The sequence below is a fragment of the Cavia porcellus genome, unplaced genomic scaffold, assembly GCF_034190915.1.
Source record: "Cavia porcellus strain 051 isolate PalLab524CR breed Dunkin Hartley unplaced genomic scaffold, mCavPor4.1 scaffold_14, whole genome shotgun sequence".
NCBI classification, from domain to species: domain Eukaryota; kingdom Metazoa; phylum Chordata; class Mammalia; order Rodentia; family Caviidae; genus Cavia; species Cavia porcellus.
The window spans coordinates 8,332,303-8,844,059 of record NW_026947497.1 but is presented as its reverse complement, the minus strand read 5'-3'; the positions used below and the strand labels follow the sequence as shown (position 1 = coordinate 8,844,059).

At 42.1% G+C, this 511,757-nt stretch overlaps 1 protein-coding gene and 1 long non-coding RNA gene across 2 annotated transcripts; one reads left to right on the top strand and one right to left on the bottom strand.

Moving 5' to 3' along the window:
- The first annotated feature begins 89,251 nt into the window (after positions 1–89,251).
- Col25a1 (collagen type XXV alpha 1 chain) lies at positions 89,252–497,408 on the top strand. Its single transcript, XM_063260619.1, has 38 exons — positions 89,252–90,026; positions 91,069–91,138; positions 307,197–307,241; positions 309,023–309,030; positions 336,263–336,280; positions 357,225–357,251; positions 357,389–357,415; positions 386,597–386,668; positions 387,354–387,461; positions 389,694–389,729; positions 403,292–403,318; positions 405,378–405,422; positions 418,850–418,903; positions 421,035–421,061; positions 423,554–423,598; positions 429,804–429,836; positions 430,344–430,379; positions 435,102–435,146; positions 445,072–445,134; positions 449,198–449,266; positions 450,132–450,176; positions 451,726–451,770; positions 453,095–453,172; positions 459,723–459,746; positions 460,361–460,405; positions 463,469–463,513; positions 465,657–465,737; positions 466,759–466,821; positions 467,421–467,471; positions 470,249–470,275; positions 475,937–475,972; positions 477,578–477,631; positions 480,708–480,761; positions 482,167–482,193; positions 483,276–483,329; positions 487,128–487,205; positions 488,993–489,031; positions 492,418–497,408. Exons 1-38 carry the CDS (start codon positions 89,736–89,738, stop codon positions 492,418–492,420), a joined length of 1,995 nt encoding a protein of 664 aa, XP_063116689.1. The 5' UTR covers positions 89,252–89,735; the 3' UTR covers positions 492,421–497,408.
- Positions 433,436–439,405, bottom strand: LOC134478665 (uncharacterized). The gene is made up of 2 exons (XR_010051413.1): positions 438,480–439,405; positions 433,436–437,222 (listed from the first exon to the last, which is right to left on the bottom strand). It is a non-coding gene; the product is annotated as an uncharacterized LOC134478665 (long non-coding RNA).
- Positions 497,409–511,757: the final 14,349 nt, after the last annotated feature.

Sequence of the window (511,757 nt, the reverse complement as noted above, 5' to 3'; positions counted from 1 at the left end):
ATTCCTTCAGCATTCTGGTCTTTTGAGATCTGACCAGAATCTCCACGAAGCTCAGCTTACAGCAGTCCAGGATGTTTCTCACTTGCATCTCCAAACCTTTCCAGACTCCTCCTAAAAGCCATTTCCAAGCTTTTTAAACCACATGGTCAGGTAGAGTCACAACAATGCCCCCACCTCTCTGGTATCCAAATCTGTCTTAATCACTTTCCCGTTGCTAGGATAAAATGTCTGTCGCATGCAACTTAAAGGAAGAGAGATTCACTTTGGTTCAGTCAGTGCATAATCAGATGCCTCCAAAGTAAAAACAGATTGGCAGCCAAAAAGCAGGCTGGGGGAGAGAGAGAGAGAGGCAGAGAGAAGGGAGGGTGAGAGAGAGAGAGAAAGAGAGGGAAACTGGGAGGGGGGAGAGGGAGAGAGAGAGGGGTGTGGAGCAGAGAGGGAGAGAGGAGGCATGGAATTGGGGATGAGAATATCCCATTTCAAGTGCTGGCCCAAGCAACTTGTTGCTCCTGACCAGGCCCCGCCAGCAAACATGAGGGCTTTGGGAGGTGGGGGTATTTTAGATCTAACCATGACACCTGGACATTCTTTTAAAAATTTGTATTAGCCCCTGTTTGCAGTGTATGATGTTTATATCTCGTGAGTGGGATAACACCTCTGAATTTCATTTCCTTTCTCTCTCATCCTTAGATCCTCTTCCCCACTTCCTGTCAACTATTTCTATTCTGTTCTTTATTTCTGCTCTGGGTTTCTTATGAAGGAGAAACCATGTGATATTTAAGCTTGTGTCTGAGTTACTTCGCCTAACATTATATTCAAAGTGCATCTCTTTTCTTATAAATTACTCGTTTACTTTTATGGCAGAATAGTGCTCCACTGTGTGTAAATGCCACATTTTCTTTGCCCACTCATCTTACGATGGACAAACAGGCTGCTTTCAAAATCTAGCTATTACGAAATGTGCTGCTATAAACCTTCGTGTGCATGGATCACTGTAATATGATGCTTCGGGCTGTTAAGATACCTAGAAGGGGACTAGCTGGGTGAAATGGAATTGTTTATTTGTTTGGAGACTGAGCCTCAACCGGCCAGGCTGGTCTTGAACTCATGGTGGTCTTCCCGCTTCAGCCATCTGAGAGTGAGGATTACAGGTACACACCACCACACCCAGCTAGTTTTTGTTTGTTTTGGTTTGTTTTAGGAATCTCTACACTGATTTCCACAGTGGCTGCACTAGTTTATACTCCCACCAACAGTGAAAAAGGGCTCCTTTTTGATCTGCAGTCTCTCCAGCATTTATTGATTTCTTGATGATGGCCATTCTTTCCGAGGTAAGATGGAATCTCAGTTTGGTTTTAATTTGCATTTCTCTAATGGCTAACTCTTGGCCATTCTTATTTCCTGGACTGAAGTAGCATCTCACATCCAAGTATGATTCAAAAATATGGCAAAAGTTTAAATAAAAGTTATCACAGGGAAGGACACAGTGGCACTCATTTCGCTCCGCCTTGGTTGGAACCCTTTCATTCCGCTGGGCTTCACAATGTATCTTTTGCCATCATGAGTTTTTCAAAGGTCAGGCATCCACCATCTCTCCCATCACTCTCCTAGGCATGAAGAGGGTCAGTTTCTCAGGGCTGAGATTGCCCCATTTCCCAGTGTTCCAGTGGGCTGTCACTGTACAGCCAAGACCACCTCACATCCTCTCATGCTGTCCCTGTGCTCAGGCCAGGAGGATGGGCCTGGAGGCTCTTGGTTCTCCCTGTTAGCCGACGTTCAGAAAGTATGGGCTTTGAGCCATGATCTGGGCTTAGGTAACTGTTTTTCTCTGTGGTTTTTGTGTTATAATCAGCCAGTTAGACTCAACCAATAAAAATTCATAGTCACTGCAAATAGAAATTTTTCTAGACATTTTGATAGACAGTTCTCACAAGTCTATGGACACTGTTGTTATAATTTTGGTACATGATGATTAGTAGGCACAAGTGGTAAGAACTGTGCATGAATGATTGTAGGTATGATCATGTGTCTACTTGCAAAATAAGGTAAAAGGCTGAGGTAAAAATAATAATTATCTTCACATTTTAGAGCACTTACTATGTGCCAGGCATTGTTCTATAAACATCACTACATGACTTCCAAAGTCAGGCATGGTGGTGCATGCCTGTAATCTCAATACTCTGGCAGGCTGAGGCAGGAGGGTCATAAGTTCCAGGCTAGCCTGGGCCACTTAATGACACCCCATCTCATAAAGAGAGAGAGAGAGAAAGAGAAAGACAGACAGAGACAGAGACAGAGACAGAGACAGAGACTGAGACTGAGACTGAGACAGAGACAGAGACTGAGACAGAGACAGAGACAGAGACTGAGACAGAGACAGAGACAGAGACAGAGACAGAGACAGAGACAGACAGGCTAGGGTTGTGACCCAGTGCAGAGGCTCTGTGTTCCCTAATTTGGTGAGTGGATGGGAAGCAGGAGGTCACACAGGAAGACAGGAAGGTGGCCTGGAACACCCCCGACCTGTTTCCCAACATCTTGAGACATCTGTGAGCAGGGTTTTCTGCAGGACTTTTAGCTGGGTGAGAAAACAATGTGACAGATTTCAGGCAGTTGCTTATGCCACTGAGCTAAATCCAAATGCCTTCCTCCCCTCCCCTAGTCAGGCAGCTTCCATGAATAGATTACCAGGAACCTAAAACAATCAAAAGCAAAACCTTTCACAAATGTTACCAAGGCCATGGTGCTCTGTATAATTTTGTTTCACTGAAAAAAAAAAGTGCTGGGAAATACAAATGTAATTAGGTTACTAAAATTACTTTGCCATGAACATATCTTAAAATAATTCTAAAAGGGTGTTTAAAAATTAAACGTTTGAAAAATTAAAAATGGGCTTATAAAAGTGCGACGTCCGAGGCTCTAGAGGCAGCGTCCAGGCCGAGGGCACTGTTGGCTCCTAAAGCAGCCAGGCAGCTTCGCCCGCCTCCGGGCTTCCCGGCCAGCGAGCTAACACGAGGCGGGCTCCCAGCGCCCCCTGCTGGACGGTGTGCAGGCGCACTCCGGTCTGCTGGGACTGGGCCTGAGGATCTGAATTAATAGTCATGCCTTTGTGCCTTAGATCTAAAAGAAATGCATGGAACATAAAACGGACCAACAGACGAAATTAGTCTATAAGTAGCTAAGGAGGAGATCAATTTTATGTGGGGTGTTGCAGACTAGCATTGCACAGAATGGACCAGGCGACCTGAGCCTCAACTGGTCTCAAGGCAATGGTTTTACTCGCAAAGCAGAAAGGGTTTGTATCCTCGCCCCAGGCTATGTGTTTCTGTAGCCCCACCTGTCTGCATCGACAATGTCAACCTTCAAGGTTCTACTCCATAGGTGTACGGTGGTGCAGGCCTAGAATCCCAGCGCTCCAGGAGGCTGAGGCAGGAAAAGCATAAAGTCAAGTCCAGCTGGGCAACTTAGGAGGAGGGAGAGAATCCACTTCTTTCTGATAGGACTGATTCATTGCTTTTTATTTTAAAATGCGAATCATTTTATATGCGGTGTAACCTTAAGGCATCAGGGTGGGGGATGTGTTGGTGAAAAGCATGTGGAGAAGAAGCAGTTGTTGGGTTGGAAAAATATTTAGCTCAGTGGCCTAAACAACGGCCTGAGGTCGTGAGTTCAATCCCTGGTACCAAAAAAAAAAAAAAAAAAAAAAAAAAAAGTGATTGGTCATGCTAGTCACCAAGACATCCCAGAACTCTGACTGCAGTTGGTAGCTGGATTGGGCCATGGAGTCACTTCCCCTCAATCAGTTATGAAGAAAGATTTAAAAATTCCTTGTGACTCCAGGAAAGTAATTAACATTTAACGCTAAGGCTGCAGAATAGCTCTTATGATATTTACCATTTTTTTAATTAATTTCCTCAATCATTTCTCCATTTGTAGAACAAAAGACACATTAAATGAAGTCTAAACATTTTTGACTATTTACTCACATACCCAGATTTTGCCATCTGAATAAACGCTGCCTTTTGCAGCAGTCCCCTTGGGTAACAATCAGGTAATTCACCAGGCTTGGCGCACTGTAGAAATCACGAGCACTTGCATCATCCCAGATAGGTGCAGCCTGGGCCTGTGCAAACTTCAGCCCAGCTTCTCAGCCTTCTCGTCCGCCCATCCCTGTAACTAAGCAAACTCGAGCTTTCGCAGTGTCTTCTGAGTCGTGCTGGTGAGAATCTCCCCAGCCTCAGAACCTGGTCACCCTGGAATCTAATCAAGGTCCCCCAATTTCAATGTCTGATCACCCCAGCCTGCCTGCAACAAGAATGTTGTTAGGTTGCTTTAGCCAGAGTCCCTCCTAGTAATATCCCCTCCTCTGTGCCCGCCCTGCCTCCAGGCTGTAAATTCCCACTGGTGACATCCTTGGGGGCCGGGATCATCCCTCTCAGGGCTTTCCAGACCTGGCCGATAGAGCCCCTGCACCCAGCTCAACAGTCCTGAGCAAAACCTTCCTTCTTTGCTTTAACAAGGGCCCCTGAATCATCTTTCTTTAACTGAGGCCACTGCCTCAGCTGATTAATTACTACTAAGCCATGGGCATCTGAAGTGAATAGACACTTCTCAGATGAAGCAGTACAAATAGTCAATAAACACATGAAAAAATGGTCACCATCTCTGACCACTACAAGAGTGCAAATTAAAACAACACTGAGATCCCATCTCACTCCTGAAAGAATAGCTGTTATCAAGAGATCGTCCAATAACAAATGCTGGAGAGTTTGGGGGGGCACTTCTGCATGGTTGATGGGGGTGTAGATTGGTGCAACCACTGTGGAAATCAATGTGGAGATTCCTCAAAAAACAAAAATAGAAACTCCATTTGACTGAGCCCTTTCTGCTTTAGGTGTCTTCCCAAAAGAGTTACCATCATCACATAATGCATCTGATGCCTGCACACCCAGGTTTATAGCAGCAAAATTCATAGTAGCTAAGTCTTGGAAGCAGCCTATGGATACATACAATGTGGATTTACACATCATGGAGTACTAGTCTGCCACAAAGAAGGATAAACGAGTCATTTGTAGGAAAATTGATGCACTTTGAGATCAAAATTCTAGGTGCAGTGAATCAGACATACAAGATTGAATATCACATGGTTTCTCTTATATGAGAAGCATAATATATAGTAAGTATGAAAACAGACAAACAAATGACAGATAATAGGAAAAAAGAGAGAGAAAAAATGTTTCTATAACACAGCATGGATGCCATGTATAAAAGATTAGCCTGATGTGTATAATTGTCTTATGTGATTTTTGTGTTTTATGGCCTGTTAGTCTGGCTGTTAGTCTGTATTTATGATAATGAACTTGAGGACTTATACAATGAACAAATGAGTCTGATGCATGGTGATGCTACAGGACTAGCTCTTTTCAGGCTTCTTTTGGATGCACACACACACTCTGTCAGCCCCGAACTTTTACCTTCCTGGAGTGGAAGGAAGGACCAAAACGAAAAGTAACCCTGAACATCACTGACTTTCCTCCCCTGTGATCTTCGGTGTAAGTGGTTGGCTCACTCGGGGAGTAATAGATAAATAAGATACGTTAAGGTTCCTGGGGCGTTTATGTTTCTTAGAGTGCAGCAGTCTTCTTCTGGTACTGGAAGCAAATTCTTGTTCCAGGGAGGAGTGTGGCTACCTGGGCTTCAGCCAACCCCGCCTCTGCACAGATGCACGTGGGTACTCAGCTGGAGTCCCTCCCAAACACCACTTTCTCAGTTACTTCCCTTGTTGCTGGGGAACACCCACAGTTCAAGGAATGAGAGGTTTATTTTAGCTCATGTTTCAGTCCAGAGTCAGCTGGCTCCAATGCAGGGCAGCAAGGCAGAAGGGCCTGGCGGAAGACAGCTGCTCACTGCATGGTGAGCAGGAAGCAGAAAGCCTGCAGGGAAGGTAGGGAACAGAGATGAACCCCTCCAGGCCCCGCCTCCTCCCACTAGGCCCCTCCCACTCCCATCAGGCCCACCTCCTCCCTCCTGGCCCTGCCTCCTCCCACCAGGCCCCACCTCCTCCCACCAGGCTCCTCCCCTCCCACGAGGCCACGCCTCCCCTCCTGGCCCCGCCTCCTCCCATCAAGCTCTGCCTCCCCGCAGAGCCACCTGTGAGCCCAGGATCCAGTCACTTTCCCACAGCCAACCTGTGGATGTGTGAGGCACCGGGGGACATCCAGACCCACCCCGTTGCCCTTACTCAGCCACCACAGCACAATCGCCCACCGGCTACTGCCCTCTACCTCCAGGTCTGCAGAAAAGATCTGCTGGCTTGTCGTTCTGCACCCATATCCCCCCTTGTTTATTAGTACATATTTGTGATAAATAGTAATTTCGTTCATTTTGGGGAATTGATAAATATACATACCACATACCTGACCATTTTTTATGCATTCTTTTTCCTGTAATCCATTGTATGCACTGCAGCTGGGGGGATTTTAGTATTAAATTTGATCATGTTATCTTCAATTAAAAAATTTGAAAGCTTTGAGAATAGAGACAAACTCCACAATATGATCTAAAACCCCTGCATGTTTTGCTTGCACCCCTCCCCCCAGTTTCAACTTGCAGCATGCTCCATAAAAGTGCTCCCCCTTTGTGCCTCTTGGATTTCCTAATTTTTCTCTTTCTTTGTTTGTTTCTTTTTCTTTTCTTTTTTTTTTTTGAGACAGGGTCTCACTATATAGCGCAGTCTGACTTTGAACTCCTGGCCATCCTCCTGCCTCATCCTCCCATGCGGTGCTATTATCAGGCACCTGGCTTTCCCCATTTCTTTTGACTCCTCTAAGAACTCCCCCCCCCACCTCTATCTAGCCCCTACTTCATCCAGTTACATTGCAATTCGCACATTAAAGTTCAAATATTCTTCTTATTTCTCTACCAAGTTCAATGTCCCAAATACTCTCTCTCACTGGATCATCTGCCTCTCCTTGGAGTACTTATCATAAATTATAGTTCTGTATGTATTTTGCAGTTGATTGCTGTCTTTTCTAGTGTACAGAGCAAAGACAAGAAGCACCTACATGTATTTTTTGTTTTCATAACACGCATTCTCAGTGATGGCTGACCGTTGATTCAGATTACTTCAATAGTAAGAACAATAATAAACAGGCTGTGTCATTTTTGTTGTTGCTCACCATTATTTTGCCCCATCTCCCATACCTAGAACCTTTCTTGGTGACAGAACTGTGGGGGACCGGTGGCGGCTGAAAAGATAAGAAGTGTGAATTATAAATGACCTTTGTTTTGGGAATGCGGGGAGAGACACCCCCGACCCCCTGGGGCGTGGCATCTCCACCCCGGGATCGGTGATCTCTCCCTGGAACACGTGGAGTGAGGCACATAAGTAGCCTCGGCCTGGGGTGGAACCTAAGGGGGCATTAGGGATGCACAGGTAGCCCATTGGTCTTTGTTTGGCCCCAGAGGAAAATTCCTAGGGGAGGGGGAGATGGAGTCACAGGTAAATCCCTAGGGGTGGGGGAGATAGGAGCTCCTTGGTTCCGCCTCTAAGGCTTTACCGGCTACAGTGTCCTGTCTGGGCCAAAACTCTTTCACTTGGTCCATACTAGGAGCTCAACAATTAATTGTTGGATGAAATGATAGCCAAGCTTTTCCTTTCAAATTCTTTTTTTTACTAGATATTTTTTTATTTTATGTTAAAGAGAATAAAACCCAACAAAACAGAGTGGAATAAAGCCAATCAAAACACAGCAGTGAAAGTAATACAGAACTTCAAAGCAGGATAATAGGAAATCAACAATGGCTACCATAATACATCTTGCTGTCTTCACTATAGTTGTCCATTCCATCAGACATAGTGAAATCAAATGAAACCAAACAGAATGAAACCAATCACAACGAACACTGAATGAAACAAAGCAATAAATCAGGACAAAGCAAAATGATGAAAACAATACTGCACACTGTCATCTTCAAAATAGTTGCTCAGGTTACCAGGTGCAGTGATAAGACAAAACTGTAAAATGGAACAAAACGTTGGATTTTAGAAACTCCCCCACAGTTGACACAATGCACACAGCCACCCTCCAAAGATTCCCAGACCGCCAGCCCCAGGCCTACAGAGTCAAACAAACAATACAAGCTTTAAGCTGTTCCTTTCCCCTTGGTTATTACATCACCAGGAGGCCTCCAAATCGTTGGAGGGCAGGGGAAATGCGCTTCTGTGTTTTCAGCCTGTGCGCTGGCTCCCTCATAGGAAGACATGGTTTCTCTTCTGGCTGAGGCTCTTTCTGATCAGCCTGTGGGGCTTGCTTCATGGGTAGGTGTAGTTTCTCCCCCTTTCAAATTCTAAAGAATTGCTCATTTCAATGAGCTGATTTCCAGTACCATTGCAAAGAAACATACTGCCCAGATGTCAAAATGCGCCTACCCTTTCCTTTGTCTCACAACCTTAGCATCTTTCAAACTCTCAGTTGCAGGATGGCTATACAGTCCTCCGGCCCTCTGAGCAGGAATGGAAGGCTTCACTCCTGCAGTCTGGCTCTCTTTCACAGGTTTACCTGTTCCTCTTGTCCTCTCCACTCACCTGGACCTTTTTTGTGTCTGTCACTGATGAAGTCCTGGTTGATATCTCCTCTTCTCTTTCCAGGCCAGTCTCATGGTGTTCCCAACATCTGGTATGACTTAGAGAGATTCTTGCCTGCAAATACAAGTTCTTTCCAGACCACGAGATAAATTTCTAATAAAGGCTAATGAATAAAAATATAGTAAGAAAAAAAAACTTCAAACGGAAGTTGCCCTAGAAATGGCTGCTATAATAAAAGGTGGTATTTGCTGTGACTTGGTCCCAGGAGCCCCCTCATTTCTGCCCAATCCAGAGCTTCCTGTCACACACAGTGTGCGGTTTGCTCTCGGGTCCTTGGCAGACTGTGGACGGCGATATGTGCATTGGCACTTGTTACACGACAAGTGCAAACAGCTGGGTTTCACTATTCCGCCAGTGCCAAGATATTATTCCTCGTATGACTCTTTAACTGCTTTTGCAGTTAGTAACATCAGTGACCGGGAAATCCAACTTTTATCTAGTGGTTTGCTAACTTGATACTGTTTTCCAGATGTCTTTTAGGGCTGTTCTTCACATGTTGATTTGTGGTGGCGTTGATATTTTCTTTCTAGAGCATTTTATTATTTCTGAGCAGTGATATTTAATTTAGTTGGGGGAAATGTCTTTTCCAAACTCTTTGTTTCTGATGACACACAGTTATTCTGTGTCTTTTGTGAATCCTGCAAACTACAGGACTTGGCCCGAGTGTAGACATGACCAGACAGAGAGGTTCAGAAGAGACACTGCAGCAGACTTCCACTGTGACTGCAGCTACCAGATCCACTGAGGGTCGAGGCCCGGGGCACGGCAGATGGGAGACATTGTTTCCTCTGACTCCTTCCTTTTGTGGATGCCAAGTAATGGGAGCCTGGACCACACAGCTAGCTTTTGGGAGCTAGGACACCTTGGTACAGTGGAGAAGAAGCCTTGATTCAGAGCCTCGCATCCTGAGGTGGAAGTGTGAAAGCATGTACTGCCCCCCTCGTGCCTCAGCCATAAAACTGTCCAGTGGTATGGAAATCTCTTGACTGCAGTGTGAAGTGGCAGGACAAACTCTGTTCTGCCCCTGTGGCCCGCCCTGACCCTTTCTGCTGGCTTGCACTCCTGGGCATCACACTTTGCCAGGAAATGTTTCCACATCTTTACTCTGCAGCCCACCTTTTTCTGCATAAGTTCTAGCCCACTGCCAGCTCCACTAGGGGCCTTTTAAAGTTTTCTCCATCCAGAGTGAAAGAGAGAAAGAGACAGAGAAAGAGAGAGAGAGAGAGAGAGAGAGAGAGAGAGAGAGAGAGAGAGAGAAGAGAGAGAGCAGAAGGGAGGGGAGAATAAAGAGAATCAAGTTCAGTTTGCTGGGAGGCAGACTTTTTGAGAGTTTGACAGCAGTTTATAAATAACTCGGGGTCCTCGTCTCCGCCAATGGGAAGTATATGTGGGAAACACCAGCACTAAAATAAAAGTCTTTGCAAATAAAGAATGACACCAAACAGACCAAACCGCCCAAAAGCTTAACAGAAATGCTCATAAAACTGCAGGTAGATTTACGTGCTCTTACATAAGCTTGTACTCTGGAGCTGGGCCGAAACTGTCACCTGCTCTCTGTGTTTTCCTGGACACTTAAGAGCTACAGCGCGACACAACTGACCAGCAACACACTGCAAGATTTGGCGTAATCTATAGACTGTCAGCTTGGGAGTAGCTGGGAAAGTAATTTGTGGCCTCTTTTTGTCTGTTCTAATGGATGATGTTTCTCTGCAGCTTGGCTTCAAGGAGAAACGGAAGCACAGATGCACGTTGTAAATCCACGAAATGCAGCAAGCCACGTCGAGCAGACCCGAGAAGGTGGTTAGCTAGCTCTTCTGATGACCCTGCTGGCTGCCCCGCCCGGACCCCTTCCTGTGGGTGCAGGGATGATTCCTGCATCGAGAGCCGTGGATGTGGGATCCAGAGGCAGCTGGGTGCCAAACCGAGTCTGCAGCATGGGGCTGAGAACTGACACAAAGAATCCACCCGACCACTAGATTGTGGTGACTCTGTCACCATGTGTCGTCCTTTCAGGCACATGCGCTTAGGGCATTAGTGCTGTCGTCCTGTAGCATTTTCCAACCCAGAGCATAATCCTGGTCCGAAGACTGTGGCTGACCCCTTTAAGGTCCCTTTAAGAGACTCCTCTTGCCCTGGCAGGACAGGCAGCCTGCACCCCACATTTGCTGCACAAGGACCTCCAGTCCCAGCAGGCTGACACAGTGACTCGCCCCCTCTCCTTCCGGTGTTGATGGCTGCTCCCTGGCCGGTCTCTGCCATTCTCTTCAGTTCTTTGTTTAAAGTGGCCTCTCCTGGCTGTTGAGACTGCTTTTCCCTTCATGGCTTCCCTTCACCTTTCCAGCTCTCTGCCTTGGCTTGAAGCCTTCACAGCCTCAGGGTGGCAAAGCCACTCATTCGGTCCATGCCTGGCTTTGGCATCCTGCCTGTTGGGTGGCTGAGGATTGGGCCCTGTGAGGCCCAGTCGGTTTAAGAAGTGACCATTGTGAGTAGCATTGTAGAAAGATGCTTTCTATTCAGGAGGTAGAAAGAGAGAGAGTTTGGGTGTAGAAAAGAGGACCAGGAAGGCAGGAAAACACACCTGTTTGGATTATTCAACTATTTAAATAAAAAGGCCTTTGGCCTCTTAAATCTGTCTATGGAACACACTTTGTTGGTATCAACCTGCTGCTTTTAAAATGTTCTATATTCTTGGGATGCACACATTTCACTTGATTATTAAATTTATAGCTTCTTGAAGGAAGAGAATGAACTTTTGTCTTATTTCCCTTGCTGAAAAGGTGCTCAATCTTCTAAAGTGACCAACTGACTGACCCACCAAAGTGAGACCTCCATGTCTATCAATGTGAGCTACTGGTTTGGGTACGGAAGTCACAACCTATTTAGAGGACAATTTCTGTGGCTTGTAGACCAGGGAAATCACACTGTGAGTATTCAGCCCTCTACCTCCCTGTCAACCCCAAAATGTGGACATTTTATTTAGGTAAACATTCATTAAAACAAATACCAAGTAATGACTTTACCAAGAGGCCCAACACGGGCATGCTCGCGTTGTCAGATGGACGTGTGTGTAGGTGTGTGTGCTTGTGACAGGGTACTGGCAAGGCTTGGCATGAAAATCAGAGTGACAGCATCATGCGAAGGTGACATTAGACCTAGGAGGGGACACAGCTGAAGGTGACCGCCTCTCCCCTCTTTCAGTGCTTCATGGCTTCAGTGGGTGCAGTCCGTGGCGACACGAAGGCCTCTTCTCTCAGCCCCCACAGCGTTCAGAGGTCAGCACGCTCAGACCTGGGGGCTGTCAGGAGGGCCCTGTCTGGCTCTGCCACCTGAGTTCTGCTTCTTCCAGTCCCCCCAGGGCCTCCTTGTGAGATCTGCTTCCCGGGGTGCAGAGTAGGTGTGTCCCTGTGGGTCCTCTGTCCACACCCCCCCCCCCTTGGTTCAGCATTGACACTGCATGGGTGAGCGCGAATCTGTGTCCTGCTTCTCTCCAGTAGCTCTTCCCTTTGTGCGTGTTCTCTTCTTGTGAATTGGGACCAGTCACTGGCCACTGACACCCCAATGATTTCTCTTTTTTTTTTTTTTTTTTTGTCTTTTTCATTGGTACCGGGGATCGGACTCATGACTGCCTGCTTGCAAGGTAGGTGCTTATGCCGCTGAGCTAAATCTCCAGCCCCCTCTGACACCCCAATGATGCCAGCTGTTCCAAAGCTGGCTGTCATACCCGCAGTGTTGCCAGGCTAACTGCTGCTCTCTTTAAGGCGAGGTTCAAAGGTGCCTTGGCCCTGGGCCTTCCCTGAATGCCCATCTGGAAGTGTCATCCACAACCCATTCCCCACAGCACGCTGTTTTGATATTTCTTGGGACACCCACCTCTTTCTGGCTTTTATCATGCTCCTGTGTGTGCCTGTGCTCTGGACCAGGTGCCTGGGTTTTAACCCTAGATTTGGTCATTATTGATCCTGGATGTTATGCTTCATTTTTTTAAAGTATATTTTTTATTTTAAGGCAGGGTCTCACTAAGTCTCAAACTTCTGACCTTTTTGCTTCAGCCTCCCAAAGTGCTGGGATTACAGGTGTGCACTTTCCATGTATGTTATTAGCCTTCTAAAGGCTTGAATTCTTTGCTGGCAAACTGACAGTAACCATAGCAACTATCTCAGGATTTCTTGTAAAGATTAAATGAGAGAATGAGTGTAATACATTTAACCGAGTTGGACACCTGTAGGAAATGGTCAAAATGATGAAATATTATGTTTCTTCTTGTCATTATTGCCTTAGTTTCCTTAGTAGATGCTAATTTCTTTGCGTGTTCTATCTTTTTCTGTAGCAGGGCTCAACAAACTGCTCTATACAAGGCTGGGTAGTATCACAGGCTTTAGGGGTGACATATATCTGCCACCTATTCTTGGCCATTAAAAAATACTTTGAAAATGTGCATTCTTCCCCAGCTCACAGGTTGCACAAAACGACAGGCTGCAGTTGGCTGCTGTTTGCCAAGCCCGTTACAAAGCCCAGAGTTCCCAGATGGAGGAACCAGCCACACAGATGCTGGTGGGGAAACACTGGTTAAACAAGCGGTGACAGGAAGGGCTCCTTAGGAATGCCTGCTCTTCTTTTTTTTACCTTTTGCAATGACTGTGTTTCGTTCCCTCTGATCCCACACCGCTGCAGGTCCTGATCTTTCCAGCAAGTCTAATTCTAGCAGCGGCCTGGAGGAAGTCTCCAAAGCATGGCGAGGGGCGGGCTGCGCCTTCCTCTAACCCCACACAGCACGGGAGTCTCTCTAGGAGAGAAAAGAGCGGGAATACCAGAATGATATTACGTCGTATTTCATTGGCAGCTATGCACGTTCCCCATGCATGTGTGATCCTTGCTCCTGCGCTGGTTTTAACTGAATGCCTGACTAGGTCAACCTCACTGCAGAAAAAGAGAATGAGAACATTGGCCTGGGCGTAGATTTCTTTTCCTTGCTAATTCCATTTCCATATCTGCTCCTAGGTGGCATATGCTTTCTCCTTTGTACCCTGTTCTGATCGCATCCGCAGGAATCACCTGTGAGTGAGGGCAAGAGGCTGATTCTGAGAGCCAGGATCCCAGTAACTCACACTGTGGTTCAGCCGCCTTTACCACAACTCTCAAAGGAAGCATTGCCTGTGATGTACTCAGTATGAAGTGCAGGCTACGTGTCCATCCCCTCACACGGGCGGTTATTTCTCTCTCACATCTTTACATCATAACTCTAAGGCTGATTGCCATTCATTCCTCAGGGGAACGCTATCAATTCACACCTGGATTACTAGAAAAATATTAAGAAATAGATGTAGCAACAGTAGCCACACACACACACACACACACACACACACACACACACACACACATTTCATTGCTCAGAACAAGCCAACTCTTAGGACAGCAAGGTGATTTTGCACAGAGAAGGACCCAAGTGTCCACTAGATGCTGCTGCTGTACCCTGAATCAGGCAAAGGAGACAAAAATTCTCATCGTGATTGTTTAAGCAATTATTATGGGAAGACAAAGAAGAAAATAAGCGATGTTCAACTTGTTCCTATACAATTCTGAAGTCATTTGCAATTTTGACTTCATATCTGCGAGAAAAATATCTTCCAGAAGAAGCTAGTAAGCCCAGACTAATGTATAATTTTAAAAGAACAAAAAGAATACATAAAAATGAAACTTCAGGAAATGCAAAAAATAAAGTGTATGTGTATATATAGACCTTAGACAATGCTGTGTTTCACAGTCTTGAAAACAATGATTAATCTGAGAGTTGGGTAAAATTTTCAGCAATCAAGTAAAATCTTAAAAAAAGAACAAAAATCTTAATTTCCATTCTGACCCAAGAGTGTAGCCCTGTTTATTTTCTTTCAATGCTTGCAGAGTAGCAGTGGTCAAAACACCAAGCCTAAATGGTACATTTGATGAACCTTTTGCACCAAGACATAGAACATCACAGGGCGGTGTTGGCTATGGTCATACCCAAAATTCAAGTTCAGCTCGGCTTGCTGTTAGTATTGTCCTTGCAGTTGTCAAACAAAGGAAAAATGAGCCGATGTGGGTTTTTTCTCCTTCAGCACTGGCTGTCAGCGTAGGCAGCCTGGGAGTGAGCACTCTGCACACCACAGACCTTGTGCCTCTGCCCTCTTGGGCGTAGAAGCCCACAGTCTAAGCCAGCATCACCCTGCCCTGGAATGTCACCCTGTGGAACACATCTGCAGGGCCTGTGGCAGTGGTTCATAGTTCAGGAAAGACACACCCTCTGGCAGCAAGGACAGAGGGTATTACCCGTTTTGTCTTTGTTATTTTTACCCTTCTGGTTTTCAGTTAAATTGTGACTTTCCATCAGTGGTTATGGTGACCCATTCACACAGCACACAGAAGCTCTCTGTGAGTCGGATCGGAGACTTCTTGTTTCAGTTGTGAAAAGAAACAGAGCTGTGTGTTCTGATACTTTTCCCGTGGTACATTCCTTCATCTGCCTAGTGCTGACAGCCTATCTCTGAGGCCCGGATTCACCGTAGATAAAAATTTAGGAGAGTTTCCTAAATGCAGGCTAACAGTGACCACTGTTTTCAAGAGAAAGCAAGCCAATGAAGCCCAAATTAGCCCCCTCTGCTCTGTTTCTCATATGCATCAAAAATGACTATAGAACCCAGGAAACATTTTTAACATTAAGAGTGGTCCTAATGGTACCTATCTGTTTGAAACTTCTAATTCTGTAATACAGCGAGAGCCACAGGCTGCATAAAAATGCCACTTACACATTTCTCTGCCACCTTCCCTTTCACTGGACTACAGACACCACAAGGGTTATTTAAAGCAATGTTTATACAGATACGGCTTCAAGATTAATTGTATAGGGGCTGGGAATATAGCTCAGGGGCATAGTGCCTGCCTGCAAGCATGAGGTCCTGAGTTCAATTCTCGGTACCAAAAAAAAAATTAACTGTATGAATGGATTAGCAATGAATAAATGAAGACAAAAATTGCTGAATTAAACAAATGAAATATGACCCAAGGTGAAATTCAATCTTAGCTTTACAAAGTAGCTTGAAATGTGGGCCAGCCAGAATATTCCTAATACTGAGTGCAAGGTCTTTGGGTAGAAGTATTTAAGGTGCTGAGAAACTTACATCTTGATTGTGTCCTGAATTTACTAGAACTTTAATTTCTTTCCCAGAATATTTTTCAGTATCTTGTTTCTTGAGTTTTCTGTTTCATGGCAGTACACTTAACATTGGGACAGCAGATAACTGTGATCCCTTTTGGTTTACCTTCGGCTGCTGGTCACTCTGTCAGGTCCAGGAGAACACTGAGCCATGTACCTAAGACTGATAAGCTTTATTGTGCACACGCCGTGTGTGGTTCTGTGTGAGGATTCTGTATGCACAATGGAGTTTATTTCTTCTTGCCCTTATTACTGCTGATTTCTCTGCTTTGAGTGCTCCCTTGTCTTGTTCAGCAGCACTCATTGTTTAAGATTGATTTTAGGCATTTCCTGCTCCAGGGGCTCTTTCCCGAGCCAAAAGGCTGGAGTTCCATAGGCTGCTAGGCATAGCTCTGTAAGGAATTTAGTGCACTTCACTTTAGTATTTATGTGTCCGTGTCTCCCAGTGGACTATGAAATTGTCAGAAGCAACCCGGAGAACCCTCCCTCTTTCTTCCATTATCAAACACATGGACCTGCCCAAAGCTGTGTCCAAACCCCTGCCATACTTGCCAGGACCATAGATGGCCGGGTGTTGGCTTTTGCAGTGCAAATCTACTAGAGTACTTCTTTGCATTTGTTTTGTCTATGTATAGAATTCTGGTTTGGAAATAATTTTAGAAATTTTGGGGGCATAATTTTATTGTGCAACTTGTTTGCACTCTTATGGAGAAATCCTAATCATCCCCCTTATCACTGTTCTTGGGTAAAAATTTTATATTATAGAAAATCCAAAATATGTCAAAGAGAATAGCAATATGGATCTCCACGTGTCTATCACTGCTTCCACTGTTATCAATTTATAGCCAATTCAATTGATAAATTGAACCGGCTATAATTGAATCAGCTATCAATTTATAGCATTGAATCCAGAACCTACCTCTAACTTTCTACTCAACTTTTAGTTATTTGTGATCAAAATATGGTACCGTACTGTTTCATGGTACGCAGTGTCTCTAAAAAAAATGAAAGATCATATTTCTGATTTGAGATTGAAAAACAGTGTGGGATGAGTTTCCTTGGAGCTGGGGAAACTCTGAAGTTTGTATCTTCAGATCTTGCTCTTGGGCAGCTCAGATCTTGCAGAAACAGTTCTTCAGTTTGTTTTTAGAGGGTAAACATCTGGCTGCCAGCTTTCTGGGGGCTTTGAGCAGGGAGAAAACTGAGGGCGTCTGAGTTCAGTGCTAGCCGTGTGGTCACTGAACGAATGTCCGGCTGGTCTGTGGGTTTCCCTCCTCATCTTGATCTAGGCTACAGTCAAGGATAAGGGAACTCTTGACTGCTTCTTTCTTATTTAGAAAGGCATTTACACTCAGTTTTAGGTTTTTCTAGGGTTGCCAATTTCTGATCACTTTGGTGCCCAATTATGTTGGCTATGAACTTTGCTTGCTATTGGCGAGGGACTCAGGTTTCTCGGGAGTGCTAAATCAGTCATCACACATTCATCGGCTGTTTGGCTTCCAAATTTTTGTCGCTGTTTCCTCTACTGTTTCCTCACACTTATAGGTTTAGGTATGGTACAACATGAATTATACTCTCCTAAGTTTAGGTAAAGAGAAAACCAGGTTTGTGGGTTCACATCATCTTAACCTGGGACCAGTGCCCTCTGCTCCATTTTTTAAATCCTAAAACGAGTCATGGTTTAACATAAAGGTGAACCCTGTTCCTCATGATGGACTTCTTGGTGGGCTTTCTGGGAGCCAGAGAGGCCCCCAGTATCTCTGAGCTCCTTGGGTTTGCAGTGAAGAGGCTGGCTGGCAAGCGCAGCCACAGGGGATGAGGATGTCTGGTTTTCTCAGCAGCCTCCACCATGCATTTCTGATAATAGGATACTGTGGGCATTGGAAATAGACCAGCAGATTTTAAAAACTTGGGCCACATGGCTATTGCGCAGGTGCAGTGTACGTGCCAGGGAACTGCTCTTTGTCCAGCAGAAGAATGGATTCCAGTGGTCTGCAGGGCAGCGTGTTCACTTTGGTCACCACCAGTGGTGACCCGTTCGCCTTGTTGGAGCTGTCAGCCCATTTTCAATGCAATGGGCTGTGGTTGTTTTCTTGAGTCTTGAGAAGGCCGCAGTGGATTGCTGGAGGCTGGCGTGGTGGATGTAGACAGGGCTTCACACTGTGCAGCTCTGCATCCACAAAGAGGGGAGTCCTTTCCCCCTCTCTTCTCCTCTTCCTCCTCCTCTGCCTTCCTCTTCTTTCCGGTGCTGGGGAGCAAGCCTAGGACTCCGTGCACCCTAAACATGTGTGCTAGTGCTGGGATCCACCCCCAGCCTTTCTCTTGAAAGTCACCTTCTTAGCTGGAACCACAGCATCCTTCAACTATCTGCTTCTTTCTTCTTACATTACCCTTCACCCAATCAAAAATAATCGCTTGACAAATGCCTTTTGGAGTGTTTCCTAAATACCAGAAATGTTTAAGTTGATAGAGATTTTATGTCATTGACTATTTAAAAGTATTTTGTTTCAAATTTACTGTAAATGTTGTCTAGAAACATAATTTCACAAGAAAACTCCAGACCTAAATCTTTTATGTATATAGACATAAAAAATATTCCACAAAATACTACTAAACTGAATGTAAAAAAATAAATAATATGCCATGATAAAAGAGGATTTATTCCTAGAATCTCAGTTTGCTCCAACATATGAAAATTAATCAATAAAAACAAAAATCACATAATCTCAGGATACACAGAAATAGTATTTGACAAAAAATTAATACCATTTCATGATAAAAAATACTGTTAACAAAGTAGAAATAGTAGGAAAATTCCTTAACCTGATAAAAGGCATCTATGAAAGATGCACAGCTGAGTTTGCACTTAATGATGACTGATTAAATTTCTCTGAAGACGAGGAACTAGATAGAGTTTGCTTTTATCACTTCTTTTTAGCATTTTATGGGAGGTCCTAACTAGGAAAAAATTATAAAAAAAATTATAGGGCATTCTGAATGGAAATAAAGACATAAAACTATGTAGATGACATGATTTTTTAGGTAGGATATTCTAAGAAACATAACAAAACCTGGTAGAAATAAAATTCTGGGACATTCGGGAAGATGCAAAATATGAAGTCAATACAAAGAGTCCATTTATTTCTATACTTCTACAATAAATGTTCTTAAATAACATTAAGAAAACAATAACATTATAATAACATCAAAATAATAAAATATTTAAGTGTATATTTAATAAAAGTAAGACATGTACATCGGACACTATAAAACATTGCTGGGAGGAATTAAAGATTTAAATAGAAAGGTAAAACTCACCTCATGTCTCTTGATTGGAGATTTAGTGTGAAGATGATAATACTTTCTGAATCATTCTAAGATTCAACAATCCTAATCAAAATAGGAGAAGGTAATTTTGTTTCATATAGCTCTTCTTGTCTGCAGAAATCGAGAGACTGATCTTAAAATGAAAGGACCCCAAGTAGCCAGATAGCATTGAAAAAGAAAAGAGTTGGGGGACCCATGCTTCCTGTCTCTGTTACTTTTCTTGTTGCTGAGACAAAATATCCCACACCCAGAGTTCAAAGAGGAAAGGTCTATTTTGGCTCACAGTTTGTAGAGATTTCAATTAATAGTGGACTGGCTCCAGGACTGCGTGGGACGGCATGGCAGCCAGGAGGGGGCAGCAGCAGCCGCAGCTAGAGCGGCCTCTCCCTTTCATCCCTTGCAGGCTACCTGCCTTCTGGGTGGTGTCACCCACACCCAGGGGGGCCTTCCCACTATCCACACCCAGAATTATGCCAAACCACTCACCGGACTGACTTAGAATTGCACACCCTTGATCTTAGCATCACGTGACTTATTTGAGCCACTTTCAAAACTCCCCACCTATGACTGCATGAGACTTCAGGGTGACACTGTTGTGGACTGACTTAGAATTGCACACCCTTGATCTTAGCATCACGTGACTTATTTGAGCCACTTTCAAAACTCCCCACCTATGACTGCATGAGACTTCAGGGTGACACTGTTGTGGCCTAGTTCTAATCAATGTGCCTCCTTCCTATTCTGTATGCGCCATTTCAATAGAGATTAAAATTCCATTTCCAGTAAAGACTTGAGTTTCAGCCCCTTGTAAATCCCCCCAACCCCCTTCCGCATGCTTCTGCAAGGTGTGCCATTCCGGAAAAATGTTTGACTGCAGAGAGCATCAGAATGTACCAAGAATGTTATCTGAAATAGTTCGATAGCTTTGCGGTTTTTAGCTTTAAAAACCCCACCCCCTTCCACCTATCTGTAATAAAATGGGCTGTTCCTTAAGAAACATTTAACCACAAGGAAATTACAGGAGATACCAAAAAGCCCAGATGTTATCAAACTGTGTCAAAGTTTGCAACATTCCTGTGGTTTTTTTTGGCTTTAAAAATCCTGCCCTTTAGCTGTAAGGTGCACAGTCTTCCATATTGGTTCCCAGAGGCTCCATCGCCAGGTCTGACATAAAATAAAGCCTTTGCTCCCTAAGTTTTAATTTCTTGCTTCCTTGGATTTTATTCCAGGGTCTGAGCTATCATAACACCTAGATACAAGCTCTAATACTTCCTGAATTAAAAACTCACCACAGAACTATAATAAGCAAAACAGTACGGTGCTGGCATGAGGATAAATGTACATACATCCATAAAATAGAAGTAGAGTCCAGAAATAAACCCATTTATGGTCACCCAGTCTTCAACAAGGTGCCAAGACCATTCATTCAGAAAAGAATACTGTTTTCAGTAAATAGTGCTAGCTGTTCCCTGGAGAAGATGTGGAGCAAAGACTTAAAAAGAGTTAAAATTATAAAACTTTTAGAAGAAAATATATGAATTCACTGTTAGAAACTTGGGTTAGGCGATGCTCAAACAAGAAAAGGAGAAAATAAATTGAGCCTTGTCAAAATTTAAAACTCATGTCTTCAAAGTATACCATCAAGAAACTGACAACAACAACAACAACAATAATAACAACACAACGCTGATTTAAAAAGTTGAAAAAGATACACAAAAAATAAAAAGACGCTCTATGTTGGTTTGTGGGGAAAAATTCATATTGTGAAAACTTCTGTCTTATCCAAAACAATATAAAGGTGCGTAGCAATCTGTATCAAAGAGTATTCATGCTATTCTTCACAGAAGTAGACAATACTATCTTGAACTTCACATAGGTGCACAAAAGACTCCCTGTGGCTGGAACAGTCTTGAGCAAAATGGAGCAGGAGACATCATAGTGTCTGGTGACAGAATGTGCCACAGGCTGCAGTAACCAAGAAAGCCTGTTACAGACTAAAACCTCGCGCACAGGCCAGTGGAAGAAGCAGAATCCCAGAAAATGAGTCCCGTGTCTTCAGCCAGCTGATTCTTGAAGATATACATTGGAGAAAGTAGAGTCTCTTCCATAAACGGTGCTTGCAAAGCTGGAAATCCATATGCAGAAGAATGAAATTTGACCTCTCACTGAGCATAAAAATAATTTCAGAATAGATCAAAGATGTAGCTGCTTAAAAACTGACACTGTGAAACTTTTTGGAGAAAACACAGGGAAGATATTGATATAGGCAAAGATTTTTAGAACATGACCTTCAAAGTAGAGCAAGTACAAACAAAAACTGACATCAGAATAAAAAGGCTTTGTACAATAAAGCAAACCACAGAGACAATCTACAGCATGGGAAAAATATTTGCAAATAAATGCTGAAGAATTAACATTCAGAATGCATGAGGCACTCAGCAAACTCAAGAACAACAGGAAGACCCAAATGATCCAATTAAAAATGGATGAAGATTTGAATAGACATTTCTCAAAAGAAGAAATAGAAACGGCAGTGCATTTGTATAAGACAAAATGTGCAACATCGTTAAACATCAGGATGATGCAAGTCTAAACCGCAGTGGGAAGAAATTCACCCACGTCAGAACCACTACCGTCAGAAAAGCAGTAGATCCTGGTGAGGACGTGGAGGAAAGGGCTGTCTCTCTCCTACACTGCTGTGGGAACTTAAATTAACACGGAGATCAGTATGGGGAGTCCCAGACCAAGAAGAACATCCAGTATCCCGAGGTCCTGCTTTCCGAAGGTGCCTGGGTTACCGGGCAGCTCTACTCTGTGGCTTCCCCGGGGATGAGTTCAGGGCTGAGAGGGAGTGGTCCCTGGGGTGTGAGCCGGAAGGGTGGGGCCTGGTCCCTGCTCCTCCCTTCTCTTTTCTATTTCCTGGATGCCAAGGGTTGAGCAGTTTGCCTCCTCCAGGCCCTTCCTCTGTGCCCTTAGCAGGGAAATGAAAGCCAAGTGAACATTGAGAAAGTATGTTTAATTTGCTAGCAAACCTTCCACCCAGTGAATGAAGGAAGGGCAGCCAAGTATAGATTTACCCTCTGAAACTTTGAGCATCCATGAACTTCTCCTTTTTAAGTTTGTGTGTGTTGGGCATTTTGTCTCAGTGACAAGAAAGTGACAGATGGAATCAAAGTAGGTGGTCACTAAGTGTGGTATAGAGGTACAGTGGAATATTACTCAGCCATGAAACAAAATGAAATGCTGTCATTTTCCACACTGTGGATAAGAGTACATTGTGTTATGTGAAATGTGTCAAGTCCAGAATAACAAACAGCACCTGTTTGCCTAAAATCTTTGGTGTCAGGGGGAATGGTAGCACATGCCTCTAATCCTAGCATGCTGGGGGGCTGAGGCAGGAGGATTACAAGTTTGTGCCTAACCGGGGAAATGTGATGCTTTAGTAGAGACAATATATATAAAAAAAAGCAAAAACAAACAAACAAAAAAAGGTGATCTCATTGAAGTAGAGAATAGAATAGGAGTTACCAGAGTATAGGAAGAATGTGGGGAGCACAGAGAGAGGAGACAGGGACGGAGGGGATGGAATGGATTCTTTCAAAATAACTGGCTGACAGGATCCTGGAACATTCCTAACATGAAGAAAAGAGAGAAGTTTGAAGTGATAGCTTCATCACACACCCCGATCTGATCATTACACACTGCACACACAGTGCTCTATCACATTGCACCACACAAGTATGCAGTTACTACGTGGTAATTAAAATTTAAAAGTGGGTTTTCAAAGGTGGCGTGGCTTAGTTCTCCTCTATACCCATGAATTTCTCTAGGGCTCCTCCTCAGTTTTACTGTTCCCTCCTCCTCCTCCTCTTCTCACTTTTTTCCTCCATGATTTCAAAAAGAAATCTATTTTCAATCCAACATTTCTGAGGATTGTGCAGGAGGAAAGTTTTCAGGTTGCACAGTTCAAATATTTCTAGATATTGAAGTCTTTGTTATTTCTCAAGCGTATTTCTAGGGGTAAAAAATCCTGAACATGTTTTTGCAGTTGAGCACGTGTTGCCACATTGCTTCTCAGAAGATGACAGCGATTTGTCCCCTTCCTGCAGAAGCACAAGGCCCTGTCCTCAACCTCATGCTGGCACTTGGGCTGTCATGTTTTAAAATGCCCATTGCATGGGTTAAACTCATTTCTCATTCTTTTCATTTGCGCTTTGAAATTAGAATGAATTTGAAGTTTTTTTAGTAATATTTTTCATTTGATTTTAAAAAATCTTTTTCAAAAATACATCTACTCCAGAAATACAATGGTCGCATTGTTACTATGTGATGCAAACCACACAGAAATATACAAATATAGAAGACATAATATAGATACAAGATCTACATTTCTTCTAGAGTGAACAAAAATTTAAAGTGATTGTTTACTAAGAATCTATCCTTTCTCTGATGATAAAAAAGCACTTCATTATTTCTAAATCTGCATATCTTTGGATCTGTTAGTTGCTCTGAAATCTGTGTTATAACTTGAGCCCCGGTATAAAATCCAAGGAGGCAAGAGACCGAAAATTTAGTGGCAAAGGCTTTATTTCCAGGCCTGGCGACCAGTCTCCGGGAGCCAATTTGGAGACTGTCCCCTAGGAGCTGAAGGGAGGACTTTAAAAAGGGGCTGGAGGAAAGGGCGGGGGGGAGAGAAACAAAGAAACCTGTAGAGCCATCAAACTTGTTGACCCGAGTCTGGAAACTGTATTGCTGTCTACTTAGCTCTGACAATCTAGGGAGTTTCTGGTGTTTTTTAAAAATTATTTTCATCCTGCAGACTGACATTATCTCAGAGTGGCACGTCTGCAGCAATATTTGGAGAAGAAAGTGGACAGTTAATTATCTCAGGACAGCTTGTCTTCGCTAGTGAGTGCGAAGGGGTCACAAGTTATGAGACGCTGGAACTTAAGTTTTATGAAGACCTGATATCTAACTCATTGGATACATACAGAACAAAAGGAAAGCACCGATTGGGGTTTGGGCCATAGTATTACCCGGTAATTTGTTTAAGCTAAGCAGTTCTTAAAATTGGGGCAGGCTCATTTTACAACAGATCATCACCGGGTCAGGGGGAGGTCACCAGAAACCCAAATTCTTTATGGCCTAGATAGATAGGTGAGGGGAGAGGGAGGCAATAAGGCGCCATACAGAACAGAAAACGGCGGTAATGTGTCAAGGTCAGGGTAAAGGGTTAAACTCACACGCAAATCTCTCTGCACACAAGCAGGTTACTTTAAACAAATGTAAGTTAATTGCCATTCTAGTTTTTCTTAGCTCTTTAGCAGAGAATAGAGGCTCTTAGCAGTGATTAACAACCCTTGTTAGCTTGTTTTAGCACAGCTTCTGTAGTTTGTAGAGAGCAACAATGGTTAACATATCAATTAGGTGAGATTCTTGCAATTCTTTACAGAGGAGAGTGTTGCTCAACAGATCAATTAGGTCCCTTAACATATCAGTTAGGGAAAAAGGATAAAACAAACACATTTAGTAAGCCCCTATACAGGTTTGCTATAATACACATATAACAAAGCTATTTTTTTAGGGTACAACATTCCCCACTGATTTTAGTCAGTGTGTCAAATCATTGACTCTTTAGCATCTGTTTATAACCTTGTATGTGTCTTTAAAATTATAAGCTTTTAAGAACTTTGACATAGTTTATCAACTTGTTTATAACACAAGGCCCAGTAGGAGGATTAACAAAGGTCTTGTAGCTGTCATTAAAGCTGTTAACCAAAAGGAGAAAGAAAACCAACATTTAAATTTACTCTGTTTTATCATACAAGTAACAATTTTTAAGTCAGACAGAGGCCTCTTAGGGGTCTCTACAAAAGAGGAGAACACAAAATTATCAGTTATATTAGACAATCTTAAGCTTTAAAGTGTCCTTGGAAGAAATGACAGTTTATTTATCCGCAGGCTAATGGTCTTTTGAAGCTGGGGACCTGTCTGCAGTGGGAACGTTGAATCCAGGCAGGCTTTTAGCTACTTTGACAGTCCATTGCAGCTCAAGTGATTTATGGTGAGGTCGCTTGTCTAGGTGCCTAGGCTCTTTAGCTCGCAGTGGGCAGCAGCGAAATAACCAGTGGATGGAAGTCAGAGCTGGCTGAAAAGTCTGGGGGAGACTTAATAAGATCTTGATTAGTTAAATCAGCTAATTTTTAGAAACCTTTAATGATAAGAGGAAGATCTCTTATATGAAACCTCAAAAGAGGAAATATCTGCAACATAGGGGATGCATCACGCACACAAAGGGGCAGAAGGAAAAGAGACTTACCCAGTTTTCGCCAGTTTTTAAGGCCATTAGTAATTATAGTTTTTAAAATCTAACTTATCTTTTTACCTCTCCTGAACTCTGAGGCTGGTAAGCCCAATCGAGTTTTTAATTGATCTGCAAAGCTTAGGTTAATTTGAGTTATTAGGCTATAAAAGCCAGGCCATTGTCGGACCCCATGGATAAAAAGGGAGACCAAATCAGGGAAACTGCTATCAGAGCTGACTCAGACTAAGTAGAAAACGCTTTTACTCATCTAATGAAAGTATCAACCATTATAACATTTATATCCTTGAAGTTTTAGGCTTTTTATTTTTGTAAAATCTATTTTTTAGTGTTTTTAGGCATAGTCTCACGATAACCAGTGGTTTTTATTTGTTGCAGTACTTTTAGATTTACTAATTGGCACTGAGGGCATCTGAAGCTCACAGACTGGGCTAGCTTGATATTAGCCCCTGGGAATCTCTCGGAAGTTGAGCTGCCAGATGCTGGTCTTTTTAAGTATAAATGGGCTCTGACAAAGAAAATAGGTGGGATCAGCAGTAATGTCAAGCTTATCTCAATCCCCACTGATTTTGGGGCTTTCTGGCTATCTTTTGGAAGGTGGCATTTGTCAAATTATTTTTTCCTATAACAAGATCATCTTTTGCCCAATGGCTTATACAGCAGATAGTAGCCATTTTTTTTGGCATCTAGATGGCAGCCAACAAGTCTAAATTTGGGGAGCAATTTAATCTTTTGACTCCAGAAGACAATAAACCCCATTTTTGATAAAGACAACTTGAGGCCTCAGTGTGGGCAATGGGTTTAGCCCACTATGTTGATGTCTCTGGCTCTAAGATTTGTTCCCATAGAACCTGAGATTTTGTGTAACGACAGCTCCCAAGACCCGCTTACCTTGATAGACGTAGCTGCTTCCATCAGAGAAGTAGGATGGAACTCTAGATAATGGCTTATCCACTAGATAAGGACATCAGAGAAGTAGGATGGAACTCTAGATAATGGCTTATCCACTAGATAAGGTCGAAGTCCCGTGAGGTGATCAATGACCTCAGTACAATTGTAGTGAGGCAACGAGGGGTCATCCTCAGGCAGCAAAGTAGCCAGAGTTTGAAGCCGCTGTTTCCAGAAATAGTGCCTGATAATGTATGGCTCAGGAATTAGACATCCGCAGTCTGATGGGGCCTTGATGAGAGTCTCCAGGGAACAGGAAGAAACAAGAGTTTGTGTCCAAAAGTCAATTTTTAAGCTTCCTTTATGAGGGGGCCACTGAGGAAATCACCACAGACAGGGTGGTCATCTGGTTGTTACAGAATCAAGTGTCTTGGAAAGGTAGACAACAGACCTTTGCCAGGGTCCCAAACTCTGGATCAGTCCTGTGGCTCCTAGAAATTTTGCACTTGTCTTTTAGTCACAGGGACTAGAATCTGTTAGATGGCTCACAACAACCAGTGCAGTCTTTCTTTGTGTAGACTGGTTTTGACAAGGTCGGGGGGACTCGCATCAGAGCAGTTACTTTCTCGGCTGGCCCCTCTGATGTGATTGCTACTCTTTGAGAGGCCTGATCTGCCAAATTGTTTCCTCAGGTGAATAGCAGCAATCTGCCGACAGCCAGACTGTTGCCAGCAAATCTAGGATCTGTGGAGCCACCCCCCCTTTTTTTAAATCTTTGCCCTGGCCGAGGTTAAGAGACCTCGCTCTTAATAGATGGCTCCATGTACATGTATACTAGCAAAAGCATATCTACTATCTGTATAGATGTTTACCCTCTTTTTTTGTGGCTAGTTTTAGTACCTCAGTCAAAGCAATGAGCTCCACCTTTTGGACAGAGATGCCAGGCTCTAACCGCTTAACCCAGAGTACCTCCTTTTGGTGGTCACTGCTGCCCCGGCCACTCATCTGCCTCTGCCATTCTGGATGAAGCTGCTTTCATCTGTGAAATTTCTCAGGTCGTTGTCAGGCATAAGGGTGGCTGGGTTTAAAACTGAAGAAGTCTTGAAAACTATCAATTCTGGGTCTAGGAGCAGGGCCTAATAGTGTGAGATTTTAGCACTCACATTTTCAGGAGGGGTTTTGATAAGAGTCTCTAAACTGTGGGAGGTCACTACAGAAATCTTCTGTCCAAAAGTGAGGTGTTTTTTTTTTTTTTTTTTTTGGCCTCTTTTAAGTAGCATTGCCACAGCGGCCAGAATTTTAGGCATGGAGGCCACCCTCTTGTTACTGGATTGAGCCTTTTGGAAAGATAGGCTATAGGCCTCTTTCAAGAGCCAATGTCCTGGGTTAGGACTCCTTTGGCAATGCCCCTGAGTTCATCTACGAACAAGGTGAATGGCTTGGTAACATCAGGGAGTCCCAGGGCTGGGGCCTCTCTCAAGGCCCACTTGAGCTGCCGCAAGGTCCAGTTTACATTTATCAGTCCAGTTTAGTGAGTTTTTTTTTTTTAAGGGAGCCCTACAGGGGTGAGCTGTTTCAGTAAAATTTAGAATCTACAGCCTGGAGTATCCGACAGCTCCCAGAAATTCGCGCACCTGTTTCTTAGTTTCTGGGAATGGGATCTGCAATATAGCCTGGACACTTTTTTTAGACAAAATCCTCCTTTTTTTTTTTTTTTTGCAATTTGTAGTCCAGATGAGTCACAGCCTGACAGCACAATTGTGCCCTTTTAGTCGAGACTTTATAGCCTAATTGCCCCAAAGTCCTTAACAGTTTTTCAGTTGTCTCTTGACAAGCTTACAAGCTTCTGTGGGGGTCGAGGCTATTAACAAGTCATCCATGTGCTGGAGGAGCACTATCTCAGGGTGTTTTTTTTTTTTTTTTTTTTTAAAGATCTCTTGTTAATGTCTCATCAAAAAGAGTGGGAGAGTTCTTGTAACCCTGAGGTAAATGTGTCCGGGTCAGCTGTTTTTTTACCCCCGTATCTGGGTCAGTCCATTCAAAGGCAAAAAGAAGTTGACTCACCAGAGTAAGTGGCAAAGTGAAGAAAGCATCTTTCAGGTTCAGAACAGAGTACCAGGTGTTCTCAGGATTTGGCACTGTTGGGTATAGACTCAGAACTCATGTATTAACTCTCCGAGATCCTGTACAGAGCGATAGTTATTTGTCCCTGGCTTCAGTGACTAGAAGCAAGGGCATGTTCCAGGGAGAGACACAAGGAATGAGAATATCATTGTCTCTTAGCCTCTGCATGTGGACTTTAAATCCCTTTCCGGGCCTGCAGGCTTATCGGGCATTGTCACAAGCAGAAGGGGCATGCTTGGGGTAAGAGCTCCATCAGAAGGGGGACTTGGCTGACTGCTAGCCCTGGAGGATTGTCTTCTGCCCAGACTTCTGGAATCTCCTGATTCCATTTGCCCAACAGTTTTAACTCTAAGTCAGTTGTGAGGACTCAGGTACGCTGGACAAATTTCCCAGTAGACGGTAATTTTTTTAGTTTTAAAAGACCTTTTGTGCTATCTCTATCAACTGGCTGAGGGGCATTTTTTTTTTAAACTCTCAAACCTTTGTAATCTTTTTTCTAACATGTGGGGCCGACTGAGTTGCAAAGAGACCAACTGGCGATACTAGGGAAACCTCCTTACCTCTGGATGTCCAATCGGCTTGGGACAAAAGGACAACATGGTTTTGGCATTCCATACCAGAGAGCAGGCTTTATCTGGATGGCACACCACCTTTTGTCCCAGGGTGCCACCTGGCAGGCCATCATTTTACTGAAATTACATACTTAACAAAAAGAAGCTTGAATCTAATAAGCCATATGGACCCTGCAACAGAAATGGGCAACAAGCCCCTAAGTTAGTAACAAATCCAAACAGGCAAACAATTTTAAAGAACAAAAACACTGCAATCCCTTTGTCCATTCTGGGCTCGTAGAAGGGGTTCCTAGGAGAGAATGTTCTGTTAGATTTAGGGTAACCAAAAGGAGAACAATTAGAACAAATGGACAAACAAACAGACATACAAGACGAGACAAGCTGCAGCAAAAATGGCCTTTGCCCAAAAATTAGTCAAATTTTGGGATCTGGAGGAATTAACAAATTAACCAACAGAGTGGTTCCTCACCCGGTGCAGAGTCACAAATGGCAAAAACCAATTGACTCTGTCCTCAGGAGGTTTCACTTCCCAAATTAAGGGCATCCCCTTCCAAACGGAGCTGTTCCCCACCCGGGGCAGAGTCACAAATGGACAGAATTTGTCCTACAAACCAACTGACTCTGTCCTCGGGTGGTTCCCGCTCCCAAATTGAGGGCGTCCCCTCAAAATTACAAATTGACCGCGGCCCAAACAAATCCTCCAGAGCACTTACTTTCAAATGTTCAGAAATGAGTCTGGGGTCTTGCTTCCATCCCGGACGAGCCCCCAAATGTTATAACTTGAGCCCCGGTATAAAATCCAAGGAGGCAAGAGACCGAAAATTCAGTGGCAAAGGCTTTATTTCCAGGCCTGGCGACCAGTCTCCGGGAGCCAATTTGGAGACTGTCCCCTAGGAGCTGAAGGGAGGACTTTAAAAAGGGGCTGGAGGAAAGGGCGGGGGGGAGAGAAACAAAGAAACCTGTAGAGCCATCAAACTTGTTGACCCGAGTCTGGAAACTGTATTGCTGTCTACTTAGCTCTGACAATCTAGGGAGTTTCTGGTGTTTTTTAAAAATTATTTTCATCCTGCAGACTGACATTATCTCAGAGTGGCACGTCTGCAGCAATATTTGGAGAAGAAAGTGGACAGTTAATTATCTCAGGACAGCTTGTCTTCGCTAGTGAGTGCGAAGGGGTCACAAGTTATGAGACGCTGGAACTTAAGTTTTATGAAGACCTGATATCTAACTCATTGGATACATACAGAACAAAAGGAAAGCACCGATTGGGGTTTGGGCCATAGTATTACCCGGTAATTTGTTTAAGCTAAGCAGTTCTTAAAATTGGGGCAGGCTCATTTTACAACAGATCATCACCGGGTCAGGGGGAGGTCACCAGAAACCCAAATTCTTTATGGCCTAGATAGATAGGTGAGGGGAGAGGGAGGCAATAAGGCGCCATACAGAACAGAAAACGGCGGTAATGTGTCAAGGTCAGGGTAAAGGGTTAAACTCACACGCAAATCTCTCTGCACACAAGCAGGTTACTTTAAACAAATGTAAGTTAATTGCCATTCTAGTTTTTCTTAGCTCTTTAGCAGAGAATAGAGGCTCTTAGCAGTGATTAACAACCCTTGTTAGCTTGTTTTAGCACAGCTTCTGTAGTTTGTAGAGAGCAACAATGGTTAACATATCAATTAGGTGAGATTCTTGCAATTCTTTACAGAGGAGAGTGTTGCTCAACAGATCAATTAGGTCCCTTAACATATCAGTTAGGGAAAAAGGATAAAACAAACACATTTAGTAAGCCCCTATACAGGTTTGCTATAATACACATATAACAAAGCTATTTTTTTAGGGTACAACAATCTGTTGCTGTTTTTTTTTTAAATCTATCTAGTGTTGTGCCAGGATTATATTATCCAAATATTTTTGCCTACGAATTTTAACTCTTACTCTTTGATTTTTTGAGAATTTTGATAGAATGGTGTCTCATTTAAAATAAATTTAGGAGTTTCGAAATTTTGCACTAATTCTTCCCAAACCGAGGACAAGATGTTTGATCCCTACAGATTCTTGCAGACTTGTGTTCTTTCTTGCAAGTTTGTGTAAGCTGACATTGCATATGTTTTTCCAGTTCACTCCGGGCTCCTTCCCCAGGGGCGAGGTCACTGTGCTCTGTTCTTTGCATCCAACTCTGTTGCTCTATCTCTGTGGATCTCTACTATGCTCCTGACAGCAGTGTAGCCCCTGTGACTTTAGGTGCCACAGGTCTGATGGACATTGTTTATTCTTCCTGAGCCCGAATGTAGCTGCTTCTCATTCTCCTTTTATGGCCTGTGGGGAGTTTACAGTGCACTGTTGCTGGACCCAGAGCCACTGCTGCTGTGTTTATTATATAGCAATACGACATCGTAAGACGTTTGGAAGAGGCTGGTCCTGAATCAGAAAACTCCAATAAGAAAGAGAAGAATCATAGCTCTATTTTTGGTGCAGCTTTCTTTAATTTAACATGGTTCTTCTTTTTTATTGTAGAAAACTATATAGAAAACTTATCATCCTAAACATTTTAAGTACACAATTTGTATAAAAATATACACAGTTTTATGTAAACAATCTCAAGAACTTCTTCTCCTTACTTACCTGAAAGTTGTATCCATTAGACAATAGCTTCCCCTTCCTGGTTCCCAGGCAACCGCCACTCTCTCTGTGTCAGTTTGATTATCCTAGACATCTTCTGTAAGTGAAACGAGGCAGCAATTATCTTCTTACACGGGCTTATTTCCCTTAGCAGAATCTGCTCAAGGTCCTTCCATATTGTGGAATGTGCTAGAACTTCCTTCTTTTTCAAGACTGAATACCGTGGATTTCACATTTGGCTTACCCACCGTCTTCCAGGAGACACGGCTGTATTTCACCATTAGTTATTATGAGTAATGTTGCTGTGAACCTTCAAGATCTTGCTTTTAATTACTTGTAAAGTATTTTGCTAGATTTTATCTCATTTGATGCTTATTTTATGAATCAGGTACACTGAATACCTAGTTTTACAGATGCAGAAAAGTAGGCACATAGAAGTTAAATAACTTGCTCAGTGAATGGGAACCCCAAAGCTCCCGTGGTAAATACCCCTCTAAGGTACTTTCCCAAAAAGGAATCTAAGTGCCTTATGCCAAGGAGTGAAACATGAGGAATTACGATCCTGTTGGCATTGCCTGTGTATCGAGTAAGAGGTGGGCCTTCGTTTTTGCCGTTTGCCATATTCAGTGAACATTGCGGGGAGAATGACATGCAGGCTGTATCTAGGATGGGCCACATTATAACACTCAGAGCTTCCTGGGTAATTCATGAAATGGTCTGCTTTCGAGTTGCCTTTCAAAAGTAAATCTTCCTCAGACAATTGCTTTGATAGGAGGAATCTGGTGAAGCTGTTTCATATTTTCAAATTTAGACATCTCTATTTCCTCTTTGTAGAAATACAGCTATAATGAAGTCAGTAGAAAGAAAATGGAAAAGAAAAACGAACGAGAATCTGACAGTCCATGCACCAGCTCCTCGCTGGAACCCGTCTGTCTATGAGTTGCACTCTAAGGTGTCCCTTGTACCCCAAAAGGCCCGGTTTGAGGACATGAATTCCACTCCAGGAAGGAAGAACGCAGCAGTGGACTCCTCACAGCCACCACCAGCGTGGGGTACAGGCAGGCAATGGCACTGCCCCATGGCGCCTCCTGTCCCGTTGGCCGGGCTGTGTCTCTATTCGAGTCTACCCCACGTATCCTTTGCAATACAGATTCCCAAATCCCCTGAGAAATGTCAAACGGTGCTCTGGGAACTGCTGTTTAGTGGGCTGTCCATAAGTAAGTGTGTGCTGCATATATTTGATTTTAAAAAGATTTTTCTGTGTAGTGGCACATTAAAACTGTCCATTTTCCCTAGGTCTTAAAACACTACTGTATTTTGATGATCGGGGGGAAAAATATGTTTTTGTTTCCTATTCTCAGATAAATTATTTGAGTTGTTTTTCTAGGCTACACTGTATTTTACTTCCTTCTAGATTTCTTTTACCTCCAGTCTTTTTTTTTTTTTTTTTTTGGTTAGTGTAAAATTTGTATCCCGAAAATACATTTCAATAATTTATTTAAAAAATGCAAAGTCCTTTATAGAGATGAAAATCATTTAGTATTTTTCCACAGAATTATCCTTGAGATAGATGAAGAATGTTTTACTAAGTCTGATGAGCTTTGGCTATACAAAGATATATATATATATATATATATATATATATATATATATATATGCAAGAGTTGATAAATAGAGGAAATACTTATGCAGTTTAAGAATGCTTTTAATTTTAAAATAAGCAAAGAAAAAACCTTGTTACTAAGGCAAATACAAAGGTTACTGCTGAAGTTTTTGTGATTTTTTTACTTTCCTTGCACTTATGTGATGGAGCTTTAGGGTGACAATGTTCGAATTGCATCATAGGGTTGTAGGTGACGCCATCTGAATATTTAATAGATTTTTGCACTTGCTTGTTGGAAATGAGACAGAAACTCAGATCAAATCTGTTGCGATATGAAGGTGATTTTTAACTGCTCACTAAATCCAAGGAAGGACTGAACCAGCAAAGCCACGTCCTGAGCCTCACAAATGGTGGGAGCCAGGGCTTCAGCTATGTCAGTGTTTTTGTCTCCATCTTTCTCAAAACTCTGCCAGCTTCTCTTCCACTCTCCATCAGATTCCTCCATGTGGCGGGAAGGAAACCCGATGCAAGTCCCTAAATCTGCTCCCTCTAAACCACTAGCTCTGATTCCTCTGCTGCCTTGGGCCCATCTCTGAGGTTGCCTGCTCTGGAGAGCTGTTTTTCTATCGTCTCAGTTTTCCAACCTCAAAGACACTCAGTGAGGGGAGGGGTGGGTGACAGGTAGGGCAGGGTGAAAGATCCTGGTGGTGAAGGTTTAGGAGTGACCCTCAGCCAAAGGGGAGGGGCCTGTGCATTGATCCTGCTTCTTCCTTCTTTCTTGAGAATTTTATTCACACGCCTCTGAGGGAGCCCCACAGGACCAACCACATTTTATCATTGCTTTCTTCCTGTCTCTGACTCAGTTTCCTCTGTTTGGCCATGCTTCTTTAATCAGTCTCTCATCCCTACCAAACTACCCGTGCTCAGAACCTCACTTCAGAGTGCTTTGGGAGAATCCAAGCTTGGAGGATCACCAAAGAATAACTGCCTCTGGGTTTACTTTATGACCCAGCACAAAAACCGTGCAGAAATTCTTAATTGTCTCTTCTCAGGCCAAGAGCTTGGCCTTGGGCCAATCAGCTGTACCATGACAGTGCTATCCCATGGCTACCTTAGAGGATGAAGCAATCGGAATCAGGGGTGGAGCGGGTGGAGAGAAGGCAGCTCAATGTGCAGCAAGACAGAGTTCACAAAAGATAAGGCATCTGCCGAATGGTGTGTCTTTTATGATAATACATTTTTATAAAATTAAACATTCACTGTATATTTTGATCACACTTTGTATATTTCAATACTTCCTAGTTTCAATTGACACGTAATAATTGCACATATTTATGGGGCATAGTGTGATATTTACATGCATGTCTATAATGTGTAATGATCAGATCAGGGTAATTTGTACCCATCACTTCAAACATTTATCATTTCTTAGGTTGGCCCTCTGAAAATCCCCTTTCCTAGCTATTCTGTAACAATTTATTAACTGTTGTCACCCACAGTTATCCTACCATGCCACAGAACATCAGAAGTCATTACTCCTATCCAGCTGCGCCCCTGCACCTGTTAATCACCTACTTTCTTTCACCCGCCCTTCCACGTTAGCCCATTTGTAGGAGGTTCTTCTGTTGGACTGAGTTTTGTATAGGTTCTAGATGTCAATATTTTTACTGATGGGTAATTCATAGATATTTTCTGCCTCCTGAAAGGCTGTCTCTTCACTCTCGCTTGTTTTCTTGATGGGGCAGAATCTTTTTAATTTGATATGGTTGTATTTGTCAGTTCTACTCTTGCTGTATATGTTCTGTGGTCATATTAAAAACAAAAGAAAAACACAAAACTTGGTCCAGACCAATCCTGAAGCATTTTCCTTAGTCTTTCATCTAGCATTTTCATAGCTTAAATATTTAACTCTCTTATTCATGTTGAGGTGACTTTGTATATGATGAGAGATAAGGCTTTTGTCTTTCTTCTGCAGATGGATATCTAGTTTTCCTAGCACCATGTGTTAAACAGACTGTAATTACTTTAATGTATGTTTTTTGTGCCTTTTCAGAGAAACCAGTTGGCCATGGACTACCTCTGGGTTCATTATTTGCTAGCAATAATTGATCTTTTGCCCCTTTTCTTTTTGAACTCCTCTTCCTCTGGATGTCTTTCTGTCTCTTTCTCTCCGCCTCTCTCTCTTCTTGTTTTCTCTTTCTATATGTATGTATGAGATGTATGTATATGTATATATATGCAAATGTGTTTCCATGTATGCAAATATATTCATATTTTCATAAACAATTTGATCGCATGTTAGAGATGTCATAAACCTTATCCCTAAATACTAAGATGTGTATTTGCTAGGCACAAGAAATTCTCCTACTTATTTAAATGCAATGATACTAAGGTAATTTTTCATTGATTTTATATTGTTATTTAATGTCTAGCTCATGTTTAACTATTTTATTCCAGTCCAAGATCCAACCCGAGAGCATACATTGCATTTGATTATCAAGTCTTGTTATTTCCCATCTGCAACCTTTCTTTGAACTTGGCATTTTTGAAGCATGTAAATTAGGTATTTTACAAAATGTCCCTCAAGTATGAAACCAATATCTTTTTATTGAGTTCGTACATTGGAAGTTGAGAAAGAAATAACAATGAGCAGGGCCCTGCAGATATCCTGACAATCATTTCATTAGCTTTGAAGAGGCTTCCAAAAACATAAGGGAGAAGATTCATTGATCTCAGGTAGACAATGCAGTATTAGAGACATGTGGATGTAATCAAAGTGTCAGTGGTGAATTTCTTGAGTTTTTTTTTTTTTAAATCATACTATTCGAAGGTGGTCTCTGACCAAAACTTCTATGCAGCAAGTAGATATGTTGTATATATCATGGAAATTTATAGATGAGTGGAGCTAGAGGTAATTTAGTGCGTTTTATAGATCAAGAGCTCAGATTTACTGAGCTTAAGAAATTTGGCTGTAGTAGTCAGTGCAGAGCCAAGATATGACTCTCCATCATCCTGATTCCTTGCACAGTGCTCTTTTCTACTTTGCTGTGTAATCAAAACTAGCAATCCTGAGCTGTCATCTTGCTTCTCACTGTGATTTAGGGACAATTCAATTTCCAATGTATTTGATTGATCTCATTATCAGACATATGAAGCTCTACAAGGAAAATTCTCACCACAAGGGCCTCTACTCAAGAAGTGCTGCTAAAAAGACACAGCTCTTTTCTACTGCAAGGTATTTATTCCACAGGACCAATAGAAATATCACCATGGCGACATGAGCAACTGCTTTAATATATTAATTTCTTTTTTTTTTTTAAATCAGTACCAGGGATCGAACTCACGACTGCCCGCTTGCAAGGCAGGTGCTTATGCCGTTGAGCTAAATCCCCAGCCCCCTAATATATTAATTTCTGATGATTAGATTTTTACATAATAATCATTACCTTTGATTAGAGAAAAGTGGTCTGCGTTCATTTGAGAACAATGCATTCCAGTAGAAGGAAGACTGTTCCTCTCAATAGCATCAAAGCTAGGTTCACACAGAGCTCCCCTTCAAGAGGGAGCAGTGGCGGAAGGACTTCTGGTGTGCTCTGGTGTCAGTCAGATGGAATTTTCCCCTCCTCTACCTGTCAGTTCCAGCACTGTGGCTTGTGCAAGTGAAGTAACCATTCTTCAGATCCCTCCTCTCTGTAATGGGAGTAATAATATCAGTTACTCAATTCTCCCTGGGAGTGTGGGTGCTTATCCTTCAGGGTGACAGAAAACATGCTTTGCAGTGTCTGGTGTCAATGTTTGACATATTATTTTACTGAGGATGCCATGACCCATGCTACGGGTAGGTAGTTAAGAAGCATCACTGTGGGGTAAGGCAGCTGATTCTACCATGCAGCGCTAAAAAAGAGTGCAAGGCCATCACAATCAGTGTATGCAGTCACCCTGAAAGCCTGCTATATCCCATGATTAGGACTAACAGCCAACAAGATGATTCTCTTTGCTGCTCCATTTCTCTGGTCAATTAGTTGCTTTTTGATGTTGTTAAAACAAACAACCAACAATACAAAATTTCTTTCACTCTTCAAAGTGTCCCCAGAGTTCTGCTTTCACATGCTTTACAGGCATAAAAATGTTTCCTTAAGAGGTCCTCACGGCAGGACTGGTCATTGCTCTGTTCATGTATCCTTGCTTATTTCTTATTTCAGAACGTGACCCACTTGTTCACAGTACATTAACGAAGCTGTGCATGGTTAAAGGATTTCTTGAAATGTGGAATTATTGCTATGCCTTTTGTTTTTATTTTAGCTTTCCTATTGCTATGCTTTGTGCCTCAGTGTTCCCCCAAAGCCCCATATGGTCATAGGACTTTTTCAGAGGTGGTTGAATGTAGCGCGTGTGATGCTGGATTAAGGGTGTGTGATTAGTGAATCACACCACTGATTGGTTTGGCATAATTCTGCCTAGGGTTAAGGGTGTAAATGCCATATGTGCCCTAGGCGGATAGCCTGCAGGCACTATAAGGGATACAGTCTTCTAGTTCTATTCCTTGTTGCTTTTGCTGTCTTGTGGGCACCATGAACTGTTCTCTGGGAAGCTGCCCTGCCTTGGAGCCAGTTGGTTATGAACTGAAACCTCTACAAACTGTGAGCTAAATAAACCTTTCTCCCTTTAACATTGGGTGTTGGGTATTCTGTCCCAACAACAAGAAAAGTAAATCATTCATTCCACTTTAATTAGTAAAATAAATCGGTAAAATCAAATTGGTAAAATAAATTTCACAGCCTTATTTCTTCCTACGTTGAAGTCAGTAGTATCAAGTTTGGCATAAATTACCAAACTCTGCAAGGGGGACTATAATGGAAACTGCATTTTAAGCATGCAGTGACAGCACTGCAGATAGACAGTGGGACACCCTTGGTTACCCCTCAATGGATTTCTGTATTTTCAAGTCCCACAGAACCTCACCTCTCTTCTCATTTCTTCCTGCCAGAACACAAAAGAGAGCTTTTAGCTATGATCTGCACGCATTAGTTACTTTGAGTTTGATAGTTTTCTTGGAAAAATGGTTTAAAAGCAATTTACCCAGCACATGATGGTCACAGGATTGCTCATGGCGGAGGACTGGGGTGATCTCTCGTGCAACCTCCCCCTCCACCCCCGGTGCAGCAGGCTTTCCTTCTACCACCTTAGACAGATGGCCAACCGGACTCTCTGTCCTTCCAAACAAAGAAATAAGTCATTGTAAAGAAAAAGTGATTTTTCTATATTTTGGGCTCTGAAATCTTTTCCACTTCATTTTAATCACTCTTTTCCAGAAATAGACAATGTAAAATGAAAGCAAGCTAGGACCTGGTATTACACACACACACACACACACACACACACACACACACACACACTGTCAATATTTAATGAAAACGTGGTGGCGAAGCTGCTGAGCCTGAGGAGTCCTGGACTTTTCACACACAGTGGTCAGTTGCTGTTGCAGCAGCGCCTTGGAGCCAGGTGCGATGCGTGCATTAGCAGGAAGCCCTAAATCAGGAGCTGTGGTCAGGTTCACTGGCTGCTGTCGTTACTTCCGAAGGAGCCCAGCAGGTGAAGGGAAAGCCGCAACAGCTGAAAAGAGAACCCAGTAGGAGGAAAAGTGCAAGGCGGCTGGGGCAGCACACTGGAGCTTTAGTCCTGGTAGCAGCGGATTCTTTTTTCCGCCTGACTTCTTATCTGTCCCTCAGGAGAAGCTCTGATGCTCAATCCTGGTCTGACGCTGAGTCCTCCAGCCCAGGTCTCTGGCTCATGATGGCTGCAGTTTCTGCTGCTTCTCCGAAGGAATGGAGTGCATGGTGGAGGGATGACTGCGGAGAGCAGCTGCCTGTCACATAGCACACAGGGATGGCTCCGGAGCAAGGCCGAGCGGGAACATATGGTGGGCCGTGGAGACCAGGCAGAGCTGCTGAAAAGTGAATCCTTCCTCCTGGCTCCTGACCCTATCAGATCTCAGGGCAGGCATTCTTAAGGAGCGTGAGCTCTTCACTGTTCTTTTGCTTTGGATTTGACTCATGGTAATTAAAATAAAGTCAAGGAGCAAAGAAATTAATATTTTGGGAGTTTGAGTGCAGAAGTCTCCACTGAAGCCTCCTCTATGCTGGCTACTTAGTCACTCTCAGAATGCAGGTATATTTTCCCCAGCTTGAGTCCTTTGACACTGCATTTAGGAATGATGCTCTTGTGCCAGCTCTGAATAAGGGTCAAACCCACCGAATGGTTACTGCTTATTCAATGCCACCAGCTCAGGGTAGTGAGTTGTGAAAGACAGACTCTGTGTACTGGCTGCTGGAGATGAAACTCTGCGGCTGCAGAAATGAGCTGCACAGTCACCCCCAGTGCTGGTGTGGCCAGGGCAGCCTATTTGCCAGGCTCCACGCCCTTCAGGACTCCGGAAATCCTAGGGAGCAGCGTGTGCTTTGGGTTGTCCTCCTGCTCAGAAGGGCAGTTTTTCCATCACCATGGCTCATGGCTTCCTGTGCCAAGCACTCCGCTAGGTTTTCTAGAGAATATCAGAAGAAATAGAAGCACAAATAAATAGATAGCTGTGAATATAACAAATACAAACTTGCTCTGTTATCCAGAGCGTAATTGGTGTGTTTAGTAAACGTGCACCACTCCCGTGCCCAGGGCACTTGGACAGGTACTATCACATGTACAGGAAACAGAAGTCTTCTTTGTCTTGTTTTCCCTTTTGTCCTGAAAGTAGTACCTGTCATTTTACAGGTCCTAATTAGCAAATTAGGGGGCACAGCTTTGATAGAGAAACTGCAGTGCTCTCAAGTATCAGCAAGAATGCTTGAATTTGGTGGAAGTCTTCAGTCCCAGTCGTGCGGTGAACAGGCTACATTTGGGGACCCAATGGCCAAAAGGGCATGTATGGGGTCCTGGGGGCAGGCTGCGCATCTGTGACCCGAACCTGGCCTCATAATTCAGGTCATTCATTTAGGAATCACCTGCCGAGTGCTGACTACCTGCCCACTACTATCCTAGATGCTGGAGATTTACGAATAATTAGCAGATGGGACTTTCTGCCGATGAGTTCACAGGACAGTGCAGTATAGTGTGTTGGAGGTGATTCTGGGGCCCAAAGTTGGAGGATCCACCTCTAGGCTGGGAAAACATCTGGATCCAGCTCTAGCAAATATTCAGAGTGTTTCTAAAGATCACCAGGTAAAGTCTTACAGAGACAGTTCATAATCTAGAAAAGCAGTATACCTGTTGATGCTGCCTAGGCCTATTTTGGTGTTGTTATTGAGGTGTGTAATGATGATACTGTGATAGGTGTTTGTAGCTGGGTTCTAGGTTCACCAAATCCAGTGGTGTGCTGGTCAGGGCTCAACAGCCAGCTGTCAGGAAAAGAGGAAGAAAAGGTTTACTAACATCTGTAATATGAACCTCCTATCTCAGCTGATGGCAAGCTACCAGTATGTCATCCCTGACAGTGAAGCAGTGTAAAGAAGAGGTAAACATAGTTTTAATTATATGTGTGTGTACATGTTTGTATGTGTGCTTGTATGTGTGTGTGGTGCTGGGAATTGAACACAGAGCCATAACACTGAGCTATATCCCCAGCCTCTATTTTTTTTTATTTTGAGACAAGGTCTTTCTAAGTCACTAAATAATCCAGGCTCTTCCTGAACTTGTGATCCTCCTGTCTCAGCCTCCTGGAGTGCTGAGATTACAGGCATGTGCCACAACAGCTGTCCATTTAAGCATACAGCCCAGAACATTGCTGTTATATTTAAATGTTAACTGAATGAACTATGAAAGAGTAAACTGAGAAGACCAGATTTTATTTTTTGAGTAAGGGAAAACTTATGTGTTGAAGATTTTAATATTTCATATTATCTTCCTAGCTTTTAATTACTTTACCAAAAGCAACAACAGCCCTTAAATGTACATTTACTGAGAAGATATTCTTTTTTTTTTTTTTTTTTTTTTTTTTTTTATCGGTAGCAGGGATTGAACTCATAACTATGTACTTGCAAGGCAGGTGCTTATGCCACGGAGCCAAATCCCCAGCCCCAAGAAGATATTCTTTAACATTCTTTATGACAGACTACAACAACTCAGACTATTTAAAAACAGGCCATTTTCAACATAGCACTTTATGGCAATAAAACACTTTGCAAATCAATTTTATTGTTCCTCTCTGCAACCTCAGGAGGTAACAGATATGAGTCGCCTATTTTCATAGATGAAGAGAGAAAGGCACAAAGAGATCTTCAGACTTCCACATCGTGTACTAATGGAAAAACTGGGATTAGGACTGGAGTCCTGGAGTCTCTCAGCTGCCGTTAATTAGGTTATGTGTTCTGGAGCGGGGATAATTTAAAATGAGATTTTCACTGGCTTTGGTCTGTGGACATGCCTGTAGTTTCTGCAGCATAATCTACCCATCCGTCCTGAGGGTCATTTGATACTTGCTACGTCCTTTTTTGTCGGCTCTGATCTGCCCAGAGCCCCTGCTGGAGAGGCCATTGGAGGACTCCATTTCCAATCAGATTGCTGAAGCCACCCTCACGCATGCCACAGCTGCCTGGAGAGGAGAAGGTGTCAGACCCGGGATGGAAATCAATAGGTCAGACTGTGGCCTAAACATAACAGGGTAATCTCACTGCTTCTCTACAGAATTTAAAATGAGACGGAGTGAGAAAATTAGTGTGTGAACTGAATGTTAAAAGTCATGCTATAACCATGTAGGAAGACAGGGTGGATTATGGGTAAAATTATCAGACAGCAGAAATAATTAGTAGGTAGGAGACTTGACCTAAAGAACATGCAAACTTCTCAGATAAGGAGCAATACAAGAAAAGTAAGTGAATGTTCAGGAAAAATAATTATATACCATGTGGGGCAGACTATACAGCAGAACACGGAGAAAAGCCATTTCCCAGGGTTTCTCTGGTAGGACCAGCAATTTTCTAGTTTCTGCCCATGTATGTACATGAGCTGATCACAGTATATGGGGAAAGTTTAAATTAAAATTATTTGTTACAGGAAGGGGTGAAGTACCATCAACTCCCCTCCAAGCCTTTGTTCTGCTTTGAAACACTTATCCTGTCATTCTTTCCACTTTCTGAAGCAGCTCTGGAGTCCTCTCTCACAAGCATCTTTACCAAGTGTGGTAAAAAATACAGTGAATGCTGCTGCCAGGTGGCATCCAACAGAGGCGGACTCACAAAACATCACGCCGGGTCCTCACCCACCTTAGCCAGATCCCGCACTGCGTGACTCCTTTCAGAATGACCACGAGAGGGGAGCACTTTTAATTGTTTCAGGACATGGAGGCAGCAACAACGATGCAACTAAAGATTCATGACAGAGGACGTCCGGAATGGTTTTGGACAGCGATAGAATGCTGGGATGAGTGTGTTTGAAGCAAAGGGAAGTATTCTGAGGGGATCCAGGGCAACGTGTCTTTTATTGTAATCAATTAAAAAGAACTTTAAACTGTATGTGTGATCGCACTGTATGCATACAGGTTCTGTGGCATGGACCTGAGCTCTGCACTGCTGACGCAGCCCAAGGGGAGAAGTCAGAGCAGGTGGTGCAGGGATGGAGCTGCAGCTCTGCGATGCCCGGACACACGCAGTGTCTCCAACCTTGCAGGCACCTTGCACGGCACGCTGACCTGTGGTTTTATCCTTCATTTGCCATCCTGTGGCCTCCAGCCTCAAACCTATTTCCACGCCAGAAGAAAAATCAAACAAAGGCAAAAAGCATGCTTTCCAAACAGCAGCAAAAAGGTTAAGAAACAGAGCTTTGTCTTCCCCCATCCTACACTTTTCTTTAATTAGCTTAATTTAACATTGCTTTCCAAGATAGAATTGGGAGTCTGGACAATAAAGAAGAGGAGAAAATCAGGCAAGCAGGCCGACTCAGATCCCCTCCTCCACCCCGGGGCTGATGAGTGAGTCTTGAACAAAATTAGAAACCACACAGAAAAGGCTGGGTGTGGTGGCTCGTGCATGCATTTCCAGTACTCAGGAGGCTGAGGCAGGAGGATAGTTGTGAGTTCAAGGCCAGCCTGGGCTACATAAGCAAGTTTTAGGCCAGCCTACACTACATAGTGAAAGCTTGTCTCAAACAAAACAAAACATACAAACAACAGTAACAAAAATGCCACAGGGAGGAAAGAGGAAGCCAACCTCATTTCACTGTTTCCCTCTGCAAATACAACACAGTTATCTAAAAGAGCACATTTTGTTTTAAAGCACTTTTTAAAAAAATTGCTAAAAGCATAGTGGATTTGTTAACAAGTCATGACAAACTAAGGTCATTACACTGAAAAAAAATTCTGCTGAAAGGCAAGGAAATGCTATAGATACAAGACACTGGGTAAACTGTCTTGATGTCCCTGCAAAAAGATTTAACTTGATCTCCAAACATTAAAGCTGACTAAGTAGATTTCCCTAGTGTGTTGATAAATAGATGGATGATAACCCAATAGTCTTAGAGGTCAAACAAAGGACTCTGCCTTGAGAGGTCCTGATCAGTGTTCCTGGTGGGGACTCGGAAGAGTGGACAGCAGTCCTCGGCTGCTCAGCTGCAAGGACAGCTGCTCATGACGGTGACAGGGGTGGAGCAGAATGGAAAAGAACCAGTCACACGAATTCAAGGAGAGAGAGCATGCAGCTCCCGAGAGGAAAAACAAAACGCAGGGCCTCCAGTGCAAGTCAGCTTTGACTATGTCTTGTCTGCTTCGACTTCCGCACTCAGATGAGAGTCAGTCCTAACCAAGCCCGCAGCCCAGAGCGGAGTTCATGATCGAACTATCCCTAGTGCAGCCACCGCTGGGGCCTGCAAAGCGCCCTGCCCTCCCTCCGATTTCTCTCTGCGGGGTGGATATGACGTGCATTCTCCACTCTGCTCAAATCCCGGGGTCTCTGCCTTTATTCCCCTTCTAGGCAGATGTGCCCGGCAAGGGCAAAGCAGCAACCAGCAGAGAACTGGCCAGACCTCTTGGCCCCTTAGGGCCTGAGAGCAGATCTGCCCAGCACCGGCCTCTCTGTGCTCAGACCCAGTCTCCCGGTCTCAGAGCCTAGGTGCAGACCCGTGCACCCCCGTGTGTGCCCTCTCCTCCGGGATGCTGCCATGTGCGGCCTCTCCCAGCGCAGCGCGGTGCTGCTGGCCCCTGGCCGCCGCCTCTGCTGGGGTCTCCTGGTCACACTTCCGTCCCAGCACAGAGGGCTCTCACTGCCTCACCGCTCTGCCCCTCTGCCCCGTGGATTCCCGCCCGCCTCGGCTCCTTTCTGCCCCCCTCCTGCGCTGTGGCCTGGGTACCCTCTGTGGGAGGATCCTGGGCACCATCGCTGTCTCCTGGCCCTTGGGGACCACTTGGGTGCCGTCTGCTTTCCTGCGTCTGAGAATCATTTTTCTCACACTTCCTCCAGTTCCCTCGATGGTCATGGTTAAGGTGGGAGTGCAGGTCTGGGTGCCAGGGTTTCCTCAAGGCCAGAAGCAGGCGCCTTGGTTCCTTCACCTGCTCCAGGGGGACCCTCACGCTAGCACTCGCCCGCCCGAGTCACTGGGGCTTCAGATCTGTTAAATCCAGTTCTCCAAGCTCACTTCACTTCAATTCCCAACTGGACGGGTAGATTGGACGGGTAGATTTCTCAGGCTCCCTTTCTAGTTCCGCCTTCCTGTCTTTGTCCATGGGTATGAGCCCTTGGGCTCCCTCTTTACCTAGTCTGCACACATCCCTTGTTGCTGTCGCTGGCCCCTGATGGGTCCGGGTTGTTCTGCAGCCCAACTCTGCTCCAGGCCTCTGCTCCAAGTCGGGGTCTTGGGGTCCCCCTGGCTGGCTCGCCCATAGTCTCCCTCAGGTCTGGGGCTAACAGCCCAACTCCTCCAATTATCCAGCCCCCAACTTGGCAATGAGCTTTGACTTCTCTTGGTCACCCCACACCCCCACACAGTAGCATGATATTTAGTAAGCATTTATAGTGTTTTCTGAATAAAAGAATGAATGAAAAAGGACTAGTAAGCATGCAACTGCAATTTCAGATTATTTTATTGAATCACAATTTCCAAATAAGGCACGGGTACATGAAGTAACGGTAAGAGCTAAATTTTTGTGTACTTACCCTTCGCTGTACACATTATTATGCTACTGAACATTCGGGGCAACATGGAAAGGTTGGTGCTCTGTTTTGCTGATGAAGAAAAGGAAGGAGAGACTTAAACAAGTTTCCCATTCACTACCTAAGGACTGTTAGAACCAAGACTCAAACCTGGGCATCGGACTCCGGAGCCCACACCTTCGCCCTTATCAGAGCAGAGTATCGAGAGCCAAGCACCAGGTTTCAGAGCCCCCGTTTTCTGACAGAGGCCGGAAGCACTGGCGTTTTTCCTAGGGAGGTGAGCACACATGGCCACAGGATAATTCTCCAGTGTGCAAACGGATGGCATAGAAGAATGAGGTTTTTATATCACTGTGGAAAGGAAAAACCACAGCTTGCGATGGAGACAACACAGAGAAGCCAACTTCAGCCTCACACAAAGAGGTTTTGTGCTGTTGTTAATTAGAGTGGTACGCACTTTCTATAGTCTACTACTCAAAGCGACCACTCTAACGCTGAACTTGGGTGGCCGTCTCTCAGGTGCGGGGTCCTGAGGCATGCGTGTGGACTTGAGTTCCAGGTTTCAGATCCTGCAATTTACCTGCCCTTTAGCTAGAGGCTTAGACCCCAAGGACGGAGCAGGGAGGGGGCAGCGTGAGACTACAGCGGCTCCTCCCCCTCCCACCCCTCCCCTGCACAGGCTCCCTGGAGACAAAGTGACTGTGTCCATTTCCCAAATGTAAAGCTGTGGTCCTATTATGGGGTCACAGTGAGAGTACCCTCACGTGGCTGTGAACTTTGCTCCCTCCTTCACCCTTCCTTCCTCTTTCCCTCTCCCTGTGGAGGCAGAGGCAACCATGAGCTTCGCTGTGATTCAGCACTAAAGCTTTATTAAGCTCATGGTGAATCCAGTCATCAATGCTGATGATAGTTTGCAAGCTTGGCTTGCAGTGAGTTGATGCTTAGAGCGTAAGTTCCAGGAGGGAAGCTCTCTGCATCATTTTTTGTTTGTTTGTGATCAGGGAAGAAGACAAACAGGTTCTCCAGGTTTCCTGAGGGTACCATCTCTACCTCTCACACCTGTGGACCAGGACACAGTGACTTCTGTTCTGTGGACACTGCTTGTCTTGACGTTTCTTCTCCGTTCCATAGAAAGCGCTAGGGGCAAGCTTCTGTGAGTGGTTCCAAGGATCATGAGTACACGGATGCACTGGTCAAACAACATAAGCACAGAAGGCTAAACATTTCCATGAAAAAGTAGGTGATGCAGGGAGAAGCTTGATATTGTGGTGCCCAAGATCGGTGAGACCCCAGAGCCTGCTGTGTGCGTGTACAATCGTGCTGGATATTTTAACCTGCTAATTCTATGTTCCGCTGCTGCATTTCACATAACTTTGACTAATTCTCATCTTTGTCCCTTTAGTTTTTGGACATTCTGTCTTTGGATATCGTCCTCTTGGAATGGTTCTTCAGCTACTTGGCTTGATTTATCTTTTCTGTGACTGTGTTGTTTGATGATTTGTCATGATTCTAATTCTTTCTTGCTTTTATTGTGTGACTAATTAAAGCATCCGCATCATGCTATTTGGGGGAATTGCTTGTAGAAGGGAATTATTCGTAGAGGGGGCATACTTATCAGCTATCGTCTCTCAGACGCATATTTGTGGTCTTACATAAGATAGAGACTGAACTCTGGGGAGTCACCCAGCAAGTAGATTGTTATCCTGACACCACCGGAATAGATAACGGACCGCCCTGAGTCATCTTCACAGTGGCTTTGGGTTTACTTTTGGAGTCAGTGCTGTTGTGGTTGTGGCAGTCATCACCGTTTCTCTAATCTGTGGGAGCATCTGACTCAGGAACTTCTACCACTGCCCGGCAGAAGCAGGGCTTTGCCCTGGAGGAGGATGCAGCGTGGGATCCCTGCCACTCCCCTGTCACCTCACCCCTTCCTCGCCTTACAGGACTAGTCTTCAAGCTTTAGAAGTTGTTGAAATGTGCCGACGCTGTCTTATCAGTTCTAATGTTCATAATGCTACGAACACAGTCACTGAGCAGCAAAATGAATTCAGAGCGCCTGCTTGCTGGACTTTAAAATCACATATTTCTGTGATTCTTGGCAGTAATTCCAAACTCATGGAACTCAGAATGTCTAAGAAGCAAAATGTAATAACGTTAACAAGAAAGAAGGATGTTAGAAAAATACACTTAATTGGGGAGCTGGCTTTTAATTTCTAATCACGGTTCTCAGAAGAGATTTGGATGGGGCTAAAGGAAGAAGCATTAATTACTGATCAAAACTCACAATGGATATTTAATTAAAAATTATTATAGAAATTTACTGAAAACCAGAAAGAAAGAAAGTAAGATCAAGGAATGGGTGGATAAGGGTAGAAGGAAGGGAAGATATATTACATACATGTACAAACTTCCCACAAGAAATGTAAACACTACATACTACACACATGTGCTAATATAATGATAAGAATTGAGCATAATTTTACTTAATGGAATATAACAGCCATGGGCCAGAGGTTTTTTGCCCCCATTTTTGGATTTAGTTTTGGTCTTCTTTGTTTACTGTTTAAGCCTTAGTTCTTGAAATAATATCTATTGCACAGTATGCAATTTGTGATAAATGATATGAATAAATGACAAAACAAATGAATGGGTTTAAAAAAAGACAAATTGCTCTTAGTGCCCTCCAAATCCTCCCCCTCACTGTGAACACACTTATCCTATGATTCTGGGCACTTTTTGAAACAGTTCTGGAGTCCACTTTTCTTAGTGTCTTTACCAGCTGTGAGCAAAAATTTGGTGAATGTCACTGGCGATGCCGCCTAACAGACAACTAAGCTTGTCAAACTATCGTGGTGGGTCCTCATCCGCCTTATTCAATACGCCCAGCACTGTGCAACTTCTGCCTCTTCCCTAAAGTCAGAATGATCAAAAAAAGGGAACATTTTGAGTCAATTCAGGACATCAGTCACAACAGTGCAACTAGACACCCATAAACAGCACTCCGGAGCTGCTTCCATAAGTGGTGAGAGTGTTCCAAGTGAGGGGAGGATTTGGAAGAGGATGGATAACAAAGCTCTTTCTTTCTTTCTTTCTTTCTTTCTTCCTTTCTTTCTTTCTTTCTTTCTTTCTTTCTTTCTTTCTTTCTTTCTTTCTTTCTTTCTTTCTTTCTTTTTTTCCAAGACAGGATCGTGCTCTTTAGTTCTGGCTGGGCTTGAACTCACTAGATAGCCTAAGCCTGTCCTCAAACCCATGGCAATCCTCTTGCCTCAGCCTCTTGAGTGCTGGGATTAGCGGCATGCACCCACCACATCTGGGAACAATGCATTTTTACTGCAATAAATTTAAAAAAGTCTTTTTAGACATTCATGACATGTTTTGATTGTACCTCCCAGACCTTCCCTAAACTATTTGTTTTTCCACTGTGGAATGCAGGTGTGTCTTGTTCGTTGAGTCTTCTTGAAGCATCTTCAGCAGGCATCCTGAGGGCATCCATCATCCAAACAGAGAACTGTGATGATTGAGACACAACCATAAAGAAAAATCTCAGCTGTGTGGTCGGGTTGCGAACACAGTTACACCCGAGGTGACAGCTGGGGTGGGGCTTCCTTCCCTTCCTGCACGTGCCCTTTGCATCCAGCCTGTGCCCAGTGAGCATGGCTCTGCCATCTTCACTCCTTGAGGCGGTTCCCTTGTGCCTCCCCTCGTCCACCTCGCAGCCCTGATCATTGTCTCTCTAGCCTGCAGGGGCTTCTACCTGGGCTTGGTCTCCAGCCCTTGGCCGGAGGAGGCAGTGACAGTCTTTGGAGCACACAGCTGATAGAGACACCAGCCCACCTCCTTCCATGGCCCTCCAGGTCCAAACTCCTTCACCTGGGCCCAGAGCCCTTCCTGGCCTCTGCCTGTTTCTCCACATCTCCACTGAGTTCCTTCCCCTTCTTCTGGAGCTCTTTCTACTCTCTCAAACCCACTAGTCACCCCTGTGCAGTTTCCTCTAACGGGATGACTCTGAGCCTTTTCACCTATTGAATTAAGTGTTGCTTTATCAGAGAGGCAAAACTTCAGACCAGTTGGATTGCTTGCTACAGTTTTGTTAAACATTTCTTTACTAAATTCTAAGTTATACCGAGGCTGTGATTACATTTTCTAGCTCCTCCACAACTAGTACCTAACTCAGGCCCCGATACATGAAAGATGCTCCACAAACATTTCGTTCAACAAATGGGCGGAGTAATAGCACATTGCCTGGCTTACAGTGAGTGTTTGGTGATTGGCAGCTCTCTGCTTCTCCCATCTGAATCATGTATATCAGTCCACGTATATCCACAGACATGGCACCGTCAACACCAACACAGTAGCCATGCTGTACCTAATAATAGGCTTACAAGGAAGACTGTGATGGGAAGGGCATCATCTAGTTATTTATTGAAGTTATCAGAAGTGTGCTGATTGGCTCTCCCCTCTACCTGGAAAATAATCTTATAAATAAACAAGTTACAGTGCTGCTGGGACTTGAATTTGAATGGACTTTCTGTGCAGTGAGATCGTAGGTGAGTACATGCACAGTGGGATTTCAGTAGCTCGTATTATTTGAGCATGCACAGAGGTTGTTACGATGCGCCAGTGTTTAAATTATTACTATTTAATGTGAGCATGCGGCACTGCGAGCTCTCACTGTACCAGAGTGTGGTGCATATTTTAAAAGTAGATGCGGTTCCCTGCTAGGGGAAGCCATGAGCTCCGATCTAGGAAGGGCCATGGCAGGTTTAGGTTCTGCTAACCCTGAGCTTGACTCAAGAGACCTGTCTGGCTCCTGGCTGGGCTGGAGCTTACAGCGAGAAGCGGGAAGGCGATGGTGAGGAAGAGGCACCTGGAGGGCGAGCAGGGGGAGCCCTGAGAGGGACCAGCCCGAGCTGCCGGCTTCCAAGTAGTCCTCTTTTACGTCTGTATGAGGCGTGATCAAAAATATAGTGAATGGTGCCTTTGAACAGAAAGGCAGCTCGTAAAACCATGACACTGTGTCCTCATCCACTTCATCAACCAGATCTGGCACTGGGTAACTTACAGATCTCCAATCAGAATCACCAATCAGAGTCCAGTGTTTCAAATCGATTCAGGACATGGAGGCCACCATGGCCCTGCAATTAAAGACACTCAGGAAAGGGGACTCCAGAGCTGCTACAGAAAGTGGCAGGAACCATGGGGCGAGCCTGTTAAAGGCAGGGTGAGAATCTGAGGGGATTTCACAGCAATGTGTCTTTTACTGTAATAAGTTTTTAAAGGAAACCGAAACACATACTTTAGTTTTCAGTCACACCTAAAATGTCTTTTTCTTCCATGAAAGTTAAAATTCGGAATTTCTTTAAGGATGAATATACATACAGCCTGGATAAACAGCATTACTTAGTCTCTTTCCTAGATCCTGCTAGGGGGAACCCTATCTTTTTTTAAAATTTTATTTAATTTTTATTTAAGAAAAAGAAAAAAACAGAAAAAGGGTACAAGTATATAGAATTTCAGAAAAAATAAACAGTAGGAAATCACTAGTTGATAGATTACATATTGTCATCTTAGAAATAGTTGTTAAAGTTACAAAATTAAAGCATATAAAGTGGACATTCAAACAGTGAGACTGCAAACAGTTCTGTTCAATGAGCCAACAAAACTCAGTAATATGGTCATCTATCTTATTCATGTACATATACATGCAGTTATATTCTTTAGAGCACTTTCTTTTCCTCTCTTTTGTGCGATGACAATTATACATTTTGGGTTTTATTACTCTCACAGTTCTTATTACTTTTTTTGAAGAGAGTAAAACCAAATGTGACATAACAAAATAGAGTCAGTCAAATCAAAAGGATGGACATAATATATAATGTAAAAACAAAATACAAGGTGATCAACAATGGTTACCATAATGCCTCTTGCTATCTTAAAAAGAATTGCCTATATCATCAGTTATAATAAAATTGAACAAAACAGTAAAGAACAAAACCAATAAAACCAAAACATTGGAGACATTACAGGACTTCAAAAGAAGATAATAGTTAAACCAGAATGGGGGTCACAATGAATCTTATTGTCTTCACAGTTGTTGCTTATATTCTTGAACTTGGTACTATCAAGCAAAACAGAATAGAGGAAAATCAGTCAAAACAAGATGGTGAGAGCAATACAGGGTTTCAAATCAAGTTAATAGGAAATCAAAGTGGGTTACTATAATATATCCTGCTACTTTTTATTTATTTTTCCCTTAAGTAAAAAGTTAAAAATAAAAAAGTAAATAATTCAAAAAGGAGATTGAGATTAAAGAGGGCATAACAACAAAACAGCACAGGTCAAAACATAACCATTAAAGCAAAATAGTGTTTCACCACAAGATATCCCGACATAAAAGTAGTTACCATAGTGTCTCTTTCCTTGAAATCTTTGAGTATAACTTCTTGTACTGTAGCATCAAATATATCAAAACAATGTAAAACCATTCAATAGAATGACAGCATTACAGGGTATTTAGAATCAACTAACATAAAATGAACAATGGTTTCTGTATAAACTCCTTGTCTATAAAAGTTTTTGTTTATATTATCACATATAATAAAATCCAATAAGACACAGCATGTTAAGACCAATGGAGTCAGAAGAGCAAAATCTTGATGGGACTTCAAAACAAGATGATATTAAATCAGCACTACCTATTATGATGTCTTGTTTTCTCCAAAATAGCTGTTCCTACTATCCAACCTTCTCTGCCTCATTTCTGTTGAGTTCTTTTTCTATCATTAGTTGTCAGTTTGTCTTCTTCATTTTGCTTTCTGCTCCATTCATTGTGGCAGCTCTGCCACTGTTTCTGGAATCTTGGTATTTTTGTTTTTTTAGAATATCCTGCAGTATTCTCTGTAGAGTTGAACTGGTGGTTGCAAATTACCCTAGTTCCTTTTTATCCTGGAAGCACCTTGTTTTTCCATCAATTTCTAGGGACAGTTGTGCAGGATATATTAATCTTGGCTGGAGGTTATTATCTTTCAAAGCTTGAATTATTTCCCCCCACGCTGTTCGTGATTTAATGGTTTGTGCCAAGAAGTCTGCTGTAATTCTGATGGGTGTTCCCTTGTAAGTGATCTGTTTCTTGTTTCTGATGGCTTTTAATATTCTGTTCTTATATTGGATTTCTGGAATTTTGATTATTATATGCCTGGGTGTAGCTCTGGGTTGTAGGTGGCTGGGGTCCTGTATGCCTCATACATCTGAGTATCTTTACCTTTTTCTAAATTAGGGAAATTCTCCTGGATTATTTCTGTGAATAGCTTTTGTAGTTCATTTGTTTGTGTCCCTGCTTCTTCTTTTATGTTCTTAATTCTTAAGTTATAGATCTTCTTATCATCTTCTAGCCTTTGTATTATTGCTGTTTGTTTCCTTGTTATTTTTAAGATGTTTTTCATTTCATGCTCCCACTTTACAAATCTGTCCTCCAGTTCAGATAAGCTATCTTTAGTTTCTTTCAAGCTGTTATGCCAACTTTCAATAGAGTTTTTAGTTTCCTGGTAATCTCTTTGAACCTGCTTCACATATTGTATGTTTTCTCTATTTTCTCCATCAAACAATTCTCCCCTTTTTTTCTGTTCTTCCATTCCACCATCTGTTTCTTCTTGGGCGGTGCTTAGCATTTCTCTAACTATTCTACTTATATCTTGCCTTACTTCATTAAATACTTCACTTTTGAACTCGTGTATGAGGCTCTGGAGATAGCGCTTTATGTCTATTTTGGTGCTGTGTCTGATATTGCATGTTTTCTGTCCTCATTCTCCTTTGCATTTACCTTTCCTGGATCAGTGTTCTCAGGATTGGGGACTAAGGACCCTTTCTTGTTGCTCCGTCTTCCCATACTTTTTGTTCCTTCCATACAAGCATATATAGGAGGCCCAGTTTCTTTCTTTGTTGGTTACAGTTTGTTTGAATCCGCCGGCTAGGTGTTCCTGCCCACTGCAGTGTACTAGGGAGACACAGACCTGGGCAGCCTCTGCTGGGCCCGCCCCTCCAGGTCAACCTACTGAAGGCTTCACTGCTAGGGTGTACCGCCAGGAGCTGGGACCTGGTTTGAGCTAGTCTACTGGGTCTTACTCCTCAGCATCACCCAGGCCAAGCGCTCCCCACCAATCCCTCTTGAGAGGGGAATATGCGACTAAAGTCACTGCAACATCCTGTTCCGGCTAGTCTGCCCAGTCCCAGAATGTCCTTTGTTGGAGCCTTCTAGTCTATTAAAGGGTCCCCATTCCTCTCACCCACCGCAGGTCGATGCAGGCCTCTCCCCCAGTCCCACTCTCAATTCTGTTCACTGATTCCCGCTCTCAGAGCTTTCGCATTTCTATCTCTGCTGTGCTGATTCAGATGCAGCAGTGGAAGGAAATTCAAATCACGGTATTCAGCTTCAGCACTGAGATTTTATCTGTTCTGGTTATAGCACCGGGATTGCATTTCCAGTTGGTTTCTCTCAGCTTAGTTCGTTCCTGGGTCGGCAGGGTATATCTCCCCTTGCTTAGGACTCCTCACACCACATCATTCCTGGATTCTATGCTGGCTGTCTCAGAGAGCCTCCGTAGCTGCTGTTATCTATCTGCCATGTTCTCCCAGAAATCAGGGGACCCTATCTTGAAAGATGTCACTCCAAAGGGTGTGTGGTGCATGGTTCTCTGAGAGCCACCTGTCCCTCCCCTGTCAGTGTCTCATTAGTTCTGTGTCAGTACTTGTGATGTATCTTCTTTTGGGCTAATGATAAGATAGAGATAATGGTCTCTTATATTTTAATTATTCCAGTTGCGTGGTACACAATCCTAATTAAATGTGGATTAGATTATTTAAAATTTTATTTATTAGTTTAGTTTTTGAGACACTCACGCTGTGTAATCCAGGCTGGCCTTGAACTCACTATATAGCCCAGGCCAGGCTCAAACTCACAGTGATCCTCCAGCCTGAGCCTCCCAGGTGTTGGGATTACAGGTGTGTACCAGCATGCCAGGCTGGATGCTTCTTCTTTTTTTTTTTTTTTTTTTTTTTTTTTGGTACTGGGGATCGAACTCACGAGCTTGCACTTGCCAGGCTTATGCCGCTAAGCTAAATCCCCAGCCCCCATGGATGTTGTTAGTATATGTGAAAAGGAAGTCTTTTAGGGAGTCCACTTATACATAATCGTAATTTATTAATCAGTCACACAACACCTAACTTAGCATCTCCCTTCTGTTCTAAATAACAGCTTCGTGACCTGGACAGTGTCCTCTTCCCTCTGTCCTCCTTGGTTTTCCTTGCATGGTGCTGGGGTGAAACCAGGGCAGTATGCCTTAGGCAAGTGCCCAGCATTGAGCTACACGCCCACCCCTCTCTTCTTTCTGTGTGCTTCACTGAAATGGTTTGAACAGATCACTGTTTTGTGAAATTGTTAAAAAAACAAACAAACAAAACATAGACTTTGTTGGTGACATAGGCAGCAAGATGGGACAAAGACACTATCCTGAAATCTGTGCCTGGCTCTCATCTGCGTTCCTTTGTCTTGGCCATTTGGGCCTCGGTTTCCCTCCTGGGGTCTGCTGCACTTTGACCCAGAACTGCAGCCAGCTTGGTCTCCACTCCAAGTTGCACGTTTTAGACTTTTAAAAAAAATTTAGTTGCACATTGTCTTCAATCTCAGACAGTACTGTTAGACTATGCTACTTTTCTTCCAAAGAGTTAGAGTTAAAGGTTTTTCCTTCCATGTGTGCTGCAATCATTTCTTCCCACCAAAAATCTGCAAAACATAGACATGTTTTGTAAATAATTTCAAAGTTTAAGAAAGAGCCACTAATCTGTTTTTAAAAGATTAAGTTTTTTTAAAAAGTTTTTATTTAAAGAGAATAACACAAAATAAAACAGAACAAAGAAAATCGGAACAGAACAATGCAAGAAACACAGGACTTCACAACAAGACAACAGGATATCAACAGCGGCTACTATGATGTCTCTTGTTTTCTTCAAAATAGTTGAGCATACCTTCACACACAATAATATCAAACATTACAAAGTAGTGTAAAGCCAATCAAAAGAATTAAAGCATTATACGACTTAAACCAGATAACAGGAAATGAACAATGGTTACTATAATATCTCATTTTCTCCAAAAAAGTTGTCCATACTGTCACACATAATAAAATTAAATAAAACACAACAGAATAAAACCAATCAAAATGAAAGAATAAAAGCATTATAGGATTTCAAAACAAGATGTTAGTAAATTAGCAATGGCTACCATAATGTGTTGTTTTTTTCAAAATAGCTGTTTGTACCATCACATATAACAAAGTCAAACAAAACAGAATAAAACCAATTAAATGAATGAAAGCATTATAGGACTTCAAAACAAGATAATAAGAGACCAAGCATGATTACCATAATACATCCCATTATGTTCAAAATAGCTGCCTATGTCATCAGACACAGTAAACTCTAACAAAACAAGACAGAACAAAGCCAAAGTTAACAAAAGTGTGAAAACAACACAAGAGTTTAAGACAAGACAATACAAAATTAATACCTTTCCCTCCAAAGTGTTTCCTCCTCTATTACTTTTACAATAACTATTTTGTTTTTTGGATCCCATTAATTTCTTTTTTTTTTATTCTAAGGTTCACTCATAAGAGTTTAAACTGTTTCACCCATGAGCATGATCTCTGGTTGCCTCCATTTACCTACAAGACCTTCGAGATTATTCTGCTTTATAGCTGGATAGCTTTCCATTGTATGAAAATATTATGTTTCTTATCCATTCTGTGGTTGATGGGCAAGCTACCCTTGCTTTTTTCTGGTCTCTGGAACAATTTTTTCTCTCCTTTGATTTTCAGTCTACAAATTTCTTTTCCAGTGAAATGTGTTTCTTGTATACAGCGTATGATGGGTCTTGTTTCTTGATCCACTCTTGCTGTGTTTCTTTTTATTGCTGACCTGAGGCCATCCACAGACTGGTTACAACCAGCATGCACTGGTTTGTGTCTACCATGCTGTCCTGCTGTTGGCCCCCCACTTTTCCCTTTTAATCAATTCCCTGTCCTGTTTGGCGATCCTCCTCTGTTGCTAATGCTAAATATCAGTAGCATATTAATATCCATATTACATAGTAACATTTTTCTTTTTTACTATAGAAGGAAAAATGCCACAATTATGACCCATACAACTATACATACTAATTTTCTATTTATGAGAAATAGACAATTTGTTAACATGACTTTGTATAAATTATAACTGAACATTGTTTTTCATTTTTGTTTGACTGAAAAGTAAAATTTGCACTCACTATTTGAGTAACCAAAGAACCCCTCAGACTCTGTGCCGTAGCTGTTCTTAGTCCTGCACAGCTGTTATTTCACTTAAATCTCACCATTTTCAAGAGGCACCAGCGTCCTAGGACATATGATGCACGTGTGGAATAGCTACAGAGCGTTCTAGAAAAGAGTGAAAGCAAATCCCGTCTTTACGGTCTTAGTCTTTAAATCCAGGAGGACTTTGGAGAAGGAGACTGACAAGAGGGACAGGTGGGCACTGGCTCCAGCGTGGTGACAGGTTTTCAACCTCAGCTGCATTCTTACACAGCACAGAGGAGCAGCTGGCAGCCGCAAGCCCCGTCCTGCAGATGGAATTCCTGTGGCAGGGAGAATGTTCTATCTGGCTCCTCGTGCTTTCTGAGCAAAAAGGGCAACTTCAGAGACTGCAGCTACTGCCCGAATCACATGGAGCCCGGCTCCCACTTCCCCGTCCCATCGTTTGAATTACAGTTGTAGTAATTGCTTTATGCTTAGAAAAGAAAAGAAAATTTCCCCACTTGTTAGTCACTGGCATCTCTGAACTGAACGTGTGCTTCTTAAAGTCCATCTTCCCCAGTTGTGGGACGGGGGCAGGGATACAGAGCATCCTGCATTTAATATTTACAAGTTATGAATCAAATGAACAGAATATGCAGGGTGCTATTTGTGCTAATTAGAGTTTCCTAGCAGAGCTTGGAGGTGCGACAGGAGCCAGGCCCCGTCTCCCCTCATCTCACACCATGAGGGCTTTGCATGCACTTCGCCAGACACCCAATCCGCATGTCCAGGCTTCGTCTATCCTCCCTGTCCATCCTGCCCCACGGTTAACCTTAGGTCTGGAACTGGAAGCAGGTGGGGACCATTTGGGCAAGGAATCCTAGGGTCCTGGAATTCAGAAAGTGGTCCCAGAGGGCCGGCACAAGCTGAGTGGGGAGATGCCCTGTGCACAGGGAAGCACTCGTAGCTCAGGGACAGTCGAGTGTAGGGGTGTGAAGGGGAGCACCCTAGAGCTCAGGACAAAGGTCCATTTGCCTGAGATGGAGAACATGATCTTTCTTTCAGACCTTAAAATATATCAAGTTGTTCCGCCTGTAGCCAGATGTGGAGCAGGACTTTGGGTTGACTTTTTCTCCTTCTCCCTCTCCTTCTTCTTCTTCTTTTTTTTGATACTGGGACTTGAATTCAGGACCTCATACATGCCAGGCAAGTGCTGTGCCACTAAGCTATAGCTTGACCTTGTGGTGATTTCTAAGCTCCCAATTTAATTAAGAATGGCTGAAACTAGTAACTTTTAAATTTGGTACTTATGACTCATCTGCTCTCAACCCAAGGACTTTTAGAAGGATCAAGTATGTTCCTTACCATAAAAAATGAAAACTGTTAGTTCAACATGGAAACCTAACCTTTCTGTGCATTTCTATAGCATTGGGAAAGTTAACTACAACCGTAGAATAACTTCGTCCTATTAGGTTATCTTTGACAGGACTTTGATTTGAAGGGTAAAGGCAACCATTATTGTAATTCTATAAATAAAAGAACTTGGAAAAACCTTTCACTTATGGTTATCTGAAATACACAATAAACCAAGGAAGGAGCCAGCAGCAGATTCAAGAGCCCTACCTGTGCTTATAAGTCAGTGAAATATGAGTAGAGGTAAACATGCGGTCCAAAAGATCCAGATCATGTTATCTCTTGGCACATCTAACAGACATTCAGAAGAAAAAGCAGAGGCAGAAATGTCTATGCATCTTTCACAGAATCACCCATAAGTTAGTGGCGTGCTGTAGGTGGGACTCGTGGTGTTAGCAGGAAAGCTAATATTACACACATTTTTACTTTAAGGTCCAGGGAGACTCAGCCAAGTGGAAAAATAGCTGAGTTACGGTAGAAACCAGTCACCTTGTTAAAACAGAAGGACCAGGTGTTAGGGAAAGAATGATCCGAGCAACTGTTTCCTTTCCTGCCCAACAGTCATTCACTGTGAGCACAGAGAAAAGGCATCTTTGTTACAGGCATGGAGGAAGATGAAAACGTGTGTATTCGAGGGCGTAAGGACTCACTTGTGTAATGAGTCCTCTTTAGGTTTCACAGTACAATCAAGCAGAGCCGTATTCTGAGCTGTGTTTATGTTCTCTTTCCTGGAACAGTCGGAGAGTTTTAGCACACAGTGTACAGCAGCTCAAAACCAGGCAATCTCCATCTGGGTTTAGGATGTCTTCGTCTTGTCTGTGTGGCTTTCATCCTAATGAAAAGTAAATTTAAAGAAAACGGAATGGATCATGAATCATTGTCACTGCAATCTAAAAACCTTGGTGAACGAGAACTTCAGGGACAAAGGGCATAAATACTGGCTTTGGAAAAGTAGTATTACCAACAATACTCATGAAACTTGACCAGAAAATGTAAGGAATATTTATATTCATAATTATGAAATAAATACTTGTCAATGGCTTTCTGCTGCTTTTAGGGTAAAACCCCACATGATCTGGCCCTTCACTGCCCATCCAGGGCTGTTTCTGGAATCTTCCTCCTGCTCAGCCCTGCACGGGTTGGCCTTGGTCCTGCTCACACCTCTCCTTCCCGCCGTCTGTACGAGGCCTGGTTCTGCCTTCCTCCTCCTCCCTTGGCCCCTTCCGATTCCATTTTCCCAGGATAGCGAGGCTTAAGCTCATCTATTCAACTCATAATTTTCCTTCCATTTAGTAAAAAAATCAGCACCAGAGCCTGTTCCCAGCCGTTTCCCCTTAACTGCTGAAGAGTCTGCTGTCTACATCCAAAGAGGACATGGGACCTTTGTGGGGGCAGATGGAGGTGGGGGACAACAGGGAGGAGGAAGGGGTGAACTGGTAGACACAGCTGAGGCTAAGGATGAGACGCTCTGGGGCGCAGGCAGGTCCCAGAGGTCCAGGCAGTTGGAATTTTCTGAGAGTCCTCCGCGCTTTCTGTGTAAGAATGGAGAGCTGGGATCACCTGTGTCCCAGCGTGTAACACTTCCTGAGGTTACATGATACAGTTGTTCGTGTAATTGTCTTATGCCTTTATTTTCTTCTTTCTCTAGTCCACAAAGGCAGGGATCATGGTATCTGTGCTGCTCGTTGCAAAACCCAGCACAGAGAACCAAATGTAGCCCACAAAGAAGATTCAGTAGGGATCATCAACTGACTGAATGAATGTGTCCATCCAGCCTGCTCATGGTGTCTAATCTTTAAATGTCAGCCTTGGGCTCTCTGACGAAATTATGCTCCTCTCAGCAAAAGATTGCTAGGAGGAGCTATTCTGTCCTGGTTTTCAAACAGGAGGCAATTAATAAGTGTGGGAATAGATCAAAACAATTTCTAAACTTTGAAGAGCTCTAGAAAAGTAAAGACATATTAAATACAGATGGGTTACAGATGCCACACCTTGATGCTAAATCTGCCATCTGATGGTCTTTAGTCTTTCTCTGTAGTTATTATTTCTCCTTTAAAATCTAGGGTTTTCATTATTTTTTTCAGCAACCATATACCTTTTTTTCTTAGCTTTGTCTTCAGAATAAGAAAGCTCAATGCCTTCTGATGTTTTAGTTAGAAATGTTAATGTAATGGGTCTCTGGTTAGCTCCAGGCTCTGAGTACAGAGTATCATATAATATTCTCTTTCAGGCTTATATCAAAGTGAAGCCCTTCAAAATGTCCTCAAGAGGCGAAAGCAATGTTTTGCAGGATAGTTAAGAGTTTTAATATCACAATTAAGATTTTTAAAAAAGCCTGTCTTTAAAAATAGGAGGTAAATGAATAAACTATTTTGAAAGGAATTTATTTTTGCACGGCCTATGGAAAAGAATTAAGCATTGAGATACTTTAACTGTATGAAATTTTCAGATAAAAGCCCAGTGACTTGGGAGATTAAGGCAGGAAGAATGTAAGTCTGAGGCTGGCTTAGGCAATCTAGGAGACCGTGTTTCAAAAATCAAACCAAACCAAACCAAACAAAACATAAGGTGGTAGGTAGATAGTACAATGGTAGAGCGCCCCTGGATTTGAATCCTAGTAGCAGAAAAAAAGATTTTTAAATTTTTTTTCAACCTGAATAGATCAGGGTTTCCTCAGCTTTTCATCTATCATTTGTATTTGTATCAGTCAGTGTCTTGGCAGGAAGCAGGTAACACTTAAGGCTGCCTTCAAACATATGGGAGTAGTTATGAGACCCGAAATGAAATGGTGACTTCCTACGGACCCTGAGGCCAGCAAGGGTGGTGGGGGAAGTGGTTTCCCTGGAAGCTAGTAGGGACCGTGGCCGTGGTTCCAGGACCACTCTACAGGAGGCCCAGCCATCTAGGGAGTATCCCAGCCACTGTCAAATCAGAGCATGGCACGGAGGAAGAGGGATTGGGTAGGAAGGGTTGCAGAGTGCACCTGCCCGTTTCTCCCTCTCCAGTTCCCTAGAGCTTGGTCTTGTGGACAGTGGTGAATGCCGAGCACAGTCACCAGCACAATGCACAAAGGTGACCGAAGCCATCTGAACAGTCCAACGCCCAGCCTTCTCACTGATCACTCACGCTTACTGCCATCAGTGTAATGCATTTGTACCTGATGAGTTTAGCTTTTCAAAGGAAAATTTCAGACACATATCTCTGCTCACTCACAGGAGCCCACTCAGACCTTATTGCAGCCTGGAGGAGTTTACAAATTATAATCCCAGGGAAAAGTTATTGGAGTTCTAGCAAGTAAATTTCAATCTACCATTTCCAATGCAATTCACAGCAAGAATAAAGAGACAAAGACATATCTTCAGTTGTGGGGAGCCAAGGGGGTCCAAGTCCCATTGGAACAAAGGCCATGACCCATGGATTAACCAAGGTTTTATTAGTTTGTGAGAAGAGCAGTAGCTTACGGAGTGACTGAGTGGTTGAGTGACTGCAGGCATGGTGGGAAGTACACGAGTGTTTTTAGCTGGGCTATGTGGGAGGCACAATGGCACCTCTGCAATATGCAGACAGAGAGAGACAGAATGCAGAAGGAGTAGTGGGTTCTGGTACAGGTAGCCTCTAAGTTTGGGGGAATCTGCATGACACAGTTTGAGGAAGTATCTTGTGTTTTGGGTCTGCCGCCTCAGCTCTGATGTTTGGACTTTATTGCCCTGGGACCTCCCAGCCTCTTTCTCAAAGCAGTGTCTCTCAGTCTAGCTCACACCTAGTTGTAGAAAGCTATAGGTGGGGCATCATAGGCCTGTCCCTTTGCTTCAAAGGCTACAGCTAGACCCATCTGCACTGCTTAACGTCAGCTGAGCAGGTAGAGCGTTTTCCTAGCCAGCTCTGTACATATCAGTACGTGGAAGGTGAATCAAAATGAGGACAAATTGTTTTCTTTCTGGGAGCCATCCCAGTGGTCCTCCTCCTGATACCTATTTTTGTGCTTATGATTTTGTCCGTATTTGTCCCTGGAGGTGTTTTAGAAACATTTTAGGAAATCCTGCGAGTGATAAGCATGTTAGAAGTAGAACAAATCTCCCCTGATCTCTTTGACTTCACTATAAGGATCAATTAGTTGGGTTTCTAGCTCTGAACTCGTGTTCTGTCACTTCATGATGTTAACTAGTAGGAGTGGTGGAATCACTGAAAGATGATTAAGCATTGCTTTAGGAAACTCTCTAAATTCTTTCTGTCTCAAATAGTTCTCCCGTCTATTTTTTGCCATCGCCTCCTGCCTGATGTGAAGTTTTCACCACTAGATACCACTCTTCTGGACCAGAAAAATGTGGAGATTTCTTTCTGGAAGGAAAAGAATCACATGATGTGCACTAGAAAGACAGCGAGACCCACAAACCTTCTCTCAGGAGCCAAGACTTTTGATTCTTTTCATATTAACTTGGTTTTCTTTTGGCATGCACAACGAAACAAATGCTGAGGAATCTTGGAAAGACAATTTGTAATGTTTGGGATGGAGAAAATAAGCATACGATGAGGCCAAAATGAGTTGGCAATGGGATGGTCTAGAGAATTAGAGAAAAGAGGTCTGAGGAGGGATTTTTTTTTTTTAAAAATGCACTATCAAATTTTCCTTATTTATTCTGCATCTTCATCCGATGTGCTGGAAAAAAAAATCAGATCATTTTTTTTAAAGGTTAAAGATTTTAATAAAAACAACATAAAACTTAGGTCCACATAAGCTTAGGTGACTTACCAAGAAAAATGGTTGGTTAAGCCGGCCAAGAAGAAGAAACAGTAGACCTTGCCCATAATTACCATGTGGCTAGGAGTAGACCACTTTGCTATTCGTGGTTCATTTCCCTTTCCTCCTTGTGGTGTAAAAGAGTCTTTGAGAAATATGCACTGAATAGTTCTAAAAATCCCTTTAAAACTTTTTTCTTGCGTAACATATTAGTAACCCACTTTTCCAGTTATTTGGCTCAACGTAGGATGCATCTAATGCTCAGTTTTCTTTTCCTCACTCACTGTAGGCAAAAGAAATGAGACAGACAGGAGAAGAACTGGGAGCGTGTGACACATGGGGAGGTGGAGGCACAGCTTCATGCTTCTCTAAGGATGCCTGCTCCTCTGATGCCTGCATTACATTAGTCAGGGTTCTCCAGAGAAACAGAGCCAATAACACATGTATAGATACAGATGCTCCTTCACTTATGGTGGGATTAGAGTCCAAAAAGACCATCATGATGGAAAATACTGTAAGGACGAAATGCATTTAATAACCTTAAGCCATGGAACATGGTAGCTTAGCAACATAGTATATTCTGGAATACCTGAAGCTTCCTGCGACCATGCAGTGGCTGAGAGCATGGCTCCCTGTCACAGTCCAGCATCCCAGCAGAGGATAGTACTATATATATATCGCTAGCTGGAAAAAAGATCAAAATTTAGCACTTAAAGCACAGTTTCCACTAAATGTGGATTGCTTTTGTTGTGTTCTATGGTTGATACATTTATTGTGGAAGTTGGCTGTCTGATCATGGGGATCAGAACACCCTGGATGTACCATATAAAAGCTGGAGATCTGGGAAAGCCCTAACGGGGTAACTCATCCCAAGTCTGAAGGCCTGAAAGCAACAGAAGCTGACAGTGTAATTCCCAGCCCAAGAGCAAAGGCCTGGAAACTGGGAGACAATGCGTAAGTGCTGGAGTTCTAAGGCCCAAGAACCGGAGCTCCAGTGGGCAGGGTCAGAAGACAGGTGGCCCAGCTCAAGCAGGGAGCAGATTTATCTGTTTTCTGCTCTTTTTTTATTTTTGAAATTTTGGGCCCTCAGTGAACTGGGTGATGCCTGGGCCTGCTCACACTAGTGAAGATGAACTTATTTTACCCAGATGATGGACTCAGAGGCTAATCTCTTTCAGAAGCACCCCAGGGCCACATCTAGAAATAATTTTTTACCAAATATCTAAGTGTCTCTTGTCCCACTGAAACTGGTGGATAAAATTAACCATCACGCTTGTAGTGGAATAATCCACCATTCTGGTTTCCCTGGGACAAAGCAGGATGTGGAAATCTGACCAGGTGCACTGGCCTTATTTCCAACTCTCTCTTCTTTTCTGTCTCTTTTTCTCTGTCTCTTCTGAATCTCTGTATTTTTTTGGGCAAGATATTTTAAAATTTTCTGTCCAGTTTTAGAAAAGGTCAGTGTTTCTTCATTAAGAACCATATGAATTTTGTCTTGAATTTCAGGGCTATTTGTGCAAAAAACAGCATAACAGATTTGTTCTCAGAAGGTTGAGATGCTCATGGTCATATATTAGGAATAGAATATGTCCTGGGAAATATGCAGGTCTCATGGCAGCTGGAGCCTACACAGAGTTATAGCTTGTTGAGAGGAATGGTCATGGAACTATAGATGTTTAAATTGTTATTTATTATTTATCTTTCTATTCCCCATACCCCTTTTATACAGGCATTAAACTCACATAAATTAAATCTTACCACAAAAAGATGCATCAGACTATAGCTTCAAAGATCCCAGTGAATGTAGAAAGTGGTTTGGAAATGAGCAGCCTTTAAAAATAAGCAGAATAGAAGGTAAGACTGGACATATCTACATTAGTCAGCTTTCCATTACTGTAACAAAATACCTGAGATAATCAACTTCAAAAGAGGAAAGGTTTACAGTTTGGAGGATTCACCCATGGCCAGTTTGGCCTGTGCTTTTGGCCTGTGGTGAGACAGCACATCATCATGGTAGGAGTGCCCGATGGAGGGAACTGTTCACCTCATTGCACCCAGGAAACAGGGAGTGGAAAGGATCAGGGTGTCCATATTTGCTTCAGGTTCACATCCCTGGTGAACTCACTTCGCCCATTGGGTCCTGCCTCCACCTCTCCATAGTACCACGGTCTGGAACCAAGCCTTTAACACATAAGGCTTTGGGGGATGCTGAGTCACTCAACTTACAGTCACAGTTTTGGCTGAGCCCAGTTGTCACCAGATGCCAAAGGAAACACTGAACTGCATTTTCTAGGACATGTTACATGGAGGGCAGAGAAGTCGGGAAAGGAGGACTCCCTGGGAGACCCTTGTGTCCAGTGAGTAATCAGTTCTCATAGGGGTGAGGTAGGAGGAGGCTTGTTTGGGTCGTGTACATTCATACTATGATCTAAGTGACAGAGCTGCAGGGAGCCCACCCAGAAACTTGGCCCAGTCCCCATGAGCCGAGGCTATGTGTGTATGATGCTGCCCACACCTGAGAAGACCAAAGGTCACTGACTGCACAGCGAGGATGCAGGTCTTTCCGGGGAGGCATGTGAAATACTGGAGCTCAGTAAAGGGGGAGACTAAGTCTGCAGCCAACCCAGAGTCCTCCTGCTAGGAGGGCTGCTTGCATGGCAGTGGAACCTGAGTAGAGAGTCTAGGCTGATTGTCAGATGCCCAGGGGATTAGATTTGGGGTCATTAATGACCAACCAAAGAAAAAAGCCCCTTCATTTAAAACTTGTAAACTTCTGAGTAAACTCCAGTGCCATTCTGTTAAATAAAATGCTATCTCTAGTCTGAGAGCCCCAATGCCAATCACAAGAGGCATGACTGCCAGAACTAGGGGTTTTCCTACACGCCCCTCTTCTAGCACAGGCGTGGGAGGATCAGTGACCCAGCAAGGATGCTGGAAGGGGGAGGCGGGGTTATGAGGGAGAGCAAAAGTGGGCCCCTCACACCCACCCCCACTTGTTTCAACGCACAGCCTTCCAGGTCTAAAGGGTTTCAGGCTGGGTTAGAGGAAAATCTGTGTTACACAAAAGTTGGGCAGGCCGATGATTTCTATACTACTGGATATTTTAATTGTTCAAATGTAACTCTTGGAGAGAACCTGGAATCATCATGGAGAATATGGCAAGCTTACAGGTTTAAGATTTCACCAAAGGGACAAGAAGAAACACATTATTAGATTAGATTTAAAGAGGAGAGATAGAGAAAGAGGAGAGAAAGGGAGAAAGAGAGAGACTGTCGAGTTCAGCCTGTTCAGTATCAGCTGCCATTTGCAAAGTGCTCAGGAACTCCTGGTGCTGTTCTGTGAGATGTCAGAAGTCATTTCACATTCACAGAAACTCTAGGAAACAGGGACCATCACTACCCTCATTGAACTGATGAGGAAATTGAAAGCCAGACGGGCTGAGTAGTTGTTTAAAGTCACACACCCGGTAAGTGGAGTGGCTGTTGTTTAAACCCAGGCATGCAGCTCAGATGTTCACACTCCTAAGCACGTTATTCTGCACTTCTCTGAGAACAGGGCTACAAAGGATGCTGAGGGACTTCTAAGAAAGGGGTTTTGAGGGATCTTGTGGGACCAGGCTCTGGAAGCAGAGCTGTGGGCACAGAGGTCACCAAGCAGCAGGCTTTGGACCTGCTTGGATCTGGGTGGGAGGCTCGTGGGGCTACTGTTGGGTTTCACGGGAGGACTCTCAGGTGACCTTGGATGGTGGGCCACCACCGCTGACCACTGGAGAGGACGTTTGTAGAGGTGGGGACAGGCAGGGTGTTTCATCTTGCACCCTACCCAACCTCTGCCCCCTCCTTTGCTTCTGTGTTGACCCCATGATCTGGGCACCTCTCTTTCCTGCATTGCAAGGGCTAATATTAAATTATGCTATTTAATTATGATCCCCTTTTACCTCCTAGATGACACTGCATTGAACCTAAAAGCTTTCTGATTAAGGGCTGCCAAACACATTTCACACATAATGTTCACCTTCGTGTTCGAGGCGCTAGATGACAGCACAGCCCCTAAATGTATTCCAAACTCTTTGATCTGATTAATTACTCTTATAAAGACTTGATTTCCATAATAAATTACACATAGTAGAGCATACATTAATTTAAAAAGTATGTGGCTGTGTTATGGCAGAGTTAAAATTCTCCAACCTTGAAAGTCAGAGAACACAAAGTGAGTTTCCATGAATTCTATTACCCTTTCTCCCTCTATATCGCTATGATACAGTGAGAGTTACCTTATTGCATTAATGCAAAATTTAATGCTAAAATAATGAGGTTGCACCAAGGCTTCCAGCAGGAAAGCTAAGCAACTGGAAGGCTTTTCCCCTTAAAGGGGTCCAATCGCTTCTCTCTCAGCCCTGTAAGAAGGGGTGGCTGGAGAAGGGACCTAGAGAAAGGACGGTGACATGGACTTACCTATGAAGGACCAAGTTTCTCTTCCTTGTCAGTGTTTCTTCTTACCTTCCAACCTGGAGCTGAATTTTAGCTTGGGTGTGGTGCTGCATACCTGCAATCTCAGCTTTCAGATGGAGGCTGAGGCAGGAGGATTGCTGTGAATTTGAGGCCAGCCTGAGCTATACAGTGAGTTCACGGCCGGGCTGGACTACATACATAGTGAGACCCTCTCTCAAAAGAAAAAAAAAGGAGTAAAACTTGAGTAAGTTCAATAAAAATTTCAAACTTTTCTATATTAATTTTTATTTTTGTCATATTATAGGCACATAGCTAAATGTAAATGTAATTGTACAGACCCATTATGAATATATGAAACCCACTCTACATTTTGTTAAAAATTCACTTAGGTATAGTATGGAAGTGTGGGATTGTGAGATTAAAATACCTGCCTAAGGCATCATCAATCAGTTCAGTTCTTTTGTCACCAGGGGTTTTCCTGGAAGAACAGAAATTCTGTCTCTGTCTTTCACACCTCAGACCCATGCCATGGCCATAATCTCCTTTAACAATTTGAAGTATTCCTGCTTCACTGATATTTATATTTTTGGGTACTATTTTGGGGCAAATTGAAATTTATATTATTGTGACACCTGAATTTTATTCACTAAACAGTTAAATAATGTACTAGGATTTTGGTTCCTTTCTTGCATAATATTATTCATGAAATTTTCTTGCTCAACTTTTCACGTTTTTCCTCAATTCTTTCCACATGCACCATAAGAATGCTCAAATTTTTTTCCCAAAAGCTCACATACTACAGAATATCATTTCTCTATAATATAAATTTAAAGCTTATTATTAGAGGTACAATTGATCAACATCAGGTTTGCTGTGCTCCATTGTTATACAAAAAACAAAACAAAAAGACAAGAACTGGTCACTTTTAGAATTTTATTCCATGAAGTGGCTGTGAAAAGTGTTTTGTGTTGATGTGTACTCTTGCTGAGGTAGGAGATTAGGGCATGGCAGGGCTGGCCGGGTAAGTGGGCATGACTTGTTAACCACAAGGTCCTGGACACGTGCACAGAACAGTCCTTTGGGGAGAGTTTCTCTGGAGAACTGGAACATGGCTTAGGATTCATACTCAGCCTGAGACATGGCATCCCAACACCACCTCCACGTCTGTACAGAAAAGTTCTTGTGGGTTTCCTGGAGATTTGGACAGCACAAAAGAAAGGCAGCCCTGAGGAGCAGGCCGCCCTGCGTAAGCTTCCGCCATAGCCCTGGCCAAGTTTCTGAGACGCTTTTGGTTTACCCTTTATCCAGCCCAAGCGTGCTCTGCAGAGCCAGTTGCCCCCGCTCTTCACCCTTGCACTGTGCATAAACTTTGCCAGTGTTTTTTTTTTCTTGTTTTGTTCAATTCTTTGTTTATGGGATGTACTCTGTGAGAAGTGAGCAACCCAGTCATGTTTAGTTGGCAGCCACTTTTAGAAGCAAGTGACCCCATAACATCACTGCTGCAGATTAGTTTAATCTTCAAAAATTTTTTTGAAGAAAGAATAAAAATAAACTTATAGATTTGGACCTCATTCATTCATTTTTAACAGATTTTTCCAACACTTAATTAACAGCTTTTGATTTACCAAACATGGCAATTTCATGTGATTCAAGTTCAAAGCAGTGCAAGGAACTCGGTCATTGTAGTCTCGTCCATCCCTTACTTTGCAGAAGAGAAAAAACATGTACAGCTGGTTTGTAAAGTTCATCAATAAAGCTCTTATAAGAATAATAAAGAACAAAATATTTCTAAGCGCTGAACCAAAATATGATTGCTAGCATAGGCATTGGAAGTTTATTTCCTATTGGTTTATGGTTCCAAAGGCACATTTTGTTTTCCTGTTACTTAAGTATTTTGGAGTTGAACACTTTGCTGAAGTCCTATGTGATAGGTACTTTAAAAATGGAAAAAACAACTCCCTAAAGTGTAAACACATGAAAACATTATAAAATGAAAGAGTCTGAAAACATACCTATTTATTTTCATGGTAAGGTGGAGAAGTCTTTAGCCTCCCGGGTACATGGGTATTCGTTACTTAATTAGCTCTGGCTAGCCAGTCTTCAGGAGGATAAAAAATAGTCTCTGTGTTAAATCTCTTTGTTGGAAAGTAAAGGGCCAGAAAGAAAGCAAACTGCGTTTCTCTGTGAAACCAGAAAAAGGAATCCAGTAGTATTGGCTTAGTCATGCTGCTTTTTGCAGGAATGACCCATAAAAAAGGGAAGTCAAGTTCGACTTTGAGCTTGAGAGTTCAATAAACAATAAAGTGTAAGACTTGAAAAAGAAATCAGAGTTGTACTGCTGGGAAGCCCAGATTGGTAAGAGAAGTTCACACGGAGGAGTGTGAAGAGGAAAGAAAGAAAGAAAACTGTTCCATTAAAAAGGTGTTTAAGGGGCTTGTTCTCCCCCAGCATGAATGCATATAAATTCCACTAGTGTTAATAGGACCTAAACGGTGACGCAAGGGCAGAATAGAGCCACTTGTGTACGTGTGGGTAAATGAAGTCTAGGAAAGTCAATTAAAAACCACTGAGGGCAGTTAAGGAGCCTAATAGACTCACAGGTACCTGCGAGTGAGGTATTTAATTTTAATTAATGGTATATTTTTCTGTTACTAAGGACAAAAGTCATTAAAATGGCAAAGGGAAAGTAATTTTGAATAAGCCCAAACTTACTCTCAAAATCATGGCTCAGTTATTCTCGCACACCAGATGGTAAAACTGACCCCTTGTGCAAAGATTATAATTTGCATTCAAATTGGAATATTAAGTTAAATAAGGAATTCAAATCCACTGCCCATTTTTTTTTTGTAGCATTTAAAGAGAGGAAGAGAGGAATGGGGGAGATACAGAGGGAGAGAGACAAGGAGAGAGAGAGAGAGAGAGCCCTAGAGATTGATTCATTTGTACAGAAACAATGCTAGCTTTTGGTTATTTACAAAAGAGAGAATAGTGCAAGCAGAGTTCCCCGCCCCAGTGCTAGGGACTGAACTCAGGGTCCTGTTCTCCATATCCCTGACCTGCATACCCAGTCCGAGGTTGTTTCTTTAATGCATAATGATCCCAAAGTACTGAAGGCAAATCTCTTAACTGGAGTAGACATCTGTTTCTTGACGAATAATTTGAGGTTGGTTCGAAATACAGAATTCCAAGTAAACAATGTTGATGCTCTTTAGCCCAAAGAGATAGAAAAATAAAGATGTTTTTCTTTATGGCGAAAAGTCAGGGGTTAACAGTAAATGTTTTCTTTATGAATATTTATTACTCATTTCTTCTAAGCCATAAATTATTTGAAATAAGACATATTCTAGTCCTCTACCTTATTCCACATAACTCTGCATGTACAAAATAGGTGCTCAAGCATTTATGTGGATTGGAACGAGCAGACAGGGAGGAGGATTTGACAAAAGACAAGCTCATCTGCCTTGACTTCTGGAAAAAACCAAACCGAGCACTGAGAAGTGCTTTAGAGAGACTCGAATACCTAAGAATTTACGTGATCTCTTTTCTAGTAAAAAGAACTATATTCAGGAGGAAGAATGTGAGTGAATTCTCTTTTGGATAAATTTAATAAGAAGCAGATCTTAGAGGGACTTGATGTCATATACTTGCATTAAGCTTTAATCTTCGCTCTGTGTTTCCAATATTACAGCACTGAAATCATACTTCTTGTTGTAAAGATGTCTCTAATGCTGCTGTCTTATTCCTATTCACTTTATTTTTAATAATTTGGGAGCATTCTCTATTGTTTCAGATCTAACAGAGAAGACTTTTGAAAACAGGTTTATGAAGTTGTCCTATCCACAGAGGTACAAACAGCCAATAGCTCCCTGTTAGAAAAAGTACGGAGGGGAACCGAGGAGGGGGCAGCTGTGTCTCCATCGACAGTGCATACTGACAATGTCACAGGGTGAACTGAATCCTAAGATGAACAGTCAGTGCAGGGAGCACAGGGGTAGGCTGGGATGAGAAGCCCGGGAGGTGCCCAGCACAGCTGTGGGAGGCAGGAAGAGCTGGGCAGACTGCGTGCTGGCGTTGGCGAGGGCCTGGATGGCCAGAACTCTCCTGAGCTATTGCTGGAAGCTGCTGCTGCTGCTGTGGCTGCTTTGAGAAACCGGCAGTGGCGCCGTGTGGGTGGGACCAGTCTCCACCCGGCTCAGGGTGAAATTTGGCTGCCCAGGTCATCACAAGATGGGGCCTCCCATCCAAGAACTAACCAGGCCTAACCCTGCTTAGCTTCCGAAATCAGAAATCAGAGGCGGTCAGGTGCATGCAGGGTGGTGTGCTGGGGATGGAGCTCAGAGGCAGAAGTGTCTGCCTGGCCAGTGCAAGGTCCCGAGTTTGATCCCCAGTGTGTGTGTGTGGCGCGGGAGGGGGGGAATGTAGTGGCCTTCAGAAGGAATTAATGTCTGTCTTTTGAGATGAGATGGTAATCAAGGGAACACAAAAACCTACACAATGTTACCAGTTGTAAAACTTTTTCTTATGTAATCACACCACATACTTAACAATTTCCCCATTTTTCAAACTACACTCTGACGGTGAAAACACCATGTATAAATATCATATAAGTAGGTTTTATCTATTCTTTTAATTCCTATTTCTCAATAATATAGGGATATAATTAAGACTGACAAAAACCCCAAATATAATTCGTACAGCTTGTGAATTCTCTATTGCTTTACTCCATTCAGATTGCTGTAACAAAATACCATAGAGTGTGTGTTGGTTAAAGAACAAATTTATTTCCACAGTTCTGGAGGTGGGGGCCCAAGATGCAGCTTCAGCGTGTGGTGAGGGCCACCTTGCAGGGTTCACACGGGGCAGGGGAGGAGCTCGCTGGCAGCCCTAATCTTGCAGACCCCAAGTCCCCTTCCCGACACCATTAGATGCAGGATGGCAAAGAATGACTTTCTAGGAGGAACAAGCATCTAGTCTATAATGCTGCAGGAAGCCAAGCAGTGCTACAGGGTGACAGTTATTAAGTTCTAGGTAAACACTGCGCATCCTCCTTGGGACATTTCTTGTCTAATAAAATCCTTACTCTAAAATTTAGAGGACAGATTCATCTGTGCCCTAGTCTGCATGAAATGTGGATTTTTAAACTCCTTCCCAAGGAGGAGAGGTAAAGATTTAAAGACTCACCACTTCCTGCTCTTCCAAAAGGAGAAAACCTCTAGGCTCTATTTTAATGAATTATTAGGAGAAGGAAAGAAGGGACCCGGACTTGCACTAGGGAAGGCTGGAGCTTTCCATGTATAAATGGAGCCAAACCCCACCAGCCCAAGGGGCACACTGCAGGGTCATCACCCCGAGAACCGGAGATGGGTATTGCATATATCAGGGTGTCCCTGACCAACCATCCAGACTTCTGGGGGGAAACCTTCCACTCCCTAAGCTGTCCTGCTCTAGGAAACAAAACTAAAGGCAGGTTATCAGTTTAGTTTAATATTCTATCAGCTTGACTACTCCTATCCTGCCAGTTGAGTATTACTCCAAAAGGGGAATTAAGAAAAAGAAGGAAAAAAAGAAGCATAGATGTGATAATAGTACCCAACACATGTTGGCTATATGCCCAGCCATATGAATAATTATAATAAATGTAAGTTATAAAAACAATCTAATTAAAAGAGTTGTCTGGATAAAAATAAGAATCAAGAACATATATTTATAATATATAATACACATAATATATATACAAATAACCCATCCTAAGTGAAGGGAGAAAGGTATACTAAGTAAACATTAAGCACAAAACAGAATGTCCACCTCAATATCAGTTGTCAGAGCATGAAACATTTTTAGAGATAAAGAGGACATTTTCATAATGATAAAGAGGTGAATTAATCAAGCCATATCATGATCCTAAGTGTGTATGTACTCTAATACATGACTGTTAAGCATATGAAATGAAATACTTGAAAGGAGAGAAGACATCTCACCTCTGCCTTGGTTACTTTTCTCTCATTGTTGAGACAAAATAGCTGATGCCTAAAATTAAGGAAGCAAAAATTTAGCTCACTGTTTGTGGAAGTTTCAGTCCATCCTCAGCTGGCTCCAAGACAGGGTGGCACGACACAGGGGCCGCAATTCCAGAGGAAAACAACAAAGCAACGAGCAAAAGGTGGGAAAGAAGCCTCTTTTCCTCCTTTAAATTGCAAGAAGGCTACCCACCCTCCGGAGATGTAGTGCTTATACTCTCTCCTTTTGCACAGCCTCAAGAAATTTGCAAAGTGAGGACCCTGACCACCTCCTGTCCCCGGAGTCATTTAGTTAAACTTCTAAGTTTCTCAAGTTGACACAACAAACAATATCTTAGCCTGCTAAGGGCATGAACCTCTATACCCCAGGATGTAGAGCTGTTGAGTTACTTAGTTAAGCTCTAAACTCAAGTTAACACAGTGTATCAACCATTACACCCCCAGTACATTGCAGCAATTTAAGACTCTCCATAACTGATGGAAAGAAGAACTATAATAGAGGGTAACACAAGACTTGAATGGCACTGTTAACCAGTTGTGCCTAATTGATGTTTACAAAACACTGCACTGAACAACATCAGAATACAAATTCTTTCCAAGTGCTTATGTGTTGGGAGCCGCGGCCGAGCCCGGTCGCCTTACTTGGCGGACGTGAGGCCTGTAGGAAAGAGCAAAGCCTGAGCTAGATTACCCCTCCCATCGAGTGTGCTAAGATGGCGCTTATCTCCTGCTTCCTGCTTGGTAAACAACTCGCTCTGTAAGATAGTCTGCCTAGCAACAACTGATGTTAGCCAATCAGCCCGCATTGCGCGCTTTGAACAGATTGGCCACTGTAACCCTATAAAAGTGAGTGCCTCTCCCGCCACGAGAGAAGAAGCACGGAAGGAGCCGCGGAGAGCGGACCGGTAGAGGCTTCGGGACAGACTGTAGAGAAGAAGCACGGAAGGAGCCGCGGAGAGCGGACCGGTAGAGGCTTCGGGACAGACTGTAGAGAAGAAGCACGAAAGGAGCTGCGGAGAGCGGACCGGTAGAGGCTTCGGGACAGACTGTAGAGAAGAAGCACGGAAGGAGCCGCGGAGAGCGGACCAGTAGAGGTTTCGGGACAGACTGTAGAGAGAAGCACGAAAGGAGCCGCGGGGAGTGGACCGGTAGAGGCTTCGGCCGGGAAGAATCCCCGGGCAGACTGTGCGGAGAAGGAAAATAAAGAGAGCCTAGCCACTGCCAGATCTTGTCGTGTGTTCTTCCTGCCGGCCGGGAGCGACACCGACACTTATGGACGGTTCACCAAGCTGGATAACATATTATCCAACATGTATCAATAAATATAAAAGGATAGGATTCACAGAAAGAATATTTTATGACTACCATGGAATTAAATTAGAAACAGTGACAAGAAGGTGTCTGGAAAACTTCTCAAATATTTGGAAATGAAGCAAGACAGGTGTAAACAAACTATGGATAAAAGAAGAGATGACAAGGAATGTAAGAAAATAATCTGAACTGGGTGAAACACTCAAATCAAAATATGTGGGATGCAGGCAGGCAGTCCTGAAGGGGGAAGGTGAGGCTTCACATGCTATGATGGCAAGTCTGAAGTTTACAGTCCAGTCTTTACCTTCTGAATCAGGAAAAAGGGATGCAAATCAAATTCTAGCATGTATCAGAAATCATATGTTAGACACGAGAGAAGCCAGTGGAATCAGAACAAACAATGGAGGCAAATCACATAGAGCATGGCCAGTTTTTATGACAATATCATTGCTAATTGAAGAGAAATGGGCAAAATTCTCGCAAGATATGTAACACTGACTCAACAAGAAATGGAAAAATCTCACCAGTCCTCGTGTTAAATAAATTGAATTAGAAAACAAAGCCTTCTTCCCAAGGAAAACACCGAACTCAGATGGCATCAGACCATCCATCTCGCGCACACCCTTTTAGAAAATAGAAGAGGAAACACTTTGTCAACTTATTTTATAAAATCAGTATTACCTCAATACCCAAACCAAACCAAAATGTTAAAGGAAATGAATTTAATCACAATACAAAAAAAGGACCAAAGGTCAAATGTTGAATTAACATTCAAAATCCATCATCAGTGTAATTCATTATATTTATAGACTAAAAATGAAAAGCCAGATATGATCACTTAAATAATAGTAGAAAATTTTCAGCAGAATCTAGCTTCTGTTCATACTTGAAAAACAAAACTGTTCAGTAAACTAGGGACAGAATGGAAGTTACTATATCTGATTTCAGTCATCGACAAAAGCTCTAAAAATAATACCCTACAAATTGCTGAAAAGGGCTATGCTTTTCACCTCACATCTGGGACGAGATAAGGATTCTCACATCTATCATTTGTATCCTAGTATCTCCTAGAATTTCTAGACAGCACAACAAAACAGGAAATGAAAGGTTTGTATTTGTTTCAATTTGTAGATAATATGGTTGCATACATAGAAAACCCTCAGAATTCTTCCCAAAACCTGAGTTTATTTTATATTTACTCACTTTTGGCTTTTTGAGACAGTCTTCCTATGCATTCAAGCTAGCCTTGGGCTCACTCTGTAGCCAAGGCTGGTCTCAAACCTGCAATGATCCTCTGCCTCAGCCTCCCGAGTGCTGGGATTACAGGCATGCACCACCATGCCTGGTGTTAAACACCTGACTTTAATAAAGGCACAAGCTACAAGGTTAACATTAATAAATCAACTGTTTCTGTACTTTGAATATTGAGTTGGAATTGAAATTTGAAACACTGATCACTTTTCAATTGCACTAAAACTGTGAGCTACTTAGGAAAAAATTTAACAGAAATATGTGTAAGACCTGTATAAAGAAAGTTACAAAGAAATTGATAAGGTAATTCTAAAAAAATTGACAAAGAAAGATAAAAGAACTAGAATGGTTAAAAGCAGTTAATTAAACAATTTTTAAAAAGGACAATTGGGTGTGTAATTAAGTTTTCTAGACATTGTCTAGCTACACATTTTAAGGTGGTGTGGTATTGGTATTAGATCATCTGTGGTCCAGGACAGAGTCCGGAAGTAGACCTACACATATGGCTGGCTGAGTTTTGACCCAGTTGCTAACATGGATCAATGGAAAGAAATGATAGTTTCATAATGGTTAGGGAACAGCTGGCTGTCCACCAGGAAACAAAGGAAGCTTGACCCTTACTGCACACCATACACAAAAACTAATGAAAATCCATCACAGACCTAAATATTTGCAAAACTAAAACAGTAATATTTCTAAAGGAAAAACTTAAGAGAAAATCTTTGGACTCTTCAGTTAAGACTTCTTAGAACACTGAAGGTAAGCACTCTAACAGAAAACACTGATAAACTGGTTTTCTTGAATTCATATTTATGATCTTCAAAAGACACTGTTAAACAATTAAAAGGCAAGTTACAGAAGGGAAGAATATAGTTGAATCATACATCTGACTAACGACTTGATCCCGGACAGATAAAGAACCCTCACCAAAGAAAGAAAAAGCTCATGAAGATGGGTGACAGATGTGGCACACAATATCAGTGGCTGGGTCACTGCCACTCTCAAGAAGTGGCATATGCAGTAGCTGTCTGGCCCTTCCAGTGGGTTTGGATTCTGCTTGTCTTGGAAGCACCCAATGTCACTGTGCCTCTCCTGTACTGGTATTTGCTCCTTTATACCTGTAGAGATTTTAAATTTTTTGTCGCTGGGCTTCTGGCTCCCTCTTCTTTATAGAACAAGATATTAAAAACTCATATTCTTTTAAAATATCCAAATCCTATCCTGTTGGATAATAAACTCACGACAATATGTATATTCTGTCTCTCTAGGTATAAGGGATACCACCTGTTGATGGCCGGTGCCCAGGTGTGTCTCACAGGAGGGTTCCATAGAGAAACGATAGGGCGTCTACTGTGAGAGTCAGATCAGTGCTCCTGTGTGCTCCACACTCCACGGAACAGGACTGTCCCTTATGATGATCTTAAACCATTGATGTCCATTGTGTCTTCCCCCTATGTCCAGCTCTGGAAGCCTTTGCTCCTGCAGAGTCCTGTTTGTGGAAGGTTCAGGTACACACCTCTGGGCTAGACTACAGATCACCTTCTAGAGCTAGGGTGTGATGCTGTACCCTGTAATCCCAGTACTCTGGGATCACTGGTCAGGAAGATCAAAAGTTAGAGTCTAAGAGCCAGGCATGATGGTGCAGGTCTGTAATCCCAGTATTTGGAGCACTGAAGCAGGAGTCACTGGGAGTTCCAGGCCAGCCTGGGCTACAAAGTGTGTTCAAGGTCAGCCTGGACTGCATAATGAAACTCTGTCTAAAAAACAAAAATAGAAGCAACCACCTCCATCCCCCCACCCCTTACCCCACCATAATTGGCCGTGGCTAGGCAAGTTTCGGGCCCTCCAGGGGGAAACCATCAGTGACTCAGGAGATCCACCCCATGTTGGAACTTTGGGTGCTGGGAAACCAAGCAACCAGCTCACCTCCCTGCTAAGTGGTAGTGAGCCTACCAGCACACAGGCTGAGAATCAAACATCCCACCTCCCAGCCTCCCTTGCTGGCAAATGGGAGCCAGAGATCTGAGCATCTCTTGGGAGGCTGATCATATGTAATAGCGCAAATTAGGGGGATTTCCTTCTACCATCTCTTTGAAGGCAAATATTTTACCACTGTTTTGCTTTATTCTGATTAATTGTATTGCTCTATTCAATATTCTGTTTTGAGAAGTTCTATAATGTTCTGTATTTTGTTTTATTTTGCTATACTTGATTGAAAGAACAACGATCCTGAAGATAAGGAGATATACCTTCATGGTACCTATTACTGTTATCCCCGTAACCTGCTGTGAAGTTCTGTACTAATTTCACTACGCCGTCTAAATTGGCTTTGTTCCGTCTTGTTCTGTTGTATTTTACTACCTTCAAAATAATAAAAAATTAAAGAAAAACACACACAAATAAATAAACAAAAGAGTCTAGTCTGTAGTTTAGTGACTTAGTAAGACCCTTTTTCAAAACAAAACAAGCAAAAGAATATAGCTCAGTGCATTCAATCTCCAGTACTGCAAAAACACACACCAAAATCCAACCTCCTCTAGTTACGGACAATCAAATGATTAAGTATGCTGTAAGATTTGGGGGAGAAATCCTGGGGCCTTCGAGTCAAAACTCAGCATCAACCATAGTAGCCAGAACACAATCCCGAAACAGAGGGACACAGAGCTCTGGGTGGTGGCCTCACCTAAGGCTTTGGCCTTTGGCCAGAGAGTGCCGGGAAGGAGCTTTTATGGGCTGTCTCTCCTACGGTCACACTGCTGCAGGAAAAAAAAAACTCCAAAGGGAAGGACACTCAGGCCGCTAAAGGTGATGGGGCGAGGTCCTCTGCTGAGCGAGGGTTAACAACACGGGGAGTGGGTGATACGAAGGTGGACATGGCTGTCCACTTCCAAGCCCAGGGCCAGAACCTGCACCCAAGGGTGCTTGTCACTGGCCAGAGCGAGGTGAGCTTGCAGCAGGCAAGGAAGTGAGGTTGGCACAGACCTGGTGAGCGGGCAAGGTCGCCACGCCTGCAGCCCTGGTCACACTTGCCAGTGGGCGGCGAGGCCGCCTGCCAGGGCTGCTCGCTTTCACAAGACGGAAATCTAGATTTTTTTTAATGGGAAATCTCCTATTTTTAAAATGTGGTGTGAGCCAAACCAAACACGTTTGTGGGCTGCCTCCAGTCTGTGGCCTACCATTCTGAGGCCTGTGATTTACAGTCCTCACAAAACATGACGTTTTGGTTCCAATTTGTAGTCTTGAGGCTTCTGACTTCCAGACCGAGTTCATTTCTGCGCCTCACCTTCCTCCTCCTGGCCGGGTGTCTGTGCACTCTGACTCGGGTTACAACTCTCCTTCCATACAAGCGGCAGCTTTCATGTATTTGTAACTTCTCCATGGCTTCCTGCAGCACTCAAAATACCAGTGCCCTGAGCTGACTTTGCCTGCACGGTGCCTTTGGAAACCCCTCCGAGGGGCCTCACAGCCTGACTTAGGGTCCCTGCCCTGAAACTCAATTTTCCAGTCATCAGATCACTTTAGGGTTCTTACTTCAGCCCAACTTTCCTGCAAAACAAACTAAAATATCTGCACAAATAGAGAAACCATCTTATTCACAGGACTGAGGGCCCATTGAGTGCAGAATGGGTTTGAGAGTGGGGAAGAGCACAGATCAGGGCCTCGCTCACCTGCCTTGGGGTGGACTCCCCCCGCCCCCCGCCCCAGCCTTCGCCTTAACATTAGATTCCTGGCCTTTGGGGGGCAACCGGGAGCCCTGTTTTGGTAAGAACAGCAGGGCAGATACATTTGAGGTGAGAAGCCAAATGCGTCACTGCCTTCTCCCTGTCATGGGCTGGTGACTGACTTGTCACTCTGTGCAGGTCACTCTTTGGTGAAAAGATTGTCTCCCTCTCTTTTGTTTTTGGTACTGAGGTTGAGCCCAGGGGTCTTGGCACTGAGTCACACCCGTAGCCCTTGTTTCATTTTGAAACAGGGTTTCCTTGATTTGCTAAGTTGAATTTATGATCCTCCTGCTTCAGCTTCCTAGAGTGCTGGGATTACAGATTTGCCACCAGTCCAGGCTCCACATGAAATTAGATTCTTGAACTGTGGTTAGTGGAAATGTTTAAAACTGCAAAGTGTGGGTAAACTAAACAGGAGCCTGGGGCAGTCCTGTTCTTATTCTCCTCCTCTGGTGCCCAGTCTGTGCCCTTCTCTAGCTATGTGCCTCCTCCCTGAGGCCCAAGGACATGCACCCAGGTGTACTTCTGCCTGCTAGAATTCCCTACTAGACAGGGCCAGGCCCCTTTCTCGGGCCTCCATGGGCTTCCCCCTCAGCCCCACACTCCAGAGGGCACGTGTGCCCACCGACCTGGGCTCTATATGTAGCCCTGGGCAGTGGGGCATCCGTCACATGGCAGGTGGAGCCATATAAGGTTTGGCCTTGAGCCTGGTACCCATGGGGCCTCACATGATGCCCATGTTAGGACCCAAAGCAGATTACAGGAAAGAACCCATCAGTCATTTTAGGAGCCTTGTGAAACCAGGGCTGTGTAAAGCTATTCGGCTTGGTGTTGTTTCTATGACAATATGAGAGCAGCCAGGTCACAGTGACAAAATAGTACAAACACCAAGCAAGTAAGACTGGGTCCCCACACCAGAGGAAGTTCCCAGTCAGGTGCCAGATGTGTACTAGAAGCCTGTAAAGTGGCTGGTCTGGAGGACTTAATTAATGAGATGATCCCAGAATTAGCCTGCTGGGATAGTCACCTACAGCCACACTGCACCCACCGACAAAGGCTTCTGTCCAAGGTGAACTTCTAAGAATTTCCTGAGTCACATTTTAGATCCAGACACCTTAGTGACAGGAGTAAACACGTGTACCGTGTTAACAATCAGCTCCACATCGCACTCATTATCATAAATAATTAAAGAAAGATGTCAAATATTCCTGGGATATTTGGAAAAAATTATATGCCCCTCACAAAAAAGTGTTTGGATCTTTAATACTGATTGTTTTGGGAATGTTGGGTTACCCTGCCAAACTCACTGTACAGGGAGCACTCAGTAAAATTTGTCTTAAAAAAGATTTCTCACTAAAAACTATAAACTCTAATTGCATGTTGTACTAATCGAGTTTCTGTCCTAAGGATTTGTTTGTTCTGGCTATATCATACAAGAGAATCATACAATATGTGAGGTTGCATGTCTGGGTTCTTTCATGTAGCATGTTTTTGAGGTTAATCCAGATTATAGCATTTTGTTTCTTTTTATGGCTTTATAAATGCTCCATTTTACATGCGCATTGTCAATGAAAAATACGGTGAATGTTTACATTAAAATTTTATTACAGCAAAAGACATATTGTCATTCATTTCTTTCAAAAACACTGCCCTCATTTCAAACACACTTCTGCCATCTTACTTGCCACTCTCTGAAACACTTCGGGAAGTCTCTTTCCTAAGTGTCTCCCCTTGCCTGGTCGTGGCTGCTTCTATGTCCTGAATGAGTTCAAAGCATTTGCTGTTCATGGTCATTTTGACTTTGGGGGAAAGCCAGAAGCCACACAGTACCAGATCTGGCGAATAAGCTAGCCGAAGACCCAGCATCATGTTTTTATGAGCCTGCCTTTGGCACCGGCAGCAGCATTTTCGTGTATTTTTGACCACGCCTTGTAAAGACCCTCCAGAAAGAGGACTCCAGAGCCACTCCAGAGTAGCAGCAACGGTGAGATAAGTGGTTTTGAAGCGAGGGGAAGGGGCTTGAGGGGGATTCACGGTGCTATGTTTTTTACTGCAGTAATTTTTTAACTTAAAATTTCATTGTATGTTTCAAATACACCCTGTACATTTGGGATAGACATGGGGATAATAGCTGTAACCATTTCCGTTGAAAAGGAAGGGCAAAGACAGCAGGAGTAACCAGGCCATAGAACATCTGAATTTCAGCTCAGTACTTAGCGGCTGTCCGATGTTAGGGCAGAGGCTAAGTGTTCCTGGGAACGACTCCCACGGTTCTTGGTTCTGGCTCTGCTCATCCTTCCCCTGACTGATGAGCTTGCTCACCCTGCCTGCTGCATGGAGAATTTAAGGCTCCAAAGCCTGCTTTTCTTTTTCTGTTGTCCTTGTTCTTCCTAGTGTTGATGTGTTTGCTAATAGAATTCTCTTAAAAAGCTTATTGGTTTCCCCTAAATCCTCTAAACCGGCATTTACAGAAATGAACTATGCTCTACTTTGGGTTACTCAGCTTCTTAGAAGCTTTCCTGTCTCACTAAACAGTCTTCTGAGCTATCACTGTAGATATTTCTGAGGCCTTCACACAAGGCTTTATGGTCAGACTCTCTCTCAGCTTTTCTGTGTTCCCGAGTCTGGATTTGATCTTGTTTAAAAGGCCTCTGTTGAGGTTAATGTCAGTTTTTGTCTGGAGATCTGGGAAACTTTCCTCCCAGCAAGTTCTGGCTTCCTTGTGCTTTAAGATCATTCCTCTGCTTACAGATCTCTTTTGCTATTTACTTACACAATGTGAGCAAACCTATTGGCAGCCTTAACCCTGACCAGGGTTTTCTGAGATGGATTGCATGCTCACGCAGCGCACTGCCCTGTTCTGCTCCTTCCCCAGCTCTAGCATTTCCACACCTGCCTCTGCAGAGCACGCAGCTGCCTACGGTTCCCATGAGGTTGTCCTCACTAGTCTTGCAGCCCTCACCCAGAGCCATCAGAAGCCCGCACCATCCATGAACAGACTTCTGCTAATATTCTAAGTTCTCCTGCAAGGCTTCACCCACGTTTGCTTTACGGTGGTACCAAACACTTGCCCAAGTCTGCATTCACCCAGCTGCATGTGAGCTGTGACTGCTTTGAATGCTTATTTATGTTTGTCATTGTCTGTGTCTTTTGCTTTAGCTTTCTGGTGGGTGAGTAGCGGTACATACGGTAGTTAGAAGTGCAAGTTTTCTGATTACTTATGTGGTTGAGCACGTTTTAAGGTGCTTACTGGCTATTGTGAGGTTGAAGAAGTCTATTGAAATTTGGCTTGTTTTTCTATTTGTGTTTTCTTATTTGTACGATTTTTTAAAAAGACAGAGTCTCACTGTGTACTTCAGGCTGGCCTTGAACTCACTGTACAGCCCAGGTTGGCCATGGATTCATGGCCATCTTCTGCCTCAGTCCCCTGAGTGCTGGGATGACAGGTGTGCCCCATCACACCCTGCTGATTTACAGGAATTCTTATGCATTCCAGATAATAGTCCTTTCTATTTCTGTATTTTCAAATACCTTCCACCATCTTATGGCTTAGTATTTCCTCTTAAGCTTTCTTTCAAAATTAAACAGAAGTTCTTAATTTAATGTATTCCAATTCATCAATCATTTCTTGTATGCAAGTTTTTTTATATATTTTAAGAAATCCTGACTTAATTCATGGTCATGAAGAAATTTCTTATATTATCTTCTAAATGCTTTATAATATTATTTTTCATATTTAGGTTATAAGTTGTCTGTTTCATTTTGTGTATTCTATGACAAAAGGCTTTTCTTTCAGTTTTTCTGTATGAATATGTAGAATGTATATACATGGAATATACACAGAAGGAATATGTATCCCCATCAAGTGAAAAGCCTATCTTTTCCTTATCATTTGTAGGGCCATTTATTTCTTATTTTAAGTGCTGATCTGTGTGTAGGCCAATTTCCAGGCTTTTCAGTTCTCTTTCTTTGTTTTAATTTCTGCCCCCAAAGAGCACATCACACTCTGTTGATTGCTATGCCCTTCTGAAATGTTTGGTTATGTGATAGAGCTGTACCTTCTTTTTGTTCTTCTTTATGTTTTAGCTAATTTGTCATCACAAATACGACAAACTTATTGTTTATGTATTTTGAAATATGCAAAAATAAAAACATGTGTGCATGAATATTTCTAGCAGCTTTATTCACTGGCTAAGTATTGGAAATACTCCAAGCGTTCACCAGCAACTAATTAAACCATTTTTGTTATATTCAAACAAAAGAACATTATTCCACAATAAAAACGGAAAAGTCCATGGATGAATTTCAGGAAGGCTGAACAAGGGAGGCCACGCCCTGAAGAACACTTGCTGAGTGCTTTCATTTACATGAAGGCTTGGAAGAGGCAAAATAAATCTAAAGTGACATAAAGCACATTAATCGAGGTATGGCACAGGGACTTCTTCAAATCATCCAATGGCTGAAAGGTCATCCTGGGGCTACTTTTTCCTTGTAAGCTGAAATAGGACTGAACTCACGTTTCAGATATAAAAGTACCTGTGGAATCAGAGTGTGAACTGTTTCTGTCAGTGTCTATGGGTCATAACTGATATTTTAAAAATTATAATAATAGCCTGGTAATCCTAGCATTCTGGGAGGCTGAGGCAGGAGGATTTCAAATTCAAGTCCTGCCCAGGCCACTTAGCTGTCTCAAAATAAAAAATAGGGATGTAGTTCTTTGCCAAAGCCCTGAGTTTAATCTCCAGCATTCCCCCAACACTAACATACATCCTGCCAGTTAATAATTGCATTAGTAAGACCTAAAACATATATTGCACTTAAAGTCTATGAGGTATTCTAATGCTTTCAATATACCACTCTTATTTTTTCACAGTAAAAATCCTAATGGTTATTATTATCCATGTGTCATAGAGAAAATTGAGGTACAAAAAGTTCAGTTACAGTAACTACGTGTCAGAGTTGGATCATGAACTCAGGTGGTTCGGCCTGGGAGTCTGTGTGGCATCCCTGCCCTGGGAGCTGACTCACCCTAGGACACGCTCTGTCCACCCTGCATTTCATGTAAAGGCTCCTCTGGTGAGTTCAGGAAAAAGTTACCTCTTATACGAGTTAGCAAATTGTGAGAAAAGCTTGTTAAGTGGAGTTAGTACCTATCACTTAAAGGTTGAGGAAAAAATTTACCGCCTTCCCCCCACGAGCCAGTGCCGCTGGGAAGCTTCTGGCCTCGCCGGCCTGTGCAAACCAGATCAGTTTCTTCGTCTGTGCAAAGAGGAATTTCTTAGCTGCCATTGGGAGCTAATTCCTTCTTTTCTGCTCTTCTGTTCCTGAAGATATTTATAATTTGTTGGGGACTTATGCTGGCTGTGGGATTAGGGTGTCTCTTAAGGTTAACTCCTTGGCTGCTCCACTGTCTTGGGGAAGTCGCCTTCCTGCGTGAGATTCCTGAGGTCGCATCAATCTCTGAAGTTTATGAAATGGCCCGAGTAACCGTACTCGTAATTTATTTCAGCATTCTCCTTATCAAGGTGCTTAGAAGACACAACAGGTGGTGTAAATGCCCCCGGAGGCCACAAACCGTCTCTAACATTTGCTTCTGTTTGTAGCTTCTGGACAAACATTGGTTAAAGGTATTGTTTTAAAGGTTTTAAAAATTCATTAGCCTCTAATTCAAAATTAATGGTACTACATGAGAATTTTTAGCCAAAGTGAAATATTCTTCTGTGATTTAATTAGTGCTGTCTATATATTCCAGAGACTTGCTTTGATCAATAATCTTTCTACATACACAGAAAATATTAACATGTGAAATAATGTGTTTGTTTTTCACATCTATTCTTTTATATTGATGGACCTCTTAGAGGTATTAGGAGCAGATTTATATCTTCCATGTGAAAAAAAACCCCACCTCTTTTCTATCCGCTTAAAAAAAATTCTCTCCTTCTATTTTCTTATGTTTGTCTCTTTTTTCCTGAGTTTGTTCCCAGGCCCTTCTGTCTCACTGTGACTTTCTGCTGGCCTCTGTTTCTTTTTTCCTTGTGACTTGTGGATCGGTATCAGCAGTGAGGCTGGACTGGGGTCAGGCTCCTGGTCAGCCTCGAAGTAGGGGGGAGGAAAGACCAGAGGGACTGCACTGTGTGACAATTTACTGTTTTTGAGTTGAGCCAAAGGGAGGCATCGAGGGAACAGAATGCACCGTGTTCAGTTTAATGTACTTCTGTAGAGGGCATCCTAATCCTGATGGGAGAACAGGCGTGCATACCCAGGATGCAGCAGAAATGCAGAAGCATTTGAGATGAGATCTTTTACTCTACTGTCTGCTTGAGTTCTAGGGCAGTACAGCTGTGGTGTGTTCCATCCCGCTCATGATGAGGCAGCAGACAGACTGATGCCTTGTGATTTTGATTATATTAGTTTAGTTTCCCTTTGTTTCTGTAACTATCTGGCTACCACATATTTAGTGATTTAACACAAACTTAATATGGTTCTGATGGTCAGGAGTCCTAAAGTCAAGGTGTTGGCAGCTTTTTGTCTTAGTCCCTTTCCTTCTTGCTAAGACACAATGTCGACACTTGCAATTTAAAGGAGAAGAGGTTTATTTTGGCTCCTGGTTGTAGAGATTTTAGTACATAATTGGCTGACTCCAAAGCTGGGCAGCATGGCAGAGGGATCTGGCAGAAGACAGCTGCTTGCTTCATGATGAACAGGAATCAGGGGGTCAAGAGAGGAGCTGGGATGCCATGCCACATGGCCCACCTCTTCCACTCAGACCACGACTCCTAACAGCAAGCCACCCTCTGCATCCACTCAGTTTACAAAGGTCCTGCCTCTGAGTTCGTGAGGCTTTAGGGGGACATCTAGATCCAAGCCATAACAGCTTCTTTCTGGATGTGCCAAGGGAGAACTTGGGCCTTTCTTGTTCCAACTTCTAGAAGCCACCTACATCCTTTGGCTTGTGATCTTTGCATCTTTAAAGCCAGCCTTCTCATCTCTGCTGCTGTTGTCACCCCCACCTTATCTAAGGGCCCTTGTGGTTACACTGGACCCAGCCACGTAACTGAAGAAAAGCCCCCCCATTCAAGACCATTAACTGCAAACCTGCTTCACCATATGAAGTAACATATTCATAGGCATGGAGACTGGAGCATGAACACAGAGTGGGGTTGCTATTTTCCCCTCCCCCCACATACCTGCTCTTCAGCCAGCTGTCAAAATTTTACAACTATTGGTATCAGTTGTAGCAAATTGGAGTCAGCTGGGCTATAGCATTTTTAAGTGCTATTTTTACCTTTTTTCAATCCTTCTCCACATAGAAGCCGAAATAACAACTGTGCTCTGATGACTCTGCAGACCAACACGGGTTCAAACCCCTAGAGCTTTGTTAATCCACACATTCTTTGGGCTTGATGCAGAGAATCTACTGGGTTTTGAAACCTTAGTGCTAACGGCTGGTACATTTCTGAGGTATTGTGCCCACCAAAGACATAAAGCAAATTTAATCCTCTGGATAAAGGTCTCAAATCCACAAAATTCCAACTCTATCTCTCTACTAAGATCTGATGGTTCTGAGAGTGCGCACGAGTTGGTAATGTACCGCCTCATGGTCAGTTTCCACCAAGCATGCTCTGAGAATGTCACCGTGGAGACTAAATATGTCACCCAGAGTCAGCATTGTCAGGGTAGAAAATGGTTTTTTAACTGACACCCTAAGAATGGTGCTTTGTCCAGAATAAAAGTTTAGCATTGTCTTTGTCTCCGTGCTTTATAGAAACTGGTGAGGAGAAGACGCAGGAGGCACACACCAAGTGGCAGGGTAGGGGCTAGCAAGACACATGGTTTTTCTCTTAAGAAGTTAGTGAAGAAGAGGTGGGCAGGGGAAAAAGTAGGGCTTATCCTTAGGATTTTTGGCTTCGAGATACTGGGTGGATGGCAGCTGCGTCCTGAGCTGGAAAGCAGGAAAAACAGCAGTTTGGAGGTGGGATGTCAGTGAAGATGCAGTTTTGAGTGGGACGTGTGAGTGGAGGGGCCACAGGCAGGTGACTCGGTAGGGCTGAGGTCCAGGACGTTTGGATTCAGCTTGCGGTGTAAGGATGACAGTGGGGGATTCTACTGGTGAGGCTGGCAGGAGACAGAGACCAGGGAGCACAAACTTTCAAAGGGCATACAGAGAAAGAGTTTCACAAACATAAAAGCTAAAGAGGTAGCTGGAAAATCAGAAATAAACAATATATTAAAAAATCTGTAGCAGGCTGGGGATATAGCTCAGCAGTAAAGCGTTAATGAAGCCCTAGATTAAATCAACACACATGCACGTGCAACTAAATCTGTGCTCGTTCCTTGGGTCCTAGAATTGGAAATATGTTTAATTGTAATCAAGTGAGACTTGTTTATATATAAAACAGGCAGAGCGATTCCTCATTTGGGCCATAGACTTGTGAGGTTCAAATTTACAAAAGCATTTGAAAGTATTTTGTAAAGTGTTATACCAGTGGGCTCTCAAACTTCCGGTGTGAATGAAATCATTCGGAGGGCTTCTGCAAAGAGAGTTGTGCTTCTGGCTACAGTAGTAGTTTCTGACAAAGGAGGCCAGGGGTGGGGTGGGGTCTCTCCAATTTAAGTGTACTCAGGTGAGTCTGCTGTCCTGGGGCTTTGTGAAACGCTACGTAACACAAATGTAAGGAAGTATGGCTTCCAGATTAGCAAAATTCAGTCTCCCCATCCCATTTTTCATCCCTTAATGACGCTGCTGAAATTTCTTTCCTCTTGTATCTAGCAGTATTCTGTCTGTTTACACGGGTGAGAAGGATCATCCCTGTGCAGGATTTTGTAGATTGCTTACAGTGGTGAGCAAGGGCTCCAGGTTAGTTTGAAGGAGGAGAATCTGTGCTGTCTCCTACGAGGCAGCGTTAAGAGATTTATGGAGTACCTAGTGGTATTATTCCCGTCCCCCAAGACAAGGAGATGCAGAATGCTATATACTGGCATCTTGCAAGAATCCCGATGGAGTCTCTGTAACTCGACCAGAGAGAACCGCACAGGAGTCAGGAAAGAGGAAAAATTGACCTCATTCTTCAGTGTTTTTCTAAATCCGCCTCCACACTCCCTCTCTCAAGCCTATAGAAGAGTCAGGGAAACGCATTAGCACCCTCGTCCCGACCCGGAGAGCAGAGCCGGGGCGGGGGCGGCGCCCCAAGGTTGAACCGGGACCTGGACCGAGACCGAGATCCAGACCTGCCGGGTCGGGCCGCGAGGAGCGAGGGAAGAGGGTCCCCGGGCTGCGTCACGAGGGTGCGGAGAGCCGGGGTGCTGGCAGCGCCCCGCCTGCAGGCGGGATGCAAGGGACTCTGCTGCCGTCCCGGCCGGGGGCCGCCTCCGGCTCCGCGCACCCTGCTAGGCCCCCAGCCCGCGCCAAGTTACAGGGGGAGGGGAGGGGCGCAGAGCTCCTGTCCAATCAGAGAGGCTGCTTTGACTACAGTATTTACATATTATGCTAATATCTTACCTCCCGCTCCGCTCCCCGCCCCCCGAGGAGGGGTCCATGGAGAGTGGGCGGGGAGAAGGTGAATACATTATGCTAATAAAGGCGGAGGCGGGACAGGGCGGGGCGTCCGCGCGCACTCACACTCCGGGATCCTGAAGGGTATTTAAGCCCCACCAGCGCCGCGCTCCGCAGACGATTCAGGCAGCCCTGGTCTTCTCCTTCGCTCCCGGGCCAACCCGGTTCCCTCCCGTGCGCTTGGCCACTCCTCGTGGGCTGCGCTTTCTCGGACTTGCATCCAGGTGGGACATTGGTCTTGCGTGGACTGATCTCGACCGGCAGAGATAAGCAAAGTAAGAGAAGCAACAGGTCCGGGGCTGCGTGGAGAGGCGCGCGGGGCCGCCAGGTGGGCGGCGCGCAGGTGTCCCCTGGTCCCGGCCGCACCGCAGGATGCTCCTGGCGCGCCGCACCCCACGCTGAGCCTGCGTGCGCCCGCCGCCGCTCCCGCAGCGCAGGAACCGAACTTCGTGGGGTCGTCCTCGCGCCCCTCCGGAGATCCCCGCGGGAGACCGGGAGTGCAGAGCGGAACCCAGCCCGCCGTCCCTGCCGTCCCCGCCGCGATGCTGCTGAAGAAGCCCGCAGGGAAGGGGGCGGCGCGGGAGCCGGGGTCCGAAGAGCCCCCCGCCCGGCGCTGCGCCCGCGCGGTGCCCCCGAGCGCTGCCTTCGCCGTCCTACTGTCCGTGGTCGCGGTGGCTTCGTGTCTGTACCTCGGGGCGAAAACCAGCGACCTCCAGGCAAGGATCGCCGCGCTGGAATCCGCCAAAGGCGCCCCCTCCATCCGCCTGCTGCCCGACACCCTGGATCAGCTGAAGGCCGTTGTGCAGGAGAAAGTGGAGCGCCTTCTGGCTCAGGTGTGAGAGATTGGGGTATTTTGCACGTGGGTAACGTTTTGCACAGGAGACTAAGTGCGGACGCAGCCTGAGAGCTCTTATGCATGCACACCTGGTTTGACTGTGTGCGGCCCTGTCAGGCGCGTGTGGCATGTATTTGTACAAATGCAGTCTCTTGATACCACCAAGTCTGTCTGTCATTGTCCCCCACTCCGTCTGAACGTTTGAAAGCTGCAGGACTAGTAAAGGGAAGGAAGACTGGCCAGGGCGACCTCTCCAGTTTTCTAAGTCTCATGTGATTCTTTTTTCAGTTGTTTGGAGAATATTCCTTGCAGAGATAACATCTGTTAAATGCTTCACTTCTTTTGTGGAGATTAGAGTTAGAGGTGTTATTAGTATACCAAAGCCACTCATTCATAAGAGTGAAGTAATCCTGTATATGATTTAAAATCAGTATTTTCACCCATTGAGCATTTTCATATTAAAAGTTTTTTTGTTTTTTTTTTTTTTTTTTTTTTTTTTACTTAAAAGAATTTAAAAGTTGCTTTTTTTGGGTGCAATGCTGGGTACTTGTGAACGCGAAGCCCTCAGAGGTGAGAATTGAAAGGATTGTGCATTATGTTTAAGGACGGCGTTAGGGGAGCATTGTGGGGTGTTGGGAGTCAGTCTCCCAAAAGGGAGGCTGTTTGGCAGGTGCAGTAGCAGGGCACAATATGTGTAAAATAGTGGCCGTCATTGCTGGGCCTCAGTTTACCTAGAAGTACATACATTTGTGCCAGGTTTTGGCCTTGGCTGCTTATGCCTGGACTGAGGGAGAGGGTCGTGGAGCTGAGTGGAGAAAGACGGTAGATAAATCCAGCAATCGTGCTACCAGGACAATGGTCATTTTCTTTTTTTAGGGCTCGGGTACAGTTACCTTTTGACTAAGGTCCAAGTACATATGTAAATGTTAGTCATGCAAGCTCTCACATGCTGGTGAATCAGGCGTGCGACCAGCGTCTCTAAGGAATCCGTTCCTCTACAGTGCTACTGATGACTGTTCATGCCTCTTCTCTTCCCACAGAAATCCTATGAACATATGGCTAAAATAAGAATCGCGAGGGAAGCACCTTCAGAGTGTAACTGCCCAGCAGGTAAAATGGAACTTATTAACGAGGTCTCTCTTCCATAGCAGTACGTTTGAAATCAAAAGTCCTGTGTCTGTCGACTCTACCTGTCATAGCAGCAGAGAAAGAATGCAGACCCAACTTGCTTTAATAAAATCAACATGCCTCAGTCAAAGGGATGGCAAATGAAGCCTCAGATACTATTGTACGCAGCATACCGAGGTCTGGTAGGGAAAGCACAAGAGATGGAAAGAATCACCATGGAAAATATGGGCAAGATGAGGCACAGAGACAAGGGCTTAGTAAGATTCACAGATTGGGAAGCATTCTTCAATTTTATGAAATTAATGTCTCTTGAAAAAGCCTGGAGACGTGTTAGGTTCTGGATTCTCTGGTGGGTGATGGTGCACCAGTGCATGTTCCTGTTTATTCTTTGGTGCAGCATTATGTTAGAAAACACCTGCACCCCTTGGCTTTCTCCTCCCTCTATCAAAAAAAAAAAAAAAAATGAAGGGACATTAGTTCTTTATCTCGAGCTTTGTATTACAAACTGTCCTCAATCACTTCTCAGAAAAGGCTCTCATAATTTTACCTTTTTTTTTTCCCCTGTGTGCTTTTAGGGAGCTATGTTAATGTTGGCATAACAATCACAGAGAAAAGAAACCTTAGTGAATCACATCCCTCCCCCACAATGGCTAAATCCTTATTCACAGATCTCGGAGGCTTGGTTGTCACCTATGGATAGATTCTGTAATAAAAGCCATGACTCTTGAGGTGCTTTTTAGATAAATGCTATTAATGGGTTTATGAACACTTTAGTTTATTTTGTCATTCTGTGGGGTGAGCAGGTCTCCTACATTTTCTTGAATGGTCAAGTACATAGTTCTTAGGTGCTCATATAGTCTTGGGCTTCACAAGGGTGTTCCAGTCGCCCACACACCACATAGGTGATGCCAGTGCCAGCAGCTGTCATGGCCCCATGACAGTGTAAGTGTAGCCTGTGATGTTTGTCTAGTGATGAAATCATCCAAGGACATAATTCTTAGAACATGTTTCCACTTTAAAGTGTGGCACAGGATCTGGTAGGCCAGTTCCTTATTTTCTTCTATTCTGAGATTTTATTTCTTCTCGTGCTAATTTGTTTGCCATACTTAAACCAGTAGCATGCTTAGAATTCTGAATACCACATCACCTCCAGCTTGTACAGCATAAGAAATGTACTATTTATAGTCTGTCGAGAATAGTTTTTAATTGAAGACTTTTGAGAAGATATATTAGGTTACAGGGAAATAAAATGTCAACATTTGACACTGTAGGTCTCATTCTTGTTGGTGATGTTATCCAAAGTTGGGTATTCAAGAAAGGACTTCTAGTCCAGGAATTAATTCACAGCAGCCTGTCAGGATGCAGGGATTGTTGAAATTCCTGAGATGGTTGGTACAGGACTTCATTAGTCATGTCACTTGAGTTCAGCATTTAAAAAATATTAGTGTATGCAAGACATACTAGTTACATTTATTTTGAGGAATCGTTATATGTATTTGGCATACATTGATCGTTTTTGGTCCCTTTAACTTACCTGTCTTGTTATCCCTTCTCGCATCCCTAAATGGTCTGCTTTTTTGGTTTCCTACATCTCTCCTTTATTTAACTTTTATTTATGATCTGGGTTCCTCACAGAAGAGGAACCATTTGATACCTACCTTTTCATGAGTCTAGTATTTTTTTATACTGTACTTTTGCTGTCTATCTGAAAAGTAATTAGTGTTCAATAGGAGTATTAACGAGTTTGGTAAAAAGTAGAAAAGTGATCTCCACGAGCCTGAGGTCTATTTTCTGAGAAGACATTATTGCTTCATAGTGTCTAATGGGTTAGTTATTGAAGTCTAACTTGTAATCTGGAAGAAAATGATTCCATTAGTTTACTGAGAATGATTATTTGAGGCTATTTTTCCTCTGAATATGGTAATTTAATAAACAGGGATTTTTCTTGGCTTCTTTTTTCTTGTAAAAACTGCTTTACTATCTTGCTACCACTAGAGCTCCACATCACATCAGCTTTTACCTGGCTGCTTGCAAGGTAACCTTGAGGGTGTGTGTGCTAAGACACAGAATCAGATAGGTTCCTTTCTGGAAGACCACATTCATACACAGTCCCTTCTGCTTGTGGAATCCCCAGACATGAGAACAAAGGCATTCTGTGAAAAGTAGCATCCTGGAGAAAACAAGCGATTCTGAAGTATGGCCCGTGAAGCATTGTCTTAGGGAATGAGCAGGCGGGCCAAGAAGATTAGGAAGGAGATACAGCACTTCCCACTGGCTTTGGCTCTGCCTTTGGTTTGCAGTGACTAAGAGTTGTCACCCAGACATCTGTTGGTAGGGCAGAGCGAGGCAAGCCTGTGGCCTCAGCTCAGTTCCTGTGGATAGATGCCCACCCCTTGAAGTTGACACTCCTGTTGACAGTCGTCGTCACAGGGCCAAGGACTTGATAGCTGAGACGTAAGGCTCGGCTGTTTGGGTTTACTGTAATCACTGTTGCTAGATCTCAGTCCCAAGGAGGCTAATCCAGGTAGGCTACAAGGAAAACATAAAATTTATAGGTTTTTGAAATGTAGACACAGGAAGGAACTTCTGTGAAGGTAGAAGACAGTCTTTATTGAAAGGCCTCTAATTACAGCCGACCCAGTCTTACATTCTCATAAAACCTAAAGAATTAAGTCCTAGCAACCTCCTTGTATAGATGAAGAAGCTGGGGCTGAGACAGTGACTGATACACTGAGGTCAGGATTTATGCCGCCTCTGAAGAAATCAGAAGACCAGAGTCTCTGGAGGAATGGAGCCGTATAGTTCTGGATTGGAATTGTGAATCTGCCACTAAATAACCGTGTAACCTTAGTAAAATTAGTTAACTTCTTTCTGGGCCACTAATCTCAGTCCCCCCCCCCCCAACCTGCCCAGGGCTAGTAATACCTTTTTCAAAGGATGATACTGTAAATGATCTGGCATATTAGTATGCATTAAGTACTAAGTGCTGTTCTTTTTCTAATGTGCTATTTAACTATAGATGGGAAATGGGAGCCAGGAGAGGATGTGTAACTTGCTTAGAACCCAAAAGTGAAAACAGAATGGCAGGGTTTTCAATAAAATACTGTGCTTAAATAAATATATTTGTAGATCATTCATGCAGATAATCATACTAGTCAGTTTTTCACTGCTACATCAATGAAGGTTGGTCCTTTATAGATATTTATATTATCCTAAATTATTTTTACAAAAGGAGCACTTTCAACACTTTAGGTGAAGAAGCAGATAAGAGGAAGACTTCTAAGGATCCTGGGGTGGCGGTACTGCGTGCCAGTGCTCCCACCACTTGAGAAGCTGAGGCAAGAGGATTGCAAATCTGAGGTCAGCCTGGGCATCTTAGCCAGACCCTGTATCAGAGTAGAACAAGATGTGATGTGCATGTAGCTTAGCGGTAGGGTACTTGCCTGGCATATGTGAGGCCCTGGGTTCAATCCCTGGGACTGCCCAAAGGAAAAAAAAATGAGAGTAGTAAAAGATCTGTATATTTTTAATACTAATTTTTAATTTTGTAAATACAAAATTTACAAAGTAGATTAATTATCTGAATCATCTTCAGACTTTTAAAATGATTTTTTTGAGTGCAATTTATAGTTAGCTGTTTTAATATATATGGTTGGGCATCCATTGCCACAGTCTGGTTTTAGATCGTATTTATCCCCCTTGACAATCCACATTCCCTTTTTCTCTGAGCTCAAGAGGAGTTCCATTTTTAAATATATTTGCTTTATAAGAAATCCTGAAATCATATATTACAACATTCCTTGTATATGATCAAAGTTCTCTTTAGCAGGAGATTTGATTGAGCAGTCACTGAGCTATGGAAAAATAGCTCATATTGGTGACTTGACCGCCTTAAAATTTGACCTTCGTATGATAGTCAGTTGGTTCTTTGCGATGGCTGTAAAACTCTGTCTTGGGTTCTATTCTTGGAGTTTTACATAAAGTGCACATATGCCAAGAATATTTATGGAAGGGCTCCTGTGATCCAGCTGATAAGTAACAGTGGGAATCGGGCAGCTGGCCAGAGACGTTCAGATCCGCGCTTTCTGTACCTTTCTCCTCGGTAGTCTGACCTCTGGGTATGCTGGGTGGAGTGTGTGAATTGGAAATAAAGAATCCAGAGTGAGCTAAGCTTTGTCATTAACACATTACACCATGCTGCACAAATCCTTTCCAGGTATGACTTTTACAGACTGTCTCATGTCTGCAAAGAGTGCTGGATCATGATTTCAGAAGGCCTTTGTCAGGTCTCCCGATCAGATGAGTCTACCTGCTGTCTGCCTGCCAAATGCTGTGCCGGGTACTGGGAGTGCACCTCTGAGGGAGGCAATCTTGGCGTCCGCCCTCACTCAGCTTCCAGTTGAGTGGGGAGGATGTTTAGCAGTGACCTGAATTCACAGGTGTGACACACTACACTCAAGAAAATACTAGTCTTGTACTCTGGAGCCTGTGACCAAAACCCCTTCCATTTTGGTAAATACTAATTAAAATCTTTTTTTTTTTTTTTCTGAAGTTAGGGTATAGCTGCTTTTTAGAAATTCACAACAGGAGAAAGTCTGGCTTTTGCTGAAAAATAAAAACTGTAGCATGAAATAGAAGCTGATTTTCATATCCTCCCTTGACTTCTGGCTTTCTAAGAACTAATGGGTAGCTGAAGGCACACTGGTAGCTGGCAGACCGAACTACAGCCCCCCTGAAACAAACGAGTGACTCTAAACATGGAGGAGGTGATGTAGGAAGGAGGCTGATGACTCGTTCTCCTCCTTACTCCTGCAAACAAGGAAGCTTAGGTTGACTAAGGGGAGACATTTTCTATCTGGGGTATTGGGCACAGTACCCAAAACCTGGGCACTGTTGTTCTGAGATAATCACTAACGGTAGCATAGCCAGTCACCTGCTTAGGCCTTCACTTGAGAAAAATAGGTGTACTGGATATTTCTGAGATCCCTGTTTACCCTTCAAGTACATGAAAATGGTTATATACAAAGTAAATGTAAGCAAGTGAAAGTACCTGTTTTTCATAATGTAAGAAATGTGGCCACTGGGGACTGACCTGAGGTGTTATTTTTGTCAGTTAAGGGGTGAAAATAAATGTGAGTCACGGCCTTGAGTTTGTGCACCTCTTCCTATGGCTTAAGAAGAGGCTTTAATGAGCTCAGCCTGAGTGACTTAGCAAGATTTTGCCTCTAAATAACGGGTTGGGGAGGTAGCTTATTGTGAAGGCCCTAGGTTCCATTAAAAAAAAAAACCTTTATATTACTTTGCAAACAAAAATTTATCATATAAAACTTGTATTTCTTACTAACGTGTCACTGAAATAAGAACGGCAGACATTATCTTCTTCTTGGAAGACCAAACAACAGAGTGGCCTGTGAGCACTCTGTGCATGCATATGAAATTGTTTCAGTCCTAATGAATGCAATGGTTTGCCCGAACTCTTAGTTGTCCAGTAGTGACAACTGGCAAAATGCCCTGCCATCCAAAAGACCAAGGACAAATGGCCTCTTGGAGCAGTGTTATTTATTGTCTCTTGTTTGTGAGAATTACCTGTGAAGAATTACCTATAGAGGCAATTCTTCAAATACTTTGTTTCTCTTTCCTCCCTCAGTGATTCTGTTCTTGCATGAGCGGGGATTACTGAAGAGAAGGGTGTAGATTCTGCAAGGGGTTGCATGAATGGCTCAGGCTCATCTGGAGAATGCGTAGGAGGCCGTAATAACCTGCTGTGCTGCTGATTGCTTTGCAGTTGTGCAAAACCAACGACATGGCATGAACCAAAACAATATCTGAACGTCAGGCTGGGAAAGCCACATCTCTCATCCTCAGGATTAGGTAGCAAGCTGGTGAGGAAAGAAGCCAGGATCAGGACCGCTTTGTACCCCAAGGGGGGATTTCCTGCTGATGGGGGGAAGACACCCTAGACACCCAAATAACAGTCTGTGATATCGGGTGGAAATGATCCAAAGCCTATCATGAAAATATCCTAGTTCCATCCTACCACGTTATAAGTATTACTTAGTGGAAGCCGAGGATGTGAAAAGTGAGCGGGTCTAGAATGTAGGCTGAGGCCCCGTATGTGATGGTTAAACACAGGAGCGTCCCCACCCTCCTTGGGTGGTGGATATAGGTGAAGCTTCATGCAGTGGTTTTATGTGCCATGGCATTTAACACCCATACCTCACCAATCTGTGTTGAGGTGCCTGTGATGTGTGCGCATGCCTGATTCTTAGATATCCGTGGTTCCTGCTTGCTTTGGCGGTTCAGCAATCCTGTAATCAAAAATGCTATTTTTAAGACTGACTTTTAAAAAGGAGGAAAATGCAGAAGAACAAGATGTTGTAGTAGGAATCTCCTAAAAACAGCCCTTTCCACATGCATCATCTCCTCCTTCCTTCGACCTCTGGAGTCCTTTAGATCCCTTGAGCAAAAGCCTGGTAGTGACAGGCCACCTCGCTTTGTGACCACAAGGAGGAGGAGCTGAGCCGAACAGCAGGGTTTCCTCCTCTGCTCCAGCTTCTTTCCAAGGAGATCCCTGATTGACTTCTATTCCTTGACTTCTGTTCTTGCAGTGGAAACAGTTCAGGGAGGAGGCTAGTAACATCGTGCTTCATATTTGAAGACTAGAAAATCCTGTAAGCTTTAAGATACTTAAAAGAACCTAGAACTGTAAATTTTACCTTTGTATCAGTTGAGCAGTATAGTTGTTTAGTAGACAAATTCACAGCCATGAACCGCAGTCTGACATTCCGATAGTAGGTAAATGAGCCAAATGTAATTAAATTTACCAGTTTGGAAGCTTGTACTTCCACTGGTAATTTTTTGGAATCCAGAGGTGAACTGAGTTACTGTTTTTGATTCTGCTGCCGCTGGAGTTTCCATTTCAACTTTAGTTGCCATATATGATAGTTGAAATGAATTCTTTGTTTTTCCTTGTATTGTGCTCCTTAATAGTATCACTAAATGTGTCTTTGCTATGTAGGCTTTAGTTTCCAGAGGTGCCAAAACCGTATCTGTTTTGTTTAGATATTAACCGTTTAGATTTTAGAAGTGCTAGTTTTCCGGACCCGACATTTTTGTTCTTGTGTTTAGATACAGTCAGCACATTTTGAAATACCATTTTTTGCGTTTAAGCCAAGTGGCTAAGGAAATTGTATGTGTTGTAGCCATCTCTACTTTGTACATTTTGGAATATTTGAAAGCCAGACTTTGTCTAACTGGAAATAGTTGGACAAGGGTTGGTCTACATTTTTTTCTCCAAAGAGCTCATGGGAAGAGAGCAGCAGGAAAGGAGGTAGCCACCCACCTTTCAATCTCTTGGAATCTTCTCTCCCTACACTGTACTTAGAAAGCTTGCTCTGTCAGAGTTCTTACTGTAATGTGATTCTGGACAGTAGTTTGGGAGCCAGAGAAATTTTCCATGATAGCTTAATGTACCACAGTTAAATCTATCAGGAAACTTGACACATCTGGGCTGTTGTTTCTGTAGATCAGTTCTGGGAGCACGTAAAGGTAAGGTGTTTGTGTCACCCTCCTAGGAATTCCTAAGCTCCAGGGGTGCCCCCGTGGGCTCTAGAATCCAGCAGGGCTATAAATATCGTAAGATAAAAGTGACTTCCACAAATCACAAACACAAACTAATCTTTTCACTTTAAGTCAAGCCAGACATGTTGACTAGAACCCGGGATCCAAGATGAACCTCAGAATACTGAAGGATTTGGGGCACAAAGTCAGAGACGAAGTTCAGATGGAAACAAACTCCTTACATGACTGCCTTTCTCGGAGGCTTGTCAACATGGTTGGGGTCAGATCCTGCACATGCTGACTAGTGACCGGGCGCCGGGGATCACGGTGTTCCTGGCCTCATTTCTGAACACCGTGGTTTGTACCTGTGCAGCTGTGAGTCCCTGGTGGTTACAATGAAAATCTGAAAACTTGACTGCGTGATGACTGATTACAGCCCATCTCTGTATCCACTAATATTCTCATCCCCCCACTCCTTTGTCTGAGACATTCTGAGGACTTTGTAAACCTAGTGTGTTAAAGCTAATACAGACTTGGAGGCCCAGCGGCTCAAAGGTTTTACAACTTTTCATATAAAGACTGAATTTTTAAAAATATTGTGAGAAACCCTGGTACATGAAATTAGATACAGTGTTAGCCACACTGATTCACTTTGGAGGTTGGGAGGACGGAGGCCAAACCCAGCTAGTCCTCCTGCTGCCCACCCCTTCCCAGCAGGGCCCTGGGCATCACCACAGAGCTTTGGGACTTCTTAGGTTACTGAATAGTTGCTAAAGGTCCAGTCTCCAGTGTGACACAGTTGCTCGGTCTAGAGACCTTCCACTCATCAAACACAGACTTTATCTCCAAGATTCTGTGCTAGAAGCAGTGCTAGAAATGGCAGAAGTTAAATTATCTACTAAAATGAATGGAATCCAAAAAAATGACTATTTGTGTGATTTTGTCTCTAATGAGTGGTCGTATTCCAGCAAAGGAGGAGATTTAATTATTACAATAACAGAGGAAAACTGGCTCACTCCAAGAGCTACTGTGTTTTAGAAACCCAACATCTTACCTCCTCATTTTTTCTTGGTCATTTATTTTAAGTCTTCAGATTGTGCTTTTAGTGACTTTTCTGTTTTCTTCAAATTTGTGTATTTTTTTTGCCTTAATTCCATATATTCTGTATTGTCGAGTTATATCAGTCCATTGCCTTTTTAATGTATTTGTTTAAAGCAGTCAATTTTTAAAGTAACAATACTTGGTTCATGAAATGCTGTATGAAAAATAACTCCTCTGAATTACTATTGCCCTCAGTATGTGAAAGAAGAGAACTTCTTTGACTTCCATAGATTGCAGAATTGTTGGATACCAGATCTTTCATATCCTGTGGTCTAAGATTTGTGCATAATCTAGGTGTATCCTCTTGAATGTTTTGTCATCACCAGATTGCTTATAATAATATAACGTAGATGTTATGAAAGCAGCTAACATACTGTGTTGTTTACAAGATAATAGGAAAAGTCTATACATATTCAATGCAGATGCCTTATTTTTTTAAGTGAGAATACAGGACTTGTCTATCTGTTTAAGCCATAGGGAAAGATCTCTAGAAATTAACAATATTTTAGCCAATAGTGAACTAGTAACACAGTACATCTCACACAAAGAGCTCAGCTCTGTGAGCAGCTACATTGTAGCGAGCCCTATAGATGGGAGGTTGAGAGCTGTGTCTTCCACTGAGGTGACTGACACCCTGGTCAGCAGTGTCTGCGTGTGAGAGGCTGGCTGCGGGCGCTTGTGTGGCTGAGCCAGGCACCTCCCCAGGCTTGCAGGATTTGGCATCGAGTTGCCTGGCCACTTACAAGGTTTTGAGCTTTGGTGAACAATATTTTCTCTTTAATACACAGCCTCGAACTATGAACTTTAAGGAAATCTAAAAGAAATAATGACTTTTTCAACAGTAGCTACTTTGCCTTCCCTAAGAAGCCAGTTATCAATAAAATAACAAAAGATAGGAAAATTGATCAAATAAGAAAGGCTGGAAAACTCATATGTCAAAGCTTTTGTAAATTACATAAAAGAGATTTGAATAGACAGACTGAATCCCCCTAAACTTGCCTCCCAACTCCTGCAGAAACTGGCAGTTTCCTGAGAGTTTAAGCAGCTAGCCTAATGGTGTGACCTAGCCCATCTCTGCATGCTGGGCACCTGGAAGTTTTAATAGACTGTAGCACTAAGAAGTTACATCTATCAGAACTAGCACTTTTTATGTTCTTCTATAGAAGGAAATTCTAGAAAATTCTAGAAATTTCTAGAAGAAATGCCTTCTGGGCAAAGCTATCTAATGCTCTAGATTTCAGCTACTTCTCAGGACACTTTCCTGAGTATTGGCTTGGTTCTACAATCAAGTTCTGAATGCTTTGAGTTGGTGGTAAAATTTATGCTGACATTTTGGGGTTAAAAGGTTTTTGCTTATTCTTACAGTAAAAGGTATCTCTGGACTGAGAGGTCTGAGATCTATTTTGTTTTTCTGTGTGTGTGTGAGTCCATGACACACTGGACTCAATTGTGTTTTATTCTTTCTCCAATTTTTTGAGTAGAAAACCCTTAATCCTGTCTTCAATCCTTAAGGAAGAAGATCCAGACAGGAGAACTTTATAATCAATCACATGCATCCCCTATGGGTATCAGATGTCATTTTCAATTTATTACAAGTCTCCACTTTAGTTTAATTATAATCATGTGTTGCTAGCTTTTTAAGCATTCATGCTATTTTCACATTTATAGGATGTGATGAGATTAAGTTGTTGAATTCCTGAAAATCAAGAATAAACACAGCAGAAGGACACTCCTGCAGCAGGAATTGATTGCACAGGGCAGTCTGCCATTGGGAGCAGGCAGGTGCCATGTGTTACAAAGCCACAAGAAAGATCTACACCTGACGGAAGGACCCTGTCCCTGCCAGCCACTCAGCGTCTCTCCTCCCTCCCCTGTCCAGCACCAGCAGTTACTCTAGGCCAGCGCGAAGCCCTTCTGTGCATGGTGTTTTACCTGCCTCACTGCTGTGTGCATCCCACTGGGTCATCCTCATGGTCCAGAGGTCCCAAACCCAGGGGTTTCCCGGGCAACAGCTGTGCTTAATTTCAGCCCAGCAGCAGAACCAAGGAAACGTTAATGGCATAGAGCAGCATTTGGCTCCAAATTTCAAAAAGTAATCTTTTTTTTCCTTTTCAAAAATTATCATTAAAAGATACTTTTTGAAAAAGGTAAAATCGTGACTGCCAGGCAGATGTAAAATAAAGATTTTATTTAAATTGTTAAAGAAGATACTATTAAGAGGTTATAACAAATTCAAAGGAAATTTTAAAGCTGTACAATTGTGGTCTAGGAAAACTGAAATTTATGTATAAATGGAGACCAAACTGGATTTTTCCACAGTGAGTGAGAGAATTCAGAGAGAAATCACGTGTTTTAGAGCTAAGAGCTATTTTTGTCTTATTGTTATCTACAATTTATATAGTTATAAAACAGCTCTCAGCCATAATCAGTTAAGTTAGGAAGAGTGTAATGTGGACAATACCTAGTTTTCCACTAGCACAATTTTTGTTTTATTGTATTAATGCAACTGTATAGGAAGCAATTCTTTAGGTAAGCTCAAAAAATCATGATAGTAGTGATTGTTTATTATTTGGTCTCCTTCCATGTTCCTATGCTGTGGGTGATATGGTATTTAATTTTCTTATTGTTCAAGTCAGTAATTCAAGAGCTGGGGAAGCAGCTTCATGGTGGGAGTTTGCCTCGTGGGCACAAGGCCCAGGGCTCAGTCTCCTGCACATGGGTACATGCCTGTAATTTGTTACTTAAAGAAGAGCTCCTTTTAGCTTGGGCCTTTGCACTGTGTCTGCTAGGCCCATGGGGCAGTGTTGACTGCTGCATCTGTATTACTCGTGTGATTTGCATAAGTGGTGATTTGCTTCAAGTAGAAACCACCTTGGAAGACTCAGGTTCTTGTTTAGCCATCAATGAGTGGTGTTTCACTGATGTCAGAGAAAGAGTTACTGCCCCTGCCTTGGGTTTTGGGAAATTATGCCCAAGGAATTACATTATCCATTCTCCCGATGGTGGTCATGGTAAATGTCTAGTATAAAATAACTAGAATAATAAGAAAATAGGGGTTAAAGACAATGTTTCATGTCAGTAGTCTTTGCAAGGGACTACATTTTGACTTGGAAAAAACATGTTTGTGAATAAATCAATTCCATACTCATGTTTTATGTTTGTCACTGTGTATATTTAGCAACAGAAGGAACACAATGTGTTTTACCAACTCTGTTACTATATTTAAAATTTTGGCTCATAGATGATACTTGTTGTATAATTTACAAATATATCAGTGTCTTCCTCTAGGAAAGACACATTCTTTCTTATTCCTGGAGAAAGCTGATGGAGGAAAGCCCAAGGGACCATTCCCTCGGGCAGAAGTGATTCCTCTGCAGTTCGCATTTGCCCGGAGTGAGGGTGCTCGGTTGCGTCTGGAGTCTGTGCTGTCCTGTGGGCCAGCCTGGCTCTGACTTCGTTGTGTCTCCTGCTTTGGCCTCCCCGTGGATGGGGCCCTCTCATTCCTGTCCCGTTTATCCTTGTGTTGTTGCTTCGGATGACGTTGTCTTTAGTCCATGCTTTCCCAAGAGTTGCTGGCTCCTCCGTGGCTGTTTGGTCCCTGCCTCCTCTGGTCTCTCTCTGCCTCTCCTGCGCCTCTGTCCTCTGCTCCTGCCTGCTGCAGTCCTGTGCCTTTTGGCCAGGACCCTGGGATTTCCGCCCAAGAATGGCTGAAGCTGGAAAGTAGCTGCTGGAACCTTCTAGGGAAGAAGACGAAGTCAGAAGATGGGCTGAGGGAGGTGGGCACGGTTACGTGAACTGCATGGCAATCGATGACACTTTCAGGGAAAATATTTATCTTCATTCAGATGCAGCTTATGTTCTGGTAGTCTGGTATCATTAAGGGGAGTGGGGAGCTAATTCTAAATATCAAATATTTTTGAATATCTGTGTCTAAAAATTATATCGTGGGTGGCAGTTGGCTTTTGGTATGCTCTGACTTCTGTCAGCTCTGGCAAAGAGAGAATGGTCCCATGTATAGCAAGCAGTCTTTTAAACATCTTTTTTATTCAGTGAACTAATAAAATATTTGTTGTTTCTTACTAGAGGCCAGCCCCATGACATATGACTTACTATTCAGAGAAATAAATAGGCTCTAAGCTCTTGGGAAGGACTAATGGTGTCAGATCGGCAGACTGAAGACTCCAAGAGAATTAAAAGTTACAACAATGTAGTCTGTAGCCAACCGTGGCCAATGTTAATGGATTTAAAGCTACAATGCTAATTGGTATTTGAACTCCTAATTCCAGTTCACTTATCACAGCTTCCAAAATAGCATGGGTGTTATGCACAGAAGTTGGTATTTGGGTTTTTTTTCTTTTTACTTTTTGCTCAGAATATTAAAAAGTTCTCTAGGATTATGGTACTTTGCAGAAATGCTGGTGACACCAGTGTGATGGTTTTCCTGAGGCCAGATGATCACTGCCAGTTGTTAGGTCAAGTGCTATGTTTTTAACCCCGCCCCAGGCTACCTTCCTGGCAGTTACTCTTAAGGAGCCTTGCTGACTCCCGTCAACATCAGTGCAGAATCTGTGACTGTATTTTCTAGGCAGGGTCTCTGGGTCTAGCCTGGACTCCCCATGGTTGTAAAGAACAGAGAATCCAGTATGGTGGTGGGAGAGGCAGTGGGGGAGAGCGTCTTATTTTTTTCCTTCCTGAAGCTTTGGCTGATTAAGTCTATGCTGCTGGAGGCTTTCCGGAGCATTGCAGGGTACTGACCAGCATCCCTGGTCTCCATTCATCAGATGCTAGTTGTACTAAGTTTCTGTATTGATAAATGCCATTTCCAAGTGTTCTGAGGGAGGCAAAAATCACCCTGAGATGAGAAATGTACTTTGAACCAAGGGGTGAGAGAGGGGGGGGGGTTATCAACTAGGAGAACAGAGATTGAGGTGGTCGGATAGGCTGGATCTGGGGTCATACCCTTCACAGGAGGGAAAGTGTTCTGGGCTCAAGTATTCCCTCCCTGCTGCTGCTGGTCAGCATCTGTCCTCTGAGCTCCACCTGCGGCTGCCTCTGCTGCCTCATGATCAAGCTTTGCACCAAGAGCAGCTTCTCTGTGTTGTTTGGCACCAGGATTGCTGAGGTTATTAAGTAATCCACCCATGTGGCAAATGCAGGCCTTTGAATTCAAGGGGGACCCAGTACCCCATCTCTCTTCCCCAGAACAGTCCTTGTGCATATCAGGTAACTTCCCAGTGCAAGCTGATTCACGTTGCTGTCTTTAAAGGCTACAGGGCACCCTGTTGTGTGGGCAGACCACACTTTAATGAGAAGGCAGATCCCTTGTGAAGGTTCAGATCCTGCTCCCTGTGTCTGATTTCTGTTTCCCGAGGGAGGTTACCTTTTTCCCACTTCGTTTCCCTATAGCCTCAAGTGTACATGGGGGAGCTTAACCCATGTGATTGCCGATCATAGGTGTTCAACCACTCTAAACAGAATTTATAAATTTTTAGGGTGCAAATATCCAACGAGGGTCTATTTCAAGTTAAAGTGACATGAGGAAGTGATATTTTGGTGTCATTAGATATTTTTAAAAATATAATTTACTTTATGCAAGTTTATGTTGTTTTAACAATGGCCTTGTTTAACAGGAATCCTGCAGACCTCTGAAAATTTAAGCAGTTAGCTCTCCTGAGTCGGTGCCAGATCCTCGCAGCCATGATCTGAGTTCCTGTTTCCGTAGGGTGTGTGTTGAGTTGTCCCTGGAAATGTTGTCTGTCCATGGTGACATTGCCTCTGCTTTTCCAGTAGTGAAGACTGCAGACTTGTGACTGGATTCTTCTGGCATCATAGGGTTTCACTGCAGCAGAGTGATCAGAGGTTACTAGACTCACATTGTAACTGATAACTTGTATTTCCTTGGTGACATTCTGGCTAAAAGGCCAATGGATGCTGACCTTGTGAAATGTATCTTTTAATCTTTGGATACGATGGTTGTGATCATCTCTACCTTGTATCCTTAAAAATGAGTGAATGATAAGCATCTCCACCCTCAGTCCTTTTCAAAAGTTGAATGTCACTTTGCCTGACAAGTCTCTAAATGTTCCAAGCCATCCAGTGTTCTCCTTGTTTTTCCTTTCAGAATAATAGATGCCCCTAGTTTGCTTGGAGGTCCCAGCGGGTCTGTTTCTTTTCTAGAGTGTTAATATCTGATCAGAACGCAGCCCTCCATCTGGCCTGGCAGGCATGTAGGAGAGGGTGAGAGGGCTGTGGGTGCCATACTGCTAACATGGGCAGCCTAAAATTACAATAATGTTCCTGTCAGTTTTGTAACTCTATCAGCCAATGCTGAGTTTAGATTTGATGAAAATTACCAATTATTTTTATCATGCTACCATGTCCTGTCTTCTATATTCCTTTCTGCAGTTTTTTTGGGGAGGGAATCAAGACTTGATATACTTTGCCACTAAATTCCTATTTATTTGTATAAAACTCAACTGCAGCCTTTTTAGGATTTGCTAGAATCATAACTAGCTCATTTTCCCAACTTCTCCCATCTTAATATGATTGGAAAATACAATGAAAAACTGATGCAGGCAGTTTTCTAATTCTTTGATAAACTCCTGAGCATGAGAGGGTTGCAGCTGGAACCCAGTGGCCATCTTACAGTCTTTCTCTTTTAATTGGCTTTAATCTACTTATGAGCAGCTTTGGAATTGTCTTTACCTCTGGTTATTAACTGTCTTTTATTATAATATTTCTGACTGTGTTCCTCAGAATACGGTTTTCTTTGTCATGTTAATAGGTGTTAGGGAAAGGGTTGTCAAGATCAAATAAATTAGACTCACACCATGTTAAATATAAGTAGATGTACTTATGGAGGGATTTTTATGGCAAATTTACAAAACTGGGAATATGTCATGTTTTCTGAGCCTTTTCAGTCATGGAACACTGTTTTTCCTTTTAGATAAAACAAACAAGGCTAGGAGTAAGTAGTTCTGATTCCACGAGGACAGTACAGAGGAAAAGAAGTGGTTGGGAGATTTTCAGAACTTTTGCTGGTATGTCTGGGGTTGGTGGAATGTTTCCCAGTTTGCAAAAGGAGAGCTTGATGAGTTGGTAGGAAAGAGGAGGATCTGGAAGAAAGGACAGAACTTGGGGCAACCGGGGTTACTCTAGTGAGGACTGATGCTTAAAGCCAGAAGCAAGTCCAGGTACCTTGCAGGTTATATAAATGTGTGAGGTTGGCCTAGGGCATCCTGCTGTTTGACTGGACAGTAAGAGCCACCTAGAAGCATGCAAGTAATTCTTAAAATCACTTGGACAAACAAGCCCTTGATGGTTGTTTAGTCTGAAGGCTGAACATTAGCTTTCAGTTCAGCATCTAACTCAGCTGCAATAGCTACCTAACGCAACTGCACAAAATATTTTCAATTTTTGAAGAAAACAAGGTAACATGTTTTATATAAATTTCTTTTTTTATCCTCCAGATGTTGTTTTTCTTTGGACGCATTTCAGGGTATGTTAGCTTATTAGTATTTTCTTCAATTATATTAGTAATATTTTCTTTCTCTAAAAGTATAATCTTCATACTTTGTGTTGTCAAAGCTTCAGCACTATCTTAGTTATGTTCTCATTCCTGGAATAAAATATCTGACATGCACAAGTTGAAGAAACAGGTTTATTTTAGCTCACAGCTTGTAGAGGTTTCAGTTGATAGTTGGCTGACTCAAGGCAAGGGCACAGCAGAGCAGAAAGAGCTCATGGGAGGCAGGAAGCAGCAAGACTTCCTGCTTCTTTCCCTTTTTATTCCATGCAGGCTGCAAACCTATTGGTTGGTGCCTTTACATCCAGGATGGGTCTTCCCTCTTCAGTAAATCCATCACCTACACCCAGAACTATGGTAAATTAATAAAAATTATCATACGACCACGATCCAGTGGAACACACCCATGATCCGGTCACCCCCAAGCTCCACTTAAGAGTATAGATGGCTTTAGGGGACATCTAGACATATGACAAAACAATCATGAATAGAGCAACAGAAACAGAATTTAAATAGTAACCAGAGAAAATAGGTACACTTAAGTATTTAGGTTGTGTCAAAGCCTTTTATGTGGTGTCCAGATCAAGTAACCTAATAATGTAAATGAACGTTTTCAAGACTCTAAAGATATATCGAGAAGATAGCAAGCTTAGTGTCTTCTTAGAAAGACAATATAAAAGTAGAAAATTATTTTAAAGGTAGAGTGTACTGATTGTAAAACTAGAAAAGTGATGGCAAAACTTGTAGACTTTCAGCTACAAACAGCCTGCTGTGACTCATGGGCCTTGGGTCACCACCCCTGTTAGATACCTGTACAGTATTCCTGTGAATTTACAGCAATGATTTCATTTATATTATTTTCAGTGCTTGTAATAGTAACTTAGAAGTGAGTAAGTCGATCCATAAATCTGTGTGCCCTGCTGAAATTACACATAAGTGAAAGAGCTAGTTTCAATCCTTGGGCACTTACACAGCCCAGAATGGGCACACTGAGGTCACTTAGTGAATGAAAAACCCTCCCATCGCATCTTTGTGGCCTTTTAAAGGGGTTGCAATAAGGTGGTAGAAAAAGTTAGCAAAAAATACTTTATATTTTTAATAGTTATTGATTCTGCAAATAGTATACAGTCATTTCAGAATTTCTTCCAAAAATGGGTTCTTTTTTCCCACCTTTCACTGTCTAGAATTGCTTTTCTAGTTATTTTTTTCACATTTATATACAAAAATATTTAGTTTTTCTTTTGGTTTAATTTTTGTGCAGTAAAGTAAAAAAATTTAGTCTTCTAAGTAAAAGTATATATTTAAATTTATTGGTATATTTAGGTATACATAATCACATTCATCATAGAGCATTTGTACCTGTACATGATATATCTTGAGTCTTTTTTCCACTTCCCTTACCCTCTCTTGAACCCTTCTTTTCCTATTTACGAAAGCTTTGTTTCCATTTCTCCTTCATTTCTTTTTGTCCTTTTTCCTTCCTTTTCTTGTGCCCCTCCCTAGTTCCCCTTCCCATTTGAACGTTTTTTTTCTGTTTCCCAGCATCCATTATACATTATATGTTAATTACGGTAATTGTTTTTGAAGCTTTGTCCTGAAGACTTTTTAGGAAATTTGGTGTCTTTCTCTTTTGCTCTTGGAGGGGCTGGATTTGAACCCAGTCAGCATCCATCAACGTTCTGCTGTAGTTTTCAGAGTAGTAGAAGGATTGATCAGTATGAATTTGAGCATTTGGAAGGATTTCATTGAGAAATGAACTAGCTTTAAAGACAAGAGTTGAATGAAAAATACCATTTCACTGTGTGCACCATTTGTTAGCCCGTTAGGGTGGTTTTCTGCTGCCTACAGGATAGACTGTTGGAATATATAATTACACTAATTATACCACAGTTTTAAGGAGGAAAGACTAGTTAAGTGACTAATTACAGTGCTTATGCTGCTGTTAAATAGGGATATAGTCTTTAAAAGAAAGTGTCCTCAGGGCTGGAGATTTAGCTCAATAGTATTAAGTGCGTGGCTGGCAATGTTAGGTCATGAGTTTAATCCCTGGCATCAAAAAACTCACACACAAAAAAACCATCAAAAACAAACAAATAACAAGGTATCCTCTATAGATTTCTTTGCCTTAACATTGCTTCATACTACCTGGGTTTTAACTAGTTACCTTGCAAAGCATCAGATTAGTAACCATTCGGTATACACATAAGAGTTAAAATTTTACTTTTTTCCTTTTCCTTTTTTGTAGTACTGAGGGTTGCACCACAGGGCTGTTCTGTCACTGAACTACATCTCCAGTCCATTTTTTATTTTTTATCTTGAGATAAAGTCTTACTAAATTGCTCTGGCTGGCCTTAAACTTGTGATCCTCCTGTCTCAGCCTCCTGAGTAGCTGGGAGTGCAGGTGTGCACCAGCATGATGATTGGCCTTCTGTTGTTCCTGTATGCTATTAGGCTTCTTGCAAACAAAATATATATTTGAGTAGAGTATTAGTAGTAACCTACAGGTTACACCCAGCTCCTAAGAGCCTTCTAGAGGGGATGGCCTGGTTACACCAATATTTTAAAAATGCTTCAGTATGAAGAGTCTTTTCTAACAGACTCCAACCTAATTATCCTTTAGGATACTGAAAGATAGGGAAGGTTCTAGAAAGTTCCATGTTCTCAATTTGGGTTGTCCCTTGTGATTTCACTGATTCCTCTATTTATGTTTTCTGTAATCATAGTAAGATTCAGAGTATACGTTTTCATCAACAGTATTTTATAGGTGATGCTGGCTCATCCTTTTCTGCTTTAGTAGCTAAATATAATACAGCTGTATGCATGTGTAAATTAGAGAAGACTCAGTTGGTGGACATTGGGCTGTTGGCCTTTGAACACCGCTTTTGCACATGTAATAAAGTACACTGGTGACTAAGATAATTTTAATACTTAAAATTTGCTCATGTATTCTCATGGTCTAGTTTTGTGGAATTGCATGTTTTTATTTTTGTCAGCCTACTCTGGGAGTGCAGACCTATGTGAGAAATAACTGCGGGAAACTGCTTTCCTCATAGGATCATCAGGGTATTTATTAATCTGCTAGGAATATCATGGCAGAAGGGCATGGGGGAGAGAAGACGCACAACTCATGGCTTCCTGGAAGCTGAGGGGATTAAAACTCCAAAAAGGAGGGGACTAGGGACCGAGGTCATGTCCTGCACAGACACATCTGGAAGTGAGCTTTTACCACTGTCTTAGCGTTGTCTTTAGCCGACAGAGACCATAAGGGGTTAGAGTTTCTTTATGAGCACGTCCTCTTTGTGTTCCTACCCCTCACTGTAGAGTTTTAGATCTAGTTTGGTCCACAGAAAAGTGAGGTAAGAAAGTAGATTTCCAGGGTGCTGGAGTAAGAGGGGAATTAGATACATACTAAAGAACCAGTGTTTACGTGATTATTGTGGACATGGCTTACCAACAACAAATAAAAGATATATACTATACACACATCATGTGTATGTGTGCATATTGACCTTTTTATATTTGCTTTTATGTTATCCTTTTCAATAAGCTGTTAATTTGTTTCTAATTATGAAATAGGTATACTTAGGATTTTTTCTCGTTCCTTCCTGTTTGAGCATGAAATCTGTTGCATTTCTTGATTCTTAACTATAAAAATCTTATGTGTGACTGTTAATGTGAGTTGTATCAATTTGAGTGGTTTAAGAAATGCCAGGAGGAATAATGAAGCATGTTTTTGAGAAGTTTCAGTGGGTCAGCGAGTGGTGACTTTGGGGGCTGTATGTGGTCCCCGGTCCCTTCCTCTCCGGCTCTCAAACCACAGATGGACTCCCTTGAAACTGGGAGCCAACTCAAACCTCTCCTCCTTAAGTTGTGGGTGTCAGGTATTGTATCTCAGTGATGAGAAAGCTAATGCAGGAAGATATGTAATTCTGCAGAAGTTTAAGTAGAATTGTGAAACAGTTATAATAAGTTGGAATATTAGTTTACTTTCTGCTATCATCTGGCTAACTATATGATCATCTCAGTAGATGCAGAAAATCTTTTGACAAAGTCCATCACCCATTCATGATAAAAACCTACAGAGAATTGGAAGAGATGGTCTTTATCTCAGTCTGATAAAAGTCATCTATGACAAACCAACAGCCAACATCATGCTAAATGGATAAAAACTGAAAAGTTTCACTCTAAAATCAGGCACAAGATAAAGATGCCCACTGTCTCTGCTCTTATTCAATACAGTTCTGGAAATCCTCACCAGAGCAATTGACAGGAGAGAAAAATAAAAGGAATAATGATAGGAAAGGAAGAAGTTAACATATCATTGTTTGCAGCTGACATGATACTCTACGTAGAAGATGCTAAAAACTCTACTAAAAGACTGCTAGATTTAATAAGCAAATTCAGTAGCAGAGTTGAACATAGAGTCAATGAAAACCAATATCTTTTTAGTATCTGAATAAAAAACTCACTTAGAAATGAGGGAAACAGTACCTTTTACAATAGCATCCAAAGAAATGAAATACCTAGGAATCAGTCTAACAAAGGATGTATTTTGGGTGGATGGAAGTATTTTGACTGTCTTCTCAAAATTCATACTGTTGAGACCTCATCACTGGTGTGATAGTATTAAGAGGTGTGTGTCTCCAGGAGGTATCCAGACCGTGAGGTGAAGCACTTACGAATGGGAGTTGATACTTTGATGGCAGAGCCCTCAGGGGGGTACCTTACCCCTCCACCGTCAGAGGATGGGGGGCTAGAGGCTGCCATCTTGGAGGAAGACAGCCCTTATAAGACATACAATCTGCCCAATCTTGGATTTCCTGAAAACCAATTTTAATTTTATGCGCCATCCAGTCTTTGTTATTTTTGTTATAGCAGCTGAATGTACTAAGATGCATTTTGATTTTTTTTTTTCAAGAGAGTGTCCTTTAGGGGAAACAAATATCATATCCAAGTCCCCAAGTCATTCCTAAGCAGAAATTACACTAGAAGGTGTTCTGTGGGAACAATGTTTCTATTTTCAGTGCATCATTAATGGAAATCGATGCCTTCCAGTTTGCTAGACTTAAGTCCTCACTGTAGCATATTGTAAATTTTCAAAAGAAATCTACTTCTCATGTCTTTAATAGTATATCTAGTTCTTCAGAAGACTGTAGGAGCTGGCAAAGGGTTCTTTAAATCTACAAATATAACGTCTGTGGGAAAAACATATAAAACATTTCCCAAGGAATTATAGGACTCAAGTCAATAAAAATTAATAGTTTAAGGCTTCTAGCCTTTTTCTTTGATGAGACTGCCAAAAACCTTCTTATTTGAATATACTATTTCAACATATAGGAAATATGAATGCAAGGCAGGATATAATTATAGTGTATTTGCAAAGCTACATAGGTTCATGCTGTCTGACAAGTAGGTTTTCCTGGATTGGAAATTATATAGATCAGGTTCAATTACTCTACTGCAAGGAGGTGGCCGGAGCTGGTATGTTGATTCAGCTCAAGCTCGTTAAAGTAACACACATTACAGTTGGAAAAATGTAATATTCACATGTAAGTCATGGCGTAACGATAAAAATAAAACCTATTAATTGAGCCAGAAACTCATCTACAGGACTGTGTAATCAGTAGCAGACACATGGAAAGGCTGTATAATCTGAGCTCCCTGAGAGATCTCCAAGGTATTTACTGCTGAGTGAAACTTTCCCATGATCTGTGCTGATGTTCTGCACAAAGCTGCCTCTTCGTTATTGCTTGAGGTATATGAAAACACCCTTCCTCCTGGAACATCGTTCTGATAGTTACACGTTGTACAGATCCAAGTTGGTTGCTAGATTAAGCCAGCAGGGAAAGTTTAAAACGTTGTCTTTTAGAACTGAAGAGCTTGGTTACGATTGCTCCCCACTCCAGCTCCCTCCTCAGCCCTCTCCTGCCTCTTGTCTGTCAGCAAGCTTAGTTACTCAGTGCAACTGCTTGTAATCTTGAGCTTTTGTGAAAAAGTGTACATCAATACGAATGCATGGATGATGGTGGACTTTACATGTGGCTTCCTGTCCATCTAGCTAAATACATGGCCGTTAAGAATGTAGAGATCCAGAAACAAAAAAGGATGTAGAGAACCTGATGCCGCTGAAGTTCTCCATCATCCTTTCAGAAGCATGGATGAAGGATACCTGGGGCAGGATCAAGGGATTAATGTTACATTAATAACAGAGTTCCATACAGAAGGCGAGTACTGTGTGATGCGAAGTATGGGTCAGGCAGGTGGTGCTTCGTTTGGTATTAGAGGAAATACTAGCAAAAGCAGGTCTCAAGGAGGGTGTGGAGGATAACAACTAACACTGATCCTGCAGGAATATCAGCAGAAGGAATAGGAACATCTATCCTGAAAAAGCTAAGAGCTAGGGGTGGTTGTGGTATTCCTATGTGCAGGAGGCGATTCCCGTTACAGGTCAGAGGTGGGTTCAGAGGGGGAAGTTAACAGACAGCAAATCTCTGTTGAAGGCCAGGGACTTTCCCTCCTCTTTGGAGATTCCTTCCACGTGGCTTTCTTTAGATGCATCTCACCATCTCCAGGAGAGTTCAGTAATTAAGTGCAGGCCTATCCTGCCTCAATGACACTAGCTTCTACCCTGAAGATATGCTGTGACTAACAACTCCTAAAGTCCAGAACATTCCCTTCCTTGCTCCATTCATCTGGAGACCCTATTGTCTCCTGCTTGGCAAGGGCTGTAAAACCCAACATGGGGAGAGGGGCCCTCTGAAGGAGGGTGGTGTTGGTTGCTATTAAGCCCTTACTATGGGTCAAGTCCTGTGTTAGGTACACAAAAAGTAAGATGTGTATCTTTATCCTACACGAATCTTTGTAAGAACGTATAATAACAAGTTTTGTGGTTTTTGAGAGCAGTAAAGATGGAAGAGGAACGAGCTAGGGAGGACATGGCCAGACACGCTGAGTCTAAAGCTGGGGATGCGGGCAGGTGGAGCAGAGGGACGCTGACAGAAGGGGACACGACTGCATGACTTTCTGTCACAGGCTCTGCAGAACAGCTGTTGGTATTTTGGCATCTGATTGGTGATTAGGCAACTTCTAGGACTGTTATACCAAGTGTTGCCCCTAAGTAAACCCTAAGGGGAGAAACCCAGCATTGCCCTCTAGTTTTAATTTAGCCTGGGGTTGAGTAGAAATGGTTACTTCCGCATTTATTGCAGACCAAATGCACGGGGCAGCCTCTGCGCTGCTCGTTGGGGAGGTGCCTGTTGGTCTTGGAGCCCCTATGTCCCAGCGAGGGGGCCTGTCCCCTCCCTGTCCTCTTTTCCCTCAGGCACCTCTGCCTGTTCTGCAGTTGACACATCCTCTGCTCATTCTCCTGGGTGGCAAAACTTGACAAAAAGTGTCCCTCAGTGCTCTGTCTCACTTTGTGCCTGGACACACTGATCTTTTTGTTAGGACGTGGTCAGTCACCACAGGGGAAGCCCTGTGGGACCTCTGGGGAAAAGTGGCTTGCGATGAGCCTTCTGTGACAGACAGCTGTCATTTCAAAGCCTGTTTAGTGTCAGGGTTGAAAGAAATAATGGTCCATGAGAGCACTCCCAGGGGCCCTTTTCCAGGGCTGGAGAATGTGGCTTTCTCACTTGAGGTCCTGCACAATGCACAATGGGTCCAGACTGGCTTCCCAGCATGCTCTGGGCGGCCTTCCTTAGGAGGGGCAGACACTGCCCCACCCATTAGGGACAGCTCACTGCTGCCCACTCTTCAGCTGCTCCCTTGGGAGTCTCAGGTTGCCCCTGGAGAATGACAGACGAGACCCTGGGTAAGCACTGGCTTCATGAAGAGGGCCATTGTGCATGCATGTACCGTCTGTGTAAAAACAAATTTTGTATTTTAAACACAGTTCAAGGAAGGTTAGCAACCAGTCATGCTGGCTCTCAATTATTTGTGGTAGTGTATAATTAGTGGTTTTTCCTGTGCTAACACTTACTGAAAATTCCATCCAGTTAAGCATCTGTGTAGTATATAAAAAGATGTATGATAGAATGTTCCTAGACAAAAATTGGTTAGTAGTTAGCTATGTTTTGTGCCAACCTACTAACATATCCATTATACCAACTTCCTGGATTTAGTAATTGTTTTCTGGTTGTGTATAAAATATTATTTTCTTGTTAAAATTTTCCAGAGCATTACAGGCTTAGTTCAACTGCATTTTTAAAGGGAAACTTACTTTTTAAAATTTATTTTAAGTTAATACATAGAAACAAAAAAAATTGTACAAAATAACAAGGTACTATAGAATATTTGCATCCCATGTTTAACTCAGTTTTGTCTCCTGAAACATTTGCCATTTCTTTACGGCGAAAACTTTCAAAATCGTTTCTTCGCACTTTTTGAAACGGACAGTCTGTAATTGTTATCTTCAGCCAGTCTATTAGCACCCCCATTCTTTTTGTTCTTGTCTGTGTTTTGGGGTATCCCGCAAGTAGCCTTCCACACCCTCCTCAGAGCCCTAGCGGGGTAACCATCCTTCTGTTCTCTGCTTGCATGAGCTCAATTTAGTTTAACTTTAAAAAGCAAGAGACAGTTTGTATATCTATTTCTGAATTCTTAAGTTGTCTCTAAAAAATTAATTGGCAACATTAGTTTTAATATGTTAAGTGAAATCTTTCCCTAGAAAGTCTAGCATGTTTTCCAAGTATTAAATAGTATTAATATAAACTATCGGATGAAAGCCTTTATTGCACATTTATGATGTGAAAGGTAATACTCTGTTTTCTGTAATTGTTACCTAATTTGTAGAAATGGTTTCTCCATCTGTAAACCAGTATACAGCTAATGAGAAAGTAGTTGTTGATTTATTAGAATCTTATTAAACCTTGTATTTTCCTTTTTATCTGTTTTTGATATACACAGTGAATTGGCTTAGAAATTTGAGATGAAAGTAATTTGTGCACGGCAAACTGGAGTATATTTAGAGAACTAACAAAGCACATTTTACATTTTTTATTATGAATTTTTAAAAATAAAAAGATAAATTTTATTTGAAAGTAAAAGATTCTTGGAAAAAATTGGGACGTGCAATGTAGATACATCGAAACATACTATAATACATAATGTTACGGGCTACAATATCTGAGGAAAGAGGGTAGAGGTGTCTCATACAGTTCCAACTTTTTGCCACCTATGGGAGAAATGCCTTTAAAAGAACCCTTACTTTATTTCCTGTTGTCTTCTTCATTTTCATTTGTAATTGACCTCATGTTACTTATCTCCTGTGATCCCTGTAAACACCAGGGCAGCACATCGGGAGGTGTCACTGTGCTGCTGTAATCTGCGTATAACAGAGCCCAGGAAGCAACACTGGCTTGAAGAGGAGGTATTGGTCTCTTTTTCATTATAAGAATGGGTTTTCTGCCGGTGCCCAGAGTGATTATTACCCTTAAGGTTGCTAATCAACTGAGAAAGATGACCTTTAGCACTTTTGATAGTATTGGAAATCACTGGGTGCGGAGTGATTGCTGTCAGCCCTCTAACTATCTGTATCCAGAAGTAATATCACACAAAAATATACTATTTTGCCCATCTGGCATTTTACCATCTTTTGGCAAGCAAGTGATATAAAGGTCACATTAATTTTCTGCATATTACTGATTATTCCACAGCCCACTTTGCTGATGTAATGCAGAGCTAATTTGGTCCTTTCACATGTATGGCCTTGCCTAGTACTTGGTTAATTTGAATTCAACTAATATTTTTAGTTGTTAGTATCTAGCGTAATAAGAGATTGGGGATATATTTCTTAAACCATTCTTTTTAGGTTTAAATATTTCATTACCTTTTATCTGAAGACATCTCAGTAATTGAGACAATTAATGTAATCTTTTATTTTTATAAATTGAGTATCTGGTAAATGTGAGGAGTTTTGCCAGCTAGTGGCTACAGAGCATTACAAAGCAAGCACTGCTGTAGGTGGCTCATGGATAGTAGGTGCTGAAGTGCAGTCTGTGGAGCTGGGGACAGGTCAGGGTTGACTTGTGTAGCCCTCAAGAGATATGGATCAGCTGGGTGAGAGAGCCACGCTGTCAGCTGAGACCAAGTCTCCAGATGGGAGGCTCTGACTTCTCAGGGCATAAAAAATTACACATCAGAGCTGAAGCACCCACCCCACCCCACCCCCAAACTGTGTTATGCAGGTTACTCCTGCACATCACAGTGTGATTTCAGGCCTCCTATACCCACCCCTCCCTGCCACTCCCACAGTCAGCCCTGAGCCGCTGCCCTCTTCACAAATTAATCCTGGGCTCAGCCCTGGACTGTTGATGTGGTTGGCCATTGTTCCAGCTGGACTTAGGACTGCTTGGTTCCCCACCACTTTAGGTGTATATGTGTGTCTTTATTTGTGCCATGGATTGCACTGGAAGTGGTAGATTGAAATTAACTCACTAGAGTTGCAGTAACTTTGCCTTGGGATTACAAATGTGCATTTTTCTAGACAGTCAAAGTCTAGAAGGGCTTTCCTTACTTCCCCAATTGATTCTCCACAGCTCATACATTGAGATATTGCAAAGTCGCAGGTCTTCTATAACGCCTCACACCTCCCTCTGGGGCATTTTGGGTGGGGCCCAGATGGACCCACTTTTTCTGCTCCCCTTGACCCAGTACTCGGCAGCACTCAGGTGAACATGGGTCATAGGAAGCCTTGATTTCCCTGGGGACCTGCTTTCTTCCCCTTTGAGTCTCGGCTTCCTCTGCCCAGAATATTCTCTGCTCTAATTCTCCATGTAGTAATTTTCTGCATGATCTTGATGACCAGCTCAAATGCCAGGTCAGGTAGCGAGTGTCCCAGCAACTCTTCCAGGCAGAGTTAGAAGCGTTATTAGGATGTGGTATATTACTCTCCAGAGAATGCTATTTGCACCTGAGTTATTTATTTCTGGGCTTGCATGCCCGTGTAGTGTCCTGCCCATTGTACACATCTAATCTCCCTGTGGTTGGAAATGCTTTCCGGGAGCTTCATGAAAAGTTGGGAAACAAATATGAATATTAATGAACACATGTTACAAAGCAGATTACCCAGTTAATCCTGCCTAATACTCTTGTAATTACCTTCCTTCTGTATCTGTTAAATAAGAGTTGGATTCGGTGACTTTCAAAGTATATTCTTACTTTACAATTTGCCCATGTAAAGCAATTTGGTGCATTTTAATAATGCTGTTACACTGTTGCACACATTAATCTGGAGGGATGCTTTAATTCTTTTAAGAAATGTATAAAATACTCTGCATACCAAGTTGAAAGAGAATTTCCTGAAATTAGTGTTGACAAAGTCATTGTTAGAATTTGGAAGAATTTAGATTTTATTCTGCGAATTCTTTGAAAAACATTAGCATGAATTCTGTAAAAGTTACATTCTTTCTCCCAAGGTTCTTAATCCTTAGCTTAAAATTTGAAGTAAAAAAGGAAATCATCAGTATGAAAAATAACTGTGGTGTCCAGGGTTGAAGTTTTTTATGTAAAGAACTCCCTGGGAATGTGCTGATCAAATTTCTCTTCTGCATAGTTCATGGTGTTTGACTGACACTCAGTCATATTTAATATAATGTATTGCGGAGGCTTAGAAAATTTAGACCTCCAAAGAGCAAATTCAAGATGGTAGATGGGATTTTCACATTACCGTGAAGACAAGGGAGAAGTTGACATAGTTGGTCTCCTGGGGGTCCTTCATCATGAAGTGAAAGAACTCTACTCACCTAATATATTTTAGCCAGGGCAGAACTGCTCTCTTCACTAGACACCTATTTAAGGTCAAAGAAAAAGAATACCAAAGGAAATGATAGACTTTTCCACTAGGTAAAGCAGAATTGAGTCCATTATAAAATTCAGCATTTCTTCTTCTGACTTACAACTTACTAACCTTCATTAAATTTACATTTTAGTGTAGCTTTTCCATGTCAGGGGGAATTTTGCATTTAAGTGCTTTTGAGTAACAATACTAATAAAAAGGAAAATGACACTGTATTTAATTGATGCAAAAGGAATCTTATTTAATTTTCACAGAGAGCACATTGACGTAAGGGGCTCAGATTTTGGAGCCAGGAGAGCTGGATTGCAGTCTGGTGTGGCTGTTTACCAAACCTGAGTCTGTGCAGGGAAAGTGACTGAAAGCCTACCAGCCTTTCCTTATTCATAAAATAGAAATATCTGTTAAGAATTAGAAATAAGGGAAGGAGGTACAAGGATGGCCCTTCTGAAGGTATCAGTAAATAAAGCATCATGCTCAGCATCGTTGTCATCTTTAGATTTTAAATTTCATTGGATGAATTAGATGCCATAGGTTTCCAGTGCTGAGAACAGGCCTGACAGAGGATAGGTGTATGCTGAGTGCTTTTGGTGTGTTGTGGTGCGCATACTGCCCTGCTCATGTGGCGTCCGTACCAGTTTGTGGTAATGGAGGAAATAAACACTGGCCGAACGTCCTACGTGTGGATAGGTGGGTGCCCTGTGCCACAATTGTGGAGGGAATCGGAGGAAGCCTCCCGGTGTAGGAAGTGGGCTCTTTACAAAGGGGCGGCCTTTGAATCTCAGAGGCTGGACAGCTTGTCTGTCTCTTGGGCCAGCTCAGCCTTAGCTGTTGTGCTGACCTAGCTGCCTTCCTGTCCTGAGCTGAATCAAAACTTTCATGGCCCTTTTGCCTCTGGGGAAGAGAAAGAAGTGGCACAGTCGCGGATTGGGTGACCGAGGTGGATGAGGACGCATTGTGATATTTTTATGAACCTGTCTTTCTATGGGATGGGATTTGGCAGCAACATTCAGCATACTTTTGATTGTACTATATAAAGACGCTAATGAAGGAGGACTTCAGAACTACTTCAGAAAGTGTCAAGAATATGAGATAAGCATGATGCTAAGTTTGATCAGGAAGATTGAATACTTTCCTTTACCTGAGTTATTCTCTCATTTCTTTGATTCTATGTTCTTTTTTTGGGTTCCTGGATTTTTACAATTGCAGTTGAATAGGAAAAGACATTTAATAGCTTGAAATATGAAAATTGTTTTGTTCACCATGACGCTAGTAAGCTTTTATTCAAATAACACTGGGATACTTAAGCTAACTTATTGGATGGACTGCCTCCCCTTCCCTTCCTCCCTCTCTTTCCTTTCTTCTTTTCTTCCTTCTATCCTCTTTCCCTCTCTCTCTCCTCTCTTCTTGCAGTTGTTCAGAGGTGGGGGCTTGCTATGCTGGCCATATGGCCTTGGAATCCTCCTGCCTCTGTATGTACACACTACAGCACCAAGCTTTCTTGGATTTATCTTGCCAGTTGTAGGAATGAGACTTTGCATTTGTGTTTGTTGCTAAGAACAGTTTCTGATGGTGTATTTGGAGAGGTGATTGAAATGGCTTTTTTTTTTTTTTATAAACCCAACGTTCTGTGGACTTTTTCCAGCTAGTTTTAAGAGCTATAGCTCAGCGTTTGGGTTCATTAGCATCTCCATTATGTGATTTAGGATGAACTCGGATTCAGGTGATGCAGTTTAGTGTAATGAAGGCATAATCTGCTTGGAGTGCAGACATAAAGGCTAGCAGCTCCCAAATAGCTGACAGGACAAAAGTCATAGTTGAGTTTCTAACTGTAATTACTACTTGGTTTTCACTTGAGGGAAACGTGTAATTCAACTGCACAGAAAAACTTGGTTTTTTTGGGTCTTTATGTTACTATGGCTGGGAATTTTCTTTTATCTTGTTTTCTACAACAAACACTTGAGATGGTAGCAGTGGATATAAACATTACAAATGGAAGGATTCATGCTGACTGGTTTATTTATGAAAGTTGGTCTTTGATTATTAACATATCCTCCTCTGGTCCCTTTATAGTGGTAAATTTAATGTCAACAGCATAAACAATCCATCAAGTATGTTTTGAGGTCTAATGGGACTTTTCAGGATGCTGGAATTACAGTGCTTGCGCACAGGCTTAACTGTGGCCTTCTTGAAACCCCACCATTGTTAGGTGAGGGTGCCTAAAGGTCATTCAAGGTCATGCCATCATCTCCAGAGAATAATTGTAGCTTCTCCACTTCCTCAGCTGCTCACCCGTGGTCCCCCAGGCAAATTACAGAAATAATAGCTGACATTCATTATGCTGAACACTAAGCACCTTTTCATCTATTATTTTAGTTAATTCTTACAATACTGTTATACCCTTATTTTACTGATAGGATAAATGAGACCCGCAGAGGATACAACAACTTGCAGGTTTCACATAAGTTTTAAGTAGTGGAAGTCAGTTCTGTCTTACTTCAGAATTTAAGCTCTTAACCACTATTTCTGTTTCTCCTGAAAACAGTCTACAAAATAGGCCAAAAACAAAAACAAAAAAACAAACCCCAAAACAACCGTGTTTGGAGACAGGATTAGAAGCGGGGAGGTTGTGCAGAGAGAGGCAGAGTAGCTGAGAGAAGAGAAGGGATTAGACTGAGATGGACAGAACCCACAGAAGGAGTGCACAAGTGGATGGGACTTGGTTATAGTTTTTGGAGGAAAAAGGATGAAAAAAGATGTGTTCTGTCCATGTACCAACTCCCTGGAGGAATATAACCATTATATACCCCAAACATGTAGCTTATAAAAATTAACAAAAAGCACATTCCAGTAAAATTTGTTACATTCTTTTTCTAGGTGGATTTTCTGGGTACTATCCTCTTAATTTTGTTTGAAGCAGCCATTACCAGGCAGATCAGAAGAAACATACTGACTATTCCGACTGTGAACTTGGGAAGGTCTCGCGCTCAGCGACTCAGGGAACGGCAGTGGCTGTTCAGGGAACAGAAGCCGAGCTTGGCTTTCTTAGCCCTTCCTAGCTTTCATTCCTTACACAGTTCACATAGGATAAATACAAGGCATTCCCTGTTCTTCTTTAAAGAAAATTGTAACAGCAAAAAATAGATGCAAGGATAGGTATTTAGTGCGTTAAGTTTATTTTCCTGAAAAAAATACAGGGAAATTCACTGTTAATTGAAAATAAATGCTAAGGAGAAAGCATTGTCAAGTTGTTTGAGGCAGCAGCACCATTTAGACTGCCCACTGGTCCCTAGAGGGTGTGTCCACTGTGTGACCACTGGTCAGGAGCTGGGCGCCCAGCTGAGCACTGTGAGTTTCAGCCCTTCCATGTTAAGTGATGTGCTAGATGAGCTAGAAGAGATGAACAGATAGAGCTCACACTTTGCCCTGAACACTTGAGCATTTTTAAATTAAATACTGGGTGTTCTGCAAGCTCTGCTTGGTTTACTAAATCATGAGTTTTTTTCATTCTTGGTGACATGGTTAAAATTGGAAATGTCAACTGTGTCTGAACCAAGAGCATGATCCATAGCTTGGGCCTGAACAACTTTCAGTTTTCTTTGTTATAAGAAGATAATATGAGTAAATTAACTGTAAACTGTGGTCTACATCTTTGAACTTCTCAGCAAGGCTTGTAAGTTGGAAAAAACTTGACGTTGGTCTCTGTAAAATATATAAAATTACCTAACACAAGAGGCAAAAACACATGCTCCAAAATAAAGAAGCCAGAACCCTTCCGGTTCCTCCACTGTTACATATGTCAGTCCTGTCCCCTGAAACCTGTCCCCAGGCACCCTCATAGCCTCCTGGCTGCATTCCTGAGTCCCCATGACTCTCTTCCAGCCTCTGTAGAGGAAGTGGATCCCTTCTGGGAACCTTTTCAGGAGGGCTCTCCTGGCCTCATTTCTTGCTGTCCCTTCGGCCGCAGGCTCTATTTCCTGTTCTCTCCCCTGGTCTCTTTCTACCCTTGGGCTTCACCCAGGAGACTGCTCACCCTCAGCCCTCCTTTCTTAGCCATACTTCCATTTCCTTCTCACATTTAAATTCTGCTTCTGTGCTTCCTCCATACAAATCCAAATCCCATGGAAGCTATGCACGTTAAAGAAATCTACACTTGCAATTCCTTAGTGGTCATTTCCTGTGGATGGCTTATTCCATTAGACCCTGTTCCGTGAAGAAAGGAATTACCTTGCTTATTGTAAGTACATGGAGACTTGCTCATGGTGTGTGCTACATTGAGGACATTTAGCAAGTGCTTACATGAGTAACCAAGTGTGCTGTTTGATGTTTTTGCTGTAGTGTATAGCACAGTGTATCTCATACCATGCTGCAGAATGGATCCTAATGGTAGGAAGAAGAAAGAGCATGTCTTGGTTACTTTTATCTCATTGCTGAGACAAAATGCATGACATTCCAAGCTAAGGAATGGAAGATTTATTTATCTTACAGTTTGTGGAGGTTTTAGTCCATACTCAGCTGGTTCCAAGGTAGGGTGGGAGTGGTACTCGGGCAACCATCGTGGCAGCTGCAGGGGATACCCAAAGTGTCAAAAGCAAAAAGGGCAGAAGGGTGGAAGCACACCTCCTTCCCTTTCATATTATATGCTGGCTCCCTATCCCTGGGAGAGTACAGGGCTCATACCATGGAGCCCAGCACTAGACAATGAACTAGTCACAAACCCTAGATTCAGCCTCCTCTGTGACCACATGAGGCTTTGGGGGGACATTTAAACACAAACCATTGCAGGGCATTTAGGAAAAGTAAGCAGCAGAGATCAGAGGCTCGGGGCTTGTGGCAGAAAATGAGGCAGGATCCCAGCCTGGAATTTCAGAGGCAGGGAGGACTTTATTTGTACCAGTGTTTGGATTATCATTTTGTCCATCCTTTCCATAACAGCTCTAGTGGGACAGGTCTGTAGTTGTCCACAGTAGGTTGGAGGAGCCAGTGCCCTATGTACTGGTCAGTTCTTCTAGTGTCTGCCCTGAACTTCTGTTGCTCAAGTGGGATAAACTCCCTTCGAATCTTTTTTAGGTGACATTGATAGTCTCATGCATTTACTGTTATACCAAGTTTTTCCTGTTTTCCTCCAATATCCAAGTTTTTCCTCCTATCTGATTTTTTTCATCTTTTGGTTATTTTTATTGCTAGTATTTGAACCAGTTTGAGCATGCTACCCTTTAAATCATAAACTAAGATAATGAAAACCTGGTTACCACTGATTAAAATGAAATATTTATTGTTCTTTAGGAGTTATGTTTTAGTGAAGTACATCTCTAGCAACTCTGCCACATAATATACTATACAGGACTTCAGGATTTGTCATTAACATTATTTCCATAGTCTGAAAGCTTCTGATTGTCAAGTTGTCAAAAAAATTCTCTCTGTAACAAAATACAATTGTACATAAAAAGCTTAATATCACCTTGTTTGATCCAAGGAGATGTTAAGATGTGGGCCCATTTCACTGTCTTCTGCAGGTCATCACCCTTTTGTCAAGGAAAGAGCAAAGAAATATGTACTTTGCAAAATGGATACATTATTTTTTTAAAGTTAAAAACTGCTAGTAATCTGAGAGGAACTTAGGGCTGTATTACTTTAAAGAAAATTTTTTGTGCCTATAGAGGATGAAGAGACAGTGAGAGACAGATAGATAAAATGTTAACCCTGTTCTTAAAAAATACATGAACTTTGATGATGGTTGAAATTGTAGAGTTTAAAACTTGCATAAATGAATTGAAGCCATGTGGGAGGATGGGGAAATGCTCCAAACATGTGCAGATTAGAAATCAAGACCATGCTGTCTATGAAGGCTTGTTCTCTCACCACTTTTTGCTTTGCTTGATGTTTATCGTGCTGGGAGTCAAACCCAGAGTTTTGTTTGTGCTAAGGACTCTGTCACAGAGCCAGTCTACAGTCCTACCAGCTGTTCTCTTGCTGGCTAAAAGTGCCCACTTCAGGGGTACAGCGGGGAAGTGACACAGGCCACATGGCATCTGAATATTAGATGACAGTGCTGTTGTGACCTGTGTACTCATAAGGACGTGCTGTGAGGTGACCTTGGTGGACTCCTACACAGGTGTAGGTCTTTCAGTAGGTGAACTTTGCTTTAATGGGGAACAAAAATTAATTTCTTTATATTTAAAAGCCAATTTCAACTCAAAAATATTTAGTACTTAAAAGGAATCTAGCATTGTGTATAGTGAGGAATGCTGTTTTTGAACTTGAAGATCACCAGATCTCAAGCAGTGAAATGCAGTAATTGAAATAAAGCTCCTTAACTAATTTTATGTTTTTCATTGTCTCCTCATTTTCGTAGAAAATTGTCTGTTCCTTTAAAAGTGATAGCTATATCATTATTTATTATTTAGAGATTATATTTACATATAAAAATTGAGGCAGTGTTTTTCTCTCAATGTTTCCTCTAAAACTAAATTTTGAAAGTGTTTCTCTTTTGATTTTAGCTGTTTTTCTCATAATTATGAGTGCTACGAACTTCTTAGTAAAAAATGTAGATTATTACAAACTTCTAGAAAGAAATCTTACATTCTGAAGAAACCACTGAACATTTTGATGAGTCCTTTTTTAATGACAGTGTTTCTTACATAGTTGAAATCATATGTTCTAAATAACATTTTCTACTTAAGCAACAAATACTTTCCACATAGTTAAAAATCATTATAAATATTATTCTCAATATCTTCATGGTAAAGATGTGCCATGAGTTAAACACCAACGTGCTTCTAACCATTTTATATACATTCCCTTTAAAATCAGATGTTCAAAGAAAGAGTGGCTCTACGGTGAGACATTTTTGGGGGGAGATGGAATGAGATGTGCATTGGTTATTTGTATAAGTAGAAGTATTTACTTCCTACTTAAGTTCTATGTTTATTCCTTACTCTGCCCCATTCTAAAAGTTACTATTTTCCCTGTTCACTTTGCTATGTGACTCTTGTTGATTTAGGAATCAATCTCTTTTCTTGCCCAATACTCATTGAACAAAAAGAATTATTTCAGTAACCATACAGAATGTTGTCCAGTATGTCCAAGAAAATATCTTCAAAATACTGAAAATAGAGGTAGCTTTGCATAAGAAACTGGGTTAAAATTATTCAATTTTGTCACGTGGTCTACACTACATGGTATTGCATCTTGAGATATAAATGGGAATTCTAGGTCCAAATAAAGATGAATTTGTTTATTTTTTGTTAGTAATGAAGTAAACCTTTATTTTTCATCTTTTCCTACAGTGTGTGGATACTAAGGCGGCCTCAGACTATACCTTAATGTCTTTTTTTTTCCCTTCCTGGTTTTCTGTTGTCATTTTAAAACTAGCACGGCTTAAATGGGATTAAATGGAGAAAGATGCCATAGATAATTACTTTCTTTTTCCGTTTGTTTATAGCTATCTGCCTGCTCACATCAAACATTGCTTATGCAAATATAAATAATCAGACATATAAACACAAATACATATGACATATTTGAGCTGTTGGTTTTGATAATCCTAACTACAGACCTTGGAGGATTATCCAAAAGCATTGGTGACACTGTTGTAATTTAATGTGAATTCTTAGTACATCAGATTGGGATAATGCCTTCTGTAATTGAAATTGATCAGCCTGTCCTCTGGACTTTGTATATTAAATCAAAATAGAGATGTATCAAAGGGAAATGCTATTAGTACTAGAGACAAAATTGTAGTTCTGGCCTACAGACTCCCCTCCCCAACACACACACTTTGGTCACTATGGTATGGTAATGAAACCCTACTTTTCTAGTAATCAACACATATTAACAGTATATTTGGAAGAGACAGATGACTGTTTGGAGCAAAAGACATTTTAAAAAGAAAATTGATTTCCTTAAAAATTGGAAAGAAAAATAGGATTTAGTATATAAAAATTTTGATTGTCTTTTTTTTTCATTTGAAAAGTAGCTGTTCATTTTTTCAGTACTCTGTTGAAACTGCTTGCACACGAGTTATCAGTGACTTCACACAGATGTCTGCAGGAAGCTGTGTAAGGTTCTGTGTGGGGCGGGGAATGCCAAGCTCCTGCTCACAAAGACGCTAGCCAGGGAGGTAAAACATAAGGATTTGATATATTTTTAAGCTTTAAGGTTGTATGACATCATAGTGGATTAAAATTTCCTAACAATAAATAAATAAGTGTTACATGCCAAAGAAGATAAACATATAAATGGTGTTCAGACTTGGTAGACTTTAGTTTTTGTTGCAAATTCAGAGAAAATGTCTCAGGGTTATAATTGGGCTGGATTTTTCAAGATTTTAAGAACTTGATAATTTGAGAATGAGAAGGTCCTCAAGATAGAGAAAATAACAAGAACTAATGCTTGAAGTTGGAATCTATTAGAGACTGAAATTGGATAGTTTCTGTATGGGATCGTAACTTAATAGATTAAAATTTAGCTTGACAGCCATATTATTTGTACCCAGATTTTGGTGCCAATACTATTATTGTTGTTAACATTTATGTTGGGCTTTGTATTTGACTCAAAAAGTAATACTAATTATATTATAAATTTAATAATGATGGGTAATATTTATTGACCCATTTAACAGCTCAGGTATAGTTTCAAATGTTTCACAGAAATTTATCCTCAAAATAATTATACAAAATAAACATTATTGCTTATCTCAGTTGTGCAGATGGATCAACTAAGGTACAGATAGAATACTGACTTGGGGATGGTCGGTCAGCTTGTATAATGGTCAAGGAGCCCTCAGCATTGACTAGGGCTGCGCCAGGAAAAGCTCAAATGTGAAAATATGTATGAATGGAGGGGAAGGCCATAAGGATAATATCGCATGGCTGGTGGAAGGCCATTTTGAATTCTGCACAGAAGGGTCCTGCGGTCAGCACTGCTGTAGCAAGGTAAAGCTGGAGAGCCAGAGGCGGGCTGGAGTGAGCTGTGAAGCCTGCCTGCCTACCGCGGCTGCTCAGCTGAGAGATGCTGAGAGCCTGAGGTGCGGTGCGGGCCGGGGCAATGGAAGATTCACTTCAGCTCAGTACCAACCGGTGAGGGAAAGAAGACAGTCATGGTGGTTTATAGGGGCTCACAAGGTTAATGGTGATCTCATCAGCAGGTGGTCAGTCTTTTCTGTTGTACTTTCAACCATCCTTTCTCTGAGATTCTCTTCCCTTTTTTATGTTAGTGACCATGGTGCTATCTTGGTTCTCCTCTTTGAGTCTTCAAGGTCTCAGTCTGGGATTTCTCTCTCTCTCTCTCTCTCTCTCTCTCTCTCTCCCTCTCTCTCTCTCTCTCTGTCCCTGTCTGTCTCTCTCTCTCTCTCTTTTCCCGCACACTCACCTTATCACAGAGTTGCCCAGTTACCCTTCATCTGGAGGTCATGTAGCTTCATGGAGGAGACCGAGCTGGGCCTGAATCCCAGCCACATCATTATTAGTTGTGGAATAACCATGTCTTTGATTGGTGTATTCATTTATGGGTGAGAACACCCACCTGACAGAGTTATTAGGAGCACCAGATAAGCGTAGAGAAAAGGCTCAAGGCTCAGAAGGCCTGTGACAAGTTTTATTTGCTCCTTTGTTCCCTCTCCTGCTATCCAAATATTTCCTTTTAGTTCGAGTTGCTTCCCTGATGGGGACTATTCCTGTGTATTAAGAGGAGTGGGCATGGCCTTCTTTTGCTTACCAGATGTTAAACTGTACGTTATCATCTTTCATAGATACATAACACAGTGATTGTCTTTCTGTTTTAAACATGGAATGAGTTAATACTCTAAAAATATAAAAATGGGAACTACAAAGAGATGTCATAATAAACTGGTTTTATGTGAATATGCACTTTAGATGGGGGTAAAAATTCATCTTCAAATTGGATCCTTAAGTGCTGTGTGAAGACAAGCTGCGGGAACATGATATATGGAATCTAAAATTTTCCAACCCCCTGACATATCTAGAAACTTTATTTGTACAGATGTTATGAATGATATAATGACTGATCTTTTATGTAGCAATTAGAGTAGGGATTCCATTTGATTAAACAGATGCTATTGTGAAAAGAGTTTATCTTAGCAAAGTACTGACTTACAGAATGATCCTAACCACCTTTTCTTTTTTTTTTTTTTGATGGAGGTAGGTGAAGCCAGGAAGACTTGCTTAAGGAGACCTGGTTAGTGTGGTAGATAGATGGGTGAGCCTCGGTAAACTTGATGTGGAAAACTAGTAAGTATGGACAGGTCAGCTGCATTCTTGAGAGGAATTTGAAAGTTATCCACAAAAGACTTTTCCCTGAATCAGTTCACTTATGTACTTGTATTCCAGTATCTCAAAAGTAATTTTTTTGTTTATTTGCTTGTATATTTTAAAAGCAGACAGATAAAATTATAGATTTATCATGTGTAGAAGTATGCTTGATGTTTGGAAGTATATATGTAATGTGGAATGCTTAAATGTATCTCATTAGTATGTACATTACTTCACATAATTATTTTTGTGTGAGACCCTTACCATCCACTCTCTGAGCTCAGAAAATAGAAAGGGAGGAGTGTTAGGGATGATCTACAGTCACCTTGTTTTAGAGAGGAAGAAGCTGAGACCTAAAGATTTAAAGAGATTTGCTGAGATTCTCTATAATGACAATGGCAAATCAGCGCTCAAATGTAAGTCTTTTTAATTTTAATTTTGTTACAATTAGCCTTACTATTATTTCAAGCAGACGTTGTTCCAGAAATGAGGCATCTGTGACACTGGGAAAATACATGGAACAGGATTCAGGACTCAAATGTCTTTAATCCTTGTCCCTGATTTAATCATAAATTTATCCCTTTTTAATCACTATCCTTGATTGCTCTTTGCCTTCCAAGTTTCTTTTGAAATAAATCTAGAAAATTTTAAGAGCACCAAACTTAAGCTAACCTCCCAAATACACAGGTGAGCTGGGAACATCATGGGCTTAGTGTTTAGAACACACCCCCATTTCCTGTGCATTTGATGTCCCTCTGGGGGATGTGTACCCCACTGGAGAAAAGACCTCACTTGTCACTTGTGGCCAGATTAGTTGCAGTGGTAGGAATTTACCCAAAGTGAATTTTATCTGAGGAAAGTTATTTTAACTGTCTACACATTTTCTAGATGAAAAGTATCACCTCATTATTGGTGGTTTTATTTTGCAAACCATTGGAAATATGGCCCCTTACAGGTACAATATGGTACCTGTAATCCCAGTACTTGGGAGGCTGAGGCAGGAAGGAGGATCATTGCAAGTTCGGGACCATTTTGGGCTGTAAAATGAATTCAAAGCCAGCCTAAACTGCATAGCAGGACCCTGTCTCACAAAAGGCAAACAAACCAATCCACAAACCACTAGGGTAAACTCTTTCGCCTTTCTGTAAAGGTTTAATGTATACCCAACACATGCATACACACAAGACAATGTTTAGACTTGGGTCTGTGCTAGTTTCTCTGTGTGCCTCCTGTCTGCAGGATCCCAGGTCCCTTTGGGAGAATGTGCCAGCCATGCACAGAGGACGTGAAGACCAGTCATGGACCATTCCAAATCCCTGTGGTAGTCTCCTTGATGTCTACTGTAGAATACTTGTTTGTCTTGTAAGGAGAGGTACAAGAGAGGAATAAGTTTGAAGCTGTAGTGTGTTCTAAGATCAGTGCAAGTTTTATCTGTGCGTGTGATGGATAAAGTACTCATGGTGGGATGAGACGCCTAAGAAAGCATTACGGTGCTGAAGTTCTTAAGTGTTTTAATGAGAAGAATTGATTTGTTGTTGGTATTTTGACTTTTCATTGGTTTTATACTTTTTTCTGGTTTAGAAAAAGAAAAGAGCTTTACGAAGCAGTCTGGGGTGTACCAGTAGTGGTTTGTGTGAAGGATGAGTTGAATGCAGGCTCTGGCTGGAAGGGGCTCCTGTGCAGGGGAGAGGAGGCCGGGGCTGAGTGCAGGACTCTCTGGGTAGCCTTTCCAACCACAAATATGCACCTATTCCCCACTCTCAGTTTCTGTGCAGAGAGGAGAGTCGTGGCTTTGGAGAAACAGTTAAAACAAATTTGGCAAATCCCCAAACCGCGAGGCCTGGGAGCTTTGCACTGTATTTTCAACTTCAATGGGGTCTGGGTTTGTTTTAGCCATGTGGCATTTTTGTTTTGATTTTATGATTTAAGCTTTATTTTTAAATTAATTTGGAGCATACTATGAAGTTGCTCGTAAAATATGAGTTTAAATACTGCAAGAGTAGTATTTATGGGCAAAATAATTTTTCATAGCAGCTAAGTGCTGAAGTTTTGCAAAATTGCAGAAGTTGCATTCTTATGGCCCCCAATGGTAGAATTTTCCTATCAAGTACAAACTTCATTGAGCAGAGCCTTTTTTCCACTCAAACATGCTCTTATTTTAGTTCAACTGTCAGATTTCACAGGAAACACTTTTTGCTCAATGTCTCCAATTCACCAACGACAGGTTTTATTAACCTCACAATTTGCATTAGTGATTTTTGAAGTAACGTAATTCCATGCAAGCATTAACACAGAGCCTGGTGCCCGAAGAATCCCAAACAAATGCTCATTTTCCTCTTCATTCTACTCAAGAAATAAAAATCTTTTAAAGAAATTATTGTACGTATTAGTTGGAAAACTCTGTCAGAAAACTAGAACAGCCTCTCTCCTGGGCCTTCTGTCTCACCTTTAGACACTGGTAAACCTTAAGGGAAGATAACAACAGAGATGAATGTAATCAAAATATATATACATTCATGAAAATGCCATATGGAAACTCAAATTTGTTTTTCCAAATTGTAAAATTAGCAAACACTAATGTAAATATGTTTAAAAACCTAAGCAAGCTTATAGACAGTCATTGAATTCAGTTTAACTAAGACGTATTTATTGTCTACTACATGTAAAGCATTGAATATGCATTGTTGGGGTGCAAAGTTGACTTTATCATTTCTGTATTCAAAGAGTTTATAGACCAGGGCTGGCAAAAATGAGGAAGCATATATGCAGTTATCTTGCAGATAAATAGATGCGTATGTAAGGAGTGTGCACATATATACATGTACTGTATACACATTGCATTCAGAGAGACCACAGGAGACCACTCGATAGCCTTCCCAGCTCTGTGACTTTAAATGAGCTATTTAATCCACCTTCAGCCTTAACTTTGTCAGTAGATGAAATGGAGAGTAAGAATAGCCGTGATGATACAGTCTGCCTTCCTTGTAGGGTTGTTTTGAGGAAGAAGTGGAGCATCGAGAATGAAAGCGCATTTACACTGTGTTTCTCCTTGCAAATATTAATGTTGGTAATGATGAAGGACAGGAACACACAGTCTTTCCTGTCTCTGGAGTGGAGGTGGTGTAAAATCAGCCACACTACACCTTGCGGGGGAGAGTCATGGGGGATTTTGGTTCTTCTTTAAACACAAATCATATTGTAAAACAATTCCACAAAAGGAAATTCATCTTTTATTATTTGATATTATACAAAGGGTGGATTTTAGAGTGGGTCTAGGGCAGAAAACACCTACAATGATTTGAGTAGAGATTAAAGTAAATGTTCAGTAGTGTTTGAATTCTGGTGGTGTGGCTGATTTTTTCAACTTGACTGGCACTTTGGTACTCAAATATTTGCTTAAATGTGATTCAGAGTGTGTCTTGTGGGCATTCTCGTGGAGATTAACACTTAACGTGGGGGACCGTGGAAAGCAGTTGGCCCTTCTTGGTGCGCGTGGGTCTCATAAATTCTGTTGAAGAGATTGCTTTTGTTGAGACAGCCAAGCAGGGAGGATGCCTTCTCTTTGCCTGCTTTCAAGCTGGGACAGAGGTCTTCTCAGACCCCGATTGAGCTCCCTCCACGAGTGCTCCCGATTCTCAGGCCTTAGAAGTCAGACTGAAGCTACAGTGCCAACTCTCACAGGTCTTTACCTTGCTGACCATAGCTCTTGGGAGCTCTCGGGCTCCATGGTCATAGGACACTATATATAGGTTCTGTTGGTTCTCTTTGTCTGGAGAACTGGAGATAATACAAATTTGATAGCAAGCGGGGTTCTAGAGGAACAGAATATTAAAGATGATTTTCTAAATTGCTTCTGGGTTTGTAGAATTGATCTCTAATATGATTAGATTCAAAGATGCTGTTGAGTTTTTCCAGTAATAAAGAGAAGACGTAAGCAAATGACATGAAGGAAGTGGTCTCCACCTCTACTATCCTACCCTCTTCCTCTCACCCTGCACCTGTGGGCTCATGGTGACCTTCATGTGATCAGTTAACAGGAACAGATGCCTTGGGCGTGCAGCACAGAAAGCTCTACAGGAGATTCAGGCACCCCCTGAAAGTGGATGGCTAGAGCACTTTGGCACATCCCTGTGACATCCTTGAAGGCCAATGGTGATGGGAAACTCTCCCAGTGCTCAGGAGCTTGAGTGGTGCACCTCTCTGTAAACTTTGATTGCAAGGAAGAATGACCAGATGAGAAACTACATAGATTCAGGAGCTGTGGCCAGTGGTTTGGCTGGAAGGGCAGGGACGGAAGGAACATGGTTTAAAAATTGGTGTCAAGGAAATTTGTGGGAGAAGTATGTGGAGAAATCTCTCTGAATGAGCAAAACACATGGTACTTATCTGCCATGTGGATGTTTACCAAAGGGTGACTGTCATGGTTTGTGTTTGTGTCCCCCAGGACTCATGAGTTTGCATTGTTCATTTGTGATGGTTCATTGTATAGTGCTTGGATTGATGGTGTCAGTGCTCCACCCACATAGGGGTGGAGCCAGGATGTAATGTAGTGGCAGGAAGAAGGTGTGTCTTTCTCTTTGCTGGTTCGAGTTTGCTGTTGCTGGCTGCCATGAACTGCAGCCCAGCCATGCCTGCCTGTCTTGGAGCCAACTGAGTGTAGACTGAAACCTCCAAAAACTGTAAGAAATAAACCTTTCCTTTCCCAACTTTGGGCTTCAGGTATTTTGTCTCAGCGACCAGCATAAAGTAACTAAGACAGTGACCTCAGCAAAGGAAGATTTGATAATCAAATGATCCTTTTTGTGGATGCCCAGATGTTACTTTCCCCAGCCACATCTGCTTTTGCTCTTTGGGCTCATGAGCAAAGAGACTGAGTGGCAGCAGTGGTAGCTATGTGTGGGCTTGCTAAGCCTGGCCTGGCTGTACCTGATTTTCAGTGCCCAGGCAGCCCTCAGCAGAGAACTGTTCAGGGTCTTTGCTGTGGCTTCATTCCCCAGGGTGATGCCAGTTGCCCGATGGCAGACCCATCCCTTTGGACCACTCCATCATGCAACGAAGTGTTTTGCTTTTGCTGGAATTGACATTTACTCTGGATATGTATTGGCCTTTGCTGAATGAAATTCTGCCTTTGCTAAAGTACCACCTTTGGATTTACAGAATGCTTTATCCACCATCATGGTAGTCATACAGGATTGCTTCTGCTGTGGAACGTCTCATTCCACAGTTAAGGAGACGAGATGAATGGTCCATGGGGGTCGTGAAATTTACTGCTTACTGCGTTTCCTACCATCCGAAACTACTGGCTTGATAGAATGGTAGAAATAGCCTTTTTGAAGACTCAGTTTCTAGGCTAGTGGGAGGGAATCCACTGTAGGGCTGAACAAAGTTCTCCAGGCCACAATACTTAGAAACACATTCCATATTTAGTGCTGTTTCACCCATAGAATAAATGAGTCCAGGAATCCCTGGTAATGACAGCACTCCCCATGGCTCTTAATGAGTCCCCAACCCAATTTTCACTTCCTGTTCCCATGATCTTATGCTCTGCTGACCTAGAGGTCTTTGTCACAAAGGGAGCAATGCTTCCATCAAGGGCCACAACAATGACTCTATTGAGTGGAAGTGGATCCTGCTGCCTGGCCACTATGGATTCCTCATACTCTGCATCAGGAGGCAAGAAGAGAGTTACTGTGCTGGACAAGGTGATTGATCATGGCTGCTCGGGGGAAATGGGGCTCTGGCCCCACAGCGGAGGGGAGGAAGAATATGTCTGGAATACAGAAAATCCCTCAGGGTGTCTTTTAGTGATGTTATGCCCTGTGATTAAGGACAGTGAAAAACTCCGAAAATCCCAACTCAGGCAGCTCTACTAATGGCCCAAATCCTCCAGAAATGAAGGTTGCATCACCCTGCTAGGTAAAAATCCCCAACCAGTCGATATGTTTGCTAAGAAAAAGGAAATAGGAAATGAGTAATAAGGCAATTATAAGACAAGCTACGATCACATAGTCAGCTCTAAAATAAAGGATCGTAACTTTCATGGTTGTTCTTTATTTCATTATGAATGTGTGTATATGTGTATATGCATATATTTACATGTATCAAGCAAATACAAAAGTCTCCTATGTAATATAAGATGTATTGGCTTTACAGGATGAATTATATTGCATAGCACTAAATTATGGTATTAAGATATACACATAATTCAAGAGCTTGGTATCCTTTTTGGAGAAAAGACTGGTGTCCTTTTGGTTGTACATCAGGATAGTTGTAGGTGGCACTGTGGTCTGTCATTGTCTTTACTAGGAAGATGTTTAGGGTTTGAGAGGATGGATTTGTGGTGGTTGATTGTATCAGTTTGAGTTGATTTAATCATAGGTGCCTGGATAGTTGGTTGAACATTCTAGGTGTGTGTGTGCATATGAGTGTGTCTGTAGGTGTAGGGGTTTCTGATGAGATCCACATTACATTGGGAGAGTAAGTGAAGCAGATTTCCCTTCCCGGTGAGGGTGAGACTCTTGCACATTACTAAGAAGGCTGTTAGGATAAGAGTGACTAAGGGAGGGTTCGATCTTGCTTCCTGTTCCAAGCAGGTGTGTAGGGTCAGCTTTTAGGCTCAGGCTGAACGTTCTTTTTGGTCTTGTGGTTCTAAGTCCTCAGGACTTGAACTGTAACCATGCCATTGGCCCTTTTAATTCTCCATCTTGCTAAGTCCAGATCTCAGGGTTTGGGAATTCTTACAGTCCTTAATCATGTAACCCAGTTCCTTACAATTCATTTCTCTCTCTGGATCTCTTGTGTGTGTGTGTATGTGTGCACATGTGTGTGTGTTGGCACTGTTTTTCTGAAGAGCCCTGATAAACACGTTCATGATGGCATCATAATTGGTATGTCTCACCACCAGGTGTCTTTGAACCACCGGTGGCACATATGTGACTGTCATGACTGCCCCCTGCATGTATCCCTGGTCGTTCAAGCCAGCAGAAACGTGTCAGTATGTATGATTAGGAGTTTTAACTTTATCCACATACTGTACCATGAGGTTTTTTGTTCCAGACATCCTCATCTTTATAGTTCATATCTATGACCACCGTTACCTGATTTTACAGCAGAATTCTCATGATCTGGTTTTATAGAAAGGGGAGCAGGCTGGCGGTGTTTACAGGAGCGGCTTCAGGGTGCCACTCATTCCTACCAGCAGGGCACCCAGAAGCTGAGCCTTGGAACTTACACACCCTCATGGTTTTCTCTCTCACCTCCTTTGCCTCCCCCGCTGTGCTAATAGTCTGCGCTGCAAAAAATAGGTTTCAACTCCTGCTTCCCATTTGCTTAGTGCAGTGTTAACTCCAAAATACTGAGCTTTCTTTTGCTAAACTAGAGCACTGGAAGCAAATGGGGGCAAATTATCAAACTATATGAATTATAGATTATAAATATTCTTATCTTTAAGAATTATTTCAAACACGCGCAGTAACCTAATTTTCTTGTTAATGAATACTTTGTCGTTAGACTAGAAATCTCACTGGGTCTCTTTTAACGAATACTTGAGATGAAAGTGTAGTTAATGTCCTAAAATTCTTACACAGTTCAGCTGGAAAGCTTAAGTAGGTCATGAATATTTCTTTAGTAGTTTTTTTCTTTTTTAGAAGTCTTTAGGGGCTGGGGATTTAGCTCAGCGGCATAAGCACCTGCCTTGTAAGCAGGTGGTCATGAGTTTGATCCCCAGTACCGATAAAAAAAAAAAGAAGTCTTTAATAGATGCAAAGTTAAAATTAAATCCCATATTGATCAAAGTATGCTAGGTTTGATATTCTTGACATTGAAATACAACTTTTTATATTCCACTCATATGAAACCTTTTATATCTATTTTGTCTTCACTTTAGATTTTTAAGCTGATTTTAGCTATAGAGAACAAGGCAATGCTTTCTTTCACAAGCATTTAATTTGCATTGGCAGAGATGGACCCCAGATAGTCCATTAATCCACCATTATGTGAGTGGCAGCGTTGTGTGGGAATGTAAAGATAAAGGCCTGCTAAGACGACATGAATCATGGCTGTAAGTGACTTGCAGTCTATAGAAGATGACAAATATAAAGAGTTTCAATATGGGATAACCACCATATTTCATGAAAAAGTCCACCTGGAGAGAAGAATGGTTAATTTTGTCTTGGAAGATCCAAGGAATCCTTGGAGGAGCTGGCATTTGAGTTGGGCTCTCAGGATCTGGACAAAAGGAGATATTTTGTGAAGGGCTGTACTGTGTATGCAAATTAGTTAAGGTGGTCAAACTGTCTAGTCTTCATTTAGCACCTGGCACCTAGAAGCTGGCCAGTGAATAGTCTGAATCACTGCATCAGCTATGTAGTCACATCCCCTTACGTGTGCGACATCTGGAAGGTAATGGCTCAGCAAAGCTCCGCCTCCCTTGAGCAGTCTTTTTTCTTTTTTTGCAGAGGCCTTAACTGCTTGATTCTCTAGTACTCATCTTCTCATAAACTTTACCCATTGACCTTCATCCCTGAAAAATGGTGCAGCTGCTGGGTGGTTATCCCCACCCTCATGAATCAGCTGTTCTCCAGAGAGCGGGATTGATGTCTGACAAACAGATGATCCTGGGCAGGGAACGGGAGGAGGGCAGCCTGGCAGCTGGGCGGTGACGCGTGTTCTGGTGTGGCCTTATCGCATTGCATGAGTGGAGGTTGATGGATGCGGATTTTCAAGCCATGCGTGAAGACAGAGAGATGCTGATAATGTGTGAGAGACAGGTCTCGGGTCCTGTGGCCACAGAGGCAAGATGGGTGTAGAACCTGATGTAGCGCCCCTCTTGATCACGTGCCTTTCCAGCTCTGACTGAACAAGTAGCTGGGGCAGGGAATGTGGCCAAACATGACAGTCCGGATAACCAGTGAGTCTTTCACCCTACATGTCGGATCGAGATACATTGTGGTTACACTGCTCAGCAGAGTGAAGCTTTGCCATCATTGACTGTACATGTATATACTGATGAAAATGGTAAGGAGCCTGATAAAGGAATATTTATTTATCCTCGTTTTGATTACTCATAACTTTGGACAATGTAGGTGAAGAACAGATGGTTTCAAATACCCCAGTTAAGGCCCAGTAATTAATAGTCTTCTGAAAATGTATTTGTATAAGCATATGCAGAAGATACAACTTTCCTCTCTGTTTATCTATCTAGCCATCTCTCTGCCTACCTATTTTTGAGGCAGGGTCTTACTGTATAGTCCAGGCTGGCCTTGACCTCTCTAGAGCCCCGAACTCTGCTTCAGTTTCCTGAGTATTGCATGACAGGCGTGTGCTGCGACCCCTGGCGGTATTATCCTGACTGTGGAATAATGCGGCTTTTCTTGGTCTCTTGCACCCTCATCAGTGTTGGAGTCTGTTAATCATAGCACCTCTCATACCTTCCTCCCTTAACTTCCTTGATAGTGAGTGTTCTTGATGGTTCTCTTCCTCTGAATCTCTCTCCCTGGATTCTCCAACCCTCTTTTATTCTTCTGTGCACAAAAAGAAATCCATGATTTTCTGCTTGTGTTTTTCTCTTGTATCCTGTATTGTACTCAGATGAACCTAAAATCTTTACTTTCAGTTCTTAAGAGGCAAACGCCTTAAACTCTTACCAACCTGGTGGTTACCCCACAGAGGATGCCTTAGTATGCAGCATGTCCAAGAAGCATGTCTGACTTCATCTGCAGAAACTTCTTCTCCTATAATCATATTTTTGGGGTGTTATCATGCAGGTCTTCCTTTCCCAGGTTGTACATTCACTTTTTAGTTTTAGGGCCCCCACATTTGTACATAGGCAACATCACATGTGCCCCCATTCAAGCTCAAATTACTCCTTGTAGGCTCGTGTGTCTAACAGTCTTGGAGCTGGTCTTGACTGCTGCTGTTTTGTGATAGAAAAGCATTAATTGACTTCCTTCTTTGTCTTATCTGGCCCTCAAAGCCTTCCACGATGGGGCTTCTTTCCACATTTCAGCTTAGCTCTGTTGGCTTCCATTTTCACCATGTGTCCCAAGTGGTCTGCGGTACCACCCGAACATCCAGCCTCCTCACTGTGATTAATTCTTCCCCGTTATTTCCATCCTTAGAGCCCAGTGCAGGCGCAGGTCTCCCTATCTAGAAATAATTTCTCGATCACTCAGATTGTTAGAACACCTTTTAATGGTAGTTATTTTAATCTGCCTTGTGTTCTAATTCCTATTTATGTGCATTTTCCATAGAAGAATCTTATAAAGTAGGAGTTATCTTTGGTTTTATCTTTGTATGCTTCACAAGTCCCAAAACAGAAGCTTACTGTTTGACAAGTTCATAAGAGAAATAAAAAGATATTAAGAAAGCGGTTTACAGAGAGGGTGTAGAATAGGACAAGGGGACAGCAGAGTAGTGTCCGTTCTATGAAGGAATCAAATTGCAATGCACTTTAATGCTAAAATACTTATAAAATTTTAAAATTTATTAATGGGGGTATAGTCAGAAATATTTTGCGTTTGCTATAAAGATAGGGGTGTGCTAATTTATTGTGAACTCAGTAGAACGTCGGCACAGTCACATCTTAAGTCACTTCTGAGAAAGCAGATTTGCCCTGAGATGAGTCTTCTTCCACCACGGGTTGCATTTGACTATCCAGTGATCAGACTTTCTTCAGTGTCCAAGAAAACTGGCTCCAGATCTTACTTTTACTTTGCTTGGTGTTAGATTTAATAGTTCAATAGTTCTCTAGCTCTACCCTAATTCTTCATGTATAGACTTTTCATTTGCATTTAATGTGTCTGCTCAGCTTTTATTTAGATATTGGTATTTGTATATGTCACCTTAAAGGCAATTACAGTATTGAGCATTATAATCATAGTTGTCACTGTTTCAAAATACTACTTCTGGACAGCCTTAGCGGGTTTGAACTGTCACCTTTGTTCACATGCTTTACTTTGGTTACACTTATTGCTGTTAGTCTTTTGTGTTTTGTGCTTTATTTTTCAGCAAAATACTTTTTGTTGTGGAATAAAAAAGCAACTAGAGGATCATTTATGAAAAGAAAGCTGTCAGCTCTGGCTCTGCATTGTTCTGCTCCCCTAGGTCAGAGCGGCCGCTGACCTTCTCCTCAAAGGCCTAACCCTCTCCTGTCCCCTGGGCCAGGGGCAGCTGCTGGGGGAAAGGCTGGCTTATCTCTGGCTGTGAACTCGTTCTCGCACCAAGCTTTGGGGTACAGCTAGTGCGGCTAAAGTTCTGTCCTGTAACTGCTGAGGTTCCGAACAGGCTTCTTTTTCTTACAATTGAGTCCTCATGCTGCGTTGCAGTTCTGGTAAATTACTGTCTGCTGTGCTTTTAGTGGATACCTGGGTTTTTAGCCATTGGTGTTCTCTGTTCTTGACCAGGAGTCCCTGGTTAACACAGTGTGTTGGTATAGTAGTAAGTGTTCCTGCCAAGTGGAGTGACCAGGCGACTGCATCCAGCCTTCAGATTCCATTTCAAACAGTGGCTGAGACCGTATCCCCCTCTGTCTGGGGCTGGGGCTCTCGTGTTTCTGGGCTGCCTCTCCTGTCCCAGGCTCCCACCCACATGGTGGGCCACTGTTGTTATTTCAGCCTGGGTCTCCATCAGTGCTGGCTTCTCTGGGTTAGCCTTTCAATGGATGCCTTGACCTACAAAATAAACTTTCTTTCCACACCTACATATCTGTTAATTCTCTCCTGAGGATCAGTCCTGTTCCAGAGGGCCATGTGCCCGAGATGCTTTGGGTTTCTGTTTGGTTTTGACAAATGTGCTGGGCTGGGTTAGTGATGCCGAGCCTGTGGCGGGAGCACTGCAGCAAGCTGTGCCTTGGAAAGCTCTAAAAGGTTTGCGTTTGCAGACACAGGTCCAGGGCATGTCTGTATTTCCTGGTTTGATGTGGATGGTTCTGTTATAAACAGATCCCCATTCACAAAAGAATCAGTTTGGGTAACAAGTACTGAGTTTTTCCTAAGAGGTGGTGATAACCCGAACTCATAAATGTTTTCTTATGTTGACTATGATGCATACTGAAAAATGGAAAGGTTTAGTTTTTTCAACCGGATAGCAAAGTGTGTAGCATATGAACTGAGTTTGGAGTGTGTGGCTATTTGAATAGAGATAATAAGAACATAAATGTGTCAAATGGGCAATTCAAAACACAAATTTTTTTTCAAGCTCCATCTATTGCATATTGTATCATCACAGGAAAATAACTTCTGGGGTCCCTTTTAAAAGATTTGCTTCCTGCTCTTCATCAAATTTCCTGTGAGGCATGGCACTGGCCGGGTATTTAATTTTGGGTATTTGCAACTGTAAATGTTTAGTTATGTAAGCTCTTTTGGGAACTGTATTGCAAAGGCTGCAGCTATTTGAGCCACTCAAGTGAACAGTGACAATAATTCTAAGAATATAATAGCTCAGAATTTTTTAAAAAAAAAACTGATCAGATGCTTTTCATGTGCAACGTAGCAGAAAATAACGGGGTCCTGGTAATTATTCTCAGAACTTCTGTCTGTGAATTAGGTTTAAATGACTTGAGTTACCGATATTTCAACTCCTTTTTATCCACTTTGCAAAGGCCCCCAAAATTGTTGCAAGTTATTGTGCTGACTAGGGAGGAATAGGAGCCCAGGAGTGCACTGAAATATGCCACAGCACAGGAAGGCTGCGAGGTGATTCAGGACTCCTCTGATGTATGCTGTGAACTCAGTGGACATTGTTAGTCCGCTTTCTTAGTACTTCAATGGATACTAAGATATTAAAAAGAAAAAAGTAACCCACAGTGTAGACACTATGCTTTCTGTTGTGTGTGTCCAGTTTAGCTTGCTTTTGGGAGGTAAGTGTCTATTCAAGAGCTTCTTTCATGATGGGGAAATCAAATATGTTTCTGTCTCCTTTCTTCCTGGATCCCTCTGTTTACTATGTGTATGTCTGACTATAAGATTAACAAGGTGATTGGTTATTGGAATCCAGCGCTGCCAGGTGTAAGGTCTGAGGATCCCTCAAAGCCACGATTGCCCAGACTTTTGAAACCTTCAGTGTTTAACTTCATTGCCTCTGATAACTTTTCACATTAAGTAATTGCATATTAAAAAAAGAACCAAGATGGGTTCTGTGCGTGCTCCAACTCCCCAAGGAGTGTGTCATTGTGCAATGCAAACATGAACTAACGGAGGTGGGAGGAAGTAGAGAGGGGAGACTTGGATTTGGAAGTCGCAGATTTTATGGCCGTCAGTGGGATGTCAAGGAGATTTAGTCTTCTGCCTCCCCTTAGCACCCGTGCTCCCAAGGGCAGGAAGATGGCAATTAGTGTCAGATCTAAAGACTTTAGGGTGGCTATTCCGTTCCAGCTTTAAACCAGCTCATTTTCAGAGGAATCTTTCTTAGATCTAACCTAACTTATTCATCTTGGAATTTAAGGCTAATTCCTTTGGTTCTGTCCTCATCACAGATAGAGAACAGCTGCTCACAGGAATAACTGATCAAATACCTTAAGAATGTTATTAAATCATCCATCAGTTTTCTCTTCACCAGGCAGCATAATCTCACTTCCTTTAATCTTTCCCAATAGGTATTACTTTCCAACCCTTTCATCATCTTTGTGGCTCTTTTTTCACTTTGGCTGAGTTAAATTTGACCCTCCTCCAAATTGGGTACAGGCTTCAAAAAATTGCTCCTTTAAAAATAGAGCAGCTGCCTGGTCCTACTGTTGTTACAGCCTCATCCCGGAAGCAGAGCTGGACTCTGACCTCCTGCAGCTTCTGCCAGAGCGCGCCAGTTTCTTTCAGATGCGGTCAAAAAGAGATGAAGGCTCTGCTAAGGTGATACGGCTTTTAGCTCCTGCTTTCTCTCCTTTCTATGTTGAAAAATTGTAGTTTACAAATATAACTGTTAATTGAATGAGTATTTTATGTAGGATGGTAAATATCAAGAAGTTGAGGTTTTTTAAGGACAATGAAAACTTCTTGGAGAAAAATTTTGAAAAATTTAAAGAGGTATAGGAGATTCAGATCAAAGAGTAAACAACATTGCAGTGGATGTTGGAAGAGTAACTCTAGAGGTCTACTGCGCAGCATAAAGACTTCAGCTACTGATGCGATGTCGTATAGAAATCTACCAGAAGAGTACATCTCAGGGGTTTGTACCATGGACACATAAGCAAGGTCCATACTTGGCAGGGTGGCTTGGCTGCAGTGATCATTTCACCATGTATCATGTTGTATACTTTGAATATATAATAAGAAATAAAGTACATTTGCTATGTGAAAATGAATAGCTATTATACCTAAGCAACTTCTTAAATTATAGAAATAAGTTAAGAAAACATTAGTGAGATAAAAACTATTTACTTGTATTTATCTTCCTAAAAGCATTGATGTCTAAATGCAAATAGTATCACTATCAGGCTCCCTTTACAAAGAATTCTAGTTTTGCATAAGGAGAGAGTCATTCAAAATGTGCGACTTCTGTTCTGTTGGGACTGTACAACATGCTTTATCCAGGTTGAGCTCAACTTCAGAACATGCGTATTGGCTGGTCTCCCAGCCCCATAAAACCACCATTCTTAACTTGACCTTCACCCTCACCTCCTCACCTCTGGAAAAACTTTGACAAATTGTGTGTTGGTTTGTGTGTTTATTGCAAGAGTGAAGTGGAGTGCATGTGGGTTAAGAACATTCATTATTCCAAGGTGAGTGCTTTAGAAAATGCAGTTAAATACTTTCAGGCAGAATGGAGCCCTGGAATAATTGGTGGAGCTGACTTCTCATAAGCAAATGATGGAAAGTAGAGGAGACATGACTATGGCACTCAGCAGCGATTGAAGTATTGCAGAGAAAACAGGCTGGCAGGCAGAGCAGTTACACTCCACTTCATAGAGACCCAGAACGCCGATGTCGTGGTTAGAGACTTGGCCTGCGTGGGAGGGGAAGCTGGTCAGGTATGAATATTCCAGACCCAGGGCTGTTGATCTTTGTATCAGCTCTCTCTACGACCTTGAAAAAACCCAAGGATATAAGGGGGGAGAGAAGTCAAGATATGATGTGATGCTTTTCTGTCAACTTTCCCCCATTTTAGTTTAAGTGCACTAGAAGGGTATTATACTTGTAATAAAAAAGACTTATGAACACATCAGGAATCTGTACAAATGAATTAAAATCCTGGAGGTAGTTGTCTGGGGGTGAGACCAGGGTTACTAGGTTCCACTAACTCTGCTTCAACAACAAATTCTAAATGTTTCCTGAGCCATAAATTAGAAACTACTTGTTTTTAATTAAGGCCATCTGTAAGCTCAGAAGGCACTTGGGGACTTAAAGGAGGGGCAAGGTGAAAACTGGTATTGTGACTCTGGGTCATTTATTCCTCGCGTCCTTTGGTGGCAGGCTAGGCATGTGTTTCAGAGGTTTGAGTTAGCCCAGGACTTGTTTCTGAAAGGTTCCCCATTAACAGGTGATTTAAGGGTGACATGTTCAGAAACCATCCAGAAAACAGTCACCCTCCCTCTTGTACATGTGGCTTAATAGAAGTTTTGCAGTTGATCTTGATGATTAAAACAAGGTGTCTGTTATGTTGGAGATTGGACAGAGAAGGCGGAAGTAGAGAGGCCTGGCACCTTGGCAAATGCAAACCCCATAAAAGACATTTGCAAAGAGGAAGTCCACTGTGGGAGAAGGTGAAGAATGTTGGCAAAGGTAGAAATCCTCATGTACCGCCCAGGAAAGAGCCAACACTGATGGGTGTGGTACAATGTGATAATTGGAAGCTCAGTGTGATAATCGTGCAGCTCAATCTTTTAAGTTTATAGGTAAAAATCGAGATTAAAAGCAAATATAAGCCAGAAAACTTGCATCCCAGGAAGGTCTTTCTTTCTTTCGTCTTTGGGTTCTTCTGCTGCTAGGCTGGTCGTGCTAAGGGAACGAGCAGTGATCCCACTCAGTGAGGGAGGCACTGTGCGGTGTTCTGGAAAATTAATTTCCATTCACATTAACAAGTAATAACAAACTGACTTTAGGAAAAGCAGGCAAATACTCTCAAGAAACTTAATTCGGTGTTGTTTCAGAAAGGATTTACACTGTCTACAAGATAAAAACATTCAGGTGAGCACAGCATCACTCATCGAGCTGATTGGACTGCCAGACAGCTGTGCAGACGGTGTAAAAGTGTAGCTTGTGTCATTCTTGCTCTGGGCTTAGATCGTTTTGTTGTTACCCTCTCTGTTTTACACCGTAGGGGACTGAAGTGTACAGATGGATTAAATCACCAGCTGAAGTGGAAGCATCAGGGTTTGACTCAGATCTTTCTGTTCATAGTGTCTGTTCATGATTGTGACATCACTGTGCCTCTGACTACACTAACATACTGTGGACAAACTGATGTAAATGGACCTCAATGTGGGATTTAAACAATGGGGGAAATCATAGGCAAAGATTGAGGGGAGGGCTGGAAGTGAGTCTGTAGAAGACGGTAGCCTGGCGATGGCCTTTGAAGGATGGTAACGTTTACTTTAGTGTGGAGTATACTCCTGAATATGTCAGAAGGCTGTATTATTTTAGCAGTGATAGGATGGACTTAAGAATAACTGATTCAAATTGTTGGTTCAAAGACTGCCATGAAATGATTCCTTTACCCATGTGTACATTCCATGTATTATTATGAATGGAAATTTGCCAGCCTTGCTTTAAATAATCATGAGGACAACTCTTCTTGTTTATTCTTATTATCATGACTTCTCCTTTTCCTGCCCTCACTGAGAGTTTATACCCTTGTAAAGTTTGCAATTGAAAATTTCCATCTGGGTGAAACCTAAGTTTCCCCCCAAACATGTTAAACTCTCAAAGAGAATTTTCAAAATACTTCACGTAAGAGATGGTTGATTCATCTCCACTCATGGATAAATTTCCTTGGTTTCTATTTCCTACTACTCAAGCTGTCATATCTCAGCACTTTTGATAAGTGTAGATCACATTAGAAGTGCTTTTATACTTCCTTTCCAGTTACTCATGCAAGAAAGCGAGTGCTGGCACTAGGCTGCTGGAACAATTTTAGTGTTCTTAGGAAAATAAGGATTATCGTCAAGGCTCTGTCTTAGACTTAAGCAATCTACATCACTGCCTTAGCTTTTAGCATGCTCCACGGACCAACTGGTTATATACCTGCTGAATAAAAATGTCCCTCTTTTAGATTTTAGTTTTATGTGCTTATAAAATGTTTGAGGCTTTTCATGTCGAGTGACCATTCTGCATGATTTCAAATGATTTAACAATGTTCCTATTTTTTCCTTCTGCATATTAAAAATATTAGAGGAGTAAAAAGAGCTAATATGAATCTGGATATCATCTGTGTTGATTCTTGCTGGGAACGAATTCATATCCAACACCCATCGCTTTTCACACAGTATATAAAAGGTATTTTAAAAACATAAATTATTATAAGGAATGATTTAATAAGAAAAGTTCTCAGAAGTGGATTATTCAAACTGTTGTGAACAATAACAAGCCATTTCTAGAAGTTAGGAATGTGTAGGAGAGTTGAGGGAGAATGTCTTCCTTGGGTTAGGGTGACTTTCAATATCAACAATAGTTAGTAATAAACTATAGTTTGTGCCAAGCTGACAGACTGAACATGATTTATTCATTTCCTGAAGTATCCCTGAGGGTTGTGGCCGTTTGTGGTTGTACCCACAAGTTTTCCGAGAGCTTTTAAGAATGAGCTGGAGAAGTTACAGGTGTCTGGGGAATGGCTTTGGGTCTCTTCCACTGAAGGCTAATGCTCACTGCCAGATTTGGTTGCTTCTGATGCCTGACAAACCAGAAAATTCAAAATAATTTTTATTTAGGAAAAAAATCTTAATTTCTTATTAGTAATCTTGCTTTACTTAGCAGGTGTACTCTTGAAAAATCGCGTGCAAGGCCAAGTTTTATAAACTAGCTATTGTAAATGCATAGTGGCACTTCTAATTTTTGTAATGGTCAAAAAGTGAAGAAACTCTTTGTAAGATGAGCAGTTTCTCCTAAATTATATGCAAAAATCCCAAGGGTTTGTATCTTGATTTTTTTGATCTATTATTACTTTAAAATAAGACAGAATTTCAATTTTGTAATAGTGTAAGTTGTTCTGTAGGAATAGAATGAAGAATTTTTATGCTGGGGTGGAATGTACATGATTCAGCTAGGAGAAGTTCATTTCGGCTTCGGCTCATTCCTTGTGCTGGGTCAGGGAGCCGAGGAGTTTAATCACTGGGTTGTCTACCGGTCGGCAGCCATCATGGCTGAAGTTCCTGTCGGTGTGAAAATGACCCATAGCAGATGCCAGAGTCTGAATCACTGTTTTTATTCAGCACTTTGAATGTGCTTTGTACATGTGGCTTGATTCTTAAAGGCACCACTCCTTATAGGCACTTTGCAGCTAAGAAAATAGATCAAATCTCACAGAATGTAATTAACTTTTGCATTAACAACTGGAGTTAAAGAAAGATGCACGCATTTAGTCTATAGTTTATTAAAACAATAGGATGTATGTTGAAACAGTTTCATAAAGAACTAAGCCATGTATGCAACACACAAGAAATCAGTACAGATGGTCCTTAATGATCAGTACACTCCTCATTTTGTGCCTGCAACTAGGTTGTTAAATGACCTGGCCTCTACATAAGGAGTTGTATATTTTATATGTGTTATAATACTCAGAACAAAGAAATGATCCAAAGAAACTCCAACCTGATGACTTTGCTTTCATTTGCATAACTCTTACTTGCAGTACTATAATATTATAACATAAATGTACTGTACAGTGAAATCAGCAGAGTACTGTAGAAACAAGGGTTATTGTAAAAGAAGAGACTCTAGGGCTATATAAACAAGATGTACAAAAACTGAATATTTAAAAAGATGGGTCATAACGCAGAGAGGTGAGCCTAAGTCCAAGCAGTGCACCTCAGTCATCAGTTCGAATGGTCGTTCAACAGGTAAGTCATTGAACAAGGGATATCTGCATTGCCGGTTAAGTAACTACAGTATGTTCTGCTCATGCTCATCTCGGTGGAACACAGAAGTGTGGGAGTATCAGCACCATGGAGATTGCATCGAGACTAATTAACATTTGTGCCACTTCAGAAGTTAGGCTAACAAATAACTTTGCTATGTATAGTGTTTTTGTTATGGAGAATGTTGTACTGAAATGTGACTGCACTGTCTGAGTCATGTGAGATTTGCTTAGACCTGATCATACAGCGTATCCTGCAGATGGGGTTTTGCATGTACTTTGCTGTTGGCTTTGTGATTTTGCTGGATGAATCTGGATTTGTTGTCATATGTTGGCACTGGTGACTGTACTCATTTAGTTTAGTGGTCAACTAATAATTGGACAGGTCTCCTTAAATGCCTTGAGTCATTAAGTGTGTGTGTGTGTGTGTGTGTGTGTGTGTGTGTGTGTATGTGTGCCTGCAATGTACAACTCTGCTTTTCCTTCTTTTCTTGCTTGTGCATGGCCTCAGGGTCACCAGGGGTTGAGAGCAGGCTTCCTCTGGGATTTTTCCTAGCAGGGACATAGCCACAGCAGGGACTCACAGGGGAGGCTGGAGTCACACGTGTCTCATTCACCACAGTTTTCCGTTCCATTCTTTGCGTTAGCCCCAACCAGCATGGTAGCTTCCGGCAGCCATGACTTTTGCATAGAAATTCTTGGCATAGGGCTTTCCTTACTTAGTGATCTCTAAGACAGGTTAAAAAAATACAAATCCTGAGAATAGAGCTTTTGTAGGGAGTCACCTGACAGATCAAAAAGTGATGAATCCCTGGGGCCGGGGCTTTCAGGGATCTCCAAACTACTGGACCCATCTGATGGCTGCAGGATTGCTTAGTTCCCATGATATCAAGGATGCTGGTACTCAAGGCTGTTTCAGAGCTTGGAAGATGAGGATGGAATAGGACATATTATACCACCATGAATGCTGCTGTTCTTAAAGAGATTGAGCTGTTTTCCTTAAATAAATACCGAGATTGTTATGGACCTTTGGTTAACTTCCAAAATTCTGGAAAAGTTGATCTTGACAATTTCGGATAGTGTGTTTATTTCCTTTATGGAAGAGTGAATTCATGGAAGTATTTATTTTACAGTTCATCCTGGAAGTACTTTTTTGGTGGCTTTAGAAGCAAGAATTTTGTTGTTGTTCTTGTCTGAGATGTCTACCTGCTGCAATTTAGGCATGTTTCGTGGTTCTCTTCGAGGAGGTAGGAGGAGAGAGAGAAGGTTCTAGTTCTAGAATTTTGAGCAAATCAAATTGAGCTAGAACTACACTTCCCCCAAACTAACTTCAGTTATTGGAAAAGGGGAGGGCAGTGCCACATTGGCTGAGTTCAAACACTTGGCGATAAGAAGGATTTTGGAGAGTCAGCGCTATTACTGTCTGTTATTTCCAGTATCAGCTTACAGAAGGGACAGGTGTAATCTTGAAGAGCAAAAATATTTTAGAAGAGCAAGACTAGACACAATAATTGAAATCTCTTCTTTAAGTCTTCTTTTAAGCTCTTGCCTTCATTTTTGTTTGCACTGTACAAAAATGCCCTTTTAAGTGGGAAGAACATTTACTTTAGGTAAACCATGGGATCAATTGCTCTGTCCATGTCAGCTTCTGTGCATTATGTTTTCTGCACATACATGCCATAAGATCTAAATGTGATGTTTCAAGAAATCGCACAGACAGTGGTGTGACCATTGAGAAGAAACTTGTTGCAGTGGAGAGGTAGGAAATCCACATGCATTTGAAGCTGGGAAGCATTGTGTTGCATTTCTGTTTCTCCAGTGGAGGCACATAAGTGTGTATAGTTACGTGTAGAAGCTTCAGCAATGATCTGTAAAGCATGAAATTATTTGGTAACTAAAAGAGTTTCACCTATCAAGTGGTTTTCAGTGTGGTACATTGTGTGCCTTGACCCCTGAAAATGTCTAATTACCAGCTGGTGAATACTTCAGCAAGAATAATGGGGCTTCCTGCACTGCAGTAATGTCAGTTGGACCATTAAAAGTGGGTCGCTATTATTATAATCATTACCTGTCTCTTGTCTGATGAACAAATTGGATTTTAGGAATAGAAATCATTTTAATAAAGGTCACATGTAACTTAGATCATAACTAGGTTTTCAAATCAGTTCTTCCATTCCGCACTTGACACCCATTTGATGACTTCCTTAGGCAAAATAAAATGAAATACGATTTCTTCCAGTGACCTGAAAAAAGAAACAGTCTGTTTTCCTGAAGTTCACAAGGTGAGATAGTTTTGCACTGGTTGAACTGAAAGACATACGGAAGTCAGGGTGCCAGAGAGAGAGAAACCCAGGCATAATTAACATGTAACGAGAAAGGACAAGTGGAGAACATGGGTTTAGCGGCTTCGAAATAAAAGCATAAGCAATACATTTATTAAAGAGCTAATTATAAAAATGATTGTATTTTAATTAGATAGCACATTCCTTTGTTCTGCTAAGTGAACTGGAATGCTATGCAGATGAGTAGCATTGAAAGACTGGGTATCCCTTAAATTAAAAACAAAACAAAACACCTCCAGGTCTTTGGAAATCATGATATACAGCTAAAAACCGTATTTGGGAGGAAGGAAAGAAGGAAAATTCAAAAGTACCCAGAGAATGTTTGTTGCCAACATTGGTCCGGTTCCAATATTTTGGACTTCCTCTTTTCCACTCAGATAGCAATTATCACTTTTTAATGTGGCTTTGAAATTTTAGAACAGAATCCTTGTGAAGTGCATCAAACATTCTTGAACTGTTTTCAGAACATTCTTTTCACGGAGCCATGGAACCAGCTGCTCTTGTGCCTTCGCCAGTTAGTGTTTTGTCATTGATGCTTCTGAGAGTGTGTGCATAATAAAACGGGATCTGAGACATCGATCCGGTTACAGCTATTTTAAGGGAGCGATTATAGCAAAATGAGACACTGATTTATAATGTATTGTTTCTTCTAGACCAAATTACATGATTTGTCACAGAGGATACTTACGTACATTTCAGGAAAAAAAGCATTTATGGACATCACTGAATTGAAAGGGCTTTGTGTGTGTGTGTTCTAAAGCGAATGCTGTTTTAGGAAATGATTATGGGCTGAGGTTCTTGATGTCTTTCCTGAGAACGGCACAAGTGAATTGAAATGCTGAGCAACTATTAGCATAATTCAGTCTGAAAATCCTTCTGTGGAAGACGAAGTTTCATAGATTGTGTATTCAAAACGTGAATCGAAATGTAAGCTAAAATTTATAGAAGTGTTGCTCAGCACCCGTGTTTTCTGATTCAGTCTGTTAAGTCATCCTGTAATTCATGTGGACCGAAACATCAACGTTTAACTCTCCTGCTTTTTTTCTTACCATGCCCTGTTAGAAAGTCAATTTGTTTGATGAATTGTAAGTACACTGTGCCAAACAGCAAGAGGGAAAACTTGTCAGTATAAATCATGTGTTCTCACTTTCATGGTGTAGCTTTATTGAAAAAGTATTGATGTTTGTCCTTGATGGCATATTTTTCTTCTTTTTTACTTATTTTGCAAGTTGATTAAATATAGAACTGAGTGATCTCTGAAATCAACACAAATCACATTTGGATTTTTGATGACATCTGGTCTCCCCCAAGAAACTAAGATGATGACTGCAGAATTCTTTGACATTATCCAGTGCCAAAGAATGATCACATGCTGAGTAATTACATAAAACTAAGTTCTGCATCAGATACTGTTTATACTTAGACCTGTTTAGTTTTCGTAACACAGCCATTTGGTGAAGGACTTGGTGTCCTTGCTTTGCATATAGAGTGTCAAGCTTAGCAGGTTTTTAAGTTGCTTCCGATCACATTTAGTAACCGGGAGAGCTGGGGTTTAAACAAGGTCTGTCTGAATCACAAGGCTGTGCATTTCCATTCTTCCATATTTTCACTGAAGAAGCTGTTCTCTCAATAAACACTAAAAAGAATAGAAAACCCTATTTAGTCTGGATGATGTAGAATTTATGGTAGTTTGAAAAAAAAAAGTCACTGTGTTCAGGCAAATAGATTTCTTTTATGGCATCTCTGGCCGCACACCTCATGTCGTGTAAAGGGAGCCACTGTCCTCCTGCAGTTGTCTTTCCTGGATTTCTCTGTGAATTTTTGCCCTCTTTGATATATAATATCACATACCACACATAAGAATATGATACATTTTGAGATTAGCGTAGGCTGAGCTGGTTGTCTCTGAAATCTAATGTGTAAAATGAGGACATAGAACTAAGAGCTAAATCTTAGGACTTTGAATCATAGAATTAAAAAATGTATAGAATAGTTTTTCACAGGGCGTGAGGCTGGACTCTGAGTACTCAGCGGGTTTGGAGTCCTGAAATGCAATCAGTATGTCAGTCATATCGGGTGATTCTATTGACCATCTTTTACTGGGTAGCTTTAATTTTTATCAGTGATTTTGAGTCTGTGTTTTGGGTGGCAGCAATTTGTTTCTATGTCACAAAGCTCCGTTTCTTCTCTGGTTTTGGTTTGGGGTATCTGAATGTATTTTTCCCATCTTTTAATATTAAGTTCCTTTAGAATTGGACCTTCGGGTTGCCATTCTGTCACTGTCATCAATGTTTTCCTCTTTGGCAATTTAAACAGCTCTCTTGTGACTGTTGTTAACATTTTATAAGTGAATGTTATAACATCCCCTGGCACTAAAACACTTGTAATGCTAATAGAAACGCCCCAAAGAAGGCTATGTTCAAAATTCTCCATGAAATATAACTATTCATGTTTGCTATGAGGCAGAGATGTCATTCACTGACAGTGACTCAAGTCACACTGTTGATGGTACAATAATTTAGTGTAGTATCACATCACTGAAGGGGCCTGGATGTGCCTCAGCTCCATGACAGGGACTTCATGGTGGTGGTGACAATCTTTATTGCACAATGATTCTATATTTGCCATTCACCTCCTTGGACTTTGAGACCCCAGATCAATACTTAGGCACTTTCACAGCCATTCACAGATGTGCTCAAAGTGGCCAAATAATAAATAAATAGCAAGCATAATGGTACAACAGGGCCATGTCTGACATGGTCCATTTTGAAATTTACTCAGTACCACTGCTGTTGAATTTTTATGCTTAGTGTTTGATGCCTTTGTTAGTGAAAGTGAGCCCAGCCACAGTGTCATCTAGGATTCCTAAATGCAAGAAGGCTACTGTGTGCCTTTCGTGGAAGTCACCTGTGTTAGATGAGCTGTGTTTTCCATGAATTTAAGTCATGTGCTGCGCCGATGAGTTCAGAGTTAACAAATCAAGCAACTATATTACACTGGGTGCCTTTCAGTAGGAGCAGGTGTGAGACAACGTTACGTACTGAATGGCTGACAAAAATTGACCAGAGCCCTGCAGGAGTCTTCCCCTGTTTCCCCTTGGTCCCCTTGGACCCAAAGCATCTGCAGAGAACAAGAATAAACTGTGGCTATCGCCACAGCAAAATGCCTCTGAGCTAATCAAGAAGACCGTTCAAACTGAGCTATTTAGGAATTCAGTTGTTACCTGAATCTCTTCTGGGATTTTCTTTAAGATATTAAAATGTCTTTTGAGCAGCTTTGTTCATTCTCACATCCAAATTTGATTACTTCTTTAGACCTGTATCCTTCTGCATCCTTCTGCAGGAATGAGCACTTTCATGAGTTTTGTAGTTGGTCCTTTAAAAAGGGAATTTATTACAAAAATGATGAAAGTGAGCCTAAGACAAACTCTTCAGAAACTACAAGAGATGAAAGACATTTCTGATGTCTTCCTTCACCATGGAACTATCAGGAATTCCACAGCTATGGGGAGACCTTAAGTGTGCCAGGCCTGTTCTGGGATGGTGGTCCTCACATACTTGGTCTCTGATAAGAATCTGTACATTGGAGCAAGTTTTTACATTACAGGAAAAGCCTGGATGAAATTCACTTTGGCTTGCTTAGTGGCTCAAGAAAGAAAGGAAGCTCTGAGATTTTCCCTTGAGAGTGATATATAATACGTGTCTTTTAATATTGGTGATAGTAGATGTTGGTGTAATTCGTACTTATGTATGTAGTTCATATATCTTTATGAAAGGAAATGTTTTATAGTGCACACTTGTCTAATGCTAGCCTATTTGCTCTGCCTGGTTATAAAAGACGTTGTTTAGTAATAAATATGGAGGCTCTCATCATCATTTAACACCTTTACTGAGTCTCTACCAGATTCAAGACATTTTGGTGGACAATAGGCTGATTAATGAGACCTAACTAGTAAATTCAGTAATGGAACACTGGTTCAAAGGGGTTGGGACTCTACTGAGAACCTTGTAGTTGTGTAGGAAAGGACCCATCTTTAGCCAAAGATAGCTATAATTTGATTTGCCTCACTATTGAGATAAAAGACGGGGGTGGGCTTGTCCCATTCCTTTGTTTCAAAGTTCTTTTCTGACTTGGTTTTGGGTGTCACTAGCCATGAGCATCCTGTACTAATTCCTCATGCTCTTTTATTTTAGGGATTTTAGCTTCTAAATATTGAGGGTGTGGAATTAGCACTTGTGCTGTTTCATTGGTAAAACTAGAGTATGATAATTTCTAATGTTTTTATGCAAAAATGCACCCTAAGTTTCTAAGAGGAAATTTAAGAATAAGGTCGAGCCTTTGTTGATTCCAGCAGGTACATTGGAATAGTAATATTTATTTTAGGATGAGGTCACATTGCTGGCCCCCAAAATAGGCTGATACAGACTGGAAAGGAAAATCTACAATAGAATATTTAAAATTTTATTTCTGTGGATGCCAGAAAACTTTCAAATTAAATTGTAGCATGAGATTTAGTTCCTAAATAAAGAAATATTTTCTGGTGGTGGATAGAAGACCACTGCTCGTTCAGGAATGAATTCTCGGTCTGCTGAAGCCAGTGTTCTTGCCGCATTATAGCTGAAGGCAAGAGGATCAGCTTCCAGCATCCCACCGAGCCTCCGAATACGACCCCTTCACATATCTGCGATCACTCTCAGTTATTGTTAGGGAATCAATTTGTTTTGGGTGAGTTTTTAAATTACTGAAACTAATCATATTGCTTTCCAAAGCTAGGTAAGATAGAGTTATTGAAACAGTGAATTGGATTTGTAGACAATGCGTTCAGTCGGGGAATTGTTGAAAACAATGCAGTTTTTCTACTCAGCAATGTAAGATTTCCTTAATCTCGAGCCCGAGACCGACATCCTCCCTCGGGAATACGTCTGGTTTATAGCTGTGAAGACAACATGACCTCTTAAGACTCTCTGGGCTCACGGAGGAAATAGTTGACTAAGTGTGTGGAGCAAGGATTCTAAATCCTACATGTAGTGATCAAGTGGAGGGAGGCAGAATTTATAGAGGAAACGTTAAAATGTTCCTGTGACAATTATTAACTTATTAGGATTCAATAGCTAAATATTAATAATTGAAAACATAAATTCTTACAAATATGAGGGGCACCAAAGATATTACAGAGTTGAACTTTTAATTTGTCAAATGTCTTTGAAAACTAACTTTTTAAAACATTTTCCAGTGGTAAGAAGTATTAGAATTGAGATTAAAGACTAAAATGTTACTGGGAGCACCATGCTTGAACTATAGGTCATGACAGTAAATTTAATTATAAAAACATAATTGGGTGTTTAATTTTATTTTAAAATTTTATCAACTTGTCTTGACCCACCTCTGCCATAACACTGCACTGGGCTTGTGCCACAGTACCCTTTGTCCCTAGTCTCGGGGTTATAATAGCAGCAGGATCTGCCCACGGCTATGTCGCCATGAGAATTTTACTTGGCTCGCAGAGCCATTCAGACGCGTAATAGTCAAGAGGACAAACGTGCAGGGACACTAAGATTGTAGGTAGAGGTAGAGTGTTTCCCCGGGGTAGGGCCCAGAGGAGAAGGGAAGCCGAGGGCAGCGGTTTTTCTGGTAACTATGCAGAGCCCTTTACCAGGAAGGTGTGAGTTGGGTCCTTTAGCTGGACGGTGGAGCCATGGCCTCAAAATCTGCTATTCAAAAACAGTAGTGTTTTACATGATGGAGGTGTTAAAGGTTATTTTACATCTATATCTGGACTTCCTTTTGACCCCACTGTATGTTTTGAGTATTAAAAATGAATGTCTTTCACTTGTGCACTTCAGGGTCAGCAGACAACTGTTGCAAACTCTTGCAAACATGAGCTGGGCTCGCATCCATGACTGCTTCCAGCGCGTTCAGCGACTTGATGAAATATTCCTGCAGGGATAGATTTTACAAGTTCAGTTGTTGCTTTGAAGCATTCATCTGAGAAATTTGTATGGATTTTCATTCTACTCTGAGTTAACAGTTTTGCAAGTTTGAAAGTCTTTGGAGCTGCCTCATATTGTAGTGAAAATTTGTTGCCCAAAAGGTACTACAGGCTAATTTTTTTTTACTATAGAATTTTATCTGTTATCCACATTAAATTACTTAGTATTAGATATGAAAAAGGCCTTGTGTTGAGTTGGGAAGTTTGCTTGCAAATTTTTGGCTCCAAATACCAACCCTCACATTTTAGTTTGCATATCGAGTCTGAGTTTGCACTCCCGCCATAGAAGTTTCTGGAAAATGATCCACACACACCAGTGAGATTTTTGTCTACTTATACTCTTTACAGAAGAATCACAAAAGAAACTTCATTAACACTGGGACACTGAAAACATTGAAATAACAACATTACAGGGACTAAATCATATTATGTTTTTTTACTAACAAAAGAAAATTGTTCCCATGGGTCCCTTTTAAAGACATTCAAATTTAGTTTCCAGAATTTAGATTTCAGTAAGTACTTTTGAATCTCTTTTTATTTTATGATCTCAGTGATGTTCTACCTGTGAGATTTGGTTTGCTATTAATAGTCAAACATGTTGCTGTATCCTTATAAAAAGCCTCTGCTCAGTGCATTAATACTTACGTATTTGATACTAAAGATATCATTGCTGTACTTGATCTATGGTAGAATTAATCCAGTCTTCAAATCTTTGTGTAGAAATATCATTAAAATTCTCAGCATTCCAACGGAGAAACCACAATATGTCTGGTGTAGAACCTTTTGGATAATCTTTATGTCTAGTCTGAATTGCTTTTGTTCATAAAATACTGTTATATAGAGTTATTTCTGAATATCTCATCGGCTGAGATAAACCACAAGTACCTAAAGTGAACTGTATGTCTGCTTCATCTCAAGAAATCTTCAGGTTCAGAAATAAGAGTTCACAAAAGAGCAAAATCAGTTAATCTTTAAAATAAAATGTAATGCACCAATGAAAGAACCACAGTTGAGGCTGACATCATACTAAATGTCTTCCAGAAAACAGATTTTCTTACAGTGTGCTTTTTTTTGCTGATTTTTTTTCCTTATAGAGTCTACAAAGGCTCGATTGATTGAGAATTCAAAACAAATTGGTGACTATGACTGGGCTTCTTGCCTTTATTAGATTAGGAGTGGTGCTGTGACATATGGTACCTATAGCCTGCTAGCTAATTAGAAAACAAATAACACATAAAGACCTGCCATCATGTCATTGAATATAGACATAAATCAGCATGATTTACTTTTCCGGGGATTACAATAGATAGAAACTGTATATGCACAACTGTACTGAACACAACTCTTTTGTTTAGCAGGGTGCCAGAGAAGATGATTGATTGGAAGCCCAGTTGGCATTCTGTAATTTCACACTGTCATTTAGAAGGTGATTTCAGGAAGAAACCCAAATTATAGCTGGACACCAGGGAAGTATTAGCTTTTCCTGCCAGGCGATAGTAAACAAAGCAAAGTTGTAGAAAGCTGCTTGTCTAAGGTGGTATGGTTTCCTGAAGCTTATGGAAGATGTCAGAAATGAATGAAAAGAAGGGTGTGTGGCACAGGAGAGGTGAGAGGGTAGCAGAAAACCCACTCCCTGCTTGAGGTGTCTTTTAGGGGAGAGGGCAGAGTGGTGGCGTGGCAGGAGGGGGCACAGGGTGGAGGTCGCAGCTGAAGACACGGGGCGCTACCAGACAGAGATCACTTGGTCTCCAGCTCTGTGCCTCTAAGAACCTGAATTCTCTGCATGGCCATTGGTCATAACTGCTTCAGAATACAGGTTCTCAAGAATTACAAACCAGCATGAATTAGTGGGAAGTACACTTGAGTAAAAATAAAAAGGCCAAAAAATCTAGCCATGTGTAAGAGGTCTTCTGTGGCCTCAGCTTTACCACCTGTAAAACAACAGATTTATAGATGCTCGGAACAGATCCTTCTGTTTTATTGTGAGTTGGTAATTCTGTAAATAAATCCTTCCAGACTGTCTTGCTTGCTTTTATAGTTGCAGAATTCCCAACTGAGGAGCATAGATAAGTTTGCCAGGAAAATTCTGTTAACTCATTAATATAGATTTAAATTGGTGTGCTCTTGAGTCATTCCTCAACATTTAGAACTTACTGTTCAGAATTGACCTATAGTCAGGCCAGTGTCTTGGCCATCCATCTAATCACACCTTACAGGGAGGCTTGTGAGCCATCTAAAGTGTCACTGGACTGATTCTAACTGGGAGTCCACTCTGGCAGTGAAGATTATGGAGGAGGATAATAAGCCCAGATCTATTTTAGATTTGAATTGTAGAGTTCAGTAAAATCTCATTAGATTAAAAATTCCCACAAAAATGGTGGCTTCCATTTGGTCACTTTTGCTAGATGATTTCTCTTTTTTCAAGGGTAACTATTTAGAGAAGTGCATTTACTCTTTAAAGCAAAGAGGATGAAAATGAAGTGGGGTTTATATGGTATTAGATTCAAAACAATAAAAGTTCAAAGAGAATTCACTGGGTGTGAATGTCTGCCCCACACCTCCTGAAGGCAAGGTACATCTATGGTTCCTGGTGTGAGAGCTGAGACAACGTAGGCTGTGTAATTTGATCAAGGACATGGAAGAGTGACAAATTACATCAAAATTTGAAGTGGGTAGAGACACAGTCTAAACAGGCTGGATTGTCTTGAGTTTGGGTAGAGTTTAGAGTCTTCATGGGGCTTCCTTTGGTAATCTGCATGGATAGTGAGTTTAATACAAAAGCCAAAAGAGCAAACAAAATGAACCAAAAGAGTGGCTATTGATTCTGTAGAATTCTAGCATTTAATCTTACTTTCCAATAATAGTACAATAATAATGCTTGCTTGCTAATCTGCAAAGTAATATGGAGCCTCCCATTTCTATCTGGGCAACCTAAGGAATCATATTCGAAGGTTTATCTAAGGCTGAGTGTCTGTCTTCTCCATCACTGACCGTTGAGGAATGGCTTTACTATACAACTTGTGGCTGTCGGCCATCTGTGTGTGTGTGTGTGCCAGCTTGGGGGTGAGTACACGCCTTCCCGAAAGAAGTCGCTGGTGCGGACTAGTGCTGGAGATCGTGAGCTCAGGGGCCAAATCGCCCAAGTGCAAACCTGGCGCCCAGCCTCAGCTGAAGATGTATAAGGATCACATGTGGCTTGCATTTAACCAGATTTTTGGCATGTCACATGCTGCCTGTAACCACGCTGATGTCCTTGGGACCTGCTGCATCACTGTTCTCAGTTCCAGGGTTTCTCATGCTAAATTAGGTTATTAGCAGTATTTTTCTCCTAAGGATGTTGCCTAACACATAGTAAATATTTAAAAATAAGAGCTGCTATTCTCCTGTTAGTCTGTTTTGAAACACTGTCTTATTTTTACTTTTTTCTCTTTACAATTAAAAAAAGAGCTATTATGTTGTTACCACGTATAGTGTACAAGGTTTACAAATACGCTGAATATTTAAATATAAAAATTCATAACAGTGAAAGGCACGTTGCCATGAATTCCCCTGGGAATACCCTCCCTTGCTCTGACACCCTCATTCTGTGGTTCTTGGCGCTTTCTGGAGCAGCTCTGGAGTCCTGCACTGTGGTGGCTGCCTCGATGTCCTGAACTGGTTAAAAACCTCTACCTTTCATGGTCATTTTGAACTGGAAAAGCCAGAAGTGACTCAGTGCCAGATCCATGAATAAGGTAGATGAGAATGCATCATAATGTTTTTATTTGACAGAAATTGCTGTAAACACTTGATCAGTGAGGAGTGGTCATAAAATACTGTTACTGTTCAAAGAATTGACTACAGTAAAAGATATTTAGTTGCCATTAATCCTCCTCAAAATACACTTGCTTTTAACACACTTTTCCCATTGTTCTTGACAATTTCTTTTACTGTAATAAGTTTTTTTAAAAAACATAGACACTTTATCTTTAAAATGCCTTTTGTAGTTCAACTATATTAATAGTCAAGGGGATAAACCAAATTAGCTTTAAAATATACCAGGAAAATGGAAACCTTAGTATCAATTCAAAGGACCGATTGTCAGAGTTGTCTCATAGTCACACCTTTAAAAATATTCTTAAATTAAAATTTTATTGCATGTTTGATGACATAAGGGTTGTGTTCACTGTGGGGATCTGGCTCGTGTGTGTAACACATCTCAGTTCCTACAGCCCTCTCCGTCTCAACTTTCCTCGTCCCTCCATCTCTTGGTCTCATTCCCATTTGAAAAGCTCTGTCTCCCTTTTCCTAGTATCTGTCCTTTATTTTGTTGTTTAAGTTATTTATACTTTGGATCTCTGGTATAAGAGAAACTATGTGATATTTAAGTTTGTGTGTCTGATTTATTTCACTGAATGTGACTGTCTCAAGGTGCATCCACGTTCCTCCAAACGACTCACAAGTTATGCTAATGTCACGCCAACTCTTCAGAATCCTTTTGAGAAGAATCCTGGTGGCAGCATATATCAAGGAAGGCTGTTTCTAGATGCAAGAAGGAACTCCAAATGATTGTGCTTTTGTTGCTTGAAAGAAGACAGTTTTTTCCAGTGGTGATCCTCTTTTCATATCCTTCATGGCTGGTTTGTGTGAGTTGTTTGGAGAAATGTCCATTCAAATCTCTGGTCTTTTTTTAGTTAGTCTGTCTTTTTATTGCTAGCAATAAAAGAGTGTTGAGTTCTTTATATATAACATGTATTTTGTCATTTGTTGTCTGATTTTGGTATCGTATTATTAAAAAACCCTAATCCACAATAATGAAGATTTGCTCTTATTTTTTATTCTAAGAGTTTTAGTTTTCTTATTTCAATCTATGATCAACTTTAAATTTTTGTATATGATGCAAAATAGAGGTTCAACTTTATTTGTTCCTTGATGTTTAGTGGTGCTGGCACTATTTTCTGACAAGATTATTTCCCCAGTGAATGGCCTTGGCACCCTTGTCTGAAATCATTTGCCCATAAATGTAAGTTCAGTGTCCTCCCTGACATCTAGTTTATCTAATTTGTTCCACTTAAATGAAAAACTGATTTTTCTCAAAGATATTTCATAATAAATTCTTTTTCATTTGTCTGTTTCAACTGAAACTAATCTTCTTCTATCAGCCAATAAACATTGCCTTCCTTAGTATGTTACTAAATTAGCCTTCCAGAACTGAAGTGATGGTTAACAAAGGGAATTGATAAATCTGTCTTGTTTCTAGTTCCTCACTTGGAGTAAACTTAAGATTTTTAGAAGTATGACACTCATCTGTATATAGTTTTTATTACTTGTATTGTTGAATTCTTTTTCTTTTCTTTTTTTTTTTTTTTTTGACTTTTTCATTTTTATTGGTACCGGGGATCAAACTCTCGACCGCCTGCTTGCAAGGCAGGTGCTTATGCTGCTGAGCTAAATCCCCAGCCCCTGAATTCTTTTTCGTATAACTTTTCCATCTAGTATACTTTTTTGATGAGTATCTAGTAACAGGAACTATTCCTTAAACTCACTGTAGGAGCCTCATGCTTTTGAAATTGAAAAAGCTAACCTACAAGAATGAACTATTTGCTTTTGTAGAATTAAAAATTAAGATGTTAAATTTTTTCATAAAAAAAGAAACAAATTGTCCTCCCAAGTAGCAGTGACAAAACCCCTAAAATACACTAACATTAAGACCAAAGGATAAATATTACACTTGTGTAACTTTTATTTGACAAAAGACAAATATAACTAAAGAGAAACATGGAGTAGGTCTAACATTAATGGGATTTTAGAAGGCGTAAGTCCTCCAACGGAAACTTCCTTTAAAAATGTAACTTTCAGAGCTGGGGATTTATCTCAGTGGTACAAGTGCCTATCTGACAGCCACAAGGTTGTAAGTTTGATCCCAGGTACAATAAGTAAATCAATCAATCTACCTTTCGGTAGGATCTCAGTGTTGATGTCAGTCCCAAACTTTTTGCACTGAAGCCTGATCACCACTGCGATGTGTGGAGAGCTGGGGACTCTGTACGGTGATTAGGACAGAGCCCTCTTGAATGAGATTGGTGCTCAGGACTGGAGATTCCAGCCCAAGGCTGCTCACTCGCTTCTTCACCCGAGTACACGGCGAAGAAGAGCCTAGGAGGAATTGGGAGCAGCCCCCAGCCCAGCAGGGCCTGCTCTTGCCTCGGGCTTCCCAGCCCCGGGCACTGTAGGAAATACACTTCTGGTGTCTGCAAGCTGTTCAGTCTGTGGTGTTGTGTAATAGCAGCCCAAATAGGCGAAGGCAATTTCCAAAGGAGAAGTCAAAGTTATGTAAAAATAATTCATTGGTTTCCCTTTTTGGATACCCTAAAACACTTGGGTTACAATTTAGTGTTATTCCTTAGAATTTTGTTTTTATGAGACATTGCTTTCTCTAAATTCTGCACACCCTGTAAAGCAAGCCACATATTTATGAGTGCCTGAGTCGCCAAGACTTTGATGTCATCTTAGCAGCCTCCTGCCTCTGGTTCTTTCTGTTAGCTGTATCAAAATCATAGCATCAATCATGGTCTCTAACTTAATCTCTGATATTCTCCTGTCTTGCCGGGGCTTGTGCTATTGGCAGAATTTCTATCAGGTATTTAGACTTCATATGGACCTGGAAAAAATAAAAATAAAATATGAAGATTAGTGCACTTTTTGTAGTAGGGGAGTGAGTGAAAATCTAAAATATAATTTGCACACTCCTTGTCCTTTAACAGTATCTTGAAGCTATGAGATTAGCTGGGTTTAGTGGATTAAAATTAATTTCTCCAAACATTTTCATGGTAGCTCTCTAACCTCCTCAGCTCAATGGGCTGATTCACTAAGTTTCTGTTATAGTCTTGAGGTTTTTTTCTTTGTCATCTGATGTTAAGTTTGTCACCTCCTGCATACTGGGATTGGTAGTAGCCAGGACACTAAGGTGACATTCCCCATGTGCCTCCCACCCCTCCTCTGCTGAAGGTTGAACCTGGGCTGCTTACATGCGTGCCACGTATGGGCTCTACGCATGGGCTCTACCACTGGTGCAGTTTCTCTGCTGCTTAAGAAGTCATTAGGAACCTGAAAGACGACATATGTTAGACAAAACATTTGGAAGAAAAATTAGAAAAAACAAGGTTAAGTACTAAACCAAAAAAAAAAATAGTTTTGGAAAAGAATAATATATCCTGTTACCCTAATTTTGTTCTACTTTCTTTTTATAAGTGTGTTTGATTTCACTACAGGGGAAAGTGCTTTAAGTAGGCAAAATTTGTCTCTGCAATCTTACTTTTTTGAGGCCCCTCCCTTAACATATGTACCCCTTAATATACACACCCACATCAGCTTCCCGGGGCTGTCATAATGAAGTACCCCAAACTGTGGTTTAAATAAATAGATTTATTCTCTTGTAGTTGTGGAGATTAAATCAAGAATAAAGGTGTTGGATAGACTGTGCCCCTGCGGAGGGACAATCCTTTGTGTCTTTTAGTTTATGGTGGCCCCAGGGAGTTTAACTCCAGTCTCTGTCTCTGGCCCCGCATGGCTATGGTCCCTGTGTGTGTGTGATTTCTATTTTTGTAAAGACAACATGCTATTGGATTAGGGCCCACACTAATCCCACATGACCTCATCTTCACTTGATTGTACAGCTTCCAAACAAGGTCACGTTTACATGTACCAGGGATTAGAACTTGAAATTTATTTTTTGGGAGACAGTCCAACCCATAATACCTATATGTGGTATGTTTCATTTTCTGATCTACTATCTTCTTTCTACTATGGCAGTCTATTGAGTTTCTTCTTTTATATTACCTTTGGATATCGATTGATTCCTTGATCTGTCCATCCATCTGTCTGTGCATCCACCCATCCTTTTAACAAATGACTGAATATCTTTTATGTTGCAATAATTGACCTAGATCGAAACCAGGATAAAATACAATAAAATCCTTGACATCATTCAGTTAAATTCTGTTGGGGTTGACAGACAATTAGGTCACTATATAGAATATTCTTGATGATAATGGTTACAAAGACCAATCAACCTTGGAAAGAAGGTTGAGAGATTTGTGAGCAGATGGTCCAGGCTTATGTGTGGGAGTTTTAGGCTGTGTGATCGGTCCAGCTAGCTATCTAGCAACGTGAATTCTAAACTTGTTACTCATTACTAGGAACCCAGTATCACAATGGCTATCAGGAGTTCACCATGTAATGTGTTAAATGCTCTTTCTAGAAATAATTCTTTACCTCAGAGGAGTAGTGCTAATACTTTTATTCGATTTTACAAGGTGAAAGAAATGGTTTTGCAGGAGGGTCACTTGCTGTCCATCCCACTAACCTGTACTGAGTGCATACTGCATGCCTAGGGCTGCTCTGGGTCACCAGATACAGTGATAAGCATGAAAGATGTCCCTTCTGTCCTCGTGGAATTTCATACCTGTGTCTCTCTCACAATCCTGATGTCACATGGAGACTCCGATAACACAGAAACAGCAGCAGATCTCCATAGATCTGACTTGACTTGGACTTTTTCTCTTGATCTCTAGGCGAAAGAATCAAATGTAACCTGATTAGCTGTTAAAGGAGATTTCCTGTGAATTCATATCTTAGTGAAGGCCGTATATCAGAATCACAGAGGGGTAAGAAAATCGTCAATGGAGGTGTTGATGGCTGACCCCAAATAAACCATATTGTTTTCCTTGGATTTAGTGTGTCCGAGGGTGATTTTTAGAGAACCGTTATGGTGGGAAGTGCTGTTGTGAGCAGCTAACCTGGATGTGAGCTGAAAGCTGTTATAGACGAGATTTTATTCGATGATTTGTTTATTGACTTTTAGAATATAGAATATAGAGAAACCATGTACTTTCACTTAGGAAAACAAATCTGTGTTTAGTGGAGGACAAATCAAAGTTCGCTGAGTAGCTCCTCTAAAAAAATGACCCAAGTTGTTACCCCAATTTCCTGTAGACTGTGTGTATCTGCCAGCTATTGTTTTACTAAGATGAATGAATCGCTGCCAGAGGATTTAAAAGCTCTTTTAGAGCTATAAAATTCCTTAGTGTACAGAAATAAAATTTGCTGAGCTAAATGTTCATCAAAAGGCAATGCATCAAGCAGAAGGGAAAACCTCCAGACACACAGGGACATTGTACATCTAGATCTTCTTGTATAGCACATTAAAACCAAGATTACGGAAGGCATCTGTTACCAGTGTGAAAGCCACATTAAACCAGAAAGGGACCTGACAAGAGCTCTCACCAGTCCTGTGCCAGGCGCAGACGATGGAGAAGGGCCGGGTATTGACTAGGTGCCTAATACGTTTCCTGTCTGACGTCTCTGTCTCAGACTCTCATGGCCAGTTCTTCAGCTCTCCTGAGCAAAGGAAAGACAGCTCCTTGCCTGCCTTCTACTGTGTGTTTCGTCTCGCAGTGATGCTGTTTTTTCTCACTTGGCTGTCTTCCAACCTGTAACTTGTTTAACAGATTTAAAATATATATATCTGAACTGAGACTATCAAAGTTCTATTGTTGCGATATGTATGTTTTCATAACTGTAAAACTACTGTTCGTTGGTTTAATAGTTTGTCTAACAAAATTGATAATCCAGCATTTGCTAAGTCTTACAAGTTTTATACACAAACAATAAGATGACTTGGTTTCTACTTCCAGTATCCTATAGACCAAAGATGGTGAACTTAGGGCCCACAAGTTATTTTTTTTCTTTTAAGGTAAATGCATTAATGTATCAGGTGTTTTGTTTCATTTTTTATTTTGTAAGCTAAATCCTCAGTATTCAGGTTTAATTGCAGTGTCGGCACTTCGTGATAAATCAGTAGGTTTGGGGTTGCACTCTGGCTTTTGTTTCTAAGAGCCTCAGCATTGCACGAGGATTTAGCTCAGTGGCATAAGCGTCTGTTTGGTAACTGCAAGGTTGTGAGTTTGACGCCTGGTACCAAATAAGTAAATAAAAGCCTCACCATCGCTGGCGTAGAGCTTACCAGATATTAAACATGAATAGGAGGGAACTGTCTATACTTTCTGTAGAATTTTTTTTGGGTCTCACTTTAATACTCATTTAATACTCATTGCATGAAGCAATCTAACTGGTCTTATGGAAATATCCATGTGCTTTGCTATTTTTTCTTTTCTTGGGATTCGACTTCACCATTGATCTGGCCGGTAATTACAGGGAATCCAGGCAAAATGATGAGGCTGGGTTGAGGTTCATTGAGGTTCCTTCATCATGACTGTGGGACCCTGTTTCATGATTTAGGGTAGGTTTGTTTTCAGAACAGAAGGTTATCATGTGGTGGACACTGCCCCCCTCCCCAAGTGATGTGAAAGAACATCACATTTATAGCAGGATTCTGTTGAATTATTTGTCAGAAGATCTGATGGTGGATTCTATTGCAAACAAAGCTTGTTATCTTTAATTCATTGGAGAACAAAGGCATTATTGAACCAAGTCGACAGTTTGGGCGGTGAAGGGTAAGGCATTGCACTGGTTAGCTGTTATTGCATGGTAAGTTATCTCTAAACACTGTGGTTTCAGATAGTAGCAGTAGGCATTTAACTTGCTCACAAATCTTCCTCCTGGACAGGGCTTTCTTTGTTTCAAGTGGATCTTCTGGGACAGCCTAACTGGGGACATAGCATCTATTCCTAAGGTGCTTCTCCCATGGCTGGCAAGTTGGTCAGGAGTTTCAATGGGCTGGTGACCAGAATTCACAGCTCCCCTCCCTGTGAATCTCCATTCCCTTGTGGGTCTCCCCTCCTTGCGGGTCTCCCCACTTCTTCAACAGTGTGGCAACTGGTTTCCAAAAGCAAGTATTCTAAAAAGCTGTAGGTAAAACCTGCCAGCATTTTAAAGCCTGAGTCTGGATCTGGTTCATCATCTCTTGCACCATGTTCTATTGGTCAATTAGTCACAGAGTCTAGTGAGATTTAAGGAGAGGAACACAGACCTCACCCAGGGTCAAATAATTTGCAGCTGTCTGTAATCTACCACAGACATGTCTGAGGGCGGGTGGAGAAGCCTGTCCTTGTCTCTATAAAAAGTAGATTACTGAGTGCCTCTGTCATCTTAGATTCTGTCAGTCATGCCTCAAACAATGGAATTAAATTAATAGATACTTTGGTTTGACAATTAGCATTTAGAAACCCCTTAGCTTGTTTAGCATCTTCTCTTCTAAATAGACACCAGTGGACAAATCCTCTGTAGGAAACGAGGTCATCATCACTTCCAGGCCGCACAGTCCCTTTGTCAGTGGCCTCCAAATGTCTTAGGCTACACATCTGATTACCTACAAAAGACAAGTATTTCTTTGACTTAGATAAGGAAGACTATTAGTAGAGGCTCATAGCACTAATTCTTCTGCTCAGTGTCATTCCTGCAGCAGCAGAGAGGTAAACCCTGGGCATCATGCCTGTTAGTGAAATTTTGGCTTGCCTCATACATGTACCATAATATTTTTCATTTATTTTATATAAAATTATTAATTAAGACGGTAAAAGATAATGAGCCTGTGTGTCTCATTCTAGGGTCTCCTGGACTACTATTTCCTTCCCTTCTTTGGCTTTGCACTTCTTTCTGTCTGCATTTGTAGATATTCTATGAACAAGTTCTTCTCTTCTGACATAGGCATGGTGGGTTTCATGTCGAGAAGAGGAGCCTCATGCTCCTCCTCTTTAATTTGGACAGACCTCGATTCTTGGTCCATAGGACGTGGCAGCGTGGTATTGGATTCTTGGGGCTAAGGTCTCTGCAGGCTTGCAAGCTCCCCTTTCAGGATGTTTGCAGTCATCATGCTGCCATGTCAGAAATCAGCCTCCGTGTGGTGGGAATGCCAGCCCAGCTAGAGTCTGTGTGGGTGCTGCAGTTACTACCCAGGGGGACACTCGGCCAACAGCCAGCATGACCTTTAGCAGGTGAGTAAGCTGCTGTGCATGTCCAGCCTAGGCAAGCCTCCAGACAGTGGAAACTGAGCCTTCACTTAGGAACAGTTTCAGTGAGGGCGAACCTTTGGGGCTTTCCACGATGCAGCCTGCGGCAGCATGTGTACAGTAGGTTCTCCCATGAGGAGAACCACCCAGGGGAGCTCTGGAACCATGCAAGGAAATACAAAATTATTCTTCTAGGTTGCTAAATTTCCAGGTGGTTTGTTATGCAGCATAGATAACAACTCACCGTTCTTTCTTATTCTTTGTAATTAGCTTTCTCAGCTATTAATGTCCTTCTGTAAGTCACGGTTACAGAATTCTCATTAAAATTTTAAAGAAACTGGGTGTTTCATAGAGGTGGAAAATGAAGCTCAGAATTAATCCAAGGGCAACAGGAAATAAAGGCCTAGAATCCAGGCTCTAAGGCCAGTCTGAGTAGGCCAGTCTATATTCCCTTAGCTGTTCACGTGTTCTTCCAGCTTGGCCAGTGTGAAATGATATTAGATGTCGCTTGAGTGCTGACCACGTGGACACTCTGTCGGATCCTTGGGATGCTCAGGACTTGGAAAGAGGAAACACAGATTGGAAAAGTGTCGGTCAGATTTAGAGGGTCTCCAGTGATGGGGGGAGGTCTTGAAAATGTCCCAAAGGTGCTCTGAAGAAACTTTTCTTTTTAAAATTTTTTAAAAGCTTTTCTTTTTAAAATCTCTTTCTGACATTTAAAAATTCTTTTCCTGTGTTGAGACAAGGCCAGCTAAGTAAGAACACTCTCATTCTTCAAACCCTTCTCCCCCTGCAGTTGGTGCCATCAACCCCCCACCTTAAATGCCACCCTAAAGGATGAGGGTGAGCAGCAACCAAATAATACAGGAGGTGACAGAGGAAGCAGCTGCCGACCGCCTCGCCAGGTGGGGGCTTTACCCTGGGCCAGGAGAAGAGGCCAGAACATGGGGTACTGTTGGCAGACTTCATTAAACAGGGAACTGACTTCCTAGAATCAAGCTGGGATCTTATTTTGCAACTTAGAGAAAACATAAGCATTTTTATTATATAAGTGTGGTCAAAAAGTCACAATTAAGTTTTCATCTAGGGCATGGGAAGAATTTGAGCCACTGTGTACATTTTAGAGTTGGAGAAAAAATACAAGGTTATATTAAGACTTTCTTATCTCGAGTCAAACTGCCGCCACCTGAGTAAAGTATCTTGCACTGGGCTGTGTTATGAAGTGTGCTGTTGGGTAGGCCGATGCCGTGTCTGTCTTTTCCTTTTTCATAGTGCCAGGGGTCGAGCCTGCTTTCCCACTGAACCACACCCCAGCCCAAAGCTACTGGTGTAAACTCAGATCATGAATGCTTTTGAGATGTGAATGTAAAACTTCTAAGAAAAAGACTATCCCTTTCTTGACAGAATGGAAACAAGTTCTAGACCATTGTAATAAAATTACGTATAGAGTTTTAGTATTAAATATTTATAGTTATACAATGTATGTTGGAATTTTCTAATTCTAATATGTAACTTGGAATTTGTTTTGCTAGCTGTACTCTTAACAGCACTAAGCTTTTGTCTTAGTTACTTTCTCGTTGCTGGGATGCAATACCAGACACCCACAAGTTAAAAGGGGGAGAGGTTTATTTCGGTTTACAGTTTATAGAGGCTTCAGTCAGCAGTTGGCTGGCTTTCAGGCGGGGCTGTATGGCAGAGGGTCCTGGTGGAGGAGAGCTGCTCACAGCATGGAGGACAGGAAGCGAGAGAGAGCAAGGGAGGAAAAGGGATTTTATGTAGATATATATCCCTAGGCCATGCTGGCTCCTCCTAATATCACAGGCAGTAAAAAACCCATCAGTAGACTAACCCAGTATCACACACCCATGATCTTGTATCACACATGATCCAGCCACCCCCCCCCCAAATCCCCACCCATGAGGACATGAGGCTTGGTGGGGGGATCTAGATCTAAACTGTAACAGCTTTTAAAATGACTTTTTTGAGATTTGTCTCCTTTATTTGGCAACAGCCTTCTCCATCAAATTGCTTTATCACTGAACTATAGCACAATTAATACCTAACAAGGTTCATATGTTACATTTTAATATTGATTCTTGAGAGTAAGGATTTCTGTTGAGATCATAGCATTAATCAAGAGTGCAAACATGTTTTTTTCCAGTGAGATATAGCTATGTTATATAGAAATGTGCACTGTTTCTATCACAAGGATAATAGCTGTCCCATTTAACAAACGTCAGGGAAAGCCACCAAAAGAAATTTCTTTATGCTGTTACTGATAATGTGTTTGGTTCTTACACCATAACATGCCACAGCTCTTGTAAATAAAGTATTTTTACAAAAGACATTAAAATGTATTGCCACATCTCTGGACAGACATAGTGCATTTTGGCTCATTTTTCTGTTTTGTTTTACATGTCAATGTTGCCTTTATTTCTGTAGGCTAGAACGCTGTTACTGAGTTGAGGGAGATTTTTATCTCAGAAGTCCACTGTGTTATGTAGGCAAATGCAAACATTCGGAACTCACATAATCTTCGGCCACCATCTCCTATCAGCTGTTAGGTGCAATAAAAAGTCTTTGCCAGTCAGTGTGGTTATGTGATTAGCCTCACCTGCTTTGGAAACCAAAATAGATACTAGACTATTCTGAGTATGCATAAAGCGGGGTATACTCCTCACTTCCAGGGTCCCCTCTTTCAATGCTCCTTCTCCATGAGATCGTTAACTTGACCTGTCCTCACTTACACAAAGTCATTTTGCTTAGGTAACAGCGAGTGGAAGAATTGCTTCTGTCTGGCGTTTTTTATCGTGTGACGGGAAGCCACATTAGGGAACACAGTCCGCAGTGGACCGGCATTCAGCTGGCTAGACCTTGCAGAATGGGGCTGGAGTTCAGTTGCAGAGCTTGTGTCGAGTGCTTGCCCTCTATTTTCTCAGCATGGTGCGAGTGGCAGGAGGCAGACAAGTGTGTGTGCTTGCTTGAGACTAGGGCAGTGATCCTTTCAGAGCACCCCGTGTTTGTGCGACATGTGCCTCTGCCTCGAGTCACACTTTAATGCAGTTGGGTATTAAGGAAACCAGCATTTGGAAGATAAAGGAAACTACTGTGGTTCGTATCTATGTGCCGCCTCCTCTCTCAAGTGGAAACAAAAATATTTCTCCCCTTTCTGTATAATACAATTTGTCATCATGTCTTCAATGCATAGTCCTTTCCTCAAAATCATATACTAGAATTTTTTAAAAAATCTGAAAATCATTCTGTTGATTAACTTTTGTGAAAAATTTCTGTTTTGCAATTATCTGAATGAAATTTAAACATGTAAATATCTTCTTAGTGCTGAATATTTTCTTTTTTGGAAGAAACCTGGCCCTGTAGGGGTCTCCCAGTTTTGCTGGCCAGAGGGCAGTGTGGGCTCTGAGTCTGCTGAAGGGAAACGGTTAGAGGACATTTGTCGGGTGAATGTAGATGGAAAGAATATAGTGTGATAAGTGGTGTCCTCGTGTTTGGCATCCTAGGTTGCCCATATTCAGAGGCAGAAACTTCAGCTAGCAGATGGGACCCATTCGTCCAGGGAACACAGTTTTGTGCAGACTGATGTGTAGTAGGTAATGCATAAGACTCAAGTCTGAAATGTCATGTTTGGCTGCTCCTGGGGTATGACTTGTGTACCATTGTGTGTCATACTCTATGTGGCAGGGGCCACATGGGGTGAACATTGCTATGTTCAGCTACAGAACAGCCTGATTTATGATCAGTAGCAAAACTGGTAATTACTTTGGACCTACTTTGCCTTGAAGGCTTTTCAGTGATGTTGAAGGACTTTAGGGCTGCCCTGGCCACCGTTTCCGCCATGTCACATGGGAAAGCTGCTCTGTATGACAGCGCTCCCTGATAGGTTTTAGCAGCAGTGTGCGGGTGCCACTGATCTATAAAACCTAAGCTGCAATGTGTTATGCGGATGAATTATGAATTGAATGCTGACTTCCCTGTGTCTCATGACTTTTTCCGGTGTCCTGGATAGTCTTTAAAGAGCAATAACAAGCATGGTCAGTAGTCACAATTCGTGAACGTGGAATTGGCACAGAGTTTGACTTATGGGACCATGTGTAGTGCTTATTTCAAAACAATAGCTGTCATTTCTGCGTTTTTCAGCGTGATCTAAACAGATAAAGCAGCTAGTCTGAAACTAGCATCTGCTTATGGAAAGACTATGCAGTAGAAAATCCATGTTTTGAAAAATTTTGGTGAAAAGTGATCTTCAACACCTGACCGCTGTTGTGAGTGCCTTGTCAGTGATAGAAGCCTTGGGGGCAGCCGCCAGGAGTGCGAGGAGGACTGGCGGAGGGTGTGGAGTGGTCCCCCTGCAGCGCACCCTGGCTCCAATACTCCTTACAGTGCAATAGCTGTGCTCCAGGAAGGCTGCCAAGGCGCCTGCCCTCCCCCTGCAGCCTCACAGCTAATTGATGACCTGATACGAGACGCATTGACACAGCCGTATCACATGTACACCCTGAGATGCAGAGGTAGCTGGCTTGCTCGCCACTGCTTTCTGTGTTTGGCAGCTTTCTAAATCAGTCTGGGACACGTAGGGACCCTTTGCATTTCACCTAAAAGCAATGAACTCTATTAGTTAACCTCAGGAGGAGAACAAGCAGAGTGTCAACCGGGGTCACTGACATGTTGGATATAGCTTAAGGGCTGTCACTTGTAGGCTAGACTGATAAAAACTTGTGTTTTTTCATTTATACCCGTCAATGTTTGTTTCGAAGTTCTCTGCCAAAATTAGGTAGCTAAGCAGATTTCTGTACATGAGTAAGGGGTGTCAAGTAAAAGCTCCACCCTTGGTCGGGTCTGAGGCCAAGCTCAGCCTACTGCATAGGTCCACCGTGGTTGCTGATGTATTGCAGCAGACGGTAGACATGAGGGAGTGGTCAGGTGGCCACTAGGGCTTTCTTTCCCCACTCATCCCCTCCCCGGTTCTTGCCAAATCTGCTTTGCATTTGAAGGTGATTGAAACAAGTCTCACTGTTAACCTGTCAACCAAAACCCCTGTGATTTAGAGAGCTCTCTGTTTGGCTCGGATGGTGCAAGACCTTGCGGTGAGAAATCTGGATCCTTTTAGACACTGGAGATGGCCCAACAGAACAGCATCTCCATTTACTCCCAATTAATGGAAAAGTGTTGTCAGGTGCAGAAGAGATGTTTGCTAGAAAGGTGGTCCTTGGGTGCCAGAAGTTTGCTGTGGGTAATGACCCCTCGGGCTGCTCGGAAAGCCAATGGAAATCATTATGAAGAATTATATCATCTTGTATTGAGGTGGATTTATTCTTACTAAGAACACAAAATGCTTTCACTTAGAGGTTATCTCATTTATCTTCATAACATCAGAGGGAAAGTGTTTGTGGCAGGTGTAATTATTTCCTTTTTATGGAGAGAATTTGGGGTGCCCAGGGAAACCAGAGAGCTACAGAATGCCTGCTTTGAAGAGTTTTTTTTTTTTTTTAGATAGAAGAATCTTTAGCGCTCTGAACCTATGTTTGTTATCAGAGAAAGTTGTTTAATATGGGGGTTTGTACCAGGGTAAGGTGGCAACCATTTTGGACCATGAGGTAATTTTGTTCTCTTCAGTCCTGTCCACTCAGTGTATTTTGGGTTAATTGAAAGGACTATGAATAAATGAGAATTTGCTGTGAAAAATGAGTTAAAATCATTTTGCTCTGAGTCCCTGAAACCTAGAGAGCTGGCAGGATGAAACAGAACCAGATGTGATTTCCAGGGCCGAAGGCGGCCTTACACGAGTCCTGAGGTCATGGAATCTGGGGGGTGAGCCAAACGGAAAGCATGGTTGTTATATTACATCACAGACCTGGCGGAGAAAAATGATGTCAAATTATGATCATTGTGTTTGGAGAAAAGTTGTTCGGTAAATTAAGTATGTTGTCAGGAGTCCCTGAATTAGGTCTGAAGGAAGTGTCGGGTGTAACTTTATTTGATAGGATACACGGTTTTGTTTCCTGAGGCCACAGAGACTATAAAGCAATGACAATCGGATAGAAGTTTACATCCTCTCTTAAAAGTCTGTGTGAGTGGTCAGGGCGGCCGGGCAGCTCAACAGTAGCAGGATCTTGGGGTCCTGCTGTCCCCTGTTACAGTGCAAGATGACTGTGTTTTCTAGTCATTGGGGAAAACCTGTTTTTACCTCTAACTGCACAACCAGCAGGCCATGCAACCACATCTGCCCGTGATCTTTGGGCAGTGGTCTCTAGCTTCAGGAAGGAATGGGAAATTGTACAGTCTGTTGTCCAGCGTCTGCATGCCCAGTCAAAACAGGAAGGGCTGATAGTTAAGGCAAAGAGAGGACACAGTGGAATCCCAGCACCTCCAGCACCGAAGCACATCATGGCAGGTAGTTAATCTGCATAATGGTGATTGTTTAGAGCTGTTCATCCTGCTTTCTGGGTGACACTGCTGCTGAATTCCTCATGGTTCTCCTTAGAATGCTTTGCTAAAGCCCCCAAACTCATCACAGCAGTAAACCCCAGGCAGCTGTGGGGTGCTCCCTGTGTTCTGGGTGACACGCTCTCCCTTCTGGCCTCAGACGCTGCCATCCTGAAGTGTCCTTCTCTGAAGTCCTTTGCTTCCTGTGCCTCCTTGGGTTTGAAAGATCACATCAGCCTCTTACTCCTAGGATGGGGTAGTGGGGAGGTAAATGTTCATTTAAAAATGTCAAGGCACACTCCACTTGTCTGGTAATTTCCATTATTATAGGAGAGAATTCTGATGCTGCCCTGATTCTCTCCCCTTCCTGAGGGTTCTGTTTGTCTTGTTTGGCTGTACTTAGGCAAAGCTGCTTTAGCTACAGTCCCTGAAGTGTCAGTGTGGTACGAGTCTGCTGGGTAGTGATCATTGAGGTGGATGCCAGGGAAGCAGGGCTTTTGAATCTATAGTTTCCTTTAGTTCTTGGGTTTGGGGATGGTTGGAACCATTCCCACCCCCGTGCTGCCACTCTGTGAGTGTCTATTCATTTCTTGAGTGTTTTCATTTCATGAATGACTTTGGTTGTGCTGTCCTGGCTTCCCCAATATCCTGCATGGATTCAGAATGTTTCCCTTTCACGATCACTTTGTCTTTGAGTAGGAGCCAGAATTCACACAGTGCCAGATCCAGTGAACAAGGTGGATGTGGACACAGCGCCCTGTTTCCCCGAGCCTGCCCTTCCTTTGGGTGGCACTGGGCAGCAGCTCTTCGTATTTTTTATCATGTCTTTTAAAGACAGGAAAGAGGACTCCAGAGCTGCTTCAGAAATTGGCAGGAATGATGGCATAAGTGTATTCAAAGAGAGAGGGAATGTTTTTAGAGTAATTAATGCAATGTGCCTTTTACTGTAAAAACTTCTTAAATTTCAACATTCACTAACCCAATTTCTATCAATGAAATTGAAAATGTAATTAAGTCCTTACCTACAAAGAAGAGCCCAGGCCCAGATGGATTCACTGCAGAAGTTTACAAGAAATACGAAGAAGACTCAATGCCGTCACTCCTCAGACTTTTCAGTGAAATTGAAAGGGAAGCAATTCTTCCTAAGTCATTCCTGGAAGCAAATACTACTCTAGTACCAAAACCTGAGAAAGACCCAACTAAGTAAGAGAACTACAGGCCAGTCTCCCTAATGAACACAGATGCAAAAATCCTCAATAAAATATTGGCAAACAGGATGCAGCAAATCATCAAGAAGATTATACACCATGACCAAGTGGGATTCATCTCAGGTATGCAGGGATGGTTCATCATATATAAATCCATAAATGTAGTCCACCATATCAATAAAGCCAAAAGTAAGAATCACATGATCATTCATATAGATGCAGAAAAAGCTTTTGATAAGGTCCAACATTCATTCATGATAAGAACCTTATTGAAAATTGGAATAGATGGTCTTTACCTCCATATGATAAAGGCCATCTATGACAAACCAACAGCCAGCATCATATTAAATGGCCAAAAACTGAAGGCCTTTCCCTTAAAATCAGGCATGTACAAGACAAGGATATTCCTTATCACTGCTCCTATTCAATATAGTACTGGAAATACTAGCCAGAGCAATTAGATAAGAGAGAGAAATAAAAGGGGTAATGATAGGAAAAGAGGAAGTTAAATTATTATTATTTGCAGAGACCTAGAATAGCAAAGGCAAGGCAGGAGTCATCACAATCCCTGACTTAAAATTATACTACAAAGCTACTGTAGTAAAATCAACATGGTACTGGAATCAAAACAGATCTCAAGATCAGTGGAATAGACTAGAAGATACAACCACAATTACCAATACACTCAACCACCTTATCTTTGATAAGGGACCAAACATGTTCACTGGAAAAAAGACAGTCTCTTTAATAAATGGTGCTGGAAAAACTGGCTCTCCATATGCTGAAAACTAAAACTAGACCCATGCGTATCACCATATATTAAACTAAAATCTAAATGGATCAAAGATCTGAATATTAAAACAGAAACACTAAATCTGTTGGAAAACAAAGTAGGTAACCATCTTGAGGACATAGGGGTAAGTAGAGAATTCATGAACAGGAATCAAACCTCACGGGAACCACTTCCCAGACTGGGAATAACTGGGATCACCTCTTATTAAAAAGTTTCTGTGTGTCAAAAGAAATCTCCAGCGTAGTGAAAAGAAAACCTGTGAAGTGTGTCCCTCAGACAAAGGACTTCTGTCTAAAACATATAAAAAATTTTAAAAAATCAGATCCCCGAAACTCAAGGACCCAATCCAAAAATGGGCATCTGAGATGAATGCATACTTCTCAGATGAAGAAATACAAATGGCAAATAAATACATGAAAAAATGGTCATCATCATTACTCATTAGAGAAATGCAAATTAAAACCACACTGAGATTCTATCTCATCCAGAAAGAATGGCCAGGATCAAGAAAACTACCACAACAAATGCTGGAGAGGCTGTGGGGGAAAAGGAACTGTCCTGCACTGTTCGTGGGAGTGTAGACTGCTGCAACTACTGTGGAGGTCAGTCTGGAGGTTCCTCAAAAAGCTGGGGTTGAAAGTCCCATTTGACCCAGCTATTCCACTTCTGGGCATATTCCCAGAAGAACTGAAAACATCATACCACTGTGATATATGTGCACCCATGTTTATAACAGCACAATTTGTAATAGCCAGATCTTGGAAACAACCTAAGTGTCCATCAAGTGAGGAATGGATAAAAAAAGTTATGGTACTTTTATACAACAGAGTACTACTCAGCTATAAATAATAATCACATTGAGATATTTACTAATAAATGAGCACAACTTGCGACCATACTCATAAATGAAATTAATCAAGCTCACATATATAAATACCGTACAGTCTCCCTAGTGTAAGAAATAGTAAGAGTACATAAGAGTTTATGGTAATTATGATTCCCCATTACATTGTTTTGAAGCCTCATAGTGATTGCATTCATTAGTTGGAATGGGTTTGTCCTGGTTTGTTTGATTTTATTATCTGTGATGGAATTAACAGCTAATTTGAAGGAAACAAGTCATTATAATAGCCAGTGCTGGTATAATATCATCTTACTCTGAAGTCCTACCATGCTTTCGCTCTTCTGTTTCCATTGGCTCTATCATGTTATACTTTATTGGATTCTATTATGTGTGATAGTATAAACACATTTTCTATGGAAAATGAGATAATGTAGTAGCCACTGTTTGTTTTCTGTTATTTGGTTCTGAATGCCCTGTAATACTCTCATTCTCTTGAATGTTTTTATACTATTTTGTTATGTTTGGTACTATTGTATATGAAGTTATACTCAACTACTTCAAAGAAAGAGACATTGTGGTAGTTACTGTTAATTACAGATTGTCTTCTGGTGAAATACTGTGTTGCTTACGTTGTTCTGTTCTGATCTGCTTTGTTATATCCTGTTTTGTCTTAATCTCTTCAAAATAAAAAATAAAAAAAAAATAGAACAACATTCACAATATATTTTGATCACACCTCATGTATATGTCAATATCTCATGTCTATAGATAGGTAGGTGCACTTACAAAGATGCAGATATGAATGCATAGATAGATCAATAGATAGGTAATATATTTTGTAAATGTATTTTCTCTCAGTTTATGGCTTGTCTTCATTCTCTTAACATTGTCTTTCAAAGAGTAAATGTTTTTAATTTAAATGAAGTCTAACTTTTTACATTTTTCTTTCACAATATTTTGGTTTTATTACCAAATCCAAGGTCATATGGATTTTCTCCTCTGTTCTAGAAGGTTTTTGGCTTTGCATCTTATATTTAGAATGTGATACATTTTTACTTAGTTCTTATCAAATGTAGAAGGTTTGCATCGAGATTTTTTGTTTTTTACATGTGGAATATTCTTTCTTCATTAAATTTCTTTTATCCTTCATCAATAATCAATTGACTGTATCTTTTCTATCGATCCATTTGTTTATTTTTTTCATACCACACTGCCTTGACTATGGTAGCTTTAGAATAAGTTTAAAAATTGGGTGGAGTCAGCCCTCTGTCATCAGTATTAGGTTGGTTATTCTCAGTTCATCAGTATCTACACAATAACATTGTGTATTGAGATTTCTTTGCAGCACAAGTCAAAGTGGGGAGAACTGGCGTCTCTCGTTTTTCAAATTTTTTAAGTTTTATTTTGCAAAGAATGAAACCAAGCAAAGTAAAACAGACTGAAGCCAATCAAACCAGTGTAAGTGACACAGGACCTCAAAATAATAGGAAATCAACCATGTTTCAAAACAGCTGCAGATAACTTCAGACATAGTAAAAATCAAACAAAACAGAATAGATTTATAATCAATAGAAACAAAACAGTGAATGCAATTGAAGACTTGAAAAAAAGATGAATTAACACATCTTTAATCTAGGGGATCCCCCCTAGATCTATGCTATTTTTATCTTCTGAATGGATGATCAGACTACCTGCCTTAGACCTGCAAAGTCAGTGAAATACTAACCACCACATTGTATTTTACCTCAATAGCTATTGTTGCAACCTGTGTTTTTCCGGATCAGCTGGTCACTTATGGCGGGCGTAGGGGTGGGGGGTTGGCTCTTGTTTCTCAGTCCGGGCGCCGGAAGGGGCTACCATCTGGCTCTCCCCCAAGAAGAACTGACTTAATATCAAGGCTTCCTATTTATGAGCACAGAGAATCTCTCCTCTTAGGTAACCCTTTTGATTTTTCCCCACTGAATTTTATAGTTTTCTTCATTTAAACGTGTGTGTATATATATATGTGTGTATATATATATATATATATGTATGTATATATATGTGTATATGTGTATATGTATATATACACACACTTTTTTGCTCAGAATGTGACGTGTCTTTTAAAATTTCACATTCTAATAGTTTGTTGCTGGTATATAAGAATGATTTTCTTTATTGTTTTTGCATTCTGCGGCCTAGCTATAATTTATTCTGAGAGGTTTGTGTTGAGTCTTTGAGATCTTCTACCTTACCATCCATGGCATCTGTGGAGGGATGCTTTTCTTTCTTTTTCCCATTCGGCTGCTTCTGCATTTTCCTTGCATAACTGCATCAGGTAGGACCACAGGGGAGGGAGGGAGGAGAGGCACAGAGGGACAGACAGCCGTGCCGTGCTTTCTTGAGCCCCTAGATTCTCATCAAGTATGAGGCTAACTTTCCTGTGAATAGTCTTTCTCTTGAGGAAGTCACCTTTTATTTTTAGTTTGTCTGAGTGTCTGTGATGGATGTTGATTTTGTTACATGCTTTTCCTGTATTCATGGGGTCATGTGACTTTTTTATCTTAGCTTGTTGGTGTGATGGGCTACATTTACTGAATTGTGTACACATGGGGTAAATTGCATGTGACAATGGCATATAACTTTTTAAAATGTGTCACCAGGTTCATTTTTTCTACTAATTTTAGTGGTTCTTTATGATAACTTACTGGATCCAAGTACATACTAGCAGAATATGTAGCCTACGTTCCCCAATAGTAGTTCTGTTTCATTAGTCCTGAATACAGATAGGATTTAAGATGGATCGAACATGGTTAGTGAGGAAAAAGAAATTGTGACTTGAGACTTGTTGAGACTGTTAATGAAGACAGAAAAGATAGGGAGAATATATGTTTATTTTCGTGGTTCTAGTTGTACAGACAGGCGAGGAGATACCTGTCCTATAAGTGAATAAGCAGAAAACAGACTGAGGAAAGAGGTTTTGGAATCCTGTGTGTGGTGAGACAGTTGATGAGGTTCAGGGAGAGATAAGAAAGGGGTAAAGAATCCTAGAAAGACTCTAAGGAACAGAGAAAAGAGAATTGACAAAGGCAGCTGAGGACATGAGTACCAGGGGAGAGCCAAAATGATAGCATGATATCAGAATAAAAAGTGGAATTGTATGGGTCACGGAAAGTGATTTTGCATTGAATGTGAAGGTGACAAGCAAAGAGCACTGAATTGGACAATTAGAGATTCACTGATAGAACTTTTACCTTGAAATATATGGAGTAGGAGCCAAAATTGCATATGGTGGGATGAGAATGGAGCAGGAATCACAGATTACGCTTTCAGAGATGCTGGCAGTAGAAAGAACAATGTTAGCTCATCAGCCCAAAGATTGAAGGAGGCATCCTGCCCTCAGTCTGAGCACATCTGATGACTGAAAGCAGCCTCTGGCAGAACAGCGATGATGTGAGTGGAAAGTACACGCATGATGTATTAAATTACTGCCTCAAATCGAGCCAACACTTCTGTGATTGATGATTGATTTATCTTCTCTCTAGAAAGCTTTCATAGTACCTCACTATGCAAAGATATATATTAGTTCTTTTAGGCTGGGTTATCCTATGATCATCTACTCTTCAAATCTGAGCAGCATCAAAAAGCTAAGGTATATTTTGGAGGCTACTCCACATATATTATGTAGTGGGCCCACCGAGGGGTTTTTTTGCAGTTCATTCTTACTCTGGTGACAGCTGCCTTCTTGCTGAGCATTTTCCCTTTGTGGATGCAAAAAGTTCTGGGAAATTACACACTGGCTTTGAAAACTTTCCAGAGCAAGTGGGTTTTCAGTGAGTGTAACACACATTTCTTTCCTGGGTCAAATCAAGTCACATGACCATGCTATCTTCCCAGGGCTGGGAAAGGCAACCGTTAGACACACCAGGAGGGGTATTAACCAGAGTATTTGTGAACACTTCTAGTAGCTACTGTGATAGTGTATTTACTTGTAATACTATATGGATTTATAGTTAGCAAAATATTTGTGCTCATCTCTGTAAAAATTTGTTTTGGAAGATAACCCTAAACTCCATATTGCTTCTAAGGGGTAAATACAGATTAAATAGATTTCATTCCTGGTTACTTTTGTAATTCTAACTGTGTACCAAGAGCACCCACGATGCTGGGTGTCAGCATGGCATAAATACTTCAGTTTTTATTCCCAATCATTGCAGAATTAAAGTTAGAAATAGCAATGAAATTTGTGTTAAGATTAGTTGACTAGTGATCCTTTGCATTTGTAAAGTTAGGGATAATTTTGTTAAAAGCATCAGGTGTTAGGACAGAAGAGGAGATAGAAGGCTAATCAGATGAAGCTGATCACGTCTTAGATGACGTTCTCAGGCTGACAGTTCGAGTTGCTGTAGGATACACTCACCGCCCCTCATGATTCCTGCTATTCCAACAGGGTGCATCTTCTCAGCCTGGATTCTGTCTCCAACTGGAGATTATGAATGCTGCACCGGGAAGTGTTTTGTGTTCAGAGCAAGAGCTGTGTTTATTATCCCAGTTTTGAGTATCAGACAGATCTCCTGCATCATCTGATAGCTTTCCCACAGATGTAAATATTAGGGACACTTTGGGAGGCTTCCCAAGACAGCACCCTTAGGAGCTAGGGTGTGAACCATCTTAGGTGCAGGCGTGATAGGAAGAGTGGTTTTATGGATTTGGAACCATTTTTCTCATTGAGGCTGAGATCTGTTAAATGCCGCTGTCTCTGTCCAAAAGCGAGGTTCTGGTGCCAGCGTGCAGTGCTCGTGTGTAGAGTGACATCTGTTTCCTCGATGGCCTCCTCCAAGCTTTGCAGGTGCCTCCAGGATGCAGCTAATGAGCGCGTGCACCTGACCGGTTGCAGACAATGAAAGGGTTTGCTCTGATAAGTACTAATAAAATCCCCTTGCAACAACACTGAGGAAGACTTGAAATGTTCCTACTATTTTATCAATGAATGCTTCAGTCCATGTGTGCAGAACGTAATGATTGCATCCCTCACAGGGATTACTCAGTCCATCTTAATTATTATTTTGTCACCTACTCCTCCCACCCTCCGTGTTCCCTTCCACTCTTGGACCACTTCCCATTTGCTAAAGCTCTATTTCCATTTTGTTGTTCAAAGTTTTCCCATCCCCTCTTCTCTCCTCTTCTTCACGTTCCCTCCCTGTGTCTCTTTTTTGGCCGGTACTAACGGCCCTGAGCTCAATCCCCAGCCCTCCCTCCATCTCTTGTTCTCCGTTCCATTTGACAAAGATCTTGCTACTTCCTATTATCTCCCTATTATTTTGCTCTTTATTTATAGTTTGGGTTTGTTATATAAGAGAAACCATAATATTCCGTGAAATAAATCAGAGCAGTGCTCCATCGTGTGTGGATACCATATTTTCTTTATCTGTTTCTCTGGTGTAGGGTGTAGGAGCATTTTCCAAGATTTAGCCACTGTGAATGGTAAAGCAGCCCACCAAGTGCTGGGACAGAGTGTGTTCTGAATGCTGGCTGTCTCCTAAGTGCACGGTGTTGGTAGTTGCATATTGGTTTGTGTCTGTAAGTAGAAGAGCCTGAGGTGGTTAATAAAGTGCACGCTGCCGTCAGGGAGCTAAGAGGAGATGGGCTCTTTCTGAGGCTGCCCTCCTGGCCCCTGGTGTCAGGTTAATGCATCTACTGAGGAAGTCAGCAGTGCCCAGGGCCTGTGCTTATCTTTGAAACAAGTGGGCTGAGATATAATGGAAAATATTCAAAGTAAAAGCAAACAGTTGATATAAAAGTACAGTGAAAAACTGCTCGTAAGACACAGTCCAAGAAAAATAAAACATTTTGTTATTCAGGAGCTGGGCTGGTTTAAAATGTTTTTATTAATGAGAAAATATATTGGCTAAATGTAACGTGTGTAACTTGTTAGTTTCATGTGTGTCACTCATAATCTCAGTTTACATTAGTGGGGCATTCAAGTGCTACTTGTGAATTACTTAATTTCTTGGATTATAAAATATTTTGACAGGATGACATTCCACAGCTTACTCATCTGTTGAATTAGTTGCTTTCAGTCTGTAACAGGACTGTGCTTATTATCAGGTGCAGAGTCTTAGTAATTACTGGCTTATTTAGAAGAGTCCGGATTCATCTGTTGGCTTGATATGTTAGGGAAATAAGGGTTTAGCTTATGTAATATTGGCTTTATGAAAATAAGCTTTCAAATGTATGTTTCTCAGGGGCTGGGGATTTAGCTCAGCGGCATAAGCGCCTGCTTTGCAAGCAGGCAGTCGTGGGTTCGATCCCCGGTACCGATAAAAAAGAAAAAAACAAAAAATAAATGTATGTTTCTCAGTGAGTGTAAACTTTATTTATTTATTTAGTCTTTTTCCTTTTTATCGGTACCAGGGACCGAACTCATGACTGCCTGCTTTCAAGGCAGGTGCTTATGCCACTGAGCTAAATCCCCAGCCCCTGAGTATAAACTTTAATGGGAAACTTAAGAAGGTTGTCCTTGGACTTTAGCATTTAATACTAACATGTAGTTTGCTAAATATGTGTTAGTAGAAAACATATTTGATAGAGATTTTAAATGAACCACAAGTAAGAAAGAAATAGCAATGCTATTAGCTCATAGTTTTGGATTTTAACACCAGGGGATAATTAGGTTAAAGAATAGCCTTCGTAAGTAATTCTGGTGCCTTTTAGCATTTGCCCTCTGATAATCAAAGTCTCTCAGCCAGGATCCATTTTTCTGGGTGCTCAGGAATACTGTGGCTTTTTTGTTATTGTGGGTTTTTGTTTTGTTTTTTGAGTCCTGGGAATTGAACTCACAACCTTGCACTTCCCAGGCAGATGCTTGCCAGAGAGATGCTGTGCCACTGAGCTGTATCCCTGGCCCAGCTTTTTTGTTAAATCCACTACTGTGGTAGTAATTTTGATGCATAGGATGGGCAAGATAGCACACATTTGTCTGTTCTGGCTTCTTCTGCAGGCATAGTAGAATGCTTCAGAAATAACTTCACTATCTGTGAGTGACACTAAATTTCTGTAGATGATAGATCTCTTATTTATGAGGCTGAATTAAAAAATAAAAATCTTCCAAGAGATTTGAATTACAGAGTGCTGTCATTTAATGTATAGACTTCTTGTCAGGGTACAGTTGAGCCTGTGTGATTTCTGTCTGTGTTTATACCTATTTCAGAGCCAGTACAGTTAACATACACAAGATGCATGTGTGCATATGTTATATATACGTTCATGCACATTTATTATACCTAGATATATGTAACCCACGTATATGTAACACATGATATTTTTATGTTTAGTCTTTCATGCATTACAAACTGAGAGAAACGTCTTGTTTTCATTTTGATAGCTATGTTAGTTTTCCTGTTGCTGGGACAAAATACGCAACACCCACCATTTGGAGGAGAGGCTTATTTTGGCTCACATTTCAGTTCATGGTCAGCTGGCTCCAAAGCAGGAACAGTGTTATGGTTTGTGTCTCAATGTTCCCCCACCCCCAGACCTCATGCAGTCATAGAGTTTCTTTTGGAGAAGGCTGAATCCAGAGTGTGTGATTGATTTGTAGTGTAAAATGCTGGGATTAAGGGTGGGCGATTGCTGGATCAGTCCACTGATTGGCTTGGCACTGTCCTAATCCCAGTAGCCTCCTGAAATATAAGGGACAGAAAGAGGTTTGTCCTCTCTGCTCTTTCTGGTGGCTATTGGTGTCTTCCACAGCCAGGAAGGGTCGCCCCTCTCTCACACTGCCCTTCCTTATGGCCAGCCAGTGATGGACTGAAACCTCTACAAACAGTGAGCTAAATAAACCTTTCACCCTTTAACTTTTGTGTCAGTGTATTTTGTCCCAGGGGTGTGACAAACAGCATGAGGGAAGGGCTTGGTAGAGGACAGCAGCCTCAACATCTGGCAGCCAGGACGCGGTGGACCGGAATCCATCCTTCTAGGTCACATCCACAGTCACCCAGTCCTACTGAGCAAGAGGCTCTGGGGCACATGTTAGATCAAAACCATAAGATTCGCACAGTTTAGGCATCCGCATCCAAACATATTTGTCCTGCTCCCCTGGACTCGCAGAGGAAGGGAAATCTGTCTGATTGGTTCCTTTCGGGATGATAGTGTGGAGCTACCAGAGGCCTTGTCTCCTGGCCACGGGGGACGCAGACTCCATCTGCCTGACCCCAGCCACCACCGGTGTAGGATGCTCAGAGAGCATTTTGAATTAAGGATGGAGCACGAGTCGAAACCCATTGCAGCACGAGAGATATCATTTACCCCTGGGCGGGGGGCTTCTCGCCTGCCGGTTTCTATTTGAGATGCAGTGGAAAAGGTACCAGCAAATATGGAATAAAGAATGGCTGGGGTCCTGTGCTGTGGGCCCAGAGCCCCGGCCACACTCACTTCCTCTCTAGAATGCAGGAAAATGAAAACCACATGGAAAGACTTGTTGAGTTGATTTTCGTTCTGTGCTCTCTTCTTGTTATGGATGCCTTTTCAGGGTCCAGCACTGTGAGTGCCGCTCGGTGGATGCATGTGGCTTTGAAAACATCGCAGCATGTGGGACCCAGTAAAACATGAGTTTTATTTGTTTTCCTTGGCTCCTGCATGTCATGATCTGTTCAATATGACAGTCTGGGAAACAGTAAGTTTTTCAGCGAGGTCTTCAGGCTGAGTTGTGAACTTCACTTTGATGAAGTTTGGTAATGAGCAGCGCATGACGGCTCCACTTGCTTCTTCCATTTGGGTAATTAGTAGTATTTGGTTTCCGTTACTCAAACGGAGGAGTTTGGATCTTCTAACCATGTTCAGGCTCAGCCTGTAATGCTGTTGTAAACGCTTCACGCGGGGCTTATCCCATCTGAGGAGGAGCACATTAGGATCTGGGAAGGTAAGGGTATGCAAAGATGGCCGTGAGGATGCAGTGTGACCAGCAACCGCAGCACCTCAGTGACACGAGCAAGCACTTCTTTAACGTCAGCAGCTTATCTGCGGGTGTAGCCTGGCCGGTAGTGCAGCCAGCCCCCATATCTCTGCCCCTGCCCCAGGACCAGCAAGCTAGGTTCTCTTTCCTCCTCTCTCCTCCCTCCTCCTCCTGCATCCCATCCTCCTCTTCCCCCACCTCCTCCATCGCTCTCTTGCTATAGGCCAGGGCCCTCTGCAGTGAGGTCTGCAGGGAAGAAACAGAGAACGATGGGACTCAGTTTTATGCCTTGTTATGGGTGAGGGGATTCTGATTCCTGGGACTCGCTTCCTGGGACACAGTATGGGAAACCGCAGAGCAGAAGGCCAGACAGAGGCCTTCCAGAGCTGTCCAGCTGGAAGTGTTCTGTGCGCTCCAAAGCTGTGACATCAGCACGGTATGGCTTGAGCTCCAACATTACCCTAAAACCAGACCCCTTTTGTGACCGCTGACCGTGCCCTTTTTTCCCTGTCTTTTCACCTTGCCCTTGAGATGTAGGTGTTCCTTTCAGGGTGCCCTCTACTTATCCCCTCTCATCTTACTGAGCAACCCTCTATCCCTGCAGCCAAAATCTCTGCTCCTGCTGGTTGACTTTAAAGTGTTGCTCATGGAGAACAATTTTGCCACATTAATAGCTAGCATCTTTACATGAGTGTAAGATGATTCTTTTTCCTCACACCAGATCCTTTTAGTTTCTTCCACGTCTCCCATTTCTTAGACTTGCTGGCTGCTCGAACTCCACTTTTGTTAACTTTGCCTTTCACTGTTTGCCTATTCGTGGCGCACTGCTCTGAATTAATCCTTCTCTAAATCTCTTGTATGTCTGTCCCTGCCCTTATTAGTTTACAAAGGCTGCCTTGAAGCTTCACCAGTGTGATAGCTGAAACACCAGAGCTGGCTTCTCTCCATCCAGGAGGTTGATGGTCCCAGCCCCGGTCTCCAGTAGGAAGGGTGCTTGGCGGTCTCTTTCCGTGGTTTGTAGATGCCGACTGCTAGCGTCATGAAGTCCTCTGTGTCTCTGACTGTGTCCAGATTGTCTTTTCTTGTGAGGACACTGGGCACATTGGATCAGCGAGCACTCTAATAATCTCATTTTAATTTAACTCCCCTTTCAAAGACTGTATTTCCAAAAACCCAGCTCCATTCCAAAATCCTGGGCATTGCAACGGAGGAACTTGGGGGAAGCAGGCCTCGCTCAGGTGCTGCCCGTTGGTTCTGATAACTACTGTTTATAACCTGGACCACCGCAGCCCCTCGCCTCACTCAGTTTTGTGGCTGTGCTTCTGCCAGTCTACCACACACAACCAAGGGATTTGTCTCCTTAAAGTGAAGCTCTCTCTTCACCAGAGACCTCACCATTGCTCTTTAGTCGTCCAGTGTGGGCTGCTTCTGCCTTTCCAGGTCTGGCTGCGCCTGCACCACAGGTCCCCTCTGCTCTCACTGGACCCTGTCGCCTCTGTGTCTGAGCACACTGTGTGTGTCCCCTGCTGTCTTCTCTAGTTTTAATTCTACCTGCTCCATCAGACTCGGCTCAGCAGGTTCCTTTTGAAGCTCTCTACCAGCCCTTGTTGGAATTAATTCCTCTCCAACCACTCGTGGTCTGCTTAACCCCCACCCCCACCCCACCTGCTACTGGAGCCTGAACCTAGGGTTTCACCCTGAGCCATGCCCTGGCCCTTTTTATTTTTTATTTAGAGACAAGATCTCTCTGAGTTTCTAGGCTAGGTTTGAACTTGAGATCCTCTTGCCTCGGTCTCCAGAGTGTTGGAATTACATGCATGTGCCACCACCTCCAACTTTAATTTTCTCTCTTTGAGAAGTATCTGCCTTTGCTTTTGAGTATCCTAATTTAGATAACTCTTCTCTCTGCTTCTAGTGCATAAATTCCTTCAGCATAGAGATAGAATCTTTTGTTCTCAATAGTATTTTGACACAGTGGGTAGAATAGAAATTTAGACCTCCTGGACACTAACTTAGATGCCTTTGTGTGGCATCTTGCTTAGAGATTCAATAATTTGTGTATAATATCTTTTACAAGTAAAGAATTATTGCTTGTATAAGCTCTCTTTACAGTTCTTCTTGCTGTGAGCATTCAGTGAAGGGTTTAAACTGAAATCTCCAGTTTTTTGGGGTTGAATATTGGGTCCGCCCTCCTGAAATGCATGGAGGCTGAGGCCAACCGAGTTCCTGTGGAAAGCAGAGGTGTCCTCAGGGGCGAAGGTGGGGTTCATCGGGAGAGCTTTCAGGGAATGTGGATGAGCACAGTGGCTGCTAAGCCCTCAATCTTTCAGAGCAGCTGCTGGGCTCCCTGTGTGTCATGCGTCCCTTTCTTGTGGGTGACAAGTACCAAATCTCTGTGGCATGCAAGGGAATGAAAATGAGAGTTTGGGGTTCACGGCCTCAGCTGTTTGGATTTGTCACCCTAGTCAAATAGCATGGATTCTTGCCTCCCTTTTTCATTGTCCCTCTTGGTTCCCACAAGCATGCGTCCACCGTCCCCTCCTAACCTGATGGGTAAATGCATTATTTATTTCATCGCTGAATTTACCATGAAGCTAATTGTTTTCCTAATGTGTGGAACCAATGTAAATAAAACCAAGAAGCGTGGCTGGTGGCTTATTTAAAACACTGCTTTCTGTGTGCTGTTCTGGCAGGCTGCTGCTCCACAATAGTGGTCTGGTGTGTCTTAGCAATCTTGCAGGGAACTGCTGAAGAAATCTGACATTTTCCCTTAAGAGTAACACTACCATAGACCGGAAGGGTGCCAGGCCCGGTGCCGCAGGTACGAAGGAATCAAGAACTCGTAAATGAAGACTGTTCTTAAACTCTTGTTTTAGATCTTCATTGTGCTTCCTGATTGGAGATAGCAGTTACAAAATGCCACTCTGCTCTTCCAAATGCCAGGTCTGACATGGGTCCCTAGGTTGACAGTTGGCTTTAAAGTCTGTAGCCTAAGAAAAAGGAGAGAAGAGTTATGAGATAGAAATGGGGTTGCAAGGTTTAGCATACTCAGCTGCTCCTGTGGGACTGCTCAGCTCTCACTGCATACATTTATGTCACATTTTCTTCCAGAAGAAATTGAACCAACTGATCGGGCTCATGAAAACTTCGTTACATAACAGTTCTCATCAGACTCACCATATGGGCAGGGTTGGTCGTGTGCACACGCGTAGCTTTGTCTTACGTGCTGTCCAACCCGCGGTTCTACCTTACACCCTCAGTCTCCCCTGCTTCTGCGAGAGTGGTGTTACATCCCCGACAGCGTCCTCAGAGTGCCACCTCGCAGAATATAAATATGTATTTGTCACCTCCCCAAGCACCTTCCTTTCTTTGCTTCCCTCCCTTTGCTCCGCACTCTGAGTGCTTAGTAAATTTTTCTTAGTTTTGTGACTAAAATATTTCTTGTATGCTTCTTAGTGCTGATTTATTTTCATACATTTTGCCTGAAATACGGTAAGCCTTGTTTCATTATTTATGTCCACAACTTTTTCAGTCTATGATGTTTTTTCTTTTATTGTGTCTTTTACTATTGTTTCTATTTGGTTACTCTAGACTGAATACTACAGCGGTGGGCTTGCATGTTTTGGTCTCCCAACATGGCATCTTCTCTCTCATTTTATTTTTTTAATCTGATTGCTTTTCCCTGCATTTTTATTTTTATTTTTATTTATTTATTTATTTATTTATTTATTTATTTATTTATTTTGGTACTGGGAATCGAACTCAGGACCTTGCACTTGCCAGGCAGGCGCTTGTGCTGCTGGGCTACATGCATCCTGGCTTCTCTTCAGTTTTAGAGAGCACCTCACTCTCTTCTTTCCTGTCACTGATTATTTCCTGCAGCATTAAGTTTGCTCTGTATTGCTATGATGCTCATTTACTTCTGTACTTTCTTAATGTTTTAATTTGTAAAATTCTAAACTTTTATGTAAAAAAACCCACAAAAGGAAGGGTGAAAGAGGAATATTTGATGGAAATATCACCAATATGAAGGTTGATAAACTTAACGTAAAATAACTTTTTCAACTAAAAAGAATATCACTTCCAGAGTGAAAACTGGCAAAGGGAATTGTAAGACATTCACAGAAATGATAAGTATACAAATATAGGAAATGTGCTCAGCCAAATTAATAAAAATTTTTAATCAGCTTAAAAATTTTTAAGTATGAAATCATAAGACAAAACACAGATACATGCTGGAGTAGGTTTTATGAAAAGAGTAATCACAAATACTCTTCCAAATTAACTTACTGACATGTAACAAGCATCTTAACGTAAAAATTCATTGTGGGACTATGTCTTAATCTCAGGTGTTACAAAAATTGTAGATTTAAAAGTGTTCAGTACCTTTTAAAACTGGAAAATACAAAACCCTGCATACTCTGCAGTAAATCATGTCAAATCCGTGAGGACTGTGCATTTGTGGAGTAGGAGAATGAAAGGGGAGAAAGGGAGGCAATTTAGCTAATGAAGATGATACAATTTTTTAAATCACTCCTAAAATTCTTCTGGAACCAGAAGAGACCTAGAATAGCAAAGGCAATGCTAAGCAACAAAGGCATCATAATCCTTGACTTGAAGTTATACTACAAAGCTACTATAATAAAATTAGCATGGTACTGGAATACAAACAGACCTGAAGATCAATGGAATAGATTAGAAGATATAACTACATCTACAAACACACTCAGACACTTATCATTGATAAAGGGGCCAAACACATTCACTGGAAGAAAGTCTCTTTAATAAATGGTGCAGGAAAAATTGGTTCTCTATATACTGAAAACTAAAACTAGACCCATGCCTATCACCATGTACTAAACTAAAGTCTAAATGGATCAAAGATCTAAATATTAAAACAGAAATACTAAATCTGTTGGAAGACAAATTGGGTAAAAACCTAGAAGATGTAGGGGTAGGTAGAGAATTTATGAACAGGACTCAAACCACATAGGAAATACTTCCCAGAATCAATAACTAGGATCATGTCTTATTAAAGAGTTTCTGCATATCAAAAGAAATCTCCAGCTGAAAAGAAAACCCACAAATTGGGAAAAAAATCTTAGTGAACTATCCCTGAGACAAAGAACTTCTGTCTAAAACATATAAAGAATTTTTTTTAAAAAATCAGACCCCCGAAATTCAAAGACCCAATCCAAAAATGGGTATCTGAGATGAATACACAGTTCTCAGATGAAAAAATACCAATAGCAAATAAATACATGAAAAGATGTTTAGCATCAGTAGTCATTAGAGAAATGCAAATTAAAACCACACTGAGATTCCATCTCACTCCAGAAAGAATGGCCAGGATCAAGAAAACTACCAACAACAAATGCTGGAGAGGATGCAGGAAAAAAGGAACTCTCCTGCACTGTTGGTGGGAGTGCAGACTGGTGCAGCCAACTGTGGAGGTCACTCTGGAGGTTCCTCAAAAATCTGGGATTGGAAGTCCCATTTGACCCATTATCCCACTTGCGGGCGTATTTGTAGAAGAACTGAAAACGTCATACCACAATGATATATGTGCACCCATGTTTACTAGCAGTACAAGTTGTAATAGCCAGATCTTGGAAACAACCTAAATGCCCATCAACTGAGGAATGGATAAAAAAATTCTAGTATTTTTATACAATGGAGTGCTACTCAGCTTATAAAGGATCATCACAGAGCTATTTATAAGTGATGCAACTTGAGACCATACCCATAAGTTGAAATAAATCAAACTCACACGTGTAAACACTGTATAATTTCCCTAGTGTAAGAAATGATAAGAGTACATAAGATTTTACGGTAATTGTGGTTCCCCATTATATTGCATTGAAGTCTTACAATGCTTTCATTCATTGGTTGGATTTGTTTTGATTTTATTATGTCTGATGGTATGAACACTTATTTTCAAGAAAACAAGACATTATGGTAGCCATTGCTGATTTACTGTCATCTTGCTTTGAAGTCCTTACCAGGCTTTTGTTCTTCTGTTTTGATTGGTTCTATCCTGTTGTGTCTTACTAGATTTTGTTATGTGTGATCGTATAAACAAATTTTTAAGGAAAATGAGATATTATAGTAGCCATTGTTTATTTCTTATTATTTGGTTTTGAATGTCTTGTAATGCTTGCATGCTTTTGAATGGTTTTCTACTATTTTGTAATGTTTGATATTATTGTGTGTGAAAGTATGCTCAGCTATTTCAAAGAAAAGAGACATTATGGTAGCTACTGTTGATGTCCAGTCATCTTGTTTTGAAGTGCTGTGTTGCTTGCATTGTTCTGTTCTCTTTTGTTTTATTATCTTTAAAATAAAAAAATTTAAAAAATAAATAAAATCCTTCAATTATGTAATCAGTGGGAAATTCTTCCAGATTCTCATCATAGGTTTTCCCTGAGCTCATTTTTTATCACGATTCTTTTCCTTTTGAGGATTGTCTTCATGGGTACATTGGGATGAAGACAGAAGGCTCATTTCAGGGGCTGATGATGTATATAATTTTAAGTAGGAAGAAGAATAAGGATAAAAAAAATACATGTACATATAAAGTCCTTCAGCTATTTTTCTTCGATCGATTCATTTTGGTTGCTACAGTATTGAGAGGGAAGATGGCAAATATCTGTAGTTTGGGCCAGAGAAACAACCGATTTTAGCAAAATGATCTTTCTCTACTGCAGCATGTTTTTCACATTCTATCATTACCATCCAGTGTAACTAATGATCTCGCAGAATCGAGCAAGGAATATCTCTGTAGAAAGGTACGGTAGCTTCTTTTTTTTTTTTTTTTTTTTTCCTTTTTCCTTTTTATTGGTACCGGGAATCGAACTCACGACTGCCTGCTTGCAAGGCAGGCGCTTATGTCGCTGAGCTAAATCCCCAGCCCCAGTACAGTAGCTTCATTGTGAGGTCATGCCATGAAGTGAATATAAATTAATAATGGTAGCTACTTCTTTAGTTCTTACAGTGCATGGGGCTTTCAGTATCTTGAGTAAATCAAGTCATTTAATTCTCCCATTATTCACTTTGAACTGTTGCACATAAAGAAGCAGAGATGGGGAGCAGTTGGGCAACTTTCCTTTGTTGTAGGAGGTGGAAGAGCAGAATTCCAAACTGACAGGACAGCCTTTATCTGTGCTTTTAATCATGTTAAGTAAGCAAACTGAGGGGAAATTCATCCTAATAGCCTAGACTTTGTATACTTTGAACTTCACTAACTTAAAGAAACTTGGAGAATTCTCTGGGAAAAAAGGGATAGAAATATTCATTTTATGTATATGGGCCTGCATTGCATAAGGTTTTGGTTAGCCATGAACTACAGTACAATGCTGTTCCTTTAAGACTGTAATGGAGCTGAAAAATTCTTATTGTCTAGTGACCTCACAGCCTCAGAACATCTAGCCATGCAGTACAGTGGGTCCCGTGTTTATGGTGATGCCAGTGTAACCAAACGTAGTGTTCTGCCAGGCGTGTAAGAATGCACACTGTTACGTACAGTGCAGCATCCTTGATAATGACCACGGCTGCTACTGGCTTTTGTGTTTTATGCTGTCATACTTTTCATCATCAGCTTGGTCATTAGAGTGTAATCCTCTTGCTTGTTAAAAAGTACTGTTAAGCAGTGTGCTTTGTTACATTGGCAGCAGCCTCACGCATGCCCTGCTCATCCCATGTCAGCTGCCTCAGAAGGCCACAGCAGAGCAGTGATCTGAATAATCTAGGTTCGCGTAAGTGTGCTTTACGACGTTCACGCGGTGCTGAGAGCACCTGAGGATGCGCTCTCAGAGGTAACACTGTGGGCAGATGGCACTAGTCATCCCTCTAGACCTGCCAATCCCATGCCTGCAGATTCAGCTGCGGGTCAGAAATACCAGGAAAAAAGTCATTTGTATTAACACTTGTAGACTTTTTCTTGTCACTATTCTTTAAGCAATGCATTATAGCCACTATTTATACAGCATTTACATTTACTTTATAGTCAGTGATGTGCATAATCTGCAGATGGTTTAAAGTTTACAGGTTGGTGTTTGCAGACTGTGTTCAAATGCTATGCTGTTTACACAAAGGATTTGAACATGTGGGTTCCAGATACCAAGGGATGACCTGAGGGAGAAGAAGGAAAATGCTCACAGTAAAACACAGAAATGTGAGACACGGTGCTATTTTTTTTTGGCCAGCGTCCCATTATGCGGTTTATCTGGCCTTGAACTATGCAGCCCAGGCTGGCCTGGAACTTGGAGCAGTGCTCCTGCCTCAGCCTCCTGAGTGTTAGGATTACAGGTGTGCACCACTCTGCCTGACACAGTATTTTAAAAAAGATAGTATCCATTTGCAATAATTTCTATGGATTCTTTTCTTTCAGGGCCTTTGAAAATAATTTAAATGTTTGCCTTTTTTTGGTATAACAATGCCAGTGTCATGCCCTTAAGGATCTTCCCTGTAACCGTAATCAGACTTTTTCTTATCACTGTGCCTACACTGCCAGTGCTTTGAGTTTTTGAGTTAGGTGAACACAATTTCAAGGTCCATTTTTTGGCAACAGAAAACAGCAAAGCGTTTACTGATGTTGAATTCGTGACTTTAGACTTTTGCAGAAACATTCTCTAATCAGACGAGCTCCGGGGAGCAGATTATTTACATCTGCACGGCACACAATATGCAAATACTTCTTCCCACATTTGTGGAGAGGGACTCAGAATCGTCCCCAGGTGGGGAAGTCAGATTTTATTGTCTCTCAGGTGCAGTAATCATGTCACATTTTTCAGACTATGGAACGAGCTGCCTTTCTAGAGGTGATCACTTGACAGGGTAATCACAGAAGTTCTCCCATTGTATTTGATGAGCTTGTTGTTTTGATTTCCAAGAATTCTTAAGACAACTATAATATTCCTGGATTCTGGAGATGCCTGAATATTTTTTTCATTTTAAAATTGTATCTGGAATGCTTTTATAGGTAACAAATAAGAGATGAGGTCTAGCATCCATTCTCAAAATTAACTTTAAAGCTGACGAGCCCTGTTTTCTGAAATCTCTACCGTTCATATCGCTTTTCTTTTTTTTTACTTTAAAAATCTAAAGTTACATATTTGATAAGAGGTCAAATGGAATAAAAATGCAAAAATGCTGAGGAGGTGAACAGAGATTGGAAGAAGCTTTGTTTGCACATGGACGTTGCCCCAGGGATGTCCGCGTACCGAGAAGGCCGAGTCAGCAAGCCTCTGAGTGGTTTTGAGCATGGGGAGACTGCAGGATGCGCTCACCTGCCCGCGTGTCCGGCCTTGAGGGAGCTGGCTCGGTGGTCTTCTTCTGTCACAGCTTTGGCGGGGCTGAGCACTGGCCAAAGAGTTCGTGTGAGTCCTGCTGACAGATGGCTGCCTGCTCCTGTGCGATCGTGTGATGGTCAGAGAGAAGGGCTCTCTGGTAGCTCTGATCTCACAGGATCAGTGTCTATCTTAGGATGTCACTTAGCCTTAGTGCTACCACATCAGCCATGTGGGGATGCAGCAGGGCTTAGCACCTGAGTCTCGAGGGTGTAAGACATTCAGCCCAAAGCAGAGCTGGAGAGGGTGCTGATGCTTACATTTCTTATATCCCAAAGCAGCAAGAAGAGATGTAGGCTTGAACAGCAGGGGAATTTTCCATCGGGAATCAGACACACCTTAATTTGAACCTTGTACCTGCTACCTCTGTGGCTCTTCTGTCTGCTAACTGATGCCCTGATTTACAGACTCAATGCATTGCTGGAGGGCTGGTTGTAATTCGGGGAATCAACAGAACGCTCAGTTCCTCTTTACAGCCTTCAGTATCTCTTCCTGGACACAGGCAGATCTATGTCCCTGGAGATATTGGCAAAGGACTTTTAGCCCCATAGAGGAAAGGATGGCACCTTCAGGACTCTCTAAGGGGTAAGTCTGTACCTAAGACCACCTGGAAGCACAGCAGCGGGCACTCGGGTTATAATCAAGACTTTGGTTGGAAGTTAAAACTAAAATTCAGGTCCTAAACCAAGTAACTCAATAGTTCGCTGTACCTCTGTTGCCATGGAGAAGGTACTGCATCTTTCTGAGCGTTAGTTTTGTCATTTCTAAAATTGGGATGTTGATGTGTCAGTACTACCACACAAAGCACCCGAGACAGTGTCATTGCAGTGGCTCAGTGCTCGGTAGATGAACCTGACCATTATTACCCCCTTAGAGTCAGTACAACTCAAGCACTCTGAAACCATCACAAGCAAGTACTTCCTCGTCACTGGATGTGTTACGATACAGGTATCCTAAAAGTAAAGCTGTTATTGTGGAGTACATAATCAGGGAATAAGCCAAAACTATGCGTACTTTTTAAAACAAAGTCCTTAAAAATAACTGTCACTTTAACAAGATTCTTGACTGCTTGCATTTTCTTCTTTTCTACAGTTCTTTGAATCTCTAAATAATCGGTTCATGCCAGTGAAAAATTTCCATGAACTCATCTTGTTCTGGGGACCCCAGCGGGCAGAATTAAGATCAAGTGAGGGGATTTCCCAGGAGGAAGGTTTGAGTTGCACTAAAGAAAGAACTTTGGAACCCTTTGAGCTGCTGAATTAGAAATGAGCATCCTTGGGAGGTGGTGAGCGTCTTGTCTCTGAGTGGAGGCCACTTGGCAGGGGCAAGATGGTAGGGTTTCAAGTCATAGGCAGGAAGCTGCTGTACGTGACCTCAGAGATCTCAGCCCCCTGGATATTCTGTGATTCCACAATGTCACTTTCAGGAAGTCTCTTGTTTTAGAAAAGGATGTACAAATGGAAATTACCTCAGTGTTGGCTTATTATGACTTAGAAATTGGAGCTCTGATTGGCTTGCTCAGGCCGCTTTGGAACTTGAAGTTCTTTCAGATTATTTCTTAAGTCTTAGAGCTACTGACCATGACTATGGAGCTAAAAATAGCATAGAAAGTACTATTGTGTATCGGACCAGGAGCCAGCACGGCAGACTTGCTGCTTACCTTGGTGTCTGACACTTCATTAGGCTCTGGAAATGATCCTTTTGTGAGATGCCAGTACAAGCATTTCATCACAGGTCCAGGAAATGATGAAAAGATAAATAGGAAAAAGAAGGTTTCCAAGGGAAAGATATTAATGGAGTGTTAATGCATCTCCCTCTCTTCCCACAGTAGAATCTCCTAGAGGAATTTCAGATTTATGGGAAGGAGAGTTAATCCTCACCAATAGGATCCTTAGCTTCATTTAGCAACAAAGACAATATTAATATTAATTAAAATACCTGGTTTAGCACTTCCTTGTAAGCAAAATTCCTTGAAAATGTCTGTCTGGAATAAAGCCATCTGCTTGCTCAGTCATGGAAGCTGGGAGCCAAGAAAACTAATGTATGCTTTCCCAGCCCCAAACAGAAGACAATAACAACATTGTGTGCTCTGAGCTAAACTTTTTAGACAGCAACATTTTCTTCATGAATCAGGCTTCAAAGGAGACTTAGGGAAGGACCTTTGCATTTCCAAAGCTCAATCATATTTTAAAGCTGCTGTGTTTTAAAGGTATTGGAAATATGGATTTCATGAATACTTGAAGTTCAGAAACTAGTTGATTTTTTCCTATTTCAGCTTGCACAGTGGAAGTCATAACGCCATTCTAAAATACTTTAGCTGTTGTTGAAATCCACCCAGGGAAATGCACATACAGGCAAATGTGTCCTTGAAGGATTTGCTTTTAGGTTTACAATTTATTTCTGATGACAAAGAATGCTTTACAGTACACAGCATTTTTTTTTTTACACTAAGAGCTTCTAATGTTCTCAAGATGCCTTCGAGAATCTGAAGTGGTCTTTATAGTTATGGTCTATGCAAAGCATTTTTTTTTTCAATTCGCTTGTATCTGAATCACTTTTAAATTGACTTTTCATATTTGAACTCAGAAGTGAAAGAACAAAGCGAGAAACACAGAAAAGCTAGGCAACTTGTAAAGTGGAATAAAGGTCTTTGCATTCAGCCCATTAGTTATAAACTAAATGTGTGCTCTTTGCTCCCAAGGCTTGAGATGCGGTAGATGAATGGGCACCTGTGAAATTTTTCTGTCCACCTTTGGGTACGAGTACAAGCTTTTTATCATCGGCTTTCTGTCTCTCATTCTTTCCCTGGGCTCTCTTTCCTTTCCTTGCCTCCCTCGACTGTGGCAGACGGGGGTGGATCAAGGAGGCAGAGTCCTAGGTATCCTTTGAACAGGGTGCCTGTGGAGACCGGGAACCACCTGGCTGTGGTCATTTATTTGCCAGCATGGGTCAGTTGGGGGCGCTCTCTCTGTCACTGCATCACCGAGACAGATGCTCTGTAACTGTGACCTGTGCTAGCCCGTGGGGGTGCATGTAAGGAGGCCAGTCCTTGTTTTGCACAAGGTTTCGCGATGAGGAACACGAGCGGGGGACAAAGAGAGCTCGATAAAGCCGGTCTGGTTCAGGTTTCTGTGCTGACTTCCATTGTTCTCAGAAAAGCTGCTGGAAACTTAAAAGGCGAGCAGGAAATCCTGTTTCCCTTCAATGATAACACAAAAAGTTCTCGGGCTGCAAATCTGCAATTTATCCTAACACCTGCTGAGGTAGGCAGCGGGGCTCTGCCTCTGCCTTTAGTTTCTAACGCTTTGTGGAGTGACACATGTCCCTGCTGCAGGGCAGGGAACTTGGCGCATATCTGCCACTCTCGTGCTGTTGATTAGGGCATCTTACACATTTTCCAGTGAGCTGTCTAAATGAATTCTGTTTTCAGCCGCTTACCTACATGCTCTCTTTGTTTTAGTACCATTAGAATAGGTGATACCAACACCTATTCACCAAACTTTCATTGTACTATCATGTTTTACTTTTAAGTAGTTAAGTTGACTTTTTATCTTTTTCTTTTCTGTTTGAGACTATGGCTGGCCTTGAACTCAATATGTAACCCAGGCTGGTCTCAAACTCGCAGCAGTCTTCCTGCTTCAGCCTCACAAGTGCTGGGATTACAGGCGTGTGCCACCATGCCTGGTTTTGACTTTTTTAAAATGAGGGATTTTCTATTTGTTTGTCCTGAGGATTGAAGCCAGGGCCTCATATATACTAAGCATGCTACCCCTGAGCTACACCTCTGTCCCCTAGAGAAGAATATTTTGTTCAAATACAGTTATGTACCTGATGGGATCAATATAATCATACTGTAATCTACCCTTTGGGTGTTATTTAGTGATAAAAAAAGTTACATTCTTGTACATGTTTCCTGCTCTGTTATTATACAAACATTTTAAAACACTAACACCTTTGCAAGTAACGTAGTAGTGATGGATGCAAATTAGAACAGCCATTATGGAAAACAGAATGAAGATTCTACAAAGAATTAAAACTGAAACTGTAGGGTCCAGCAGTCCCACCACTGGGTATGTATCTGGTATGTCACATGTGTAAATGCCCCAAAGCCCTATGTGGTCATAGGTGGGGCTTTTGGGAGGTGGGCAGGTCCAGGGTTGTGATGCTGGTTTCCAACACGTGATGCTGGGATTGATGTACGGTGTTACACTAGGGTTAAGGGTGTGAGTAGCGGGTGGGTAGCCTGGATAAAATATCAGAGATGGAAAGAGGGCTGCGTGGTGGCCACTTTTTGCTTACTAGTTCACTGTTTTGCTGTCTTCTTGTCTTCTGCCTCCATGGACCGTTTGTCCCCTGTGATGCCCCTCTGCCACACCGCCCTGCCTTGGAGCCGCTATAATGTGAAACCTCCACAAATCGAGCTGGAGAAACCTTCCCCCCTTTCACTTTGTGTGTTGGGTATTTTGCCTCAGCAGTAAGAAAAAGTAACTAAGGCAGCATCCAAAGGAAATGAAGTCAGTGTGTGGAAGGGATGCGTGCGCTCCCATGTTTAGTGGTGCGCTGTTCTCAGAAGTCATGCTACGGAGGCGACCTGTACGCCTGTCATCAGACGAGTGGCTCAGGAGAGTGTGGTATCTGTACAGGACGGAATGCTGCCCGGCCACTGGAAAGAAGGAAATCCTGCTCTTTGCAATAGCATGGACGAGCCCGATGGATGTTGGGTGCACGTGCGGAAAGTCAAAGCTCAGGGCCTCAACTGCACATGGAAGCTAATGATTCTATAGTCAGGAAGGCGGCAATTGGGAGATGATGGAAGAGTCCAGAATTTTAACTTGAAGGAATAAGTTCAAGAGATCTATTGTACTATGTGGTGATTATAATTAATAGCAATGTGTTGTATATTTGAAAATTGCTAACAGAGTAGATTTTAAATGTTACCACACACAAGAAAATAAACATGTGAAGTAAAGCATATGTGAGCTCAATTCAGCCATCCTACAATATATACATACTTCAAAACCTCATGTTGTATACCAAAACTATATACGTTTGTCAATTAAACATTTTAAAAAGTGGTACAATATACCCTGTTTGGGTAGCTAGATACACAGCAATATTTTCAAAATAGTAATATCTTTACATAGAAAATGTATGTTAATTAGCTTATCTGTTTTAGATACGGGAAAATGATCACTAAAATACTAATTTTGGAGTCAAAGCAAATAGTCACCATTTAGAACAGAAGAGTATAAATGAGGCTTTGGTCTGTGGTGCCTTGAATTGAACATAAAATTATGTGTACAAGGGATGTTCAAAACTATGATGAATGTTGGACTTGAAATTTAGCACAGTAAAGGATACGTTGTGATTAATCTCCCTCAAAATCCTCCCCTGCCCTTGAGCACACTTCACCCATGGCCCTTACTGCTTGCTGTAGCAGCTCAGGAGTCCTCTTTCCTGAGTGTCTCCAAGAAGTCTGACAGCACTATGATGAAAGGTGCCGTGCCTGCCATCCAACAGAAAGACAGGTTCATAAAAACGTGACGCTGTATCCTCATCCAGAAGAGTGCTGAGTGGCAAGAATTATGGTGTAATTGTGTTTGAAAAGGAGGTTACAGTTCTGAGAATAGTGGCAATGTGTCTCTTTCATAAATTTGTGAAACATTTAAACACTATATTTTTTGCTCATATATTCATGAATTTTCAGAAGAAAAGGCATGTTTTTCAGATTTTCAGAGAAGTCTCATTCTCTACACCACTCTAAACACATGCAGGATTTTAATTATTTTATGTTATTTTGAAGAGGATAAAACCAAGGAAAATAAAATAGAATAAAACCAATCAAACCAGTGTAAATGATATAGGCCTTCAAAACAATATGAAATCAACAAGAGTTACCATAATGCCTCTTATTGTCTTCAAAATAGATGCAGATACTTTCAGACATAGTAAAGATCAACCAGAACAGAGCAGAACCAGCAAAAACAAAATAATGAATGCAATAAAGGACTTCAAGACAACAGTAAATCCAAAGTGGCTACCACAATATGTCTTGCTATTTTTGAAATACCTGTTCATGCCATCAGATACAACAAAATCAAAAAAGAATAAAACCTAACCCAGCAAAACAATGAAAGTGATACAGGACTTCAAAACAAGATAATAGGGAATTAACAATGGCTACCACCTACAGAAGGAGATTGCCCCATAGATGGCACGCTGTGTACTGTGATCCTCTGCATATCGGCCCTAGCCCTGCAAACAGCGAACACCAAAGCATCGAATCGCATTCACCTCAATAGCTATCATCACAGCCTGTGCTTCTCTGGATCAGCGGGTTGCTTGAGGGGTTGGCTCTTCTTGTTTCCCAGCCCACCAGCTGGAGGAAGCTGGAGTCTGGCAGTGGGGGCAGCCCACACGTGGTGCTGGCTGACTTCATGGTGAATCCTTGTTCTCCTCCCCCGCAGTCCATGAAAGATGCTGAATCATGGAGAAATGGGGTCTGGCTGTCCGCTAACCAGCAGTGGCCCATGCATGATACTGGTTCTCAGGGAGGGCTTGCTTCGTGGTGAATCCTTGTTCTCTCCCCGTCCATGTGCAGAATTTTAAAACTAGAGGATTAACTTGAAGTGGAATGGGCTGCCAAAGTCTTGGTGGGCTGGCGCAAAGCCCGAAGATTTACTTCGAGGAGTGTGGCGATTTCCTGACAGGGAAGCTGCTGAGAAAGTGCTTCCTTATGGACAGAGCCCTCCCCACTGGTGCAGGCCTCCAGGCCCCTGTGGACACGACCACTTAGGACCCCCTACCAGTAGCAGTTCTGATGGAATACAGTCCTTTCTGCTTTTCTGCCTGAAAAAAAGGACCTTTATATTAAGGACCTGACCAAGATCCCCAACTACCTGTATGAGGGACACAGTGAAGGATAAGATAAGAAGCAGAGACAAATTTAGAAATGCACAAAGGAGGCCAGAGGTCAATGCCTCAGGAGGGGCGGAGACTGAGATTCTCTGGGCCAGCCATGTCAGCAGTGTCCCCAATGTGTACATCAAAGCGTTGAGTAGTATCTTTCATAAGCACTCAGAAAATTAGATCATAAATGTTTTTTCATTAGAAATGTCAGTAACCTGCTTTTACTGTCTAATATTGCATTCCTTTATGACTATCTCAACAGAATTTTCAAACTTAAAAATGCAGATTTGAAGCAGGCTTTGAAAACTCTTAGTGGAAGTCTTTATAATGGAAGATTGACTTGCTTTTCAATCTTTGAACCTTCAAGCTTCTCTAAGTAAAAGTCATCCTTGCCGCTACCCTGTCTGCCAGCCCCTGGCCTATATATGTTGGGAGCCACGTCTGTGATAGTTCGCCATGCGCGGCGGTTGTGCGGCCTGTAGGAAAGAGCAAAGCCTGAGCTAGATTACCCCTCCCATCGAGTGTGCTAAGATGGCACTTATCTCCTGCTTCCTGCTTGGTAAACAACCCGCCCTGTAAGATAGTCTGCCTAGCAACAACTGATGTTAGCCAATCAGCCCGCATCGCGCGCTTTGAACTGATTGGCCACTGTTACCCTATAAAAGTGAGTGCCTCTCCCGCCACGAGAGAAGAAGCACGGAAGGAGCCGCGGAGAGCGGACTGGTAGAGGCTTCGGGACAGACTGTAGAGAGAAGCACGAAAGGAGCCGCGGGGAGCGGACCGGTAGAGGCTTCGGCCGGGAAGAATCCCGGGGCAGACTGTGCGGAGAAGGAAAATAAAGAGAACCTAGCCACTGCCAGATCTTGTCGTGTGTCTTTCCTGCCGGCCGGGAGCGACACCGACATATATAGTTTACAGACATTATTTATTCTCTGAATTATTATAGTGTTTCTGTGTAATAGGTGCTTTATAGTGTGGTAGGTGCTTTATAGATTAGAAAATCAAAGTCTGGAGAGGCTAAGGAACTTGCCTGATGTGATCTCTGTAACATTTTGGAGAGCGAGTAATGATTGGCTTCATACAGTGTCTGGTCATCAGGGCTGGGAAATTAAAAACCTTAAAAAGTAAGCATTTGACAACCTCATCTGGGTTTTGGACTAAGGTTTTTAGTAACCAATTTTGCATTTTAAGGCCACTTTTGATAATGTTGCCAAAGGTCTTTTTTTTTGTTTTTTTTTTTGGTACTAAGAGTTGAACTCAACCTCATGCTTGCCAGGCAGGCACTGTGCTGTTGAGCTAGATCCCCAGACTTAATTACTCTATTATTAATAGTATTTGTGTGTTTTTACTAATTAACTTGACTTCTACAAACAGTTTACCTGCATTTTAATCTTTAAAAATGTCCTGTTTTTTAAAGTCAATTTTGGAAGCGCAAGATATTAAACACATGAAAATGAAGGCCTCTTCCTGATAGGACATATTCCTATCCTAATGCAGTTATTCTTCTAACCACGTATGTGCACTAAGAGAGCTCACATGTTACCCAAACTGTGCAGTGCTCACTGTTAATCTATTTGACAAAAGCCCTAGCACACAATAATTAAAATATGCAAATCTCTTCATAATAGGCTGATTTTACAGTCTTTGCTCATGGAAAATCCCTATTGATTTCCGCTGTGAAGCATTTTATCATTTGTCGTTAGTTTTAATTGTTGATTCAATAACAAAAAGCATACACAGAACTCTCCAAAGGCGTATTTAAAGCAACATTTTGATACACTGTTTTGGTAAGTTTCCAAGTGACCAAACTCTCCAGAAGATCTATTAACAAAACACAACTTTGAGAGATTCACATTTGCTTTTAGGAAAAACGTGTACATTTCTTTACATAGAGAATAGTAAGACAGGTGCCAGAGTGCTTTGCAACTGGTAACTTGTAGTAATGAGCTTGACAAAACGGACTGAGATAAAGGATTCCATATTCACATGCAAACCACCTTTCTACACCCGAGCACGCCTGGTTCCTAACAGGGAGTTTGGTTTCTGAAATCCAGAGAAACCGAATGAGGAGCAAGTGTTTAGGATCACGAAAGCATATCAGGGGTCTCAGATGACCGTGGCGAACGGGATGAGATGGACGTGCATAGTTGCCGCGCGGGGCTTTGGGAGCAGCAGCTCTGGCGGGAGCCACCCAACAGTTGCTGTGCCAGGTGCAGGGCTGGGGGCAGGGGACAGTCGGGCAGGTTGCAGGGAAGTGGCCACTCAGAAGAGGATGTGCTCCCGCTGCCAGCTTGGAGGAATCTCAGAGATGCTGATTTAATAGAGTGGGACACAGGTGGCGACTGTCACCTTGCAGACCCTCTTGTCATTGGTGTCAGATGATTTGCTGTGCCCTTCAGCTAGGAAATGAGGATGGGATTTCCTGAATTCTTGCGCCAATTGGCAGATCAACTTTGCAAACATTTGAGAGCAACTTTTTTTTCCTTTTTAAAAATACAAGGGTGATATTTACTTGCATGAGTGTGTTCCTTAATGTTATATGCTTGAATGATTCATAGAGTACAGGTCAGCGAAGCTCTCCGCCACTAACACATACAATATTTGAGTCTCAAAATTCTTGGGAGGCAGGTTGACTAGGAATTATGAAATCCATTTTGTAGGCGAGATAAAACTAAGGCATAGATCAGTTTGATCTCATTGTAGATAACAAATGCAAAGTCAAATTAAACCAGAGTCCATGTCCATTTCATCGCTCTGTCTCTACAAAGATGTAGATGAAATATTCTATTGTGGCTATTTTTCCTTTTCTCTCCAGAGATCAGGCTGAAGGACCTTGTTTTAAATCAGACTCATAATTATAAATATTATCTTGTCTCTGTAGTAGAAAAAATAATTTTAAATATCTGAAAGAGTAATAAGATCCCAATACACAATCGATACTGTAATAATGAAAGAAAGTGCTCTGAAAGACAGGATCGGGGAAAGGAAAAAGTGAAGAGAAAAAGATTATATGTTGGTAAACCCATATAAGGGTATGTATGTATATGTGTGCTCGGTAGATAACTATGCTACTACGCTCTGTTAGTTAAAAAGAACAGATTGTGCTGTCACTGATACTTTTGTACTTAGATCTTGTAATCTGAAGAACTACTTCTAAGGTAACAATAAACAATATATTAGCTAGTGTTAGTTAATTCCTTACTTTTTTGAAATTCTGTATCATTTCTATCCTTTTTCTGTTTTGCTTTTTTAAACAAAAATATACAAACCAATCTTCAGACTAATACTGAATAAACCCTAACCTAATAAATTGAAAAAGATTTTGAGTAATGATTCTTTCAGAGAATGTTACTTGGCAGTTTCCTCTTATGAGGAAAGGATCGGCTTGCTTGTGCTTATTACACCTTATTTGAATAATTGGCGTAAGAATGTTTCTAGATGGGGTATGAACTCAGAATCTTATGAGATACTTAAGTAGATAACTGAATTAGCTCAAGAAGGAAAGTTAATTTCCAGAAATATCAGTATCCATCTGTACTCGAACCTGTTATCATGGGTGGAAGAGCACATTTTCCTTGAGTTTGATTCTCTCATTCTGCACTCAGAGTACTTCTCAGTCCTTTGTAAGGCAGCAGGGGCTGGCAGCCCAGCTGTATCTTCTCTGCCTTCCCTCCCTGTGTCCCTCTGTGTCTCTCTGCTCTTCTGCATCCCTTATGTAGCTAATTTTAATAACAGGTGGTTTGCAACCCCTGACGTTTGCTGTAGTGGCACCCACAGAAGCAGATGCCACAGTGCACAGAGAATCCCATTACCTGGCAACTCGTGCCCTCACGTATTACATTATTCAAAACTGTTTTTGTGGAAGCTCTGGCATACCCTCATTAGCGTGGAGCTGATCAGCCAGGCTGAATTATAATCATGCAGGGAGAATGCTCATCCCACCAGGCTCGTCACCTCCTGTTAACTCCAGATAAACTTGGCCTGCAACTGTTGTGGCCAGGGAGCATTCGGGCTGGATCCATAACAGATGGCCCACTGCTTTTGGACAGAAGACCCCACGCTGAAACGGAAGCATAGACTCGAGGACCGGGCAGCTCCTAGGAGGAGACCTGTGAAGGAAAGGGCGTAGCTTGCTTTGGTCCCTTGGGAGAATATGGGCTCTTGCATCTCAGTGGTTGTGGAGTGGAGCTCTCTTTCCACCAGTGCCAGGTGCACTGATGGGCAGGTGGCCCCGTGGGCCCTGGTCGGGTTTAGTTTACGCTGCGTTTCTAACCCTCACCATTTCCCCTCAGAGTCCTACTTACTCTACAGGTGACAAGAAATGAGGCTCCGGGAGGAGCGTGTCCAAGGGATACAACCAAGCGGTGACAGATGGCACTTCTGACCTAGGCCAGTGTGGATTCTGGTGTGTGGTGTCTCTTGTGTTCACAGAAGGGAAAATTATCCTGCAATCGAAAAGCTTGTTTGTATTTGCATATTTGTACCTAGAGAAAGAAATCCATCTGCAGGTGTTCAACCTGGGTCTGTTTCCCATGGCTTCTGTAACAAATGACCACAAACTGAGTGACTTCAGGCAACAGAAATCTACCCTTTCACAGTCTGGGCACCAGCAGTGCCAGTCAAGGGGCCACAGGGCCGCATCCCCTCTGGGCTGGAGGGCAGGCCTCCCTTTCCCTTTCTACTTTCTGTTGTCCTAGAAGTTTCTGGCTTGACCAGCCTAACTAATCTCGACCTCCTCTTTCATGGTCCTGTGTTTTCCCTCTCTGGGTCTTTTCTTCCTATAAAAATAACAGCTGCCATCGGCTTCAGAGTCCCACGAAGCAGGGTGATCTCATCTTAAAACCCTGCACTAACTTTTACCTGCAAAGACCCTTTTGCCCAAAGCTGCTGGAGGTCAGGACTTGGACTTGGAAATGACTTTGTGGGGACCACCATTCATTCACCCTCATCTTCATTTATCAGCATTCTACTCCCTTCCTTGGAAGTTTAGTATTTTTCCCCAAACTGGTTTATTCACTGTTTTTACTGTACAGAAAAAGCATTGCTTATCAGTGTTTTCTCTATACTCTTGACTTTTAAGTCAGGTCCTCTCCTTAGAACCCGTGTGACCTCTGACATAGAGGCTATATGTGCTACCTTTGTGGCTTCAGTTGGTAGCCCTGGGATATGTCCTATAATAGGTGCACCGGTGAGCAGTTGTAGGAAAGTTAGCAGAACTTTTTGAACACACATGGTTTATTCTCCCACACAGCGAAGCCATCTCACCGCAGCAATGGACTCTTTCTGGAAATGGTTGGTTGGCAGGTCATGAAGTGATAGCTAAATATAATATTGAGTGAAAAAGAAAATATTGATATCATAGACTTTATAGGGATGCCAGAAAAAACTCATTGGATGCCAGTGGGTATCCTTAGATCTTTATTAAACTGGACTTGACCTGTATTTTAGCTCTACTGTGGCCTTTTGTGTGGCTTTAGATACATCTTTGGAATGACTAATGTTTAAAAAGTATGACGTGATTGAAAAACATGATATGTTTCAAATTGGAAAAGCGATTGCAATAAAAGATTAATAGTTACTAATTCCCTTCAAAATATTTCCACTTGTTTGGAAAATACCTATCCCATCATTCTTCTCCTTTCTGAAAAAGTTCTGGAAGTGTGTGTGTGTGTGTGTGTGTATGTGTGTGTGTGTGTGTGTGTGTGTGTGTGTGTGTGTGTGTTTAGTTGTGCTGTTGTGGCTTCCTTGATGTTCTGTATATGTTCAATATGTTTACCTTTCACAGTCATTTTATCAATGGGGAAGGGCCAGAAGGCACATGGTGCCAGGTCCAGTGATTATGTGGATAAGGACTCTGATGTTTTTGCGAGCTGCCTTTCCTTTGGATGGTGCTTAGCAGCCACATCACTGTATTTTGGAGCACACCTCATAAAGACATTCATGAGAGAACTCTCAGAACTGCTTCAGAAAGTGTCAAAAGCGATAGGATACATGTTTTTGAAGATGGAAGGGGGCAGTTTGAGGCAGATTAGTGGCAATGTGTCTTTCACTATAACAACAATCCAAAAATTTAAACATTCAACGTATAGTATGATTACCTCTTGTGTTCCCAGAAAATCAATACTAATTATTTCTAAAATAAAATTGTTGGGAGGAAAAAAATAGACCTTCAAGTTTTGTGACTAGACTATCTGTGTGCCCCAACAGAAAAATATTTCATCTTAAACAGTATAAAGGGGGAAATTAGCATATTTGAAAGATACCATCACAACTGTGTTTTATGTGAAGAACTATTAATGGCACGCTATATAGTTTCCCACTCATAGTTTAGGAGACAAGATTTCCCTAATACATTAGCGAAAACTGGAGTTGGTTAGCAATGCTGACTTGAGGGCTGCTCGTTCCACAGTGGAGATTCATCCTCAGGGGTAAAACTTTGAAATTCAAACATATTTGCTACAATGAAAACCCAAGTTTGTACTTGGCACAAGCTATTAGCTTTGTGATGCTAGAAACTGAGTGTCATTTTTCATAATTTTGAACATAAAGAGAAGCCCTTTAGAAATGTCCGTATCTTTTTCTGGCATTAGGGCTAAATGCTCAAATGATGTCCACAAGTAGGAAAGGGGAGGTACGGTTTCACTGTTTGCTGTTCGCTCCCCTGGTGGAAGAAGGGTTTGTGCTCCAGCATCAGGAGGACGCGCAGACACACCACACCTGACCCGGGGCAGCTGAAAGTGCCAGTGACCAGTGACCTCGGCTTCGGTGGACACAGTGTGTCTGCGTTTGGGAGCAGAATGGACAGCCAAAGCCTGGAGAGGCAGACTTCACACTCTGATGGGAAGATGTGAGCCTCACTCGGAGACGTCCGTGTCTTGGCACAGCTCTCTCGGGAAGCTGTCACTGCAGGAGAAGTGGGAAGCTTGTGTCTGTGGTCCCCATGTGGAAGGATTGTTGGGGGCGGGTGGCTTTGTCTATTGGACAGGATGGGGAGGGGGTTCTGGTTGGACTTTGAGACCCTCGCAGTCTCACGAGGTGCCAAGGCACTATATAGCATAGGGCCCTTATTTTTTGATAAGCCTGATACCACAGTTGTCACTTGTAATTCACAAATTCTTAAGATTTTTAGCTACAGAGAGGTATTCATTTCTCATAAATGTCAGAGATTCCAAGGAGACTCCAAGTTAAATTTTACTAATCTATGGACAGAGTTTAGAAAGTGGGCTGGGGCTCAGTGACAGAGCATTTGCGTAACAAATGCGAATCCTTGATTTGATCTTCATCACTGTAAAAAGAAAAAGGAAAGTGGCCTGTGCTTTTTGTTAAAATTTACCTTACCTTTCAGAACTTTCAGTGACCAGCAGCCTGCTGTAGCATGCACGCCATAGGTTTGCCATCACTTTGTAAATTCTTATGTAATTAAAAAAAAGTAGCAATATTGAACATAGAATAATTATGTCTGACAATGTTTTGAGTTTGCAAATGACTTATTTTAAGAGAAATATAATTTTAAGTCAAATATAATTTTGACATATTTTGTGTTAAACTGAATTCATATGTGGCAGGAATTTCTGTTACATTGATATTTGTGCAAGCTCAGGCTTGCCATTTGGTAGTTTATAGGAAAAATTACTTTAAATTTCTTCAAATAAGAAATTCACATGTCCTTATATAAAGTAAAAGTATACATTTCCTTAGTTCAATTAATACATTCAAAATGTTTCTTGTATTATAGGTGGGGTATTGAATTCATCCAAAAACAACTTGCATCTCACTGCGTGATTTTTGCCTTGTCGAATTTACCCTGGAAAATTCTAGTGGTACCTTTGGAAGGATCAAGTATATTCACAATGAGAGCTATTATTACACAGAAAGTTCACCAGCTTTAACGTGATTCAAGGATTTACATATGACAATTATTTTAAATACCTGCATTATACCTTGTGTTTATGGCTTGTTGACCTTTCACTCGTGACTGTTATCTCAAAATGAAATTTTCAGGATTAGATTTGATTTTTTTTCTCCTACTTTCTGCTTAGATACAGTGAGTGCTTGACAAAAGAGAGTTGGTTGGGTAAAAGGCACAAAAACCATTGCATTAGTACTCTGTCTTCAGAGATCCTAAAGTGCTCTTTATTCAACTGAATTGTATTTTTAAAAAATTTAAATTTTAGCTAAGGAGAAGGAGTCCAGGTTTAGTGTCCAGTAGGACAAAGCAAAGTCTGGTCATTAATTGGGATCCCAATGGTTTGTGGCAGAGTGCTATAACCAAGATGATGGCTTCTGGTCCTGCAGACAGGATGCTTAGACCCACAGGAGGCGAGAAGGATCAGACTGGTCAGGACGTGGATTTGTGGAAATATATAAATCAATTTAGCTCATTTTCCAGTCCCAACTCAAATACAAGTGCCCCCGCGGTGCCCTTCCCGCCCCTGCTCCCTCCCTGTGGCACTGCGTCCAGGCCGGGTGCCTTAGTCTTTCTCTCTTTCATTTTGTCACGTTTTACTGTATTTGCTTACTTAAATACCTGTTTCCTCTGCTAAGCTTGAGCTTGGCGAGGACGAAGATGGCAGCTCTGTTGTTACCTTTCTCCCTTAGTGCAGTGTCTAGCATCGTCTTTCAGAGCCGATGGTTCAGGTGATCCTGAGGGACATACCTGGCCTTCCAATGCTTGAGTATTCTACCTGGTCCTAATCTTTTGAGAGGAAGTTATTTATTAAGATTTTTCATTTAGTCTTCATCCTCCAGCATGCCTCTGGTCCTGCAGTGACGTGGAGGGCTGCATTCCTTGTGGAGAAAGGTGGACTAGTCTTTTTCTGAAGAACCCGAGGCTTATAAATGATAAAGAAATGGAGTTCCTTTAGATAGTTGTTCTGGAGGCTGAAAGTTCAAAAGCATGACACTGGCTTTAGCAAGCATCTCATGGGAGTGCAGAGAAGATCATGACAGGAGCAGGCATGATGGGGAGAGGTCACGTGGTGAGCTAGGAAGCCAGAGAGTGAGGGGGTCCCAGGATGCCACGTTCATCCTTTCCAGGGACACATCCCCGGGGAGTTGACCTCTCACTAACTTCATCTGTTAAGGGTTCCACCCACCTAGTCACCATACCTAAGACCAAGCTTCCAACCCATGAGCCCTTGAGGCCACACTCGAGCCGTATCTAAACCATTCCACTCACCTTTAAGTTAGAGACCCTAAGTGTGACTCCCACCTCTCCAGTATCCATGGAGCACAGTGCAGGGGGCAGAGAACTCTGGACAGAGGTGTCCTGAATATTCACCGTCTGCTTCACATCATCATGTGCATTCCCAAGATATCTGGCCATCATTTATTTGACAAACATACTGAACACCAGTTACACTTTAGATGTTTTGTCAAATACTGAATGTTTAAAGATAACTGAGACATAGTTTTACCTTGGAAAAGCTCAGGAAAGAATGAACATTAGCAAAGTATCCGTGTTTCAGGAGATTTCAGTACTCTCTATTTTATTTTCAGTCTGTTTCACACCACCTACTTCATATTTTGATGCCAGAAAGTAACAGCAGCATATGTCTTAGATTGCTATCACAAGATCCATAAATAGCATGTCTTAAGCAATAGTCATTGTTCTGTGGAGTTCTGGAGGTTGGAAATCTGAGATCAGGGTGCAAGCAGGGCTGGGCTCTTGATGAGGACCCTCTCCTGGGGTTATGGAGCTTGTGTCCTCACCAAGAGGATAAAGAGGTGGTTGCTGTCCACTTTTTGAAAGCACTCACCCCATTCACAAGGACCCAGTCTCATGATCCACCTCCGGATGACACTACTGCCAAAGGCCATTGCCATGTGATGAGGAATTCTACATTTGAGTATGGAGTGGGACGGGCTGGGATCTTAGCTCAGTGGTGGAACACTTGGCCTGGGTTCATCTCCAGCACCGCAAACTGAATTGGGGGCTGGGGGAACACAAGCATTCACTTCATGTATAGTCTGTTACACTCAGCTTTTATAAATCAGTCAATGAGACAGAGCTGAGAGCTTGGTCATGAAAGCAGAGGGCCCCAGGGCTCTGAGTTGTCATCGGTTCAGTTCCCATGACCTTTGCTGGGAAGAAGAGCGTGATGGGCCTTGGTGGTGGTCTGTGGTTTTGGTGGTGGGGCTCAGGCTCACTCACTCAGTCCGTGGTAGCTGCTGGGCCCTGAACACGGCACCAGGAACAAATCAGTGAGGAAGACAGACAGTCATTTCCCTCAGGAGCCACTTCCTGTGGACAGTGCCAGCACGTGTTTGTAGAAGATGCAGGAGAGCTGCCTGCAGTGACCAGGGAAACCACAGGAGCCTTCACAAGGCACACAGGGCAAGAGGATCACCAGAGAAGTGTTTCAGCCTGGGGTTGTTCACAAGTAAGTACACTGGTGTGTTTTATTCCACTCACAGATTCTTAAGCAGAAATGTGAGTTGGATGGATGGAGGGCAGAGGAGGGGATGGAAAAAAAGAAATTAAGGTACACATGTACCAACTGCACATGGGGAATGTAAATACGTATTTGTTAGTACTGCATACGCGTACTAACAAATACTCTGAAAAATAAAAGCGAGGTCCAATCTCTTTCTGTTCCTTTCTCTCCATTACCCACCCCATGATCTTCCTACCCCTCCAGGATTTTATTATCTTGTAATATGGTGGCAAATTCATCTGCTCTCTACAGTGAGTTTTGTTCATCTCCTTTTTGGAGGGGAAAGAAACCCCATCTTTGTATGACATCAAATAGATAAACTTTTAAATATAAATCCAGGGAAATTAGTTGAAAAAAGGGTACATTTCATCACATTTTGATGGAAATTATTTGTATAGATTCATGACTATCTCTGTTTCTGTAGGCTCATTTTAAAAATCTCTAAACTGATGTAATCTGATCACTGTAACTAAAATAATTCAACTTAGTCTGAGCATGCATTTTGAAAATGTATCCATCTAGTTTTCATTGAGCACTTGAGCATTAGGTGGCTGATAGATACAGATATATTCTTGCACACAGCAAAGTCAAGACGTAGTTTTTGCCTTCAAAGATTGTGTGAGCTTCAGCAAGTGAAGTGAAAGTGAATAATCTGGGCATATTGGCACACGCCTGTAATCCCAGTGCGTGGGAGGCAGAGTCAGGAGGATCACTGCAAGTTCAAGACCAGCCTGGGCTACAGAGTGAGCTCAAGGCCAGCCTGAACTGCATAGAGAGATCCTGTCTCAAAAAGACAAAACTAAATAAATGTGAAGAGAGGCAAATATGAATCCTGCATTGACATGTGTGTAATGACATCTGGCACACAAGTCAGTGTCATGCAGTGTGAACAACTTGCTCTGACAACATCTCTCACCATTCCTGGCTAAATTAAAGACGACTGGGCCAGGAAGGGTGCCAGGAGAGAGGAGAGGATTTAAGCAAAGTTCATGGTCCACAGGGCAGGGTATCCGGAGGAAGAAGCCTGCCTGGCCAGAAGTGAGGTGCTGAGTGTGACAGAGCACGAGGCTGGAGCGGCAGACCAGGACCAGTGACAGCAGGTGACAGCATGTGGTTCCACCATGAGAAGGTGGGACTGAGAGGTGTGGGGACCAGGGTGCAAATGCGGACCTGCCAGTGAGCTTATGTCTAGACATCGCAGATAGATCTGAAGAAATTTAGTTTAAAAATATTTCATTTTTCTCTAGGGTGAATCTTAGGATTTAGGAGCTTGTGATGCTTTCTGAGACAAATTTGGGAATGTTATGAGTCACACTGTGGTTTTGTTTTGTCTTGTTCTGTGTGAAAACTTTTGGCACAATGCTGCAATAGCATCTCCTGCAAGGCAACTTTAATGTGATCTATAGCAGCTCCTGAGAGTCATATATGTCAACAGGACCTAGAATGTCATGGGCTTATTTTAAGCTTAGCAAAGCTATATTATAAATAATTCAAACCTGCAAATATTTCATGATTGAGTGTCTTGGGTATTGTTTATGTCTATGGTTGTGGGTAGAATGCATGCCATAAAATTAGTTGGCATAACATAATTATCTTTTCCTTGTCAGTTGACGGAAGCAGTATAATTCTAGAGAAACATGCTACATTTCCAAAGTGAACTAGCAAACATCCCCAGCCTCTTGCTAACACTTGCTTTTGATCTCTTGTACTTATCTTGTTATATGTCTTCAGCCCATGATGGGAATTTGTTGGAGGAAATTCACTAAAATCTTCAGCACTCTAAAGCCAGAATAGAAAGCAAGGATGTTGAGTTGCGGTGGAAGAATTTAAAGGGATGTCACTGAAATTTCACGTATCCTTAGCGATGTTAGCCAAGGGACTCCCACAGCCCATTTAATCTCTTGTCAAGACATAAGACTCCCTTCAGAAGGCAGATAAACAAGAATGGGACCATTCGATCCTTAAGAAAAGGCAGCTATGGTTCATCCTTCTGTCTTGGGATCCTCAGAAAAGGCAACCTCAAAACCCAATGACTTAATATGAGCTATGCCTGCTCTGCCCAGACTCCAGGAGCGAAAGATATTCATGAACAGATGCCATGATGAACACCTTGCACTAACTTGTTTCTCTAGTTCTAGGAAATCATTAATCACCCCGCTCTCTGTCCATCTGAAGCTATTTGTCCATTGCTGTTACTATGGATCGTCTTCTCCTGTCACTTGCCCCTTAGCCTCTGTTACTTACCCCTTCCTTTCACTTGTCCAGCGATGGCCTTTTCTACTAGACCGAAGGGGTGATATCCATCTTGCCCATGGGGTGGGCGTATCCTAAGCTGACCATGCTAATCTCCATGAAAAATGGCTCAAATGCAATGTACGGTGTTATACGGAGGAAGAAAGGCAGAGGATAGAGAACAGGGTGAAACCTTATCACTTCCATTACAGTTACAATTGTAGTGAAACTTCTGAAAATGAGAATGTTATAACGCATTGAAGAACAGTGCCCGACACAGGAAGCATTCGTCTTTCATGAATGTTCATCCACTCGAAAAGCAGAGAAGGGACTTTATCTCATTCTGTGCTAAGGAGGTAAAATTGGTGACTGAAAATACAGAGGAGTTACGGGGCATAACTCAGAAAGAACTTGGCTCACCTCTGGATGTGTCCCTTGCCTCACTCTGCAGCCGTATATTTGCGCACATGTTATCCCAAATGGGACCCTTGAGAGGCAGAGATGAGCTTTATAAAATGTACCTCTGGTTCCATTTCAGGGATTATTTAAACCAACTTAAGATGTTACACAAATTCCTGCAGGGATTTGTCTCTGCCTCTTCCACAGTATTATCTAATAGTGCAGAGTACTCTCTTTCTTCTGCTTTGTAAAATTCAAGACAAACGTATTTGTTAAAAAAATTACTATACTCTGGGACTGATTAAAAAAGCTAAAAAAATTACTATATCTGGTCACACATTCCTATCCTAGGTGTTTGATTGCCCAGTTTTAGAGACTCAATATTTACACATTTTCCATCATCCTGTAAATACAGTTGGGCCTCTGTATCCGTGAGTGCAGGACCATTGAGGTCAGTCCACAACTGCGGACTGAAAATATCAGAAAAAAATTGCATCTGTCCTGAGCCTGTACAGGGTTTTTTTTTTTTTTTTTGTACTTTTGTAAACAATATGGAATAGTGACTATTTGAATAGCATTTGGTATTATAAGTGACAGAGGTGATTTAAAGCATGTGGCAGGATGTGTGTTCATTGTATGTAATTATTGACTCATTTTATGTGAGGGACTTGAGCTTTTAGCAGATTTTAGCACCAAGGCAAGTTCCGGAACCAGTCCCCACTGATACCAAGGAACAACGGTGCTTTCTTATAAAACTGTCTTAGAAATATCAAGTTCAGCAGAAATGTCCCATCTTAGCAGTCCAGAGAGGAATGTACACTTCCTGAAAAAGCCACGGGTCACACTATTTGCTTTACACCCACGGAAGCCATTATTTGGTGTTAACGTCAAGAGAGAAAAGCAGTGACAAAATCAGCCTTTAGTAGGACCCGTTCTCACCATGCCAGAAAGTCTCGGCGCTGTAAGTCTGCTTCACTGTAAGTGTGACTTGACACAGATCGGTGAAGTGCAAAGCCCGTTTCACAAATATTTTGATGTGTGGGCCTGGGAAGAAATGGCACCTTTTCCAGCTCCAAAGGCGGAGCGATGTAAACAGCGGAGTCCCAGCCCCGATAGAGGACGGTTTGTTTTTATTCGTGAGCGAGCCAAAAATAATGGGGAAGGTTGGAATCGCATGCACCGGATTTGTTGGAAAGCTGGCTCGGTTGAATTTCCAGCCAAAATAAAAGCAGGAAAATCACACTTAGTTGGTTGAAGATGTGAAGGAGAAGGATGAAAAGTGACAGGATGATCGTTAGATTGGCAGAAGGGAGCTAGTGAGTCCCAGCTGTATTTAAAAGAAAAATTTTAAGGTTTTTAACCAGAAGTAGTGATGGAAGGCAGTGTGGACAGGTGCCTTCTAATGGCCAAATGAAATGTATTTGTCATTTGCTGAGGACTCCGGGATTTGCCTCTGAATACCTCCAGCTCCTCTTGTAAGTTGTGTCTAAAAAACACACACACTGTAGACAATTCATACTGCCTTGTACTGTGGTGACTGAGAATTTGAGTACTGTATGTATGTCTTGTAAGTAGAAAATTTAATCATGAATTTTTTTAAAAAAGCAAAAATGAAAATCTTAACTAAAAGTCATTGCTTTTAAAGGAAGGGCTCAAAAAATTAGAATTGTTTTTATGCTGAACTTCATTTGGTAAAGAAACATATCGAACTGGTTGTGTACAAGCTTTCTTCTATTTAGAAACTTTATTGACAATAGTTATACTGCAGTTATTTAGAAAGACATTAATGTTACAGGGGCAGCAGTGGCTTAATGTGAATTACAATTTTTCTCACAAATTCCTGCTGCTCCATCCTTAATTCTTAGTTACTTTTAAGAAAGCTACAGAATGTCCACCATTCCCTTTTGAGATGTTTACAACTTTCTATGTATGTGGCAATTCTACTGTTTCTCCATGTTCTTTGGTTTTCTGTTTCCTGGCTATAATTGAAAATTACAAGAGCTGACCCTAATGTTGACTGTTGGTAGAGATGTGAAGTTTTTCAGATTCAGCCTGATGCGTAAGGACTTTGTAGTGACTCTACGTAATTGGTTTAAAACTTATATAAACTTTATTTAAAAATTTTGGCCCTTTCTGATTACTATTAAAGTTAAAAATCTAAATCTCAGTCAAAGTACTCTTATTCTTACTTTTGATAGCTCGGGAATGTGCGGTTCTGCACGGTGCACAGATGGGATTGTGTGGCAGTCCTGTCATTTCTCATTTGGAGGTGACTGTTTTTACTGCACATATTGGAAAGATGCCTGAGGTTAGGTGTAGAGTCTAAAACTACAGGATAGCCTGGAGCGAGATGGTGCATGGATCACACTTCTTAAATCCAACCGGGCTTCTAGTAGATGGATTATTTAAAAGCAGGAAGATGCCAGAATATCAAACTGTACATAATTGTGATTCAATAGAGACATTACTGAAAACTTGATGTCACTAATTAATATCATAAGCCAAATCATTTCCTAAATGGTCAAAATACATAAGAACCCAAAGCATCCTCCTACAACATAGAACAGTGTTGAAAAGTGACTTTGCACAATTTTAGTTGGTCTTTGGTCATTAAAACATGCTCCTCAGACAGCCTTCAAAGAATGACCAAATGACAGGCAAACAATCTTTGTTAAGCGAACGATTAGGGGAATGTTGTGAACTTGGTTTGAATTATGAATCTTAAAACAGATGGTGCTGGTCAGGGTGAGTAGGTTCACTGTTCTAGCCAACAATTAATTCTTCCAAGTTCAATATCTTAATGTAAAGATGTATTTGTTGCTTAGGTCAGACCCAGTGTGGAGGGTGGAGGAGGAAGCCTGGGACCTGTTGCCACGGGGCGCCTTGCTCCTGGACCCAGGGTTTTGCCTTGTTTCTCTGTGATGGCTTCCTGCAGGGCTCCACTTGTATAACACAGCAGGTGAAAAGGGAGAATGGTGAAGGATCTATGAAGTGGGTTTCTTCCACACCAGCCCTTCTTCTGCCTGCCTTCCACTGTGTGCTGGACAGGAAAAGGAAGCAGACTTCAGTGAACACAGAGCATCCTCTTCCACGGCATTTCTTCAAGCCCCTTTTATCATTTATAATTTTCACCCAGACTGAACCATACCACTCGCTTATCCACGTTACTCAGGTTTTACTCCTTGGATTAAGTAATTAGCTGAAGTGTTGAAGCAATTTGCAAAGTCCGTGGTCATCAGGGTAGACCAGTTTCACGTTGGCTCCAGGCTGAAGGGAGCGGAATTCCCCGTGAATTATTTATTTTACTTCTGTAATTAGAAATGACTCTTCAGTGGATTGCAGCTGACCAGAAGCAGAAACCAGCAGCATTTGATGAGCGGAGACACAGGTGGCTGCTCGTAATGAACCCGATATGGGGAATTTGGAACAGTTTAAGAGCCAAACTGGCTTCCAGATGTTCTTGTTCCCGAAGTTGGACTGTAGTTACCTGTCAAAGAAGCAAAGCCTTGTTCATCAGAGAACACCTTTAGCTGTTTATGCTGCTTCCAAAGGCTGCTGTGTCACATTTGCAGCAGGATTTCCTGCTGGGGGGAAGTGGTTGATCTGCAATTAGTCTCCTCCAATTTCCCCATCGCTTCTCTTGAGGGTGCTGCTACCTCCCCCACCCATTCCGCTCCTCATATCTCACACGCTCCCCAGTCATGCAGAACAGAAATCGCTGGAGACTTGATGGGTATGCGGAGCCCATAGCATGTGGTAGAGATGATTGGAGGCTGACGAACCGGCCACGGAAAGCCTGTGCTTGTCATGTCATGACCTGCACACACATCCCACATCTCCTGCTGGGCCGAAAAGTCAGCACACCGGGTACTGGGCTTTGTTTTGCTTTCCTAGGTCAGATAACATTTGAGTGAGCCTGAATGTCCAGAATCCAGTGCCTGGGTTAGAAACTTCCACCTCTCACTTTAAGGGGGAGCACAGACCTGGGGAAGCGGGGAGGGGAGAGCGGAAGGCAGGTGAATGGACGCAGACAGTGTATATTGCTCCCTGAAGAGGTCTCAGTCTCACAGGACAGCATCAGAGAGGCGCACGAATGAGTGAATGCACTTTGGGGTAGTCTGGGCAGGAGGAGGGAAGACTTTATCCACTGACTTCCTTCTGTTGAAATCAGGAAAGGTTTGTATTGCTTGAAATCCCCAGCAGGGCACAGGAACTCTGCTGCACTTCTGGGTTGTGTCCCTTGCATCTTCAGGCAGCTGTGGGGATGCGCGTTGTCCCTGTGCCCAGGCAGCCAGGCTGTCACAGTGCCTTCTGGGTCCACCATCTGTGGCGGATGTGGGTGCAGTGACAGCCAGTTAGTGAGTCCACTTGTACTCCTACAGCTCCACACCCGCCCAGCTCACCCGAGGTGCACACTCCATTCTAGACATCTCTCCTTGGTCTTCTAACTCTGAGCACTTTCAAGTCACATGAGTAGTTAGGGAGGCCAACAGAAGCCAAGCAGACAACTGTGATGGTTTGGGGAACAGTAAGTCCTGTATAGGAAACAAAATGGTGATGCCTGCGATGTGGTCAAAATATATTGTTAATATTTAAGGCATTGCAGGAAAAGACACATCGCCCCTGACAATGACTCCCTCTCACTTTGAACACACTTATCCTCTTGTTCTTGGTACTTTCTGAAGCTGTTCTGGAGGTCCTCATTTGTGAGTGTCATTATGAGGTGTGATAAAAAATCTGGCGAATCCCATTATAGAGTGCTGTCTGTGGAAACGCAGGCTCGTGAAGCATCAGTGGGTCCACATGCACTTTATTCAGAGGACCCAGCACCAGATAGCTCTTCCTCACAGTCAGAGTCACCATGAAAAGCCCGTGCTTTTAATCCATTCAGGATATTGAGGCAGTCACGGCAGAGTAACTAAAGGCACTGGTGAGAGGGGACCCCAGAGCTGCTTCAGAAAGCGGCGAGCAGGATCCAATAACTGTGGTCAAAATGAGCGGGGAGTATATTGAGGGACCTTCATAGCAATGTGACTTTTCCTGTAAGGTTTTTTTGACGTTTAAATGTTCACTGTAATTTTTATTACCTCTCATACAGCTGTGGCAGGTGTCCTGAGAACCCATTCAGCTTGCCACTTAGAAGATGCTACTAATATTTTTTCTCTTTTTCTTCTGGCAAATCTCCACAGATTAATGTCTGAACTCTCTCCGTATGGTCTCCCCACTAGAGTAATGTATGACCCTTTGCAGTACTCTGAACTGGATTTGCTAATTTCTGTCTTGGGAGTGTGTATGGACCACCGCTTGAACCGGAAATGCTCTAGGTCTCTCTTCCTTTCAGGACTTCTCTTCTTCCTCCTCCCAACTGTGACCACAGGCTTTCCCTCTACACGAAGCCGACTCTTCCACCCCCACGTATCCCCAGCTGTCTGTGTTTGTGCCAACTGCATGGCTTTGGGGCCATGGACACAGGCGCCGAGCGTTCCCTTGGAGCCTGCAGTTGACACTGACCGACTTCGTCCTTCCATCAGTCACCCTGAGGTCCCTGGCCAGCTCCCTAACTGTCTTGTGATCTCAGGGACTTCCCAGTGTTGTAATGTTTTCATTTATCACACCATAAAGTTTTATGAATGAGCTCCAACACCTTGTCTGGCTTCAGGTTAGAAATAAGAAATGTTGTTTTTGTTTTTGTGAATGAAGATAATACATCATAACCTCCAGAATATGAGACAAAGAAATGCTTTATTACATAAAACATAGCAAAATTTAGGGAAGTAGGAGAAGCAGTTGTGAACTGATTTTACATGCAAATTCCATTCTCTCACAACTTGGATCCATTGTCAGGCATTCATAAAGCTTATATTTAAACAGCCAATTCAAGTAATCCAATTGTAGATAAAATATAATATTACTTTCTATGTATTACTTGTGATAGATACTTAGAAAACAAGGAAAGAATTGATCTACTAGAATATGAGCCAAATTAATGACAGGAGCTAATCTGATTTTCTGTTACATAAAACCAACATGGCACTGGCCCTTTTGGGGCCAGATAATTCTTCCTTTGGATGGCTGTCCTATACAATGCACAATACCTCCATATCCTCGGCTCTCAGCTCTGGGTACCAGCCCCACCTCAGCGTGTGAATTGGCGTCTCCCACGGTCACCAAGTACCTTCCATGGCAGAACTTGCTGTGGCCAAGAACCTCTGAGCTGGAACATGTCTCAGTTAAAATCCAAATAGCATTGAAATTTGTGAATCAGTCTTTAAGTCCCTCACATATTGATTATGTAAAATCCATATAACACATAAATTACAAAATGCTTTAGAGTAAAGAAATAAGCTGATTAAATTAGATTGTGAGTTTTCCCTCTGTTTCCCCAGCGCCTGGCTTCTGGACCCTGCATCTACCCAACTCTGCAGATACTCAGGTGTCACGGATAAAGTGGGAAGGACTTGGCATAACCACCCTGCGCCCATTGTACTGTCTTTAGCCCACTCTGTGTTACATGTAATACCAACTGCAGCGCCAGTGCTGTGCAGGTGATGTCGTATTGTGCAGGAAATGGTGATAAGCAAACATCTGCACGGGCTTACTTCAGATGCCATTTTTCCCCCAAATGTTTTTGTCCCTGCTTGAGAGAATTGATGAGCATAGGGGGCTGATGTATGTAGATTGGTGAAGGCTTATTTGTATACAGTTCTTTGTCTTTGAAGTTGGCCTTTGAAGTTAGGTCTTTCCTCACCTCCTCATTTAGGTCAGGCCTGCCGGTCATTGGCCACCCCTTGGGACCAGCATTGGGCCACGCTGCTCCTCTTCTGACCTTTTCTTTGAGTCTCTCTGACACTGGTAATGGGCCACTCTTGCCGTGAAGAGAGCACATGAGCTAGATCATACAGAGGGACAGAGCCATTGTTCATAAGGGGACTCCAGGTGGTAGTGGCTTATCCATGCCCGAGGCTGACGTAGGGCAAGCTTAAAAGTATAAACAAAAGTCCCACTGCAACCAGCCACGCCGGCACATGTCTGTTATCCCAGCACTCTGAGAGGCCGAGGCAGGAGGATCACAAGTGAGAGCCGAGTTTTGGCAACTCATGACTCAACAAAACATTGTCTCAAATTAAAAATTGGAAACAAAACTAGGCTAGAGACACAGCCTGGTGTGAGGATGCAAGGGACACCAGTGCAGGGGGAAAAGTCCCTTCTGGTTTACTTCTGTTTAAGGACAGTTTGATTTCTTCATGCCTAAAATTAGCACAAACTTGTGATGTTATTTTGGATTAATTATATCCAATTTCCAATGCAATTTTGCTGTATTCTAAGAGATTTCTCCATTTATAACACAAGTTAACATTTTTATTTTGTTGATTCAAGTTTTACTAAATGTGAATAAAAGAGATGTTTTTCAACCTTACCCCTGCATTTCTTTTATAGGAGTGATAGACTTTTGCTTTTTCTTACACCTGTATTTACCTACAGATGTGTCTTTACCCTAAGTTAAGAAAAACACACGCTATCATAGAGATTTACATTACGTTAGAAAAAGCAACGTAAATTTTGACCCTAGAGGATAAAATTTAGTCATGGTTTTATTATACTATTCCTTTCCAAGTGTAGTGTCTTCTACAATTTTTGCATTTAACATATTCTAAGAGAAATTGCTCTTGTCACAGTTACAAAGCTTTGTTGTTTTACACTGTGACCTCTTCGGGAGCACATGATTTTAAGTATTGTTTTGTTTTCTACAGTACTACTGACCGCTGTGTTCCAAGGGCAGGGTATTTTACGGAGGTCGCCTGCTTCTGGTGCTGAGGAGCCCACTGACTTTATCCTGACCTCAGCCAGCTCAGGCTGGCTATTTGCTGTTGCCGAGGGGGTGACAGTGCTAAAAACAGTCCCCAGGATTGAGAAGGCACCAAACCCACCGTCTTTAGTGACATCTCAGCCACGTGTTCAGAGGCTCATGTTGTGAGCTCAGCGTACCTAAGACTGGGGACTTCTGGCAGTTTTATTCCAAATTAATGCTCACGCTGGTTCGTCCTCCTCCCTGTTCTATTCTCTTTCCCCCGCCCTTGTCCCTTCCCACCGTGAACCCTGCCTCACTGTCCACTCTGTGTCAATGCAGTCATTTGTAAGGAAATCCCAGTGGGCTCATTCGGGGGCCAAAGGCCTCATGTAGGATATGAGACAGGGTCTATGCTGGGCACAGGGGTCCTCAGGGCCTCATCTGGCATGGCTTTGCCCTCGCGCCTGCCTCTGCAAGTGAAGTCAAGGAGGATGAGCTGCATCCCTGGTATTTTACTTCCTTTGAACAATTGTCACCAAAATCACTGTTGTTAAGCTCAAAAGCTGCAACCCACTTATCCATTCGAGAAATACATGCAGTTGAACCCATGACAGTAACTTTAGATTTGATTAAAGGCTTGTGTCATTTTCTTGTTCACCTGGAATGCATGTTTTGTTTCTGGTCTCTTTATATTGCTGTTTTGAAGTACTGTTTTTAAAAAAGAGAGAGCAGGTTTAGTAAAATGAGAATTTTTATTTAGTAACATCCTTTTTTTTTTTTTTTTTTTGGTGGTACTGGGGATTGAACCCAGGACCTTGTATACGGAAGGCAAGAGCTGTACCACTGAGCTACATCCCCAGCTCCAGGTGTATTTTCATGGAGTGCTCTGCTACTCGCTGGGGAGTTGGTTTTCATCATAATAACACACATCGTATGCAAATAACATAGAACAACGTAATAGGCTCCTTGGAATAACCGTGGAAGGCAGTGTCACTTGGGAAATGGAGAAGCCGTGCTGGGGATTTAGGAGAAATTCCTGGGTGATCATTGGCTCCTGGTAGGGCAGGGATAGCATATGTGGGGACAGATATCATTAGCAAGGTTTTCAACATGCAGCCACTTGTTTCTTTGCAAGTTTGAACCACATGACTGTTTAAAAAAAATAGTGTTGAAACTTTAGAATTAGTGTTGTTTCTTTAAAATTTTCAAGTCTTTGTCTTTGCAAAACCTTTTCATGGTTATTCTGTTCCGTGTAATTTTATGATGTCTGATCATATGGGCAGCAATTTTGAAGATAACAGGCATTATGGTAGCCATTGTTGATTTCCTATTACCTTGTTTTGAAATCTTGTATCACTTTCACTGTTTCATTTTGATAGCTTTATTCTGTTCTGTTTTGTTATTTTATGATGTCTGGTCATATGGGCAGCTATTCTGAAGAAAACGAGACATTATAGTAGCCATTGCTGATTTCCTGTCATCTTGTTTTGAAGTCCTATCCCACCTTCATTGCTCCATTCTGATTAGCCTTGTTCTGTTTGGTTTTATTCTATTTAAAATAAAGTAAAAAAAAAACCTTCTGATAAGTTATTGAAGTGAGGCACTCGATACATTCTTCCATTAATCCCAATCGTGATCTGTGTTTGCATGTAGGACCACGGCCCACTCCTCTCCTCCTCCTCGCAAGCCAGACTGGCCCCCCTAGAATATTACAGGTAGTTAACGGGTATTTGCTTAGTGAGTGTTTGTCTTAAACATTGTTGTCTACTCTGGCTTTTGAGCATTGTATTGACTCTTCAGTAATAGAGGATGCCTGAATGAAGCTTTTTGTTCGCATTTTCTAAAAGTTCTTGGTGGCCAGAGTTAGAGACATTGTTGGGAAATCGCTTAATTAATCTAGTTTTTTTCCTCCACAGCATTAAAATACTATCATGTATGAGAAATCACATAGATTGGTAAAGACATTCTCTCCCTTCCTCCCTCCCTACTCTAAAATCTTTTGGTGAGAGAAAACTTAAAACTATCTTTCTGTCTTTGCTCTTAGGTTGTCCTAACTTTCCGTAGACTGGCTACTGAAAAACATTTGAAGGAGAAGGATGACAATGAAAACAAAATTGAAATCAGTTTTTCAGGAATGTACAGGGCCAAGTGGTCTCCTAGGGGCTCCATTTATTTATTTTTTCTTTAACTCAACAGGTGGTTTGTCAACATCCGTGTAATTTTATATGGAAGGATCCTGAGGCTTTAGCACTGTGGATGGTGGCTTGCCAGCTATGTCCAGGCTTTGATCCTGTGTGCACTTTGGTGCCAGGAGTGGTCTGGGGTGGAGCCATCCCCTGTGGCAGGAGCTGTTTGGCCATGAATGCTTTATGTGGCAGCTTGGTGGCTGGCATGGGTGCCTGCGCTTTCCTCCTGGGCATGAGCAGGAGGTGCCACTTGTAAAAGGTGTGTATTTGGTCGTTATCTGGTTCCCACTATCCTGTCACAAGTTTAAAAGATAGCGATTGTACAATACCTTTAACGATTTAAAAATAAAATTTTAAAAATAAAATTGCAACAGCTTTTGTATATGTATCCACTTATTCTAATAAAAAAATATGTATCATGAGCAGCAGGGCTACTAAAATGCTTTAGGATTTATTGTGATCTCTCTTTAGGGGAATTTATTGCTTTCCCTCTTTAGGGAAATTTATTACCATCTCTATTTGTATGCATAGTGTGCATATTGTCTTCTGGGGTCCCCCGAGTAGTTACTGAAACAGTGAATATAATGGGAAAGCCCACAGGAAGCACCAGAAGTGACTTTTCTGGCTAAATTATGGAACAGCTTGACTGCACTGACTCTGGAGGTCAACTGCCTAACATAGTTTCATAGGCAGAGTTAATTGAAAGTTGTTGGGATGTTACCAGAATATACCTTCTGGATTTTAATTGTTTTAACTCATACTTTTTAATGAGCCTTGATCCTTAACATAGGAAAAATGTTAAATACCAGTAATTTTGGTTGAGTCAAAATTCATTTCTTGAACTTTCCTCTCAATTTATTCATCAGTGGGGGATGTTTATATTACCCGCCCTTCTGTTCCCTTGGTCTTTTGGCCTTCCTGGAAATGCCTTTAAAATTTTTCAACTTTAGGATCTCGTATACATGGAAATTGGGTATTTGTTAAAAACCTGAGCATAGGTGAATGGCCTTGCAGTAGATCTCATGCATTTGTCTGCTGTGTGTCTTTGTCAAGCTTAAGCTGGAAATGGAAAATGTACTCCAGATACGAGCATGGAGCTGAATGCATCATCAAGTGACTGACATTTGGAGAAGTGGCTGCTGACTTCGGTTGGGTCACAGACTGCTCTGAGAATCTAGGGAAAGCTGTACCACCTGCACACCGAGGCAAGGGTCTGTGTAAATCTCTGTGCAAATAATTTTAGGGGCTAAAATACTCACTGGAGTACAAGTTGCAATCTTTGATCTATTGTTCACTGGTGATAAGAACTGGATGGATCAGGGGGAATTTTTGTTTTATTTCACTCAGATTTCTTGTTTCTGTGGGATTTATAGTTGAAAATCCACCCCCTCCCATTTGCCCTCTTTAATCCCTGAATAGGCCCTCATTTTTGTATCTCAACGGCTGAGTTAGTTTTGTATTTGGTGTAGTAATATCAATAATGTAGCATAGAGATTTGAGGCCATTCCAGAAAGAAGCATCTATGATGACAAACTTAGATGGGAAGCCAGATTTAAAATCACTAACAGCTGAATACTTTTCATAGCTTGCTGTTTGCCCATTAAGAATCAAACCTTTTTAACTAGCTAACTTTGCTGGAATATGATATAGAGCTCATGACCCATGTTCCTTGGTTTTCACATAGCTCACCAGCAGGCATGGGAAACAGAATCAGGCCAGCTTTCAGTATTTAAGTTCTCTTCATTTGAGTCCAGGAAGCCTACTTCAAAAGCTGGGTCTGAAAGGTCCTTAGCTTTCATCTAGAGCAGACAACATGCTTGGGAAAGTCCCTGCAGTTTTTTTTTCCATTGACATTGACATGCTGGGTCAGACGTGTCCCAAAGCACCGTGTCTAAATGGCCTCCTTGATGTGGTTCTAATTGGGATTGGTTCTCTGGAGGGTCACAGCAGAGCTCCTGCAACTGGAGCTCGGGCGCTGGACAGGGCGAGCTTACTGCTCCCTCTGGAGACCTGTAAGGCTGCCACTTAGAGTCTGTTCCTACAGACTTCTGACAAATGGCCCCATTCTGACTGTGCACCTAAAACACAGTTTTTGTTTTTCTTCTGGATTCATACCAAAATCCTGGGGTGTTTTTTCTTTAAGCACCTTACTTTGGTTTGTCCTCTTCAACTTTGCCTTTTGTAAGCCACAATTGAGTTTGTTCCAAAGCACTTGCTGATTTTCTTGTCTGTGCCCCGCACAGAGCACACTCGGGCATTGGCCCTGACTTCACCAAAGTCATTTTGTGGGAGTGAACAAAACTGAACTTTGAACACTTGAGTTGTTCCGCTAGTCCGTTGTTGAAGATAATTGATGATGGATTAGGCTCTGCTCATTTCCACTGAATGTTACAATAACAAAAATGAATTGACCAGCAACGAGAGACTATGATCTAAGAGTTCCTCAAAAGGTCCATTCATTGACTGATTGCTTCCCTAGGACCAGGACCTTTGAGAAGATAGGTTTAGTGCATTAATTTTAACCTTATTTCTGTAACATTTTGGTTTACAGATTTCCTAGGATCCCATTTTGGATAGCTTTGAAACAGGAAGCTTTTATATAAGATTTTAAATTGCCTCATACATCTGAGTTTAGTTACTGGAATTTAAGTACCTTACAGTGAATGCCCTTTTAAAATCCTCTTGTTTTTAAAGCCTGAGGAGTAATTTATGGCTGTACAAATAGGAGTGATAAATTGGAGACTGCAGTATGTATTGCTTTTTTCCCAATAGCCTGAGGGATAGAAGGGGAGGTCAGACAACTGAAGTCTGTTTCTCTTTCTTGGGTTCTGCAGTGTTCTTGGAGAAGAAGGGGCGGAATTGTTTCTGAACACTAGATATGAGACTGCCGAGTGACTCCTATCTTCAAATGCTGCGAAGTTTGATTAGCTTTATGCTCCTTTGACCAGGGTTGCTTAAAAAGGCAATACTGTATTTAATATTTTGAACATGCTTAATACTGTGAGCATCCTCCCTGCCTTGTCTTGAAATACTTTGAGTGATATCAGAGCTTCCTTTGTGGTCGTATATGGGAGGAGAAAAAAATTGAGGCTAAGAGAAGGTATAATAGGATCATTTCTCCTCTTGCTAGAGATACATTTACCAGGCCCTTCTTGCTTGTCCACTAAAGAGAGAAGCAGGCTATCTAAATGCCAGAGAGGATTTCTCCTGATTGAAATCTCAAGAGGAGGAAGGTTACATTAAAAGAGAGACAGATGTGCTGAATGCTTTGGTGGGTATGCTGCGGGACTCGAACTCCTCAGGGAAGGAGCTCTTTGTTCCCTGCTGCTGATGGCCTTTTCTTATTTGCATCTGCATATTGCTGCTGACACTGAATGTTTTCATTCCCACTCATGTTCTTGGCGTCTTCGTACTCTTGCTGATCAGGGGACGGCCACAGGGGAGGAGCTGAGCAGCTGTCCTGCCATCCTGCCATCTCTATTAAGTCTGTACCTGCCTCTGGGTGAGGGCTGGGCAGTCACACCACATAAGTCCCTCACTTGTTCAGCAATCCCTTGTTCTCTTGAACTTTGGAAAGAATTTGTGTTGGGGGAGGGGTGGCACTGAGACAGAGTTAGTTATGGTTTAGATATAAAATGTCCCTCAGAAGGCTCACGTTTGGAGGGTGATCGAATCACTAGGGTGCTATAATCAGCAGATTCTTCCATGGATGAGTTCAGTAGCTGGCTGTGCTGTTAGCTGAGGGGCCTGCCTGGAGCTGGTCACTAGCGATGTGACAGAGAAGGGTGTATTCTTGTCCCCAGCTCCTCCTCCAACAGGCCCTTCCACCATGCTGTTTCTGCCTTGGAGTTGGCTCAGCGGACAAAACCCACTAAATAATGTCTATGGCATTGTCTAGAAGCTTTTTTTTGCTAAGGTAAGCATAGTTTAAAAAGACATCATGTATCTCCTCACATAGATCACTCTTCCTAATTTTTAACCAAATAAACTGAGCCAAATAAAGCTGTCTTCCTTTAAGTGATGAGTGTTGGGTATCTTGTCCTGGGAACAGGAAAGTGACTGGTACACAGACACACACACACACACACACACGGAAGGGGGTGGTTTAAGAGAGCCGCTGCATTGCAGAGGATCTCCAGGAGTATTCTGAGGTGATACATACCTAAATTGTTCCTGGTTATGTTATATTCTTGAAGATTTTCATACTTAGAAATTCTGTTGTCTCCTGGGATAACTTTTAATTGCTATTCACATATAAACTATATTTAAGTTTAAACTAGATTTTTTTTTCATGGCAGTAGTGAAATATCCCTGCAATATTCCTAATTTCCAGATAGATTATTTCTTACCTTTCATGCTGCTGTGTGTTCACATTTGCTCCTGTGTAGTGGTCCATAATCGCCAAGGGCAGGGCCTGTGTGTTGGTAGTCCTGGGTTGGAGGCTGCCTCAAATGCTGTAGGTGTTTATTACTCAACAAGCTGCTTCATTTCAGCTTCCTCAGCTGAAAAGGGGCAAGAAAGCCTTGGTTACAGGGTTTTGGTAGGCATTAATAGAGCTAAAGTGTTTAGTACACACCAGGACACTTAATAAAGTTACCTGTTGCCTGATCTATAACTAACAGTCTTAGTTACTCTTCTCATTGCTGAGGCAAAATATCAACACTCACAGTTAAAGGAGGAAAGGTTTATTTTGGATCATGGTTTTGTAGAGGTTTCAATCCATAATTGGCTGGCTTCAGTGCAAGACAGCATGGCAGAGGGGCATCACAGAGGAAAAACAGTTCATGGCAGGCGGAAGGCAGGAAGCAGCAAGCTAAGACAGCAGCCCTCTTTGGTTCCTTATGTTCTAGCCAAAGCACCCACCCTTAGGGCAGGTAGTGCTCACACCCGGGGTGGGGCAGCCTCAATCCTTCCTAGTTTTGCACCCTGAGTCAGTCTCAGCAGCACACCCTTAATCCCTGCTTCACACATTCTAGATCAAGCCACTTCCGAAAAGCACCTGCTGTGACCATGTGAGGCTTTGGGGGAACATCTAGATATAATCCAGAACATCAGTGTGAAAGAAAATAAGTTCAGAAGAACTGTTAAGGAGTTGAAAGAATAGGTTTCTTTATCTTTCATAGTTGCTATTTTCAAAATCATCCCTGGACAATAAATTAATATGTATATGCTGATAAGGTCACATTCTGTAATCCCATTAGAACTCAGGGATAGTTTGTAAGCTCCATATGGGATATTATGCTGAGTTAAATTTTACTACAGCAGATTTATCTCAATGCAAAGGCCCTGTGTTTAGTCTTTGGTACTGAAAAAAATTACCCCTTACTGTTTTATTGGAATAAATAGTAAAAGTTATCTATCTCTTGGTTTTATATATCTATCGCTTGGTTTTATATTATTTATATTAAATATTGGTTTTATATTTTAGTTATATATTTGAAAATAAGAACACCTTTTCGTCTTTCAGTGACAGGCAAAGCATATAATCCAACAGTATTTTATATATATATATATATATATATAGTATATATTATTTTTTTACTAAAAGGCTAAATAATGCTTATGGCATTCTCTAGAAGCTATTTTTGCTAAGTTAAGAACAATTTTAAAAGATATGTATCTCCTTACATAGGGCACCCCTTATTAATTTCTAACCAAAATAGAAGCCAGGAAAATGAGGATTAATATCTAGTTATTAATCCCCTTCTGCACTTCTTATTCAAAACTTAGGTCAAAACATAAAATCTAAAGAATAAACAGGTTTTCTCACAAGAATTCACTGATAATTTGGCATGTAGATCATCTTGAGGTCTGAAATTCATCAGAGGGTACAATACTAAAGAATAGAAATATTTATATAGAGAGAAATATATATGTAACATATTCCAGTATTGATTGTCACAAGACATAAAGGCCTCAGTGTCCTCTGTGCCTCTTTAAAAAAGTTGGGTTTTTTTTCATTTTGGGAACAATTTTGCTCTTCTATAACTGCTGATTATATTAATGATACTACTTTTGAGACATACTGTTAAAATAAATTAGGTAGCTACAAGAAACTTTTCACCATATCTGCATATTTTTCCTTTCTCCCCCAGACTGAAGTAGAACTTTTTGCTATGTAGCTTTCATAAATTCCCATCTTCTTGACAGCATAGAAATCATAACTATTTCAGAGTACCAACAGGAGGTCTGGCTTGATTAACTAGATAGGAGAGAACTGCCAAAGAGTTTAGCAACTTAAGACACTGAGCAAATTCTCTTGTAGAGAACACAGTGGGGCCAGACAACTTTTAGAGAAACAATTGATCAAAATGTGGTTACTCATAGCACAATGACCTATGCATGGTTTTATGTTCTGCAGTTTAAACTAAGAGTTACATCCCCTGCACTGCTTTAAAAAATAGCGATCAATTTATTGTAAATAGCTTAGATAAATTAGAAACAACAGAGGCTGTCATATACATGAGTGTGCCCATGTGCATAGATACATTACATGTTCATGTAGTTATTTTAGCAGTCGACCAATCAGAAATTCTTATGTTTGAAAAACAGTAATGACTTCCTGATTACTTATAAGTATCTACGTTATTATTCATCTAATCCTGTAGATCAGCTAGCTGTATATGCTTCATGTCATTTGTCTCTTACACACACACGCACACACGCACGCACACACATTCACCTAGAAAATCCCTAAAAGAAGCTGAAAATAAAATACGTGTAGCACCGTGCCAGAGAGTTTGTGATGACCTCATCTCAGCATCCATCTAGCTTTGCTGACTTTCGTAGACTTATTTATATGCAGCGACTCCTAACCTCAGCGGCCTAACATCTTTATCCTATGGCTGTGGTCGGAGGTGTCTGCTGCCAATGCCATAGTTTTTAGATTACACATTCCCATGAGCAGAGATTATGCTCTAAAATCAGCGTATAGCATTGTCATGCACTTTAGCAGCTCAGTCATTATTGATGAATTATTGAAAATATTGGCGTTTTTCCATGTAGCTTTCACATTTGTTTGCTGACATTTGTTATTAAATTAATACTCCCAACTCTTCTTTAATGATGATAAATGACCCAGTAGACTTTTTTCTGATCTCGATCATCGTCCAGTGTTGACTGTTGCCAACATGATTCAATTCCACAAGCACTGTTAGGACCCTTACTGTATATAAGCATGCCGCTGGAAGGCAGAGTTTTAAAGCTAGCTCCCTGTTTAGGGACGTGCATGAAAGCTGAGACTGAGAATATCTCAGATGGAAACAAGCATAAAATATTTCATGATAATAAACTTGTGGAAGGCCAATCAGCTGGTTTATCTTGTGTGCTTCTGAAGAAGGACCTCAGATAGGAGGTGGCTTAAGGATGTGTATGCATGACAGGGAAGGGAAGAGCATAATGGGAGGAAGAAGATTATAAAATGAATGAGAAACAGGCCCAGATGTGGAGGCATGAATGTCGGGGAAGCTGTGAAAATGTTGGGGGCTGCTGCACCCCGTGATGAGGTGGAGAGTGGGCTGCAGAGAAACCGGGAAGAGGCTGGAGCCGGGGCTTTCAGTCTCAGTGGGCTCCTGGCAGGAAGGAGCAATGGAGCAAAGCTGCTGGCTTCGTGGTGGACAGGAAGCAGAGCCCAAGGGCACAGGAGCAAGAGAGACACCCTGAGTGACCCCCTCCAAGCCGGCCTGACCACCTGAACAGCATGGTGCGGTGTGAATATCAGTGAATTAACCTACGGTGGAGGGAAGCACCCCCATGATCCATTCACCTCCTCAGGAGTCTCTTACTCCGGTTGAACAGATTACATTAACAACTGTGGTCAGCTGGCACACCAGGGGCCACACTCGGGGCGTTGCACACTTGGTGACAGGTGAACAGGCACCCATGGGTTTCGCTACTTCTCCTTAGGAGGCCAGGTGGGATAATAGAATGGATATTGGACAAACCGGAGGTTCTTTTGTAAGGAATGGAACAAACTATTATTATTGCATCTTAAGCAATGCTTATATGTAAATATAAATAAATCTGGTGTTATTTTCTAGTATGGTGATTAAATCTTATTTCTATAGGTCTGTTTTATAAAACTCTTGAGAGTTGTGTGGCCTGAGTTGTTTAAGAATTAAGTAATCATTTAGAATTTCTGAAATCCTAGATTCTGTGACTACATTTGTATTGATCTGTGTAACTTGAATTAAAACATTTCCATAGTATCATAATAGTAACAGACAGTGTCCCTGAAGTTCAAGCTCTTTGCACTTATGGATACTTCTCAGTACGATACTGTTTTCAGTTTAAGTTATACTTTCCAAGCTCTTACAAAAGCTCTGAGGAAGTTAGGGAGCCCAGCCCTAATGATCAGTCTGAAAAGGACGAGGCCCCGTGAGCTCAGCAGCCCTGACCCTCTGTTCTCACCCTAGGTAACGTTTCAGCTGATCCTTTCACACAAGCAATACATTCTCACAGTGAGACTGAGTTCTAACTGTGCAAACAGTGATGCGCCACTGAATTTTCAACGGATTCCCAGACAGACCCAAAGCAGGTGAATTTTAAAAACTGATTACAAGTATTTTTTCAAAATAAAAGCAGTTTCTCTTGAATTAATTTCCCTGGCTCAGGCTTCAGAGCAGCTCATTGAGTCTCTTAGGATCAAAGGTTGGTTCCCCATGCAGCATCCTTTGCTAGAGCTGGGGGGTCTTTTCTGGGGAACCTGGGATCTTCCTGTCTTGTTTCCTTAGGTAGAAAAGGAGGGGTGAATTTCATAGATGAAGTGTTAATCTGTAAATGTGTTTGCAATTTAGAAGTTTGCAGTGAAATTCTGTTAATCATTGGGAGTTTTAAATTGAATAACATCCTGAGACACAAACTGAAGTTACAGGTTAGGAAACTGCAGCTGAGAAATGTGAACGTGGCAGAGGTCTGTAAGTGCTGGTTGCTGGACCTCTTCTCTTCCAAAGCCTGTGTTGAAGAGTACTGTGATCTCGAGGTCTATGCAGTTTTGGTGGTCCTGCTTCTAATCTTTGTGGCAGACACCTGGAAAAGGCTTGTTTTCAACGTACAAAGGTGCATACATATCCACACATGCACGCACAGGTTTGGTGTGAACATACTTGCTGCTTCCGGGGGACACACACAGATACAATATTCTTCAACCCAGTAGTCATGCAGCTGTAAGATTTTGAGATCATTAATTGGAATAAAACAATGGGGAAGGAGCAAAGGAATCTCCATATTGTGCAGGAGAAAAACTCTCTTCTCAGAGGGGAGCTGCTAGGGACATGGAATGCATCACAGCTGCCTCTTGACAGGTTCACCTTGGAGAGACACAAATTAATTCCTTTCAGTTGCTGCTCTGAAGCTAAAAGTGTTTGACCAGTTCAGCCCCTGAATGGTGTTTAAGGAATAAAAAGAAAAGAGCAGGAAGTTCTAATTGGCAAATTACTCCTGGTTATTTAGTTTGGCTTCCAAGTTGGAAATTTCAATAATGAAGAGCTTTGTGTGACTGCCCTTAAGAAGAACCAGGGGGGCATTTGTTCAATTACTGTTTAATGTGAAGATCCTCAAGGAACATATTGTAGCATTTAAACCATCACTTTCTATTAAACAAATATTGTCATGTAATGATTTTTAAATCTCTCTCCATGGATGCTTCTTACGATTCTGAACCATCTAAGTGAAGTATAAATTGCAAGTAAGAAATAAATGCATTTTTCTTGTTATGCTGTGTTTATGAAGGTGTTAATACCTAATACCATTTCTCATAATGATAGAATGTATATATTTAATAGTTTCTTTACCATAGTTATTCCAATCCTGATTTGGAAAACATAAACTCTAAAGAATTTTTTAAAAGTCTTTCCAAATTGAATTTTCCACACAAAGGATATTTCCTTTTGATGCTAGTATTTCAGACTGTTAACAAAGAATTTATTTAATTTCTTATTTAGTAAGTTACAGAAAATATTATTTGATATGAAGTTTACTTGGGAGGAACATGGGCCTTGATTTGCAAAATTACCTTACAGATGAATTAATGTTACTATTATATGGATAATACTTATCAGTAAATCATAGAGACCATCAAAGTGGCTAAAAAGAATATTTTTCATTTTTTAGTTTATTGATACCTCTGAAATTCAGTATTTGACCTCGTCAGACATCATGATAAAAGAAATGAAGTACAGAACTAGAGTTTCACTCAGTGAAAGCAATCTCAGGCATAAGTGACTGTTTAGGTTTTCATTGAACATCACAGAATGTGGCTGAATCATTCAGATAAATAAAAGCTAAGTTTAGCTGAGAACTTCTGTTTACATTCATTTCATAAACGGGTCACTGGATTTTAGAGGAAAAAGGGCCCTTTCCTTTCTTGATCCTTAGAACTTTCCCTAGTCACTGAAAGTTTGTTACTTGACTAAGAGATTCCATGACATCAACATTACTTGAAGCAATCATGCGTTGAAATGACTGAATTAATTGCCAGTTTCCTTTTGACAAAGGTCTCACATAGGAGCAATTCATATGGTGCTCTTGAAAATGCTAATAGCTCCTAAGGTTCTCATCTTGCCTTGCTTCTGGATTATCTACCATTGTGTGTCTCCAAGAGGGCCCTGTACATGTGCAAAGCTGTGAGACGTGTGCAAGGCTGTGAGACGCCATCTAGAACTGCTAAGCTGACAAATGGAATAGTTCTATGATGAGATGCAAATCTGAGAGTTTCCCTCAAGTATGTTTGGTTTTATTGATCAAAATGGATACTATTGCCTGTCCCCCAGCATCTTAATTCTCTCTAAATTGAAGCTAGCTATTTGAGTATAGGCTCAGGATCTGCAGGTTAGGGTTAGCTTGGCGGTAGAGTCTTAGCTCCCCAGAGCATGCTTGGAAGGTCCTGCAGCATTGTGGCTCTTTCTTTGAGATGCATTTAAGTCCACTTAATAGGTTCAGATTCTTTTGACTTGCTGAAAATTTATGCTAAGCGCTTCATTGATTTTGTTCCTTGAGAACTTACTCAATTTGAGTTTCATGCTTCAGTTGCATTTGGGAGATAATAGAAAATGTCAGAGGCGTGAAATTGACGTGTACCTGTCCTGTACACCATCTTACTTTGTATCCTATCATCGATTGTGCTCACTTTCCCCCTTCATGAGGATAATTTTGGTGGCAGTTTGGGGGTGGACTGGGGAAATGCTGGACTCTGGGAGGTGGGGGAATGATCAAGGGATCTGTTGCCAGTGCTTCAGGGTGGAGACGGCAGAGGCCTAGATTAAGCCAGTAGGCCAGCAGGGGAAGTCTGCAGCTCTTAAGCAGCCTTCAGAATTCATCCTTGCAGCTTTTTGGAGTGGACAGCAGATTGCTGTTATGATTCACTATTGCACAGTGCAACAGCACTGCTGGTTCCCATCTGCTTGTAACTTAGTACCAGCTGACTGACCTTTCCTCACCCTTTCTCCTGTCCCCTGAGCCCCAGCTTCTGGTAACCGCTGCTCTCTCAACTTCAATGTGATCTGCACTGTTAGATAACATAGATGAGATTTTTTAGTACTTGTTTTCTGTGCCTGACTGATTTCATTTAACATAATGATTTTGTTTCATCCATGCTGTCACAAATGTCAGTGTTCCATTATTTTTAGGATCGAATAGCATTCTGAAGTGTGTATGTACCACCTCTTCTCCATTCGTCAGTTGATGGACACTTAAATTACTTCCATTTCTTGACTTTTTTCAAGAGTACTGTAGTGATCCCAGGAATACTGATGCTTGATATGCTAATTTCATTTCCTTTGGGTATGAGTCTGGTAGCACAACTGCAGGATCATACGAGAGTTTTAGTTTTAATTTTTAGAAGGACCTGCATCTTGCCTTGCATAATGGTTACATGAGTTTACACTGTGTAAAGGTCCCCTTTAGCCCACATCTTCACCAACACTTGTTATCTTTAGTCTTTTTGGTGAGTGGTAACTCACTGTAGTTCTGATTTTCATTTCCCTGATTATTAGAGGTGATGAACATTCTTCTACCCAGTCATCATTTGCATGTCATCTTTTGGAATATTTTTGAGATCCATTGACTTTTAAACTTTTTTTTTTTTGCTTGTGAGTGTTTGGAGCTCTTATATTTTGGATATCAGCCATTTGTCAGATGTATGGTTTGCAAATGGTTTCACTTATTCTTCAGGTTATCTCTTTACTCTGTTGGTTGCTTCTTTTGCAGTGCACAAGCTTTTTATTTTGATTTAGTTTTACTTTCATTTCCTGGGCTTTGAGGAACATCTCAAAATGTCCCCTCCTGTTCCAATTTTCTGAAATATTTCTTCTATGTATTCTTCCAAGTTCATCATTTCAGGTTTTAGGACTCTTTAGTACTTTTTAAATTGATGTTTGTAACTAGCGTGAGAGAATGATCTACTTTTGTTTTTCTCTATTTTTTTTTCTTTATTGTTTCTCTATTTCTCTATTGTTTTTCTCTATATGGACATCCAATTTTTTCAGGACCATTTATTGTAAAGATTGTCTTTCTCTTAGGATCCTTGTTGACTATCAGTTTGCTATAGATACATAGGTTAATGTCTAGACTCTCTGTTTTGTTCTGTTGATCTATGTGTCTGTATTTATGCAAATACCGTGCTATGTTAAATATCACAGATTTTCAGGATATTTTGAAGTCAGCTGGTATAAAGTGTTTCCTCCTTGTTTCTTTTTCCTCAAGATGGATATGACAGATACATTGGAGTGTGTCAACTTTATTGGTTTGGGAGCCACATTTCGGGTGTTTCTGGGTGACTAACAAGTGCGACCTTGGGTCTGTATCTGGTCCCTGGCCCTTTCTCTGTGGCATGGTTTCCCTGCTCTGCTTCCTGTAATGAGCTAAGCAGCTCAGTTCTTTGACATGGTACATTGGCTATTGCTTGCTGTGTTAACAATTTCCTCCCAAATTTAATGACTGAAGACATTACATTTTGCCAGCTGTTATCTCAACACTGTTTAAGAGTGAGCAGTTCTGACTCAGTCTCTCTCCCAACAATGAGATCTCTCCCACGATGAGATCTTGCCATCAATATGTCAACCAGAGTAGCAGTCATTTAAGGTGCACCTGAGAGCAAACCTGCTTCTGAGCTCACTCATTTGCCTCAAAGAATACTTGCCCCTCCAAAGGACTGTCTCACGATATGCATGTGATTTCCCCAGACTGAGAGATCATTAGGGGAATGGAGTCTGTAAGAGAGAAACTACAGGTCCTGCATATGGCGTCATCACCCGCACCCATCACCCCTGCTGGGTACTATCTATTAGAAGACAGAAGATCGTTTGTGGGAGGGACCAAAGACTACATGGGCTGGAATCACTGCAGCCCCCTGGGTGGCTGCCTACCCCACATGGTCCACTTCATCTGGACCTAAATTTCTCATGGTTTCATGCCCTGCTCACATTCCATCATAACAGCTGCAGCCCAGTCAAACTTCTAGTACCTGAAAAGCTCTGTGTTCTGCTTTACCTCCAGACTTCGAGTGAGACATTTTTGATGTCCTCTTCACTCAGGTAACTCACACAGGAGCTGTAGATTACGGCTGGAATATCATTTCTTGAAGAAAAACTCCCTCAATTCTTCAAGTTGGGATAAGAACTCTTCTCCCCTTAATTATAGCTTGTATCAGGCTCTAAGATCATGGCTTTAAAAGAATATGTGCCTTTTAATGCCAGCCGTCAGATACAACCCCAGCACCAGCACTGCTGTCTGCCACAATATTAGGTACTTATGATTTATTGAATAAATGTTCAAATGAATACCAAGATGTGTAAAATGTAGCTAGTGTGATCAGCAAACTTATGGACACACACACACACACACACACACATATATATATATATAGAGAGAGAGAGAGAGAAATCTATCTATCTGAGAGCTGTGTGTGACTTTCTCTAAATGCATTTTACTGGGTCAGAGCTGAATTCTGGGGAGAAAAGACCCAGATTTTTGTTTCATATAGCTTTATTCTATTTTCTGCTCTCACTTTTATCACAATATTTAGACCTATGCTGTAGACTGAATTTGGAGAGAAAACTCCATTTAAGTGAAACCTCAATTGTTTGATGAAACCAGTCTCCATCTTGATTTAGGCTAACCTCACTTATTTTGAAAGCTGATATTGGGTTAAGAGGGATCAGTGGGATTCTGCTTGAGTATGATACATACTTTGTCTCTGGATAGAGTCTTAGGTGGTATTAAGCTTTTTGGATTGAAAAATGGAGATATTATATTTCCTGGTTTCACTACTGGGGCAAGTTTATGTGACTGTGAATTTCATTTTTAATTTGAAAAAGAGAAGGACACATTCTTTTTAGTAAGCCATAATAATGAAACAGGGCAATAAGAAAGAGCCTGTATCTTCCCCACTTTGAACAATGATCTCTTCTCAGTGTAGCGTTTTCTCGTGTCTTCATTCCTGAGTTCTTTCATATGTCCATGAAATTCTGCTGGAGAGCTTATCAGAAGCAGCCCGCTTGTGACCAGAAGCAAGGCGGTCTAGGCAGTTTACTGGGTTGTTTTAACTGCCTCTCACTCTGGACACCCACTTCTTTTCAGGAATTCTGCCTCCTGCTCCCCGTCTGGGCAAGTTCTTCTCAGTGGTCCTGAGTCCCTCTTTGCCAGCTCCCTGGAGAGGACTCTGCAAGCTTGATTCTGCCCTCTGATGCTTGTTCTGTGAGACATTCCTTTCCCTGGGTCGTATTTATCTTCTACATTCCGATCACTTCTCCTCTGCAGCCGATTTTCCCCAAATCTCAGACTCGGATTCCTAGTGTCTGTGCCTCGCCATCTAGCACCCTGCCCTGCACTTGCTGCTTCTCTGTCCCCTCTTTTCCACCTCACCTGGTGGCTTTATTGTACTCCTGGTTCAAACAGTGATCCTTGGTTGCTTCTTTTCCATCATGAGGTCCTCTAAGTGATTATCTGGTTACCAAGTCCACGTGATGATTCCTTCTATATACGGCTTCTTAACCTTCTCTTCCCCAAACACCTGAGGACTGTGTCACACCCACACACATCGCAGGTCACTGTGTCAGTGTTTGTCCCGGAGAAAGGCAAAGCCAGGCTGTTTCCGTAGGTAAAGTCCTTACAGGGAGTGGCAGGGACAGCGTAGTTGGAAACAGCCTCCTGCGTGATTCTAATAGACTCCAGAGGAGGAAGGTTTCTGTGCTGAGCATTCTGTAAATCAGATGGCCTCCTCTTTGCAGATGCTACTGTTTTAGTTAAATCTTGATCAGTTCTCTCTTCAACTACTGGAACATCATTTTGCCTCTGTCCTATCTGTCTTCTTAGTTGCCAAAGTAATTAGCTAATATAAAAGCCTATCATCTCCTACTCAAGTCCCTTGAACTCCCCATTATCTATCAGAAGAAAACAAAACAGCTCCTATGATCTGGCCCTTGTCTGCCTTTCATTTAATCCCCAGCCATGTGGAACTTGTCATTTGTGAGCACCCCCTTGTTTTTCCCATCTGCGAGCTTCCCGGCTGAGATGCTCTATCTTTTGTTTTTCATTTTGCTGACTTGTTGGTCATTTAATTGTCATCTTGTTGCCCAAACACTGCCCGACTTCCATTTCTCAATCACCGTACTTGGTGTTTCACATTGTTACATATCCTTCTAGAGATTTCCAGTTGAAAAACTTTTTGAAGTCGATGATCACGTCTTATTTATTGTTACCTCCAGTGTTTAATCAAGTGCTTTCGGGAATGTCCGTGACTATTGTTGAAGGGTAGGGTAGATAATTTTTAAATAGTGACTCATTTCTTCACTGAAAAATATTTGAATGCCTCTTCTGTACCGGCTGGTATTATGTACACTGTTAGCATAATAACTTTTAAAATATAATAAGTTCTTAGGAGGATTCTGTGACTAATACATAGCTGTTGATAAACACTTTGAAAAGGAGAGATGACTTGCTTGAAAAACACTTAACAAATTGGGTCCTTTCTTTTTTGGTGAACAATTGAATCTCTGCTTAGTATTTTCCTAATTTGTACCATGTGCATTTTTTCTTTGAAAATTTCCTGATAGGCAAATACTTATTCGGTGGAATTTGAAAAATCAAACCAAACAAAAAAGATCTCTGTAAGTCATCATGGCAAATACTGGACAATAATGTGTAATAGTTAACTTGATGTCTGTTATCCAGATCACAGCGGCAAGCCTCCCTTTAGTATTAAACAGTCATGAAATGTATTTTTTTCTAATGCTTGGATAAATTAAAATTGTAAGATGTTTTCTTACAGATATTTCGCGCTAAGTACTATAGTAAGGAAGAAAGGCAGCATTCTACACTAGTTTCCAAAGATGTTATAGACTAGCTGAGAGATCCATAGCTGTAATTTAATGGAAATGGGGATGTTCTAATTAATTTTATAAGGGGGATCCATATTATAAGATGTATCTCTAAACCAAAATGAATATAATAATCTTTAGGAGAAAAAATGTTCACCAATCAAGTATTTCATGAAGTAAAAGATAAATGAATATGTAAAATTAATACTATTTTTATACCGCATTAAATCATCAAGATGGAACATATTTCTGTAAAGTATAATCAAAACTCAGAATATTTATAGAATTATATTACTGGAAGTAGCTCTTAAGAAGTCCTCTATTCCATTCTCAGTACTATTCAGCTGTAGTGAAGGACAGTCTTGAGGCTTTTAAAGGTAAATGGATGCAACTAGAGACCATACTCATCAGTGAAATAAATCAGACTCACATGTGTAAACATCTTCTTGTCTCCTTAGTGTAAAAAACTGAAAGGGTAATTATGTTCCAAAAAGTACAATAGATGTAGTGAAAGGCTAGGAACACTTCTCAAAAGAAAAGAACAACTGGGCTGAGGGAGAGGAGAAAAGGAGAGGGAAAAAACTATACATGTGCAGATACATAGAGATATATATACACACACAAATAGCAAAGATAATTACACTACTGATTTCTCTTTATCACTACTAACTTCTATTAATTCATTGAAAAGAACTGTTTGTGCTTATACTGTTTAACCAATTTTGCATGCCTCTGTCTTGCAATCTGAGCAAGAACTTTGAAGATGGCAATATACAATATATCAACCTCTGTTCATTTCCTGTTGTTCTGAAAATCTGTATCAGCATTTTTACTATGTTTTTTCCTCTTTAAAATAAAAAGTTCTTTTTCATCCTTATGTCTCCTAGGATGAAATAATTTTCCCATTAGCTCTTTATTTTCAAAGACAGTTGATGCATAATAAGCCTAGAAAACACATTTCAGTTGTCAAAATTTGCATTGTGCTTCAGTTGATTTTAATAGCTAATCAGATTTTCTCCTTTTGCTTAAAAAGATTTTATGACTAAGTTAATGTTGTAATTCACTTAACGTGTGATTCATACAATCACATTACTGGACAATTCTTTAGACGTTATTTAAATTAAGCTTTCTTAAATATTGTTAAGAATAAAAATGGATGGGCTGGGATTTAGCTCAGCAGCATAAGCATCTGCCTTGCAAGCGCATGGTTGTGAGTTTGATCCTTGGTACCGATTTAAAAAAAAAAAGAATAAAAATGAATAAGCAGCTGCCTGGTAAGTGCAAGGTCTAAAGTTTGATTCCTGGTACCAAAATAAAAATAAAAAATAAAAAAAAATGGGTAACATCAGATTTGAAATCAGGCCCTTATCTTGTACCCACCCACAGTTAGATTCCCTTCAGGATATTGGAAGTTCATCATTCAAAAAAATTTTCTTGAGAATCTGAATTGTAATACTGAGCTAAAAAGTAAAAACAAATTGTTTAAACGTGTGTTTAAGAATGCCTAGACTCATGGTTTCCTCTCCCCACGTGCACAATGGATGCCTCCCCGCCATCCTTTCCTGGTGCCTTTGTCCCCAGCATCCCTCAAATCCTCCCTTTCTCCTTTGCGGCCTCATGAGCACCCCACGTCTGCACACCGAGGAGTGGGGAGGCGGGCAGGAACTTGCTCCCCTCTCCTCTGACTCTGGTGGGGCTGAGTGAAGGCTGCAGCCTGCCGGGCTGTTCCTCGGTCCTCTATATGACGTCACTGTGCTGACCTGGTCCAGTGGTGATGTGTATTATTTAAAATACGTGTTTAGAATTGAAAGATTCATATGATCAAAATAGTTGGACCACTAGAGACAAGAGCAGAGCCCAGGTATTCCGATGAGCTTCTCACTTCCTTTTCCTTCCCCACTGTGATTCCTCGGTAGACCACAGCCACCAACTCAAGTCAGATTTTCCTTGCTGTTTGCTCAAATCCCACGTTCTCAGCTCTTATTTCAAGGGCTTGTTTTGAAGCTGCTTGTGCTGTTTGCTCCTCTCTGTCCCCTTAGGTATAAGAATAATATTCATCTTCCAGCGAGCAGCACTGCATTGCCTTTTAGAAATCACCCCCAATCACTCACTCGTGTGTTTCCTGTCTCCCTGTACTCTGACTTTTTCTGAGTCACTGATTCTGCTGTCTGTGTATGACTACCTTTTACTACTATTTATGTTTTCATAGTTTGCGGAGTTTTCTCAGCTAAGTTCTGAGTATTTCAAAAGCAATGACTGCGTGTCTTTTGTCTGTCCTTTTTGTGCCTATTAGAGTAGAACACTGCATATGATTATGAAAATGAACATAGCAGAAATAATTGAAATGTAAATACCCCTATTTATTTGCCTTGAGTGGCTCTCATCAGTATGGTCTATCTCAGTCTCCATGGCCTAGAGGGATTTTATTAATATGCATCTGTTTTGTGAAAAGATGAGTAATAATTAATTGCTTTGTTAAGCTAAGGGATTTTCATCTGCTGTCTCATCTCAGAACTCCACAATTCTGATTCTTAAACAACTTTGTCTTTGCAGAGGAGTGGAAATTTAGAATTTCCCCAAAGGCTTATTAAACTTGACCCACGCCCTATACCTGCCATAACTTCTTAGTTTAACATGAGAATCCAGCAGGAAGGAGACCGTGTTATGTTTTTTAGCAGAAGCGCTGTCCTACCGAAAGGATGACTCCTGCTATCTGTTGAGAGCCCAGGACAGAGCCCACCGCTCAAAGCCCCGAATGGCACAGTCACCACCTTGTGCAGATGCTTTGATTTTCTCATCAATTGTCCTCGTGAACATTTTTGCTACTGCGCTATTGAAGAAAATTGTTAGATTTGAGCACAGTAACTGGAAGTTAAGTGAAAAGTTATGGAAAAATTATAAAAATTACTCCACAAAGATGCATCTCACTAAATATATGCTGAATGTCATTGGTTTGTGGCCCAGTGCACAGGCGGAGCTGTCCTGAAGTGCGCATCTCCAGGTCCTCCCACTGGAGGCTGACCAGACCCTCCAACTTGTTAACACAGGTGACATGATCGCCTTGCTTTGGACGTGGCCTGGTCTCCCCAGTTTCACACAGTTTTATTCCTTGTCACAAGAAACATGTTTCTTACCACAGGGTCAAAGCTCAAATAGTGTTACCATGTGGCGCAGACAGGCTGGGAGGGACCTTGGATAGCAGCTCCTTGGCTTCTGCTCTACGCAGCGAAGAGCTGGTGATTAGACAGCAGAAAACTCCCAGAGTCCCCCTCATGCGGTTTTGTCCAGATACCATGGCCCTGAGCTCCCCCTCCACTCCGTTCTGCCTGGTGTTCTCGGCAGGATCCCTGGCCAGGGCTGATCAGCTCACATTGCTCTCAGACTCCACACAAGGCTGGAGGTTTCTTGTCCAGTGCCGAACACCTAACAACAGCTGTTCAAGTACCTTTCGGTCCCCGAGAAGGCAGCTCCACTTGGCACAGAGCTGACTACAGGATAGGTGCCTACTGTGATTTTCTTTTTTGGTTTTGGGGTGGGCAGAAAAGTTTTTTGAAGATATAGGGACTCAGTTGCTATATCAACAGATAGTATATCTTTAGATACCAGAGGAAGCATATCAAAGAACGACTCTCTAGTTTCTCATCCTTTTTGACAGTTTTGACTCTAAGTGTCTTGCACGAGGTTTTTAAATCGCTCAGACTGAATGACACAGAAGCTCTGGGCTTTGCCTTATGTCCTCTTTTACTGCCCTGGGTGTCTGGGAATTGTGTGTGAGTTCCTGATGTGTACAGAAAGAATATGTTGCACTCTTCCCCACTCGGCGATGGAAAAAGGGATGAAAACAGCTTTTGCAAATGGGGAGGGGACAGACAGATGGAAGGAGTAAGAAGGGGAAGGGGGGGTAAAGGACAAAAGCAGCAGACAAGAATTAAGACGTCGTATGTACATGAACCAACTGCCATGCTAACAGTAATCATTAAGTACTATAGGCTTTAATAAGAATTGTGATCACCACATCACCATCAAGTTGCTTTAGATACATGTTGAGCATCGATGCATAATGACAAAGACAGCGTCTCAAAGGGAACTAGGAGTTACTAAGATTCAGGTAGAACTTTGAGCTGAGATTGGTTTTACTCTCCTTTTTCTGAATAGGAATCTGAAGCCCAGAAAAATAACTTAAGATTCCCCTAGCTAATAAGGAAGCTGTGTTTATATATCCTGTAAGTCAAAACAGCAGTTTTTCTGCGTCAGCTTGCTGTTTCAACTGAAAGTTACTCATGCATCGATGACTAAACATCTCTTGGGGTATTGGAAAGAATAATGGGCCAAATTATAGCCAACAAATGTCGAGGTTTTGCTATGCCTTGTAAATGTTTAAAGGCCTGGGGTTAATACTCAAATGCATCAAATCACTTTAGAGTATTTTCTGCCTTGAAAATAATCTTTGTCCCAGTGTTAAAGTCTGCCTGATCACAAGGGATTCCTGTTTGGTGTTTTGAGACTTTTATCTTGTCCTCCATCTGTGTTATTTTTCCCATTTGTTACTATTTTATTATCATTCCATCAATGAGTGGAAAGATAATTTGGGAAAGTATGATCGTAAAATGGAGAAGAGAGAAATTTGTTGCAATTCTTGAAGTGAAAACTTTCAAAGTGAAAATTATCAGGTCATGATGTGTCGTATTTGGAATTAAATGCTGTGAACATAGCATTGCAGCTTGTAGGAAGCAGGTATGACAGTTTCTTTTGTCTGTACAATAAGAAAAGCTGCTGTGCTTCGGAACATTACTAAAATGTACAGTGTTTTGCATTTGTATTGTATTATAACATTTTTGTTTTCTAACAAAACATATATGCATTTTTTTTGGTACTGGAGATCAAACTCACGACCTCATGCTTGCCAGGCAGGCACTTATACCACTGGACTAAACTCCCAACCATGGTTATATTTTGCACTGTCAGGATAGAACCTGGTGACATGGTAATGAGATTTTTAATGAATTCTTAAATCAGGTCAGATTAGGAAGCTTTATAGCTTTTTGTTTTCAGAGACAGTTAACACATGAAGCACACTGTTTGCAAAAAATATTCTTATGCCTTGAAAATCTTGATTTAAAAGCAGGCTTGTAAAAAAGGAGTTAAACTAGGACTTAATGCCTGAGTTTGTCTTAGTTTAGAGAGAGTATCAGTATTTATGAAGCTTGTTTTTTCATTATGGATTGTCAAAAATCTCTCTCCATTTCAGCTAGCAAAATAATAAAATTTCCCCCACACACTGACTTCTTAGGAATGAATTCTACAGAACCAAAAAGCATGTGGGAAATAATTGGAATTTGGCAAATCAATACAAACTTGGTGTTGAATTTGGGTTTTTATGTACATCTTTTTCTGCCTTTTGTTTTTTTCAAAGGCACACCTGTTAGAAGACAGTATTTTCTAGTAACCTACTATGGTGCATTTAATAATCTTACTGGAAAATGACAAAACCTGTTTTTATATGTTGAAATTGTTGGTCATTCCTCTTGGGTTTATATATCCTATCAACTGCAATTTCGTTTTGTCAGCCTTCTGGCTTCAAGAGCATGACAGCTGTCACCCACAAGACTTGTTTCATTGTCTGGCATCCTCTTCTGTGGCAGTAGGACATTGACCCCAAGTGCTGAAAAGTGACAATGATTGCGGCAATAGTATTGATAGTATAATAACTTCTCTCGATTCCTAGCCCTTCTTAACCAAGGATCATGGGCACACAGATCTTAGGGTTGATAATTTCGTAGAGAAATGAAGTGGAATGCTCACAGTGTAATGCTCTAGAAGTTCTTGTTTAGGAAGATGCATTGAAACTGCCCGGTTTAGTCTCCAGTTTTGAAGATCATTCAGAGCTGCTTTAAACTGAACCTGAGCATCTTCCCCACTGAAAGAAACCGAGTGCTCAGCATCCCACCAGCTGTACTGAGCACACACCGTGCTGCAGGGTGGAAATGTGACTTCCCGAGAAGGCTGTTTTCCCTGCTGCTGGGGACAAATGTTGAATGCACAGCCTGCATTATAGAAAGTGCCTTGAAAATGTCCTGTGACCGCCAGCAGTGTCACAGCATCAGGGCTGCTCCTCCAAGGGACAACAGTCTACCACAGCGCTCCTCCACAACCCCGAGGAGGAGACGGAGTTTACATGCACGCAGCCCTTTGATAAGGGTTAGTGTAACCGTGCCTGTCTGTAGATGCAGACGGTATTGGAAAGCGGTGGTGGTGGTGGTGGGGGGGAATGTCATCTTGGGGCACTTCTGCTTACTTCTGTTGTTCTATGGGAAAATGAGGAGCCCCTCTGATTTTTAAAATTCTGTATTGTAGATACACAATAAATAGACTATTGCAAACCATCAGGACAGTCAGCCAAGTATTAAACACAGTTAATATTCATCAATAAGCCCGCAGCCTTGGCTTGCGGGTGAGTAGAATAGGTAGACTGGTTTGTTTTTCTACCCAAAAGTCAATGTGTGACTATTTTTTTCAAGATACTCAATTGGTAGAATTGCATTGTTTGGCTGTGTAAATCTGTGTTTTGTTTATCTGAAGTGAGGTAGAGTTCTTTTTCATTAGGTATCAGGACAATTCAGGGGAAGAGATGAAGCATTGTATTCATTGTTGGATGGCTGTGGAGGGGAAACTGTTCTCTCTCTGCCCTCCCTGCTTCTCCCTGGCCCCTCTTCTCTTTCCTCCTCTCTCCTTCCTTCCTTCTCTCCTTGCTTTTTTGGGTATAACTCTTCATTCTCTTCCAGCAGTGAAAGATTAGAGGACGGAAGGAAAATAAAGCATTTAAACTTAGTAGCTTTTTTTCCTTATAAGCTCATGTTTTTATATTCTTTTTCTATTGTTAGAACTAAAACAAATGAAATAAAGAATTTGTATATCATTCAGGAAAAGTTGTAGCTAGAATGGAAAATTTCATGAAGTCCTACATTTGAAGCTTTTATTTAGAGGGTGATTGCAGCTAATAATATCTGGTGTCCCAAGTACTTTGCCCACATAATTGCATGGTGTAACCGAGCATTACACTTTTAGGACATTAATTAAAACCATGAATTCCAGTCATTATAAAATGCTGAAAACATATGTGGGAGGACAGGCTAAATCTTATTACATAAACACAGATTAAATAGAGAGTGGGTATGATTAAAAATACCAATTTACAGAAAAATTCTGATTTTACAAGTTGTAAAGTCCCATATCAATGCTTGGAACACAGTGACAAAAAATAACAAAAGGTGCAGAGCCCTTGTGTATTTCTAAATTTGCATGTTGTCTAATTTTTGTTTATGTATGTAACATACTCTGAACTCTCCTGTAAGGTCAGTAAGTGTAAATTTAGGAGTAGGAAATAGTATGTTGACTTTAGGTGTCGGTCCCTCCACTTGTAAAAACATACTTGTGTGTTGATACTTGTGTACAAAAGGATGAAAGTCAAGGTCGGAGCACACAGGGGTCTAACCATGAAGGGAGCAGAGACAGAAGTGGTTTGTGGTGGCTTTAGCACTCAGGACCGTATCCAAGTGCAAGAGCTGGCTTTATCAAATGCTAAATTTAGAATAACTATAGACTCAAACTATAGACTCACTATGGTTCTTCATGTGGATGGGAAATAGTTTCATCTTTCAGTACTGTATCACCAAAAGAATATGATTTTCTGCTAGCACAAAATGCCTTATCTCTTCTTCTTTGGATTAAACATAACCATATTAGTATATGCATGTTTCATCGGGTGGAATTTCAGTAAACTTTATAGTTTGCACCGACTTATCTTAACCAAACTTTGCCATAATTTAACAATATCAGTTTAATCATTTCTTCTTCCCAACAAGAACTATGTATATGAACTAGGAACTCGTTTCCTGGTTAGAGATCAGATTTTGCAAATAATACAATTCAGATTTTTCTTCAGAAGGACATAGTTAACACAGTATATGCATTTTTAAGAAAGCTCTATAGATTTCCATTTAAAGAATAAAACCCTGTTTTTTAGACAGACAGTATAGTATCTCTAACACTGGGTCTTTGTTTTTGTGGTCGCTGTTCATTTTTTTGAGGAAGACATCCTTATTAGCATTATCTTTAGCAGAGAAATGGCTCGTAATAGTAGTGTGCATTCTCTCTCCTCCTCCCTCTGTTTTTCCAACCCCCTTAAACTTGAGGGGTATCAAATAGACATCTTTTGGGAAGAAATTGGCATTAGTTAACTAGTGCTGACTTGAGTATTTTTTCTGTGTAGTTTTAATGGGTCTGAAATAGTTAACTTTTTGCTACTTCAATTAAGCTAATTGTAGATAACTAGCTATGTTACTTGGCATGATTAATGATTAGTACTGAACAGCACAATCCTTTACTACCCCGCTCCTTGGAATGGGTTTATTTCTGGGAACTGTCAACATGTATAATTAGCTTGAGTGTTTTTTAGGTTCAGCATTCACACATTTTTCAAAAGTTATTGCTTTAGTGGATTTACTGTTAAGTGATATATTTGGAATATTTTTAAGTCATGCATATGTGACTGTTTTGCTTTTTCTGTCCTTGACACACACTCAGTCCACAGTGTCGCTCAATTAGAACTATGACAATTTCCCTAAAAAGCTCACTGGGAATTCTTCACACTCCCACTGTTGAAGACACTATAACTTACAAGTTTTGGTGTCTAAGTGAGATCCTGCTTTCCTGATTCCCATAGCATTTTCTTTGTGGCATCTTGAGTTCATCCTACATTCTATTTTTTACTGCCAAATTTATTCCTTCCTTTTCTAATCAACTTACCTTTTAAAGAGCTGTTTTAGGTTCATAGCAAAATGGAATGGAAGACACAGTTCCCTTATACCAAGCCACCCACCGGCCATTCATTGGGCCCCACTGCCAACACACTGCGTTGGAGGGGAGCACTAGTCACAGCCGACAGACCTGCAGGGCTCTGTTTCTCCAGAGCGGGCAGCTCCAGCAGGACTCTCTCTTGCTGTTGAGCATTGTATGGGTTTGGACAAGCGTATAAAGGTATGGATCCAGAAGTATAGTTTCATGTAAAATAGTTTAGTGCCCTAAAACTTTCTGTTCACTCCTCCCTCGCCAGCTGGCCAGCAGTGATCGTGGTGCTGACTCCTTCGTTTGGCTGTTGGCAGGGTGTCTCGTAGTGGAGGCTTGTCAGCCATGGCCTTCTCAGATGGGCTTACTCACTTAGTTGGGCTGATTTACATATCCTTCATGTCTTTTCATGACATGAGTGCTTATTAGCACTGAATAATACATTATCTGAATGTATTACAGTCCATTCACCTACTCAAGAACATTTTTGTCATTTTTAAGTTTGAGCAGCATTAGATGTCAATATTCATAAATTCGTAATGATGTGTCATTTCTCACAGTGGCCTAGATGTTTAATTTGACTGCAGTTTTATTTTGTCTGATAAGTACCGTAACGGAGCTTTTCTTTTATGCCAGTAACTTTCTTACATCTGTATCGTCATATGTATATCTAAATCTATATCTGCACAGCTATTCATACCCACTCCTTCCTTTGGAAGACTGAAACATTGAATAGTTCTATCACAATTTACTGTAGTTTGATTACAGCTTAAACTGCAGACCCACTTGGGGATCCATATTTCTAGTTGTAGTTGCTATCAGTTCCGTGCACATCATACCTAAGGAAAAGGCTCTCTTTTCTGGGACTGGACCCTTGTGCTCTGGTTACCTTCCAGCAGTGGAATTCCTCCACGTAATAGCGATATTCTTGTAAGTGTGTTAGGGTCCTGTGCCCCAGCCTGACGATGTCTGTGGAGTTTCCATGGTGAAAATGCACTTGTGTGTCTTCGTGGCTTTCTCTCATTGCCCTGCAGACCAGATGGCACCGTCTGCCTCTCCCGCACCCTGCATCCCTCATGCACCTGCAGAGTGCTGAGTTCTCAAAACTCCGCTCTGGTGCTGAGTCTCTTGAGGAGCCTTTTTTCAGTTCCGCTCTCATTTTAAACTCTGGTTGAATGTCCTGGTCATGGTTTATGTCGGTGGCCCCCAGGCCTCTTATGTTTGCATTGTGCATTTGTGATTGGTTCATTGTCTAGCGCTGGGATTGATGGTGTCAGTGCTATACCCGCCTAGGGGTGGAGCCAGCATGCAATGTGATGGCAGGAAGAAGGTGTCTCTCTCTCTCTCTTGTGGGTTTCTGCTTTTCTGTTTGCAGCGGCCATGGACTGTGGCCCCTCCCTGCCACCCTGCCTTGCAGCCAACTGAGGATGGACTGAAACCTCCAAATACTGTAAGAAATAAACCTTCTTTTCCCAACTTGATGCATCAGGTATTTTGTCTCAGCAACGAGTAAAAAGTAACTAAGACAGTCCTTCTTCTGTTAGTACTTACACAAATTATCTGACTTCACAATGGTGCAGTTTCGTAAACCCTACTCCTAAATTGTAAGCTTGTTAATCTCATGAACTGTGCCATTTAAAGTATACTAGTAGCCCACATATAATAGACGGTCAGTTAATGTTTATGGGACAGATGAGACTACTGCTTATAGATTCTTATTCAAATATTCATTCTGGTTTTTCTGTTATTCCTGAAAGATACAGAAAGAGGATATTGTTACACCAAATTACAAATCTTATGGTAAGATATTTGAATCTTATTCTAGAACCATTATTATTGTTACTGTTACCTTTTTCTGAGAAATGGACTTGGATAATTATTGTTATCTATCCTATGTCAGACTTTCAACTAAGTGTTTAGTATGTTTTCTCATTTAGTGCCATGATGATCCTTTATGATTGGTTTTTTTCATCTTGAAGGTTTAATTGGGGAGCTAGGCTTCAGGGATGCAAAGTAATTTAGTCAGTTTCTTACATGCTCACTGGCAGAGTCAGGATTTGGAGGCTAAGTTGATCTATTTAGAGTTCATGCTTTTTGAAGGTACGTATGTTGTCTTTCTTTAGATGTGTATGGTTGTACTTACGAAAATGTGTAGAGATTATAGAGTGCTTATGAAGGTTATCATAAGGACATTTTCTTTATAGAAATGGCATCAAAGGAGTGATTCATAGGATGATTGACTCAGTCACTGAGTCTTTATTACCCAATTTACCACACGCAGCTATTTAATTTTAAGTATGTTTGATGTTAAAAGTATCCATTGAACAAAAAATAGAATTAGCATTTTCAAGACTAGTTTGGTGTCAAAGCTTTCTTGCATACATTAAGAATTAAATCAAACGTAATAACACTAAAACCAAAATTACATTTGAGACCATAGAAAAAATATCTGTGCACACTAAGCCACCAAGCCAGAGCTTTGTGTTAAAAAGATCCCTTGTGTTATTAGAGAATCACTTTTGAATTCCCTAAAAATGTTGTACCACTGTTCTGCACAGTGTCCGGGATATGGGATCTGGTTTGCGCATTTGTGACAAATCTCTTCCCAGAACTACACAACAATTTGTTTCTGTCATCAGGGGGTTAAGAAGCAGCTTTCTTCCTGTGCTGTTGGGAGACCTTTTCTCCCTGAGAGATCAGGGAAACCCATCAGAAGAGGCGATCACTCACAGTTGCCCCAGTGCTACTAAAGCACTTGTTTTGTTTTTCTCCTCTCCTGCGTGGAAGCGTTTCCTGTTCTCCAGTTAGCAAAGCAGCTGAACCACTTGCGCCCCTGTGCCACCGCCACAGTCCTCTGTTTTGCCCCCGATCAATCCGATTTTAGCTTGACTGTGCAGGGTTCTGCGGTTCCCAGCCCAGCTGAATTTGGTGGTCCTTATTAAAGTCTCCGTGGACATTTGCCAATTTTGTTAAACTGCTACAGAGTTGGACAGACTTTTACATTCTTGGCAAAGTTCCACCTCTGAGAGATCTGGGACAAGAATAGAAAGAACACTTCATACAGAAAGAGAAAAACCTTTGTGGAAATGTGATGGAGGGGTTTGTATCACATTCTTGTCCGTTTTTCTCTGCTCTGTAATGACATAACTTTTTCAAATTATAATGAATGTAAATTTTACTTCCTTTGGAATATCAATCAGTCAGTCTCTTTGATGTTTCCTTAGTAAGGAAGTATTTGGACATCAGTTTTACTAAAACACTTAATATAGACTGAAGCGATATGTTCAAGGAATAAAACATGAAATCTGCTTTTTTATGGATCTCAGAAATGAAAACTTTATTTTCTCTAATATTTTGTGAAATGATATATTCTATAAAGCAAAGAAGCATAATTTTCAACTAAAAACAAATTGGGAATGAAAAAATTACTCTAAGCCATCAGTGGTAGTGCATGCCTGTAATGCTAGCACTCTGGGAGGCTGAGACAGAGAAATCACAAGTTCAAGGCCAGTCTGGGCAGTTTAGTGACTTAGTCAGGTCCTGTAACAAATTAAAAACTAAAGAGCAGGAATATTTAGCTCAAAGTGAAAACCCTAGTTCTCCTTTCTCCCAAAAAAAAAAAAAATTCATTCTATAATTCAGCACATTTATTTTGAATAGATAAGTGTTATCTTGGAAAGCATACACACGCCTTGATGTACCCTAAGAAAAATAGGCTAGTTATCATCTCTAATCTTATCCAGGGTCTGCAGGAGTGAATCACTACAGAATGCTCGGGGTGGAGAGCAAGGGAACCCTAGACTCTACTTAATTATCCTGCAAGTCTTCTCTAACAGGAGTTTGTTACCCCTGTTCATTGATAAGAAAGATAAAATGTAGTGGAGGAACTTGATTAGTACCATTAAAGCAACTGAGCCAATAATCTTCTGTTTTCCATTTCTCTGCTTAGTAAATACATATTTAGTGCGAAGGAAGATAAGAAAAAGCAATAGAAACTAACAGTAAAATAGACAAACGGAAACTGGAGAGACTACGTGAAAGCCTGAGGAAGCATCATCTTACCTCAAACATTAAATTTGAGATTCTTTCCATCTATTGGAGAATGAACTAATTTAGTTGTAAGGGAGAAAGACTCCAAGTAAGCGTTTTCCTACCTCAATCATTATATAAGAAGCATCCACTAAATTGTGACATAATTTCATATTATAGATATATAATCTTATAAATGGTTTAGCCTAAGAGGAGAGAAAATTGAACACTGAATTACAGTATGCATAAGGGAAATGTGTTCAAAGTCCTAGGGCCGGTGACTCTGGGCATTGACTCTAGGGACTGACAGAGGGGCTCCGTGATTGAGCCCAGACTTAAAGAGTGAGAGTGTTACCAGGAGGTGTAGCCATGGCCCATCTGACCTGGGTTAGCTCTGGAGGGAGACCTTGGCTGTCCAAGTAGCACCCTTAGGAGTTCATCAAGGAAGACTTCCCAAAGCAGGAGCAGTGGGGACGTTACTGATTTGTTTGTGCTTGGCCAGAAAAACATGAGTAAACTGTGATTTAAGAAGTAAGGTGATGAGTCTTGAGCTGAAGAGTTAGGAAAGCAGGGAGTGGGCCATCAGAATGGTACCAGCTGTGAGAGGGAGGCCAGGCAGGGACCTGCAGGTCAGCCCTCGAGTCCAGAGGAGGCTGCTGCAGCAGGGTGGATCTGGGGTACAGTTTCTTGGACTGGATTCTGGACTGATTCCTGGTGCAAAGCTGTTGCTCTGCTGGACACTGAGACATGGGAGGGGAGACTTTGCATACAGAGCAACCGTGGCTACAGGACACAGCATGGAGCTGGAGGGAGCACGCTTCATGCCTGAGTGAAGACCCACATGCAGTCACACGCAGAGTGGTCAGAGAGTCTGCTGAGGTGAGCTGAGAAAGAGTTTGAGGGGCTCGATGCGCCACCTGGGGTTCTGTACCGATTCCAGAGAGGATGAGCAGCTATGAAAGGTAAATATCATCAGCTTTGAACATAAGAATGATCCCTCTGGAGCTCAGCTGGAGGTAATTTTAAGGATGTGGGCTACAGTCACGGTGACTGTGGATGGACGATGCCCTTCCAGTAGCACAGGGAAGAGGAGATGCAGGGCTAGGACAAGACATGGCACGCGTGGAAGGTGGGGAGGGGATCAGTACCTGGGACTGGTGCCTTTGGAGACCTGTGTGGCACAGGATAGGATTAAGGATAGGATAGAGTCTCCAGCTTCGTGACAGATAGCATTCCGTTTATTCTTGATTGAAATTAGAGAAGGAGGAGGAGCAACCTGAGGGGAAGGAAGGAAAGGAAAGAGTGGAGAAATAATCTGAAATTTTCAGTTTTATGCAGTTTTATGCAGATTACATGTGAGGCATCTGGAAACTTTGTCCTTGTGTGAAATTGATGACATTGACTCAGGGGTCAAGAATGATGTGTGACTTTAGATTTGGGCATCAATACTGTGGAACCTCGGTTCACAAATGCTTCTGTTTGTGAACAGTTTGGTTTACAGATAGAAGCCTTAGAGGGAATGTTGCTTTTGTTTGCGGGCCCTCTTTTCTGCGCACAAACACACGTGGCCTTCTTTTCAGAACTGTGGAACAAATCAGTTTGTGAACTGAGGTACCACTGTATTTAGTTTGAGCCATAAAAGTAAGTGAATTCCCACATGAACAGTTTAGAAAGAATATGGTAAAAGATAAGAATTTAGAGAAACAGCAGCGTCCATGGACAGTGAGAAGAAATGGAACCTGCAGGAGGCAGAACGGGATGTGCAGGTCCAGAGGAAAGCTGCCCTGCTGCACCGCGGGTGGGGTGTGAGCTAGGACCACTGGAACTCATTGTGGAGCGTCCTCAGAAAACCCAAGCGACAGGTTCCACTGGACCCAGCTCTTCCCCTTCTAAGTGTCTTCCTGAAAGAGTTAAAGTCATCCTATTACAGTGACCCGTGCACAACTCGTAAGAGGCAAATCTTGGAAGCAGCTATACCCATCACAGATGGGTGGAGAAAGAGAATGTGTCTGTCCATAATGGAGCACTGTTCTTCCATAAAGACATACTTGAATCTTTTGTAGGGACATGGATGCATCTTGAGACCACAGTGTTCAGTGAAAGAAATCAAACACACAAGCTTACATATTGCATGATTTCTCTACTGTGAGAAACCCAACATATAAATAAAGAACAACATAAAAGATAGATAATAGAAAATAGGAAGATAAATATTTCTTAATTGGAAAGGGGATCAGAGATTGAGGGAGGGAAGAGAGAGAGAGAAGAGGGAAAATAGATGAAAACTGGAATTTAGTCGCTGGCTTGGTGTCTCCTTGGTCATCTCCAGCCTTGTGATTCAGGGGTATTAGGGAAGCAGGAGGTCAATCTTTTGGGGATGGGAAGGGGACCGAGAGATCTTGGAGGAAAGGGAATATAGGAAGAATCAGGGCGTGCTGTGACCAGGTAGCAACCTCACACAGTGAATGTATTCATGTGAGTCAGAGATATGCACCAATAGAGTGGTAGGAAGTGTCATCATTAGTAAATACTATAGAGAGAAGCAGCCAATAGCATTGCAGTGTGTGTGTTTAACAAATCTCCTCAGGGAAGGATTGGAGGAAGGCAGAGGGGTTACCTATAATCAAAGGGCTCTGAGGTCAAATGATGCTAAGTGTTCAGCAGAAAATGAGTCCCAAGTGACCATAGGCTGACCGGAGTAAACAATACTCCTGTCGGAGTGTTCTCTGGCCAGAGCTTCATCGGGTCCCTGAGCACTTCTGTGAGTTCCATGAGCCTGGTGCCTTCCCGTGACTTTGGGCCGAGAATCGCAAGCATCTTCAGAGGCCCGCGCTGACCAGGCTGCAGGTGGGCTCTCCTCTGCTGTGTACCTTGACAGGAGTGGTGTGCATGGCAGGAAGGATAAAAAGCAAACAGGACTTAGATCCAGTGCTGATCTTTGACACTTCTGATGATCGGTCTCTATCACTTTCTTTCCCTGGACAAAGGCAAATTCATGCAAAACTTGAAAAACTTTTCCCAAAAATTATTTGTCCTTTGAATTTATAGCACATACTCAGTCTCTCCATACGGTCTCATGTTATTTCAAGGTACATCTATATCTGAAGTAATTACCTGGCCTTTTAAGTATGATATGTATATATTAAAATGCCTCTTTGAATTACATGTATCTGTGCATGTTGTGGATTAAATGATGCATTTGAGTGACTAGAACCTAAACATTATATTTGATTTGATAAGACAATTGGTCATTCTTAAATCTAAAATCTTAAATCTAAAATGCAAAATTAAAAAAGCTTTCTATCTTATGCCATAATTGTCTATATCCTCATTTATGAAAAGTATGTACATAAATGGGTTATTGATATAAATAGAAAGTTTGTGCTGATATGTTTTTTAATTTTGTCTAAAAACAAGGAATGGAAAATGTTGGTCACATAGAATTCAAAGTTAATTGGGTTTAAGAAAAAATGCTGTCATGCGTCAATCTCTTGCTCATAGCATGCAGCGTAGACAGGACATATCACGATGAGGAGCAGGGTTTAGGGCGGTTCCTGTCACACCAGGGCCTCCTTGGGCCCCCTCTGTGTGACGTCGTCCTGTTTCTGCTGTCTGCAGCAGAGCTTCAGAGACGTCGGCAGCATCCTAGGTGTTTTTTTTGCACAAGAGCTGAGATTCAATTTCTCATTTATTCCAGGTAAAATCACAGGATAGAAAGGGGCGCGCCTGGCTCTCATCGCCCTTCTGTGTGTCCAGCCTTTTCTGCTTCCTGTTCCCAGGCTTTACTGGTCAACAGCGAGAAATTCTTTTATCATCCTGCTAAATGACAAAGGCTTAGTTTGCTTCGCCAGTAGATATTGGTGAAAATTTCATATCATTGCTCGATGGAACTGTAATATATATTACTTCTGAGTTGTTCTGATGAGGTATAAATCTTGCAATATTTATGATTTTTGAGGATCAAATAGGGAAAAATCTGTGTATACATAAATTTTTGGAAAAATAACTCCTGAAGGTTTTCACTGAGCTACATTTGGAAACCTAGAAAAATTATTTCCTCGAGTATTTTGTGGAACCAGGACAAAATTGTTTTTTGTAACTGCCTTATTTTCTTTAACTTTTCTTAAAGTTTTTTAATTGAAACTTAAGGTACACACTCAATTTGTCATTCAGATTCACACTAAGTTTTAAAAGCTGAAATACACAGCTATATTTATATAGTTTTCAAGGATTACAAATTCATGCCGTCCCACAGTGACTGGTGGCCAAGAAATATGCCCTGTTTTGGGGAGAATCTTTATTTCTGTTCTTCCGTGTACTACATTCTTCCCAGTGTTCATGATACACAGGGACAGATACTCTTAGGCACGTGTCCCCAGTTCTCTGTTGCTCTTATCTTAGCTGAAAGCCTTTTCTAGTGCCATGAATCACTCTACACATGAAGAACTGCTCCAAGCAGAAAGTCCTCATGGCACATCTCCCTTGTGAAGTACACAGCATCGGGTATTCCTAGGTCGGTGCTGGCAGAATTATGGCACGCGTGGCATGGCACCCCAGCCTCACCCCGGCAGCCGAGCCTTGGTGAGTTGTTTTGCCTTAACTAAAACCTCACTCTTCAGGTTTAATTGCAGTGTTGCAATAAACAAATGGGTTTGGGGGTGCAGTTTGAGCCCTCAGTCTCTAAAAGGTCCACCAGTGGTTTTCCCTTGAGAGAGGAGGAAAAACCGCACCTATGTGCTAGCACGGTGAAGAAAAATAGCAGTTTACAGACCTGAGTCTATGTAGTTCATAGAAAAGCTGACAAAGAGGAATCAGAGAAGAAATTTCATGTTCCATCCTTTCCAAGTTTTCAGAAATGATATCTGTGGCTAGTGTTGAGTGTCACTGGCACAGTGATCTATGCTAGGAAATCAAGGGCTGGGATTGGGGGGAAAGCGGAAAAGATAATTTGAACAGATCATTGGTATGTTACGAATGTGAATTTATGATAGGGAGGTGAACAGCGTCCTTCTGTGTTATCATGCCAGTCATCTAACCCTGTCCCTCCCATTGGAAATGAGGGGCAGCAGGAGCAAGTAGCTTATTGCTAAAGTGTGAGATCGAGGATGGGGCTGGGAGAGGGGCTCAGCATGGAAGCCCTTGGCCACCTGGGTTCCCGCCCTGGCACTGCACGCACATGTGCTCACGTGTGCGCACACACACGCAAATTAATTAGAAGGTGATGCCTGACATCCTTACTAAGCCAGTGTTGGGTACGATTGGTAATTCAGATTGTTGTAGGGGAATGGAAACTAAGCTGCCCAATCAATAGGTATGAACTTGATAGGTTTCCTGAAGGCAGCTGACATATGTTTGGAAAGGAAAGCTTCTGTTCAATATGTTACATTTGCCAAAAAGATTTAGAGTTTTATTTCATATTTTTACTCTTTGTTTTCTGGAGAGACTATTTTTTTTTGAAATCTGGGAATATATTTTATCTTCATTTTTGTAGAAAAATAAAGGATGGGGAAAAGGAAGCTCTTAAAGAGAAGGAAAAAATCTGTATTTAAAGAATCAGAACTATAGAAAAATCCTGTGGCATGCCAGCATGCAGACTGTCATTTCTACTTTTAAATCCTGCCATTTCAAGTCTTCTCCTTGTAGTCTATATTTAGGGGACGGTCTTTAACCTGTGGTTTCCAGGCTTTTTCTGAATTGCTTTTACTATTTCTCTAAAATTAGCAATGTGTTTAGCCAGATTCACAGTGAAAAAAAAATAAAATAAAATTAGCAATGTGATCTCAAGCAAGTCTCTTTTGTTACTATGGAAACAGTGTACATGTTTGGTAGAAAATAATAACATACGAGCCATCAAAACAATTCAAATATGGTATTCTTACCACCCCAGAGTACATACCTTTTAGGACACGGTGCCATGCATTTCAGAGGACAGCACAATTCTTTAATTTTTGATGACACATTTGATTCTTTTCCCATCCCCTTCCTCTCCCCTGATACCCCCTCCATCTCTTGGTCCCCCTCCCACTGAAGAAGATCTGTCTCCTTGCGTGGAGGGCCATCGTTAGGGACAAGCGTGGGAGCTCCACTCAGGGTCACTCACGCTCTTTAATACACAGAAAATGAAGCATTTTCAAGAGGCAGAGACTGACATGCTCACCTTTGCATTGCTCTTTATTTTTCTTTCTTCTGTAAATCATGAAATCACAAATGAAATGAAGTGATGAGTTTTTTCCAAATTTGTTACCATTTACTTTACTGTGATCAGAAAACAAATTTTTCTTTTTAAGAATTTTATTTTAAAATTACAAAAATAAGGGACTAGGGAATGTAGCTCAGGGGCATCACACCTGCCTGGCAAGCTCAAGGTTTTGAGTTTGATTCCTAGAACACCTCCTAAAAGTACAAAAAGAAATACCAAAATATTTAGAATAGCTTAAAGAAATAAATTAATCTTCAACTACCCTCAGCAGTGATCAGCATGTGGCCCCCGTCCTTACCTATTTCTCTACTGTCAGAATAGTTCTGAAGAAAATCGGAGATAAAATGTCATTTCATGTGGAGACGTTTCACGAATTATCTGTTTAGAGCTGTTTCTTGGCATGACCACAATAGGATAATTGCACTTAATACATAATTGTATTATAAAAATGTATTGAGTCCTTTGTAGGAAGGTGGATGGACCTTGAGAACATAACGTTAAGTGAAATAAAGTAGACACACACGCTTAAATACTGCGTGGTTCTCTTGTGTGAGAAATCCAATGTGTAAACAAGAACACAATAAAACATAACAGGAAGTAGAGAGATAGACTTTTCTTAAAGGGGAAGGGAAGCAAGATGGGCAGGGCAGGGACCTGGATGAAGAAGGAATTCGGATGTGTCCTGAACAAGTACCAGAGAACTCTGCGTGAGGTGCATAAACGTTTTGCAAATGTGCAAAAATGGAAAAGGATCGAGGGAGGAGTGCATGTGGGAGGGAAAGAAGGGACGGGGCTGAAAGAGAATTCAGACGTGGTCTGCGCATGCACCGCTTCCTCACCAAGATTGTAGGCATCGTGTGCGGCACTCACAGAAGTGTGCTGTACTTGGTGGTTCTTGTGAGCTAGGGACCACACGTCTTACAGTGTGTTGTAAGTTTCCAAAGTTCCCTTTCATCTGAGTGTTGCCTCTCTGTCCTCTTCCTACTGTCAGTGTAGAAATTGGGTGATTTGTCCTGTACTTGCCCAAAGTGTAGGTTTCATTACTGAATTCTCAGAGCTGTCTTTTAAGGCATGTTTCTCTGTTTCCTGTATTTCCTTCATTTTAGAAGATAGAAGTAGACAGACGTTTGGTTAGAATTTCACATTTAGCAAGACTGTGTCAAGGTCGGAGGCTGGAACCGTTCTTGTTTGCTTTCCACAGTGATAAGAGCTTGTAAATAAATCAAGTAAACATTATTTGAACTGAAAAGAGAAAATAGAGAACGTCCACATTTTATTCAGCAATTCTGACACTTCTTTCTCAAAAGGTGATAGGAGAAGACACAAAATCAGTACGGAAGTGGAGGAACTAAAATACACTTCAACCAGATATAATTAACATTGGTCAAAATTCCACCCCAGGAGAATATTCTTTAAATAGACATGAAACATTCACAAGTTAACTGGTATTCTAGGCCATTAAACAAGGGTCAGTAATCCTAAGCAAGTTAAAACCACACAGGAAATACACTTTGACCATAGGGAAACAAAATCACAAATGAATAACAAAACCACCAGATAGACAGACGACTCATTCCTCAGTTACACAGAGGCTAAGGAAAAAAAAATGACAAAATAATTTTGTGTTATCTACTTGCATAAGATTTCTAGTTTTATACATCACATTTTGCATACAAAGGCATATATATGGAAAATGGAAGGTTTCCCACACTTGAGAAATGGAAACTCAGGGAAGGAGAAGAATTGAAAGTGACTGATTTCTCTAGGGTGATCAGGAGAATCATGTCTCCGCTCTGTGTGATGACTGACTCATAAAGGACTTAGTTCCTAAGGAAACAGAGTATCATGCAAATACTTTTCATCGGAATCCTCCAGCTTCAATATGATCGATATAGTCTGGATAATTGGTAATGGGTTATTTATGGTCTGCGGCACTCTGGGCCCTTGCCGGGGGTTTTCCCAGGCTGAAGAGCATTTCTCAGCCAGCTTGAGGTGTGCAATGCAGGCTCAAGAGAAGCTGGAGAGATCTGAGGCCTCTGAAAGGCAACCAGAGGCAGCACTAGAGGAGACTCTATGCTCTCCACATGCTGGGCAGAGCATTTCATAAATGATCATCAACATCCAGGTTAAATTACCGGAGAAAGGACTTGGAGCTGAGCACCCAGGTGTGTTTCTGTATAAGCACCTGCCTTGCAAGCAGGCAGTCGTGAGTTCGATCCCCGGTACCAATTAAAAAAAAAAAAAAAAGCAGCAATGCTCTGGGGAAGCAGGAGGGCTGGGTGTGCCTCTGCGAGCAGCATACTTACACTGAGGTTTTTTCTTTGGTGTGATGTTAACATTTTTTGAAATCTTTTAAGGAACCTTCTTTCCTCCTCCCTTCAATCACCCTGATCTTTCACAAACAATTCTCTTCTGGTTTTCTCTTCCACAAGATTGAATAGGCTTAGGTTTGGTGCATCAGAAGCTTCTTGCTGTAGCACATTTAGCAAATTTTGTTACTGCTTCACCTAACATTTAGCATCCTAACGCTGCTTGTCATTGAAGGTTCTACACTGGGGAGCCCTCACCTCCACAGTGAACCGTGAACTGAGCATTCATGGTTCTTCCTGACTGCTTTGGATTGTGGTTTGAAGCATTATCAGATTGTCTGGGGAAATTCTGTGACACAGAGCGTATACGGTTATCACCTCTTCAAGGACAAGGTTTGAGTTGTCTCCTAGTCTTATTTTACCTTTAGATTTCTATTTCAGAACTAGCTCTAAAATTCTGAGAAAGATGTGGCCAACAAACAAACTTCTATTGGCCAAAGAGAAACACACAAGGTAACCTTTTAATAACTGTTCCTTCCCATGCATCCTGAAGTTTGGGGTACAAGCACTGGCTCCGGGGTGCACAGTGTAACCCACAGCACCCTTCCTCACCATCGTCCCCTGATTCTGCTAACACAGGTCTTTCCAGGATTATTTGTCTGAATATTCATAGTAATTATTATAGGTTAACACTTTTTTCTGAAGAAGATAGTTGGTGTTAAAGATGTTAAAGAAGAAATTTTTTATAAATATTATGGAAATGATGGGTCAGGAATTTAGCTCAGCAGCACAAGCACTTGCCTTGCAATCACACTGTTGTGAGTTCGATCCCCGGTACCAATAAATAAATAAATAAAATGATATGTGTACATATATGTACACATGTCTATATGTATATAATACATATATGTATGCATGTCTATATGTATATAAATTTGTAAAATTTATGATAAAAATTTACATAACAAATTATAAGACTTCTTATTTCAGTCATTTAAGAGAGCCTCTAACTTGTACATTTCTGTCTTTTTAACAAAATGGTTTCATGTTGCAAGTAGCTTTTGGAACTGGCTTGTTTTCTGGTTGTCACTTGTTCGTTCATTTGCAGTGCTGAGAACTGAACTCAGGGCCTTCTGCATCCTAGGCAAGCTCTGTACCCTTGGACTGTATTCTCATCCCTGTAATTGGATTTGGGTCCATTTGAAATATTTTGAAACATTTTAAATATTATTAATTTGCATATTCTTTTGTAGTTTTAATATGCATTAGTGTTCTTTGAATAATTTACATAATGATCTTTCGTCGCTGAAGATGTGTGTTTTACAGTGACAAATCCTGTAGACAAATTAATGATGCTGATTTAGTTAGGATAAATTGCTAAAAGTAAAATCCCCCCAAAATGTACAGGTTGCTAACCTATTCTTCAAAAAGTATGCATAATTTTCACTTCCATAGCAGTGTATGAAAATGCCTAATTTCTTGTGATTTTATTATCATGCTTTTAAATACACTTTAATTTTTAATACTAGTTTAAAGCTTACAAAAAAATTATGAAGGATACAGAGATTTCCCTTATATCTTCTGCCCTCACACATTATGCTGTTATTTCTAACCTGCCCATATATTTAGGAAAAAGGTAGCATCTCTTTGTTGTTTTAATTTGATTGAAGGCTAATTACACAAATAGTAATAAATCAAGCAGTTGTTTTGTTTTGTCTTTCGGAGACAAAGTTTTGCTGTGTCAACAGGCTTGCCTCAAACTTGGAGTTCTCCTGTCTCAGCCTTCTTAGTAGCTGTGGCTACAGCTACGACATATTACTGTATCACCCTTCTCAGCTCAAATACTTTCTAAAATATCTGTTGGCTTTGTGTGTGTACCTGTATCTTTTGCAAATTGAAAGCTCATCATTTGTCCACTTTCTGTTTTTATAACATTATATGTAATATATAAACAATATTTTATATATATAATATATGTAAAATATATATATATGCACATGCATGTGTATGTGTGTGCACTTATACACATTTTTCCCTAATTGTTGTGGTCTTTATAGATATGACAAGTCTTGACATTGTGTATTCAAATATATTATTCCTTTTCCTTTGTAAGTTTTTAAACTGTGAGAGAAGTTATTTTTGAAGGACTTCTCTATGTGTAGTAGTCAGTTATCATTTCCTTAAGTTCCATAAGTTTCCTTAAGTTCTTTTTTTTTTCTCACCACTTATTTAAGATATTCCATCCCTTAAGACATTGCAGTACCATTTAAAATACAGAAAATGGTTGTTTCCTGGAAGTTTAGGAGAATTTTTGATATAAGTGGAATATTGCGTATTTGTACACCTTTTGTTTTATATAGAAAAAAACTACATGTGTACTGTTACTGGATGCTAGCCTCTTACATAAACATGCAGATATTTTAGCTTTACCTTTTTTCCTACCTTAGAAGACAAAAAGTTACAAAAAAAATTCTGTGCTTGAGCTAGGTGGAGGAATAAAGGTCATTTTGCGCTTTAATTTCCTGATGAATTCTACTTCTTGTTATCCATAAGAATATCTGACCTAGACTGTACAGTTGGTTAAATTAGTAAAGACATCTAGTATGAAGAAAAAAGACTGATGAAAGCTTTAATGATTTAAGATCGAAGTTTTTTTTTCCCACTGAGGATGAGGGTTTCTCACTCAGAGTGAACATGGTTCACAGTGTCAACTGCATCTGAGTTACAGCTGTTGTAAGTTGTACCCACCCATAGGCAAAGGGTTACTTTGCGCAGAACTGCTTGCCCTGTCATCTGTCCAGAGCCTTTTGTCCTCATGGGTTCTTGGTACTGGTGTCATTGGCATAACCAGTGGAAACAGCCACTTGTCCGGGGTGTAGATTTCTGGGTCCCCAGTCCCGTGTTTCAGAGTACCTCTATGTGACCCTCCCGCAGCCCCTTCCCTAGAGTTTTTACTGCTAACAGCCGGCTGCAGCGAGTGTGCCTTCGGGTCACCCCCACGGCCCTGGACTCTCACTGTGGATCGCATGCACTCATCCACACATCAGCTTGGCTCTTAGAAGCCAGGTGATCAGCTTGGTGCTCCCGTGTCTGCCTAACGGAAACTTAACTCGCTATGAATCCAGAGAGTGCGCGGTACTGGTGAAGGGTCACAAGAAAAGCTTTTGTGTTGCTGTGCTCATAGAAGGTGAAAAGGTTGCCCAAGTGGAGGCCATCACAGTGCCACCTGTCTCCAGGGAATGTCGTTGCTCCAGGATTTCATATGATCGCATCCTGAAAAGTGGAGCTTTTTCTTGGCCTAGGATTCCATGATTTCGATTACCATGACACACCCGGCAATGTGAACAGAATTATGGGAGGTCACTATGCTGGGCTGAGCTCCTACTCGAGGCCCCAGCAGTCCAGCTAGCGCTAAAGCGGACTCCATCATGCTAGCTGTCACATTATCCAAATGAAACTCTAAGGAAGCAGGCAGATCTTAAAACAGATCAGCTCTTTTTTTTTTCTGAACTCAGAAGATTCTAGTCTACCTGAGGTCAGCAATAAGGAGGTCCTTTCTCTTTTAACCCTTATAAAATAATAACCTGCAGTAACCCGATACTTACTTGTTAGCTTTGTTATTGTTTAGTATTTCCCTTTTTTCCTACCTTAGAAGACACCATTTTACTTCTGCTGCATGGGAGCCCTTGTTCTCCTTTATGCTACTGCAATTCATAAGTTGGAAATAAAAAACAATCAAATCTTTCACTAAATTTGTGGTAGTCTATCTTTTGACATCAGCAACTGCTTCCATAATCAGAGGGTGGGGGAAATCACTGTTTTGTTAGGGACTTTGCCACTGAGTGTCATTGTGTGATGGGCCTGGTTTTGCATGGTGTTTGCTAATACAAAAATTAAAAATAAAAGTTGAACCTGGAAAAAGTGTTCATCTAACTTGTTGGCAAATGGCATATTTACCTATAAAAGACCACCACCACCACTGTCATCTTTGTAGTATACTATAGAAGAAAAAGTTGCATTCTTTGAGAAGATGGTGACAGTAGGGTAGAATCTGTTGAAAGCCAGTACATTTGCTATGCATGAAGAAAACCTGCATTACTGGGAAGTAATGATAAGGTCTTTCAGCCATTATGTCGCCAACCTGTCATTTTGTATAGCTGTCTAAGCCTTCATTCTAATTCTACTTTCATTCCACTTCATTTTCCTAAATTTCTACCCACCATGTATTCATCTTCAACTTCTAAATAAATCGGAATCTTCAGATTGTTAATTTTGGTCAGTAATTTCACCTGCGACTCTCGAAAGCTGAGTGTGTGGCCTGCCCTTCCAGACTTGCTGGCATGGTGGGACAGCTCCATCACCCTGTCTTTTCTAGCAGGCAAACAATCACTTCGTTACATACAGCTCAGTCTGGTCCCTGAGGCCGTTAACATTGACTTGGCTGCCGTCATCCAGCATCACAGTGTCACAGGCTTTCCAAAAGTGCTGCTGATTCTCAGAGCTGCTTGCCCAGGAAGGTTTAGCGCGCTTTTCCCAGGGGCGAAGGGACTGCTTGGGCATCATCTCTGTGTGGTCTTTTGGGAGGAAGCCGTGGGCCCAGACATGGTGGCTGCGCGGGCCAAACTCCAGCACGGTGTTCTTGAGAAGTTCAAAGAGATCCAGTGGTCCCTCTCCATTTCCTGCCATTTTGACTTTGTACCCTCATGCTCCCATCTAAGGAAGAATAGTGGGGTGAATCTCCATGTTCCCGAAAGCATGATAGATGTCAAAATTTCACTCTTTGGGGATTAAAAACACAGCACTAGCAAAGCTTAAGAAGAGAGTTACATATATCACCCATTTTGCATTAATGGAAGCAGAGTTCTTAGAAAATGACCTTGGAGCCCTGACAGAAGCAGGTGGGATGGATTTCCAGTGCCTGTGACAGTCGCTTAGTGGCTGGTGTCTCTCGAATGATGTCTGTTCACTTTCACTGAAAGAATGGTGATGTGAGCAAGATCTGAAACGTTAGTTATGACTTGGAGTATGTGAGTAAATAATTTTGTTACACATGCTTGAAATTTCCAGTTTATTACAACAGTGTTCATGCTAAAAACTATTTCAGGAGATATTTCGCCACATTAATAAGGCATGTAGATGGTTATATAGAAGTAAAATAAACTGAACTTAGAAAATTATACAAGGAAGAAATGTGGACCCATTCAAATGCTTGGTAATATGCACTTAAAGATGATTTGTTATCTGTGTTTAGAAGCCTCTGCTGTCTTGCCATCATTTTGAAAAATCTTTTTTCAAATATAAACATAGATCCTAGGAGAACTTAAATAAATCATGGCTTATTTTGACTCTTGAGTGAAGATTTGCAGATTACTCATCAACAATCCACGTATCCATTGATGCATAGATGAAGTCCTATCATTTCCACGCATGAAACATGAAACGTTTTGCCAAAATGTATCTTAATGTGAGAAGTATAAATGATATAGTTAAATTGACAGTCAGCTACCTAACCAGAAGATCTTATATTGAGAACTAAAAGTGACTGAGTCAAGCTAAGTTAAAAAGAAAGTTGTTAGAGATAAGGGGTGGGATGGAAGGTTGCTAAGTTAGCCACGCACCCTCTTTGAGGAATCTGTTTTAAAACTTTTTTTTTCCTAAGGAAGAAAAGTTAGAAAAACAGTCCTGGTACAAGTACAGCTGAGTGTTCAGGAGGATTAGGATGATATATTTCGTGGTTCTCTTATGAAGGAGCCCAGCATGTGTGCCAAGCAACTGTAACGGAAACGAGGAAAATGAAATTCAGGGGTTTGCCTTGGGAAGCCTCAGTTCGCCTGGCAGGCACTGAATGAAGACTTGTTTGACTCTCCAGCCCTGATCCATCATGCGGCTGTGGCTTGGACGGGGTCATTTTGTCTTTTTGTGCAACCCTCCGTGGAGACAGGAAGATTTCCCTGTGCCCTGCCCCCAGAGGCTGCTTCCCATATGTAGAAAGGTTCAACACGCCCTGGAAGACAACCGTAGCCACCCCACTCACCCACTTACTTGTTTCTTAATGTTCTGTTTTGTTGATTGTTTCTTGATGTTGTATTTTCTAGTCACTGTGTTACATTTGATTAGATGCATTAAAAACTGGGTCTTTGAAATTACAATTTCTTTCAATTGTTAGTTGTTTTCCACCCAAAGGTCTAAGGTTAAAATCATTTTTGTATTGAGAAAGATGGAGAGAAATCAGCATGAGTTACTATGAATTTAGAAAAAGGAGAAACCTTGATGATAGTTTTGAAGTCGTCATCCAGAAATCTTGCTTTTGAAAATTTTGGTCCCAATATGACTTCCCTCAGATGTTGTTTTATGGGATTGTCATCAATTCTGGAAATTTATTTTTTAATTCTTAAACCACAGCATTTGCGTTTTGAAGCTACATTTTGACTATGTGCTGTTTTTAAGAGGAAGGATTCAGTTAGTTGAGATGCCAAACAATTTTAGTTGTAATCTGCAAATGATAAAGAACTCTGGTTTGGCCTAAAGAGATACAGAGTAAAAGTTGAGTTTTACTTTTAATTTATATTCTTAAAATCGTGACTACAGTCATGTCCAATGGCTCCCTTTTAACTGATAATCTCTACTTGGAAGATCATCTAAGATTAAGACTTCTAGTTTTTTTTAGGCTGGAATCGGAAACAATGTCTAATGTAAACTTCCCCAATAAGGGTAAAAGAACTACTGTCATTTTCCTTTATTTTATCAAACGGTTGGTGAAATAAAACCTTTTTTTTTCCCAAACAAAGGCTCATTGAATGTTGACCTCTCCCAGCTTCCTGTGAACACAGGCCCTTGCCGCCCTGTGAGGTCCTTGTCACCCTGTTCTAGTGGTGAGGGATCTGAGGCTCACACAGACTGGGGGAGTCACTCCAGGGCTCGGACTGAGAATCCTCAGGGCTCTGTTTCACCCCGCCGTGGCTGCCTCAGGGAAACCTAGGAAGCGGTGCAAACACTGTGCGGAGAGCGGACCCTGCAGTAGTGACATGACCTTTGTTTCTGACCTTCAGTTGTCAAATTCACATGTTTCTCGTTTACAGTAGGAGAACAGTTAGCAGTTTTGGTGAATCTATGGATTGCATCTTAGTACAAGTATCTTAAAAGTCACAGTAGCTTCAAGGAGAGTAAGAAGGGAAAGGCATGGGTCTGGAAGGCTGCCTCGAAGACAGCCGATTCTTTTCAGTGGGGTGTATGGTGTGGTGTGTGTGTATGCATGGGTATGTGTGCATGTACGTGTATGCATGTGGGTTTTAGCTTGTTCCCAGGCTATGAGCCCAACCTCCTCTCACTGGGGACCAGAGGTAGTGGCCCATGTCTTATGGTCATTTTTCCTGGGTCACAAGTAGCTCTCTGTATTACATAGAAGGCTGTACATTTGCTGTGGTGCCCAGCTGAGTTGTAAAGCTCTGCGTCACCTCACTGCTTGCTTGAGCTGCCGCCCACGGCTCTGACCAGCATCTGAGCCTGTCCACCTTGGGCTTGGTTCTGATCTGAGGCACACGGTGCCTCCCCACATCTCAGTGAATACCCTTGGAACTCTTCCCCAGGGGGTTCAAACTGCACAGCGGAACTCTTCAAAGTAAGTAGTGATGTGTCCTGGGTTACTTCAGACTGAAATGGATTCCTTTGCGGTCAGTATGAAGGGCAGCGGCATCGGACAGGGCGTATTTCCACCCGGGGAGTTAGTGGTCAGGGAGGGGGCCGCTACCTCACTAGTGGACAGAAAGGGAATGGAGACACTGTCGTGGTTCTTGGAAGAACAGTGGTTGGATGTGCCCTGTGCCTAAAGTGATTTATGAAGTATGAAATATACACACAGAGATCATGTGGAAATAGCTATTTATGCATCAATGTACAATAGCTTAGAAAGAAATGCATGATTGGTTGGGAATGTAGCTAAGCAAGTAGGAGGGCATTTCCCAAGTATGCATGAAGCTCCCCAGCACTGCAAAGGAAGGAAAAATGCATAGTTGAGAGTTGAATGTATAGTTCTGTGCAACTGCTGTAGTTTTGAGGGCAGAGGAAATGTTTTGGGCTGAGGAAGACGTGGTGAAATGAACTGCATCTTAAGTGGTGGTGGGACTTGGAGAAGCAGAGAGAGAAGGTCAGGAATTCACACACAAACACGGAGATCAAACCAAAGCCTCGTGGAAGAGCAAGGAGATCAACCCAGGTGTACTTAAGTGCTTACAGGAAGGAACATCAGGGCACACAAAGTCAGAATGAAGGTTGTGGCCAGATTATAAGAGGCCCGGGATGCCAGGCTGGGTCTGGACTTTATCCCAAAGCATTGAAAAACTGCTTCCGCTCACTTCCTGTCCAGCCACTGACATGATTCCTTTTATTCCACGAGGTGTTGCCAAGTTTGTGTTTGCCCTTTCCCATGGAGCAAAAGGCAGGAGAGAGCCAGAAGACTAAGACTCTATTTGTGTCCATAAAACATGTAAGCTGTCCCGAGGAGAGGCCTTGCTTCAGAAAATTTCATTTTGTAATTTTCCCTTTGTTCCATAGAGGCTGTAAATATTAGCAGCCTTGGTGTAACACTGGTGACAGACATCTGTCCCTGGAAGGTGTCAGTCACTAAGGTTGGGCCTGGAAGGTCTCGGTGTTATTACTTCAGAAAATAAACTGTTCAGCGAGTTTCCGACTTGATATGTCCCACTTGGTGTCGGGACCAAGAAATAGGTGCATGAAATGTAAGCAGTAAAGGGTCTTTTGCTTTTTCTAAAATGGCACTTACTTAGGAGTGTATTATCTTTAATGAGACAGCTAGACATAACTACGTTTCAGCACTGCTAAGCAATACATTGGTTCTGGTTGCTGTAAATCCTAGAGCTGTATATTTTAAATCTAATTTCCAAAAACACTTCCAGAGTTTCTTAACAGCTTCTTGTGCTTTTGATAAATGCAGTACAACAGCTGATGACAGATACCTTCCTCTCTGTGTAATTAAGACGAAGAGTCATTTACAGAAGGAAAGAATGACGGTGTGAGGTAGGACATAGAGAAAAATAAAGAAAATCTGTTAACAAGGAAATAGAAGATAACCTAACACTGATGACTAAATTATGAACTCTTACTAAAGAAATAATTATGCTCATGGTGTTTTTTATAGTTCCAGTGTTCTACTTTGAATTTAGACTGTTTAGAGAAAAAATGATTTTGCTTAAGAAGTAACTCCGATTGATTCTAAAATAGAAACATTTTACATTTTGTATATATACTATATTCAGGAACAGAAATGATTCACATGTGCATATATTGAATTTTGTATGCTTAAATTTCCTGCGGCATTTATAGTGCTTCCTATTTATCTCACTTTCACTGAATCTTTAAAAAAAACTTACTCAGCAAATACACTTCGAAAACACGCACAAATAAGTGATGTATAGATGGAACTGTCCAATAACCTCGAGTAGATCTGATCTCATCGTTTCTAAAAGTTTAAGTAGGGATTGAGCTGACAGGTAAGGAAAGGATAAATAAAATCAATAAGGTGATTACATAAGAAATTACTTCTGAGCACTGCGGAGCGGCCCGCCTGGCAGCGGGGAAGCCCATGTTGCAGGGTAGGTGGGCAGGTGTCAGATGAAACCCACCAGCCCATGTGGGTCCCAGCTGTTTCCCTGAGCAAGTTTCTCTTTCCTGGGTTTATTATGTACCCATTCCCAACTAGGTTTGTTCTGGAGAAGAAGGTCAGGCTGATACTTTGTGTTTCTTCTCTCTCAGGAGCAGCCTGGACTTTCTCCCAGGCTGATTAAACAGTTCTTTACCTGTCACATGGAAATGGAGTCAAAACGTGGCTCCATTTCCACTGTCCTGGGTCATTTTTTTCCAAGGTGATGTCCCCTGCGTTTGTCGGTGTCACCTCTGGCTGCTCATCCTGCGTGCTTGGGGCTCTTCCTTTCTTCTCTCTGAAGATGTGTAAAGAAGTCTTGGAAGAATCAGCCACGTGGTATTATGTTGCCCCTGCTCTCCGTGCTGTGCGAGGTTGATTTCTAAGGGAAGGAGACCCTGCCGTTTTGACACTGGTGCTCTCCAGTGGGGAACTGCTCCAGAGCCTCCCGGAGTCACGGGCCTCTGCTCCCAGCCCTTCTCCTGTCCCTCCCTCACCTGTCACGCCCCCACCACAAGCCCATGCTGTCACCTCCAGTGGTTTCGGTCCTTGTCTCGAGGCCACACAGAAGTGCTGACTCCAGACGTGCCTTGGCTTCCAGGAGGACACCCTCTGCTGTTTGTCCTGCTGGCTCCTGCGTGGTCTCTTTTCCTGGTTTCTTCTCTGGTGCTCTGCATTTCCTTAGAAATCAATTCTGAAGTCCCTGTCTTTGCTATGTACAAATTACTCATTTAGTGAACCGGTCAAATGGTTACTAAGAGGATGTATGATGGTTTTCAGGTCTAATATCTCCATTTTTTACCATCTTGGAACTTTCTTTTTTTTTTTTTTTTTTTTTTGAGATAGGATCTGGCTGGTACTCTGGGTTAAAATCGAATTTGTAATCTTCCTGCCTCGGCCTCCTGAGTGTTATGATCATGCATCCAGTGCCTTCAGATTCTTATACCAAGCACCTCAATTGACAAGGTCAGAGGGGTCATTTCACTCAGCCTCGCGACACACATGAGGTGCTGGGCATTTGCTGGCAGCTGTTCTGGGCGCTGAGGCCACAGTGCATAAGGGGCGGCACTACCTCTTTGTAGCTCCCGGGCCCTGGCAGAACACAAAGCAGATAGGTAAACACTCTGGCGTGACCATGACGCATGAAGGGTAGGAGACAGGGTGACTTGGGAGGCTGTTAAAGGTCTACAAGGACTGAAAACACATTCAAACCTGCTCGTGTACCATGTTGCTAAGGTTAGAGTCTGGAGGGATGCAGCCTTCCACGCCAGCGCCCCAGCAGACTCCAGCCATGCCAAAGCCCTGCCCGGAACCCAAAGGTGCCAAGCTTTTCTCCACCCAGCGCTTCCGCCCGTCTGTCCTTTCTTTCCTGTGTTTGTCTGGCTGAAGCCTTCTTCTGTTTCGGTTGTTTGTGTCACAGCTGGAATAAGCTTCTTGGGGGGAAAGAACTTTCTTGATCACGTACTGGGTAGGTACTTTAAAGTACCTACCCGGTTCTTCTAATCCCTATTTCCTGGAGAACACTTTCTCAACCTGAGTATTTTTCTTATTTATTGTCATTTCTTCCATTTGAATGTGCATCACAGGAACTTAGGGATATGGTCTTCCATAAACTTTCTTCCATAAATTCAATGGCCAGAACTGTGTTTTATTAAAAATATTTTTTCTTTATCATCTCTTATTGGTATATTTTAGATATGCATAATGATCACATTCATCATGGAGAATCTGTACCTGTACATGGTACAACTTTTCCCTTTCCACCTTCCCTTCATTGTTACAAATATTACGAAGTGGCTCATTTATCAACACTTACTGTGTACCCACTTCATAGGCTCTGTGTTAAGTCTCATGAAACCAAGTTTAATGGGGTAATGTCCCTGTCTCTAGAAGTTAATTCCTTTATGGAGGTCAACAGATGGACTGCTTTTAGTTCATTAAATCTAATGACAGAGGCAGCCAGTGGGTGCCGTGAAAGGGTGCTCAGCTCTAAGCCTTGGATATACTAAGAGACATTTTTCTTTTTAACCCATTGGTAATTACTCTTTTCTTTATGATTGACTTAATTTTCACATCTTTACAAATCAGAAAACAAAACAGCGGTGCGATAGCCCTGGGTTGACTCCCAAGTGCTAAAGAGATGAATTAATCTATTTGGGAGGATTTGGTCACCTTTAGAATAGGGCACAGATACTTGTTCTGTCTTAATTTGTAAAATCGGGCATTGTGGTAAGATGTTTGAAAATTAAGCAGTACCCTGAGAATGTACCCTGACACTATCTTGTCACTGAATGCCTTATTTCTGATGTTTCTAGCAGAAGGGGCGACTGCGTTGGCATATTTTGGGACACCTAGGGCATGGACACAAAGCTAGGCACAGGTCTGGGGCCTGATGCACCATGGCTGTGAGCTGTTACAAAATGCCCAGGAGCAGCGGCATCTAGAAAGTGGCACAATTACTCATCACCGCCGCCTCTTGCTTTCAAACCCTCCCCAGAGTCCACCAGCACAGTTTTCTCCTGTATGCCATGCGAAAACTGTACTGTTGGGCTAATAAAATTAGAAATGTAAAATTCAGTCTCATTTAATAAAGCCTACCTATAAAATACAAGGCTGTTAAGAAATAGCAGACCATATATTCATTATGAATCATTCAGGGTGAAATGTTTATTAGCAGGGTGGGAATTGCTTTATATATGTGAACTAAAAACAGTCCAACCCTCTCACTACTGGAAAGTTTTAAGAATTTATAGTTTCACGTAGGCTTTGAATTTGAGCTGGTTTTTGTGACCTCTGGTGATGCTTTTGGAACCGCCAGTGTGAACCCAGGTCTAGTTTTGTGGAAGAGGGCACCAGAACCTTGACTCCCACCCCCATACTCATTTCTTGTGGTAGAGCCATAATTAATCTAACCCCTCACAAATGTGGAATTACTTGTCATCTAATGATATTAGAAGGTTAGATGCATGGAGCTCAGAAAAGAAACGATGTTTTGAGTTTATCTTTGCTTGCATTCAATTTTTATTTGGGATCTTCAAATTAAATGCATACTTAGATAGATTAGGAAAAAAATTAACATTGCATACTTGGCCTAGTTTTAAAACTTTCAAAACAAAGCCAAAGATATTACCATTAATCTTGATAATCATAGATTATCTCTGTGACACTCTAGCTGAATTCGATGGTCATACACAGCATTGATCCAAGTGTCTTTTAGTGAGCAACTCAGATGAAGCATTTTCCTTTAAAGTGTCTTCTTTAGTCTGTTAATCATATGACCTGTGTATGTGCAGAATAGTGTTTGGTGAACTTTACAGGGAAATGTGTAAGATACTTTTCAGAAATTCAATTAAACATAGCTCCTGAGTGTGTTAGCATTCTCAAGTGTTAGAGAAAGCATTTGTCTAGCTCCTGACAGCAACATCAAATATGCCTTTCTGTGTGTCAGTTATATTTGAAATATTATTTCAAGCTCTAAGTGTATGTTTTTCAAAGAAAGTACTTTTAATAGAGAAGGAAACTTGGAATTCATTCATTACCACAGAAGCTTCAGAGTATTAAATAACTCCTGTGCTCACTTTTTGGATGCTAGTCAAGTTGTGTGTTGTTTTTTAAATATAATGATATGAATAGTGTATAAAGCGAGGCTTAAATAATAATCAGAGAACAGTATGCCTCAGTGTACTGCAGCTATTTTAATCCTTATGGGACTTTTAATTGTTTGAGGAAAAAATATAGTTGAGACATAATAGGCAGACAGCAATAAATTTTTTGAAGAATATACACCCAGCTTATTAAAATAAAGTTATATGTCTTCCTCAGTGTGCAGTAAACACCTTGGCCAGTAACATATTAGATGTCTTTAATAAACTTAAAGTGTTCAAATAAAGCACTGAAAGGACCACTGAACGAAAAACTAGACTACTACACATTAGATAGAGGTGCATCAGCTTTCTGACAAATGTGTATAAATCAGGTCACTTCTGTCTCTCAGGGTGATATACAAAGCACTTGGAGAAGGCATCTGGATGTCACGGAATATGCTAGGCTTTGGGGTTTCCCCGAGACTCTTTGAGGGAGTAGCAGAGAATCGGGGGGGTGTTGGAAGCAGAGCTTGGGGAACGGACAGCACCTTTACATTTCTTTTCAGTGCCAAACCTTTCATTGCTCTGCTCAGTCCAAAGGCTTTGTTCAACTCTACATCATCTTGTGTGCGCGATTTCTCTCAATGAGATTTCTTTTAACTGAAAGAAAGAACAGCAACACGGTATGAATTAACAGTGGCACTGCTGAGGGCTGGGATCTGGCCTGGCTGTTGGTGTCTTGCATGTTGCTTCTCTGCAGGCTGCTTTAAACATGGTGCTGTTTTGCTCACTTCCTGGTTGGTTGGCAGGCAGGTCTGTTTTCAGCCCTCATTCCACTCACCTCTGCTCTGTGCAGCAGGGATTAGGTGACACAGACCCTTTTCTGTTGACCCTTTTCGTCTTTGCCTGTCTCCAGTGGAACCATGCAATGCAGCGTCAATGTTAGGGGCCCTGTCGGTGGACCTTTCTGTGCATTTTCCTAGTGCTTTGGACACTTCTGAGAGAGAGCAAACTCCTGCCGGCTGGGTAAAGGCAGCCCAATGGATTGAAGAACCCCCTTTCTCGGCCTTGCATGAAGAATTAGTCAGAATTTTATTCGAGTAGCCATAGGAAGATGACAAATAATTGTCAATTGTCGAGGTGATTCCAGCAGTTGAGCACTAAGCAAGTCAGAGCCCTGATTTCTTAGAATGACAGAATCAGGAGGGCTGCTTACAGTAGGGTTTGGGAAGCTTTTCCATTTATTTTTGAATACTTTTAATGTTAACCTAGTTCAAACAAAATGTAAAAGTTCCATTATATTATTATATTGTATATATATTTATATATTAATATATTATTATATTGTATTTGTATAATGTATATTATTACATTATACAAAGGATATCTCAAGATAGGGAAGAGATGATCTGAGTGGATCATTTAAAGGATGGTCCCCACCCCATTTTCCAACTTTATCATCATTACTAGGCGAGTTGGCACCTATTCCTTCAGTTTTATGGATGTTGAGACTCAAACATGTAACATATGTTTTACTTTACCAAGTAAGATTCCTATTCTCCTTGGTACCAGAATGTTTCACAGTTGAGCATTCAGCATCCTTTGGCTAGTATGTTAATTATGCATTATTCATAATGAAAGGTTCAAATTTGTTATGCTGCAACTGTTTGGCTCTTGACAAATGATTCTGATAGGTGACACCCATTTTTAAGGAAATAAAAAACAGCAGGAACTGAATTTTTTCTAAAAAATGTATAGCACTGGGAATACCCTTGGAAAAGTACCATTTACCCTGCTACTTTAATTCTGTAACACTCAACGCACTTTCCAACAGGCTGGTAATCTTTTTAGGGAAAGGGTGCCCCCAGGCCTTCCCAACTGTCCCTCCCAGGGCCCCTTTGGTTCCCTCCACTCTGTGAATTCAGTAAACTTGATGTAGTAACATTTATCTCATCCTTATAAATTATACTGGATGTGTTTTCAGCACAGAGGATTCTTGTTTGCTATAATTTATGCTGTTTACTAATATTTATGGAGCACTTTTATATTCTGGGCACTGTTTTCAGTACTAGCAGGGTAAGGATGATTTGGAGTATGAATAAAGATTTAGTCAGTCTTGCTGCAATATGAAATGCCCAAAGGGATCAGAAGGGGAGGAAGTTAGAGATTGCTGGAAACCCTTTGCTAGGATCAAGTTTTTTTCTTTTGCATTATATTCTTTGATGGCTTCTTAGGACGTGGAAATATAAAATCAGAGATGACCTTAAGATGACCTTAAGAGATATTTGATGAATTGGAAGAGGGGAAAGACTGGAAGGCAGGAGTACACTTGGGATTTTTCCCAGGTGAGTGGACTTGAAGACCTAAACTGAGTTGGAATAAGTGGAACCAGAAGAATAGGGCAAGGTGTGTGGCAGGAGAGATGGAGGAACAGAGAAGTCAACTTCGTAATGAGACTGAAACTCAAGAGGCAGGAGACAAGAATAAGATGAATTTTGTCTTCAAGTTTCTTATTTAAGAGTCTGAAGTGTCCAGGGGTGGCCAGAGGAGCCACTGAAAATACAGGCTGTCATCTCACGAGGGGCTCAGATTTGAGACACATGATGCAGTTCAAGCAGAAATTCTGAAGCCCAGAAGCAGGAGAGAGTGTGGACAGAGTGGACAAGTGGGCGGTGAGAACTGTGGGAGCCTGGGGCTGTGCCGGTGTCAAAGAGGTGGGGCTGAGAACGTTGGTGCCTAGGAGCCAAACAGAGAAGGCGGGTCAAGGACTGACTTCTAAAGATGAAAATGCTGTGGAATTTGGAGTGTTTCTGGTGACGTTTGAGACAGAGCTTTCTCAGAATGGTAGGGATACAAGTCAAAATGTAGCAAAGAATGTACCAAATATAATAGACATGTTTTATGAGTTATTATTTGAAAAAACAGGAACCTGAAACAGTGTGTCCCAGAAAGCAGGACATAGTGCAATCTCAAAACCAGCTAGGTCACTCTCAGAAGTGAAAACTACTTGTACCAAATGAGAGGGATTGGCATTGCATTATGAATGAATCCTGCGAAGCCCATGATATGCCAACAGAGTAGGAATGCATTGGGCATAGAACTCTGGTGAGAAGCTTCCTCTAGAGCATTGCTGGTTTAGTAACATTTGAGAATAAATTCTCAAGGGCTTCAGGTTAATGCAAAAAGTGCCTTAGGCTCCCCTGTAGTGCTAGAGAGGGTAAGTGTGTGATATGCTCCAACTAGCTGGGTCATCAGCAAAGATCATACCTTTAGAATTTGCTGTAGAAAATGTGTTCCTTCTCCTTTATACTGCATATTTTCTCTTAGTAACAGCTAAGCAACTTCCTTTATTACAATGTTGGTTTTTAAAGGTAGGCATCATGATGATGGTGATGATGATGATGATGATGATGATGATGATAGAGCCTTAATTAAGGAAAGACATAATTAAAGATAATTTATGCTTATAATTAATTACTATAATACATACATTAGTGAATTCCTTTCCAAGTCCTTATGAGGCAGGGAAGCATTTAAGGGACTAAGATCTGTCCCTGACTGTTATGGCTTGTATCTAGAAGTCCCCCAAATCCTCATGCAGTCACAGAGGCTTGGTTTTTAGAGGCAGCTTAGAGTTTGTGACTGATTCATTGTCTAGTGCTGGGATTAGGGGTGTGAATGCTACACCCACTGTAGGGTGGGTAGCCTGCCATATAGTTCTGTCATATAAGGGACAGAACTAGTTTTCTCTCCACACTCCATTTTTCTTTTTCCTGATTTTGCTGTTGTCTGCTGCCATGAACTATTGCCCTCGGCCATGAACCACCCTGCTGTGGAACCAACTGATTATGAACTGAAACCTCCACAAACTTTGCTAATCTTGGGCATCAGATATTTTGCAATGAGAAAAAAGTAACAACACACTGATTCTCCAGGAACTTCCAATCCCACAGCTGAAGTGGGGAACAAGTTAATGCCACCATCCAGTGTAGCCTTGGAAACAGGCGCATGGCTTGAAGGGCCATGAACTGAGAGACCTCCAAGTTCTCCTTGGACAATTTGTGACACAAATGACTCTTGAAATATCTATGATGGGTTCTTCTATCAAAAACAAAAACGAAACATCCCCCAAAACCTACAGCCAATCTTTTTTCTTTAAATTGTTTTTCTATTGCAGAATATAAAAGAACAGATGGTTGGAGAAGGAGGATGGAAGGGAAACTGATATGAAGAAATCCAGGGAGAGGAAAATTACTCTTTTTGTGATTGTTGTTTCTTTGCAGAAAATTTACACAGAAACCTGCCTACTCTGTATGTAGTGTAATGCAAAAAAGGTATTTCATTTTTTTATCAAAATTGTCAGTGTTATTATCTTGTGGTCACACTGATACCATATGTAGTTTAAATAGAAAATCAGACAGGACTGTATAGAATAACACATTTTTTGCTTCATTTTTGGAGTTTTTTTCATTTTTTTAGACCTGGGAACTTTCACAATCCCACTTTTTGACTTTTAGAAGCAGCAACTAAACAAACATCAGTAAATCGCATAGATGACTGTTGTGGCATTAGCAGTATCAGGAATTCTTTGACTGAACTTATTAGATAAATACTTGGCTTTGTTTTGTGGAAAGTCCTGACCTAGATGAATGTGTCTTTGTTTGGGAGCCCTGTTAAATTTTCATTACGATATCAAATTTTTAGAGCTGCTTGTGTTCTTTGGAAAGTTTTATTTTAGGAATGACTATAACGAGCTTGTTTTATGTGCTGAAGTTTTTATAAATATCCTTCTCTCATCATGTTATATCTCTTATCCAATAATATTTCATGAGAGATTCACTTTAGGGGAAAAAAGCAGCCTGAAAATAGTACAGTTCAGTTTAGGTTCATTACTGATTTTCGTTAAATATTATAACTGTAAAAAATGTAACTAATGAGATTTTCTTTCTTTTTGAATGTAGTTTTTTTTAAAAAATGTGATTCATTTTTTCTAAGTAGATGATCCAGAATATATTTCTTTGATATGAGGGACAAATAGTCTGGTGGGTCTTAGAATATTGGAAGCTAAATAATAACATGTAGTAGAGAAGATTAAGACCTTACACATTTATCTGGTCAAGTGCAAAACCTCTCATTCAGTTTGAACATGCGAGGTGAAGAAGCATGGTGACCTCAGATGGCGTCTTGCAGGAAGACCGTGAACGCGCACAGGAGTGACTCTGTCTCTAAGACTTTGCCTTGGTTTTTCAGTGTGAAAAACTGATCCTTAGCTCAGAAGTTTTATGAGGATCAACTAAGATAAACAATTGTACCACGGTAAATGCTTGGGACAAGAGCTCAGTAATTTAGGGAAGTTACCTGCACAATTCCAAGTGGGAGATGACAGCTGAAATGGGACAGTTTCACCGAGGATAAAAAGGAGGGCTGTATTTAGTATTCATAAAAGGGGATCAAATCTAATCGTGTACAGCTGGAAAAGACAGTGATAAGGAGGAGGAGGCCACTTGAGTCTAGGGTTTGTCAAGAACAGAAAGCAAAGAAGGATCTCATACTCCCTGGAAGCCTGTGGCAACATCTTTTGATAGTCACATAAAAAACCACTTTCCATCCTTGTCCTTAAGTCTAATGAATACTGTGTTTAAAATGAACCCTAGAAGTTGGGTTTATTTAGACGAGGAAAACAAAAGACTGTTTGGAAAACAACAGGTCTCATTTTGCCGTGGGCCGTCTGTATGTTCTCCTTGCTTCTCACATGTAAACAGCTTTGTTTCCTGTTAGGATGAACTCCTAAGTAACATTAATTATATGTTTTCATGGTTCCTTCCAAATCTGTGGTCAGTCAGTTTAGAACAGTGGTGAGGAATTGACTGCTCCCCCTCTCTGCAGCTTACTAAGTACTTAAGCAGTTATGTGACTTTTCTGTACCTTAGAGAGCTCTTACCTGTGTGATGGGGAGACCAGTAGCTCCCCTCATATAACACTGAGGTGAGAATGAAATGAACTAATGTTTTTGCTATGAGCAGTGCTTGGCAGTGGCACTGTGTGTGTGTGTGTGTGTGTGTGTGTGTGTGTGTGTGTGTGTGCATGCGTGCACATGCGCACACGCAGTTAACACAGTGGTCCTAACCATGGCAGCCAGGAACAATCCTGTGATGAGCACAGGCGTGCCCTGTGGGTGCCTGCTATTGAGTAAAGCTCTTACCTGCTGTTTGCATAAATGCCATGCTGACTGGAGAAAGGCCCTTGATTCACCTGCTGCCTCTACCTCTTTTCAAATCTGAATCCGATCCCATACCGATGCTCCCTGTGCCCCTCGGATGCTGCAGTCTCCTGTTATCCCAGGACGCATGGTGACAACATTCTCACAACCCCACATGCTTCAACTCACTTCAACTCGCAGAAATCTATTAACTAAATACGACTTTTTGGAAGACTAGAAGCACATGACATGAAAATTACCATCTCTGCTCCAAAACATTGGAAAACTCTGCCTTCAATAAATAGAAATATTTTGTCTTCTTATTTTCTACAGTGAAGAGACACAGAATTTTCCCAGCTGCTGTCCTCTCTAAGCCAGAATTAGCTCCTTTCATTGTGTATACTTTTCCAGCTTTCTGAGCTTGAATTTATTACAGCTTTTATCAGAGTTGTTTGTGATCTCTGGATCCTGGAATCCTCCCATGGATAAGAGCGATGTGTAATTTCAACTTTTCATCATCAGTACTTAGTAAAATACTAAGTAATACTACTTTTATAACCCTTTTATTTTGTTGTAATTCAATGAATGAATGAATGAATTCAAGAGTGAAAAACTATGTGGTCTGTTGAACACTACCCTGTTAATAGTGACTGGTGGGGTCTATTTTTCACGAGAACAATGTCCAGCATTCAGCTGTCCAGCTGGGGAATACTTCTGGATATAAGAACAAATGAAAACACTTGACAACCTTGGGCAGAAGAAAATCCACCTAAAAGATGGTGAGGCTTTGATTTAGTCCCGTCTGAACCATGTTTCAGAATGACCCGCCCCATCCTATCACTTACTTTCTGACCAGATAGTCACCCAGCCCATCAGTCTGCCTCTGGGCTGCTTTTGCCCGCAGCACTGCGGACTTGCCAGTGAGCACGTGTTTCTTTCTCCTTGGGAGCTGAGTACTTAGCAGAAATGACCCGGTCCCCAAACATCTGCAGGCTGCTCTTCCTCCAGAGCCCTGGCCCTGAGCTGGAAGCTGCTGCACCAGCCAGGGGACGTGGGGTTGGAGGTGGCCAGAAGGAAGGGTCCCCCTAGGATGCTGATCCCCAAGGCGGCCTGAGCGCTGCTGCTTCTGTCACAGTGGGGACCACACCATGACACTCACCTTGCCCCGCTGCTGGTGTTCTCCATCTCGCATTTTAACATTTTACCTGGAGACAGAGCTGCTCCATTTTCCAAGCTCTGCTTCTACATCTCGATGGGCTGCTTAATGGTGAAGGTCCTTTTTCCAGAATGTGCTTGAATCTGGATATACTATTTTAATGATTCCACATTTTATTTCTTTTTAATTGACATAAATATTATACATATTAACAGGATGTCAAGTGATGTTTTGATGAAGGTCCATATTGTGTAATGTTCAACTCAGGGTAAATACATCTCCTCAAACATTTATTGTTTCTGTGCGGTGAAAGCGTTCAAACTCCTCTCTGCCAGCAACTTTGAAATGCATAGTATGTCAGCATTGTCTGTGGTCAGCTCAGTGTGTGATGGCCCCCCAGGCCCTTTTGCATCTCTCTGACCTGACCCAGTACCCACTGACCATCCCTCCTTCCCTCCTCTGTGCAGCCTCTGGGACCCACAGTGCCACCTCAGCTCCTGTGAGGTCATATCCTTGGATTCCCCAGATGAGCTCAGGCAGTCTGTGTTTATTTCTATTCCTGGCTTATTTCACTTAACATAATGTCCTTCAGTCTCATCAGTGTTCAAATGGCAGTATTTCATTCTTTCTGTGACTGGCTAGTTTTCCATTATGCATATCGACCATGCTTGCTTTATCTATTCACTAACTGTGTATTTTTATTCTGATACCTAAACTGCAAAAGGGCTTCATGGTTTTTTAATGCCCCTGCCCTTTTTTGAGAAAAGCTTGACAATTCTGATGATGTGAATGCTTCGTGTCTTTTATTTTATCCAGTTAAAGCAAAATGTAGACTTGATGCATCCAGCATTACATGATGAATACATATTCCCAAAGATTACCTGAAATAAGCTAAAATTTCTCCAAAACAGCATGATTGATTTCACTGCACTGTGGCAAGTGAGTAAAGGAACATCATAAATGTCAGAAGTTGCTTTGAAATGGTTCCAAGATACTTTATTCTTATTTTAAAAGCAAAATAAAAGCCTCCAATATCTTATAGGAAAAGAGTTAAGGGTGATATTATTCCAATGTGTGTTTTCTCTCTCTTCCTCTCTCCTCCTCCTCCTCCTCCTCCTCCTCCTCCTCCTTCTTCTTCTTCTTCTCTCTCTCTCTCTCTCTCTCTCTCTCTCTCTCTCTCTCTCTCTCTTTTGTTTTGGAGATTTTAGGAAAATTAGTACAAAGCTAGATAAATAGACAAATTCAAACACTGCCAAAGCTTTGGAGGCAAATAAGCAATGTGGACATTACCCGGAAATGGGTGACATGCCAGGATCAGTGAAAACGGAAGAGCTTATGCACTGATCTGACCGGATACTTCATGTTCTCTGTCCCCCAGAACCAGGCTTAATGGCAGTGACCAAAGCATTTGGACCTGTGACATTTCCCTCACCTGAAACAGAGAGTGGGAGCTCCACCCTTGTCAGATTTATAAATGGCCTTGAGCTCAGATCTTGTTTTCTCCTCTAGTCTCACCCTTGGGTGCTTTCTCCTGATGTTAGCTTTCAACGCCTGTGGCTTATGATACAGTTTGTAAACACTCAGTGGGATTTGCCTTTCTGTCCATTTAAAATGCTCTCATTCTAACACTGCCGTTGACATCAGGTAGCAGTTGCTGCCCATGGCTCTGGGACTGAAGTTTTGGAGTTCTAATGTGGACTTTGGGCTGCATAAAATCTACAGGCTGCTTTTGACGTGGGAACTGGCCCGAACTATGGTGCCTGTCAATGTTAGTTGGACCATTTAAGGTAGTGTTGCTACTTTTGTTAGGAAAAGTTGGGGGCCAGACAAAAGGCAAGAAATAGGAGGTTAGTTTTGTTTTTATTAGCATTATGGAGACAGAGGTCTGGAAGGAATTTCACAAGTGGATAGTTTAGTCCCATGTTTTCTAGAGTAATGGTTTTGCTTTTAAATAACAAGAGACCTAGACGTAGATGTAGACAGACATATCTCAATATCTGGATTTCATAGTCTCCTATCCTGTACTACACTTTCATTCTAAAATTTTATTGTTTTAAGTTTTTTTTTTCCTTTACATGACTCTAATGTGCCCTGATTTGGTTTTCTGTTTTCATTTAGGCCCCTTTACCAAGCTACTTATTGAGTGTATGGTAAACCCCTTGTTTTTATGGTGACCTGCTTTAATTCCAGCAATAACCATCATTGCAGGCCTCTGCTGTCCCTGTTAGCATACTGGGAATTCTTGTTAGGAGGGAGAAGCACAGTTATCTTCTCAGAATCTCTGGATTCTGTAGAACAGCAGAGTGGGGCGCATAGATGCTCAGCAGTCAGTAGATGCTAAATAGCTTTAAGAGCGAGTAGTTACTGAGATTAATGCAAGTCTGCAGGGAGGAGAGGGAGTTCTCTCTCTCAAGCAGAGAATTAATTTTATTGTGAAGTATGAAGTAGTTATTTCTTATGCAATTTAGCATATCTGAAAAATGGGCATGTGACCCTTAGAATCGCTGATACATTTTGATAAATACAGATATATTCATTATGAATTCAGATATGTTCGTTGTGAATGCTTAAACATTTAAATTTTGAATCATTGCTCAAAACTCGCAGGAAGTCCAAACTGGCATGACATTGCATGGGCATCCAAGTGGACACATTACCTCCTGCCCTGCTCATCTCCCCAGGTCAGCGTGGGTTCCGCGCAGGGTAAAACAGGTCCAGAAAGTGGAATCCACATTGAAACTCTTAGTGTGCTTTTACTTGCTGTATTAACTTTTTTCCTTCCTTATAATTTTCAGTGTTAACAGAAGTCTTGGGGGGACCACAATTTTAAAATGTGTTTCCCCACATTTTGTAAGATCTAAAAACCCCTTCAGGCATGATAGAGGTGGTGTCTTGATTTTCGTGCCAAATGTATGGGAGTGACCTGAGTTTATGTGTATGTGTTTATATTTAGTTCTAAATGTTTCCTATGTTAAAGATTTGGATGGCTAGCCTAGTAATTATTTTGCTGTGGTAGGTTGGGAAAAGTGCCAACAAATCACTGGAAAATTAAGTTTTAAAGAACAAAATAATGAGGTCAGTAATATTTATTCTGATTGTTGAAACTTCTGTGATAAGTGCGAATGATGCGATTTTGAATTGATTTTTGGCTGCTGTGATCCTGTTCTGAGACTGTGAGATGCAATTGGCAGCCAGACAGTATGAGGAGTTTCTAGAAGACCTATCTCCATCACTGAGAAACTCAACTACCCATTTTGGTGGAATTACAATTTCTTTGTTATTTTGCTGCTTTGTTAGTGATTCATCTAAGGACAAGCTCACTGGATTTTGTTTGGGCAACTATATTATATAGAAATGTGTGAGTTCATGTTACCAATTCTTTTGAGTTTATGTGCACATTTCTTTCAATCTCATTTTAGATTTCATGCTTTGTTAGAGTCTGGATGGTATCGGTGGACCACTGGAGCTTTGCAAACATTTGCTAAAACAAACTTCATTTTCTTAAAAGAAACATATGTGACTTACTTAAGTTGAGCAAATGCCTAAGTAGGGGCACTATTGTAAGGGAAACCATTTAATCATATTCTCATAATTAACAAAATTAATACGCAGTGGCGTCTGTGGGTATTATGTTAATTTCATTATATAAATTAAGTCCCTTATAAGGACCCTAACTCCCTGTAAATTAGGGTTGGATGCAGTTTAAGCACCTTGGGAGAACACTTTGGAGCCCATGCATTAACCTGCCCTGTTCAGCACTTTGAATCATTTGGCACAACTGTGTTGTAGGCTGCATTTTCTATAACAGTCAGAATTCTTAAGTTGTTGGTTGTTTGGTCTTCAAAGCAAAGGAGGCCAATAATTCTGGAGGGTGTGGGGAATCAGGATTAGTTTCATTTTCTGGAGAGACTTTGATTCATTTCTTAACTCTTCCAAAGAGCCACACAAATATCAAATGCTCAGCTTGTCCAGATAATCCACGACTTAGTTTTTTGTGGGTTGAATGGTCAGCTAGCAACTGAGCAAAGGACATCGTTTTTCTTTTTCTATTTATTAAACTACTATTTTCAGTTATGACAATCGTGTCATGGGAATGACACTGAGAAATTAGCAGAATCTAAAAGTGTACAGAACAATAATAGGCTCTTAAAGATACCATCTATGAGAAGATAGTAAACCTTTGAGCATTCCAGCCTCCAGGGAAAGCAACCAGAAAGGACAGGGTAGCATTTGGGATGAGTTATTGCTCGAATGAGTGGAGCCACCCTGATTATCAGTGGACCACACAGAGCTGTAGCATTCCAAAGGCTCTATTTTGTCGTGGTTTAGAGCTAAACTAAATATCTAGCAACCAGCAACAAGGTGCTGCATTGTGAAGCCTTTATTAAAGATGTGCTGCAGTTGAGCTCTGCAGAATATAGAGCAAAGTAAATGAGCAGCTGTGAAAATCAAAAAGCAATGTGCCCTAAAGGATTCGGTGCATCTCCACATCCTCACGGTGCCCATCAGGGAGGCAGGGTCCAGAGTCATTTCCAAGACCAAGAAAGACTTGACGGTTGGAATTACTTCTGGAGTGAACACGCCCAGACCTTTGTTTCTGTTTATCTGTCTGTCTGTCTACCTGAAGCACACACACAGCGTTTTTAAGAAGTTCTCTGCAATAGGCGAGATGGTGTGTACAACAGTCTACCAGTCCATCTGGAAACCTGGTAACTAATGGTGTATCTGTTGTCCGAGAAGCTTCAGTCCAATACGGTTTGGTTGCCAGGTGCCAGCCCAGAACTCAGCAGAGAGGGACAGGTCACTCAACCCAGCACTGCTGGAGCAGCAGAGCTGCATAGCATAGAGCTTTATGCGGCCCCCTGTGGAGTTATGCAACTGATTTAGCACATCTGGGCAAAGAACAGCTTGGCAGCTGGAGCACTGATTGCAACACAGAGTATTGAGAAATAAGACATCTTGGTGAGGTTGGGGATGTGCAGTGCTCACGGGGTTTGTCTTTTCAGTCTTCAAAGGGTTTAAGAAAGAAGACAGAACACTCATGAGGGTTCTGCCAATTGAGAATGTGAGGCAATCTGTACTGCAGACCCCAGAAATGGGGAGATGTGGGGGAATCATTGTCACCCACCAAAACTTGGGAGACCCATAGTGATCCTATAATTATGGAGAGTGTGAGATTCCACTGTTTACACCCTACATAGGAAAGGAAACTTTAGTGATAGTAATCACTTTGAATGCCAGTATTCAGAATAGTAGATTTTCTCATCATTCTAAAAACTGTCTTATGAAAGATATGTTTATAAAAAAGGAAGTATAACTTTTTAAAAAGCTCAGTCTAATAAGTGAAGAAACATGAATTCAATCAGCATCATTCATCTCTTAGAAGTTTCAAAATTGATGAAGTTAGTCAGTGCTGTCACAGGTATGAAGGTTAAAACCATCTCATGTTTGTGGTAGCAATATGAATTAGTGGGAAGGTTTTGGGAAAGCCTTTGTGATGGCAATATGTGTCAGTTTCCACAGAATGGACCTTTCACCTCCTTTATCCCAGGAATCGTGTTTCTGATACTCAATCCCAAGGAAACAGTCTCTTGTATGCAAAACAAAAGCAAAAACAAAGAACAAAAGGAACTCCAGGCACCAAGATGTTCATTGTGATGTATTGTTAACACTCATCAAAATGTGTGCACAACAAAAATATTCAGTAGCAAAGGAGCACGAATTATATAATTTATTCTTAAGTGAATTAGCAACTTGACCAGATATGTTTAAAGGGTAGCAATTTTGAAAGCTGGTAAGCATGGAAAGTGCTTAGGATGTGAGAATAAATGAAAAAGAAAGCTAAAAAAAGTTATGTGCAGCAAACAAGCATATCAAATATATGATCATGAAAACAGACTGAAGTAAATAAAAAATAGTTACTTCATTACACTGAAGAGGGGAAGTAAAGAGTTTTTTGTGATTGCTTTCTTAATTTTTGAAAGTTCCCGTTTTATAATTATCATGCTTTTATTTAAAGCTACAGCTTTTAAAATGTAAGCTATTGAATGTAATAGCATATGGCTGTTTGATATGTTTAGAAACAAAATGTCTCCACATTTCCTGGACAGTGACAGTTCTTTTTTCCCCCCAGAAAAGGAAACAGAGCCATAGATAGATATGCATATTTCATTACACAGAGCCAGAAAGCATGCTTGGTTTTGATTTGCATTAAGTACTCTGATTCTCTTCTGTCCTATCCTCCGTTAGCTGCTGTAGCACGTGTGACACCAACATGCTCATGGTGCTGGACTTTCTTTAGCGATTATAGTTCCAGATACACTAATCAAAGAGAAGGTCTAAAGTTAACATGAATGACAATCATACTTTAATATTAATTAGGTACACTTAGTTTTAAACTACTTTTCTTTTGGTGAGTCTGCAAGTTTCCTGGCGAATCTAAAATATCAGGCATTATAAGAATATTAAAATATTTTTAGAGTGATTAAAGTTGCAAATGAGACAATTCACGTTTCTTGGATAGTTAAACCTGTGAGCCTCATGTATTAACCCCTCCACACCGTCCTAGATTGCTCTTGCAGGCCCTAATTTTATCTTTCACATACGCAGCACATGCTTTGGGTGACTTGTTGGCTCCTATCTTCTGATGTACGTAACCTGCGTGGCAAAGATCTATCACATCTTTTCTCTGTTTTAATTCTACCACCAAACCCAGAGCCCGGCTGCGGCAAGTTTTCTAAATATTTCTGGGCAACCAGATACCTCACGACGGCACATTTACCATCTCTGTTTTGTAAGGTAAAGACGGGCTCAGAGCTAAGTCGCATGTAGAGAATTACATTTCTCAGGAGATGGAATTAGAGTCCCGCAAGCACTGAGTTTGAGGAACCTTTAATGTATCATTAAAAAGACTTTGATAAAAGGAAAAGGCAGGTGTCCCACCTGTGCAAAAGCAGTGATCAAGGAGATCAGTTCCCCAAGTCCAGTGTGGGGCTTGCTGTGCTGGCCAGCATCCAGCTCCTGGAGACACACAGCTGGGCTTGGGGAGCCAGCGAAAGCCAGCAGCTCAGGTCCTGGTAGACATCAGGGTACTGAGTACAGCGGGACTTGAACTCAGAAGACAAAGTTTTGGTTTTAGATTACTGCTCAAATTGTAGGTACCCCTTTGATGCGTCAGGCTGTGGATACCAATATTGATTACCTGTTCATTTGGGGAAACCCAATTGGTTTGAAGATCTGACCCACGTCTTAAGTTCCCAAGACATACTTTAATTGTGTTCAGTTGGATTGGTGGAGATTTGCACCTCTCCAGTCCCATTTCTCCCATCTTTCCCTCTACTCCACACTGATTCTTTGCCTCCTTAAATCATTACCATAATCTTGGCCTCAAAACAATCCGCATCAGCCAAAGGCTGTCTCAAGAGGGAGAGATTACTTTCATGTGTGGCCTAAACATAGCACATAAACTACTCCCTGGAAAAGAAAACAAAAACTCTTCCCCAGAAGTTGGAGATTGTGTCTGTGAAGAAAGCCTCCCTGTCCTCCATGTGCCTCAGTGTGATGGCACAGGAGGTAGGTGCCCGCATGGCACCAAAACATGGTCTACCAGAGATAAGAAAAACAGAAGTGCTCAGTTGCCAATTTTAAGATGTGATGCAGATAAAAATGCTTCCAGTATAATCCCCCCCCCCAGTCAAAGAGCCACACTGTGTTTAAATGGTGGGTTACTCATTAAAGCTGGTGGGGCAGGGACTTGGCGTATGGTGGAGTCCGTCAGTGGTTGTATACATAGAGAAAGTGGGGAATCTGTGAAGAATATGGTTTCCTTACTGAACCAATGATTGATAAAAGAGGGTCTTTCTAAGGTTGGCATTTTTATAGTCATAGGAAGGTTTCGTATAAAGCTCTCCATGCTTCCATGGCCAAGTGGCAGAGCTGACAAAAATACAGCTAATTTAAGGGTTCTCTTCAGAGACTGTTATTTGCCATTACTGTCCTTCTATGTGAAAACCAGAGAAAATTTAATTTCCTACTTGTTTACAGGAAAACGCTTCTAAAATATCATGAATACTGTATAAGAAGGAGACCAGCTCAGCTGAAAGTTGCATTATGAAACTCACATGATGAGATGGGGTTTTTGTAGCTTACTCATTTGTGGATTCACCAAGTATCTGTTTATGTCCTGCCGTCCGGGTCAAAGATACAGGAGATGGGTGCCCGTACTCAAGTCCTTGAGAATAGGGAGTGGAAATGGAAATGTAAGGGAATAATTGCAAAGCAGTGTGCTCAGAGCTGCCATGGTGATGGTAGCCTAAGTATTTACCAACCAGTGTGACACAGATGCCAACAAGTCCTAATAGATGCCAGCATTGATACAAGCAGCTACACCCTGATTTTCCTCCTTTGGTGTACAGAGATTCAGTGGGCTGCAGGGAAGGACCAGGGTGGTCACGGTGTTAAGACGGGCATGCACTTCTGCAGGGTTGTGCTAGAGCGATATACAGGCTGCAAATCAGTTCTGAATTTGGAGCGCTCATTTAATTCATTTAAAAAGTGTCCAGATACTGCCTTGGTGATTATTCTAGATCTCTGGCTATTTTAACTTCACCAGGTCCATTTCTGCAGCTGTCACTGAGCTTTGATTCAAATGTCGTATGTGCCATCCCAGGGCAGGTGGGGCGTGTAAGGAAGACTTTGATGGGACCCTGCCCGGCTCCAGGTTCTGGGTTTAAAGGAGGGGTGGCATGTGTGCATTCAGCAGAGGTATGCCTACCACATGAGGGTGGTTATGTGCTACCTTTAATCTGACCGTATTGCATTTCATCATTGGCTGCCGGCATGAAATAAAAAACCTTGCCGTACGGTAGCTACTTTAATCTGTCATCATATATTAATCTTGGCTCAAAATCAAGGTCCAGTGACCAAACTGGGGTTAGTCTTTGAAGGAAAATTGTTCAATAGTTACTTTTCCATGCTTTCCTCGAATTTAATATTAGATATTTTATCCAATAGAATAGAAATAAAGTTAGAGATAAGAAATTTATTCTTTAAAACCACAGATGCCTGACAAGGTACCAAAACCAGACATGTGTAAGTCCTTTGGTGTTAATTTGGGTCTCTGCATCGATATTTTGTAGCACAGCGCAGTGTTTCTGTTGGGTATCTGTGAGGGTAGGCTGCCTCCTTCTAGAATGTGGAACTCATGGCTCAGGTTAGGGCCGATAGAGCAAGCAGACCTCAGCCTGGCTCCTGTGGATCACAGCCTGTGATGCGATGGGTCCAAGCGTTCCTTCTTCCCAGCCGTCTCCTGTTTCTTCCCCAGGGAGTCAGAGCATGTAGCAGGATCAAACAACTGTGCTTCCCACTCGTGTGGACGCAGGCAGCATGAGAGATTTGTGTGCCTGCCTTACACCCCAGGCACTTCCCCTCCTCAATCCCTGTGGAATTTCTCAGCTGCAGCCATCAGTCCAAGGGCTGGGAGGGGTGTGAAAGATTGGAACACACTGTGCTCATGACTGATCTGCACCTCTGCCGAGGTGGAGTCAGGGCTCCCGCCGCTCTGAGTGTTGCATTCAGGGCACCACGGTTCCTCCTCCACTTCCACAGGGCAGCGGCTCCTCTTATGCTATGTGGGCACTTTTTTTTTTTTTATTTTAAAGGGATTAAGACAAAAGAGGACATAACAAAGCAGATCAGATCAGAACAATGTCAGCAACACAGTGCTTCACTGCAAGGCAACCCGATATTAACAGAAGCTACCATAATGTCTCTTTCTTTAAAATAGTTGAGCATACCTTCACATACAATAGTATCAAACATAACAAAATAGTATAAAGCCATTCAAGAGAGTGAAAGTGTTACAGGGCATTCAGAACCAGATAACAGAAACTATATTATCTCCTTTTCCATAAAAATTTGTTTATACTATCACACATATTAAAATCCAGTAAGATACAACATGATAGAACCAATGGAAACAGAAGAACAAAAGCATGGTAGGACTTCAAAGCAAGATATTAAATCAGCACTGGCTGTCATAATGACTTATTTTCTTTAAAATAACTGTTCATACCATCACAGATAATAAAATCAAGTAAAACAGAAGAAAACCATTCCAACTAATGAATGAAAACATTATAAGGCTTCAAAGAAATGTAATGGGGAGTCATGATTACCATAAACTCTTATGTACTCCTACCATTTCTTACACTAGGGAGACTATACAGTATTTATACATGTGAGTTTATTTTGCTTATGAGTATGGTCTCAAGTTGTCTCCATTTATTTGTAAATATATCAATGTGATTATTCTTTATAGCTGAGTAGTACTCCATTGTATAGAAATACCAGAACTTTTTTATCCATTCCTCAGTTGATGGACATTTAGGTTGTTTCCAAGATCTAGCTATTACAAATTGTGGTGCTATAAACTTGGGTGCACACATATCACGATATTATGAGGTTCCATTTCACTCCAGAAAGAATGGCCAGGATCAAGAAAACTACCAACAACAAATGCTAGAGACGCTGTGGGGAAAAGGAACTCTCCTGCACTGTTGGTGGGAGTGTAGACTGGTACAACCACTGTGGAGGTCAGTCTGGAGATTCCTCAAAAACCTGGGATTGGAGGTCCAATTGCCCCAGCTATTCCACTTCTAGGCCCTTGGGTACTTAGCAGCATGCCTGTCTGCAGAATGTGGAGTCAGTGGACTTGGCTGGCTGGATCCAGGGTCACTGCTGTGTGAGCACGGAAGGTAGGAGTGGTCCTCGAGTGAAGAAATCAGTGATTTTCTTTTTCCTCTCCTAAAATAATAATACTGGGGAATGACGAGCTGTGATACAAGCTTTTCATGTTACAGGCAAGAAGTCTTTAGATTCTGTAGAACTGAACAACAGCAACGCATCAGGAATCTGTGGCTTGCTCTCCACAATCCTACTGTCTGTTTCAGGGATGGTTCATGTCAACAAGTCTATGGATGGAAATTCTGAAAGAAATCACTGTGTGTCAGAGAAAGTACTGGGAAGGATTTCTTAAGTTTCAAACAGAACCAATAGATACAGTTAACCCTAGCTGATCTGGACTCAGCTTTTTAATTTGTTGCCATAGATTCTGTAATATCACCAAGTTAGTAGCCACCTCCTGGGGTAGATGGAACTCAATCATTACATGTTATAGATGTCCGAGTATAAGAACCAATATTTTCCACATTTTGAGACCTGTGTCTTCAATTGTCGGTGCATCTGGAAAGAGAAAATGCACACCACAGAGGATCTGATTCATATGAACACACCCGTATTTTAATACCCTTTCCAAGGGCCAAGCTTGCCAGCTGATGGTTGTGTTCATGAGACAGGGACACCTTGCTTCATCTATACCGCTGGTGGGTTATTCTCTGAGGCACAAACTTAGAGGCTGTCTTTGATGTCCAACCTCATCTGTTCATTTCCTACATCCAGCTAGCCTCTAAATTTCTCATCAGATGTCACTTTTAGTATTTAACTGTCCCCGTATGCACCCTTTGCCGTGGCTTTGGTGTGAGACAAATAACTATCGCCCTGCTTCCTGACTGTGTAGTCCTCCTGTGACACCACTGCCACCACTCTGCAGCCCAGTATTTCTGTCCTGTTACCCACCAGAGAACTTCCTAACCTCTGCCATTAGAAGGCTTTGATACTCCGGACCAAATCACTTAGGCAACTTTACTTGCAGTGTGAATTCATAGCTGCCGTGCACATGGCTGGCTGTGCTTTTCGGGTCACCTTCCTCTCTGGTCTGCCTCATCCTCTTTGCTTCTGCTCTTCGGAGTGAAGCTAAAGTTTCCCCTTCCTGCCATGCCTTAGCTCTGTTCTCCGGACAACTGTGCTGTAACTGTGGCACTTGCAACGCGACCCTGGTGATGTGCCAGCCAGTACCGTTCCATGTTTTCCCTTTATTTTTGTTTTAGGCTTTGCAATGCTCATAAATTCAAGGGACCTCAGGAAAAAGCCAAACATACACAGACACACACAGTGTTGACAGCACAAAACATTCATGCCTATTCTTTGACTCAAAAGATTTTAATATCCAAGAATTGTCATAGTTATACCCACATTTTTCTCAGCACAAAATAGTCCCAGAACAATCAAATGCAATCAGGTGCCTCGGGGATTCATTTTATTTGCAGTAATCCTTTTTTCAGCCTGAGTATTAGCAACGAACTTCAAAGCGTACCAACAGCATTTAAGAATTTCTTAAATGACTGTGTAATGAGGCGGCTGCATATGGGAAGTGACTAACCCTGATTAGGTCATACATATTCACAAATGTGCATGCGGGGAGAATATAGGGCATGTCAAGATGGATTAAGATCCTAATTTCCTTATTTTTATTCCCTCTTAAATAGACATAAGAATCACTATAAGTGAAAATTCTGTTGAACACATTTCACACAAAGCTCTTTGTGTGAGAAACTTACTTGATATATATTATGCAATCATCATATTCAAGACACCATCTTTTGTGTCTTGAAAGGTGTCTAATGAGTCCAATTGGCACATTAAAAATGGATCATTTTACTAAGAAGCATAGAGTAGATTTCATTGGATCAATTCCATTTTGAGCATCACAGTTTCTTCTGCATTTACTACAGCAAACATTTCTTTGAAGAGTATTCAAGCCTCTAATACCATATAGTATAATAAAATGTCATATTTAAAGATTGCCCTATTTTAAGAAAAGCTACTAGATAATCACATCGCAAAATCAAAGAACTCAAATTACACTTTAAAATTACCTCTGCCCCATAACCTTCAGATGTAAGCCTTAAACTGCCACCTCTGTAGTTAGTTCCTGTCTGTGAGGAGTCTTTCGGAAGGCCTTCAAATTGGTTGGCACTCGTATTAGATAATAGTACTGAGTTTTCTCTAACACACATGCAGTTCTTGGCATGCTCTGAAATTCCCATCTTTGTTAGAACAAAAGATACCAGATGGAAAGCCAGAACAATGTTGATGTATGTTTTCTTTACATCAAAAGCTAGGAGAGTATGTGTCCCCAAAATAAAAGGTTTTCCATGTTTTGAAACTCTTGAGTTTCTACTTGACACAAAAAAGAAAACCCAGCTTCCAGAGTTTAAGCTGTAGGTCTTGGGTTGGCCTTTCTGTAACTTCCCTGGGAAATGCTTGCTGGCTTGCCGTGCAATAGCTTCAGGAGCAGTGAAGCACTAGAATTATGATGAGAGCATATGGAGAAGCATTTTATTCACAGAATCCATTCATAATGTTTTTGTATTCTAGGGAATTTTCCTGTCAGGATGAATCTGAGACTTCACTGCAAGGAAATCATTGTTTATTTTGAAGGAGGGAATGAAACTGTGGGGAGCTTAGGAGATGCTGAGCATCTTTTTAAATGGCCATATGGGACTCGATTCTCCGGTAAAGATGACCTAGGTTCGAATTTTCTGTGGGAGGCCAACCATTATCCTAACCTGCGCTGTCTTTGGAGCTGGTTAGGTTAAAAAGATAATTTGGCATTGTGGGGAGCCCTTTTCATATGCATGACATTTCCAAGTACATCAGAGCCTTGAAGAAACGATTTCCTTTAAGAGGCGAATAGCAGCTCCTCCTTAAACTGTAGCTTAAGGTAGTTAATACATTCTTATTCCTGCTTAGGGAAGCTGAGCATAAAGATGTGAAAAGCTTTGTGTTTTTAATAAACAACTCATAAAATGTTTATTAAACTGATGGTAATATTACAAGAGGCAGACAGTGTAGCCCCGCAAGATTCAATCAATGTGCACATTGGAAGGAAAATGGGAAAAATGGGCCTAATACACGGAAAGGGAGAAAGCATCATTATGTTTACATTGTTGTAGTGATTCTCCTCCTCTGCTGCCTCCACGCCGTGCACTGAAATGGTTTTTAAACATTTAAATTGAAATTTATTTTTATATCTCTTATAGAGATTAATTTTATGAAGAAAAGAATGATAAAACCCAGAGAACCGAGCGGGATGGTGAAGACTGTGTCTTTGGGCCCAGTGAACACAGCTCCCCATGTTAGTAGGGGGTTTTATTGATCAGAAAATGACATGAAGAAAATGCCTCGAAACGATTATTCTAGTAGCTCTGTGCAGGTGGATTTGAGAGAGATTAGGAAGAATTTGGAGCTGAAAGACAAAGACTGAAGCTATAGTATTAGCAATGAGAATATTAAGAAGGGGATATAACTCAGTCATTTCAATGAAAAATATCAATAAAGCACCACAGTCTAAAAGTGAGAAGAAAGTTCTTTTTAAAAGCCCTGAAAATTATAGCTTACATGAGAAAAAAATTGTCACAACAACCCAAATTCTGAAAGCCATGAAATTATTTTGATAGAAAGGCAGTGGGTTTCTCTTTTAGAATATTGAGCCCAGGTTGGCAGTGAGGACCCAGTGTGTGGAAGTAATCATTTTCAAAGGACTTAATGGCTAGGTGAGAAACATTTAGATGTATGCAAAATAATTATAGTCATTAGCATTGAAAGGATCTTCAGCCAGGCCTGGTGGCCTAGACCTGTAACCGCAGCATCCTGGAGGCTAAGGCGAAAAGATCACTGTAAGTTAGAGGCCAGCCTGGGCCACATAGTGAATTCAAGGCCAGACTGAACTGCATCATGAGATCCTGTCTCAAAAAAAGAAAAATTGTACTTATGCCGGACATGGATCTAAATGGTTCAACTGACAGCATTGTTGCAAAAAATGAAGTAGATACTCTGATTCCCCTCGCTTGAAAATAAAGCAGCGGTGCCTGGCTAAGCTACAGTGGGCGCCCCGTCAGCCACCCGTAGCCCACGTCACTGTCATCACGCTGCGCTGTGGCATCAGAGCCTTCTCTGTTCCTGCGCTGCCCAGCCCAGACTCCAGCATCGTAACCGTCCACGTGTTTTGTAGATAAAGAAACAGACTCTGAAAGGTGAATCTGTCCAAAATGCCACAGCTCCTCTACCACCCTAGAATCTGTTAAAACATGGAACCGAGAAACCCCCTTAAAATGCTTTCCCTGAAAGCGTGGCAGCTGATTTTTTTCTCGTGTGAATATATTGCAGTCTACGGATGATGACTGCTCTTGTTATGTAGCATATAATCTCACAAAGAAACTACCTTTGTAGTTTGCAGTTCCTAGTTTCTGACCTCTTACAGTCCCTCCCAAGCAAGTAGAATATCTTTTGAAAGCTGCCATGATAAATCTCCTGTTGGATCTTGGGGTAAAACAATAATGAAATACTTTGGGGAAAAATGGTCGAAATAACAACTGTGCCACCTCAGAGCTCGTTAGAGTCGCTGCCCTGCAGCACCAAGCTGTTGGCAACCTCGAACAATTTCTACTGAATATTCTCTGTTATCTCAATGCAGGAACAGCGGTAAAGGCAATCCTTCCCTCATTTGCTAGAATACCACTTCTGGAAGCACCATCTACATAAAATCAAGACATTTTTACTGCACTGTTTTGAGAAATTTCTGTCTTTTGTTTAAGTGCAATAGTTTTCTGGTATATTCTCATGAAAGTCTTCCATTGTCTCATAAATGTGGACATTTTTTCTTAGTTATAAAATGTATAAATATGGATTAATTCTGAATATACTCAAAATGCTTCTTTTGAAACCTAGCACCAGTCAGAACTTATACTGGGGTTACAGGAAAATGTTTTAGAAGGCAATTTTGGTCTGTGGGCCTCTCCGCAAGGAACAGAAACTCGGCCTATTCAAGGGTAACTGAAATGATCACATCATTTTCAGAATTACAGTCACCACAATTTGATATTGTGGTACTTATTTAAGCATTTAAATAGCAATGGTTAAGTTTTCCACTGTATTTGAAACTGAAAAAGTATAGAAATAAATAAATTGAGAATCCTGCTCTTGATGTATTTCATGAGAAAAACAGAAAGGCATGTCTTACTGTTTAAGAACTCTCCCAGTGAGAAGTATATTTTAAACCTGTAAACCCCAAGAAAGTATCGTATTTTATTTTCAACAAATACACATGTATGTGTCCTCTCAGTTGGCTATCTGTAGGTAGCCTCGCGGGTATATTGTTAATGAACCCACATTTATTAGTCACTCAAGGAACTTTGTTTTTTGTCTTTTCATATTTTCTACAGGTCACACTGGGTTGTTTTGGTGTTTGCTTCTGCAACACTGAGAATTAAATGTGGGGCCTCATGCATGCTAGGCAAGCGCCTACCACTGATCTGTACACCCAAAGTACCCCACATTGCTTTTTAAAAATGGTCATTCACTGAACATGAGTTTTTTTCCATATTTTATAAAGTTTCATACAGAGTGGCCAAAGTGTTCCTGTGTAAAAGTTTCAAAACACCATATTTATAAAAGAATATCTATTTTTAAATATATAGTATTTCTATTTGATTTAATCTATCCCTCTAAGAATCTGAAATACCAACTTTACTACATTTAGGAGATCAAACATTATAAATGTGCACTTTATTAAAGTTGTGGTATGAAGTAGTTAGGGTATGAAAGTCAAAATTTAGCAAGGTTGTTTTTGTTTATGACTGAAACATAGTAAACAATTTTAGCAAACTATTTGTTTTATTAGTCTAATAATTTGTAGCAATGCAGCCCTTGAAACACTTACTGGTTGTCTCTTGTGTTCATAAAAAAAAGAGAGAGAGAGAAAGATTTCCAAATTTTAAGTTGGACTTACAGCTTTTAAATATAGTAATGTTGGGACTTGGGTATGTCTCACTGGTAGAACATTAACCAGCCAAGTGCAAGAGGCTGGAGTTGATCCCCCCAGTACTGCCCCAAAATAAAAATAAATACTAGGGATCTGAAAAGTACTTTCTAATGAGAGTTATGGAGTGCACTTATTTTAAACTAAAATTCTCACCTTTATTTACTATAGCTTTGTTTTACAAACAGACATTCCATGAAAATTACAGTGGTACTTCAGTTTACGCACTTAATTCTTCCCATGATTCTGGTCATATATCAAATAAAGAAAGACCTGAATCAAATTCAGTGGTCAGCTTCAACGCTGACCTTATGGGGAAATTTGATTCAATTGTCTTTCAGTTGGGTTTGCAACCAGAATCGTGGAAAGAACGGAGTTTGCGAACCGAAGCACCAGTGTAAAAGTCAAGGAAATGTCAAACAAAGCACGTGTAAAAGACATTAAAAACAACAAGCCCACCAATTACATATCATAGAGCCCATGCTGATTTTAAAATATACTTGGAAAGTAAGTTTTGTGTATAAAAAAGTGTTCCTTTAAAAATTGAGAAAGTTTTGTGCTATCATCTCTTTGCTTCTCCTTTGTAAGAGAGAATCTTCTGTGCCAATGTCTTGAAATAAAAAATAAGGGGATGGGAGTATTGATGGAAAAATTAAGCTGATATGAAGTAAAGTCGACATATACCCAGGAGCCCATGGGCAGTGCTCTCTTGAGGTCTCCTTGGGTCACCTTGCCACACGTCATATGACAGGACAGTGCCTGCCCCGGAGCTCCTGGTCTCCCCTGCCCCATGGCAGAAGTACTGGGCAGGCCCCTGGTGACATGAAGCCTTGTGGAGTCTATGCTGGCTCAGTGTGTATGAGGTCACCTTGCCAGGCTGTGAAACGTAGGGGAGCCCTGAGGGCAAGATGGGGGCTGAGAAGGTGGGAGACCCCAGGCAGGTGGCCTCCTTGTCCTTTTATGGAAGCGTGGCTCAGAGTTGAACATGCTTTACCCCGTGGAGTTGGGCTTCAGGGGCCACCATTCAGGGTGACACATGGGAGCTGCTCTACCACCCAGGACATCATGAGACCCTTTGGGAGGTACATGGGCTCTGCAGTATGTCCTGGTCCATTTTATGGGAATGCAAAGGGTCTGGGTTAGTTTGTATTCTCCTAGCAGGCATTTGCTGTTTAAGCCTTTTACTTCTAATTGTGGAATGAAAGGCTTTGGTTCATCTTGAAGGAATTTGAAGCATCAGGCAGGCAGGTGGGAAGGCTGTGGGATTAATCCGCGCTTGGTTGGGAGGTTAATCCAGAGATCTGAAGGTAAACCTGGCTTAGTCTTCCACACGCCACTGGAGGATGGGGAGATAGACTCAGAAAGGGGGTGATCCGCTGTCTGCTGTGCGCCCAGACAGGTGCCTCCCTCCCAAGAGCGGGCTGCAGCTGTTGGAGCCCCAACCCTGGGGTCACGGGGTGGAGCAGCCCCCGGTGCACACGTTGCTCCCCCTGCCTCCCAGCCGGGCCCTCCCAGCTCAGCCTCAGTCTCCAGCTCTTCCTTTCGCAGGGCATCTCCAATCATCTGCCTGCAGAAGTCTGAAAACGAGTATATTTGGGGCATGTTCACTTTTGCTTCAGATGTTGATATCTAGTGAACTTAAAGGATTCCTATATGTTTGGAGATGATCCATGTAAGTTTCAGCATTTTATTATAATGCTTTAAATTGTTTAGGAGTCTTCTTATTTTTACTGATGAATGACTGTAACATAATATATACATGGTTTCTAAACATCCATGCATTAGTGAAAATGAAGGAAACAGTGATTTACTATAGATATGAGATACTCTACACTCTTCAGCCTTGAAATAGTCACACACATGTGGCTAGAGGAGTCTTATTTATCAGAATGCAGATTAAATCAGAGGTAGACTGAAAAACTAGCTCCGTTTCTAACGGAAAAAACTTACCAATCTTTCAACACTGTTCTGTGTCCTCTTCATCATTCTAAATTGGCTCTTTGAATATTACGGTTAGAAACTACTATTAATCTCTTAAAGTCTTTTTCACACACACATACTACTTTTATAATCAAATACTCAAATACGTCCTAATCGCTACTGATGAAGCAAAAAGAAAATCAAAAGCAAAAGAGGAAGCTGAGGGTCTTTGAATGCCTAGCATGTGTCACCTCATTGCTGCTTCTACAGAAATGCAGTCAGGTGTCAGTTGGTTCTCTGGTCCCTGTCACCACTTACCGTCGGGTCAGGCTTGCATCAGGGTGGCCACGTGGCTCTCTGTTTTATGATTTTGTGACCACACCACCTATGCACAGCCGCACAGGGCATGAGCCTTCTCTTTGTTTCCTAGCCACATGACACGCATTCTCCAAAAAGTGGTTATGGACAGAGATGTGAGTAGGAAGTAGAAGGCGAGGGGTCAAAGCGAAACGTCCAGCTCATTAGGAACCGTGAAGCCTTCTCTAACACTGTGTTTAGTTGTCAGTGTTTAGAAGAGCTGAAAGTATTATAAAATTCAGGTAGCATCCCTGTGAAAACCTCTTAGGATACCCAGAAAGGTCATATTTAAGATTGATCTGGAAATATTGACAGAAGGGAAAGAGAAGTGAGAAATAGGGTGGAACTGATGGATTTGGGTCATTGATCTGATAAAGCAGATAAGAATATTCAGTTGCTTTTAGGAAGCACTTACTCCTGAGACCACACAGAGGCACACAGATGGTTCCGAGTCACGTCTAGGTGCATATTTAACCCTGAGAAGAGCCTGTCCGGGGAGATCCTTAGTCAGATGCAGTCTTTCAGCAGCGTTAGCTGTGGGTCCAAAGGACTGGCTGGGGGGGGGAGGGGGGAGAGAACTTGCTGTGATTGTTTGATGACCTGGTTTGTCTGCAGTTGGGTTTGTAACGCATTCATTCCCATTGTGGCTAAACTTTACCTTCTTAGGATGTGTGCATTAAGCTTCTGTGCAGTGAGAAGACTTTCCAAAGCGTGAGCAGCACCGATTGTCATGAATCTGCTGCTGTAGTCTCCCTCGGCTTTTTGTCATTCATCTTTCATTCGATAAATTCTCTGCTTGGAAGCTTCACTTTCTCTGTTGCCAATAGCTTCTGCCTTTTCTCCTTCCAGTCACATTCTTAATCCAGCTTCTTTTTGCAGAGTCATGTCATACTACTGATACAGTTCATCTGGCCAAATTCAGTGAGCAAGAAATGTTCCAGATTCTGTATTTGTCCTTACAGCTCCCACCTGCCTGACACTGCGGCACTCGGTGTGGAAGGGGAGTGGTCATTTCCTTTTTCAACTACTATTAACATCAATTTTGCTGGGAAGTGTCAGTCTTATATCTTTTCTGATTTTCTTCCTTCGTACTGTGCTGGTCTCTTGGCTTCCCATTGTCAAATTGATTGCATCCAGTCCAGCTTTAATTTTTGCTCCTAAATCCAGATGCAACATCCAGTTGTTTTATCTGTGCTGCAAGGTAGACTTTGTCAAATTGGGGCTTCCTCTTGGGGCTGGCGATATCGCTTAGTGGCACAGTGCTGCCTGGCAAGCACGAGGCCTGAGTTTGATTCGTTGTTAATCCCCTATTAGCTTGTTTTGAAATTCTGTGTCATTGTTTTTACTCTTTTAAAAAGTGCAATAAATTGTCAAAAAAAGAAAAAGGACAAGCTTGACATCCTTTTCATGACCAAGACCTTTAGGCATTTTTTGTTTGTATGTTTTCATGCACTGAGCTCAGTACCATGCTCACTGCATGCCTATTCTCCGTCTTTCTATTGTAATTTACCCTCCCTCAATCTGTTTTCTTTGTAAACCAAATGTATTTTAGATCTAATCTACTCATGACCTAGTGTAGCTTCACTTTGTTTCTCAAATATTATGATATACTTTGTAAAACCTTGTCATCTTTGATGGCTGCCTTGCCAAATATCATGTTTCTTTACGTTCTATTCTTCGATCTTCAATCAACAGGTCTTCTTTATCATTTAATTCATTTCTTTAGAACTGCCGACTCAATGTTTGAGGCAGATATGTCCAGAGGTAGCTGGTTTTGATTTCTTCAAAAGATACCACTGCCTTTTAAATCTTTTTTTATAATCTGATATCTACTTGTAGTAGCTTTCAGTTTAAGCACTTTTTAAAATTGTTATGTAATATGTTGGTTTTACTTCGTAAATTTTACTATTTTAAAGGAACTTTCTTGAGGGGAGGATAAGCAAATAGCTAATTCTCAACTGATAGATAATAATAGCAGACTTCTAGGACTTGCCATAGAAGTCAAGACTAAGCCTCTCCCACCTTTTGTGGCAAAGCGTAGGCAGACGGTGAAAATACTATCTACCGTAATTTCCTCCTGGTTATTTCTGACTTTTTATCTTTATCTGTTAACCATCCAATGCTTCTCTCTCTGTGCGTTTCAATATGAATTATTTTTAATTTGATACATTAAGTAAAGCTCAACCTTGAGACTTCTAGATTTAGTTCTAGAATACACCATCTAGTCTGTCTTCTCCGATGGATCCCACCAATGGTTCTCCTGTGTGAACTGTAGACATCCTACTGCATGTCTTGGTTCACGTGGCTTTATACTACCTGGACAGGGGTATAAATGTATATTTTTCATACCTATTAAGGTTCCACTGGGTTTATTTGTCTATTTGTATGATTTTCCTTCTGCTTTCAATTTGGCCAATCATACGTTAGATACAATGAAAACCTCCTTTTATTCCAGAATATAGAAGCAAAGTCGAAATTTCCAAAGGCAGTTTTAGACTTTGTTACAGAGCTGCCCCTCCTAGTGTTTTCATTGATTTTTTACAACTTTATTGCTTTTGTACCCTTTTACGAAACACAAATGGCCAGACTTACCCAGCCGAGAGTTTAGCGGGTGTTCCCTGGGCCACTGACGTTGCTCGTGCCCCTGGCGGTGGCTCCTCATGCAAGGCAGAGCCCAGCAGCACGTGGACCACAGTTGTGTGCTTGGGCCTTGGCCGCCTGTGTCGTGAACCTTCTGGAGTTTGGAAGTCGTCAGTCCTACCTAGCAGCTCATTCTTTAAGGCTAGGCTGTGCTGTGTTTTCCTTGGCCCGTTTCTCCCAGTGAACATTGTCAGTCCTTGATTCTCATTGTGGGCTAATTACTCTCCTACTTAGCTGAACCATAATTCAGTGGGAACTATTTCTACCCAAGGACATGCGGACAGAAATTATGTAATTGAGAATAATGCCTTGAATGCTATGAAGGTCTACAATCATGTGCTGGGTCTGATGTATACTAGTTTGGTGGTCTTCACAGGGAACTTACGAGGAAAAAAAAGATATTTTCTTTGCTTTTTAAATGGCATCATCATATAGGCAGTTCATTATATGAAAGTAACAGGCCATCTGTTAGAAAAATCAGACTTAAGGTTATTACTAAGCACAGCCCAGTTAAAAGCGTTGTGAGTTCTTGTAGGTCCTTCTCAATTAAATCCAAATATATTCATATTTAATAAATATAAATATTTGTAAAGGTTATTTTCCTTAAAAATATAAACATTTAATTAACTGCTAACTAAATACCCTTGAAACAATCTTAATGAGCCTGACAAGAGAAATGATAGTCATTTGGACTTCATATGCTTAATTAGTAATACACTGAAACTTTCAGAAAAGGAAGATTTCTGAGGAATGTGAACTCTCAGCACTAACAGTTTGCTTAGCAAAACCTTTCTTATTGATGATATCCAAGCAGAATGTGCAAAAATGCTGAGTCTTTCGTGTTCTTAAATAACACTAGATGATTAGATATCTAGAGTAGCTTTCGTTTATAATTAAATGGAGCCTAGAGTTGTGCTGAAATGCTAGAGGCAACATTGACCTTTACAACCATCTGGTCCCTTTCACGAAGCTGGTGGTGAAGAACAGAGTGAAAATGTATAGAAATTATGTGCTAGCCATTTGTAACCAGAAAAAAACAGTTAAAATCCATTCAAAAATTATTCTTTGTATTTCAGGGCCTCCAGGGAAACGGGGGAAGAGGGGCCGAAGAGGAGAATCTGGTAAGTCTCTCTTTCAGCTGCCTCGTGTCATTCAGGTTCTGGGGAGACTCCCACATCTGTGCCTCCTAATTAACAATAATACTTTCTTGCTGGAAGTTGTATGGGGGTTTAAACCGTCTGCCCTACATCTAGAATTTTTTTATGTTCTTTTTCTTTCTGTCAAACTAGAAGCTGCAAATGTTTGCAAAGTATTGTTCCTTTCCGGAACCACTGACACTCAGATCTGGCCTAGTTGCTGTGTCAAGTCATGGTGGCCCTTCCGGTGCACAGAGGAAGCTTTCTCAGCTGGGCTGCAGGCTTCCGGCTCCGTAGGTGGTCAGGGAATGCAGGTTTTCCTCAAAAACACATCTGCCTTAGCATACCAGGGCACATATTTTAAAAAGTTCTGTTCGTATTTAGTCCAACTGGTGCAGTTTTGTCACGCTTTAACTCTCTTTCCTTTCAAACGCTGAGAATTTGCATCCTTTTTGTAGAGCCATCGAATTGAGCATGGACAAGAGCCCTTGGAAGCATCTAGCATGCTGTAGTTTGTGGTTGAGGAAACTGAGGCCTGGAGCAATCAGGGGATTCAACCGAGGCCCCACAAATTTTCATGAGCAGAACCTGAAACAGACCCAGTCCTGCTGAGTCCCACTTCAGGAACTTTTTGCTTCAGGCCAATGCAATACAGAAAAGGCAAATTAAATACTTTTGAAACTAAGATCTGCCAATAATTATGTTCAGTTACTGTATAGGGCTAAGATTTCAAAAATGTAAATGAGCAGCCGAAGCACTTAGCAGTCCCTCAATTGTTTCTTTAAAGAAAAGTAATTTAAATTTGATTGTAGCATGTTATAAAGTTTTGGGTTCCAGTATTTTATGTGTTTGTCAATATTACAATCAATGGCTTAATGTTGAAATACCTCTCAGACAGCCCATTGATGGGGAAGAGTATTTTATCTTCTTTAATTTTGAAAAGTTGTCAAAGTAAAAAGTGATGAAAATTCATTAATTTGGGCAGTGTAGCTGCTCGGTTCTTTTCAAATTCTACCTTTAAATTTCTGTGAATCTAAGTAATTGGAAACTATAGCAGTATCCCTACACCATCCTACAAAGTTTCATAATACAAGGTGCCTAATAAAACTATTTTGAGGAGGGAAAAAATGACAGACTTCACTGAGATGTTCTTTATGGTAAAAGAAAGAAGTGAGTAAAGGGAAAAATGTTATGTTCATGCAAAATTCTATAGAAAATGTAAAAGTCAGTTCCCAACTTCCAACTACTTTGGGGTTTTAAATGAGCATGTGTTATATGAATTACTAAAATTTGATAACTTCTCTATGTTTTGATGACAAATACATAGTTCTAAAAACATATATACAAACCTGAGGAGTAAGGTTTTTTTTTAATGCTGAATGAAAAATATTTTTAGAATAAGAAGCAGATATGGTTCTGATTTAGCAGTTTAACAAATCCAAGAAGTTATCTATCCATACTGCATACTAATAAGAAACCAAAGATCCTCCTAATTCATCTTTAGCTAAACTTTTATATATTAAGGAGTCTTAAGTTACGTTAATCAGGAATTTGCAAACAGGCTCTGGAGAACCTCAAAATTCCTTGAAATTGTGCATAAAATTATGTGTGCAGGTATAAATGAGATAGTATCCAGGGTCCAGAACCTAAAAATAGTTGAAGAATCACTAGTTCCAAGTACAGAGATGATTCTTTAACGGGAATGTTTTGCATATTCTCTAATTCATCTCTCCCTTTTCTTGTCCCTCTGCTCCTTCTACCCACAGGTCCTCCTGTAAGTATGTTGTTCGATGACTTTGACTCTTCTTCATTAATGAAGATCACGTATGTTACCACTTTGTTAAAACAGCGAAATATTGTCTCTGTTTTGGTTAGGAATGGGCTGCTGACCTCTTAGCAATCCTTAATTATACACTTTGGGATAATATGATATTTGGAGTGCAGTATATGTCCATTTAAAAAAAACTTTTATTTTTGGTCTGATTACTCTCTTGAGACTTTCAAGATACCTTAGGAGCCTTTGATTTTAAATACCTTTCCTGGAATTTTGAGGTTTCTTTCGGCAGGCAAATCTCCAAGCTATTTCACGTGTCTTTTTTTTTTTTTTTTCATCTGTTTAAACTTGTATCTGAAATATTTGCATTTGCCACACCACCAAATGCAGATGGCAACACGATCTGGCAAGTGATACCCCTGGTGGGCGTGGTCTCCCTGCCTCCTAGGCTACCATGACTTTGAAGTATGTTGGAGCTTGGCCCGCAGCGGGAAGGAGCTTGGTGGACCCGGAGAGTCTCCCGCTCCATTTCTTTCCCCCAGTAGGTCCTGCCTGCAGCATTCCAGGCCACTTTGCACTCGCAGGAGCAGATTATCTTGTCAGCCTTGAGCTGGATGTGTTTCTGAGTAATATCCTGGATATCTGTTGTGTGACCCGGTGTTTATACAGCGCGCTGTGCTCTTACAGTAGCAGTGATCATTGGCCTTGGGATATTTTCTCATCCCAGATAACGACGCTGCTGCAGGGGTCACAGGCGTCACTTGGCAACTTATCTAACAGGCCTGCCTGGTCCAGGGAGGGGGCTTAGCATAGCCTCATTGACTGTGGCCAGAGGAAGCTTTGGCTTCCAAATATCTTTTGCAGTCTTCCTGCCACGTTCGAACATGGAACATAAATCATGTTTGCCTTGAGTTTGCTTCTGTAACTGACATTCGGTTCTTGCTTAATGCTAGGCAGATGGCATGCCCCAGGTCTGCGAGACTTTACTTTTCGGCTTTGATTTTAAACCTCTGCCTTCAATATATATATATATATATATATATATATATATATATATATATATATATATTTTTTTTTTTTTTTTTTTTTCTTTTGGTACCAGCGATTGAACTCATGACCTCGTGCTTGCCAGGCAGGCACTTGTGGCACTGAGCTAAAGCCCCGGCCTTAAACCTCTGTCTTCAAAACTAGAAACAATCCATGACTACCTTGAGCAAATTCTGAATGTTACAGCCAGAGTAGCATATTCAGGGTTTCTGCGGAGTGGTACTTGCCACACCAAAAGATACAGTCAATCTATTTTTTTTTCAATCAAAATAGTTTGACTATACCATTTCCACCAATGATGACCTTTATGGTTCTAGGGTTTCCCTGAAAACCCAAGCAGCCATATAGCCCTTGCCTTCTTGGGCCATCTAGTAACATAGATTTCGTATTTAAAAATACTGGGTTTTGTGCTGTTATATCTAAAGAAAGAGAGCTGTGATATTAAGTCCCTAGTATTTGACAGGCAAACTGTATTCTGGTACAGTGTTTTATACATATTTCATTTTGTTCTAAGAAACTCTCTGATGGTAGCTTTCCATTGTTCAGTGGGGAAAGACTTGCAGAGATTATTAAAAGTTACATAACTAGAAGGTTTGCAAAGTTGAAATTGAGTTAGATGTATCTGATTTAAATTGGCTTCCTATATATTTCTTAGTGCTTATGAACTATGTGTTATGACAGGAATCATTGTTACTCGAGTTTGGTAGGGTCAAATCATATTCCTTGACATGAATAATAACAGTAACATAAGATATAAAAATGTAAACTGGCTCATCTGTAAAGTAACAATAATACTGGTCTACTTCAGCTAAATTTTGAAGAAGTGAGAAAGTGTAGCAAACCACATTGCAGAAGAAAGATGTTATGAATTTCTATACTGATGAAAAGATAATTCAAGTTGCTTACATTTGATAAGACACCACTGATTGTGGAAAAAAAAAAATAGATTGACTCTACCATCCTCCATAATACAAAGGAGCCTCACCATAGGACTTAGGGAGCATGTAGGGGTCTGTGGGTGAATCAGTAAATCACATTGGCACTCTGATTTCCAAACTACTTGGGGCTTCTAAGAACCATCTGCCTTCTGTCAAGTTTTGCTTTGGAGTAGATGGCTTTGTGACAATTTTCTGTTCTATTTCTGAATAATTATTGAAGATCTTAATTTCTAGTGATCTTATTCTTTCTATTTTTAGCACTGTTTTAATTTTATGTATAGTCTAATCTTTACTCCTCTCCCATGAACTGAAATCTGACAGCTGATACGGTTCTATGTATTTTTTGATACTTTTAGTTTAGTTCAGCTTATCAGTATGTGAGTGCAGTACAAAATATTTGCACTCCCTGCAGGAAGCTGGTGCCTGCACACAGCACATCTCACCTCTGTCTCTGTCCCCTTCCCCTGCCCTCCCTTCCCACCTGCCCATCTTGATCCCCTTCTTTGTGTTGTTTCATGTTTGCAAGTAAAGAATGTTTGTGTTTCTGCCTCTTGAAAAATTATTCAACCATTTCTACAAATTAGGAACTAATAAATCACATAGTCCTGTGTTTTGCTTTAAGTATATAGTACCATAGCCTTATTCTTAGCTTTGAATGGGGAGCCGCGAGGTAATCTAGAGGGTGACCAGCATCACTTCCACTGAGCACCCCTTGGCCTGGACCCCACAGACCTCCCTCTGGCCCCAGCTTCCATGAGGATGTAGCTTATCTGTCTGCAGAAAGATCATGAGCAGGAAGATTATCAATGTGACTTGGGGTGCTGGTGTGCATTTTCTTGCCATTCACTCCATTTTTTACTTTTTCTTTTCTTTTTTTTTTACTGGGAATCAAACTCAGGACCTCGTGCTTGCTATGCAAGTGTCTATGCCACTGAGCTCCATCCCAGACCCAGACATTCTCTTTCACTTGTTTGTGAAATCTATGCCAGTGTGCAAAACACAACTCTCTGGTCCTCCCTAGAGCAAACAGTAGGCTACAGCTGACCTAGAGAGGCGAAGACGATGCCAGATCTCATGGTCTGTCATTGTCTCCGAGAGTCACCTGGTTTTCATTGTCCTCCCAAAAATAACATCCTCAAGGAAGATTTTAAAAAAGAAAAGAAAAGCCAGGTGTGGTGGCTCACACCTGTAATCTCAGCACTTGGGAGGCTGAGGCCAGATGATCATTGTGAGTTCAAGGCCAGCCTGAACTGCATAGTGAGACCCTGTCTCAAAAAGAAAGAAAAGAAAAGAAGGAATAATAAACTATCTTAATGATGGAATTTTAATTTAGCAGCCTTATATGTATGTCTTCCTTTTATTTGATATATTTTGGAAAACCTGGATATCTTACCCAAGCATTACATGGGGATATATTATATTTCTTTTGATAATTTCCATAATTTTGCACATGGAGACCATTTATAAAATTTAAAGCTTGAAATGCAACTGGAATCATGTTCCACCTATCGGTGCTCTCTACAGGAAGCTGTTCAGCCTCATGCGTTTTGACACAGTTCTTCTTGCTATAGGAACCTCTGCTGTGCAAGATTACAATGGAGCGATTTTATAAAAATGCATATAGTTTGCTTTATGTGAATTTCAGATACTTTTTGTACTTCCTCATAAACATGACACGCATTGGATTATTGTTGGAAAGGTTCGCTCCTTGCCAGAGCTTTGAGCATCCAGCTCAAGCCACCTTCCATTAGCTGGAATGGTGATGCACCCCCAACCCCGGCAATTCCTGGCTGCGCATCTGAACTTTCTGCTTTGGAGACGCTGAACGTTTTTTCATATTGGGAAGCACAAGGACTTTTTGATCAAAATTTACAAAATAACATCAAGGTCTTCAGATGGGCGAGTGTTCCTCCTAGTCCTGATGATTTTCAGAGCCAGTCAGGGATGTGGTCTCTCCATTTTTATAATAGACCCGGGTCCCAGAATCAAGCAAGTCCCATCGCTGTAGCCAGAAAAGTCAGGAAGCCGGCCTTTTCACTGCAGTCTGTCCGTCACGCCCTGTAACTGTGCTTGACTGACAGTGATGGGGTGTTTTTGTTGGAAGCGGAGCCCTCTGAAGTGTGAAACGGATGCCACCAGGCCGCCCATCCCGTCCCATCCACATCAGCAGCTGTCAATGCAGTGGAGTCCCAGGCTCCCATTGACAGAGGAATGAAACAGACTTGGCCAAGTTCGGCTTACAGGGCTCCTTTGCTAGTGTGGTAGATGAATTAGGAGAAGAAACCTCTGCGGGGCTTTTACATTAAAATCTCTGACCTTTTACTTCATACTGGGAAAAGAAACGGGTAATTGCTAATTCAAGAGTGAGCCTTTTCTAGGTTTACACATAACTGTACTTGATGGCGAGTACCTGCCCTGTGTCACTTCCTAAGCCAAGCTCAGACCACTTCTGGGACCTAGCTACTTATTAGACCCATTTTTCAGAGGAGGAAGCTGAGGGCAGAGCCAGTCCAATCTTGGCCCAAAGATGCACAGCAAGCAGGAGACAGACCTGAACTGGAACCTGGGTCGGTCTGTCTATCTGCAAAGCCCATTTTTCCCCGTTTTCTACACGACAGTTTTCAGGTACCTACTTTGCAAGTGTCTCAGTCCACCCTCTGCTGTGGACTGCTCATATTCAACCCTGCTGAGCTGTTTATAGATTTCATGTCTTCTGTACCGCCAGTTACCCTACAAACTTATGTCATCCACTTATCTAATAGAAGCAATTCCTCTGAAGTGTGACCTGTGTTTCTTGAGTGAAGCAACTAGACTGGAGATGCTGGTGCCCACCTGTAACCCCAGCTGTGTACTTGGGAGGCAGAGGCAGGAGGATCTAGAGTTTGAGGCTAGCCTAGGTGACTTGATAAGATTCTATCCAGGCATGGGTTAGTGGTAGCTGGTGTGAACTAGATAAAATATTTTTGTAATGTTTCGTGGCAAATGTACCTGTAACTACCTCCTTGTCATATTCTTGCTTAATTGTTAAAATATTTTTATTTCTTTTTTGGGCTGAAAGGCTGTGTCTTTGAATGTGTACCGGCTCTTCCTCTATAATAGGGCAGTGTTTTGTTGGAGGAAACAAACCTTTTCTCTTATTGGAGGTAGTGGGGATGCAAAACAGGATAGCTACATAAATTTCATCTCCATAACAAACCAAGGAAATAAAAATCTGGAGAATGAATTTGTGTTTGAAACTGGCTGGCGTCAGAGTTACGGGAGGATGAAAGGAGGCTGTCACCCAGAGGTGATGCATTTTGGGACGCTGCACACAAGTTTTTCTCATGGCACAGAGAGCAAACGAGAGCACAGTGACGAGCACAGAGAACAGGTTCCCCAGCGACTTTGCACGTCTGCTCTTTGAGTGGCTCCGCTGGCCGTGACTCTAGAAGTCGCAGACTGGCAGTTTGTTCAGACGCTTGTCTGCTTTTGTTTCTGTAAATTGCAGGACCAGGTTCAACTGTAGGAATTCTGGAGGTAGCAATGGTAGCTAAATTTATCTTCAAACTGAGGTAAAATAAGGGTGTTAAAGTTTAAAAACAGAAGAAAAGGAAATAAATACACAAACCTATTGACAGTAGCTTTCTTTGCAACATTGTTTTATTCCTTGCAAACTATTTCTGGAGCCATCTGTTTTAGAATAAGTTGTACTGTTGTAATACTCAGACATTGAGATGTTATTGGCCTACCACAATAGAAAAATACTGGGGAGCAGTCCTGTGGGATCAAGTGCGGGGTATGTAGCATCAAGCTTCAGCCACAGCCTGTTTTTTTTTTTTTTTTTGTCATTTTGTATTTCAAGCAGGGTCTTGCTAAGTTGCCCACGTAGATCTCGAACTTCTGATGCATAGCCTCTCTAGTCCTGGGAAGAAATTCCTTTCTCACATTAAGAAATACAAAGAACCAGAAATCCCGAAAGAGATGTGCGCAGGTGGTCACCTGGGAAATCTGTGACGTCTGTCACAGCGTGGCACACCAGAGAACGTGCCCAGGACCTCTGGCACTGAAAGCCTTGAGGGTACAAAGAAACCAAAAGGCAAGACTTAAAAACAGCAGCAAAGCTAAGGGATGGTTGGAAGGAGGCCGGCCCACCACGCCCCAGCGCGGAGGGCTTCCCTCTGCCTCCCAGACCCAGAGCCCCGCACGGAGAGGGCTTCCCTTTCCTGTTTGTTTCTCCAGCCACCAAAGGCCTCTGTCCTCTCGTTTTTATAACAGTGTGGGCTCTTAAGAAACCTCCTTAGCCAGGCATTCCGCTTCTCTGTCTTTTTGCATCTCCCTAATTATTTCAGGCTAACGTTTGCTTTTTAGTAAAGATTCTTTGAAAAGTGATGAAGCTTAGATTTACTTTTGTGAGGTTTGAGGAGTGAGCGACCTTGGTTGAAAGGGGAGATGTGATTAAAGGGGAAAAGTAGGAGTTTAGGGGTGAATCCTCTCTCTGCCAAGGAAGCTTGGTGGATGGAATAAGAAGGAGATGAATGTCGATGTATTATCTAATCTGTCAGTCTGTCCATCCATCTAGCCAGCCAGCCGTGCTGAGAATCCAACCTGCCACATACTAGCAGCTGCCCTACCACTGAGCTGCACACCCAGATGCATTCAGAATTTTTTTCTAGTGTTGGGGCCTCCACGCAGAGCTACATCCCCAGCCGCTTTTTAACGTGAGACCAGCTCTCGTTCGGTTGCTAAGTTGCCCAGGTGGGGCTTAGACTTGCAGTCCTCTTGTCTCAGCCTCCCAGAGCGCTGGAGTTACGGGACTGTGACACCACGTCCAGCTTGCAATCAGAATTTAGAAAAAGAAAATTAAAAAGGAGCCTCAGTTTGGAACTTCTGCTGTTGGCTGGAGAGTGAGCACTTCTGTGCCACGCTGGTACACAGCCCAGCCAAGTGGGGTGCCAGGCACCCCTTCCTGTTTCATTCTCTTAACACCAGTCACATTGCAAGTTCCTAGGCCCACTCGCCTACACGGACTTGTAAATATCTTACAGGATATATTAGGGAAGAGACTTGTGCACCTGTGTTTTTGTGAAAGAGGAAACCAGCCATATTCGAGAAGGCCATTTTATCATAAAGTACAGGTTAGTCACATTCTGCACACTTCATTTTGAACAAGGTTAGAAGAGTGAAGCCGGGCATGATGGCACACACCTGTAACCCCAGCACTCAGGAGGCTGAGGCAGGAGGATTGCTGCAAGTTTGAGACCAGCCTGGGCTACATAGTTCAAAGCCAGCCTGAGATTTCTCATGAGACCCTCAAAAAGCAAAAAAAAAAAAAAAAAAAAAAAAAAAAATGAGCAATTGTCTCCTTACAAAGGGCAAAATAGGCTGGGGATTTAGCTCAGCGGCATAAGCGCCTGCCTTGCAAGTGCACGGTCATGAGTTCCATCCCTGGTACCAAAAAGAAAAGCAAAAGACAAAGGCAAAACATTTAGCTTGTTCAGCAGCGTGTGACCACAGGACGGGCTTCCCATCCCCATTCTCCCAACCTGTCTGCTTAACATGCTGCTGCAAGCCTACTGCATACAGAGTGGCTCTGCCCTTGGCTCTGATCATGTGTGTACCACGGAGCTCACCTGCACGTGGTCTAAGTTCAGAGAATGTGCTGTTCCCCTGAACTGGGCTGTAAACTATAATATAGCAAGAGTCCCCGTTCTTCAGTTATTAAAGAAACTTTAATTCTCCCTTTGGTGGAATTAAAAAGACATCAAGCGAAGGATTCTAAAATGTTCCAGGTTACCTAAATGTTCTTGCTCTTAAAAATTCATTACTCGTGATATTTTCATGGAATTTTATTTTCTTTCCTGCTCTGCTAAGACTTGCTTAGGGTTAAATAAAACTTTGGCTTCTTGTGTTACTTGCTAACACTTCAGCCTCAGAGATACATACATGTCTAGCTTTTATTTCTGTACACTTTATATTGGAAAGTATTTCTGTATGATCAAGAAAATGAATAGAGTATGGTATAGGACTTAGGAGCAGGAGAGCCTCTAAAAATTGTGAAGAATTAATTCCCACAGTTACTTAAAATATAGTGCCCATTCATTCACGGATTCATGTATCAAGTTTATACTGAGCCCTAATTAGGTGCCCTGGCCCTTGCTGCATGACGGGGGAGATGAAACATGGGACGTGTCACTGTCTTTAGGGACTTGACCATGTAATGGAAAAGCCAAACAAAATCTTAGGAGTATTGTGACAGGAAGAGTGTGTGGGGGTTGTGCCAAAGTGTGCTATGGAAGTGCTAAGGAGGAAGTTACAGGTTTGGGGAGGTGGAGGGGATCAGGGCTGCGCCTGCGTGGGGGATATGTCAAGGTCACATCAAGGAGAAAAGCTGCATGGCATACGAGGTGTGATCCGACAGTACTGTACAGTGAATGCTTAAAATGCTTTAAACATTTTAGTTATTGCAGTCAAAAAAGTGGTGCCATTCATCCCTTTCACTTTGAACACACTCGTCCCTTCATGCTCCCCTCTCTGCAGCAGCTCTGAAGTCCTCTTTCCTGAGGGTCTTTAGTTGCACTGTCCTGGCTGCCTCTATGACCCGCCCTGAATAGAATCTTTTCTCTTCCATGGTTATTTTGACTTGGAGAAAGAGTCACAAGTCACATGGTGCCAGACCTGGAGAATACAGTGGAAGCGGACACAGGATTGTGTTTTTCCTTGACAGAAATGATTGCAGATGGTTGCTCATAGAGGTGTGATCAGAACTCATGGTAAATATGTAAATTTAAAAGATTGATCACAATGAAAGAGGCATTGCCGTTAATCCCCCTCCACTCCCCGAAATACTCCTCATTTCCAGCACATCTTTCTTGACAGTGCCTCTTTTACTGTTTTACTAAGTTTTAAAAATTTTAGCCGTTCTCTGTACTTTTTATCATCTCTTGCATGTTTTCAAAGAATATAGATAGCATTTTTGGTGCCTGCGAGGTCCACGAAAGCATGGCAGTTGGTCAGACTTTGTATTAAATGAGGCTGGATGTGATGCTCTAGAGGGGATGAGCGAGGAAAGAGGGAGCACAGAGACTGACACCAGATGTGGCTGGTCAACCATTTGGGGACCAGGCTCCAGGGCTCCCCTAAAAGTACAGTCTTTGAAGGTCTTGAGCAACACCTGAAGAGGGGTGATTGGGGCGTCCTGCAGTTACTCAGGGAGAAATAAAATAAGGTGCGGAGAAGGAGCCGGAGACCGCAGAGTGGGGTGGTGGGGGTGGCAGTGCCGAGGCAGACGGGCAAGGGTGACGGATGTGGCTCAGGAGCCCAGCGCAGGCCACGGGGACCAGAAAAAAAGATGGAAGTGCGGTGTGGATGGGTCAGATGATGTGGGCACTCTGACAGAGAGCCAAGTTCACAGGGAGACGGGTGGAATCTGCGGAGTGGACGGAGGAGCAGGCCCTGCGGGACTAGAGGCTCGAGAGCAAAGAAAGGAGCCTTTTCTGGAAAGAGAGATCCCTGCACTGGCTGTTTTGCGTTTTGGGTGAGATACCGGAGTCAGATGTTTACCGTCTTGGAGAGATACCAGAGTCCTCGTGGTGGCCTGAAATGATTGCTATCTTGGGTCTTCATCCTCTCTGTCGTTGGTGTGGCCACAGTGCTCGGCTTTTTGCAAAATGATAAATAGATTTTAAAAATAAAGGATCCAGTCATCTAGCAGTAATAATGGCTTTGATGACTATTATTCCTGGGTGGCCAGCACCTGAAGGAAGCCACAGCACTCTCTAGAGATAGAGAACCAGTAAGAAACCGAAATATGCAGAGAAGTTTGCTTTGCGGAACTGGCCCACACAGCTGCAGGGGTGGAGCGTCCGGCAGGCTGGACGCCCAGGCAGGATTTCCCTCGTGCATCTTGAAGAAGAATTCCTTCTCTGAGAAGCCTTGTGTTTTACTTCTCGGGCCATCAGCCGGTTGGATGAAGCCCAGCCTTGATACCAAGCGTAAGCCCCTTCAGGGCAAATGACCTGAGTGTAAGGTTAACCACATCTGCTTCATAGGCACAGCAGCAACATCTCTAATGGTGCATGACCATTCGAGGTACCAGCACCCAGCCAACCCAGCATCGCACTGCATCGATGCTGCCCGTGGACACCTCTGTCCACTTCAGTGCATCCCTGTGATGTGCATCCACTCTTGTCCTTTCTTAAGCTCCTCTGCCTTCCCTGTGGCCCCTTCCTCCTCCTCCTTCTGTGCCTTCTGTCCGTTCAACTGTGTACTCCATATACACAGCCTTATGACTCTGACGGCGAGGTCTAAACACACTGTGACTTGACCAGCCAGTCAACCAGGCATGATCCATTTGGTTGGCCAGACAGCGAGGCCTCCTCTGCGGGTCCTTGGGTGTCATGGGCCCATGCAGCAGGCCCGGCTGACAGTTGCTTTTTTTTTCTCCTTCATTACTAGTGGGGCTCAGAGAAAGGGAGCAACAGACTCTAGCATGGGGCTTTTAAGTGGCGTGTGGACATCTCGGAGCTCTGGAATGCTTGAATTTGACCTCTTTGCATCAAATAAAGGCAGACCCATGTACTTGTAGAGAGAGACATGACACATTTGAGGCTAAAAATTTCCGAGAAAAGTGACCCTGGGAACCTATGCTATAGAAATAGTGGCTGGTGATGGCATTTTGCTGCTGCCCAAGGGTCACCATGGGGCTGAGGGGGGTGCAGGAGGGGCAAGCTGGGGGGTGCAGGCCAAGCCAGAGTGGTGAAGGGCTTGTTCACTGCCTGCCTGCTGTCCTGTCCTCCTGGATGCCTGCAGTCTGCAGACAGAGACAACAGGAAACCCAGAGCGTCACACAGTGGCTGTCTCCACTTCCTCTCGTGCATACACGGATGAAATCCATATTTGTGCAGCTAACCCACAGAAAAGGCAAAGGCTTGGCAGGCACAGTAGAAACTCGGTCTGGAAACTACAAATTTAAAAATAATTATTTTAAATTTCCTAGCACAAGCTTCCTTTGGGCGGCTCCCGGTAGCACCATCTATGTTAGGAGACTCTGTCAGGGTTCAAAATCCGAGCATTGCCGAGCTCCGGGGGGCCCGGAGCCTGTGGATTTTATAGGACCCATGAAAGCACACTTCAGTGCTGTACTGCAGGAACAGTCTTTTATTCTGATATAGAATTTCATTCAGCAATAGTAGACACACATACTTGGGCTTTTGATTTGCAGTTTTGGGAACAATTTCAACTTACTGCCTCTCAGAGAGCATTATTAACAACCGATTGGCATCCATTTCCAGGCTTTTTCACAGGTGAGCATGCAAGTTGAAAGAGTGGATTAGAGTTCTCTGCAGGCACTCAGATAATGTATCCCCCTTCTGAGGTAATCCTTGAATGTATATATCATTCACCCTCCGTGGCTTTCCATTTAGACTTCTAATCAATAGTGAAGAATAGAACTGGTTTTTAAAAACCATCTCTTGGAGTGGAAGTAATCAGCTCGCGGTTTCCTTTCAGGTAGTCTGACCATTATCCAGCATGCCCTATATATATCCTCGGGTAGGAAATGACCTCAACTTCCGCTTCCACTCCCTTGGGTTATTTAGCCTGACACCCCCTCTGCCTCCTCCCAGCTCCTATTTTGCATATTAAAGTTAAACCTCCAATCATGGAATCTCCACGTCTTGAAAGCTGAGCTGGAGTGGCCATTACATACAGACTTACTTTGTATGCTGTATGGCAGGAGTTGAAAAGAAACTATTTTACAATTCTCATATTGTTTACTGGTTTGCAAGTCATGTGAAAGATGAGGAGTTAGTCCTTTGGCGGCCTAGATCCCCTGGGTTTTATTTGTTAAGAATGGTACTTTCCCATAGGCCTTGGCTTCCTTGTTTAGAAGGGGAAAATAATTCCCTCCTTTAAACTTTAGTTTGGTGATGTTAATCGAATTTAGAAGAAAATTCAAAGAGCATAAATAAGCTGATGGCAATTTCAGATTGTTGGAACATTTTGAACAAAATGAAAAATTGCTTGACTTTGTATCAAATATCATAATTTATAGGAAACTACAAAGATTGTATACTTCCTAAATATGAAGTTTCCTATTGTACAGGTATTTAATCAAAAACACAAGGCAAATGAATTTGGGTTGGGAGACCTCCCCTCCTGTTCACCATTGTGAGGAAGGTCAGCTTTCATTCCGTCATTAAAAAGTACCTTGGAAAAGGAAGCAATTTCTTTCATTCCTATGTATTAATACTTTCTGGAAAAGCCAGAAACCAAGGCACTTGAATTGTTTTCTAGGCTTCTGTTCTGCTAAGAATCAATTGGTAGAAATTTTTCATCTGGGTAAATTCTTATGGAAATGACCTGCCTTAGTGCTGCGAAGTGTTAGGGGCTCAGTTTGTTGCCCTGAAGTCAGTGGTTACCGAGATGCAGACCACTGGAGGACTTCAGTGATTTATAGCACACTTACTATCATGTCAGTAAACTAGGCTTTATGGACCATGTAAGCTAAGCATTCCTTGTGGGAAGGGCTCGGCAGCAGTCACGGTGTGGTTTACCTTGGAATGCTGCTTGTTTGGAGATGGAAGTCAGCATCATCTCAGGTGTGAAGTGTTTCCTTGCACATCCTGCTTTTGTTGGCTGACAGCAGCTTTCAAAGGTCCCTGCCATTGAAATCCGTACGAGAAACCTCTCAGCAAAGGCCATCTCTCTGCTCTTTGTTTGCTTCACTGTGTGCCGGTTAGACTTTCAAAGACATTAGCTAAGAATGATAGTCCAATGGTATCCTAAATTACAGACCTTCAGATTTTGTAATTTTAAATTTTAACCAGAACTAGCTGAGTATTTGAGTTTACCCATAAAGATTATTAGATGGCGCCCAGCAGTATGAATATTTATACTTTTGTAAAACATTAGCCCCTTATTTTAAAATCCCAAAACATATGTATGCATGTATATCTGTGTATACACACACATACATGCATCTTATGGGATACTAAAACCTTCACATATTTTAATATTTGGCCTGTATGAACTTTACTTTTAATACAATTTAAAAATAACGGACCTGTAGAAGGTGACCAAGATACAGGCTCTTCTGTCCAAATGTGTGCTAGCTCAAACTTTTCTGCAAAACCATAGAAAGTTTCGGGGCACCTAAAACACTAAAAGCACAGAATTTTGGTTGATGGAATCCTGAGAGATTGAGTCCAGGGTACGTTTTTCCTTTTTGAGTCAGTGAAATGAGGATACCACCCATGAGGGAACCTGCAGGGTGACCGTGTCACAGCCCCAGAGCTCACACCGTAGTGACAGCAAGTGGGTGCCCCTGCACCGTGCATGGTGTCCAGGTGAATTCCTGTCCAAGGAGATATCTGCATAAGCGCTCCATGTACTAAAGAGTCTATTCTTCAAACTCATCTCGCCAAGTCTGCTGCAAAATTCATCTCTTTCCCAATTACAGCCAACACATTTTCCAAAAATGACTTTTTTTCACAGTTTATTGTGTTCCATCATCACAGGAGAACCCACATCGCTTGTGATCTTGAGCGATATGCAGGGTAAATTAGAACGTGGATTCACTGTCTGCATTTTCTTAGGAGAAATGAAAAACTTGTAGTTGAAGATGCTTTTCCGGTTTCAGTCGCTTGCGAGCTGTTTGTTTTCTTACATTTTTGGCTTTTTAAAATATTTCTGTAGTAAAGTCATAGAGTAACACTAAAAAGGTAACTTATCTCTAGCTATAAATAATCATTTAATCACTTGATTATCTTTTAATGCTCACAACTTTGTTCATTAATGGTTTTATTTTAAATGATAATAGGAAAGTTTGAGAATTTATTAAGATGAGTTAAATATTTGAATATTTTAGTGGTTTAATTTCATTTTTCTTTTTGCATTCAGATATCATTCAGACAAGGTAATATTTGTACAATTGTAAGAATCAAAATGTGTTTTATAAAGATGTAAGATTGAGACATACATATGTTTTGTGTGAAGGATATTGGTGGAAAATAAATTTTTCTTTTCTACTAAGTTTAGAGGGAAACATGGTTCTACAAGTCTTTATGAAAGGGAGATTGAAAAGAGTTTAGAAAGATAAAATTTTTTCTATACCAGAAAATAGGTAGGTTAAAATTCCCTCCTCTAGTCGAGAGCAGTGATACACGCCTGTAATCCCAGCACTTGGGAGGCTGAGGCAGGAGGATCCTTGTAGCCCAAGCTGGTCTCAAACTCACAAAGTGAGCTCAAAGCCAGCCTGAACTGCATAGTGATGCCCTGTCTTAAAAATACACACACACAAAAAAAAAAAATCCCTAGGATCATGAAAGAACGACCTTCCAAATGTAGTTTCCTTCAAAGTTTTAAACATCCGAGTGGTGGTTTGGTTGAATCATTGGACCCCTGTCCTCTGGTCGGGACTCCCTGTCCTCTGTCCCTGCCCACCCTACTTATGGCTGTGTAAACAAGGGGTCCGGATCCTGCCTGCCCGATCCACGTGGCAATACACCCAGGGCCAGGTGACGCCTGCCCTCTGAATGGGCGACCCCTGCCTCCACTCCACGCAGAACCAGGTCCCTGGACTACACTTGTGGACAGGGACAGTGCTCCGAGGTGGCACGTCCTGGTGCAGCCTTTGTGCACACGCTGGCGCCTTTGTGCAGGTGTCATGTGTGAACTGGACTGAGACTTTCCCCTGGGCTCTCCTTTCACCAGGAGGGGGCGGGTAGGGAAGCCATGGCTGTGGGTTGCAGTTTGTCGGAAGCTGTAAGGATCGCTTTAGCAGACTGTATTTTTGAAAGCTTGCACTGCATTCCGCCCCACAAGGAGGACCTGGTGGGACGGCCTAATTCACTTTGCGCTCACTGATTATCGTCACAAATGACTGCCTTAGCCTACTTCCTTTCACTTGTACAGCTTCAAGGATGGCCAGCCAGCTGTGCCACAGGCGGGACACGGGGCTGTTCACGCATAGACACCGGCTTCATGCTTTCCACGGTAGACTGGGGGCAAGCTGGGGCTCCAGCCCATGGGACGCTTTCTTTAGACTCATTCACGAAGAGCCCATGGTGTCTCATCAATGGAGGTAATTTAGCCAGAAGAAAAGAAACCCATGCAGGAGACTCCAGAAAAGCATTACGGTGTCCCACTGGATTCTGGCAACCCACATTGTATCAGGTTCTCTGTGAAAAGGAGCCCAGGTGCTTTACTTTGTAATTGGCTTCTTTTTAATTGAAATGCGACATCTTTAGTTTTCACGATTGGATTCTCTACTTCAAGTTTTATAGTTGCTTGGAAAGTGTGAAAATAAAGTAGATGAATCAAAAGAAAAGAAAAAGAAAAAACTCACCAAATCACCCTCCTTGGGCTGACTGTGACCCTGAGTTCCTGCTAAAAGGACCAGGTGCTTTTTCTGGTTTCTCTAGCATCTCTTATGGTGCCAGCCACCGAACAGGCACTCAGCAAATGTTAAATGAAACTAATGCATGCAGGGATTTTTAAAACTCAAGTAGTAATCGTGTTAGTGTGGTAATGGCTAAAAGAAAAATGTGGACTCTGGAATCTGATAGATCCGACGGGTAGCTTGTGTTTTCACTTAGCAGGGGCGTGATCTTGGGCAAGTCCCTCGACTCCGCCCTGTCTCAGCTTCCAGCACCCAACACGGCCTCTGCTAATGTCTCAAAAGCAATATCACAGCCCTGTAGAGTTTGCAGTTTGGGAAGCTGAGTAGGAGAGAAAATTTGCCACTGTCCATGACAGAGGGCAAATGTGATGTTGTGAACGAAAGAGGACAGTGTCTGTGGACAGTCAGAAGAAAGTGAAGTTGTCTACTGCAACTTCACTTTGTACAGGGCCGTTGGCCTCTTTGACAGGGGCATCCCAGCCTATGGGACAGGAATCAGGGCGAGCCAGGGGCCAGGAGCCCGTGGTGGCAGAGGGAGGTCACAGTGTCAACGCCTCTATGGAGGGGGAAGCCAGGGCTTTACCTGCCAGGTCTAACGATGCCTTGATTTGGTCAAAACTGTTATGTCCATGGGTGAAGTGAAAGTCAAGGTTTAGTATCTGGCCCGTCCATCCTCGGGCCTGACCGCCTGAAAGCTGCCACTCTTCCTCAGTCTGTAGACACAGCCACTCCAGTCCTGCAGGTGGGGACTGGGATGGTAGACTCTACTTGGTTTTGTTACAGAAAATGTAGGGATGAGAGATGCATGTAACTTCTCTGGTAATGCATGATAAGCAGTGTGTAAAACAGTATGATTTAAAAAATAGTATGTGCATAAATAAAATCATATACATTACAGTGAAAGACACACTGCCAGGACTCTCCCTCAGATACTCCCCATCACTTTGAACGCACTGATTCCCCAGTTCTTGCCACTTTCTGCAGCAGCTCTGCAATCCGCTTTCCTGAGGGTCTCTAGTTGCACGGCCACGGCTGCCTCCATGTCCTGAATCAATTCATAACATTGACCTTCCGCGGTCATTCTGATTTTGGGGAAGCACCAGAAGTTGCCCAGTGCTAGATTCGGTGAATAAGGTGGGTGAGGGTACAGCGTCATATTTAATGAGCTGCTTTTCCGTTGGAGGGCACGTGCAACAGCATTCATTTTATTTTTGATCACACTGCATAACGAGGAAATTCAAAATATGTTAAACAGGAAGTTATACATTTGCATAATTAAGCTATATTTGCAGCGATGTTGGACTCCCTGTTGAATACATTACCTATATGTTAACGAGATTAGACAGGAGATAGGAACATAAAGTAACTGAAACAAATTGAAAGCATGGTTTTAAAAGCTGTCAACCCATTACTAGTAAAAATTATAGTAATAGTTTAACAATAACAAGGTCATCAAATCAGACATCCCACTAACTGATAACCTATGGATACTATTAAATGTATTAAATATACCCTTGTGTGTCTCCCACAAAACACTATAAAAATGTATGTGAAGCAGAAATGGAGACTGCTATGACATCCACCTCCCACGTCCTCTTTTCCTGTTCTAGCAGATTTGGGGCTGGGTCCATCATCATCATCATCATGTTCTCGTGCCCACTTCTCTCCCTTTGTCCTGACTGGAAAAACTCCACACCTGCTTAATACTAACTCACCCTCCACCTGGTTTGTGCACCGAGATCCCTGAATGTATGTTGCAAAAATCTCTTGGTATCATATTTTTAACTCACAAGCAACAATTCAAGAGGGTGCACCAGCCATCTATCACGTATCCCTAATCTATCCGTTCTCCTCTTTGGCTCTTTCAGATCTTTTCTTGCCTTTAAATCCTTCTGCGGTCTTTTATGTAATTGTTTTGATAACCTTGGGCAAATTAAGTGATTCAGTCAATGTTTTCATCCCTGAGACTCACTGTCTGACACAAAGAATTTAAAGGAAGAAAAGTTTGTTTTGGTTCATGTTCCAGAGGGTTCAGTTCATGGTAAGTTGGCTCCAGAGCAGGAACGCATGGCAGTGGGGTATTGCACGGGAAAAGGGCTCAACTCAAGACAGCCAGGAAGCAGAGAGGCAGGGAGGGGGAACGGACTTCCAGATCAGCCCCCAGTGACTGTGTCCATGTAGGCCCCACCTTCCCACAGCACATTCAGCCATGGCGAGTCTCCTGATGAGTATTGTGCCCCGGTGTTCCAGTCATTTTCCAAACACATGAGAGTTGGGTCAACACTTGCGATCCACACCACAACATGAGAGCAATCAGAATGTCACACCGCGCTCCACCTAATGCACCCGCTCGTCACTCAGGTCTGTGCCTGCCTTCCCTCCTCTCATCCTCTCCCTGGGGTGGGCTAGCCTTTCCCTTGAGCGGTTAGTCTGGTCCCTTCTGCTTTGCTTTGGGGACATTTCTCTTCCCATTACCCCTCCCAGCTACCATCCATTTTCCCTCTTTCAGATAGTCCTCCGAGTATATCGTTACACCCAGTGTTTTCTGTCTTAGAACCAACCACAGCTTCCTTGACCCCATCTCTTTCCCTGAGTCCTGCCCCATTTCTTCACACCACCCATCGCTTTTCACAACAAAGTTCCTAGAAAGAGTCGTTCACACTCACCCACTATTGCCTTCCCACTGACTCTTACATCTTTACCAATCAGCTGGAGCTTTCTTATCCCGGTCTTCACCATGAGACATGTAGTGAGCAGGATCCCATCCGTGCTGTGCTGGACCACATTTGACCCATTTGCTCTTTGTCTTAAAACTCCTGCGTAGCACAATGTCACTCTTTCAAGGTGCCACTCCTTCTCCATCTGCCTTGCTAATGGGTTGCTTTTCTTCATCCTGGGCTCTAAATGATAGCTGCCCATGGCTCCATGCTCGGTTTTTTTTTTTTTTTTTTCTGATTTCCTTTCTACACTCACTCACTAGATGACCTCGTATGAGGGCAGCCACTCCTGAGTGTGTGTCCCCAGCCTGGGTTTCTCTAAACTCAACATCTTCCCTGCATGTTGTGGCTTGTATCTAGGCGTCCTCCCAGAGCCTTATAGGTGGGGCTCATAAGTGGTGCTGTGGGGAGGTGCTTAGACCCTGAGTGTGTGTGCTCGGTTGGGGTATGATGCTGGAATTAAGAGTGTGATAACTAAATTGGTTCAGCATAGTTCTGGGTGTGGATAATGGAAGCCCCACCAGGGATATGGGTGGCACTAATTAATAGGCTTGTAGCCTGGCTGAGACAGTGAAAGCTGCTTGCTGTTTGCTACTTCCTGCCTGCCACACCATGGACTGTTTCTCCTCTGTGATTCTCTTCTCCTCGGCTACCTTGTCTTGGATCCAACCAGCTTTGGACTGAAACTTCTACAAACTCTGTGCTGAAATAACCTTTCCTGCTTTCATTTGTGACTATTAGGTAGTTTGGCCCAGCAATGAGAAAAGTAACTAAGATCCTACATCTCTCTCAGAAATCTCAAACTTAACACATCCAAAACCAAATTCTGGTATTCAGCATCCACTCTCCAAAGCTGCTCCTCCCACAGCCTTCCACCCATCAGTACAGGACCTCCCATTCTATTAATTTTGCTGGTCAGCCCGGGGCCATGCGTGGCTGGTCATCCATCCACAACTCTTGCACCAGAAGCTGCCCACTTTGCCTCTTCTGGGGCTGTTACCTGGGTGCCCATCACTTGCCTTTCACTTGGAACAGAAACCGCCTTGCTGGTCCTGCAGCTCTTTCCTCATGAAGACCATGATCCTCCTCAGACAGAATTCAGAGCCATGGCTTCTCTGTGCACCCCTCCCCACCCCACAGCTTTCTGTTTCCTGCAGATAAAGAAGCCCAGTTCTTTTTATGGCCTGTGCAGGCCGGGTGGCCTGTCCCTGCATCTCTGGGGCCATACCCCATCCACTTTCTCTCCTTCCTGTTTAGACCCACTACCAGGTACTCAAACACACTAAGTGGCAGGACTCTACCAGACAGCATAATCATCAGATGTGGCACTGAATGTGACAATGACACCTGCTTGTCCTCACGTCCTCTTCCCAGCTGCTCAGTCAATTACAGCAGGAATTCTCATCTCCTGTGGGCTGAATGCAAGGCAGCCTTTGCAGTCCTGATTTAATGAACTTCTCTTTTTCAAATCCCAATCTTGATTTCTGTGACTGTCTTTTGTTGTTTAAATTCTTTCCCTCAATTTCCTCTCCAAGATACTCTTTCTCTTCTGCCCTAAACCATTTGTATTTCTCAGAGTTCTTAACCTGAGAGCTGTGATTTCCTAGAACACCCAGTGGTGGACTTAGGGATTTGTGTATGTGCACATGTGTGTGATATGGTATGGTACGGTGTTCCACAGACAGCTGGAGCAGCCGTAGCTTTATCCAGTTCAAAGCAGGGTTCAGAATCACTGCTCCTTTCCTTTCCGGGGTGATCTTGCCCCACTCTGACTTCAGTCATAGCTTTTCCATTTAGCATAAAGCTTTTGCATTTTGAGAGAATTCAAGAGGGGTCTAGTCCCCTATGCCTGTGTTCCAGCTTTGCTGTCCAGGGGCTGCGTAACTCGAGGAATATTACCTAACCTTTTTGAAAGTTGATTTGTTCAGAATGGTTGGCATAACTCTTACTTTGCAGGGTTTTGTTAATAGAGAAGTCACTGGTGAAGTTCTTGATGACTTGTAGCGGTCACCAAGCCATGGCTCTTATGATGCAGCTTCCCAACATCCAGGTCCCTAGCAAATGTTTTATCTATTTGCAGAGCCTGTCCTTCCCAATTGTAAAATAATTTTTAATTGTTAGGATCCTGCCTCACTGGAGCAATAAGCATTGGGTGACTCACGCGTTCCGAATTAACCGGCTCCGTGGGTGTTAGAAATCTGCTAGCACCCATTTATTAATGTGAACCATCCAGCAGTTGCAGAGTACTGTGAAGTCCATCATTTTAGCACAATATTTAGAACATTAGGATTGAGCGCTTACCTAAATTTAATCAGCCTAGAAGATGTTTATAAAATGGCTTTCATTATCCAACTAGAACAACCAAAATAGCACACTGTTAAGGATGTTACTGAACAGAACAGAAATCAAATTGTTCAACGTGCATAATGTAATGAAAGGGCAGTAGCAGTAGCTGCAGCATTTAAAGATGTGTTTTCAAAGCGGAGGACGCTGAGCAGGTGTCTACCCACGCATTTTCCATGTGTTTATTGTGCTGTGCTAAACAGGTAGCTGTCACGCCCATTATTTACACCTTGGTAGCCATTCTTGATCCTCTGCCAGTCATGAAGAGTTTGGATGAGTATTATTATGTCTTAGAAATATGATACACATTCCTAGACAAAAGCTTATGTTCTTGCATGCATAAAGTCACATAGCTACATTCCAGATATTTAGCTATGGAAATATTTTGGTTTGCAAAGCAGCAAAGATCCCAACAAACCCCACAGCCTGGCAGGGACCCTGGTCTACGAGGAGCCGCCACGGGAATCTGATTGCCCACCTCTCTGCCCCAGTCTACTCTGAAAAGAGGGAGGGCGGCATCCACAGGAATCAATGCAAGACCTTGGACTTTGGAAAATATACTTTAAGGATTTTGCAGTATTCTTCTAAATAAAAATGCCCTGAATTGGGAAAGAGTTGGAAACTAGAATCCAAAATCACTGACCTAGATCTTCAAATAAATGAATCTAATATGGAAAAAATTTAACAATGGAATTAATTAAAATCCTGTTTAAAGTGTTCTGCAGTGAATTTGGGATCACACGAATGTATTTTTGTGATCAGGAATTGGCCTGGTGAAATTGGGGAGGTATAGAGAAGCGTAATGAGAAAGCGGTCGCCGTCATCTGGTCACCCAAAGAACCGTGCTTTGAGCAGCCCCCTGTTCCCTCTCCTCCTCTGCGCCTCCTTCTTTCTTTGGCTCCTGGCTCCCTCCTCTCCCTTCTCTTCCCCTTTTACACTCTCTTACTGTCTTTGCCTTCTCTTTTTATTTCTTAGGTAAATTTAAAACTATATGTCTGAATAAATATGCATGTATAAGGAAATGATACCTTAGAAAAATGTATAACTCTATTTTGTATATTGCAATATAAAGATATATATATATAATTCATAATTGAATTAATATTGCATTTCCAATTTTTGGCAGAAATAATCAGTGATACACTCAAATATTTATATTGTAAGATGTAAACATTATTTCTAAAAGTCTGAACAAATTTCAGTAAAACATTAGGGTTTTTCTTTTTGTGTGGGGGATAGAATCCAGGGCTTTTGCACTGAGCTGCATCCCCAGGCCTTTTGTTGTGAGACAGGGAGCTGCTGCATCACTAAGCTCCCAGACTGGCCTTGAACTTTTGATCTTTCTGCTTTAGCCCCGACGTGTGCACACCATGCCTGGCTTTACCCAACAAATTTCAGTGGTGTAAATTAATTCATAAGGAAAGCATCTTATGATTCATATGTGACATTTTTAATGACAAAAATGCACATAATAAAAATTGTTTCTTACACTCCACATGTGAATGTTTAGACATAAGAAAAAAATACTGTTAGAAAATAAAATGTTTTTTAATTAATGTCAGAAAACTCATGTCAGAACTTGTTTAAGTGTGAGTACATTTTAAATGCAGTCCTTACTTACATGTATCTCAAGTGTTATGTAAGCAGTTTTCCAAGTTTTAAATCAGTGCATTTTCTTTACATCGAACCTAACGAAACCACCTCCACCTTCATTCTTGTTAATGCTCCATCTCTCAAATTTTAAAAGAGAAAAACTAAGCAGACTCAAGACCAGCTATTTCCCTCTAGAGTTGAACATGAATGAATGTTCTTTTCCAACATTAAAACCGTAGAGGATTAAGTGTTTTTCAGCAGAAAACTTTAAATTGAAAGAGTCTTATCTAAGCAGCCTTATGTGACCGCAGCTAAGGTAAGACTCACTAATACCTGTCCTGCAGGGCAGCACAGCAGGTGACATGAATTATGGCTAATGTTTATTTCAGTCAAGGTCTCGAGAGCCCTAGGAAGCAAGAGCAGCGGCAGACCTGGTCTTGCAAAGCTACTCTTTAATAGACACACATAACCCACGGCACTTTGTCTGTCTGTCTCTCTGTCTCTGTCTGTCTGTCTTTCTCTCTGTCTCTCTCTCTCTCTCTCTGTGTCTCTCTCTCATAAACCATTTGCATATTAATTAGTTTTAAAAATTCATGGCACTTTTTATCTAAATTTGGAATGAATTATTAGTACTGACCAAATAACCTACTTGAAATCACCACACTATATTTGTAATTTACAAAGGAATTGGAGAGAATCTTTTCTTGGTAATTGGATGTGGAGTTTTCATCAAACTAAGGAGTAATGTTTCTTCAGACAGAGCCCTCAGCTCCTGTCAGGTGGCATGCGTGTGTCACTGGGGACTTGCGTCCCCAGGTGAAGTCTCTAAGGTCTGTGCTGCCTGGTCCAGCTTTATAAACTGAGCAAGGCAGTTTTTATTCTGCAGTGAACAGAAGCCAAGAGAACACCCTCCAGACTATGACATGTTGAATCTGTATTTTGAAAATCTAACATATAATGTAAGAAGAATAACCCTTTGAATGATTCTTTAAGAATATCATTGTTGTGGAATTGGAGTACCAGCACTTGGGAGGCTGAGACAGGAGGGTTGCCATGAGTTTGAGGGCAGCCTGAACTCCACAGTGAGACTCTGCCAAAAAAAAAAAGAAAATCATTGTCAGTCCTTTGGGGCCAGTCAGAATATATTCCGTTTACAGCAGTTCAGCAACTGCTTTGAAAGCCCCCAAGATACCAGATCCCTGCATACCAGAGATGAAAACACGAGCAAAGTCCCAGTACAGGGAGGGGTGGTGGGGTCCCTGCTGCCCCGGCCACCAGTGCATGGGACATCTGTTTCCCTTGCTGGCATGGGCAACACTGCTGGTGGACCACTCTGCAGAGGCTTAGCGATCCATGCCATTGGACACTTGTATGTCCAGCAGGATTCCTGTGAGTCCTTGAGTGATCTGTAACCACTGTCACGTGAGTTCTTCCTGGGGTTCTAGACCTTCCCGGGGTGCCTGTTACAGACATTGTTTTCTACTGAAAGAAAATCAGCTCAGCATGGGAGCGTGTGAGTCTGAGAATTTTTGGAGATGGTGAGATTGTAACGGTCACCTTCAAGTGACCCTTGTAGACGGTGAGACACGAAACAAAACAGTGACATCTTTCAGTGCCCGAGAACACAATGCTCGTAAACCTCAGGCTTAGCTTCTTCCGAGATGCTAAGGCCGTTTCTTTCTAATGACCCCATTGCAGAGCAAGTAGCTTTCCGAGCTGCACAAGCAGTACTGATATGCTCTCAAGTTTTTGGAGGGGAAAAGTGTGTGTTTAAAATCAGTCACAGTCAAGATGCCTGAGAGTCTGACGCTGCCCGACGTTCCCCAGTGACACAGTCTTCTGAAAGGATGACTTGTGTGTCCCTAACTATGCACAGGTCTAGTTTAAAGAAAAATAACACTCATCCCATCTGAATGGAAGGACACGGATGCACTGTCCATGAAAAAAGGAATCACATAGACTCCCAGCCTCAGTCAGGAATCCAAATGACTTTGTTGTCAATTTGGCAAAGAGAGTTACCACTTCCGACAGCCTCGTTGTGCTAACATCCCAAGAAAGAAGGGTCACTATTGCTTTTTAATTGCCTGAAGGACCTACGCGCTCCGCCGGCCGGATGGTCTCATTTATCACAGTGTGGCTCACTCCCGCGGGCCCTCTCTCGGGTCAGGCATCCGCTACTGGCCGTTGTTTCCCAATGCACAGTTCTGACTGCAGGTTTGAAGGCACCTCTTCCTTCCTGCCAGGGCACGAGCTGTCTGGGGGACCTCGTCTCCATGGTGGAGAGACAGGGAATCAGGGGCTGTCACCCTCCAGCACTGTCCTGTGCCGGGTCTGCGTCCTGGGTCCAGAGTTTCTGAGTCTTCACTGTTTCTCTTGGCGTCCGTCCTGAGTGCACAGGATCAGGGTTTTTATTTATAGAAGCATTTTGGTGATTTGCTTTCAGGGAGAGAGAGGGTCCCTTTCAGGAAGCCCATGTTTTAAAACTCAAGTTCATATGCGCTTGGTAAGCACTAATCATAATTTATTAGTATTCGCTTAGGGAGTGTTTTGGAAAACTGTGAAAAATCAACCTTCCCAGTTAATCATGTTCACTACCTGTAAATCAGAACATATTAGAAGAGCTTCTGCTTCTCAACAAAACTCTCAGGCGCAGTGGCAGGGCCTTCTGAAAGAACTCTTTTGGCGATTAGTCAGGGGCTCAATCTTTGTCACCTGCTATCGCTATCCTTGGTCATCAGGGCGGTCCGAGATACTCATCCCTGATGGCTTGACCTAACCGTGGGAGCATCCCCAGCCCTTTCTCCCATCATCTGGGCCCCATGGCTCCTCTGTGGTGCCTGCAGGACCCCCAGCTGCTACCGTCTCATCTTATCACCCAGAGAGGGCGCAGGCGACCCCCGAATCTTGCCTAGGTCTCGTGGCTCACTGGGACACCTGGGTCTCAGGGCAGAGTCACCGATCACTCATGTTGCATGCATTGTTTCTCCAGGGAGCTCTTGAGATAGATGCAGCAACCACACCCACTGACCTTCACGTGCCCCCATATCCACGCACACGTGCCACACAGACCCGGAGTGCCTGTCACTCTGCAGAGTAATCCTGCTTCTCCGGTGCTCACATACTTTGCAGTATGGATGCAGACCTCTGCGTTTCAGATTTTACTGTCATTTTTCACTTCTAGTTCTCAGGCAAAATCCACAGTACCACACACATTTGCGTGTTACAGTGTAAGTGCACATGTTCTGCGAAGTCACTTGCTTAGTGTAACGGCCAACATGCCACACTAGAAAGATGAAAAGAACAATTCCATCATCTGCAGAGCAACTACAGGAATCAGAAAAGCTCAGCAATTGTGCTCAGTTGATTCTTTTGAAGAAATTTTGTCTGATTTTAAACAATCCCACACTTTAATTTTTCATACACTTTATAAGAGATCTATTTTAGGGTTCTATAAAAATGCATATTCATACTTCAGACTCTGCGTTAGTTCAAAACATCAGAAAATCTAAAAAGTTAAAGGGAACGGAGGCACCAGGCAGTGGTGTGCATTTGTAATCCCAGCACTCTTGGAGGTTGAGGCAGCAGGATGGCATTTGAGCTGAGTGCAGACTGGGCAACTTTAGGAACTTAGGGAGATCTTATTTCAAAATAATAAGTGGTGGGGGCAAAGGCCCAGGACCCCCTCAGAGAGACCAGTGCTAAAGGGAGAGTGTGGAAGGAAGCCATGCGGGTTCTGCGATTTTCGCCCACTTTGAGGATCCAGGAGATGCCCTGTTTACCTGTCAGGAGAGGGTGCCGCCTCTGCAGGCTCTGAATTGGGTGCTGGTTCCAGGGCTGTTCCCCTCACTATGCTGTGTGGACCTGGTTCCTGCACAGTCAGTTATGAGACAGGGTGCCTGCGGCTCTGGGGAAGCAGGGCTGGGCACAGTGGCCCCCAGGAGTGGAGAAGGTGAGACTGCTCATGTGAAGACCACTCTGGGACTGAGGTCCATCCTGGTCTGTCTTCAAGTACCTGTGACCTTGGCCACCAGACAGCAGAATTGCAGCTAGGAAACGGGTCAGCTTTGCAGCCAGTTTTGGTGTTACGTTCTGGATTTTCCATAGATAGGCTGTGTGGCTTTTAGCTTATCACTGTGAGCCTCAGTTTCTCCATTTGCAAAAGGCAGAGCCATTGTCCCTCCAATCCAGAGGTGCCTAGTCCTCAGTGATGGTGAATGCATGTGATTCTCTTCCTCATCGCCACCTGAAGCACAGGGGGGTTGGGCAAGAGCTGCACTGACTGGGTTCAGCACCTTGTCTAGGGCCACCAGATAAAAACCAGCCCAGCACATTTTCCAGGCAGAGTTCCTGAGCATCGTCAGGGAGTTGGAGATCGCCTTCCTAGGGAAAGCCCAGGCCTGGACAGGGGCTCAGGGAGCACATGCCCGAGGCTGGCACCCGGCACACACAGCCGATCCCATGGACTCCCTGACTCAGTAGGAACTTTTTCATTATTCTCATCTGACACAAAATTCAGTGTGTGATTTTAAGAAGCTGATGCATCATCAATACTTTAACAGGTGAATTTTCTTTCACCAGAAGCATTCACCATTGTACTGCTTTGAAACTGTCAGTAGTTTAGACAATAAGAAAGTGACATTGATTCAAAACACATTCGACTGGCCAAGTTGACAAAATCTACTGACTGGGTATGGTGTTACAATGCTGTCCGACCCAGAGTCCTCCCATAACCTTTTAAAATGCCTTAGGTGTGTGCAGAATGAAAGATGCACGTTTATTAAAATGTTACTGACACAAGGAAGAACTCAGTCGCTCAGTGAGTTTGAAAATGACCCTGCCCCTTCCTGTAACTGTGCAATGTTTGACTTCATAGCTGAGTAAGAGTCTGTGCTGAAAGATGTACCCCACCGATTATGGCAATGCAAGGGGTGATATTTCTGTGATTTCTCCTCCAGTTACGTTCTGGGGAACGCTAAAACCTTTGAGTCATTTTGGAGATACATATATGCAATGCACCATGGCATCAGATTTTGGAGAAATATTATAGAGTAAAAATGTTAAGATGCAATGTGGTATTTTAAATTAATAAAGTTTCTCAATTAGGTACTCTCCAGAAATATTGTGTAAACATTTAGAAAACTGTCTTGGTATTGAAAATATGCTATGTAGTGACAATTTTATAATTGTTTCTTTCTTTTTCTTCTTCTCCATTTCAGGGGCAGCCTGGTCCTCAGGTAAGTGAACTCTTTTCTAACAAATTTATCCAAAATGAAGGTTTCTCTGCAGCACTTTTCAAATCAAACAACCAAGCTGTGAACTGGTAGTTGTGATGCCATCCAGGAGACCATATTCCTCCCAGGAGTGAAACTTGGGAGCCTCCCAAGCGCTGTGCGAGCTGCATCAGCTGCTGGGCCAGATGGCGAGAGTCACTGTGTGTCTCCACAGACAGCAAAACTCTTAACTGATCTGGACCAGCACCGAAGGATTTTTGCAAAAGGCAGAAGGACCGAATGTCAGGCACGAACTGGTTTGCATTAAGTCCCAACTAATCATGCACTAATAATGTTGTAAATCCACAACAGGATCCAAATCTGATTATTGAGACCGTGATCCTACTGGTTTCATTTGATTTAATACAGACGGATATTGACTTTGTTCTACAAACCAACCACTGCAGACATGATTTATAATTAAGCATGGGGGCGGTCAACAGGAAATCTTTTGAGCTCTAAATCAGATTGAAGAAAATGAGCAAATTTTGAAACAGGGCAGAATGTGTAGGAAGATGGAAATACAAAAATAAAAGTGAGTTTCTAGAAATAGGGCAATGACCTCAAACTCGATTATCAGTAGTAATTGTGCTCTGTAGGATGCTATTGAGAAGTTAATATTTTACCTTAAACATTATAATAACTGTTAATGCGATAATGTATTGAGCTTCCATCTTTCTCCTTAATGTCCTGAATGCTATTTTTCCCCTAAATTGTTTTATAAATAAGCCAATTCATGATAGCTTTGCAGTCAGTATCTACAGAATTATCTCTTACGTGCTCATCCCACTACCCAACCACAAAAACATGATTTATAGTTCTTAGGAGCTCCCGGCATGAGGCTGTCTAATAAGATGAGCAGAAATCCCTGTATATTTCCCAGGAGAGCAGTTCCTTGTACACTAAGCTCCTGAGAATAAGTTTGACCTTTAATTAATTTGCGTTGCTGTCTGAGCATGCCCTTTCCTTGTTTGTGATTTCCACTCTTCCATTGCAAGTTAGTCTGAGTTACTTATGAAGAAGGGACAAGGAAGGAAGTTAAAGCTTGATCCCTAAATTTGACATAGCTATTTTACAGTGAGATGACACAAGCATTGCTTGCACACATTTTATTTAATGCTCCCAACAGCCCCAGGAAGTTGTGTGTGCACGTGTGATCACACGTGTGTGTGCACATGGGCATACATTCAGAGGAGACAAATGCTCACTTGAGCGAACTATCAGGGAGCAGGCGAGGCCAAATCCAAAGCCCTGCTCTCCCTGTTAACCCCGAGCCCCGGGAGCAAGGGTGAGGCAGCAGATGCTGCGCTGGTGTTGAGCGAACATTATGGTCTTTAATGTATTTTAGGGTCAGGCAGGACCTCTGTCTAGCTCGGACCACCTCTCCTTCATGCCAAGGCAGTTCTTAAGGATTTGGGCACTAGTAGACTGAGAGATGGTCCTGGAAACAGGAGCAAGTGGAGAAATGACAGGAGAGAAAGGGAAAGAGACAGAGCCACAGAGAGAAGGTGAGAGAGAGAATATGTGTGTGTGACAGAGAGACACACAGACGGACGCAGGATTAAATCCAGAGAGCATCGAGCTGCATAGATTGCCCAGGCTAACCCCAAACCGGCGATTCTCCTGCCTCAGCGTCCTGAGGAGCTGCGATTACAGGCCTGCACCACCACACCCTGCCTTTGTTTACCTTATAACATCTTTCCATTTCCGCCACCAGTCCCTGCTCTGCACTCCCAGAAGTTGCACACTTTGATTCTCCACATAAATGTGTGAGTTCACACAGCGCCTTTCTGTGTCTTGTTCACTTGGCACAGTGTCCTCCAGGTTAATCCATGTGGTCATCAGTGGTATGGTTTCCTTCTTGTGAAGGCTGAATAATTTTCCATTGCATTCAGGTACCACACGATTCTATTCAGCGATCAATGTCTGCCTCCCCCGATTCCATATCTTGACTATTAGGAATAGACTCCATATGTAAGTGAGAGGGACTTGTGTTTCTGTGCTTGGCTTGTTTCATACATAAGGTCTTGTAGGTTCATCCAGATTGCTGTGAGAGGCAGGACTTCATCCTTGGTCTTGGCTGAGTCATAGTCCACTGTATCTATCTACTGTACTTCATCCATTTGCCACTGGCAGACACAGGTTTCCGTGTCTTGGCTGCTGTGTGAAGGTCTGCAGTGCACACAGGAGTGCCGCTGTCTCTCTGAGATACCGATGTCACTCCCTTCCGATCCGTCCACAGGAGTGGGATGCTGGACACAGGGTAGTTTGCCTTTTAATTCTTTGGGGAGCCTCTGAGCTGTTTTCGGTAATCACTACTTTCCGTTCCCTTTTTCTCCGCCTCCTCATGGCACTGACGTCTTGTCTTTCTGACAGCAGTCCCCCTGACAGGTGTGCAATGATCTCTCCTTCAGCTTTGATCTGCATCTCCCCCGCGATGGGGGACACCCAGCACTTTCCTCCCCGCTTTGGCCCAGTCACAGCTCTGATAAGGCGTTTCCTCGATGCCAAGGGTCAATACCCTGTCAGCCTCACAGCTTTCAGCCCTGACTCCCAGGCCATCTGCAAGTCCCACCCGGCTCCTGCACATCTGGAAGGTCCCAGGCTCAATCTGCACCTTAGCCGGAGTTCGGGGAGGCCCTTGGCCAGCGGGGAGCACCACAAGGTCAGCACCATGTGCCGGTGACTCGGTTTCCAGAGTTCGGTCTCGTCCACTGCAGGCGCTGCTGACCTGTCCCAGCCGGCTCCCGGCCTGCACCTTCCCTTTCTGCGTGTGCTGTTGTCTCCTCCCGCATCGTCCTCCACCCCTCCTGTCTCCCGCCCGTGTTGGTGTCACAGTCCCTCGGGGAGGGACAGGAAGGCGGTCTGCACTGCAGCCCACGTGGCTCTGGCTCCCAGCCCTGCTGTGGCTGGCAGGAAAGGAGACTCTAGCTTTGCCTTTCTCTATGGTGGGAGCACCGAGGGTTCCTCAGCCAGCACCATCGCATCCGAGTCACCAGGTAAAACTTTCTGTCATGGTTCTGTTACTCTGAAGCCAAAGCTGAATCCCAGTCTGTTTACCATCGAGAGTGCAAGAAAATCTCATTTCTTGCCTGACACTCAGCTCCTCACCAGCAGCTTGTTTTCTAGCCTTTTCTTCCTTTGATTTTCCATCAGTGCTCTGTCTGAGTTTCACCCAAAGAAAGCCAGTGTGCTTACTTTTTTTAGGCTTTTTTTTTAACCTAAGCCTTAGACACATTTGGGTTTCCAAATAGCCAAATACAACCTCCCTTCATTCTTCCTCAAGTACGATGCTTTTCCTCACTTTCCAGGCTATAATTTCTCCTTTCCTTGTGCTCGTTACCCTGACAGCTCTGGTGTCACCTAACGTTGACCATGGGAGAGCACAGACTCCCAAGTCTGACAAATCCTAGCTCAAATCCTAGCTGGGCCGCTGAGCAGCTGTGCAATCTCGGGCTGGTCGCTCCGCCACTCCTGGACTCATCTGCTTCATCTCTGTGGCAGAGATGACAGTGTCTGCCCCGGGCACATGGCGTGAGGGTCACCATCAGAATGCCCTTGTGACCCGTCTAACGCAGGGCCTAGCACATGGTCAACAGCCAGGAAGTATCCATTCTCTCGGTGCATCCTGGCTATTTCTAAAATTCTTCTGTCTTTGATAATAGTTCTATCATCTTCCAGCGCAAGATCTGTGCTTTGTGTCATCTTTGTTTACCGCTATGACATCTAACTTGGTCCTTGCACACAGCAGAAGTGAAGCAGACCTCACCGAGTTGTGAACGGTGGATTGAGAACACAAGGGAAAGGATGCCGGGGAGAAAGAGAGCGGCCAGCTCCTCCCTCTAGGTGCCCTGAGGCGGTATCTCACGGCCCAGACGATGCCACGTGAGACAAGTCTTTGAGGCTTCCCAGGGCCGAGTTTTTACTGACACTTACCGTGTTCAGTATCTTGCTTTCACACGGTCTGGAGAGTTTTGACACCTTTGTTTTCTTGCCTTGTAGTGATTTATTTATTTTGATGTTTAATCTTTGGTGCAAATGAGTAGCATCAAGCCACAGCCATGTTTATGCTGTATTATTTTATTTTATAACAGTTTATTTGCAGGGTGTAAAAATTAGCTTTGATATTTAACAATCAAGGGTGTTAACAGAAAATAGTTTATGGCGACTGTGTGCCATGACACATTGCCTGGACATTAATAATCTCCCACTCACGAACAATCTAAAACAAGTTGGAAAAACTCATTGTATTTAAAAATACAATGGTCTTATACTGGTCACCAAAACACACTGACCTTTTCTTTGGCCCAAAATATAGTTTGATGGTGCTAAGTAAAGGGGACCCTTCCAAGCCTGAGCCATTTTTCTTCCATAAAGTTCTGAGTTTCAAAGGCTTCCTCCCATATCCCCTGTGGAGATGCCCGTGAAGGCCAGGGAGCTGCTTCCCCTGGGGAGCTGGAACGCTGAAGTGGTGTGTGTGTTGTAATTCTGCATTACCCAGTGAGGAAAAATGTCAGAGCAAACCGCCAGCGAACACCCTCTGAGAACTGCTTCCATTTGTGGTCTGTTTGTTTGTTTTCAGATACATTTAAATAGAAGTGGAAGATGCTTTTCCCCTAAACCCCTTCCTCTTTCTTTTCTTAAAAATATTTCTTGTTCTGATATTGTCATTATCATTTCACAATATTTTTCCCAAACTTAACAAAACTCAAGCTGTGGATGCCCTGTAAGGAATTATTTCTGAGTAAAATATTATATTTGGGGAGCAGTATTTAACTTTGTATTCACGTGTTTTAAATTATGTACTAAGATCCTTCTAACACTTTAGCAATTCCCATGTTTCATATTTGTGTTACAGCTCGGCCTTCTTCAGATCCATACACTCTGCCTTGGGGGCGAAGGGAGGGCACACACATCCTCCCAGAAATCTGAAAGAGAGAGGGTGGGAGGGTGGGAGGGAAAGGGAGAGGGAGGAGAGAGAGCAGGGAAGGAGAGAGAGAGCCTTGATCTTGCTCACTATACAACAGATTTGTCACGTCTAACTAGTAATGGATTCTATCCTGAATAAATCATGCCAGACTTGCAAAGTACTGCATCCCCCATATCTGTATGTTACGTGTCATTATATGTTAGAATGATGATAGTCTCAGCGTTTTCCGATGTTTTAACATGTAAGTGGTTAATATGGTATGAAAGACCCCAGGAGCTCCAGATGGCTTATATAATTAAGAGAATACATAGTGTAACAGCTTGTTTATTTTACTGGATCCCTTATTTATTTTTACATGATCCTTTGTGTATTTAGAGGGTATTATATCATCTTAAAGCTCAATTTTTGTTTAGAATTCTTTTCTCCTGAAATTAATTGAAGAATTTTTATTGTCAGCTCTAGGCAGCGTTTTCTGTCCATTTATTCTATCTGAACTACGGCAGATCGTATGCAGCACTGCTTGAATAATTAAGTTAATCCTGTGTTGTCGGCCCCCGTGCAAGTGGCTATCATTTCCCGAGCCACTCATTTTTATCTCAATTTTTTTCTCCAGTGTGGATACATAGAAAATGCAGCTTTCTGTTTTGTTTTCTTTTTTCTTTTTTTGGCTGGGGTGCAGTGCAGGCGATTCCATTAAAGGCCTCACAGCAAGCACTCTATCACTAAGCTATAATTTTAATTCCACAAAAAAAATTCTTGAGTAAATATACTGTATATATTTACTCAGATTTAATGATGAAATGACTGAACCTACTGAAAAATAAATCAGGTTTTCATCATCAATCTTTAGGGCAGCATATGAAATATACTGTGTAGTGTTAAGGATTTGGGCTCTGGCCACAGAGACCTGGGTTTCAGTTCTGAGCTACTGCCCACGAGCTCTGACTTGGGGCGCGCTATCCAACATTTTGTGTTCAGGTTTACAATGTAAAAAGAAGGTGACTGGTTTAACTTAGCCTGCAACTTAGTGAAGCCCTGAAAGCAGCTCATGGCGCATCGGGGTGTTTGCATTACGTGGGTATAGATGCCCCACGTGTCCCCCCCATCCGAGGTACCCACTCAGAGACAGTGCCTTGGAGATGCGACCTTCCAGGTGGCATTTCACCTACCAGAAAAGCTTCCCAGAGGAGAGTAGCCTCAACATGTATAGATGTTCAGATAAATGCAGATGACCTCATTTGACTCTATGCAGATTTAGGACCCGCAGCTCACACTTAACAGCCCCCCTTTTTTTTGACAGTTCTGTGCATCTTGTTGCTAGAACCCAGATGTGTTTTACACACACACACACACACAAGATAGGTAACTAAACTACCGATCTCAGTTCAGTAGAAAGAACAGTTTGTGCGTTTATGGTTCAATTGTTTGATCATTTCTTCATGCCTGTATCTTGTAATCTGAACAACTATTTTGAAGATAACAATACACAATATATTAACAAGTGTTAATCACTTATTATTTTGTTCTGAAATTCTGCATCATCATTTTTTTTTTGGGTACTGCAGGTCAATCTCACGACCTCATGCTTGCCAGGCAGGCACTTATGCCATTTAGCTTAACCAGCCCTCTTTTTTTTTCTATTTTAAAATTTAAAAAATTGGACAGAAGTAGCAGTTCAGTCTATTTGGTAGGAATCTAAAGGCTTTTTTAAAATGATTTATTTTTCTCCGTACTGGCAATTGAACAGAGTCTTCACACTGAGCTACATCGCCAGCCCTTTTGTACTTTTTCATTTTGGGACAGGGTACCACTAAATTGCTAAGTTTTGCCCAGCTGGGCTTGAAGTGGTGAGCTTCCTACCTCAGCTTCGCACAGTGCTGGGGTCACAGGCACGCACCACCATGCAACACATTCTCTAAAGCAAGAGTATCGTGAATCGCTCCAGACCTCACCCAGCTCGGGGAATCGTTGGCAATCATATTTCCTGAGGCCTTTTCCTTACTTGTTTCGTTTTGTTTGATTCGCTTGGGAATTTCACCCCGGGCCTTGCATATGCTGAACACATGCTCTGTCATTGTTTTTGCTGATTTATTTGAAAGCAAAACTTAGATATCATGTCAATAGATTGGCAAATAGTATAATAGGGAATTTTTAAAACATAACTGTAATTTCATGAGCAGCCCTAATAAAATTAACACCAAGGCTTTACCATCACCAATACGTGGCCCAAAGTCAAATTTCCCGACTTTTATCTCCAAAATGTCTCTCTGCAGATGCTTAGTTGAATCAAGGTCCAAGTCCACTCAGCACTTAATTATGAAAGCTCATCAGTCTTTTATCCTAACTGTAATTTTATTTCTCCTCATTTTTCCTTGGACCTGGGTTTTCTCCATAGGACGCCTCGCATTCCGGGTGGGTGCAGTTGCATCCTGATGGTTTTTAACTTGCTTCCCCCGTTCTTTGCACGTCAGATTCCCAGGATGCATTGGGTTTGATTGTGTTTTCAGGGAAATGCCTGATGAGGCTCTGGTCACGTCCACTCACCAAGGAGGAGCACGGTTCTCAGGAGCCTTTTGCCAAACACTTTCGCATCCACCAAGAGTTGTTACCTAGAAGTTATTTTTCACTTCAGGCTGTAAAATGGACCCCTGAAATTTTTTGATCTGAGGAATGATGCATTCAGAAATGTGCTTTGTAAAAATATATATTTTTTATTTTTTTGTGATGGACTTTTGCCCTGTCACCCACACTGGTCTTGAGCGCCTAGACTCAGGCCTCTCCTGCCTCAGCCTCCTGAGTTATTGGGATTACAGGGGCACGCACCGCATTCAGTTAGAAAAGTTAACCTGATCAAAGCATGTAGGGTAAAGTAGACTAAGGGCACTGGGGATATAGCTGGCAGCTCAGCACCTGCATGACAAGTGTGAGGACCTGACTTCCAATCCTGGTACCAAGGAAAAAAAAATAGATTAGGAAAGGTCAGGAGAGGTTTCTAAACTCTCAGTGATCCAGAAATTGGAATGCCAATGAAGATGGAGTAAAGGATTTTGTGGAAAATGAAACCTGGTAAGACTCAACATTAGGGTGAATTTTCTCAGATAGAGCACCGAGCTTTGATGCAATTGGGGTAGTGTGCTTGACAAAACAGGAAAGTCAGGGACCATGCTCTTCTCGCTGCAGACTTGGAAGGTTTGGAAGGTTGTTTGACTTGGATTTGAGCCAAAGGGGACACCTCTGGGCTTAGACATCTGGTGAGCAGTTGGAAATGCAGGCTGAGCTTGGAGAACAGTCCAGGTGCTCAGGCAGGTAGCGGTGGAAGCCTTGAGGTTGTATTTGATAGCTGGCGAATGGAGGCAAGAAGAAAAAGTTAAGCACAAATTCTGGTGATCTGAACATCCATGCTGTATCCCACCCACTGCCAGCACCCCAGTAGTTTGCTTTCAGTTTGGGTTTGTATCTTATATACTCTTACCATTTCTTACACTAGAGAGACTATATGGTATTTACACATGTGAGTTTGATTTATTTCACTTATGAGTATGATCTTAACTTGCATCCATTTATTTATAAATAGCTCAATGTGATCCTTCTTTATAACTGAGTATTACTCTATTGTGTAAAAATACCACAACTTTTTTTATCTATTCCCAGATGTCTAAATGATGGGCATTTAGGTTGTTTCCAAGATCTGGCTATTACAAATTGTGCTGCTATAAACACAGGTGCACATAAATCACTGTGATATGTTGTTTTTAATTCTGGGAATATGCCCAGAAGTGGAATACCTGGGTCAAATGGGACTTCCAATCTTAGCTTTTTGAGGAATCTTCAGACTGACCTCCATAGTGGTTGCACCAGTCTGCACTCCCACCAACAGTGCAGAAGAGTTCTTTTTTCCGCATCCTCTCCAGCATTTGTTGTTGGTAGTTTTCTTTATCCTGGCCATTTTTTCTGGAGTGAGATGGAATCTCATTGTGGTTTTAATTTGCATTTCTCTAATGACCAATGATGCTGAACAATTTTTTTCATGTATTTATTTGCCATTTATATTTCTTCATCTATGAACTGTGTATTCATCTCAGATGCCCGTTTTTGGATTGGGTCTTTGAATTTCAGGGGTCTGATTTTTTAAAATTCTTTATATATTCTAGACAGAAGTCCTTTGTCTGAAGGACACTTCACTAAGGTTTTTTCCCAATTTGTGGATTTTCTTTTCACTATGCTAGAGATTTCTTTTGACATGCAGAAACTCTTTAATAAGACATGATCCCAGTTATTGATTCTGGGAAGTATTTCCCGTGTGGTTTGATTCTTATTCATAAATTCTCTACCTACCCCTATGTCTTCAAGATTTTTACCTACTTTGTCTTCCAACAGATTTAGTGTTTCTGTTTTAATATTTAAATCTTTGATCCATTTAGACTTTAGTACATGGTAATAGGCATGGGTCTAGTTTTAGTTTTCAGCATATGAAGAGCCAATTTCCCCAGCACCATTTATTAAAGAGACAATTTTTCTTCCAGTGAGCATGTTTGGCCCCTTTATCAAAGATAAGGTGGCTGAGTGTGTTTATAGTTATAGTTGTATGCTCTAATCTATTCCACTGATCTTCAGGTCTGTTTCTATTCCAGTACTAAGATGATTGTGCTACAAATTCTATCAGGCCTTGGAACAATAAAGCTAACATTTGTAGGATTGAAACAATTGTACATATTAGTGTCTGGTGATCTGACGAACTCTTGAAGATCACTATGTAAAATAACAACCCTAGCTATGCTCCTGCCACCTTGTTTTGAAGGCCTATATTGTCAGTGTTCTGGGCTCTTTGCTACTGTTATCTTTTTGTTTCGTGTTTCCCTAGTAATTTGTTTTGTTTTGTTTAGTTTTGTTTTTCCTTCTAATGCAGAAAGGACAGATTTACATGTAGAAACTTATACATGCCTAGAACTTCTCCTAAATAGTTGGAGAATTAATTGTATAATACATGATGAAATGAACAGCTACTTTGAAGAAAAAGAGACATTATGTTGTCTATTGTTAATTCCGTATTATCAGCTGTGAAATCCAGTAGTGCCGTTATTCTTTGTTCAGAGAGATTTTAGGCTGTTTTGTTTTGTTTTGTTTAATTTCAACATACATGAAGGTACGAACAGATATTTTGAAGAGAACGAGAGACGTTATGGCGGCCATTGTTGATTTCCCTATTGTCTGGTTTTGAAGGCCTTTAATGCCTTCATCACTCTGTTCTGATCAGTTTTATACTATTTTTTGGTATGAATTCATTGTATGTGAAGACATGGACAACTATTTAGAGGAAAATGAGAGACATTATGGTAGCCAGTGATGATCTCCTGTTGTCTTGCTTTGAAATGTGTCACTTACATTGTTTTCTTTTGATCCACTTTGTTCTTTTTGTTGTGTTTAGTTTTACCCTCATTAAAAGAAAAAGAAGAAAGAAACACATTGTCTTCGCCGCCTGCCAAAGTGAAAGAGACCCCGCTTATGTTGGAGTCTGAGAATTGTAGCCGTGCCTTGAGACTGAGATTCTTAAAGCCTCACCTAAAATAGTGGTTTTGCTTTATTATTGTGCTTCTTATCATGCCTTTTAATAACTGATTATTGTCTGAGATAGTCAGATTTAAGGGGCATCATCCTCTTACCTCTGTGTTGAGTTCAGTTTCATTTCATAAAACCTGTATTGCTCAGGACATACGACAGAAGCAGCGTCGGTAAATCAAATTCATCTTCAGACCTGGCTTCTGAGTAGCCCTGACTACCGTAAGCGGGACAGTGTATTAGGACACGTGCCGAAGCCCAGGACTGACATGAAACCCAGGTTTGAAGGTGAATGTTCCTCATACACGGCTGAGCTCCGGCGAGGACAGCAAGCGTGTCACGGGATGGCCACCCTGTGGGTGTGAAGTCAGGGGTTACTCTGGGCAGTTAGACAGCAAGTTGATTCTTTCTTTCGACAAAGGGAATGTTTAGAATTCCAAGTCTTTCACCACGGAGTTCATTTGCTGTGACCTTTTAAAAATAAGTTTCTTTAAAAAAATTCAAAGCTAAACAAAGAAGTGTTAGCAATCTCTCACAACATCTAGAGGCAAAGGAAAATGCTCTGAAGAAGAGAACAAACGCCTCATTTGGGTTGGCAGTGGTAGTTTGACTTACTTAATTTTGTATTGTGTTAGAAAAGAAAACCAGATCGGTGCCCCTGAGCACTGCTGTTTTATAAGCCCTTAACCTTACTGAGCTTTGTCATTCTTACTTTTGATAGTGCCTTTTTAATGTTTGATTTATTTTTAAATTTTCATTTAGTGCTCAGTCCCACTAATTGCTTCCTTATGGCAGCTGCCAAGGACTTAAGCTTGAATCTGGGCACGTTATCGTCCCTTGCTGAGGGCTCAAGTGGACGTCACAAAGGCCTTTCGTGACAGTCTTACCACAGGGGGGAAATAGCTGCTAAAAACTAGCTTTCTAGTAAGTAGAGCTGGTTTTGATATTTTAAATTTTGGTTCCTATCCACCCCTTCTTCTCTCTTTAATCTTCAATGCAAAATGTAAGGTGTAAGGACTAAAGCTGTAAATCTGTTTATGGCTATAACTGCCCTCCTGGCTTAGCAGCGGAGTTTGACGCTATAATAAACACCGTTTGCAGCTACATTGAATCTGGTTCTTCTGCAGTTCTTCATGGGTTGCTGCTTTGAACAACAGAGTTTTATTATTTTTCTTTTGTTTCAGTTCAGCAAGCATTAATCGAGCACCTAAGTCTATCCTAGGGGTCGCTACGTGTTTTGAGGTTCTGAAGTTCAGTTGTGTTTTATTCATGAACGGAACATGGTGAAGAGTTCAATGAAGATTTTTCCCTGGGTTCTTTGGCAGTAGGACCCAAACAATCGAAGTGAACTATTAAACCCCCCACATATTCTCCAAATGTTCCCAACCATTGACCTAGGACATTTACAAAGACTTCTCTTTGATTTTAGGAAATCAATACATTTACTACCTTTATCCTTGGGTCAAGTATCTGGAAAGGAAATTTTGTGTCTACTGTAATTAAAATATTTACAATGTAGAGTGTGTACTTAACCACTGAAATGTGTAGGCCAAGTGTTTTAAAAGTTACAACTCACAGGGCTGGGGATTTAGCTCAGCAGCATAAACACCTGCCCTACAAGCAGGCAGTCGTGAGTTCGATCCTTGGTACCGATTAAAATGAAAAAGACAAAAAAAAAAAGTTACTTCTTGCATAATGCTTCGTCTGCCAAATAGCATTAAATTTTCCATTTTATCAATGAAGAAACTGAGTCATAAAGAGATTGATTCACCTGCCAAAGATTTCACAGGTAGTGATAGCCAGATGTTAGTCTAGATCTGTTTTTCTCTCCAATTCAAGTTCTAATCAATTATTATATCCTATTTTATAATAATTGCTCCAAGTTACAATTTTACTTTTTGATGAAATATTTTTTAAAAATTACAATTGTGCACACACACATTTTATCTATACTTAAAGGAACTCTGATTTTATAATTTTTTCCAAAAAAAGTTCTTTGAACTTGATGACACGTTATTAGCTCAAGTTGTTTGCAAAGTAAAAAGTCTATGAAACAAAACAATTGGGTAATTTAGAGAAGAAATATCCAAAATGTGCATTCTGCTAGGAGAGCAGAGACCCTCTGCATGAGTTCCAGGTTGAAGTGCACACTTGTAGAATGCATGGTCACATTTTTGGTTAGACAAAAACTTGTGCTAAGTCCATAAACACTTTATTCATAGGTAGGATAGAGTTGTACATACCTAAATTGCTGGTGTCCAACAAAATCACTGCTATACTATTTGTGATGCTATTTTTTCATAGTTCTGGATACCACTAAAAACCAGGGTACCACATTGTGTTTCTTTGTGAGCGCATGGTGTGAGTGTAGGGCTCATTGCATCACTGAAGTAAGTTAGTTGTGCAACTTGTGTGGAGGCAGAAGTCTTACAATCAGAGCTGTCGCTTCTGTCTTAGTAGTACAGGAGAAAAACTGAATATTCCCATATTTTCTTCTTCCTTTGGAGACTGGAGGTAACCAGGCAATGTTTGCACGAAGGACTGGGCCCCTGAAAAGGAAGGCTCACCCCAAGCTGGCAGAGCTCAGTGAGACTGTGCTCTTAGAGAACCACAAGGCTGGGAGGCAAGGTTTTCAGATTACAAGAATTCCATGTGCAGTGTGCAGTTTCAGCAGCAGAGAAAGGGTTGGTACTAACTATACATTCTCTCCAGAAATGAATATGAAAGAAAGCCAGCCCCCAGGTGGTGCTCTGCAGTGTGCCCATGACCCATCCTCAGTCCTCTTTTGAGCCATCAGCAATGATTCGCAATTCTCTCCATCTGCCTATTTCCATTGAGGCCAGCTGGAACTGCCAACACTCTGGATTTGAGATACATCCCTAAAACCACATTCAAATACTTTAATTCACTTGGCTCTGGAACTACTGTGTTTATCTGGGTTGAACCAGCATGGCCAGAAATTTGCTGCAGATTTGTGGTTTTGATGACCAGGAATGGAGCTCACTCATGAGCCCTTGCCTAGGGTACTAGGTTCAATGCCCAGCACTGCAAAATGAATAAATAGTATAAAATTGTCAGCTCCCAAATGCATAGACTCTCTAAGCCATGTTGATGATCTGTGAATGGCCTGACCGTGTCCAATCAGCCAACTGGTCTTATTGGTTCAAATCTCAGAAATGTCTCTGGAGACTTAGAATTTCACTGACATTCCTAAAGTCAAACATTTTTTAAGAGTATAGTTTATAAAGAATTTAGAAATGGGAGGTACAAAGCAAGTGATAAAACATTAACTAATTGGTTGCACACATTGAGTTATGTATTGATAGGCAGGCTAGTCTTGAAACAGTAGAAACACTCCTGGAACAAGAGGAGGAGCCCCTTATGGAATGAGCACAGTTAATTACCATAATTACCGTAATACAGGACATTCTGGGGAGGGCCTTTGAATTAGCCCAGGGTACCTTAAGGTACAAGCAATTACTCTCACTCAGAGCTCATCAGAGGTGTGCAGCTGGGCTGTAGACACCGTCAAGTCAATTCAGCAGAAACAGCACAACAGAAACTTGATCAGAGACCTCTAACTGATCATGAAATATCTATGTTTGTTATCTTATAAATGTGTTCCTACATTATATATTCCGTTTCTATTACAGAGGAGAATCTTCTCCCTCTGTTTCCCCAGTTTCTTTAGTAGCAAGGAGCTGGTAAGAGGGAGGAGCTTGTAGAAGAAGTTGGTGGTGTGTATATAGCTGAACAACTGAGAGGGTCTGTACCTTGAACTTGAATTTGAAATTCCTAATGTCCTGAATTTTTAGACATTCCTAGAATGCCAATGCATATTATCCATAAGGGAAACATTTTTACTGCAGGCGTAGACAGATGAAAGTAAGCAACCCAAGATTGATACTTATAAAATAAAGATCAAAGGCAACCTTTCTGGTCAAACATTTGCTGTCCTTCTCCCAGTCCACCCTAAAGACCCTTAACAGTCCAGCCTGCGTTTTCCCAAGCTTGGTCTCCCTGGCTGGGACTTAAGAGTGCGTGCAGTTCACAAGTTCTCTCCTGCACTTCCCTGTCTCTCCTCCTCACTCCACATCTGTTTCTGCCACCCTGAGCTCCCCAAAACACATGGTATTTTCTCACTGATATAAGTCCTCTTCTCTGCCTCAATGTCCCCTCCCTCCTCTCCCCAGCTCCCTCCTGCCTCTGGCCAGCTTTGCAGAGCCCAGTGCAATACCAGCTCCAACTCCAGCCCTCCTGGGTTCTCCCGCAGCAGAGGGCAGGTCCCGATGGGAATTAGATGTGTCCACCCCTCCTGCGAGCAGACCACATCTCCTGGCAGGCCGTCAGCTCCTTAGGGGATGCAACTTGCTTTCTTCGGAATTCTACATTACAGGAAAGATTGACCAGAAAACGTTTTTGTTATATTTCAAGAATAAAAACCAGCATATCTACACTTTCCAGGGAAATAAACCATTGTTTGTCCAGCAGCCCTGTCTGCCAAGGATTTCTAGGATTTGCTTTGTCTTTTTTTTCCTACCTCTAGCAGAATTTGATTTTATTTTCGTGACTGTCAGTTTTTAAAAATCATCTCCTCTTTAACTTTTGCTCGTTCAAACTAAGTAAAATGTCCAATTGTAGGGAATAAAAGGCCATCATTGGTACATCCGATGTCAAAAATCTCTCGCTATTCCATTCTGTTTTTCTTTTATGTAGATTGAAATTTCATCAAAAATTTTCTTGAATATTAACTTTCATATATATATATTTGACATAGACAATAAAGCATGGAAAAAGAACTAAAACTTCAGTTATTTGGGCAGAAAAAATGAACATAGGCCAAGACCCACAATAAAGCTTGGACTGAAAGCAGCGACTATAAATTCTCAATTTAAAGCCATTTGAACAGAGCCTAGTTGGAAACTTGTCCCTGACATTTATAAAGAGTTTGATAATTAATAACATAAGTGTTCTTAAAAAGAAATATTTCAACTAACACTAATAAATACAAACTTTCTTAGCACCTTTAAATATGTAACTAAGGCTAACTACATAAAACTTCAATAAAGATCATTTCCAATATTCATTTTTTTCTAAAGCAGATCATACAAATGATTACAGTCCAATAATTCTAGACCAGACCAGATCAGAAATCCCCAAAGTAGGCCTGCATAAAGCCATGAGTCACAATTCAATGATTTATGATTCTTCATTTTCTCCTATTCCCAAATTGACCTCAACCTGACTTTAGGCAGCTCTACCTTACAATAGTTACCAGTCAGCCAGTGATACAGTTAGCTGAACAAGTGTGTCTACTGAATGTTACGTTGTTAAACTTTGTGCAGTTGAAATAAAACAATTGTGTGAGTCTAACAGTTACAGTCATTAATTGGTGTGGTTGCTTGCCATTTAGTTACATTTAGTGCATTTTGTTTTTAACTCTAAAGGCAAAAGAAAATTAAAATGCAGACCCAAACTTACTTTTAAAGGTTAATTGTCAAAAAAACTTTCTTTCATTTGTTGATGTTATGACCTAGGAAAGAACCAGGGCTCCCAGATTTCTCTGATTTTGTTTTACTCTTTTCCAAGTTGGTGCTCTTTGTTCTTGAAAGTGAACCCATATTTGCAGCAAAGAGGTCCAATTAGGAAAGAAGAGTGAGCTTTCAGAGCTTGCAGAAGAAAACACCTGCTGTGATCCAGGGCACAGCTGTGAGCTGAGGTCGCCTGGCTCCGTGTCCATCCTGGCTGGCAGGTGCAGGGACGCCGTGCTGTCTGCTCACAAACACCCGCACTGCACCCAGCAGTCTGCTGCTCAGCCGAGAGCACAGGTTCTCGTGTTGGTGAGCGTCCAGGCTGAAGAGCTTTAGTTGACAAAGCTGGCTTCCGCGTTGGTGCCTGGACTTTGGGAAGGGTCCTCACCGTTCTGCACTGGAGCCAGACTTCAGAAAGCCCATGACCTCCAGAGTGCGTGTTACCTAACACAGCACCCAGAGAGGCCCTGGCTGTGGTCCCACCAGCAAAACCAGAAAATACTGTCAAGGGGAGAAGCTTCTGGGGGAAAGAGGGTATAAACACTGAAGACAGGTCAGCAGGAACAGCTGGCCTGGAAGGAGCTGGGTTTTCTAGGAGCCCTTTTTTGTAACGTTAGTAAAGCCTTTAACCTTGGCACTGGTGATTTAGTTTTTTGAGGACAAGGAATTTGTATATTCAGCCTTTCTACCACGTCCTCCACTAGTGCTTGGAGCAGTGGCCCACTCTTCATGGACATTAAACAAATGTGTACAAAAATCAAAATAAAGTTCAGCAGCGTGCTGTTATATGCAGGCTAGAGTCTCCACTACACTGCTTAAAACTTTCGTGGTAGTTATCGTCCCATTATTTTTCTTGACTTTCCTTTGAGTTACAAAAAAATTAATCCTGGTTAGGTTGCCCTGGTGAGTTTTCGTCCGTGTTATGATAACCAGAGAAAACCCTTAAGCTCAATTTTGCAGCGGTAGGTTCATGAACTGCACTCAGTCCTCATTATTTGACTTGATGAAAACATTAAAAGGAATGAAAAGAGTTTTGAAAACACGGAGAAAGCATAATTTTCTTAGCTCCTCTTTTTTTTTTCAAGCCACCCAATTTATGACCAAGATAGCGCAGTGGCGGTTAGAGAGGAGAGTGTGATTACTGGGGTCCCCCTCTGGTTCCCTCCTCCTTCCTTGCTCTCACTTGAAAACCGAGCACTTGGCTCAGGTGTCTGTGACACTGAAATCTGTGGCATTTCAGAGGGCGTGTCGAGGGTCGGGAGCCAGATACCCGCGCCTGATTCTCAGCTTGGCCCAGATCTGGGTCTGCCTCTTCGTATCAACACTGTGGCATTTAAAGCCCCACATGCTGGGTTCAGATCCTGGCTAACGCACTGCTGAGAGGCCTCAGGTGACAGATTTGAGGTTCGTTTCTGGCCTCCCTCGAGGATGGCCATAATATTTCCTCATTGCATTGCGGGGAGCTGAGGTGTGGTAGCAGGTGCCGTTCTCCGTCAGTGGTAAAATACACTAAATATAAGGCATGTCATTGTTATTTTCTTCATGATGACATCACAGCGCTTACTGAGAAAGCCACCGCTGAGAGTGAGAACTTGGTACAGTTCTGCGGCTGCAGCAGAAGGCATTTTATTTAATAGATGGAGAGTTGCTAAGTTCCTGCCTGTGGGACACAGCAGCCTCCTCTGGGACCTCAGACAGGGGGCTAGTGGATTAGAACCTTGGCTTTACTTCGGATGGACTTGTCCTTTCCTCCCAGCCCTGCTAAAAATGGAGCCGAGGGTTAAGGCTGACTTAGAAATGCTCCAGTCGTTTAGATAGGGCTACACCACACAGCATGACTTCACGTCTAAGGACTAGGAAAGACAGTGGAATTGATGCCCTGGAATTAGTTGTTCTTGCCACTGTTTTTATTCAAAGGTAAAGAAAATGTGTAGTTGGAAGAATAGGTAGATGCCCAACAAAATAGAAATTCCATGTTTTAAACACACACACACACACACACACACACACGCAGGGCTTCCTAATTTTTTAAAAATTTCAGTTTATTGGTAGAATGTAGGTGTACACGTTGACCACATTCATCATAGGGACTTTGTATCTTTATGGAATAATCTCAGTCCTCTGTGTCCCCCGTTCCTCTCCCCTTCCCCTCCTCCCTCAGTTTCCATTTGATCCTCCTCTTCTCATTTTGCTTTCCTTTCTCACTTTCCCTCCCTCCCCTGTTCTCCTTTGTTTTCTTGAATGAGCTCTTCCTATTCATAAGTATCTGTTGTACATTTATGTCCTTATTTACATTTTTAGTTTCTCAGACCAGAGAGAGAATGTGATATTTTTACATGGGTGTCCGACTAACTGTACTTAAAATTACGTCTTGAGGTCCATCCACTTAGCTATAAATATCTGAAAAACCTTTCTTTATGGATGAGTAATGCTCCATTATATACAAAAATGTCTTTTTTTAAAATCTGTTCATTGGCTGGTGAGCATTTGAGTTGTTTCCAAGATCTGGCTATCACAAATTGTGCTGCTATGAACACAGGTGAGCACACATCTCTGTGGTATGGTGCTTTTAATTCTTCTAGGAAGATACCCAGAAGGAGAATAGGGACCATTAATCCTAGTTTTTTGAGGAGTCCCCACACTGATTTCCACAGTGGTTGCACCAGTTTACACTCCCACCAACAGTGAAGAAGGGTTCCTTTTTCCCACAGCTGCTCCAGCATTTGTTATTATTTGTGTTTTTTTTAAAATAATAGCCATTCTTTCTGAAGTGAGATGGAATCTCACTCAGCATTGTTTTAATTTGCATTTCTTGAATGACCACTGATGGTGAGCTTTTCATATATTTATTTGCCATTTATACTTCATCTGAGAAATGTCTATGCGACATCTTAAATGCCCATTTTTGGATTGGGTCTTTGAATGTGCGGCGTCTGATTTTTTTCAGTTCTTTATATGTTCAGGTCTTAACTCTTTGTCTGAAGAACAGCTGTCATAAATTTTTTCTGACTCTGTGGGTTATCTTTTAACTCTGTTGATTTGATTTCTTTTGCTATGTAAAATCTTTTTAATGAGATGATATTCTGTTTATAAATTCTTTATATTAATTCCTGTTCTGTTGAGGTTTAATTCATAAAGTCTTTGCCTACACTAAGTCTTCCAGAGTTCTCTGTTTTCTTTTAGCAGATTTAGTGTTTCTATTTTAATATTTAGATCTTCGATCCATTTTGATATTAGTTTAGTGCATGGTGAGAAACATGAGTCTGGTTTTAGTCTTGGCCAGTAGGAATCCAGCTTTTCCAACACCGTTTGTTAATGTGTTTGTCCCTTTTGTCAAGGATCAGATTACCTGACTTATGACCAAGCTAGTGCAGTACCACAGTAAGGAAAAGATACATGATGCCTGATTAATTTGACACTCAAATTGAGAAGGAAAAGCATCTTTATTTTTACCTCACATAAAAACATTAATCCAGTTCTCAATTCAGATCCAAATATGAAAGGTAAAATAATAAAGCTTTTAGCTTTTAGAATAAACATAGAAAATGTAAGATCATGATGTTGGGATAAGCAAAGATTTCCATGGAACCCAAAAAAAAAGGATAACCATGTAGAGAAAAAATGTTGTATTGAGTTTAATTAAAATGAAAGATCTGTTTACTTACAAGCACCTTAAGACATTACAAAGGTGGTACAGAGTGGGAAAATACATTTGCCATAAAGAAGTGGACTGAAAATGCATTCAGAAATGTGCAAACCTCATTATCTCTGTTTATATGTATACAGTGTATGGCATACAATGTATAATGAACTCTAGCCAATCAGGACATTCAGTGCAACAAAAGCAAAAGACGTGGATGATTTATTAAAAGATGAAAAAGGCCGATAGGTATACTAAAGGAGGTTCAATTTAATAACCACTGAAAAAATAGACTAAAAAATGTGAAATTGCTACACCCCCATCAGAACACGTAAAATTTTTTCAAAAAATAAAATGCTGCCAGGGGTTTAGCTCAGAGACATAAGTGCCTGCTTAGCAAACCACAAGATTGTGAGTTTGATCCCTGACACACACACAAAAAAAAAAAAAGAAAGAAAGAAAGAAAATGCAAAGTATTGATGATAATTGTCAGACATTGTAGATGAGGGTGTAAGTTGTAGGAACATCTTTGGAAAATTACTTATTAATATCTACTAAATCACATGCATAACCTGTTCCATAACAGCTTCATTCTAGATGTATTTTCACTCCTAGATGGACACACAACAGACACACATATAATTTTTTTCCAAAAGATGTGTAGCAGGGTTGTCATTGCAGCACTAATAGCCAAGACTCTAGAAAATCCTGGAAATAAAAGGCCATCAAAAGCGAGGTGAAGAAATAAATGACAGTATATTCATGCAATGGAATATTATAAAGCAGTAGGAGCCATCAACAACCATGCACAAAATTACAGATGAATTTCACACCTAATGAGCAAAAGGAGCTCATGATTTTATTCATATGGAGAGGAAAAGTACATAAATCAACCCATAATGCCAGAGGGGAGGGTAGGACCTGATGGAGGGTAGTGACAAGGACATGTCACCACAGGAGCACCTGACTTGCTGGTAGTGCTCTGATTCTTTAGCTGGCTTTACTCACACAGGTAGGTTCAGCTGGTGAAAATCTATTCAGGGTATTATACACCTGTGACAAACTATGCGTGTGCATTGTGTCTACAGACATGCACATATATTGCCCCCATTCTTAGATTCTAATTGTATTGTAGTTTGGAAGCCAAATTTTGTTGACAAATCTGTGCCCTCGGTATAAACCTTTCAATTTACCTTGTATTCAGATTACAACATTTTTAATTAAATAATTTTTCTCTCTTCTTTTTTCCAGGGCCCTCCTGGTCCAAAGGGTGATAAGGTAGGAAAATGCATGGCAGAAACTACTGAAGTTGTTAGAGACCCTCATTGGCGTAATCTACACTGTGATGTACTTTGACTTGTTACAGCAAAGGTAGATTTTAGCTAATGCTGTTGTCTTGTCTTCCTGTGTTACAGGGAGAGCAAGGTGACCAGGGACCGCGGGTAAGTCGCACTTTCCCTATTTTGGGCAGAAAATTAGTTTCTACCTCTAAACTTACTAAATGAGAGCACTTCAGCATCACAACTCCCTTGTGTTGCATGATTTAGTAACAATCAATTAAAATACCATGGCTCATGTAAGTGAAAAAAGCTCAGTAAAACTAATAGGTATATTTTGTGCATTGTCTTAACTTGATGCCTACAGTAGAGCATCCTACAATAATTAGACCCACTGTCCAAGGACCAGGATCTCTTCTAAAAGTCCTCAGTACCCACTTTCCCGTCACCGCTGGGTCCTTCAGATTTGCATGCATTATTTCACAACATTAAAGCCATGTGGAGTGCTCTTGGACCTAGCATTTGTCTGCAGTTGAACTTCATGTGCTATTGCATAAGAATGTTTTATTTTAGATAAAAAATACGAATGCATTCCTTATATTGTCCTTTATCATAAGCCTACATAATTCTCATTTGAATTTCTCATTTTTTGCATATTTCTAAGCAGATAAAAGGTGTAACATGACTCAGCACTGTGGGAGGAGGGACATTCTTTTATTCTTCTCCAACGTAGCCCTTCAGACCATTACACCCAATAACGCATGCTTTGTTGTTACCTTGGTAGTGCCAAGTCTGCTGCTTCACATCTGTGGCTTATTACCCCGATGTTCAGACATACTGTTCCAATGATGTAGGCTCTGTTCAGACATACCTTTCAATTTTCTCATGTCAGTATGCACAACACGGGTAATTGGTTGAAGGGAGTAATTTTTTACAGTGGAAAAGCACATTTAAAACACTCAGGTTGGAACAGAAACTCTGTAGGTCTTTATGTAAAATGCACCCTGCTTAATTATTGAATTAATTTGTACTGTGTAAAGATTTTCTTTTCCTTTTGCAAAAGATTCAGCTGATGCACTCTTGGAAAGTTTTTGCCTTATCTCCTTGTGTTTCTTAAGCCAGTTAAACATCATTCTGTATTTCTTTTCTTTCTGTTCTTCGTCTAGCAGTGAGGGTTAGACCCACCATGCAGTTTCTGATGGCGATTAATCTGATGACGAGCATTAACCTCAAAGCTCATCTTAATTTTGTGCTATCTGCTGTCATAGATGGGAAGGGAATAAAATTCAGACCCTTAAATGATGAGACCACAGCCACTTCTCTGTAGGTGGTGATCGTGTCACACGGCACGGCTCCACTCACTGAGCAGTACTTCTTCCTACACACAATATCAAAATCACTCAACTCGCCCTTCCCAGGTAAGAGGGAAACCGCTTCCCTTCTGAGAAATCTTCTTTTGGCAGAAGAAGCGAAGGGGTGGCTCACAGCTTAGCTGTCATCAGGCCTCACACGCTCTTCATTTTCAAAAAGGTGTGTTGGCTTTCATCGTTAGGAAAAGTGATGATTGATTGTAAAGCAAGGCCAAATTTTCAAGAGGAAACCTGAAACCATCTGAAATTCACCTGGTTTCATGTTGCATTACAAACTGAGACTTGGACCCGGTCCCTTGAAGCTTGGCCAAAAGTTCGTGAACTACTTTGACAAACCCAGACTGCTCTTCAAACAGATTTCAGCCCGTTTTCACACTGACCAGGGTCAAGATTCGCACGATTCACGGGTCATTTAGCATGTCAGGGGGAAAGGCAGAAGGAAAAATGGATCCCGCTTGGATTTTACTTTGTATTGAAGGAATTTGGATTTAGCTCCTGAAGCAGGGCGATCTTGCTGGGTAAATGTCCTGGATGCGTCTGTAGGAGGAAAGGCCAACACGGCCATTCACCTCTTCTCGGATTCCTCCTTCTGTATTCTCAGCACTCTTAGAATTCTATAAACATTCCTTTCTGAGAACACGGCACTAGCTTGCTTCCTCAGAAATTTATCACGCGGAGACTCTTAACTGAAGATTTTATGTTTCTAGAAAACTGAGAGTATGTTGGAACTGAGCAAGCCTTGGATTTTCATGAAAATGAAATGTAGCCTCATGTTAGGTACCCTGTTCCAGCTGATGGTGGCTGTCTTTTAAAGGGTAGAGCTTTGAACTGAGCACTGTATTTTCATCCTATTGTGTCTTTCCTTCCAAAAAGAACTGTATTTCTAAAAACAGGCAGTGAGCAGATGACTGAATAGAAATCAAATATATGTATCACAGATTCCACTTCTGGCCGTTTGTTTCATGTTGATTTACTGCTTCTCATAATTAACATTGCGACCTTCTGGATTCCATCATTTCTGTCCTTTGTTAGGTGCCCTTCCGCCGTGGGGCTCATTGTGTTTCCTTGAATATGAGATCCTCTCTCTCTCTCTCTCTCTCTCTCTCTCTCTCTCTCTCTTTCCTCCCCACATGTCAAAGAAGAATTTAAGTCACAATATGTGATCAAAGCAGGAAAAACTGAAAGAGAACATAGAAATTAAAAACCTATTTGATGGACCCAGACATACACGGAAGAGTATATTTGAACATTATCATGTTGGAGAGACTGTGAAATGCTACAGACAGAACGGTCTCCTCCTCTTTCTGTTTCTCCTCTATGATCACCAGACTCAGCCTTCTGCACCTCACATTCTGCTGTCTGCGGGCATCTTCCAATCAGCTTCCCGCTCCCATCCTTGACCCCGCGTAATCCATTTTCTCCACGGCAGCCAGCGAGATCATTTTACATTGTAAATTAGATCATGTTACTCTCTGTTTAAAACCTTAGTGTGAAATCCAAGCCACCGCGCTTGGCCTCCGTGGACCTTCGAGGTCAGTCCTGCCACCTCTGCCGCTTCTGCCCTCCACACCCCCCGCCCCGGTGCCCCAGCCACGCTGCACTCGGTTTCCAGATGCGCCCTTCTGGTCTTCTCACTGAGACTCAGCTCACGTAGCCCCATCTAGGGAGAACGTCCTCTGTCCTCATCCTGATCTGAGGTGACCCTCCTGGGTTCATTCATTTGCTCATTGCCTGGAAAGGCTTGGCCCTGCCCTCTTGGAGCACAGGCTACCACAGAAGGACGTGGCCTGTCTTGTTCACACCATCAGCACCTTGCCAAGGAAGGGCTTGGTGAGTATTTGTTGAATAGGTGTATAAACAGCACTGTGTCACTGTTGCCCACAAGAAGCACATGGTAAGAACAATGTGACTGTATGTTATGTGCTGTAGAGAGCTCTATACCAAGAGAGAATGGACAAGTGCAATTTCTTCCATTCATCAGAGTTATCACTGGAGGTCTTGGAAGAGGTGACCCTTGAAGTAGGATTTGACAGTGATCTTCTCAAGTCAAAGTGGAGAGTGAAGCATTGCAGATTCCAGGGAAGGGAAATGTACAAACTGCACCACACGGGTAGAAAATAGTGTGATTCATTTAAAGAACAATTAACATTCGATTTGCAAAAGAGATAAGTTAAATATTGAAAAATTATATAGCGTTAAATTTTTTATTGAAGTGATGTCATGGGGCACTCTGGATTTCTAGTGTGATGGGCATTAGGAAGCTGATGAGAATTTTAAGCACACCATTCTCTGTACATTAACACCAGGCTAGGGCCATGAAGTGTTTTGCATCATTTGATGTGTACCATCAAATGTTCTTTATAAAAACCTACAGTGTGGTATTGTCTGTGGCAGAACAGAAGAGGGAGAGAATAAAAGCACAGAGACCAAATACGTTGATTATCCAGGACAAGGCGCTGAGGTCCTGGCTCTAGGGGAGATAACAAGGTCAGCTGAGGGTCTAGACTGGCTCGGCCTGGAGCACCAGATGCTAGCAGAAGAGACAGAACCAGAGCCAAGGTTCAGCAGTAGGGGAGGACTAAGCTAGCCAAGAAAAGGATCCTAAATGGTTCATCAAAATATGGGAGGAAGCTCTGCTTTTCCTACGGGAGGCAGGAAGTGAGTCTTAGGGACTTTCCTCATCACTGGGACAGGACACCAGACACCCATGCAGAAAGGAGGAGAGGTTTATTTGCATTCACATTTTCATTCGACAGTGGGCTGCTCCACAGCTCTGGCAGGAGAGAGCTGTGCACGTGGTGGTGGCCAGGGAGCTGGGAGAGAAAGGAGGAGCCCAGAAGGGAGACGTACCTTCCGGGTCACACCCATGACCTGCCTCTTCCCAGTAGGCACCCAGTACCATGTCGAGCTGCAGACCCTGCGACCCACTCACCTTCCCAAAGCCCTGCCTCTGAGCACTGGGTAGTTTGGACATCATTCTGCATCTAAACTGCAACAGTGGGCTTTTCTTGAAGAAGGCATGTAACGGTGTTATTTTTATAATTATGTATTTCCTGGCTATTCATTGTGGATATTGTTTGGCCATGCTTTTGGTGGTTTTTCCATGTTGGCCGGAAGGTTCCCCAGTCATCTCTGGATCTGTAGGAAGCAGAAGGTTAAAGGGTCAAGAAAACATGATTTTCCTCAGGAATTTCATAGCAGGCCCCTGCTCATGTCTCTCTGGTCAATCTGTGGCGTGTAGGTAGGAGCTAAAGCTGAAGGGGGGTAAGGAGAATGGAGTGAAGAACAAAACTGGGTCACCTCCCTCATGGGTGTGCCCGAAGTGCCAAGTAAGAACCTGGGTGTGCAGAAAGGGGAAGCCAGGAACCGCACGGGCGGGAGGGAAGTGGATAGCCGGAAGCCGTGAAACAGGACCGGGCGACATGGGTTTGGTCTCTGTTAGGTTTGTGTCCAGGACCATGATCATGGGTGGAATGTGGCCAGGTCAACGTTCTTTGAAAAGTCTATTGAAATTGAAAGATGAAGGTATGAAAATTCAGCACAAGCCTCAGACCTTACCAGCTGTAAGAGTTGAAGTTGAAGTTCCTGGCTTGATGCTTGACAACATCAGAGGAGAGTCCTGGGAATGCATGACAGGTTGAATTTGAGTTCTGTGAAATTCGTGAACTTGAGATATTTCTGGAATAGGGGAACCAAGAGAAACGTGAGACTAGAATTGTGAAGTGGTGCTGTAACCGGAGGTGACGGATACAGAGACAAGCTGTCACAGAGTGAGAAATGCGACCGCAGAGTCAGAGAAGTGGAGGAGAATGGGTAAGGGGAGAAGAGCCTTGGGATAGGTCCCTTAGAAACAGCCACGTTCAGGGGACGGGATGCAGACGTGGTGTCCGCTGAGAGAGGGACAGCCAGGTCATCGCAGTCCGGAGCACAGACGAGGACGCATCTTAATGACAAATGAACACGGGCATTGATGGCTCATTCTTAATAAAGAGAAGCCACAGCACTGAGGTCTACGGAAACTTGGGGTTTGGTGTTTTGGAGCCCTGGGGTGCTTTAGAAGTGAGAGTGGAAATCAGATTGCATGAAGCTGAAGGTGCATGGGGGGAAAGGGTACCGTTTTTTCGTATTGTGGGCTTTTTGGTTCTTGCTTTCTCTTATACTTTGAGTCAATTTCATGCTTATAATCTTAGGCTTAACAGTCAAAGATGTCAGTTGGTTGTATTCTGTGAGGCACCGAGTGCTAGACTGTCACAGATGAAGGCATCCTGACTCCTTGGGACACAGGACAGGGTCCCTTCCTTGACTCCTGGAGAGACGTCAGTGCAGATCAGCTTTGATCTGTGCTTGCACGCATCGCCTTCTGCGGTCAGGTTTTCAGGCTGCGGGTCGAGCTGATCTTTACCTGTGCTGGCGCCAGGCCCTCTCTTCACTTTCTGCTCTGTCCTCACAGCTTTGCAAGGCGAAGCTTGTCACCAGGGCTTTACCTTACATTGACGTAGGGATTGGGTGGCCTGCGGTAAAACAGGGGTAGGAGATTCTTAGACGAGTGGAAGCTGGACCAGGAAATCCTACTTCTCATAGTGATTATCGTTGCTCCTTGCTTAGTCCTACCTGTCACCTCCTGAACAGGTAAGGTTCACACTTCACCCCAAAGCCGTAAGTAGCTCACTGAGACAAGTTAGCAGAAAAGCAAACCCGGAAGTGTGGAGACGGTCGGGAAGGGACTATCCACGTGGCCTGAGATTTGGAGACCAAATTCTCACTCCACCACGATGGTGATAGTGAGGACTGAGAAAACAGATACGGAAAACCTATGCCAAGGACTTGACAGATCACGGCTTCTCGTATTTCATGAGATGAATTTGGGGTGATATAACCTGTCCACACTGACTCAGTTCATAAGTCGTCACGATGGGATTCAGGTCTAGTCCACTCACCTTTTTACTTGTGATCTTTCCAAGGGCACAGACAACTTCCCTGTTAATAAGGCAGTTTCCAGCATCTCATCAAGGTCAGTGTGAAATGACAGATTTTATGTTAATAAGGATAAATAATTTATAGAGTTCTTACTACCAACAACCATATGAAGACACAGCTTACTTCAGTAACCCTACATAATACTGTCATTATTCTCATTGTACAGATGAGGAAACCAAGACTTAGAAACTAAAATCTTTTGTCAAGGATAATAGTCAGCAGGATTTGAACCTAGGTACTTACAGACTATGTTTCTATAAGTTTTTTCATTTACCCTCGGAAGTAATTCTGTGAGTAGATCAAATATGGCTGTGACCGTTCCTTATTTCTGATGAGGACGGGAGTCACATAGGCAAGTGACTGACTTGTCCTTTTGCACACATCCAGCAAAGGACAACCCTGGGGCTTGACTCGCGTTTCTGTGCCTGCCTTTCTGTGACGCCAAGCTGCCTCAGGGGCCGCAGGGACGCTTTCAGCTCTGAGAGTCTCCGCCTTTGCAAACGAGGCTGGGAGAGGTCGGAGCAGACACACATAAGTGGTTCTTCTTCATTCACAATCAGGACAAATCGTAGACCAGCCTGATGTGACCAAAGAATATCTGAATGTTGGAATTTTTTTTAAAAAAGCTAATTGCAGTAATTTATTACAGTACAAGATACATTGCCATTAATTCCTCTCAAAACACTCCCCATTGCTTAGAATACACTGGATCCCATTGTTTTTGACCATGGATCTTTTACTGTCATAAGATTTTTTAAAATATAACCATTCAGCGTGTTTTTGATCACCTTTGCACTGTCAGATGTCCCAAAAGCAGATGAATACATGCGTGTGGCTTAGGTGTACCCTCAGCAGGATGCCCGGCTTTTCAGCTTGCCTGGGCCACGCTGAGTGTGGAGGCATCAGACTAGGCTGCGTATAAAATATACAACACTTCCTTTGTTTTTAAATATTTTTTATTTTAACCAAAAAGATGCATGACCTGCACCGGACAGGCTGGACTTGTCTGTCCCCCTGGTTGGTACTTGGAGAAGTGGGGTGACATTGGCTCTCACCCCAGGAGTGAAAATTACCCAGATACCTTCCGGGACTGGCTTTACTTTTTCTTAGCAAGATGACACCAACTGAAAATTGCACACCAAGATCCTGGTTATGTTTGCTATTAGTTATGTTTTTTTATCTGGGAGAATGAGACCCGTTTTCTAGTGTTTGTAAAGTGACCTGCATGCTACAGTGCTTCACTTCTCCCCGCTTTACCTAAGCTTCCCTCGTGGAACACCAAATTACATTTCTTGATTGATGAAAGAACCTCATTGTCAAGTGGGAAAGACTCCAACCTATGAAGGCTTCTTTCCTTCTTCCCTGTACTCCTCCTGCTGCTACCTGAGCTCTTCCTGCTAACGTGGGCTTTTGCTTTGCCGGTGTGTAAGGATATCTGCCCTCGTCATGAACCACAGCCCTAGGGATCGCAGTGGTAGGCAGGGCTTTGATGATAATGGCTCATGTTTGTTTTCTCTATATTAGTGACTTAAAAACATAGCCTTAAAAATAACCAAAGATATAGGACATACAGAAATTGTGGCAAATTTATTAACCAAACTCGGGCAACACAACTAGCGAGCCTCATAAAGTTATCTTTTGATTATATATTAAGCTTCTCATCAGTTGGTCACCATCACCATGCCAAGTACCACAGAGCCCTGATAAATACGAGATTTAGTGGTTATTGGTTTCAGCATCCTTGGCCAACAGCTGGTTTTAAATGAATTTTAAGCTCTGGCGATTTCAGTAAGCCACCCAGGAGCTCTGCGTAACTATTTACATAAAACTCCTCGGTCCTCCCAGTGTATCCAAAGTCAATTTTCATAACAGCTGGGACTGCCCAAAGCTGATAGCATCTTTTAAAACATCTTCAGCAAGGCAGATTAAGTTCCAGAGAAGGAAAGCATTTAGAAGTCTATTTTATTATCTTAACCTTTGTTGACTTGAATGATTAGACCGATTTTTTGGCTCTGCTAAAACATTTAGGTCTGGATATTAATTGGATGTTCTTATTTATTTAACCCTTCCTTTCTCTTTAGCCTTCATAAGCACACTCCTCTTTTGGTTCCCAGTGTCTGCCTGTGAAGGGGAATGTATGGAGCATAAGAGAAAGAAAAAAATTCCCAGGAAATTATTTTAATACTCTGCAGATTCAGCAGAAGTTTGTATGGGAACGGCAAGCCCATTATAATTTGTAAATGTTCTTTTCGTATTGTCTAATCAGAGGTCTCTTTCGAGTGCTCTCTGTCACACTTTAAACCTCTAAAAGCTAGTGTGCAGAATTAAACCCAGGAACATTGTAAAATTTGCCCTGCTAAGAGTCAATTTAGAAAATAAATTACGAACTATGGTTGGTGCATAGACAGTATTTCCCTTGGAATGCTGGTGTCATTTAGGTCCTAGGGTTATTGGATAAGGACTGGACTGATCAAGTAAGAAAAAGATGTGTTAAATATTAAGGAATAGTGACTACCTATTTTATATTACCTTAAATCTTATGTATTTTTCTTTAATGTAAAAATTTGTATGAGTAAATCTATCCCTACTAAGTATTTATAATAGTTCAGGAGGATGAACTTTTCTGCAAAATATTTAGAAGAGGGAACATTTTGCAAAACCCTTATATTAGCAAAATAGTACAGTAGTGGGATGCCCAAGATATGATGCGTTAACTAAAGATTATATTAATGTCCTCAGAGATACTAATATGAAACTAAAAACCAGCCCTAACACATCTTCTGGCAAAGAATTCCAGATAAATGATGCTGACCAGCTTAAATAACCATTACATTTCTTTTCTGTCTTTTAAGTGCAATGACCTTCATATAAGATAATTATTTTGTTTCATTTTATTGAGCAAAATGAACATTTTATTTGTCTCCACTTTTGTCTACACGTTACTTATGTCAACTGCAAAACTTTTGCTTCTTTTTTGTGACCTATCCAGACATATGCTTTCTGATTAATGTGAACCATTTTATTCTTCTTGAAACTGAGCAGAGCAAAGGATTTTAGATGAGAATATGTGTGTTATATGGAATAGTATTCCATTTGTTTCTTTTGCCTGCATTCTTCCAAGTGTAGCTTTTTAAATTGTTGACTAATTTAAAGCATCTTTGATGAGTAATAGCTTAGTGGTCTTCCCTCAGACATAAAGCAATAAAGAAGGTTTTATTCTTTTTGTCTTATATTTAAGCAAGCGGGTTTTCACTTGAATTCAAATACAAGATTCTTAGATTTGCTTAGTTATACAAGCAGACTCTATGGTTTTCATTAATGATTACAACTGAAGCATAAATAAAATGCGGAGGGAAAGGTAGGTTTGGAGATGGAGACTAAAGACATTACGTAAAGGAGAAAAAAATAAGTCTTGTGCTACATATACTAAAGCTTGTATTTTAAACGGACCAAAAATCCAATTTAAATTGTCTATGGTAATATCTACAAATAACAAGCATATTGCAAATAGAATATACACTAATTTTGTAAGCAATTTAACAGAATTCAGCATGATGGCCACCATTTCTCTGCCATCATTCCCAGATGCAGAATTACATTGCAAATGGAAATGTTTGAAGTGAATTAAGCAAATAAAAACCAAGAATGTGTGCCATGGCAGCCCATTGCACTGCATTGGGATTCATAGATGGGCCTGGAGAGCAGGGCTGTGTTTTGAGCCTTCCCCTCAGAATGGCAGGGAGAAAGGCTTCATGCACCGGCAGCGTTGCTCAGGGAGAAGAGTTCCTGCAGGTCTGGAGGAGCCGGGTTTCTGGAAAGTCCTTTAAAGCTGGACAGCAGCACCCTTTCCTAAGCGTGCCTGCACTAATGCTCCGGGCAGCCCCTTGCAGCAGACAAGCTGTAAATCATGGCTGGCACATAGGCCTGGCTTTGCAGGGAAAGGACCTCAGTCCTACTTCAAGTGTGGCCCTGCAGCGGCTTTAGAGGGAGGGGAGCAGTTTTGTTTCTCATCCCCGAGAAGTCGGTCAACCTGGGAAACAGGTTGGCACTAGCAAACATTCTTATTAACTGCCAGTGGGGGTTTTTTAATTAGCAAAAATAATAGTAATCATAATAATATAACACTCCCCCCGCCACCACAATTCCACATCTTTTAGGCATAATTTCCATGCTGCATTATGAGTTGTCATAAGGAATCATTGTGAAAATATGAAATAATCCCCCCGAAGATCACAGCGCCACTGACCTAAGCACTCTTTCCAAGTCAGACACTGGGGTCAGCTGCAGGCCTGCAGTAATGCAGTGGACCTGAGGGTCAGCTCGGGAGGTGACGGTGGAGAACAAGAGACACTGGCCATGACTGAGTGTCAGCACTGTTCTGGGCTTGACGCCTGCGTGCCCTGGTTCCTTCAAAGCCAGAAGCTAACTGTGCGCTTAGGAAGTGTGAGGGATCAACAGCTGGCAATGCCAGGCTCTTTGGCCAGGTCTTCAAACGATGACGTCAGCCCGGAAGCCTGAGTTTTATTGGCAATGGCAAAGGGACTCATCATCAGAATAATAAGGGCACATGCAATTGTTTTCCAGTGTATTTTTACTCCTTGGACCTTTTGTCAGGCTTAGTATTTTTAGAAGCCCAGTCAGTGTGTTTATCTAGACTGTTTTGGTTGTAGCCCAATCTTGAAAAGCTCTTCAGAATCTTGGCCCCATAATCACTGAGAGAAGGAGTCCTTCTGGTCCTCTGGGACAGTCCAGGGCGGCTGGAAGGAGATGCCTTCCGCTGCACGATGGAGGACGGCAGGAAGCCTGGAGGGCAGGGAACAGAGTCCAGACCCGGCACAGGCCGGGGCATCCTCGGAGACGGGCTTGCTTCTGAGTCATGCATCCGGCATTATTTTGATTCTTTTGAAAGCTTTCCAAATTGTTTCTCATGTTAAAAATGATCAAACAGTTTCTGAACAACCGCTTATTTAAAATATTGTACAATGTACCATTCTGTGTGTGTATATATGTATATATTTAATATATAGATATATTGACACATATATTGATACATATATATCAATTCTTGCTAAACATGAATTAATTTCATTGCAGATATTTATATACACAGCTGTATGCGTATTTTCTAATTGCACTTGCCTAAAATATCTTTATGAAACAAGAGTTGTCCAGAAGTACAGGTAATTCACATACATAAGCCCTAAATATGTACAAATGTAAGCCTATTATTTATGCCCTAGTTCCTATTTATAACAAGGATAAATGAGCAAATTGATTTATTATTTTTGGATTAACTCGATATATCTTACTTGATTCCTTTTTAAAAAGCAATCTTTCTATTCTGTGGCCTTTGGGGAGTAAGGAAAACACAATTAACTTTAATAGCTTGATGTTTAGTTTTTCTTCTGACAAGTCTTACAAAAAAATTTTTTTTGGTGTTTTTTTGCAAAATTAGCTGGAAGCAAGCACATTTCTTGATGATTATAGCGTTTGGTTCTGACTTCCAAACAGTCCCCTGACACTTTTCCCCATAGTCTTTGAAGGACAAATGTTTGTTTGGACTTCAGTGTTATTGATAGGTTGGAGATATGATTTACAAGTCAGTTACCTTTTCTCCGAGATCTTATTTCTTTACATTTCTTAGTGGTCAGTGAAGTCAGAAATGTCTAGACAGCCAGCTTTAAAATTTTCTTCCGGAATATAAACTCTTTGATAATAAGACTCTGACATATTCCATGCAGTTAATATAAGTTACTACAGTATCTTAGGATTTTTTCAGCCTTATTGATACCTTACTCTCCATTTGTTTTTATCTATTGAAATGTTAAGAAGGTAAATATAGAATTAGTCAAGTGTAGTGGCACACACCTATAATCCCAGTATGAGGGAGGTTAAGGCAGGAGGATTGCTGCAAATTTGAGACCAGCCTGGACTACGTATTGAAAACCTGTGTCAAAAAAAATTAAGGTAAACATTGGAAAAAATTGTAAATCATTAGTGTAGCTTTATCAGATGCTTTGAAAACAGGAAACTATGTTACCCTCATTCGCTATCTGATATCCACGCCGTTAACTATATGACTTAACTGTTTTTTCCATTGCTCTTTATACATTTGGCGCAGTGTCTTATTGTCTAAAGACTTTGTAATCTATTAGACCATCACTATAATTTCAATGATGAAAACGACAAATATTCTACCTTTTAACAGTCAATTATTCTTTGTCAGTTAACTACTGTGTTTCTATTAGGAGCTTTGCCCTGAGATGCATGCTATTTTCATTTTTGAATGTAGAAAAACATGTATGACATTGCGTTGACAAAGTGAAGTCACTAAAGCGTCTTCAGTGTCAGGAAACTCTAGACTGCACCGTTATGAAGACATTCTATTCTCTTTTCCTCGCTCAGTACAAGATGACTTTTCAGCCTTGTAGCCTTCGTTTAGTCGTCACTTACAATTATCCAATAACAGGAAAAGAGGAATATCTGGAGATCTGCTCGATCCTTTGGATTTGTTCAGAAAGTTAATGTAGGGATTTACAGCTTCATCCTGCATTCTACACTTTGCGTCAGAAAAGTCAAACAAAATCGAAATGGAGACAGCCTGCCACGTCGCCAGAGCCACGGAGCCAGCTCGGCCTGTAACTCTACCCCGCTGCGGTATCCCTTCCACTTCGGAGCCGTGTAGTTCTAATAAAATGTGTCAGGGAAGAATGCAGAGTTTGAGTCATGGTATCTACTCAGAATTTTACATAGTAACTGTGATCATAACTCAAGGATTTTAGAATGTGTCAAATGAAATGGCGTGTGCCCCTGGGGCTGTAGTTTGAGAAACTGTCACAACTTATATGGGGTTTCTTTTCAGGGTAGAGACTAACCCGCTTGGCTGTGGCAGAGGAAAGAAATCCAGTGAGCATTTTCCCTTGCTATTGTAATGTTTGCGCTGTTGTGCACGGGCTTCTTTCTATGTTTTGAACGGATAGTTCTCAAGGGAGCAGATTAGAGGCTGCAGGCTGCTGGTGTAGGGACCAGATGCTGTAGATAAATTTTATTTGGTTTTCCCGAATTAGTTGGTAATGTTTTAAGGCTGGATAATTCATATAAAATCTTGCTTTATAAACTTCTATTGAAAAATACCTGGCATTGGCAGGCTCACTTTTTTTCTTTTTTTTATTATTAATACTTTCAGTTGGCAGAAACTGTACAGAGACCGTGTGTTTTGGTGGGGAAACGCGTTCCACATACCTGGCGCTCTTGGTCATCTGTGTGGGTGTGCGATCCCTGCTGGCACTGAGTTTGCAATATTAGATAGCAAGAATTTTTTACTTCTGATATTATGAGGACAAAGTCCGTCCTTCACAATATGCAGACAGTCAGCCACGACACAACTAATACTAAATTATTTGTTTTGTAAGACAAAGGCTACATTATCACCCTTAATATAGTTTACATCCCGTTTTCTTTAAAATGACATAAAAGCCTTCTCATACTGCTGGTTGACAACTTACGGTACTGCAGAATTTGTTTTATTAGTGTATACCAAGTTTGTTAAAAAGGCAAAATTAATGCTAGTTCAAACTTGGTAGTTTAATGTCAAGATTCTGTTATAATTTATGCTATGGTTTTCTTTAATACATGATAAAATGATTTTGTGACTTGAGCAATTACTTCTAAGATAAAGTATGTAATTTATCCACTAGTGATTTCTTTTTGTTTTTTCTTGAAATTCTGTACTATTTCTACCCTTTTTTCTGTTTTGCTTTTTTCACTAAATAAAAAGATAAATGATAAAATGACAGTTTTTGAAAAGTCACTATAGATTCAGCTAGCAAATAACATCCGAATAATGTTTAAAAGATATATTGTAGTGCTGTAATTATATATAAGATTAGAAACATCACAGACTTTGAAGGCTAGAACCTGAGTCACCCTTTGAAGAAAAATATGGCCCTAAATTTCAGAATTTTCTGTAGGTTTCTTTCTTTAACAACCTATACCTACTACTTAAGATAATACAGCTTAACTATCTACATAGGTCACAACTGAAATTTATGGTTGTTTAAAGTCCTAATACAAACTTAGTTACATAGTTTTTTGTGAAGACAAAGTTGGGGCCAAATAATCTTTTTATAACACTAGTGAGTATACTTCTGAAAAAAAAGTTATATTTTAGCACATTACACATGTTTGCTGGGATTTTGTAACGTCTTCCCTGGCAAACACTCCAAACCAAACTGCCCTATTTTTTTTAACTAATAAAAAAGTTAATGATTTGTTTGAAATAATTTACAGCTGTACTGACACGTCTTTAGAGAAAGGTCTAATTTGCACTAATACTAGATGACCTTTTTTTTTTTTTTTTTTTTGGTCCTTTTTGGCATAAAAATAACTGGGCACTTGATTTCTCTGAACTCACCAAGTTCAGAATTTGAAGGGCTGGTCCAAAGGGTTGGGGAAAAAAGACAGCACCCAAAGTATCCTTTAAGGTAGATTATAGATGCATATGTGGGAAAGAACTTATGCATCTGAAGCATTTGTTTCTTGTGCTTTTAACTGTTGGATAGAATAGAAACTGCAGTCTAGCTTTTATTAGAATTAAAAAATTGTCAATGCCAGAAAGGGTTTTCAGGTGAGTCCTGACTGTCCTATTTTGACGGTACTGTAAAGGGGAAAGATGACGGGTAAGAGAAATGGGTTGCCGCTCTGTCAAAGTGTGGCATAGTTGCACAGTAAACCCAAGTTCCATCCAAGCAATTAATTGCCAGCAAATCCCCAGAGGGTGCCCTGAGTTTACGGTTCCAGGGCCTCCTCAGACAGCTCCGGGGACCGGGAGCTTGCTTTCCTACCCAGCAGAGGGTGCTCCATTGATGCAGCCCTGCGAGCACAGGGGAGGTTTGCCGTTCCCGCAGTTCATCTTAGTGCTCTTGTGTTTCTACTTCTTTAGTGTTAGTCCTTCTGAAGGAATGTGTCTTCCTTAGGACAGGCCTTCAGTGAGCTCATCTTGGGGTGTAGTCCCTACACGCCCCTGAGAGCTGAAATGAACCCAAATCCCTTGCAGTCCCAAACCCCAATGGCAATGTCCCTCGGGGAGCTGTGGCCCAGCAGAACCCCACTGCGCCCTCTGGTGGTGGGGTCGATGCTCTGCGCTTCTCATTCGCTTTAAATCCATTTCCTTTCCTTTTGCTCCATCCCTGACGCCTGTAACCCTCTGTGACAGTTGCATGCCCTCTTACAGTCTCATTCTTCTTTGTGCATGTTCTTTTATGAATCTGTCCTTCTCAAAAGCGAAATATCCAGAAATTAAACCCTTATTCCAGATGTGATCTGGTGAGGTGGTATAATTAACAGTCATTTATATTTAGTATAGCCTGGAATTAGATTAGCTTTAAACAGTATAGCATAGACCAGTCTATAATTATATTGTCACCTTCAATTCTGAAGTCTTTTTACTATTATTGATTAGATGTATACACAAAATAGTGCCTTTATTGGGTCGCCATATTGTCCCTTTTATTCCCATGTAACTGGTAGATATCATTTTGTCTTTTTGAGGTCCATTGCATACGGATGCTGTGATCTGATAAATATTAACTTTCTTCTCCTCTCTGGAGCTCTGTGATCAAGAGATAGAGAAACCAGTAAATGTATAGACAGAAATCATTCCCACGCCATGTATTAGATGATCAATCTGATTCATTGATACATATGTTGAACAGATCAGGACCGAGACCATGAATTCTGTGATCAGGAGACACTGTCACACAAGTAATTGCTCAACCAAAAGTCCACTGTTTTTATTGGTTTCAGATCAGATTTCTGAATTTTGTAGCTAAGGACAGTATAAGAACCCTCGACAGATCGCTCGCTAATCCAGCTGTCTATGCATATCATCTGCTAATAATCCTTTTTTAAAAGGAAATGAACATAATATTTTTAAATTAGAATTCTTTTGGTAAATTTTCACAAACAGTACTTTTAATCGTCTAAGGATTAGGAACAGAAGTGGAATTTGTGTCTATGTTTTGTAGGATCTACCTTTTTTCCCCCTTTTATTATTTCTCCCACTTTTCACAAAGGTGGAAAATGACCTGAATTTTTGAATAGCTTTTCTGTTAAAGGTTCATTATTTGGAACGTCATTTCTTTAGCTCTAATCCATTTAGATCCCCGGGTTTCTACTTTTCTTCATGTTAAATACTACCAATATTAGTAGCAATCTTGAATGCAGCTAACTGTATTTATTTCCGTTTGACAGCGTTGGAAACTAAATAGGAAATGTTGGTATTACTTTATTCCCTAAACTACTGACAATTCTTAGTTGACTAGAAAAACATACCTACTCTTCACTGGTTTTGTTTCTGATTCTTTTTTTGTTTTTGGCATGTGCTTGTGATACATAATAATTATGTTTATCTTGGGGGATTAGTAAAATGTTCTTTTTGCCTGTAGAATTTCTCCTAAAAGTGCTTCTGACACAGATGATAATATGCCGTGACAACTCTCCTCCATTAATCCACGGTTTAGCTTTCCCTTCCGTTTTCCTTTCTCTTCTTATCCCTAATTAGATGGTTACAGTAAAAGAAGTCCTTCTCCTCGGAGGAACTAGAGTGAAAGGCTAGTCGCTCTCATTAGTAAGCTACTAAGGACCCATTAATTCACAAATCAGATAATGATACCTTGTAGGAAGTCAGTTATGGAATCTCCTTTAGGATGTTTTTAGTCAAATTTATCTCATGCCTTTTGCCACATTAACTTCTCCAGGGTTTTGAAAGTGAAGATACACGGTCAGTGGTAGTTACTACTTAGAAGTGTTCATCTCAGCTGGGTATAATGTTATGAAGCTTCACCCCCAAGCTGTGAAATGATATATTGTTTTTGTTCTCTTCCTGTTCCATAATTGCTAATATCCCATGTCACCCACAGAGAATGGTCCACAGTGTTTTATGTCAAAATAAGCAATTGTGTGTCAGGAATGACATGATAGGCACACATCTTGTATTTTTTCAGCCACATGTGGGAGTCATCAGAGTTGTAGCTGATGAAGTGATAGAACTTGTACCTTATCTAAGTCTCCCAGATACCACCTGGTTTTTAAAACGAACTTTGTTTCTTAGGGGTACTGAAATGGGAGACCAATCCAAGAAAAAAACTAAGGTCTATGAAATACATCTGTATTTTGTAAATTGGGCTGCTGCTTTTAGATCTGTTATGACATCAGAGAAAGGGGTTGTTTTTTTTTTTTTTTTTTTGGTACATATGTACTGAAACACAAAACACTGTCATTCAATTTTTATTTATTGGCAAATAAAACAAGCACATCATTTAATATTTGCTACTTGAAAGATAATATTTTGGATTCATGAAATCATAGGAACAAAAATGCAGCTTCTGTTATATGTGAGCAAATTCTTTTGATAAAACTTTAAGTACATTTAAATAGAGAACTGACCTTATCAAAAATTGCATGCAAGGCTTACTTAATTTTCAATAACTTGACTCTTTACTCTTGACATATTTTGGTCTACTATCCAGGTATTTGAAATATGAATGCATAAAAAGAATTAGATAAAAAGTAGTATCAATGTAGTTGTTTCAAGTTTTGTGGGCAAATATATAACTTATAAAAATTAAATAAACAGTATGGTATATGATTTACAACTTAATATAAAAATGTCCTGCATTTCATTGCATGGTAACATCAGTTAAAACCAAAAAATAGGGGGCTGGAGATTTAGCTCAGCAGCATAAGCACCTGCCTTGCAAGCAGGCGGTTGTGAGTTCAATCTCCGGTACCAATAAAAAAGAAAAAGACAAAAAAAAAAAAAAAAGTGGAAGTTTCATCTTATGATGACTAATATCCGTATCATTATAAAGTTTAGATTTAAATTCACAGAAGTCAGGAAATTCTGTCCTGAGATTCCCAAAGAAACCAGGCTTCTCACGTAGATTACAAAAGCATCCTTCACTAACAGCTCATTCACATGGACCTCTTCTAAACAAACTCAATGTTACCAAAATGTGAAACTTGCTTTTTTTTTTTTTTTTTTTTTTTTGGTCTTTTTGAGGCATGATCTCACTACGCAGTTTGGGCTGGCCTTGAACTCACCTTCTGGGCCAGCCTGGCCTCGAACTTGCAGCAATCCTCCTGCCTCAGCCTCCCAAATACTGGGATTATAGGCATATGCCACCATGCCTGGCAAAACTTCCTCTTTCAAAAAGGAATTGCATAACAATCACATTTTAAAACTTTAATGACTTAGGAATCAGGGCTCTGCAGTACAGCGTGTCATCTGCGGAGCGAGAACTCATAACCCTCTATTTTGCCATCAGGCCGAGGGGTGAAGTATTTCCTTTCTGAGGCAGAGCCCTTCCCCAGTTGCTTCTAGTGATCATTTAGCATTCAGAAACACAAGAAGATGGATCTTTAACTGGTAGGGTGTGTCCAAATCTCACCCTCAGATGTATTTGTTTGGACTATAAAATGTTTCAATTTAAATTGAATTGGTAACTGGTGTTTAAATTTAAAATCTCTAGCATGTGGTCTCTTTACTGATTCTAAGTTGGGTTTCTGCTTTCCTCATGAGTCAGGTAAAGATGTGGCCGCACGCATCAGCCTTCTACTGAGGCAAGAATCACCTGAGTAGTTACCTTTTCTTTTTGGCTCAGCCTTTATCCTCCTAATCAGCCAAGTCCTTCTGCCGCTTCTTGTCTTAAACCTGCTTCTTTCTGTGCATTATCTGCTCTATCCTTCCAGTTATTTGTCCCCAACACACACGAGTGCCATCAAAGATAGTTACAGGGATTCGGGTAGGTCCTGATTATATCATTTGTATCATAAAACTTGTGCATTTTAAGAGTATCTTTAACCTGCAGGCTGTAATTTGCACTCATATAATTAGACAGATTCTATGAAAATGCCATAGAATTAGGAGAAAGACTAATAGAGAGTATTAGAAAATTGGACCAGATTAACTGGTGGAGAAAATATCTAAAGCAGGACCACCCTGAGCAAAATCACTGTCTGGCGACTTTACCCTGATCCTGTTATCTTTTTGCTTCTAAGATCTCCCTTGAAAAGTTCAGATATCCCCAGGGCTATCTGGCTTTTACTGTGAGCTGAATCTTAAGGGCAGTGGTGAGCGTCCCAGGCGAAGAAGGGAGTGCAGGGGTAGCTAACTGCCTGTCCAGTGGAGCTGAGTCCCGTGGGGTCTGGACAGTTTATCTGCCAGTTCTGTTGGAACAAGAAGAGAGGCTACGGTCACAGCACCCATGCTCACCAGCTTTAGCATCAGCTCAGTCTCATCCCATGCCAGGAAACTTTGGCCAATACCCACTGAGCCAGAATCCTTCACCGACATTTTAGGGAACAGCAGGGCACTCTGGCTTTCTCTCTCCACATGAAAATTGAGCAGAAGAGCTTTTCTCGAGGGCAGCTGAGCACCTGCCTATTTTGCCTTCAGGATCTAGAACTGTGACACCTAATGAATACCCCGTGCTCACGACCCTCCTCGGCCAGATGCGGGCTTTCAGAGCGTGGATCAGTCCATTCGAGCTGACCATGTCAGGGCAGCATCAGCTGAGCAGACCTTGGCTTTATGGAAATATCAGTGCAAAATATTATTGTATCTCACACTGTCATGATAGCCTCACCTGTTAGAGGGCCAAGTCCATGAGAACAAAAATCTATTGTTGGAAGGCCTCAGCTGAAAAATGTGTATTTCAAATGCACTTTAGATGAAATTCAGAGGACGATGAGTTAAAATTTGCTTTTGGATTTTTAAAAGGGGGGATTTAAGCGGATTATAAGGCAGTGTTTGGTAATCAAGTGGATATTCCAAGCAAAGCCTTTAGAGAGGAATTTTTATTTTATAAAAGAATAAAATTTTCATAGGTTTCCTTTTTTGTTTACTTACAAAACTCTGCTAATTACAAATGAGCTTATTTATAAAAACAGTTCATTAAAAGATACATTCAAGATTATGGTTGTCTAGCTCTAATAGCTATAAAATGTCAAAATATAAGCTAATGTATATTTTAACTGCTAAAATCATTCCCAGAGGCATATACTCAGACTGGAGCACTTGCAGACCAACACTGACGAATTCTTTGCCTCTAGCTGAAAACCTACCATTTTTTCTGTCATTCATCCTGTCCAGAGGCCCTTCCTCATCGGATTTGACAAGGTTCACAGTTCAGTCTTGCAGCCCTCGGGGTCAGCCACGCAGGACAGGGTAGTTTTCTAGGAGCGAGGACCTCAGCCTCCTCCTGCACTGACTGCTTGGTGTGTCACCTCCTTCTCGGGCCGAGGCGCTCTGTCCTGACACCACCAAATTTCACGGCAGGACACATGCATTGTCATACTACAAAGGCTTATCAGGGAAGAAACAGCCTTATGTAGGTTTCTGTAAGTTTTTGTCTTACATTTGTTACAAACTTAAAGAAGACTTAAACTTATGAAAAAGTATTTTCTCTGCCGAGTCTCTGGGTTTGGGGTAGCAGACGGGAAGTGGCAGGCTGGCTCCTTTTTGGTGAAGTCCTCCTGGCTTGCTGGGTGGCCTCTCTTAAGCCCACACATGCACGGCCCCCTCGTTGTACAGCAGTGTTCACGGCTACCCAACACTCCCCACTTTTAAGTATTTTTTAAGACCTGCGGTATCTACGTCCTTTGGCTTTTCCATGCTGTTCCCTGAGGTACGTGTGCTTTAACTCCATCCTGAGCGTGGGGAGCTTGAGTGCTTAGTGTCGGAGTAGCGTCCTCCAAAGGCCCGAGTCCACATACCACCGCAGGGGTCATACTCCTGTTCACACCTTCCTCACCCATCACAAGCTCCGCCACTGTGGGTGCCTCACTCCTTCTCCCAGACAGAAAGTGCTTACGTACTGAGCGCCTGTCTAGAAAGAGCACAGACATGGAATGTTCTCCATTTGGATGGGTGCTCACAACACATTTCTCCCTTTCCACCAGACTCGGACCCCTGCAATTCCTTTCACTGCGTTTGGTCTAAGGCATGTTTGCAGGAGGTGTTGGCACAGGAAAGAAGCCTTTTCATTTCTCTGAACCTCTACAGGAATCCTACAGCCTAAGCCATTGCCTGGATCCTGGCCTTGCCTGATAAGAGCCTGGGCCTCAACCCTGTGCACCAACTGTGGGTCCAGTGCATATTCAGAAAAGGAGAAGGTCTATTCCTTCGGTCACAACCTGAGAATCCTATCAGGAAAGAAAAGTGTCAGTGCCCTGAGAGGTGGCCAGCCATCCAGGGCCTTGGAGTCAGTCATCCATTCTGCCGGTCCACACTCAATGTCTCATCCTTGGAGATGTCTCCCAGTCCGCCTGACCTGGCTTAGGCCCCCTTCCTAGTCCTGCCACAGTTTTAGTTCGGTTCACAGTCATCGTCAGACTCCAGAGTTATGCATCTCAATCCAAACTCAGAAAGAAACGTGACTTAGTTTTCTATAACGATGTATTTTCCGAATCTGAGCCTCTGCTCTTCTGAGCTGCCAAAGCGGCAGTTGTGCCCCTGCTTGGGATTTCCCCACTTTCCCTGTCCTCTGGGCTGTTGGAGGATCCCTGTTCTTCGGTTCTGTCTATGCGGCAGAGGCAGTGGTGGGGGCCGACCAGTCTGCAGGGCTCTTTCACTGATGCATGGCGTGATCTCTGCACCATCAGGCGTGGGTCTCGCCCGCTGCTGCCGTGCTCCACCCTGGCCAGGCCAGGCTTCAGCAAGGCTTGCCGCCATCCTGCTGTCCTTCTGTGTCCTGTACATGTTTCTTCTAGGAGGTAGCTGGGCTCCCTGAGAGTGCTGCTGGGAAGCAGAACTGGAATCCTGCTCTCGGGGTGGCAGATTGCCTCCTCCTCCCGCTGAGAAGTTTGTCTATCTAGATACCTTTGGATTTTAGAAATGTTGACAAGTTTTTTTCCCACTCTGCCTTCCTCCACCTCACCTGAGGAAATCAGTAAAGGGTCACCTGAGAGAGGACAGTGATCAAACAAATCTACAAGGCGGAAGGAGCAGGGCAGCGTGTCAGAAGAGGCACAGCACCGCTGGAAGGTGCTTGTCCAGGGTCTGCTTTTTCGCTTATGCTCAAAGCTGCACGAAGCCTGGAGTAAGGTCTGTCTTGTATCTTCTCCGAAGCTTTACAGAAAGCATTTATGGGAAAATATAGTGGCTAAAGGGTAGAGTCTGGAGCGCAAGAGCTGCAGATAAATCCCCCTCCGGATGTTTACTCTTAGGAGGGCAAAGCTCTTCACCTTCCTGTACCTCGGATTCCTCATGATGGATGTGAGGGTTAACCGCATTAATATTTATAAGGCTCTTAGAATAATACCTGGCACATCGACATGAGAATGTTAACCGCTATCATTACCATCATCATCATTGTCGTCATTTATTATTTTAAAACCCTAAGACGAGATTGTTCTCTGATGGTCATCTAGAAAGAATTGGGGCCAGATCTAATTGTAGCCAACTTTATAGAAATAACTTTGTGGTTTAGATATACGACGCTCTGTCCCCCAAAGTCTTGTGTATTCAGAGGTGGAGCTTTTGGAAGGTGGTTGGGTCACGAGAGAGCTGGACTTATCGGTGGGTTCCTCCCTGATGAGTTCACAGTGGAATGTGCTGTTCCTAGGTGGGTCCGGCTGCAGGTGTGTGCCTGGAATGTCACCTGGCAGGGTGTGTTTTTGTCCCTGGCTTTTCTGCCCTCTGCATCCTGGCTGCTGTGGTAAGCAGCTGTCATGGTTTATGTCTTTGTCCCCCAGGCCTCATGGGTTTGCATTGTGCATTTGAGAAAGTTCATTGTCTAGTGCTTGCATTGATGGTGTCAGTGCTCCACCCACATAGGGGTGGAGCCAGGGTGTGATGTAATGGCAGGAAGAAGGCGTGTCTTGCTCTTTTTGCTGGTTCTTGCTTGCTGTTTGCAGCTGCCATGAACTGCGGTCCAGCCATGCCTTGGAGCCAACTGAGTGTGGATTGAAACCTCCAAAAACTGTAAGAAATAAACCTTTCCTTTCCCAGCTTGGGCTTCAGATATTTTGTCTTAGCAACGAGTAAAAATTAACTAAGACAGCAGCTTTCCGCCCCCATGCCGTGTCTGCCTTCCAGCCGGCTGAGCATGGACCAAACCCACTGGAAGCCGTGAGCCCAATACACCTGTGCTCCTTTAAACTGTGGGTGTTGGGTGTGGTGTCCCGGGGCAGGGAAGTGACTAACACACATTTCTGCGCTTCTCTGGTTTCCCCAGGACTCCTGCTTCTAGGGTTTCATCTTTCATTGATCTCTCTTTCAGTGTGTCATTAGGAAATCCTTTTCAACAACCTCAAGATACCCTTAAAAGACAGCTAGGCTTCTTGCCCTATAAGCATAGTTTAGACGATTTGTCTTACACGCTGCACTTACCAGTGTTGGGATTGATCTGCCATCTTTCTCCATATGTACACAGATATTTTGTCATTAATCTTTATTTGAGTGGATATGTGAATATTTGATAACATTTGCCAATGTGGAGGTTGCATTATTCTATCTTTTAAGTAATTTGTGAAGTTCCCATTTATCAAAAAGATATACTGCAGTGAATAGAGTTAATAGTTACGGTAGAGCATAACAGAATGGGACTTGGAATATATAAAACTTGGAGTTTTCTGAGCAACTTGAAAATATCTTCAACGACCAAGTAAACAATTCTTTCCATCATTAGTACTTCCGTGTCAGTCTTTTTCCATAAATTTTAAATTCTGATTTTCACAGGCTCTAATTCTCATGTTGTTTAGTGAAAGGATCATCTAGAGACTTAGCCTTCCACAGTTATTTTTCTCTTCAGACAGGTTCTACTATCTCCTGAAACGTGGAACAGTTTTTTCTCTCAATGTCTTCTTTTTTAGCCTCCTAAAAGTTCCTACGGTTAAACTAAAGTGATTATTTTACCTAAATATCTTTGTGCTCTGTTATTACATTTCCCCATCTGGTCTCTCTTTGCTGGAAAGCATTTTTTCGGCCTCCAGGAATATTTATCTTTATCCTGCAAATGTGCCCACTGTAGTGGTCGTGTAGTAATGTGTGATATGTTTTCAGCAAACAGAATCATGTCCTGTGATTATGGAAGGCATGAAGATTTTCATTTCTTAGCCCAGGGTGTTGTTTTCTTCTAACGTGATTGGCTGTTGAGGTCCCTTGGCCTTTTAAAATGTATGTCCACCTTTTCCCCACACCTGGGCAAGCTCTGCTAGGCTTCCTTGTGTGTATTGATGAGCATTCATTTCCAGTGACCCTGGCCATCGTTAGCCTCCTCTCTCTGTAGGTCATTTGTTTGCGTCCCTACAACATAATTAATGAAGTGATAAGGAAATGTCTGTCATTTTGAGTCATTTGCCTGCAGATTTTTAGGGAAAAAGTAAGCCTTCCTCCTGTGTCTGCAGCAGCGCCTCAGATCCTCTTGGTAGCTGCCTCCTCTCTGCCCGTCCCCTGACTCTTCCCTCTTCCCTAGGAGCCTGTCCTCCACCTTTTCTCTGGATCAGTCCGTGCAGCCTCCTGATTTTACCCCTGTTCATTCACGTGCTTATGCAGCTGCTGCCTCTTGACCATCCTTGGACAGCTCAATTCGAGCAAATCCCTCACCGAATTCATCATCTGTAGCATCACCAGCATCACCCCAACCCGTGTGTCCCCCTACTGTCCTTTTGTGGTTCACTCTGTTGACTGAGGACCTGCCTCTGCTCCTCATCTTCCCCATGTCCTTAGCAAAGCGACACGTCCTGAGAACTCTGCTTTGACACCATTGGAAACCCAGTTCACCCTCTCCTAGCTCTAGACTGCAGGGCTGCCCAAGACTGTTGTAGTGACATCCTCCATCTATCTTCAGTACCAGCTTCCAACACCTCACTCACCTGGCTTGGGAACTGTTCCCAGTGCTGGGTGCACATTTAATCTTCTTGGTGACCCATTTTGCCATCATGATACTTATCACTTGGTATAGTTACTGCCTGCCTATTTTGCCCTCTCTCCCCACTGGACATTAAACACTGCGAGCTTGGGATCCTCTCGGAATCCTGTCCCCCGGGAATGACACAGCCAATGCCACACGGAAGGCACTCAACAAATACTTCTTAGGTGCTGTTGAGTGTTAGTTTTTAATCTTGCTAATATTTTAACTCTAAAAAACAAATGGAACAAAAGTATAAATTTATAAATTGCATAAAGACAAAATCTGGTCGAGGCTTACATTTCTGACTCCATCGTGGCTTTATTGAATGCTTTTGATGAAACACAGTTTTCTCACTATAACGTGACCGTGCAACACTCATCACTGCTGAGCACATGGGAGAATGACAATAGCACCTTGGATTTATGGCCCCTAAGAAGAAGCAGCTCTTATGAATTATATATTCGTTTGACATCCCTCTGGGATACATGTGTACCTTTCTTTCTAGAAGGTAACAAAGAGGGACATAGCCCCCTTCAAATAATGAAAAACCCTGGCCTTGAAATGGTTACTGGCTACTACTGAGAGTGTCTGGAGGCTTTGGGAAGTTGTCTTCCGCCTCTCAAGTTCTCAGGTGAGACAGTGGGTGTGTAAGGTAGTACATATTACACACTTTGCATGTCTTGTTCCTTTAGAATTCAAAATATTTTGGGGTGAAAGTATGATCAAATTATTTCAGTATTTCAGCCTCTTCTGGATCTTGTCTCCATGTTTTTTGACAGACACATTTTTTTCTCCACACCCACGCCAACCATCTGTGTACCAGGCAGATTTTCTGAGATGTAAAACCACGTGAAATGTGTCCATTTTATTTATTTAGAAAGGGCTATGACTCATGGTCCTGGGGAGTGGGGTCACAAAGTTAATGAAGAAGTGAGCTCGCTTTGTGACTAGCCTGGGACGCCTAGCAGTTACTGTCACAGAAAGCTGCATCCTAAAGGTAAATATTCAGCACTGGGCTTTTCAGACTAACTCCTGCAAGCAGGGCACATTGGCTACCTGGGAGCTGGTGGTGGCCCCATCAAATGATACTATTTTAAAATGTATGCAGACTTACATTCTACCCCAGAAAACAGTGCTGTAAATAAAAATGTTTTAAAATATTTACCATAAAAATTGACTGTTCAGGAAAATGTGTCATGTTGGTGACTGCCTTTAGGCACAAGCTGGGCCGCCAGTTATACCCGTAGGGGTAATTTGTCACACTCTGAACGGCTCAGGGTGTTAGGATGGCGCAGCCCAGACCAAGGCACTTTTGTTTAAGCTGAAAGGAATCTTTTTGCACATCTTCTTTCTCCTTTGCTACGTGAAACCTACCAAGTCCTTTAGGAAACCTTGAAAGCGTCTCTGTAAGTAGCTGGTTAGAAGCATTTTCACAGTGAAGCTGAGTAAGAAATACAGATCAGCATGGCTAGCGGGGGTCAGGTGGATGCCTTCTGCAGGGAAGAAACAGTCTGACCTGAGAATTACAAATGTACCTCCCGTTTTAGGCCTCATCCGCCTCAGAACCCAAAGCAAGTAGGATGACAATGATCCAAATATGTACTGTGTTTATAACAACCTGCCAGAGTGGAAGCCATTGATAAAAAATCAAAAAACAGTTATAAAACTCAGTATTTTATTTGGGTGTGCATTTTGAAAATACATTGACACAGCAAGCTGCTCATGCTCAAATATAAGAAACGACTTATTTATACATTTAAATTTCAGAACACTTGTAAGGGCTACCATGTGTGCTGTTAAAAGGTTTTTAATTTAAAATTATTCTCTTAGATAATCGTGTCTCAAGTGACATTGTGATTTATCACCACTAATCAAGATTCTGATCCCCCATAGACATCTTGTTTGTATCTGTTTTTGTTCTGTGTTACATAAATACGAGGTTTCTGTATAAAATTCGGACTGTGTAATATAGGGCTAATGAGTCACAGATGGAGACATGCTGGCACATTACCATCTAATAACGTTTTAAACTCATATTCCATAGTAAAACAAAAGCAAATTGTACACATCTGTTTTCCAACTTGTAGTATTTCTGAGTTTCTCCAGAGTCTGTGTTTGGAAGGCTTTTACTTAGAGAAAAGAGAAAGAGGACATAGGTCACTTCAAACTACGCAGCCACTTAATAGCCTTATCAGAACAGATTTGGCCAAAGGGAGCCGGTTTCCTCCACTTGGCTTCCTGAAAAGTCGTAGTGCTCAAGAACAGGAATGAAAGGCATTGGGGTTAAAAAAAAAAGTTCATAGGACAAACTTTACTTTATTGGCTCTGTTAAAAAGAAAAGCATGTCCCTAACATGGGGGAAAGGAAAAGGAAAAATATCCACAGAATGAATAAAATTAAAAACTCAAGAAACACCTAGGTTTCCTGAAACTATCCTCAAAATAGAATTGGGTGACAAGACAGGACGCCTGAGCAGAGACCCTCAGGAATCAGGGGCTGCGAATCTCTGTGGTTGTTGTTTATTTGTAATGTAAATACGTTCTGTGTTTAGAACAAAATTGGAATGAAAGGCTCCAATTTCATGCTCCTTAGAAGAGAAATACAGAATCAAGGCAGAATTTCGCTCTGACTTACACAACTGATATCACAGATTAAATACAAGTCTCAAACACATCTCTCCAGCCTTGGTCCTGGTTGAGGAATTCCACACCACTTTTCTGCCTTCAAGGGTTCATGGGAACCGTCAAGCCCTTTTGGAAAGTTAGGTGACAGAAGTGGTTACCACAGAGTGGAACCGTGAATCCCCTGAGGTGAAATACACCTGTGAGCAGAGACCATTCTCCCCCCAGCACTGGGGGAATTCTCGAAGCAAAGGGACTTGAGAGTCTTGGGAGGGCTAGAGGGAGACACTGGAGGATGTGTGTAGGAAAGTAATATTTGGGGAAGCATTTCATTTATTCTGATCTAACAGTAGGATTGGGTTCACTGTCACTGCCCACAAAATAATTAACACATGTGTCCTGTGCTGTGCATTGTAAACAGAGCGCTCACGGTGTCTGCAGCGATCTGCATTTTGTATTAACATTCCTTGAAGAAAGTTTTGTGTTCAGGGCGGCAAAGTCTGCCCACCAGCGTGTGCGCAGACCCTACCATGCCCGCCACGACAGGACAGTGGCAAATTCCATGTCCTCCCCATGCTCAAGACGGTGGCAGGAGCGCTCAGCTAGCTCACGGGCGCCTGAGTCTCGCGCCAGGAGAGGCAGGTGTTAGGCGTGTGCTTGCTTTGTTTGTCCCCTAGTGGACTGTCCATGTGACGTTCTGTGTCGTGTTGTTTTGGTGCTGTGCTGTGTCCTTAGGGCCTGCCGGGCTTCCCCACGGTCGCTGCCCTGCACAGTAATCAGATCCTCACCGTCAAGGTTTGTGGTTGACTCTCAGCCTGTGGGGTCAGAGCCACAGTCAGCATAAGAGAAGCAAGAACCCTTCAGCTGCCATGCCCAGCCCAGTCACCGCCTCTGGTGGTGACATCAAACCATGGTCGGGGTGCTGGGAACCCACCTGCATCAACCCCAGGGAAGTTGCCGGCCTTGGGCTGGCACAGCCCCACTGGGACTGTGCCACACCCCTGCCTTGGTGTGCATGCATTCTAATCGGTGATGTTTTCAGCCATTTGGTAACCCCAGGGCTCAGGACCAGAGCGTCCACTGCAAGGCAGCTGGGTTCCTGCCACTTTATGCTGGCTGGCGAGTCTGACACCAACGGAACTGGCACTGTATCTGCCCGCTCTGCTGGGTGGGGCACATAGGGTCACCCCCACTCAACACCCACGGCAAGATGATGGGGTACAGAAAAGATTGGCTTCCAACGAAAACTCTGGTCTCACTCTGGCATTCAAGGTCCCCCCTACCCCCACCTCCCTTCAGGAAGACCCAGTGGGTCCATCTCAGATGCAGTGCCGGTTCCGTTCTGTTCAATGATCACTGTAATCTAACGTGCGTGTCTTTATTTCTTTCTTGGGGCCTTCTGATGTCTATTCTTCAACTCTCTCACCTCTGAACTTCAACCTTTGACCTCACCTGACTGATCAGATGGTGTTTCCTAAAATCAATCATGGCTTTCTCTCTGCTGATCAGCAGCTCATTAAACGCCGCCTGATTAAGGTAGTGCTTCCTCTTGCTGGAGTCCAAGAGTTCTTCTTTGCATTCATTATTGCTCTGGGGACTATTGCTTTACTGTTTACTTCTTTCGAGGGTGTTGGAGGGGGCCTGGCATGGGAGTGGGGCGGGTCTTTAATTTGCAAATATCTTAGAACCAATTTTTATTTGATGAGCTGCATTTGAAATGTATGCAAAAGTACCAAAGTAAAAAGACATCAAAATTTTACATTTTAACTAGTAAGAACTCCAATTTCTAATTTCGCTAGCCTTAGTTATTCACAAATTACGCAGTCTGCCCAGAACTTCATTTGCCTCCTTTTGTCGGCTATGGAAAGTAAATATATTTGTTGAGCTACAAATGCAGCCATTTATTTATTAAGCAGTGACTATAACGCATACCGAATTGCTGCAGATAAACTTATAGAAAGTTTCCTACTGGGTTTGCAGCTAGTGGTTGCACAGCAGCAGGCTGGCTTGGGCTGCTCTGGCTTTAATAGCATCTCAGCTTTGCCCAACATGAATATTTATTTTGCTCCCTGCTGGCAGGTAAATTGCTTGCAGGCTTCCATTTCTGGTTCCTCTCAGAGTGTGAATGTGGATTAGATAATGGGGATGCAAAGTGTTGAAAAAAAGACCTGGGGATTTGTCTCTCCTGGTTATTGTTGGTCTGTCCCCTTCTCCATTGCAGGGTGACCAAGGGCAAGCAGGGCCTCCCGGACCCCCAGGCCCTCCAGGTCCCAGAGGACCACCAGGGGACACCGGGAAGGATGGCCCCCGCGGGATGCCAGGAGTGCCCGTGAGTTGTTTTGGGGTCTGTGGTCGTGGGTTTGAGAATCAGGGTGGGGCAGGATAGCAAGCGCTGTGGAACCAAGGGGTCACACTGGCAGCAGGCATGGAGAGCAGAGGGGCGGCAGGAGAGTCTCCAAGCGTTTTGGGGCCCTGCCAGCAGGGTGCCACGCTCCCTCCATCCACGGGAGCCCACGCAAACTCCAAACACCTGGACAGGTGAGCCAGGAGGACTTCCGGTCTGGGGACCCCCATCCTACATCTGCCTCAAGGTAGGCTTGAGCCTTGGGTTTTGGGGGAAGATAACTTTGGGAAAGGAAGTAGTCAGCTGGTAACAAGTTGCAAAAGGCCCAGAGCAAACACAGCAAAGTTTCTTGCTATTTCTGGAAAGTAAAGATCATGCAGCTTTCCAATATTTAATTCTTTGTACATAATTTAACCAAAAAGTAGCTAATAAAAGCAGTAGCATTAATGGTTAAAACAGTGGGCCTGATTTTAATAACACTTGTCCCTGTGATATAATAGGATGGGATGGAGGTCATATTAATAGACATCAATTAAAGTGCCTTCAATACTTAGTTACTGAGATAAGTATCAAAGTACAGGACAGTAGATAAATGGCTCAGTAGAAGCAACCCAGCAATTTTTGGAGATAACATTCTTAAAAACCCCTTTCCCTCGCTGGGATCCGCTGGGAATTAGCTCATAGGAGAGGCGGAACCAGTTCTCCACATGCCACTGACTGTAGTTCTGAGCCTCTGAAGTAGTGATTTAACCCTAAAACTGCTCGAATCTCAGCATTTCTCTGGGTGATACCTTCCAGGAGCGAGAGGCCCACTCCTCTGGTGATATTTGAAGTGTTTTCATTGATTGCTAGTTGTTAGCAATCGATGGTTCTTTGGGTTAGTTAAAAATATTTTGATGCCACAGAATTACTCAGATCATTGAGTATTGTAGACAATAACTGAAATATAACTTAAGATAGAAATTACTTTTAAGAAACAAAGATAAAGGTAAGGCATGACAAGCAATCCAAAATCACACTGCCCTTTATATAACTATAGTTTTATTTGTTTAAGAAGTAGAGATTTTTACACAAAGAACAAGTTAACCTCTCTAAAAAGAGATTCTATAAATAGAATTTGAACTTGATTTCTGGTCTTGAAGTTAATTTATACATGCTATCATAATCACTAGAAGGTATAATCCCATTTTAATCTGAGTGTTAGATGATAGTGATATAACAGATTTTTCTGTATCGATTTTATTTAAACAAGGTACTTCAGTATTGGTTCCTAAGTACCAAATTTTAAAATCAATTTCTGCACCTTTTATTCTTTCATTCCCACCCTGAGAGCAATTGTTTGTGTCCTACATAAGAAACTCCTGAGTTCTCATAGAGGAGACCCACGCCATCATCTCTGTGTTCTTATAAAGAGGATGAGATCGTGTCCTCGATGGCAGGAAACAGGGAGGGATACAGACATGGTGGAGATGGGCAGGGGCCTGGGAAGGGGACCTCGGCTGGAGAGAGAGGAGGTCCCTCAAACAGGGATGCTCTGTGGACTAGGTCCCCCAGGTACTGTCATTGTCACATGTTACAAACAAATGCCAATAAAAATCTACAAATAGACTATTAAATCCTAAGATATTTATAAAATTTATTTGAAGAAAGGATAGCAGATCTCTAAATTCTGTAATGTTTGTGTTCTTTTATTTAACCAAAAAAGAAGTGCTTATTTATAGGGTGTGGGGAGTATTAGAAAAGATAAAAATTGCTATCAGGGACCTGGCCTAGACCTCCAGTGTCCCAAAGGAGTGTACAGCAAAGGCTTAAGTAAGTGAGATAAGTGGTGTGATTTTAGGGCTCCAGGAGAATCACAACCTTCTGCAGAGTTCAGGGCCTCTGGTGGCTAACACAGAGGATGCCTCTGGGCAGCCTGTATTTTTTTTTTTTCCAAAGAAAGGCAGGAAACTGAGCAGACCTTGGGAGCGGTTCAAGGACTTTGCAAGTAACCAATTATGTTAGCAAGGAGAGGTATCTTAGGAGATCTCCATGTTGCATTTCACTACAGGGGTGAAATGCCTGTGGCTAAAGTCTTTATTTAGTCAACTGGAGTTGGAGCCAGGTGTCCTCAGCTGTTATCTTGCCCTGGCCATGCAGCAGCCCTGCAAGTGTGTTCAATTTCCAGTTTCAGTGGCTCCCAAAAAATTGCTAATATTATCCCTATTCTTTTTTCAGGGCGAACCAGGGAAACCCGGAGAACAAGGCTTAATGGCAAGTATCTTCATTTATGTTATTCAATACTAAAAATCACAGGGAACCAGGATATTAAAAACTATAGTGGAGATAACATGTGACAATTGTGTCTGTCATATGAACCATAACAAAAAATTCATGCGAGTGCAAGAGTACCGAGCCTGGTTGCTGCACACTGAAGGCCATGGGCTCGGCTGCAGCACATAGATCCAATGCCATGCAGGAGGAAAGCAGGGTCCCGGCCAGGGACAGGATGGGAGATGGTGCTTTGCAGCTCCACCAAAAGGGGACCTTATGTGGGGACAGCAGACCAACTGCCACAGGGCCCAGTGTGACTGAATTAACACACGAAGGCTTGCTCGGGTGCAGGATGTTTTTGTATTGTGAAATCTCTGCCCAGGGAGAGGCAGTCATGCCTTTTGGACCTGTGTTAAAAGGCCATGAAATGATTTAATATGGACTGGGGGTGACACCCCATTCCCTAGCCTCTGCCAGTCAAAGAGATGAGAAGACTGTCCCTGCTTCCTCTCCTGCCTCTTCCTCTCCGTCTCGCAAGCTGCCCTCTAAACCCACTCTACACTTGGAGCTGCTGGGAAGCCAACAGAAAATCTCTTCCCAAATGCCAGAGGATGCTCACACCTGGCCAGACACCTGGCCAGGGCATCGGTTTGCTCCATGATGTGTGGTTCACAGCCTGCAGGGGACCAAGAGATAAAATTGATTTGAAAACTGCCTAGCTAGGACCTAGGAAAAGGCATACACGAAAGCACAGCAGTGGCCCACCCAGCCAGCCACGTCTGTACCTGGGATGACAGCGCTGGGGACCAAATCTCACCCACTGCCTTGAGGCACTCTGTTCCTGTCCACTGAGACCAGCATGGACATTTGACGTACGTACATTATTTTGGGTACCATCATGAATTAAAAACAAATGAGGACAAAGAAGAAAACATTTGTCATCAGTGGTGACTGCAATGCAAAAGCAGCCTTGACTGCTGGGACTGCGAGCCACATAAGTAGGGAGGGTTCTTGGAAACTGTGGTACAAATCACTTTACACAGTTGCCTGCCCCTATCTCATCCTTCCCGGAAAATCGGCAGAATGGATTCCTCTCATTTGCACCTGCTTGGGGTTCTCAGGAAGCTTGTTTATTTTCAGCCAACTCAGGTTCTTATTGCAGGCTTTGGCCTCCTACCCTGACACTCAGCTCAGCCTCCTTGTGTATGACGTTCCAAAATGAAGTGGGTATTATTCTAAAAGTCATATGCTCCTCTCCCTTGAATTTATATGTACTCTTGTGGATGCACTAGATGAATAGCGACAAAATCCCATTTCCTGTGATTCCTAGTTTTGGGGGGTATTTTGGGTTGTTGTTTTGGGGTTTTGCTATATTTATATGCTGAAAATTGAGCCCAGGGCCTTGCCTATGCCAGGCACACCTGCAACACTGAGATATGCCCAATTCTTAGTTTGAGTCACTGAATACAAATATTTTACATGGTTCAAAATTGTGTTAGTATCATAATGTGCTTTGATTTCCCACTTCATTATATATGGGGGAAAAAACCTTTTTAAAAAAAATTTGGTTTTTTATTTGTAGGAAGTGAACCCAAGGCTTATGCATGCTAGGCACGCCTGTACTACTTAACTACTGCCCTAACCCCCTTTTAATTTTTTTTTTGAGACCACTAGGTTTCACTAAGTTGCCCACATTGCTCTAGTATTTGAGAATCCTCCTGCCCCAGCGTCCTGAGTAGCTAGGATTAGAGATGTGTGCCCCTGTACTTCACCTCATTTTAAAAAACCTTTCATAGCTGGGTATAACAATCATGTCTACCAGCCCAGCACTTGAGAGGCTGAGATAGGAAGATCACTGCAAGTTTGAGCCCAGCCTGAACTATATAATGAGTTCAAGATTAGCCTGAACTACACTGCAAAATCCTGTCAAAAAAACAACAAAACAAAAAATCCTCTTTCAATGCACCTAATACTGGTTATAAATTCTATAGACCTTTTCTTCTTTTTTAAACTCCAGATTTAGTTCATATTTTTTAAATGAAATTAAAAACAAACCTAACAATGTATAGACCATATCAATAAGCAGACCATTACCCTAAGCCCCTCCCCAGTCCTCATCCCAAAGGGAACTCCAGTCCTTACTAATGTCACCCTAGATTAGGTTTGCCTGCATTTGAATTTTGTATTAATTGAATCATACAGTATGTACACATTTGTGTCTGGCTTCTTTCTTTCAGGGTTGTATTGTGAGATTGTCCACCTCTGTTTAATAGCCTTCACAGCTGGTTAAAAAAAAATAGGAAGAACCTTACTTCCTTGACTACCCTGTTAAAACTACATCAGTCAGAGCAGTGAATGAATGCTTGTCTGTCTGACCTTGGGCAAGTCACTTAACCTCCCAATTTCTCATCTGTACAGAAAGGATAATACCCTCTCTGCCTGCCTGAAAAGGTCACCAAACACAAATGCAATAAATTAGGGGGAAGCACTTTCCTATCTATAATGAAGAACGATGTGAGCATGTTATTATTATTATCACTCGGTCATTTCCTCCGAGTAAATTACAGGTGAGCCAGCATGAATTTCTATAACAGATGTATTCCTGTAAAGTTGTATAGGAATCAGATTTTCATAAATCACTGTACTTTAAATGTGCTGAGGAATTTTGCAATGAAAGCAATCCTGTTCCAAGTCTGTCTTCCTCCTAGCAAACTCAATTTCTGTGGAGTGTATTGGTTACTAGAAAAATTGTCTAAAAAAGTTGTCATTCTTTTTTTTTAAAAAAAAATCACTTTTCTTTTGCTTATTTACATGAATAGTGCCTGTATACCTTAGCTCATCTCAAAGAGAGATGATACTGAAAATTGTAATTTTCATAAATTTTTCTTTAGAAATTTCTTTTCAAATGTTTGTGTGTATGTGTTTGCATGTGTATGTGTATGTGAACTCAAAGTCCAGTAACAGGAAAAATTCATGGTAGCAATAACTATTGACTTGGGATGAGTTTTAGGGGTATATGATTATACCCTGAACTCCTTTTTACTGATCTGTAAGATGTAGGTAATGGTTCCTGTTCTGTGTATCTCAGTGTATCATGGTGGGAAGCAAGTGAAATATGAATGTGGTATATTCTATGAACTAGAAAGAATTCCATAAATAAGTATTATGGCCAAGACAAATGTCCTGGAGTATCACAGTGCATACAGGAAGGCCCCAGTATGAAATGTCAGGGCCAGCAGCTGCTGACGAGCTCCCAGTGAAATCAAAGCATGTTAAGTACTGGAGTTGACAGAGTGCTGTGTGTGTGTGTGTGTGTGTGTGTGTGTGTGTGTGTGCGTGCATACACATGTGCATGTGTGTTCCTATTTATTGTTGTAGTGGGTGGTGGTTCTTTGCCTTCCTTGTTCTTTTGTCTATCAGATCACCAGTTTTTCATGGTGCTCCCCGTCTTGCCTAGCAGCTAAAACAGAGAGTGTTGCCAAGCCCCCCGCTGTCACCTGTCCACCTGATGCAAACGCACTGCATTTGTTGCTTTGTGCTGTGCGAGATGCATGCTTAGGTGCCCAGGGCCGTAGGAGGCGTGGGAGACACTTACAAATTTAAAATATCTCTCATGGCAGAACCAGAAAGTGCAAAACAACCTCAAACTAGCTCTTACAAAACTGTTTATGAGTGGGTCAGGTAGGGAATTAGTTTTCATAATCCAGGATAGTTTATATAGCAAAAATAATCATTGGGAGATTAGCAGTGTCAGTGATGCAATAAAATTGAAAAGCTCCAGCAGGTCCACGTTTATTTAATCCTGCCGCATGTTGCTCTGTCAGTGTGACCTTGGGGTTTTCCGAGAAGTTCAGGATGAGATTTTAAAAGACAGACCTTTGAGCTTGAGTGAATTTGATTCCATCTAAGTCGGAGCAGATCCACTCTATTTTGCAAAACCAGACCCAAGAGTAAAAGCCAGGGCTCGCCTCTCTCAGAGGTGCCCTCGAGTTACGCTGCCTTCTGGCACATCTTGGCCTTCCAGTTCTTCCGAATCTTAAGCAGTTGTTAAAATAGTATTTTTGAAGGTATCTTTCCTTTAGCTATTCTTGCCGCTTCCTTAGGAAATGCAATAGGTGCTCTCAGAGATATGAAAAATAGAAGTATTTGTAATGCACCAAGTAGTCCCAGTTTCTGGGTATTATTTTTGGTCGAAGGTGTCTATTTTCCAAGGCTTCAAAGAACAAACCGCTTTGCTTACTCTGAAGCTCCTTTTTTCTTCCCTTCCTCGGGCTCCAGATACACTGCATAGCATGTCCTTTCATGTCTTTCTGAATATAAAAATACATTTTACGTCTTGGGCCTTGATAGTATGTGGAAATTCAAAACTCAAAAGGGTCATCCATTAAGGCGAAACTTGAGCTGAAGAATTTATAGATATTTGAGCTTTAGTTTTGCCTGTAAACCTGTTTGTGACATCTGCACCATGTGAATATAATGGTTTTTTTTAAAGTTAATAACATAAGTGTAGATAATTCCTTTGCTTCCTTTAAAATTGCAAATAGTAAGTGAAGACATGCTTTCATGCTTTTATAACTCATTGCTTAGTAAAACTCAGCATTTTCTTTGGTGGCCCTTGATCCATCTTCTATCTTGATCAGCAGGTGGCAGATATTGGAGACAGCAGCAGACTCTGCCCGCTGATTTGGATCTAGCAGAGAAACCCCCTACCCTTGCACGGCACCAGTAACAAAGATGATGCACATCACTTTAGCATAGCAACAAGACTGGATCTCAGCCTCACTGCTGGCAAGATCTTACGTCACATACCCTGCCCCCTGGGATGCCTTAGCAACTGTCCTAACACTTCTGTTCTGACTACAATGCTTCTTATCCTCTCTAATCTGATTGCCCGTGAAGTACATATAAGCGTCCCACGACAGTGCCCTTCTACCTCCTGGGTATCTTTGTCCCCAGCCTGTAGTGCTTTGTTTTCCAAATGAACCAAGAGAAAGTTGACAAGCAGTCTGCCTTCCATCTCTGACGCCTGCCCAGCACACCTTCCAGTTGGCCGACATGGGAAATCTGTGATTCCAGTATGCACAGACTTTTCTAAAGGTATCTAAAGATCACATGAGTGCAGCAACAAAGAGGAATGTTTGACTTTCCTTCAAAGCTGGTTCTGTCTCCTAGAAACACAATCTCCCCTCTTGCGGGGAACGTTTTCATTGGTAATTTAGAAGTGTGATCATGGAACCTAAGCACAGAAAGATCTTATTGGGCTGAAGAGATGGTTCTGTCTGTGTTGTTTCCGCCTCATTTCATTGTGGTTTTCTTAATGACCACCATCCTGTGAGTGAGCTCTGTGCTTGACTCTATACTGACTCCAGTGAAAGACCTAAAAACCCACTGGGTCAGTTAAGATATCTAGATCTCAAGTTCCTCACCTGAAGAGCACAGTGACACTAGGTGGTCCGAGCCCCCTTCCAGCCCCAGAGCCCTGTCGTACTCCCTTGTTTTTATTAGAATGCACAGCTGCCTGATACGTTTAGCCATCATATATAACATTTTCGTGATTAAATGAATAGTTGTACATTAAATTATAAAGGAAGGTGTAACAGTGTCTCCTTTAAAACTCTGATCAACTTTCTTAATTATCATTTAACTTTAGAATCCAACATATTGGAGCTCCACCGAAGCAAAATATGGGACTCTTATATGAGGATATATTGAAACTATTCTTCTCTCTCGCCCTATTTTCATCTTTCATGAAGAGGAAAGCTTTACAATTAAAACTGGATCCATTTAAAATGTATATTTACATTTGCAGATTAGTGGCCTGTGTACAAATGTTAGGGTCAGGGACCAAATGGAAGTCTTTACACAAAATGTGTAAGTATTAAAATGTATGAACCAAGCTACTAAAGTTAGAAAGTAAAATACATTCTGTCATTTAATATGCACAAAAAATTTCCATATTTAATTGGAAAATCCAAATCCAGAGATTCTTAAAGTAGTACTTAAAGTCAGAGATGACCAGCCCTAGCCCCTGGCCACCTGTCTTTCTCTTTCCACACCTTTCTCCATCCCTCTGTTTTATAAAACTCAGCCTCTAACTTCGTAAGACTCAAATCTTGGGTGTTCACAAGACCAACTTCCGGGCACATCCTCAAACCCCTGCCTCCCTGCCCCTCTCCCAGTTCATTGCTGTGTGTATCTGTGGCCTGAGACTGGGAAAGGCCTCGTCCATTGGGTTAAACAAGATTAGACAATTCCATCATTTCGAAAACTTCTTGAGACAGCACTGATCTTGTTTAGATAGAAAACAGATCTGAACAGCAAAGGACCATACATTGTAGTCTTAAATTTAAGACTTACGGTGGATCAGGGGATATTTAAATTCTAGGAACCAGTGTTTCTCAGCATTGTTGATTTAGAATAGGCAAAGCACGCAATAGAAACATTTTTAACTGAGTGTAGTGTAGGGTGATAGGCTTCTATACACCATAAATCTCTGTTCTTTATAGCACTCAAGGGAAGAATGTGTAGTCACGGAGGGCAGAGGAGCCTGTTAATTTTTCCTTCTTTTGGGGTCATTTCCATTTTGGGTTCAGCACTAAGAAGCAATTTATTAAATATTTAGAAGGGACGGAGTGAGCTAATTTCAGCTGTGGATATCTGGTGAAATGTGATACAGAGTCTCTGTTTTGGAATCCAATCAGCACATAGGTTCTCAGATACCTAGATCTGTCTTTAATCTGCCCGTGGTATTAATGCCTGGTATTTAGTGTTGGGCTCTGGTTTTGTCAAGTGGTGAGAAGAATGTATTACCTCTTTAATTTCCTGCGCTTTAAGACACCCCCTTCCGAAGGTCATCGCCTCACAGTTTTGAGAAGTCCCAACAAATGAATCATCTAGAGTTTAGTATTTCCCCTTGCCCCAAAGTCAGCCCGTGAGATAGGGAAATCAGAAGGAACTGGTTCTTTTTGGAAAGTTACTGCTGTGGTTAGAACTATTTTACCAAATGTTCACGAGTAAGCGTAATGCCACGCTATCTTACCAATAGGCTCTGGGCTTCAAGTAATAGGGGTTTTCAAGTGATATTATTTAAGCAAAAATCCCAGGTACTTTATTAAAAACCTCAAAACTAGAGACTCTCTCCAGTTACAGAGGTATAATAATGTGGTAAAATGGTGGAAATCTGGTAAACAGAATTTTATTCATTTATTTGTCTTTTTTTTTTTTTTTTTGAGACAGTTTTTCTATGCAATTCCGGCTGGCTTTGAACTCACTTTGTAGCCCATGCTGGCCTCGAACTCATAGCAATCCTCCTTCCTCAGCCTCCTGAGTGTGGGATGTGCCATCACACCCAGCTCAAAATTTTATAATTTTTTTACTCCTATTAATCACCTCAGCTTTATTTGATAATTATGTTAAACAGTAATCTAGGTGCTGAAGATGTTAAAATATATGGCCCAAGGAAGTGTCTACTCAGGCAAGTGGGTTTTTGTAATAGGTAAGCAAGTGGATTGTTAAATGTGCTAGATTAACAAAGACAAATGCCAGCTCTGTCTGGATGCGTTGGGAAAGGCTCAGAAAGGATGTGAGTTATGACTGTGAACCCTGGAAGAATGATTAACTCTTTGAAATAAGACAAATAGAGAAGGACATGGACTGCTTGGGAAAATATAAAGGATACACATAGCTGAGCACAGGGTCCATGAAAGACTTGATTCAAGAAAGGTGGACTCAAGAGAGGTGGCTAACTGTCCGGTTCCCATTTATGCCATTCTGTGTCATAGCCAGCAGGACTAAATCACGGCCTTTGCATTGAAAATATTCCAGCCCAGCCTCTTATACCATAAACATCTCCCAATAGTTTCTGGTTTGGCACTGCCACATCTTTAAGCTATGAAACTCAAATCGTATAAAGTATCACTTAAATTCTACCCTGACATACATAGGACAGTAGCTAGAGTTTGTTTCTGAACCTTACCACATTAAACACCCAAGTGGAACGTGGAATTCCATACAAGTGCCACTTAAGTGACTGCTTCTTAAGTAAGATAAATTTCTACTATTTGTTTCAAATTTCCTCTTACTCTTTATGAACCAAGTCTGTATGTTTTGTGGCCTTGAGAGACCCTTGGCCGTGTTAACATCTTTCAAAAAGTTGTAGTTAAAGTCTGTTACACCCAACCATTGGGAATGTTTTATGACTCTGTAAGCCAGATTATATGTGTTATCATCCTTCCCAATAGAACCAGCCTCTAAAAGGCATATTCTTCATTTTGCCTAACTTTTACTAAATCGTGAACAAATCCTGAAAAAGAAAATAATTTTAAATGGCTTCATCGTAACTGGGGCTTTTCTCCTCCCCTCTGCGGAAGGACCACCTCCTTTTGTTCCCTGGGTTTTTATTACAGAAGCTGGTTGTATATCTTTGTGTAGCAATGACCAGCAGCTTTCTGAGCTTGGAATTTTACTGTTGGCCATCGGGGACAGAACAGGAACTGTGTCCACCCCTACATCATTTCCTAATAGCAGGCAACCAGAACTGGCCTTACAGCCTCTCCCCTGAGGCACCCTAAAGCACATCACTTAGGAACTCTGCATCCTGTTTAAGTAATTAATACCTCCATCAGATCTGTGCTAATATCAATAGTGTCAGAAGAATTCATTAATTTTTTTCCCACACCATGATCTATCAAGGAAAAGGCTTTTTAAAAAGCTGCCGTGTATATGAGTTGGAAGGAGCTCCCAACACCGAATGGCCTAGAAGCACCCATCTCGGCATGCTCTGCTTTGTGGATAAACGCAGATTGCTGATTCCATCTACTGATTGCACAGTGGCTTTCTAAAGTGCAGGAGTGGCCTGAGGCTGCCGTTCATGAACCCGACACCCCTGGTGCTCTCGACTGTGGAACCATGACGATTTTGCCTCATTGTTTTCCTGTAAAAACCATGAATTGTTCACCCATATCACTGAGAAGTGATATGGAGGCTCTTGAGTCAATAGCATTTCTATGACTCAAACAAAAGAGTAAAATATCCCGCCGTACCCATCTTTGAGATGCCATTGTCTAAGGAATGACAAAGAGAACTTGATTGGCTTTATTGTTCAATCAGACTCAGGGTGAACCTTGTCATGCTCGCGGGTCCCCATTAGTTCCTACAGATGCTGCGACCCGGCCCCCCCCCCATCCCCATCCCCCCTAACTCCCCTGCAGCTTCCTCAGTATCCAGAGTCCCCACTGTGCTTCCTGTGCTGGACCTCTGCTCCCCCTTCTCTGCACACCTGGGCTGCCCATCCTGCCTTGGAGCACTGTTCAGTTGGCACTTGGTCACCTGTCCCCGAGGCCCTCACCTCCACATCCCATTTCCCATTCTGTGCCACCCTCTCAGCCCTCGCACTGATCAGTGACCCAACTTCATACTTTGCCCACAGTCCGTCCCCAGAATATAACGTCCAGGAGAGCTGGAGTTCTGTCCGTCTTCATTCGCTACTGGGGCACCAGCGCCTAAAACATTGCCTGGCACTCAGTGGGCCTTAAAATTAAGTTAATAAATGAGTGAGCTCTGGAGGATTCACTGCACTGTCACTACAGCCCAATGGCTGTGTAGGATAAAAGACATTTGGAGGAACATGTAGACCATTATCATAATACTACAATCATAATACTACAATGCTACTAAAAGTCCTGTACTTTGGAGGAATAAGAAAAGGGGCCCTAATCGGGCAGGCAGGGGCGCTGAATCTGTGGAGTGGGGTGGGGGAGAGGATGAGCGAAGCCCCTGACTGTGACAGCCACAGGGCAGGGGTGGGAGAGCATGGCAGGTGTAAAATACAGCTATCCTCAAAACCCGAGCTCTCCTAAATGCTGTGCAACAGCCCCCGGAGGACTCCAAGCAGGGGTTGTGAGCCGTTAGCATGCAGCAGGCAGCAGTGAGCGGAAAGGTTGGGGGACACTAAAAGCAGAGTGGCCTTGAGGTGGCTGTCACATTAGCTAGGTGAGAGAGACAGGGCTTCGGCAGGGCAGGCGCTGTAGCTGGGAAGAGGGGAGGAGCAGAGTCCTGATGGGCTCAGAGCGGATGGGGACAGGTCCCTTCTGGGTGGTTAACAGCCTTTGGGAGAACGCTGGCCACCGAGGACTTCGGGGACGCTCGGATTTCTTTCACCACTTGCTCAGCGTATGCTGGATGTTGTATATGACCCTTGGAAGTGGCATCAGGCGGGGTCCAGGGAAACGGAAGGAAAATCAGGTGCCCTGCATAATTCCTGCCTTGTTTCTAAGTTTCTATCTGAATTTAATATTAAAAAGTTTGGGGTAAGGGTTTTAGTGCAGATTACTGACAGTGCTACTCCATCCTTAGAATTTGCACTGTGTTTATACCTTTTGAATAGAGTTACATCCACTCTGCAGAATTCTCCAAAGAAAAGTTCATATATTTTATCTCACCCAGGACCTACACTGAGATGAATTTAAAGTTCAAATCATAGTTGATAGATCTAGAGTTAAAGTTTACCCTGGCAAGCACAGGGTCATGAGTTCAATCCCCCATACCAAAACAAAAAAAGTTTAATTTGTTGAAATTCTGTGTATTTTAATCTTGAGACATGGAGAAAATATTTTTGAAAAAGTAAATAAATTTGATTATATTCGTCTTAATTGTTTGCATACAAAACATATGCAAACTATAAATGTGTCTGTCAAGAAAATGTCTAAGAAAGAGACATAATTAATAAAAATGGACCCAAAAGATTATAACTGTATTTTGGAAAATTATTTGATCCAAACTTACTAAATCATGGGGTCAGTCATAATGGAATTATTTTAAAACTTTTTGAGCCAACAGAACTTTAATTTTAGGAATAATAAACAGTAGTGTCTCTAGTAAATAATAAATATATGACATTTTTCACCCAAGCCAAGTATAAGTGTTTTTTAAAAAATTAGATAAACTAATGAATGGGTCTAAGGCATTTATCCATTATGTTTTAAATTTATATTTGTACCAGAAACACCAAGACTAATCCAGTGTGGACTCTTAACGGCTAGCAATATACCCTACTTGCAGAATCAAGTTTTAAGCAAAGAAACCTTAATTTGTAAGCTTAAATTTTATTGCCACAATGGCACAGATATATTATGGTGTTATTAATCCAAGGATACTTAAAACACATAGAAGTAGAACCTTGCTCATTAAAATGACGGGGTGTGTATGTGTGCGTGCACACACACGTACACATGTGTGCTTACCCATGTGTGTGTCTATGACTTATTTCCTACTGCCCCTCCCAGTTTCTTCCTGGGGATACATGACAGTCTCCTTGTATCCCTAACATTTTTCTTGCCAGTGGCGTTAGAGAAGTATATGTACATTTTTGGTGGTCAACAGTAAGTATACTCTGAGCAGTAAACTGTGAATGTAAGATGTATATTCACAAATCAGAATTAATATTAAATCTTAAAAACCACCTTTATTTTCAGAACTTACCAAAAGCAGCGCTTGTTTCCTAAAAGTGAAGGATATTTTCAATTAAAGTTCATTTGACTTCCTTCAATATTGTGTTCAAATATACATTTTACTAAATGTTATGCATTTCAGAGTTGTGATTAGTCTCAAACTCCAGTTTGAGGAAGTCTTGCAATAGAGATCAAGTTAGAACATACCACTAGAGAGTAAGTTACTCTCTAGTTAAAGTTTTTCATATAAAAGTTGCTCTTATTTTCATTGGAAATAGTCTGGTCTAGGGTTTTATATATATGCCGATGTAATGAAACATCCCGTTTTAGTGGATGATATTTTTTCAAGTGGCAAAGCTAGGTTTACAACGGTAAGGAAACCTTTGCAAACTGAACATGCACATTCTCAGTCTAAACATTGCATTAATGTAGTCTTTGTTATGTGATTTCCTTTCTAACATCAACATTTTAAGAAGCGAGGTACCCTGGAGACCCTTGAGAAAATGGAATCTGACACAATGGTGAAACCCAGGCCATGTCTTCCTGCTCTGAGCGCCGATCACCACTGCCTGCAAACTCGGCCTGTACTTGGCATTAGCATCTGCCGCCCAGACAATTTACCCAAGCGAGGAAATGATTCCACATGTTTATGTGCTGAGGGGCAGAAAGCCAAGATGGGAGGCCATGGTGGAGATGCAGGGGTGACTGATGCGGTGCGATCCCAGAGGACTGAGGCTAGGATGGGTTGCAGAGTCTTGCGGGTGAGCTGGCTTGGTATAGGCATGGGACCTTTCTTCCTCTGATACAGGAAAGGAGTCCTGTGGACTTGGGTTGGTAAGAGATGCCACATCGACAGAATTTACACTCGACAGTCTGTTTTCTCTGCAAAAATCTGAGATCGAGAATTGTAAATAGACGAAATAAGATGGGGAGGAAGAATGTCTGACCACAGACACGCTGGAAATAAGCTCATTAAAAACCTAGTTGGTTGGCTAAATCAAACAGGGAATATGTAAGGATGGGTTGGGTAGCATACTCTGAATAATCTAAAGCTAATTATGGAAGGAAATTATGAGTTTTCAGTGCGGACTCCAAAATAACTATGGGGAACAGACTCAGTGTTCCGCAGCATTGTGTATTTTAATAGAATAGAACGGTACAAGAGCAAGCCTTCCTCTAATGACCACCCCAGTGCTTTATTTAATGTTCCCAAGGATGAATGCGAGGAACTGATTATCTGAAATGTCACTCATCGAAAAGCAGCAACCCATCAGTTAAGGATAATGCACTACAGAAAGTGGTAATATCTGCAACTTCACTCCAACTAAATGTGTCTTTGAAAGAACTGGGAAGTACTTGATTTTTTACTTTAAAACAAACATAAAGTATTGGAATGATCACTGTGTCTCTGTGCTCTTTGCCAGTCTCCCAAAGCCGTGCATTGCTCTAAATAAAGCCAGAAGAACCTTAACTCTGGCTTTCTGATTGAAAATTTACATTTTCTGTGTAAATATTCTCATTCATCTCACCATATACCATGCTCCTGCCGCCACCCGCCTCATGCAGTGAGGCACAAGCTTGCAGCATCTCTTCTTCAAGTACAGTCAAGATGTTCTAGCTCTGCCTCCCTTATTTGTAAGCAAGGCTTGTGCTGGGCATCTGGCCGCCTTTCTAAGAGGAAGATGAGACCAGAATATGTTTCTCTGTGGTGCTATGCAAGTTCACAAATCTGCCTCCTAAAGCCCTGCGGATGCAGAAGTCCTGCAGTACATTGCTTTGCTGAGGAACTGTGTGCCTTTCAACTGCTTCTGGCAAAGTTCGACCTCGACCCTTTAAAAGATGGATGGGTCCACCTGCAGGTTCTTACAGAATCAGATGCCCTGGTGCAGTGAACTTTCTCAAGGAGAAGATGAGAAATCCTTCTGCATGTGTTCCTTTAGAAAACATAAAATAGCTTAAGATATGTTTTGTTCTGCTGACCAAGAATCTTCTCTGAACATCTGCATACTTCAGGGTAGCAAGGAGGACCTCACAGACAGTTGTTAGCTGATCATCTTAGTTTAAATGGCTGTGGTCTGCTGTTAACTGACGGGTTTCTTTTTTTTTTTTTTTTAGGGTCCTTTGGGGCCTCCAGGACAAAAGGTAAGTATACAACAGTGCTGGGAAAGTAATTATACTCCATTGCCCCGTAGCTGGAGAGAGCTACTGTAAGCCACTGAAGTATTTGGTCTGTTTTGTACATTCTCCTTTCTAAAAACCACCATCATGTAACATAGCATGAGATTTCTACTCAACTCCATTGTATAAAACTTATTATGTCCAGTGCAGGCTCCAAACTATGTGCTAAACCTGTAGGTTATTGAATTTTTAACTCAAATACTGGTAAAGGCTTGAGACAAAACTGGCAGTGTCAAGGATCATAAGACATTGAAAACTGAATTCATAGCCTCTTCCAAATGAGTAATTGCCAAAGGCCACAGAACAGATCAGAATAAACCAAGTGTTGGTGGCTTGGTTCACAGTATGACAGTTGTCTGTCAAGTGTCCTCCTTTGCCCCGGTAACATGAAAAGTGACTTCCTGATTGTCCTGCAGGGCCACTGACCATGACATTGTGCTGGGAGGATCTAGAAGTTTTGAAACTATCTGACGCCACAGGTGTAACTGTGTCCCTAGCAGGTAGATGACCATATGCCAGCAAACATCACCAGGTCCCTCTCCACACTGCCCACCAACCTCCCACCCTGCAACTTGAACAAAACTTAAAAAAAAAAAATTGTATGATAACAGGTGGAAAAGCAATTATTCTTTATCTTTGGAATTCATCAAAGATAGAGACTTTTTATCCCCCATGCAGTGGGCGTGCAGCATCTGTTGAAATGTAATCTTGCAAACGAAGCCAAAGCCTTGTGAGCTGTGAGACACCTCGGGTGTAGGGACACTGTGGCCCTTGTGATAACGTCTCTATTATGCGTGGTGTGGAATTGTAAAGCTGCCCTAATCCACGTTTGACCAGGATCAAGTTACGGCTTCAGGCTTGGGGAAGTCCATTCAGGACCCACTCATAACATCACGGAATACACCTCAGAACTTGCCATCCTGACTGGTCTTGCGTATAATTACTATATTTAGAACAGTAATGACTATTTTTTTAAAACCTTTCCCCATCATTATTAAGGAAATTTAATATACATGTTGTAAGGGGGGAAAATCTGTTTTCTAGTTCTAGGCAAAGAATAAGCACATTGTATGTAAAAATGGTTTCTGCAGAACCTGAAAAGGAGGCGTTAGAGAGGAAAATGACATCATGCCTGCTAAGGTTCCTGCATCCACTTGCACGCCCCCAGTAGACCTTCTCAGGGAGTAATTAGTGGTCTGGTCTCATGTCCCCCATCCCCGCCCAGCCCTTGCTCCCGGCCCCTCGATGCTGATGCTGGGCACACTCGTTTGTGAACACACCTGCTTTCATTGTCCCTGGCCTATGTATGACATGCATGGTTTTGTTGGAATTTGCACTTCAGGGACTGCAGCAGCCCCCAGCAAGGCCGAGGAAAATGTGTCAAATGCAAGACATTTGCATTTCCAACACGGCCCCCTTCTTTAGCTATGAAACAAGTGGTTATGATTTTAACTACTTTTTGGTGACATACTTAAATTTGTAAAATGTAAGAATTGCAGTCACTGTGAGGCTCCTTTCTGTTTAAGACTTTTTATTACAGCTTTGGGCACTGAACCCAGGCCTTCACTCTGAGCCACATTTGTAGCCCTTTCTATGTTTTGTTTTGTTTTGTTTTGAGGTAGGGTCCTGCTAAGTCACTAAATTGTCCAGGTGGAGCTTGTGCCTGTGATCCTTCTGCCTCAGCCTCCCAAAGTGCTAATATTACAAATGTGTACGACCACAAAAAGACATAGAGCCATTGAGATATGGGCCCAATTTATGATAGCAAATTCTTTGAAATCATAATACAATTAAGTGTATTTTGGGGAATGGAGTTAAATTTTAACTCCAATTTTGGAGAAAGCTTGAAAGTTTTATCTGCTTTATTACATATTGAACATAATGGGTAAGATCTGAACAGCATAATCTTAAAATTTTTCCAACAGAAGTTGTAATTTAGCAAGGCGCTATTATGTCTGATACAACCAAAGTAAAATACTTTGTGATTATGATATCAACCTGCTTTAATGATGTGTCTCTTTAGGGCTCCTTTGGAGCACCTGGAATTCCAGGAATGAACGGGCAAAAGGTGAGTTCGGGGCAATAAAAGATTTCTTTTACAATATAGAAACCATTAAAGTCAAAAGTCTAGTGAATGATGTTATAGGTTAGTATGGTTATATAAGCACTATACATACTTTTGAAATACAGAAAAATTCTGATACAAATGACCATATTGGTTTAATTCTTTCAGACATGTAAAAAACTAAAAATTTTCTGTGTCAGTAGTTTGGCTATATCAAATTTGCATAAGTTACATTTGTGACACAACTACCTTTCTCATATATAAGATAGGAAAATGCTATATTTAACATTCATCGCCATAAACAAGATGTACTCTAGTTTATTCTGGTGATGATTAAACTAATATGTATTATTTCTTTGGTTAGAGAATTAATTCTCACAGAAGAAATCCATTAAAACCTTCCAAATACAGAAGCAAGCTCTTTTTGCTAAGCAAAATTAGGGGTTAAATAAAAACATGTCCCAAACTCTGGTACCACACTTTAGCTACACTGTAAAAAGGGAGGAGGGGTGTGAATCAAAAGAAAACCACAGTAAAAGGAACAAAAGGGCAAAGCACTCCGTACAGGCATCTGCACATGTGCACATGCGGTGGTCACCAGCCGCGGGGCATCCAGCAGGAGCCCGGAAGCCTGCTCCCCGGGTGCCTGACCAGCACTCCTGTCTGGATCCCATACAGAGACCAGGAAAGCCACGCTGAGCTACTAGCAAAGCCCGGGGCTGGAGCCAGGGCACCTGAGCTAGGAACTTTCCTGTCGCCTTCAGAGCTCTGGGCTTGGCCCTGGGAATCCTGAGGTTCATGTGCTTATCCTCCCCAAATAGTTTAAATTCATGCGCTTGGAACCAAATTCTGAAATCAGAAGCAGCCCAGCCGTGACAGAGGAACCGGCCTCTGCAAGGGCCCTTTCCATCCTGCCACCTCTTGGGCAGCAAGTAGGTGGAAACAGGCACAGGTTTTCACCTTACACTGAGAGCCCGCACCTGCCACCTGGAGGCTGTGTGAGTTTCAGCAGTGGCCTTGAGTCCTGGCCACGGCCACCTCCTTCGGAAGAGGGAGACTGGCAGTTCCTGGCTAGAGTGAGGTCAGTGGGAGGATCCCGTGAGTGAGGAGACGGGACACCTTACAGCGGCTTTTCATAGAAGTGGGAAACCTTCCCTTCACTCATGTGGATGAAATTCTGGAAATGTGATCAATCTGTGTTTCAAGAGAGACTTTCTGTTTCCAGAATCACCGAATTCCCAAGTGAAATTAATGTTCTCAGTCAAGGTTCTGGCTCCCTTCGTCCCAAGACCAAACACTGAGCGAGCATTCAGCAGCTCCCTGCCCGGGCTGTAACTCTGTTTTCCACCTAAGAAACGGTCCACCTGTTTACTTCAGAAATCTTGGGAAGGACGAAGAGTAACTTTGTGCATTGAACCTTGCAGATAAGGGGTAGAAGTATATACAGAGACTGAACGCGTATCCATTCTAAAGCGGACTTGAACATGACATCCCTCAAATTATTTTTTAACATTGGTGAAAACCAAGACTTTATATGCCTAAGCCTGTCTTCCTTTCTTTTCTTTCTTCTTCTTAACTTAGAGACAATCATGAAAATTTATAGAAACCTTTAACCCGGAACAAAACAACTTTAAAACTGTCACATATCCTCTTTTGAAGACTGCCTAGTCTTTATCTTTGCAAGGAAATATGCAGTGTCCTTAGCAAGAGAAAGGAATGTGACATTTTCTTGTCCTAGACACCAAGTTTAAGTTATATTCCAAGGAAAGAGACAGTTAATATTTGCAGCTTTATGTTTTGTTACACATCTTTCTGGCGTTTTAAATATGTTTTCTCTAAAACCTGAAACGAAATGATTTTGCACTCCTGTAAAGAGCTGAGTAAAACGTAGTCTGAATTTGTTTTCTGTACTCGATAGCTCTAGACCTGAAACTCTGTCTACAAAGCTTCTCTCAGTTCTAGCCATTATCTAGCATAGTAATAGCTGCTGTGTGATCTTTAGGAAAATACAAGTGCCCTTCACCAGACATAAGCAGTCGTGCAGACATAGAAAGCCACCTGGCCGCACGTAATACTTCTATGGTAAGGGCACCTGAAATGTATCTTAATCATTTACAATGTGTCTTTCTAAGAGGAAAGCCTGCAATGACACAGTGACACTTTTTTTAAAAATAGCACTTCATTATCCTTAAACTCTCTTAATATAAGTGTTTTTTATTTCAAAAGCAAAGCCATAGACACACAAAGAGTAAAAATAATGATACAAAATTTCAAACAAAATAATAGGAAATTAACACTAGTTAATATATTGCACGTTGTTTTCTTCACTCAGATTATAAGAAATAGGCTTGGAAAGAAATGATCACGCAAAGAACAACAGCACAAACTGTTCTTTTTGATGAAGTAACAGAATAGCACTATAGTTGTCTCATATGTATATGATCTTTTCCCTAGTGTAAAAAACTGAAAGAGTAAATAAGATCCAAGCTGTGCAACAGATATTGTGAAAATGGGAAAGAAAGCGGTCTAAAGGAAAGAACAAGTGGGATAGAGGAACGGAGATAAAAAATCTTTACTTCCACATTACAATTTCACTTTTTCCAAAGATGTACTTTTGATGCTTAGACCCCCCATTTCTAGCTAATGGTTAAGGGAGGATAGCATCTTTAAGACATCAGAAATATGGCAAATAACCAAGAAATAAAGTAGTTTGTTTTTCCTCTCATGTTTGCCAAAAGAAAGAAAGCTATTTTAAGAAAACACTTCGTTTTCTGCTCTAATATTTTCCAGCCACTCAGCGCGGCCCAGCTGGTGACTAGCCTTGACCGATGCCCTTGGTGACAGCCTTGTTTCACGTGCGTTTGCTTTTAGGTACTGGTCACCCCGGCCGCTAATCTTGATCTTTTGTTGTCTGCCAGTTCTTCCTGTGGTATTCAGGAAGCGGATTTCATGAGCAGTAAGGTGGTGCCTGGCGCCAGTCCACCCTTTCTGGGTTCTCAGCCTGCCAAGAGCACCAGGTGTCTTTCTATGAGAAGTGGACAGGAGGGGACAGAGGGAAAAACACAGTCCCCACCAGACAGGGGGTGCTCGTGTGCCTACTGGGCAGGTGACCTACTTTCTAGGGCGCCAGTGGAGAGGGCCAGACCTTGCAGTAGTAGCTGGACCACCACACACGTCTGGCAGCCAATGCCAAGCCTCTGATTTAGCACCACTGAGCTCTGTGCATGTCACAGATGAGCCTTGGGCTTGTGCAAGCCAGGAGCAGACAGCTGGTTGCATTCACCTACGAGGACAATGAGTATGTTGGTGACTGAGCAGGTAGAGACTGTTGCTGGTCCCTGTGTCTCCCCCACCTCCTGCCCAGGTAGGAATGCATAGTTTGAACATCAGTACCACGGGCACAAGAAGGAGACTCCCCACCTGTTTCTGCATAAGCACAGTCACAGGTGGGCTGAGGCCGCTGGTTCTGGGCCAGGTATTCTGTCTCCGAAGGACCTTTACCTCTCTGGGCTCAAGGGCTTCATCTGTAAAATAAAAACAACGGCTGTGCCAGTTGGTGTCTAATCCAGGGATGCCGAGTCCCGCTCCCTCTCCAGCCAGCGCCTGGCATCTTCTGCTTACAGCTGTCAAAGCCATTGATCATAGTTCAGGCTCCCGTTCCCAAGCAGAGCAGTTAGGGCAGATGCAGTGCACACCTTGCCACAAGCAGGGAATGCCGCTGCTGCTGCTGCTGTGGAAGGGTGCTGGACACAAAAGTGAGTTTTGTCAGCTGGGTGTGGTGGTGCACACCTGTAACCCCAGCACTCAGGAGGCTGAGGCAGGAGGATCATTGGGAGCTCAAGACCAGCCTGAACCCGCGGCCAGCCTGAACTGCATCATGAGACCCTGTCTCGAAAAAGAAAAAAAAACTTTTGTCATTCTCATGAATATATCTTGCTGGTTAAAGGCATATTAGCATTTTATTGGTGTTCTGTGACTCCCACTCACATAGGTAGAGAGAGAGCTCTACACCTGAATACTCATCTGTCAGGTGCACCCTACCCCAGGTGCAGTGGAGAAGTCTGGACTAGTTAAAACCATTCTGTGGAGGAGCCATTTTTAAACTTGAAGAATCCTCTGATAGAATTTACAGATTTTTTTGTAATTCTTATTTGTACACTTAAATGTCCATTCTTTAAACTCCATTTTAAACTCCAAGAGGTGTTATTCACCATGCTATATTCTCTGCTCCTTACGCATTTTCACTGTAATTGGCATCTGTAAGAGCACCTCATCACCGTGGCAGTTATCTGAATAGTGCCCAGTACCCCGACTGCACACATTCTGAGGGAGAAGCCAGCTGGGGACAGAAAAATGGTGCATGAGAAGTCTGATCTATTTATTTGCTTATTTATTTTTTGTATAGGGTGTTGAACCCAGGGCCTTTGCACTGAGCTACAGCTCCAACCCTCTTTTATATTTTTAACTTTTGAGACAGGGTCTTACTAAGTTGTCTGGGCAGAGCTCAAATTTGTGACCCTCCTGCCTCAGCCTCAGCCTCCACAGTGCTGGGCTTACAGGACTGCACCCCCCTCCAGATGAAAAGTCCAAGTTACCCAGCACTGAGTTCACATCCTGGTCTCTCTGTTACTATAAAAATAATGTCAAAGATTTTCAGTATTAAAAAACAAGTTACCTTATACACAAGCTGGATTTCTTCTGAAATCCCAGGGCACAGGAGTCCATTCTTAAAAAAAAATAAGAAATATCTAGTGATCTTATCTCATGTATTTTTCAGGTGCTCTTCTAGCATCTATTATTATCTTAAAACTTCTAAATATCATACGGATGAAAATTTGACATTTGTGTGTGACCTGTGAATGTATCCCAGAGAGCAATGTGGTTTTAAATAACATGAAACTTTAATCGGTTTATAGTCCGAGTACCTGGGATTCCTTGTCCTCTTTTCCACATGAACCTCGCAGTCCTGCGCTGACATTTGTCTGCACAGCACGTGTTGAGTGGCATTTGTGTTGTAAGTGCGTTTAGAGAGCCGATAAATCCAAGCTTCAGCCTCCCAAAGGTCAAGCTGTTGATTCAAGTCTGCACGGTGAACCCAGCCTCACTCCCTGTAACCGTGGGTTTTTCTGTGCCACCTTGCTGCTATCATTTTAAAAGTCTGAGTTATGTTCCTGCAGGATTTTAACACGTTGCAGGCAGCTTGTTTTCTGCTTCGCCTGAAACTTCCCCATAGTAGGATTCGCCCAAGCAGCTGTCACCCCAGTGCCTCAGGACTTTCTGAGGGTGGACACTCAGACGAGAGAGTTAAGAAAGTTAAGAATTTCGAGTTCTAGATTAGGCCAGGTTTCAGGGACAGAGAGTTACAAATTCAGTTCTTCTGTGAGTTCAAGGTGGGAATTATATTTATTAAATTCCCTCTCTTCTAAACCTAGCTACTGTTTAGGTTAGAATTCTAAGGATATAAGACCAATAATCCCACAGTAACTGTAGTGCAAGGACACTTCGTTTTCCTGTAGGGGCCACCATCATTGTCCTATGACTGGACAGGTTGCAGAGTCCCTGGGTGCCGTCCAGAGCCAGGCCACACATTCGTGGGTGTCTTCAACCTCGGCTCACGCTGCCCTGGAAGGGACTTTACCTTCCATCTGATTCACTCCAGTGGAGCCGAAGATGCTCCGATTCTTTATGGATTTAATTTTGAGTTCTGTAGGGGGTTCAAGTTAACCGGAAGAAGCTTCCTAATGCCTGCTTGTAATGAGACACTTGGAGTAATATTTCCTTTCCAAGCACGCTCCCCGCACTCCCTCTCCATGTGTGAGTGTAAACTGTCACACTAATTATCACTACGGTGAGCGGGGAATTGAGGCAGGGGTAACATGAGGCTTAGGAGTGCAGTTGGCAGAGTAAAGTGTGTTCCTCTCAGGACCACACGAATGTGTCCCTGTGAGTTGTCATCATGAAGCCCACAGGCTGCCCTTCTAATGAAAAAGAGACTGCATTTGTAGAGGAGTGAACACACAATGATGCATTGCATCTCATTAGATTTCATCTGTCACTTAGGAAAGTTTCCTTTTCCAAATTCCCTGTAAGGAGCTAGGTGAGATTGTGCAGCCCTGTAATCCCAACACTCCTGAAGGCTGAGTCAGGAAGATCGCAAGTTGAAGCCCAGCCTGACAGATTCTGTGACACCTTGTTTCAAAGTAAAAAAATAAATAAATAAAGAGCTGGTGATGTATAGGTGCAAATGTCCTGGGTTCACTCCTCCATACTGCAAGCTAGCTAGGTGGATGGATGGGTGGTCAGATGGGCAGTCAGACAGACAGAAAGACAGACAGATAAATAGGGATCCCCTTAAATGTTCTGTTGATTCACTTACCGATTTCTTCAGCCCTTACAAAATGTTAGCCATCAGCTGAGTATCAGCCCTAAAGCTGTCTCTGCTGTCATGGAACATCCAGGCCAATGGAAGCAGGAGCACTCGGTTACAGTGAGTTTAGTGCTCTGAGCTTACCTGAGCTGCACCAGGAGCGCTATCTGGGCAGGAGTCAAGGATGCTTTCCTGGTGACTACAGTGAGGTTCAGGGTCCCATGGTCATCTGTAAAGAGAAAGCAGACTTTCTGTGCCACAGTACCCACCTGGTAATCACAGACAGCTTTGATCTCAGCTTCTGCCTCCAAGACGCCATAGCATTAACCATGCCAGGGTCTTGTGTTCATCATAGACAACTTTATCTCCAAACATTGTGCCAGTAAACAGGTGTTGCTCACCCCGGTCTTGGATCTTTAGACATCTATAAATAATACTCTTTACTTTGAACTTGATACTAAAGATAAAGCCCCAGCGGAAGAGAACCTATCTGTGACCATCCTAACAGGTTAACATCCATCCAGGTTCGTTTATTCTGTTCTGAGCTACATTGCTGAGGGTGTAAACCTCTATAATAATCCCCACCACCCAGCCCCAAAAAGCGCTGGAGGCACTGGGCTAGGAGGAACCGAATCTCCTTCAGGCTCTGCTGTCTTCTCCACCCAGCGTGGAGAACAGAGCTGTGCACAGTAGTCACAGCTCTGTCCAGCGCTCACTGGCTGTTGGCACCCCTGGAGGTACATGTGCGCTGGAGCTCATGTAATTCTTTCTGCAGTCCTGCGAAAGAGCACTGTGATTACCCCATTTTACCCACGCACAAACAGAGGCCCAGGTGTCAGTGACAGAGCAGAGCATCAAAGCCAGGCAGTCTGTCTGCTCTGCTACAGAACAGAGGTGAAAAGTGTACATTTGGAGCCAGGCAGAGTGCAGTAAACTTGAAAACACCAGGCTGTCGGGGAGGCTGAGGCAGGAGGAATTCAAATCCAGGCTGGGCAACTTAGTGACTAAGTGAGATCCTGACTTAAAACTTTAAAGGGGCTGGAACTATAGCTCAGTCAAAGGTGCTAGGCTCAGTACTCAGGATCCCTCCCACACAGGGTGTATTTTATATTCACGGTAATCCCAGATTTTCTGTTCACTGTTTAAATGACCTTGAACAAATCACTCACCTTTTCGGAGCTACAGTTTCTTCATTTACCAGATAAAGAATAAAATATCTCCCTTAGTGTTTAATTAGAAAAAATTACCAATTACACGCAGCCAGTTTTCTTCTCTGGCTTGGAGCATGAATGCTTCCAGGATTCAGAAACCTCCCAGGTTTCCCAGTGTGTGTTTGGAAGAAATATTAGCTTGTTCTGCTCTTCACTGACCTTTAAATGTCTCCAGTTGCATGCAGCTATTTAAAATATCTATTAATAAGTATGTACGTTCTGTTTCCAAGAGAAAAAATTATCACTCAAACTACACACAGGTTTATTTGTAAGAGTTATAATAGGAAAGAGACCTTAGCTGGATTGTAAAACTTAAAAAGTAGACATATTTTCAAAGGTATATAAAATTGCAACGTGTAAAACTTACCCAGTTTCTGTATTGAAAGCAGAGCGTTTCTTTGAGTTACGTGAACTTGAAAGCTGAGCGTTAATGCCAGCTACGGATCTGCTGGTGACAAAGCCTCGTCCCCAAGAGCTCAGCTGCTCTCATTGTTCCTCCCCCTTTCTGCCTTGGCCCCAACGCCTGCTCTCCTCTTGGTCATAAAGTGGCTGCCATCACCCGTGGCTCTTCATTCCGCAGGTCCACATTCACAGAGTGAAAAATTCCCTTCCCCCAAATGTCCAACTGCACTTCTGAGCTCCTGTGTGACTGAAGGCCCAAGGTCCAGGTGTGTCTCACACCCCTTGCTAAGAAGGGAAGGACAGTGGCTAATTTTTGGCTATAGCTGAAACGTCTAGCAAGCCTGGTCCATTCCAAAGCAGCGCTAAACACCAAAGGCCCATTTCAGGGGAGATGAGGGTGACACCAGAGTGCTGGACAGTTGTGTTGGTGCTGGCTCTTTTTTGTTCCTAAGAAACACATCCACCTCACACAGCTCCCTCCAGCCATCTCCATCTTTGTCTTCCTAAATCCCAAGCTTCTGTTTGAACCCCTTTCCTCCCTAAGAGGTAGGTTTTCTACCTGCAGAAGAGGCCTGGGCGGCCTCGCACTCTGGGCAGGTCTGGACTCAATTTGCACCTTCCTGTCATTTAGAAGGGAGCCACATACCATACACCTTCACCCCGGCAGGCAGCGGTCCCCTCCAGCTCCCTAGGGCCACCCCACTGTCTCACCATCCACTGCCCACAGGTGCCAGGAGGCCTGCCTCAGCCTCCCGTACATGTCCAGTGCCTGTCCTGAGCCCTTGTCCAGCTCGAGTCCTCAGGTGTGGGCCCCCTGCAAGTGTACATGCCCTGACCTGAGGACACAGCCCCCAGCTCCTCCCCAGCACTGCGCTGGGCGAGGAGAGGTCTCAGGGGTAAGCCAAGGGCCCCGTGCTAGCTGTTTCCTGAGTCCACCAGAAGGTCTTTTCTTCGTTGCCACCTTTCAATTCCTTTCCTCAAATTCTGTCTGCATTCCCATCTGCAGCCTTACCAAAGCCTGAAAGAAGCATTAGCCAACGGACTTGTTCCAGAAATGAGCTCGTCCTGTGAATCTGTTGATGGAACTATCATGCTTTGGTTTATACTTTTAGACACTGGTAATTTTTAAAAAACACAGGAAAGCCTTGGTTACTAGGTTTAATTTAGTTACTACTGAGCTTAACCCCCACACTGTCCGAAGTAGTGGATTCAAGTAGAGCGCTTGGCTGACGGACCCTTGTCATATCACCAGTGTGGACAGAGGCTTCTCTGGGGGCGTGACCCAGCCTACTGGTCCGGGCCAAGGGATTCCTGTTGTATCCTCTTTCACCATGATGTAAAGCTTCCTCTGCCTCTAGAGATGGGAAGGAAGGGGTTCAGCCTTGGATGGACAAGGAGGGGGTGCAAAAGTGCTGCACTGCTCCCCCAGAAAGGTTAATTCTCAGGATAGGAGGGGAGGGGGAGGGAGGACCCAGGCCCATGTGTGGCCTGCTCTGGGGCCAGTCCTGAGCCCCCTGCATGTCTACAGGAAGCTAAGCTTTTGGGTAATGGACAAAGAGCTGACCTGCTTACCCAGACTGGTCTGGGTGATGACCTGGGTGACTGAAGACCATTGACATCAGGCCTGGTCACCTCTCTCCGCATAGCCCCGTCCATGTTCCCGGGAGCCATGTGCCTCTTCTGTTTGGATGAGTTCTTTCTTCAGATGCATTACTGGAAAGAAATCCACTTTGACAAGATGAATGTAAAGTTCTATTAGTCTAGCAGTGTAAGGCTAGGACTTGTTTTTAACTCCCGGGGACAGAGTGGAAACCTATTGTGCCTGGGCGATGGCGAGCAGTGTGACCGCAGGTGACCTATTTCCCTTTGGCACTCCATCTCCATCAGAGAGCTGTATTCCTGCCCGTCTTTGAATATTCTTGCAGGCTGCCCTGCAAATGCAGTGCTTGAAATAATTGTGAAAGTCCTGAGAGTGATGCTTTGCATTAGCGTTCTGAAGAGAATTTGGTTTTTAAAAAAGTACAAAAGGCAGTGAGCCATCTTTCTTACAAGTCAGTCCAACTTATTTTCAGCTTAAATATGGACATGGTCATTTGGGAGTAATATACCCAGGAACAGCCTTAAAATTTAACGTATGGTAGAGAAAAGTCCATCCATCTACCTACCTGGGGTCAGGACATCACCCGCGGTTTCCCCTTACTGCCATGTATGGAGTTCAGGAAATGCATTCAGACAGAGGCTAGGCTGTCCGAGAATCTTGAGAGTTTCCGCACGCATGACCTAATTCCTGACCTTCTCTTTGCCTTTCTGATCCTGTACAAGTTTCACTGTTATGTAGTCATGTGATATGATTGGACTCTTATTGGGCAACTTCTTGTCTTCATCTATTAGATATATACAAATACGCACTGTATGATACGTATTTCATTCTTCATCAAGACTTTGATTTCTACTTATTTATGCTCCTTCATAAAGTACAGAAAATTTTTGTTTAGAAAGTCTCATCTCAGGCTGGAGATTTAGCTCAGTGGCATAAGCACCTGCCTTGCAAGTGCATGGTTGTGAGTTTCGAACCCCGGTACCAAAAAAAAAAAAAACAAACAAACAAACAAAAAAAAAAACAAAGAAAGTCTCATCTCAGTTCAATGCTCATATATTTATCTTTTCTTCATCACTCAAGTTCTTTGGGCCCAGACGCCCATCATGTCTCTGTCACCCTCATGTCCCATGAAAGACCCAGCACATAGTAGACTCACAGTGGTCACTGCTAGGCAAATGAATCAGTGCCTTACAGATCCTCAGCGCTTGGCTCCGGTCCTTGCTGATGCCCAGGGCTGCCTCTGGAAAACCCACCACACCACCTGGCCCTGCGTTTGGGTAATGACGGAATCCATACTCCATAACCTCCATCCAAGCTCAGCCGTGTGTTTCTTCATGGAACTCAGTAGCTGTAAAATGCCGTCAGACATTTCACTTCTTTCTGTCTCCTTTTGATTCTTTCAAGCAAGAGCTCCATTCACTGTTCAGCTTGAAAGTTTTGCAAATACCATTTCAAACTATTAACACTCAAGGAAATATTTAACTTGTAAGTGAAAAATATATATTTAAACAACATTCCACTCACTTGTGCTGATCAAAATGGTCACAAAAAGAATTAAAACTAGGCTATCTAAACCAAAGAAGCTGTGAAAATTTAATGCAGAACTGATGCCTATGAAAATAAATACAACTGAGAACCCTTTAAAGCAACTTAGAAACATACAGTTAGTGTCCTAAGAAACTTTCCAATGACTGCAATATCCATGGAATTTATAATTAAAGAACTCAACAGAAAATTTGGGCAGAGGTATTTATTTTAACAGCCCAGACTGGGAACATCCAGTGTAATGACACGGGACTAATTAAATGATTGCACCTTGTTTTGAGAGAGAGAAATCAAACTATTCACAAGACAGTGGCAAATGTCATGTAAAAACAAACGGTATAAAGATAAAAAATCAGAATGTGAAACTATGTAATATGTTACAATTGCTTGGAAATATATAAAAATAAAAGATGTGAGGATACACAGCAAAATGGAAACAATTCCAGAGTGGTGAGATTATGGGCACATTTTTAAAATTTCATGGTAAAGATTATTTTAGCAATATATAAAGTCAAGGAGGAAAAGGATCAGGCTTTAGTCCCTCAATGTTCAGGTATTAAGAAGAATGTTGGGCAGATACCTAAGCGGCATTTCTCTGCTTGCTTCTACTCTCAGCATGAATTTATCCAGTTCCAGGGCCTTAGCCTTTAAAAAAAAACAACTCTGGCAACCACAGTTACTCTTTGAAAGTCCAAACGAAGTTTGTATTGTTGGTCGGCAGCATCCCGTCTTTGCATTATACCATGAGTTACAATATCAGGGCCTCCCATTGTGGATGCTCTGAAGAAAGCAGGCTCACTGGCTCTTGTTCTGCTAGCAGAGTAAATGACACCTCCATTCAGGGCATATTCTGTTTCCCAGTTCACACGTTCATTAGGTACAAATGCCATATCAACATTTTCCTGTAATGGCCATCATAATTCTAGGTCAAGAATTCTGTGATTCTACCAAAGAAAGTGCAAAAGTTGCAATGAAGGTGTAATTTTATACAGGAAGCAGAATCTCTTCCAGGAGGTTAGTACTTAGCAGTTGTAACAATGCACCAGAATAGCAAGATGCTTTTCACCCTTCTGGAAAGATACTGCAAGCCTCTCCCAGCTCAGTTGAGTTGGTTGATCTGTCATAGATGATCCTTATGTCAGTTATATTTAACTCGAGTTTCTATACAGACTGAAAGGTCATTTATAAATGGATCTTAAGGAGCAATTGGCCATTAGCATTGAAAATTCCTTTTTCTTCCAATTTCTAGATACATCCACTCATTAGTAGACACAGGTGACAGCACAGCCTCATCGGCCAGAGCATGAGCATTCACATTTGTAGTATTTGCATAAATCTGGACAAATTAGTTCTCTGTGCCTTAGTTTCTTCACCCGTAAAATCATTAAAGATAGTACTTTCCTGCTTCAAGCTTACAGAATTGAGTGGAGGAGCGTGAAGATGTTGGCCTTGAGGAGTGTTACTTTATTACTAATGTACATGGCTTTGAAGCTGATGACACAGGATAGAAATGACCCAGTCCTGCCCTCTGGGTGACTTAGAAAACACGTCAAAATCAGTTTTTTGTCAACCTAAAACTACTCTTAAAATATATTTTTTAAAAATCAACTGAGAAGCAGCTTTACTCCCCTCAGTGGAAAGAGGAAAGTTGTCCAGCAATTGGAAAGGCTTTAGGAATGTTTTTCAAGTGAAAATGAACTTCTAGGGGATGTAAGTTTGAACCACAAAGAGGCGTAGAGGGATAAGGGTCTCCCTTTCGTGTCTGGACTCTTTAAGGAACGTCTTTTCCCTCTTTGGAGAACAACTGCTGGTTCAGAGTCCAGAAAGACTAATAAAGATCATCTTTCTGAAAGGGATGGGGACTTATTCTGGCCTAATTGCCATTATCTTTCCCCCCAAAAGGCTGTTATTTAATATGACAATGAGAGCCATACGCCTGGAAACCTCTTTTTCAGCTGATGAGTCACTTAAAAATTCTTAACCAGAGAGTCTTGTATTTTGCAAATGCCTCTTACTCCCTCAGTGATATTAATTTGATGTGTACAACATAGCCAGCACCATGCTAGATATTACCATTGATAAGTCACTTCAGGTTTCTTGATGAATAAAAGACTGGACAGAGGAGATTAATCCTATCACAGATCTTGTTCTCTAGCATACATAAATTTGGGTCCTAAAAACTACCCTGTGTTTCCACTAAAAGTCACTTACTTGGCCTACTCGTAGGGCCCTGGTGATGATTGCTTTGTCTACACAACTTGCTAGCTTGCTGTTTTTCTTAGTGGTGTCTGTTTTTCATTTTGAGGGTGAACCTGGCTTGCCTGGAGCAGCAGGACAGGATGGGACCCCTGGACCAAAGGTTAGTGCCCTGACACTGAGCAGAGCCTCGGACAACACAGACTTCAAAAGCTGTTATGATTATTTACTATTTCACTGGTTGCACTTAGGTTGGATTTTTTGTCTACAGTGCGAAACTTCATGGCTAAGGAAGAAATACATGTTTGTGATTTTCATTAGCATTAAAAATTCAGAAGCATGGGGCTGGGGATTTAGCTCAGAGGCATAAGCAACTGCCTTGCAAGCAGGTGGTTGTGAGTTTGATCCCCAGTACCAATAAAAAAGAGAAAAATTCAGAAGCACATAAGATATGATTGTCTAAAATCTCTATCTGAGATGATTAGAGAATGTAAGAAAGCCCATGTTTGGAATGCTGTCATTTTAGCCCTGTGTGAGCAGAGGCAAACGCCGGTCACCTCCACACCGCCTGGTATGCACAGGTTCACACTGACGGCCCCAGTGCTACTGTGGTTTTTCCTTGAGACCTGGCCACCTTCAGTCTGTACACAGCACAACCACTTAATCAGATGAAGAGCAAATAAAGATGTGGTATGTTTAAAATTTAAAAATGGATGTAGTCTAAATTACTAAATGGGGAAAAAATGTAATGAGGATATTTTTCTGGATTGAACATTTTCTTTGTTTCTCAAAGAACAAATGAATCTGTTAAATATAACAGATTGGTGACAGTTTAGTTTAAACCAAACAGGCAGACAAATCCCAACTCCTTTGATGAGCACAGATCCCTTGAAGTAGAGAACTAATGTCTAATCCCATCAGCTGTGCTGGTGTGTATCTGTCTCCGCAGATGCCCGTCAGCTGATTTTACAGATCATAGTCTATTGACAGGCGCCAAGGACAGGCCTCAGAATTATAGACCTGTCCTTTGTCCTGTGGGAGGACGAAGCAAATGTTCCTTCGGGGACAACAGCCCTCTTCCTGTCTCCTTCCTTCTCTTGCTTCATACAAAAAGTCAAGTGATGGGCGTTAATGCTCACTGCATATTCTCACTGCTCGTCCTGTGTTACCTAGCAACCTGACCATCAGGACAGATGCTGAGCAGCAGAAGTAGCCGGAAATTCAGAAAGGCAAGGGTCAGGTTGAGTTCCCAAGAGAAAAGACTTTACCTCCAACCTGACTTTTTGAGTGGGTTATAAATTAAAACATGCGTGCACACACACACAAAGAACACCTTACACCATTTTTTCAAAGCAGTCTGAGCTTGTGGCAATACCAACTCAAGCTTTGCATCAAGAATGTTATAATGAATATAATGTTCTTTAGAAATTTCCTGTTCTATCATCTTTCCACGATAAAGTGAAAATTATGAAATTCTTTTTAGAAGAGTTTTCCTTTAGTCCTCGGGCTTGCCTGGTTATTATTTGGAACAGAGACATCTCCCCTAAACTCTCTAAAATCGTGGCCCCTTCCAGTGTCTTTCCTGATGGGATCTGTGCCTCCTAAAACACACTCAATCTGGAACAGGTTGGTTGTTGAGATTTAGAGGTACTGTGTAACTTTGGGAAGAGATTTGAGTTCAAAACTGGGGATTCATGATCATTTTAGAGAAAAACAGATTGAGAAATACGCTAGGACTCCAGACCCCAAAACAGTCCAGGCTCCTGGAAAGACAGTGCTTTGAATGGAAGGCTTTGAGGAAGGACACACAGGCCTACCTTACTGATCCTGAGTTTCAGGAAATAGAAAGTAACAGATATGCTTCTCCAGATATCAGATTGGCATACTCTGTCTGTCTCCTTATTCTCCTGGTACATTCTTAAATGATCATGTTGAAATAATATGTATATCTTTATTTGTATAAAAAAAGCAAATAATTAAAATTACATGGGCTATTGATATCTATACTCACTTCTCCAGGAAACCCATCTTGCCTTTTTTTCCTTATATAAATAAACTTTTCTTAGGACTGGGGATTTAGCTCGGTAGCATAAGTGCCTGCCTGGTAAGTGTGAGGTTGTGAGTTCAATCCCCAGTAACAACAACAAGAAAAATTCTTATATATGTACAATGCCAAAATAGAAAGTGTTACATGTAATTCATTTATTATGTTTTGATATCTGCTTTCTTGGCTGTGGGTTAATCAGGTGTTTTATAACTTAATGCCATTGCATCTCTGTTTATCTTTTGCTCAGGGAGAACCTGGAAAACAAGGAGAAAAGGTAAGAATGATTCTGCCTGTATTTCTGTACTCTCAGAGCTGTCCAAACTGAATTGGATGGGTGGAGGAAGGAAGGGAGAAAGTGATGGATGGATGGACAGATGGATGGATACACAGGCAGATAGATATGATAATAGAAAGTACCAGTCATGACTTTATTTGCTTGTTTCTCAAACTGTTAGTGTCAAAAGAAAATAATATAATTTTATATATACAAAAGCTTGAGTAAAAAGATTTACAAAAAGGGAGAGACAGGAAGCAAATTTAAACATCTGTACAGACTTTTCAGTGGCTTTTGAAAATGCCCATGCCTGCGGAATCTCTGTACGACTTACTTGCTAACGCCTTTCCAGTATCTTTAAGCACCTACATTCTCTCTCTACTGCTTCTTATGTCACGGGTTAAAGGGATACAGATGTTCAGCAGCAGCAATTATCTGAAACTTGCCCCACGAAGAATTCCCATAAAAACCAGAGAGAAACACAAAAGGAGAACAGGGTGTTGCGTGTTCAATTTCCGAGCCTCCCTCCTTCCTTTGGTGCCCGGGCTGAGCTTTTTAGAGCCCAGGGCATGCGGTGGTGCTTGGTTTCCTGGTTTTCCCACTTTGCCTGCAGAGCATCCGATAGATAGTGCTGAGTAGGGAGCTACAGCATCGCGACCTCATCTTGCTGGCAGTCAGTTTTGTGACCCTGAGTTCCAAAGAAGTTCAGCTGAAAACCAAGATACAAGTCTTCAGTGTAACTGTACTGAATGGAAGCGTGGTAGAGAAAAACTCAGCATATATTGAATAGAAAAGCAAGAGAGAAGGGCGTGAGAAGCAATTTCATGACCCAACAGCCTGTGTCCGGCCCTTGGCTTTACAGCCACTCCGAGTTAGCTTTTTAAATAAGGAGGTTTGTTTGCGCATCAAGAGATTTTCAAGAAATTTTTCTGGAAAAGCATGCAAATAAACTGTCAAAATTCTTTCAGAATAAATTGCCAGTGCATTTACTTGGCATCCAACTAGTTCATAGTAATTAACTGGGAATTAATTAGGCACCAGATGACTGTTTTATGCAGAACTGAAGGAGGAAAAGAAATGTTGTCTGTCCTCCCGGTGACCGTGAGACAGGAATCGCCAGCTCTCACGGCCGGCGTGCAGTGTCCACATCACAGAGTGCAGAGCAGCTCATCTTTGTGCTTGTTTGAAGCAAAAGAGTGAAAGCCTCCTTCTGTTGGGGACAACAAATTATAAATTGAGTCTGGGGACGACCAAGACCGTCCTTGTCCTGGCCCTTTGAGCCAGATTGTGAGACAGAAATTCCGAGCTCTGTCGGCTCCCAGTGGAAGCCTCGGGCTAGTGGGGTGCTCACAGGTCGGGCGCCTTGCTCCTCCCAGCCCCCTGTGAGCACCCTTACAGCTCACTGCCCCTTGTCCTTGGCCAGATGTAATCATTAAATACCAAGTCCTGGCTGCCTCGCGGCCTTTTGTTCCCCATGAAAACTGGCCATGCTGGATCCCTGCTTCACCCCTTTGGTCTCTGGCTCTTTCTCCCCACTGTGTACCTTAACTCCAAGCAGAAGTTTGGGGGTCTCACTTTGAGGGTCCCTGATAACTGGAGCCAGGGAAAGAGCACTCTACCTATAGTTCATTACTTCTTTTAAGAAAGAAAAAAAAAAATGCCTTACAATACAGAGAAACTTTTGACGTAGAGAGAATTTCATTTGGCTAGTAAGCGTCAAAGGTGGACATGGTCTCTGAGGCTCCCAAGCCTGTGACATTTCTGCTAGAGCCTGTAGCAAAGGTTAAAGACCTCAGAATGGAAGGGCTCTTTCCCTAGAGCGCTGCTTTGTGGAGAGAAGGAGATGTCTGGGAAGGGATGGGTATAGGCAGTCACGAAAATAACAGAGCATAATGATTTATATTTTTAAAAAGTTTTATAACAAAACACGAAACTTTCATTTTCACAAATTCACCTTTGGTAAGCCTAAATAAATAAATACACCGACAGCCGGTTTTGAGAGGCACGCCCTCTAACTCAGGCCCTGGAGGCTTGAGATGGGTTTGAAGATGAGGTGGGATTTATATCGTGAAAACAGACAGCTCAGGAGCCTCGGTGGCACAAAGCGGGACACAGAAGTGGCCAGCAGAAGGTGACCTGGTGCCTGGAGGAGATTTTCAGGAGAAAGCCTTCACTACAAGAGCTTTGAGTGGAGGAGAAGGGACAGAGGGAGGAGGCTTCAGTGTCCAAATAAGCTTTTAGAAAGGAGGCAGACAAATTACTTTCTGTTGATGTTATGGAGTTTAAAACTATTCAGCCATGTTCGCTGTAATAAAATTAACTGTATTGATATCAGGCAGCTGTGCAAGAAAATTAGCATCCCTACATTAGCTCACTAGAACATTTGCAACTGATGTTTACCTAGAGCCTGTGTGAAAGGACACTGAATGAAAATACTCCTCGCTCCATGTCACGGGTCAGTTGTTATATACCTCACTTTTTCCTTTCCTCAGGGAGATGCTGGAGAAAGTGGCCCCAAAGGTGACACCGGAGAAAAGGTACGATTCTGTGAAATATGAAAGGGTCCTTGTGTAAGAAAGCGTGTGAATTCGTACGGAAATGGAGGATTTTGCAAGTGGAGTCACGCTAGCTTAATAGGACAAGGGCAGAGATAATTCCCCAAGGTCAGAGCGAATTTCGACCTTGGATTTATAAAATGTTCTTCCTCTTCATCCTATCTACAAATTTAAACATTTTGAAAGAAAAATGCTGTGTCAACAATTCTAAAACATGCACAACCAAAAAGTTTCCAATCCTGTGGCTTTCTAGGAATGCAAACACTCGACTTGTGTGTAACAGGGGTCCTCCATTTAAATGCGAGGATGGAAAAGAGAGCCCCCAAAATGACTCCTTTGTTCCGGTTGTAGGAGACAGCATGTCAGAGAATTGGGACAAAATGTAAAAGTTTGATCACAAGTTGTCATCACTTCATTAGGGTCTTTAGCGCAGTCTTAAAAATTTGCCTCTCCTTAAAGCCTACTAAATCTATATATTTTTTTCAACTTTGGTGTTTTCTTCTTGGCCATTTCCATCATGATTAGTGGTGACTGTGCGGGTGTCGGTCTGTTTGTCCTCCTCCTCTTCCCCTCAGCCTCTGTCATACCTTTCACCTAGATGGATACTTACACATCTCTGACAGTGTGACATCTCTGATGTAGGAAGGGTTCCACTTCATTTTACAGTGTTAAGAGTTAAGAAAACATTTTAAGAAACCAACTAACTATACAACGGACTTGAATGCAAATCAATTGATTAAAAAAAGAATTATTATTTGGGCTTAGAGTTGAGGGTCAGACACTTGGAAAATTATTACAGTGCAAATGGATAATGGTTAGTAATAAAAACATGCCCACAAAATAAACAGAAATGTATCTCTTTCCTTCTCATTAATATTAATATGAATATGGTGTGGGGAGATGAATCAATGACACCCAATAGCAACAGAGCTCGTGTCTGAGCAGATACCTAAGAATTAGAGGAAACTGGGTTCCTTGGAGACCAGGCTCTCTGGCCTTAGCGCTCTTGAGGTTCTGGAATCAGTAATTCTTGATTGCGGGGACCATCGCCTTGGGCTGTCTCCAGGACAGACTCACCCTAGTTGAGTATTTTATTTATCTGCCATGTCTAGGTATCTTGCTGCCATCAAAGATGACATGAAACTGTGTCATACAAATAGGACCAGAGAGATATTCCAACTACCCTCAAGCTCAAATTTTGAAGCCTTAACTGTGTAAACCTGGATGGCAGTATGTGCAGTTTCTTCTTTTTGCTTGAAATCAGAGGTCAGCCAACTCTTTCTTTAAATGCCACAAAAATAAATATTCTCAGTTTGCAGCTCCCTACAGCCCCTGGCAACGCCTCAGGTCCGCTGTTGCAGCGTGGAACACAACCACGCAGCCCGCAGACAGGTGTGGCTGGGTCTTATGATCAGCCCTGGAAATTTTAATCCTATAATTTTCATATGTTGTGAAACACTGTTATTTTTACTTTTTTGCCACCTAAAACTGTGACAGCCACTGTTGGCCAATTGGTCTTGCAAGTGACCAACTGGATTTGGTCACAGTTGTCAACTTCTGCACAAAAGTGTTGAGACACCCTACATGGAAGGCAATTTCTTCACGCGAAAAAAAAATTTATACCAAGTCAGAACTGTGCCTATGTGGGTTTATGGAGAACATTTTACACTTTTGAAAGGCAGGCCAGTCTAATAACATGTGTTTTGAAATGAAATTCCACAATTGTAAAGCCACCTTTTTCTTTGAAAAGACCAAAGCATCTCAAAGGAATACTGTTGTTATTTTATATATTAGTGAAAATCATTTACCATGCTGACTCACACATCATAAACTCTCAATAAATACTAACTTCTTCTACCACGTGGAAATGGAAATCAATAAGATTGGTTGTTTCTCTTTTTTTATCAAAAAGTTTTATTAGTCAGCTGAAATTAAGTACAAAAACGGAAATCATTTCTATAAACTTTCGATGGATCTAAACGGGGGATTGTAAATAGGAATCTGTAACATGTATAATATGTAATCTGACCTGCAACATTCTTCCCAAGAATGCTGTAATTGGAATATAATTTTTGATGTGTTTTTTAAACATTTCCTGCTTCTGTCATATAATTTGTTTCCCGCATGTTGGAAACACTCTTCTTGAGGCCTTTTTGTTCATTATGTGAAGCTCATTCATCATTCACCAAGGTTAGGATGTAAAATTTTTTTAAAATGCTTCTTTTCTGCCATCGATGTAGTAAATTACATCATTGACTGATTCACTTTAATAGGATAGGATTTTTTTTCCCCTTTGATCCAACGCAGTGCCTTGGGATGGTAAAGCAATCTAAGCCGCTCCAGACTGATCATCTGGAAATGCAGTGGGACTATAAAAGCTCCCAGGCTGGGCTGTCTTTGTGACCAGCAACTGCAGTGCCCTGGGAGCCTGAGAATCACCTGCCGGAGGCTGATTTCAGTCCTGAGTTTCGGCGGGAGCGCAGTATTCCATCCTTTGGAGGCCACCCCCCTCCCCGGGGATTGTGGCGACTGTCATAGTGGATCCCTGTCTGTCTCTGCCCCCCGGGAGTGGGTACTCGTGTGACCCTGTCATGCACTGTTCTCCTGCTGATGCAAGAGTTGCTCCTTCATGCTCTGGGCATTGCTGTCTGCTTTCTGCTCGTTCCCTTGGTCACACCACCTTCCTCCTCGACATCTGCATGACATTTTTCATACGCAGCCTCTTGAGTGTTTTCAGAAAGCACAGAATGTCTGGAGCTACCCACAAATTCTCCTAAACGCCTGGCTCTCTGCAGCGCCCCCTGCAGCAGTCAGCGCTGACCTCTCCCTTGTTCAGTGAGTGCCATTTCTTAGATGTGCGCTGTCCTGCTCTCCCAACTCCTCGCCTCCACTTTTCTCCTTCATTCTGTTACTGTCTTTCTCCCTCTCCCTCTGGTCCTCTCCTGGCTCCCAACTGCCTCTCTCTGTACTAGAGACTGAGCCCAGGGCCTTCACACTGAGCTACAGCCCATCCTCAGACGTTTTTTTTGAGACAAGATGTCTCTAAGTCACTCAGTTGTACAGATTGGGCTGGCACGTGGGACCGCTCTGTCTCAGCCTCCCAGAGTGATGGAGTGACGTGCAGGCTTGTGTCACCATGCCTGGGCTTCATTCTTCAGCTTGAGTTTAGGACTCACTTCCTTGGGGCAGTCTTTAACCCCGCTCTGAATGCTTAGGTCTCCTACCACATCTTCTAACAGCTCTGGCTATCGTTTCTGTCATAATCCTCAGCACACTTTAGTATAATTTCTTTTTTAATTCTGATATTCAGCTCACTGAAAAAGCAAAAATAAACTAGATGATGCTGGACTATTCTAGTCTCAGCACCAACCCAAGCTCCTAACACAGCTAGAAAAGATTGAGTGAAAAACCTTTAAAATTTTTTGTAGAACTCTATATTCATAGAATGCTAGAGGTCTTTCCTTTTTAAAGGAAAGGAAACAGTATTCATGCTTGTAGTCAGTGTTTTTGTGATATGCGTGTATCTCATGTCGCGTATCAGCATGTCTAGTGTAAAAACAGAACAGCGGCAGGGACTGTCAGCGCGTTGCTCAGTGCTGTCTCTGGCTGCCAGCATCCCTAGATGCAGAACACGCTTGGCACCTAATCAGTGCTCACTAAATACCTCGGGATGAGCAAATGAATGCTATGAATGTGCTGCCCATTCACTTTCTGTTCCATATGTGTTTTATTAGCACATGCATGTAATTATCTACTGAGTGTTGCATTTAAACATAATCACAAGTAAAACTAGAAATTGGGCTTTGGTAAGAAATCAGTGCAATCAAGTTCCTGTGCTCAAGTGTCTGCTCAAAGGGTGAGAAGAGTCTGCCCCCACCTCTGACTTACCCTGGGCGAATTTTTATTTCTAAATCAAGGCACTTATGAAGCTAGGAACATATTTAAGACATGATGATTTGGGGGGGTCCCCTCTTTAATCCTGTGTTCACTTTCACGGTGGGAGGGGTACTATAAACACACCATGTTAGGTCTGCTTCTTGTAGCATTATCCTTTAAAATGTTTAACTTATAAATGTCTTCCACAAGTTGCCTTGCCACTTAAAAGTTATAAAAATTCCTGGAGATTTCACAGCTTCAAATCTTTAAAACGAGAATAAAAAATATCACTCTTAGCTGTCTATCAAATGAAATCTCTCAGATTTCTACAAAATAAGTCCACCTTTGGAAAGGTGTCCCTTTCTTTCCAGCCAGTTTCTATGAGGAAAAAGCCCAGTTTTTTGTTCTTACAGCGGACAATCTAACCACTTTCCTTTAAAATACTGGAAAAAATGTTTAACTACAAGCCACTTACTTACAAATCTATCTTAGCCTTTATGTCCTGTTGTCAAAATGAAATAAGCCAACAATTCGTTTCTTATTCTCATAAAAAGAACACAGTAATAGAATTTAGCAAGTACCAAATTCACTTAGTTTCTAGTTGCTTCAATTCCTTTACCTATAAAAGGGAAATAATAACATCTGCCCTGCTTCTTGGAAGTTTTTTGAGTCATAAATGAGATGAAAAAAGGAATTTCACAAAGTCAAAGTTGCTTTTATTAATTCAAACGTCTTACTGTGCAAATTATTGCAAACCTGGCTCTTTAGTGTTAACAGCTTTCAGACTTAATAGAAATAAAGGTAAGTGTTTTCTTAGCCACGTTATTTCACCTCCCATTTGGAACTCAGCTGAATGTTGATGCCTGGGGAGAGAAGAGGAGCGTGGTTCTGCAGGAAGACACTAGCTGGAGTTCTCTACTTTGTTTAGTCTCATTTTAATTTTTCTTTGGCTAATAGCAATTATAGATGTCACAGAAACTCACCTAAAAGCTGATCTGCCATTTCATTCTCCTACCAAAGTCCCTCCCCTGCCCTCCTGAAGGCTGTTTCCTTTTACTCTTTGACTGCCAAACTGTTTTAAAACTTCTGTTTGAGATTTGGTCACTCACATACCAGATGCACAGCGAGCATGCAGTGCCATCAGGCTGAGGCTCAGCAGGGCAGCCACTGACCACTGATGAAGTGGGGCAGAAACACAAAGAGGTCTGAGAAGGGGTCAGAGATGACCCCGCAGGAAGACTCAGGGTGCCGCGTGTAGGATGCTTGCACGAAGGCCACCTGTCCACACGTGAAGGCCTCTTTGAGGCAAAGCCATTTACACTGTGTAGGCGCCATCATGGGAGAAAGGGAGAGGGTGTGAGTGAGGGGACAAGGGCCTGGGGCCTGTGCCTGCCTCCCAGGGAGACTGGTGAACAATTCCAGGAATCCAGAGCCTTTGCACAGACAGCTGAGAAAACCATGCTGTGTTCTTCCTCCCAGGACTGCTGCACTTTTCTCGACAGTCGCAGATGACAGAAGTTTTCTTCTAGGAGTGTTCAGGGGACAGAGAGGTCTAGAAGGAGCTTGAAAGTCCAGGCCCTCCGCTGGCTTCTTTTCAGAAATCAGCAGCGTTCCCCACTCCTCCACACTCTTTTCTCCTCTTACCTGGGTCTGCTGATTCATGAAGCATTTGCTTTAAAGGCAGAGTCACCCTCTTTGAAATCTGAGTGGCATATAATGCCTTTGAAAAAACACTCTCCTAGGGTTTACATCTGTCCCCGTCACCCAGGCGCCAGCCATCACCTTTGACTTCCCGGCGACTGAGTTACACTGAAATAGGTGTAAAGCTGGGCAAGGCCTGTGGTCAGCACTTCCCGTCTGCTGCGTGGCTCCACATCATTAACCCTTGACTCTATCAGTTGAACCTTGGTTTTCTGAAGACCAAAAATGTCAAGGCACTCCCTGAAGATGATGCCCAGTGATGTTAGCCAATTCTAGAAAGAGGGAAAACCAAAAGTTACAGGTCCCTAAATTATAATTTATTGCTCCAAAACACATTGTTCAGAAAGAGGTTGATGCACAGTGTTTATTTAAGGAATATGACCCTAATGTATTTTGCAGTCAGAGTAAACTCATGTTTATAGAAGTACATGGTCTTCTTAGACATCTTATTATTGTCATCTTAGCAGCTGATAAAGTCTTACAGAGCACAGTTGGGCCATTGGGCCTGGCCCCTCTTTGAGTATCCTTGTGGTTAATGGCTCTTTGGTGGGGTGGAGAGGGTTCCTACTCGCACCCCTTATGGAATAATCTCTCATGGGTTCTGTTTCAGGGTGATCCCGGATCATCTGCTGCAGGAATCAAGGTAATAACTATGCAAGTGTTTGTACCACAGGGCTCACAATTTTGAATTTCTAAGCCTCTTCGTTGTGGTCCCTTTTTCCAGCACTCCTGGTGGGGCTCCATTCCTGTTCTGCTAGCATAATCAGCTGCTAAACACAGCAGGACTATGGGGGGGGGGGGTGCCGGTGGCATTTAAATAAGCAGGCTGGCCCTCTCTTCCCTTTTGGCTTGGTTTTATGGAAGTGTGGATTGGTATGTGAGCCATAGGTATAGTCATAAACAAAATGTCCCTCCACCCAATGAAATGGAGAGGAGGAGAATAAAACACGTGATCCAGAAGGTTGGGTCCTCTCTGAAAAGTCATGAAGGCCTCAAGCCTTGTGGAAAGTCTTGTAAGACTGCATTCTTGGCCAGGGATTTAGCTCAGCGGCATAAGTGCCTACGTAGGAAGCATGAGGTTGTGAGTTCAATCCCTGGTACCAAAAAAAAAAAAAAGACTGCCTTCTCATCTTTGGTTTTCTTTGGCCAGGGAGAACCTGGAGAATCTGGTCGCCCAGGGCAAAAGGTAACCTCTCTACCTTAGTGTGTTGTGTGTACTGTATTCATCAATTTACATCTAAAATCCACTGAGTAGTACAAAAATGATTATTGCAAAACGATGTAGTTTTCATATTTTGTATACAGTGTGTTTTGGGCTATTTTGCATTATTAAGGGTCTCGATTGTGACCACAGAAAAATATGAAAAGAAACTCTCTCCATGTTAAGAGGATGCTTTATGAGCGAAAGTCTGCATGTCCCTCCACTGTTTGACCTAACACAGGTCAGCTGGGTTGCAATGCCAACAACTTACCTTGAATGCTCAAAGGTAATCCGCATGTTTCCATCTTTCATGAGAAGTATGTGTTAGGCTGTCTCGATACAGAGTGATGAACAGTTCTTTAAAAATTCCATTCCTTTTCCTTTAATCACAAATGCTTTTTTCTTGATAATTTCTATATGACTCTACCTGTGCCATGAGTGTTAAGTCAGATGAGCTAAATGTGTTAATAAACTAAACTTTAAAACACTAGCCATCCTCATTTAACTAACCAAGCGGTAGCTACATTAAGCTCTTTATCATTGGGTCTTCGTTTCAGCAACTATGTGCAGGGACTGTGTCTAGATTCATAGTCTCACTCACGTCTGAGGCAGGAAGCCAGTGTCACAGTTTACCATCTGAATCCAGTGCAGTCAGGTTTCGGGTAACAGCCGGACGGTAGCTAGCAAGAGACTGTGAATTCCACATTAATTTAAATCTCTCTTAAGATCATGACTCTGCCTTGGTCCAGTAGTTAGTTGATATTGTAGACAAAAATATGAATAGGAAGATGAAATGTACCACAGTAGCAAAAAAAAAAAAAAAAAGAAAATACATCAAACAGCAAAATCATGCCTTAGGCAATCTTGAAGTCATTGCGGAGGCTTTGTTTTAAATTCTGAGTATGGAAATAATTTTTGAGGAAGTCTTTCATATTCTTCTGACATTCTCCAATTTCAAGACAGATTTTCTCTTGCAACTAAGAATCTAGAGTAGATTCTAGATCAGCCCTAGTTCCAGGTAAAGTTGAGTTTTCCAAAAGCCCAGGAAAACTCTGAAAATTTTACTGTTTAATTCCTAATATTTCCTTCTGGTCTTTACTTAAGAAGTGAAATTAGTGATTTAGTCAGAAGTCCATCGTTGAGTTTGCTTTGAAAAGACAACTAGTCTCAGATGAATTAATGTTAAGCCCTTGGTCTTTAAATATTAAAGGCTATGTTGAAATTGCCCTCCAAATCTGTGATTTTATAATAGAGAAAAAATTCCATGAGATTATGTCTCTAAAACACAAATCAAAACAATTTTGCTATAATCTTCGGTTCCACTTTTCTCAGAATGGATGAAGCAAAATGATCTTCAGTTGCATAATAAAGCACTGCTTACTGTGATTCTTTTGAAATACAGTTTGGATTCATTCTGGAAGTTTGTAGCTTTACTCATAGTAACTTTAGATTTCCTTTGTATTTCACTAAAATCAGTTTTAAATTACACAGAAAGAAGACAGTCGGTTCACTTAAAAATTTGAAACCCCTCTAGGTTAATAGAAGCCACATCTATTAACCTAAAGCAACATCTTCTCATTAGCATTGAGGCCAGACCCTCGCCTTTGATGTGGCCTTGCAGTCCCACAGTGATCCAGCAGCCACTGTCTAGCGCAGGGGTTTGGTAACACTCCGTACCGCACCACCAGCTTGAAAGTCAAGGGTCTCCTTGCATGTTGCCAGCGCCAGTAAGAAAACCAGCACACTGCATGGAGCAGGGTCGCATCTGCAGTGCTGCCACTCAGGACAGTGCTGAGGGTTCAGGTTGCTTAAGCCACTTCTCTAGGGTCAGTGCCAGCAAGGTTTAGAAGACCTTGACACAGCACACGCCCAGTGATTGTGACCCTTTCCACGTGCAGGTTTGATATCTAGAGGTCATGCTCAGAATGCAGGGCGATTGCACTGGGTTTCTCTTTGCATAGCTTCAAGAGCAGAGAGTGGAGTTGGGAGATGAGGTAGATGTTTACACAGGCTCCTGGAGGGAATGTGTAGCTCCATAAGGCAGATACTGTGTTTCATCACATAGTTCTTTCCTGGCCTCTGTCTCTGTCTCTTTTTCTGTCTGTCTCTCTCTCTCTCTTTCTCTGTCTCTCTCTCTCCCTCTCTCTGTCTCTAGGTAGGGCTCTCACTATGTAGTTCAGGTTGTTGTTGGATTCACTGTGTAGCTCAGGCTGGCCTGGAACTCGCAATGACCCTCCTGCCTCAGCCTCCGAGTACTAAGATTATAGGCATGTGCCACTGTGCCTGGCTTTCTAACTTCTCTACATCTTTTTAAAGTATGCATTTTGTTTTCAAAGCAATAAAATTAGTTAATATTGATGTCCATCATAAAAGAACCTGACCACTGGACTCTTTCTAGAGATGCAGGGTACTTTAACACATCTTTTAAGGTATATATTTTAATGTTAAAGTAATAAATCTCAAAAGAGAGCCTCTCCATTGAGCACTGTCTAGAAGTCTGGGTTGCTGTCACAGAGGCATGCAGTGAAACGCAGTCCTGATTTTGTGAGGGTCTCTCCCAAGAACGAGTAAAGAGCAAAAGTGAGGAAAATCAACCGTGTAATACACCTCTGTAGAGCGGAATCTCTCGGACAAGTCTTTGTGTAGACCAACAAGCTCGTTCCTAGTTCCGACCCAGCTCTTACGCACAGGCTGCCTGCGCCCAAGGACCCAGCTCCCAGGAGCTCCTGAGGCGAGGCATAGAGGACACGCAGAGGTTAACAGGATGGCTGTCTCTAAGCTGGAAGATGAAAGAGAATTACATGGGAAGAACTGTCTTCCTAAAACTGATAACAGATGTTCCACAGAGGCTAACATTAAATATAGTATAATCTTTCATTGTATCATCTAGTGCGTGAAGGAAATATAAATTTGGAAAAGTTGAATTTGTAGAAATTTGAGACTATACAATAAGAATCTCTGAAACTTTTTCTCACCAAGGAATACACTTATGGCCTATCACACACAAACACGCATGATATAAAAAAAGGTTAAATGCCAAAGTCTTTGTACTTAGCTTATATTGTAAAACATTCCATCCTGTCTTACACATCTTTCTCATTGTCAGAATACAGAGTAAGTACCCATGATACACATGCCCATGCAGTCTTTCTTTAAGCAATTCTTTTAATCTGGCTAGGAGGGAAGGAAGTGATGAGAATTCTTACTGGAAAATAGTGTTATGAATGATATTGTTTCTACATATGTTTGCATGTCTCTGAAGTGATTGTCGGGAGATTTTTCTAAAACAGTGCACAATTTTATTTGTTGTGTAATCCACTGCAATTTGTTGTTTCCAACGACTTTGTAGTTTTTTAAAGAAATAGAGACCTTTTAATGTAATATTTTTGAAAATCTTTCTACTGGATTCCCTTAAGTTTATGAAGTAAATGGTGAATGGAAAAGAAAAAAGAAAATCAAATCTGTAATACTGTAATTCTGTAAGTTTAATTACAAGTAGTCTTTCAATGCAATATAAATTCTTAACAATTTTTCTTTCTTCTCTAGCTTGACCCCATTATATTCTTATTCCCAGTGCAAACTTTCACTTACAGTTTGGACAGAATAGTTTTTCTTTTGCATTCCTGAAGAATCTTTCTGAATTCTAAACCATCAAGAAGCCCATTGCTCCCGTTTGTCTAATCATAGGGTTCAATAAACTAAGTCATTTTGTGATAATATCAGAGGGAGTTGTAGCTCTCCGTCATTTGGAAGTAATGTTAAAGATGGAAAACCAGTTTGTTCTTAGATTTCCCTCTAAAGCAGCAAGAGCCATCTTCTGCTCTCCTGTCTCCAGTGTGGCTGCCACCCACTCACTTACCATTAGCAAAATGATGTGATTCGATTACCTTTAAAGCATTATTTCCACAAATATAGCATCGACCAGCCCAAAACCGACTTTCATTTGTCCTGTAATTCCTTTGTGCTTCTTCAGTGGAATTCGGGAGATTTTCTGAGCAATGTAACCTCTCATCCCTACACTTTGTGCTTAAAATAATGTAGACGATTCTGTGAAAATGAGAAGGGTTCGCCTGATTCCACTGTGCGCCCCAGTATGCAGCACGTAATCTCAGACCTGTATTTGGGAACAGCTGCATGGTACCATTAGCCCTGAGCTGCTAAGCACTTTGCCCCAACTCAACAATTGTCAGAAATACAGGCTGGGAGTTAAGTCTAATCTTCACCATTTACTTATCTTCTCATCATTCAGGAATGGAAAGGAAATCTCACTAGCCTTTTAAGTGAGCAGTACTTTAATGTATAGTGTTTGGACGTGACCATCTGTTCATGCAGCCAACTCTTGATTCTCTGAGGTGAGAGCAGCGTGGAGAAGGGCATGAAGACCCCTCCTTTCTGCAAACAGCTCCTGTGAATCATTTAGCGAAGGAGAGTACAGTAGAGACATTGTTTCTCCTTTCACTTCTCTTTCATACGCTGTGATAGATGTGCCAAGGAAAAATCCTGAAAGATCTGCAAAGTAGTCAACCCAACCCTGAATCAAGAGTTGACTGAATTTCATGATTTCATTCAACTGCTGCAAGCAATGCAGTTTTTTAATGTATTTATACATGCAGAAAGAATTCAGCTAGGAAGCTTTGCCATGTTTTTCGCCAGAGATTGTGACTGAGTGGGTATCCTTCTATAATGCCGTGTGATTTTCCTGTGTAGGGTGAACCAGGGCTTCCTGGGCTTCCTGGACTTCCGGGGATCAAGGTAAATACTGCACGGACAGTCTTGGCTTTGTAGATTGGTAATCGTGAGTCTCCCAAGTTAGAAGGAGATGTGGGGGAAATGAAAATGATATTCTTTCAATCTTCTCCAGCCATGTCAACCAATTAATTTTTAATTAAAAATCAAGCACAGGTATTTAAGGTTTCCCATTGCTACTTAGACTGTATATTCCCACTACTCAGCCTACTGTACTCCTTAAGGAACTGTAAACGCCACTTCACTGAAAGTTATGAAAATTTTATAAACTCTAGACTGTCTCTTTACCTTCATATTCTAATTTTATTCATAAGATCCTACCAAATCTTGAGCAGAACTAGTCTTAACATTCCTAGAAATCAAACAGGCAGCTGTTTTGGGGATTCTGCCATTGTAATAATCCCTCTAAAATATTTGTGGTTCCACTTCCTGTCAGTAACTCTTCCTCAAGAGGGAAAACCATTTCTAAAATGTTTTGATCAAGGCATATACTGTCCTCATACAATTTCTATGTATCTTTTGAAATAATTGTTTAAAGCTTAGTTCTAAAACTTTGTTTTAAATGTTTTGAACCACCTAAAAGAACATGTTTAAAAATTGTGTACAATTTTCACACAGCAACTTACAAGACTTTCTGTAGTTACTCCTTTAAAATCAGCTCCTTATTTAAAATATAAATGCATACTCCAGAACTATGTGATACAGTAACATAATACAATGTTTCCTGACATTGTTCTAATCTTACAGTTTCAAGTCAATCTTGCTGTGCATTGATCCAATCTGAAATTAACATTCCTGCTTTCAGAGTGAGAGTTCTATACGTTGTTTTATGAAATTTCTGCTTGGGATATGTTAAATAATTTTAGAAGTATTAAATTGCAGTGTATATATGCTTGCAATTCAGTTGCAACCAGAATCTTGTAAAGACTTGTGTTTATGAACCAATGCACCACTGTTTTGAGTTTGCAGAGATCTTACGGCATTATATATAATATTTTGTAAGCACATTTGGTATAACTAATAAACATGCAAACTATGTCCTCCAGGTGAACAGTCCAGAGATTTTGGTTTGAGTTTTCCAGGGTGGTATCAAGAAATTTCAGATATGTCCTTTTCATATATTTTTAGCCTTTGGCTTCTCCAACAGAAAGTGCCCAAATGACACCCATTTGCTACGCAGTCAAAGGCACTGACTTATCATCTGCTGGCAAGCCAGGATACCTCCACAAACTCATCTGGGATTTCATATTCCAGGGTTAACGCACGGTGGTGCCTTAGTAACTTCCACACATTAAAAATGACAACTTTTTTAAAATAATGATTAAGAGATCATAAATTTTTTGTAATGAACTTAAGAGTGATATTCAGGATTAATTAAAAAGAACTTCGTGTCATTATAAATCAGCAAGAAGGGTCTTAACAGCCAGGCGCTTGGAAGGCTGGGACCGAGCTTCTGAGCATCTGCCACAAGCGCTTGGGGTGAATGTCAGCCTCTGCTGGCACTTGCTCAGCCATGGGGAGACTCGGAGGTTTGCAGCTCCTGAGCTCAAACAGCTTCTGGATGAGAGAGCCGAGCAGGGGCACGAAGGAACCCATTTTTTCCCTCCAAAGCTGTATATAATATGAATGATGCTATGACTCACTATCATCCTCATGTTTTAAGGTTATATTTCCTCTACACGAAATTTTCCCCTGGGCCCTTGGCATTGCCCTTGTGCCCTGTGGCTCCTCTGAACGCTTCGGCCTCCTGCGGGGTGGGAGGGCGGTTGCTGGTTTCCCACCTTCCTGGAGTGCCTCTGTTCTTGCAGTATGCTTCATGCAAGTCATGGAGCACTGATATCTTCTTTTTCTGTACCTCAGGATGGTAGTGAAAAGAAACTATTAATTGAGCAAAACCCTTCTCTACTTTGTAGAAACACTACTGTTCTGTAGGAATATGAAGCACTGTTGGGTAACGAGCCAGTAGCTGATGTAAATCATAGGGTCTACACTGGCTTGATGAGCTTTGTCTTGTCACCATAATTCCCATAAGAGATACGCTCTCCTTATAGTGTAGTAAGTGCTGGGCGCAGGTCAATAACTCTGAAAAGGAACCAATTTAGGGCACATTAGGATCATTAGGATTCACTGGATGCTCGCAGAGCTACAAGGTTAAAATTTTATGATATAGCTTCATTAACTTAGAATTTCTTCCTTTCTTCCACTTACTTTCCTTCTACGTAGCCAGCCATGGGACAGGTAACTAGGGTTTCGTAGCCTAAGTGCAGGGCAGGGTTTAGAAGATGGGCTGAGTGCGCGAGCATGTGTGGATACAGAATATGTGGTAGCAAGAATGTCAGTCCTCAGCTTCCTAGACGTGTGTGTTTATCTATGCTTCGGAAGTATTTCCTGTCACTATTCATCTCCTTATCTGCGGGGCTACAGAGAGCTTGCAAACACCATTCCTTCCTTCAGAGACATGGAGGAAACCAGCCGTGACATACCGGGGGAGCTTGGGTTCGCCACCTGTTGCTCTCGGGGAAAGGTTGGAAACTTAATGAGCACCCGCATGCCTTGCACGGCGCTCAGGAAATGAACACAGAGCCTAAATACAGACCGCAGACTCATCTATCTGTCACCTCGGGGTCCCACTCAAAGCAGAGAGTTAATACCAAGGGCATACATAATACAAGTCACCAAGAACAGGCATGACTTAATTTCAAACCACTCATAAGCTTCCTGCACATGCGTTTGAAGGCCCATTGGCCATGTGGAAGGCATTTGGAATTCCTATTTCATGCATTCATGGTTCATATAGTGTCAAGATGTTCAACTGGGAAAATTAAATTATGCACAATGTACCATGCAGACATGGATCTTCTGAAATAAGACTTGAGTTCAGAAAATTAGTTTTATGAACAAGTCTTCAAATATTTTTAATGGGTAAAAATCATTGGAACTGGATTTTTCTGATCTCACATAAAAGGGTGAGGTTCCAAGTTACTTTTTTAAAAATTTTTTACATTCTATACCTATTTGGAAAAATGTGAAGACATTGCTTGCCCCTTCTTATGGCTACTTTACCCTAGTGTTTAGCAGTGTAGACCAGGGACTTCAGGACACACCACCAGTGTGTGGTCCTGACTCTGCCCTTACCAGGGGTGCGGTATGGGACAAGTTGCATCATCACTCTGTGCTTCCGTTTTCTCCTAAGATAAGAATCTTCATTGATCGTAGCACAGAGAAATATTATGAGACATAAATGAATTGATCCATGTACAGCACCAAGCCTATAGTCAAAGCTAATACAGTTTCTTTCTGTTGGGGCAGTGCAGAATATTGGAAGCATTGGCTACGTACCTGTTGTGTATATTCTTTCCTCCTGTGAGTCATTTTAAGCGACAGAACATACAGGTTGGTAGACATCGACTGTGAAAACTCCTTTGCCATCGTGGAGCGAGTGGCACTTAAGCATGCAAAGATCAGCCTCTGTTCTTGGACATGAGATCACACCACGCTCCTTTCTGTTATCCAAGCTTTTTCCATGAATGGGGGGTGAAGGATCGCGAGGTCCAGAGGATGTCACTCAGGAAGCTTTCTGTCCAGCTGCTGCTCACAGGAAAAGAAAAAGAAAGCTTGGCCTGCATCACAGTGCCGGACGTTCACCAGCCAGCAGTGCTGGGCTGCAGGCATCTCCACCAACACGCTTTCCTCCGTGCTGGTTTTCCACTGACACTGCTTTTCACCCTCTTCCACTGTTCCTGTTTCTCAGTGCTTTTTTTCCCCTTTCAACACCATTAATTTATCTCACCCAGAAATTAAATTAGAAAAATAAAATGAGCACAGGAGATCCATACAGTAAAATCTGTCCTCAAAATCCAAATAATCACTTAAGTGGCCCCAAAAGTTTTACAACTTGATGTTTTCACTTTGGCTTCTACTTTAGTGAAAATTTGACCTTCAGATCAAGAATTTGACAATTGGTATGGTCTGGGATAATAGCTAATTCTTTACACCATGTCTTGTAAAATCAGACTTGACGTGAGATCTTCTGCCCCGACTTTATAGGTGGCCAAGAAACTGACCTTTGGCGCTGTTAGGATTAAGCTCCATAACCTTACTGAAAGGTACCCTCTCAGCCACTGGAGATGAGGATCTGTCCTCAGAAACGTGAAGTCTCATTTTAAAAGTAGCAGAGAAAAATTCTTGGAAGTAATACAGGGCATAAATTCCTAAAAGAGAAAAAGAAGAAATACTAGCTTAAAAGATAACATTCAGTTATTGTTACTTATAATTATGTCCTCCTATAAACTCCATTTGAAAAGTTGAATACTTTGAGGGTCCAATTGGGACATTTATACAGCCAGAAATCAGAGACTTTTAGCAACCATCATGAAATTCACAGTAAATATAATGAATGTCTTTCATGATGTAATCCTCTTTTTTAAAAATCAGAAATGTTTTCTAAATTTGAAATCTGCTATTGTAGTTCATTTTCAACAAAGCCACCAAGATGTTTTAATTTATACTCAAATTTGATCTTAAAGGAAATCGGTGTTTTAAGGACAGACTCTACTTTCTCATTATTTTTTTTTCCTCCTTAATAATTTTATAAATCCATCACTACCAAACCCGGCTGCCTAGAGGCTCTTGTTACAACAAATGTTATTGCTATAATCTGCAAAAGCAGGTATCACGCTGACTTGAATTCTAATTAGCCTTTAAGCAAGAAGAATATTGTATGGTTAATGCATTCAGTGTCAAGACACATGAATCAAAATTATTGGTGATGCTTTTAGCACCCAGGCAAAACAGCACATATTTTTTTCAAGCACTGTTGTAGTATTTTTTGAGCAATGAAAATTGGGCCTACTTGGGGGTAATAAATATCATGGAAAAGATGACTTAGTTTAAGCTAGTATATTAGAGGTTTTTAAGACCAGTTTAGAAAAAACATTTTTACTCTTTTAATTGATTCTGAATTATAAAAATAAAACAAATGGTAATGCATAAAAAACTAGAGATTTTTCTGCAGGCAAAGGCTAATCAGAAGTTTCTGGTCATCCTTGTGCTCAACAGATGCTATGTTCTAGAAGTTTACACGGGAACCCCTGGTGAGCCATGTGTGTACGGATGGACACGGCTCTTCCTTTCTTGCCTTAACTTGCAGCCCAGATGGTTCGCTTGGTTAGGCGGACTGATAGGAGACCATCAGGCCACCTAAGCGCTTACTGGCTCTGCTCGTCTTCATGAAGAGTGTCCTTTATGTAAAACTGACAAAGGACTCTCAGGTCAGCTGGCCCAAGGACCATTCAGAAGATGGAGTATGGTCCTATGAGATCCTTTCTTGCTACTTATTAGATGTGGATTTTAAAAGAGCAATCAATGTTTCATTATGGAATTCTAAGATTCAATGAGATCTTTGTATTCATTGTCTGATTTTAGGAAGAGCATATTTCTAAGGAATTTTTCCACTGTTTTCTCAATTTCTGTCACATGGAAAACTAGTGTTTGCTGCGTCTATAGTTAATTGAGAAGGTTGTGGTTAGTGATTGTCATTGTCACTGTCTTTCTTTAGTTGTTGGCCAGAAGACATAAAATTTAAGCTGCTATTTCAATAGTATATTTAGGTTTTAAAAAGTAATCACATATGAGTTGAAGCGTTAGTATCTTCCCTTTATCTTACAGAAAATAAGGCCATTTGTCTATGGCTAAGTGTTCTAGTTTACTTCATTTCTGTGTGTACATATCACCCATCTTTGAAAGGAAAAAAAAACACTAAAACCAACACCCTAATGCACAATAGAACAGTTTTGGGGGTACAAAAACTGGATTTTTTTCAATGACAGTATAGATTAGTAACTGTGACTTACATACACTGACTTTAATACTACAAGATCAAGATTGTAGCAGCCCAGATGGTTCGCCGTGATTAGGTGGACTGATGTGAGGCCATCAGGCCTTCCACAGTCCGTGAGGAAGAGGCCTTCTGACTTCAGGCCTGTCCTGTGGATGGCTCTGCATCTTTACGGACATTGGCTGTTGGCTCAAATCAGCAGTCGGACTTTGAGATCTGTTTGCATCCTGTTGTTCTTCACAGCAGCAGCCTAGTAGGCCTGCATTTTGCTTAATCCTGAGTCAATAGTGTGTCTTCTGCCTTCCCTTCACCCCCGTGTAGTCACCAAAATTACAGCCGCTCCTGTAACCATCTTCTCGCAAAGAAGTGTGTCATAGACCGAGCAGCAGGACCTGGTTTTCTTGTTTAACTCATTGATGATAAAATATTAACCCAAGGATAAAACTCAAAACAACCTAGGAAGAAGTTAGATCCTAGAACCTAAAATGAGACCTTAAAGTGAAGCCAAATTAATCTCAGTTTTGGAATCTGAGGCTGTGATAGGCCCACTTTGCAGCCCCAACAGCAGAGCTGAGATCTCTCTTTCTCTGACAGCCACTTAGTCCTGGTTAGCATGTGGTTTGCATAGCAGAACAGGCGAGCTACCCATTATGTTCTAATGATTCAAACTCTGGGTTGTGTTAAGGATTCGGGTAAATAGTGTGGTATGCATTTTATCCCCGGGCTTTGGTTAAGTCATAGTTCTGTGCTTATTTTGAGAGTTAGATGGTCTGTTTTTCACACTTTTCTTTTTGTTCCAAGAGTAAATCTAGTTGGAGATGTTTCTAGGACCAGGGAAAAGAAAACAACAGAAACAAAGAAAACATTAAATATGTGTTTAATCGTGAGGTAGGGTAATGGGAGGAGGAAATGTTAAGACAAAATATTCCTCTCTCTTCTGGTCCCTCCCTCCCCTTTCCCTTCTCCCCTTTTTATTTTTCTCTATGACTTTGGTGAGCATCAACTTGCCCCCAAGCTGTTCACCCCCAGTCTCAAATGCCCTTCCCCACACAGCCAGCAGCTCCAGAGTGAGAAATCCCAGCTGACTGTCATCAACGTGGTCTCACTGATAACACAAGCAAAAATACGCAATGCAGTCATCATTTTTTCAGTAAAAGACACATTGCCATTGACCCCCAAAGTCCTCCCTCTCTCTTCAAACACACAGATCCCTTGGTTCTGGTCACTTCCTGCAGCCGCCCTGGAAATCCTCTTTCTTGGGTGTCTGGAGCTGAAGTGTTGTTGCTACCCGGATGTCTGAACTGATAAAGTGTTTCCCCTTCGTGGCTTCAAGAAGAGCCAGAATTCACATGGTGCTGGAGCCGGTGAATGAGACGGATGAGGAGCCCAGAATGTTCTAAGTGCCTGCCTTCCTGCTGGATGGCGCTCAGCAGCTGCATTCACCGTAGTATCGATCACATCTCATAAGACCCTCAGGAGGATTCCAGAACTGCTGCAGAAAGTGGCAAGGACAATAGGATGCATTTTCAAGCAGGAGGTAGAGAGGATATTTTGAGGGGGATTAATGTCAATGTGTCTTTTACTGCGATATGTTTTTACATTTAAAATTCATTGAATTCTTGATCACCTTATTTTTTATGTCATAAGCAAGTATTTGATATGATTTTAGGGTATTCCTGCATTTCTCTTAGATATTTTAAGAAATTCTGGAACCTTTCAACTGTACATCGGTCTTCGTTAGAGGCAAGAGTTTTTTAAAGGATCAAACTTGTGTATGGATATTTAGTGCATATGACCATAACCTCCTTCCCCTTCCATAAAGGAAGAAAGTCTAGTCTTGGAGAAGCTCTCACTTCTCTCACATACTTCTGATGTGTTTGAAACCTTTTTTCATTTTGTAATCTTACATGCCCTGGTAAATGGGTATTGTCTCATAAAACAATGACATGCTCAGATGAGAAAACTTAGGATTCGCGTTCGAAGGTGACCCCCAGAGTCCCATGGGCACACTTTGAGAACCTCTGGTATAAGCTCAGGAGGGAGGAAATAGCCCAAGCAGTGTCACATTACGGGTACCATATTGCTGCCCTCTTTACCCCAACTGATCCTGAAGCCTGACCATCTCCCCACATCCTGCCAAGGGATAGAGAGGGTGGAGATAATGTGTCTACGGTGACTGAGAGACCTCAGAGCGCATAAATGTAAAACTGTGACCCTAACATTAAATAGGTGACTCTTTCTCCTTTGATAAATTGAAATAAAAAATGTTGAAGATCTTATAAACATGGTAGATGCTTTCTTGGAATGTCAGGTAAAACTAATCATCCTCCAAGCCTTTAAAATTAGCAAATATCAATAGTACTAAAATGGGGAAGGTTGTCAAATGCATTCTACTTTCTGTTGTCAAATTTTCTATATTCTAAGAGGGAATTTTACATATTCTCTACTATAAATGACAAAACTTTTGTCTGGACAGTGAGATGGTAAAGTTTTATTTATTTGTGAATTATTGAATGGCATGTTTTACCTTTCTGTAAAGTAGGCACTAATCTAAATAAGAAATGTGTTTTCTGCCACACTTACCCTTTTCTTATTTTACTAGTATGCTTTCCCAGTGCTTCTACTTAACTTGCTAAACATAATTTTATTTTTACTCAAAGGTATATAAGAGTTGGTGTTAATCCATAAGCTTTCAATCTACTAACTTGCAGTAAACTTCCTGATCATTGTGCCTGCCTGTCAGGCGTGAGGTCATGAGTGATCCCCAGTGCCCAAAAAATAAAACATCCAAAAAAACTACTTATCATTATAATAACTTCGTGTTAATATAGCATTTCTCTTGAGCATAGAGAGGGGCTATTTAATTTGCATACATTATTTTATTAGGAGAAACATTTTATTTATAAATAAATGTGTTCCTTCTAAGTGTTGCTTCTGAAATAACAAGTTAAACATTTGGTTTACTAGAAACAGAATGGTTATCATTGCTTTCTCTAAATAGATTTGAGATTTGTATGAAGAGACCCACCCAAAATTGTCTGCAGATCCCTCTTCCCATTAAGTGGGAGGCTCTGGGGATGGTAGGACAGGCAGTTGTAGAGAGTTTCCAACAGTGAACCTAAAACATCAGGCCCATCCTATGTTTTCCCCCACATCAGGACCATGAACACCCAAGTCAGAGATAAATTATCTGAGTGGTTTATCAATACAACATGTGTGGTGATGGTAACGCCTTTTGTTCCCCACCCCTTCCCTGATGTTTTCTATAGCATATTTTAAAAGTACACTTGTCTGAAACTAGTTGGTGACACTTTAACATATCACGTAAAACATCTCTGTACCTTCCGCTCACCTCCACATACCATAAAACAAAGGATGAAATACTGCTGCTCAGAAAAATTCAGATGAACCAAGAAAATTATCAACAGCTCCAGAAATAATCTAAGCAAGTAAAAAAAAAAAAGTATGGACACAGAACCCGTATAGATTTGTTAGATTTTTAAGTAATTAAACCATTATATTTGAGCTTAAAAAGAAGATAAAACTTCATGGCCATTCAAGATAATGGGAACACTTGCATGGGTATTTTTTGACCTCAGATATGTAGTAGCTTTTCCAAAGCCAATTCTTCAACTCTCTGGTTCCAGCTCCGACTTAGTATCCTACAATTCAAGCCCATTCTGACATTATTGTAATTACTGTTGGGCTCCACACATTTAGGGCTCAGTCACATGACAGCTGCGTGTCACAGATACCAAATTTCCAGGTACCTGCACTTTGGCCTGACTTGACTGCAATGCTCTATTTACCATTAGTTTAGTATAAAGGGTAAAAATAAGGAGCCAGATGCAGAAGTACACAGGGAAAGATCTGGAAGAGGGCCAGCCCAAAGGACCTGTCCCTATGGACTTGGGATGTCCACCCTCCTGGAACATGCATGTTTACCCAATTGGGAACTCTCCTGTTTACAGCAAATAGCTCCCTCTCGGGGGGAAAACACTACATTCAAGTAAAATTCCAATAGAGGGAGATGAGTTTGACTTTCTCTACTTTGTGTTCACCAAATACTGACCTTGTTTGCCTGTCTTTTTAAAGGGAGAACCAGGTTTCATTGGTCCTCAAGGGGAACCAGGTTTACCGGGGTTACCAGGGACAAAAGTAAGTACACGTCTTTCTCCTGCCCTCCTTTCTGAACTGTGTTAAGATGTGGGGTAATGCTGTGGTTGAGGTGACCCAAATGCAGTGCCTTGCAGAGAACTAGTCTGCCCTTTAGCAACCCCTCCAAAAGGAAAGTTAATTCAAGAAAGCCTTAGGTGAGACACCAGGCTGGTGGTCTTGGCACTTCCAGTTGGCCTCTGGGTCCTCCTGAACTGTTCCCAGTGCTGGTAGCTGTCTGGCCACGTGGACGGCGGGGCGGTAGGAGAGACAGAGCTCACTCATCCTGCACTTGGCCACCCTCCTCAGGCTAGACTTACAAACCCAACACCTCGTTATTCCGGTCACCCTCCAACTTCAAAGGAAAGTACAGATGTCACATGGAGTCCCAAGTGCTTCTCTCCAAAAGGACCCGCCCTGAGTGCCATCTGCAGCGATGCTCTGTAATGAAAACCACCTCGTGAGATCATCTCCTTGGCAGCCCCAGCAAAGGCCTGGGGAGCACCCACTACACGCTGCCATGCAAAAAGACGTCACCCCAGAGTTCTCTTTTTATCTACCCAGGAAGACACAAAAAGGTGCATCTCACATGGTGGCCCTGGCTCACGAGAGGCTCGTGAATCAGACAAGGGACGAAATTCCATCCAACTGCATTCTCTTTTGTTCCTACCGTAGCAGGCTTTGCCCAGTGTGTACTGCATTCACCAGAAACGAGCCAGGGATGCTTTCCAAGAGTGGAAGAAATATGTTTGAGGTCTGTTTTGCCGGGACGGTCCTGATTTCCACTGGTCAAAGGAAAATAACTCTAATCTTAGTGAATGGAAACTATGCATGGCCTGAGGGGGGACTAACAGAGCGGGATTATGCAAAATTGTTGTTTTTCTTAAGACATTTCTTTTTTGCACATAACCAACTGTCAGGCTTATTAACAAAGGATGAAGGGTGCCTGTTTTAGCTTGGAGAGATTCACATGAGAAATACCTCTCTGGAAGAAAGAGAAAGAGAATAATGATCCTTCCCTGCTGATACGAGGAGCACTGCATTTCCTGTGGCTAGTCTTCTGGAAGAGCACGACATACTGAGCAGGGAATGCCACCTACAAACATTGGTGGCATTATGCTGTGACACAAGGGAAGAAGAAACCCAGGCAGGAGAGAGAGGAGTTCGTTCTTACGCATCTTCTCTTCCATCGACTAAACTGTTCAACAGTTTCAAACAGAAAGATGCAGGTGCAGACTCTTCTAACCAAAATTCATCTCTGTTATGAATGATGCTGCACAATGGTGCAGACTGAGTACCCCTTCAGCCTCCAATGAAAGAAAGTGGGTACCTGTTTGGTATTCCCACAGGCAGGATGCTGATAGGAAATTCATTTTATTAGCAATATTTTGAAGCTCATTGTCAGCTGAGTTACCTAATCATGTTCAGTATCATACGGGAAAAGTCATGATTACTTTAAAATCTCTTTGAACCCAAAAACATTATGGCTTTTCAGTTGCGTAGATGGTCTGGGTTAGTACTACATCTTCAGGCTTCAAAGAGTAAAGTAAGACTCTGCTGCCTACTGACAATGCAGGGAAGAGAAATCACAATGCAGAACACGGAAAATCTGTTGTTTGTACTGCTGTCATGAGTGCCTACCTCGGTGCCTGTTGGGGACCCATAACTGTCCAAGAGTGTGTTCATCAGAATTTTAGAATACTTTGAGCAATACTGTTTATTCCACACAAAAAATGTTTTGCCTGGTACTTTTCTGCACTTGAGAAAGGAAAGTAAAGGCGACAAAAGCAGCCTACCTTCCCGCGTGGGCGACAGTGGTGGAGACAAAAATGAACGAATAATTGATAGCATACCAGTCCGTGATAGGGGAAAGAACTGGGCCACTGCGATAAAAAGCAATTCTATGTAGAGATCTGCAGACTCCATTCCTGTGATAAACTGCAGATAATGGGATTTTTTAAGGTTTTCATTTTTCACTAAGTTTACATTGATTGGTTCAAGAATTATTCTGCAATTCTGAAAGCAAAATTTAAAAAAATAAAGAGTCATCCATACCAAGAGGAGTCCTTCAGTCTTGCTAGGGGCCAAGAAGAGAAAAGAGGAAGAGGCAGAGCAGTCGGACCATGAGCATCTTTTCAGCTTCTGCACCCAGCCCTCCAGGCCTCTCCATCTTCACCTCTTCCTCCCCATCTCCACCTGCTGCAGAGGACCCCCCTGTGTCTTTCCTAACCCTGTCCTCCGCCCACCTGCCCACTCACGGAACCATGGAGAAGGACCTTGGAACTCAAGCCCCATGTTGGCCCCCTACCGGGGGATCCAACGCTCTTCTTTATCCTTTGCAAGTTGAGCCCGGTGAGGACAGCCCTCTTCTCCATAACTGTGCCATCGCAATGAGATTCCACATCCATTGGATTCCTGAAATTCCTCCCATCCTATAGGAAGCCAAATGTTCTCCATTCTGTGTTTAAGGAGTGAAAAATGGAACTGTCTTCTTGGGAAGCTATTTGACAAGATCTTAAAATGTCCACATCAGTAGATCTGTCAGTTCTCCAGCTAGGAATTTCTCCTAAGAAAATGATCAGAGATGCATAAAAGACTTCAATAAGAAAATACGTACGCAACTAGTTTTAAAGAACAGCACTCCCACTTGAAAAGCTCTGTGCTTCTGGGGAGCTGCCTGAGCTCTTTGTGCTCCGGCTTTCTCATCTGTAGAGCATGGAAACAATACATTTTTGTCCTGAGAACTGAGATATTCTATACACTTCCTGCCGTCAGAAAGGGTGATAAAGTCCACCCTCCCCTCCCTTCAGGGTCCACCTCAGCCGTCCCACCCCAGGAGCCCGTCTCTGACATCCGCGCCCGTGGGATTCCTCTTGGCCCACTTGGCCCCATGTTACTACTTAGCCCTCAGCGCTCTGATTTGTGTGCTGCAGTCCGTCTAGCTGGGTATCTGGCTCCTTGAGAGCAGTAACATGTTTCAGCTTCACCTCTAGTGAAAGCTGAGCTACCTGCAGGGTGGATACACTGAACACCGTGTACCCAAGTTATGAAACTGGCACTTTCCTCTATTTCACTGAGTAAATAGAAGCTTACAGAACTTAACCAACTTGCCTCAAAATCAGAACTGATAAATTAGTAGAGCCAAGAATAAACTCTAGAGTGTCAGACTACAAAGCCTAGAATTTAACTTTGTCAGACTTCTTGATCTCATACTTTAAAAGTGATGGAGAGGAGAACAGACGTCTATTCTTGTCTCGAGACAGAACGAGAGCCCTCAGCCCTTCCCTTTAGAGGTCCTGCCATTGACTAGCACAGCTGTCAGACAGGTGTCATCAAACCCTTCCTCGTGTATAAAATGGGGATAATACTGAAAACATTGTGCGACTGTAGTAGAGTTCTCCAGACAGAAACCATAGGATGGAGGGATGGATGGACAGACAGACAGACAGATGGAGATGTTTCAGGGGAATTGACTCGTGTGATTATGGAGGCTGAGGAGTCCAGTGATCTGCCATCTCCAGGCTGGGAAGAGACCAGTGGTGTCTCAGTTCAAGTCCAAAGGCTCCAGAAACGGGGGAGTTGATGGTGAACTCTTGGCGCAAGGTCAAAGCCTGAAGTGCAGGGGTCACTGGCACAAGACCTGCAGTCCGAAGGCAAAAGAATCTCAAGTTTTGAGGCCAGAAGCAAGAGAGCACCTGCTGGTCGTCCACCCTTTTGTCCCATCCAGCCTCTGGCCAGAGGAGCGACAGCTCCCCATTGAGGGTGCGTCTTCTCCACTCAGCCCGAAGCCTCACGCCAGTCTCCTCTGGAGACATCTTCACAGACACACCGAGAAATAATCCCTTCCTCCTGCCCCTAATCCAGGCAGGGTGGCGCCAGAAATGAACCATCGCAATGTTCTGATTACTCCCGAGATCCTTCCTGTTAAGGGATGAATACAGGGCGGGGCACGTAGGAAATAAATGGTGACTCTGCTTGCTTTGGTTTTGTTCAACTCATATAATATTTCATCTGCAGGGCCCGGCCTGGGTGGGTTGCCTCTAACCTGTTCTGTACTCCATGCCAGGGTGAACGTGGGGAGGCAGGGCCACCAGGAAGAGGGGAGAGAGGGGAGCCTGGAGCCCCTGGATCAAAGGTCAGTATTCTCATGTGGAAGAGATGCGTCCTTTGGTTTGGAAGCAGATGCCACTTGCCTTACATTAGAAGACAAAGCTAATCCCTCAACAGCCCAAGTCACCAGCAGCTTGCTGACATGCACACCCATCAGTCCATTTCCAAAAGGAATTTTACAATCCCAGCACTCGGGAGGCAGAGGCAGGAGGATCACTGCAAGTTCAAGGCCAGCCTGAGACAGGCAGACCGTGTCTCATAAAAGGGAAGGGGTTTGTAAATCAGCTTCCCCCACGCCTTCTGCTCTGTTTGGTGAACACATTTAATAACATATCCAAGATAAAGGGGGAAGCACTATCGTATTAACCCCTTACCACTAGCTGTGTATTAAACCCCACTAAGAAAAATGTGGTGAATGCTCTGTGGGTTTCTATGGTAACTTGATGGCATATTACACCTTGAAAATATTAGAGCTGAAGATTTATTTGTTCAGTTTTTATTCCTCTAACCTTCCTGCAAACTAATCTGGTGACACTTTATTTTAATAACTCCTCCTTGAAACCTGGGAAACAGTTTTCTCTGTGATGAAAATGCAATTTATGCAGACAAGGACTGTTGAGACTAATAAGATTCATTCACAGAACTCTTCCGACCAAGATGGGAGTGCAGTTGTCAGCATAGTCAGGGCGCATGGGGTGGTGGGGAGACGGGCCGTGAGCTAACAGTACAGGGACGAGATATGCACTCACCCAGCATCACAGCAGCCATGTCTTGGGGTTGTTAAAATAAAGTGTTTCCATGTTTCCTCCTTGTTCTGAGTCACTGCTGATTCCTTTCTCTTACCTCCTCTGACATTTTCTCTTTGTCATCTTCCTGCTCTGCTATAATAGGGAAAACAAGGTGAACCAGGAGCCAGAGGCCCAAAGGGGTCAAAGGTCAGTAGCTTGGTAACCATTTGGATGCCACAGGGGAACCTGGACATCAGTGCTCTCTGCCTTTCCGAAGAGAATCCTGTCTTAGGTTAACCTCTCCCACACAGGGACCGTAGCCATGTGTTCCCTGTGATAGCATGATAAAACAATTAGTTTGTGTGTTCTTATATTTCACACTGTTCTTTATTTTTAAGAGAATAAAAACAAATAAAATAAAACAGAATAAAACCAATCAAAACAAAACAGTGAAAGGGATACAGAACTTCAGAACAAGATCATAGGACACCAGCAATGGTTGCCATAAGGCCTCTTGGATTATTCTTTAAGAGAGATTGTATTTCTTGTTTCATGAAAATAGCTTCTTTGGGAAAAAACAATTTAACTAATTTAAATTACATATTGTATAATCTTATTTTTTATTTCCTGCCTATCTTTGTGATAAACATTCAAATTACACTTTCTTTTTTAGTTATTCAACTCCCTTTATCACATTAAAATTCCACCAACTGAAACTAGTCCTTTTATCCTCTCTGCAAGAACTTACTGTTAGGATAATTGTGGTTTTTTACAAAATAGCACTAGCTGATAACATAAAAATGGGTACTAAATGAAGGAAACAGATTGAAGATAATTCTCCACAGCAAATTTAATTATAGTCATTGCTATTAGCATAGTATGGCTAGGAAAATTATAATCCTATTTCTTGTTTATTAATGTTGATCTTTACTCATTTTAAAGAAATCCATAGAAAGTCTAAAAAAATGCTTCGAATTCCATTTCTGAAAAGGTCTATGTAAACTGAAGCAATTTTTAAAAACAACAGACTCTATACTAGTCCAAATCTGTTCTCTAAACTATCAGCCAGACTTCTGAGAATTTTGACAGCATTGATTATTCTGGTGTTTGATGGAAGGTTATTCCTAGTGTTGTCACAGGATGGGTGATGACATCATAAATAAAACCAGAGATGTTGCCTTGAAAAAGAGCGTGTTGCCCTGCCCCCCCCCCCCAGTACCGAAGTCCTAAACCTACAGCTCAGCTCCTCCCAGCTCTCGCCATTGCAAGCAGCCTAGCCTGGGCCCCTCCTCCGTCATTCTCCCCAGAATGAACTCTCTCTCTCCTATCGAGGTTATGTAGACTCTTCTTCCCTGAGCACAAACACAGTTGCTTGGTCTTTTTCTTCTTTGTCCTAAATCACTTCAAATACAAGGCGTTGGTTCAGTCTGAAAGGTGAAAGGTTTCGTGTGGGTGCCTTAGAAACTGGAAATCTCTGGCTTTACTTTTGCAAACCCCACCGAGTGAGAGTTACAGGTAGACAGGACTCTTGTTCCAGACACCCTCTTATCCAAAAAGGGAACTGTAACTCCCTGCAGGCTGCATCTTAAAGACGCCTATGCAGGGCTGGTAATAGTTGCCGTTGTTTTTCTGCTTGAGAAGTTCATACTAAAAGTGGTGCTGCATGTTATAAATATGTCCTTAGGCTTGAGAGAGTTGTAGACCATTGGCCATACTACTAATTGAAATATTCTTTCTTTCTTTCCTATTGGGAAAGGGTGATCGTGGAGACAAAGGGGATGCTGGAGCTCTGGGACTGAGGGTGAGTGTACCTGCCACCTAAACTTTCAGCCCTTTCAAATCCAGATTTGAAATAGTGTCCGTGTAACTTTTGAGAGACACCCGTGGTAAGAATGCATTGGAGCAGGGCTGCTGGAATTATTCCATTGCCTTCCCCTTTTCTCTTTTTTGTTCTCCAGGGGTAGTGCATGTGTGCATGTGGTGTCTGTGTTGGTTACTTTTCTCTCATTACTGAGACAAGATATTTGATGCCCAAAGTGAAGGAAGGAAAGCTTTATTTAGCTTAGTTTTTGGAGGTTTCAGTCCACGCTCAGCTGGCTCCAAGGCAGAGTGCCACGGCTAAGGGGCCGCCCTTCGTGGTGGCTGCAAGCCAGAAGAGTTGAAAAGGGCAAAAAGGGAAAGTCATGCCTCCTTCTTTGCCCTTATATTGCATGCCGGCTCCTGCCCCTCACTGGTGCAGCACTCACACCACCAGTCTCAGTGCTAGACAACAAACCAATCATAGACACTAGACTCGGTGCCCTCAAAAGGCCCCCCCATGACTACATGAGGCTTTGGGGGGACATCCAAACACAAACCATAACAGAGGCTAACATAAAATAAGTTTTATCAAGAAGGGTAAAAATCTTCATGTCCACTTTCCCTCTATTAAATGAGAAATAGCAAAACCACAGCCATTTACCCAACAGAATTTTCCACTTTTTCACTTAAGACAATTACAGCATAAAAAGAGATACTGCCCATATGTTTAGAGCTTTTATAAGGCAAGGAATTAGGACATGACTAATGGAAGTTATATAGCATATATAATGAATAGAAGTCTAGAATGTATTTATGTTGTTTATTGAAGTTACAAAGTATATCATACATTGTCTTTTTTCTTATTTGCTTTCATTTTATGGGATTCTGTTCTCCCTGGGAAAATCACCTATTTCCTTTGGAAAATTACTCTATCTTCTTAAGGAATGAGGAAATAATCCACAAGATCTAAACAAGTAGAAAAATGTTTGCATTGCCTTAATAAGCACAAGTAAACCCGATAGAATTTTGTAATACATATCAAGTCTATATTTTATAGTTTCCAGAAAACACTTTCAGAGATTAAACCTTTTGTGCTTTTAAAAATCAGATGTCCTGCATTCAACCTACCATAGACAGGAAGTCAGAAGTGATTTCCCTTCTTGGAAAAATGGGAAAATTGTGAACTCGATAATCTGGAGGCGCAGCTGGGTCTTGGGAAGGGAGTGAAGGACAGAGAGAGCTGGACATCGCTGCTCTTGTTCCTGCCTTGGGCTCTGATGTCCTCGCCTGACCCATAACTTTTCCCTGCTTTGTTTTGATTGTAGGGTCCACCAGGGCAAAAAGGCGATCCAGGAGCCACAGAGATCATAGACTACAATGGCAACCTCCACGAAGCCTTACAGGTACGTGGCTGTCCCCACCCCGAGGCAGGCTGAGAATGACACTGATGGCCTGGAGGCGATGGTCAGTCTGATCTCACAGCAAGCAGGTCACTGCCCAAAGCCCACCCAATCTCTGCTCCAGTAATCTTTATTTGCTAGGGTTTGGGGCTTTTTGTTTTTTGCAGTAATGGGGCTTGAACCCAGGACTTCACACACGCTGGGCAAACGCTGTCTGAACTATTCCCAACAGCCCTTTTCGAATGGAATGGCCAACTGGTGATCCCCCTACCTCTGCCTCCCAAGTATCTAGGACTATAGGCATGTTCCATGGTACCCCGTTTGTGATGTCTTTTCTTCCCATGCCACCTTCCAGTGTTCCTAAGCACCATCAAGTCTAAACCGTGTTAGTCTGACCAAATTCTTCCCTCTTTTCAGAATCCAGAAAGCAACTAAGAACCCTGTACTGTAGCAAAAGAGCTTCTTGGGTTCAAATCCCAGTTTGTTTGTTTACTCAACCTAGGGCAAGTTGTGACATAGGGCAAGTTATCTCATCTCCGTGTGCCTGTTTCCCCCGCTGTGAAATGAAGATGAAGATGATAGCAGCATCGGTTCATAGGCCAAATATTGCTCCTTACAATAGAGCTTGGCGTACACTGTGCCCTACCATTCAATTCTTTCCCTTCCGGGAAGTAACAGGGGGGCTCTGTGGCTTGTCTCCACACTGCTGCTTCCCGTTCATCCCTCCCTGCATTCAGGTCTCTCTCACCATTGCCTTTGCAAACTCCTTCCAAAGGTCAGTGACACCCCTAGGTAGAGCCCAGTGTACACATCGTTTGACTTTTGGGTGACATTTACACCAAGCCACGTTCCTTTTGAAACTCTTCCCTTTTTTGAGCTCGTATGTTCATTTCTTCTATTTTTCTCCTCTAATGGAGCCGTCCTAGTTTGGTATAGCCAACGTCCCTGTCCATCTCCAGACTTTTGGTATCCAGAAGTCTCTGATGTGTTCTTAGCGTGATCGCCCCCTCTGTGTGCTTCCACGCCTGCTGCTCAGCTCTTTCATTCATGGACCAACTCTGAGTGGGCACTGCAGCCGTCTAACGGTGCTTCCATTGCAGATACACCATGCCTGCTGGCGTCCACCAGTGCTCACAGGTGTGCTGGTTACTCCTCCCCTCACTACCAAGTGTTTCCTTAATTAACAGTCACTATTCATAGTGCATTTCTCAGGGTTAGAAGCGTTAGCTATTCAAACTATTCCCAGTGTCCATTTCTTCTCATTGGGTACTGGTTTTTTTTTTTTTTTTTTTTTTTCAAAATATTTCTTGATGCTGCCCTTTCTCCATTCCTAATAAGGTCCTAATAAGGACCGTTTCTGATTTTCTTCATTCCTTGCACGGTATCAACCCCAGGGCCAGTTCCTCTTCCCTTCTTATGCTCCTGCCCTTCCTGGGCATCACTCCAATGCTGGTATCTATAAATTGCATTACTTCAAATGCTGATTTGCTCAGAAACACAAAGGAGGCCCTGTTGCCTACTCTCTCAAGCCAGAAACCCCTCCATCTGGTATTTAAGGGCGTGTAGTTCTTCCCTTGTGCAGAATGTTTTGTTTCTCCACAATAGTTTTCCCTGGCTTAGTCATTCTTACCGTCTATGAATCTTTTGGGGGGCCCTGGATTCACATCATTCTTTTTTCCTTTCTGTTCATCTAAATACTGTCCTAAAATCTACCACCACCACTCGGTGGGTTCCTCCTCGCAATCCCTTCTAACATGTGTAGTCAGGGCCCAGCAGGTAAACATTTAATTGCTCTCAAGTCACATGATGGGTTTTAGGTTTCCTTACTAGATTGCAAGTTTCCTGGTGACTGAAAACATGCTATGCTTACGCTGCCTGGGCGTGTAAATATGCCTTCAACAGTTAAGGGGTGGATGAGTGAATACAGCCATTTTTATTACAACCATTGCTTAGCTGTCATGCCAAGCTGATTGTTTTAAATACTTTCTGAGTTGTGTGCTTGTGTGAAGTATTTTTCCATCCTCATGATTTCATCAATGTGATCTAACTGTGTTGCATCTATAACTCTGTGGGTCGTTGGCTACAATCACCATTTTTCACTACTAATGTATCTATTACTGGTTTGTGCAAACTATGTCTTCCGTTCAGCCCACTTTTCAATCTCCCCATTTTTTCTTCCCTGCAAAGAATGCAAAGAGAAAAGCATGTTTCCCGCCTGGGGAGAGGCTTGAAAGGGCCAGTTCAGCCAGCAGTTTGAATCCGAGTCCGTCAACATGAGGAGTATAGTACAGGCAGTAGACTCCGGGTTAATGTCCCGTTCTAGACTCAGTTTCCTAAATTGTTCACTTTTTCTACAAGGCAGTACTGCATATGGAGGAAGAGACAAAGAACACCAAGTTTAGTGCACCTGCCGGGCTCCCAAAGCTCTTCCTTGCACAGTAAAATAGGGGCCCTGTTTAAAACTTGACTTACTTCAATGGCACTACAATTCCTGCATCCATCTTTAAGGAGTCCGCTTCCTTATCTTCCAAGAATGTTCCCATCTTCCTGGCCACTTTCTGCAAAACTGTGCAAGAGTTTTGAAAGCATTCTTTGAACACGGTCTGGCATTTGGCCTCTCCTTGGTCTGACAAGGAAATTTGTGTTCCAATCTTTCTTCCACTACTGCCGTACCTAGTGGGGTCATTTCAGGGGAGCCACAGCCTCTGGGCTCCATTGATCTCCTCTGAAAACTGAAGATGTCAACAGAATAGATGTTTTTCTAAGAGTCTATGGAATATATTATTATTAGGGTTGTTGTTAGGAGCTGCTGAATGCTTTTCCACTGGTATGCACAAAAGCACTTTGAAGGATACATGCTTTCAATTTCTTTTTCTCCATTTCTAGGTCACATGCTGGTCAATATCCATAATTTTCACCCATTTCCTGCTTACACCAACCCAAGGGTATTTTATCCTTACAGAACCATGCAGACAACCATACGATATGCTTGTAAATAGCTTATATTTTTTTTTCACTTCAAAACTATTTACTGGTTTTCCTCACATAGTACTCTAGTGGATAAGATATCAATTCAGTTAGACAGCCATTAGACTGAGAAGAGAGGGAGGATATTTATTCTTATTTTCCAACTAGTGGTGGATATTTACAGTTTTGTAGATTTTATTTCATTATTAGCTCCTATAAAAAGGTTTGCCAGCAAATCTAAGACAATTAGATAAATAGCATATTACAGTTCTAGCAGTATAGTGTATTTAAAAGTAAAATTTTGTATTATCTGTTGGAAATTGTGATTCTGTAAAATATTTTAGTCTATGAAAAAGTATTATGAATAATATAAATAACTTCTGTGACCTAATGTTCACCATAAGTGATAAAACACTGTCTTATACAGTTGAAGTACCATGTACACTGTATCCTTGTGGTATTTGCTGTTCTGAATTTGGCATTTGTAATTCTCAGGCACTTATTTGTAGCTAGTTGAAAAAATCAAAACCCATATAACAAACTGCTTGTCGAGTCACTTTCAACTGGAATGGAAATCATGAAGTCAAAAAACCTGAGCCTTCTCATCACTTCTCTCTTCAACAGCAGGGAAACATCTCATTGCTTCCCTCTGCTCTAGCCCAGCTTCTGTCACCTCCCCGTACTGCTCCAAGTGCCTTTTGACGGCGTTTTACCTGTCTTCCTAGGAGTGCACTTGTCTGAATATCCTTCCCTATCCCTGTCAATGTTTTACAAATTATTATTTTCCATCCATCCTATTAGACTATTAAACTCCATTGATGTGCAGATATAAAATTGTTGTTTATATAAATATCCCTTTAAGCTACAGTATTTATTGAAGGTGGTTACATTTCAACAATCAGCAGCAAAACTTTGTGTGTTCCATTTCAAGCTATTAAAAATTCTCACCACTGTCTGAATTAACCCTGCTGTTGCATAGAAATCATGAGTGATTGCTAAGCTTGCATTACGACAAAAACTAAAGGGGAATAACTTGGATTTTAAGGGGACTCAGAGATATAACCCAGGTAATGAATCTCCAGGCACCCTGCGAGGCTTCCCCCAGGTATGGAGGCTCTAGCTCAGCTCGCCCTCCTCACATCTGTCACCAGAGAATCTTCTTCATCACTACCAGAAATTCTGGTTTTCAGATCATTACTGGAGTGCGAGGAAGAACCCTGCTGGGTTTGTGTAGCTTTTATTTAGAGAAGCTGCATACAAGAAGCCCAAAGCAACACGGCTTTGGGATTCCCTAGTGTGTGTGCTCACTGGTACAGCCCAACAGCGATCAAAAGGGTGTGTGTGAAGTTCCTCGACTGTGCTGTTCTGTGTTCTTCATGAGCTAAAGAGAACCCTGTGCACTGTCAGCTACCACAGACATGGTCTGCAAAGTCTTTTAAACCCCACGCATTAGTTCACTTACCATTAATAACACTGTTTTTTCTATGAAACACATTATTAGCCTTAAAGTTTTTAAAAAGAGAAATCAAACTTGTGTTCTTTTAGCTGGGAATACAAGCTAAACAAGCTCACATATGGAACACCCACACTGAAAATCTGAGAGTTCAAATTGTAAAGTTGCTTGCCTTTACAGGATTTTGTGATTCAGCTTTCTGGTTAAAAATGCAATGCGTAATTGGCCCAGGCAATGATAAAGGAACTATAATTTTCTAATAATTTTAAATGACTCATCTATACCCTAGAGACAAAGGAACAGCTTTTTCATAACTATGAGGTATGATCAAGAAAAGTGGTTAATTTTTTTTAAGTTTTTAATTCATTACAATTTTTAAAGATTACCCCTCATCCACCTTGGAGGACACCCTCACTTTGAGCACACCCCACTGTTCTCACCACTTTCTGCAGCAGTTCTGGGGTCCTCTTTCACTGACCACCCTTAGTTACGCTGTCCTGGCTGCCTCGATGTCGTGAATGAATGCAAAGCTTTGCTCTTTCCTGATCGTTTTGACTTTGGTGAAGTCGCACGGTCTTAGATCTGGTGATGAGGAGGACCCGCTTGGTGTTCTCACCAGCCTGCCTTTCCACTGGATGCACTGGGCGGTGCTGGACAGTGGTGTTCACCGCATTTTGAATCACACCTGGTAGAGACACAGAAGAGAACGTCCAGAGCTGCTGCAGAAGGTGCTAAGAATGACTGGCTAAGTGTCTTTGAAGCAAAGGAAATTTATGACAATATGTGTTTATACTGTAAAAAATTTTTAATTAAAAAATTAAACAGAAACACTCCAATTCCTTCTCTAGGAAACTGCTTTAAGAATAACTCACAAATTAGCCGGGCATGGTGGCTCACACCTGTAATCTCAGCACTCAGAAGGCTGAGGCAGAGGATTGTTGTGAGTTCAAGACCAGCCTAAGCTAACAAAGTGAACTCAAGGACAGCCTGAACTGCATAGTGAGACCCTGTCTCGAAAAGACAAAAACAAGCAAACAAGAATAACTCACAAATATAAAATTCTGTCTCCTTATTTCATGCATACATACATAGATCAGTATTTAAATTTGCTTTGTACCTTTGTCATGCACTCAGTTATTTTTCTCCTACTGTTTTCTCTAAAGCTATGTATGTTAGCCATTTCTGATTTTGTTACAGAAGACAAACTTTAACCGTTTACACACATACATAACATTGTTTTCTAAGGAATGACAGTACCCTATCACTAAAGACAGAAGTGTTTGAAGTCACAGAAAATGTTAGAAGTACCTTTTACAACAATAACAAAAACAACAGCAGCAGTTTGAATCAGAATCAGACTCTGTCTGGAGACAGTCATGGAATGCAAGGGACGTGTTAGGCTGATGTCTGCAAGTTTACATGTGATTGCATAACGTCTCCCTATGACCAGATCCTTAATGGGAAATGTTCTCTCCTCTATGGTGTCATAAAGTTATTGACATAAGATCTAAACTAGAAATTATTAATACAGAAACATGATTCATGGGTTGGGAATCATGCTTTACACATTCATACTTTGAGAGAGAGCATTTTGGTTAAAGTAGCATAGCACGTTAAGAAACTGGCTTAATTCAATGTCAGTTCATTTTAGCACACATACAAAAGAGGTGAGCTATAATGTAGCAAGCAAGTCTAAGGAAAGATGAAAGTACATGCAACTGGATATTTTCATTTTCTCTAATCAGAGTGCCATATACAATAGCTTTCATCAATAGCAAATTTCTCAGTTTATAGTTATACCAACAAATCTCCAGTTCATACAACTTTACCACATAATTTTTAATCAGGTAATTTAAAATTTTGCTATTTTTCTCACCCATCGAGATGAGGAAAAAACCAATTCTAGAGGTAACCTAAAAAGTCTGAAGATAACTGTGAATAAAAATCTAGAAATAATTTTAAAATCATGTTTACTGAATAGAAGATAGAGAAAATGTCCTCGGCATCTTTTCAGTTCCTTAGAAGGCATCAGACTTAACAAAACATATTCAAAAGTCAATTTTTTTCAGAAATGTATGATTGTGCGTTGGCAGACAAAATAGATAACTGTTTGTCCATCCATTTTCCCAACAGAGGATTACCACCTTAACTGTCACGGTAACTCCTATTGCATGGTTTCTGTGGCTTGTGACTTTGTATTTAGTGTCGATGCATGCAGGCTGCAATGATACTAATGTACAATTGTTTTTACCTGATATTAAATATTTCCTTGTAATAATAACCCTTTACGGCACTTGCCTTAGTTGAATCACTTTGTTTGATGAAAAGATCAAGAAAAAAGTTACTTTTCATTTTCCTTAGACGTTTTTGGCCTTCACATAGTAATATTACTTTGTTCTTTGGGATTTGGGGAATCAAAGGCTGCAGGGTAGAGGAGTGAGATGAGTGTCTAGAAACACAGGGACTGTTAGGAGGCTGACCCATCCTGAGAGATGTGTGAGGGGCGGGGTCCCAGTGGCAAGCTGGCTCATAGAACCAATACGAAGCATCTTCAGTAATATTTTGGCATAAGGTGTGTTGCTATTTTAGCATATAAGTGTGTAGCTTTCATGATTATATGGCCTGTGAAATGTTTCCCCTTTACATGACAGTAATGGGAGACATCTGTCTATGACAGACATGTGGGAGGTGTGCAGTGTGCTTATCGTGTAAAGCATGAACTTTGATATGCATGCTTTGTTCCTTTTATAATTATTGCTTTTTTAATTTAGGGTCCCCCTGGGCCTCCCGGACCTCAAGGACTACAAGGACCAAAGGTTATTCTTTGTTTATTTGTTTCTCTGCTGTCACATACAATGCAAGGAAGCCCACAGTATTAAGTATCTGTGTCTTTAATCAGCCCAAAAAGAATGCTAGAAAACCCAAATCAGTTATAGAGCTGGGGAGAAGGAAGAAAAGAAATTGAGCTAAAAGAAGAGGGATACTAGAAAGAAAGACTAGGAGTCAAGGCAGAGAAATGGGAATTAAATTTAGGAAAGGACATTGGAAAAAACAGAAAACATTAAACAAGAGAAAAACAGATTCAACAGAAATCATAAGTAAAAAAGCACTAACTGTGGACTATGAAAAAGACATGTTTTCGGTTGAAAAGGATTAAATGAGATTTACTTTGACACTCAGAAAGATCCTTCCAGATTTTTTGTAATAAAAAGAACATTTCATGCCTGAAATATTCATCAATGACAATTTTAGGAATTGCTTTTGAGTATTATTTTATAACACATTCTTTTATTATCTATGGTCAGACGTTCTGCCACTTAATTCTTAGGTAATGAAACATACCAACTACCAAGAGCAAAAAGCTAGAATTCCTTGATTATAAATGAATCCTGTTGATGGTTTTCACTTTACCCCTCCAAACCGAGTTTTAGTCATTCAACCATGCTTGATCAATTAACACATAGCCAGAGAAGCTCACTTTTCAGAACTGAGCTACACGTGTTGAAATATGACTTTCGTCATTGGATTCTTGTAGGAGATTCAACTGGTTTCAAAACTCTGTCTTTTGTTTATGGCATGTAAGGCAGTTTATTTGCGAAGCCTGTCCTGCACACAGACACACATCAGCTTTTGTTTCTTTCTGTTCTGAGATGCTTACAAATCTAGTGTACAGAAAAATTGGTGTTTCTGATAAAGGAATATAAAATACAATCTTCCCAAGATCCTTTGCAATGTGAAAAGTAATCTGCAAACAGATTTCATGTGAAACATTAACAGAATTTGTAGGATTTTAACTTTCTATTTCTGCACCCTAATCTCACCCAGAGAGATGTAATACAAACTATGCTGTGGCCACAAGAGTTTCTGTGTCCGAGGAGCAAGTGGGCCTGGACCCCTGTTCTTTTCCAGGCTGCTTTGTGGAGCATTAATCAGGGACTAAGTTCTCTGCTTCACCACCTAGCTTGACCAAAGAACAAGAAAGCCAAACATGCCCCCCATTTTGCACAACACCTCAAACCTTTTCTCTGTAGCCCCTAGGCCTTCAGAAGCCCAAAGAGGCACAAAAGCACAAGATAGCTGGACTAGGACTTACTGCCCAAGTAGTAGTCCACTATTAATTCAGTTATTCAATAAGTAATTTTTGATCCTCTGCTCTGACAAGGGATAAACTCTAGCAAGGGACCAATAAATGGGTTCACCAAAGAGCTCTCAGCCCAGGGTCGGGGGACAGCTGTGAATGAAGAGCTTCCATTGAGAGCGCAGGCATGGATCACATGGGAAGCCTGGAGTTCAGAACGGCTTTGCAGTGATGTGGGGAGGAGGCCAGCTGAATGTCTGGATGGTGGCAACAGGAAGAGCTGGTCCTCTCCCTCCTCCTGCCCTGCCACCCACCCCACAGTGGGCTCAGAACTGAGCTCCCGTGTTCATGGACACAGCCCGTCCTACGCTGCCTGGTGTGTCCTTGAGGAAGTTCAGATACTTTGGGTAAGACATGGCTGTGACCACGAAACAGATGTAGCTCAAGGGTCCAGCACATCCTCTGTGGTCTCCGTCTCAGAAAGGGAAGCTGTTCAATTGACATTTCTCCCTCCTTTGTCAAACAAGGACTGTTTGATTTCTTATACATCAGATAAGTCTCGCAAACCATATCGAGGCTGAAGGGTGAATATTAGTGTAGGTGTGAACTGTGCTGGTCCTTTGAGCATCCGTGTTCACACTGTAAAGCTAGAAGCCTTGCAGAGAAATCTTGCCTGGCCCCCAGTACGGACAGATATTCAGTCAGAATGGAGAGAGGGCCTAGCCGGGTGTGCCCAGCGTCAGCGGACTTGTGTGCAGTAAAATGTTCACTGCTACCACAGAGAACAGGCAATCCACAATGAGAACAACCCCACTCCTTCATGTCATTTGTTTACAACAACAAGATCACGCCTTAAATACTGGAAAGCTTAAATTTCATATCATGGCCCACAGTTCTTAAGATGCTTTATTAGGGAACTCTGTTTCAATGCTGTGTTTATAACATCACCTAGAAGCTATTCTAGAAAACCCAGCTCTAGGGGCTAGGGATTTAGCTCAGCGGCATAAGCACATGCCTTGCAAGCAGGCAGTCATGAGTTCAATCCCTGGTACCGATAAAAAGGAAAAAGACAAAAAAAAAAAAAAAACAGGTGACTATATATGTGTTGTTTGAATAATCTCTAACATATTGTTTAAATTTGTTTTTAATGAAACATCTTTTAAAAAAACTAAGATGTTTTGAGTCTGTCAAAGATCCAATAAATCATAATGGACACAATAAATTTTATTTCCATTCCTAGCATAGAATAGGAAATTGAATTGATCAAAAGAAATTTTTGTGGATTAAGATATTATCTGATTTATTATATCCTTCAGTGAGGTTTTTCTGGACATAGTACACTCACAATCATTATGAATTTGTTCAAACTGTGCCAGTTAAAATATTGCTATAAATTGCCGGGGCCTTGCATTTCATTCTTAGTTTACATTTTACTAAAAATAAGAAAAATACAGATTTCCTATGGAGAAAAAAGTAACTAACTTGAGTCCACAGGCATTCCTATGGGATATGGTCAGCCATGAAATTCTTTTTATCAGCTTTCTTTTACCATTTCTTTAGCCTACAGCTCACACAGAGGAAAAAGTTAAAAGGCCTGAATCTTGGTTGCTTGTAAGTCTTATCACACATAATCACCAAGGAGGATGATCCCAATTAATGAGGATGGGTTGGTCCTATAGGAGTATTCTGGGGCATTTGTTAAAACTCAAATTGTACCTTTAACCAATTAGCATCATTTTTTCTTTAGTACATTATGGTAGCAATAGTAAATGGAAACAAGCTATTGTTTGTATTTTAACAGGGTGAGCCGGGATCTCCAGGAATCCCAGGAGCTGATGGAGAGCAGGTAATTTCCAAGCCATTATTTCATTCCATGTTTGAAGCCAAAAAGTCATACATGGATATTGATCCCTCATATCCTCTTTCTTTCCCACCATCCATTCTAGAAGCCACATGAGCTCAACAAAGCAGTTGGTTTTAAATTAGACTTTAGTTTTTATTTTCAGAAATATAAATGATGAGGTTGATTCTCAGTATCTTCCACCAATCTACTAGTGACATCACCAACTTAGTAACAGCCTGACTTCTGGCAGTACAAATGATTCAAGACTGCAGTTAGTGACCCACATTACTGAAAAATAAGTTACTGTTAATAAGTATTTTTGACAACTTTTTTTTCCCAAGTAGGGGTCATAATTTCCTAGATCCTCAGAAAAGACAGAGGCAAGAAGAGCCCTTGGGGAGTACAACAGAGTGTGACAGGGGTCCCCTAAAGCAGAGGCTCATATGCTTGCTCTAAAAAGAGTCTGAAAATAAATATCTTGGGCTTACAGGCTCCATATTATCTCTTCACATGTTCCCTTTTAACACTTCTTAGAAATTCTGGCAGCACAGAGACAGTCCGTAGGCTGCTATGGGACAGGTTCTATAGTCTGGGCAACTTCTTCCTTTTAAGAGGATGTGGATCACATTCAGAATCAAATCAGAAGGGTTAATTGAAAGGTGTTTAATGTTTTCTGAGCTTCCATTATTTATGCAAGAAATGTCTAAAAATCTCAGAAATGATAAGAAATCAAGGAAGCTCCTCCTCCCCACCTCAGAACTGGGAAATGAATTCAGAGCCCTTCACACTGAGCTACGTCCCTAGCCCTTATGTTTTATTTTGAGACAGACTCTTACCAAGTTGCGCAGGCTGGCTTGAACTTCTATCTGTCTGTGCCTCAGCCTCCGGGGTGCTGCTATTATAGACTTGTGTCACCAGGCCTGGCTGCAAGGAAGAGACCAGTGAACATGCATTCCTCAGGATGAGATTAAGGCTATGGGAAATGTTATTGTTAAGATCAGAGTTGTATGTTAAAGTCACAGACACACTAACGAAACATGGTAAAACAGAAAAGCAGTTGATCAATGGGACATCATCTTTGGATTTAAAACTCTGGCTGCGTGACGTGTCCCACTATCACTATAAATAAGTTTACAGGTGGAATGATATGCTTCATGGCCTCACGTATACAGTAGTTGAATTTTTTTCTCCGAGCTTTGTTTCCTTGTGTTGGCCAAGTGGCCAGTCTCCATCACTAAATAGATCTGATTAGCAAGCAAGACTCCCCCATCGATTCGAGCACCAGTCCGCTCCCCAACCACTGCATGATTCTGAACTAGGTGATTGAGATAGGCGCAGTTCATAAGGAGAGATGTGTCCTGTCCCTGAAACCAGTAGGTTCATGCAGCCTAGAGGCCCTGTAGCATGCTGAGCACGGCTGCCTTCTCTGCAGGCCTGGCTAGCTGGTCAGACTGACTGGAATCCCTGCAATGAAAGGGCTTATTAGTAATAAAAATTAATGGCAGCAGTCACGTTAGGCAATTCAGAATTGTTAACCCTCCAAATGCACATTTATCTGTTTCCTCACTGTAAAAGAAGAAAAATAGCAGTCTGGCTGGCCTCAAGGAGATGTCAAAACAGGAACGCCACGGAAAAGTCGAAGTGTTCTTAAGCATCGTTGAGCGCTAGTGTACAGTAAATGATTTACCTGTCTGGACCCTGGACCATTAAAAACTGATGGCTGGGATTCTGAGTGTGGTTAGAGGAGGAGAAAAAGTGGCTAGAAATGGGAGGACTTCATCGTAACACTAGATTCTCATCCACCTTGTACACTGTGCTGCTAGAATGAGAGCCACCAAATGATTTCAGGACTGGTAGGATGGAGTTAGCTGCCGGTAAAATATGTGAAATCAGGGAAGTGACATCAAGTGCCAAGTTTATGTTTTTCATATTTGAATGGCTTAGGAGAAATTGAATCCCTTCCCCCGACGTGGGGAGACGGCATTGATTAGCTGCAGGTTTTCCTAAGAAACGACTCCACCTAAACATGAGAGCGGCCCTCCTGGTGTCTGCTTTACCTGTTGACAAAATCGATTCTCTTCACCCTGACAGGATGTACCTGTCAGGAGTCACTGTGCTTCTTACGTTCAAACCTTGTCCTTTGTAGGGACTCAAAGGCTCAAAGGGTGACCTGGGAGACCCAGGAATACCAGGTGAAAAAGGAGGAATTGGACTTCCTGGATTACCGGTAGGTTTTTACTTCTTAGGATGTGTTCTTTTTAACCAAAGTAAAACTACATAAGAATTATTAACTAAGCGGGGTACAGTGGTGCACAGCTGTAATCCCAGTACTTGGGAGACAGAAGCAGGAGGATCATTGCAAATGCAGGACCAGCCTGGGCTTCAAAGTGAGCTGAAGACCAGCCTGAACTGCATAGCGAGACCTGTCTCAAAAAGATAGTATGTTACATGTGTCTGTGTATGTATGTATGTATATGTATATTTCACTGAAATCTCAGTGATTCCTACAGTATTTTTATTTTTAACCATTTGAAGTCTTATTCATTAGTTACTCCATCAAGGGAACTAAAATGTAAAGCATACAGGCCAGTGCATTAGAGAGTAAACCTTCACGTTTTCCTGAATTGTTTTGGTTAGAAGATGCTAAAATAAATACATTTGGTCACTTTGATTTTGTACACATAATCTGGAGATGACTGATCATGATAAAATAAACCCCCCCAAAAATCACTCAAAAAATACAGAACAATTAAAACCAAGTTACTAAGGTGTTCTCCTTGTGTGTAAGATCCTATCAGACAGTGCCTTTTATGGTTTCCCCATCATTTTTACTGAGACTTTGTGAGAGAAACATAGAAGCAATTTTTTAAACTGTAGTGAACTTGCCTGTCCTTCATCATTTTTAAAGCAAGTATATAAATAAATGTCCGTGAAAACAAATTTAAAAGGTTCACCTTTGCTATTTGAAATGAGTTCCACCATCAAAGATGCAACATTTATAACCCAGGAGATTTAGTACTGTGTCAGTTTATCTCATCAGGTCCAACCTAGTTTTTTATAAGCTTTATTTTGTATATGACCCATAATGTTGCAATAACTGCTGTTGTAAACGAAGACACAAGGAGACAATCCCTCCTCTTATAAAACTTGGGGAGCACTGCGGGTAGGCTTGGGTGGGGCCCTCAGTTGTCCCTTCCAAGGTGAAGCCATCGCTACCCACTTAACCCCTTTCTGCTTGTCCTTCGTAGGGCGCCAATGGTATGAAAGGAGAAAAGGGAGACTCCGGACTACCAGGCCCCCAGGGCCCTTCTGTAAGTCCCGGCTGGACACGCACAGCTGCTGAACCGCGCTGAGCAGGGTTCTGACCCCCTTGATCCTCCTATGCCACATAGCTCTCACCAGCAGGGACAGAGAATGGCTTGGTTTGTCAGCTGCAGAAGAAACACCAGTCGCCCTGGTGTAGGGGAGAGGGCATATCTGCTAGTGCATATCTTCCAAAGCACTATCGAATCCCACGAGAGAAAAAAAGTCAGGGGTTTCCCCACAGCACTTGTGGGTAGAGTTTTGTGAAAAGCACAACTTATATTTCTTTCCACCTGCTCCCTGTCTGCACACGGTGAAATCTTTGAGTTTCGAGGTGGTTGTGGCATTATAGCATTTCTGGGTAATGAGTTGCTTCTTTTCCTTTTAATGTACACTTGATTTATTTGGGCATGATGATTTGTACAACTGTTTTTTTAAGCAATTGTGTTCTCATAAAGGAATTTCTAGGCCTAGAGAATCAAACGCCACTTCCTGAAGCGCTTTCCTTCTCCGTTAATGACCTTAGCAGAGCCAAGCACAAGACCCAGGCCAACCCGCTTTATCTAAATGAAGTAACCAAATCCATGTTTGTTTTTTGGATACACAGATCATAGGCCCACCGGGCCCCCCGGGTCCCCACGGTCCACCTGGCCCCATGGTAAGTTCCCCTCCCTCCCAAAGATACTTGTTTATTTATGAGTGTGCTGTAGTCGAAGCATGAACACATCCTCGTGAAGAGCCGGCTCGTACTGCTCTGCTCTCCAGGGGATGGACAGAACATGCGAGGTGCTCCGAGATGCACTGACCTGACAGCGGAGCCGTTCACTTCCTGAACACATGTGCCGGAGACAGAGGAGCTTTGTGATAGAGCCGAGGAAAGACAGACAGATCCGGCAGACTGTGCTCCAGCCTCACAGTGAGAACATAGGCAAATCGTTTCAACCAGTCATCACTCTGGTCTCCTAGAAAAATCCAGTAATAACTGGGACCACTAAGGAACACTTCTCGCCATCTTCAAGGCTCAAGACCCTTTAATGAAGTGTCCACTAAATAAATAGCATAATACAAGTTGAAGTGTATTTCCACAGATAGCAGATTGATGGCTCTCGTCCTTTCGTGGTTTGGGTACTTGTGATGATTTCCTGAGCCAGGTCCAGTGTGACTGCAGGTGTCTTGCAGCAATCAACGAACAGAGCTCTGACCTCAGAGGACTTAGGTCTAGGAAGGAAGGAAGCCGTCCAGCAAGCCTCACTCTCCATGTGGGAGCTAATGACAGGTGCGGCCAGCCTGGAAGGTAGACGCACAGTGCCACAGAGGTTTTGATGAGGAGGACAGGAGAGGGCAGGATGGGACAGGAGAGGCAGTCCGTAAGGCTATACTCGTCTCTCAGATGTCTCTGCAACCCAGTGAGACAATAACACGGCTTAGTGGTGGCCGCCCTTGCCCCCTCCCAAGCTCTGACGACAGCGTGGCTGAAATGACCCAAGCTACAGTCATCCACACCACTGCTGAGTCACAGCCCGAGACCACCACACGCAGCCTCGTGTTCCTTGTCCTTTTGCAAGTCCATGTTCACAGTGCCTCATGCATGTATTCCTTGTGTGAGCTTGGTACGGGTACATGACACACGTTAGCTCCTCTCTTCCTCAATCCATCCTCCTCCGTCCCTTGGTCCCATTACCGTTTGAGAAAGATCTGCCCCTGCTTCCTATTATTAAACTTTGGGTTTCTCATATGAGAGAAACCATGTGATATTGAAGCTTGGGTTCGATCTACTTCACTTAAAGTGATGGTCTCAAGATGTATCCATTTTCCTACAAATGATTCAAAGTTATCTTCCTTTAAAGTAATACACTTTTGTGTTTAAAGACCACATTTTCCTTATCCGTTCATGTGTTGATAGACTTTAGGCCACTTCCAACATTCCGCTACCATGAATTCTGCTCCTATATCACGGGTGTGCACGGGTCACTAGACTGTCATGTCTTTAACTCTTTGGGGAAGACAACTAGAAGGGGAATAACTAAATCAAATGGAGTTTCTAGCTTTAGTTTTTGGAGGAATCTCCACCCTGATTTCCATAAGGGTTGTACTAATTTACATTCCCACCGACAGTGGAGAAGAATTCCTCACTCCACAGCCTCTCTAGCATTTGTTATTATTTTATTTGTTGATGAGGGCCATTCTTTCTGGGGTAAGATGGAATCTCAGTCTTGTTTTAATTTGCTTTTCTTTTAATTTCTTCATGTATTTATTGGCCATTTGTATTTCCAGTTGTCTTAAAGCCAAGTAGTTCATATAAGAATTTAGAAATATCATACTTTGGGCCTTTTTAGACTCTTCATTTTGCTAGATTAAATTGGAAAATGATGCATCCTGTTCACATAAAATTAGTGGAAAGGAATTTTAAGCTGTTATTAAAATGACATAAGAATACCTGGTAACTATAATCCTAGCACTCAGGAGGCTGAGGTGGGAGGATCAATGCATGTTTCAGACCAGCCTGAGCTACAAAGTGAGCTCAAGCCCAGCCTGAACTGCATAGCGAGACCCCATCTCAAAATAAAGAGAAAAAAAAATCCTGATAACATAGCTGCCACTTCCTCAAAATGCTTATCCACAACCTATCTAAAAAGAAATATTATTCTAATGTAGACATATGTAAATAAATATCTAGGCACAGCTTAATCAAGTTTTCCTGTTGTTGTATGACTTCACTGATGACTATTAAATACTTGGAGAGCAAATCATTTAAAATTACTTGAAACTTTCAAAGCACTGGACAGTTAATTTAAATTGATGGTGTCTATATTTAGATCTTCATGAAAGACACTTTTACACCGATTCAAGCATACATTATGATGCCCATTGGTAAACAATTGTTAGGGCTTTAGAGAATTTATCTTTGTGAGGATAAATGTTACCTAAACAATGCTCAGCCTTCCCTAATCTGAGATTAAATTAGATGCTATGGGAGCCCATCTCCTTGGGACTAGAGGTGTTAATCCGGAAGGTCTCCTCTCCCCTGGTACTGAAGGTACTGGACTTCTCTTTGGCAATTTGCTCATTTTTATGTCCTATCTTGATTCTGTGTAAGTCCATGGACTATCTCAAATGTTCTACCAGATAAAAATGAAAATTTGAGAAGGAACAACATCAATTCAAAAGAGCTTTTTCCCTTATTTTTCTTCCATATAAGCCTGGCAGATTTCTCCATCCTTCTCATAGATGTTTAGCAGACAGAACATTACTAATGAATTTCCTTCTGCACAGCAACGCACGGGCTGGAAGGATCTCTGCTGGGCGTAACACCCCCTGCCTGCCCTAGCAACGGCTCAGCAAGAAGATTCTTGGCGTACTTCTCTGATATAAATTCGTTTCTGCTGGGGAACAGCAAGCAAATTCATAATCAAAAGCTGTGTTTTCCGTTTGCAGGGACCCCATGGACTTCCTGGACCCAAGGTAATCCAGCAGATCCCTTGGCCATTGGATAAACTCGGGGAAGGGCACCAGAGCATGTCTGTCCTGTCTTCTTTGTCATTAATGTTAATAATCTTTAAGCCTTTAAGCATCTAGATGTCTAAATCTCATGGTACAACATGTCTTCCAACAAATTTAAGTGGTTACTCCTGGATGATTCCTCATTTTGCTTTTTTGTTTGTCACTATGTATGTTTTCTAAATTACTGGCTATAACATACTCAGGTCAACCATTCAGAAGTCAACTGCTGAGAGTCTCAGGGGAGGCCCGGCTGTCTGTCTGATTGTTATGAATTGAAATGCTTGCTACATTGGCGTGGCTGCTCTCGCCAGCTTCCTGGGCTTGGTCTCAGGTGTGTTCTGCTGGGAATAACCTGCATTCCACACATTCTGACTTAAAAGTGAATGAGAGAGAAAAGCCCCCTTCTGTCAGAATTAGTGCAGTTTTCACCGGCAGGAGGTCTTTACCTTTGCATCAACCTCAAGGACACCCTGGCATAGTAAAATGCACCCTGAAATACAGGCTTCTGCTTCCAGGAAGTACAGATGGTGAGGACCTGGGTTCTAATCTCAACTTTGTCACCTTGGGCAGATATCTGACACCCTCCAATTCTTCGTTCATGCAACTAGTGACTGATCTCAGAGTTGTTGTGATGGTCAGAAGCATATTTATAAAACATCTAGCACAATGTCTGGCACAGTTGTGGATATTTATAGTGTTATCTTGTGACTGCTTTGTTCTGAATAAAAAATTTCAAGATAGCTCATCCTTCAGTCTCCTTGAGAAAAAGTGCAGAGACTCCTGAAGGTTCCTCACCATGAGCTGATGCTTTTTAGAGAGAGATGGACAGTGTGGCTGGCAGCAGGTGTCAGGAAGGCCACCCAGCAGGCTAGGAGGATGCAGCAGGTTCCGATCGCAATCAGGTAGCCTTGAGTTTCCTCTTCATGGTCAGGCAAGCAACACCACAGGCAAGAGAAGTCCACACCGCTTCCTTTCTTAGAATATCTTATCTTCCGCTGAGGCCTGTGTCAGAGTCTTGGAAGTACGTACAGTGCAGGGGGTCAGGAGAGAGCACTTCCGCTTATGATTTTGGCAGTGACTTAACCTCTCTAAACTAAATCCCTGCTTCCCACTCTTAGCCTGTCCTCAAATTTGAAGGTGTCACCAAAGATCAGCCTGGTGATAATGCCAAAAGGTGAAGCCACCAGGATTATTTCTAACCCCGTGAGTGATTCTGATTTGCCATCACCATCAAATTAGAAAATTCTTGAGATCCTGTTAATGTGGAAAATAAAATAATTCTGTTCACATTTAAATCATAAATTTCAGAAAAACTATAAAATTGAGAAGACCTCATAGGTGATCCACTTGATTTTACAGTTGATAAACTACAAAAAAACTACTGAAAGTTTATTTGTCCCAGATCATACAGCAGGGTAATGATAGATCTGAGACTAGACTCTTGTCCAGAGTTGAAATTTGGTCTTTTTTGCTACGAAATTTGACTGTTTCCAATCTAACCTTCTCCTCTAATGCCCACTCCTGCCAAGGTGTGCTCCCCACCAAAGAATCTCCCAGCCCGTAGGTGCTGGCCTGCTGAACATTTGAAGTCCTGATCTCAGGTTTATGCTGGGTGCCTCTGGCCTTGGAATCATATCAGCTGTGATTCTGACATTCCCAGGGCCACACTCAGCAGCTGTCACACATGCAGACTTCCTGCTGTGGCTCTCTGCAAACTCCTGTCTTCAAAATCCTGAAAATGAACAGTCGTGCCAAGACTCTCATTTTGTTTTGTCACCCTTTGAAGGTTCAAATATATAGATAACATGGCTAAATGTGCCTCAGTTTCCAAGAAGATCCCTCCAGGAGGTGGTGATGGTATCCATTCCTGTGCTGCTGTGGTCCAGAAGGGCTTTGGACCCTTCATGGCTAACAAGCACCACACCACGAAAATTGGGTAAACACAGCCTACATTAGGAATCTCTCTGCCGGTGTGCGCATGACCTCTCCCCCTAGGCTCAGATCTTCACAAGTCTTTCAAGATTTTAAAGCCAGGCATGGTGGCTTATACACGTGAGAGGCTGAGGCAGGAGGATTGCTGCAAGTTCAGGACCACCCCGGGCTACATAGTGAGTTCAGAGGCAACCTAAACTATACAGCAAGAATGTGTCTCAACAAACAAACAAGATCTTGACAAATTAACATCTATACTTAAACATGGAAAAGTACACAGGTCAAAACTTTCTCTGCCTGTAACACGGTCCTGATGAAAAGGGATACACTGTATTCCCAGGTTTTTGCAAAACTGAGTCAAGAGAGTTTATCAGTTACTTGCCTTTCATAATGTCACTCTGAGTTAAATTCATACCAACTTGATTCTTGCGTCAGGGAGACGAGCAGTTAGTAAAACTATGCTTGGTCCTTTGATCTTCATGGTCTCCTCTGGGAGGGATGATTTGTTGTCGACTCTATTGATTAATCCATGTAGGGACCTGACTTGGCAGAGTCGGTGAGGGAGGACTTGCTGAATGGCATCACTTCAAACATCAGCTGCTACATTTTAGCTCACTCCCCTGGGCAAAATGCTTAAAGGCTTAAAATATCTGTCTGTAACACTCTCCTGCATATTCCAGCTCTCCCTTCCAGCAGAGTGGGTTTTTCTGATGGAGGCGCCTCGCCCTGATTGTTTTTGACTTGCCTGATCAAAACAATGTAGAGACAACAGCAACAATCTTCATTTCCTTAAGATGGAGCTCAAAAATTCAGGAACTCAGCCATGCATCTTTTGATGGGAAGGAACACACTTTCTGGGGAGCTTCGCGGTCTAGAATGTTTTTCTCTTGTCCGTGTCAGTTTATTCGCGTCAGATGTTTTCATTAATTTTTGAACTGACGCAAGACAGCTCTAGCCTGACTCTGCTGTTACCAAAGACTGGGATATGCAGTGATTTCAGAGACTGGCTCTCTTCTCTCACAGTTTAAACACCCATGATAGCAACCACAATTGGCATTTGCTTTTGCATTTAGGGTGAACCAGGGTTAAATGGTGTTAAAGGATTGAAGGGTGAACCAGGTCAAAAGGGTGACAGAGGACCCCTTGGTCTTCCAGTAAGTAAAGAAAACTTTCCATTTCAGTGCAAACTGGGATTTTTCTTTCTACCCTAAGTAACAGCTCTGGTTTACTCAGTAGCTATCTTACTGCAGAGATTTCTGTAATCTGAAAACATACCATGTCAGAGCAGAGCTCGGCCCAGTTTTGTTTTCTCTGATGTCTGCCCTGGCGGCAGAGGGTGACCCGTAACAATGCTGTAAATGTTGTGTCATTCTCCAATTGCATACGTGCCAACCCTCCTCTCCCTGGGCTGACAGTTCCCCAACCATCATCCTCCAGAAAGTGTTCCACCCATTAATTCATAAATCTGCCGGTGCTTTCCTAACCTAGTGCAGTGTAGAAGTCTTTTCCCTCAGCAGCCAAAAACTGTAGCCCTCTTGGTGGCAGGTACGCAATTGGCCATTGTCAGTGGCGTGAGGTCGGTGCTGTGGTCCCTTACGTTAACTGGTCACCTGGTGTTCACGTTGTATGTTGCTTGCTTGCGAAATTCCCTGTCATGAAGTTCTTGTGGCAACATGAACAGAGCGAAAGAAGAATTTCCATTTGTTTTGAGATTTTATTTTTAATAAGAAAAGGACTTTCCCTTTCATGTACTTTTTTTTTTTTTTTTTTTTTTGTCTTTTTCCTTTTTATCGGTACTGGGGATCGAACTCATGACTGCGTGCTTGCAAGGCAGGCACTTATGCCGCTGAGCTAAATCCCCAGCCCCTGCTTTCATGTACTTTTATGCCAGGCTTCTTCCCACAACAACCAAAAGACTTTTAAAACTAGTATTGCATCTGAGGCTTTGGTTTCAACTTTAAATATATTTCCTAGCCACTGAATACAAAGAAGAAAATCAAAAGAACCTTGTAGATTGCATTAGTCAAATAGGACATAAAATTAGTAACAGAAAAAAGTTCGCACATGTATTTAGAATGTGGGAGGGAAAAGATGATGACTAATTATTTTATTTTTCTTAAAGATACTTTGCTTGAAGTACTAAAATGTTCCATCTGAGGGCCCAGGGTTTTACCAGTCAGGCTCATAGTAGATGTAGTCTGTATATTCACTCACAGAAGCCCTTTATTAGAATATAGGTTGAGTCATCATTTACATCAATGGCCCAGGCATAAAGGCTCTAAGACATTCCATGAGACATCAGTTCGCACATATGATATAATACATGCATATATGATATAATACCAATATAAGGTTATTATCTTTTCCCATTTATTTACAAATGTTATGATAGCAACTGATGGATATATATCAAAAGCCAAAAGAAAGTTTGACTTTCCTACTTTAAACTTTGAATATGATTTTCCCTACATGTTCTCTAATTTCAAATTTTGAGCTATCAGTAATATTTGTTCAACGTTGAGTCAGGCTCTGCCTATGGTACCATTAAACAAATAATGGTTCACATTTTTACTACAAGCATTGCTAGCTGAAGTTGTGTTTTGTTGTGACAGTGTGGATCATGATAGGATTATACAGAAGGAATTTTGTTAAATACCCAAAAGGGATATGGTACAGCATCACTGGCAGGGTTTGCAGGAGGGATAGTTTTTTTTAATTTGTTTTAACTGCATCTGAAGCATAAAATGTAGAAATAGTTCTACACCCTGGCCAGGAGACCTTAGAGGTCCAGTGCACTGTCATCTTAAATATTCCTTTTTCTGGCCGATATTTTGAATCCTTGTTACAAATAAATACTTGGGCTTCAAGATGCAAAAGCCTTATTAGACAAATACTTGGTCTGTAAACCGGCACCCGAAATGTCATTTTCACGGTACACTATCTGTGGAGTTCCAGGGAAAGAGAAGCATGAACTGAGAACACAGATCGTTAAGGCATTGTCCATTCAGGCTTCCGCACCAGGATTATTTGAAGTGAATTGTAGAAGCATTTAATTTGGGAATTAGTTTTTGCATCGCTTGCAAGGTTTGCTGCTCCCCCCACCCCACGCACCATTTTTTCCCCGTTCCTAGAAGGCCCTCTAGTGGTGACATGCATGAACTGTAGGAACAACTCACTAAACAATGAATGCTGAATATTGTCCATATCATCTCAACACATTAAAAACCAGCATTTGTTGTCCATAAACACTATCTTAAGTGTAACTGTAGCTCTGTATTAATGCTCTGAAATGCTAAATGTGATTATTCTACGGAGCCCTTTCTTAGGCGATCAGCATTATCTTCTCTTCAGAACCCAATGAAACGCCCTGTGAACGAGTCCTTATGAGTCTCACATTTAAATTAGACAGGAGCCTCTTACTGTTGCCAGTAACTATTTTGTAGTCCACTTGATTTGTAAACGAGCGTTTGCTGATAGAAATGTCATTAAAATGCCATCATCTGTGGGATGTTTACTGTCATGTGTTTTAAAAACTAACAATATGTAGCAATGTGATATTCATCCCAGAACCCTGTGACTGCCTGTTATGTTGTTGGAAGTGTTGCACATGTTCTCTGGTTCCTCACACTAATTTCTGTTCTTGTCATTCGTGTCACACCCAACAACCCCGCTACCAACCCGATCCCACAGGGAGCATCTGGCTTAGACGGAAAGCCAGGATCCCGGGTGAGTCAGTCCCTCGTCTTGCTCTGACATCTTTTGTGGACAGGAATCACGGGCTTCCGATGATGAGGTGCTACCTAGGGCTGGAGTCAGGGAAAGGTGGAAGAGAGGACAGGTGACAGAATGGATTGTGGCAGATCTGAAGTACAGACTAAGCTCCCAGAACATCTTTCAAAGCCCAGATTCAAGTCTGGATAATTTCCTAGATGGAAAAAATGACCAGTCTAATTGGCTTCATGGCTTCAGTGTCCCTGCCAGACTTTTCTATAATCAATAAAATAATTGGCATCCCTGTAACTCAATGACAGAGGCCTCTGAAGTGATTAATATAAATGTACTTTAACTTGTCCATTTAGATTCATGTCCATCTTAGAGCTGTAACTCTTCCCTTGGGACTAACTTTCAAGTCTGTTCGTGGAAATAATTTGTCTGTCTTCTGTCATTTTGTCTTTTCTCTGGTTCTCTCCAGCATCATCTCTTCGATTTTAGCAATAGATACACAATATTTACAAGTCTTCTAAAGATATGCTTTGAATTGAGATGGTCAGAAACATCTTTTAAGATTATGAAAATTTAGCCAGGAATTTAGATCAGCAGCACAAGCGCCTGCCTGTAAAGCGCAAGGTTGTGAGTTCGATCCCCATTACCAAAAATACCAGATGTATAAAGATGATGAAAATTCACTAACTCAGGGATGAATTTGAAACTCTAAATTCTCTCATATTACACGGCTGTAACAGAATAAACCAGAATCGTGGAGTAGAAATGAAGTCCTATGGAAAAATTATGCCAACTTATGTAGTTACTACATTTGCAAATGTTCCAGTATTTTGCAAATCTGTGCCCAGTCTCCCTGACAAATGAGCACGCATACTGGACATCTTTGCTACATTTGCAAGAATCTAAAAGGAATTCCAAGCATCAGTTCTGACCCACTGCTTCAAGCATTATTTTTCACTGTCCCCCAGAGTCCCTTGTATTTATTCAAATGATACCTCTTCTGCCACCAAAATCCTAGCTCTAAATGAACCAAGAGGCCAGAAGTCAATCATGCCACTAAATCATGCCAGTGGCCTGGTTTGCAAGGAGCGGCCCAGTATTTCAGCCACTGCCATATACCCTCAGGGCCCTGCTGTTCCCAAAGAGCTGCATGGATTCCGAGGTGAATGCTTTTCGCATTTATTGCTTTTTCTAATCATAACACTATTCAAGTCACTTAAAAGGGGCAACACACAGCTTGTGAGAGTGCTTGGTGCAGGTGGCAGTGAGTGTGGGGAAGAACTTGGAGACAGGAAGAAAGGACGGTTACATTTCTCATGTTAAGATGGGGGGGGGGGACAGTGAAGATGCTCCATTACACCAGGGAGGAAATCACTAACTCAACATGATGTATGGCTTTTTGTGTAGACTTTTCACTGAAATATGCAGTTATATAATTCATCCCTGTAGCATGAGTGTCTCAAAAACCACTGGACCAAAAGAAGGGAGAATATGTTGTCCCGCTGACATCCTAAGGCATCATCCACCAGGAACAGTCCAGGATAAATCATAACAGTCTTTCCTGCAGCCCTTGTCATGGCTCTCATATTATTTTTTATCTTTTTCTAGGGTACTGATGGTCCTATGGGACCCCACGGCCCTGCCGGTCCCAAAGGAGAAAGAGTAAGTTGCCCCAGAGTTTATTAAGCTTAAGCTGTGGACTGAATACTACAGCACGGCTTTGTCACCTGAGCTGAATTCGAGCTGTTCATTTTCCAAAAAAGAAATAAAGGACTACCTCAGACTACATGCACATGTAGACCTTGTGTTCTAGTTAGACTCCTCAAACACCCAGAGAGGAAAACTACCACGTACAAAATAAAATGGGGCTGCCTTAATGAAAACAATGCATACATTTACATAGCTAAAATATAATAGCTCTGATTTTTCTTCCTTCGCCCATAAGGAAGATATTTTCATTTGGCCTTCATCCAGAAGGTTGAAACAAAGCTACAATTTCCAGGACTATATATTCTGGCTGATAATCTTTAATATAAAGCTACTGTATTCATGCAGAGAAACTTACGATGTTTTTCAAAAGGAAATTAGAAAACCTAAGTATTGCTCTCCACATAGTTACACGTGCTCCCATTTTTTAAGCTAAAGAATGGCCTGTTTTTCTTTAGCCATCAGGAAACAATTTCGGTGTCTTATAAAACAAAAACCTTCCACTAACCTCTCAATGGCTAGGCCACGCGTCCACATCCTTGGAAAAAAAAAAAACAGAAAAAATATATGGAGGAAGATAAATGTCCAGCACAAAAAAATGCAACACGGGCAGCTGGTCATCTGTCTGGAGCTTGTCTCCCTCTCTGTCTGTTTTTCTCCCACTTTTTCTTTTCCGCACCTTGAAAAACACAGAAGTTTTTTGTGTATCTGAATACACTTGTGTCATCAATTTCCCCACCATCTAGGAGAGGACATAAAAGAAAGTATTTTTATAAGAAAGTGCTTCAAAAAGTTGGAATAGGTCACTGCAAGTCTGTGGTCTTTTTTAAATTGGATAGTTTTCATCAGTCTGGAAACATTTTTTGAAGAAAGAGGGCTTGGTAGTGAGTTCTTTGATAAACCTTTCCGTTCCCTGCTTCTGTGTCTTATAAAGTAAGTTAATTCATGTAGTAAATATTTATTTAATTCTAGTATGTGCAAAGCATGGTATGGCTCTTAGTGTGAGGTGGACACTGTTCCTATTTATATTAGGCCTATTTTACCTCTATACTGTTACAATTGATTACCTTGTAGTCTTTTTAATACCTACATTTACTGCTGCAAAGAAAGCAGCTATTTTTATTGACTTATGAGCGTATACAGTAATTTCAAAGAAAAAAAATGTAAGAAATAGGCGGGGAATAAGGCCACAGGGAGAGCAGGTAGCTCACACCACAGAGCCTGCCCCAACCGAGAAGGGTTCTCCGCATCGAATCGGAACCTGCCACTGTCCCATTGCTAAGATCCAACTGATGGTGCCTCACGATCGTCTTAATTAAAGACATTTAGGAGCTAAGAGCCTTAACTCGGCCAGGACAGATGCACTTTCAAGCACTGCGTGAAGTAACCGAGCCCCTGGACTAAAATTGGAGCAGCAAATCTCGGGCAGTCTTTTGGCGGAGAGCCAAGGGCTCAGGCGGGTTTACCGTGGGGTGAATCAGCTGCTACTTCCAATGGCTGCACGGCCTCCCAAGAGTATCAGGTCTCCTCGCCGGGCAGGATTAGCCCGAAGAGCAAATGAAGTCGCTGAGCGTTTTGGAAGCCCAGTTCCAGTCATCGGCGCACAGTGTAAAGTGCTCTGCATGTCAGCCCTGGTAATTGGACCCTGTGTCAGTCCCCGCCAAGTGCCCTCAGCAGAGTGCTAACCTGGAGAGTGGTTCTCAGAGTTAATTGCAGCACCAGCTGGAGACTCTTCAAGAAGTCTCAGATTTGAAAGAGGTGGGACTCAGCTAAGAGGCAGCCCAGCACCGTTTCCTGGGCAGCCAAGGAGAGCCCTGCAGGGCATGAGAGCAGCCGAGAGAAAGGAGGCATTTCCCAGCCACGGCACCGGCAGTTCTCAAATGTCTGGGCGACAGTCATCATCACTGAGAGCACCTGAAGCCCCTGCACAGAGGGGTCTTTGGAATTACTCATTTTAGGAAAAGGAGTTACACACCACACACCTGTGTTAATATTTCCTTCCTAAGTGTATTCAGGATGGAATCGTTATGATGCTGTTGGCTTCAGCAGATGGAGCCTAAACTCAAACTGGCTTAACCCAGGAAGACATTTGCTGTATAACCGTGGTCAGGCTGCTTTGCTGTTTGCCTAGGCACACAGGTGGCGGCAGTTCTAAGCACCCCTGGGAAGACGGAGGAGAGGCAGAGCCTGTCCCCAGGTGTTTCTTTTAGGCACAGAGAACCCCTTTCCCAGAGGGCCCAGCATAGGACACATGTCACCTCCAGAAGCTGCCTGCCACTGGCCAGAGACACAGAGTTGCCTGAGCTGGGCTAATCCAGAAGAGGAGTTTCACAGGCTGGCGTTTTAGTGATTCGTTTATCCAAATAAGCCCCAGCACATTTACTTAAAAGAAATTTAAAAGCCAAGCCAAAGTTCTCTGGAGGAGGGAAACGGCATGGTGATGTCGAAAGAGTCTTTGGAGATTTTCCAAACTCAACCCACCGCTTCCTGTGGGCTATTTCACATTAAACCTTGTCCAGCTTTGGTGGCCCTGACGCTGGTCTCCCACCGCCCCACTCACCACTGATTTAAAAATCGTAATAGCAGTGCCAAGTCCCACTGGAATGATGAGGTGGTCAGAAACACTGGGAATGCTGCAATGGTGCTGCCGCCACCATGTGCCATCCAGGGGAAAGACGGCTCATAAAAATACGATGCCGAGTCCTCATCCACCTTATTCATCTGAGCCGGCACCACGTGACTTCTGGCTCCTGCCCGAAGTCTAAGTGACCATGAAAGTCAATATTTCAAGACATCAAAGCAGCCAGGACAGCACAACTAAAGACACCCAGGAAAGAGGACTCCAGAGCTGCTGCGGACAGTGGCAAGGAGGATGGGACGAGTGTGTTCAAAGCGAGGGTGACTGTTTTGAGGATTTCTTAGCAAGGTGTCTTTTACTGTAATACTTTCTAAATGTAGACAGTCACCATACTTTTTGGCCTTTCCTCACCGATGTGCATGGATGAATCAAACTTTCACTTTTCATTTTTAGGGAGAAAAGGGATCCACGGGAGAGCCTGGACCCAGAGGACCCTACGGCCTGCCTGTGAGTTTCCTGTCATGAGTGGCACCACCGTTAGCATGCCGCTGTGACCTGTAACTGACATGGTTAACCCTTCTTTTGTGGGCCTAACTAATCACACCAGAAAAGCAAGGACGACCCACTAATTATCAGCAGCACAGTTAACGCCACACTCCTCGCAGATAGGTTCCCTTCCCTGTCACTTCCGTATGAGCGAGCATCCTCCATGCACCCCCTGAGACTGAGGGCCGGGGGCCTCTGCAGGGTAAACACTACCCTCCCCTGAAAGCGGGATTCCAGCTGTCAGTCAACACCCACCCTGAGCCGCTGACTGGACACTCACACCTGGCCCTTCCTTGAGAGACCACTGGTGTCTACCTACCAGCAGGTGTGGATGTTTTGTTGACAATCACTTTAATCATGCTTTATTTGCATCCATGAGCCATTCATTAAAAATTGCTCTTGTTAGTAAAAATCTTCCTCCACAGGAAATGGGTATTTACCATACCAACATGGTTCTGACTTTTCCAAATCACCATGAGGACAAATGATCTTCAGAACAGAATACTGATAGTGTTTTTCATCTGAAAATTCTCAAGTACACAGAATTGAATGGAGGTGTCAATCATTTCAAGAATGTGACCTTGGCTTTAGATAAGATTGATTCAAAGGCTTCTAACCTCCAGGTACCTTTCACATACTTTGGGTGAGCTGAAATAAAACCTAAGCCATGATTATTTCAGTTGCTGATTCTGAGATGTCAAAACCAAATAGAACCACAGCAACTCCAGGGGAACTGTGGCTGGCTTCCAGGCCGGTGACTAGGGTTGTCACCTTGATACTTGAAACCTCAGGAGTGACTTTGTTGTCTTTACATAACAGCCTTATGCCTCCTTTTATATTTGGAAACCATCATTTACAAAGCTTGCTGAAAATTGTTAGGAACTTCATGCCCAAGACACTTAACGGAAGGGGCCCATCAAGCCAAATTAAAACTTTAAATAGTTTTCCCATTTATGAACTAACTACTAAGCTATTAAAGTAACATTAGTACACATCCTTGAGTGCTGGTATTTTTACATTTTTTTTACTTTTTACATTTACATATTTTTACTACAACTAATCAGTGTTTCTGCTTACAACTTCACGCTTCAACTGATCACATGACTAGCAAGCATTAAACTCCAGCCAACTACCAATCCGCTAACCATGTATGATAGAAAACTTGTCATGACTCTTCCCTGAAACCTTCCTAGTCTCTCCAACGTGACTGAGAGGAGTTTGTGGTACTAATCCATAGGGAACACTTTTCACGCTCCTGAAGTAGTTGTTCTAATCCAGTGCTGCATGACCAGGCATCCTTATGTGAACCCGTAGCCTCTTCCTGAAACTTAGGAACATTAATGGAGCTACTATGGTTCTTTGGCAGGGGAAAGATGGAGAGCCTGGTCTTGATGTAAGTAATGTGCACAATAAACATCTTCCTACCCTAACAGAGTCTGATGGTCTCCTTCAGGAACAGCCAGAATGCTTGTTTTTCTGTGCATAGAGCATGCATAGAACATATATTACTGTGCGTGTAGACAGCAATATGAAATACACTAGCACTTGCATGAGATACACATAAAGGCAAGTAGAATTAAATGGTATAAAATTGACAACTCACAGTAGATACTAGCAATTCTAAGTACTTCCCCAAATTTAGGAGACAACCTCAGCATACCCCACTTACGGACAAAGTGTGCATAAAAACCAACACACCTCTCTCACGCTAGCCTTAAGGGATGGATATTACATCTATCCTCAAAGGTGTTATGCAGTATTTTTCCTTTTAAGCCCCGATATACATTTTTTGTGCTAACATGATCCTATAAAAATACTGTCAAAAGTAAATGCTTCCGGAAACCAACCCCACTTATCCTGTATTATGTGAATAATGACAATAGCAGTTGTATTTGTTACTGTTTACTGAGCACCTGTTATGTGCAAATATGGTTCTGGTACTTCCGTACGCACTTGACTTTTTAATATGCCAGTTAGTGCATTTCTGCAGCTCCTAACGATTACATTTCTTGTGGAACTGCTGCATGTACATGACATGTCCTTCCTTTCCCATCCCTCGCCCGTCCATCTCTTTCCCCCTTCTTGTTTGAGAATGCTCTCTTCCTTTCCACTCTGTCTTTTATGCTGCTCTCTATTTGTATTTTGAGTTAGCTCATTTAACGTTGTGTTAGATATTCATTAACCCACTTCGCAACCGAGAGCTAAAGTGCGGAGGTAAGTGACTTACCCAAACCCACGCAAACTGGTGAACTTGCCAGGATCCAGTGCGTGTTCTGGTGTCCATGCCACTCACTCTACTTTCTTAGGAACAAAAGTGAGAAATCTAAGTACTATTCTAAGTACTCTTTTACCTAACTTTTTAGGTGGCCTGACATGTCACGTTTTATGTTTGAGTTTAGATCCGTCAAATTCTGGGGTGATTTCTTTTTTGCCAATTGCACCAATAGATCTCTCGGCTTTGCTTTTTACCCACAGGGCTTCCCTGGTCCTCGAGGCGAGAAGGGTGACCTAGGAGAGAAGGGAGAGAAGGTGACATCTCCCTCCTCGCGTGTGTTTTATGTGATTCTGCTCACGCTGTCTGCTTTGCTGCCCGAACCTGTGCGATGCGTCAGATTCCTTGTCTGTGTCCATCCTGTGCTCCAAAACACTCCGATCCCTGATCTAAAGAATCAGGGGTCTTCCAAGAGAAACAGCAAAAGTGACACCCTAGAAATACGGACACAGCCTAGCACGAGAGAGAAAGTCTAATCCCCAGCAGGCCACATTATAATCTTTCAACCGCTTGCCATTGAGCCTTTGAAAAATGTAACGTCTAGGGGTTTTGAAACATTTTTCATAAAGGTAAAGTTACATCATGCAAACCTGCAGTAGTATTTTGGCAGAGCTCACCTAACCTTGTAAAGCAAGCATCTCATTCATCTTAATGACATGCCCAAGAGAGACAGATGTTGTGTTTCTAGATTTTTATAAATGCAGGACCACTGGTGTGGCTGATGAGTCCATTGCACAGATTGAGGATTTGCTTCAATCCAATTCAGGGCCAACAGAGGTGGCTTTCAAAGGGAAGACATTGGGATTCTATCTTGGGTCACCAGCTCCAGAGCATATAGCAACCAGCACCCAGTCAGATGTTTAGATTTTGGGTTTTAAAATTACTTTTCCATTCCTCCTCTTTGCTCTTTTATCTAACTATTTTGTTCAATTCTTTGACCCAGTTGATGAAAGAATTTTTTTACACTCGACAAAACCAAAGTAGCCAATGAAAATTCAGTGCTACAATAGAATAATAAAAATCTATAAGGAGATAGAAATGCACCCTCACAATTCCAATTTAAAACATTGTGCTTCTCTAATTCATTTCCTGAACTATTTAACACCTCATTGTTTTTAAAACGTGGTCACTTCCCTTAACAGTGAAGTCTGTCTGCTGTGTATGTTTTTGGCCCTAAATGTCACCCAGCACCCACTGCTAAGAAAGTACTATTGTCACCAACATCGCTTCTATTTCGAGCACATATGTGCTTTCCCAAGAACTTTATAGGTGATAATCTTTTAATACTACAATACTATCCTAAGGTTGGTGCTATTATCCCATTTCTCAGATAAGAAAATGGAGGCATAAAAATTCTGAATCATAAATTTTGAATATAGAGTATGTTTTGAGGTAAACTGTGCATGGAAGTTTTTAGTGCAAAGTGATTATATTTTTAAGTTTATGTGCAGTTATATTCACCTAATAGGTTACGTGAGTCTGAGTCTTTCAAAACAGTTTGTATGCATGAGTTACTCATTCTTAGAATCTCTTAAACAAGAAATTACCATTACTATAGTTTATAAAAGCATAGAGCTGCCACTCAGTCCTCAGAATATTACTCATACAAAAGTATTTCTCTATACAGATTCCAGGATTAGAGGATTGTATTGAGGAAAAATTAGATTCTAAATATGAGCATCTCACATATATTATTGTTTGACATAGGGATTAAAATAGCAAGAGCTTTTATGTGCTCATACCCAGAACTGTGGGCTTCCATGCAGTCACTTTGGGTAAAAAGCACCGCTGATTAATAATAACCCTGATACAGTCTTTTTTGTAGCGTCACTTTTCTATAAAACTTGCACTGTGAATAATTCACTAAAATAACGAAAGGCGGTGTTTACAGCTCAGCACAGTGACGTTTCTATGACAGCTCTGTCCCGTTCGGTGGTTAATCCAAGTCCATTCAACGATCAAATAGCAAATCGAAGTCTAGATTAGTCACCCCAGCACACCTGCTCTCAGTCACAACTACTGACGACTAATCCACCTTTTTAGGAGGAAAGAGCTCACCCAGGCAAGCCGAGTCGGGCTCCATCCTGGCACCGAGGGGCACAGCTGAGGCGCCTGTTTACCTCTGAGCAGGAACAGCTTCCCGAGCCCCCTGCTGTCCACCTGCCCTTCTGCCCTCCATATTCTTTCACTGTGACTTTCACGTCTTTTTGTCTTCAATTGTGATCAGCTACACCACACAGACTCTCCCTAAACCCAAGTGTTTTTGATTCAGAGCCTTCTGAGGCAATGGTTTTGGCACACAGGAGATAAATGTGGCGCTTTGGCCCGGCTGTCAGAATGAATGTATTAATCTCAGTGTGTATCTCGTAGGGTTCTGTGCTGCCTCTCTTGCCTGTGAATATTCATGTTGTTTTGCTTCAGAGATGATTCGGTTTCATTGTAACCGCCATGCTGATTGCAGGATGAAGATACTAATTTAAATATGTAGCTCGTGTTTTGCATGCTACACAGCCCAGTCCCTGTCTACACATGTGCAGAGAGCTACGTTAATGTGAAACAGCTGAGGTGCATTCCTGCCTTCTCCGCCTTTTGCCTCCTTTGCTTAAGTCCTCCACCCCTGTGAGCCGGCAGAGCTCCCACCACCTCCACCTCCACCTCGATTCTAAACACTAACTCCTGCGGCTCAGCTCCCACCACGTAATTATCCTGCCTACCTCATCTCTACTGAGTCCAGACCGCTTCTCCTCTTGAACAGGTTTATTTTTTTTCCCTTTTGGCTTTTGTTACACTGAATAATCTGGAAACTCATTTACCATTGTGAACCGGAGGCGTGCGAGCAATGAATGAACTAAAGAGCCCTGACGGTTACAGGTGTCTGTCCCTCCAGCGGGCATTGCTACAGAGGATTCGCACTTGGTGCACTTGTTAATCTGACCTAATGAGGGAAGTATCTGCCTTCCATTTTTTAAAATGTTGAAGCATATTTAATACATTGAAATGTTTTAATAAGAGCTACGGAAAATGATATGATTGGGTACACTTCTCCTTTTCCTTTGGCTCAATATAGTTTGCATTTGCTCAGAATTTTTTTTTTAAAAAAAAGCAAGTTGATAAGTATTTCAAATTGGGCGCAGTATCCTGTGTTCCTCTTGCCGCTGGCTGGCTCTGATGCCGCTGGTACCAGTACCGTCCACTTCGCCAGACCCGTAGCACAAGCCCCAGTTCACAGTGATGGCGACGTGATGGTGCACGTCGCATGGGTCTGCCTTTCTGACGTGTCCGCCTTTTTAAGCCATCTTCTTTTAGCTTAAGTATCTTAAATAAAAGCCCCACGTCCTGCTGCCAGGAACCCACTGGCACTCGGGAAGTGTAAGCTCTTTTTAGCACACCGTGCCGCCTCGGAGACAGAAAACAGTGGTAAATGCCCTTTCAGACCTTCCTTAGCTCAATCATCTTCTGAATCACCTTCCTCCCCCACCCAGGTAAAACCTTTTATTAAACCCTTGTATCCATCCACAGGGGGCAAAGGGAAAAAAAGGCAAAAAGGGGCCCAAAGGGGAGAAAGGAGAACAGGGGGCCCCCGGATTGGATGCCCCCTGCCCGTTGGTATGTCTGATTCATGGTACTGTCTCTGGATGTTGCGTGTGAGGCTGAGACAGGAGAAGAGCAGGCAGGGACAGCGACAGGGGGTCCCGTGGCAGGGTCGGCTACCGTGGACCTCAGAGGTTAAGGAGCCCCGCTCTCGGGGTGTCCCGTGGGCTCCACGCCTTTCTCTGGCACCAGATTGGCCTGCTTTCTTCACTCCCAGGGCTTCTGTGCCCTTGGTCCTGACTGGACTCCTCAGGAGGAGCAATGGCTCCCTGCTCCCCAAAAGCAAAGGCCCCCACTGCCAGCCCGGCCCTCATGGGCAGGCAGACCCATGTCAACAAATGTCGCCTTTCCCCTCCGAGCTGCTCTCCTCCCAGCCTGATGGTGTTCTAGTTATTTCTGTAGCAGAAGTTGTACCTAAGTGAATTCTTGCATTAGTAACATTATGAGTTAATCTTTACAAACAGGGATTCCGTGGCGTTAAGGGGGAAAAAGGGGAGCCGGGCCAGCCTGGCTTGGACGGGCTGGATGCCCCTTGCCAATTGGTACAGTATTTCTCTCTCCTACCACCCTGCATGCTCTTCCTTGGTTGACTCCGTATGCATCTGTCAGTGTAAAGCAGCTCCCCTGAGCGAGCTTTACATGCTAAACATACGACATGCATGTGCATGAGTGGGCTCCCCCGGAGGCCAGAGAGCAAGCACGGGTTACCCATGAACACAGACCCGTCCCCGACATCATCCTCTGACTGACATGACTAATGGATCTGTGCTCTTTGGAACATTAATAGGTTTAACCACTTAAGCACACTGAAGTTCTACAAAAATATCTGATGCAAAGGCACCGTCAGGCTGTGACTTTTGGGTTAACTCCCAAGTTTACTTTTTTCCTTTTTCTCTAAGAAGAATAAAGGGGTTTTTGTTTTTGTTTTTTGGTATTTGACTTTGTTTTGGGGGGTCTTTTGCGCTAAACTTATATCTGGCCATCAATAAGGCCAAACCTACAGAATTAAACTTCTGTCGTCTGTAGTTGAGCAGTTCAAGGGAATGCAATGAAGAGACCATTGGGAAGAAAGCCAGATTTTGAAGACCTAAGATAATCGTCTGCAGCCCAAATCCTCTTCTTTGTCACATAACCTTTTCGATTTAATGGTCTCTCCTTCCAAAACTCACTTTCCCAAAGTACACACCCCTCCTTTATCGGCATGAACTCGAAATCCTCCTTATACTAAAATCTAAAATTCTACCAGCTGATCCTTCTCCTTGTACCAATCTGGCATTACCAATTTTTCCCAAATATTTTATAAAGCTATTTCAAAGGCCTTTACATTAAAAAAAAAAAAAGTATATTCTTAGTTTCTAAAGTATAAAGAAATTTGGTATGGTTATGTCATATTTGATCTGCATGTTCTTATATGGTTCTTCAATTACAAGCATGATTCTTTAGTGGTAAATTTATATTTCTCAAGTCTGTTAAGAGATTGTATTTACGGAAAAAGTTATTCAAGAAGTAACTTTTTAAAATTTCAATAGGAAGTGTCAGTCTTATTTTGTTTGCTTGGTATCATTTTATAACCACCTTATGTGGGGGGGGGATACAAGCATGCATTCATAACATATCAGCTTTTCCTGTCTCATTTGTATCTGAAGAATGCTTATATTTTAAATTAAAATTTTGCATCGTTTAGGAACTCTTTATTCAAAATGTTAGCTGGCTTCTGAAGACCTTAAGTTAAAATATTGATGACTACTATGGCTAACATTATACTATAAATATAGGCTGCCTATAAACGTAGGCTGCTTATCTTTCAACTGAGATGTTGGCAATACCTACTTTCAGTATTGGAAAATAAAAAATATTGATTATGAAAGCTATACACTTCAGATAGAAATGGTTTATCATTCAATATCATTGCCATGAACTCCGAGTCTTTAGTGGCATGAAGTAAAGTTATTTTGGTTTATTTAGTAAAGATAATTGTGAAGTAAGTTTTAATGAAATTAAGAGGAATAGTACAGATTTCTTTTGGAAAGGAGTAACTATGAACTGACCAATAGATGACTATGCTTTATAAATTGCTTTTGTAAAATTAAGTATAGATTTTTCTGTGCTATAGATATTTTTGAAAGTGTGTACTCACTTTGGAAAACATTTGAGTTATCTTCATTACCTAAAACTGGGAAATATACTGGGAGTTATTAATTAGGTAAAAGCTGGCTGTGGCCAAAGCCACCCTTCAGGTAAATGCATCGTTTTAGCCTTTGAGCATAGGAACTGTGAGGTGGCATCACTCCTGACGAGTCTGAGGAATTCTTACTTTTCTCTGAAACAGGGCCCAGACGGATTGCCCATGCCTGGCTGTTGGCAGAAGGTAGGTTTGTGGACTGATTTCTGAAAAGAATTCCTCTCCCTCCCTCTTGACCTGGCCTTTTCCATTCATACCAGACCTTGCTCACTTGACTTTCTTGAAAGATTTTGAGTACCAAAAAGCAAAAGACTCCAGCTCTGGGATATCTTTTGATGAGGATATTTACTGTTGCTTTCTGATGTGTAAAAAACAGCTCCTGGTGAGCATTGTACTTTGCTACCTGCTCTATCAGGTCCTACGTTTGGAATGGAAAGGGGCAGTGCGTCTTGATAATGGTCTGCTTGTCTTCCTACTGCTTAAAATGATTAATCGTGATTCTTCTGTTTCTACTCAGTTGTGAAGACAAATGTGCTAATACATGGTAGAACCCTGTCAATAGAGTCACAAAGCTGAGACAGCAGAAAATACTTTTTCAGTGATGTTTTGATGTACTTGAGAAATGCCAGTGCAATTGGCACCTTTAGGACATTGGTCTATTCTAAGGTCTTCATTTGGCTACTCAAAGACACTGTATGCATTCAGGACGGATGAGACCATGTCCTGTCTGGAAAACCTTCTCGTGCAAAGGCTGTATGAGAAGATTTCGTATGGGGGCTGTCATGTCCTGCCATCCACGCAGAACCACAGATGAGGAAACAGCAGTACAAGGGGGCAGAGGAACTCCTAAAGGCCAGGGCTGGTATGCGCTGGTGCTCAGGGAGGCGGACAATGGGGGACAGTAGAGGGAGTGGCAGAACCCGAGGCAGAGAAGAGACTTGCACATGTCGTGTGTTCCCGAGACACCAGGTCTTCTCTCAGGGATAGTGTGGACCTGATCACAGTGGTGGGCACATAGTCCCAAAGGACAGCGGGCTCACGGATAGGCACCTGAGCTAGGGGACCCAGATGAGCACTCTAGGCATCAGAAATGATTTTTCTCCAGCATCTTGTAGCTCAGCTCAAGCTGCATGCATGCTCACTGCAAAGCTGTGTTAGACCAGAGTTACAGAAACAAGAGACTCTTGGTTGCCTTGGACGTCAACGCCTCCCTCTGTGAGGAAATCCTGTACAATTCTCCTTAGACAGTTTCCCTGCTTGGCCCAGGAAACCAAAGCCTGCTCTCTACACCGCATCATTTATTTAGTGGCTTCCCGCACTCCATTTCAGCCTGCCAGATACTAGTTTGATCAGGACTGAGGTCAAGTGGGCTCCAGGATATGGGCTTCTCACATAGCCTTCTTTACCGGAGAAAACTATCCTCTCACCCGGTAAGACCCATCGCAGGACTTGTAATGTCATCCTGCGCCTGGATTGCCACCTGCTCTCTGACCCCTGTCATCTGATAGGATAATGGTTTCATCCCTGTCATTAGCACCCTGGAGAGAGACTCAAGGCTCAGAGCCCGGCTTGCTGTTGGTTTTGGCCTCCTCCAAATGACTCCTCTTTGTAACAGTATAATAGTGATGCCCTCAGGTGAGATGGCAAACCTCATAGTAATAGTGTTAGGAAATCAGATACTTCCCTTTTATAGACCCAGTTTCCCATAAAATATATATCATATTCTCCATAAGACTTAAAGATCTCATGAATCTATCAACTTCCTGAACAAAGAAAAATAGTGATAAAATTTAAAGGTTGCTTACCGCACTCCACCTACCCACAAATGCAAATCACTGTGGTCAACCTCTTTTACCTCTGCCCACCAAAAACCAAAAAGAAAAAAGAAAGAAAGAAAAGAAAAAATGTTTTTAAGTTTCTGATGTGATCAACTTCACTACCTCAACTAGACCAGATAATTTTTAAAATAATGTATTTAAAATAAGGCCAGTAAAGAGTCTTGTTTTACATGGACCACTCTTACAAATACTACTGAGTTCACTAGACTCTAAAACACTTGGCCGATATCTGACTTAAGATTCAGTGTGTGGCAGCAGTGTGTATCACTGTGATTAGCAAGGCCCCTCCCACACTGCCTTTAGTAGGAATTTCATGCAAAACTGTTTGATTTTTAAGTCACTTTTCCTGTGTGATATGATTTGTTTTATGTTCTAAATGTATCAACACAGGATTTGCTGAACTAGAATTGCAGTATAGTGTACCAGCTCACCGTACAATTCAGGCAGTGAGTAAGCAGCGGGGTATGTTACGGAAATAGTCTATTAAGCTCATCTTCCATCTCCAGCCAGACATCAAAAACTACTCAGTGGAGAAAGCACTTGTCACCTCATCTTCCAGGGTCACCCCTTCCTCTTTCAAACTGCACCAAATCTTGTATTTCTGAGTAAAGCTGCTAAGTCTGTAGCAGAATCATTCTAAAGTCAAGCAACAGACTTTCCTAAATGAAATTTTCACGTCAGGGATGGGGAATCTTTCAAACTCTGTGCTTGTATAGAACTTTGGCGTGGCATTCAAAATTGCACCAAAGTTGAACTTTGAGACAAGTGAAATTTTGGAGGATGAATGTTTCCCATGGGTGCATCCTTGGGCCCTGAGATGACAAACTGTACACGTGTGCCAAGTGACGCCGTCTGTGAGGAAAGTGCATACCCTCCTGAGCATTCCCAGCACAGCCTGTTTTTCATGGAGAGAGAGAGAAAAATATTAATTAACTGAAATCTGCCTCTGGATTGGTCACCTGTGGAGGGTGGATAGAGACACCTCTACCATTCTGTTCCCCTTCTCTGCATTTCATTTTTTTGTTGTTGTTGATTTGTCCCTTGCTCAGCCTCAAGTCCCCAAGGTCTGCTTTGTAAGTTTATTCCTCAAACAAGGCTCTTCTTCAGCTCTAGGGCCTTCATAGTAAAGCTGCTCAAAATTAAAAGCCAGGGACTTATAGGTCCTGGGTCATAGTGGAACCTGTCACGTAGCTTGAGCCCTGACACCAGGAGGATCTGCCTCGTCCATTGAGGTGGCAGGCAGGACTAGACAAGGAAAACAGAACCGAGACCTGGAGACACACAGACCCTTGTACACAGGTGCTGGGGACCTACGCCCTCTGACTGAGGTCAAACCCTGAGCCTTCTCCACAGTAGGGTTATGGTGCTTGAAGGCTGTGGAAGCTACACATATACAGTGTAATTCAGTACATTTGACAAAATCCTAATTTTCTGCTTTCCTGTGAAAGATACTGAAGCAAACACTTAGCACAAAATTCTTAGTGGCAAGTAGAGAATACGATACAAATTGTCAGGACATCCAGGAATTCAGAACAGACAGACACAGAGCTGGGGGAGGTGGCATCTGGGAGGCTCAGATCTGGTGCACACATCAGTGCTCGGTCAGCTCATTGTCAAAAGCCTCTATTGGAGGTTCTACCAACTTGCTTAAAATTCATGTTAATTTGGAATTGTCATTGAAGTCTACACACTAATTCCGTGTATCTGTCTTTTGTGTTGTCTGTTTCTCCGCAGTGATGAATCTAACTTTCCAAGCATGAAGCTGTGTATATAATGGTCCACTTTCTATATTTATAGTCGAAAGCCGAATTGCAGATTTTACGAGTCTGAGCTATGTTTACACAGAGCTGCTCCTTCCCGTGTGCAGTAGAACACACCCCTCATTTCCCCACTCACATCCAAAACTGGACAATCGATGAGAAGCCTGCAAAAAAAATCCAAATCAGTATCCCGGATGCGAGGATATGTATTTATATGGACTTCAGTGATAGAGAATGAGTATCCGGGCTATTTTCTTACTTTGAGCTTGGTAACTGCACCAACAGAAAGCTCCGTGAAATCGTTTACATGAAATTGTGACCAAATATGGACTAAAGGCTGTGAACGTGTCCTGTACCAACTGATATGTCTTGTCACTTTCCCCACTCACCTTCCCTACTAGCTCACGGTCACACCACCCACTGAAACTGACTAAAACCAAAAAGCATGATCGCGTGTCCGCCCTGCTTGCCGTGCAAACCCAGACATTAGCATGCTGCTTGATGAGTCGTCCGGTTACATCTGAGCTCTTATTCCTTTTGTCATCTCAAGGGGGTTACGCCATGGCTCATTGCCAAAAAGAGATAAGTCAGTGGAGAGCACACACCGTTGGTCTTGTATTTTGAGGGAGCTGCAGGGCCAACTGCAGATCTGCAGCTTCTAGTGTCCTGGGCTCTTATGGCCGCCTTGGCTGAGATGCCAAGGGGCTGAGCCGATGGCTGCCACCAGTTTTCTTTGGGCTGCCCTTGGCAGTGAAGACGTGAGGAGAAGAAGGGCTCGGCATCCTGCACTGTCTCATGTGACCAAGTAGGAAAGTGGTTTACAAACGCAAACGCCCAGAACAGCACACTTTCTTGTTTAAGAAACTGGATTCCAGTAAGTGTTCGTGTGGGTGCTTTTGGAAAGTGACACGTGGCAGCTCTTCTGGGACAGGAGATCATTGGAGTGGCCATGCTGTTCCCGAGGACAGAGGGTATGCATGTGCCATCAAAGCTCAGGTTGCTGAAGAAAAAGGTCCCAAAGAGGAGTTTGCCACATACCATCTGCTGAAGCTGTGGGGAGCTCCATGGAACCGTCTCTGCCAAAGCCAGCACGAGGGCTTGTCCTCCTCCTGAGACCCACCCCATCGCCAGTGTTTTCTAGGAGTTCTCCTGAGAAACAAAGATACAGTATTTTCTGTTCTTTTTGATACTTTTTCTTTTACTCCAAGGAATATTTAGAAAATATTTGTTCCATTTTTATTGTATCTTCTTTGAACGATTTTTTAAAGGTCTTCAGAATCATACTAATTCAGTGCCAACAGTCAAATGACTTTTTACTAACATCTTTCTTGTTTTTAGATAATTGAAGAGATCAAAAAGCTCCATTTTCAGCTTAATCATTGTAAAGCATGAAAGATAAGTTTTAAAGTATTTTTTGACTTTTTTACATGATGAATGTAATATACATAGAGATTATCAGTTAATATAAAGTCAGGATGTTATCATCTTTGATAGCATTAACTCATTTCTATTTCTTATGATTGTTTTTCTATATTTAGATTTTTTTCACATTTCTAAGTGTTTCTCTTATCCACAGACCAAATCTGAGATCTCAGAAAGCTGTGAAATATAGTTGCCATAAAGAATATTTTTTCATCTACTTGCTCAAGAATTGCCTAACCATGTTAGATTAGAATCTATTTACACAGGAGAGAGTTGGTGGCATGATTAAAAGTGGCCTACTAAGTAGAACGTTTACATGAGGAGAAACATGCCCGTGAGAAAGGCTACTGCCTGGGCCCACTGGAGAATTTTATGGCCCTCAGTGATTCTGTACCATTTTGTGAGAATAACTACTTTTTACCCCCAGGAGGGAAATCAGCTCACCACTGGCATATGGTAACAACAGTTAAGATATAATTCCAAGACAAAGATCCTTATGTTCTCTTTCATATTTTGTAACTCAATGCTCAATCATACAGAAAAAAAGTTTTTATATTAAGTTTTCAAGGTTAGAGAGATGTTTAAACTATTAGATCTGCCTAATCGGTAGTAATTCTAATAACATTCCACAGCCCTAAGCCAAGTTAGCATTTTTGAAACAATAGAGGGCATTTTCTAAACTTTTTTGTATGACATGGTTAGGATAATGTCTGAAACAATTTGTCTTAAATGGTTTGGAAAGATTGGAATACAGCTATACACCTTGAGAAAAGTCCGGTGACTATATTTCATCTCCTTCCCTGTTCCTTAATGGACAGAGGTATTGCAATGGATCACTATTTAAAATTTGCAAAGCCTCCACTGAATACCTTACATCAAAAGAGAAGCATTTCACATATTAAAAAAAAAAAGGTTTGAACATAGCCCTTCAAAGAATACTGTCCTGTGTGTACTGAAATTTTGCTCTGTAGCCAGCTTTAAACATCACTTTATTCCATGGTTAAAGGAAGCCCTAAATTCCCACTACATTTATTTCCTTGGGAAAAGCAAAGGAATAATGAGGTTTTCTTTGTTCAGTGGAATTGCTGGGTCTTAGCCAGCCTGGATCATCTTAAACCTTGAGTTGTTAAAATATTTTGTCATCAACATGGAGAAGCCTCAAGTAAGGTGCAAATCCATTAATGATGAGTTATGATTTATAAATATGTTGGTAGATAACATTTTTCTTAAAGATTTAATTTATATTATAGAATAGATAACTGAGAAAATATATAAAAGATACAGTGAAAAACCACGGTCAGATTTTACTTCTGATAAAACACCCTTAAAGGGTGCAAAATTTTATGTTTTAGCTTTAAAATTTGTTTTCCATTCCTATTGGTTGGTGCTATTTCTTTCTTTTTTTTTTTTTTTTCCTTGTGGACAATGCACCTCTACTATGGATAATTTTATTTCTCTCATTGCATTCCTAAACTGTTTGTGTGTGATTTTAAAGTTCCTGAATTTGCTATAGTTGTGGTTCAATGACCAGTCTTTCTCAGCGTAGAAGTGTGCCTAGGACGGTGTGTTTTGACTTGGATGGCGGGTCCCTTACTTCCTGCTCATTTTATACATCGCATGCCTTCATCGGCTTTTATTCATCATGTCTCTTAGCTAACATGACTTTATTAAAATTGACACAAACCATGTTCCACCAGTCTGCACACTCTGGAGTCCCTGATGTGTGACGCCCCTCAGCTCCTCTGCCAGTTCTCAGTGTCAATGGCAGTCCTGGAGGGATCTTCTCTTCTTGTGATTTGGTGGAGAACATGGGAGTGTCTGTCATTTCTATGAAAGAAAGCTCTTGTTTCTCAGCTTACAGTGTGTGCATACAGTGTTCTACTGGGACAGCAAGAACGTATACAAGGGGTTTACATTGCATGTCCTTTGCCTACAACTGTGTGTATCTGTATATATCTGCTACTTTGGAAAATGGTCACATCCAAATGTGTGTGCCTCTGGGGAAATTCTCCTTGGTATCTTGTATTTTTTCACTTAGGAAAAGTGCTTAATTTCCAAGTTTTTATAATTTTACTATTAAAGCATAAAGTTATTTTTTAATCCTTTTTCCCCCTTGCTATATACAGTATCATCTTACTAAGAATTCTTTATTTCTCTGGGGATGTTTTAACATCTTCTAATAAGTGCACATATGCAACATAGAGAGGCTGATGCTTGAAACATTATCAAGGAATAAAAAATGATTTTAATGTAACATTACCAAAAAAATGAGCTTTCTAATCTCTGCAAACAAAAACCTGTATCTCTAGGAAGTCAAGGTGAAAGGAATCTCATCTTTCCAAAAATAGTGAGATCCCTTTGGATTCTGGCTGTTAAAAATCTCGGGGCTGGGGATTTAGCTCAGTGGCATAAGTACCTTCCTTGCAAGTGTGCAGTCGTGAGTTCGATCCCTAGTACCAATAAAAATAAAAAAGACAAAAAAACCCTCACAGCCCTACTGGAATTTCCATGTTCAACCAATTATAATTCTGCCAAATTGTTTTAGAATATAAAAACTTTCAGCCTCTGCTTCCATTTTTCTTCACACATTAGCTAGATTCATTATATGCCAGAAGAAATACTGCTCCCATTCAAATTTGTAGTGATTTTGCTTTTCCAGTCTTAGTATAATATTTTTTTTTCATTAAAGATACATTAATAAGCAGCATAGGCAATTCATGCATTTAACAGAATACTCTTTTGGAAACAAGAAGCTTTTTTTCAATCTTACTTGTTATGTTTGGTTCATTGATAGTAAAAGAAGTTCCAACATTTCCCAAAATCCATTTGGTAGCCTCACATTGCTCAGAAATATGAATGAATTGGATTCACAAAAGAATGTCTTACATACTGTTGACATTTATGTGAATAGCCTTTATATTGTTGTAAATGTTTCATTCAACTTAACATTTTTTAAAGATGTATGTATCTGATTTCTCTTTAGGAAATATATTTTTGTGTTTTCTACATTATAAAGTTCATCTTTATGTGCAGCTATTTTTATATTGCAAAAAATTCACATAAATACAAAGTAAGAGGAAAATGGGGGGAAAATTGGCATTAGAGTAGTTGTCTTTAAAATGTTTGTGGGCCAGTCTCGTGGAACTGATGCTTCTGAGAATGTGTTGTGTCTTACAAATGTAAATGTGGCACAACCCTGATTATCTCAGTAGTGTACATATTTGAAAGACTGAATTCTCCATTTGATTTCTTATTTAAGTTTCATTTTTCTTGCTCCCGCTGACATTACGGAATCAAAAGACTCATGAGGTTTTTTTGATTTGCAGTTTGGAAATAATTGCATGGTGTTCAATTTGTAATTTGTTTTTACCTTTTAAACTTGTTTTCAGGGTTCCTAGTTTGTGAGAAGTTGATCTTCAGAATTATTTTTACACTATTTATGACTTATTTTCATAATGTAAAAAGTGTGTAATTATTACAGTATTAATCCAAACAATGACAATGAATTGTATTGTTATAAAGCTTTATTGATGTTCATGAAAACCTTGACCTGTCTGATTTATTTGGTTTGATTTTTCTGCCAGGCGTGGTGGTGCATGCCTTCAAATCCCTGCACTCTGACAGGTTGAGACAGAAGGATCCCACATTTAAACCCTGACTAGCCATTTAGTAACTCAGCAAGATTCTGTCTCAAAATAAAATACAAGAAAGGGCTGGGGATATAGCTCAGTAACCAGGCCTTGGGTTCAATCCCAGTACCATCAAAGGGGAAAAAAATTTTATGCTACTTTTCTATAGTATTGGAACCTCAGCACTGAGCTGATTTTTAAAATCCTGGTGATTTTTTAAAATTCATCCTTTCGGGGATTTTAAGGAATAGTGTTTCCAAAGTGAGCTTCCTGTCCAAACTTGCTTTCTTGCAGAATTCCTTATCTTGATAAATAACTTCCATTTGGTTGCTCCCAGCTTCCCCGTCGAGGCGCTCGTGCTGTGAGGGTAGATGCAGGATGAAATACTCGCAGGATGACTCCTGCGTGGGGCCATGCTTGATCGACTCCTGCAAAGCATCCATCCGTGGTCTGTGAGTCCCGCAGCAAAGCACCTTTCAGTGCTCAGCTCCCTAACCCCGCATCAGCGCTGGTGCAGACGGCCGAGCCACGTTTCCAGTGCGCTTAGCCAGGCTGTGCATGGGCTCACGCTGCCGTCTCCTTTCTCAGCATCCTTTGCTGGCTCTCCTGGCTTCATCCAGGCACTCAGTGATGACTCCCAGCGCTCTGACCTTCATTTTACCTGGAGCTTTTATTTCCTGCTACATCTCATTCACTGCCAATCTCTCCCCCCATCCCCTTCGCCCTCCATCAGAGCTCATTGACTCCCATTAGGAACGCGCAGGCTCTCCGGCTGTCAAGCTTGCTGTGTCTGCCTGGCAGTTGGCAGCCTTGTCCAGCCGGATTCCCACAAGCGGGCATCATCTGCACCCTGAACCCGATTCTCTTCCACACCTCCAAATCCTGGTGAACGGTGCCACCTGCCTCCGATGCCATTCGGGACAACAAGATGGAAAACAAACTCAGTGTGGTGCCCCCCACCCCACCATCCACTCATTCCCCTCACACAGCAGCAAATCCAGGGCCCCCCCATCTGATCCCCTATAGTTCTGACCTTTTTCAAGTCTAAGAATTTTTGAAAAGTAGGGCAGAATAGCACCCAGCCAGTGGCCAGAGAGGGTGAAAAATGTAAAAGAATTAGAAGGATTGGAAGGACTCCCGAGGGGATCAGAAGGCAGGCACAGAGGTGGCCCGTGGCTGGTGTGGAAGCCTGCGTGGCCGAGGACTGCGACTTGCTTATGGTGTGAATCTGACCCCTGCACAGGGCACGTGGGGTCACCACCCACTGAAACAGCAAACCTCGACCTTCCGAGTCACCTTTCTTTGCGTCTGTGTTAGGAGGCTGGCACTGGTGGGGCGGCTCTCGGCCTTCGCATTCATTGGATTCATGTGCAGAGCTTGCACACGCACAGGTTTCTGGTCCGTAACTGGAATTTCTGACCATAATTCAGAGAGGGATGTGGGACTTGATATTTCTAACAAGCTCCTAAGTGGTGGTAATGGCCTTGGCCCAAGGTCTGTACTTTGGAAAACACTGTTATTCTATTTTCTTTTCTCTTTTTAATTGGACTTTTATTGACACATAATTGCACGTATTTATGGGGTACACTGGTATTTTGATACATGTAAGTAGTGTATACTGATCAAATTTGGGTAACATATCCATCACCTCTAACATTCCACATTTCTTTGTCATAAAATCATTTGCAATCTCTTCTTGTAGATATTTTGAAATACATTGCAAATTACTTGAATTATATAATAAATAGAATGCAAATCAAAACTACATTGGGATATCATACCATCCCAGGTAGTGAGGCCATTATCAAAAAAAAAACCCAAATGCTGATGAGGATCTGAAAAAAAATTTTTAGGCACTGGGGTAGAAACTCAAGTTAATTAGCTATTATGCCAATGTTATAAAGGCATCTCAAAACACTAAAAGGTGCTCTACCATGTGATCCAGCTATGTATCCAAAGAGGAAATGAAATCAATAAACCAAAGAGATATTTGCAACGCCATGCACCATAGCTATATTTGGGGACCAACCATGTTCTTTACCCACAAGGTATACAGATCTGGGTAGTGAGCACAGGTTTGTTAACTGAATTCATGAGGTAGTGCAGGCAGGCATTTGTCACCGTCTGCAGACCAGGCAACAGGCTGGTCGGGGGCTGGCAAACTCACTTGCCCACAGACCACAGGGGGAGCTACAGATGACCAAGGGTCCATGAGGGATCCATGCATCAGGGGCCACAGCCCTTAGCTGGGAATATGATCACGCTGTGTCACCTGCTGTGGCTGGATGGACATCTGGATGTCTCACAACAACAAGACAGGCGAAATAATGCCTTAATGCAAGGGTGGTAGGTGCCCTTGCATTTGCAACCTCTTACAGGAATTTCCCTTCCTTATCGAGTCTAACACTGTGAGCTCACTCTTGCTACTCCCTTGAGTGGAAGTGGCTCGTTCTCCCGGGTGTGGGAGGGACAGCCGGCTACCCGCACTGCGCCGTAGGCCAGCTCTGAGCGCTCAGTGCCCCATCCCCACACACAAACCCTGTTTCTCTGAGAGGCGCATGATTTGGTCAGCAGCACCTGCCCCCTCCTCTTGGCAGGCAAGCGTTCTCCTGGGCACATGGTTTACAGCGCCCGTATTCATGACGAACGGTGCCGTCTTGCAGGTGACTTCAGTGTCAACATAAGCAGCACAGCCAATGCTCAGCCCATCATCTGCTCACACCTTGTTTCTGCCGACTGCGTTCCCCCACCTCACTGCAAGCTGGTTTTGTTAGAAATCCCCTGTCCATCTCCCCTGGAACGAGGCACCCAAAGTGCTGCACTCTGATTTCTCCTGCCCCTCCTGTAGGACTTCTCACCCAATAACTCCCTCGCTGGCAGTCTTGCTCCTGACGGTGCCCACGCAACTGAACTTGCGTAGCCGAAGGCTACTGTCCTCCCATTTGGTCACTTAATTAAAGCTAACCCCTCACTCCCTGTCTGGCTTTCTGCATCTTTTTACCTGGTCTGTGTTTCATCCACTCAAAACCATGAAAAAAGAAAAGAATCCATGGTCAATACTGGTCCCCAAATCCCCAAATCTTCAAATTCTCCTATGTTTCTGACACCTACAGCCAACCAACAGTTTTCTTGTTTCGCCAATCATGGTGACAACTCAGACTTTTTCTACCTCCCTTAACCTCCACGCTTTCCTCTGTAGGGGATCTTGCATTCACAGAGGAAATCCCCTGTAGAGATTCCGTCCGTCACATCTTTCTCCAAGACTCAAAGTGCGCCCATTGCTACACCTTTGGTTTCGTCCTTGCCACAGCCCATGAGACCGAGTCCTCCCTGTCCTGCTCCCCTCGGCGTCGGCAGTCCACTCTGCAGGCTCGCTGAGCACTGCATGGCCATCAGCCTGCATTCCGTGGCCACCACTGAGCACAGGCCTTTTGCATCTCTCATTGGGTTACTGCAATACGAGTCTCACAGTGGTTGGTCCTGGCTCAGTAGCCAGAATCACAGTTCCTCGCTTCAAACTCTTTAAGCTGAAGCTCTCCGCTGCTGAGGGGAGCCCTCGATCCCTTCTGGTCTACACAGGCTTCCCTCCCGAGCCCTCACGTGCTGCTCCAGCCTCTCCTCCGTCTGTCCCTGTGTCCACACAACCTGCATTTGCGTCTTGGTGCTCCAAGCAGGTCCTCTGCTACCCCTGCTGGGTCTGCTGTCTGCCACTTTTTCACACCTTTAAAATCTAAAGCCCACTTCTTTCTTAGCTCCTGCCCACCCTTAGAGGCCCCACTTTGCCGCTGCCCGTATTAGGGAGACTCCAGACTGTGGGTCATGCAGGGCCCCGCTGGGCTTCCCTCACACACTGTGCTGTGTCACAGCACTTCAGCTGTCACCCTGTTGAGGGAGACGTCTATGGGCTCACCCTTGTGTCCTTTATGCCAAGCACATAGCTGGTCCTCAGTGGGTACTTGTTGAAGAAATACATGAATGAAAGTAATTACCCAAGAGGATATAGAACAAGCCACCCAGGAATAACACAAGCATCTGGGTGGATAAATATGCAACACCACAATGAGAGGATAATTCATGTGAAAGCCTGCACGTCTCTTCCTCTGATCCAGAATTGGCAACAAAGAGTCCCCTGACACAAGGCACACGATCACATATGCATTTTCCCTCTGTTCTCCTAAAAATGGCAGTGGCAGCTTAAAACAGTCATAGCCAGAAGTCTTACTGAGCTGTTCTCCTGAGCCAAGCTGTGTTCACCAAAGATCAAATTTCCCATACAATGGTAATGGGGAGTCCACAAATAAAATCACTCAAGGTAAGAGCGTGAACTGAACATTTAAGAAAATACAGTTTTGTGCCAGGATATAGCTCAGTGGCATAAGTGCCTGCCTGGCAAACACAAGGTCCTGAGTTCAGTTCCCAGTACCACAAAAAAGGAGGAAGAGGAGGAGGAAGACAAAAGGAGGAGGGGGAGGAGAAGGGGGAGGGAGGGGGAAGGGGAGGGGGAAGGAGAAGGAGACGGAAATACAATTTTCATAGAACACAGTTTGGAAAATGCTCCCCTACAGAATTCCTCACCCTCACCTCCAGAGGAGGGTGCGTGGGGTCAGTGTGCTGTGTCGTGTAGCTGGCGGCCCGGTCCTAGGCTCAGCTGAGGGCCACTCTGCAGTGATCAGGGCTGTGGTCACTGCTAAGTCCTTCCCCCTGGACGCTCTTCCTCCCACCGTTTCATCTCCACTGCCCTCAGTGCTCCTGTTATCTCTCTCCTAAAATGCTCGGGGACCCAATCTTAGAGTGCAGCCTGATTTCATTGTCACTAAAATACATCACAGGGGACAATGACAAGATCTAAGAGCAGGAAAGCACCACTTGGGAAATACATTCTCATGATGCGTAACAGGCTGCCAGCTAGATCCAAGCTCCTCTTCCTGAATTATGAGTCCGTACTTACCATCAAAAGGAAACTTGAAATATGGGCACACAGAAAGACAGTCAATTACAGTCGGCAAATGTCTCAAGTTACTGGCCGTAAGCATGGAAACACAGAAGTGCTCGGGCTGTGGAAGAAAGTGTGGGTTCCAACCGTGGCTGAAGTGGAGACTGGCCAGATAGCAAATACCTAAGCCATTCTGAGGTTAAATACAGAGTTTCTGACACTATTCTGTGTGCCTTCGGAAAGCGAAATCTAGAACAAAAGTAAATGATGGTGGAAAGACCAAGTAAGACATTCAGCAAGAACACTATCCCTAAATAGCTCTATCTGCTGACATTCTAGCCCACGGCTCACTCTTCCTTACGCACCATCATTAGCAGCCTCACGCTTCTCCCCAAGTCATCTAACAAGCCTTGTACTATCTGAGAGCTCCACAGCAGTAAAATTATCTTTCCTACTTTTAGGATTAAAGAATTCGTTAATTTTGAAAGTGTAGTTTTCCCCTAATTCATCACCTTTCTTGAAAACAAAGGCAGTGGGGTCATTATTTTATATTTTTCTGTCACAGAGAGGAGGTGTGTAGCAGAAGGGGAAATTCAGATACAACACTTGTCACGGTTTGTCTAGATGTCCCCCCAAGCCTCATGCGGTCATAGCCGGGGCTCTTCAGAGCTGGCTGGGTGTAGGATACGTGACTACTAGGTTAATACAGGATTGCTTTGGCATGATTCTGGGTAGGATTAAGGGTGCCACCCCTGGGTGTGAGGGCACCTTCCTAAGGGCATATAGCTTGGATAAAATATAAGAGAGAGAAAGAGCACTGTTGCTTGTTGTTTATTGCTCATCACTTGCCAGTTGTCACTTGCTGCCTGGCCCCCTCTGCCCGCCCCTCTGTGATGCCTCTCTGGCACATCGCCCTGCCTTGCAGCCAGCCAGCTATGAACAGAAACCTCCACAAACCGTGAGCTGCAACAAACCTTTTTCCTTGAACTTTGGGTGTTGGGTATTTTGTCTCAGCAATCAGAAAAGTAGCTAAGACAACATTTGACAACATTCAATAGATAATCCTGATTTTTAAAAATGAAATAAAATGAAATTTTCAGCAGATATAGGAATAGACATAATATAAGCTATGGTAAACATATTTCTTAACAGCAAAATGTTAGAAGCATTCATTTTAAAATTAAGAACAAGAAAAGGACATTCAATATCATTCTCTTATTAAATAGTATATTGAAAGTCTCAGCCAGTGTAGATAGAAAAGAAAAATAATGTAAAATTTCAAAAAGAAAGGAAACTGTATTTCTTTTCTGTGGCTCATGGAACAAATCAATAAAATTCAGCAACCCAAAGCAAAACAAATTTGTTATCCTACAGTTCCACAGTTCAGAAGAGTAAGATCTTCTGTGCAAAACACCAGGTGTCTGCAGGGCTCCAGGGGACAATCAGGGGCCCTGGTTTGTCCAGCACCTGTGGCTGCTGCCTCCAGGCTCCCAGCTCCTCTCTCCAGCCTCCCGTTCACCTTAGGGTGAGCTCACTCCAATGACCAGGACAAGCTCCCCACTTCACGGACAGCCGATCAGCCATCATCATTCTGTCTGCAGCCCCCCTTCCTCTTTGGTAAGCAGCATGACACAGGCACAATGCCAGGGATTAGGGCGTGGCCTCTCCGGGTGTGGTTAGTCTGCCTACGACTATTTGGTTATGCAGATAAGTAAACCAAAGTGAAAAACGAAGGATCAGACTCTGTAATATCTGTGTCTTCTAATTTACAAGTAACATTCATAGCATTAATACTTTTCCATAAAATGACTTTAGAATCTCATATTGTTCACAAGTTCTAATACTAGCAGAATTTACCTTGTATTTTCCATGAAATGTTTGGGGGCAAAGACAATTCTAAATATTCATCATTTTCTTCTGAATTAATCTCTTGCTTACCCTTGTTTAATATTAATAATTTTTTTCTAGAACATCACAATATTTGCAAAGTTTCTTGCCATCCAAAAGACTTTCATGTTGGAAATCCCAGTTGCTAGAGCCAAGTAGATTAAAGGTGAAATCCATCTCTAACCACTTACTAATAGGAGTTAGCTGACCTTCGAGGGTCTCAGTTGCCGGCTCTCTAAAATGGGAGTGAGTGATGTTAATGAGTTAATCCATACAAAGCACTGAGGTTGGAGCCTGACCATGGTCAGCGCTTGTCTTACTTACATTTTACTCATTGCTGAGATAAAATACCTGATGCCCAAAGTTAGGGAACGAAAGGTTTATTTCTTACAGTTCTTGGAGGTTTCAGTCCATACTCAGTTGGCTCCAAGGCAGCCACTCATGGCCCTGCAAACAGCAAAGTGGATACCTGCAAGAGAGACACACTTTCTTCCTGCCTTTACATCCTATCCTGGCTCCACCCCTAGGTGGGTGTAGCACTCACATCACCAATCGGAGCGCTAGACAATGAACCAATAACAAATGCACAATTGCATGAGGCTTGGGGGCCACTGACATAAACCATGACAGTGCTCTATACACAGCCAGCAGATGCTGTCTTGGAAAGAGAAAGGCCCTGCTCAGCTGTCACCTTCGCAGTAGGCGCGCAGCGTTAGAAGGCTCTGCTCTCTACCAAGAGGCTAAATGTGCTCTCTTGCCCTAGAGTATCTGACACATTCCATGCACAGGCCTGAGTACCAATTCTGCTATAAAAGCTAATGGGAAAAAGAGGTATTTTCTTAGAATGAACTGAGTTCAAAAAGAGTGTGACCACCTCCTGACATCTGGCAAATTTGCTCTTGCTAAGATGGAGTTGAAGGCGGGCAGGATCCAGGGCTGTCAGGAGGGAGCAATACCTGCCCGGAGGCAGCACGAGAAAGGAAAGCAGAGGTGTGGAAGCGGGAGGAGGACAGGACCTGGAGGGGTCAGGAGGGGCGGGTGGAGGACAATACAGAATGAGTGATGCACATACGTGTGAAGAATGTAACCAGGTGCTAACAAGCACATACTAATAAAAACATACCAGTAAGTACACATAATAAGTAAACATGCACTAATAAAAAAAGAGGAAGAAGAATATAGAGAGGCCACATTGACTCCATTTTGCCCTGGACACATCAGTCAACAACGTTATGGGAAAAAATGCAGGCCTTGAAACATCGCCCCCACCCCAAGGTGAAAACATGAGGTCCTGTAAGGACAAGAGGCAAACAAGTTATATAATCTGAGCACGCGCAATTTGGGTTTCTTTGTTCTTTATCTCAATTAAAGCTGCTTGCCTAGGCTGGCCGGGTGGCAGCCGTGTTGCTGACCCTTCGTGTGTGTGACCCTGTATTTCCCTTTGCTTTTGGAACCCCAGCAGAAGAACTACTGCACTAGAGGCATTCTGCTACAGTTCACCCATCTTGTTTGCTGGGTCGTATCAGTCCCTCGGGGATTCCAAGTGTTTTCCAAGCAGTCCCGCCCACCAGGACACTTTCAGAACCCTGAACTGTGCACGGCAAGCTAGGAACCGTGCCACACACCGTAATATTAACAAAGACACAGATTATTAACAGCTAGCCTCAACCTCAATGGGACAGATTTTCGCAATATGCAACACACAGTTTTATCAATGTGTGTCTGGTAAAACTGGGGCCACAGCTAACTGCAGGACTCTTTATGACATCCTAGCTGGTTTTTTTTCCTGAACTGGGGGTTGAACTCAGGACCTCGCACCTCTCAGGAAGGCACCTTGCTGCTGAGCTATATCCCCAGTCCCTACCTCCTAGCATTTCTGTGCATGGTTGCATTCTCACGCCAATATTTACATTTTAGCTAAAGCACAGCCAACACTGTTATAGCCTATTCTAACCATTGCGCCTCATTTAGCTTCTGTATGTGCCACTCAGCCCCCCCTTCCCTTCCTATCTTTCTAGGTTAACTTTCAATTTCCTGAGAAAGCTGTAAAAGCCTTAGGTATCAGTTTCCTGTAACCCCCTCCCCTACCCCTCATCCGGCTATCTGTAATAAAATGTGCTATTTTTTAAGAAATGCTTAACTTCAAGGAAATTACAGGAAGTTCTGTAAAGCCCAGATGCTACCTAACTGTGTCAGCAATTACAACATTCCTGTGGTTTTCAGCTTTAAAAGCCTAATTCCCCAGCTGTGAGGCACGCAGTCTCCAAATTGGCTCCCGAGGATTGCGTCGCCAGGCCTGGCCTAAAATAAAACCTGTGCTCCCCAAATTTTAATTTTGTGCTTCTTTGGGTTTTATTCCAGGGTCCGAGCTATCACAAACACCATCATATAAAAGAGCATAGGGCAAAGTTGCTATGCAACTGCAAGCCGCTGAGGAGATACATCAGACACACAGACACCCAAATTGTTTTCCTGACACCAGTGACAGATGTTTAATGAGCTGGAAATACTTCTCCTCCTTCCAGGTTTTTTAAGGCCAGGAACATGAATTTAAGTCATCCCCCAACATGTCCAAATCAAACTGGTAACTTGGCTTTACACAATGCAAGCACCACATAACTGAATTGAGATGAACCTACTCGGTTCAATAGTTCCAAGGGCTGCTGCCAGACTCCGTGCAAAGCAGACACACAGGAATTTGTAAGTTACAGAGCTGAAGTGCGAGTCTTCAGAGGTGTCACCTAGCAAGTCTATCACAGCCCACAACTTGAGCCAGCCCTTGGGGTGTCCAATCGTCACAGCCACACCACTGCGGGTCTGGTACTTCATGGCTCTCCTGTTACACATTAGAAATCTGAAACTCAGAAATGCTGAGTCACTTATCCACGCACACAGAGCTAGAAAGTAACAGGGCAGGAATCAGAAGCCCCGTGCAGCAGTGTCACCTGCAGCGCTGGCTGAAAGGAACAACCTGAGAGTAACATAGAGTTAAGAGACCCAGCAGCCAGCTGGAGAGGAGCCCCTGAGTGGTCAGAGTCCCTCACACACTTCAAAGGGACGTGGCTATAAATCCGCCCCTACCCCAAAGCCTCCGGAGTGCCTGTTCCTACAGCCGGAACTGCTGGCCCAGGTGGGAACAAGAGGGTGAACACCTGAAGACCCAGGCATCTCCCATTGAGCTTCCCATCTCTGAAAGCTAGCCATAGAGATAGACTGGCACTTGTTTACCCACCCCAAGACATCTCACATATATTAACTTTTCAGTGAAAGGATCACATGAGAAATAAAAAGTCTGACAAATACATTATTTTAATATTTATCTCAATCTCCTTTTTATTATCTACTTTTTCATTTTTATCCTTTTAATTAAGGGAAAAAGAAATAAAAAATAGCAGGATATATTATAGTAACCCACTTTGATTTGCTATTAACTTGATTTGAAACTCTGTATTGCTCTCACCATCTTGTTTTGACTGATTTTCCCCTATTCTGTTATGCTAGATAGTACCAAGTTTGAAAGTCTAGGCAACAACTATGAAGACAATAAGATCCATTGTGACGTCCATTCTGGTTGACTATTATCTTCTTTTGAAGTCCTCTAATGTCTCCAATGTTTTGGTTTTATTGGTCTTATTCTTTACTGTTTTGTTCAATTTTATTATAACTGATGATACAGGCAATTCTTTTTAAGATAACAAGAGGCATTATGGTAACCATTGTTGATCACCTTGTATTTTGTTTTTACATTATGTATTATGTCCATCCTTTTGATTTGACTGACTCTGTCCTGGTATGTCACATTTGGTTTTACTTTCTTCAAAAAGTAATAAGAACTGTGGGAGTAATTGTGTAATTGTCATTGTACAAAAGAAAGGAAAAGAAAGTTCTCTAAAAGATATAACTGCATATATATTTAAGTGTATAAGATAGTTTTGTTGATTGAGTTTTGTTGGATTATTGAACAAAACTGAGTTTTGTTGGATTATTGAACAAAACTGTTTGCAGTCTCACTGTTTGAATGTCCTCTTTATATGCTTTAATTTTGTAACTTTAACAACTATTTCTAAGATGACAATATGTAATTAACTAGTGATTTCCTACTGTTTATTTTTTCTGAAATTCTGTATAACTTGTACCCTTTTTCGGTTTTTTTTTCTTTTTTCTCCTTAAATAAAATTTTAAAAAATATTTATGTGGTTTGTACTTAATGATTCCATTAAATTGTGATGTTTCAATGAAGCTATAAAATTTTGCTTCAGAAAGTTATCATTTCATGATAAATTATAAACCCTTAATAGTATTCTACAATGAACTAAAAAATTATTTTATCTCTAAATATTTAGAGACTCGAGATAGAGGAAGGGGTACCTTAATGGCTTAGTATGTGCAAGGGTCTTGGTTTGATTCTCTGCACAAAACAAAATGAAACCCCACAACATATTTAGAGTCTTTGAGAGTTACTGCTAGGGAGTAACCGGTACACAAAAAGCATCAAAACAGTTACATAAAATGAAACAGCATGTTCAATGCATGCGGGAAATGGGTGGACCTTATTCCTGCCTCAGTGAAATTTAACGCAGGCCAGGTGTGGCAGCACCTGCCTGTAATCTCAGCTACCCAGAAGGCTGAGGCAGGAGGGTTGCAAGCTCCAATTCTACCTCAGTAAGATGCTGTTTCAGAATAAAAAGGGCTGGGATGTGGCTCAGTAGTAGAGTGCTTGCCTAGCATATCTGAAATCTGAGTTCAGTCCTCAGTAAGAAAAAGGGAAAAAAGGATTCAATCTGGTGCTTGAGTCAGGATTTTCCTGTTGGTTGAGTTTTCTGAAGTAGACATTCTGCTAAATGTCAGACTCAAAACTGCTCATAATTTGTCCACTTTCTTAAGATCTCCCCATCCTCTTTCGTGCATTAACTACAAACCCCACACTAAAAAGAAAACATAATCTGATTGAGTTTTTAAGATACTCTTCCTTTTTCAGACCTGTTTTCCCATGAATACTACGCTAATCCATACAATTTATTTTAAGCTAGCACAGAATTCTGAGGTAACAGAACCATTTTTACGCACATCTCACCAACAGAGGGCAGGCCCTGAATGTCTAGAAAAGTTCTGCTGCCTTGGATGCCCTGGAGCCCAGCTCTCTTGCAAATGCACACGTGAGATCACACCCGCAAGCCGGTCTGTGTCGGGAACCAGAAGTCAAGCCGCCTACGTGGCACGCCTTCATTACAAACACATCTTATCTTTCAATGTCCTCTGTTTAGAGAAATATCAAAAAACAACTAAATAAGCAATGAAATGATTCCACAGGCCTACATCCAATTAAAACACAGACCCGAGCAAGATGCCTTGAATACAACCAGTCTTTTTTTCCAGGAAACCCCAGGAAAGATATGGACTTGATAAAAATCCAGAAGTCAGGATGCTAATTAATGTACAGACTTATATTTCAATTCTCAGTGAATAAACTGTAAGCAAATTGGTTGGCCTCTTTGAATATTCATAAATCCTACATTTTTTAAAAAAATTATATACGTGCTTTTAATAATATAGTAATGCTACATTTTATATAGAAAACTTTTTTATATTTTTTAATTTTTTCACTTAAAGAAAAAAACAGAACAGTAAAAAGGTACAAGTAATACAGAATTTCAAAAAAATAAACAGTAAGAAATCACTAGTTAATAGATTACATATTGTCATCTTAGAAATAGTTGATCAAGTTACAAAATTAAGCATACAAAGTGGACACTCAAACAGTGAGACTGCAAACAGTTGTGTTCAATGATCCAACAAAAACTTAGTAATATGGTCATCTATTTTACACCTCTAAACACACTTGCAGTTGTGTCCTTTAGAGCACTTTTTTTTCCTCTCTTTTTTACAATAACATTTATGCATTTTGGGTTTTATTACTCCCACGTTCTTATTACTTTTTAAACTCACTTTTTTTTGAGGCAGGATCTCACTATGTAGTTCAGACTGGCCTTGAACTCATGAAGTGCCTCCTACCGCAGCCTCCCGAGTGCTGGGTATGCACCACCCAGCACAGGTATGCACCACCACACCTAGCCTACAAAGTCACCTTTATCAATCTGGTAGCAGATTCTGAAAGGACATCTGATATAAGGTTTCATTATGTTCAGAAGAAGAAATTGGTTTCATATTTTTTGCTTTCTTTCTCAACACATCTTCCCAACCCCTACACTTCACTGAAGAGAAAAATATTTTAGCACAGAACAAATTCAAAGCGTCTGAATAAGATTAATAAGCATCAGAATACAGTTAAGGAAATAAAGTTGATACCTCTGACCTATGTGCAGCCTATATAAGCAAACAAACCAAAAACCCTCTTGGGTGACAGTGAACCTTTCAGAGACCGAGTGTCCAAACTGCAAGCCAAACTCACTTGTTATCTCAAGCCCAAACACTGCAATGGTAGCTGTGTGACAAGACGACACCAGAAAAGACAAATATGCGGCCCCCATCTCTTGCCAAGGGACACCCCACTTTGACTTGGGCGTCAGTCAGCAAGGTCACCACCAGCCTTGAGCAAACCTCGAGGGTTTATAGAAGAGGAACCAGTGCAGGTACCTGCCCGGGATTTTACTCTGTCATCTGAGCCCTGCATAGGCTACAACACCAGCTTGGGGAAGTGACCTGGCTCACTGCAAATCCCCACAGAGAGGGGGGGAAACGAGGGGGCCAGAACCCCAGCTTTTGGCCCAGCTGCCTCTCAGGTCGGCCTTGAGAGCTCGAGGTGGGACTGCGGGACGCGAGGTCCCTTTGCACTCCAGGCCGAGCAGAGCACAGGCTGCAGGCGCCCAGGCCAGCAGGCACCGCCAGCCACAGCCCAGCCCTTCCTGTAGAGCCCCATTCCACTCTGCCCAGCGCTGTTGCAGACCCCATGTGCAGGCCATTTCTTTCCTGATTCAAAGGCTCCCGAGGCCAGGCAGTTCACAAAACAAAGCCATCTTTTTTTCTTTCCAGGGACTCCCAGCTATAATCAGGGCAGTTACCCAGAATCTGCCCCAGCAGGCTTTTTGGTGGGGGGGTAGGGGGTGGACAACGGGCCTCCCATTCTGAAAACAAAACCTGATCCCACACAAAGGCAAACACAAACGGACCGGTTCTCAGTTCAGGAAAAGTCCAACAACACTTCGTCTCTCCAAACGAGCTACCCTAGAGACAGAACTCAAAATGGCTACTTCTGTTCATGGAGATCGCCCGGGTAGGAGGGGACAGGTCTCTAGCTGTGCCCACCAGAGTGACTTACCTGACTGCAGCCCCACGCTCATAAACCCACAGAGTCCCAGGTTCCTTTGGGATGCGCAGACGAGGGTAGGATGAGCCCAGGAGCCACAGTTTCCAGCAGCTCCTTTGCAGACACCGAGAGAATCCCCAGCCTGAGGCCGCTGGCTGCAAACAGAAAGCCCGAAGTGA

What these genes read in the sequence shown, in the direction of transcription:
- Col25a1 (XM_063260619.1), top strand. Translation starts at nt 89,736, where the DNA reads ATGCTGCTGAAGAAGCCCGCAGGGAAGGGGGCGGCGCGGGAGCCGGGG. An exon ending in CTGGTCCAAAGGGTGATAAG is followed by an intron (nt 357,252 to 357,388) that starts GTAGGAAAATGC and finishes CCTGTGTTACAG; the next exon opens with GGAGAGCAAGGTGACCAGGG. An exon ending in AAGGACTACAAGGACCAAAG is followed by an intron (nt 460,406 to 463,468) that starts GTTATTCTTTGT and finishes GTATTTTAACAG; the next exon opens with GGTGAGCCGGGATCTCCAGG.